The sequence below is a fragment of the Acomys minous genome (assembly GCF_964271855.1).
Source record: "Acomys minous genome assembly, chromosome: 12".
Taxonomy (NCBI): domain Eukaryota; kingdom Metazoa; phylum Chordata; class Mammalia; order Rodentia; family Muridae; genus Acomys; species Acomys minous.
The window spans coordinates 48395959-48972674 of record NC_140493.1 but is presented as its reverse complement, the minus strand read 5'-3'; the positions used below and the strand labels follow the sequence as shown (position 1 = coordinate 48972674).

At 43.6% G+C, this 576716-nt stretch overlaps 1 protein-coding gene and 4 long non-coding RNA genes across 11 annotated transcripts; 2 read left to right on the top strand and 3 right to left on the bottom strand.

Annotated features, from left to right (window-relative positions):
* Nucleotides 1–15111: 15111 nt before the first annotated feature.
* Nucleotides 15112–51985, bottom strand: LOC311578632. The gene is made up of 3 exons (XR_014772917.1): nucleotides 51909–51985; nucleotides 36075–36137; nucleotides 15112–15337 (listed from the first exon to the last, which is right to left on the bottom strand). It is a non-coding gene; the product is annotated as an uncharacterized lncRNA (long non-coding RNA).
* Nucleotides 51986–201120: 149135 nt separating this feature from the next.
* On the bottom strand, nucleotides 201121–236569 carry LOC311578420. 2 transcript variants are annotated; one of them, XR_014772867.1, is made up of 4 exons: nucleotides 236381–236569; nucleotides 232296–232468; nucleotides 231869–232050; nucleotides 201121–201312 (listed from the first exon to the last, which is right to left on the bottom strand). It is a non-coding gene; the product is annotated as an uncharacterized lncRNA (long non-coding RNA). The 2 variants fall into 2 exon arrangements; XR_014772868.1 differs by having other exon boundaries at nucleotides 231912–232050; nucleotides 236381–236568.
* A 133-nt stretch (nucleotides 236570–236702) lies between these two features.
* On the top strand, nucleotides 236703–267104 carry LOC311579642. The gene is made up of 2 exons (XR_014773204.1): nucleotides 236703–237083; nucleotides 263941–267104. It is a non-coding gene; the product is annotated as an uncharacterized lncRNA (long non-coding RNA).
* On the bottom strand, nucleotides 242288–334204 carry LOC311579643. Of its 3 annotated transcripts, XR_014773206.1 has the most exons (5): nucleotides 333952–334203; nucleotides 307197–307307; nucleotides 306095–306432; nucleotides 305766–305906; nucleotides 242288–248784 (listed from the first exon to the last, which is right to left on the bottom strand). It is a non-coding gene; the product is annotated as an uncharacterized lncRNA (long non-coding RNA). The 3 variants fall into 3 exon arrangements; XR_014773205.1 differs by lacking the exon at nucleotides 242288–248784 and having other exon boundaries at nucleotides 305101–305906; nucleotides 333952–334204; XR_014773207.1 differs by lacking the exons at nucleotides 242288–248784; nucleotides 307197–307307 and having other exon boundaries at nucleotides 305101–305906; nucleotides 333952–334199.
* An 8-nt stretch (nucleotides 334205–334212) lies between these two features.
* On the top strand, nucleotides 334213–512550 carry ZFAT (zinc finger and AT-hook domain containing). 4 transcript variants are annotated; one of them, XM_084750387.1, is made up of 16 exons: nucleotides 334213–334398; nucleotides 368551–368727; nucleotides 380486–380737; nucleotides 405818–406003; nucleotides 411342–411492; nucleotides 415373–416826; nucleotides 417582–417814; nucleotides 425254–425341; nucleotides 426778–426927; nucleotides 429663–429836; nucleotides 448593–448681; nucleotides 475117–475255; nucleotides 483560–483645; nucleotides 488867–488990; nucleotides 491519–491649; nucleotides 511711–512550. In XM_084750387.1, the coding sequence occupies exons 1-16, from the start codon at nucleotides 334380–334382 to the stop codon at nucleotides 511948–511950; spliced, it is 3693 nt and encodes a 1230-aa protein (XP_084606513.1). In that variant the 5' UTR covers nucleotides 334213–334379; the 3' UTR covers nucleotides 511951–512550. The 4 variants fall into 4 exon arrangements, 3 of the variants coding, with proteins under 3 accessions (XP_084606513.1, XP_084606512.1, XP_084606514.1); XM_084750386.1 differs by having other exon boundaries at nucleotides 483560–483678; XM_084750388.1 differs by lacking the exon at nucleotides 334213–334398 and adding an exon at nucleotides 334609–334771 and having other exon boundaries at nucleotides 483560–483678.
* Nucleotides 512551–576716: the final 64166 nt, after the last annotated feature.

The window sequence follows — 576716 nt, the reverse complement described above, 5'->3', positions numbered from 1 at the left end:
ACAAAGTACTCTGTGGACGTCCCTTTGGACAAAACTGTTGTCAACAAGGATGTCTGTAGAGGCCCAGCTCTGAAATGCAAGGCCACGTGGGAGGCCAAGGTCAAGTTTGTGGAATGATGCAAGACAAGGAAGAATAAATGGTTTTTCCAGAAGCTTCGCTTTTAGGTATATTTTGGTTTTTAATCATTAAAAATAAAAACAAACAAAAAAAAAAAAACCATTGTTTCTACTTGCTTGCATGTGTCTCAGAAAGGGGGACTAGGGTAAAAATCATCAACAAGAGCAAAACATGTCAAAATAAAACAGAAACTACACAGGGAGAAAAACTTCATGAAAATTTAAATATTTTCAAGGGAAGGGGGCATATATGCTTTCACAGGTCATTGAGAAAATGTGACTTTTGAAAAGAAAATATTGATAAAATACAATAGAACTAATACAAACTTCAGAAAAGGCAACGAATGTTTTGTCTGATTTAGCTACTCGTTGGAAGGATGAACCGGCTAGAGAAGACAGACATCCAATAGAAGGGTTGATTGGACACTGAGGGAGTTCCCTTCAAAGTGTAACAAATAAGGAATTAAAACCTGGGGGTGCAGCACACACCTGTCTATGAGCTCAGCTCACAACAAGATGAGGCTGCAGCTCTAAGATCAAGGCTATTCTAGGTTAAAGAGAGTGAACTTATCTCCAAAAAAAGTGTAGCTATTCCAGAAATAGAAACTAAAACAACACCAAAAAAAAAAAAAAACCCACAGGGGATAAAAATCACTTAAGAAAATTTCTAAGAACTAAACATCTTGACTTTTTTAAATTGGAAGGATCCCACAGTCCACCTCAATGGGAAAACAAACAAACAAACAAAGCATTATACTCAAATAGTTCAGAACAATGGGGTAAGACATTATTATATAAACTTCTAATGGGAAACATAGTATGGTCCACATATCCTAAAACAAGTGATAAAGTAAAAAATAATGATGATGATGATGATGACGATGAAGGAATGCCTTTAAAATTCTGAAATACAATTGTATCCAACTTAAAAATATGTACTCTCAACATACTATGAAGATAAAGACATATGTAAACATTTCAGCCTTGAAAACTTAGTCTTTCAGAAGGCCCTGGGTTTGGTCCTCAGCTCTGGGGAAAAAAAGACGAAAACTTAGTCTTTCTTCTACACCTTGTCAAAAGCTACCAGAGTACAATGACTAACTAAAGTGAAAGAATAGATTAAAAAAACAAAAACAAAAACAAAAATGAAGAACCAACTTGGACAGGAAATGAAGGGTCCATATTGGCCCCTGGACACTGAGTGTGGGTCCAATACTAGGAAAACTCCAGAAAAGCATCCTCCAAAGAGAAGAAACAGATGGAATGCCTAGGGAGATTGATTATCTTCAGAGGAGACTTAGACAAGAGATGAAGAATTTGGATCAAATTAACAATAATAATAGAGATGATTAAGCAAACAAAATGTCAAGTTCTTATTAATTCCAGGGGAAATAAAAAGTGCTATGAAAGAAAATTAATCATGGTAACACACAGCCTAAATCAAAAATAGTATTCTGTGGTAATGATGATATAAACACTGAATAGTAATCTATCCAAAAGTGTAATTCTGAAGGCTTATGGGATAGGACATTTGTGTATGCTAAAGATGCCTGGGGTTAATGGGGTGGTAGTGAAACAGGTCTTATCTTGCAAAAAGGAAATTCAATAGATTAGATCTGAAACAAAATTAATAACATCATAAATCAAGAAACAGCAATGTAAGGATGCCACTTAGATATATGGAGGTAAACACGAAAAGAATAAATGAAGGAAGAGTGAGTCGGGGTATTGAGCCTGTCACTTCTTGTAAGCCATACTTAACTCTACTTTTTTTTCATTACTCACAATAAAGAGCATCTAAAGCCATACTGTCAGTGATGAACTAAGTGGATCAAGACATTACCTGTCTCCTATTTGAGAGAAATTGACCTGGAAGGGGGCACTGAAAGAATGAATTGGAGGTGCAAGGAAGAGAGGAAATAAGAAAGTGAGATGTGAGTTTGGATGAGGAGACAGTCAAGCAAATGGCAGGAGAATGCAAGCGCTATAGAGGCATCTACCGAACTCCAGGAACAGCATGGCCCTGCCTTAATAGTGACAGCCCTCAGCCCCACAGGACGGGAGACTCCACTTCTCTGGCCCAGTGTTCTAAGGAATGGATTCAGTTGTATCGTTTCCTCCAAGTATGAGATAAAACACCAGTAGACAACTGTCTTCTCCTCTTCCCCTCCAACTTATCTTCTCTTCCTCTTCTTGCCTTCTATCTCCTCCTTTCCCTGTCTCCTTCCATGTGACCCCCCAAATCACCAATAATCAAAGTCCCTGCCAGGTTCTTGAGTTGGTTTGGGTGGTGGATGGAAATTCATCCAAGAGGTGGCACAGAAGCCATGCTGGCTTCAGGAGGATGCTAATGCCTGGTGAGCACAGCCAAGTCCTAATCCAAGCCTGGCCATCCTCTCCCTGCATTGTCTCTTGCAACCCTTTGCACTATACTGTAGTTCACTACAAAACACAGGCGAGGAGCTCACAACCTCTCTGCAAAATCCCCAGAGTTAGGTTCAAGTGTTACTCTTAGCCCTTTAGAAGCAAACTCCTATGTTAACACACCTTCAAAATGTCCCCTTATTTTTGTTGTTTCGCTAAAGCCTATGACAGAAAACTGAGCATGACTAGAGGTCTTCTGACCACCATCTCTATGACTAAAAGCATTCCTGTCTGCCATATCAACCTTTTGAACACTTACTCCACAACCTCGGGCTAACCATGCCTCAGATTGTGTCCTCTGTTTTTCCTTTTGACTATGACCTTGAACTGAGCATGCTTACATGTATAGCCCTTAACTAAACATGTGCAGGAACATGCTTGCCCCTAAAGCACTTTCTTATCTAGTATGTGTAGGTTTCCCAAAGAAAACGACAATGTTCAGAGAACATTGCTTTGGAAATGATCCAATACTCTCCTTACCTGTTGCCATCTCTCACCAATCTTAGTCCTTGACTCTGCTTGTGTTTTTGCTTTGCATTGACCAATGTGTGACCATTTGGTGGCATTAATAAAACTGAGTAACTGTGTCACATTTCCCAACAACCCTCCTAAAGCTGAAGGGCACTTTGTAGTCACGTGGTCCAACCTCTGCATTCAAAAAGAAAACCCAAGTCCAGAAGTGTGCAAAACAACCTGTTTACTGTCACACCAACAGCCAGTGACAGAGGCCAGCCCCTTCCTGCCAGCTCTGCTCCAACTGCTCAGCATTACTGACACTGCTGACATTTTTCTTTCCCTTGTTTCAGATGTCCTAGTGCGCGTTCCAATTTAACGGGCGATCAGGCATCTCTCTCCGCTGTGGAGCCCTGAGGGTGTGTTCCATCCAGCTGCCTGTCAGAGGCTCTGGGAGTGTCACGCACAGCAGTGTGGGAAGTTTTCCCAGAGGAACCATCTGACTTAATGGATCCTCCAGCCAAGGTCAAGCACCATGTCCCCTGAAGCAGTTAACATAAACACAATAACTGTGACTCCCACACTGAGGGCTCAAGACGTGGCTCATGGAAAGAGGACAGGAGAGGAAATGGACACAGACAGGCTTTCCCGAGCTTCAGGCTGTATTTGACTCATCCCAAGTCATAAGCTGAGGTCTCTGGGGGGATGTAAGAAGCTTTGGTTTCTCTTTTCCTCAGTCCCTTCTGAGCAACTTGCAACCTCAAAATCAAAGAGCTTAATGTGTCCACTACCCCACGAAGTGTGTGTCTTTGTACAAATTTTAAGTTTGTGACTCAGTTTCTTTCATTTGTTGATGTCAGGTGATAGTAGTGTACACTACAGCCCACACTATCCTGTAGCTCATTCTGAAGCCCAGGCTGGCCTGGAACTCATGACAATCCTCGTGCCTCGATCTCCTAAGGACTGAGATTACAGGTGTGAGCCAGCCTCAGTTGCTTTACCTATAAAGCAGATACTAGTATGTGCCTGTAACGGCCAAGGTTTGGTGCATGAGTCAAGGTGTTCTAAGAGAAAAAGGACCCAGTGAAGGAAAGGAAGGAACAACAGAGCCCTGGAGGGCCGCAGAGAACAAACTAGTTTGGACCTGCAGGAGCAATTCACTAAAAAAGAGAAACAGAACTAAATGCTCAGGTAGCCACAATCTCTCAGGAACAGAAAAATGGGATGTCATAAGGTCATGCATGACTTGGGAGAACATGGTACCTGAAAATCAGGGACTAAGAAGCCACCAAGGTCATAACTTCAACAGCCTGGTGTGCTAATCAGCTCTGCATTAGGACAAATTTGAGATCACTGAGAGTGCTGGTGGCATTCTTTCCTTGCAGTCTCTGAGTCACAACTGCTGTGCCTTAGGACCGCACAAATGGAGGACAGTCGATCCAGCAGTTTTTAATCCAGCCTTGTGCCCACTGGGTCACTGTGAGATCAGACTAAATAATGTGACCACTTAGAATGATTCTTAGAGCACATTAAGTGCAAATGGCAGTTGCTGCTGCTCCTATAAGGATTTCTCAGCACCCCTATTCTGCAAGCATCCGCATTTCTCCTCCATGAGAAAAAGCATTGTGCATCCGTCTTCTGTTGGGTTTTCTTAGCCCAGAGGCAGATCTCAGCATTCTTGCAGCTCTTCGGAGACCCGGGTGACTTCATATTTACATTAGTTTTATCCTTTTGCAACTCTCTTTACTTCTACTTGGGTCTTTTAAATTCTTCTTTATAACTTATGTGTTAATTAGTTCTCTCATCACTTTGACCAAGCACCTGGCAGAAACAGTGGCTTAGAGCGGAAGGATTCATTTTTGAATCACAGATTCAGAACTCATGGCTGCTTCACCCTTTGTATTCAACTCTTGATAGAGAAGTGGCCGAGCAGGAAATGGAAGAGGGCAAGGATAAAAACTCCAGGACAAGTCCTTATTGACCTATGACCTTCAGCTAGTTTCTACTTTCTAAAGTTGTAGAATGCCCAAAAGAGCACCACTAGCTGGAGACCATGGATTCAAAGATGAGTCTATTAGGGTCATTTCATATTCAAACCGTAGCACCTTAGTTTACAGTAAATACATTGTGGTTAGGCATTAAACAATTTTTATGGCCTGAGGCTTGTATAAACAAAACATGTGTTCCATGAGCTAATTTTAGTTGCATATTCAAGGGCGTGACTTTCAGTGATAAAATTTCAGAGTGAGGGCAATGGCTTTGATCAACTCCTTCCTAGTGTCCCTCATGTCACATGACATCCTCGGAGCTGAACCTCAGACCAGCTTAGAGTTGTCCTCTAAGTAGAGAAGGAAGATGCCACTGTCAAAGTCACACCATTTTTTCTCCCTTTTGCCTGCGGCAACCCCTCCAGAGATCAGCCTTGGTCTTTAGCTCTGTGTGGGTCACCTTTTTTTTCCTCTGTCAGGCAGAGGAAGTCTTTATTTCTACTTTGACAGTGGTGGAAACTCAGCCTCTTTTCCTGAGCCAGCAAAATGGCAGAGTGCTTGCCTTCAGATTATCAAAACTTGTCCAGCGGGACCAACGCTCCTGGCAGCCTGTCAGAGTGGACAGGTATGGCTTTGATGTGTTCTCCACTCGTCTCCTTGCTCCCTCCGCCACAGCAGGTAGGGGCATTCTGAAGCCCTTCACAGTCTCAGCTTTCTAGGTTTGCCTGCAAGGTGACATTTCCACTGACTCAAGCTTGAAGAAGAGCAAAGGATCGATTCCCGTTCTGCCAATGGCCAGCTTCAATACTAAATCCTGCTGCCGGTTCTCCTGAGCACGACCTCTTAATTCTGTTCTTGGCTGCACACACTTTAACATTTTCAGCATTCACCAACCAATATTAACTTTCTGGAGTGTCATTTTTTCCCTCCTGATAAGTCGCAATAATAGGTAAATAATTGAATACTTGTTCTAGACATGGGTTACTGGGAAATTATTAGGCTACGGGGCAGTTTTTTAATATGTGAAAAAAATTAAAGAGCACAAGTCTGCACCCATAATGTTCTGGGTACAGTGCAAACCAATTTGAATTTCTTGCCTCACACCCACATGATAATTATCATGTCCCATTTAGGTAAAGAAATGGATGTTCTGCTGCTCTTAAAAAGCTATCTCAAGGTCAAAACCATAATTAAGACACAGGTGAGCCTGGATTTAGAGTGCTCTCAGGAACTCTTCATTTGGGACAGAAATTTTTAGGGGGGTCCTATGGAGCATAAAGACTTCCTTAAAAAAGAGACCAATCAAGTTAAGAGACCACAGAACAAAGAGCATTCCAGGTGAGACAGTAGGAAAGCTTAGGCAACCAGGAGGTGGCTTCATGAGAAGTTAAGGATACAAGTAATCGTGTGGAGCGTGAAGGCAAATGTGCTTTCCAGTCAAGAGAATGACTAGCCTGATTGACATGCCCAGAACTCACGTTGGGGAAGAAGCTGGACAGAGTTAACAGGTAAGCTGAGCTTAGACTTTGGTGTCCTTGGATGAAATCCTAAGGAGTTGGGGCTTTATCCTGTCACCCAACATGGAATCACAGATGACCTTTGAGTAAGGGGGATAAAGGCTGATGTTAATAAAATCTAGAGATGTGGCATGGTCAGTTGAGTGGATACGATGGGAGTTGAGAGCGAGACTTATTCCTTGAAATGTCTCAGAGTCAAAAAGGAAACTAACCAAATTGTGAGCTTTCATTCCTTCTCCATTAAAAAATGCATGATGTTATAAAGGAGCTCAGGTTATATCAATGTGTATTACACATGTTATATGTTTTGTATGCACATATACTTGGATGCTTATGAATTTATTACAAATAATTACATTCTAGAATTGAGTGTGTCTCCACAAAGCCTTCTCTTCAAATTAAGTGATGTCCCCATTCTCTGGACTATGAAACAGAGCTATTTTTCTCCAGGATTTTGACTAGGAGACAATGACATCAACTTGCACTGGAGATGAGGCATGCAAGGTTTCTGTTTGTGTCCATCATGAGTGAAGTCAAATTCTCAAGAACTTTGTAAATAACCGGATGTGACATAGATCACATAGATCCCTTAGATCCCATCACACACTTCTTCCAGAAGTTGATTTTTTGGCAGACAACACAGCTTTGCTTTCAAACAATACTTTACTCCAGTATTCGCTAACATGAGTGAATGCACACCACACACACACAGACACACACACACACACACACACACACACACACACACACACACACTATGCTTTTGTTTGTTTTCTGTACTCTTTTCTTCACCTTACAGAGATATAGACAATAAACTTAGGGTGGGTGGGACTTTCTCCTAGGTTGTATACTACTGTATTCTGCAAATAAGAGAGTTGTGGAAATACATGGCCCTCAGCTAATAATGTTGAAATGGGGAAGGAAAAGAGGAAGGACTGAGGGTGCTCTGTGAGGGGTGTGTATTTGGTATACATGTACACTTGTATGCATAAACATACATGACTACTTGCTTAATGCCACTGTTTGACAAACTGACTTAAATCTTTTCATAGTATGGAGTAAAATAAAGAGCTTGCATGGTGCCAAGTAAAGGAAACAAATTACATTAATATAATGAATTTTATTTTGATGAATGTCATATGATAGATTTTTAAGTGTTCCTATATTGAAGTGTTCCTGTAAGTTCCCTTGTGGGTTGGGAACTGGACCAGACATAATCCACTTAAAGTTGTGGTCAAGATTTTAACATCACACGAGGGTTTATTCTTTGCCAGTTTATGAACTGCATGCTCATCTCCTCTGCAAATATTGTGTACTGAAGCTCCAATTCCTCTATATGCCATTAGGAAGTGGGATAATATTCTACCATTTATCTATCTATCCTTCCATGCATCTTTTCCATCTCTCTCCATCCATCTCCATCTCTAACTGTGCCATGTGAGGCTAGGCCAGGAAAGAAGCCATCCCACAAAGCCATCCAGAACCTTAAGTTTCCAGTCACAGTTAACCAAGCCTCTCTGTGGTGTCTTGTAACTGTGGTCTAAGCTAACCCAGACACTGCATGACGATTTAATAAACACATAAAATGTATTAAGCACCATTATTCACAAAATATTTTAGCTAAAAAACAATAATAAAGCAGCACTGTCATTATCAAAATGACCAAACTTCAAACTATGGAAAATAGCAGGAGTCTGAGGAAATGGAGCATTGGAAATGGCCACTCATTACTAAAGGGAAGAGATTGGTCCAGCTGCTTTGGAAGTCTGTCTGTATCTAATGAAGATATAGACACTCCTCATGATTTCAGCAGTTCCATGTTGAACTGTGAACCCCTATGAAAAGTATGTAAACAAACAAACAAACAAAAAGAGTAAAATATCACCCAATCTGTAGTGGCACTAAACTAGACACAATCCAATTACTTGTCAACATAAAATGAATAATAAATTGTGGTATTCTCACTTAATAGAATTCTAGCAACAATAAGAATGAATAACTTACAGACACATGCAAGAACATGCAAGAATCTCACAAAAAAAAAATCAAGTGAAAGGAGCTGTTCCCAGTAGTAGGGCTTGCCAAATTGCACCTATGTGATGGTTAAAAGTGGAGAACGTTAATAGACTGTTAGAAACAAGGACAGGGACCATTCTCACTGTGCTGTTTGCAGGGGCCACTAATAGGCTTCCTTGTACTGCTATGTTAATAAGTTTATTGATCTTCATGCAGTATGTGAAAATGCAGCCAGCTCGTATATTAATAATGTACATTTTTCTATAGTGCATTTCCGTAAGACATTTTGAAGATATTCCTGCATGAAATAACTCCTTTTCAGAATGCTTAGATCAGTAAGTTGAAGGATATGCTACTGACTGAAAACAGTTCATCCCTAGACTCAGTCTGGGCACATGCTTGCTGTGTGGCCTTGCTAGCTTGCTTCATTGCATTGGAATCTTCCCGCATTGGAATCAGTATGTGAGAATGGCCCATGATGAATCCAAATGAAAGATAGCAATTGGAATAAAGGGAGAAATAATAAAAAAGAAGTAATGTTCATGAAAGGAATGTAATTTCAATTTGAAATCCTCTCTTTTGCGGGCTCCCTGAGGGCTTGTGAAGTTTAGAAACCTCCCTCTTACAGTTCTCCAGTTTCCACTCCTGATCCTCCTGGATGACCTTGACTCTTAATATTTGGGGCCTGAAAAGCTCATCTTTATTCTCCTAGGTTCCTTGATGTTGGCCAAGCTTTCTTGTGAGCCTTTTCCTGTGGACTGTTCAATCCCAACCCCTTTCCTCCCTCTCAGCGCATCCATTAGCTTTCTCATGAGTGCTTTCACACATGAATATTTCTCCTTGCTTATCAGACCTGAAGGCTGGAAGTGATTAGGGTTACTGCCAGCCATTGCCCTCTTGAGATTGCTCAACTTGGAGTAATTAACTCCACAAGGTATGGCGAGTGCTCAAACTCCATCATTCATGCCTAGGATGTTTCCAGAACTTCACATTGGCAAATTCTAGATACTTCCAAATCACCTTGGTTGTTGGGACTGGCCATACTATACTACTCACACTGAACACAAATTGGCTGGCACTTGAAGCTCCCCCATTTATTTCATGCCATCTTCTAAGAATGGAACCTCCTGTATTTTTTTCACCTCCTGTATTTTAAAGACAGGAATCCAACATTTTTACTTTACTGCCTTACTGGATCTAGTTAAATAATTATTTGTTGAATAACATAATGAAATAGTAACAAATTACACTAATCTGCATTTTACATATAGTAATATGGTATAAATTTAAGATTTCCGTGAGTCAAAATTCCTGATATGCTCATAGTTCACCTGCGCTAGTAACATTTGTAGCGAATCGGTTCAATGTGTCCCACATCTACAACCCACCTACCAATCCATCTGCCTATTCACCTCCACACATTCACATATCCACCCAACTCAGCCATCGGTCTGTTCACCCATCCACCCACACATCTACCCCCTATTCATTCATTCACTTACTCATTTACCCATTTATACACCTATTTATCCAAATACCCATGCACCTGTCTATCCACCCATACATCTATGTACTCATCTACCTGCCTATCCATCAATCCAACCACCCATTCATCCATCCATTCACCCACCAATTTACCTGCCTTGGAAAGTAAATTCCCATTTTGACCTTGAGAAGATGATTCCTGGAGTGTGAGAATTCTAACGATGTACGTCATCCCTCCAGTATTTCCTCCCATGGCCTTTAGTCATTTCCCAGAAAAGGACTGTAATCTCATCTTTTTGATATTTGTTCCTTTCTTTGTTTTGTGTATTTGGTTCAGTTTGCTTTGGTGTATACATCTTTGGTTGAGTTCTAGTGTAAAGACAAGGGATGAAAATTTGGGTGATGGGTGACTGAATCAGATGCTTTCAGGAGAGACTGAATAGGAAGGGGAAACCAGATAGGGAGAAAAATAAGCAAGGGGGGCTGTTATAGGCAAAAGTATTTAGAACAATCTCAACATAAGTTGCAGAAGCTGATGGTCACTGGCTAACATCACTTTGTAGCCTGCCAAGCATAGAAATCAAGGAGGCTCTGATGCACCAGGGCTAGTTTTCAAAGCAGATACCTATTGAAAAACTTTCAGCACAGTCCTGAGGGTACTTGGAATCCTACTGATCACTGACATCTCCTTGAAACTATAGCCCTTCTGAATCAAGCCTTATGTGTTTACTGACTCCTGTGTTGATACTCACAAGTTTTCTCCCAAGGCATGGATTTCTCGGGAGCAAGGTCCCTGTCCTTATTGCCACTGTGACTGATTTGTTGGGGGCATTGGAAATGCCATCTGAACCTTGAGGAAATAAAGCTGAGGTGTGACTACACCATCAGTCTTCAGACCCTTCCCTCTGGGCTTTTCCCCTCTGGCTAGATCAACAAGGGCAGCACCAAATGATAGTGGGATAATGTTAGAATCACTAAGCCAAATGAGACAGAGAAAATTAATGAATCAAGAGCTTTAATAGACTTCTAGGCACCCACCCAGCTCATTCATTAGTAAGAAAAGCAAGCCATATTAGACTGGGTACTATTCCCAGAACACAGCACCAAACAAACAGGGGAGAAGAGTTGGAGCATTTGCTGTGAAGTGGCAAAGGCTGGAGAAAATAGGGCACTGGGTGCCCATGGCACGATTGCCTGCAGTCTGACCGATGGGCAGTGCAGGAGGTTGGAGGCTACCTCACCCTCACCTCTGACCCTCCAGCACCTTGGCTTGAGCAGGCTGGCTGCTAGGAAAGGCAGTGTAAACAGCAGTTGGGACTAGTAGGAAGAACACAGGGAAGGGAGAAGGCATTATCCAGAGGAGACTGCATGTACAGACTGGTTTGTGGGCAAGTCTGTTTTTTTTTTAACTAAGGTGTTGGGATTATAAGCACTCATAACTATTAAGCCATAGATCATTTGAAGTCTGAATCTATGTATAAAGAGCCAAGCACGGAATAATCACACCTCCTTTTTATTGATTTCTTCTATTTTGTTTCTCACATAGACAAGTGTTGAGGGAACAGTGTCCCCGCACTCCATTCCCTGTCACTTCTTCTCTTTAAGGAGCTCCTCATGACATCGGACCCTTAGAGCCTCCCAGGCCAATGCTAGATGGTGTCTCTGCTGCATAGATCTTTCTGGACACCAAATGATATCCCTATAATAATGCAAATAGGGAAACTGCTATATACTGAGAACATGAGCTATTTAATATCATCAAATTCTTACAGTGGCCCCAAGGGCAGACACTGCTACTCTTAAGTGAAAGAAATTGCTGTTCACAAACACATTGACACTCAAAAATGTGTAGACTATGTCTGAGGCCTTCATCTTATAGAACTTTATGAGGAAAATGTAGAGTAGGTCCTTAAAATACCCCCACACTTCCAACTATCAGTAGGATGACATCAGGTTTGTCAATATGAGTTAAACCTTGCAACCAAAATGTAGTTTCTACAGACTCTGCAGCATTTTCGTTTCCTTCCACTCACTACTTGCCTGAGTCCTACGCATCCCAACACCCTGTCACTGAATCAGCTTCCATCCCTCAACTCTCTCTGATACTGTAAGTCTGAGACTTTCTTTAATGTATCTCTGTCTGAAATGCCTGGTCTTCTTTTTAGCCTCCCCTCTCCAGGTCACCTACTCCTCAACGAAAGCAAAGTTTCTGAAGGTGTAACCCGCCCAAATTTGCCAGGGATGCCTCATGAACAATAGTGAGTATGCACAGGCTGCCCTCAGGAGTCTGTGATACAGAGTTTCACAGATGACCTTTACAACAGTGCACTGTTAATAAATCCCCCACCTGAGTATGATGCTCAGGACAATTAGGAGCCCAGGTTCAAGACAGTTTGAGCTCCAGAGCATGTTCATCTTGTACCTAACTACCTGACAGAGTAACCCACCATATATCTGGGAAACCATTATATCAACTAGTCAGAGCTCATTAGCCAGTTATCAGATGGGCAAGGCAAGGTATGAGATAAATGGATGTAACTGCTCAGTGCTGCCACCTCTTCATCCAAGCAAATGTCACTGGCTTTCTGTCCTCAGGTGGTAATGGCCATTTTTGTGTTCCTAGTACCCTCTTAATTAGGCACAGGGAGCTCTCCGCATCCTAGAGTGGTCTGGAAGACTCTCGAAGACTAAGAGTTTGTATTAATACCTTAGTCTTCTTTTAATCTCATCAAGTAATAGAAATTATCAATAGAGATATTTCTCAATAAAAAATTGGTGAATTAAAGCAGTGATGACCTAACCATTGATGGAATAGTGTGACACATGGGCCTGGATGAAGGGACACATATGGGGCAATCAGATGGGAACAATAATCCCAAGACAGAGAATGCTGCATTTGGCACAAGGGAAGCTCTTGCCTTCCTGCCCAGTCCCCAGGACCATATGCAGAGCCTCCATATGGGGAAGTTGGGACAGGATGTCTCTAGGGAAAAAACAGATTTGAAAAGAAAATGGTGTCCCTCGTGTGTTGGCACAAGAAGGATGATCTTGGCAGTGCCTATCTCATGCCCAGACACTGGAGCTATCTGTACTTTAGAAAAATGGAACTCGGGGTCTTCAGGAAGCCATGCTGGAAAGGCTCTTAGAACTCAGGAGTCACACAGACCTGAGTAAAATTGCCAGTGACCCTGAACTTCAACTCTTTGATTTGAAGTTCCACTTCTGGCAAAAAGAGGCTCAAGTTTCTAAAAAACTTTGTGCATGTGTCTTATGTGGAATGATCTGCACCTCTCTCTGGCTCAGGGAACATTCTTGCAATAGGTATTAACTAGATACAATTATTAACAGCGCCTTTTAGACCTCAAAGATACCCCTGCCTGGAGAGTAAATCTCACAGCAGGCTCCACTTTGGCTGACTCTTGAGCATGCTATGCCCATGCATTGATAGTCAGCAGATGGCTCAGATGAAGGATTTTACTTCTCTTGTTCCCCATCTTGCTTTGGGTGAGAGAAGCACACAGAGCATAGACTCCAAGGTCAGCAGAGCTCAGTTGAAACCTAGCCCCTGTTTATGCTTAAGTCACGGTTTCCTTGGCTACCCAGTGAGAAACATGGTGCTTCTCTATAGGTTACCAGGAAGCCCAAAGGATAGCACATGGGTGAGGCAGCTGCACGAAGTCTGACACAAGAATTTCTTTCTCTCTCTGTCCTTCCCCTTCTCTTTCCCAGAAAGCCACTATTAAATTAAAGAAATGCTTACCATACTGTGTGGAATGAACAAAATCGGTGGTAACAGCTTAGGGCACTAATCATTACATGTGAAAACTAATGAAGACTACAAAAAACAAAAACTCAGACATCAGTACAGCATCCTCTGCCTTAATTCCCGTCATTCTCCTTGTGGAATGGAAACAGTAGATGCCCTCTTTTTGTGGTTACCTTTCATGGATAGAATCATAGCTTCTCTTAGAATTTTTCCTTCTTCAGACTTGATACCCTATGAGCATATACAGGGGGAGGTAATCCCCCTCAGGCACAGTCATAGGGGAGGGGAATAAGGGGAAAATGGGAGGGAGGGAAGAATGGGAGGATACAAGGGATGGGATAACCATTGAGATATAACAAGAATAAATTAATAAAAAAAGGGAAAAAAAGAATTTTTCCTTCTTCAATTTAAAAAATAACACATATTTAGGAATTGCCCATTAACTTCTTTCCTGTTTAGAAGCAGAGAACTTTCTAGGACCTTCTGTGTAACCTAGTGTGGTTCCTGTGTATGGAGACCTCATACAGAGCTGAGGCAAACCCCTGCCTCATGGTAACTCTGCATTAATTGGATCTGCCTTTCTTGGAGCATCCCTCACACAAGGGACCCAATTGTGCTCAGGCTTGAAGCCATCAGAGCATCACAGTATGTCTGAGGTAAGAGCTGTTGTAAACTCTATCATATAGACAAGGAGAGTGGAATATCAGCATGCTCAGTGGTTGGAGAGGCTATAGACCCTCATGGGGGACTTTAGAGGATCTGCCATAGGAGAATGACACAGAAGAGAAAACGGGCTGCAGAAGTATTTAAAGACACAGACACACTTGACCACATGGGCTTCTTGGCTCAGAAGAGACTTGGATTCCTTTTTGTGTTACAAGAAGTCATTGACGCATGTTTTCATTTTTATTTATGTGACATGATTGTGTTCGTGTTTTCAGAAACTCCTTCCTACTGATGTTTGGATTGTGAACAGATTGCAAAGAGAGGAAGAAGCCAGAATCCCGGCACACTAAGAGAGAGATAAGGCACACTCAGAGTGCCATTACCATTCATAAACTTAGGAACCTAGATCTTTTGTATCCGAGGCCGCTCAACTGTACCCTTGTCAGTGGGGTAAGCTCATATTAGATCCTCTCCTTCTGGATGTAAATTTCCACAGGAAGTGTGGGCATATTTGTTTATGCTACTTTATTTGAGTTCTTATACCTACCACCCTTCTCCACCCGAATCCCTTCCAACACCCCAACACCAGGTAGGAGAGTCAGAAAGTAAGTGGGGAGAGGGGAGTCATTGGCTTCTTTGGGGCAAGTCCAATCTTTATCTTATCAGGATATCTCTCCAGCATCTTTCTTTTGTCTCTTTTCTTCGGAGCACTTGATGAACCAGCAGTAGCAGCAGCAGCAGGAATAGCCACACCTCCTTTCTTGGGACTCTGGTCTTTTTGTTCCCTCTCTAGAGTCCCTAGATTTAAACTATCTACAGCTGGCAGAATCACCCCCCTGCCAGAACACACACAAGGCAAATAGTCTGCTGCTGTGGACAATCTGAAGCATCCCAATATCCTACACCTGGGATTAAAACAAAAACATGTTCACATAACATAAGTAGATTTTTTTTTTAAAGAAACCAAACCTCTCACTATAGGGAAGTACTCACACCATTCTCATGACCACACTCAAGAATGTTGAGCTGAGGCTTCAGAGAACTGATAGAGATGAGGAGACCTGTGTCACGTGCCTTGGGTCTTGTTAGAATTTCTTATGAAATGAATGGCAGATGTAGGGGATGGAGGGAGGAGAAAAATAGAGGAGGGAAGGGAGGAAGGAAAAGAGGAGAAGAGAGGAGAGGAGGGGAGGGGAGGGGAGGGGAGGGGAGGAGAGGAGAATGAATGAACACTTAGGTCAGCTTCTTTTCCATACTGAGGTAACATCTGGTGAATCTCTCCCCTGTACTTAATCTACAACTTGGAATATGTTTTGTTCCCATCTATACCTATAATATTTTGTGTAAAACAAGAACCTCAACTTCCGTCTTCTTATATCAGTGTTCAGGAGTGGACTGACATTTCACTTTTTTCATTTACAGATAGTAATATTCTTGCTTCCGCATGGGCAAGGCAGCTGATGCTTTGTGAACTCCCAGTCCCATGAAACATCAGAGACTTTCCTCCTGTTAGCAGACACCTTCAAATTATGAATACAGCATGGCATAAGCCAGAAATCTTAGCCTATTCTGGGGTGGAGAGAGTAATAAATGACCCTCCTTTGATCCAGTTGAAAACCCATCTGTAGGGTTGATTTGTCCCCTACTTTGCCGGTATGCTGTGCTGGTGGGTGCATTTTAATACATTTGTTTTCCAGTCATTCGGCCCTCAGTGGGTTATAAAAGAGAAAGATGAGATCATTAAGGTGGTACATGGATCTGCTCTATTACCACAGCCCCAAATCCTCCATCTTCATGGAGGCAAAGACCCAAAATAAGAGCCAAAAAGATGAATAGCAGCCCATGCCCACTGTTGTTCTCACATGCCCTTCACTGGCTCCACACACTGGAGCATCTAATCATGTTACCATATTATTGCGGATATAATCAGGTGCAGGGAGGGGACTGAGAAACTATTTGAAAGTGTACCTCTTGTCTTCCAAAACATTTCCACAAAAGCAAATGTGTCTCACCCAACCAAACCATCTCCACAGAGTAACTAACTAGACAAAAGAATGCTATCGCTAGACTATTCCTTCAAATTTTCTTAGTTTATTTTTTTCTTTTATCACTGGTGTGTGTGTGTGTGTGTGTGTGTGTGTGTGTGTGTGTGTGTGTGTATTTAAAAGTCAAAGTTAGAGAATACTTACCAACAAGTAATTGACTGTCCTCCCCTTCTTTTTCCTTAAATGTAACCAGTGTCAATGTTTTAGCTTTGTTCTACACACACACACACACACACACACACACACACACACACACACACACAGCATATTGTATTTTAGCCAAAGTATTTGTACTGTGATTCTGAACTTCCAAGTTTTGATGTTTTATGAAACTGTTCTACAAAATACAATTTGACATTTATAAATAAAACTGACATAAATTTTACTTTTATTCTCTTCTCGTTCACCTAATTTTTGTCATCTCTGAAAACCCATTTTCTATTTATAAACTGTACTTAAGTAAATATACCATAAGTCTGCTCACAGTTCAGCACATCAACTAAGAGTGCAATCCTTTTTATTATACTTTTATTTTTTGAGATTATAAAATAATTACATCACCCCCCTCCCTTTAGCTTACCTCCCTCCAACCTCTACCATGTATACCACCCTTGCTCTCTTTCAAAGCTATGGCCTCTTTTAAATTATTTAATGTGTGTATGTGCATGTACATGTGTATGTATACACTTCTAAGTATATGAATACGAGCTGCTCAGTCTGTTACTTGTATGTGAATATTTTCAGGGCTAATCATTTGGTATTGGACAACTACCAATGCATGCTCTTCTTTGGGGAGGACTATTTCTAAACTCTTGGCATGCCTTAGCTGCCTGAAGTTCTTTGTTTAGTGCTGAGGCCTCTCGATCTTTCTTCCTTCCATGTTACCATGTCTATTTGTGTCTTCCTTGTTCAAGTCATGTTTAGGTAGCCATGAAGGAGTAACTTCAGGGATATAGCATCTCTGACATTTCTAGTCAATACAGTCTCACAGAAAACCTCCTGTTCTTCTGCCTCAGACAACCTTTCCACCTCTCTTCTGCAATGATCCCTGAGCCTTATGTGCAGAAGTTGTATAAGAATGCAGTATTTTGATGCCCACAGTGGTGGCATATGCATTTATTCCAGCACTCAGATGACAGAAGCAGGCAGATCTCTGAGTTTGCAGCTAGCCTGGTCTACATAGTAAGTAGTTCTGGGGCACCTAGAACTACAGAGAGAAACTCTATCTTGAAATACAAACAAACATGAAAGAATGAAATATTTAAAATATAGCTTTAAAGTTAGTAATAGCTTCATTTTGTTTACTCGTTTAGGGATGTGTGTGTGTGTGTGTGTGTGTGTGTGTGTGTGTGTGTGTCTGTGTGTGTGTGTGTGTGTGTGTGCACATGCATGTGTGCACATACTAAGGATCTCTTTTGGGATCCATAGCTGGGACCCAGGTAATCAGGTCTATACACAAATACCCCTGCCTACTGAGAGTCAGCTCACTAACCAAATATCCTCACTTTAGTTGTCAGCAGAGGAATTTGGTCAGTTTTCTGTGTCCCCACCATCTATAGTCTGTCTGTTCTCCATTTCCTTAATTTTAGTTAAAGAGTTGAATATAAATGAAGTGTATAATATCTAAGTTTTGGAGTTGGCTCTCTTCACTCAGTGTAATTCCATGGATGTTCACCCAAGTTGTTTTATGTGTCCTATTTGTTTTCATTAGTTGATAATTAGCAATAATTGTCTTTAATGCACTGCAGCTTGTATTGTCAGTCATGTATTCTATGTCAAATGTTTTCATTTTTAAATGTGTTTTTAACTTATATATTCACTTCATATCCCTATCGTAGCAGCCAACCTCCTCTAATCTGGCTCCCTCTCTCCTACTCTTTTATCCCTACCTACCCTCCCCTTGTCCTCAGAAAAAATGAGGCACTTCCCTCAAAACCTACCCCAGCACATCCAGTTGCATCAAGACTGAGCTCTTCCTCATCCACTGAGGCCAGGCAGGACAGCCCTATTAGGGGGAAGTAATCAAAAGCAGGTAACAGAGCCCATGTCATAGACAGCACCTGCTCAACTTACTAGGAGACCCACATGAAGATCTAACTGCTCATTGATTACATATGTGTAGGGGGCCTAGGTCCAGTCCAGTCTTTGGCTGGTACTTCTGTCTCTGTAAGCCCCAAAATTAGTTGATTCTTTTGCTCTTCTTGCAGAGTTCTTGTCACCTCGGTAGCTTTCTAGCCTTCCCTTCCCCTCTTCCACAGGACTCCCTGAGCTCTGCCTATTGCTTGGCTGTGAGTCTAGGCATCTGATTTGATCAGCACTGTGTAGAGTCTCTCAGAGGACTGCTACATTAGGTTCCCATTTGTAAACATAGCAAAGTATCACTAATGGTGTCAGGGATCTGCTCTCTCCCATGAGGTGAATCTCAGGTTGGGATAGGCATTGCTTGGACATTGCCTCATTCTCCATCTTTTGTTTGTTTGTTAGTTTGTTTTCTAGACGCAGTTTCTCTGTGTAATAGCTCTGGCTGTCCTGGACTCACTTTGTAGACCAGGCTGGCCTCAAACTAACGGAGATCCACCTTCCTCTGCCTCCTGAGAACTGGGATTAAAGATGTGTGCCAAAACTCAAATCCAAGTGGATTAAAGACCTCAACATAAAACCAGAGACACTAAGTCACTTAGAATAAAAAGTGGGGAAGAGAGTGGAACATATTGGCATAGGAGACAACTTCCTGAACAGAACACCAACGGCCCAGGCATTAATGTCAACAATTAATAAATGGGATCTCATGACGCTGAGAAGCTTCTGTAAGGCAGGAGACACTGTCAAGAGAACAAAGCGACAGCCTACAGACTGGGAAAAGATCTTCACCAACCCTACATCTGACAAAGGTCTAATATCCAAAATATATAAAGAACTCAAGAAATTAAACACCACCAAACCAAATAACCCTATTGAGAAATGGGGCATGGAACTAAACAGAGAATTCTCAACAGAGGAATATCAAATGGCTGAGAAACACATAAAGAAATGCTCAACCTCCTTAATCATCAGGGAAATGCAAATCAAAACAACTCTGAGATTCCATCTTATACCCATCAGAATGGCTAAGATCAAAAATTCAAGCGACACCACATGCTGTCGAGGATGTGGAGAGAGAGGAACACTCCTTCATTGCTGGTGGGAATGCAAACTAGTACAGCCACTTTGGAAATCTATCTGGTGCTATCTCAGAAAAATGGGAATAGGGCTTTCTCAAGACCCAGCTATTCCACTCCTTGGAATATACCGAGAAGATACTCCAGCACACAACAAGAAAATTTGCTCAACCATGTTCATAGCAGCCTTATTCATAATAGCCAGAACATGGAAACAGCCTAAGTGTCCCTCAATAGAAGAATGGATAAAGAAACTGTGGTACATATACACTATGGAATACTATTCAGCTATTAAAAACAAGGAATTCCCAAAATTTGTGGATAAATGGATTGAGCTAGAAATGATCATAATGAGTGAGTTAACCCAGAAGCAGAAAGACTCAAAAGGTATATACTCACTTACATCTGCATATTAGCCCAAGGGGCATGTCCCACGAAAGCCTTCACTTACCAGGAAACTGAGACAGAGGGAAGGACATTCTAGTGGGACTCTAGATGAGAGAAGCATGGGAGAATGGCAAAGTAGAAGGATCCAGAGGGTCCTAGAAACCTACAAGTAGAACATTATGATAGGCAGATTTGGGTCCAGGGGTCCCGCTCAAACTAAGACACCAGCCAAGGACAATACAGGCGGTAAACTTTAAACCCCTACCCAGATCTAGCTAATGGTCAGAACATTCTCCACAGTAGAGTGGAGAGTGGGATATGACTTTCTCACGTACTCTGGTGCCTCACCTTTGACCATGTCCCCTGGAGGGGGAGACCTGGTGGCACTCAGAGGAAGAACAGCAGGTTACCAAGAAGAGACTTGATACTCTATGAGCATATACAGGGGGAGGTAATCCCCTTCAGGAACAATCATAGGGGAAGGGAATAAGGGGAAAATGGGAGGGAGGGAAGAATGGCAGGATACAAGGGATGGGATAACCATTGAGATGTAACAAGAATAAATTAATAAAAAAATGAAGAAAAAATAAAATAGAAGATGTGTGCCACCACACCCAGCCCCTCAGTCTTCCTCTTGGTCTCTGCACATCTTGTAGGCAAGGTAACTTTTGTATCAAAGATTTTGTAGGCATATTGGTATCTCCCTCCCATCACTAGAGTTCCTGCCTTGCTGGAAGGTGGCCTCCTCAGTCTCCATGTCCTCCACTGCTAGGAGGCCCAGCAAGAAACATCACCATATCCTCCCTAGAGCCTACCCTGCCGCAGGTCTCCAGCTTGTCTCCATGATGCCCTGCCTTCAGTTACCCTTTTCTCTCTAAGTCCTCTAACCTTCCCTCCCGACTCTTCCCACATCTAACTTTCCTACCTCATTTCCCTCCCTCTCCTCTCTCTCTCTCCTATCCAGTTTCATCTTTACCTCCACTGCCTATTCTATTTTCCCATCTGAGTGAGATTTAAGATTTGCAGGCAAATGGATGGAACTAGAAAGGATAATCCTGAGCAAGGTAAGCCAGACCCAGAAAGACCCAAATGGCATATACTCACTTATAATCAGACATTAGCCATATATTATAAGATAACAATACTACAATTCACAGACCAAAGAACCTATGTAACAAGGAGGGCACAAGGGGGGCCCTCCTTGAATCTCACCCAAAAGTTTTTTTTTCAATGCTTGAAAATTGCTTACATTTTTCTGGCCTCACATCATCTGTGGAGAAGCCCACCATCCTGTGACTGGCCTCCATTATTGAAATAATGCCCTCCCATTCTGGATGTTCTTGACATTTCTTTTGTCTTTAGCTTTTAGATGTCTGGTCGTGCTGAGCCTCATGAGGACTTCTTTCTAACAGAGCTTCAGTCACGTCCACGAATAACTACACTGCTTCCTGCCAAAATCATGAGGTTTACAGCCATTATTTCTTCAAGTATCCTCCCAGCGCCTCATTTCTATTTTCCCTTTGGAACTGTGATGACAGCAATGCTGTATCTTGTGTTAGCTACATCAGTTCCCAAGACGCTCCTCCATTTCCATCAGCTGGCTTTGTCTCTGTCGCTCAGATTAGGCGGTTGCTATGGCTCTCACTGGGTCAGTGACTCCTTTGTTTCTTCTGCTTTGCTTTTGAGTCCATACTCTGAGCTGTTTATCTTGGCTTTTCCAAGTTTTTAGTTCTAACATTTTCAAATTTCTACTTGGCTCTTTAAATTTTTCTCTGATGCTTTCCTTTTATTCCTTACAGGAATGCTGTTAATTATCTATTAAAATCTGTCCTTTTAAACCATGACTACTTTGAACTCTGTCAGATAATTCTAATTCCCCCATCACATCATCATTGTGTTGGTGATATATCCCTTCAGTTTCAGGCTTTCTTGGTTGTTGTAATAAAAACTGATTTTTTTCTAGACCCTGGACAGTTGTTCACTATATTTTAAGAATCTGGATAAACTTAGCATATTAGCTGCCATTTGGGGCCCTCTTCCAGCAGCATTTACAAGAGACTGCCAGACATGGCTGAAGTCAGAAATTTAGAGTTCTTTCTTTAATTAATTTTTAAGGTTTATGTGTATGTATGTGCCCTTGCATGATTTTGTACTCCATGAGCACCCAGAATTCCACAGAGTATAGAAAAAGGTGTTAGAGCCCCTTGGGGACTTGGGTTGTAGACAGTCATGAGTCACCGTGTGAATGCTGGGAACTGATTCCTGGCTCTCTCTTTTTAAAAAATATTTATTTAATTATTTTTATTTAATTAATCTATTCAGATTACAACTCAATTGTTATTCCATCGCTTGTATCCTCCCATTTCTCCCTCCCTCCCACTTTCACCCTATTCCCCTCCCCTAGGTCTAAGACCGAGGGGCACCTCCTCTTCCACTATATGGTCATAGGTTATCAAACTCATCTTGGTAGCCTGCTTATTCTTTTTTTCAATGCCATCAGGCCTCCCCATCAAGGAGAGGTGGTCAAATATGGGGCACCAGAATTCATGTCAGAGTCAGTCCCCACTCTCCACATAACTGTGGAGAATGTGCTGTCCATTGGGTAGATCAGAGTAGGGGTTAAGTCAGTTAGAAGAAAAAGGGGAGAAGAGCCTGGAACACATTGGCACAGGAGACAACTTCCTGAACAGAACACCAACAGCCCAGGCATTAAGATCAACAACTAATAAATGGGACCTCATGAGGGTGACAAGCTTCTGTAAGGCAGGAGAAACTGTCAACAGAACAAAGCGACAGCCTACAGACTGGGAAAAGATCTTCACCAACCCTACATCTAACAAAAGTCTAATATCTAAAATATATAAAAAACTCAAGAAATTAAACACCACCAAACCAAATAACCCAATTGAGAAATGGGGCTCAGAACTAAACAGAGAATTCTCAACAGAGGAATATCGAATGGCTCAGAAACACTTAAAGAAATGCTCAACATCTTTAGTCATCAGAGAAATGCAAATCAAAACAACTCTGAAATTCCCTCTTAATCCTGGCCCTCTTAAGTGGCAGTGGGTTCTCTTAACCAATAAACTTCTCTCCATCCCTTAGAAGTACAGAGGCTTGTGTGAGTTTCTGTTAACACTGACATGGTATTCTTAGTTACCACCCAGAAAGCAGGAGTTTCCCATTACCAGCAATCTCAGCTGTTTCTGCTATGGTGTTGTTTGGCTGCTTCTGGACAGTATAGATAATTCTCACTTTCTCATTTCCCATTAAACATCACCTGATACCACACCACAGGGCATCATTCCAGATTGTTAGAAGGACAAGTTGGGATGCCGACCTGGTCTCTATGGTCACCGTGGATGCTAAAAGGATTTCTGAAAACCACATAGTCTTTACACACCTTCCACAGAGTCCAGAAGATGTTCTTTGTGTTACCTGACTCATCAGTGAAGTCCCTGACATGCCCCAAGGAGGACCTAGCATGGTATAAATGAGAATAAAACCTCAAAGTCCAGAGAATCATAAACCCCAGTGAAGTGGACATTTCCACTTTTAAAAAAAAACTGTAGTTTTTTTCCATTAATTTTTCTAATAAAAACCAAAGCCCTGAGGATAAGCAAAGGGAATTGGCTTTACTTAGCACAGTGCAGGGAAGTATTTGGTGGGTTTCTTACTGCCTTAAAGTGTAAGAAAGAATATTACAACAAAGATGAACATGAAGCAATAATGTGCATCAAGAAGTCCATGGCGTCAACAGCAGCAATAAAACTGAAGTACACAAGATTGAAAGAGGAATGGTCCCTGGAAGAGCTGGAAGACAGAGAAAGGAGGAGAGAAGATATGAGTTCTTTATATCTGGTCTACCTCTCATGCCTTCACTCTGGTGACCCCACCTTTGTGCACACATAGCTCCCCCTGCTGCCACTTAGGCCCATACTCCAGGTGTTGATGTCACCTCCTCCAGAATGCCCCATCTTTCCCCTGGTCTTTAGCTTCCCAAACACTCATACTCACCCCCACTTTAGGATTATCATGTATTGTTTGTCTGTTGATGAAAATTTCCTCTCACTGCCTGTGGGCTTCTTTCGGAAAGTACCCACAGCCTGTTAAATGGAAGAGCCTCCTATGAGAGTAGAAGGATAGTACACAATGCAAGTGAAAAACTGTGTGTTGAAAGAGTACCTGTTTTCTAAATAAAGTTATAGAGGTAGTCAACAAGTGTAGCAATCAAAGGTAACTAAGTTGTTCTTCTAAGTGACTGCTTCAAGACTCCTTTCAAGTCTCTGTTCTCAGGATTTCTGGAACACATGACTAAGGAGAGAAGGAAAAAGCTAGTTTAACCACTCAGGTGAATTTTCACTCCATTTGCAGAATTCCCTGCTCACCGTGCTCTATTGGAATAATGTATGCCTATCCCTGCTTTGGTACTTGTGGCTTCTCCTTCTAGAAAACTTGTGTCACGGTCCTCTTGGCGTAAGTAGTAGCACCCATTGGTCTCCCTTCCTGGTCAGCCTGGGAGCGCCTGGATTCACTTGTGTCCACCATGTTTAACCTCATTGTCTTTTCCATTGCTTAAATCTACCAGGGCCCTGACTATTCCTGCTTGAAGTTCCTTTTCTAGTCAACTCAGCTTTTACTGAGTTCCCTCAGAGTACTTGTTGCTATGTCTAATCCACTTTTTATTGCATAGAGAAGAGAAGAATCCTCCAATACTAAGACTATGGAAGTTTTTCTTCAAGAGAAAACATAGGATTTAAAGCCACAGAGATGTGTTTCAGTAGGGGCTGTGGTCTTCCGCACTGATTCTGTGTTTCCTTGACTGCAGCTCTGCATGTGAAGCTGAGATTTGAGTTCAGCAGCCCCTTCTCCATTCTGCCTCCATGAACAGGAGCAGTTTCTGCACCACTGGTGTGGAGCTTTAAAAAAAAATCTATTTTCAAAAAAAGAAAAGAAAAAATAAAATTTAAAAAGATTATTACTGGGAACAATAATGAGAGCAAAGTAGAAGAGCACTGCTCTTGTTTTTGATCAGAAGGTAGACAACACTTTAGCCGAACCTACTACCCTTCCTATAGTCTTCAGGCAAGACATTTCCCCTATCAAAGCCTTTGCTCCTTCCTTGTAAACATAAGTGAAATAGTTAGCATAAAATATACATATAATCTTTGTCACAAAAGATAATAATAAATAAATTACAGTATTCCTATTGTATTGCACAGGGACTTTAGATCTAACTAAATGTAGTTATATTTTCTTGGCATGCTTTTTCTGAAAGGACTGTCTTATCTGAGCAACTGGCCAATCTGTCAGATGATGAAACAGATGTTTTCTCAGTCCCAAGCTTCTTGCGTCTTTGGAGTAGTAATACACAAGTGGCTGGGGGCTGAGATCCTGATGGCTATAGAAGACCTTAAATTGTGCCTGCTCTAGAGTCTTATCTTCAGAGTTTGTGAGATTCCCCTAGTCCTCTACCCCAACCCCACTTCCATTAAAGAGTATTCCATATATGCCAAGTTATGACCACTGTCTCCACAAGAATCCAGGATAAGATTTATCCACCTCCTCTCAGCACATCCCAGAGCTCAGGCTATTTCAGATGTAGAATGTAAGTAAAGATGCTTGCTATGCCTGTGACCCTATAAAGACATTACCTTACCATGGTGGCCTATGGTCACCGCCACATTTGAAGAATGGGGTCAATTTTTTGAATGCGACATTAGGAAAGTCTTTGCATTTAGTTTTGTCAAAAAGGTCAAACATAGATTTGTTTGAAATAAAATATAATATTTTTGCTTTTTACATAGCATTTTATGTGGAGTATTCTTAGAAATTGAAAGGGTTCATTTGGCCCTAACACCTAGGGTTGGTTCTCAGGATTTCCAGATACTTCCACATCTATAGCAGAAGAAGGACTCCGATTGTGTGGAGTAGCCCCAGAAACATTAATAAATCCCCTCTAAACCACCAGTGTCTTTTGGGTGTGTGAGTTTTCACTGCCTGAGATTCCCTCCTTTAGAAAGATGGTATTTTGGGAGCAGGGCCATAAGCAGTAAGGAACAGGGAACTGGGTTATAGTCCTAGGAGACCTCTTTTCTTTCCTCGTCAATATGGAAAATAGAAATGCCCTGTGGTGGTTTCAATGAGAATGGCCCGCATAGGCTGACGTACTTGATGTCCAGTGGAACTGTCTGGGAGGGATGAGGATGTTAGGTGCATCACGGAGAGTGGGTGGTAAGGTTCCAAAGCTCATGTCAACCTGTCCCCCCCCCCCCGTGTGTGTGTGTGTGTGTGTGTGTGTGTGTGTGTGTGTGTGTGTGTGTGAGATGGTGAGGGAGGCTTATATATCAAAATGTTAGCTCTAGCTACCACTGCATTTTCATCCCTGCCTGCCTGCTGCTATGTTCCCTGCCTTGATGGTCATGGATTCACTCTCTAAAACTGTAAACCCTAAGTAAATTTTTTTTCTATAAGTTGCCTTGGTCATGGTGTCTTATCACAGTAATAGAAAAGTAACTGAGATACATTTCATGGAATGTTGCAATGTTGGGTGAAATTGCACATAAAAATATTCTATCAAAGATGGAAGCCAGTTCAGCTGTTTGCTATGCAGCACTTTGAATTTTAGCTTTGATATCCACAGCAATCCTGAAAAAGAGTTGGAGTACTCACTATTTTCCCTCTTGAAAAAAGAAAACAACTACTTAGAGATAGTGATTCATCTTTTTCATCTTATTAACTTTTATAGTTGTTTCTGTTGGTGATGTTACTTGATTCATTTATCTCATTTGTGAGAATTAACAGTGAAAATACAAATATCACTAATTTAGTTACCATGGGATTCTCTTAGACTAAAATTATTTTTCTTATTTGTTTCTAAAATATAAAATAACTTTGCATTTACTATGAAAGTACTATTTAACATATTGACTTTTATGTCATGATATGGATCTTAGATACAAAATCAAATAATAAATTGCTTTAAGACTATCATGCAAAGAATACAGTTTGTATTTTTGAGTAACTGGGAACCTTTCTGCTTTCAGACAGTAAGAAAAGCAAACCACATTTGTTCTTGTGATTCGGATACCAAAGTCAATGAATAAATTAGTACCAAGTCTACAAGTAAGTTACTCAAAATGCTATTTATTTTTTCATTAATAACCATTTTCTCAAAAGAAAAATAAAGACTCTAGTCACTCTGAAAATGACATTCAACATAAAAAGAATCAGTCTTTCATCATTACGTGCATGGATTTCTTCTGTTGCACAATAATTACAGTAAGGTTGATAGTTTAAAAGGACATGTTCTTTCTGTCCTCACAGTTTCACAGGTCAGAAATACAGGTAGGTTTCATGGGTAAAGCCCCTGACCTTTAACTCTCCACTTAGGATCCCACAGGACTAATATCAAGACATGAGGCAATCTCTTTTCTGAAAACCCCAAGGAAGCATATTTGTTTCAATTGAGGGCCTCGTGTCCCTGCTTGCTCTCCTCTAGAGACCATTCCTCCTTCTTATAGGCCACTGACCCTCCATGACATGCCATCCCTCCATCTGCAAAGCCAGCAGTGTTTATGTTTCCATTCTCTATTCTTTGCTACTAGCTTGGGGGAAATTCTGCTTTTACAAAGCCCATCTGATGGGATAATGCCTCTACCTTTATTGGAAGGCCAATTAATTTGAGCTGTTAATTACACCTGCAAAATCCCTTGAAATGGTAACCTTGACTAATGCTTGATTAAACAATGATGGAGAGAAACTTTGAGAAGGACACCTTTGCAAATCTTCCCACGTCCCTGTATTGCCAAAAATAAAAAGTGAGATACATGGGAGTGTAAACTCCAATGATATATCAACATGGTAATTATAATTACCGTTGCTCTCTGTTCATGACTTTGGTATTGGGAATAAACAGGATAGGGAAGAAAAGAGTCCTAATTATGATCCAAGGCAAAGAACATTGTGAATCAGGTAAGAACGAGAACCCTGGAGATTGGAATAGCAGTACTGTCACTATGTTTTGAAGGACTGTCAACATGATTTGCTCGTGGATTTCCTGTAGGGTCTGAGAAAAGTTGCTAAGTACAACTCTGAGGATTTTAGTCTGAGAAGGCAGAGGACTTTACTGAGAACTCATTTACTAAGCTTGGGAAGTTTGGAGGAAGAACAGGTTTGTTGGGGGAAGCTCTGGTTTTAGACATGTTAAATTAAGATGTCTTTTAGGCATTCAAATGAGACATCGAGTAGCATAGAATCTGAAGCCCAAAGGAGGTTGTCTGTGGACAGATGCTTTTTAAAGCTCCAAGACTAGATAAGATCACGAAAAGAATGTTAAGTAAAAAAGAAGAACTCCAGGACTGAGCTCTGAATCCTCAAAGTTTCCAGGCCAGGAAAAGAGATGTAGCTCAAAGGTGATCAAAACAGGGCAGCTACAGAGAAATGAGGAAATCGAACAAACCTGGACAGCAAAGAAAGAGCGTTCTGATGAGGATTGTATGAGGGACCATCTGTTCAAAGGGTGGAACCAGGACAAGAGGTAGGAGGGCCCAAACAAGCTCCTGTACCTAACTCTTCAGTGTCCTTGAAGACAATGACTTATTGTATAAGGAAGAAAGTATCGTTCATTGTGGTAGGTCCAGGAGAAAATAGAGTTTGGTGGCGTTTTTTATTTTCTTTTGTTTTTTAGATCATGTGTGTAGACATATTTTTCCAGGTTTTATTCATAAAAATCAGTCAAAGAATTCAAACCTATTATGTAAAAGGCTGGAATATAACCTAAAACCAAGAAATAACAGTGAGAAGAATAAACCACAAATTTCTAACCGTATTCTTTACATTTGTGCCACTGTGACAAACTATCTGATGAAACAACTTAAGGATGGGTTTATTTTGCTCACAGACCCACAGGGTTTATTTAGTCCATGGTTACTTGGCCCATGTCCTTGAGTTCAACATCATGGCAAAAGGAACATGTGGCAAAAGAGGTTTTGCTTTATTTTTACTTATTTTATATTTTTACTTTTGTTTGTTTGTTTTTTTAAGACAGGATTTCTTTGTGTAGCCTTGGCTGTCCTGGACTGAATTTTTAGATCAGACTGACCTTGAACTCATAGATATCCACCTGCCTCTGACTCTCTGAGTGCTGGGATTACAAGCATGTACCACTGTGAGAATTTTTTAACCTCACTAAAGACTGGAGTGAAATAGAGAAAGGAGCAGACAATACACAATATGAGAATAGGGGGCGGGAGCAAGAGACTGACCCTTCCCTTCAAGAACAATGATTCCACTCTTTTTCTTGCAAATTTCAGAATGTTATTTTTATTTACAATTGATTAAAAGTCCACTTCAAATGAGTTTTGCAGGGAAGTGACTCTGAATGAATGAAAGAGGACATAAATCTGAACTTTACAATTTTGTGATGGAAGGGAAGCAGTAGCACAGGATTGGATGAGATGGCATGGATGGGTGGTACAAAGTGGGGCGAGAGAGGATAGATGGAGAGTGATGGTGTGGAGTGATGGGCTAGACTCATCCTTGGCCTGACTGCTACTTCTCATTAAGTGCCAGATCATTGCCAAATCAACACACATCTTTCTCAAATCACCCAGTCTGAAATACCCCCCACTGCCATCCCAGGTTTTCTGGTTTTATTTATTTATTTATTGTTGTTTTGTTTTGTTTTAGTTTTATGAGATATACCATATATAAAATGATACATATTTTACTAATTGTCTATGTCTTCAATAATTATACAATCATGCTGTTATCATGAAAACACCATGTCAGCAGAAATCCTGCTTGCTTTCCTCACTTCTGTGAGTTCGTATGAACAAATAAATTAAGACTGGTAATGGACCTTGCAGCTAAACAGACCTGAACTCAGACCTAGTTGGATAAACTTCAAAGAATTGTTGGATTTATTTTAACATTGAAGCCCTTACTTTTAAAAAGAAAATGATAAATTTTGCTTCAGGATTATTGCGGAGGTAGAAACAAAAGAAAGCATGCAAACGGTGCCTGACAGTAACACGTTTAACGAACTTCAGATACGGACTATGCAACTAATCACAGAAAGCCATACCCAATGGGACCACAGAGGCCCCTGTTCCATCGGCTGAGTTCCAACAGAGGTTTCCGAGGAGAACATGTGTGAGTGGGCTTAGTGTAGCACTTCTGATGCAGCCCAGCTGTCTTAGCAGCTCCATGCCCTTTCTGTTCTTGAATGACTGGAACTCCATCTGTAGTCCTTCCAGCACTGTGCCATGTCTTGGGGGTGGTACAAGAAGGGACTTGCCATTTTGGGACATATGCTGTTAGCTTCTTGGCCAAGTTTCACCCACCCTTGAGAAGCAGAACCTCCATACTGTCTGACCATCCTACTCCTTCTCTTCTTCATCATCTGCCTCTACCTCCCACCTGTTGGCCCTCCTGTCCCTACTGAGCAGGCACTGTGGGCTAGGTAAGAGGGTGATGCCATGTAAGTTTTTCTAGAGTTTACTTAAGGAATGGAACATTGAGAGAGGTGTCAGAGACCTACATTCTTTCTTCATATCTCTCTAATTGCTAAGTAGCTTGTCCAATGTAATAAGAGAACCAGCATTCTCCAGTGTCAAGACTTCTCTTTGGTCGTTGGCCACATCAAGGTCTCACAATGAGTTAGCATATGAACTCCTTGAGTGCAATATGGATATGACTGGTGGCTAATGACAAGATAAAATACATGGATGGATAAAAGTTAGACTATGATGGAAAGAAGGAAAGAGAAAGGACAACAGGACATATTAAATATATCGAAGCCTAATGTTTATTAAGACTTTAGAGACTCTCCCACATAATCAGCATGTTTCCTCTGAGCAGGGATATGGCTGACAGGCCCAGAATGTTTGTATGTTAAGTTAATGCTCTCCAGAAAGGCATGGAGTCTTCATGAATTACAACCAGTTAATTGCATTCCCACAAACATCCCTCTTCAGTTTTATATCTTGCTTTGGGTGAGAGTTCCCTGACTGTCACTAGCTCGTAGCTTGTTGCTTTGCTTTCCTTTATCAGCATTACTGTATGGCCCAGGTCCTATAGAAAATAGATATTCTCTGAATATGTAATTTATGTATTTTTATATCATAGATTTTAGAGGCTCCTGTAGATGACTAAAGTCCAAAAGGAAGCCTGAAGGAGCTATCCAGGGAGGCTCAGGCATACCTGGTCTCCTCTCTTTGGATTCTTCTTTGAGGCCATGAAGACTCAAAGAGAAAATTACAGTGAGTCCAGATATGCAAATAGGAAAAAGACCCACGGGCTGAAAACTGGAGGACCAGACATTGTACCCAAGAAAATAATGGCTTCCTTCCACTCTTTGATCTTGTTATGTACAGAGAGCTATTAAGACCCTCATATCAATCCTGAAATGAGGAGGAATAGGAGGGAAAAAACACTTTATCTGACATCTTCATCTGAGGGGAGAGATTTAACTCCACTGAGGTTACCATGTCCCATGGGACTCTTTAAGTACCAGGATGTCTAGGCGATGGGGTTAATGACACACTCTAGGTGTCATGAGAAATCACCCAACAGATGTGATTACAAACTCAGGCCAGAGGACCCTCCCCAATCTCTTCTTTGCTGATTTCTTAAATAATCCCCTACTGTCTGTCTTGTTATTTGTATTTGAGGCCTGTAGAAAATGCCTGTACTCCACACTCTGCCAGTCCTAAGCCTGGGTTCATGATCCTTCGCCCACTTCTTTCCTTGGCTGATGCCTATCCAGTCATCAAGACTTTTCTTCGATGCCACCTCTTAATTCATCCTGGGCTAGATGCCTATTTTTCCCTAGTGCATAGTTACAAGGGAAAGAGATATTATAGGTAAATTTCAAATTAGCAATTGAAGGTGCACCTTTTAAGTAAATAATTTCTCTTTCAAAATGTAAGATTTGCATTAATTCTTCTAAAATTTCATACATGTATAGAATATATTTTGACAATATTCACCCCTACTCTTTCCCCTAACTCCTCCAAGATCCAACTCTCTCCCCACTTTTTGTTTTCTATTTAAAAAACAAAAACCACTTCGTATACGTAGTGCTTTCCATATATACTCAAAGGTTTGGTCCATCTACTGGGGACCACACACTTAAAGAAAACTAACTCTACCTCCCCCAGAACCATCAGCTGCCAATAGTTCCTCAGCACGTGTAGGGGCTCACATGCCCCTCCTCCCTCCACACTGGAGAGTTTCCAAAATGGAACCAAAAGGCAGGAGGAGAGAGAGATGACACCCCTAGTGGACTTGGATCTGCCATCAAAGAAAGAAGATGAGGGTCCCAGTTTCTTCCTTGTATCTTCCCAACTCATCCCCAAAGACAGACTCCATAATAAAGCTCCCTGAAGCACACTCCCTGGACCTGAGTTGCTGATGAGACATAGGGATCTTAAACGGCTTCTCACCCCAATGATCATCAATAATTCTTAGAGTGTCCATCCATTACAAAAGACCAAGACATCAGAAACTAAGATGAGGCTCATGAACCTGGAAACTTGGCAGAAAAAATGCAAATCACTCTTAAACTAAGGACTCTTGTTAAGGATTTCTTTTGTATATGCCTGCTCACTTGCCTGCTGCTTCCTAGAAGAGTTAAAAACAAAGAACTAGTACAAATGTTTGATAAATGAACTTAGTCAAAGACCTGCCTGTTCTCAGTCATCTGAAGAGATTCAGGAAGAGGCTTTCATGACATTTGAGGAAGTTATATAATTTTTGGACAGCCTATGTGTCTGAGAATGAATCTTTCGAAATACTGAGCTACAAGCTTCCTGATAGAGGAGTCGTTTCACAGTCACCATCATATTTCCAGAATTTAGACTGCCGAGTATTATACTGTGTCTGCCAAACCATTTATTCCACATGAGAAAACACATTCCTAGGTTTCCATCCCTTTGTCCTTGAAACAATACCAAAATAAGGATCATCTATGCTCCATATTTTATTTGAGAACAGCCAGTTATCTCAGCATAAGTGTTGTAGGGCAGGTTTCCCTGAAGCAAATTCTGAGATAAGGCATGTGTGTGTGTTCACATTCATGCACGCATGGTGTGTGTGTTTGTGTGCGTGCGTGGATGCGTGCATGCGTGTGTGTGTGTGTGTGTGTGTGTGTGTGTGTGTGTGTGTGTTACTTATGACCACCTGCCCCTGGGGGGACATGAAGAAGGAGCAGTAAGCCAAATTGTATCCTTCAAAAAAGTATCATCAAGCCCCGCTCTCCAGAGACTTCAAATGTGACATTTATTTTGAAATAACATCTTTATAGGTCATAGTTAGTTAATGATCTTGAGGTGAGACCCTACAGAATTTAGGATGGCGCTAAGTCCAATGACTGGTTTCAACTAAAAGAAACAGGAGAGGATTATGATTACAATACACAGACATTGAAAAGCCATGCAAAGACCCAGGTAGATAAAGGGGAGATAAGAGTGACAATGCCACAAGCCAGGGAACATCCACCGGAGACCATGGTATGTCGGTACCTTGAATATAGACTTTTGGCCTCAAGAACTGTCAGCCAGTGTCTATTGTTGCATACACTGTGTGGCACTCTTTATTTCATTCTTCAGGCAAAGGGTTTAATGGAGATATGGAAAGAGGATCAGGATCCGAGATAAAAAGTTTCCACCTACCTCGGAAGACCAGAGCCAGGTCTTATAAGATCTCCTGTGAGGAACTGAAGAAGCTGGAGGTGTCAGATGATATCATCAAACTAAGAGACACTATGCTTTCTTGTAGTTTAGGCTGAAGCAATTATTTGAAAAGTTCGAAGAATATTTCTAGAGAAGAGACATCTGGAAGGAAAATGGGACTTAGTGTTTGGTGGGACAGTGGTCACTTGTCTTACCTGTGGCCATTTTCTCTTTAAGACTTTGCTACCTGGAAGGGCCAGTATCCAAGAATGAGGGAAATGTCATTTCTTATGAGATGGAGGAGGAAGAAAGCTGCTGCTGGATGTGGGCTGTCAGCTATTTGTCAGGATCTGGTTTCTAGAGCAGGAAGGACACCAGAATAGAAGAGTCCCTGGGAGTAAAGCTAAGCATCAGCTGTGTTGTAGAACTGACCACAGAGGCCAGCTTGCTCTCAGTGAACTGCCAATCCATTTTTCACAGGTATCCCCATGAATGCCAACTCCTCTATATTTCTGGGTTGCTCATAAGGATTTTTGAGCAGGTAGGTGAGTGTGGATGTCCTGAAGAGGCCCTCAAACAAAAAGCAATAGCTAGAAGCCACAGCCCAAGGCAAGATGGCAACTCAGGCTCTGGGAGTGTGTGCAGAGTAATGCTGCAAAGAGAAGCAGAGGATAGGCAGTGTCCAGGACACCCAGTAACTCCAGCACTGCAGTCCAGGTATCTTCCAAGAGATTTCTCAGTGCACCCACTTTACACTAGGAGCTCCTTTTCCTGTCTACAAGGAGAGAAACTGGAGCTGGAGGCAAAGTGGCTTACCTCTAGCCCCACAGATTTTAATTGGCAAGGCTAGGATATACAGGGGGAGGTAATCCCCCTCAGGAACAGTCATAGGGGAGGGGAATAAGGGGAAATGGGAGCAAGGGGAGAATGGGAGGATACAAGGGATGGGATAACCATTGAGATGTAGCAAGAATAAATTAATAAAAAAATTTAAAAATCTACACATTAAAACAAAAAATAAAATAAAATAAAGTGCTAGATCTGCAAAAACCTGTGCTTTTTCCACCCTACCACCCTGCTCATTGGCCTGAGACTTTCTCTAGTACAAACTCAATGACTCCCTTGTTGATTCCTGGATTTCCAATTCATTATGGACTTTCTGCCCATGTGGTGGATATGTATGCAGACCCAGCTGCCTGGCACAAATGACATCACTCTCAGCGTTTGCAGTTTCTTTGGAGCTTAGAGAACCACAATATATATATAGTTGATCATATCTCTCTCTCTCTCTCTCTCTCTCTCTCTCTCTCTCTCTCTCTCTCTCTCTCTCTCTATCTATCTCTGTGTGTGTGTGTGGTGTGTGTGTGTGTGTGTGTGTGTGTGTGTGTGTGTGTGTGTGTGTTTAGGCCTGATCACTTGAAATTAGACTACTTGTCATTAATTGCCTATAACTCTTCAACTTGGAGTATGGCCTTGTGATATTCTCTTCTATTTACGTTGGCATGTTAATGGGGGTTGTCACTCTGTAGGTCTTGTAGGCTTCTACATAGGCTACTTGGGGTTACAATATTACAACTGAAAGCCACAGATTATCCCATTTTTTGTTTTAATATGTAGATATATTTTTAAATTTTTTTATTAATTTATTCTTGCTACATCTCAATGGTTATCCCATCCCTTGTATCCTCCCATTCTTCTCTTGCTCCCATTTTCCCCTTATTCCCCTCCCCTATGACTGTTCCTGAGGGGGATTACCTCCCCCTGTATATCCTAGCCTTGCCAATTAAAATCTGTGGGGCTAGAGGTAAGCCACTTTGCCTCCAGCTCCATGCCCAGTGCTAGGCATGGAAAACCTTTTGAGTTGCAGGTCAGGTGTATTTGAGAGAGTGCCCAGAAACAATACAAGCTATTATATTGTTTGTATCGCCCTCACCCTTGGTTGTCTTCCAGGCATCAAAGGGAAGACCCCAATGCTGAAAACACCATGCACTCTGGACATAATAGTGAGAAAAGTAGAATTAGAATTGACGTGGAAACCTTCTCCATAAGAACTCCTTCTCATAGTACTGAAAGAAACCATGCAAGCTGCCAAGGGAGAAAAGCAATCAATAGTCTTACCCAGATATAAAGCCACTGAATAACAATAATGACCAAAATGTCAAGCTCTACTGAAGGTGTAATAGTGACACCTATATCCTGGGGCAAACAATAGCCATCTAGTTGGACTTATGCTCCATTCATTATAACAGATTTCATGCCAGTACTATAAATCTAGCCCACCACCTGCAGCTAGTAAAGCAATGGACCTTAGAGTAGAATGTACTACTGCCATTCCCTCAAATCCATGTAATTTATAACTGCATTCTAAATACTCACTCTTATACTCAGGGACAAGTGTAGTCCTCATCCATCATCAAAGAAGCATTTTGAAGCAGAGACCTAAAAGACACAATAGGTCAAAATGCAGAAAACAAGTGATAAGAGATACACAATCACAACTGATACATATAAACGCAAGCCCTACACCTAAGGCTTAGAGAACATCAGAGAAGAGGGGGAAGAAAGATGGGAAGAGCCAGAAGAACATGACATCTTCAAGGTAGTGTCTTCTATATATGACAGCAAACCTGTAGCCAGGAAATGGTAACGCTATAGTTACCTAAATAAGAATGACATAATGACGATACCAGTTGACATGTGAGAAGTCTCACAGGGCTCCACCCCTAGATGAAGAACTACAGAAATTTAACAGCTACTGAGAAAGAATCAGTCTTCTCCAAAGATGAGCCTTTGGACAAGTAACCCAATCCCAAGCGGTTGGTCCTAAATAAATATGTATGTGAGCAACACTAAATGGACTCAAAATATAGGCATAGATACAGATAGACATAGGGAGATTATATATGAAAGAGAGACAGACAAACAGACAGACAGACAGAGAAGGTAGATAATACATAGAGGCCAAAATGAGAAAAAGTGAGAGGACATGGAAGGAGTTAGAAATAAAGGGAAGAAGAATGATGTAAATACCATACTCAGATGAAATTCTCATTGAATCTTTTTGTAACTAGATGAAAACATAGACAGTGTCCTACATGGCATAGGTATGGGGAAGAATGTTCTGAATTGAATTCTATTTGCTCAGGAAGTAATGTCAACAACTAAAAAGTGTCATCTCATAAAATTAAAAAGCTTCTGCATACCTAAGGAAAAAATTAATAGAGTGAAAAGGAAGCCCACAGAATGAGAATCTTTGCCAGCTATGCATTTGACAAAGGACTAATATCTAGAGTATATAAAGAACACAGGACATAGAATTGAAATTGCCCATTCAAAAAATAGGCTATGAGCCGGGCGGTAGTGGTGCACACTGTTAAACTCAGTACTCGGGAAGCAGAGGCAGGCAGATTGCTGTGAGTTCAAGGCCAGCCTGGTCTACAAAGTGAGTCCAGGACAGTCAAGGCTACACAGAGAAATCCTGTCTCAAGAAACCAAAAAGAAAAAAAAAGCTATGAATTTGAACAGCAAGTTCTTAAAAGAAGAAATAAAAGTAGCCAAGAAATACCTTCATTGTCCTTAGTATTTAAGAAAATGAATATCAAAACAACTTTGAAGTTTCACCTTACCCTAGTCAGACTAACAAGGATAAACAAAGGAGCTGAAAACAAATGCTGGATGTGAATAAATGTAACCTTCATTCCCTGTTGGTAATGTCACAAATTGTTGCAGTCACTCTTGAAATCAGGAAATTAATGTGGAAAATTATAGATATATATAGATATTTGTTCAGTAATGTTCAATTCTGTTGCTGTATTCATAATATTTAGGAAATAAAAGCAATCCAAATATCCTTCAACTGGTGAATTAATAATGAAAATGTCCTACATATACACTTGTAATGATATTCATCTGCTTTAAAAACATCATGAAATATGCAGGAAAGTTGGTGGGACTAAAAAGTAGTAAACTAATTGAGGTAACCTAGACATAGAAATGTAATTGTAGTTTTTATTTCCTCAGAAGAGTGAATGAGTTGATAGCCATAACCAAGCTTTATGAATACACGCCTTGGGCTGAGCCCAGAGCATTTCTCTCTCTGTTCTAAATATCCCTAGGCCTAGGCCGGAAAGCTCTTAACCTTTGTACAGTCTAATCTTCTGCAAACCTGGACCTTGAAGACTTCAGCTTCCAGACTCTGTCTGCTAACCTAGGCCTAGAATGTTTTCAGCACCCGATACTTACTGCTGAATGAACTTACTGTTTCTAGTTCTTTCTGAACTTTGGCTGCATAGTTCAACTCAGATGGTCTGGCTCAAAACTCCTCTCTCTAAGATGACTGATTTAAACTTGATTCTCTCTGCTTCTTGCCAAATTGCTCTGATTGGAAAAACTGCCTCTGAACTCCACAAACTAAACTTCATGAAGTCAACTGCACTCAATTGAGTTGCAGCAAGCTGTACTGTACTCCTTAGCTCTTCTGTACTGTCTCCACAAACTCCCCTGCTCTCCTTCTGTGATGCTCTTAAGTGCTTCTTTCCTCTCTTTCTCCTGAGAGTTGGGCATATCTTATCTCTAACTCAGTCTATAAAATCTTTCTCTGATTTATCGCTTTGTCTGTGCTTCGAATAGATATCATTGTTTGGGATTAAAGGTGTTCACTAAAGGCATGTCTGTATTCCATTCAGAGCTATTGAAGGTGTGTAGTAAAAACATGTCTGTATTCTAGCTGGATCACACAGAATAGCCATATTGCTGGATTAAAATTCCTCTACACAGAAAGACTAACACCACACATTCTCATTTGTGGTTCCTCATTCCTAATGTGAGTATATAACATGGAATAAACAGAGAAAACAGGAAAGTAAAGGGGTCTGAGCAATAGAGTAGAAATGAGTAAAATGGAAAGTCAATATCGAATGAGAGAGGAGGAAAAATAACATTTAGGATGTCGGAAAAACCACAAAGAATCATATTATTATTTACTTATCTAAAATTACTTCAATACATATAAGCCTATGTGTATACGCAAATGCATACAGTTTAAATGAAATTATCCCACTTGAGCTGACTATGCCTTCCAGAAGTTGAAAATAAATTTTTACTGCCGAAGATACCATATACTTCAGACACAAGGCTTGGAAACCCTGAAATGAATATGATTTGAAAACTTTTTCCCTGAGGATGAGCTTTCATAATATCAGAATGCACTGTGTAGGCTTTCAAGGGAGGGAAGTAACCAGCAGTCCTACCGAGGTGTAATGCTTATGAACCACAACGATGGACAGCATGTCATGATAACCCTAAGGGTACCACAGTGGAACTCATATCTTGGTGGTAACCAACAACTCTGCAATTAGACTTGAAGTCTATTCACAGGCATAGAAATTATACCTGGTACTGAAAACCTAGCCAATTTCCCAGGGCTACTGATGGCACGGATCTTAGAGAAGCACTTCCTATTGACATTTTTCTAAACCAGAATAATTCTTAAGTGCATTCTAAATACTTAGTCTTATATTCACAGATAAATGTAGTTCTTGCTGTTCATCAAAGGAACTTCTTTGCAATAGACAGAGACCACTGCAGAAAATCGAAGTGTTTCAAATACAGAGAACAAGTTATCATGAGGTGGCTGCTTCCAAATGACATATCTACTGCACAACTCCTGCATGTAATTTTCAGGAAACATCATAGAAGAGGGGACAGAAAGATTTTAAGAACCAGAGGAAAAGGAGAGTGTAGATTTAGATTTTTCAAAAACCCACTTCATTTAGGCTTCTTAAATGTTTCTACCTCCCTTCCAACCCACCAACCTTAGGTAGAAGAGAACAAAGGTTAATAGGACCTTTTTAGACATAGCTCCTTGTGGGCAATTCCTCTCTTTGTTATTAGGAAACCACCAGACCAGTCAAATAGCACACACCAAACAACAGCATGAATCAGCAGCAGCAATAAAATACAGCAAAAGCAGCAAGTCTCAGCCAAAGTGCCATGAGAAATTCTCTAGAGCATTTCTCTTCTGCAAAGTGAAGTGTGGCAAAATGAAGACCAGCAAAGCGATGTGAACCATTGCAAGGCATAACAGGGTGAAAGTGTTCTCTCTGTCTGGGCTTCTGTGTCTATTGTCTTCTCAAAGTCTATCAGTGAATGTTTTCAGCTGGCCAAAACCATACCCCTCACACAAGACAGCTTCCAGCAAAACATCATATGGTACAACTGAGTTACCAAAGAAACCAGGAACTTCTACTTCAGGAAAGATGCTGTGAGATTGTGCCTCCAAGAAATGACCGAGAAGCTTCACCCATGATACCCAAACAATATGGCTGCCAAAACAGGACTTGAGAATGTACAAAACTAAGAGAAGCTAACATGGAAGAGGGAAACTTTATGTGGCCTTGCCCATAAATAAAGAATTCTGGGACAGTAAAGGCTGCTGAGAAAGGGGGAATAGTCTTTGCTAGGGATGAGCCCACTAATTGGTTATTCATTTCCAAGCAGCCAACCTTGAAATCATATGCATGTATGTAACACTAAGTGGACTGTGCCTATTGTATTTATGTGTTTAGGAGTGTGAGTGTGTGTGTGTATGTGTAAAACAATAATTAAAGAAAAAGAAGCCATTATTTCAAGAGGAAGCAAGAAGTGTGCATGGGAAAGGTTGGAAGGAAAAAAGAATAGGAAATTGTATAATTATATTTACATTTTAATATTTTAATACTTTTATTTTATTACACATGTATAAAACAAACTACATTCAGCAGGAAGAACCATGTGACAATCATGACAATATTGCGTTCTATACATGTTACATTCATAGTGAATTGGCCATTTGCATTGGTCCCATTTGAAGTGTCTTTCCTGTCTTGTTGGATCTAAATTTCCGAATGAAAGTCAATATCTATCCTCTCTCAACTAATAGCTTGACTTCTTTAATTTAATCTGAAACGATATCGTCCCCTAATCAACTAAGCTTGGTTGTAAAACTATACTATCTTGTCTTCAATGCCCCTCAGAGACGTGAGAAGGAATAAAACTTAAATTCCTGAGTGAACCAGCAGTGTGGGTTAGCAGCTTCCAAAATGCACAAATTGACTTAAGACAGTTTACTGCCTGACCAGTCACCCAATTTTTTTTTTTTTAAAAAAAGAGAGAATCAAAGACATGGTCTTTGTTTCTGTAAACTCACAGTAGCTGTGGCAATCTATGAAAGGCCAGCACAGTATCAACATGGAAAACACAAATCCTGATAGAAGAGGACTTCATGAAGCCCTTCTCTAGCTAGGAGCCAACAAGCCATTGACAGCTGCTTGACAAAGGGGAGTTATTTTTCTTTTGAAGTATAGCTGCTGGCAGATTGCCCACATTCCGGCAAATAGCCCCACACCCATGCATATGAGTGCAGTACTAATTGGATTCAGTGGGTCTTTTTTTTTTTTTTTTTAAAGAAGATTAAGGTGTGAAGGGGACATGTTGTTTGGGAATTCTGGGAGGAGTGGGGTGGTAGGAGTGAATATGATCCAGACATGTAGTATACATGTATGAAATTATCAAAAAGTCATATTCTTAATTAAAAAAAAACTATTCCACATCCCAGCACTCACGTACTAAAGCAGCTTTCTGATTAGGATACCTCAGCTTAGACTTTGATGACACCCTGATCCCAACAGTGATTCTCAAACTAGAGTAAGTGGCTGAGAAAGCTGCAAGGTTTGCTAAGTGCAGAGTGCTAGCTGTACCCTCAAAATTCTGATGCTGAGGTATGGGGCAGCAGGGAAGACTTCTTAAGAGGATCAGGAAAATGTAACGATTCAGGCCAGCTTTGAAAAGCAACAAACAGTCCATGATCCCTTGTGGGTGGTTAAAAGTCTGTTGGCTTTAACTGTTGCCCCTCCTCCAATCATACCAAGCCCATCTCCTCTCCAACCTGAATACGCCCTGCACTTCTCTGCCTTCAAATCCTTTCCATGATACTCCCTCAACTCAGCTGGTCTCTATCTGCCAAATCCCTGGCCATCAATTAAACATGCAGCTAGCTGCTACCACTATTGAAAAGCCCCTCCACTCCCCAGGTAGAGATAGACCTCCCTCCACGCATCCCTCACACTCCACATCTCTTTTTTAAAGATGGTAGAACTGATGCAGAAAAAGGTTAAGCTGAGGATGATGCAAGGTCATCCAGACTTGGGTAGCAGATCTTAGGTCTGTCTGTTCACTGATGCTGGCATTGTGACGTATAGACAGGAAAAGCTACATGAGACCACTGAGTCTTTGAAATCTGGTTGGTACAACTGAAGAGTCACTTTCTAATTTTGATAACTTTAAATACTAATCTCACCATCAAAAGTCAAGGCACTTATTAGAAAGTTCCTAACATCATTTGAAACGAGAGTTTCTGAGAACTTTTTTCTAACCACCAGTTTCAAGAAATTCAAGTGCAATTGGCATAACTCCAATGAAAAGTAAGAGTTCACCTAGGGATGCATGAAATGTATGAATGAATTCTATATTCAAAAACATGGCAAAATGGAATAGGGGACTATATCCTATTTATGTAACTGCATGTTGAAATGTTGTTGCTTTGTATCCAGTGGGTTAAATATCACATAATATTAAAATTATGTTTAAAGTGTTACACTTTTTAAAATGTGACTGTTAGGAGAAATATAAATGTATTTAATGATTTGTACTGCATTTCTGATGGGCAGCAGATGTCTGCTATGAGTTCCTTAGCACCACAGCTCACTTCATGCAAATGTGTTTTCCTAGTGCCCATGCTCACAGGGTTGTTGTTAAGAATGGGCCTCCAGGGAGCCTCACTGAGACTATCTCCAAGCTCTAGAGCTCTCAGTCAACCTTCTCGCTCCTGGAATTTTCCTGCAGCATTGAATCTCCCCTGGCATGATCTGAGCACAAGGCTCTGCAAGCCAGCAGCTCACTACCTGGAAAGCACTGCTATTTATAGACAACGCCATCCGTGGGAAGTAATAGTCCTCCTGAATTCTCAGAAGAGTTTGTCTTTCCATTACTGCCCAAGCCTGGTTAGGAAAGAGAAGACCAATTTGTGGGTATTTTTAGGCCACCTGATGTACAGTCAGGAACATTGAAATTCCTATCTGTTTCCCCCCAGGAGGCTGAGCACAGCTGCAAAGCCAAAAGTGGGCTTTTGCACAAAGAAAAATAATTAGCTTCCTTGGAAAGAGGATCCACAAGGAACTGAGTGGGGAGGTCTGCCTCTGGAAGGTTGGGAGGTTCATACAGGAATTGAAGATGAACCCTCAGAAATGAACAAATTACTCTAACACAAAGGAGTTAGGTGGGGAAGGGTGTTTGGAGGTGTGAGATAGAAGCAACAGAGAAAAATCGTAAAAATTAAAGAGTTCTCTGGGCCAGAGACACTGAATAGTGATCCTAGGTCTCCATGGAGAGACTTAAAAGGAACAGGTACCCTCCTATCCTTGTTCCTTTCACCAAAATCGCATTTGTGCATCTCAGGTAAACAAATAACGTGCTGTCTCCCACTGTAAACACAGTTGGTAGTATCTCTAACACACACACACACACACACACACACACACACACACACACACACACTAACCTAGACCTACTGAACATCAGTCTAGAGACTCTGGCACTATTTAGCCATTTTTTTTTTTTTACCACCACCAGACTCCGGTGACCACATGTGGAAAATGCAGCATTTTGCTTTAGAACAGGTGGGATTTCCTGACAGTATCTTGTAATAGGTCCTTCTTGTGTAATTATTTCTTCTGAATTGAAACACTTTATCCTGGAGGAAGGGAGGGAGGAGGGATGGAGGGACAGAGGCAGGGAGGGAGGAAGAGGGAGGGAGGGAGGCAGGAAGGGAAGGAGGGAGGGGGGAAGGATGGAGGGAGGGAGGGAGAGAGAGAACTCACAAATCAGTTACTTCAAGCTCCTGCTACCTTGACTGCCTTACCTGGGTAGACTGTACCTTGCTTAAACTGTGAGCCAAAGTAAACCTTTCTCCCTTATTTTGCTTGTGTCAGGGTGTTTTATCACAGTAGCAAGAAAAGTGACTAAGAGCCTAGAGGCGAAGAGACTCTGCAGTGGAGCTGCCTACAAATTGATCAGGGAGCTCAAGGAATGTGGCTCTTGTTAGTTGTCACTTATGTTGTGCGGGATTTCTGCCTTTGACCTACCCATGCTCCTGGAAGTAACTCAAATGAACTCACTGCCTCACTAAGATGGACCTGAGTGACATCATCTCCTTTGGTCTGCCCTCAAAGCTTTATCTAGAGCGAACAGCCAAATGTTCACATCTCCTCTGGTAAAGTCACACAATGCCCCTTCTCATTTGTTTCTTGGCTACTTCACATGCTCATGAACAAGCATGACCATCAACATGCCCTTCACAGGTTATATCAAGCTCGTCACATGCATCAATGATGTAGCATTGGCAACTGTCTGCCACTATTATCCCTATTCTTGGATGGAAAACAAACTGAATTACAGAGAGGAAGCATCACAATCAAGAATAAATGTAGTCACATATCCTGCACACTTGTCATTCATTTCATGTATCAAAGTTTTTTTTCAACAATCATGAGTTGAGTGTCTATCAGTGAGAATGACTCCAGGTCAGCCATAGGCTGTACACACTGTGTGTGTCAACTCATTTGTTCCTCAAGTATTTACATGAATATGTTCATCTCAGCAAAGGTGCATGACTTCTAGTTCACAACAGAGAATGGAAACAAACGTCCACTCTCCTTGCATCCTAACACTGCACTAAGATTCTAATAGTGAATGACATCTGTGAAGGGATGACTATGGGTCACTATGTCACATGTCATATTGTGGTTCATTTCCCTGGACAGCCTCATTTAATGCACACACACACACACACACACACACACACACACACACACACACACACACCTTACCAGGAAGATTTTATGATTATTCCTAATTTACAGATAGAAAATTAAGGCAAAAGATGTTGGCAGCTTGTCAAAAGTTATAGACAGATAGTAATATTTTCCAGACACTACAAGTCAGCCACCTTGCTCTCAATCCCTGTAACTACAAAGGGTTAAAACACATTTATTGCACAGTGAAGGTGACACCTGCAAGAAAATCCATTCTCGGTTGAAGAACTGCATCAACGCTCTAGGAAGGAGTGTACAGAGAAGTAATTGATGTCATGGTGTACATGGAGCCTCAGCTCTGTGTTCGCAGAGGGAAGTAAGTGAAAATTTCGTGTGTGAGAGAGTAAAATTTTTATCTTGCACCATGAAACAAAAAGTCCAGGACTTGGGTGAGTTTGGTGACATGAAAAACAACACCAAGATAGGGAGCTGAGCCAGGGAAACTAGCTTAAAACTAAGCCCCAGACAGGTCTCCTGCTCCAGTTATACCCACACTCAGTACAGCTCTGTCAGGCAAGTATGTAGTCTGCCGTGTTGGCCACACCTTCCCCCCACCACAGGCAGCACATCTGGAGTGTTTTTTTAACTGGAGACCCGGAGGTATATTCCTAAAGGAATTTAAGTTGAAACATGAGATTCTTTAAGCACAGGGCCTGAAAAGGGAAAATGCTGGCAAAGACTCGAGGAAACGTGCTCTAACATTTTACAAACAGCTCACTATGTTTTAAAGCATGAGGACAAAAAGTTTCTGAGAGACATTTTCCTAAAAGTTTTTAGAAAATACCTTTCCTTTTAAGATGTACATTTCTGCCGCCTTCTCCTTCTCAAAACACTCCCCCAATAGCGAGAACTAGAAAAACAAAACTGCACAGCACATCTTCGATGGAGAGAAGATACATCTTAAGCCACAATTTTGGGAGATGGAAAGCAGAAGGAAGACAGCCAATGACTGGTAGAGGGAACAGGTCAGCCCCAAGTGCCTGTGTGGCAAAAGGCCAGTCTAATCCATTCATCTAGGTACAAAGGGTAACTTAGAAACGGGCAGTAGATGGTGCTATAGAAAGAGAAAGGGAGAATAAACACAAAGGAATGATGGGAAGGTGGAAATAATAGAGATGTGGGTGTCAAAACCTCCTTTTTGACCCAAGGTGCTGAAGGTTTATTGTCCTGGAGAACTAAGTCGAGCACTGGAGGTACACTGATGAAAACTGGATAAAGTCTCTATATATGTAACTAGAGGAGACGATCCATGGCCCCATGGTCGAAGTGGCCCAGAAGTGGAGCCCCGCAGCACAGCATCATTCATTAGTTTGCAGAGACAATGGAAAACTAGTAGAATTTGAAGAAATTGTGCTATTTGAGGAAAGAGACAAAGAACACAGTGGCAACTGAACTAATGCAGGAAGCAAAAGATCTCCAAGGAACATATAATTAATGCTCTCAGAGAAATAAAAGGAGATGTTATAATCCATAAAACAAAAAAAATGTATTCATAAATGGTAGATATGGTGAACAAGTCAGCATTCTTGGAATTTTTCTTTTTTGAAAAATGATGACTCAATTTTTAAAGAATTTCAAAATAAACGTTTAACAATAAAGTCAAGAAAGTTTCCCTGAAAGTAGGATAAAAAGATAGGTAATTACAACAGAAGAGGAAAGACAAGAAAATTAGATCAAATCCAGGAGGTCGAGTGTCCAACTAATAGAGAGTTTCCCAAGAAATCAGAGAAAATAGAGGGAAGGATGGTATTATAGAAAAAAAGGCAAGCACATTTCCCAGAATGGAGGTACACAACTTTTCTCTGAATAAGAAATAAAAAAGGAGATCAAAACTGCCTGAAGTCCCATGAAAAAGCACATCTGAAATTTCTGAATAAAAATTGTTAAGTACTTATACAGAGCAAGTTACATAAAACAGTATGGGAATATGGGTGACACTGGACTTTTCAATAGGAACACAGGCAAGGAGACAAATGAAGTAATTATCTTTAAGCCAAAATACTTTATATCATAGATATTTATAGCGATGCCAACTGTAAATCCAACGTAAGCATGAAACAAACATTTGTTTGGGCATACCAAATATTAAAAATAGAATGCCTATTCACCTTAACTTTCAGAGGAAACTGCCGAGCAGGTATCAGGCCCATATGCCAGGAAGATAAAATGAAGTGAGGGTTGGTGAGGGCTGGGATTGAAGCTGAGGCACACCTCTGGAGGACAACCCAGCTCAGGATGGCCCAACTAGGAGGCCTTCAGAGTCGGAATGAGTGGAGTATTTAACAGTGTTGATATGAAGGTCTGGTTCCATGTGGGCTCACGGGGCTGTTTCTAGGGCGTGAGTAACTGAGCTGAGTGATAAGAACAAGCAGACACGATACCGGCTCTTGTCTGTTCAGCCTAAGATGGAAACTGAGCTTGTCAACAGGAACAAAGCAAAGACATGGAACAGTTACTACAAACTTCAAAGGTTGCTTGTACTGGCCTCTTCTCACCTGAGAAAAGCTACAGTGTACTCAGTCAGGGATGGACTCATATGATGAACACGGGGTTGCTTACCCTGCCACATGGCCTCAGCTCCACTAGCTGAGGGATCAGAGAAATCAGACTTGGTGACCTAAGACTCTCTGCATACCACTATCACAGGCCAAGTGGCACCCAGTTTAGCAGAGGAAGGGCGGTACTCCCATAACACTGAAGCCTCTGTGCCAGTGCTGCTCCACACTACCTAGAAGCCACAGACCTGGAAGGCCAAGGGCCTGCCCGCTCTCGGGGTAAATTAGGAAACTAGTTTAGGGAGCACACCCAGGGAGGACTTCAAACAGCTGTCATGTGGACATTTGTCCACCTGCAGTTGAAATATGTGGGTCCTGGAGCTATGAGGAAGAAATAAGTACAGATTTACCTAGCACTGCTCTTCATGACCCTCTGAGAGGATTTAAACTTCTGATCCATGCAACAATGCGTCCTGTGCATCCTTACTCCCAAAGTGCATGAGGAGGCTCATAGAGCTGAAAACAGAATGAGACCCCCTAAGACTGTGGACACCATCTGGCCACCCTGTGCCCTTCACAACAACAGGCTGGCAGAACAGCACAACTATACATTTTTAGTGAGGGTCTTCATCCCTACCACATGAGAAAGGCTTATTCCTGCTGCTATGCTGTAGGGGCATAAAAAAAAAACATGTCAGAGCTCAACAGATCCACTCCCAAGTCCCATACTGTTTTAAATATAAATGAACACTGCAGAAAATGCAGGTCTCTGGCTTCTTAAAACAACAGAACACTGCATGTGCAGACTCCTGACACTGGCTTCCAGGCCTCTAGCTCCAGTGGATCCAGAGAGGACAACGTTCAGTATCCGAACACTGAAAGCAATCAATTCCACCTGGCTTCTAATACAACCACCAAATATGTTCAGACATGCAGGAGCCCTGGAATGGGAGCTACCTTTTACCAAGCATAGAAGGATGCATTCCTTCAAAATAAGGGAGTAAGTAAGGAACCAGGGAAAGGTGGGAAAGTCAAGGTAGAGACCTCCGCTCAGGTGAGATACCCGTAGGATAGTGTCATGCTTGTCAGCCCTGTGAGGAGAGCGCCAGGATAAACGCTCATCAAAACATCTGGATGATTACAAATCTGCTCTCCAGAGGGGAAAAATGCAACATAAAATTATAAAGAAAAATGAGAGATATGAAAATGATGATGAGCTACTACAAAAGGTATACAAGAAATAAATCAAAATGGTGGAACACAACCTGGCTGCAGAGCAATTTAACATGTAAGCCTGAAACTTGTGCTCAGAAATTAAATTTTAAATTGTGGTATATGTCTTCTGAGAGAAGATGAGACCATCTAAAGGGGGCATTTATTAAAAGTGAAATCCTCATTGATTATAGTGATATGCTATTAGATTCTATCTTAATGGATGAAGCAGGAGAAACAGCTCCAAGAGTTAAAAGTGGTTGCTCCTAAGTAACACAAGAGCAGAGGGTTTTGCTCTTTCATTGTGAAAATGGTTTGTTCTGTTCTAGTTAATTTGCAATGCAACCTAACCACATTCTTAGAAAAGGTATAAGTAAATAGACATTCAGTCTCTAATTGGAACCTGACCCGGGAAGCCTTAATAAATGAACCAAAGTTCTGTTCTGTCTGCATTCTTTCTACTTCTTTCCTGGCCTTGGTGTCTACTAGCTCACAGGCACTGTGGTTTACTCTCAGCACCCAGTGGCAAAAGAAACTCCCGACCCTAAAGAAATTCCCAAGAAGAAAGAATAGATATAAGATAAACATATATCCATATGGTCAAAATAGAATAAAAAAATACCAAGGCAAAGATATGACACTTTGGGGTTCCAGAAATAACCTTAGGTTCAGCTCTGGAGAATGTCATCATTTTTTTTTTCTAGGATGGATTGCCCTGAGCTGCTGAGCATTTCTACAGCACCTGCAAATAAATTCCTGTGTGTTAAAACTGTTTACCCCCAAGGGGACTCTTTGGACATAGATTCAGATATTCCTGCAGCCTCAGCTTTCTTAGTAAATGGAAGGACCAGAGGTCCTTGCCTGGAGCCCCACAAAATCCTATGTAGGCTGTGGCCAAGGAAGAAAGGACTTGACATTATCCCAAGACTCATGGTGCTGGGTATGTTGCTAAGACACTGCAGTAATGTCATGTGTGTCATAAAACAAATGCAGGTGGGCTTTGTGAGTGAGGCTGCTCCCACACTTGGACTCTGCTTCCTCAGGAACAAGCAAAGAAGGGGAAATGGAGCTGTCAAGGCACTGCACGTAAATTTTAAAAGATGAGCAGAGGCTGGCAGGATGATGGATAGCACCCTGCCATAGGTGTACGTATTCACGTGCAAGAAAACAGTCATTACAGCAAGTGAGAAACAGCATGGAACTGCGCAGAGAAAAAAAAGCCAACAAGTAGCCCAGTCTGTGCAAGATGAAGTCCAGTCAAGCTGAGGCTTAGACAACAAATAGATTTTAGCCCATCTCTTAAGCCCGCTGTTGTTCCTGGAGCTGTCTTTAGCAAGATTTTCAAGGTGTTCTGTGACTGGTTAGCAATTAGCAAGCACAGTGGATCACAGGGAGGGAGATAACACATTTGCCTTATACTGACCTCCAGGCTTAGATGTTGTCAAGAAACAGACTTAGTCCTTCCCATGAACCCACTTTTAAAGCACCAGGAAGCAGGTGATAGTATTGCAGCTCAGTGGTAAAGTGCAAGGTCAGCATGCATGAGATGCTGGATTCAGTCCCCATCAAAGGAAGGAAGGAAAGGAGGTCGTGGGGAAAGTCACTTAGCTAAGATACAGCAAGAATTACGTTCTCGTGGTCAAGATGCAAGGACAAAACTGAAGGGAGGTGACAAGGCTACCACAGTCGCGATCCCACAGCAGCTGTGGTTACCTGAATCGTACCTACACAAGGGTCAAGTCTGTCAAAGTCCTTGCACAGGCTGGACAGATGAGCTCCAGGTCCCATCCCTTACTGAAGACCTCCTGGCAGTGAACAGTTGCTCCGGGGAGGAAGAGCCCTTCTTTGTTGAGGACATGGCTCTGACTATGCTCCCTCGGCTCTAGGAAATGGTCCAATAACCGTGCTGTATATGGGAAGCGACAACTAGACTTAGTGGGTTATCCAAAAAAATGTAAAAAAATATAAAGGTGCTCGGGAAAGCATGTTGGAGGATGTGGGGAAGTTGGAGAGGAGAGATAGGGGGGAAATATTATCACATTTCATTGTATACATGTAGGAGACGTCAAAAATAAAGAATAATAAAACATCTATGAACATTATTCAGTTTCTGTTCAGTTTTAGGCAGTTTGGGTTTAGTTCATTAGAGACATCTAGAATCCCCTTATCAAGAGCCACTAGAAACTGGCAAACTGTTTTTTAAAAGTATTTGGTTTGTCTGGAAATTTTATAAGAAAAACATTGTTAGGTAAACTGAAGAGTTACTAAGCTGGGTTTCCAGAGATGGATTCTTACCAATTTGGACAAAGATTTCTCAAACATTTTGGTGTTCAGTCACTTTACAAAATCTGGAAAACTTGCTGAAGACAAACATTCAAAGTCCAAACTCATATAGAAATGAAAGCGTTAAGAAAGTCCTTGGATTAATGATACTCTGCTATGCTTGCAGACAGGAGTGTAGCATAACTGTCTTCTGTGAGGCTTCATCCAGCAACTGATGGACACAGATGCAGAGACCCACAGTGAAACAATAGGCTGATCTTGGGGAGTTTTGTGGAAGAGTGGGAGGAAGGATTGAGGGAGCCAGAGGGGTCAAGGACACAAGAAGAAGACCTACAGAGTAAACTAACCTGGGTCTATTGGGGCTCACAGAGACTTAACCACTAACCACTAACCACTAACCAAAGAGCATGAAGGGGCCGGACACAGACCCCCAACATATACATAGCAGATGTGCAGCGTGTCCATCATATGAGTCCCCTAACAATGGGAGCAAAGCTTATCTCTGACTCTGTTGCCTGACTTCAGATCCCTTTCCCCTAGCTAGGCTACCTTGTCAGGCCTCAGTGAGAGAAAATGTACTTAAACCTGCTGTGATTTGAGATGCCAGGATGGGTTGACACTCCTTGGGGGCCTCCCTGTCTCTGAGGAGAAGAAAGAATAAGAGGATGTCATTAGGGTGGAACTGAGAGAAGGGGGAGGGGACTGGGATCAAAATAATTAAATAAATAAATAGATAAATAAATATATGTAGATGATAGATAGATAGATAGATAGATAGATAGATAGATAGATAGATAGACAGATACATAGGTGCATATGTAGACAGACAGACAGATAAATGGGGGAAGGAGTGAGTCCTTGAGATGAGGAGGGATAGCCTTGAACAATGTCTCTCAGCAGGTAAGGATACCAAGAACTCTTAGGATATTCAAAATTAGCTTGAAGTATGGGAGATAAGACTTCTGATTTCCTGGAAGGAGGATGACCATAGAGGGTCATGAAGTTAGATTCTGGTCCAGTAGAATCCCTCACGGTTATGTTCACTGCTGGTTACATGGATATTCGTTTCATCAAATATTATTAAGTAAAATGTATCTGTTGTATATTAAATGTCTCTCTTCTTAACACAGTTATTTTAAATTAAACTAAATATTTGCACATTTGAAAAAAAGATACCAAGGACTCTAGAATACATAGGCTGTTTGTGATTGACTATGGGATAGAGTGCTCTAATACTCTACAGAACCCAAGATGGGTCAGGCATGAGGTGATTTCTGACCCAGAGGAGAGCTAAACATTGAAATCACTCCCACCTGCTGTGCACTGTTGCACTTCACAGCCTCTGCTTCCAATGACTCTATCCATAAGGCCACTGAGTCTCTTGAAGATCTAAACAAATCAAGCAACAAAAGTTAGAGACAAAAAAAACAACAAAACCCAGCAGTGTAGAGACTTCACTGTCATCTCAACATTGGTTTCCAGATTTAGGCAGCAAGTATCCCTGGTGCAGCTACTCTCTGCTCAAATATCATACACAGCAGATGCCAACAACTCAAGCCTTCTCGCCACAAAATGTCACAACGATGAGTAGGGGTTTTCAGTAGGATGACAGAGTAACTGAGTTTTACAGACATCTGAGCCCCCAAGGTTAACTCTGGAGGCAGCCAAAAGACCTTTAGGGGAGATTTCGAGAAAACCCCAAGTACTTTTAAAACTAAGGATAGGAACATATTTACACCGAACCTGGGGACCCTATCTCAACTCTTTCCTTGAAGAATGAAGCTTGCACGAAGGCTTGTCCTGCTAGAATCTGCTCTGGGTGACATTTGAGAAGAGAAGACATATTCCAGGAATACCTGCTGCTTAAACCTAGGCACCAAAGTAGAAATGGGAACAGCTTCCACGCCTACACCATTGGGGTTTTCTGTCTGTTTGCTTATTTGTTTGCTTGAATTTTTGCTTGTTTTACTTTGTTTTCTTTGGGGCTGTTATTTATCTGTATTGTTTTTAAGGAGGAGAGATGAATCAGATGAAATACAGATAATAAATATAGTGAGAGCTGGGAAGCTTGATGGGGGAAACACATCAGTCCCTTGCTGGTATATAAAAAACTTTGATCTTTTGCAATGAACAAAATTGTTTCTATCATATCTGTCCATCAAAACACCTATGCTATACTTGCTTTATATTTTAACTAGCTTGCTTTTAACCATTTTCTAGTTCAATAGACAAGTCTTTTTTCCCACAGCAAGATTAAACTTATCCCCGCAAAGTGCATAGCCTATCAGTGGCCCCTGCAGGATGTTGTAATCCATGAACCATACTGGTACAGCACTGTAGCCTAAAACCCACTCCTTACATTAGAGTTGCTTCTTGCTCTTATGCATTCTAAGGCCTGAAGAAATCCATCATGACACATGCCTCCCACTATCATGTCTCACAGGTTGTTCCAGTGCCCTTCAGTGTTCTGTGCCCTACCTGCTCATCCCTACTTCCCACATAGCCTTTTGCAATCATATACTACTGTCCTACTTGTGCCTACTCGAAAATGTCATAATGTCCATTCATGGTTTCCTCAGATTAGATTCCTTCACCTTTGAGTTTCTCATTTTTCATGGCTTGATGGCTCATTTCACTTTATCACACAAGAATAATTTACCACCTACATATACCACACGGTGTTTATCTATTTGTTCACTAACTGAAGGACAACTTAAGTTTGGGCAATTATGAATAAAATTACTGTGAACAGTTTTTTTGGTGTGTGTGTGTGTGTGTGTGTGTGTGTGTGTGTGTGTGTGTGTGTGTAAAAACATACATTTTCAATTCTGTTTGAGAAATTACCAAGGAAGGATAAATTGCTGGGTTAAGAGTTTATTTAGTTTTATAAGAACAGACAAAGTTACTCTAAGGAAGGTGTACCATTTAGCATTTCTTTCCAGAAGGAATGGAGGGGCTCCTATTTCTCCATGCCCACCATTCCCCATGCCCACCATTCCTCATGCCCACCATTCCCCATGCCCACCATTCCCCATGCCCACCATTCTCCATGCCCACCATTCCCCATGCCCACCATTCCCCATGCCCACCATTCCCCATGCCCACCATTCCCCATGCCCACCATTCCCCATGCCCACCATTCCCCATGCCCACCATTCCCCATGCCCACCATTCCCCATGCCCACCATTCCCCATGCCCACCATTCCCCATGCCCACCATTCCCCATGCCCACCATTCCCCATGCCCACCATTCCCCATGCCCACCATTCCCCATGCCCACCATTCCCCATGCCCACCATTCCCCATGCCCACCATTCCCCATGCCCACCATTCCCCATGCCCACCATTCCCCATGCCCACCATTCCCCATGCCCACCATTCCCCATGCCCACCATTCTCCATGCCCACCATTCCCCATGCCCACCATTCCCCATGCCCACCATTCCCCATGCCCACCATTCCCCATGCCCACCATTCCCCATGCCCACCATTCCCCATGCCCACCATTCCCCATGCCCACCATTCCCCATGCCCACCATTCTCCATGCCCACCATTCCCCATGCCCACCATTCCCCATGCCCACCATTCCCCATGCCCACCATTCTCCATGCCCACCATTCCCCATGCCCACCATTCCCCATGCCCACCATTCCCCATGCCCACCATTCCCCATGCCCACCATTCCCCATGCCCACCATTCCCCATGCCCACCATTCCCCATGCCCACCATTCCCCATGCCCACCATTCCCCATGCCCACCATTCCCCATGCCCACCATTCCCCATGCCCACCATTCCCCATGCCCACCATTCCCCATGCCCACCATTCTCCATGCCCACCATTCTCCATGCCCACCATTCTCCATGCCCACCATTCCCCATGCCCACCATTCCCCATGCCCACCATTCTCCATGCCCACCATTCTCCATGCCCACCATTCTCCATGCCCACCATTCTCCATGCCCACCATTCCCCATGCCCACCATTCCCCATGCCCACCATTCTCCATGCCCACCATTCCCCATGCCCATCATTCCCCATGCCCACCATTCCCCATGCCCACCATTCTCCATGCCCACCATTCCCCATGCCCACCATTCCCCATGCCCACCATTCCCCATGCCCACCATTCCCCATGCCCACCATTCTCCATGCCCATCATTCCCCATGCCCACCATTCTTCATGCCCACCATTCTCCATGCCCACCATTCCCCATGCCCATCATTCCCCATGCCCACCATTCCCCATGCCCACCATTCTCCATGCCCACCATTCTCCATGCCCACCATTCTCCATGCCCATCATTCCCCATGCCCACCAGCTCATGTGTTGTCAACATTTGCATTTTATCTATTCTAACTTATGCAGCCCATGCCCTTGTTTTTGTTTTTATTTTTGTTTTTCTTCTTGCTTTTACTTCCATGATGCCTGTGAGGTGTAGTACTTTTCATATCCTGTTCGCCATCCAAAGTTCTTCTTTGATATAAAGTTCTCTTGAAGGTATTTGGCACACTTTTAATTGGGTATGTTCTTCCTAGTGTGTTAGGGCTCATAAAGTTGGGGCAACTAGTCTCTATTTGGTATGTCTTTCGTACAGACTCTCTTCCCACCTCCAGCTTGTCGTTTCATTCTCTTGACAGAGTCCCTCATAGTGCAGACATTTTTAGTTTTAATGAAGTTCAGCTTATAAATCCATCTTTTATGGCCTATTAACTCAGTTTGTACCTAAAGCTATCAAACTCAAGGTTGTCTAGATTCCCTACTAGGTTCTCATCCAGAAATGAGGGTTTTGCATTTTCACATTGCGGTTTCTGCTTCATTTTGAGTTCATTTTTTGAGGGAGGCGTGAGTAACACGCTGAGATGCTATTTTTATATGAGGCTTTCCAGCTGTTCAGGCACTATCAGTTGAACAGATTATCTTTCCTCCCTTCTCTTGCCTATGCTCCTTTGTCAAAGCTCTACATTATAGGTTTCACATAGTTATTATTATTTACTGATACCCATTGAGTTGAAACATGCATTTGTATAGCATCTACATGCCCAGTAAATACTGTCTGTTGCATATGTTCCATATTGCAGAATATAAAGACAACACAAAGGGGTAAGGCTGGGAAGTCAAATAGACCATGTACAGATCCTGTTTGTTGCAGAAAACCTGTATGATATTACCAACCTGAGTTATTTTTGTTATTCTTAAATGGGATTTTATTTCAATATTACCTAATTTGTTGCCAGTATTTCAGACTTGGGATTATATAAAACTAAAAGGCTTTTACACAGCAAAAAAGTAATAGAGTTAAATGGCAAGGGAAATTATTTTGCAAACCACATATATAATAAGTAATTCATTAATTTTTAAAAAGAAAAGTAACCCACCAAAAAAAAAAGATGTCAGTAGGAATAAGGGCAAAGCTGGCTCAGGTTTGTGGCTGCATGATACTTCAGACTAATCTACTATATACTTATTTTTGCTTAATCAAATGGGTGATTCAATAAAGAAAATATGATCCATAAAAAAATTAAATAAAATGTCCTAATAATTTGTAATGGTGGATAATTTTCATATGTCTATTGGTCACTTGGTTGCTTTGTTTTAAGGAACGCTTACTCCAATTTTGAGCATTTTTAAACTAGGTTCTTAAATGTTTTTTATGTTGAATTCTATTTGTGGCCTCAAACAGAACTTCAATAGGAACAAACCTGAGCTCTTTACAACTGTTTCCTCAGCCATACGATGCACATTGCATTCCCATTTCTGCCTAGCCTCCCTTTGCTCTCCATCCCAGGCCACCTTCTTCTTCCTTCCTGCACTTCCACAGGGACTGACAGAAGTTTCTGTGGCAAAGCCTTCTCCCTCTGCTGCAGCCTACTGAACATGTTCCTTGATACTTTGAATCAGGACAAAAAGAAATATCTTTTCCATGGCTGATGCAGCAGTTTTCCTCCCACCCAGCTGCATGTAAAGGTTCACTTTTGTTCACATCCTTGCCATTTATAAAGGTTTCTTTATAAAAACAAAGACTAGATCTACTACATGACCCAGTGATGCCACTTCTGGGCTTTTATCCAAAGGCCTCCAAGTCAACACATCACACAGACACATGCACATCAGTGTTTACTGCAGCACTAGTCACGACAGCTAAGTTATAGGATGAACTGGAGTGTCTAACAATAGAAGACCGGATAAAGAAAGTGTGCTATCTGTACACACTGAAATTTTTCAACCATGAAAAAGAATGAAATTTACACCATTTAAAAGGAAATGGATGCAGGTAGAAATAATCAGATGGGCTAGAAATATATTTATTAGGCTAATTAAGCCAGTTGCTGAGACATGAGAAACTATTTTTTCATTTGTGGTTTCTGTATTTTACACAGTTACATGAGATAATATATGCACACTAAAGGGAAACTAGAAGTAAAACCTTAAAGAGAGGATAGGGGAACATGGGGGTATGTTCAACATATAATATATACTTGCATGAAATGTTTTGATTAAATGTTTAAAAGTGAGTGGCCCAGTGAGTAAATGCTTGCTGTACAACCATGAAGATTGGTGTTCAAGTCTTCAATACCTACATAAAAACCAGGTGTGGGTTGCATACACCTCTAACTACAGCTCTGGGAGATGGATAGACAAATATACCCCACAGGTTCAGTGGCCTGTCAATGTAGCCAAAACTCTCACTCTAGGTTCACGAAGTTACTCTGTCTTAAAATCTAAGGTAGAAAGAGACATAGCAGGGCAATCCACTTAATATCAACTTCTGGTCTCCACATGGGCATGCACATCTTCACACATGTGTGTAAACATGGATACACTACACACATGAGAGAGAGAGAGAGAGAGAGAGAGAGAGAGAGAGAGAGAGAGAGAGAGAGAGAGAGAGAGAGAAGAGGAGAATTTTGATTTACTGAATTTGTGAAATAAACTCAGGAAGACATACTGCACATTTTTAGTGGGACATGTTCATGTGGAAAAGGAGAGACTAAAGTTAGTGTTCAGATCCTCAGAGGAGCACAGATTGGAATAACAGGAAGTGAGCATCCATAGCTGGATAGGCTATGGTTAAGGACTACCCTGACCTTGCTGATTATAGTTCTTGTACTGCACAAATCTCTCTCTCTCTCTCTCTCTCTCTCTCTCTCTCTCTCTCTCTCTCTCTCTCTCTCTCTCTCTCTCTCTCTCTCCCTCTCTCTCTCTCCCCTTACTAATAACTCACACATATTTCTAGAATTGAAGTTGTTTGGTTTTATTTCTGCAACATGTGGAGGAGATAAAGCTAGTGCTTGGGGTTAATAATTTCTTGTTCAGATTCTGTGAAGATTCAAAAAGAACCACTTAAGCATCTCACAGCACACTGTCAGGAAGACACGGTGATTATCCCGGTGAAATCTCATTGCACGCCTTCTGCCCTGCTCTGGCTCCCAAGGACCACAGAGGAAGTGCCTATCAGAGGCAAGAGAAGATAACAGGAGGAGAACAAGCTGTGGGTAAGAAACCTGGACCCTTTGGGAACTTACAGGTAGGATGTGTGACACAGCCACGAGGAAGTGGCTGCTAATGAGCCACACAGCGTTATCGTACAGAAGTCAAATATCTCTTACTACATTTCATCCCTACTTATACAGCTTCTAGAAGGAATTCGCAGAGAATGAGAAGAGAGTCTTTCAAGTCATTGGAATCAAAGATGAACCTGGGGTCACTGCCTGACACTGTCATCCCTACCATTTCAGCTCAGCATGTTCATTCAGGGACATGACCACCCGAGGGCCACAGTTAAGGCAGAAGTACAATGAATTTGCCTACAGTGTTGAGGCAAACATTAAATGCAGAGTGAGAGACTGAATATAGTCATTTCTTTCCTCCTTCCTTCCTTCTGTTGTGGGGTACAGAGCACATCTGACCTCAGAGGTGACTATGAGACACCCTGCACTTTCTCAGCTTCAGTAAGCAGTTTACCAGTGGAGAAGCGAAGATGGCCTCAATCCTGCCAGGGACCATGCAGCGTGCTCCTTCTGATCCGACTCCCTCCCACCACCACTTCTGTTCACACCACTGTTAGAAATACACGTTGATTCTTCTGCCCACTTGTTTTATTTCTACTTCTCCTGCATCCACACATCTGTCTGCACATTTCTCTAATCAGTTTTTTCCTAGTTCTCAGGAAGTGTCTTCTGCTCTATTTCAATCACCCTGATAACCTCAATGTCTGCCACTTTAGCTCTCAGCTCCCCAAAATGGCTGGGCCAGGGTCTATGTGTATCTTACAACTGTCCCAGTCTACCAAAGGCAGAGGTGGAGGGAGGTGCAAAGGGTATTGGCTAGCCTTCCTCACTCTGGGACCCACCCACTTGACCTCAGTAGGCACTACTCTATGTCTTTAACCAAAACCTGATCCAGACGGGATGATGTCAGAGAGGCTGCTGCAGAGCACAAGGACTTCTGCCATCCTGCTAAAAGCTCAGTGGCCACTTCCGTTGTGTTGCTCAGTTCTTGCCCACACTAGGCTAGCACACCAAAGGGTGATATCTCAGTGAAAACATACTTGTCCAAAGCAGTATATATGTGTGATGTACACATATATACATGCTCATGTGTCGTGTGTCAACATGCATATGGAAACTAGAGGGCAGCTTCTGATTCATTCCTCAACTGATGTCCACCTTATTTTTTGAGACGATGTCTCTCACAGAATCTGGAGCTCCCTGATTTAGCTAGGCTGCTGATCAGTAGCTGATCAGCCTGTCTCCATCCTCCTGCATTGTTTGAATTTCATGCATACACACACACAGATCTCCTGGATTTTACATGGATTCTGGGGACCTGAACTTGGTTCCCCATGTTTCTACATCGGGCATGTTACAGTGTCAACCATCTTCATGGCTTTTCTGTTGACTTTTGAAACAGATTATTTCCTGCTCATGAGCAGATGTCTGGAGAAAGAAATAAACTGGAAAGATTATTCTTAACTCAGAAAGGGAAGCACCCATCCTGCAGCCAACCATCTCACATGCCACTACTTGCTTTCTTTCACCTGTAAGTGGAGGGAAAAAATCTTCCTCTGAAAAGCATGTTGCCTCTAAAAATGCCATCGTCCTTTTTTCTTTCCCTGTTCCCTTTTAGTTCAGCACCTGGGTACCAGGAGGCAAAGGAGAATTTTTCTGGCTGGTTTTGGACAGTTGCTGGGAAGTTGAACAGATGAAAATTAAAACCTTCTGGGCCAGACCCTGAAGCCTCACTTCAATATAGGCTCTGTTCCTCCTTCTCTGAGGTCTGAGGTCACATGGGTCACAGATGCTTTACTTAATGTTTGTGTTCTCACAGTCATCTGTGAGATGAAGAAACGACATTTCAGAATGTTGCAAAGCTCTCTCTCCTAGGTCCCCTCTTTGCCTTCTTTACATCTGTGAATCCATGTCACATGCTTCCCCTATGCTAGGATTCTCAGAGCCACTTCCTCACCCAGGTACATGGGAGCCATATGAGGTAATCATTGCCAATGCCATTTTATGGCTACAGAAACTGAGGCTGAGAATGGAGGTTAACACTGAACACTACAGAAACAGAGAAGATGGAATTGGATTCAACCTCTAGCTGGTCTGTCTCCAAATCTTGTGATTTCCCTAGTATAAGACACAATAATTATAAGAAATCATCATATCTGGAAATTTTGCAAAATTATACACCCTTCTCTAATCTTCTGAGGTCCCATAGTAAGTGTTTCCAACCTCTTAATTCTGCTCATCATGGATGCAAAGTATTCACTCAGTGCTCAGGCTACCCATGTGAGCAATGCATACCAGAAGCAGAAGAAATAGATGAACAATAGATTGTAGTCAAGAATGGTGTCGATTCAAGAGGAGGACCTGAAAAGGGCAGGTAGGGACATAGAGAAAAGGCTCACCCACAGGATGGTTAACTGTGTGTTAAAGCATGGAAGGGCACTCTATACTTTAGAAGAGACATAGCATTTAAGAGGAGACAGAGCTGTGGTAATGAGGCATGCTAGAGAAGAACATGACAAGTCCTGCAAATGGCATGGTGCTTGGTACCAAGGGAACAGGATGACAGATGGTAATTAAATGGGTCCTTAGAGCACATTCAACAATAAACGTTCCATACAAGGTCAGTCCAAGCAGTTCCTCAAATGAACATCAAATGCATTGATTTAGTTTAAAGCATGCAGATTTCGGGGGAATCCAATCTCAGAAATTCTGACTTCATCAATCTTAGGAGAGCCTGAGGGTCAGATTTCTGATTGGTCCCTGGATGCTGACACTGATAAGCTCTTAACTGACCTTCACACAGAACTGATCCAAGCCCCACCACCACCACCACCACCACTCAGTCCTGACCCTTGCCAGTGTCCCGGTGTGCATGAGCCTCTGTTCCATCCAGTGTGAAGTGCAGGACCTTGGGAGAAATTTTCAGAAAGAATCCTCTTCTTTCATAGAAAGAGACTCTGGGGCAATTGTTCTCTATGGAATCTTGCTGGGAGGTGGCAAGTGAAAGTCCTTCACCCTTTTGTTACTGATGAGGATCAAGTCAGCACCACGGACAGCGGGTCCACTTTAACAAGAGTTGTTCTTTGTATCTAACCAGAAAGTAGACTCTATGAACACTCTGGATGAGATGATTTTCTTTGTGCTGGATACTGCAGGCAGTTGGGTATTCTCACAGCAGTAGCAATAGAATGATAGCAGAAAGAAGAAAAGACTCTTCAAGATGAATGGGTATTAAATTTTATGTTATAGGGCAATTTCTGGGATAGGTACCTGTATGTCACATCTATAAGCATAATAACTTAACATAGCAACTTCAGTGAATTTCTAAGGTGATTAGGTTACAGTGGCCAGGAGATGTGTTCATGACCCAGCCTTTGTATCCCTCTGTAACAGCATCTCTTCTTGTAGTCACAGGTACCCTTACACGCCATATTCCAGTCCTACATGATTCTTTGTACCTCTCCATTAGTATCATATTGTCATCCAGAAAATATTAGAGTATTGCTTGTCTTCTGCCTAGAAATGCTTTCACCCTCAGCCACTGTTCTATTCTTGAACACCACACACTGGCTTAGCTGTTATCTTTCCTATTCTGAGTTCTCACCTTAGAGATCTCTTCCTTCATGAAGCCTTCAATAATATGTCAAGATAAACCAGATGCCTCTGACTTACTTTCCTGTGTTCTGTCCACCACTGGATGGGCTACCCTGTACTGAATATACTTCTATGAATGCCTGATTTCACATAAATCCATGAGCTACTATATCTGGGTAGTACCATGACTTGTGTTCATGTAGGCTGTCCTGAAACAGTACAAGAAAAAGGCATGAGTAGATACTTGTTTAAATGATTAGGGAAAGAAAGATAATAGAATCAGAGGGAATGAGAGAAGGGAAGGATAAAAACATCCCAAGCTTCATCTCAACAATGTGGGCCAAGAGAACCAGTTCTAACTCTGTCTTCCAAGAGTTATCCTTTTGAAGGACAGGTTTGAAGTTTTCCATTTACCATTAAATTTAAGAACTCTCAAGTGAGTTCTTAATGCCCAGACACCTCAAGGTTTCAAGAACAGATGAGTAAAGGCTTAGAACTGTCCACTAGGGTTCCAGTAAGTGGGAACCAAGAAGTAGATGAGGGATTTGCTGATGGATAGAATTGTAGTCCAAGATCCCAGCACATGGTTCTGCAATCACTACTGCATAGGATTCCACAGCTACTGAAGAAAGTTAGGTGCTAGTTGCACTTCATTATGGAGATAAAGAAAATAGAGGCCAAAAATGCTAAGATACCAAGAAGTCACAGAACAATTGATAGAGTTGTGTCTAAGGCCCAAACCTAACAGGTCCATTGCCCTTGCTTTTTTTCCTATGGTCCAGCTTTCTATAGCCAACTCACTTGTGTTGGAATAAATAAGAACCTTTCAAAAGGAATAGATTTAAAAAGATGTGCAGAGATAAAGATTGAACAGATAGAGCAGAGATTGAGGGAACATCCAACAAATGCCTGGCCCAACTCAAGAACCCCCTCATGGGAGAGAGCCATTCCCTGACACTATTAACAATACTATGCTATGCTTGCAGACAGGAGCCTATCAGAGCTTTCCTCTGAGAGGATCCACTAACTGGCAGTTCAAAACAGATGCTGAGACTCACAACCAAACATTGGGTGAAGCATAAGGAGTCTAGTGGAAAAGTGGAGGAAAGGATAAAAGTACCTAGAAGTAACAAAAGGGCCACAAAAAGACCAACAAATCCCCCTAACCAGGGTGAAGAGGGGCCTGTAGAGTCTGAAGCACCAGCCAAGGACTATGCATGGTCTGGACGTGAGCCCTCTATATAGATGTAGTGAAGGGGCAGCTCAGGCTTTGTGTGGGTCCACAAGAGGGGAACAGGGCTATCTCTGACATGGACTCTATTATCTGCTTTTTGCTCTCTTCCCCCTGATGGGACTACTTTGCCAAACCACAGGGGAAAATGAATTCAGTCCTGATGTGACTTGATGAGCTGGGGTGGGTAAGTAGGGGAGCTCTCCCTTTCCAAGGAATTTGGAGAGGGGAATAGGGTAGGACTGGGAGAAAAGGGAGGGGCTTGCATGTGTGATGTAAAGTAAATAAGTAAATAAAATTTTAAAATATTTTGGTTTTAGCCCAGTGAGAGATACACTGAATTTCTGGACTACTGAAATTTGAGGTTCTAAATCTATAAAATTTTAGTGAAAAGTTATTGCAACCATTATAAAAAGTGAATACACTAACCACACTTGACTTTCCACAGCAAAGAGAAGTCAGGGGAGAAGTGACCGTGCAAGCTCCTAGACACTATCAAATTTCCACACTCCTGAAAAACTATTGGGGGGCTCCCAGGGTAGGTGTATATAACTGGTTGGAACTAGAAATTCTAAGGATGCTCAATTCACACTTGGCAACATGCTCCTATCATAGAGATGGGAACACAATACCTAAGTATCCTATAGGTGCGGGGAGGGGAGAGCTAACAGGAACCTAAATGTCTCTCAGTCGAAGAATGGATAAAGAAACTGTGTACATTTACACTATGGAATACTACTCAGCTATTAAAAACAAGGAATTCTTAAAATTTGCAGGCAAATGGATTGAACTAGAAATGATCATCCTTAGTGAGTTAACTGTGACCCAGAAAGATACACATGTTATATACTCACTTATGATTGGAAACCTGACCAAAAGAGATGTCCCCTGAAAGCCTTCACTTAGCAGGAGATTGGCATACATGCTGGGAGGTGCTATTGGGACTCCAGGTAAGAGAGGTATGGGAGAATGGGGAAATAGAAAGACCCAGAGGGTCCTAGAAACCTACAAGAAGACCATCAAGGCTGGTGGATCTGGACCCAGGGGTGACTGCTCAAACTACTGTACCAACCAAGCACAATGCATGAAGTAAACCTGTACCCCCTATTCAGATCTAACCAATGGACAGCACATTCTCCACAGTTGTGTGGGGAGCGATGACTGACTCTGACATGAACTCTGGTGCCCCCTATTTGACCATTTCCCCTTGATGATGAGGCCTGGTGGCACCCAGAGGAAGGGTAAGTAGGCTACCAGGATGAGACCTGATAGGCTGTGATCATATGGTGGGGGAGGAGGTCCCCTTGTGTCACAGACCTAGGGAGGGAAATAAGGTGAAATAGGGAGGGAGGAATGGGAACATACATGTGAGGAGATAACAATTGACATGAAATCTGAATAATTTACCTAAATAAAAAAAGAAAAGAAATGAGAGAAATGAAGAAGAAAGAGGAGGAGGAAAAGGTAGAGGAGAAAGAAGAGGAGGAAGAGGAAGAGGAGGAGGAGAAGGAGGAGAGAAGGAGGAGGAGAAGGATGAGGATGAGAAGGAGAAGAAGAAGAAGAAGAAGAAGAAGAAGAAGAAGAAGAAGAAGAAGAAGAAGAAGAAGAAGAAGAAGAAGAAGAAGAAGAAGAAGAAGAAGGAGCATCTGGGGTCTGAGCCTGAAACATATGAGGCCTCTCAAGTTTCTTCTGCCATTTCCATGAGAGAAAGATCTACCAGCTATCCACTTTTCCTAGGGAAAAATGACCCAGAAGAAAAAGAGCTACCTGGATTCTGTGGCCTGAGACAGAACTGACCTACAGAATCTGGAATCTTGTGTTGTTCTAAGTACCACAGTTAGAGAGAAATAACTCTTGCCTGTAGAGCATCTGAGCCCAGCAGAGAATGCTAGCATTATGGCTATCAAGCTCACAAAGTCAGCAGTTCCTGTGCAACCTGGCATCTCTCCCATGCTCCTCCAGGCAGGTTGCTTCTTAGTTCAAATATTTGCTGGTATTTCCTAGGAATCATGCTTCCTGACATGTCAACGCTGGACTGGCCACATGACTTCCTAAACAGAAGTCAGTCAAGAGCCATTGCATTGCTGCTGCTTTTTCATTGCCTCTGCTATGGTGCTGCATCTGCCTGAGATGGGTCTTCATCCTGAGCCTCCCCTCCAGAAGGATGATTGAATCTACCTGCAATTGACATGAATTAATCCAAATAAACCTTTTTTATCAGAAGCCTCTGAAATCAGGGCTTATTTACTACTGAAGCCAGTCTTCAGATCCTGATCCCTTCATGTCTCCCGAATCAAGACTCTCCTGCCTGCTTTCCTGTCCTTGGCGCATTCCTTCATCCCTCCTCACTCAGAATCAGAGCCATTTCCTAACTTGTCGTGTTGTCCAAGGATGCCCCATATTTATGCTGGACTGGACTTCTAAAGCAAATGTCTAATGACACTCCCCCATGTTGGAGATCCAGAGCTCTCCAGGAACCTTGATTCCTTCTCAGCACACAAGACTATAACCTCAGACTCTTGCTTGGCCCTTCCTCTGGGCCTGCCTCCCTCTAGTCTTCTCTCTGGTCACCCAGAACCTGTCCTTCTCCAGTGTACCATGCCATGACCACACTGCACCTCTGTATCTGCCTGGCCCATGCTCCATGAAAGCCCATCACTTAGCCTTCCTCACCTAACTCATGCCTGCCACCGGGCCTGACAGGATTAGCCACACCTTCCCTGAGAAGCTGCTCCAAGTCTCTCAGCCTACTATTGCTCTAGTGGGCAAAGAGGGAACGAATCATCTCCTGGGAAGATTAAGAAAACTGGATACTGAAGTCACATACAGAGACAGACACAGACAGACAGACACACACCAGAGATGCTCAATTTACTACTCTGGGAATAGACTGGACAGTGGTATTTTTACACACACACACACACACACACACACACACACACACACACACACACACCAGAGATGCTTTACCACTCTGGGAATAGACTGGACAGTAGTATTTTACAAAGCTCCCCAGTTGGCTTTAATATGCAGCTTGGGCTGAGAACTATTTGCATTCCTGTTTTAATTGCATTTCTTCCAGGTCCTCCTGCTTAATACTGTATTGTAATTCTGAGGCCTCTTGGGGGGTAGGGATTTGTACTTTTTTTCCCATCTTGTATGCCCAGGGTTTGGCTCAGCTGCAGGTTCCCAGGCCAGTGACTGCTTTCTTCACCCTGCCCCAGCTATTCCTCGTAAAGCCTCATTTTCCAGCCACCCCTAAACACAGCCCCTGACCTGGCGCTGTGGGCTGACTGCATCTTCGACTGCCTCGTTTCCTGGTGTCTTCCTTCTGTCTTAGCTCTCACATTGGTTCTCACTCAGGCCCTTGAGCACTTACAATATCGGTTTCAGCAGCCACTGATTTGCTTAAAGGCTCTTCAGCAAAGTGCTAGAAAGTCCCTGAAAGTCACTCTTCCCAACATTCCCACATTTGATTCCATCATAAGGAGGTTGGCATCCTCACTGTATGGATAAATACGTCATTCAGAGATCTGCCCATTGCAGCTTGGTGCCCCTGTAACTGTGTGACCTCATGATACTTTACCTACAAGGCTGGGATAGCACCAGAGTTTTCATCATGGTCACCATAGTTAATGTGCAGGGTTGTCCCACTTTGCCTGCCTGGGGCAAGGAGGCAGGGATCAAGTCTGGTATTCTAAACAAGTCTTGGGAACAAGTAAGTCCTATCATTTGACAGTTACCTATGTCTGTTTCACTCCAATACTGCAGTACTAAAGCCTCTTTCTATCTAGATCATACCCAGGAACCCACATGTCCTCATTGAAACTGCCATTCGGGGGAAGGGAAACCACCAGCTTCATCACCATCTCACATCCTCGTGCATCTATCACCGTCCTCTCTGTAAACTCCCTCTGCATGCTCCAGGGCTGACAAGAAGGAAATCAAAGAAAAGAAATAAGGCATAGCATGTCCAATTTGACTTGAACTGGTATTCACCCCTGCATCACGGGGGATGCTAGTGAGGAGTGCTGGCCCTCTCTCATGCAACTCGTTTTTGGCCTCCTTGGATTCCTTCACTGAGGACCCTTGACTACGATGTGGCCCCCACCTCTGACCCATGACTTGCAGTGTCTTCCCATCCCTCTTGCTTCCACCTAGCTGTTCCATTCCTTGGCTTCCAACATCCCCAAATTCAGAGGCTCAGAAGCCCAAGTGGTATTCAGGTGGCTAACCTTCCTCACTGATGTCCACGAGGACACAGGAGGACAAGCCCTCTCCCTAAACATCCACAAACTATGATCTCCCGATCGATCCCCAAGTTGGCCCATTTCTCTCTTGAAGCTAATGATGAGCCAGGACCTTTGGCCTGATTGGTGTGAGGGAAGGGAGCTACACCTTAGCGAGTTCTTAATAGATTAATCATTTCACTTTTCAACCTTCGAGCACTTAATAGCATGTGCTTTCAATCTTGGAGGTTCAGCCAAAGTTTAGAAAAAAGAAAATCCCACCACTTATCTTCCTGATAGGCGTGCCATAATTGCTGCTATTTCTAACCAGAAAAATGCCCCAGAGTGTTCCCAGAACCCTCCATACTCTGCCCTCCAATATCTATCCTTCTGAATCCTTATTTCTAAACACTTTGTATTTAACTCCCCACCAGGCTATGAGATTCTGGAGGTACAGAATCCCTTCCCTTAGCACCTGGTACACTGAAGAAACAATTACTTGATGAATGTCTCAAGTGATGAAATGCAATTAACAATAAAATACTATGTCTCACCTACAGTAAGATGCTTTACAGTCTAGCAGCAAATGTGACCCTGTATAAGAAAACTCACTGGCAAATTTGAGAATCACTAGCCCAGTTGATCTACCCTGGCTCATACAGTTACTATAGACTTCATGGTGAGTAAAATGGTTTCCCATTTCACAGGTGGTTCCCATATATATATGGAGAGAGAGAGAGAGAGAGAGAGAGAGAGAGAGAGAGAGAGAGAGAGAGGGATGAAACAGTTTCTGGGAATCCAGAGATGTCCCAAACATTCTTTCTTAAAAGGGTTCAGAAAGATCTTCATAAAGGGAGATGTGGAATACAACCTTAAAGAGCAGCTCTGTTTCAAACATGTAGTCTTAGAGAAGAAGAAGGCTGCCAGGTGTTGGTGACAAGACCTACCACTCCTGTTAGGAACAAAACAGCAATGAGTGTTCTCCAGGACCGAGCAAGAACTTCCATGCCTAGGCTGGGATGGCAATGCCTCACTTTACTGAATGCGGAAGTGAATTCTGATCTCAAGCACCCACATACAAGCTGGGCATGACTATACACATCTCAGACCCCAGTGCTGGGGAAGTGAGGGGTGGAGACAAGCATATCCCTGAAGCTCATTGGCCAGCCAGTCTAGCCAAATAAACCCGTGACTTTTGGGTTCAATGAAAGACCTTGTCTCAAAAAATAAGGTGAAGAATCACCAAGGAAGACACCCAACATCAACTTCTAGCCATCATCCATATGTGCTCACAAATGCGCCCTCATACATGCACAAATGAGTGAGAGAGAGAGAGAGAGAGAGAGAGAGAGAGAGAGAGAGAGAGAGAGAGAGAGAGAGAGAGAGAACCCAGGATATGGGAGCTAAAGGGAATGAAAGAGCTTGGATTTTATTAGAAGCTATGAGAAGTCAGTGAAAACTTCTGAGTAAGCCAGATGGTGGGTGGTGGCCTTTAATCTCAGCACTGGGGAGGTGGAAGCAGGCAGATCTCTGTGTGTTTGAGGCCAGCCTGGTCAAGTTTCAGGATAGCCAGGGCTACACAAAGAAACCTTGTTTCAAAAAAAAAAAAACAGAAAAAAAGAAAAGAAAACTTCTGAGTGATCAGAGCTGTTTTCTGGAAGATTAATATGACAGTACTGGTTTCCTGTATAGACAGAGTGCTGAGAAGGCAAACCAATAGGGAGATAGGGAAATACCTTAATTGTTCTGCAGAGACACACTGAATAGAAAGAGGTAAAGGAAACAAAAGGAGTAGACCTACTTGTAGCTTTACCTTGAACGTCAGACAGAATTCTCTACCAGCAGATACAGCTTGTTATTCAGCTGCATTCTCTGGAGAGGTTGGAAGAGTGAGGAGGGGGACCGTGTGGAGGGAAGAAAAAGAAAGAATAAAACAAGCATTGTGGTGGTAGGGATGTACAATGGTACAACCATTGCAGAGAAATTGGGCAATTATAGCAAAGTGAATCCATTGCTGGCCTCTATTAAGGGTCAGTGTGTTTGTTCTGCATAAAGCAATGAGACGATGAGTAAGCAACAAAGGATGGCATCTCCACAGAGTCAGAATTTAGGAGGCTTGAAGGGGAGGAGCAGGTAAGATCTGGAAACAGTTAGGTTGTATCAGGAGCAAAGAGGTTGAAAGGGAAGAAACAGTGAACCTTCACTATTAGGCACAAAGTTTCTCCATTTGTCCAGCAGTGTTTGGCAGGGAAGAGTCAGAAAAGATAACTTCCAAAATCTCTGCTGGTTCTACTACTCTGGGATTTGATGAGAGCTTGCTCTCTGTGTTTCCCACCTGTGCGATTTCCCCTCCATGCTAAGCCAGCACCAAAGGGCTGCTAGGTCTACAGGCAGTGAGAGCCAGCAGGCCAGAGCCATCTTCTCCACCTGCTCCAGAGGCCTCTTTGCCCAGGTTATTCTGGGTTGGCGTCATGGCACCAGGCTTCCTTTCTGCTCCCTGTACATGGCTGTTATGAAGGTCCCTAATGAGCCTGGTGCTATTATGCATTTTAGAAATCTTATCTAATAGGGGCTCATGGAGCATAAATTAACCCTAAGGAGCAGAGCTGCCTTAATCCCCGTGGTGATTATGCATTAGCTGAAGAATTTCTTCACCTATTTTAAGCAGCTGAACCCAGACTGTCTGGGGTGCTTTTCTACTTTGTCTCTGTTGCCAGCCGTTCATTAGATCATCTACCTTCTGTGTCCTCTCCACCCCCAACCTCCCCCCATGCCAGCTGCAGAGGCCTGAAAGGCCATTGGCAGAGTGGAAAAGGCACGAGCCTGTGCCCCACAGACCCAGCTCTCAGGCCGCCGTGTCTTTGTCCACATAACCTTGGTCAACTTACTTTCCTTCCTTGAGTTCTGGCTACCTGACTTGAATCAGTGATAAGTGTGTCAGCGTTCCTGAGAGTGTCTGGATTTAAGACACAGCATTTGCACAGCACTGTCTGCACAGTGGGTGCTCGTTCCTCACTCAGCCTCCCTCCCTGTGGTTAGCGTCCTGCCTGTGTTGATGTGACCCAAGTTGAAGATTGCTGGTCAAGAAAGTCCCTTGGGATAGGAAAGATCCAAAAAAAAAGCATCTGCTTTGGGTTTGTACGTTATAGCTGAAAATAGCCTTAATTAATATTCTGAATGCATTGATGAGGTCTTCAGAATCAAGTAAAGAAAAGAGCTACACTGTACATTCATCAAAGGTGTGTTGTACCTAGCGGAAGACTTTCTGGGAAGGAAACCAAGCTGTACCAACCCACATTACCCACCACTCCAAGCTTGAGTCATGCTATTTTTCCAAATCAAAAATTATAATTATAGACTTGTCTTGCAAGCAGGCAGAGCCTTTTTCCTGAGAAGTTTGGAAGCATTGCTATTCTGGGGACAGCAATCAGAGAATACTCTCACCTCAGCCCCGGCCTTGTAGGAAATGGACCCCTATCTCCCATTACAAACATGAGGAAATGAGGGCAAAAAGGCTCTTAGTAGTGAACTGGCCTCTTGCTTAAACTCCTGGCAAGACGGAAACTCACAGCTCATGGTACTTTGCAGCATACAAGTCCCACTTTCAGGCTTTGTCTCCTGTAGAACTACGGTGACACTGAGGGGACCGGTGAGGAGGGGGAAAAGGCATCGTGTTCCTGTGACATCTGAGGACACTGAAGGTCAGCAGAAAGGAAATGCTTTCCTGTCATCACAAAACAAGAGGCTGAACCAAAGCACAGTCCCATGTTCCCAGACCCACCTCAGCCACCCACAGTCACAGGCATTTTTGGATCGCCCTCCATCTGGGGCAGAAGAGCTCCCTGGTTACCTCGACAGTCCTGCATGGCCTGGATCTCCTGCAGCAAGTTTAGCATGGAGGTTTCTTCAGTAGGGCAAACATGTTTAATGCTTGTTTAGTATTCATATGTAGGTGAGCTGTAAGCATCTCTCATTCTGCACTTATTCCTTGTGAGCTAAGCACTATGGCTATTCCCACACTAGAGTCGAGAAAAATGAATCTTGGGAAGGGTCTGTGACTTCCAAGATCCAGGAAGCAAGCAGATAGCCTGAGATTCTGCTCCAAATGTGATTGTACTCTCTCTCTCTCCACATAATTCATTCACTGAGCAAATGCCCTGTGCCAATCCCAAGGCAACACTGCAGTGAGCAGACATATAGTTGATGGATAGTGTTACATGGCTCAGCTGTCACTCATCTGATCCAGATACCACCTGTATAGAGATGGCCACACAAACAAGCAGATGAGTTTTCTTTCCTTCCTGCAAGGAGGGCACTAATGCTCACAGGGAAGCGTCTGTTTGGTTACTGATTTGTAACCATTCGTTTCCTCGCTCAGCCTTAGTGTCAAGGTGCTTAGTTATGGCTTCTATTGCTATACAGACACATCATGACCACAGCAACTCTTACAAAGGAAAGCATCTAATTGGGGCTGGCTTACAGTTTCAGAGGTCTATTCCAGTATCATAAAAGGAGAGTGCAGGCAGACAGGGTGCTGAAGAAGGAGCTGAGAGTTTTATATCTTGATCCACTGGCAGCAGAAGTAACTGTCACTCTAGGCGTGCCTTGAGCATAGGAGACCTGAAAGTCTGCCCCCACTGTGACACACTTCTCCCAACAAGGCCACACCTACTCCAACAAACCCACACCCCCTCTCTACGGGCCACTCTTTATGGGCCAAGCAATGAAATGTGTGAGTCTATGGAAGCCATACCCTATTCAAACTACCACAAGTGTCAAACATCTGTTCTGGAGATAAGCACACAGTAGTAGTTAAGAGGCTGTGCATGCAATAAAAGTGACAGCAGCCTTCCAACATGCACACACAGCCTGGGTCCCATTCTCCATATGGTCTAGCCTAGTACTTGTGTGTCTTTAAATCAATCACTTGGCTTCTTCACCTCAATTTCCTTGCTTGTGAAATGAAAAGTTGAATAGAGAATATGATAGTGTTGTCCACTGGATAGAGTCTAGAAAGGTAAGTTTCTGAACTCGCCTGCTGTTGTGATATGTTATCATCATAGAAACAAACAGACAGAAAGAAACTAGGACAAGGGCCTTTACCTCTAACATCTGGAAATACAGACACTTGTGAAAAATAAAAATAAACAAAATATACAAATATATATGTGTGTGTGTATATATATATAGTGTGTGTGTGTATGTGTGTCTCTGTGTGTGTGTCTGTGTGTGAAGAATAATCTTAAATTTGAATTCTATGCCAATGGATCAAATTTGAACTTATTTTGCATCAATATACAAAATTCAGTGAATTAAAAATAATCTTGTGAGCAACAATTAAGGCCTTAAGTTGAAGAGTAGATTCACTAATCTACTTTTTGTTCTTTCTTCCCTATATACTTTTGTATCCCCCCTCTTTTCTTTTCAACAACCCCTATCTCCAAACCTAAGAAAGAAAGAAAAAGGAAAAGAGAGACATCCCTGATTCCAACCTCATTTTCTCTCTGAATAAGACCAATAGTAACTTATAACCACTTCCTAATGAAAATGAACATTTATAGTCCAATAGAGCAACCAAAAACCTACCAAATCCCCATAAGGAAATGGGGCATCATTATCTTAAGGTTTTTTCTTGCTGATTGGGGATGAATAACACCTTTAAAGGGGCCCAAATAAAATTGGGGAACATGGTTAAGCAAGCTATGAATAGCATTTGTGGTACAGTTTCTAAATGTTGAGAAATTCCAGGCTTAATAGAAATTCTGTGTGTGACAGTCTGAAATGCTGGACCAATTGGGATCAGAAGCTTTCAGCTCAAGTAGTATACAAAGTTTACCTCCAATACTTTGAAAGTGCTATTGCAGGCTGTTTAGGATAGTAAATTATACAAGTTAATTGTTAGTTGATCAAATCATGGTCATGTCAATTACTAGTCTATTTTTATCACAAGAATATACAGCCTATGTGTAACAGACGGATATGATTCTATAGATAGATAAGGTAAAATAGGTAAATAAGTTCGTCAAAAACCTCAGAGTCCTACAGAACATGGTATTTAAAGATGTTTTATTGTTTTACGGATTCTTTGACAATATGACAGGTTAACTCCTGGCAACACCCAGACTATCTCAAAGAAGATGATGAACATCAAAGAACCTCTTTATGGAGATGGCTTCAAATGTGGCAAACAAACCACTGGGCAAAATATCTTTGTTTTGGCAGCAGACAGAATTCTGCCTACAAATAGGCAAGCTTGGATAAAGGCAGAGTTGAAGACCAAACTCTGCCAAGACAGGGTAAGCAAGTGCTCAATAGCTCATGCCTCACAAATATGTCTGTCATATATACTGGGTCAGAAGGCTGAACATGATGCTCCAACATTATAGAGAGTTTTGGGTGACTGTTCAGGCAGTAAACTGTCTCTGTCATTTTTTTTTTCACTTAAGACGCTGCTAACCTGCACTTCCTGTATACTCAGGTAATTAATTTTATTCCTTCCCAAGTCTCTGATGCAGTTGAAGACCAGATAGTTTAGTTTTACAATTAAGGCTAGTTCTTTAGGGGTTAAGATGTTTTTAGGTCTAGATAGATGTTTTAAGTTGATAGAGATGAGACATGTTAGGTATTGATTTACATTCAGAATTTTAGACTCACCAAGATAGAAAATATGTTTTCTTCAAGGTTGCCAAATACAAATAGCCAAAAACACTAGGAATATAACATTAATATAATTCCTGATTGTTCTGTAGTTCTTCTTGCTGTATGCAGCTTATTTTATAGATGTGTAATAATATAAATGTATATGTAAAAATGAAAAAATATTTTAAAAAATAACTCACTTGTGTGGAAACATAGACGCTACTAAAGAAGCTTCTATGTATCTATGTACATATATGGAGTTGACAAGGAGTTATCCTATGAAGGATGACAGTTGCCCCCACTAGACACCACAGGCTGTTAAGTAAAAGAGCCTGGTGTTAGAAACAGGTTACCTCTTTGGGAGCTACTGGTCAGTGAGGTGCCATAAACCTCCCAAATATGTCAGTTATTTGCTAATGTTAATGATTACTGTCCAGAACTTGATGGTATGACTTGAAGATTCCATATCCCTGAGTCACAGAATATAGAGAAATTAAATTGGCACTGAACTGGAGCTTTGTCACTAATGGCCATCTTTCATGGTACTTCAAGCTTATTCACATGGGAACCCTGGAGCCACAAACAAAGTTTGTCTTTTCAAGACTTGTCCACTTGTTCGATGGTGATATAAATGTCATGAGAGTAACCAACCATTTGGTATTTGCATTTAAATCCTTCTCAAAAAGATAAAACACATATCTTGTACCATTGTCAAGCCAAGAATCAGCAGCTAGGCAGGTGCTAGGCCCTAGAGGACACTCTACTATTATTGTTCTGGTAAGTGGACACAGTATTAACCCAACTGCTAATGACTTGTTATATCAGTCTCATCTCTCAGGCAAAAAAAAAAACTTCTATTTGCAGTTGATGGTGATTAACATAGTGACTCACAAATGGCCATGCCATAGAAAATAAGAGACTACAAAATGCTAGTTTTAAATCAGATGTCTATATCACATCCTTTCTCCATAATGTTCAGGAATCATTGTGGAAGAGGTAGCACACAAAAACATAAGAGTAAGAAACAGTAGGTAAATAAAAGGCACAATAGGGCAGCTTCACATATGAACTCATAGTGATTGTGACAACATGCACAAGACTTGTGCAAGCTCCAGACAGAACAAAACCCAGCATGGAGAGAGGAGGTAAGCATGAAGTCCCACCCCTAGTGAAGGAGTTATTAGTAAGTAACAGCTTCTAGGAGAGGGAGAGTTAGTGTCCTTTAAGAATGTTCCCCATAGGAAATCAAGCACACTTCAGAGGAAGACCACACATCAGAGAGTATATGGACAAAACAAATTGGACTGATATGGGGTTATTTTTAAAGGATACAAAATTGGGTGTGTAGGAAAGGGGGTTGATCTAGGAGGAGTTGGGAGGCCAAAATACACTGTAGAAAATTCTTAACAATAAGTTTTTTCAGCCTTCTGGCCCAATATATCTGGCATATTTGTGAGGCAGGAACTATTGAGGACTTGCTTACCCTGTCTTGGCAAAGTTTGGCTGTCGACTCTGCCTCCATCCAAGCTTGTCCATTTTTAGGCAGAATTCTGTCTGGCAGGACATTTTGCCCTGTGGCTAGTGTGCCACACTTGGAGCCATTTCCATAAGGACGTTCTCTGATGTTCATCATCTTCTTTGAGGCAGGCTGCCCAGAAGGCTGAAGATGATGCTTCAATGTTATAGAGAGTTTTGGGTGACTGTTCAAGCAGCAAACCATCTCTGTCATCTTCTTTTAGGAAGCTGCTAACCTGCACTCCCTGTATACTCAGGTAATTAATTTTATTCCTTCTCAAGTCTCTGATAGGGTTGAAGACCAGATAGTTTAGTTTTGCAATTAAGCTTAGTTGTTTCAGGGTTAAGATGTTTTTAGGTCTAGATAGATGTTTTAAGTTGATAATGATGGGATATGATAGATATTGATTTACAGTCACAATTTTAGACACACCAAGATGGGAAAGACATTTTCTTCAAGGTTGCCAACTACAAATAGTCAAAACACTATGAATGTATGAGTGTAGCACATATAATTCCTGATTGTTTCATGGTTCTTCTTGCTATAGGTAGTGTATTGTATATATGTGTAATAATATAAATGTATATGTAAAAATATTTAATAAAATTGTAAAAAATATGAAACATGAAAAATAATAAAATTTTTAAAGAAAAAAGTTCTAGATGTAAAAAAATGCATTTTAATTTGATACTTTTATTCTAGAGATACACAGGTAACAAAGTTAATCTCATTAAATGTGCATTTCAATAACGTTCTGTAGATTCTGATTAGAGTGACATGGTCAGCACACCCCTCTGTGAGATTTAAAGAAATTGAAGCTTTGTGCCATTCAGCACTATTACCTACCCTTCTAATTCCTGGTAACCACCATTTTACTTTTTCTCTGTATTAATATGACTGTTCTTTGTACCTCATACAAATAGTGTCATACATATTTTACTCTGTGTCTGGATTATTCCACATAGCAGGATGAAGAATCAATCACTTTTGATGCAGAGATCAAACATCATCGCATCCCATACACTGGAATTACACTCAAAAATCCAAGTGTGTGTGTGTGTGTGTGTGTGTGTGTGTGTGTGTGTGTGTGTGTACTTTATCACTATTATGCCACACCACATTGGACATTATCTCCATTCAATCACAGAAGAAAATAAGATGAGACAAGTTTGAGTGATTTGTCAAAGCCACCCAGATGGTAGTAAAGCAAGAACTTCTCTATCCACATATCTTCTGACTCAGTTCAAGGGTATTTGAAATCTTCTTCTGGAACATTCTGGAATGTTGAGAAAACCTCAGGTCACTACAGCCTCTTCTGGTAATGGGCAGTCAGAAAAAAGAAAATAAAAACAAGCCCGGAGTGGTGGTGCACTCCTTTAATCCCAGCACTCAGGAGGCAGAGGTAGCCATATTGCTGTGAATTTGAGGCCAGCCTGGTCTACAAAGTGAGCCCAGTACAGCCAAAGCTACATAGAGAAACCCTGTATCAAAAAACTATAAATAATTAAGAAAGAAAGAAAGAAAGAAAGAAAGAAAGAAAGAAAGAAAGAAAAGAAAAACAAAGTGACCTGAACCATCACTATTCATACTAATAGGACATGACATGCTACTTTAGATCTAGTCAGTGGGTGTTAACAAGCGAAGAAATAACCTCTATCTCAGCATTGGAGAATACCCAAAAGCATCCCCATTACTCACGATCCAGTCCATTTCTGTTGCTGCAATGGAAAAATTCATAAAGAGATTCATTTGTGTCTCGTGGATCTGGAGATCCAAGACTGGGATGACAACATCTGCCAGGTTTCCAGTGAGGGCTACATATTAGAAGAGCCTAAGGGGGTGTGAGAGAATACTGGAAAGATGAGAGACAGATGAGCTGGCTGGCTTCACGATAGCCTGCCTGATGAGGACTCCTACCAGAAATATATTACTCCATGCCTCAGGGCCCATTTCTCATAACCCCCTAAATACTTTGCAAAGTCTTTCTCTCGGCACTATCACATCAAGGATTGAGCCATGGGGAGAGCTATATTGGAAACCCAGACTCTACTCATTAATTCCTCTCGACAGATGACAACTTGGGGTGGCCCACTGACCTGAAATACCTGAACCAAGTCACTGGAGCTCCCTCTCAGATGCCATTTATCTAAACTCTAAAGGTGGCCTAATAAAACTTGCTTTGCCTGGAGTTTTCAAGATTTGGAAGCCCTGTATTAAAGCCACTGTAATTAAATGTAGTAACTCATTGATTTACTGAAACAGGAAGAAAATGGCCAAGGTCTGATGGCCAGCTAGGATGCTATGAGGTCAGATAACTTATCTGAGCATCACTACTTCACACATCTATGGAATCTCTTAATGTATGAATTGTGTCCCTAGGTGCAAGGGTACCAGAGTTTGTGGAAGATACGCATCACCCTGACAGTGACTAAAGCTTCTATATTGAAGGGAAGTCTCCAAAGAAGCCAGGACACGCACCATGTACAACATGCCACAGGTGTTAATTCCTAGATTTTTAGTCATCTACATTATTAACTCATTCATCAAAAACTGAGCATGTCCCATGGGTTTAAATGGAGTTTATCCACATGTGTAAGCATTGACATTTGAGTGACATAATTCTTGTTATGAGTCTATCTTCTGAATTATTGGGTAGTTATCAGCATCCTTGGCCCTCACTTTCTAGATTCCAATAACAGCCCTCAGGCTCTCGCACCAAATATCTCCTATGTCCTATGTCCCTTGGGGGCACAATCATCATGTAAAATCACTGATTGAGCAATATGTCAGGTATGAAAATATGAGGATGAATGGAGCAAGCCTTTCCCTATGGGATCCCCAGTCGAAAGCACAGATGTGAGGACCAGAGTTTCTGTAGACAGCCATGAAAGCTGCAGAGCATTACGAATAATCAAGTGCCAGCATCCATTGGCTACAATGCTATGCATGGAATAGAAGAGTAAGGGGTGAAAAAGTATACTTAGCAAGTGACAGTGAATGGCTGGAGAATAGACAGGAATGAGGCTGGAGTTAGAAACACAATTTAGACATTAGCTAAACAGGATTAACCCTTGCAAGGAGCAATAGACTAGATGTGTCTATAATAGTAATGAACAGGGTCTAAGCAGAGACTTGTAATTTCCCAGGCCCCTTTCTGCTCTGACACATCATGACTCAAATGTTCCAGGTACTTACATGCAGTTCTTCCCCCCCCCCACTCCTCCCACTCTCTTCCTTGTCCTACAGTCTCTCTAAGGAGGAGAAAAATGAAAGCCAAATGTGTATTGGATGCCAGGAGGCTCAAGCCTAGGTCCCTGCCTGCTCTGCTTCTGCCATCATGAAAGCTTACAGATCTTCCTGCAGCTCAGGGCTATGGAGGGTGCTGAAGGAGCAAGCAGCACACCATGACTCACACTGAGCAGATAACAAGCTCTGCTACAAGGGACAAGTGTCAAAGGGAGATGTCACCTCTCCCAGGACTGGGACTTGAGCCCACGGGGTTTGTGCTCTGTGGGATGGAGTCTGAGTGAGTTTGACAGTTTTCAGGCATCGCTCTGTCCTCCCTCTCCATATCATACCGCCCCCACTCATTTAAATGGTGCATTTTGCTGTTAACGCAGGAGGCCCCTGAGGCTGGAAGCTCAAAGCTCTATCCTGTTTGGCTTCGCCTTTAAAACAAGACTTAGCAGTGTCTCGGCACTTAGGACATCAAACACCTGTTTTCTCTGACCATCTGGCCACTGATCCTCGAGGCTCAGTCAACCCACTCACCACAGTGCCTGCCTACTAGTACTTGGTCACGGATGGATGAATGGATTCTAGCACCACAGCAAGTGGCAAAACATGTACTCTGCAAGTGCTGTCCTTGTAGTTAATATGAAGTAGTACGTACTTCAGACTTCAGTGTTAGAGTCTACATTGGTGTTGTGATCTCACAGTGCATAGATGATAGATTGATGACTAAAAAAAAAAAAAAAAAAAAAAAAAAGCAAGACTCTGAGTCAGAGTGAATATAGCCAAAAGATGATACATTAATCCTGCCTCACAGTATCCCTGAATAAATGATGGCGGCATCAGTCTGGGATCTGACAGAGAAGTGATGCCATGTGAAAGCCAGAGGTGTTCAGATTTAGTAGCAGAGCTGCATGAAGGAAGGAAGCTAACAAGAAACAGTACAGAGTCACCAGCGAGCAGTAAGATCAACTTCAACATCCAGATCCAAAGAAGCATGGGGCTAGTGCTAGTGTGGAGGGAATCACATGAACACGGACAATAGCTGCAGGGAGACTTCCTTTACTGTGACAAATACCCACGAGAAGAGCTGGAAAGACAGAAAGATGTAACTTGGATCACAGCTCCGGGAGTTACATTTCATGGCTGACCGCATCCTATTTTGCTTCTATGATAAAAACTGACCAAAATCAGTTTGGAGGAGTGTGTTGGTTACTTTTTTGTTGCTGTGATAAAACACCATGACCAAAGCAACTTACTGAAGGAAGAGCTCTCTTGGCTTGTGGTTCCAGAAAGATAATAGTCCATAGTGGTGAAAAGGCTTGCCAGGAAGCAGGCATAGGAGCAGGAGCAAGAAGCTGAATGATCTGAAACACAAAATGGGGGTGGGGGAGGGGAAGGGGGAGCAAGGGGGAGGGGTACACACACACACAGAGACAGAGAGAGACGGTGGAAGGAGGAGTACACACACACGCACAGTCACACACACACACGCACAGTCACACACACACACACACATACACACACGGTGGGGAGTGACTGGACATAGGGCAAGTTTATATTATCTCAGTATCCATCCCAGTGACAGACCCAGGAAGGCCTCGCTTCCTAAACTTCCCCCAAATGAAACTGCCAGCTAGAGACCAAGTGTTCAAATATCCAAGCCTATGGAGGACATTTCTTGAGCAAACCATCACAAGAAAGACAGGGTTTATTTCAATGTATAGGTTATGGTCCATTATCCAGGGAAACCAATGTGGGAGCACAAGACAGGAACTGAAGCGGAGGCTATGGAGGTCCTGATTACCAGCTTTGTCACACTGGCTTGCTCACATGGCTTCTAATGAAACCCAGAACCCACTGCTCACCCACTGATCAACCAGTAATCAAGACAATGACCCATAGACATGTCCACAGGCCAGTCAGGTGGAGGCAATTCCTCACGCCTCTACTTTGTTCCTAGTGGACAGAACTAGCCGGAACAACTGGCTACACTGTTTGTAGGCCTGAGGGTAGGACAGAGCATCATAGCTGCCCTTCTAACCGGCCTCGAACCTTCCACCATCCTCTACCACTTCCCAAGAGTCAATTCCAAGTCTCAACCCATCGGGAGACTCAAAATCTGATCTGATCATTTTCGGAAAGGCTCCCACAGACACACTCAGAAATATACTTTATTAACTTCCCATTTACCTCTAAATCCATTTAAGTCGTTAATCAATCATTTACCATTAACAAATGAGTTCAAGGCCAGGCTGGGCCCACATAGTAAGACCTATCTGAAAAGAAACTAAAAAGGTCGATTGTCCATCTCCCAGATGGAGCGAGGGTCATCATAAAGAAGTGTGGCCAACCATGGAGGTTCCAGGGCAAAGTGTCCAACCTCATTCTCCCCTCCCACAGATTTTTCTCTGGGGTCCCAGTTGGCCAAATGCCAGTCAGAGATAGTGCACAGGTGAGTCTATTGCAGTGGTCCATACAGCTGTCTCCCTGGATACTTAACACTGTGTCGTGAACCTCAATGTCTGTTCCGTAGTGGAAAATGGAAGTAGAGAAAGCAATGGGGGTGGAGAACGGTGACAGAAAGCTCTTTTCTCCATACTCCAGCCAGAGTCTTAGCGATGAGGAAGTGGCCTAACAACTCCATTAAAAACTATTTCCTGACCTCTGAAGCGTCTGGTTTTCACTTTATCTTTCTTGACAGCTCCCATGAAGCTGGTTTTCCCTAAAGATAAGGAAGACCAGGCTAGCTAACCTACTAGAACATTCCATTGTCCTGGATGAGCCCTACACCTAAATCAGGGAAGTCTGACTATGTGGGTTTTCTCAGAAGTCTAGATGATAACAATTTAGCTTTCATGTTGGATATATGTAGGGAAAGGCAGAAGGCCTAGCAAAAGAGAGCAAAAGCCATCATTTCTGGTATATGAAGCAGACCAACATTAGGATGAAGTAAAGCCACTGAAGGCAGAAGGGAGCACCAGACGAAGGGCTTGTGCTCAGTGCTATGACTGAGCTATTTAAGGAGACCTGTGCCTGTGTTTTTCAGTTAAGTACTGAAAACTCCCAGCAAGGATTCAATCTTCTCTTAATTATATCCAGAAAAGTCTCTGGGATATGTTCTCCATGAGTTAACAAGATAAAAAAGTGAAAATAAGAAAATAATTTATCTATGAGGCCCATGAGAAAACGTTGGTAAGGGGTCCTCTGGTTTACAACATTTAAGCATTATGTTCAGTTCAGAAAAGGGGGAAAAAAAGGCTTTTTGGCTGAGTGTGCCTCACCCTGCACCAAAGAGATGCACTAACGACTGGGGAGAAACTATTCTTGTCAGCGGAGAAGCAATACAGTGACTTAACTCAGCGCTCACACTACAGAGCCAGGAAAATGTGGGTTTAAGAGCCAAATCCTCAGCTCATGGAGTACATGAGCTTAGGCAAATGAGCACGAAAGCTATGGAATTTTTGAAACTGATAAACTCCAGATTTAGATTTCAGTCTCACCACATTGGAGAGAGTGATCCACTAGTAGGTTTATGAGACCCTCAGACCATTCCGTGTGCTGAATCACACCACAACATGCTGGACAAAGGACATTCACTCTTCTCACTGAAAAGGACTAGTCCTCTTTGTAAACAAGTGGTTTGAGTTTTGACTTCATATCGGGGTGTGTGTGTATGTGTGTGTGTGTGTGTGTGTGTGTGTGTGTGTGTGTGTGTGTGTGTGAATACATTCTCTGTTGATCTTGTTCAAGCCCCCGAAGCAAACCTGTTGGGGTCAAGTTCACCCAGACACTGCCATTCTCAGCCTCCTTCGGCATCATCCTCTACTCTCTTTTCTCCATATGCCTCTAAACTGAGCAGCATGAAGCTTGGCATGGTGGCATACACCTTTCATCCCAGCACTCAGGAGGCACAGGCAGGTGGATCTCTGAGTTCGAGTTCAGCCTGGTCTACAAACTGAGTCCAGGACAGCCAGGGCTACACAGAGAAACCCTGTCTCAAAAAACCATAACAGAAAACTGAGCAACATGAGTCTCCACCATCACCAGGGATAGAAGGAGAAAGTCCTGTGACCCAAAATAAGCATATCAAACCCTTTGAATTGTGGAAGCACCACTATAAAAAGCCTCTATGTGTTAACATGGACACTATGACCATTTCCCAGAGGTGTCACATTCAGATCTTGGCACATAAATGATTTACTAGAAATATCTCTCCTGGGGGCAGGTCACAGCAGAACCGTGTTTCTATAGCTGGAAGTGGTTTCAGTGCAACCATCCTTTGGCTTCTCAGAGCCTCCAACACAGAGAAGAGAGGCTCATAAGTCATGTCTGTGGAACTCAGCAATAGGCAGAAGCAGAGAGACAAGAGCTTTTTCATTTATATACTTAGCAAACATTGTTTGCTAAGAATCTCTGAGTTTTGCATGAGTATAAAGCAGATAAAGAATCACCTAAAATTTTATGCAATGAACATTTTAAAATTATTTTTAAGTTAGCGTACAAATCACAAATCAATGGGTTTCACTCTGGTGTTTTCATAGATTCGTGTCATTACACCTTTGTCTTAGTCATCCCTATCCCATACTGGCTCTTGCAACCCCTGCCTCACTTTTGATGGTCTCTTTTCTCTTCCAGATTGTGCACTGTTCTGCTTTCATGATATATGAACTGCATTTCCATCCTTTGGTTCTCCCCACTTCCCCATCCCTTGCAGTTTTATGCCCCATTCCTTGATCCTTTTCCAGTTTTCATGACCTAAGCACACATGTACTCCCGCATGCATACACGAGAGAGAGAGAGAGAGAGAGAGAGAGAGAGAGAGAGAGAGAGAGAGAGAGAGAGAGAGAGAGAGAGAGAGAATATGTTCATATGAGAGAAAACATAGTTTTTCTATTTTGGAGTTTGGCTTATTTCACTTAACATATCGGTTTCCAATTCCATACTTTATCCTGTAACTATCATGATCTCATTTATCTTAATAGCTAAGTAAAATCCCATTGTATGTATAGATCATATTGTCTTTACTTATTCATCTGTTGATAGATACCTAAGTTGGTTAGCAATCTTAGTGCAGCAATAAACGTGGAAGTGTAAGTATCTCTGCAGAGTGTTGACTGAGAGTCCTCCAGAGGGGTGAGGCCAGGTCATATGCTAGTTATAATTTTACGGTTATTTATTTTGTTTTGTTTTAAGTAACATCTGCACTGACTTCTATAGTTGCTGTACTTGTTTATGGTTGCATCATCAGTGAATAAGGGCTCCTCTTTCCCACATCCATTCCAGAATTTGTTGCTATTTGTTTCCTAAAGGAAAGCCATTTTGACAAGGTGAAATGGAATTTAAAGTAGTTTTGATTTGCCCTTTTCTGCTGGCATAGGCTACTGAACACTTTTTCAAATATTTATGGGCAATCTTTAGTTCTTATTTTAACAACTGTCTATGCCATTCATTGGCCCATTTGTTAATTGGATGCTTGGTTTCTTTGATGTTTAATTTCCAAAGTTCTTCACATATTCTAGATGTGAATCTCCTTTCTGATATGTATGTTGTTAATGATTTCACGCCCATTCTGTAGGCCGTCTCTTCACACTGCTGACAGTTTCCATTTCTATACACACATTTGCTTTTTAAATGTATTTTGTAGCAACTTCATACATCTATATATAATGCATTTTATCATCTTCACCCTCGTTACCTCTATTTTCTCCTCCCACTCCCTCAGGGATCCCTTTTCTTCCCCAAAGTCTCTCTCCTACTTTCAAGACTTTTATTCATGGCCTACTGAGTTTAGAAATGGTTGCTTGTAGGAGCAACCCTTGTATGGTATATTTACTGGCACATGGACAGCTTTTCAGTAATTATACCACTAAAGAAAAGTTACCTTGCCTGGAAGCCATCTCTCTATCAACTGCTCCTCAGGCAGGGTGAGGGAGAGCAGCAGCTCATGACCCCTGCCTTTGTTCAAGCTGGAGTGCTGATAACTTGATCTTGTCAGGTAATCACATCCGCTGCTATAAAACTGTGCCTATCAAGTCAGGAAGACAGCATTTCACAGCATTCCTAAACATTAGTTCTTTCTTACATCCATCTTTTCCCATCTTCCGCAATGTTCCCTGAGCCATGGTGTGTGTGTGTGTGTGTGTGTGTGTGTGTGTGTGTGTGTGTGTGTGTGTTACAGATGTCACATTTCATACTGAAATAACTCAGTTCTTTGTAAAAGTTCCTAGAAACTAGGCAATAAGAACTTTCTCAAAAGAAAAAAAATTAACCCCAACTTCCAAATCTGGCATTTCTGGAGTGTCATGCTGGACACTGAGACAAGTGTGACAAGTTACAGTAAGTAGTAGTTTAATAATCATACTTTTAAAAAACTGATATAACTCAATCAGCACAGGTACTATAGAAATAAAGGAATCAGAGCTCAGAAAACTTGGATTGTGTGTGGGTAATGAAATTTGGGTTCAAACACTAACTTGTTCACATCATTTCAAATGTAAAATTTTAGTTCACTGTGGAAATAGGAATTTGGAAACCATCATGACCTTCATGATTTCCTTTGAACTTCTCATCTCACTCTTTATGGCTTCCCAGCCTATGGAAGCTCAAAAATCTCAGTCTTCACTGATGTCTCAATGCCAGGGAGGTAACAAGTACATATGCTAAAGAGAGAGACTAACCAATTCTCACATGAGTACTATATTCTTACTGTCAAGATTTCAGAGGAAATACCACTGTCAAGGGTCATTTTTATTCATTTATTCATGCATCTGTCTTCCCTAGTAGACCATGAATGCCTCCCCAGCAAACGTTAGCTCTTATTTACCTCTCTGTTTCTAATTGCATTTGGAATAAATCTCTGTCTACCTTATAAAGAATATTAAACAAAAATAATGGAAGGAAAAATTGATCCAAGAGCCATGGATGAATTCTAATCCAGCAACATGGCTGTTGTGGCAAAGGATCACATTTAAAGAACTTCTAATTCTATATGATCTGGCTGGAATGCAGACATGCCCTTAGTACACAGCTTAAATTCCTAACAATGAAGGTAAGGTTAGTTTGTAGAAGGAAGCAGCTATGTTTGAAAGTGATGTTTAACTAAGGGGAAGACAAAGTAATGAAACAGAGAAAGATTTGACTGAATGAATCAGAGATAGGATACAACTAGCAGACAGGAAAGAGCAGGGCAAAGAGAGAGCCAAAAGTCTGATGTAGTTCAATTGAGTTCAGTTGAGTTCATGCAGTCCCTTTCATTTCCATTAAGTTTGTGCAGTCAGTGCAGTTCAGTTTATGGGGCTCAGAGGCAGTTCTGCAAAGTAGATCAGTTCAGTCAGAAGCAAAGAGAAGCCAGTTTGATTCAGTCTGCTTGGAGAGGAGTTTTGAGCTAGAAGAACTGAGTTGAACCATCCATCCAGAGCTCATAAAAAACAAGAAAAGTTGAGTTTATCAGCAGTAAGTCTCAGAGGCTGAAAACATTCTAAGCCTAGCCAATACTGTCCTGAGGCTAGAAGCATCCAGGACTAGGCTTAGTGACAGTTAGAACAGAGATGGAAATATTCTGAGCTCAGCCCAAGCCATGTATTCATAAAGCCTGGGTATGGCTCTCATCTCTTCCCTTCATCTGAGGAAATAAAAGCAACATTTACATGAAAGTCAGACCGCACTCTCCACTCAACGGTGGAGAATGTCCTGTCCATCGGCTAGATCTGGTGCCCCATTTTTTACCACATCCCCTTGTAGGGGAGGCCTGGTGGCACCCAGAGGAAGGATAGCAGGCCACCAAGAAGAGACTTGATACCCTATGAGCATATACAGGAGGAGGAAGTCCCCCTCAGTCACAGACATAGGGGAGGAGAGTAGGGGGAAAGTGGGAAGGAGGGAGGAATGGGAAGATATAAGGGATGGGTTAAAATTGAGATGTAATATGAATAAATTAATAAAATATTTTTTAAAAGCAACATTTACAAAGAGCCAAGCAAGGTTCTGACGCTCAGAGATGGCACATAACCTATAGCCTTCACAATGTCAGACATCATACTGAACATGGAGATGCAGCCACAACCAAACAACATCCCTCTCTTAAAAAACACATGATTGGTCCCAGGAGCTTTCTGTGTGGTCAATAGGATGCCAAGACTCATTCTATAACTTCCTATAAGTGCTAACAGACACTTAAACACAGACACAGACACACACACACACAGACACACACACAGACACACACACAGACACACAGACACACACACACACACACACACACACCTGAAACCTCAGAAATAAGGCCACTGTAAATATTCATCTCTGATCTAGAAACCTGGGATTATTCCATATATTCGCTGATAGAATTGTACCATAGAAAATCTGAAATTTCTTCCAGTTCCTGCATTCTATGCAGACCAATAGGATGTCAAGCAAAGGCTATCTTATTAATTCAAACCTAGAAAAGAAATTATCCTAAATATAGAAGTGTTTTCCATTCACAGGAAGAGTTAAGCAGAACTCAAGCTGTTCAGGTTCCCTTCTCCTTGGCCAAGCACGATTTCCTTGTAGAATTGGGTGGGGATTTTTTAAGCTTCCAAAGAGGCTCTAAAGACTTTTTGGGCATTTATCTGTACTTGTATACCATATGGTTTGAATTTAGTAGGAACAAGTCAAGAACAGAAGAATACGTGCTTGTGCCAAGCTCTAAGTAATTTAGAAAGTTCCAAGAAAATGGATGGTTTAAAGTACCAAGCACGCATGTTTGTCTATATTTGTGTGTGTCTGTGTGTGTCTGTGCATGCATGTGTGTATGTATATGAGAGGCATAGTGGACATAATCAAGGAGGTAGAGTAGAAAAATAGAGTATATGCTGGTGTATCAAGTTTTTTTGGTTGGCATGTTCCACGAAAGTCTTCACTTACCAGGAGAGTGGGATAGATGTGAGGACATCCTACTGAGGCTCTAGGTTAATATACATATATATATACATATACATACATATATATATACACATATATATATATATGAGATGGGGAAATAGAAGGACCCAGAGGGTCCTAGAAACCTACAAGAAGAACATCATGATGTGTGGATCGGAGTCCAGGGGGCTCTGCTCAAGCTATTGCACTAACCAAGGACAATACAAGTAGTAAACATCAAACCCCTACTCTGATCTACCCAATGGACAGGACATTCTCCACAGTTATGTGGAGAGCAAGGACTATTCATTCAGCTTTTATACCATTTTGTGGGTCAACAATTTGGCTCACTGTATATGAATGGTTTTTCTAGTCTTGGCTAAACTCATTCCATCCCTACTACTTTGGCTGCTGTAGGTTATCTTGGCTTTAGGAAGCCATCAGAAACCATGGTTTAGAATTTTACACATGCCTATGATGAATAACTTAAGACTGTAAACACCAAATTAATAACCAAGGCATGTTAGAGCAGGAAGACCCTTCCAGCCTCACTTTGCTTCAGCCCCACATTTTTAGGCAAAATAGTGAAGATTTTATCCTGTTCTTCATCCACAAGACTGAGTTCTCTCAAGTTCTCACAGTGAAATGGTGAGAAAGAAGTATGAAAAGCATGGCTCCTGGCTCTGTAGACTTAGCCAGCTCATGTGTCACAGTGTTTGCTGAGCATCCAACCCTGCCACCTCCATGGGAAAAGGAGGAGGTCAACATATATTGGATTTGGCATCCATCCAGAAAGCTCAATGAACTTTGTCAGATATGCCCTCCTCTGACCTCATTACTCCTTTAAGGGTAATTAATCAGTCCACCATATCCTCTGCTTATACTTGGTGCTGAAATAATCATGTGCACCCCAATTGTCAGTGACCAAATGATCCCTAGGATACACACACACACACACATACACACACACACACACACACACACACACACACACACACATGCAATGTCATAGCTTTTATCAACTCAACTTTACTTATTGGCAAATGTGATGTTTCAAAAAATGTCAGGCTCCAGGAAGGCAATATACTATTTTGGTCAGTTCCACTGACATCCTAGGAAGAACTGTCGTTCTGCAGTGATGAATACACGATAATAACCAAGTATATTCAAACAGTGTAGAGTGATTTTCTTAGATTGGGAACCCTAGAGATATTTGATTCTTCATAAAAGGACCAAGAAACCATAAGAACCTTCTCAAGAAGAAACAATTTTAACTCCAACCTCCAACTCTGGCATTTCTGGAGGGTCATTCTAGACACCAAGTTACAGGCATTAACCTTTAAATCCTCACCAGAACCCAAGGAGGTAGGTGCCACTATTATCACTATTGTGAGGAAATTAAGGCATAGAGGATTAAATGACTTTTTGAGAGACATAGCTATTAAGTAATCAAAATGGTAGGGCTTAGAGTACTGCTGTAAAATTTAGGAAACGGTTTTCAGATGTGTATGGTTATTATTAAAGCAAAAATGCTAAGAACTGAACAGGAAGGACTGTTCTCTCCCACACAAATGGAAAGTGCCAAAGGATTTAGAATAAAGGCTGTAGCAGTGCTGGAGAGAGCATCAAGGTGCTCCTGATCATTAACAAAGTCTTCTCTTGGGCACGGTCACCTCTTCTTTGTTTTATTATTTTTACGACAGGCTGTCATTATATGTCACCTTGGCTAGCACGGAACTCCTTATGTAAACCAAACTGGCCTTGAACTCACAGAGTTGTACTTGCCTGTACCTCTGGAGTGATAGTCAACTATTCTTGGCAATACCTCTTAACATGGGCATTTATCGTAACACTCATTTTTCAGACAAAGGCACCAACAGCTCATACATGGCCTGTTACGTATCTAAATAAGCATTACATATGACATGAAGGGATTAGGAAAGGGAGTCCTAATCCCTTTCCAGTCTGCTCCAGGAGAGCTAGCTCACAAACTAAAGATGTGTTTACCTCACAACAGCTTTTCTCATATCTGGCCCTATGGAAGCCCAAGTGAACACACTAACCATATGTCCTGTTTCATCCAGAACATTCCTGGTTATACTTGCTGTTCTTGAGCAGTATGTAGGAGTGTTTTTTTCACTTCCAAAGACCTGTTTAGATAAAAATTCCAATGCTAACTTAGCTGCTTGCACAGGAGATGCTAAAGTTAAAGCTCTTTGCCTTTTCTTCCGCTCGGGAACATTATTGGAGAGCAGAAAGTACAGGTGAAACTAAATTTAGGACAACATCTGAAGATAAACATTCTAGTTTATTCCACCCACTCTGGCCTTTAGCCCCAAGTGATTGTGGCAGAAGCACTTATTCTCTGGATAGAAGGTTCTGGAAAAGGGGGAAGTGAGAAAGAAGAGAAAAGGCATATAACATACTATATTTCCCAACCCATGAAATATATGGGAGTTCAGACCCTTGCTAATGGATAACCTGTCCATTAAGGAAGCAACCCAATTTTCTCAGATTTCAAGCCATTTTCCAGGTCTTGGCAGCATCAACTTAAAAATCATTGGCAACTTTTCTGAAATGTCCTTGTCATCTATCTGTTCCTTAAGTTGACAGCTGTTAAAAAAAAAAAAAAAAAGAATAGAGGAAGCAAGCAAGATGGATTTGTAGCCCCAGAGCCTCCATTGTAAGAGACAACCTCCATGGATGGGAAGAACAGAGACAAAGTTCAGACAGACCTATGGCCAATCCAAGCAAGCCCTACTTAAGAGGCTGTGTGCTCCAATGTGACTCCCTTCCGCTGGGAAAGGGACCAAAATGAGGTTGGAGACCATGGATCTAAGAAGTCTCATGTTAATTTGACAAGAAGCATATTTGACTATAATTTTATATGGTGGCCAAGTTCATCCCAGGAGCTTCGTGAGCTATGGGCTCACAAGTGAGGACACCTTGCCATATGTCTGTCAGATACAAGGTGTCTTAGTCTTATAAACAGAATTCAGACAGCTTCCCCTTGTCTGTTTGTAGAATAAATATAAAAATGTTATTATTTTTCTCTCTAACTCCCTTTTGTTTTGTTTTATTTTATTTTATTTTATTTTATTTTTGAGCTATTCGGGGTCGAAAGCAAAATCTAGCTAGGTGTCTATTAGAGAGGCACTGTGCCCAGGGTTTGAAACTAGATCACTCACAATCTGCCTCTATGCATGCCTACGGAGCCTCCACTGGTTATTTTTAGTCTCCTTGCTTCAGTATCTCTGTGTATAAAAAAGAAATGATACATGCCTCAAATGAATATTGTAAAAATTAAGTAAAAAGTAATAAACACAATTATTGTCCATCAGCAAAAGATGCTCTCCTGCTCACCATTGCCATCTGCTGGCCAGAATGCTCATGGTCATCTTGGAATCCTTCAGCTTCCATGATCCTTCCAATACCCTTCAGATAGCCCATAATCCATGCAAGTCTCTCACATTCTACTAAGTCAATCCAGTATGGTTGATATGGCAGTTACTGAAGCCTGGAAGACACAATGGGAGCATGAATGATTTCTTGATGTGAAGGTTCGGAATCAACCAACACTATTTATGCCACATTCGCGACATGAGAGAAGAGAGCTTTGACTGAATTATCACAAGATCATGTTGTGAGAGGTCAAGAACTGGGATCATTTTTGCAATTAGCCTCTTCTTCCTCAGCTGCTGTCCCCTTAACTCACACCATCACACATGGCTGAGTATGAGAGTTAGGCTTCAGCCCCACACTATACTAGCATCAAAATGGAAGCAGGTTTTAAATCACATTTCTACCTTAAGAAAAACAAAGGAAGATTTGATGAAACCAGCAAAAAAAAAAAAAAAAATCCATAGGCAAACCTTCTGACACCTGCTCGCGGTATAAACGCCCTTCTTCCCCTCATTATCCATGACAGCAGGAAGGCTGCTGAAGGGGTGGCAACAGCTTGATTTTGATACTTCCCAAGCTTGGTTCTTCAGATATAGAGTTGCCTCCTTAATTAGCTCTAATTAGATTCATGGTTCATGTTAGGTCACAACAACCCCTAAGTTGGGTAATTTAAGAAGGATCCACAAGTCAGTTGCATAAAGCCAGCCTCACGGTTGCCTGGGTGATGGTGGTTCTCGCTCCACATGAGTTGTCAGGTAGCTGCCTGAGTGGCAAACATAGGTTGATCTAACAGAAAAGGGGAAACTCTGAGCACCCTGTAGGCTTTAGATTTCATCACATGAAGAGTATTAACTTCCTTCACATCTGGGTGAGGGCAGCACAGGTTGGCTCTAAAAGAAGCATAGCCAGATTGGCCTCTCTAGAAATTTCTGACATCTTTGAGGCATCTATACTTTCTAACCTCAAAGACTTATTGCCAATGATACCCAACACAGAAGACCCCAAAATCTATCTAAAATGGTATCAAAATTTATACCATTTTAGAGAAGAGATGGATAGTTAAACACCAGGAAACAAAGTTGTGCACCCTAGCAACTGGCATCAGAGGTTAGACTAGAACCCAGATGAAGGTGCCACAGTCACCAGCTGGCCTTTAGTTTGGGTCACAGCTCTCACAGGTAGAGCTGTGCGACTTTAGACAAGAACCTAATTTCCTTGATCCTCCTGCTTTCAAAGGACTTGGTTTTGTTTTCTTATGGAGTCATTGTGGTAAAAGTAAGACAGCACATAACTTCTATCATTTTCCTGGAACACAGTAGCTGCTCAATAGATGTGTAAAAGTTGAGGGGGCGGCTAGAAGGAAGCAGAAGCCATAGGTATTTTCTAAGTAAAACCAGACAACAGTGGCTTTTCCTAATGTCCACGAGTTCTTCTGGTGAAATACAAGCTCAACGGGGGGGGGGGGGGGCAGGCTTATGGTTGTTTTATATTTTTGGAGCCTCGTAAAGAGGACAATGTCCATGCATGGCATCAAAATAGTGAATTAAGCAAAGACAGTTGGCTCATTCTTTCTGGGGAAAGTGAGAAACTCAGAAGATTTACAATCACTGAGGCTCTTTCTCCCTCTTTCATTAGATTAGTGCTTAACTGAGGCAGGCAAGTGACTTAGAAAGCCCTAGACTGGAGCCCTAGCTTTGTCGCCTATGGGGCATGTCGTCTAAAACATGCTCTTTAGCTTCCTCGCACCACTATTTTCCACTTATGCAAGGCAAGTGATACAAATACAACTTGAACAAAGGAGAACAGATGCTTGTTTAACACCCAGGCTGACACAGCCTGCGTACCTGTCAAGAGGAGCTGCGGCACAAAAAGTAATACGGTCTTGCTTCCTAGGTTCCCAAGGTGTGATGAGGCCAGGTTTTCAACCTGGCATCCCTGGGGAGCTCCTCTAAGAACACAACCCCAGACAGACTTCAGGAGCCCTCCCCAAACCCCTGCCATATGTGTCCACAGCAGTTCTGAGACAGAAACCAGTTACAAATAAACCAATGCTCACAAGTACTTCTGAGTCAGACCGGAAAATGGAAGACCGTCCAGTGCCAGTGGACATTAGCTGGGTGCTGGGGACACTCTTATACACCAGGCCTACAGCTTTACAGCGTCAAGCGTGTGCTAGTGATGATGCTTCCTCAGCTGCACTGGCCAGCAGGAGGAAATAACCCAATCCAGGGCCCTACTACAGTGACACCATTTGATCCCCAGCCTCTCATAGTTACATCCCTCTCTTTCTTTCAATGTTTATTCACTCTCTTATGTTTTTTTTTCCTTTTTGTTGTTGTATAAATTCTAATAGGCAGCCTCACATCATCTGTGCAGTAAAGATAGATATCAATCTGTCATCCCATTTACCCTTTCACCAGACCTAGAATGGCCCTGGAAAAAAGGAATCTTCTTCATTATAAATGTATGTAAATCATAGGAGAATTGTCCTGCCTGTGGCCGCACAGGTATCAGCAGTAGTTGAGTGACCTTCAGTCATGCATCAGTCTGACACCAGGGCTCCCTTTCCACCACACCAGGGCCGTTTATAGCAGGCTTCTGCTCCCCTCAGCCTTCAACTCTCTCTTCTCTCAAAGGAAACCACTTAGACTATCCCCCTCAGTTAAACTCTCAGAAAAATAAATTACGAAGTCAAAATTCATGAATAGTTTTTACAGCTATGGCCTAAACTGTGTAGAGGTAAGTTACTCTGTGCCTTAGGCTCGAGGAAGCATGCGCTGCAAGCCCACAGATACTGTTAGTGAGGGGATCAGAACTGCAGCCAGCCTTTCAACCTCAACACCCCCCTCCAAAAGTCTGGAGCTTCCTCCTCAGCATGACGTATCGGAACAAACCTACAGCAGTTCACACCAATGCCTGAAGCTTCCTGATGATGCTATGACCCCAAAACCATTCCTCAGGCTCATGCATGACAGTCCCCATGAAAATAATAAATGGGTATTGTCATGTTTGTAGGAACAAGCCACAGCAAGGAGACAGAGATCTAGGTACTTAGAGGTCCTAGACTGAGCATATTAGATCCAACGTCTGGAAAAGTTTCTGCTTAATAGTAAGGCCAGTCATCCTCAGGCAACAAGGCAGAGTAGAACAGTCCACATACTAGATATTTTCATAAAAAAATCCTAAAATTCTCCACAGATGAGTGGAGAGTGGGATATGACTTTCTCACGTACTCTGGTGCCCCCTTTGACCATGGCCCCTGTAGGGGGAGACCTGGTGGCACTCAGAGGAAGGACAGCAGGTTACCAAGAAGAGACTTGATACCCTATGAGCATATACAGGGGAAGGTAATCCCCCTCAGGAACAGTCATAGGGGAGGGGAATAAGGGGAAAATGGGAGGGAGGGAAGAATGGGAGGATACAAGGGATGGGATAACCATTGAGATGTAACAAGAATAAATTAAGAAAAAAAAAGAAAAAATTAAATTCTGTCTGAACACTCTAAAAAAAAAATGGCACCGCTATCCTTTCACCCGCTTTAATTTGTCCTGGCCTTGGTTTCATTATCTGAAAAATGAGGTAACAATAACAAGTGGTTTGTTGACATAAAAATAAAATGAAATAACTTATGAAAAGCATTGCTACTATGCTCAGTGTGTCATTAAGGTTAATAAATATCATTATTACAGTGTTTTCCAGTTTATGCTCATTCTCCACATCTATGCCAGTCACAATTTGGGTAAGAGGCAGATCTTGATGGCCTAAGACTAACCCCAACTGATGTGCCAAAAGGAGGGAGGAAATTATCAAGTCTGGTACCAGCTATGTACTTTCCTGTCCTTCAGTTCTTGAGGGCCAGATATCTCTGTTTGCCAAGAACAGTGCTGGGTGATGACAAATAACTCTCCCTCCCCCCTTCCCAAAAGCTTGGCAGTCTGCCTCAGGCATCATACTCTACTGCTAGGTGGTCCTAGAATCAAGGGGTTTTCTTTTTCTTTTTGTTTTTGACAGTTTCATACTGTCAATGAATTTTATTCCTCTCACCCCTCACTCCTCTCACTCCCCTCTTCTCTCCTGCTGAGACCACTCTGCTTCCTAGCAAGACCGCCACCTTCTTTCCTGTCTTCTTTCTGCATGGGACCTACTGAGTTTAAGCAGAATTGCCTGCACAGACATGAATGGGAGCTTATTTACTGGAGCATGAGCTACACCACTGAAGAAAATGGTGTCTCCTCACCCTGCAGCAGCAATAACAGCAAAACAAAACCAAACAACCTGACTTGAGTCCCCCAGAGGGAGGTGGGACTTGATAGCCCTCCTCATACTGTGATGAATCTTGTGCAGGTCTTGTGCAGCTAAGCACAGCCATAGTGAGTTCATGGGTGCAGTAGCCATGTCATGTCCACAAGAAAGACGCCTTTTGCTACACATCTCCTCATCCTCTAGCTCTTATGTTATTTCTTGTCCTTCTTCCAAGATCAGAGTCAAACATAGACTCAAAAAGATGATCAAAAGTTTATTGTATTTTTAGCATTCTTAGCAGGGATTTCAATCTCTGCGAATTTCAAGTTCCTGGTCTACAAAATAAGTACAAATTAAAGCTCATCTCATAGGGTGCTGTTAGGGCAAGAGAGATACATATGAAAATGTGTGCCTGGTGTCAGGTGAGTGCCTGAGAATCAGCCAATGGCTATAATTTTTCTGGAAAAACTATTTCTTACTCAAAGTTCTTCTGGAGTCCTATTTTAGAAAACATTCAAAAGATGACAGTCTCACAGCCGCATAAACAGTCACCTCTAAACACACAGTCAGCCGGGCTCCAGGCATGTCTTGGTCATTACAGGCACCAACTGAGAATGTTAACACCAATGAATTTTTGCCCTTGGCTTTCTTTGGAATCACTGCTGGTGATTGCTGGTGATTGGTGAGCATTTCTTCCACTCCAGGATGTGTTAAATATTTGCAGTTGAGCAGCATTAGAAGGAAGTCTTCAATAGCTATATTTAAGCCGGCTGTTAGGATCCCAGCAGAAGGAAAGTTGCCCATGACCTTGGATGTTCATTGCCCTTGGTGACTCTTTCACTAGCCTATTTCACTTTATAGCTATGCAAAACAAGGGACACAGAAAAGGCTAAGAAAGAATGGTTTGTTGTTTTTTTTTTTTTTAATCTCACTGATATCTTATTTCAGAGAATCTGAAATGCTATTTCAACATGTAACCAATGTTTCTTAAATACTAATGAAATATTCTATATTCCTTTTTTAACAGTGCCTGTGAAATTGAATTTCTTTGGGTTTTTTGTTTTTGTTTGGTTTGGTTTTTTGTTTTGTTTTGTTTGCTGTTCTGGAGATTTATTTTTCTTTCTTTCTTTAGTTAATTTTTTCAGATTCCATCTCAATGCACCAACCAAGGACAATACATGCAATAAACATTGAACACCTACTCAGATCTAGCCAATGGACAGGACATTCTCCACAGTTGTGTGGAAAGCAGGGACTGACTAATATGAACTCTGGTGCCCCATATTTGACCATCTCCCCTTGGTAGGGAGGCCTGGTGGCACTCAGAGAAAGCATAAGCAGGCTACCAAGATGAGACTTGATAGGCTGTGACCATATGGTGGGGAAAGAATGGTCTTATACCCACATAAAGTTTAGGAGAACTAAACTGTCAGTTCTGCAAGAACACTGTCTAGTGACCACTCTGGTTTCATTAAGGAGAAATCCAGGGCACAGAGAAGCTTAGAAATGTAGTCAGTCACAAAGCAGGTTAAAAGGAAGGCCAGATTTAGGGCCTATGACTCACACCAATTCTTGCTGTACCAAGCTGTGTATACTTCTGTTCAAATGTGTCCTTAAAAGCATACTAGACCACACCCCTCATGGTGTTTCCTCTGTGACCCAGCATGATCCAACAACTCCTGGGCCAGTGCCTTGCACCATAGCTTCCAACTGTATGCAGAGCCTGTGAGCAGTACAGTACAAGAAACAAGGTAGTGTTTCCTGGCCTCCACTGGCTTGACACACAGGGCCCACTAGGCTTCAGGCTATAGACTGTTGCTGTGGCACTGTTCTGATGAGCCAGAAGGATGGGAATATTAACTCCTCCTGCAAGGCAACTGCACTGAAAGAAGGGGGACCAGGAGGAGCAAGCACCAAGTTCCTTTCCCATCATCTACTCACCTAATTATTCCAAGGTGCTACATTTACAAAGCCCAGAAATAGCTAGATGTCTAGGCCTCTCCGGGGTAGATAAGATGGGAGGGTCAGAAGCCACAAACTCAAAGACATGCATATGTCAACCCAAAGGAGCCTGATGAGAAGAGAGTAGAGCATCTATGTGCCCATTGTTGGCCATAATTATTATACAGGGATACTTAAGGGCATTTTGTACAAGTATTTATGCCTTTTGAGTGTATTCCCCCATAGCTCACTATCCTTCACTCTTTTCTATAGAATGAAATTTGGTTTAGTCATATTGTTTTCTATATGTTGCTTTGAGTTGGGTTTTAGATTTTGTTTTGTGTCCATCTTAAAATTTTGACATGATTTCTGGCTTTTATGTTATCTATTAGTTACTTTTCTCACCTCTCTGACAAGAGACTTGACAGAAACAATTTAGGAAGGATTTTTTTGTGTGTGTGCTCACTGTTTCTTTTGCCCTATAAATTTACATTATTGTGTCAAGAACATGTAGTAGAGGACAGGTACATCCTTTGTGATCATCTAGGGAGGAGAGCTCAAGACAAGAGGCATTACTGAAAAATATGCCCCAAAGGCCCTGCCTCTGCTGACCTACTGCTTCCAGCTCATTTCTGCTGCCTATGCCCACAGAACTATGCAAAATAGCCCCAAGGTCTAGTGACCAAGCATTCTAATAGTGAACTTATGGTGATATCATACAGTCAAAACATAGTGCTGGAGACTTTCTAATCTGCAAGTCTGCATATTTTTTTTCTGGAACGATCTGCATAGATTTGTTAGTACAGGAACCTACCCGTCATCATCTTTAGGAAAACAGCCTTTAAGCTTCTCAAGGTCCAAGGCTTACCCAGGAGGCTGTGTGGCTCAGAGGGCCTGAAGATCCTGAGAAGAGATTTAATGAAGCTGGGTGACTTCCTCACCTTACTAGGCAAGTAAGAGCTGAGTAGGGAGATGGAAGCTACACAAAGTCCCATGAGACAAGAGTTTCAACCCTTGAACTTCAAGATCATTCCCCAGTAGCAGCAATGGGAATCATGTGTCACACAAACATAGTATTCAGGGAAGACAGATGTGCCCTCATGAAGGTTACGAAAGTGGTTACCATGCCAACTTGGCTGAGAAGAGAATTATGCCCCAAAGGGAGGCAGTGTCCTATGGATTCTTGCCTTCGAAGCCAACAGGACTTGAAGGATGAAATGCTCATACATAAATTTGATTATAAGCAATGCTCTGGTGTTTAGTGATCACATATTGGTGAAACCAGGGACCAACTAGATATACATGGCTCAAGAAGACCATGAAGAACATAACATAATTAGTGCTTCACAGCTCATCATCAGTAGATGAAAAATCATGCGTGAGAAATAAGAGGTCAGTAAGAAGAGAGAGAGAGCCATTTTCTTAGAGATGTGGTAGCCTCAGCTACTCAAATAGACTACCTATATTTTATAGCCTTCTTTGGTAAATTCTCTTAACCTGAAGTAAAAAGACTAAGAGAAAGGTCTGGGATGATAGGTCAGTGATTAAGAGGACTCAGATTCCTAAAACATTTGGTGACATTGAGTATCTCACATTTACATGTAACTACAGCTCCAAAGAATCCGATGAACTTTTCTAATAAACAAACAAACACACACACACACACACACACACACACACACACACATACACACACACACACACACCAAAAAACAAAATGAATCTTTACTGAAAAGCCAAGAGCAGTATAGCTTGCCAGCAACATCCTAAAGCCTTTGCTTGTCTCTGATTAGTCAGTCTCTGAACCAATCACCATGGCACTGCTTATGTCATGAGACTCAGACATATAGGAACTGTGTGAGGGTTCAGTCCCACAAACGTCACCTAGAATAAGGAGGAGGAAGAGACAGAGGATCCATGCAAAAGTTAGAGAGTCCTACAGGAGGAGGAGGAGAGGAGGAAGAGGAGGAGGAGGAGGAGGAGGAGGAGGAGGAGGAGGAGGAGGAGAAGGAGGAAACAAGGAGACAGACTATAAGCATCCACTATCCAAAACAAGTAACCCTAAGTCACGTAGTTGGCCTCCCTGAGCCAGTTCCCTCACAGACAGAGAGATGATGACAATGTAAGCCTTCTATGATTTTGCTAGTGCAATTTGGGAAAGATAACATACAAAGACTAGTACAGAGCTTGGCAAGACCAAAATCACAGGAGACGTGTGAAGTCATTTCTTTTGCTTAGATTTGGTTTCCTTTTTATTATACAGTGGTTTAGCCTCCTTTATAGAAACTTGTCAGTAATGCCTTTATTGGGACACAAATGAGCCTTCTTCAGAATACAGCAAGTGTGTTGTCCCTTGCCACACACAGAGCATCCACAGTTGCAGTGCTCTTTAGCATGCACCATGAATGAGGGCAGAGAGGGAGGCTTGGGGGAATTTCCACAGGCCTTGAAGAGCAGTCCAAGTTATAAAAAGAATGTCCGTGTTTAAAAATTAAATGTTTGGTTTAAATATTTAAATGTTCCATTTTTCCCCCTGCCTGGTTGTTAATTCAGTATTAAAACAGAGGACGACTTGATTTACGACCCCCGACATTGGCCTCCAGGGCTTTCTGAGCAGGAGCTCTGAATTCTTCCTTGAGAGTCACAATCATTTTATTGGTTCCCCATTTGCTAAGCATCTACTCACGTAGGGGACAGACACTGTCTTCTCAATGGGATAACACTTCACACTTCTTATCCCCCTTCCTGAAACTTTGCTGGGCAATGAAATCATAATTTCTCGTTTTAAGAGTAAGTTTCAGAGAGGCCAAGTTAGTTTACCCAAGCCCACTCAGCCACCCTGTGCTAGATGACCGGATAAAGATCTAGGACAGGTCTGTCAGACGTGAGTGTGCATCCTGTGATCTGTATTACACTGTTACACTAGAAAATCAGGTACGAAACCTGTCAGAAACTAGGACAGTACCATTGCTGGGCTACTCCTTTGGCTTCCTTGCCAGCTGCTCTAAGGGAATTTATAGAAATCTGATTAGGGTCCAACGAAGCGCAGGGAAACGATGGAGCAGTACAAGATTAAAACGAATCTTTGTTACAAACCTAGCAAGGCAGGGAAGGCATTTTTAAAGGAGAACTTAATGACATATCATCAGCAAAGTACTGAGATATTTGTTGTTTACAAAATTTACTGTCACTCTAATAAATGCCAGAAGTGACATCCGTCAGTGGGAGTGTGCGCGTGGCCTTCCAGGAGTAAGTTCGGAGGAATTAGCTGAGGAGGAAGCCCTGCGTGCAGTTGTTGCTCACAGCATGTGCCCTTTCCGGTCCATCTGGACCTTTGTGAACACAAATCTCTGTTGTGTTTAGAGATTTGAGTGTTAGAGAAAAGGACGCAGGAATCCTTCTCGGCTGCCTGTTGGACACAGGGTAAAATTAGGAAGAAAGAAGAAAGGAGGCTGCCTAGAGCAACATAGCAGTTTGGTAGTTAATGGAGAACTTTAACCCAATGCTGGGACTGGTACCTCCCTATGAAGCCCTCGTTATCAGCTTCCGTGACTTGAACTTACTACAGATGTCTTACATAATTTTCATTAAGTTGAGGGCTGAGCCTCTCACAGAAACCAACAAGCTAAAGCCTTGGTCCCCAGGTACCATTACTGGAGAGTGAGAGACCCTTTAGAAAATGGAGCTTATCCTGAAGCCCTTAGCTCATTGGGGAATTGCCTTTGAAGAACACTGTGAGAGCATGTTCTCCTCCCCTTTCACCTACTGTTTCCCAACCATAAGATGAACTAACAATTTGCTCTGGCAAACACTCCCCGCCCTTGCCATCCTGCACTCCCATCACAGAACTAAAAGCAATGGGTCAGCCAATCATGGACTTCTTGTAATTGTCCCAAATAATTTGCTATCACACAAATGAGCATACCTCCTACCCTCGCAGTCCTTCCATTTGTATGCATGTGTTTCTAGGCTACTCACAAACATAAAAAGGTTTCTATTAAAATGTGATTCACACAATACAATAAACAAACATTAGGAGGCCATAAAAGAACATAAGCACGGGCGGTAGACATGGTTTAACACTTACCTTGGGAAATGGTAATCCGTACACCACACTTCAGCAGTGTTGGGAACTCCAGAAACCCATAGAGAAGACAGTGTCTGCCTAGTGGACATGATAACTATAGAGAAAATAAAGGAAAAGTCATTGCCAGAGACTTTATAGAAGGCCAAAGGTTTCAGCAGAAATTCCCATGAGAATATTCACCAACAGATGACCCATGTATAAACGTTCACACACATAGATCCATATCTATAAACATTCAAATCCAACTGAAACACTGACACTGAGGCAATTACTCTCAAGCCTGAACTAAAGGAAACATTTCTCAGCCTCTATTTGTGACTGTGCATGTGACTAGACACCATGTTCCTGCCACTTCAACTTCCCTACCACGATGTACTATAACCTAGATTCATGAGCTAAAATAAACCCTTTCTCCCCTACATTGCTTTTGTGAGGTACTGTATCACAGAAACAGGAAAAAACAAAGACCTGTAAGCTATTGATAAGTACAAATATTAATTGATCCAAAACAATTTTGATTTTTTTCTAACTCGAAAGGATGGATAAGTACAATCACCCAATTGTAGAGTGAAGTGGAATAACAACCAGGTCTAAATTCAGGTCATTTACTCTCTATTTCCTTGACAGAGTCTCAGCGCCTCAGCTTGCTTCTAGAGGGATCACCCTTTTAATTTTTCTGAGCGACTGAATGGGATCACATCCCCCTGCAAACGGTGTCTTTAATGGAGTGATGATATCTTTATGACTTACAGTCTCACCTGTATGTCACCTATGAAACAATGACATCAGGTGTACTTTCTTATCTGCTGGGTGTTTGTTTCATTATCTGTTTAATGTGTTTACCAAATCAGCAAGAGGATGGTTCTGTGGCTAGAGTTCTGCTGGGCTGATCCTTCTCTTTCTAGCTAATGACCCTTGGGTTGGAAATGCAAGCACACCTCAAGGAGGCTCCCACACTTCCTGAGGACACAGGTCTCTGTGCTCTCCACTCTAAGCACATTGCCCTTCTAGCCAATGGTTTCCCTATGCTGCCCTTCTGTTCTGAGCCCTAAGATCCTTCTTGAATCTGCTGCCTTGAAACTTGAAGACATCTGCTAGTGCATAATGCCAAGTTCTACAAGCGTCTTTTTCATGGAACAACAAGTTCTTGGTTTTCCTGTTGCTGAAGGCACTGTCACCACCTCAGCTTGTTCCCAGTGTGAATTTTTGCTTCCAACCCTTCAAGGATGAGTTCTTGCTTCAGTTTTAGGTCCTCATAGTGTCTCCTGGTCCTATCTCTGAACCAATCTTTCTCCTTTTTCGGTCATTGCTGTAATGGCTGTTATGGACTAGTGTCTGTTGCTCACTATGCATTAAAAAAGAGGTAATCCACAGCATGCTAGTGAATAACCAGGGTCATTCCTAAGCTGGAGAAGAAACCCTAGGGAAGCAGGCTTTGGAGTATAGGCTTGGGTTCAAACCCTGACCCTGAACTTACTGGCTGGGACACTTGGGGAAAGCTTCTACTGCCTCAGGGCTTCTATTTCTCTACAAAATGAGGCACAGAATTTCATCAGAGTTTAGGGAAGAATCAGTGAAATAGCATATGTGGAATGTGCAGCACAGGGTCTGGCCCAGATGTTCATTTGAGATCTGGCTTTAGCTATTCACAATGGTTCTGTAATAATATATACATGCCACATGACGGAGGATAGCAAGGATCAGGGCACCTGGCTCTCTATTCCCAGTCACTTTCTCACTCTGACAAACCAGTGTCCCAGCCCTTGAAATTCAAACTTTGCCTTGACAAAGTTACAAATTACCATATGCTGGGATCTTCAGAGACTCTCCCAAATAGTCAAAATCACAAGGTTAAGCTTTAAACATCAAGGTTTCCTGAAATATTAATTAACATTAAAGTAAAAGCACTACAGTGAGAAGTGGTAAGAGCAACTGGATGAAGATGGAAAAACTACAGAATTTTAACTAGCATGGATCTTCCAGAATGCCTATTTTTCACCCTGTGGTGTGGATGACATAATAGTCCTAAAGGGGTTGAGTCCATGTGGGACATGACCATCACACAGGCACGAATACAGAGACGTGGGAGGGAGGGAGGGAGGGAGGGAGGGAGGGAGGGAGGGAGGGAGGGAGGGAGAGAGGGAAAGACAGAGAGAGAGGAGTTAGGGAGAGAACCTTCTTGCATGTAGCACCTACTGGCTTTCAGTCCAGTTCTGGTCCTACAGTCCACTTGAGTTGAAGAATTGCCTCCTTGTGTCCTCAATTTGGATGGCTTACAGTGAATTCACAGTAACCATTCTACTTCTAAATGGTTGCTTTACAGAATAATCTCTAGACCCAGGCAGACAGGAAAACTAGCCACTCACCCTAAGCTGCCTGTTCCATGTCCAAAGCCAGAGACCGTGTATCCTGCTTTCGTTTTCTCCAAGCAGCCAGCCGATAGGTGTCTAAAAATCAATGGCCAATACCTACTTAGCACTTCTGTGTCCATTCTACCACAGAAGGGTCTGTCGAGGCTGTTGGATCAGGATCCAGAGCCAGTCAAGAGTCACAAGGAGGTACATGCGCATTGGGTCCAGCCGGCCTTTGGATTGGTCTCCAGCAATCAAAGGCACTTTATAGTGATATTGTTCTATTACAAAACCAGTCTTTACTCTCCTAGCTTGTAAATCTCACCTTTAGATGGTTGTCAAGGTTTTTCTGATATGTTTTAGCTTACTTTGGAAAGTCATAAAATATCTCTAAGGTAAGAAGTAATGATAGCTCATAAATTTCACTTACTGTTATTCATTCTAGGTGCAACTGAACTCAAACTTACCCACTTTAAAATAAATTCTTTTTCTCCCTTTAGATGTTTGTTCCCCAACTACCATAAAATCTGCTTGCTTTTTGGGGCTGGGTGTTACAATTCATTGTCTTCTCTCTGAAGAAGTTTACAGGTTAGAATCAAATAAAAATGCTCGTGATGATGTCTAAAACTGAAGCCACAAGAGCTGTGTATATTTCAACATGCTGGAGCTGGGAAAAGGGCTGAAAAGGAGTTCTTCCACACAGAGAGCCATGGTCAGAGGTTCTCAAACCCGGGAATGCTACAAATCATCACCCATCCCATCCAGGATCCTAAGCTCATGTTTCCAGGTGTGATTCAGCAAAAATGTGCCCAGAATGGGGAATTCAGATTGGGGGCTGTATTTTCAGGGAAATCCCCAAGTTTTTCACTGTAACCTGAGCACAGATCTCACTGTGAATGATCCTGGGAGAGGAAGTAGAAGAAGCCCAGGGAGTTACATATCAGGAGGAAAGTTGAGGCAATGCTTAAAGCTGCCTTCAAAGAGCTGCCAGCAGTCCAGACCTTGCCAACCAGGGAGATGCAAGTGGAGACCACAGGTTGCAGGAGCTAAGGCTCATCCATGTGACAGATAAAAATGACCTTCCACAGAAAAGGAAAGAGAAGATACTTCTATCCTCGATACTGGCATGGATACTTAGCTGGCCCATAAAAACACACTCACTGGCTTCGTGCAAGTCGCTTTTAAAACATTTATTTATTTATTCACATACTTATTTTTGTCGCCTTTGGTACCGATTTTTCACCCTGCATTGCATATTCCCCAGCAACAAAGGATGAAATTCCTGCTCCACCAGCCTTTCTTCTTGCTTCAAACCCTTTGTCCTCAGAAGAAAGCCAGTGCCTAGTTCAGTCCAGCCTGCTAGGTAAGGTGGGGTGTTTGCCAGCACCAGGTATGCCCACTCCTTCCCCTACAGGCCTCACATCCAATCCAAAGCTGTTTCTTTCCCACTTCTTCTGTCCCTGCACTGTGACAGAAATAGATTTGGCTTACTCTGAATCAAAAACCACTTTCCCTTCCAGCCCTCCACACTGTCTTCCCCGGATCGATGGGATTAGAAATGGCTGATTTAATTAGTCCAGTTGCAGCCTCGCTTTATTACTTTCTCATTTACAATGAAATAATGGGGAGCAAGCAAAAGGGATTTGTCATTATCTAAGGACTGTTTGAGGCCAGAAAGGATGTGATTGCTGGTACCAGCTGCAGCCTTTACCTTGAGGCAGAAGAGGGAAACTTCTGCCTTTCTAAGAAAATCAGGATTTGTGACAGTTTGTGGAAAGCAGAAAACCACTGCACTAACCACAAAGGCAGCAGTCCTGAACCTCAGGACTTCTAATCAGGACCCACGGGATCTGTGTGGGATGATGCCTTCTGCCACCTTCTGCACGGCCAACAGCAACGTTTCAGGCCTGGGTGCATTCCCATCCCCTCTGGAGAGCATCTCTTTAATGATACCCAGGTGACTGACTCCTTGGGTCTGGGATAGGGCGCACTGTTTGGATAGTATCATCTGTATGCTGGCTCTAAATGGCCTCATCCCTAACATGAAAATCCATTTACATCATAAGAGTAATTCTCATCAGGGTCCAAGGGCCACGTCATGTCCTGCTGCCATACCATGAACAAGCTGCTCCTTCCAACTAGGATGTCTTATTCCTCTTCCTCCTCCACTCCTTTCTCCCACTAGGCAACTGTCCCCATTAAACAGCCCAGAACAAATATGGCTGTCTCAGAAAGGCTTGTCCTGGTTCTCAAGCGCGTGTAGTTGTCACTCTTTCCTTAGTGTGCCGACAGCATCTCGTACAGCCATCCATCATAGCGCCATTTAATTATGTTTTCTGAGTCTTCCCCCAACTGGATAATGAGATCCTTGTACTTATATTCAGGTCATCTTTGTATCCCAGAACTCGGAAAAGTATCTGGCGCATTAGTGGGTATTCAAAATATATGTGCGAGATAGAAGAATGAATGAATGAATGAACTAGTCAATCAATCAATTTTGAGCCAATCTCATTAAGTCTCAGCTCTCATCTTGGGAATGACAAAATGTATAGTTGTCTGAACGATGTGATTGCAGAGAGATCAATAGCTCTCGCTACACCCCAAAATAGCTTCCCTCAAATCCATTATGCTGCATGAAATTCTCGCCATTGCTTTACTCATTTAATTCACTATGTATTGATTTCAACAAGAGCGATCTAAGATAAACTTGAAACTGTAGTTGGATCTGGTCTAGCATTTCTCTATGAACAAGGCTTCAGGAAAAGCAACTATGTCCATGAAAAAAGACACTTCGCTGTGGAGAGCTTTCCAGATGAGCTTCCAACAGTTTAGGAAATCTCTGGCCCTGTTCTTTGGATGAAAGAGGATCTCAGAAGGTCAGGTAGGGTGGCTAGAACCAGACATTGCGCTCAGGTGTGCTCAGGCAGAGTTGGGAGGCTCTGCTCTGCTCTGCTCCCTGGGAGGCACCTACAGAGGCTGGAGCAGATGTGGAGGAAGTGTGCCACGGAGACAAATCATGGAAGTGCTGTCCAATAAGTCACCCAGCACAGACCATGCAATAAAGTAGATGGCGCTACAGGAGCATAAGAGGGAAGCTGCCCAAAGACGAAGTGTAGGGAAAAATCTTTCAAAAGAAATACCTGGAACCTAAGGACGATCTTCAGGGGAATCTTCCCAGCACACCCACTACTGAGCCTGGCCCATCAGCGTGCTCAGTCCATATCTGCTAAATTGAAGGATGGACAGACAGGGTATTGAGACTATTACTGCCACTCCCACCATATTAATGAGGCAACCAGAGCCCAGAGAAAGACATGGCTTGGAGGGATTGCAAGCAGATAGAGGTAGAGGCAAAATTCAAATTCAGTCTTGTCTGGTTTAGGAACTCAAACTCTTGCTGTCCTTACTGTGTCATTTGAGGTGAGATCTATAGCCACTGTGTTGGTTCCTGACCATGCCTTGGAGAAGTCATGTTGTTGTGCTGCACAGTTCACAATAGCTTGTCAATGCTGCCTGCACATGTCTCCCCTACCCTGCAGCAAAGTGACTGGAAGTGGCTGCTGCTGGGAGCATTTGTACCACAGATATTGACAAATGCTGCAAATCGTGGGGTTTGTTGTTTGCTTGTTTGTGTTTAGTTTTCATACCTGGCTTGCTTGCACTTAGAAAGCCAGTTTTTAAATATTTGCCTGGGCACCACTGAAATGAAGGCAGAACGCATTCTCCCATTTCACAGCTGGAACAGACTCCTGCGGTTTAAAAAAAAATCATCTGCTCAAGTAGACAACATGCATTTCATTCGTTTACATTATACATGAGGAGACTCAAGTCTACAAGATGAAATGCTTCTGGGAATGTAACTCCCAAGTGACACGCTGCTGCTGCACACAGCTGCTATTCCTGCATGGTCCTTGCACTAAAGTCCCAAGATGGAAAGTAGAAAGGAGATGGGCTTGGTTTCCGGCCCCAGCTCCAGCTGAACAGGCGTTTCCTACCTGCAGAGATTTTTATATATTTTGTTATGGAGAGAGAAAAGAGAAAGAGGGAGGCATATATATGCGCAGACAGGAAAAGAAAGTGAAGATGAGGTCTCACTTGGTTAGTGGGCTTGACCTTATGGCTCTGCTCCACCCTCCCGAGTAGGGGGATTCGGGTTTGCACCACCATTCCCGGTACGTGTCTGTCTGATGTTTAATGTGTATCTTTAACTTATTTTTCTTCCTTGACCACTCTTGCCACAGAGGTGCCCCACTTTGGCTTGTGGATGCCCCTCTGGGTTTGCTGTCCATGCCACTGAGCTGTGTTTCTGTGCTACTGCTCCGTTCTTTTTCTTTGCCTGAACTTGTGCCCTGATTCCTTCTCTTACTTCTTAAATTCACATCTCTATTAACGTTTAGCCTTTATATTCCACTAGTACAAACATTGAGACCTACAACTGACCTCTAAACAACTATTTTGATGCATCCCACAAATGTTCGATCGAATTTTTATGTCATCCTAAAGAGCGCCTCCTTTGACTTGTGAGTGATAGTGAGATGAGGTAATCTTTTGAACATGTAGGGGTTTGGTTAGATATTTTGTTGACCATCTCTGTGTAGTCCCACTGAAGCTAGAGAACGTGGTCTTCATGCTCCCTAAGAGCAGAATTCCACATTTGTTCTGTGGTTCGATATGTGGTCAGTTTCACACATGTTCCTTGGATGATTCAAAAGTGATAACTTCACAATTGTTGAGAGAAATTCTCTAGGTGTCTCTTTTAGATGAAGATGAATAATTGAACCATCCAAATCTCCTTTGGCCTTGCTGATTATTTGGTTATTTATGTTATCAATTATTGAGAGAAAAGTGTTTTTTAAAAAAATCTCCTGTGATGCTGGAATTATCTTCCCCTTCTAGTTCTGTCAGTCTTGGTTTGAATATATTAAGGCTGTGTAATTAGATGCATAAAAGTTTAATTGGCTCTATATCCATAGGAATGGAAAGTGATTCCTTTGTTATAGTTAATCCTTTTCATCTCTAGCAAGATTTCACCTTATATTTTGCCCTATGCATTCATTTTGCCTAATATTAAAGACACTGGGGCAGATTTATTTACATTTTCCAGGACTATAACTTGGGGCATGTTTCTTTCATTCTTCCCATTGCTTTATGTTTGAGGTGTGCATGAATCCAGAGGCAGCAGAGTTTTAAATCATGCATGACCCCTTCGTCCTTCAGCAGTTTCTCTAGCTACCACCACTCCACTCACTGATAGGTTTGTATTTGACTCTGTCATCGTATTCTGTGCTCATCGACCTTGATGTATGTTTCCTCTTTTGATTTTCTTATATCATTTACAATTTAAAATGATACTTTTTCAATTCAAATTTCCCTTTCAGACATTTCTATGTCCTACTATGGAGGTTATACACCCTACTACTATCCTTTCAAGTTCCATCCTAGTAGTCCTAATATATGCATTTGGACATACCATTTCGCAGCTTATGGTGTGAGTGGCCTTATGGTGGGATACGGGTCATCTGGGGCACTTAATGTTCTTCACGTCTGTTCCAGCTTATATTCCAATATGCTTGTGTAGCTGGATTCTGACTTGTTTGTTGTGTTAGTGTTTTTTTTTTTAACTGTACAGGGTTAGTTTTTACTTGTGTATATTCTTAAATTTTCTTTAATACCAATACTTCTTGTATTCCAAATATTTCTTCTGTGATTGTCTTCACTCTAGTAGTATCTTGCCGTCAGTTGGTGACCAACCAATTCCCTCAGTTACATCCATCCGAAAACGTCCTTTCTTTGGTCCTGATGCTTGAAACGCTCTTTCTTGAATGGCGGGGTCTCGGAGAGCAGTGGTTTCCTTAGGGTGCAGATTCCAGGTGCCACCCTGGAGGAGCTTATTGCCACTGTTCTCTGCTTTGTGTTGTTGCTCCTGAGAAATCAGCCCTTGGAGTAGATGCTGTTTTTCGTGAACTGTGTTCATTTTTCCCTAGTGCCTTTATAATCTTTTCTCTAACTTTGGCATTCCACTTTTATCAAGTTTTACCTTAGATGTTGCTTTCATTTTATTTTATCTTGCATGAGATACCCCATGTCTTTAGATCTGCTTCTTTTGTCAGTGCAAGGAAATTCTCAGCCATTATCCTTTTGAACACCGCCTCAATCCTATTCCATCCTCTCCATCTGAAATTGCAAATTGACACAATCCAGCTTTTCCATTTAAACTCTGCACACTTTAATTTTGGTTTGTATTTTTGCCTGATGGTATTAAAGCCACTCCAGCTCTCTTATGGTGACTGTCTGATGGTGTATCTTTCCACTATTTAACTTTTGTCCTGTGCTTTGCATCTGAAGAGGCTCTTCTGTAGGTATCACATGGCTAGACCCTGTCTCATTTTGCAGCCTGTCTCACAGTCTCTGCTTCCTACTTGAGTGTTTAATGTAGGCACTAATAGGGTTTGCATCATATGTGTGTTACATTGCTACTTATTTTTGCATGTATTTTGACATTTTATCACACTGTTTCTCTTTGCTGCCTTCTTTTTTTAATAAATAGATATCTTCTAAACTCAATTCAGGACTGCTTCCAGCAAGAAGCCTTCTTTGACACAGGCATGTGCCCCTGACTACTTTGAAAGCCGTTCTCTGGATCCCCATGACTTCAACAGGGGACCACAGGGCAATGACCTCATCCAGGACAACAACTGAAAACCTCACCCGGAAGATATCTCGAAACCAAAGAGATACTGGGAGCTAGTCTTTGCGAAAAGATGGGTAAATGTAGAAGTCTCCTAACACAGGAAGTTTGTGCCACAATAGAGGAACATTTTAGATGGCATGAGAAACATCTTCAAGCTTTTTTTACTTTAATAGTTATTAATGGATTTTCACATGGCTTAAAAAGCAGTCACACACATACACACACACACACACACACACACACACACACACACACATCAGACCTATATGTTCTCACACCAATTTTTGCTAAATTAAAATCTGCTTTTGAAGTAAAAATTTTAACAATAAGTGTACACTGAATAGTGGTACAGGTGGCATATGAAAATGGCAAAATTGTGAAGGTTATGTTTGAATGCTTGGAGTATGGGAGTCGGTGAACTGAAATAGGAATGTGTGAAAAGGCACAGGGCAAGTGGATGCTCCCAGAGAGCTATGAGGATGCTGCGGAGGAGGAATCTGATATCTTGGAAGGGACCACACTGTGCAAGGCTCTAAGTATGTTGCCAAATAGCTTGGGACTTCTCCCAAGAGCAGAGCATAAGGGAAGAGAGCAGAGACAAGGAGCTGCCAGGATTCAGCGCTGAGCAAATGGCACTTTCATTCCCACACGCTAAGTCTTTGCAACGCCTGCCAGCTCAAAAAGTCAGAGATGTGAGTCCAGATAATTGTCCAAGATTATCTATGGTACCAGTGTCTGTGACAGTGAAAAACTATGAACATGGTAAATAATGCAGACACATCCACCCCAGGTGCAGCCATCAAAGTCCTTTCAGAAGACTTACCTGGGAGATGGTCACAAGTTAAGTAAATACCACGAGAACAAATCTGTGTATACAACAGATTTATGTATGTGTGTATTACATTATATTATATATAATGTAATAATTTATTTATAATATATAATGAAAATATAGCATGTGTGTGTGTATATATATATATATATATATATATATATATATATATATATAGCCATAGGAAAAATAAATTGGAAGGTGGTACATGTATCAATATATTTATATCAGTAGTTATATATGATAGCATTCATATTACAATTAAAAAATAATTTTCAGTCATTTCTATCACTATTAATGTACTACATGTTTTAATAAAAGAAAAAGGCTGTTTTCTTAAAAAGACAAGGGCATTTGCACAAAGACATTGAAAGTAGAAAAGAAATACCAAATCCCTCCCAAAATAGAAATGGATACAAAACTTTAAATACTAAGTATGCAGTTCTGAAAGATACCCATGGAACCCAAACAGGCTGCTGCGTCATCCACAGTGTAGCACAGTAAGGGACTGTGGATCTCAAGACAGCACAGACTTTTCTGAGAAGCAAACCGGTAGGAGTAACAACTTTGACCACTGGTCAATCAAATCCGCTTACAATAGAGCTGGCCATGAGGAGGATCAAAGAAAACATCAGGCTCTGTTCATCATTGACCATAAGACAGTAAGCGCTAGATGACACAAGCTGTTCAGAAACTCCGTGACCTTGGCTAGACAAGGTCAACTTTGATCAGGTCTGGTGCAGTGAAAAGGAGTATATCAGATTGACCCCTAACTACGGTGTTTCAGAGGGTACCCCCCTCCCAAACTGCGATATCTAAACTGCCCTGCTAAACACTACAATTTTTTTTACCACTAAAACAAAGGCAACAAAAGAAAAGGGAAGTTACTGAGGATTATTCACCACTATTCCTGTAATAATCTCCCCAGGAAAAAGAGAAAAGAACGGATCTCATGACTAATTTTGAACATCAGAGGATGTGCTAGAATTCTCTTTATCTCGTGGCCTCTTTGTCTCCTGCAGGCTGGGTGCTTAGACATGGAGTCAGTCTTTTGTACCAGTAACCCCGGGCTTAGCTTCATCAATAATAATTTGCCAGATCTATTTTCTAAATCTAAAACGAGACTGTAGAACAAGAAGAGGATTTTCACTGGGGTCAAATGTTTGTCCCGTACAAATGAACTATGCAAGAGAACAAGTGAATAAACTGTATAAAATGTGCTTTCTATAGAGTCACACTAATTATTTTAAATGACTGGTGTGTTGCTACTCTTGAGATATGTTTTCACTACATAACCCAGGGGCCTCAAAACTGATACCCTTCCTGCCTCAGCCTTCCCGTTACCGGGAATACAGGTGTGTGGCCTCACACCCAGGTATCTGATCCCCTTTAAGCAAGAAAAAGATAATGCTTAGGATTATATTTTAATATTCATTCTATTTTTATTTTTGTACAGTAGTTAGATCATAAAATCTAAGATGTGACGAGGACTAAGTTCATCTGTTCAATCCTCTCATTTGTGGAAGGGAAGCGGCAGCTCAGTTCTGAGTTAAGAATTCAGTTAAAGAAATGACGCAAGGAAGGGAATGGAACGGTGCAAGATTCTATAGGGTGTAGAGGTTTATTTCTTAGTCATATGCGCTTATAGCCCTGAGTTTCAATTGTACAACTGCACACAGGGATAATATTCCCCCTGCACTACTGGAGAATACTGAGCAAATCCTGTGTACACAACCAAGTCTCTCTTGGCACTAGACACTGATAAGAATGTGGCACACACATGGTACCACTTGTGTCAAATAGGCTTCCCTGCATCACAGGTCAGAAAGCGCAGGGTTGAAAATCACACACAGTTCCCAAATTCACCAAATGGAGGCATTTGGATTTACTCCCTCACATTCTCAACAATCAGTAGTGAAGACACCACAAATGCTGCCTCACAGTCAAGATTTCAGGATTCACTCCCTTCTAGAATCCACAATTTATCCTCTAGAATGCTCTGATAGGTATTTTTGGTTTGAACGGAAAATGCCCCACATAGATTCTTAGAGTTGAACACTTGGGCTGCAGCTGGTGGCGCTCTTCAGGGAGGTCCTGGAACTTTCAGGATGTGGAAACTTACCGGAGGAAGACGTCGTCATTGAGGTGAGCTCTGCGAACTTACCGCTTCTGCTGCCTTCCGGCTTGTTCTCTCTGCTTTCTGTGATCTCTCGGCTTCCTGTTCCTGGCACCTTATCTTCCCTGCCCTGATGGGTATGTATCCCTCATATCCCTCTGGAACCATAAGCAAGAATAAAATCTTCTTAAATTGATTCTGGTCCTGGTATTCTATCACAGCAACAGAAAAATAAGTAATACGCTCAAGTTACTTTTAAAAGTTATCTTTCTTTCTTTTTTTCTTTTTTTCTTTTTTTCTTTTTTTTTTTTTTTTGCACTGTCATAGGCTCTATGGCCTGATACATGCATGCTAGGCAAGCACCCTACCACTAAGCTATGTATCTAGGCTACTAGGTTTTACTTTGTATTTTGAGAAAGGGTCTCACTAAGTATCCCAGGCAGACTTGAACTTGAAATCTTCCTGTCTCAATTTCCCAGGTTGCTGGAAATATATCCTACACCACCAGCTCTACAGTCTAAGTGGTTTCAAAGCATATTTGATTATAGTTCCACCATCCAGTTCTCCTGATTGGTCCTAGGCAGGCACATGGAGGATCGGCAAGAATCTGTGAGTGAAACAGAAACTATACCTGTGAGACGTGACACCTGAAGTCCCTGGGAGTTAGGAGTCGGAAAGCCATCAAGTCTTAGCACCATCTCTACCTCTCATGACACCCCACTGACTTCACCCTTAACCACACCCATGAAATGGGAACTTGCGTCAAAAAAGGGACAAAAACAGAACCACCCAGTGAACCTATGGCAGATGCTAACAAACTGAGAAGGGAACTCCTGATCCAGGTGTCACATCTACAGGTCTAGGCAGGTAATAAAGTAAGTCGATAATTGAGGTAAGATAGTAGGAAATAATAGAGGTTCTAGTAAATTAAGAAAATCCTTGGGGCTGGAGAGATGACTCAGTGGTTAAGAGCTCCACCTGCTCTTCAAGAGGTCCTGAGTTCAATTCCCAGCAACCACATAGTGGCTCACAACCATCTATAATGAGATCTGCTGCCCTCTTCTGTAAAGCATTCATATGCAATAAATAAAATAAATAAATCTTTCTTTTTAAACAAGAAAAAGAAAATCCTCAGTTTAGCTCCAGCTCTGTGATAAATATGGACCAGGGTGTCTGGATTTTCCCCATTGCAAGCAGAGGTAGAAATACAATGTTTTATGAAACTTACTGTTACTTTTCAATATTGACAATTAATTCATGCTCTTTGGCAGCAAATGGACCCCAAATCAGAGAATATTAGAGTTGGGGAACCATGGCTTCAACTGTCCACTCCTTTCATTTTGTAAACGAAAAACTAAAGCTCAATTCCAGTTTCACTAAATAGTTAATAACGGTGGCAGCCATGTAAGGATGAAAGGAGCAAGAACAAATGGAGTGCAAAAATGGCCATGTGGTTTGAAATCATGCAGGAATATCTATTTCTTAGTCATGTAAATAACTCAGAGTGTGAGATGTGACCAACAGGCTAGTGATGTGTGCCCTCCATTTCTAACCTATAGTCTTCTATAGGTTTGCTGAGGTGAATGGAGCTTCTATAAACTCCAAGGTTTGCTGAGGTGAATGGAGTAGTGATAGAAGCCACATATGCTGTTGCCTCGTTCTGGGCTTTCTTGTGGCATCAGGCTTTCTTTCTTGTCTCTGGAGAAGAAGAACAAAAAGTAAGATTACAATTTCACCTCATTCATGCCCCTCATCCTGGCAGTATGGTTTGACTAAAGCTCAAGGCACAGGAGAGGTATTCAGTGCCTCGTCTCTTGTCGTGCCATTAATTACAAAGAGAGCAGATGCTGGGCCTGTAAAAAGGAACAGGACACTTCTGTTCAAGATACTGATATATCAGTGTGTGCATAAAGGACTTAATCTTACTTCAAGAGTGAGCATGACTTTCTGTCTGTTTTCTGTTTTCTTCGTCTTATCTGTTGAGTAAAGACACCTCCCCCAAATGGCTGCATTCCTCACTCCCACCGAAAGTGATATGCTGTTGCCAAGGGACTCAGCTTCAGAAGCTCGAGCTATGAACAATAAAAGGTACCAGGTTACACTGAAACAATTATGCCCAAGACCCCAGTTGGATTATCAGTGGCCCCAAATTCCGTTTTAAGCAATTACGTATTCTAAGCTCATGAAAAAATAAAACACCAGTCAATTCTTCACTGTCTTCTCCAGCAGATGGGTGGAAAAGGTTCTTCTGTGTGTGGGAGAGTTTCTATTAATGAGGCAGAAAACAAATTCTTGGAGGAAAAAACCCTGACATATATCCGCACAATCCATTGGTAGATATTTTTCCATTCTTAAAAGTTTTTTTTTCCTTAAAAGTTTTTTTTTAATCAAAGAGAGGAAACAATTTAAATCTCCTGTTATATTCCTGTACCAAGGACTCCAACTGATAGGTAATGGTTTTCAAATTTTATAAATTGCTTATTTTCTACTATGAATGATAAGATCTTCAAGTCAAGGTAACATAGGTGCCAGAGTCTGTGTGCCAGCCTCTGGGCTGGGCATAGAGCTGAGTGCAGTTAACGAATGAGAACCCCCAAGAGTTCAGTCTTCTGAGCTCAGAGTCTAGTGGGTGAAGGAGCTAACACAACCCAGATTGTCAAGGAACGGCACAGCTTATAGAGATCTGTACCAAGCACTGTAAAGCAGAGAGCAGCACAACAGCAGGTTGCAGGGCAGGGACGACACAAAGGAAAACAGACGCACAAATAGGAGTCTGCTGGACCAAGATACCAGGCTGTGATTAAGCGCAAAGAAAACCACTGATATATTATGTAGTGTGAAAATTCTGTACATGCAAGTGACCAGTGGCCCTTAGAGTGCAAAAGTGACATGTGCACTCCTTTGATTTAGTGGCTCTGTCAACATTACCTTGTTGGATCCAAAACAACCTGAAACCCATTTGCTCAGAACTTGTCCTTTGCACTTGTCATGTGCCAGGATTCCAGGCGAGTATGCTGCACTACTCTCTCCATTTATTGTTCCGATAGGACCTTTGCAGGAACCTTCCCTTCCTAGACCTACCTTGCAGACCAGAAGTGTAAGGCAACGGCGGATACAGCAGATAGTCATTGATTACCTGTCCAGTTCACAAAGTAGGAGAGAACAGAGTGGAGCGCCACCCCTGGATAGATAGGCTTTAAGGACCACTGCTCACCCCATGTCCATACCACCCCCTCCCCCATGAAACAAAGCCAAGCTGGCTAGGAATAAACTGGAAACTCCAGGAGACTGGTAGGAAACCTTGGGTCTAAGTTATCAGTCTAACTAACTTTCTCAAGTGAACATGTCTAATAAACACATGCTGAGCTATATTCTATGCCTTCCTGAGAAACACAGGGCAGAAGTTAAGCCAGAGGCAGAGGAGGTTGGGGGTGAAGATACTTGCTAAAAGAGTCAGTGCATAACTGAAAGGGGCCCACAGAGCCCAAGCCAGTGTCTGAGTCTATGTGAGCTCTTCACCCCTAGTGTTCCTGTACTTAGCATTCCATCACGTGGTCCAAAATGAGCAGCTTCCAATGATCGCATGGAGTTTCAACCCATGCAGAGGGCAGTTTAGGAAAACAGGCATCACAGGAGACCAATCCATAACCCTCCTCCTTATAGACAGACCTAGGATGGCATCAGTAGAGAACACCTGGTCTCCTGGGCCTCCTTCTTCCTCCTCAATGTGTTCCTCTCCTTGTCTCTCCCCAAATCTTAAGAGCAGGGAGTGGGCCAACTCTAGGACAGTAAATCTGACTCCTGACTCGGCATTGTATTAACATCTTAGGACTGAAAGTCCCACAGCTATAAAATGGGATTTATTCATTCCTCCTGTATTTCTTGAGCTCCTAAAGTGTGCCAGACAACATAGAATTCATGGTCAACAACAGAAGCCTAGTCCCTGCCTCATTAAACCTATAATCTTTCAGGAAAGAAAATATGAAAAATCCATCATTACAATCCATTTCCTTAGTGTGTTTGTACTGAGGACACATAATTCTTAGGCCAGGAGGGAAATTTTTCCAAGTTGCTGTCAGCAGGTTTGCACTGAACAGCTGAGAATAATCTCAGAATGAAACTTCTAGAGGGATCAGCCTAAAATTACAAAAGGATCAAGGGTCAAGTTGACTAAACTCACTGTTCCTTGCCTCCAAAAGGATACAAAGGCAAGACCTACTTTCCAGGTTTACTTCCTATTTTTGGAATTACATGAGATGGTGTCTGCTCTAAATATTGCACATACTAGGTATCTGATTCATGCTCATCCCTGTGCGTGCCATTCTATGCAGATGGCAGCACACTGTAAGGGCTGGACTTAGAGCAGTGATGGGGAAGTGAACAGTTACCAAGGCAACCTTTCCTCTTCCAATCAGTTGCATGATGTATAGTAAACCTGAGCCTCCGTGAGAACCAAGATGAGACCCTAACAGGCTTGAATTAAAAACACAGAAGGATCTACTCCCTGTCACAGCTATGTGGCCCTGAACCTGTCTAGCCAATTTTATTTTTACTTTTTAGCCCAGTGAGGCTATTGGTCCCATGCTAATTATTGTTGTAAAGAACAGAATTTGACAAAACAAGTAAATTACAAGGCATGGAAAGCCACCCAAGTGGGAGTGATTAATGTTCTCGGAGACCTCGTGGTCACTGCTGTTCAGAAGCCGGGTGGCTGTGGTAAATGGAGTTTGTGATGAAACATGGCTGCCAAGTGCTGAGGGCAAAAGCCACTCCCAGTTCCCTTAGTGTGAGCACAACAGGAAGATCCTGGTCAGCGAGATTAGAGGTAAAAATCCTACCTTTGTCATCCAGCCCTGTCACCTTGGTCAAACTAATTAATGAATCTGCCCCTCCAATTCCTCATCTGCATGATGGGGTAGCACAACGCTTCCTTCTGAGGAGTAGGGAGAGAGTCTAGGTCAAATGCTGTAATATGGTATGAGTTTAAAGCTCCGAATCCTGAAGAGTGAGATTAGCCTCCTTGCTGCACATCTGACACATGAGATCCAAGGTTTTTTTTTCCTTCTTTTTCTAAATATGGACACATTGCTGCCCAGGAAGGCCTAGAACTCACCTCATAGCCCTGGAACTTGTAGCCTCTCAAGTCCTGGGATCACAGGCATGAGTCACTCTTCTTTGTTTCCTTGATTTGTTGTTTTCACAGTAAGTGAGTGTTCTGCTGCTGAGCTGCCTCTCCAGCCGTTTTGAACTTTAACTTTAGATAGGTCTTTCTGAGTTTGCTCCTGCTAGCCTCGAACCTGTCTTGTACCCTAGATTGGCCTTAAGCATATAAGCATATAATCCTATAGCTTTCGCCCCTTACACACTAGGATGATAGGCACACACGACAATTCTCTATCCCCTGTAGCCATAGAGTGTTAATTATATTCCTGATTCCTTAAAAGATTTCAGATCAGATGAGCTAACTATTTGTCCCTTTGAGAGGACATCAGTGTAGGCTCAATTTTCTTAACAAATATATTTTATTAACAACTTAGTGACCAAGCATACGTCACTTATAACCCGACTAACCAAAACAATAGGAAATGAGGATTAATGGACACAATAACAAAACCTTAAGGATATCAGTTCCAAGGAATGATTCTCCAGGAGTGAGCCGCAGGATTTCTTCTGCTGGAACCTGGGGTAACCAGAACCCAGAACCTCAGCAGGAGCTGGAGCCCTGAAGCCTTCCCTTGAGCAATTTTCTCTAGGAGCATCTTGAAGTTCAGCGATGAACAGCCAAATCTATCCGAAGTCTCCAAAAAGCCCCACCTCCAGTTCTGGGCTCATTTATATATCTCCCCCCAGAGTCTGTTCACAGGATCTTTTCAGCTGACAACAATCAAGCTCCTGCACGAGGTGGTTGCTCTTCTAGTGGATTAACCTCTCCTGTTCTCTCACGAGACCATTCCGATCCTGCACTTGGGATCCTAAAATACAGGTTTCTCACCTTCACATCAGTACTGTCCACATGAAGGCAAGGAGCCATCTGGCCCTGGGAAATACCATGGGGCCAATGGACTAGAAGGAAACTAGGCTCTTTGTCAGAGTCACGAACAAGACTGGAACCAAGAGACAATCTGGAATCAACTATGGATGGGAAGAAGAGATCTCTGAGGCCTAGGCCAGCCTGGACATCTCAAGCCCAGGGAGGCCCAGAAAGAGGAACTAGAGTGTGAAAGTGAGGCCAGAAACACCTGACATCTAGGAGCCAATGCAGAGTGAGACCTAGGCAGCTAGGTTGGAGCCACCAGCCTATTGCCTGAGCCTGGCATGTCATGCTGTTTGTGAAAAAATGTTCTAGTTAAGATTCTAGAGGTATGCCTCCTCATGGACAAACCCAGGGCCACTCCCCAATACTCCTCTTCAAATGACTGCATTTTGGTCCTCCTAACCCAAAGCTCTCCTATTTGACATCTTCCTAGCCCTCTGATTCTTCATCACTGTATCCAATTTCCTCAACTGTCCTTTTCCTCTAGGACAGTGGTTCTTAACCTCCTTAATGCTACAACTTCTTAATACATTCTGCATGTTATGGTGAGCCCCAAATGTAAAATTATTTTGTTGCTGCTTTATAATTGTAATTGTGTTACTGTTGTTCATTGTAATGTAAATATCTGTGTTTTCTGATGGTCTTAGATGACCCTGTGAAAAGGTTGGCCCCTAAAGAGGTCATGACCCACAGGTTGAGAACCTTTGCTCTAGGGTTTCCAGAGGCAATAATATCACTAGGCCAGCTAGTAGAAAATCTAGGCCTCTGGTTTTCTAACCTAGGAATGATCTAACTTTGCTTTATCCATTCATCTTGAAAATAGACAAAAAGCAACAAATTGAGAGTCAAAGAAGAAAATGCACCAGGAGTGGTAGCAACCTCTGTAATCCTGGAACTTAAAAAACTGAGTTAGGAATACTGGATTTGAAAACAGCCTGTGCTGCACAGTGACTTCAAGGACAGACTATGTAAAGCAACAGCGCATCAGAAAATATTACCAAACAACTTGCATGGAGCAGGACCTATACAGACACCATAGAAAATTCTAATACAATGTAAGTAGCTTCCTCTATGCACAAGGAGCTCTCTAGACCAAAAGGTGACCAGAAATTTGGTTATTTCATACAGGATAAAACTGGCATCCCATCAGGTGTTAGATGACAGGGAAGATCCTTGTCAGGGTCCTGATGATGAGCATCTAATGCCTATCGGTTGTTCTCCTGTGTGCTTGTACTGGAACTCGGCTGTTCTGTGGCTGCTGATGCTTATTTGCAGGACTATCGGCTTTCCCATCAATCCCCTAGCTTGTATGGTCTCTGAATTATTTAATGCTACATTCCAAGAGGCTGTGAATAATGGAATGGGGTGTAAATAATCTTATCTCTGTCTCTACATGCAGAGATTGTGAAGGGGCACCTGAAGAGGCTCAGAGCTGCCAGGCTCTTACAACACCTGCGTGTGATTAAAAGCCAAACCAGATGCCCCTAGATAACTGCTATTCCCCAGTGGGTAAAAGAAATGAGCAAGTGCCTCATCATATTTCCCATGTGGAGAGAAGCAATTATGCATCAGGTTTCAGGTTCAAATGCCTCCAAGATAATTACAGTTCTGCATTCATATTGTACAGAGTCTGAAAGATGACTCAATTCTCTACCTGCCCGAGGGATGGGTAGGTTGGCTTTACTAAGTGACACAAAAGGACAATGAAGCCCAGGGACAATGACAATGCCTGGGTTAGACAAGTAGCTAAGATGATCGTGGAATGCGGCTGCATCCTGGCCTGCCTGACTGCGTGCTTTTCTCCATGACAGGTTAGATGAGCATCTGTGAATCTTCATTCGCATCCCAGTCATTGTGCAGTGTCAATGTGACCTGCCCACACAGTGGGTTCGTCTGAGTCTCAAACAGACTGGTGTGTGAGCAAAGGATCCTGTTTCCTTCAAGTCCCATTATGACAGTGTCAGACACTTGACCTAACACTGAGCTAACTCTTCTGAAGACACCCAGGAAAGTGGGTGCTTTGTTAGAGGAAAGACCCCCCTCAACATACTGCTGTACGGAGAAAACAAGCTTTACACCAAGAATGGAGAAATTTAAGGACATGGAATGCATTCTGGCTCTAATACCATGGAGAAGTCTAATCAATCTGGGAGGAGTCCACATAAGAATAAACAAAATATAGCTATAAGCTCAATAAAATAGGCTAGCAATACCTCTCTGCACAGTGTTGCTGTGTGACCAAAAGGGAACCATGAGCAGAAGTTTTATGTTCACTTCTTATATCCTTGGAGTGTTGGACAAATGTTCATGGGTCCAAAGAATTTTGGGAGATTCTTCAGTCATCTTAGAGACAAAGATCGGTGGCTTTCCAAATATGATACAATGAGAGTCCAGACTAATCAAAATATTTTCATTTTAACCATTTCAAAGATCTCTCCCATTTTCAAAATCCCACCATCTCAAAAACATGCTGATGGAGCTGGGCGTGGTGGCGCATGCCTTTAATCCCAGCACTCGGGAGGCAGAGGCAGGCGGATCGCTGTGAGTTCGAGGCCAGCCTGGTCTACAAAGCAAGTCCAGGACAGCCAAGGCTATACAGAGAGACTCTGTCTCGAAAAACAAAAACAAAAAAAAACAAAAAAAAAACAAAAAAAAACATGCTGATGGAAGAAAATGTGGTCAGAACTTATGGAAAAGATGAAGTTTCCCCATTCAACCTTCACCCTCCTCTTTGTCCTTGGTCTTCATTCTTCTCTGTAGAGCTCTGAGGGTCCCATCATGGGTAGCCTGACATAGTGCAAGGATCTGTGTCTCTGTAGATATCTCAGGTCCTCCGTTATGTCCACCTAAATAGCCCATCTAACTCCCCAAATCACATAGGCATCACTAAGAAGGTAGGTAAAGAGCATTTAAGCCAATTAAGGAAAGCTGGGTTATTCCAGGAGTATCTATTCAAACAATAAGAAAATCCAGTATGGCAGAGAGATGAAACATTACTTAATTGGAAGAACAACTGTGAAGAACTATTACCAGAATAGATTCAATTCGAGACACCCTACTGCTTAAGCGTCAAGACCAGAATAGCTTCCCGAGCCTGATCAATGATTCCACTTCCTCTTCAGAACTATGAAAGAGCTTTTCCATAGGATGGGAAAGTGCTGTGCAAAATGAAAGGCTTGCTCCACTGGTTCTCATTCTTTCTCCTTTTGTCCTCTTCCATCTTCACTGCACCACTGAACTGCCATTCTAATGCTGATATTTCTTTGAGTATCATAAAGGGACAAACTATGCCTCATTTTTCTTTATTTACCCAATAATTTATTAAACATCCCCATAGGATAGAATGGATTTGCAGACATATTGAAAACAAACTACTTGAAAGTGTGCTTCTTGTCTGCCTCATAGACTTACTTGTCCTCCTAATGCTTCTCCAGATTATAAAGCCACAAATGCTCTTATCAGGAAGCAAGGAGATGGGGAGTTACTTATTGAACCTTCCAAATCCCTCCAAGGCTATAACCATTAACCTTAAATCAGCAGTTTCTTTCTGAGCCTTCAATTAGTTGCTTGATATCTACTGACTTTCTTGCATGTCATGAATTTTTCCATCTCTTGGGAAGTTGCAGTGACCAAAATGGACCTAACACTTGCTTCCATGGATTCCAACACAGTCTTATTCTTGCTGATTTGGCCAAGTTATTTAAGCCTCCATAAGCCCTGGGGTTTTCATCTAAAACACAAAGAGAATAATAGAACGTATTTGCATGAAGATTAAATATATAACCTAATATATACAAAGCATTTAGAGCTCAGTATATGCCCTGTATCCACTGTCAGAGATTAACATCAATTATGCTAAGAAATGTCCCATCTGTTAAAGAATGTAGACTACTCTGTGCTGCTATGGTGACCTTAGATATTTCTATTTAAGCTTAGCATAGAGTCTCAAACCACAGCTCAACTGAGTTTTGGCATGAATGCTTCATGATCTTTCTAGAGCCCAAGAACCAGTATTAGTCTATACTGTCTACCTCTCTTCCTATATGGGATGCTTCTGTGAAACAGTATGTCAATGCTACTTGACTTATGGTGAAGTCTGCGGTTTTCTGGAGGGCATAGCATATACTTTTAAACCATATCTACCCTTAACCATGGGCAGCCCTAACTGTAGAAGGGTCACCAGCTATCTGTCCCTGGCCTGGAGCTCCTTCCTTTGATGCATAAGACAAGGACCAGAAAATTCTACTGTCTACATTTCTTTTCACTAAGTAATCTACATCAATATATATCACTTGTATCTGACAGACAATGACTTGAACCCTTCCTTGGCCTTGGGCTTAGCAAAGATAAAGAAGGTATTTTTAACCAAATAATGGAGGGATTGAGGCAGCTCTCCGTTGACATGGATTGGCCCTATATTCCATCCATTAGCAAATATTACTATAGCTACATTTTGTGTATGTCACCTGGCTCTGCCTTGCACTCTTGCTCTTTCCTGTCCAGCCTCCTCAGAGAAACCAGAGATAATCTCCAAAAGCACAAAAATAATTTCTAGCCACCACTTTTCAAGTTATCATTAAGGAATTCCAATTATGTCAGATGACTCTAGTTATTGTCAACCTGTAAAAGCCACTATGACCTGACTTCTATATCTTCGTTATCCACTGAGGACCCACCCTCTACTAACAGTTTGTCACTTAACCATTCTCATGCTCTGTCATAGTATGTCAAAGCCAGCCTAAGTCAGGCCAACGAGGACCAGAAGAAGCATAGTGAGAAGGCCAACCTCAAGATACAAGAGGAAAGGAAACACCATTGGAGTGAAGTGGAGAGAAGACAAATATCAGAGTGCAGGTGCAGGAGCAGCTTTTATGGAAGATGAGACCCAAGAATAAAGAATGAGAGAGTGAAGAGGGGGCATCTTTTGATGTCTGCCTGTTGTTGTCTCATTCAGCCAAGCACATCATGCTTGCATTCTCTTCTACAGGCTTCTGTGCTGGCTCTTCCTTCTTCTCCCACCTCCTAGGGAAGTTATGGGCTTACTTTAAAGATATTCTGCCTTAGTTTCCTTTCCTGTTGCTATGATACAATACTTTGCTTTTTGTCTCACAATTCCAAGTTACAGTCCATCCTTACAGGTATGTCAACATGACAGGAAGTTGAAGCCACTGGTCACATTATATATACTGTCAAGACCAGAGAGCAATAAATCAATTTACGCATTTTGAGGTCCAGCCTGCCATCTTTACTCCTAGAGAAATAAGAATCCCCAGCTTAGGGAATGGTGCCACCCACAGTGGCCTGGATTTCCCCATCTCAATTAGTGAAATCAAGATAATCTCCCAGAGACACACCCTACCTTATCTAATCTAGTCAACCTAATCTAGTCAATTTCTCATGGAAAATCTGTTTCTAGGTGATTGTAGACTGTTAGAAGTTAAAAATCAGAACTAAGACTTATACACCCCTTTCCTGACTGGATATTGTTATTTCTTCTCCGGATTTCCCGAGGTCACTATGTGTAACTCTGCCAGTGCACTTAGAATTTGTTTTATATTAACAATCCTTTCTATTTTTTAGACTTTCTGTTTCTTTTTTATTATTATTATTATATTTCTCTTTAACATATACATTTACATTATTAAGTATAAATAAAATAAACTACATACAGCAGGAAGAACCAGGAAACAATGAGGGATTATATATGAATGTAGCATATATATAATTCCTTTCTGACTATTTTGATGGCTGAGTATGACCCCTTTATTGGTAGGATAGCAAACTTATTTACATCTGTGTATTCACTGTTGGCCAATGCAATATTGTCATGATGCAAACCTTTCATAAATGACAACAGCCAAATACACAGGTTGAGTCACAGCCTCAGGATTGTTCCCTCTTTATAAACAAAGCATTTAATTTACCTGAGTTTCAAATATTTTCACTGTCTATACACATACCAAATCCAATTGTGTACTGATGGTCTACTGGATATAAAAGGGCCTTGGAAAATAAAAATCATGATTAAAACAGTATGTGTTATCATCCTTGCCACTACATGGAGTTGGACCCTTAAATTCAACTATTTCCAGTGAGAATATCTATAATACCAAAAAAAAAAAAAACCATAACCTTTTGATTTGGGTTTCTGAGCATTTAGCAAGGTGTTGATGTGGTAGAGTAAAGCTTAGAGTTGATATCAAATTCCTAAATAGTCTTGGAATCTAAAGCAAAAATCACTTAATTCATTGATTTGGTCATAAATTACTCATCACTTACTATGTATCAAGCACAAGAGATACAAAAATAAGGAAGTCGAGGAAGGAGGAAGGAAGAGAAAAAACTTGTAAGTCAGTGATGACAGTTGCATAGCTAATAGTGGCTGCTGAAATGGAGATGGTAGAAGGAAAGATATTGCCTAAAAAAGGAAAAGGACATAGTTGGGAGGCCTCTAAAAACCAACATATTAAGTACTGTTGGGAAGGTGTCAGGAGCTAGTCACAGATCAGGGTGAGGGAACAGAAATGACCAAGTGATAGGCATGCCCCCAGCAACTACTTGGACAGGCACAGGCAGAGCCTTTTGTAAGCAAAGGGCTGAGATGTCCCTCTTGTAGTTAAATCATATATTAGAATCTTCCTGCTTAGAGATTTGTTCTAGGTTTTTGTTGTCTGTCCTTGTTACCACTAAAGAAACAAGCTTCTGTGAATCTTACAGATACAAAGAAATTAGTTATGCCAACAAAGCCCAGAGTACCTTTCTCTATTTGAGTCTACAGATGAGAATGCTGAAGGAAAAAAAAACTTGATTACAGCCTGTAAATATTCAGAAGCACAATTCAGGAACACAATTAAGCTTTATAGGGACTTGCAACTTAGAGAAGCCATGAGATAATGTGTGTGTGCTTTAAAGCTGCTGTATGTATGTGAATCTGTTGTTATTAATAGAAAACTAGTATGAGGTTTCAATACTAGTATGAGAATCAATAGTGGAACACAGTTAGGCTGACAAGAAACAAAACTACTAACTCTTGGTTTTCCCAAGTATGAACTTGAAAGCAAAACAACCCAACTAGACACACCTACTTCACAGGACCACTGTGAAACCCAATGAGGTATTAGCTGTGAAAAGCTTTGTCAAATATCAAGTGCCATAAAGCTGCTGATTGTTATATAACTGCTACAATGCAAAGTTACCATAGTGTGTCACCTACACACCAAGAAAGATTAAGGCATTGAAAGAGATGGAGGAAAGGAGAGAGGGTAAGAGACAGAATAGGAGAGAGAGGATACTAGACAGATGTAGATGATGATGAAAGATAAGTAAATGATAGACTGAGCTGAAAGATAAATATAGATGATGGAGATAGATAGATAGATAGATAGATAGATAGATAGATAGATAGATAGACAGACAGATGATATGTAAGTGTGAGAGTGTATATTTCAGTCATATAGAAGAACAAAGTAACTGTAGGAAATGGGATAAAACTGGATTTCATCATATTAAGCAAGACTTGGATAATTTGATTTCTATTCCATGAGGAATCTTGAACCAAAATGACAAGAAGGTAGAAGGGAGACTGTTAGGGAAGGGAAAAAGGATCAGAGTGGGAAGGTAACAGAGTAAAACTGGTAACTAAGAAGTGAATGTGATCCCACTATTTTATATAATTAATTTAAACTAATAACAGAAAGAAAGGATAGTTGGCAGAATGGGTTAATCATGGAATCATATGTAAATATATATGAACATGTCAGGGTGAAGCTCATTGGTATGTACAATTAATGTGTATCAATGATTATGGTAAAAAAAAATAAGGTTTATTGTTATTTAAAAGAGTAAGTTCTAACCAAACTACTTTTATATCCTCAAAATAATGCCTTTCTTGTTTGTGAGCTTTTATCCATCCAACTTCTCTCTTTTATACATGAAACCGCACGACCAACCCTTACTTCTTATGCACTTTCTTCTCCCAGGATCACATCCTAAACAGTGTGACCTGCGCAGCCTCCTGTGGCACCCTTTTCCAAGATTCCTCATCCTTCACCATAATCCCATAATCTCCCATTGGTTTCTTGGTCTTCATCTCACTTCCTTGTGAACTGTGGCCTCTATAAGGTCTATGGCATAGTGTCCTTTGTGGAAATATCTGGCACTGTGTTCAGAATGTGGAAGTGAGATCACATTTATAAATAAAATATTATATATATACACATATATGTGATATATATTTACAGACTTCCTAGCGTAGTCAGTTCTGACATGAGCAGAGAGCAAAGACTCTGCAGAAATCTTCCCCCAGGGAAGTAGATCCATTTATAATTTTATTCCACTTAAGTAGAGGATATGTGGGGGATTGTGACTTGCAAAAAAAGAAAAGGCAAGCCTTTAGTTCTCTTCAGGCATAGGCAGCCCTCTTGTTCAGCACCCCAAGCAGCTCCTGGGGATATTTTGCTGCTGGCAGAGTTGTCTTTGCTTCTGAGCTGTCACCTCCATGGCTTCTGAGCAGAGGGAGGAAGAGGAAATGGCTTCACCGGTGTTTGGATGGAGAGAAAGAAGCTGTAATTAGACTGAGATTGGGACCTTTCCCTTTAGCTGAGGGAAAGCTTAGGAGAAATGCAGGTGGCTGGGGTGCAGAGTACCTTACAAACCTGAGGGCCCCGGTGGAACTGAGGAGAGGGAGGCAGGGCAGCCACACACTTATGTTTCTTCCACTTCCAGGAAACCTGTATTCTTCTTTGGTGAAATCATATATGAGAGCCAACATCACACACCTGTTGCTGCCTGCTGGCGGGTGGGGCTTTGCAATTTTAACTCTGACTCTATCACTTGTCTCTTGTGTGGCCCAAGACACATCCACCAGCCTTGCAGAAGCCCAGCCTCCTATCTGAAAGTGGGACTGGCTGTCCTTGCCTTGGAGAGCATAGATACACAAGGCAAAGTCTGCAGAAGGTCTGGTGCATAGTTTTTAAATATAAGTTCCAGATCTCTCTGGCTACTTTCCCCTGTCCACCCCCACCTCCACAGCTACTTCTTGACACAGCAGCCACCACAACCTAAAGGCAAACGCCTTCTTCAAGGAATTTAGCTACTGCATGGAATAGTGCTCCGAGGTAAGAAAAACTCCAATGTGAAAAGTGTAATCATGCTGGAAAAAAAAATAGAATGAAAAACACCACCAGTAGGCAGGAAATTGCAGTGCCCGAGAGCCTGCTGCGTTACTGGTATGCACATGTCTACAGCACCCCAGAGCATTGGCATCTGAAACTCAGGAAATATTGATGTTTTAATACTTCCTTCCTGGTACAAATGAGAAATCTGGGGTTGGTGCCAGAGCGCTCCATCCAGGATTCAGGGGAGACTGGACATTGCCTCTCTTTCTAGATTCCTTAATCCATCCTACTCCACCTTCTAGTGAAGGAAAAATCATCTAGACCAGAGGCTCCTCTTAATGTCTTTATTCCTTGTCTGAAACCTCCCCTGACAGAACCAGCATCTCCCTGTATCCTCCATTCTGAACAAAACCCCCAGCACATCTGGAACACTGAAACTACAAAGAATACCTTAAAGAGGTTGTTCCTCTGAGAACCCCTTCCCAGCTCCCCTCCCGACGCCTGAACTGGTGCCCACTCACAGTCACTCTCTTTCTTGCACAACGTCCTCTCTTCCCTAGCCATGAGCTGCATTGTTCTAATATCCCGAAGGACTGAAGTGGGTGGAGTCTGATAGGATAACCTGGCGATTTTGTTTTCAAGTGTGAGAACCTATTAGTAGTTGAAAGTTGCCTGCTGTTTTGTGTGTGTGTGTGTGTGTGTGTGTGTGTGTGTGTGTGTAAGCACACACGTGCTCACACATGTGCATTCATGTGTATGCAAGGGTACATTCCTATGTGTGAATGTTGTCCCGCGGGCATTTTCCGTCCTTAATTTTGTTTTGAGACAAGGTCTCCCCACTCACTGAAGCTAAATAATATGTCTAGGCTGGCAGGCCTGTGAGTTCCAAAGATCTGCCTGAACTGCCTCCCCATATGTGGAACTACTACAGCATGCCCAGGTTGTTTTAATATGGGTGCTGGGGATGGAACTCAGGTCCTTATACTTGCAACACAAGCATTTTACCAACTGAACTACCTGGCTACCCTTGCCTTTGTCTAACCAAACCAATCCCTATATGGACCTCAGTGGTCACGCTTCTGGCTATGGGTCTGAGGAACAAGCAGGAACAGCACAGTGTCGAACAGCACACCAGGACATTCCAACTTGACAACACCATTGTGCTCCTCTGAGATGGACAGAGAAATATACTCAGAAGCCAGGATCGTTTCTGGAAAAATGATCCTCAGCCTTAATTTAGAAACTGTTGGTGTTCAATAGTTATCGGACTTGTCTGACCTCTAGGGGTGGGCTAAATGGTGGCCACAAGCAACAGGCTTCGTGGTTATGGCCTCCTTTGCCAGTACTCCTTTTCCACCTGCTCCACCCACAAGCTATTAGCTCCCTTGGGGCTTTGGCTCTCTCTTAGCCCCCGAGTGCACTGATAAGACAGGGTGCATGTGAGCTTGGCTTCTCTGTTCTAGCCCTGAGTGGGTAGCTAAGTCAGGGCTCATGTGTTCAGCAGGCCTGTTTTCCTTTCATTCATAGAGGAGGGGTAGAAAGATCCGCTTTGAGCTGGGTTAGCAGCCAGGGTCTCCATCTGGCGTTAACAAAGGCCTCACAGGTCACAGATGAGGACGTATGTGTCACTTCCCCAGCTGGAAACAAAAAGACCTGTGGGGATGAATACTATGTGGTGCCCAGGGATGCATATCCAGGCTTCTGGGGTTTTTCATTCTATTTTCCTTGATGTGTGGGGAACAGAAATGGCTCTCAAGCCTGGTAATGTCTGTATCCTCTCTGGGCCCAACACAATTTGCAGTCCCATAAAATCTTCCACTGTTCACTCATATGCCTATTCATGGGGTCCGGGTTTGAGATAAAGGAAGTGGATTCAGAGAAACTGTGCAAGTAGCTGAGGGCACAGTGTCTGTGAAGGGCCACGTTGAGCCTCCAGCAAGACCTCTACACCCAATTTGAGGTGGTATTTGTTTGTCCATTTGTTTGTTTCTTTGTTTGTTTTATCCAGGATGTGGCAAGGTGTAATGTGGCACCTGCTTCTGATTTGTCATGCATTGGTCCTAATGCACAGCAATACAACAAGACTTCTCTTTTAAAAAATAAATAATTTTCATGGAATATTTTCCATATTGTTCAAGAGGTAAAGCATATAAATCAATGATTGTTCAATAAGGAAGTTGATGCTGTCAATCTTTTTCCTTGTGTCTTCCTGACGCTTTCAAGAAAAAGAAATGGAAAAGAGGGACCTAGGGGCAGGAAGTTCACTCTAGTCCTGCCCACTTGACCCTCAACTCTAGGGTCTCTTTCACTAGCACCACTGAAGGATGGACCCACTGCAGCCTCCCGGGATCTTGGCAACCTTGTGCAGTGTGCTTCACAGGATCTGTCCACTGCACTTCGTTATCACTTTGCTCCTTTCCCATCTATCTGCACCATCTCTGCATTTATGCGGACACACAAATCCATTTAACGGTTCATATATAAAAATATATAAAGGCTAGAGTCCTGTGTGGTATGGAATTGGGGAGGCAGGGAAGAGGCAGGGAAGGACTGTTCTGAAAATAAATAAATAAAATGTTTCCATTTCACCTGGGAGTTGTAAGCTTTGCTTGTGCCTTTAAAATAGTTTCCCTTCTGTATCAAGGGGCTAGTCCCTGAAGAGCAAAGGTTTCTGCTCAGGTCTTGAATAGCAAAGTATTTGATTTGCTGTACTAAAGCCCTGGATCTTTCTCGCATAGCTTTCCTAGCCTTCAGGGTCTTGCTTCTGGGGTTCTGAACATCTCCTCCCCCAGGAGCCCTGGTCTCACTTGGCCTTGCCTGGGCGTCAGGCTTATCAGGCTGAGTGAGTTTTACTCTGCCCGTAGAGTGGTCTCTGCTGCCATATGTCTGTGGGGAGGCCAGGTAGGGCAGGGAGGTGGGCCTGCACTGATGGAAGGGCTGTCATGATAAGCACTGGCCTGAGTAGTCCCCTTCAGCTGTTAGCGCTAATGAGGCCCACCGCTAGCCGACACCAGGGTGGGCCCCTCGGGAATACTCATCTCAGAACTCAGCAGCTGCATTTTACAGGTGTGACACATGTGCACTCTGAATGGCAGACCATCTGTCACTCGGCTGCATCTTCACCTGGATGGTGATTTTTTTTTTCCTTTACTGTGATTGGACTCAAGGACATGTCAGATGCTCAGAAGGAACAGGAAACACTAGCTGTCATCCTGCTGCCGGGTGCCTGTGCCAAGCCAGGATACGAGTCCTGGGATGCCATGGAAAAGGCTCATGTTTGAAATGAGACAGCTCTGTCACCTTCAGCTATGCAACTTGACCATTTGCTTGGTCTAGGTTTCCAAATCAAAAAACCTGAAAGCTGTTCCTCTTGGGTTCGCTAGCATCTTGAGTTGGCCCTTTATATAGAACACATCAATGTCTAAAACATGCAACTACTTTACACTTCATTCAGATTAACTCAGGTTGGCCTTCGTGGCTCACCTCCCAGGGACGTATCACTTACTCTACACCTCACACCTACAAGAGGAGTATGATGCATCTTGTTCCTGGTTTTCTCACCTACCTCAGGGATCTAGTGTCTCTCTCTATGGTAGACACTGGAGTGTCCTACTGAATTCTACCCAGGTCTCTTGTGTGCACACCCTTCTTCGGGTTTCGGTGTGACTAAAACCTAAAACTATTCAAAAGCAGATTGTCCCTCGGGATGCTAGAGCCACTTGGTTTTGTGCTCGGGAGAAGTGGGAAGTTCTCAGACTGCATTCTTCCCCCCATGAAGTGGGAATTAGCCAAGGAACACAGGACTGAGAAAGGGCGGCTCAGCTCCCCTACCTGCAGGCACAAGTAGCCCAGAACTAAGACGGCCAGAATTTCCTTTGGTATCAAGCTAGAAGTGATCTTAAGAAATCTATAAAGTGTCACCCATGCTTGGCTTTTCCCTTCTCCACTCCTCAGTGCCAGGCGCTGCCCGCCATTAGGAAACACAACTCCAGACATCTTCTTATCCCAAAGCGTCTTCCCAATGAAGGGATGGCCAGACTACATGGCCTCCCCAACTCAGAGCAACCTCTATTCCATGCTGGATCTTTCTGTAAAATGACTTTGCTCCATAATTCCAAAACAAGTATTTGCTACCCAAGGCCATAATGACCAGGAAAATACCATATTCCTGCCTGCTGACCCATTGACATAGGCAAAGCCTGCAATGTTTTCTGTGGGGTGCACAACGGTCTCAATATCCTTCAATTTCCACCTCCCTTGAGGGTTCATGTAGGAGACTTTGCAATCAAGGTTATGGTTGTTGCTCCAACATCCTAGTTAAAGCCATTAGTCATATGTCACATTTTAATTTGAATAACATATGACTTTCTTTATCTATAAAATGAAGACAATATCACAATATTGGGGCTTGGGTGCAGGATGCAGGGTTGCAGAAAGCTACTGAAATTAAGAGGTTTATTTTATCACCAAGACTTCACTAGAGATCTTCTTATGCAAAGAACTAGCTTTGATAGCACACTGCCAAGCAGCACCCTTAATGTTGGTGCAAAAAAGGTAGAGAAACACATCTGGGAACTCAAAGAGTATGGATATTTAGTCACACTATAGGAAAAGAGAAAGGCATTGCAGAGAAAATGGTAATTCAGAGAGGTAAGTGTGGAGGAAAGAAGGAAACAAAATAAGCATTCTAGATAGTAGACTGTCTGAGCAAGCCTGAAAAAAAATCTGTAGGCTTTATTCCAAGAGCAGAAGGAAGGTGGGTCCTGAGCAGACAGTCAGCAAAAGCCAGCCATATTACAGAAGTACAAACTGTTTGGCAAAGCTGGGACTGAGGACCAGTAGTGGCCTCCACACCACACTTGACCATGATCACCCAGGAAAGACCAATGTCCCTTCATATGCCTCCCACACAACACTGCCAACTCAACCCTAACTGGAAGTGCTTTATTTGTGGGACAAGCAGGCCTGTCACTACCATTGGACTGACCCACATATGTATGGTCATCCCTTGTAGATGTGACAAACTTCCTTCCAGAGACCCTCTGATTCCCTGCACTGGTCACTGGCTCTGTTACAGAATGTTCAGACAAGCAGTGTTATCCCCACTTAACACATACTTTCCTCTTTGTCCTCCACAGCCTTCATGGCTTCTGTCCATCACTGGTCATTTACTTCCACTGCAGAGGCTGGGACAGACAAAGGTCCTTTCTTCTCCTTCCTACCCAGGCCCCTTTATTAAGTTGTTCTTGCTCTCCGCCCCAGGCTCAGGGATGGCTTTCTCCCCCATGATCAAGTGGGATGCCATAGAGGGCCGTAACCAGTGTTATTTGATACATGCTGGGCACCACATGGCATGCCACAAACATGCTGTAAAGCAGAAATCACATTTCCAATTTACAGATGTGAAGTGGAGAAGTGGAGCTGCTCCACACAAAGGGTTTCTCTTCACAGTGATCATGGATGAGAGAACTAGGGCAGCAGTGCCAGTGTCTGGCTCTAACATGCTTGTTACTTCTATACAGAAATGTCTTGTGTACCCGACTATTGAAGGAGACAGAAGCAAGGGGTTTATCTCTGAATAAACACTTATAAAGATCATCCAAGGGCCTTTCAGCCACTCCTCCCAAGGCTGAAGATGCGAGTGGGGAGAAGCTGTAGAAGGCACCTCAGGGCAGAAATCTTAGGAAGTCTCTAGACTGGTGAGTTTAAGATCTGATTCTCTGGCTGAAAAGTTCACACAGTCCAGCGTGTATGGGGATATATTTTAGAAGACAAAGCAGGCAGTGTAGTGACCTGATGGGGCTGTCACAAACATCTGAGACATTCAGCAAAGCAGGGGAGGTGAAGAAGATTCCCACTCTCTCCTAAGGAGAGAACCCACAGCACACGCCCCATGGGCTGGATATGGGGGTGAGGCAGTGAAGAGAATTAAAGAGGATTCCTGGGACTTGGACTGGAGTGATTTGGAAAGAGGTGGTGACATTTATTCAGATAGGGAACACTAAGGGAAGAAGCACTTTGGAGGTGAGGAGGGAAAATTAAGACTTTTCTCCTTCGGATGCACTAAGTTGAGGTCCCATTAGTCATCTAAGTGGGATGTCAGGCAGCGGGATAGACGAGTCTGCAGCGGGCACAGCAGAGCTACAGATATAAATTTGGAAGTAATTATGAACGTGGTATTTAAAGGCATGGCAGTGGATGGGGTCAGCTCAGGAGACGGGAAGGGTAAGGAAGACAATCCGATCCAGAACTGAGCCAGTGACTGGTTAGTACTCAGACCCAGAGCAGGGGGCGGAGTGCAGAGAAGAAGGCAAGAGTAAAGAGCCCGGCATGGGCCAGCACTCGGAACACTGATACTCTGAGCTTAGACACACTGTGGGCCGTGAGTGAGGATGACCCAAAGTCATCAACACCCATGTACAAGGTCCTAGGAGATAAAGGTAATGGTTGAGAACAGGCCCTTACCTCTCCAGGTCAGGTGGTGATCTGACAAGGTGGATTCTATAGAAAGAGGGATGAGATGAAGCAAAACTGGAGTAGGAAGCAGAGACCATGGAGGCTAGGAGTAAAATAAGAGCGATGGGTGAGAAAGCCAGAGGCAGAGCGAAGAAGGGATAGAGACAAGAGTGGATGCACTGTGGTACGAGCTGTAAAGATATATTCATATTGTTATAGAATAACTCAAGGTACAAGAATAAAGTCTAGCAATCCAAATCTCAATGGCACTTGGTCCTTAGCTTGAGCTGGGGTCGTCTATTCACTGGGATGACAGAAACTGAGAGTCAGGAGCAAAAGATAGAGGCCAAAGGGCTGGGATATGAGGAAGAGCGTTCCTGATCTGAATTCTTTTCAGATGGGTGCTCTATGGGTAGCCTGCCTGCACGACAGTCGGCAAGGCTGTGCATATCTCACCAATGCATCCAGATGTACAGAGTAAGAAGGGAAGAAGGTGTTCTTTGATGTCTGGCTGGGTCGATTATTAAATAGGGAGCACATAACCCAAGGAAATTGCACAGTGCCTTGGGTTTTGTTTACATATTTTTGCTTGTGTAAGAAGTAAGTATAAGCTGGTGGTGGTATGTGGATGCTAGTGTTTGTTCATGTGAAAATGTGAGCATGGAGACCAGAGGTCATTTTTTTTTCTTTTTGAGGCAAGGTCTCTCACTAAACATGGAACTTACAGTTTTGGCTATGATGGCCAGCCAGTGAGCTTCAGGGATCTGCCCCTTCCCTTTAGCACCGAGGTTACATATGCATACAGCCATCCCTGGCTTTTACATAAGTGCTGAGCTTCCAAACTCAGGTCTTGCACAATAGGGACTTTACCATCTGGCCTTCTCTATATCTCCCACAGAGCGACCTTAATGATGCCCTTCCGCACATAAACTAAGCCACAAGAGTAAACCATATATGTGAACCCATAGATATCAGTGAGATGGGGTCTTCTCTGAAGCTGGTCTCTGGGTGTGTGCTCTGGATGGGTGGGTGCTTCTGTTGAAGAGCTGGGAATAAGGGAGGGGATTCAGAGGCCTGTGGGATACCTGGTATTCCTCATGCATAGTGCTGGACCCTGCCTGGAAGACTCTGTCTTAACTTCATCTTGGGAATACCTGGCTTCTTGCACTCTAACACCACTCAGTTCAGACATCCCTTCTCGGATGCTGTTCCCACTACATCATGCCCACCTGTGAAAATGCTCTAGTCATGACTAGCTCCCCATCCCTTCCTATCATGGTATACTGCTGTTTTCTATCATCATGTAAGATGTTTCGATGGAACCATTTTATTTATGTTGTCTTGCTTTCTACCCTTGCCCTACTGCAATATCATCTTTGTTAAATCAAGACCTCCAATCTGCTGTGTGCTCCATGCACACAACTCACGGGGAGTGAATGTCTCATAAATTAGCGGAAGTGTAAAGTTCCAAGCCAGTGATAGGGACATGAGAGCTGCTCCTCTCTGAAGCTCCATGTCCATCATTTGTCCTCACTGGGAGTCTTAGAGCTCCAGACATGGGTGGGGCCTTGAGCATTAGTCAAAATATGTCTCAGGCAGACATGGCATACTGACAGTGTTGCTGCCTGCTCAACGGGATTCCTGTGCTTGTGGCCGAGGTAGGAACTCTATCTGGCTTTGTCACACTTCTCCACACAACTTCTCACTGTCTATCACCTGATAAAGAACTGGATGTGAACTGTAGTTTGCAAACTTTGGTTGTTCCATCAACATCAAAACTCTGGTAAAACCTGTAGAGCCACCCTGAGTCATAAAAGAGGCCAACAGGTCTAACCTGGTCAACGGTGGGCAGAATCTGCCACCCATCACTCAACCAACCACCCTAGCCCCACTGAACTCATTGCTAGGACCACTTCTAGCTCCCTGTTGCCCCAAGAATCATCTCTTGCAAGCCTCTTGGTATCTACACTGGAGCATGTCTGCAGGGAGTGCCACTAGAGGGCCCCTCAGACTCCTAGCGAAATTTTTCTCCCAGAGACAGAGCTTGGCCCCAAGGTACCCCTGTTGAGACTCTGTGTTCAGTGATCCTGATGGATGCTGACAGCAATTAGCAGAGAGAGATTTCCCTGTAGAAAGGTGGGAACATTTATTAGGCACTTCACTCCAGGACTCATTAGTATTTAGGGCAAGCCAGCTGTCCCATTCTCACCCAAGGGTTAAAGGGAAATCCAAACTCTATAAATAAGAGTGACTGGGGTCTTTTAAATCTTGGCTTACACCAGAGTGGAGTTTCCATCTCTTTAATTTGCAGCTGTATCCCCTGGGTATGTCAGGGTTGTTGTGAGTTTAGGGTGCTATATTAAATCGAGCACCTATCAGGTAGACTTTGCCTTCACTATCAATGACAGCCAAACCAGCCCCTGGCAGGACCGACGGGAATGTCAATTGCATAGCTCCTGCACAGACTGCTTCCTTGAATACATGACAGTCTTATGTTTTTAACAAATTACACAGAGGTTTGTGGTGTGTTGAGATCTGACATGTTATACATGTCTTCCATCCCTCTGACTTATTCTGCATTTACTGGGTTGTCTGTGAGTCACACCACGGATGTGTTTTAAACACCTTCTATGCAGCAGACATTGTGCCAGGCCTTAGGGATCCACAGCTATTTTATTCAAAGCTAAGAGCCTGGACAGTAAATGGGAGGTGTCCCAGCAAGAAAGAGGTCCTCAGGAGAACGTGACGGGTGGCAGGGCCAGTGTCTCCTATGTAAGGAGGACCACCACCTAATCCAGCCTCGGTGAGCCTGAGAGAGCACCTCCAAGCAAGAGCACCAAGGCAGGAGAAAGCCAGTGAGAAATAGTGTTCCCAAGAGTAAAAACAGCACTGCAACATCATCGAGGAGGAGACAACAAATGGACTCAGGGCACTGCAAGCACAGGAAGGCTGGAAGCAAAAGGTATGTGGACACAGAGAGATGAGACCAGTGAGGTGGACAAGACCTAGTAATGAGCACTGGAGACCTAGACAGGTGATTCCAGCTTGAGCTTGGAGATGCCTAATATGATATTGACATTCCGCTTTTCTATATAGAAATAATCATTGCTTCGGTAGACTCCAACCGCAATTTACAGAAATACTTGACTCTAATTAGTTCAAGGAGGAAATCCTAGTAGCTCTTTTATTTTTCAATTCAGGCATGGACGGCAGGTAGCTGAGTGATAATAGGGGTCAGTTTCTCCATGTCTTAGATTTGTGCTGGCTTCACTAGTACCTGGTCTTCTCATCTTTCCTGGCTGAAAATTTTAGACTAGCCCAACAACCGGAATTAGCTAATATTCATTGTGTGGCAACATTCCAAACATTGTCTAAACATTCATCCACTTAAAACTCAACCACTTAAGTGGGGTGCTTTTTAAAATCTCTCCTTATAGATGATACATTGAGGCCCTGAGAAGTTATGTAACGTGTCCCAAATCACACAGAGTGCACGCTACAGTCAGAGTGTGTTTTCTCAGTAGCCTCCAGTTGAACCACAGTCATTGTATTCAGAGGTGGGATTCCTAGCAGTAAGCAGGAGAGGATGGGAGAGTCTTCGCCATCAGGATTAATGACATTATAAAAGACAAGTAAGAAAGCCCTTTATTCATTTGCATTTCTACCTCTTCTGTCACATGAGCACACAGTACTTGCCTCCTTTGACCCTTCAGCCATGTAAGGATTCTGCAAAGAGACCCTGTCTACAATGAATAGGTCGTCAATAGACACTGACTCTGCTGGAGTCTCGGTCATAGACCCTCCATATCCCAGGCCTGGGAACAATATACTTCTGGTGTTTAATAAATCACTGTCTTTATGCAAGAACAGAGACAAATAGCACAAGGCAGATCTGGAATAAGAGGCCAAGTATGAACTCTAAACTGCCCCCCCAACCAACAAAAATGTATGCCATAGTCTGCCCCTGCTAAGACCTTGCAGCATTTCTCCATAGAAGAAACCCCTCTCTTTCAGAGTGTTCAGAATAATATTATGTGACATCTGGCTGATTTGGACCCCGCCCCGCCCCATGCCTATCTATAAATTGCTAAAACAGAGAAACGACATTTGAAATCAGCCAAGCCTGGGTACCTTCTGCATCCAAAAGAGCAGAATCACCTTCTCCAACCCCTATGAAATCAATGCAAGAGTGGGCAGGGAGTGCAGCTCAGTGGGTTGGATGATTGTCTAGCAAACATGAAGGCCCTGGCATGGTGATGCAGGCCTGTGGTGCCAGCACTCAAGAAGCAGAGGTAAAGAGGATCCCTCAGCTACATGACAAGTTCAAAACCAGGCTGGGATTCATGAGGAAAGAAGAAAGGAATCAAGGGAGGGAGGGAGGAGGGAGGGAGGAAGGGAGGGAGGAGGGAGGGAGGGAAGGTGGTCAGCAGCATCTGATTTTAGCATGCATCTCTAGTACATTTTACAGAACACTCTATTGTTTGCTGGGCCCTCTGATGGCCATACAACGCTAAAAACATGTAACAAAGACTTAATTCAACCCAAGTTGCAAAGAGGAACCTTTCGGGCAGTGAAGCAGCTCTCTCAAGATCACAGCGAAGAAAGGGGTCTGTCTGAAATACCATTTGCCACTTCTGGCTCCCTGCTTCCAACCTTCCCTACACACTGCCTCCTTGTGTTCATCCTCCTGAACAAGCAACAAACCAGTGAGGTGTCAGCTTAGTCTGGCAACAGGCAGAGAAAATCCCACTGCAAGTCACTACCTGATTCAGGACTGATGGGTGAGTACTTGCTCAGGTCACACAGCAGGGAATGGCTCCAGCAGGCCAGCCCCTAACCAGGCCATGTCCTTGCCATCTGAACCTCACTATGTACTTTCCATGGGCTCTCAGATCCTTGTGTCTCACTCCCACTGCTTTGCACACATGCCATAACACAAGATCAGGGCTCAGGTGTAATGCATAGTACTAACAAAATAAAAATACAGATTGTGCCATGCAAAGTATCTGCCATATGCTGAGACCAGCACAAGATACTTTAAACAACTGTCTAATGCCCTCACCCTGGGAGAGAGAAACTAGTGTCCTGACTTAGCCATTTTTTATAGCAAACCTGGGGGTCAGGCCTGCCCCAGGCTCTTATACACTCAGCCCTGGCAGCAGCACAGTGATGGCAGAGCCCTCTTATCCAACTAAAGGTGAGCCTCAAAATTGAAAGTCACTTTCTACAGTATGTCTGGCTATGTCAGGCTTAGAGTCCATGGTCACTGGTGTCCACTGTGTCAAGATACCAAGTCTCTTTTTATTCAAACAGTGTGAGAATAAACAGCATAGGAGGGAAGGGGCCATCCCAAAACTAGAAGACACTGAGAAAGCTGTGCAAACCAGGACAGCCAAGTCCAGGCATGGCAAGGGAAGCCAGCACCATTTTAGCAAGGGAACAGAGGTTGGCACAGGGCTGGGTAGTAGCTTAAATTGTCTCTTTCCTTTCTTTCTGTATGTGCCTAGGATGTGCCCTGACAATTAGACTGCCTCTTCGCCTCTTTGGAGAAGACACCTATTCTTCACAGCCTAACGAGTCTCCTGCCTCCCTGGAAGGCACCTGGCTTCTCCAGCCTCTTTTGAGCCCCACAGTCATTCCAAAGCCTGCTATCATTGTTGCCTGTTCCACAACGGGCCAACATTGCATCATTCCCTGTCATTCAGTGGCCAGTGTTGCTGTACAAGGCTTGAATCAGTGCAAAGTCAGGACTGGAGAATTCATTTCTTCCATGCAAAGGAAGCCAGCACCTTCTACATGGGGCTAGAGAAGTGAATGAGCCAAAGTGGTCCCTGCTATAGAATCACGCTGATGGCTCCTCCGTCCTTCCCTCAGCCCACCCAAGGACTCCTAGTTATTTCTATACACCCCACAGGCTTCCTGCACTTCTGTGCGCGGGTACTCTCAAGGAACATTACTGCTCAGAGCTGGGATCATTAGATCAATTCCCAGGAGCAACAAAGGCCAAATACAGGAGACATAGTAATGAAGAAAACAGACCCCTGCTTCCTCAGCCTGTAATGGGACAGTTCTGAGGGATGTTTAAAAAGGGTTCTCAGAAGTTCCCCATGAGACAAAGTCCCCATTACCTGCCTGGACGGTAGTCACGGTAGTCACTCAGCAATAGCCCTTTATAAGCCATCCTTCCATTTCTTCTCTTCCCTTCGCACCGCCACAGCACTTCCTAATAAATAAACAGAAGGTCCATATGCAAGGAGCTTCTGTGTCATAGTTCACAGTGTAGTAAGAAGAGCTACAAGTAGTTACTTTCATAGCCTTGACAAAATTCCTGACATGGCAGATTAGGAAGCAGAGAACTCTGGCCAGAATCATAGGCAGATATTCCCTGCAAGGCCCATCCCCCGTGGACCACTTCTTCTAACTAGGGTAGCACTTCACAAGGCACATCATCAACAGGGAATCAAGCGTTCCACCACAGGTACATGTGGGGGACATTTACATAACAGTCTACAGCCAGCAGAACTCCTAAGTCCTCAGTTTACTCAGGAAGGAACTGAGAGTAAGCTTCCTTGATGTGCTCATCTGGATTCATTATGGGGATGAGAAACTTCTCAAAAGCTGAGGTGAGGCTTGACTTGTATTTCTTTGGTGTTACTTCCTGCTAGGCACACGGAGGGAGACTGTTGGACACACATATCTGAGAGGAATAAATAATGTCGTCGACTTCTCTCTAGTCCCAGTGGAAGATTCCCAGTGTGTACATATCATACATATACATAGCTCCATGTCAGCTAAGCATTCTCACCATCTCCGTTTCCCAAGAACTGATGTGTCCGGCTTATTTTTCTCGGTATAGTCATACAGGCCTTCAGTTTGATTGTGGCACCACATACCGGGACAAGTTCCTTTATGCATTTATTCTAAATACTGTACCATGAGATGTAACAATGAATCAAAGCTTCAAGGTTACCACACCTAGGAGCTTCTTCCCCAGAATAGTGAGGAAAACTAAACAAACAAATGAATATAAGTGATCACTTCAAATTCTTCATTTACAGCATGAGGAAAATGGGTGTCCCTAATAGTATCCCAGACAAGAATGAATGAGCCAGGTCACAAGAAACCCCTAGCTCATTTCCCTTCCCTACTCCAGGTCTAACGCTAAGAAGTTCTAAGGGAGGGCAGGGCTGGGATGGCTGTACTATACTCTTGGTCTCTCTCTGCCCGTACCCTGTCCATCTCTTTAATAAGGAAAAAGATGGCCAGTCTGGTTTCCGGATTCTATGGCGGCAGGTAACTTAGCAAGTGATGGATATCTCATAGTAATTTTTAAAATCAGGATATAAATTAGCTCCTGTATCTGCCTTATCAGAGTCCAAAGTGATAAGAGCTACTATTGGTTACAGTTGGTGCTATTAGTTCAGCATCTACATGTTTCTCTAGCCCTTCCTTGGACAGTGTGAGTGATCTCAGAACTCACAAACAGGCTGCTCAGGCTCTTTTCCATGGAGTACTGGAGCCACTCTCCACCCCAAGGTTTTTCTCATCAAGATAATAATACAAAGACGTCAGGAAGAGAAATCTTGGACCACAGTACTAGTCCCAGCCACTACTGCTGACCTCCAGCAACTGACTTCACCTCCTCACACCCCAGCTGTCTCAGCTATAGAACAAATGCCTCACAGTGATTCCCACACCAAAAGACATTGGTCCACTGTTAGGGGAACACTAAGCATGCAGTAAGAACTCTGTGAGCTGGGTGTCCTGAAAGAGCAGGTGAGGATACCATTTAAACTACTAGCAGGGATCAGGCATCCCCAGCTTCTCAGAACTTTCTACTGGGCTTGTATCTCAGCCTCAAAGACTACACCAAGGTAATCACCTTTTGTTATTTTGATAGCTCATATTCCCCTTGTCCCGGATACTGTCACTGAAGGTACCACATTCATAATGCAATATCTTACATGGCCCCTTATCCCTGGAATTGCAAACACTGGCTTTGGTTTTCTTCCACTGGGACGACTCAGTATGCTAAGAAATTCTCTCTCTCTCTCTCTCTCTCTCTCTCTCTCCCTCTCTCTCTCTCTCTCTCTCTCTCTCTCTCTCTCTCTCTCTCTGTCCTGACTTGCCTCAGACTGAAAAACAATCATTTATATTTTTCAGACAAGGCCCCAAAGCGTTCAGAAGTGGCTACCCCTACTGTTGCTCATGGGGTTCATCCCAGGCTTAATAGGCTGTTCAATCCCTCAGCCCCTCCTCCTTGAGGCTAGGCTTCGACCAAATTAATCTGAGGAGGTCCAGCCATTCAGCCCAAAGGTTACTTACAGTCCAAATTTGACAATACATTCTCTTGGGGAAAGCAGAGTCCCACAGTGAGTCAATGGATTTGAGTTCACTGAACATAGCTTTGGGCAAATAACCAATTTGATTTCCTCTTCCCCACCCCCTTAAAAACATCAATGAAGTGTTTTGTGGTGCTGCTGACAGCACATGTCACTTCGAAGCTGGAAATAAAATCTTCTTTAAGCTATTTATAACTGAGTGGCAAATGGAAGATAGCAGGAAAGGAGTGAAGACGGAAGCCCAGAATCGCAGGGTGCATGAGAGCTGGCCTTCCTAATTCCAAGCATCTGTGCTGTGCGTGTGAGAGCACAGAGAGGCTCTGTACTGCAACAGACAAAGGAGAGTGGAAGGCCTGTACACACAGCTAAAGAGGAAACACAGACAGACAGGTGGACAGGGTGTGGAAAAGGTGAGAGAAGAGGAGCTGTCAGAGGAAGTAAGAAGGGGAACAATCCACACTTTGTAAGGAAAATTGTGCTTCACCATGTGAAATGCCCATGTAGAGCAGGGTTCAAAGGTCCACAGAGATACCTTTTCCAAGGCAGGGGACTTTAACCTGTGACTGTATCCAAGCATTCAAAGTATGGGGACACCTCTCTGGAAAGAAGGACTTCAAACTACATTAAAAACCTCCAGAGCCTCTGGCCAAAGAGTACCAACTGTCAATGCTAGGCTCAATACATTCTGGGGAATCACATAGATAATATGGCAACTGTAACGATAACGTGCTGTCTCTGGAAATTTGCTAAGGTAGACTTTAAGTCTCTTTGTCTCTCTGTCTTTCTTGCATGTACACATGTGCATTCGTGCACACACACACACACACACACACACACACACACACAGAGGGGGGGGGAGAGAGAGAGAGAGAGAGAGAGAGAGAGAGAGAGAGAGAGAGAGGGAGAGATTAGCACAGCCCTCCCATACAACAGGCAGGCATTGATGGGTTAGGTCTTTGTTCTTGTTTTGACAAGTGTTACTGTCTACATGCTGGGTTCCAAGGACTGAATGGTACTTCTGTCATGGCCTACCAAGGTCTGGGGGAGGGGGCCTATTATAGAACTCTCCAGCTTGCTTGCACTAATGGCTTGGCCAAGTGGGCATCTTCTGAACTGTTTGCCCAGGAGGAGAGCCTACTCCTTTGCATCCTCATGTGTATTATACCACAGGTGTTTATCTATAATGGAGGAGAGGGCAGGGCCCACCTAAACCAAGCCAGGCTTCCCCATTCATGCCATCCCATTCCCACTTCTCTGAAGGAGGGGACAAGCATCACAGGCTCAACAGCAGTTGGAACTTCAACCCTGTTACAAAGGATAAAAGCTTTCAGGAACTCAGTGCTCAGTAGACACAGGCCTGCACCATTTTGAAAATTTTGGCTTCCTATCTGAAAGCCCAGTTAGGTCTGTAGCCAAGGCTGTTTGAATCACAGAGGATTGGACCTCCTCTTCATGAGACAAGGAGGTATCTGCATGGCACTGGGAGAAACTTATTCTTCTATGCCAGTCAGTCAGGAATAATTAAAGAAAGTTTGGCCATGGGGAAAATAACCGCTGAAAAAAAGAAAGGTGGTTTCAGGCATCTAACAGCTGATGCCAATTTTGTTCTCTTGGTCCCCTTGCTAACTGCTTGTGGTAATTTCTGGACCATTGACGCTTCTTCTCCTAGCTCTTTTACTTTAAGAACCTATGTATTCAACTTCTTATTTATTCAGCAAATAAACTCTGTTAAACTACTAGTGCTAAAAAGATGATATAACCCCTACCCCCAAGATGAATCCGTAATTTGACTCATGTCCATAGAACCAGTGGGGAATGTAGCAGATCCTCAGACCCTAGCACAACTGACACCATGACAGAAGTACCATTCAGGCTGGGGAAGCCAGCACATAGGCAGCAACACCTGCCAAAACAAGAACCAAGACTTAATCCATCAAAGTCCATAGCTCACAGAAATTCCCTAAATGTTCTAACCTTGCCTTTTGGCTTCTGTAGCTCTGCTTCTGGCTAACTGTTCTTGCTAACTGAGGTGATTCAACCTTGGATGTGGTTTTCATGCTTAAAATACCACCCTGAGAAAGGCTGGGGACTGCACTTGGGTCCCAAATATGCAGTGTAATTGCCGGCCTGCTAATAAAGACTTTTTATTGGTTTGACCCCTTTCTGAGTAGTTCTCTGGTGAATACCTCACAAAAGTAACTATGTGTGACAAAGGCAGTATAAATTAATTTGATGGTGGTAATCATCATGCAAAGATACATCAAATATTTACATTGTATTCTTTAAATATGCAATTTTAATTTTTTAATTATACTGCAATAAATCCTCATAGCAACCTCACAGGTACCTAAGGCTAATACCAAGGCCTCCAAACTCGTGTTCCTGGTAGATCCAGGCAAGTAGGCTAGGTTAGAAGCAGGCCAAGTCTGCCAGACACAAGGACCCTTAGGGACAATGGCACACACTGCAAGCTTCTGCTCCAACAAAAGAAAGTAACTGTCACTCAGCTCCCAGAGGTTACTCCCCATCAGAGTACAGGAACTATCTGTAAGAAGAAAAATGAAAATACAGATTTTAATCCATAATTCTCCTCTGCTTTTTTTTCCTACAGCTAATCCAAGGTTTTATATATTGTTAGATGCAAAAAATAGTGTAGATTACATTGAGCCAGAAGAGCCCTACTCTATAAATCCTGATTAAGAATTACTTGGTGAAGGAGAGCTGGCCCTGCCATGATGACATGGGAGCAGAAGAGTGGGCCCTGCCCTGAGGACAAGGGAGCAGGAGAGTGGGCCCTGCCCTGAGGACAAGGGAGCAGAAGAACCAGGCCTGCCCTGAGGACATGGGAGCAGGAAAGCTGGCCCTGCCATGATTACATGGGAGTGGGAGAGTTTAGGCCCTGCCCTGAGGACATCTACCCCATGTATGACCTGCTGGAACACATGAAAGGGCCGGACCTGCAGATTCATATTAAGAAGCTCCTTGACACATGACAACAATGGGATATCTGACAGCAGTCCCAGTGAAGATCCAGTCACGATCCCTGACTAGTAGCAATGAATACTTGAAAGTAAACACATGTGGACAAAGGCTATACTGTGTGATACACTATAGCTTCTGTGACAAGATTTTTTGTTTGTCTGTTTTATTTTACAGGGGGGCAAGGAGAGGGATTTTGGTGCATAATGTGTAAATCATAGACATTCAATAAAAGTAAAAAAAAAAAAAAGAATTACTTGGTGAGTGAAACACAGTAGAGATGTTCACACTCAGAATCAGTATCTTGACTCCTTCAGTTCCCAAACAGAGCTCTCCTTAACACTTTCTTGACTCCACTGATGCCACCATCCCCACCTGCTCACTGTGGTGGGGACCTGAACTTATTTCCAGTTCCTCCATTTAAAAAATTTCTACCCACTGACTCGTAATCCCTCTGTTCAGGGCCCTATCAGCCTTTCAGCCTTTTAGCCAACTGGGCCTTGCCCACGAGCCTTTGCTTTCATGCATACAGGGAGCCAGAGAGGTGGCTACGTTGTCTTGTCTGCTACACACATAAACAAGAGAAGGCTACACGTAATGCTTCCAGCACTTCCAAAAGCATCCTCACACACTCTCGGTTTTCAGAGAGAGAGAGAGAAAGATTTGTCTGTCTGTCTTTCTTTTTTTTCTTTCTTTTTTTTTTCTTTCTTTCTTTCTTCAGCTACCAGCAACCCTTTGCTTTGTCTCATTAGGTATTTAAAGAAATTGAGTATAGGAGTTCCAAGAAGTAGCTACACTCACATGCTCATTGCAGCAGTGTTCTCAGGGTCAAAAGTGAGTAAAATGTCTAAATATCCATCAAGAGATGATTAAGACATGAAATGTGTCACTTATGTATAGTGGGGTATTATTCAGCTATCAAAAGGAGATTTGACATCTGTGACAACATGAGGGAGGTGAGGCATTTCATGGCAAGTGAAATAAGCCAGAGAAAGAAACACAAATATCACTGAAGACTCTTGTGAGTTGTCTCAGTGCAGTGCACCAGTAGGGTGTGGCCTTGACTCCAAGGATTTACATTGTAATCCCATAAAATTCATGAAATTGACCTTAATTTCTCCAAGTCTAATTTCCCCTCTCTGTAATGGCAGATTGAATTAGGTCCAATTCTTCACCCCACAGGACTGCTTGAACTTGACCATGCCCTGACATTTTAGTGGCTGGAGACAGGAGGACTGTGATGGTGGCTGCCGCCACTGGACTTGCTATTATGCTTCTGGGCTTTGACTGAGTACCCAGGGAGACATCTGGTCCTTCTTCCCAGGATCCAGCACTCAGCCCAATCTGTAAACAGAATCCAGGTTCAGCCAGACCCACACCCTGAACCAGGGCTACCCAGCTGAGCCCAGGCAGCGTATCTAATCAACCAGAAGCCATGGCCAGGGCAGGGTGAGGGAGATTGATATTTTTGTTGTCATTGTTTTATGTCACTGGGAGTCAGATTGCTCCAAAGCAGAAGAGAGTGGGTCGCTGGTAGAATATGGGCAGGCAGCACTAGTTCTGATAGACTGCATCATGCTCTGACTCAGAAATCACGATGGTGGCACAATTCTTCCGTTCACAACAGCATCTGCCAAACGTGGGTTGTTTATATTGTTATTGGGTAAATATTCCAAATGTGTCTCTGTGTAGTGAAGAGAGGAAAATGGCTGCATGTAAACAAAGAAAGCAGCATGAGTTATCTTATCTGTCTCCAGAGCCCCAGTTACACAATGTCTCTACTTGAAACTTGACTCTTGAGGTGTCAGAAGCCTTTTCAAACTCATGGCTGCCTCTTGTCTCTACTGTATCCTCTGTGGCCTCTGCTGGCTCCACTAATGACTTACTATAAATTCCCATTGCCAAAGTTAGGCTAATAAATGGTTCCCCAAGCAAATAGTTCCAAAAGCATTTACACTTTGTGCAAAGACGTGCTGTCCCTGTTTGCCAAATACTACATCCTCTGTGATTGGCTCCTGCTTCCATAGGCAGACTCAGTCCTTCTGTCTTCTGTCTCCCAGGGGACCTTGTGCATAACCCTGTGGGCATGTTCCATGTGCTGTGGTCACCGACTGCCTTAGTAATCGCTCAATGAAGCATCCTCCTGGCACGACACCCTGTGGAGTCCTTCCCCACTCACAGATCATCACAAATTGTAACTGCATCATCTTTACAACTAACCCTTAATTTAGCCTGATGCTTCGACTTCCTTCCCACTGGAGCTCCATCCAGTCACCATGTCATGGGCCAGACCTAGAAGCCAGGTGAAGACTTGCATGTAGGAGAACTGAAGTCAGTCTGCCAATCCTACTAATCTCCAGCCAAACCTCCCATTCACTCCATCCAGGCATCCAGAAGTTCTAGCCCCCATTGGTTGAGATTGGGGACAGGGTAAGTCTACAACCCCCTGCAAATGAATAAAGAGCTCCTTCAAATCAATGAATTTGAGGATGTTTTGTTACAGAGCAAGATTCTCTGTTGCAAACCACAGAATACATCCTCTCTTTCTGTAAGGTAACTTGGAAGAGTAATGTCAGAGAAGACCAGAGAAGCAAGGCTTGAAGGCTATACATCCAGTAGGGAAACTTACTGCTTTAGTAAAGACCCTTTGCTTATGCAGAATGGCATGGACCCCACACCTCACAGCATACGTATCATGGCTCAGATCTATACCCTGTTCTCATGGAAGTTGTCTCCCCATCACCATCACCAGAATGAGTGATCCTAGCCTTCATCCCTCCTTTGCACCCCATTTGAAATCCGAGTTTGTAGTTATTACTTCTGATAAACAAATTCGGCATCTTGAGCTACAGCCTACCTTTTAGAGCAGTGGGTCTCAACCTTCCTAAAATTGAGACCCTTTAATACAGCTCCTCGTGTTGTGGTGACTTCTACCATAAATAACTGTAGTTTTACTGCTGTTATGAACAATAATACACATATGTGATATGCAAGTTATCTGATATGTGACCCCAAAGGAGTCATGACCCACAGATTGAAAACTGCTGCTTTAGAAGAAGCTCAGAATGAAACTACATTTGTTTCTTCTAGTTACTACTACACACAACCACAAACATTGTAGCATCAATGAAACAAATTTACTATTTTACAGTCTGTGTGGCAGAGGTCTTGCTGAGCTAATAGGGTTGTCACAGACCTGTGCTGTTCTGGGATGAATAGAGAAGAATTCACTTAGGGCTTCCAGATTCTAGAGGTTGTCTTCATTCCTCACCTTGAAGCCCCCTTCTTGTCATCCTAAAGTGTTTTCATTCTCACATCTTCATTCAGTCTGCTTTTCCTGAGTCTCCTTCCTTATAAGGACCCATGTGGCTAAATGAGGTCTACCTCAAAAATCCAAGACAAGTCAGTGTACTTAGCCAGGGGCCAACAGTGTAGATCAATGGGTTCTTACCATTGTATTTATTGCTAAGCCTGACAGCCTGAATGAGATCCCCAGAACCCACATAGAGAAAGGAGATAACGAACTCCTGCAAGTTGTCCTCTGATGTCCGCATGGTCACATCCACCCACGGAAAAAGAAAGAAAGAAAGAAAGAAAGAAAGAAAGAAAGAAAGAAAGAAGCCATATTTTCCAAAGATTAGCTTCTAACCCCTCTACATCTGCACAAGTATGCTTCAACAGGAAAGGCTGTGCACTCACAGGTTCTCGGGAATGCAGTGTACACATTTTTGGATGGCCATTACTTTGCTAACTATAGTAGGTTTCTAACTTCCGTCTCAGTGAGATTGACTGCAAAAGTCAGATTCCACCCAAGTCGGAATAGACCACAGACTGCTGCTCACAGAAGCACTATGGTTCTCTCTCTGGCTCTCGCTGCTCTACTTCCTCGTCTCTGCTACAAACAGCCATGTCCTTTGGCTTAAGTTCTCGAAGTGGCTGTGGCACTCAGAACAACAGTAACACGGTTGGCAGCTTGAGAGTCCTTGTTGATTTTCTTATTTTCCTCCAGCACAGTCACTGGCAAATGGCAGCTTCCCCACCACCTGAGTTCCTGAATGAGGCATCAGCTCCAGTGCCCACGATGAAACTGCAGCACTGAGTTGTTTATGCCACTAAGATGTAGGGACTCAGAGTTGCCCACCTATGTACTTACAGGTTTAGAGAAGCTAAAAGCGTGTCCACTATGACATCCTTCCCTCAGTTTCTGTATCTGTGTCAAGCATTCCCTTCCACTGAGATGCTGAGCTATCTTGGTCAAGATCTAGTAACAATTAATCTAAAGATTAGTAACTAAGTTAAAACCGCCTTTATTTTCCCATAACTTCTGAATACACATGTGCATGCGCGCGTGCACGCACACGCACACACACACACATATATACACACATACACACAAACATACACACACACATACACACACACACACACACACACACACACACACACACACACACACACACACACACACAGGACAAAGCTTTCCTTCTCCCCCTGCACAGCCTTTGTCCTCTTTCTCAGATACTTGTGCAACCTCCAGCCCGGGAAGTCAGTGGAGCGCTGGAAGGAACCAAAAACACTAGCTCTAACTCATTACATAGCTCAGAAGCCTAAACGGGGATGTAAAGCCAAGTTGTCTGACAGGCAAGAGAGATGCCCAGCTGAACAAATGGACCTGACACGCTGGTTATAAGCATGTCTGCCACAAATCTACAGCCCGAGGAAACAGAAGAAGACAGATATCCAGGCAGCTTCAGTCTTGGTGAGGCGAGCTAGTTAGTGGCCACGGCAATCCTCTCACACATGTGTACTTGCTAGAAAGGACTTCACTGGCTTGGCTCTTGGCCACACAGTCTAGCCTAGAGTCCAGGTCACAGGAAAAGGTGAAGATGTATGCGCAAGAGTGTGATGTGGTATGTCTCCAGAGAAGATAGAGTAAGTAGGAGAACACAATATGTCTTCAAGATAAATAAGTCCACAAACTTTCTTTGAACAGTGTGTTTAGCACAGGTGGCAGGTAATTTAGAAATGGTTAAAAAAAAATGAACAGGTTAGAAATAAAATATACCCAAGCTTGGATCTTAGCCTTTGCGAGCAAAGGGCCATGGTTAAATTTCATGTTCTCATAGATTGTCAAGTTTTTCCTTTCTTACATTTAGTCCCATGTTGTAACATAAGTGTTATTCTTCCATTATATCACATTTTCACACAACCTTTCTTTCAACATGGAACAGAAATGGTGGTAAGTTGTTTGCTGCACACACATTAAAACCTGGATTTTATCAAAGTGTTCATGTAAAAGAAAAGTTGAAGTGTGGATGTATACACTTAGAAGTCCAGACCTAGGAAGACTGGATAGCAACCCAGCTGAATTGGCCACCCATGTGTTCCAATGTCAGACATTGTCTCAAAAAGCAAAAGAAACAGGAAAGAAAACAAATTAATAGCTACTAAGAAATAAAACCCAAGAATATTCTCTGATATGTACACGTATATACATGTGTACACACATACACACACACACACACACACACACACACACACACACACACACACACACATACACCCTGAATGGAGTGATTAAGAAGAAGTAAATATGACAGAATCTGTGCATAAAGAGTCTTTGGATAGTACAGGAATATAAAATGTTGACCAGAGACCAGTGGCCTCGAAAAACGGAGAAGAGGTGCATTTGCTGGCCAAAACAAAATAGGCATTAGGATAGAAAAAGAAAATGTTAGAACTTTTTCCATTTACTTTTCTGTCATATTTTCTGAGTTTGTATGTTATACCTGTTTTGTATCACACAATAAAGCCCTAAGTGGCACTTGTAAGTAATAAATAAAGAAACAGAACGAGCATAGATTTTGAAGCAATGATCTCAACCATGTGTACTGATGAAATGTATAATCAAAAGCCCAGAGGCGGCTGTAGATTCCACGTTTCTTGCTTAAGAGGACAGTGAGATAAGAGCACCTGATTCATCTTCATCCACCTTCCAACGGAGCTACTTACAAAAACAGACCCAAAAGAATTAAAGGTACAGCAATACTGGAAACTGGAAATAATGCCCAATTCTCCATCAGAGCCCAGGAGGAATTTCTACTAAATGGAAACGACTGGGGCCATGAAACAGATCAAAAATGCTAGTGGATCTCGAGAAGACAGGTGATTTCTGAACATCCTCCTTTCACACCCATACCTGGAGCCCACAGCTTCTTTGCCAAGATGAAGCTCAGCAGGAAACCTATATTAATTAGTGGGTAGCCTGATGCCTAATGGCTTCAGACAACAATAGGCATTTATTACATCCCCCTGGGCCAAGAATGCAGCAGCAGCTTAGTTTACTAGCGATGGATAGAAATCTCTCAGGTCTCTGTTGTTAAATACTAACGCTGTGTCATCTGTCAGAATGGACTAGGGCTAAGTCACAGGCCCATCCAACCTGGAAGCAGCATTTTGAATTCATCTGTGTGGTCCTCCAAAATCTGCTTGAACACCCTTGCAACAATGGCAGTTACATCTCACAGAGAAAACAACCGATGTAAGAGGCTAGTCGCTTTTGCATAACTGTGACCTAAATGCCTAATGGGCCACCTTCAAGGAGCAAAGATTTTGCCTCATGACTCCACTGGTTCTGAGCCTGTCTGTGGTGAGGACAAACCTCACAGCACCAAGAATGGCTGGTGAAAGATCTTCTTCAGTTGTGGCACATAGGAAACAGAAGAAGAGGACACTGGGGACCAAGTGCAAGAACCTAACAAGGCATTCTCCCCACTAGGCCCAGCCTCCTAAAACTTCCATCTTCTCCCAGAATCATGCCACTAGTGTTGTGCCAAAACTAAGTCTTCCATATGTAAAACTGTGGAGGACTTTTCATATGGAAACACGGGGCATGGTGGCAAATCACAATGAATTATAGATCTACCCTAGGGAGTAGGGCACTGTTATCTTCACTATAAGTTACAGAGCAAGCCCAGGGTCAATGTGCAAAGAACACCCTGGGGCCTGGATACCAACAGACAGGCTACTGGGGTCATAGAAGCCAGCTCACTTGGTTCATCTCCCAAATTAGCCTTCTTTCCGTGTCTGCCACTTGCATGTTCACTCACACTCTCTCTCTCTCTCTCTCTCTCTCTCTCTCTCTCTCTCTCTCTCTCTCTCTCTCTCTCTCTCTCTCTCTCTCTCTGTAGGTCTCTATCTGTCTGTCTGTCTGTCTGTTTCTCCCTCGCTCTCTATGAATGATTTCTCCTCCTCTCTTCTGTCACACGTATGTCTTCCATTGCTTTTACATGTCTGTATATTTTCTAAGAATATAATAAATGTTTATAAAAGATAATATTGTATTAGCTTTAACCTTTTAAGAATGAAATAATAAATGGAAGATGCACATACTTATAAGTCTTCTGGGATTGAAGGAGACAGTAAAGACAACAAAAATGATCCAGGCAGTGGTGGTATATGCCTTTAATCCCAGCACTTGGGAAGTAGAGGCAGGTAGATCACTATGAGTTCGAGGCCAACCTGGTCTACAAAGCAAATCTAGGACAGCCAGGGCTAAAACAGAGAAACCATGTCTCAAAAAAAAAAAAAAAAAAAAAAAGGAAGACACCCACAAGAGCTTATTTTATTTTTGCCAGCATGCCTGATGACCATGGAAGATTGAAGAAGGCCCAGGATGGTCTGAAAGTTAGTGTACAGATGGTCGTAAGCCGTCATGTAGGCGCTAGAAATTGAACCTAGGTCCTCTGAAAAAGCAGCAAGTGTCCTGAACTGCTAAGAAATTTCCCCTGGTTGTATTTTTGGGGAAAAAAAATCTCCCTTGTAGTTCTCTAAAACTCTGCAGCCTCCATTGGCAGAGGTCATTGTCTTAAGGGCCAGGAGATAAGGGACAAGCTATGTCAATTTGCAAACCCAGGAGACTGTATTCTTTTTCCAGCTGGCAATAGATGAATTTTCCCTCCTAATGCCTATCTATTTCAGCTAAGCCACTTCAAAGCAAAGATGACATTTAGAACCCATTCCAGTTTTCACTTCCTGAACCCAGAAGGGATCTTAATTGCAAACAACTTAATTCATCCTGCCTAATCTATACCTGAGGGGAGCACATTAAAAACTGCTAGACAGTTCAGAACATATTTGAAAAGAGCAAAAACCTAGCTGGGTCTATCAGGTCCAAACTAATGGGGATTCTCCACAGAAGCACCACGGTCATCACCATCTGCAGCACTAGCTGGAGAGATCAGAGCCAAGCCTCCCTGCTACGTCCAGCTTGAGAGTCATCTCCTAGGAGTCAGGGTAATGTCTCTGAGGGCAAAGATGCTTGCTGTGCATGGCTGATGACCAGAGTTCCAGCCTCAGTGTAAGTATGGAATGAGAGAAAGTGGTCTTCTGACATTCACAAGTGTGACTTGGCACATGCACACACACATATCATACGGTCATAAATAATAACAATAATGATTATAAGTTAAGCAAAATATATTTTCAAAAAAAGAATTTCCTTCCTGATCCCAGCCTGACATTGCTCATTTCTGATTCCAAGTTCTAACAGGTCCATCCAGCCGAAAGGGCTCAGGTTTCCTGCACTTATCCCAGCTGAAAGGAAGCCTACAAATGCAAATTTCCTGGGTTCTGCCTTGAGAAAGTAGGACTCATAATGTGAAAAATAATTAAGATATAGTGAGGCCACTGAGAGGATAGTGAACAGCTGCAAATGACATGTGTCAACTGCAGAGACAAAATGAGCACACAGGATATAAATTAGTGAGAAGGGGAAGGGTTGACACCCTGCCAGCAGCCACCTACTCACACCGTAAGGAAATTACCGCGATAGATACTGGTATTGCTATTGTCACTGACTGTCACTGGAAGTATAGGCACATGCCTAGTGTCTCATCCATCATCTCACTGGGACTCGGGGAATCTCATAAAACAAACTAGTTCAGAATTGGGAGGCCCGGAGCGAGAAAAGATGAGAAAGCACCAAGAGCATCACCAAGAGAGAACACCACCAAGTAGCTGGGATACAGAAAAGGTAAGTGTCCACCAGCACACATATTTGCACATTTATACAGGAGTCTTTGTGGCTTAGCTTGCATCCTTGCAGATAGTATATGAGCCTGTCTTGATCTGTAGCCACCCTGTTGTAATTTCTTTCACATGGAACCATTTAGGATGCTAGTTGCCCTATTGGCTGGATAGATTCTAGAGAAGAGAAAGATACCGCCTTCACTTGTGAACGCACAGAGGAATTCACTTGGTTCCCATGCTAGAGACTTACTGCTTCCATTTGCTAACCTAGGCCCTTGTCCTGGAAGCTTCGAGCCTCTGTACAACCTAATCAAGGCCTAGAATGTTTTCAGCCTCTGAGATTTACTGCTGAATAAGCTTACTCTTTCTACTCTGGTGGGCTGGTTCAACTAGGCTGTTCTGGCTCAAACTCCTCTCCAAGCTGACTGATTCAAACTGACTTCTGTCAGCTTCTGACTGAATTGCTCTGCTTGGCCTCCAACTAACTCTAGCAATCTGTTCTAATCTTCTGGCTCCTTCTCATTCTCTGTCTTCATCTGTGCCTTCATCTGTTGTTCTCTCTACAAGCTGTCTCTTTAAAATTGTCCCCATAAAACTGCCTCCTCTGAGCTACTCTCTTAAGCCACTCTTTCCTCTCTCTTTTTATTCAAGTTGGGCATATCCTATTCTATCCAATCTTTCTCTAATTCCTCATTTTGTCTGCTTCTCAACTAGACATCACTTTCAAACATGACTGCTTCCTTCTACAAACTAACCTTATCTGCATTGTTTGGGATTAAAAGTGTGCACTAAGGGTATGTCTATATTCCAGCCAGATCAAATAGACATAGGAGGTCTTTGGATGTGATCCCGTGCCAGAGTAGCCATGTTGCTAGACTAAAAATCCTCTCCACTAGTCGCAGATCCATCATCACACAGATGGCCCCAATTAGACTTGTCGAGTCATAAAACAAAATCCAAAGACATGAATGGACAAAATGGACTTGCAAGGAGGAGGGGTGCAAAAGATGCTGGAGGGGTCAGAGATGGTGGAGTGACAGTACTCAGAGCGTAGTTCACACATGTATGAAATTGTCAAAGGACAAATTTAATAGAAGTTGTTTTAAAGAACAGCATTTCCTTTGTGCATCCCAAGTCTCAGGATTCTCACACCAGGGATCAAACCTGACTTACGTGAACCCTTAAATGAGACCCAGGGTTCTAGTAAACTCGTGTTTCAGCCAGAATGTAACTTGTGTGATCTGTGCCAAGATCACACTCTCTGTACGAGAAACATAGAGACCAAAAGGTGAAGGTAGTAATAGGGTCTCTATAGGACTTTGTATCTGGAAGGAGCTCCAGACTGTTTTAGTATCCACCATTATCTTCGCAGACACGTAGGAATCAAGCTACAAACCGTGGATATCACCAAAAGTCGGTGCGTGTGAATAAGAATGTGAAGAATGAGACAGGTGGAAAGGGCTCCAAAACCTCAACATCCTCAGTCAGAACTGTAGCCTAAGTTGCAGAAGCCTAGGCCAAAGCTTATTCCACTCCGTCACCCACCTGCCTGGGACATAAGCGGTGTCGACGTCATACGCTTTCATTGATTTTTGCCAACTGGTTTGACGCTGAGATGCTGGCAGGATGACTAGTGCATGCCCAGTTAAGCCCAGCCGGAGTCACCTGCAAAACAGCACATGGCTAAGAGAGAAAGCGGTCTTCTGAAGCCACTGGGAGCCACTGGAGGACAGGCTGGGAGCACTGAGTTGAAAAAGAAAGGAAAACAGCGGCAAGTGCGGGAGCATGCCAGCCTGCCTCTTCAGCATGCCAGCCCCAGGAGCATATGGCCTGTAATTAGCCACCCAGGAACTGGTTATTGAGCCACAAATGGAGAATTACAGCTTCAGGTGGGAAACAGCAGCAGGAAGCTGAACCCTGGAAGACAAGGGAAAACCCTGTCTTCACACAAAATGCCTTCAATAGTCATAAACTAAAAGAGACAACCAGTGCTAGCAATGACAGAGGGAAGGAAGATTGGTGAAATACAGTTCAGAAGGTCTGCAAGGTCCCAGTCTTCCTTGTGTCCCTCCTAGACCTTGGGAGCTGCATTGATATGTTGAAAGGCCCTCACCATGAGGACACAAGTGAGCTCTGACCCCAGTGACTCCTGCTCTTCATTGCTGGGAATCCACTTACCATATGCAAATTGACCTAAATCCTCCAAATTGCAGTCATTTGGCCTCTTTCTCCACTGAGCTCCAGTCCCTTCTGCTCTATGCTAAGGGCACAGTTCTGAGTGGCAGCCCACATCTGATTCCAGGGGCCACCACTTTTTGCCTGTGTCCTGTGCCCAAGACTGTTGCTTTGCTTCCTGTTGCCCAACGTCCTAAACAGGAGCCAGTGCTGTGTGGAAAAATTTAAGTGACTCTTGGAAAGCATTAAGAAGAACGCCTGGGAAGACCATATATACATCTTAGGGGTTAGTGTTCTCTCTTACGCTTAGATTTTTACTTGACACATGAAACTGTACATACATATGAAGTAGCACGTGATAGTTCAGCACAGGCAGGCGTTACGTAATAATGATAGAAGAAGGACAGAGCCATCCACTGCTGTAGATGGATCATTACATCTCTGAGATGAAAATATTCAGTGTTATGCATTCTAGTCTTTTGGAGATCTCCAGGATATTATTGTCATTCATAGCCACTCCACTGTACAGTGGTATAACAGACTTATTCATCCTGCCTTACTGCAACTCAGTACCCATGGGCTAACTCTGCTCCATGCCTTCCTCTTGCCTCCTGTCCTCTGGCAACCACTGTTCTACTCTACCTCCGTGATATCAGTTGTTTCAGAGTTCATGAATGAATGAAATCACAGGTGATTTGTGTATCTGTGTGTGACTTATGTCACCTAATACAATGTCTTCTGATCCTGTTTGTGTTGTTAGGATAAACAGGATTTCACCATTTTGTAGCTGCATGGTGTCCTACTGTGTGAGTACATTTTCCTCATCCAGCCGTACAGTTATTGATAAATAAATGGGTTGGAATAGGTTGTCTCTCACCATCCCTCCCTCCCTCCCTCTGCCCTTCCATCCTCCCTCCTTTCCCCTCTCTTTCCATCCTCCCACTTCTTTGGAGAATTTAAGAGGTTATGTTAGGTTTCACTGTCCTAAAACTTACTCTATAGCCCAGGCTCAAATTCAAAATCCCCATGCCTCAGCTTCCCAAGTGTTGGAACTGCATGCACACAACACACACCCGGATCGCCTGCTTTTTGGCTACTGTGAATATCTGCAGTGAGCACAGGAGTGTAGATGGCTCAATACGCTGATTCGGTTCCCTCTGTGTATATATTCAGGTTGCCAGGCGATGTGGAAGTCTCTCTCTCTCTCTCTCTCTCTCTCTCTCTCTCTCTCTCTCTCTCTCTCATGTTTGAGGGCCTGCCATATAGTCTGGCACCATGGCCTTGGGGCCTCTATTATAATCCCCACTTTTCAGGTCCCTCTAGCACAGTGTATGGTTCAGATGGCGAGACATGAGGCCGACTGCAAGGTTCCTTCCATTTTTCCTCTCCCTTCACTCACACGTCTAACGTTTCTGCTGTGCGTTTGATAACTCCACACTGAGGCCATCTTCCTCTCACTTCTGTATGTCAACAATCAACCCCTCATTCAAGACTCTGCTCTAAGAACAGTGCTTTAGGCAGAACCACTCCTAGATGCATCTGCCCAAGCATCCCTCTCAGTTCTCGTGATGAAGTGCCTCCCTTGGGCTCAGAGCACGTTCTGCCCAACCATTTATGCTCATGATCTGCACCACTCCATACTCCTTCGATGGTATGAAGCAGCAGAGACTACTCAGTAAACAGTCATGGAGTAGGTAAGAAGATGGATAAGGGAATCCTGTGTACTGCACGCAGTCTCCAGGGTTCTCTGAGAAGGTCCCATCCCCCTCCACCAGCCTATACTTCATTCAGTGTGGGCCTGTCATTCACCCACTCTCTTGTCAGAAGCTGTAGACATTACCCTAGGTGCCACGTCCTAGGAGGTCGGCATCAAGGGAAAGTGAGAACCTGGCAGGCCTTGGCTGACAAGGGAAGAAATAAATGGTATGAAGAAATGTTGGGTGAGGTCTCCCACGTCAGTACAGATGAAGGTGGCACATGGTGACTGAATCCACATAACCTGGGCAGTGAAGCCATTGACAACATCAGGGCAGCAAAACTCGGGAGTCCCATCCCCCTTCCTCGTTTCCCACCATTCTTGCCAGGCTTTTCCAAGGAATAATAACAAAGTTCACATCTCCCATAGGCACAGGGCAGGGGAAATGAGTCTGGCAGGTATATCTCCTCCATAACTTCTTCTGTCACAGAAGTTTCTCCTCCTTCAAGTCTAAGGCCCTTTGTGTAAATCTCTTACAAAAACTAACACCTGTTCCTATGTGTCCTAAAGTGGAGGGAAATGTGCATGACTTATTATTCCTGCAAAGCAAAGAAAAGGAGTGTCCCCATAGCCAATGTACCCAACAAACTGCCTGAGAGCAGAATCTGACACACACATAGCCATGCCTGAAAGGTCCATAGTTTGCTTCTGCTGCCTCAGAGCTGGGGCCTGAATTCAGGGTACCTGCCAGCATGTCCAAGCACAGTGGCTTCTGGCACCGGCTAGAATTTTCCAGACACATTGTACCTGGATTCATTTCCAGTTTCCCCTTTTCCTTCCTAGGGACAGAATATGATATCTGCTCCCTAACCCTGCCACCCCCTCTAGTGTACCCTCTCGTGCCTCACCTACTCCAGTCTGGCATTCCACCAATCCCAATGGTCTTCACCCTTAGTCCCTGACAACACACCATGTGCAAGTGCCGCCCACACCTTCTCTGTCATCTCCCTGGCCGGCCTTACTTGATCCGGTGTACACTTGCCCAGACACCTGCTCCTACAGAGTCCACCTGCTGGTGCTTCCAGAGATGACCTTCCTGGCCTCTGGCCTCTCTATGTAGCCTCTCAGGGGAATGTCTCAAGCTGGGAAGCCACCATGTACCACCAGAAGAGAAAGACAGTGTTCTGCAAGCTCAGCCAGCTCTCCTAGGACTCACAAGCACTGGACACCTGCCTCCTGTCCAGAACAGTCTGCCTCCTGCCTCCTCCAGGGAACCACTTCAACGCAGAGGGCAGCATGCTTTATCTAAAATATGTCTTAAGTTTTTCAGGCCACAGCGATTTGCTACAAAGATTTAGTATCACTTCTGCGGTGCGAAAGCCCAATGGACAATGAAGAAGCCACAGAGGTGCCATGTGTTTTATTCATAAGGAGCAGCATTTTAATTCTGCATAAATTTTATGTGCTACAACATGTTATTTTTTTTATTATCCTTTCAACTACTTAAAATGTAAAGATGATTATTTGTCTTTTTTTTCCAAAGCACTCCCAAGTCTTACAGAAAGAGGGTGCTAGCCCTGCAGTTAAAGAATAAGTACTAGATTTGGGGTTCTTTCTTGCTACTACAACTTCCTGACCCTAAAACCTGGGACAGGTTACTTGAAACTTATGAGTTTGCTTTCTCATAAAAATAAAAAGCAACCTTAGGATATAATACCAAGCCTTAACTGAGATGCAATGTCTACAAGCACTTCAAAGGACCAGATCTATGGTAGGACAGCCATTACTCTTATCTTGACAGAAAAATTGGGAGCCTGGAAAATATAAAGTCACATGAGTGACTGAGGAGGACCTCCTCCTCCTGTATATGCATGGGAGGGAGGGAGGAATAGGAGGATACAAGGGATGGGATAACAATTTAGATGTAATATGAATAAATTAATAAAATATTTTTTTAAAGTCACATGAGAGAACCAGGTACGGAGGTGCACACCTTTAATCCAAGCACTCAGGGAGGCAGAGGCAGGTGGATCTCTATGAGTTCAAGGCCAGCCTGGTCTACAAAGTGAGTCTAGGTCAGACAAGGTTATACAGAGAAACCTTGTCTTGGAGCAAGGCTGCAGGCAGGCGGGGGAGGGGGCAGACTCACAGGAGAGAAACTCGGTCTAGAATCAGAAAGTTCTCAGGTTCTAACTCACACTAAGCCATTTAGGGTCGTGTGACCTTAATAGAGTTAAATGACCTCTCTGGGATTTAAAGTCTTCATTTATGAAACAGTATTACCATGCCACCCTAGCAGGCTCTGCAGGGTATTGCTCCGATACCATAAAAAGTAAAATGCTTGTGTATCACACACATAGACACACACACACAGACATACACACACATACACACCACACACACAAACAGAGAGAAAGAGAGAAGGCACTATGTATCCCAGTACTCGCTGATTTTTCTTCTACTCCAAATTCCTTTTTGTAGAAAAAGATCCAAAGTTCTTTATAAGAAATACATTGCCTCCCTGTCTCCACAACACTTCTGATGTGTCCCTGGGCTCCGTCCACACGATGTGTTCCCTCCTCCCACAGGGACATTCGCTACTGAAAACTAGGCCAGCCCTTTGAACCACACAGGGAAACAACAGCAGACAGCAGGTGGAGAGGCTTTGTCTGATCCCTGGAGCTGCTCTTCTGGGTGTGAGGCTGACAGGGGCTGTCACAGGGAGGAGCCACACCCTGACACAGCCTGGTGGCTGCAGGGCGCCAGGCCCCATCAGTTTTATGGGTCAGATTGATCCCTGTTTACAGTCTGTGAGATTCCGATCTGACAGAGGTGGGCTGGATGTGGACTGGGCTGGACACAGGGTGGTCTGAGCACAGGACATGCTCTTCCTGTTGAGGAGATTTCTGGACATGTCCATGCTAGCCTCATAAAGTTGAAGGCCCAAGATGTGTTCATGGAGAAAGGAAGGTTGCCAGAAATGTCTGATTGTCTGGGTGACCTGTTTTCTCTTAGAGAGTCAGGAGGCCAGGAATAGTAAAAGCTATACTGACTGGAGTCCAGCGAAAGCTGTGGCTGGCCAAGGCAGAAAGCAATGATTAGTCACTGTGCCTGATAAAGGAGGACAAAACCCAAAGTCAACACAAAGCCCAAGAATTGAATGTCTCTTTTTCCCTATGTGCTCAGCAGCATCCTGGCCAAACCCCTGGACCAGATCCTGCAGCTGTGTGGTAAATGTGACAACTCACATTTAAGAAACTTGCTAAAGGAAACTGCTGTGTGAGTAGAGTTTGTCTTCATCTAGAGGCACTGACAACTAGATGGGGGGAAATTTATTAGGGAAATTGACTCACACATTACAGAGGCCAGGAGTCCACTCACAGACCATCTGTAGACTGGAGATTGTAGCAAGTAGCCGAGCTTCGTCCAAATCCAAAACCTCAAAAACAGAGTAGTCTAAAATAGAACTCTCAGATCTGAGAAGCCAGGAAGCTACTGTGTAAATCCTGGAACTCCAAGTTTGCTAGGTCTGACGGCTGAAACTGAACCTGAAAGGGAAAGAACATCCCAAAGGAGAGAGAGGGCCAGGCGAGAGTGAGACAGTGAGCAATCTGCCTTCCCTCTAATTTCATTCTCTCAGGGACTCTGGACAATTGGGTGGATGGTGCCTGCTCATTTCAAGATAGATTTCCTCACACTTCCTGGACACATCCAGAAATTATCTGCACCAATTTTCCAGTGCTCCTAAATCTAGGCAACTTGACACATAAAATGAACCATCATACAGGTGTTCGCATAACCATACCACACGTTTCCAAACCCACGTCACTGTATTCACGGGTACATGGGCCATCTCTCCTGAGTCCCTTGCAATATAAGTTACATGACTGAGTTCTAGTCTGTGGGTATACACAATGGAGCTATGGCCAAACCTGGCCCAAAAGATGTCTCCTATGATGCTAAATGTTTACATAATGAATTCCCTCAAAAGACCAGGGTGTTGAAGGCTTAGTCACTTGATAGATAGTGAATCCTTAGGAAGTTGGGCCCATTGAAAAGTTATGTTATTGAGAGGCTTGATCATAAAGAGTGATTGCCCCTCCTCTTCTTCTCTCCTGCTTCTTGGCTGCCATGAAGTGAGCAGCCTCCTTCATCACATGCTTCCCCCACGTCTTCTTTCACCATGCACCCAAAGACAATGGAGGCAACTGCCAATGGAAAGAAACTGCTGAGGCTAGGAAACAAAATAAGCCTTTCCTCTTTTTAACTATATTATCTCAGGTACCTTGTTAGAGTGGCCAAAAAACTTATATATGTGGCCTCTTGTTCCACCTGATGAGCAAATATTCTTTCACTGGAAGATACTGTATTGAGAGCTACAATGCAGAAGGAACATGAGTTCCTGAATGACACCATAAAAAGTGATGTGCTTTCCAGGAACATCTGCAAAAGAGTTGGTACGAGTAAGAAATAAATATTTAACACTAATGCCCTTGAGTCTAGGGAGTTGACTTGCTACCATTAATCTCTCCTGACTAATAAGCATGTTTGAAAAATACACAATAGCATGATAGCCATGATGCTATAGAGTAAGATGAGCAGATGAAGGGAATCCAACATCACTTCCTGCTGCCGCATTTCAAGATGGCCGCATTCACCAAGCATCAGTCAGACATGTTCAGTAGAGCATAGGCCATTACTGGCTTTGTTTTCTCTGGGTCTCCTAGGGAGTCAGCCTGCTGGCCATTCCTGAGCCATGTGGTGCAATGCCTTTCTTCCATCTCTGCTGTCACAGCAGCTTCCAGATAACCCTGGACAATTTCCCAAGGGTCTCTTGGAACAGCCAGAGGTGACCTTCCTCAGCCCAAGCTATGCTTTCCATGACCTTGTGAGCTCCTAAAGGAGGTGGCCATCTGTGGTCCCTTCCTGGAACCACAACCTCCCTCCCAGCTGCAAACAGACAACAAAGCAAGGTGTGGCACTCTGCTAAAGGAGCAAACAGATAGCCCCAGTCTGTGCCCTCAAGTGCTGCCCATGTGGGTAGCTGCTTCCCTGCACCATTGTCACATCCTTCCAACTCTCTGCCCCCTCTATCCAGGCTGAGTAGAAGGCAGATTTGCCATGGATTCTATTCATTTTTCTTCTTAATTTCCTTCTTAATCAGTTATTACCATGTGTCTTTAACTGACAAGCTATGGCTTTTTGTGACAGCTCCGTGACACAAGTTGAGACCTGGAAAGTCCAGGTACGCTAAGGCCTGTGGTTCCCTGCTCCCATGAAATCTTCTGCATCATATGAACAAGCCAGGGGTTGAGAGGGTTTCTCCAATCACAAAGAAGTCTCGGCCATCACTAGAGTGATGACATTCTAGGCAATTCCGGCCACGCTGCTGCAGAACAGAATATCATAAAATCAACTCTTAAACTTGCAAAAATAATATTTCTTGTCTTACGCAACCATATTTGGCAGTGTTTGTTACAGCTGAAAATTAACAGGTACACACATGTCTAGCCATTACCCATGTGGAAATCGAGAAATGAGGATCCTAAAATTGTCCTCAGTAAAAATCCATCCAAAAATTTCCTCAAATTTCTCACCTCTGTAATGACACCCTCCCACCTGTGAAAATGGGAGCATATGAATGGAAAAGAGGACTGTTTCCTTGGGTTTTTTTTTTTCACTATATATTGAGTATTTCAGGACAAAGGTTGGACCACAGTATGAGAACCACTCACTATGTCATTTTCCCCATAACTTTCAGCCTGATAAGAAAAAGAAATCACAGGGCACATGGAATTCTGCATGCCCTGCACAGTCATATGTGCATGCACACACACACACACACACACACACACACACACACACACACACACACACACACTATATCCACCAGGAACCTCAGCAAAATGGTACAGTAACACTGGGCAGGAAGGTGGACACTTGGCTCTATTGGTGCTGCCCCCTGGCGGGAATCCCTTTCTTTTGCCAGATCTAGACTGTCACACTGGAAGTTTGTTCTATCTGTGCAGCCGACAATTCTAAGTGCTTCAATTCGGGCTTTCCGCTTGTATTAACACATCCTCATTCAACATTATTCAGATAGCTGACTGTTTGCTGCACAGCATGCACTGTGATAGGAGCTCTCATGTAAGCATTCTCAGCTCACTGTACACAGTCACAGTGGGAGGAGGTCAGTGACTGTTCCTCTCCTGCAGAAGAGAGACCTGAGACATAGAGAAGATGAAATTTTCCACAACCCACACCCAGCCCCCAGGCTTCCCCAACACCGGCTACACCCACACCCACCCCACTCCCACTCCAGAGCTCTAAATATTTTTCAGCAATCATTCTCTCTGATTCTCTGGTGTTTCTTCCTGTTTTCTAAAGAGAGATGCTGCCTAATGGACTCAGCTAGACCTTAGCTTGGAAAGCTAGATCTACCCTGAAATCCCTCTGTGACCTTGACTTTCTCTGAGAACATTTAATTATCCCCAGGAGCATGGAGCCTGACCCTGAGACCTCACAGGGGTGTAGCAGAGATCAGATGTGTTTTAAGATATAAAAATGCTTTAAGGAAGGAAACCATCCAACCAATATAATTCGGCGCTTATCCAGTGCGCATCAAACCTCACCCAAAGCTGAATTCTAAAGCCATCTGAACTCTCTAAGCCTTTAGAACTTGTGGACAGGAAGAACAAGGTATGTAATTTTTTTGTTGTTGCTTTAGAAGCTCAAAGAAGGACTAGGAAATCGTGACTTCCAACACTCACAGCTTTGAGTTTCTGTGGACAGCTGGGCCTACAGATGACGTCATCTGGCATGAGTGAAAAAGCCTCCCTGTAGCAGAAAGGGATTTTCAGAAAGGGTATATCTGTCATCTCTGTGTGAGCAAGGGGTGAATGAATGTTCTGCTCTTGATTATCCACCTGTAAAGTAGGTTCCATCCCTCAACTGACCATGGCAGGAAGGACAGGAAACCACATGAGGCCATGAGCACCCTAAACTTACACTACGGGTGCATATTTGAGCTCACTAAGGAATATGACATAAGGTAAAAATCCAAGATATAAATATAGATTTCGAGGCGTGCTTTCCTCTCTCTGTTCACAGTATAGAGGAGTCACAGCCTGGCAAACTGGAGTGAAAAGATTCAATCTGCTCAGTGGTATATCTGGATACTAGAATATTAATAAAAGGATGTTTATGTTTGGTGGGACTTTCAGAGGCCTTGGGAATTGCTAAAAATGCTAAATGCGATGTCAGGGCACAAAAGTACCCTCTGAACATAACAGTCACTCCTCAGAAGCCACGTGAGTGACTAAGAGGAAGACAAAGGATGACCAAATGAGGAAGGAAACATCGTGTCACTCTTCTTTTCAGAATCTTTGAATCTTGAGGTGCCAGTGTAGTGTATGGGAAATACTGTGCACTAAGCCATCCACTCACGACATCCTTCCAATGCAGATGGGAAGAAACTGAGTCCCTTGCTGGACACCCTCAGACTACTTTTGGCAGAAGTGCCAAAATCAGAGCTGCCTTCCTGGCACCTTGCCTGGGCAGTTCCCAGAGACAAGGATGTAGTGACCTTGGAAATCCAGACAGGAGGAAGAGTAGATCATAAAGGCAGGGAAAGGTCTAACGAGTATATTGCCTTCCCAAACTGTCCCACTCCACACAGGGGAGGCACCTGAGCACTCAAGATAGGTATTCAGGATAAAAACACAGAATGAGGGCATGTATGGCATTAGAGGAAACCAAGCAAAAGATCCCAGGAAACAAAATGAAACACATGAAATAAGTTTTAATAAGAGGAAAAATGCAGTAACAGCATAAGAAAATGTCTACATATTATAATGGTATAGGTGTGAGTCTGGAGCCTCTGAGAAGCAGGTGCTGTAAAATCCCACAAAGGTCAAATTGGAGGAATCTCAATGCCACTATGCAATTCTGATCTTGAAAAGCAGTTTGTCAACTTAGTGTCATTTTGGCCAGGCCAGTGGGGATCTTTCAACAAAGTCTCTGACTAAGTGGGTCCCACTTCTGGCAGCATCTAACAGGAAGGGGCCTGGATCGAATAACATCCTCATGATCTGGAGACAGACACAGGGAGACTGATGCAAGGGTGTTCCATGACGGACAGCAGCAGGAAACCTAAACCTGTGTGCTTAGAGACGCCACCATGTAAATTTTAGCCAACCCTGAAGGATCAAGAGAAAGGAATGGTAAGAAAGGATACTGTGCAGATAAAAAGCAAATAAAACTTCTGGTGTCCTCTGGATGTGTGAGCCACTCAGGAAGTTAGGTTAAGGCCACTGACTAGCAAGACATGATGCAAGAAAAAATGTGTGTCTGGTTCTAGGGCAAGTGATAAAAATGTAGGTGTTTTACCCATCACTCTACTTCCCTGTTCAGCAAGATTTGAAAATTAGTTTGGTGGAAGGCAGCATACCATGGATGTTGAGCTACCGGTGAGATCTCAGATCCACCCACCTCCCGGATTTGGCCTCAAAGACAGCACTAACCAGCACCTCTGTTGTAACAGCTGCCATCAACAGGCTTCTCTCCATCCTGTTCACACGAGTCCAAGTCACTCCATTCCTGAAACGCAGCCTGGGCAGGCTGAGGCTCTGGCTCCCTAGCCACTCCTAGATGAAACAGGACTGTGCTGTATGATGTAAGCGTTAGCTTCTCCCTCTACCCTTACAACAGCTAAAAGGACAGAAGAGCCAATTCCCCAGGAACAAATGGACTAATGTGACAGGAAACAAGAAGCCTCCAGGTGTATTCTGTCCCATATTCCCCATGAGAGATGGTTCCAGGCAAGTACACTAAGAACACACTACAAGTGGCTACATTTATTTCCTTGTGATGCAGAAGACATTCAAGGATGTACCTGCTGCTTCTGTCCCTCTGCCTTTCTCCTTTGCCTCTCTTACTGTCATTGGCACTGTCTCAGAATGACTCACACAACAAAGCCCTAAGCTAGCTTGTCAGTGCTCTTTTGTATCTACAGAAAGCAAGGCAGTTAAGGAAAGAGGTGACCCAGGACAGAAAAGTAGCATATAATTAGCAGGGTTCCTGAGCATCCCAGAACCAGAAGCAAGAATCACAAGCTGAGACCATGGCTGACATCACTTTGCAGAATTAATCTGTCCACCTCTGTGTTTCACTCCTCCCTTTTCCCCATGGGTGATTAGCCAGAATGCCTGTAACATGGAAGTACTCTACAGAAACACATTCCAAGGCAGCAGGAAAGGTAGAGGTGGATGCCAGAGGGAATTGTATCTAATTCAAAAGTTCAGAGAGTAGAGTAAGGGAAAAGTCAGAGTACTAGGGTAACTCTGTGGCAGTACCACAGTCAGGGCAAAGACTGAAATCCTAAGCCTGCCGACATGCAATGCACTCCAACATTGATGAGAAGTGTGCACGCAGGCCACCCACTATTGCTGCAACTCAAAAGATGTCATTGTGATGATTTAAGGAAAAATTGTCCCCATATTTGAGTGTTTGGTCACTAGGGAGTACAACTGTTTGAAAGGACTACAAGGATTAGGATAAGCGACCTTGTTGAAGTTGGTATAGCCTTGTTGAAGATACTCGGGCTGGGCTTTGAGGTTTCAAAATATCACATACGCCAGGCCCATATCTCCCCAGCCCATGCACATGTATCTGTCTGTCTGTCTGTCTGTCTCTCTTTATCTCTTTTTCTGCCTGTGAATCAGGATGCAGTTCTCAGTGGCTGTCACAGCACCATGCTCCCCACCATGATGATAATGTACTGAGCCTCTGAAACTGTAAACAAACCCCCAATTGCAAGCTTTTCATGATTTCTCTTCACAGCAATAGAAAAGTGACTAAAGCAGTCATGTCGCTGTTTTGAAATCAAATTGAATCCATCTTACCTCATAAGCCATGAATGGTGATGAGCCTATTCTAAGATAGGGACTGGACGAGACTCTAAAGTGATATGAATACCCAATGTTTGTTGAGCACTTACACTGTATGTCAGATGTTGTCCCCAACTCTAATGCATTTAACCTTCACAGCATTTTGGGTAAGAGTGTTGGCATTTACATGTGATCGTGAAGAAACTAACTTGTCTAAGGTCAAGGCACTGGTGGAGAAAGATTTCAACTCTTACTGAACTCCTAAGCCCCATGCTACTAAGTGAGACACTAGGGTGCACATGATATGAAACATGGGCCATGATCTCTTGTTTTCTAATTATCACGGTGGCAGCTCAAATTCATCCCTGTCAAATACTAGGCAGTCCATTAGAAAGCCAGCTTTTGCGGGACCATACATTCCTTCTGCAAGCTGAGGGTTTTTCCATAGAGATGTCAGCTGTAGCCTGCAACATGATAGATGAAGGCTCAGCCAGCCCATTCCTGTCATTTCTCATCTCAAGGTCTCTTTGCTTTGGTATTGCCCCCCATCCTTTCCTTCCAGGGACTCAATAATTCCAATTCTCCTTTCCCAGGACAGGGCTGTGGTCCTTGTCCCTGCAAAGTGTCAGCCTTTGCTCTCCAACCCTGCGTGGAAAGGGCTGGACTTTCATCCACTGGTAAGGGAAAATGCTCTCTTGTTCTGAAGAGATTTGGAGTCTCAAGCAGGGCATTTCACACAGCATCACTTTGGGAGGGCTGTTCAGAGTCACCACAAATTTGAATATTTATTAATCTGCTCCTGGAAGGCTGAAACAAAGTGACTTGAACAAGGGGGTGATTTTTAAATTCACAGCAAGGTGACTTTAAGACTAGAGTTAGGCTAGAAAGACCTGATCACCAAGTTCCTTATCACTTCAAATATCCACAGCCCCAAGCAACTGAGTTAACCTTTGCTGAGCACCTGCTACTGGCCCAATGTGTTTCTAAGGATTAATAGTAATGATGCCACTTCTTCTTCATAGCAATTCTATGAAGGAGGCATCATCATAATGTCCATTGTACAGGCAAGGAAACGAAGACAACATTTGTCCAAAGCCTCAGAGCTAATAAGTGGGAGAGCTAGGATTCTAACTCATGACCTCTGACAAAGACACTATAGGACTCAGCCTTGTGCAGGGAGTAATCCTGCAACCATAGGACACCTACAAATGTTGCCTGAAGCTGCAGTCCTACAGGCCTGTAGTAGTGGAAACGTAGCTGGGACCAAAATCACCAACGCATATGCATGAGGTTTGCCATTTTGCTTAACATATCAGGATTTCAGATCCTTCCCGCCCCCACCTATATTAAGACTAATGCTAATTGCTTTACCACATAGGAGGACTAAATGGTGCATTCATTCTATATAAAGTACCAGGACCATTAATAACAATTTGAATTTGGGGCTGGAAAGATGGCTCAGTGGTTAAGAACAATCACTGCACTTACAGCAGGTGTGAGTTCACCCTCATAGTGTCTCACAATCTTTTGTTACTTCAGCTCCCAGGAGATTTGACATTTCTGATTTGGCAGGCTCTAGCATGCACATGGTACACAGACATACACCCAGGCACACATACATGCACATAAAATGAAATATTCTAAAATGTGTTTTTCCCCTTCTCACTACCAACTTTCCAAGCACTCAAATCGCTTACTGCCAGGTTTCTAAGAAACCTGCCTTTTCAGTTAAATTCATGGAGTGAAGTTTTTAAGGAGAGGCTTGAGCTGAGTTTTATTATCCAATGCAGATAACTTTTCTGATGTGTATCAATCATTTTCATTTGTGAGGTGGGTGGATTTTATATATCTGTATCTTGCTGCTGGGAGAAAAATCTTTAAAGCCTCAAGATGGGATTTTAAAAACATCTTTATAGATGAAAAAAGCAAAAGTTTCACCTTCAAGGAAAATAAAAGAGAACATGAAGTCTATACTTGAACACACACAATATCAAAAAAAAAAAAAAAAAAAGACTGAATGTGAGATCACAAATGCATGACCTTGACAGCAATTGCCTGGACAGCAGAAAAAGGATTATCTTGGTCTGCCATGGTAGAGGAGGCAGCCCAGGGCGTGACACAGTTCCATGGTCTGTCCCCGTGCACAATGCTGCCATGGGGCTTGAGACTTTATGATTACAGATGTCTCATTCATTCCTTCATTTATTCCTTCCTTGTCTCACCCACCCTCTTCACCCATGCATCCATCTAAAATTCCCCTCAGGAATCATTACCAAGTGGCAGGCACCACGGGCAGTTCCATTACAGATACCTGCTTTATGGAGAGGCAAACTCGTGCAGTAATAGAAAGTGTTATCTATAAGACCCTCAGCAGCAGTAGGAACAGAGAAAAATAACTCAAAAATAAATAAATTTTTGCCCATTGAGAATCGATGAGCAAATGTGGAGCTGAAAGGGCTTGGAGTTGAGCGAGGGTTCGTGGAAGGCTGGCTGTGGTCTACTGCATTACTCGGCAGAAGGGCGGAAAAGATAGATATCACTGGCGCGCTTGTCCCCTAGCAGAGGGTGGGCTGTGCTGCACAAATAGTTTAGGTCATTCTAATTCCCCATTCGTGTATTTCCCTCTGAAGTCTTTAGTTTATCTGATTATTTTCGAGGTCAAGTCTGTAAGGGTGGAGAGCAACAGGAGTGGTCAGAGTGCAGAAGAGGAAAGACCTTAAGCACAGCTGTGATCTGGGTGATTTTTTATCTCCCAGACCTGCATGTTGAGACCTAATTGCCAATGTCATGGGAGCAAAAGGTGAGGCTTTGTGGAGGTGACTCAGTCAAGGGAGCACAGTCCTCTTAAGTGGGATGAGTGACCTTAGAAAAATGATGTAGAGAGTACTCTCCCTTCCACCAGGCAGTGACACAGGAGGGAGTACATCTGCATTCCACGGGGCTACGGTGGACCTCCCAAGACCTGGAACATGCTGCCCCTTGACCGCAGACTTCCAGACTCCAGAGGAGTGAGGAATACGTTTCTACCATTCACCAGTTACTCAGATCTTCGGGTATCACAGCTGAAATTGACTCAGACAAGCACCATCTACTCCAACCTTAGTTGGATTTTCTTATGTGTGTGTGTGTGTGTGTGTGTGTGTGTGTGTGTACATATATGTACATATGTGGGGATGTATATGAGGATAAAGGTTACCCTTGAGTGCTGTTTCTAAGCTAGCACCTTGGTTTTTGACACAAGGTTTCTGAAAGACCTGGAGCTGAGATTAGGTGTGGCTAACCATCAAACCCAAGTATCTGCCTGTATCCAACCCCCCATAGCTATGATTACAAGAACATGCCGTGCTTTTTGTTATTTAATGTAGATTCTGAGAATCAAACTCAGATCCTCATGATGTGACAAAAGCCCCAAGACTCCAGACTTGTTTTTTTTTTTAACACACTGGTTTCTGGTTCACAGAGGTTATAATACTTGCCTGAGGTACAAAGTAAAACACAATGCTGTTTCCCTAGCCCTCTCGGCACCTTCACTTGATGCACATACCACATTATGTGAAGATCCCTCAGCCACCCCAACAGAGCAGAAAAGAAAGCAGACATTTGGTCAGGACCCAAGCCATGTGTAAAGCCGCACAGCTGACCTGAATGTTCTACCATAAGCTGCACCAACCAGAATCTCTTCCCTGGCCCTGATCTCTCCAGCATGCATGCATTCCCTTAGGCTTGCTGCCCTCTAGAGGTGGTCTTGGAGCAAGAGTCCCAATGAAGGCTTTGTCTTGGGCAAGAAGGAAGCTGGGAGCACACTTGGAGGCTATTTTCATCTTCTATCATGCCCAGGCAGGCAGCATCGGTTCTGCCTCTCACTGCTTCCCCCACACCTCAAACTTCCTGTGCATCCTCCAGGCAGACTGTTAGCAATTCAACATTGTCAAACTAAAACTGCGCCCAGAGATAGGTGCAGATCTCACTAAAGGGATCCATTTGCATTGGTATAAAGAGCCGGAAAGATGCATCCTTATGAAACAGTTGGAAGCAAACTGTGGGTTTTCACAATGAATCTGCGCATCGCTCAACGTGTAGGCAAGGTGGACCTGCATCTTGTAGAGGCCCATGCAAGAACAGGTACAGGCAAGTAGGGGTGCAGCTAAGGTTCTCCTCCACCCTGTTCACTGCTGAACATCTTTTGCAGCATTATATACAGCAAATCTAACTATTGCTAGCTACCACCCCTTTGAATAATACATCTCCGCAGAGCAGATGGAGGCGACAAGGGACCAGAGTGCAGACCAATAGCACAGCCTAGTGGCAAACTCAGAGATAACAACTTCATTCCTCATTGTCACAGACAGAACGCAAAGGGGGGAAATAGAATACTAGAGAAAAATGCCCTATTTCCCAAGTCTAATAGTTCCACTAAGTCTCGACAGTCCTGCTAAGCGCTAGCCACAGGGATAGGACATGAGCAGAATGTTGCAAGAGATTGAGAAGAATGTTTGGAGCAGCATCTGATGGGCTTCAAGGAGGAAGAGTCGCAGTGACAAGCAGGGACAAGGATATTTAGCAGGTCACAATGAACAAAGCTTCATTTGTTTCTGCTTTGCGAGTGTGTGTGTGTGTGTGTGAGAGAGAGAGAGAGAGAGAGAGAGAGAGAGAGAGAGAGAGAGAGAGAGAGAGAGAGAAAGAGAGAGAGAGAGAGAGAGAGAGAGAGAGAGGGAGAGGGAGAGGGAGAGGGAGGGAGGGGGAGAGGGAGAGGGAGAGGGAGAGAGAGAGAGAGAGACAGACAGACAGAGAAGTGTGTCACATGAGAAACTTATTTATACTCTCTGACAGTGCTGCATATAACTTGAGTTTTCCTAATGCGCCATTTTACCATGCTCTCAAACAAGAGTGTCACTTGTGAAGTCTTTCTCTCCAGATCAGCTGGAGTCTGTGCTTTTAAGAAAATTATAATCTTCTACCTAAAAGAATAGTAGCATTAACATAAAGATACAGCTATCTTATCAATGAAAGAAAGGGAGTTATCAGGCACCCACAGTGTACTCAAAACTGCTCTGTAAGCTGACAAGAAACCCAGAGGCTTAAACAGTATCCTTTCCATAGAGTCGGAACAACACAGATGTTCAAGCCCCAGGCTAATGGGCACACAGGCTGGCATCATCCCTAAAATAACTGCTCTGTCTCTCTGACTGTTGGTTTTATCTTCCACCATGTTGGAGCAATGATGATAAGTTTTTCACATGGTGACTGTTAGAACAAATGGAAATCACAGTGACCATCAGACACTAACGCCTCCATCAGGGCTTCCATCAGCAGATAATTAGGATGAATAAATTGTTTCATGTATCCAATGACAAATTCACGCATCACCCAGTTTCCTAGATGACTATCACTAAGTACAGGGACACACGCTTGGCCAGTAATCTCCTTGAGTATCCAGAAGCTGCTTGCCAAGTTTGGTCCAAGAACAGCCCACGACATTCTCACCAGGAGTTTATTAGACAAGCAGTCTCAGGCCTCTCCCAGATCTACTCAATCAAAATCTATAGTTTAAAATGATCCCCCAAATAATTTGTAGGATTCAGGAGTCCTGCTGCCCTATAAAAACAGAGGCTCGCTTTGAAAATGTTGGTCTAGGTGGAGTCAAACCTAGCTTGAAGCAAATGGTCCTTCTTCATTAGAGGGAGTATATAACTGGGCTACTTGGCAGCATCCCAGATATTATGTCACTTGGTGACATCAGTAAGTCTCCTTCCTGTGAACACAAAGCTGAGGAGAGAGCTGTATTCACAAAAGTATATAAGCAACACTTTGGAGGAGAGTGACCAGAAACTCTTACACTTTTTAAAATTAATTTATTCATATTACATCTCAATGGTTATCCCATCCCTTGTATTTGCCCATTTCTTCCTCCCTCCCATTTTCCCCTTACTCCCCTCCCCTATGACTGTTCCTGAGGGGGACTTCCTCCCCCTGTATATGCTCATAGGGAATCAAGTCTCTTCTTGGTAGCCTGCTATCCTTCCTCTGAGTGCCACCAGGTCTCCCCATCCAGGGGATGTGGTCAAATATGAGGCACCAGAGTACGTGTAAAAGTCAGACCTGACACTCCACTCAACTGTGGAGAATGTCCTGTCTATTGGCTCGATCTGGGTAGAGGTTTGAAGTTTACTGCCTGTATTGTCCTTCGCTGGTGCCATAGTTTGAGCAGGACCCCTGGGCCCAAATCTGCCTATCATAATGTTCTTGTAGGTTTCTAGGACCCTCTGGATCCTTCTACTTTGCCATTCTCCCTTGCTTCTCTCATCTAGAGTCCCAATAGGATGTCCTCCCCTCTGTCCCAGTTTCCTGGTGAATGAAGACTTTCATGAGACATGCCCCTTGGGCTAGTGTGCAGATATAAGTGAGTATATACCATTTGAGTCTTTCTGCTTCTGGGTTAACTCACTCATTATGATCATTTCTAGTTCAATCTATTTGTCCACAAATTTCGGGAATTCCTTGTCTCCTACACTTTCTTTAAGGAGAAATCCCTGCCTAGGGTAGGTAAGCTAGGCTGAGCTACAGTTAGAACACAGTTTATCATCCCCAAAAGTCATGCTGATACTTTTCTGTGTAACAGATTTAAAGGTGGTACCTAGTGGAATGTGATTGAGTCATCCCTCCATAAAGGATTACTGCTGAGTTCCTGGTGGGCTGCATCTCACACGAGTAGATATGTGCCCACCCTACCTCTTAAAAGTCTCAGCATCCCTCAACAGGACAATGTTCAACAGTGTAAATGTCCAATGAGTAAATAACTAGAGCCAAACTACACACAAACCACAGCAAGTAGATTGAGAGCAGATCCCTTTAGGGCTTGAGGATCCTGCTAACACCTTAAACTTAACTGAGTAACAATGGGAGTCATATTTCCATGTCTCCTTAAGAGTTATCTCCCTAGAACATAATCATCAATCGTACTCACCTGTGAACTCTACCTGCCTGGCAAGACCTGTCCACAGGTGCAATAGTGGCACTAGCATGGGATTAATCAATCATTGTATGATTGGCTTTAAGACCTGATCCACAAGAGGAGACCGATATCTGCCAACTTTGCGGCCAAGAACTTACTTATTTACAGGTCATAGGCCCTAGCCAAAAATCTACTACTATTATGTTACTAAGTGGACATAGATTTAAAATGGCTCCTAATGAGTTGCCATACTTTATAATTTGATACATCTCTCAGCCATCACCTGAGAAGTTCCTATTTGTAGTAGATTATGGTTAACAGAGACCCACAACTGGCCAATGTTGCAGAGAATAAGAGATTTAAAAAATGTTCACTCTTAAAGGCAGTATGTGTGCGTGTGCGTGCGCGCACACACACACACACACACACACACACACACACACACACACACACAAATATATATATCACCTCCTCTTCCAAAGGCTCCAAGAAACAGTTTCTCCCGTAGGGCATACATTCTCATATGAACTCACAGCAGTAAAAATAATGCGCACAAAACCTGTGTATGCTCAAGCCAGACCAAATCCTACAGATAGGTAACTTGAGCACAAACCCCCACCCCTAGCCGAGGAGCTATTGACAACTGTTAGATGCCAGGAGAGAAGGAGATCATTTTCTCTAAGTGCATAACCCTTGGTAAGTCAATCACACACCAGTGGAAGATCATACAGCCAAAACTATTTGAGCAGCACAAATTGGTTTGAAATGTTAAGGGCAGAAATGTGGATGAGTAGCAAAGGGGTGGGTCTGGGAAGAGTTTGGGGAAAGGGGTGAGTATCATCAAAACACACTGTGCAGAACTCTCTAAGAAGGACCTAGCTGAAGGCATGGATGAAGAAGGCTTGAGATCGGCCTTCGGCTGCTGTCACAAAGCAGCTAAGAAAGTAACGGAAGAAGAAGGGTTGTTTTGGCTTCACAGTTTCATAGGTTTCAGTTCATTGTGGCAAGGAGGGTACAGTGGACCAGAACAGCACAAACCTGCTCAACATAGAAAATACTTGTGTGTTGTTTGCTTTGTTTCCACCACCACCTCCCTATTTTTGTTCCACCCAGGCCTAGGGAAAGGTGTGAGGCACATTCAGGGGAAATTGTCTCCCTCTATTTAACACTCTTGAAAGGGTGTGCTTTATTGGTCTCATAAGCACTTTGCAAGCTAGGTTGCAAATCTCAGGTTGATGAGATTAACTACTACAAGCCCACATTTGATGACTTGATGCCCACACACATGACCTGAAATCATAATTAATTTTCTGCTGTGCTTCTTAAAGGCTCGTGTCCATCTAATAAAGGAAAATGCAACTACTCCTTTTTCAATAGTCCCCCAAAGCCTTAACAATCACAACACTGTTCAAGACTTCAGGTCCAAAGTCGGCTCTGAGACACAAAGCAAGCTCTTAGCTTTTTAACTCCTACAATTTCTTGTTTAAGGTAACACTGCTGATGTACAATAACACAGAGGATGAATTCTCATTCAAAATGAGAAGAATAGAGGATAGCAAGGATAGATACTACCAAAGCAAGACCAAAACCCAGGAGGGAAATGCTAAATCCTGTATCTTCATGTCTGTTATCTAGGCATACGACAGCATAACATCAGCTCCCAAGAATTTGAGAATCCCCTATGTTACATGGGCCTTGCCAGTCATAGCGCACATGGCTTCTCTTGGGATGACTCTGCTCATTGCCTAAGGCTTCCTTGGAAGGCATTTCACGTTCTTAACATCATTAAGCTCCTAAAATCTCCATGGCATCCTCAGTATCACCCTCACAGCTTCACACACATTTGTCTCAGGTGCTGCTTACAGGTTCCTGACCCTAACACATATTGCCTGGCCACCCAGACTTTTCTTTGAAATCTGGTAGAAGACTGCATAATCTCATGACTCTTAAATTATACATGACTACAAACTAAGCTTCATATGGATGACACCAAGGTTTGAGCAGTAGCTGAAGCCACTTGGACCATAATTGCAATGGCTTCTGTGTTGCTGGGCAACTGAACATGAAGAAACAAACCTGGGGAACAACCTCCACAGTGAAGAGAGTGTACTCTTGCCTTAGTCTGGGCCCAACATGAAAATAGTCTTGGGACGCTTGACCCCACTGAGACTTTGTCTCTACAAACTGATAAGCATCTTGGTATAAACTGAGAGGAAGGAAGTATTAGCCAAAGACAAAAGACAGGGGAATGCAATTCCAACTAGGGTATTATATTGCAAAAAAACGACCATTGATTTGGGTAAGATTCAGAATCAAAGGGGAGATCAGAGGTTCCTGCCCATGACACAACGCAGAGTTTCACGATTTGCTCCAGTGATCTCAGTGGATACCTCCAAGTTTAGTCCACTGAGTAAACTGCAGCTTCTTCTGCCAGATAGATGATCTGCTAGACAAATCCAGGAATTGTCCCACGGAGCTGATACCGAGAAAGTTTATTCTTGTTCCCCTTTATCTCCCTTTCCTCTTATTTAGGGTAGTCAGGTTGCAAGGGAGGCACATGGCTTAAATGAATCCCTAATAAAGTAGAATCTTTAAGGAATCAGAGCCAACACCTCCACAGCCCTGTGTGGGTATGGCAAAGTCAAACGAGTTTATCCTTTCAGACTCTGGAGCCTGTGACATATGGACATCTTAATATGAAATACATGGCTTTTTCACGGTGATATTTTGTAATATCTTCAAAAGTCATGATCTCCCTATTAACTATACATTGATTTTTTTCGAACACACTAAAAGGCTTAATTTAACCTTTCTGTTTTTCTTGCTCCTCTTGTTTCTCATTGTAAACCTGCTTAAAAGTAGCCATCCATATCCATGCTATAGATCAAATGTTCAGCTACCTTGAAATCTCCTCCACCAAATGAGACTTCCGTTTATATCCAGATTCCCACAGACCCTTGCAGCATTGATGATACATCCACATGTTCTGTGCCACTGTATATTAGAAATGGAGTATATCCTAATGCCCAATAGAGTCCTATTTCATCAGAAACTTCATGAGCACAGTCTCTACTGTCTACATTCAGATTGGTATTCTTGTCCCCTGATATCACCCCAGAGTTGCCCACCTGGTTACAGCATTCTAGTGACTCTCTGATCTGCACCCCAAAGCTTTTCTGAATTCCTTTTCACAAACCAATTCCAAAGTCTGCAGGACAACATCAGGCACAGTCATAGCCATATTGAGAAGCGTCACCTTCTCAACACCAGTTTCCTGATAGCCAGCTTTTCATCACTGACTAAATACCTGAGGAAGAGATGGTGGGACTTTTCCTGGGGGGAAAAAAATGTCAGTTCACCTTACAGAGGTTACTAACCAGTGACCAATGACATGACTGCAGCCAGTGAGTTTATTGGGGTTGGTTATAGGGCCATTGGCGAAGGCTTATGTATAGGAACGTGAGTTACTCAAAAGCAGTGGTAACCCTGGGAAGCCTACCCCAGCATGGATGATGCCTCAGGAAACCAGCCTCCCTGAGCAAGTCACAGACAGATCCTCAAGCTGGAGAGTCTCCTCTCCCAAGCAACTGTTACTGCTTAAAACCATAAGAAGGGACCTTGAGACTCTCACACCTTTCTGAGCTGTGTGAGTTTTAAGGTTTCTGAGCCTTCCAAGTCTCTCCAGTTTCTTGACTTTTCTGAGCTCCCTCCTCCTTCTAAAACTGATTGTTTCGATTCAGGGAAAATATCTACACAACTTCAAGGAGGAAGCATTTTTTTTTTCTGGTTCAAAGTTCCAGAACTTTCTGCCCACTGTAGCAGGCTGAGTTTTACAGAGGAAAGCAGCTCACAGCAAAGAGGCCAGGATTCAGAGAGAAAGTCTACACACTGACTGCATCTCTCTTCCTCCTGTTCCTAGTGCTGTTCCTCCAGACTCCCAGGCTAAGAGATGCTGTTGCTTACATTTAGGGAAGGCCTTTCCCTCTGAATTTCTCCTTTTTGGGAGCATCCTCGCAGGCACACTCGCGGGTGTGCTTTACTAAACCTCATCCTTTTATCTCAGTCTGATCAAAAAGGGCCATCTCAGGCAGAAACTCATTAGAAGATATCCCCAAGGCCTGATCCAGGTGACAAAGAAGAGGGGAAACAGTTAAGAGGCATTTCCAAACAGAAATACATGAGCCTGAGAGACCCATTGGAGAAGGAAAGGAGAAATAAGTGTGCTTTTGGACTTCAAACCTTGTTGTGTCTGACTCCAGTGAAAGACAAGGGGGCAGTTGAAAGAGAAAGGGCAGGCACTGTAAGCTAGAAGATTCCCCACTCTGTGAGCTGGGAACTCCTGGGGCACTGTGCCTGGTGGCTTCCCAGTGAGAGGGAGGCTTTCTCTGTTTGCCTACTTTGCACCTAGTGATTCAGAAGGAAACACTCTGAAATCTGAACGATGTCCAGAGAGGTCAGAGGGTAGACAAGGCCACATGTGCACATGTGTTCTGACAGCAAGAGATGTAAGATCATGTTTGCCAAGGGACATGGAAGCCAGAGACCAGAGGAGAAAGCCAGCTCACCTCCGCCAGTTTTCTATATGATTGCAGCACAGTTTGTATGAAGTAAATTGAAAGCAGCAATCACTGTGTACTGCTACTAAGTGCCAGGCGCTGAGCAATAGGCACGTGGGGTAGTCCAAGGAATGCATGACGGCTGTTATAGAAGGAAGCTCGCTGTTGAGAAAAGTCGGCAAAAGAGCCATTTAAACAGCCTGTAATAAAAAGGAAGTCGTTATATAAATATGACACTATAAGATTTTTTAAATGACTTTGCTTAGCTTTAAGTATGGGAGGCAAAGCAATTAAAGCGAGTGTGTAGAGGTGGTTATATTTGAGCTGGTTCTAAAAGAATCAAAAAGCATCAGCAAATAGAGGCTACTCAAGAAATCAGCTTCACTCATAGGAAAAAAAAAAGAAAAGAAAAAGAAAACAATACTATGAAAGATAATAGATAACATGGGATTTTAAATTAACTTAAAACAGGAATTTCTCTCCTATCTTTCTACAATCTAGAGTATGCAAACTGGACAATGGTGGATCCTAAATCCAGTAAGGACTGATGTCGTTTGGAGAACAAGAGAGGACGAACAGAGAAGACAAAGGGCAGGTGAGAGAAATAGGCATATAAGGCAAGAAATGCCCACTATTTCTGGGGGCTACCACAAGCTAGGGAGGAACAGGGACTCTTCAGAGGGCATGTGAGCTGAGCCAGCCTTGGCTAGGATCTCTAGCCTCCAAACATAAGAGCTAAGTGGCTTATTTCTAAACCCCTCAGTTTTGGGCCTTTGATACCGAAGCCCAGGAATCTAGCACACTCAGCACATGGAAGGGTCACCCTACAAAACAAGAAAAAGCCTGGGAAGAAAAATTCCATCCCCACCGCTTGTCCAGAAAGGCTCGGACGGAACCACCCTCAGACTTCACAGTGAACAGAGATGGTCCTCCACCTGGCCGTTCTCTGCTGCTGCAAGTTCAAGAGGCCCAACTACCATCCCTCTGCTGTCTCCTTCCACTGAAGGTGCCCACGGGAATCTGAGCTTAACAGCAACAGGCCAAGAGATGATTGCTCTCCAAGCCTGATGGACAGACACACGGAACCCCCACAATGGTGATATTGGGATCCTCTCAAATGTTAACGAAGCCACCTTCTGCTTTATACTTTATCTACTCGGCCCCTCAATTTACAAACAAGATTTGTCATCTCTGATCATGCAATTTCCTGAGACCTTACGTTTAAAAATTTGGTTAAAACCGAAGTTATTCATCTAGAAGTCACAAATGCTGATCTTACGGATCTTAAAAACACTGTTAACCCAATTTTTTAGGAAACTTCAAGGGCTTCATTAACCTTATCACTTATTTAGAAAAAGATAAAGAAGGTAACAAGTATAATATTTCTATACCAAATATGAGGTCTAAGTGCAATACATGAATGGACAGTGGGGACCGTCATGGATGTGGAAGGTAAAAATGAAGAGAGAACGAATTTTTTTAAAAAAGATGATAAGGTGAATATAGCCAAAATATATTACATGTATGTGTGGAAATGACATAATAAAACCCCTTATTTTGTACAATTTACATATATGCATACATATGTCAAATTTATACTTTTATGTAAGTGAGTTGCCCATTACCTTTCTCTTTACATCTGTTTACCAAGAAATTTTCACTCCAACAATTCTATTTTGATGATTCCTGGAGTCACTGACCTGTGACCTTGGGGATAATGAATATTTGCTTAGGAACCTATTGCATTTGAATATTTAGAAAAGTCCATTCATTCACTTAACTATCCCCCATGTTTATCATAAGCAGACACCTTTTCCTGACCTTGTGATGATTCACCCACTGCCTCCAGCCTCAACACTCCAGAACTTAATATTCCAATAGAACAAAAAGATGAAGATTTTCTTAGCATCAGAAAATCTCTACAGAAATTCCTTTCTTTGAAAGTTATTTTCGAGCTCAGGGATCCCGCTCAAACTAAGGCACCAGCCAAGGACAATACAGGCGGTAAACCTTAAACCCCTACCCAGATCTAGACAATGGACAGAACATTCTCCACAGTTGAGTAGAGACGGGGTATGATTTTCACATATACTCTGGTGCCTCATATTTGACCATGTCCCCTGGAGGGGGAGACCTGGTGGCACTCAGAGGAAGGACAGCAGGTTACCAAAAAGAGACTTGATACCCTATGAGCATATACAGGGGGAGGTAATCCCCCTCAGGAACAGTCATAGGGGAGGGGAATAAGGGGAAAATGGGAGGGAGGGAAGAATGGGAGGATACAAGGGATGGGGTAACCACTGAGATGTAACAAGAATAAATTAATAAAGGAGAAAAAAATTTTTTGGAAAAAAAAAAAAGAAAGTTATTTTCGAGTAAAGAAAATACAGTAAATACCCTGAAATGTTAGTAGCTTTCAAGACTCAGTGTCTGCATGTGAGACTCATCAATAAATGGGAAATTGGCAAAAAAAAAAAAAAAAAAAAGGTGATTCCTACATAAGTGTCACTTACTTCACCAGAGCAGTAACTTTGGAGTGGACAGTCTTCACAGGAACTGGCTTGCTCATCTGATCAAAGCTAGCATCCCAATGACATGGAAAATGGTTACTGCATGCCTCCTTACGTAAGTGCAGTGAAGAAAAGAACACTGCTTCTGCAGGCTTTCTGTCAAGAGGAGCCCTGAGCATAACACCAAGGAAGCAGCAGACAAACTGAGGAAAGTCTACAAAATAATTGCATGTTCAAAACTGCCCCTGGCAGGAAAAAAACAAAACAAAACAAAACCCACAACAACTTCGAGAAGCGCGCTAGATTAATGAAGGCTGGTGACAGGACAGCAGAACGCAGTGTGTGTCTAAGGCTCTGTGTTGCTCCTGAGCCTGCCCTTGAGGCAGTTTGGGGAAGACAACAGTTATTCTGTCTCAATGTTAATTCCCCAGTTGCAACTTTTATGCTATGGTTCATGTAAAAGAATGTCTTTGATGTTAGGGAACTCATAATGAAGTAATTAGGAAGAAGTGGGAATCATTTCTATAATTTATTCTCAACTGGGTCAGAAAGAAAGAGTGCCACGTGGGAGAGAGGAAAAGAGAGAATGAGGCCATGTGATAACACCCAGGAAATCATCGTCCTGAAAGCTGATCTGTAATTCCCTGTAGGGAGTGAGCGAAGTCCTGAATGAATGTGTATTGTTGACATAGAACAAGCAAGTCAAAGATCCCAGTTCTTCAGACCCACAGGAGTTAGCAAAGCCTTTCCTGGCTGGTGCTCAGAGGGATGGCAAAGCCTCCTATGGTCTACATGCAGATGTTGATAGTGTGTGCAGAAAATGTCCCCCGTATTTTCACCTGTTCCTAAGACTTCTCTCCTACAGAGACCACTTCTACTGAGATTATCTTAGCTTATCTTATGCAGTATGTACCATATACCCTGACTCCTTGCAATAAACCTGCCTCGTTCTTCAACTGTAGTAATAAACACACTGACTTGCGGGTACTACAGCATCTCAGTCAGAGAGCCCAGACTACCTCTTCTACTTCTCTGTGTCCGTGTGTGTGTGTGTCCGTGTCCGTGTGTGTGTGTGTGTGTGTGTGTATGTGTGTGTGTGTGTGTGTGTCTGTCATTTCCTCAGTCCCCATCACCCCAGTCAGGGGTCCAGCTCCAAAGCCATGCAAAGACATAGGAATTCCCTGAATTAGTTTTGCGACTTTCCTGTAAAGTCTAAAACAATGTCAAATGGAAAATAATAAAAAGGCATAATTTTAACTTTGCCTACTCTGTGCTCCCTCACAGTCCTGTAGTACTTTGACCCCCCGTTTCCATAGCAACCTTTATCCTCTGGAATTCTCACCTTGATTTCCCACACTACTTAACGATTCTCTGAAGATACACATACATCAGTTTGCATTCTGTCTCCAAACTCCCTTTCAAGGGCCTAACTGCTAGAACCCTGAGTGGAGATTTACCTTTCTTGCTTTCTGTACATGTGCTAAAGGCACCATTAAAGGATTCTTGAATGTCGAATTTGCCAAAAAGTGGAGGGATGGGGAGTGACTATTAAGTGACATAGTTTTTCATTTTGAGAAGGTGCATATTAAACAGGAACAATGTTTGCAAATTTTTGTTAATAATGTAAGAATGAATCATTTGCATAAATTAAAAGAATGAATTTTATGTTGTGGGAATTGAGTCTGATTTTTTTTTTAAATATATGAATTATTTAGCATTTTTCCTGTCCAAATTCTAGCCTTCTACTACATTACCTGGCTGACTCCCCTATTGTTCCCCTATTTCTTCCTCTCTCCTATCTATCACAACCAACAACTCCAAATAGCTGATATACTGGTTTGAGAAATTCATCACCCCCAGGTGTAACTGTGTTTGCATATTCACACCCCCAGTGACTTGCCAAGCAGCTCTGACATCACAGCCATGTCTTCCAGAGATACCAACCCAAAAACAGTGTGAAAGGAGCAGCTCTGTAGCAAGTGTTGCCTCATCACTTGAGTAAGTGCCAGGCCCCTGGAAGACTGATCTTCTCCCTTCTGTGGCAGATTAAAGCAGTACTTACACCAGTGTCTCAGTGAAGGGGGGTAAAAGAGGTGACAAAATCAATATCAACATCAGCAGGGATGGCAACATTCATGGCAAGTTCTTTTATCATAATTTAATGCACACTGCATTAGGCCTATATCCAGGTTATCATAATTAATCACAATCACAAGCCTGTGAGGCAGGTATTTTATCATAACCACAGAAGTCCTGGCCACAAAGGAAACAGCAGGATTCAAACTTTAGACCCCTCTGAAACATGCATTCTACACAGTAACAGCTAAAGCCTGCCCAGTCCACCACACAGTAAGGACAATTATCTCCTCTCACAAGTCAGCTGAGACACAGAAAGCCAAAACAGTGAAGTATGCTAGGTACTCCGTGAGTGTTAGGGCGGCAGCAGCGCATCCTGACAGGATTTCCTACTTCTGCCATGAGAGGGGTGCCACATGAATCTCTTTTGAAGGCACGGGTAGCGGGACACCTTTTTTTTTTTTTTTTTTTTTTTTTTGGTTCTAATTCCCTTTCTTCCTCAACTCTGCCTTCCAGATGCTCACGGACGTCTGGGTAGACAGACACACCCTCACAGATGCTGTACATGTAAGGTAGATACTGAGAAGCTGAGGGCACGAGTTTTCCTTAGGCTGATAGGGCTAAGAAGAACAGTGTCGGTGAGTGCAAACAGGGGGGCCTCAGTGGAAGAGATGATGTTTGCCAGGCAGGGGTCTGGTAGATGCATGGAATGAAGCAGGATAAATGGTTAGCATTTTCTTTCTCCAACTGGCCTTCTGCAACACTGTCTGACAGCTCCCAGAAGCATCCACCAGGAAAGAGGTGTGAAGCAAGCAGCTCCATCCATCTCCAGAGCAGCAAGTAAGCGGACTTGCAGTTGGGACCTGTGGCTGTGACGTTCTGCATAGAGCCACTAGAGGGCAGTTTAACACACATTGGCATTTAAGAGAGGAGCGGTTTGTTTATTTAGTCTTGTTTTGTTCTTTTGCCAGGCAGGTCTTCAGAAAGGTCTTTTAAAGAAGTCTCTCATTTCTGAGGATTAGACTCAGCAGCCCTGCACACGGAGGTCTCTTCACTGAAAGGTGAAGCTATCAACATTGGCACAAAGGATGACAAGGTGATAGGCAGGAGGGTGCCTTGGTGATGGGTGGGAGGGGGATGTTAAGCTGGGTCTGAGCTCTCTCCTTCTCTCTTTATGCCTAGAAGGAGAGTCCTGAAAACCATGCCAAGCAACCGCTCATCTTGTTTGCCACATTTCCCTCCCCAAACCCTCTTCTTTCCTGTCACTACCGCTGAACAAACACATTTTAATTGTTCATTAATATTGATTTTATTGCATTGCAGTTATTTGTGCTGTTCTAATTAAGATTTCCCAATAATCAATATCCTTCATCCTCTAACTTGTCTTGGATACATCTTTACAGAGGCTGCATTTGCCCGTGTCCTTTACCCCCATTGGGAAGCCAACGTTCATGTTCCTGCTGGCCAGAGCTGGGCCTGTGCTTCCCTTGTCTTTTCATGACAGAGCCTGGGAACCCCTTGAGGCCAAAGAGTTTATAGGACTGTTAGAAGCCTCGGTGGCTAATAAAGTGCTGGACACTCGGCGTGTGTCCAGGGCCGGAGTCTGTGTGCTGGACACTCGGCGTGTGTCCAGGGCCGGAGTCTGTGTGCTGGAAGCACTAGACTGGAGAGTGAAGAACTGGTGCGCTGCCTTGCAGCGGCTCTAGCTGTCAGGCCTCATGCTCCTGCCCTTGGGGTCTGCAACTTTTAGGGTGTCTCACGCCACGGAGGGGTTGTGTCACAAGACCATGCTCCTCGTCCACTTGCAGCCACCTCCTAATGCGCCTGAAATAAACCCTCCCTCCTCATTATGGCAGCCAAGGCTCTCCACAATCATCTGACCTCCTCCCACGTTGTCTTCCCCCTTGCCAGCCCTTGCGCCATGCTCCGTGCACACAGCCTCCATCTTCAAACACACCTTTCCCACCACTAGCTAATGGCTCAGCATGCAGAGGTTCCTCTCCCTGGGACACTCCTTTCCAGCACCTGGTGGCTGGCTCCAGGTCCATACTCAGATTTCAACTTCAGGACCATCAGTCTGAAAGGCTTCCTTTATTGGTCATCCAACCCCCCAAAGAGATGCCAACTGTATCACTAGTTTTAATGTCCTGCATAGCACTTATTTGGGTTTGGGTATGCCAGCTTGTGTGTTGGTTGCTAGGCAGCTAGATGACAGAATCCAGGGGAAGTGGGGTGTCATGATGGAGCTCCAGTGCCCACCACAGAGCTGAGCCCAGGGTGGCCCAGGTTTGTCGAACAGAGGCATCTGGAATAAAAGCAACTTCTCCTGAAACAATCTCTCCCCTTCCCAGGCTGCACCAGGTGAATCCAGACCTTTCTACCTTGATGAGGTGTGCGGCCAAGAATTTGACACAGATTCCAAGAAGAGAGTCCAAGGTACAGTGCTGGGCCGACCAACCAGAATCTTGAATGTAAGAGCCAGAAAGTACACCACTTGAAGCCCACTCTCCCTCTCCCTGGGCAGTGGACAAGTATAAAGTATGTTTTAACACTTTTGGAATTTGCTAAACATCACCGTTAGTGTTAATGATAAGTCCTTTGAGTTTATACTGAAAGTATTCCCTATGACATTTGCGTTCAAAAATGCAAATGTGATTCTGGGAATGGGGTAATCTCACGTTCTAGCATCTCCTGGACCCCCTCCCCACTTCCTGCTTGAGCTGCCCTAAGCAGAAAGCCTGTCAGCCAACCTGCCAACTGGATCACCCCTATGACAGCAGCAGTCACCCTGAACACAGTGCAGCTGTCTAGAGACAGCTACGGGAAAGATTACAGCTGACTGCCCTGGCTCCTGGGGGCACAGCCCCTGCCAGGGCTGTTGAAAGCAGTTTGTACCAGACATCTGGCAATCACAAGCCTGGGTGAACCATTTCCACTTTGGACAGTTTTAATGCTCTGCATAGCATTTATTAGAGTTTCTCCTCTGGAGGAATTAGAATGACTGGTGGGAAGGCTGTGATTGGTCCAAAATGCAAGACTCATTGATGGCAACTGATGCCAAAGGCAAGGCTGTGACTAACAAATGGGTGGTTGGTGCAAACACCTCTTCTCGGGCTCCATAAATAAGCTACTGTATAGCTCACTGGTGAGCTGGCTCAGGACGCTTTCCTCTGTTATCTTCCCTGATGTTGCAACATCACATCCAGTGAAGACTTCTCTTGATTGGCCTTACTCTGTCTAATTTCAGTAGCACAGGCTAAATTAAAAACAAAAAAAGAGTGAGGGACAGCAATGACATGGCAACAACAGGGGTAGGAGAAGACTGATAGCCAACTAGGTACCTGCCTGGCCAGCCTTGGACAGTAGCGCCATCCTCAGGCCATGGCTCGGCCCTACAGACACATGCAAACTGATAGTGTGGTTCATGTGTTCACAGATCCAAGGTCACGACAATGTAAGACTTCACAGCATCTTCAGAGTGAAGCCAGCACAACCAGGCACAGCCAACCTGTTACTGGGCCTGCTTCTGATTCCCAAAGCTGAGCTCCCAAATATTCTGGTTATGGATTCCTGAGCCCAAGGCTTCTAAGCACCCTGCAATTGCTTGAGAGCCAAAAAGGTCTCAGTGACTGGCATCCAGTATCAGTGCCCCGGTGTGTGCTCCTGATTAGCTCTGCTTGTGACTATGACTGTCACCCAGTTTCTAAATGCTGGGCCAGCCTCCCATTGTAAAGCACCATCAGCCCTGGTTGCCTGCTGAAGAAGCAGCTAAGGCACAGCCTTGACACAGCCAGCTGATAGCTGAAGAGGTGACTGCCTTCAAAAGCCACACACACACAGCACCCACAGGCCTGACTCTTCCCTGGACCATGAGCCACGGAGGTGCTCCTATGACATGGCCCAGGTTCAACTGACTCCACATGTGGATCCCATCCACATGTTCCACCTGCTCCAGAGGAGCTATACATCAGAGCAATACTGGCTGTGCATAGCACACAGTTCCTGAACGGTTCTCTGGATGTGCTGGCTCCAAAATTCTGCTCTGACAGAGACAGGTATCTCAAATGTGACCTCCACACAGCAGCCACTGGCAACTTGGAGGATTAGCTGAACAGTTCTTCAAAGATGAGAAGCTGTCGGCCCTGGCTGCCAGAAGAGCTCCTGGGAGATTTGAAGGCTTCAGAGGCCCAGGACCTCAACCTGACATTTGCAACACTGGCTGCTTTCCATGTTCCTAACACCCAAGGCCTGAATGGGACTGCTATATTTATTAAAGCGTGCTGTTTCTAGCTGCTTCGGCTGGTTTGGCGATACCACCCCTATAGTCAAACACAGAAGAAACAAAAAGCTCCTAAAGTCCAGCATTTGAGGAACTCATACCTGGCCATAGTTTCTTTCCAGTGCAACAAGAGAGCCTCCAGATGGATATCTGGTAACAATTAGAGTTCCTTGTATTTATAGAAGCGAAGCAAAAATCACCAACAAACACGAGTCCAGGCATTAGACACCTGAGGTCCTATCTCTGAGTTCCATGCTGCCCATGTCCTAAGGGTGATCTTGAACAGCTTCCTTTACTGCGTCAGGTCTCAGTTTCCTTGTCTGTACAGTGGCATCATGGAAATTATAAAAACTACTTCATGAACTACTGGTGAACTTAAGGTACCTAATGGATTTAAAAATGGATATGTAGGACCAGCAAGATAGCTCAGTGGGTACCTTGCTGTGCAAGCCTAAGGACCCAAGTCTGATGATCAGAACCCATATGGAAGAAGAGATCCAACGAAGAGTGAAAATTGTCTCTGATGTCCACACCCATCACACGCATATACAATGATGAAGATCATGGTGGTGGTGGTGGTGGTGATGAGGGTGAAGATTATTATGATGATAAATTACCAGCTCTGAGAGGGCATCGTGTCTCAGTAAGCCCCCGTGCCCAGCACCTCCCACAGTATATGGCTCATCTTGTAATCAGTGGGTCTTTCTGACCTCAGGCAGAATCAAGTATTTAGAATCAGAGACCTGTGACTCCTGGCAGGTTGGAGGCACCTCTGTTTCCTCTCCCTTAGTTCCTTACCTTTAACATGTGTTCAAGGTCCCCTGTTTTCCAAGAACAACTTCACAGAAGTGGGCCAAACCCAGGCAGGCATCAGGAAGAGCAACTATGCAAAATACATAACTAGTTCCCTTTCTGGTTATTTCTGCTTCCCCCACACTCTCTCGAGTAGAATCACTCCATTTGAGGTCCCATGGAAAAGCTCCTTCCCAGAGGAATGTAACGTATGTCCTGTAGAACTGCCAATATTGCATCCAATTTCCAAAGAAAATTGCTCCTATCCATCAAAGAAGGCCTGAGCCAATAGCAATCATGAGGAAGACTCAAAGCAGTCCCTCCTGAGGGTTGTATTGAAGGCAACAGGAAGTGAGAGAAGGAACAGAAAGAACTACCCAAATCAGTGAATATCTTCTGTGCGGGCCCTTTGCCACGCACAACAAAAAAGACTAGACAGAGTCTTGAAACTGATTTAAGTGGGTTCCAAGCATGGGAAGTGGGAAAGAGGGGCACTTGGAAGACTGCAGGACCACAGCTGCAGGGGCAGCTGCCTCAGCCAATGGGTTCTGGAGGACTTCTGCACAGAGACCTGCCCATCTGGCTATCATCCCTCCCATAAATCTCAGACCTGCCAAGGAGGGGCAGAGTGAACATTTCTCCCTCCAGGTCAGTGAGTGGTGAACACATGGGGCCAGTGGCACATTCCAAAGTGACATTTCCTCTGAGCAGGATACTCAAAACCACCCTCCAAATTGCTAGGCCCTCTGTGAGAAAGCTTCCTAAGCTTCTGTCACTTACAGGGTCCCCTAAATTTCATGGAAGCTGATCGTGTCTGGCAGCGCCAACAGTGCTATAACACATCTTCCCACTAACTCCATGCCCATGGGCATTCACGAAGCTGAGACTCTGTGGGCTGAGAAAAGCATGGAAAGGTACAGGGCTAAGAGTGAGATCTGAACTCAGGCCCTCCAGAGCCTACTTGCTCCATGGCTCTGGCTCTGCTCTGGGTGTCTTTGTCTGTGTGATGGGAAGAACACTACCTTTGAAGAAAGGTCTGCTAAAGACAATTCAGGGAAGCATCAGGTAACTGGCACAGGACTCGGTATGAGAAAGGATGGCCTGACAAGCTCAGGTCAGGCCCTGAGCCAGATACAGTGACCTATCTATGCAGAGGATGCCTTACATCCCAATGGGCCTGGAACAGAAAACACACATCAATGATGTTTCTGGGACAGTGAAAACACTGAATCTGCCATGAATGTGAAGATGATATAAGGCCAGAATACCCTCCCATGAGGCTTGTAATAAGCAATAAGCCCCAGTCTTCTTAAGTCCAGCAGAAAAAGGGAAAGCATCCAAGAAAGGCCCTGCTTCCCCAAGCAATCAGTGTGTTCCAGCACTTGATCTGCTCAGCTAGCCCAGCCGCAGTGGAGGACATGCTTGCTTTCTTTTCTCTAGGAAAGAGCAGCAATTTGTGGCTTAGCTGGAACCAGGAGCCTCTCCACTTATGTGGTTATTTGGTTGGAAAATTTGGATCAAAGCTGCAAGGCCCTTGCAGGCCACCTCTTGAGAGAGCTTAGCGCTTAAGTGATCAAATGACTTCCAAAGGTGAAATCCCCAATTGGCAGATGATGAGAGCCAAGTGCTTCCCGCAGTCAGCCAGCAAAAGAGCTGGAAGATGGGAAGCATTCACAGTTCTGAGGAGCACAGCCCCAGTTTCATTCAGGAAGCACTTGAAAGTCATCCAGTACATTTAGGACAATGAGGAAGATACCGTGGAGAAACAAGAGCCTGAGATATGGCAGAAAGGATGTGTTCTCGGAGTCTGGAGTCCAAGTTTTGAATTCTAGCCCTGTCACCTTGTGGTCAAATGAGCCTGAGCGAGTCAGATCAACCCTCAGCAAAGAGAATAGATTATCCAGCAAGTAATGATAGCCACATATTATGTGTCATTGGATCCCACCTGAGCAGAGCATGGACACAGAGCATCTCTTCTCAACTGTGTCTGGAGATCTGTCATACAGGCAGGAGGGGGAAGTAAGTGCATTTGCTGGTGATGATTTCATATGTTTATATTCAACCAAGAGTTGTGTTTTACATATGAAAAGGAGGATATTATATCACATAGGGTGTTGATTTCCAGATCTCCCTTTGACCATTTGCCAGTTGTCAGCTCCTCCTGCTTGCAAGTTATCTATATCTGGTTCAGTCTAAATGGGGATCTTTCTCATTCAGAAATATTGACAATGATACAACACATGCTGGAAGGAGCCATACACAGGTTGGTAAAAAAAAAACATTTTTGAAAATCAGAAAGCTTGCAGAAGTATATTGCCATTACTTCTACACTACAAATAATAGATGCTTCTAGAATCTACTCAGTTGCCTTCTCCCTAGTAAGAATGAGATCGTCAGGTAGGAGTGGGACTTCCTGACCACCTCTGTAGTCCACGCTGGGATGTTGTGTGGCTTGCTCTGTCACAGGTCTTGAACATTACATGTGGCCCTTAGCTGAATTCCCAGGAGGTACGTTTATTTCCCAAGTTTTAAAGGAATTTTTATGTCTACCAAGTCTTCACAGCATCATTGATCTGATCATGTATTGACTTATATAAATCTTCTTGAGGTCAGCACAGGGAGAATCAGATGTGCATTCAAAGAGCGCATGCCATTCTGAGCTGGATGAGGCCCCCATACACTGATGGTCCAGTGCATCTCACACCAACATGTCTCAGGGCTCAAAGGACAGAGGTGAGATTACTCTGAGCTAGAAAAGGCAGGGGACAGCAGGGAAGAGGAGCTAAGGCTGTGACACTGCTTGAGTCACATGACTATGGAAGGCTTTGTGCTGTGACCTGCTTTGATCATGTACAGACTGAGTGCTGCAACTGTCACTTAATTTCGAATGCTAACCAACAGCAAAGAACAAGTGGTTTGTTTTTGTGATAACACAATAGATAGAGAACCATATGCTGTGTTTTCAGTTGCCAAGATTCTTAATTATGTTTTTTCTGTTCTTTATAATGGCAAGAGACATCGTGATTTTTTTTTTTTTAGATCACTGGGTAGGTGTTTTTTTTTTTAAATCAGGTACCAGCAACAGCTGGCATTTGCTAATGTTTTCCTCTTGCCAACCACAGCGTCCAACATTTTATATGCCTCCCATCACTCAGTCCCTACAATGATGCTATGAGATGGGGGCCATTAGGAGCCTGATTTTGCCTGTGGGGCAGCTTTCCCAAGCCTACATAGCAGGCCACTGGAAGAGTCTAGAGTTAAATCCAAGTGACCCAGCATCAAAGCCAATGCCTTTTCAGAATTCACACTCCATGAGCTCTTTGTCCCAAAGTAGAAGGCCTTACTAAACAAAATGAATACCACTATTCTTTAAAAGGACACAAAAGCAGGAAGGGTGTGCTTTAAAGGGTAGGATTCTGATAGAAGATTTATAGCACAATAGTACGAATAGTAGAGGACATGCTTGAAACACTAGGATTCTGATAGAAAATTTACACTAAGGATAGTAGGAATTGTGACAATTTTTTCAATGGCATTATCAAATGTGCACGTAACAAACTCTCTAGGGTCTCTATAGCTAAGCCCACCTGACCCTTCCCTCCACACACCCTCCAGGCCCCCATATATATTCTTGGATCCCACATTCAGTGCCCTGGCCTGGTATGGACATCCATGCCTGCTCATAACCTACAGGATCCTTCCAAGACAAATCTCCACCCAGATGATCCTTCATACCCTTCTCTAGTGTCTAGCCTGATTCTGTCTGATCTTCCTCCTCACACCTGCTCTAAGCCCCAGATTTACCCCTAAGCTTTAAGGTTGGACCAGGTTGCACATCCCAAATACCAGCCCCAGCCCCTGTAGGTACCTGACTTCATTACACCTAGTCAATATCCAATCTCTAGGTCCAAATCAATCCCCATGTCCTCCCTTCTGTTCCAACCTGCTCTGTCAATATCAGACTCAAAACTAACACAAAAGTCTACAGGCCAAGACTTCATTATAAAGTACAGACAATATGAACGATCAAGGCAGCATGCTCTCCCCCAAATCAACTAGTCCTATAGAAACATCTGCCAGGAAGAATTGCCTTGGGCACAGAATTTAAAAGAACAATCACAAACTTCATCAAAGAATTCAAGGAGTTTAAAGAATACACACACACACACACACACACACACACACACACACACACACAGAAAAAGAGCTCAATGAACTTCAACAGAATGAACTTGAAGATAATAAATACCTGGGTGATATTAAAGAAAATACAAACACAAGGCTGATAGAAATGATGAACACAATTCAAGATTTGAAAATGGAATTCAATAAGGAAATAGAAACTTGTAGAGAACTAAAGCTGTAATGAATATGGAATTGAAAATCCAATAACACAACTAGAAAATTCAAAGGAAAGCCTTACAGATAAGGAGTTAAAGAGAGAGCAGAATATCAGGATAAACTAGAGGATCTAGATAAAACAAGCAAAGGTTCATAAAAATTCAAACACAGGAAAGGAACATACAGAAAATGTGGGACACCATGAAAAGATTAAATTTTTTAATTATAGGAACAGATGAGGGAAAAGAATCCCAGGCCAATGGCATAGATCAGATCTTCAAAAAGATCATAGAAGAAAACTTTCTGAAACTAAGGAAAGATACATCCATGCATATACAAAAAACATGCAGAACACCAAAGGGACAAGACCAAAAAAGAAAATCCATGATAAAAAACAGCATTAATAACTTACATCCAACAGACCAGGCCTAAAAAAAAATACAAAAAGCAGTATTTCTGGCTGAAGAGAGAAATAAATATAGCCAAGAGTCTGTAAAAAAAAACTATGAAGAAATTATGAAAACATCAGCACCATAATGCCGACAATCAACATTCAGGTTTTGATGGTTACTAAGTCAAATAGCCTAAATTCTCCAGTCAAAGACCCAGATTGGCTGAAGGGATCAAGAAACAAAATCCATCTATCATCTACAAGAAACACATCTTAAGCCAGGGTTGGTGGCTCACGCCTTTAATCTCAGCACTCGGGAGGCAGAGGCAGGCTGATCGCCATGAGTTCGAGGCCAGCCTGGTCTACAAAGTAAGTCCAGGACAGCCAAGGCTACACATAGATACCCTGTCTCAAAAAAAAACAAAAACAAAAGAAAAAATAAAAAAAGAAACACATCTTAGCTTTAAATATAGGCACAACCTTAGAGTAAAGGATGGACTAAATACTCCAATAAAATAGGACCAGGAAGCAAGCAGCTGTTGCTATCCTAGTATCTGACAAAATAGATTTGAAACCAAAATTAATCAGAAGATATTAAAAAGTGAAACGACCTTCATTCTAATCAAGAGATCAATTATCCAAAACTGTGAGTGGGTAATATTGAATCTGCAGATTGGTAATATAGCCTTATCCTTACAATATTGATTCTGTCAATCTGTGAGCATGGGAAAATTTTCCACCTTCTAGTATCTTTAATTTCTTTTTTCGGTGTCTTAAAGTTCTCATTGCACAAATTATTTATCTCCTTGATTATGTTTATTCCTTGGTAGTTTGGTTTTCTTTAAGCTGTTGTGAGTCAAACTTTTCCTGATTTGCTAGCAAGTAAATTATTGGTACATAACAAGACCTGTTTGTTTCTGTATTTATAATGTATGACTATTTTGATGGAAGTATTCGCTAGATATATGACTTTTTCTGGTGACCTTTCTTAATGACATTTAAGCACAGAATCATGGGACACTGTGACTCCTTTCTTCCTTCCTTTCTCTTCCATTCTTTCTCATCTTCCTGCTCTCACCAAGACTCCAGACACTACATTGAAAGAGAGTAGGGAGAGGGGGCACCTTTGTTCATCCTAGCTCTAGAGCAGTGATTCTAACCTGTGGATCACTTCCCCTTTGGGGTTCAATGACCCCATGACAGGGTTCATTTAAGACAAGCAGAAAACACAGATATTCCTAACAGTACCAAGTTATGTTATAAAGTAGCAATGAAAATAAGTTTATGATTGGGGTCACCACAGCATGAGAAACTATATTAAAAGGACAAAGCATTAGGAAGATTGAGAACCACTGTTGTAGAGAAAATGCTCAATTTTCTTTGGTTGTTTTTCTGACTGTCTAAATTACTGATTTTTGGTCTCTCCTATACTTATTAATAAGAGTGTGTTGATTTCCTATATTAAATATGATATATTCCTTTCTCCCTTGTTCTCTTTCATCTATCTATTCCTCTAACAAAACTAAAATTCCCCCTGCTTTTATGATTGATACTATCTTTCTCCCTTGTGTATTGTGCTTTAAGCATCTTTTTCAATGGCAGTGTGACTTTAAAATGTCTTAGTTTGTGCTTGTCTTAAAACACAGTTTTGCTGGATTTTGCAATCTTGGTCGGCAGTTATTTACCTTCAGGGCTTGAAATATATTGTACCACATGTTCCTGGATATCAGGGTTGCTAGAGATAATTCTGGTGGTTTTCTCCATTTTTTTGCCTTTGTAGTGAGTAAGTGCTTTTCCCACCCAGCTTTTAATATTGTGTCTTTACTCTGTATCTTTGACATTATTCTTCTTTAGCCATGTCTATTTTGGGTTCTAAATACCTCTTGGATATGCATGTCTTTCTCTGTAACTTGAAAATTTCTACTAAGAATTATTCAACTGATTGTACCTTTAGTTTTTTGTTGTTGTTGTTGTTGTTGTTGTTGTTTTTAAGATTTATTTATTACATACAGTGTTCTGCCTGCTTGTATGCCTATGAGCCAGAAGAGGGCACCAGATCTCATTATAGATGGTTATGAGCCACCATGTTTTTCCTGGGAATTGAACTCAGGAGCTCTGGAAGAGCAGCCAGAGCTCTTAACCACTGAGCTATCTCTCCAACCCCCATGCCTTTAGTTCTTATCCAAGCAACTTCTCTTATTCCATGCTCTGTGCTGAATCTCAGCTTGTATGCCAGGGCTTTTAGGTGTGAGGTCATGTTACTTACCTCTCACTGATATTTTAGCATATTATTTTCCCAGTCTTATTCTGCATCCTTGGAATTCTTAGTTCCATCTGGTACAGCCTAGTGGTGATGCTTTTCTGTGTTCTTAATTTGTTCACTGAGGTTTTTTTCTTTCTAGTTTTCAGTTTTCAAAATTAGATTTTTCTAATGATTTTTTCTTCCATAATGTTTACTTTATTATTCATATTTCAGTATTTCTGGTCTATTTTGTTTTTGTTCTTTTCTTTATGCACTTCATCTCCAGGTCCTGAATTGAATTCATCTACTCATTCGTATCCTCTCTGATGTTGTTGAACACTTTTAACGGTAAACTTCTGAAACTCATCCAGCACCTTACCTATCTCAGTATCTTTTTTAAAGGATTTCTTCAGTGTGTGTGTGTGTGTGTCTGTCTGTCTGTCTGTCTGTGTGTCTGTATGGCTTATCTGTAAGTATGTGTATGTACCAGTTGCATGCCTGGTGCTGGTGAAATCAGAAAAGTGCATCAAATCCCCTGCACCTGGAGTTGTTAGCCATCATATTGATTCTAAGAACTAAACCCAAGACCCCTGCAAGAACAAGTCCTCATAACTACTGCACCACCTCTCCAGCCCATGTCCTTGAATTCAGTAGCTAGAAAATACAGTCTTTTGGAGAAGTCATGGTACCTTTCTTTCTCATAATTCTTATGTTGCTGTAATGTCATTTTGTGAATCAATTTTTAATATCTCTTGCAGATTTATTTGGGGGATTTTATTGATTAGTGTACTCCTGAAGCCTTAGTCCCCAACACCACTAAGTGATGATAAGACAAACTTATTTCAATAGCCACAATGTCATAACACACAAAATATAGAAGTGCACTTAAAATTATTTAAAGCCCATAATGCATCATCAATAGCCAGATATCATCATAGTCTAGAAAATGGATTTTTAAAAATGTGGAATGTGTTTTGATGTTTAAAATTACATAACATAAATGTAGAAATAACAAATGAATGGAATAATAAAAAGAAGCAAGGAAAGGGGAAAACAGAGGGAAAGAGGGTTTTAAATAAATGTCTCATCAAAATCTCCAGCTAGATTTGAGGCTGCTCAGGGCTGCTGTCCTAAAGGCCGGCCTCCATGTTCTTCTCACCAGAGCCAGCTGGCTGAACTCTATTCAATTTAGCTTCTTTCTGTGAGCTGCGCCTCTTTCTCTCTGTGCCTTTCAGGAATCCTACCACCACCATTATGGGGCTCTGATGATCTGCTTCTCTCTGCGTTGTCGGGGAGGGGGGGGGGCTGGGGGGGTTGGTCTGGTGCTACGCATTCAAAGACTAAATTACTGGTCCCCAAGATCTGATTGCAGCCTGGATGAGTATACCCTCAAGGTGCTCTGCTCTGTGTTGTGTAAACTTTACCTAAGTCAGTTACTTAGTTAATAAAGTTACTGACGCCTGTAACTGGGCAAAAGAGAAGAGGAAGAGCATAAGTTCTTGGGCTTGGGGTCAGAGAGGAACTGCGAGGTGGGAGAAGAAGAAGGAAGCTGGGGGGGGGGGGCGCAGAAGCAGGAGAAGCAGCAGGAAAAGAAGGCAGTTGCCATGGAGCAGTACAGGCCACGAGCACGGTGACTGGGAGGGCTGGCCCGACGGAGGAGAAGCAGCTCAGACAGGAACAATTAGGGCAGGTAACTTGGAGTGTGTAGCTGGGAAATAGCAAAGTAGCTTAGAGGGTTGATATCTGCTCGGTTACGGTGCCTTAAAACTTTTATAGAATCACAAGGTCTCTTTCAATTATTTGGGAACTAGCTGGAGTAGAGAAGCCAATTAGAGTCTAGGATCTGATCCACCACATTGGATAGAGTCTGCTTTTTTTTCTTATTCTAACCCTTCCTCATCAGGTTGCACAGAGACTCTTTCTCATGCCCCATCTTACCCAGAAGCATCTCCTCCTCCCCTGTGTCTTTTCGTCTGTTTTAGACGCATTTCTAGCTCTATTCTCAATCAAAAAAATGTCTTTCCTCTTCCCCTCTCAGCTCCCTTCAATGTGATATTTAGTTATACATCTCCCTGCCTATTAAGAATAATTAAGACAGTGTTATCCTGTAACTATGCCATATGCTAAAATAAGACAAAAATCACTACAAAAAAAAAACCCCACAACAGGTAATGCTATTTGATTCAATATGAGCTTGCAAACTTCTGAAGCTGTCGACAGAAGGACTGTTTGAGACGTCACGAGGCCCTTAACAGAAGAGATGCTCAGACAGAGCCACAGACAGCTGCTGGGAAAGCTCGGCAGTGCTTCCCATGGTAAAAGTTAGATGTGGAGCTTGGGGTTTGGTTCTGTGGTAGAGGACATTCTTTGAATGCTCAAAGACCTGAGTTCGATATCCACTAAAAATTAAAGTCGAATACGAAGTTAGGCGGAATGCTGACTGGCTTCTCTAGATTCCTTCTCGCATGTTAGTCTACGAACGCAGGTACCTAATTCCCTCCTTGAATTTACAATCCTCTGAATCTACTTAGGAAGTGGAGGTGGGGGAAGTGGAGTCTAGGAAATCCCAAACCGAAGGGTTCTGAGCCTTGACAATTCCTTGGACACTGGACATCGTCTTCCATCAGTGCTCTGAGCCTAGCTGACCCACAGTCAGGATGCATGCCACACACTTGCTCCACAGAAATATCAAGTATGCAATCTCTTAATTCAACATTTGCGACCATCGAGGTAGTTCATTGGCTCCATTGCCCAAGCCTATGTGTAGGTAGGCAAAGTAGAGAGGAATTCCCATCCAGAGCAAATGAGGTTGAGGTCAACATGGCAAGGTGGACAACATTTCAGAACAATCTGCACACAACTAGATATCAGAAAGGTTAGATATTACCATAGCCCTACAACCACTATAAAGCCTCTAATACATTCAGGGCAGCTGGCTTTGTGCCCTGAACACACAGTACTTAATTCTGCCTCCCCACTACATATGTGGCTCTGTCATCTGTAGTGTCATGGGCCCAGAGCAATCTCAGCTACTTTCTGAAATTGCTAAGACACATGAGAACACAGGGATCTCAGCAACCCAAGACACATCTATTGGATACTATAATAACACCACTGCTGTCATTATCAAAGTCAAACTATATGCCAGGTGATACGACAGGCACGTTATATATGATGTGCTAATTCACAAAATAAACATGAGCAGAAGGAATGATTGAAGTCCCCAATATGAAGACAAACTGAGACTTTGCACTGCCTATTAAGATAATATATGACCAAGCCAAGCCTTCCTGGTTCCAAATCTCATGTTGTTTCTATTTTTTAAAAATCACATGTATTTTTGTTTTTGTGTATCTCCTTGCCCTTTGGAAAGAGCACAATTTCCCTGAGATCTTGAACTCTATCAGATAACCTCACATACCCAAAGAACTTAAAATAGGACGTGAGTGACGCTACTTCATCCTAGATGTTTCCCCTTGTACTCAATTAATGCAAATTCCATTTATGTCCTGTGAACCCAAAAGAGTTCTAGAAAATACAATGTGCAACATTGTATAATCATAGATCCCTAAGCAAGAGTGGGCTTCACAAGGTCACAAACTGGTGGTAATAAGACTCTACTCTGGGCATTCTCCTGAAAGTTAATGGCACAGCATGAGAAGCATATGAAACTCCGAGTGAGTGTGTATTATTGACATGGGCCTGGATTCCAATGCTTCAGACCCATGGGAATGGCTAAGGCTTCCTCTGGTCCAAATATGGAGGTTACAAATGACCAACTTTCAGCTAAAATCAGTGTGTCCAGAAACTATCAGCCACAGCTTGCTCCTCTCCGAGGGAGGACTGCACACCTGAAACTGTTCCCCTACAGAGACTAGCTAACCTACCCACTCCCCTCCTCCTTCAGCTGTGTGCAATAAACCTGCCTCCTTTCTCAGCAGCATGTGTTGAGACCACAGACTGCTGGTATCTCCATCAGAGTGCACCTCCCGCCCTTATCCCATTCTTTCTGTGTGCGTGTTTGTGTCTGTCCTCTCTTCACTTCTTTATTGCCCTAGTCTTTTCAAGTCCAAAACCATGAAGGTGGTGGCAATAAAGCCTGGAATGATATGGGGGAAGATAAAGGTCTTGAGATGTACACTTACAATGCGTTTCACGCAAGAATTCCCAACGCAGTGGCTATGAGGCAAGGTTCTTCTTGTGCTATTCCAACTATCAGCATTTTCACTTGGCCAGAGGAGTTCATTCTTCACATTGTTCCCTCCTATCCTGGGCCAACCACACCCATGTTTGCTCCACACTGATCCTGTCCCTTGATTTAAGTAAGAATCTTGGATTGTTGCCTATAAGATAAACATAAACCACAGAGAATTTTAACAGACACATGTGGAGTCCAGGGAGAGACACAAATAGGGACTAAATTAAAAAGATCTTAGTGGCATAGGGAGGAAAGTTCCCAAAACCCGAGGTCTCCAAAGGCCTTAAGAAAAACAGACTCAGGGCCATGGAAGAAAAATAACCTACCTTCAGCTACCTTCACAGTCAAGCTAGCAGCCAACTATTCCCTCTCTCCAACCTGCTGACTTGACCATATTTTATACTTACCAATTCCCATAATCTCATGAGCGAGCCCTGAAAACGTGAATCTCTTTCACCTCCATTGCTTAGCTTAATCTATGTAAGAGAGAGAAGGAAAGAGAGAGGGGGAGGGAGGGAGGAATGGAGAGAGAGAGGGGGCGGGAGAGAGAGAGAGAGAGAGAGAGAGAGAGAGAGACTATTGCATAGCTCTAACTAATGCAGCAATTAATGCCACAGTGGGAACTAGACAGGAATGGCTTCAGCTTCCTAACTGCACATGCAGTAGAAAAGCATAGAAAATGAGGGAAGGGGAGTCCTCTCTCCTGGGTTTGTCTTTTGTGTATATTTTTCTGAGAAAAATATCAAGGAATTTTGGAAACTCCCAAGTCGTAAGGACTCCTAAGTCTCCTGGTCTTAAGCAGCCCTGTCGGCTCTGACATTGTTATCTTGTACAGACTTAACATGGTTCTCTAGATTGTTTCACATTCATCAACCAAGGGCCTCGAAAGATTTTGGTACTCATTCCAAACAAAACCAAGGAAAATATATGAAAAGAACCTTGAGTCTGGAATCTGACATTGGTGAGTCCAAAGTCAGCTCAGTGACCTCTCTGGGTCTCGATTTGTCTCCTCTACAACATAGGAATACCACCCCTACAAAGATTTTAGAGACTCTCACTGAGATAGCAAATATCTGCCTGACCAGCACAGTCCTAAGCAAATGAAGGAGTGGCCACTAGCTCATAAGTTCCTAAGGGTGCAGCGAAGTCTTGGAGAGCCACCATCCTTAGCTTATAGGACTCCAGACAAGGCAGTCTGGAGAGGCTGCTGTCTCTTCAGTCATGACACCCTGAGCCCCTGTCTGGGTTGGGTTCAAATTCGTAAGAAGAAAACACAATCCATCTGCCTCCTTATGTTCCCAGCAAACACTTTTCTCTGGCAGAGGCGGCTTCATTGTTCTTGTCTATTAGTCACTGGTAGTTGTACTTCCCTGGAAGAATGGCCATCATTCCAGGACACAGAGTTCTTAGCAAAGCCTGCCTCTCTCCTTCCTCCAGCCAAGAGGCAGAAGAAAGGAGCAGTTTAGAATCTGTTCCATAGAGACAGCTGGACCCGACAGCAACTTGATCGTAAGGCCATTTTCCTCCATACAAAACAAGGTTGAGGAGCTGGAGAGATGGCTCACTGGTTAAGACTATGTACGACAGACTCTCACCCCCAACTCACCCACACACAACACTTGAGGTCCTAGAGGCGAAGTGGGGCTAGGCTGGGAGGTAGCAGGATGTTCATACATGCTAATGCCTTCTACTTCATCTTTCTTACCAAAAGAAGCCAACAAAGTTTAGACAGCTGCCAAAAAACTTGGCAAGACCTTTCTGGTCAGAGGTCAGAGGTCAGGAGAAAGCATGAGAAATCTATCTGTAATTATGTCCTGTTTAACTTGGCCCTTCCTGTAGCTGGCAAAGCCAACCACCAGCAGAGTTCTTGCCCTTGGGTGGCCATTACCCAGGCTGACTTCTAATTTCGGCTGGTTATTTTGGAAATGCTGCCCAGGCTTTCTATTCCCATCTTCCTATTTATTTGTCTAGGATAATAATAGTTTCCTCTCTTCAGAGAAAAAAATTCAAAAGCATTTTTAACAGAATAACATCATTTGTTCTTCATAATTCTGTTTGGCTAGGCAGGAAGGAAATGGTTTGCTGCCATCAGCCAGTAAGCACTAATCAAACTGACAATTAGTAAAAATTGAGCTTCCAGCTGCATTTCAAGACTGAGTCTCTGTTTCTTAAGGAAGCCTTTACCTGGGCCTATTTCAGTCTATGATCAGGTATCATCTTGCTAAGGGAGGATTTAAATGGAAAGAGCCCAAACACTGAGAGGCAAGGAAGTCAGAAGATGGGAGGCCTTAACAAGGTCTTTCAATCAACTTAAGTTTCTGATTCCTCAGTCAAAATATGATCAAGATAGATTAATACATATTAGTGTTATGGTCAATGGCTGCTTAACTCCACCCATTGTAATAAGGAGCACTATAATTGGGTCGCAAGCCCAGGCAACCTGTTGAGAGAAGTTAATCCTGCTATGTGACCATGTCCTTACTTTATCATGGATTATAACAAAATAAAGTTAGTGGGTTCGTTTGTCTAGGTTATTGATTTTATTCTTTCCTTCATACTTTCAGAAGACATCATTTGTCTATTCTCCAAAGACACCCTCCAAATACCTTTAGAACTTAGGCGATAGGTGTCTAGTACTCCGAGCAATGAGTTATATCACCACTAGAGATCCTAGACAAAACAGGTAACTTGTTGGTGAATTCAGGCAAAACTCTTGACCATTTTGTCCAGACATAGGAGGTATGTTCATAGAAGCTGTATTGTTTGTGAAATGGGAAACCTATGCTTGAATCTCAGCTCTTATGCTTCTTCTGTGGGTCCTTAACAAATAAACACATCTCTTTAAGGTTCATTACTGCCACCAGAACAAATGGGACTGACAAATTCAGTATACAGCTGGCACAACAGAAGCAAGTGGAACATAAAAACTAAATGCAGATAAGAAAATCTATAGGCATTATTATATAGTAACTATAAAAATAGTATGCATAAAAACATTTTATAATAGTATTTATAGGCTGCCACACTTGTCAATTATGATAAGCCTTTTAGTATTGATTAGTGTTGATTAAAACATTGGGCCTGATAAGTCGAAAGGCTTTCAAGTTGAGAGCCTGCACTTCTTGGAATTCCACTGATGCCCAGCCTTTAGAGTAAGACAGATTTGCTAGTAGCTTTCAGTAAGTATAATACTCCAGACAATAAATTTAGGCTTTTTCTGGCTCCTGGTTTCAGAAGTTCTAGTGCATGATCAGGTAGGCCCATTGCTTTGTGTCTCTCATGGGGATACCTAACAGTAACAGCAGGAGTGTATTCCATCACTGTTTACACCATGGTCAAGAAGCCATGAGAAAAATGGAGGAAGATCTCATCCTCCTCCTCAAAGTCTTGCACCCAATGACCTAACAACATCCCGCTAGGCTTCACTTTCTAAAGGTTCCACCATCTACGAACAAGAGCAATCTGGAGAGCTATCCCTTTAACACATGGACAAGAGAGAGTCATTTGAGATTTAAATGTTATAGATTAGATATCTGCAGTCTTTGCCTTCCCAGAATTCATTGTGTTTGTTTTATAACAACAATACACTGGTTTCTTTTCTCTCCCTTTTTTTTTTAACTCTCCCTGGTAATCTCCCTCTGAGGTTCAAATGAGGCCTAACTAGTCCACGTAACTAGTCCACCAACCAGTCCAGCTGGTCAGTTATTGGGGGGCCGAGGGGGGTCGCAACCTGTGGTTAAAGATATGGGCGAGAGAGACGCAGGGCTCAAGCGAACAGTAGCTTGTCAAGAGCCGTTTATTGAGGGTGGGGGCAGGCTTTTTAAAACCTGCTTTAGGGAGGGCGGGGTAAGCGGGGAGAGTAAATGGAAAAGTACAAAATCTTCTGGGGTTGAGCCCCGGGAACATTTGTAAGGGGAGGGGTCTTTCTAGGTGAGACAAAGCAGAATGTCTCTGTGGTTATCTCAGGATCGGATAGCTCTCTTCTCAGGGCTAAGCCGGATGCCTTGCATACCTAATGAGTGGCCCAGCAGGATGTTTGCTGCAGATGCTGAATGGGTGGGGGTCGGCCACAGGCCGTTTGGTCCCTGGCATCTCACCCCTTTTTGTTTATTTTGGCCTGAGGGAGACCTTACAGCCCAGCGAATGACTTTTAGGAGGTCACCAGTCATTGTTACAGGATGGCGGTATATTTGAGAATCACTATTGTCCAAGTGTTTCAGGACAACAGTTATTCTGGACCGGCCAAATTCCCAAGGAAAGGGGGCCTCGCAATGGCCTGAGCCTGCTAGAGGATCGATGCTCAATCTTACCATGCCTATGGTCTGTCCTCCCACCAAGGACCGACCGACGTCTGATAACCAAGACTTATTCGATCGCTCCGTCTCTGACTTACCAGGCACTATCGCGGGTCAGGTCAAGGTGGGCTCAGGCCAAAAGATATAGGGGAGGGCTTGCACAGGTTTACCAAAGGCACCGAGGGCACAACCAGGCTCGCCATCCAGCATTCTGCATCCTTGGGAACTGCAAAGGCCGCCCATAGGAACTGCAAAGGCCGCCCATAGTTAACCGACTGAGGCGTAGGTGAAATCTCCTGGATGGAAATAGAAGTCTCATTTGGGTCCTCAGTCTCCAGGCGGTGGTAGTGAACCTGGATATTCTTGGTGGCAGCTTCAAAATGACTTTTAACAAACCCTGTAAGACAGTTGAAAGCCCATGGGCCAAAGGATAATAGAAGGAGAACACTAACGAGGGGCCCGAGGGGAGAAGAGTAGTAAGCCAGGGGGAGGCAAGGTTAGGGTTAGGAAAATTCCCCCCTCCAGAAAATTTAAAAATGAGTCCGGGTCATGAATAGTAAAACGGGGAAGAAGAATAACAAGGACACACCAGTCTTTGGAGGAAAGGAAGGTAGGGGCATAGACGATCGAGGTTAAACCAGAGGAACAAGCAAAATGGGTGTTATTTGGCGCGAGAATGTAGGGGAGGGAGAGGTCAGTAATGACAGTCTGGGCGCAAACGTCGCTGAGGGGAAAAGGAGGGAGCATATGGGGACCCAGGAGGCAAGTACCTATGCCAGAAACGGACTGGAGGGTAATGCGATTGTCGGGAGCTAAGCCGGTGAGGGTGGGGTAACATTAGTAAAGAGCAAGGTGGAAAGAAGAGCAATACCCTCATAAAAGGGCGGGGAGGGGGAGAAACACATCCAACATTCAGGAAATGACAAGGAGGAGTCATTTTTTAAGGCCCATATGAAGGCATTTGCCAACTGGAGAATGACATCAGCCGAACTGGGGGGGCCCACGGGGAGGGTAGGTCGGAAGGGAGGGGGTGAAATGGACCGAATGAGGACGTCCGAGGGGGTGGGCGGGGAGGGAGGCATGGGGGTGGCGGGTTTAGGCGGGGGGCCAGGAGCAGGAACGGGAATAGGATGATGGAAAATATGATTAGGCCCAACCACTGCAGTGCCCTTATTGGGTACCTCTTTCAGGAGGTGTAACCTGAACGTAAGTCCAAAATCGTACTCTGATTTATAAACACGGAGGCCCCATTCAAATCCATGACCCGTCCAAATGGCACGTTTACCGGGCTCAGTGAAGCGAATGGTCAGGGGGTTGCACCAGCCATTGGTGACTGAACGAGCTGCATTGCAAAGGTCTTTAACGGCCTCACCATAGGGCTGAGGATGAACCCAGGAATCGACAGTGATGTAGTCCCAAGAAGAGGATGGCTTCCAGTACGTGTCGCCAGTGGTCTCACACCCCCAAGAGGCACAGTAAAAATCTTGGGTCCCACCACAGCGGTGGTTATCAGGACAGGGCCGATGAGAGGGTCCCGGGCAAACATAGAGTCCTCCGGCCCAAGCAATCCCATCCTGGTGTAAGGTTTTGTGGAGCATGATGCGCTCCAGGTCATTACGGCAGCCGGGACTGGGACCACCAACCGAGCGAGAGAAAGGGGGAGTCTCCTCGGGAGCCTTAGATTGTTTAGTAGGCCAAAAAATGTCTTCCACGCCCCAAGAAGAGGGGCCTCCCAGGGCCAGGGCACAGAGGTCAACCTGTAAATTGGGCCACTGGGGATTAATGCCCTGAGAGGAGGAGGAATTAACAATATCTCCCGCTTGGTTAATAATGACCCAGGTAAAGTTATAGATTGTATAAGGCTGAGGTTGGGGCAGGAATGCGGCGAGAATCACTTCAGGAAGGCAGAGGCAAAGGAGCGACGCGGTGAGTAGCAACATGATGAGTCGGCGGTATCTTTTTTATCCTAAAAAAGAGCACAATTACATCTTTTCCTCAGGGGCATTCCCTGGGGGAGGGGGTTAAAAGGTTTGATTAGGCGCTCAGGTAACCAGCGCACATTTTGTTCTTTCTGATCATAAATGCAGGCATGACCTTTGCCCCAAATAAGGACTGGGTCGAGTCCATGCCATTGGTGGGTCAGTGGATCCTTCCACAGAGCCTTGGCATAGGTGGAGGAGGTGGAAGAGTGCCAAAGGCAATCGGCCGCCGAATGGCCAAGATCATCCTTTTGTAGAAAATTTAGGACGAACAATGCATGATTGAGAAGCAGGCGAGGCCCTGCTGTAGAGGGATATAGGATTCCTTTGGAAAACTGTAATTTATTAAGCATTGCTTTAAGTGTCTGGTGGGCCCTCTCGACAATTTCTTGTCCTTGGGGATTGTAAGGTATCCCCGTAACATGTTTAATCTGCAGTTGGGCACAAAAGGACTTGAAGGCAGAACTTGTATACCCAGGGCCGTTATCAGTCTTTAAGGTAAAGGGTTTGGGGGCAACAGTAAGGCAATACAAAACATGATCAATAACATCTCTAGTAGACTCTCCAGCGTACAATAAGGCAATACAAAACATGATCAATAACATCTCTAGTAGACTCTCCAGCGTGCGGAGAGGCGCAAATAAATCCACTAAAAGTATCTATAGACACATGAATATACTTAAGTTTCTTAAAAGAGGAGAAATGAGTAACATCCATTTGCCAGACCTGTCCAGGCATGAGGCCACGAGGGTTGACTCCCGTATGTGGCTCGGGAAGAAAGGTGACACATGCCTGGCATTCTTTAACAATAGCCCGGGCTTGTTCCCGAGTGATGGAGAACATGTGGCGAAGGCTTTGGGAATTAAGGTGGTGGAGGGCGTGAGCCTCCCTGGCCATAGCAACGGGGTCGCTGGCGGATGGAATGGCCAGCCCTGAAAGCAGGGGGCGCGTGGCTGAGTCCACCTGGGCATTAAGTGTAGTCAGAGGCCCAGGCAGGGTGGAGTGAGCGCGAATATGGCCAATGAAAAAAGGCTGAGAGCGCAAAAGAATAAGCTGTTGGATACGGGAGAAGAGAGAGGAGGCATTAGTAGCAGGCTTAATACGAGGAACCGTCTCGAGGAGTGGAACAGAGGACGCGACATAGGCACTATCAGTATATAGATTAAAGGGAGTATGGGGAAGCAATGTAAAGGCGTGTGCGACAGCTTCCAGCTCAACAAGCTGAGCAGAGGTATGGGGGGGTTGTTTTTGCAGGATAGCTCCGTCCACAGAGAGGGCAGCAACCCCGGTAGAGGAACCATCAGTAAAAACCAGGGAAGCTTGGGGGAGGGGTCTGGAGCGGGTGACTCTCGGGAAGATGACAGGTTGTCGCTGCAGGAATTGAATTAGTTTATCTGGGGGATAATGATTATCTAATAGGCCGCAAAAAGAAATACAGGAGACCGCCCAATCATCTGAATTTTGAAAAAGCCACCTTATTTGTGTGGCCGAGTAAGGTGTGATAATAGAGTGAGGGTCCCTTCCAAAGAGCCTGGTGGCCGCTTCCCGCCCCTGCCGAATGAGAGACGCAACCAGAGTGGGATAAGTAGGAAGGACCTTAGTGGAGGAGGGGAGATGAAGCCAAAAAAGAGGGGCCCGTTGCCAGAGCAGTCCTGTGGGGGCAAAGAGGGAAGGAAAAATTATGAGCGCGAAAGGCTGGGTAGGGTCATGAGCTGTTCCACCACCTTTCTGTTCTCCCTCCGAACCTGAGGAATCATGCTCACTATCAGAATCTACAAGGGCCGCGGACGACTAGGAAGGTGTAGGGGCAGGTGGCTCTCCCGAAGCAGCGCCTGAATCAGTGGTCTCAGTTTTCGCCCCGCTCAGGGTGGGCTGGCTCTGGGAACAGGTGACAGGAAAAATAAACAGGGCTGTGGAGGAAAGGCGCGTGAAGGGGCGGCCGATGGAGGGGGAACAGGAGAGGCTGGCGGACCGGACCGGACAGAGGGTGCCCTTTTTTGGGGGAAAAACAGGGGCACAAAGTGGTGAACACCCACGTTCCATAGCGGAAATGGGGTCCTCATAGGTGGGAGGAAGCAACGGATAAAGACGGCGGGGGGAAGGGGAAGGGTTGGATGCAGGCGCAGGGGAAGGATTTTTTAAGGGCTCCGAGGATGTAGGAGGGACAGAATCGGGGGGCATGTCAATGAGCGTAAGAGAGGAACCCTGCAAAGAGGAACAGGAAGGAACACGAGAAGGAGGGAGAGATCCGCGCAGGCAGAGTTCAGCCACGGAGAGGAGCTGCCTCTATCCGCTTTCGTTTTCGCTGGACTCAATTATGTCCCGTATAAGGCCCCAATAAGAAAAAATACTGTTTGACACCGCTGCATTACCATCTTTTTTAATAAGTGCATTAAGCTCACGCCCCACCTTTTGCCACTTTTCAGAATGAATAGTAGGTCCATCAATCATGAACCAGGGACAGGTCTGGTCAATAAAAACAAAAAACTCAATCAAATGTTTCTTTTTTACCCTAATACCCCCTCTCTCTGAGTACGTCCTTTAAGCCTCTTATGAACTTTGCTTACTTGGACAGCGAATGGCCCATTCTTGAGATATGCGAATGGATGACTCACCTAATGACGAAGCCATCCGGGCGAACTCGGCTGGTCATGAAAACTCCTGTGGACCGGTCCCTTAATCCATTCGGGGAGAAACCCGCACCTCGAGCTCCACGTTGGGCGCCAGATAACTAGTCCACGTAACTAGTCCACCAACCAGTCCAGCTAGTCAGTTATTGGGGGGCCGAGGGGGGTCGCAGCCTGTGGTTAAAGATATGGGCGAGAGAGACGCAGGGCTCAAGCGAACAGTAGCTTGTCAAGAGCCGTTTATTGAGGGTGGGGGCAGGCTTTTTAAAACCTGCTTTAGGGAGGGCGGGGTAAGCGGGGAGAGTAAATGGAAAAGTACAAAATCTTCTGGGGTTGAGCCCCGGGAACATTTGTAAGGGGAGGGGTCTTTCTAGGTGAGACAAAGCAGAATGTCTCTGTGGTTATCTCAGGATCGGATAGCTCTCTTCTCAGGGCTAAGCCGGATGCCTTGCATACCTAATGAGTGGCCCAGCAGGATGTTTGCTGCAGATGCTGAATGGGTGGGGGTCGGCCACAGGCCGTTTGGTCCCTGGCAAGGCCTGCCTATCTCACTGTCCTATGTTATAGTGAGAGGTGTGTAGCCAGTTTATCAACCGCTCTGCTGAGAAGCTGAGTGCTGGACTAGACTTTTACCAAAACTGTGAGAAAGAGTTCATTTCTTTTTATTGGGGTGTCCCATTGGTAAAAGTCAGTCTATGCTGCTACTGCACATGATTGCCATCCCTTAGAAATATGATAGATATTGATTCTCATTCAGAATTTTAGACTCACCAAGATAGGAAAGATGTTTTCTACAAGGTTGCCAAATACAATTAGCCAAAACACCAGGAATGTAACATTCATATAATCCTTGATTGTTTTGTGGTTCTTCTTGCTGTATGTAATTTTTCTACTTACATGTAATAATATAAATATATGTCAAAAAAAGAAAATCTTAAGAAAAAAAAAAAAGAAATAACTTTGATGAAAAGAAAGCCAAGATCCCTGAGCAGAGCAGAAGGTAAGCATGTGTTCTTCTAGCCTCCTGAGAGTTTCTGGGTGGATAAGTCCACCCCATATTTTTCTACTCCTTTCCACTGAGGGCAGACTCCTAACCAACCAGATTCGGTGACTCCCTTAAAATAGTATGAAGACTTTATATACAACACATAGACTTAGGTTCTTGGAAGATCAGTCTTCGCAAACAGTTCCATAATTCAAAAAACTAAAACTGCTACTCTAATATTCTAACCTACTGTTTTAAGCTAGAGCTTTGGATGACAAAGCCAGGACACAAAAGAAGGAATGGCTCGCTCACTCCAAGTCTCCCACCAACTGGACCAAAGGATCTGAACCAGCATCCATGTCTGCAGAGTCTCTTCCTCACTCACTACAGGTTGAATATCTGACTACCAGTAGAATTTCTGGAGAAATTCTAGAGAAATCACAAGCCTGTTGACCATCTCATGCCACAGATTGTCAAATGAAGCTCACCACTGCATGCATGTGACCATCTATGGAGCTAACCATGTCATATACTGTTTATTACATGCCACTGACCAATGCATGTCCCTAAACATCACATTCTACTGATCCTCACATGTAGCTGACCATCATATGTCAACCATCGTCACATGCTGCTTTCACATGCTACTAACCTTTGTACAGAGCTGATCATCATATGCAGAAGACCACTACATGGAGCCAATCCTCAGATGACACTGATTCATATGCAACAAACCATAGCATATAGCTAACTATCACATGCCACTGAGCAATGCCACCTGCACAACCACATGCCCCATGACCACTAACCGTTATATTAAACTGACTATAACATGTGATGCACCATTCCATGCATCTGATGACTGCAGGCTCAAACTCTCTCTAGACTAGATAACGTAGAATGCCTGCAGACGCAGTTTGAGCACCAGCAGTTTCAAAATTCCCCTAGAAGAATCAAATATGAAGTCTGAGTGAGAAACCCCTGCTTCAGCTCCAGTGTCTGACTTGCATTAATAAACATTAAATGATCCCTTACTAGCATACCATTCAACAGCTTAGTCCACCCAGGCATGATGCAAGGAACAAACTTGAGAAAAACACAATACCTGCCATAAAAGTCGATTCATTTATTGTATGAAATAATGAATCATCCATCAAAGGAAACGTTGCGTTGTTTCACAGATAACAGAATGTAATCCTCAGTAGCCCTGCACCCAACCTTTTAGCACTCCATTCTCCTGTCTCTCAGATTAAATAAACAGTTCCTTTAGAAGATTCAGCCAAGTATTTGTATGTTGGAAGTCTCCTTTGGGGAATGTAAAGCATCTGTGTGTTTGCAAAACTTGCTTGTAAGGGACACAGTACATAGATGTGGCATATAGATAAGTCCACCCCTATATTTTTCTGAGGAAATACACTGTCAGTTTGGTTGTTTCACTTTGTCCTCTGTGAATTGGCTGACTCTATTACCTCTCCATTCTTTGCCCAATACAGGAACCATGGTGTGCATCAGCAGTGTTAATATTTGCTAATTGCCTCCATGCCCCAAGCTTTATACTGAAGATCTGGGGATTTCAAGGACAAAGAATAAAACCAAGTTTACCACCTGTATTGTCCTTGGCTGGTGCCTTAGTTTGAGCAGGACCCCTGGGCCCAAATCTGCTTATCAAAATGTTCTACTTGTAGATTTCTAGGATCCTCTGGATCCTTCTACTTTGCTATTCTCCCATGCTTCTCTCATCTAGAGTCCCAATAGGATGTCCTCCCCTCTGGAGGTAATCCCCCTCAGGAACAGTCATAGGAGAGGGGAAGAAGGGGAAAATGGGAGGAAGGGAAGAATGGGAGGATACAAGGGATGGGATAACCATTGAGATGTAAAAGAATAAATTAATAAAAATAAATAAATAAATACATTTTTTTTAAAAAAAAGAATAAAACCAAGCTGAGAGTGGACAAAGTTACATCAAACAATGAATAGCCAAATGATAGGGGACAGATAGTTTTCTATTTGTAATGGAATTATTGTGATAAATATCACAATTATAGTCACTTGTTAAGTGCCTGCCACATGCCAGGCACCTCTCTGGTGTTGTGCCCGTCTGATGGCACATGACTCCCACAGCATCAGTGTTGGGTACCTGGATTTCATTCATCCGCAAGTCAATGGAGAGACTCAGAGTGGCCAACAATCTACAAACCTCAGCTCATTAGGAGCAAAGCCAGCAATGACTATTGGGTTGGCTTCACTCCAAGCAGATGGGAAGTGGCCCTCCACTGGGAAATCTGAGTCTACTCACAGAGCTCCAAGGCATTGGCAGTATAGAGGTTAATATAAGAAAGGATTCACACGGTAGAGGAGTGTAAGGAGGCACCCACACTTTAATCACATTAAAAAAAAAGAAATACAGAAAGTAAATAAGGAAACTGTCAATGAGAGTATAAGAAACAGTATCAAGGGTTGTGACATATTGCTCATATATACAGCACTTGCTTAGCATGTGCTAAGCCTTGAGTTCCACCCCAAGCACAACGCACAAAAAAGAGAAGTGAGAAAGAAAGAGAGGAAGGAAGGAAGGAAGGAAGGAAGGAAAGGGGAAAGGAAGGGTTGAAGAGGGAGTAAGGGAAAGAATGAGACTCTCAGGATTCTTTATGGTGGAACCGATGAGCAAAATGCAGCAGCAGATCTAGACCCTGGGACGTGGCTGTAGATGAAATACTATCACCTCCTCACACCTGCAGCTTTCTCCACGGCTCTGCCCCTGGAGTCTAGTTGCTGGAAGTGATTTATGTTGCACGCAGTAAAGACCTATCAAATCATCCCAATTGGAGGCCCACTAAGGTAAAGCTATTCCTCCACAGTCACACACACACACACACACACACACACACACACACACACACACACACACACAAAAACAGTAAGCAGACCTGAGATTCCAGTTCCTGTGCTGAGCCAGTACTCTAAAATACCTGGGTACCTCAAACTGCTTGGTGACATTTGGTAAAGCCACACTTGAGACACAGGGACACCCCCTGAGCCACAGTCTGATGTGTGCTGGGCATCTGATTAGATGAGAAATGTAATCTTCCTGAGGCTCAGAGGAAGGCCTAAATCCCGTTCCACCAGCCCTCTCCCACCCCACTGTGGAGACCCTAAAAGACAGTCGGGCAAGAAACAACGGCCAAGAAGACAACAAAGCCCCTTCCTGTCATTTCCTGCGTCAGAAGTTCAGTGTTCTCCAGTTAAGACCAATTCAAGCTTAGAGGTTAGACCTGAAGCTAAATGCTGCCTCTGCCAAAACAAAAAATCATTCTTGTCTCTCTCCTCCAGTTTTAAGAAGCAAGGTTATGGGGCCGGGAGCTGGAGTAAGGGCTCCATATTAAGATCACTTCCTGCTCTTGCAGAGGACCTGGGTTCAGATCCCAGTAACCACAGGGCACTCCATAACCACCTGTAGTTCCAGTTCTAGGAGATCCTGTGCTGTCCTCTAATCTTCATGGGCGGTGGGCAGACACATGGTATAGATACATATGTGCATGCAGGCAAAGTACTCATACATGTAAAAAATAAAAATAAATCATCTAAAAAAATGGGACTAGCACTATATTAGGCACACATGCCCTAAATTAAAATAATAAAAGGTACAAATAAAGGTGTCTGCTATACCTTCTTATTAGATGCAGATAGGCTGTCTGGTGCCATACCTACTAGCTGCATGCAATTATTTACATTTCACCTCACATTCATTGAGATTAAATTGATTGTCCTTTGTTTAACTAAAAATTCCAATCTTCGAGGCACACCAACCATATCTCAAGTTTCTAATATGCATATGACTGGTGGCTGTGCCTGTGGACAGTGGGATGTTCAGGTCCCACTACTACAGAAACTCTATGTCAGACTGACAGAGGAAGCAAGAGAGCATGCTAGGGAAGAGTGGACTATCTTAGACCGTGGGTGGAGGTCATTTTGCCCAGCCAGCTCCTGGCCTAAAAGAGATGTGGAAAGCAGGAATGGAAAGCCCATCTATATATACCCTTCAGTGCATGAAGAGCTAACCCAGGGCAACAACAGTCTAATCCACACCACACTGCAACAACGCACCCCGAGAAGGAGCACAGCTTGGGGAAGGGGGAGAATCCTGTGTTGGAGGGTGTGGATAAAGCACCTGAAACGCAAATGTCAGAATCTTTAGCAAAGGACTTATCAATATTGACAGTCTTCATAGTCTGCTCGCCATCTAGAACGTGAGCAACATACCAGAAAATTACTCACCGTTGGATCAGTCACCCCAGGGTTATTGTAAGAACAGGGCCTATTTTCCCCACTGCACTTCTCTCTGTGGTCCAGTCTTGCGTGGTTTGTCCCTGGGTTTTTCAGATTTGATGACAAGATCCTGGCTCTCTCGCTGGGCTCACGTTGCACCTACCTCACAGTTGTCTAGGATTTCCCAAAATATGCTGAGCTGAATGACAGGATATCCTACCTTGGGTGGGGACAAAGCTAATACTCTTTATGCGCTAACTTTATCGTGGTATAACCTTACCTGGTAGCTTTGTTTCAGTGTTTTTCAGATGGAGAAATTGAGTCTCAGATACAGGAATGCACACACTACACATAGGAATACAATCTACTGAGTCCATTCACTGGGGCTTGTGTGTATATGATTTCAGCACTGACCACTTGGTATTTTGATAAACAACTAGGAATCTCAACCCTGGGAAAGGTTACTACTTCTCCTTTCAGCCATCATTAGAAGCTGTTTGAGAGAGAATGTGGGGCCAGCAGTGGCGGTGGGGGTGGGGGTTGAAGAGGACAGGGAAAGGCTAATATGGTGCAAATACATTTTAATTTTTTTTATTTAAAAAAGGAAAAGAAAGAAATTGAGTCTTGTGTAAATAAAGCTGTTTCTTCAAGGCCATTGTAAATCTAGAATTCAAACTCCCATCTATATGACTTTTTTAATCACCCAAAATATTTTTAAATGACTGAGTGAATGTTCATCATAACTGATGAAATAACAAAAAGCTGCTCTCAAAGATAATTGTTTAGAAGTATGTTCTGGAAATTATGTAACTGTGAAACTGCATTCATGAAGTCATTTGAGTTGTATCAATACCTGCTTTCCATAAAGACAACATATTTAAGGAATAAAAATGTGGCCTGGAACTTTATTAAGCAGAGATTAATTGACAGTGGGGCTCTAAATGGAAACAATGACGTATAGAATGCAATAGCTGGTCAGTATTTTGTAGGTAGCCTTAGGCTCTAGCCTGTCCTCGCCATGTGTTTGACCTCTGAATGCCAATAATGTACAGTCTACAGCTGGGACACAACCAATAGCCAGGGTTCCGTTGGCTTACATTTCTCAAACAGCTTCCTCGGGCCCTATCCTTACTTAAGCCTTGTCCCCTGCCCATACTCAGCACCATGTAAACTAGCGTGCTCCTCCCCACAGTGTCCCTGGCTGTCCCTCCTGCTATTCGGCTCCTGAGGTTCTAGTGGTACGACTGCTTTCTTACTTCACCTAGGGCTCATCCTTCTGCATACACTCTCCAAGGCTCAGCACAGCCCGCACGAAAGGGAATGTGTCGGGACACAAACAGACCTCTCGGTCTCTACCGGAGGGGGTGTTTGATTTGATATGCTTGGCACTTGACATTCAACAATGCAACCCACATAATGTCGACGTACTTGGATTCAAGTATTCCTCTTTATAGCTGCCTTACAGGATGTCTGGCATTTGGAATTTGACATGCTTGACACCAGACTGGGTTATTAGTCTGAAATGAGTTTCCACTTCCATCTTGGCCTTTGTATCAATTGGCTTTTTGCTGTGTAACAAATAAGATGAAAACTCTCACTGGGCTCTGCCAAAAATCTTATGTGTCCATACGAGAGCTGGTGTCCAGCTGATCTGGGCCCAAGCCAGGTTTAGCTCCAAAGGCAACCTGGGTTCACAAGTGTCATATGTTGAACATTCATCTTGTTCTAAGAGGTAAGGTGGTTAATCTTAGAGCAACAGAGAAGGCCGGAAGACAAGCCTGACCCACTAGCATATTATAAGCCTGGGCTCACATCACATTTGCTTAAAATCCTGTTGGACAAAGCTAATCACATGATTCACACCAAAATCAGAAAATAGAGGCAGTACTTTCCTCTAGAGAGGATGGAGAAGGAGGATAAAACTGGCTGAACAGTAATCAAAACTTCACAGACACGGCAGTGTGCTTTAAGTTCTCCCTTATTTGACCATAGCAGACCAAAGAGAATACAGCCCAGACAGAGACTGAGAGAGCCATAAAAAGCCCTTAGATCTCAGAGAAGTAAATGATAGCACATGTGTGTGTGCCATATGCACACATATGCCTGGTTTTGGTAATGAGGCGATAGATAGAGCACTTGAAGAGCAGGTTGGAAATCAGCAACCGCTTTTCAACCTTAGTATGCTCTTGTCAAAGGAAACGGGGGAAACCAAGCTGGTGATAGCACAGGCTGGTGGAATTGTTTATAGGGAAAATTGGGAATAATATCACAATGTGAAAACAGGTATACCCTTTGATTCAGTGTAAGTGCTGCTAAGGAGTTGCTCCATGAGCAGAATTAAAGCAGCACACATAGTTTAGTTTCATTTGTTTGCTAAAGCAGGAAAATTTAAAAAGTAAAAGCAGAAAATAAAAAGATCAAAATGAGTATCAGCTTCTAAAAATTGGATTAAATGAATTTTGGCATATCTATAAAGCATGCAATAAAGACATTTCAAACAAAGTTAAATTAATCTAAAGCAGTTCATTTCTTCAAAAAATATATTTACCACAACATAAATCCTGACAGTGTAGCAAAGCAAGACTCATGGAGTCTTCTCAGAAAGAAACATCAGTGGGAGACAATGGATCAGCCAACAAATAATGTCAGGAAGTGATAATATACAATATGATATGCATATTTTTTACATGGTGATGCGCCAAGAGCATCCTAGAAAGGGATGACCTTTAATGGGAGAGCATGGAAGGCATAGGGGAGGAAGTAGTATTTTCATGAGACTTACACAGTCAGAAAGGCCAGTCAGATTTTGAAGAATGTGAAAATGTGTGGGAGGAACATGGCTAAGAGCAAAAGCAAAAGTCCTGAGAAGGGAACCAACCAGGTTTACTCAAGGAAGAACCAAAGACCAGTGTGGTGAGAGCAGAATAGGTCAGGGAAACACTCAAGCAGGGTGAGTTGGTGAACTAAGGGACCTGGTCTTCTGCTTTGCCTCCTCCATTTCCATCTTCCCTTTCTCTATCTGTGACATGTGTGTAACTAAAAACTAAGCTTTTCAGACTAGTTCAACAGGCATAGAAAGCTTTACAGATCTGACTTGACACAAGAAAACTAAGAGCCCAAAAGTTTAGAAACTTTGCCTCTTTGGTCCCACCTTTTCTAGCCAGCAGGCATCTCATAAACTATGAGGCAAGGATTTGATGTGGTGTCTATGGAAGTCAAGTGTTTTCTTGCCATGCTGAGCTAATGCCTGTGAAGGGAAAAGTGGAGTCCCCGACATGAGGCAGAGCTCAGCAGACATCAGCTGCTAGTCTGTGCCACATACCGTGCTGCTACAGCATCTCTCTATGGCCCACAGTCATGTCACCCAAAGGCACAGTGTTCAGCCAAAGGAGCCATGGGATTAAACAGACCAGGCTGTGAGGCTGCCTGATGACTTCCATGCCATTATCCTTCCCTCTATAACTCACACGCAACCCTGGCAGTCTCGCTCCATTTCTTAGAACAGAATCTGCTGGGGACTGGGAAATTAAACAGAGTTCATTAATCCTGCAAAATAAACCATGGCATGTTTACCTGAACACTCAGAAGCGTTATCATAAATCATCAGAGTAAAGCTCACCTGTTTAAGTGGGGGAGCAGCCTGCATTCACCCTGTGGGAGCAGAAGGTCGTGGCGTCAATGGCCTGTTAGTGACTCCAGTTTTTTTCCAAACCCATCCAATAACCAGGAAGACCAATGCTTTATGCTCCATTATCATTATTAGCAGTCATGAATCTTGCTTGACCCAGAGGTTCAGAAGGGGAGTGTACTGTGTACGTACATGTGTGCATACACGTATCTGCTGGGAATAAGTCTAACATACAGTCAGAGGAGAAATTTGGGAAACCCTGGTTTGTTACAGGAACTTGTGTGGGAGAGTATGTATACATGTGCACATGGTGAGGGGTGCACTAGCCTATGCATGTGAAGGTCAGAGGTTAGCATCACCTTCCTCACAGTAGGTGCTGGGGATATAAGTTGAGGTCCTCAGGTTTGCACAATAGTCACTTTGCCCATTGACCTATCTCCAGTCTCTGAATTATTTTGTATATCCCAACTTCTCAGAGGAAAGCCTCAATGGATCTTAAGAGATCTCTTGAACAGATCCATGGCCCTAAAAGAGCTTGTCATTTGTACAAAGTCACACAAGCCCTTGTGCCTGAGCTGAGAGCAGAAGTAAAGATTCCCAAACCCCAGGGCTCCTGCTCATTTCCAATTCAGTGCAGTGCACCTGCCTGCATGCCTGGTTAGACCAGAAGACATTCAAGAAGTCGGCTCTCTCCTGGGAGCAGTGTTCTGCCTGACTTTGAAGGTCTTAGTCTGTGGCTTCCTTGAGTAATATAGTAACAATGAACTTCCCAAAGCAGTGATGCTGTAAGCAGCTTCTGCCTTGGGTCTGGGAAGGCTGCACACCAATGAGCCTGCCATTTTGAAGATGAGGGAAACATGGGACGGACCCAGATCCTCTAGCATAAAGGTGTCTCCAGCAGACCCGCAGACACGGGGGTCAAATAAGCATCTTTGAAAAACACCTCTGTGGCTATGCGTAGTACAGACAGAATGAAGGCTCATCTACAAACGTGTGTGCAGCTGCTACCATGTGGAATGGTACGCCAGGAGGAGTCTGGGCTTTGTAGGGCTGAATGTGACTTTTGATTTGGGGTCCTAGTTTCTATAGAGTCACATGTAAACCACTACATTTCCTGAACTATAAAGTGAAAAGAAATAATAGCTACCACAGGCAAGATGGTATTTGAAGTTCAGAGTTTTCTACTAAATGCTTAACACATAGCGGGGGTTAGATCACAAACTTGCAGCTGGAAAGTTAGAAAGACCCTCAGTTGTGATAAACACTGCTGTTAAGTAATCTCAGAAATGTAGTTTCCTTGTCTGGAGTTTTAGCTGTGCACATGACACTCAAAATAGAGATGGAATTCCCGACGTTCTTTGCAGGTGGTATGATTTGTGAGAACGTTTGAGCCAAGAAGATGAAAGTCAGTCAAAGTGCCAAACACAACTTCTGAGGCATAGTTCTGAAAATCAGAGAAGCCATCTCTTTCCTCCACCTTTTCCTTAGTGGGTTGAGTGTGGTCATGATGGCTGCAAGTCAGGCAACCATGAGCAGAAAACCCTGTCAGGTGTGGAAAGACTCAGACAGGAATCCTGAAGCCTTCATGTACCCTCCAGTGGCCTTTCTTTACTTTTAGAGAAAAAAAAAATAAAGGGCTGACTTGCCTGAGCCATTAGTTCTTATGACACCACCCATAATTCAGCATCTCTTAGCAGCTTGTCAGAAGCAGGGATGCCTCTTGGGTGGGGATTTCAAGGCAGGAGTTTGGGAAGCTGTTTTGAAATGCTGCAGATAATACATGTGCCACCGACACCATTTTCCAGCACGCACATCTAACCTGATGATAACTGATAGAATCTTCCCAAAGTGCAGGCTCTGACGAGCTCTTGGTGAAGGCTTAAAAGGCAGATGAAATGAAGCCAGAGGAGAAAGTAAAGCCAGTAACTGACAGTGTCAGGATTGAAAATGATTTTGACAGTGTGGAACACTGGATGAGAGCCAAGCAGATGAAATTTAATGGGAGCATATAAAAAAAAAAAGCAAATCAAAACGTCCTTTCTTTATTGAAGGAAATACAAACTGTCCTACTCTTTGACTTCTTAAATTAGAAGGAAGAAATATAAAATTACATATTTTAAAGCATAGAAACATTAAGCTATGGGCCATTGTTAATTATAGCTAGCTAAAGAAATGGGTGGAGAGAAGCCTGGGAAAGGAAAAAGAGGAAAAGAACTCAGTGTAATAAAGAGAAACATATTCAAGGACAAAAAAAGGAGAATTGGGAATCCAGTTCAGAGCCGACTGTGGATTAGGATTTTTGGACATCAATGGGCAGATGGTGCAGAGGCATACTGGGTGTCAGGCACCACACAGTGGCCACTCTGAGTTCAGACACAGAAACAGAAGCAGTGCCAAGCGAAATAAGACTCCCCCAATCACACAGCTAGCCAAAGGTAGGAGCAGCATCTGAATCCAGATAGTTCAATGCCTGACCCTCCACTGCCCTGCTGAATGCTGTCCTCTCATGCTGCCTCTCTTAGTTAGGATTACTATTGCTCTGATGAAGCACCACAACCAAAAAAGGCAACTTGGGAAGAAAGGATTCATTCATTCACGGTTCCACATAGCATTCATTATCAAATGCAGTGAGGGCAGGAACTCAAGCAGGGCAGGAACCTGGAGGCAGGAGCTGATGCATGGACCATGGAGGGGTGCTGTTTACTAGCTTGCTCAGCCTCCCTTCTTAGAAAGCCTAAGACCACCATCCTAGAAATGGCACCACCCACAAAGTGGTGGGCCCTCCCCCATCAATCAGTAATAAAGAAAATGCCCTACTGCCAGATCTTATGGATGCAGTTTCTCAATTGAGTTTTCCTACTAGTGTCAAGCTGACATAAAACTACCCAGCACGCTCCCCTATTCTGCTTGGAAATACTTTCTGAAGAAACTGATGTTCATCAGGGTAAGGACATCAATTGTCTCTGTTACCACTGGAGAAAAGAGATGCAGGGGACCACATGACCACACAGAGATGGTCAGAAATGTGACCAGAGGCATCAGCTCCTTCTGAATTCCATTGTCCTCAGCCTCTGGCTCCATTCTATAATGGAGTTCAAGCGATCTTGAAGCTTTGATTCTTGTTCAGGCAAAACAAGGAACTCTTCTCCACAAATGTGCCACATCCTGCAAGGTATATCCCTGTCTCCAGATTTACTTTATCAGTTAGGGCAAATGAGCCCTCTGGGGATGTACCAACAGGCACTTCAGGTGCACATCTCAATTTACCTTGACAATAACCCTGATAGGCAGTTTATTCCAAAAAACTGTTTTTGGTTATAGGTGATTAAAATCCTAGGTCAAACTATTACAGGCAAGCCAAGAGAGAGAAAAGGGAAGTTTGTCTCACAGGCAATGGGACAACGGGTGCAGCAACCTCAGGCCGAGCTGGATTCAGCAATCTCAGTAGAGCCATCAGGGCAGACACCTGATTGTCTTCCCTTGTTAATTTTCAGTGTCAAATTGACTGGATTTAAAGTCATCTGGAACACATACCTTCTTCTTTATGAGTATCCTGAGAGCTTTATCTGAGGTGTAATGGCTATCTTTGGTTATCAAATTGACTACATCTGGAATGAACTACAGTCCAGAAATGGAGGACACATCTGTGAGAGTTTGTTGTCATTATTTGAGGGTTTTTTTTGGGGGGGGGGCTTAGTGTATTAGTCAAGGTTTTCTAGAGTCATAGAATGCATGAAATAAATATTCATATGTTCATTATATTATATAGCATATATAATATACATTATATATTTTGAGGGTTTTGTCTGCTTGCCCTCATTTTCTAACTTTTTTTTTTCATTCTCTTAAATCTCTACATATTCAAGAAAGCATTTTTGGGGTATTTATTGACTACTGATGTCCCAGGTTCTGGGGATAGAGATGAGTCAAAATACATTCATGGCATGCAAGGTGTTCACTGTTTGGGGGAAGCTGGGAAGCTGGGGCACAATTAACACCAACCATCTCTAACAGAAGAACACAAAGAATGTGAGGGAGCAAACAGAGCATGGTTTCCAGATCCTTCTCCCAATGTCAACACGGCCTCTAGTTCTCTCTGCTGGTGAGTGAGTTTTCCCTGGGAACACCCACAGGACGCCATGACACTACCTGAAGAATAGATGGCTGTACCATCATGTGACCAAACGTCAGTGTCAGGTGAATCAGGGCCGTAGTATCCCTTTGAGTTATTTACATCATTATTTCAACCAAAGACCTGACAGAAACCACTGTAAGTGAGGAGAGGTCTATTTCAGCACACACTAGCAGACGGTATGGTCCATCACAGTGAGGAAGCCATGGCAGAACAGTTTGCTTTATTAGGTTGTGGCTGTTATTTCTCATGTGTTGGTAGATAAGGAATCAGAAAATTCTACACTAAAACCCAAGGTGGGTAAACATCAATGGTCCACTCCTTGTAGTCTACTGCTGTGAGCCAAACCCCTTTTCCCAAAGTTTTCACGGCCTCCCCACATAACACCACAGGATATCAAGTATACTAACTGTGAGCTTATGGGAGACGTTTCAAATTTAAGTCAAAGCAGTATCCCAGAGCCTAAACTCAGAGTACTTGTAGTAGTGCTTTTCTGCCTGTGTTTGTAGCTTTGTGTCCCCACCCTCCCCACTGGGAGTACTGCAGAAACAAAGAGACAGTCATAAACTAAAGGAGGGCGGCATCAGAGAGCTGCATGGTGCACCCAAGGAGGGCTCGCCATATCCTCCAGGGAGGGCCTACTGGTGCAGCCTTGCCTCGCTGAGACCAGTGGATGAGAGTAGCAGTTATGGCTCCCTAAGCAGAAGATCACAACATGCCATGCATACCTGTGTTCCGGCAGGAATCTGGGACTCTAAAAACCATTTCATCAGTCCTCATCTACTTTAGTGTGAGCTATTAACTTATTTAGCAATATAACTTTCTTACATTATTATCCATTTGATTCCAAAGAGCTTCATGGGCTAACAGCTGTCTTGTAATTCTTTTAACTCTCTAGTATTGGTTGCTGGTAATTTGAACTTACACGCTTCAGCAAGAGAAATAGGTCTATATTCTTTTTCTGTGGGACCCTTCTATTAAGGTCAAAGTCTGGCATTTCCAGATAGCCTCTGAGCTTGGTATAAAATGACAGACTCCCTTTCTCAGCTGGGTTCCCCCCCTGCCTGATCTTGGAACCCCAGATCTTCTAAGGAGTGTCACACAGCCCTCAGGGAGATTCCAAGCTCTTTCCTGATAAGAAACCCATTCAGCAAGTACCTAGGGATACCTGAAAATACCTACCCTATGCTAATGAGATGTCTTGGTGTCTTCGCTTTCAACCAATGACTTTTAATGGTACCTGAAGTTCGCCCCCCACCCACGGGATAGTTAAGTACTGCTTTCCTGTTACGGTATGACTGAGTTACTGTACGTAAATCAAATATCGCTAGCACCCTTAACCCAAGCAAATCAAACACATTCCCCCTCAAAACCCCTCCCAGTGCCCAATGGTTATAATGAAAAGATAGAAAAGTTTTTTTTTCAACCCTGGCCACTCGGTACCTTCCGAGATGGCCTCAGGGCTGTTCTATACTTTGGGAGAAAAACCACACCGTCATACCTGTCCGGTGCACCTGACAGCACATGATGTCCCGAGCTGAGCTCCGGGAAAAAATAACTAGTAACCAATCATTTTAAAGGGCATTCTTAAGAACCAATCATGTTCCAACAACTCTACTTAACTGTCAATTCTGCTTCTATGAGGGCTTTGCTTATTCGAGGTCTCCAGTTCAATAGAGTTTGGTAGACCCCGTCGCGACGGATCAATAAAGCATCCCTTGCTGTTTGCATGGGACTGGACTCTCATGTCTCATTGGGCTCCGGGAAGTAGGACATAGGCAGGAAGTAGGATCTAGCCTCCAGGTCTTACAATAAGTGCCCTTTTCTTATGATATAAAGGGGTCAGCATCATCTGTTTCATCCAAGATCATCTGATTTCGTCATTTATTCAGGGGAAGGAAGAGCTTCCCTTCTCCCCCGAAGAATTCATCGCTGGACTCCCCCTCCCCCAGGCATGTGCTGCTGGCCTCTGCAAGCTTCCAACATACACGAGTGTGCCAGTGCAGATCACTGCCACCATCTTTCTCCCCTGTTCCACCCACCACCTGCAGGAAAAAGCAGCTAGCTGTTTTCAAAGCAGCCATTTTGTCTGCCCAAGCAAAACAGGGCTCCCGGGTTCCCAGTCTGCCTCTCTCTGTTGGTGCTCGGAGCTGCAAGTCAACCTCCTTTACTGGCCGCTCATGAGGCAGCCACTGACTTGTCTATGTCAGGTGGGGCCCTCGTTGCCACCTGGTTTGGGTTTCGGAGCCCTGCGCTCCTTTGACTCTGTGCTTCACCTCTTTCAGCCCAGAGAGTGCACTTCCGGTTTCATGCTCCATAGGGCCGGAGCTTCCAGGGAGAATACTCAACAAAGCCCAGGCTCCTGCTGGATGCAGAGCAACATTTTTCTGAAGCCAATTTATCCAAATAACAATTGGTGCCACCCTGATTAATTCTGAAAGTTTGCTGGTTAGTTTATGTTAACTTGACATAAACCTAGGACTGCTCGGGAAGAGAGAACCTCTGCTGAAGATTGCTTCTGTCTGGCCTGTGGACATGTCTGTGGGGGCATTTTCTTGTTTACTAATTGGTACAGGAGGGTCCAGCCTGCTCTGGGTGGTACCAGTCCTAAGATGGTGGCCATGTACTGTAGAGCAAAGACACCTGAATGTCAGCCAGGGAGCAAGCCAGGAGGCAGGTCTTCTCTGTGGTCTCCATTTCAGTTCCTGCCTTGGCTTCTTCCCTCAGTGATAGGCTGTGATCCTAAGCCAAAGTTGCTTTGGGTCGTGATGCTTACTGTAGCGTATCCCAGCAATAGAGAGCAAACAAACACAGAAGGACAGACCTTCTATTGGACCTTGCTATGAGACTGCATATTAACCAGCTCGTGTCACTTAAAGGGCCTTCCTTCCCATATTTACCTTTTATTGTTTAGGAATCAAAACCAGTTACATCCTGTAGTTCTCAAATTCCCAGGCCCTCTGTTCTCTTTGCTCTCTCCACCACATGTACTTCTTCCCCAAGCTTAATTCCCTCCTAGTATTCATTATCTGCAGTCCGTGGCAACTGATGTGTTTGAGTACTATTCTGCCTTATGATTTCTTTACCTAGAAGCAAAAGTTCATGTAGCACATTCTTTGTTTCTACGGTGACCACTGAGGACAATTTTATCAAGGAGATTTGCTACTTGATAATAGAAGTTGCCATTTTTTAAATTCTTCAATACCGCCTTTTTTGTTTGTCCCTCTCAACCTCAAGAAACAATGCCATACAATTTAGGTAACTACAGTGGCACTTCAGTTAAGACCCAGTTGTTGGTTCAGTCAGTTTAGCCTAGCTAATGCTGCAATAAGAAGCCCAAAATTATTACAAGTGAGACTTACTCCTTGCTTCTATCCATATTGTTTACAAGATGGCTGTCCTTTTCCAACATACTGTCCTCATTTTAGGGTTCAGACTGAAGCATATGTATGCTATGTGGTGGCAGAGGGAAGGGGGAATGCAGGCATTTACTTTTCAGTGCTATAGTCTGGATGCTGAATATCTTCAATATCCCTGGACCCCTGGGAAGTGCTACTGGGAGGAGCTGCATACAGATAGGAGGCAGGGCCTCATGGGAGGTTCCCAGGTCATTGTTGGACTATGGTGTCTACCTTCTTTTGCTCTTTGATTCATATGCTGAATAGGTTTGTTCTACTGCATACTCTTCCATATGCTGTGTTTGGAGGAGGCACAGAGCAATGGGGCACCTGATCCCTAACTGAAATCTCAAGTACTATACACAAAATAAGCCTTTCCCCTTATAACCAGCTTGCCTCAATTATTTCACTGTAGTAACAAAAAACTGGGAAACATGCTCTACTTGGAAATGACAGGTGTACTACTATCTACGCTGCAGGGACCAAAGTTATTCCCAATACCAAGAGGAAACATTTCTGCCTTTCACAGAGAGGAGCAGAGGGGAATCACCCAAATGATTATGGGAAGATATTTTGGGTACAGTGCTATAATCTCCGCAGCAGTATGCTAGTAAGCATGTAATAACTGCCTCTCTGGGGGAGAACAGTCCTGATACACAGCAATTACCGGTATCCACTGCATTCAGTCTCCAGCTGCCAATGTGAGGGACAAAACTGGGGAGAAATGTGTGATCAGCTGTGATGAGCCAGTGTGAACAGAGCACAACACATGTTTACCCTGTCCAATTCTAAATTAGCTATTTACTAAACATAAGCTGGCCTGTATCTGTCCCCCACTATGGAGCACACCTCTAGCCTTGCTTCAGATGACAGCAAGGGAGGAGACTGTACAATCCAGCATGAATGTGCCTCTTGCTTGAGATGACTGTGTGTAGCCAGGATGAACAGTGAACAGCCTAAATCTTGTTCTTTGCCACTTCTGTCTTAACTGGCACTTTCAACCAGACAGTTAAGATGTGAGATTGAAATAAAAATAATCTTTTGCCTCTATAAATAAGATTTAGCTCCAGGTTCCTCTTTTAGTGAGATGCTGATTAAGGACTTGGCTCTCCTCCAACAAAAATAAGGTAGGAATTGTTCAAAGACCTTTAATTCCAAATTATTCCTGGTAGGAATTTCTTGATGGAGATATGTCTCTATTTTTGTATGTTTACAATTCTCCAATGAAAACCTTATTTAAAATGTCCCTAAATTTGGAACTGTCTTTCACATGCCCCCAAACTCAGGTTCTGTTTGTCAAACAATACAAAGATACTTCTTACATGGATAGGACTCATTCCTCTGGTGACGCTGGGCAAGTGGTTTACATGCTCTGAATTTTTGTTTCCCCATCTTTAGGGTGTGGTCCTAAGCCTACTTCACAACGCTGTCACAATGCTTAAATATCTGACATGCTTAAAACACTTAGTAAAGTACCTTACTCATGGCAGTTACTCATAAATAATTATCAGCTGAGGACACCGGTTGGAATTATGAAGGTTTTTATGAAGGAACTATGGAAGGTTTTCAAGTAACCATTTAAATTAGGATAAGTAAGGCCTTACTTGATGGCCTTGGTGCACATGGCAGGCTATGACTTCAAGTCCATTGATAAAGACTAACTACCACAGTCCCCTGGGAAGCATAGATGTTACTGTCATTTAACAAAATTGCTCTGTGTCCTTTAGTACATTATAGCTATTATCTCTCACTTGGCTCCAATGACAAAGCCATTCAAAGTCTCTACAGAGAAAGCAGCTATGTCCTCTCTAGGGTGGACCCTACATCCCATTTCCAGGGAGAGGAGAGCACTCACAACAACCATGCCCTGCTTCTCTCAGAAAACATCAGGAAATGCCACCTCTGTGTTCCCTGATGATCCAGAGAGTCATGCAAACACAGGTGCTCAATGTAACTCACCCCAGTGTCCTAGACAGACATTAGAGAGACAAGTTGACCACTCATAAAAGAGAGCCCATCAGCTCCCTGGAGAAGGTCATTTATTCTTCCTGAGTTGCTATGAATGGACCAGATCAAAATTTCAGGCCATTTGTGGAGCTTGAGTTAGAAAATAATGACGGCGAATATATTGATGCTGATAATGATAACAGTGAAAAATGGTGAGAGTTTCTCAGGAGTGGTAGGTAGCCCATTGATCTGGGCTGTGCATATGTGTGTATGTATGGTGAAGGTGTATATACCTTAACATATATGGTGTATTGGTTCTCCAGAGTGCTCTCTCGCTCTCTCTCTCTCTCTCTCTCTCTCTCTCTCTCTCTCTCTCTCTCTGTCTTTTGCAAAACATATATCTGCTTCTTTTACTGCCATAATTTTTCAGAAGTAACACTTACATACAGCAAGACTTGGAAGAGTATGAAGCAGTGTATAAGGAGGCAGAAGTTAACTTAATTAGGTATTTCAAAGTGACTTACCATCCCTTGTATGAGCATCTTCACACACTTGGGGTGCAAATATGGTTATGTGTTTTTCCCATCAATTCACACAGAAAAGCTTGCTATTATAACAACAGTGACAAGTCCACACATTTTCAATAATTTCTTGTTTGCATAACAATCCAAACCTAAGGACTCTGGTTGGAGAACAGCTTCCCCCACAATGCTAAGGATCCTTAGGGATTCATGCCTGATGGCCCCCTCTTCCTTGAATGATGGGTTGCCAGACTCATCCAATAAGGAGTGTTGTCCCAGTGTTCCCAGGACACCCCTAGGCAAGGCAAATTACCTCTCTGACATCTCTTTTGATACAGGTAGAAAAAATAGCATTACAATAAAACTTTATATTCACTAGTGCGCCCTTCCAGATTGGATTGTTTGAAACAGATGAACTAAATGCCACCCCTAAGGTTTACTAGATGTCACTGAAATAAAGAGGACCTGCAAAAACACTTTCATATTATTACAAGTCACAGGATAGAAAGTGTTTGAAGGGATCAGTTAAGTAGCTTTTTCTAAGATCTGTAACTAGTGCTTAATACATTTGTTATTTGAGATTTTTCTAAATTTAGCAGATGCCCAGCTGCTGTTTTGCCGCATAAAATATAGATGGTAATGATATCAATCTAATAAGCGCCTTGAAATAGGCCAACATCTTTAGATATCAGTCTGTGTAATCAAATCCATTTGGAGTTTGCAAGGTGATAATTAGTGGGTATCCTGAAAGTATTCCTATCATCACGGAAATTGCTAAAGTGGAAAGGCATGGCCCTACTACATATGTTATTAAGGTGGAATACAGTACAGCCCTGAGGATATTGTTCATATGTTAATGCAATAGCTGCTTTGGTGTTCTGCCATGCATACCAGTGCCTTATTTACATCCATCTAAAGGAGAGGGGATCTGAGGAGCCGATTCGCATGGGTCATCAAGTAGATGGAATGAACTGCCTGGCTAACTAGGCAGACGCAGGCCCTCATTTCTCCCTGTCTCCAGTCTCCCCATTCACCACTCAGGTTCCTGCTGTGGCAGGAACTCTCCACAGGGAGAGTGCCCTCCAGTCAGGGTTGTGCTTAGACCTTTGCTCAGCCCAGGAGGACTCCTCTGCCCTCTCAGCAATCTTGGAGCAAGAGCCCCTCCAAACAGGAATGGAATGTCCTTTCTTCCTAATGAAGTAAATATACATACAGTAGCTTTTAAGACGCAACTTTTCCAGAGCTGCCTTTTAAATACCAAGATATAAGTCAGTTCTCTCTCTTAAGTAGCAATATTGTGAACTGAGAAATGTTTTTATCGCCTGTGATAAAAAGAGAAAGAGGCTTAAAAAGGAAGAAGGGGAATGAGAGGGGGAAAAGGAAAAATAAAAGAAGGTAAAGGAAAAGAGCCAAGGGGTGGGGGTGGGGGCTTAATTAGCTGGGGTCTTCAGATCCTTATATGCTCAATTTCTATTTTCTAACACTGTAATTTTATTTATTAAGAGAGGGTCTCATTACATAGCCCGGCCTGTGTCCAAACTCATAGAAATCTGTAGTTAACAATTCTGGGATTTGGGTTTAAAAACAAAACAAAACAAACACATACACACACGCACACACAGAGAGAGGGGGGGCAGGGGAGAGAAAGAGAGAAAGAGAGAGAGAGAGAGAGAGAGGGAGAGAGAGAGAGAGAGAGAGAGAGAGAGAGAGAGAGAGAGGGAGAGAGAGAGAGAGAGAGAGGGAGGGAGAGAGAGAGAGAGAGAGAGAGGGAGAGAGAGGGAGAGAGAGAGAGAGAGGGAGAGAGAGGGAGAGAGAGAGAGAGAGAGAGAGAGAGAGAGGGAGGGAGAGAGAGAGAGAGAGAGAGGGAGGGAGAGAGAGAGAGAGAGAGAGGGAGGGAGAGAGAGGGAGAGAGAGAGAGAGAGAGAGAGAGAGAGGGAGGGAGAGGGAGGGAGAGAGAGAGAGAGAGAGAGAGGGAGAGAGAGGGAGAGAGAGAGAGAGAGAGAGAGAGAGGGAGAGAGAGAGAGAGAGAGAGAGGGAGGGAGAGGGAGGGAGAGAGAGAGAGAGAGAGGGAGAGAGAGGGAGAGAGAGGGAGGGAGGGAGAGAGAGAGAGAGGGAGAGAGAGAGAGAGAGGGGGGGGAGGGAGAGGGAGGGAGAGAGAGAGAGGGAGGGAGGGAGAGGGAGAGAGAGGATGCTGGGCATGGTGGTGTGCACCTGTTATCTCAGCACCCCGGGAGGCAAAGGCAGGCAGATCTCTGTGAGGTGTACAAAGTGAGTCCAGGACAGCCAAGGCTATACAAAGAAACCTTGTCTCAAAGAAAATCAAACCAACAGAAATATTATAAGAATGTGTTTTCATACTAATCCCAGGTGTGGGGATATGGGGCTCCTTCAGACTGTCTGTAGCAGCTAACTATGATTTGCCTTGTGCTCTACCAGAGGGGTGACTCTGGCAGCTGCTGTTAGCTTCTACAATTGCGTGAAATTTGGAATTCTGGGAACTTTCAGAGGGTGCATAAATGCTAGGGCCACAAGAGGCAGGGTTGTTGGGTCATTCATAGGGGTTTGTTATGGTTTGTTAGTAGAAGAAACAAAAAGAAAGAATTTAGATCTGAGTCTCTCTTCTCTCTCCCCTTCTCTCTCCCCTTCTACCCTTCTTTCTCTCCTATTTAGTGATAGTGGGTGAAACTGGGGGGAGGGATAAAGGACGGGGAAAAAGAAGAATCCACAAAGTAGCAAAGACCAGCTACAAGCAAAGAAGAAAGTAATTAGAGTCAAGGATCTCGGGCTCTCTTTCCTCCTCTATCCTTCTTTCTCTCCTATCTAGTGATGAGAGAAAACTCAGCGAGATAAAAGTCGGGGGGGTGGGGGTGGGAGGGGGAATAATCCACAAAGTAGCAAAGCCCAAATACAGAGATCTGCCTACCTTTGTCTGCCAAGTGCTGGGATTAAAGATATTCACTCCATACCTGGTCTTAAAACTGTAATTTTAATCCAATTACAAATAAGTGATTCCAAAGAGCAAAGGCATCTAGCTTGACTTCCACAGTCACTGTGTATAAAGCAAGCACTTCTCTTCACATTGGCAGAAGGAGAGCAGGAATTTCTCTAAAAGAGGAAATAAGAAAATGCCCATCAGTACCATGACCATTGAAGCATAGCGAGGCAGGAACACGCATCTTACATGGTGGCCTATTTGCAGTTTCCAGAATCAAATCCTGCCTTTCCCACAATCAAGCATGACTGTGGCCCTGCCACTTCCCCATCTCATTGATGTTCCTGTCTGCAGATGAGGAAAGCATTGCCTATGCAGAAGGTTACTGGGGACTGGGCTAACCAACAGAGATGCTTACCCCCGATACAGCTGTACAGTTCTTAATTCTAACTCATGTATCGTCTGCTGGTTGCTCATACAATTCTAGATGTAGCTTGGTGAAGAATTGAATAGTTTTGGGGTTTGTTTTTTTCTCCTTCATAAGGCTTGTTTGCATCTTGATTGCTGTGATAAAACATTCAACCCAACAACCTGGAAGAGGAAAGGGTTTATTTCATCTTACACTTCCAGATAAAGTCCATCACTGGGGGAAATCAGAGCAAAATCTCAAGACCCAGGAACCATGGAGGAAAACTGCCTATATAGCTTGATCCATTTATTTTCTAGTATAACCCAGGACTATCTGTCCAAGGGTGGCCCCACCCCCATAGACATGCCAATCTGATGGGGGTGATTTCTCAGTACTGGTTGTCAACAAGTACAAGGCTCAATGCATTAACTTATTCAATAAATAATTATGGAATATCTATTATGTACCAGGTAGTAAGATGGTACCAAAGGTATATGCATTACATGAATGAGGTTGAGTCAAGGCCCAAGATCTCTAGGATCTCATATTCTCATTCAGAATAAAAAAAAAAAACCTAAAAATATATGATGTATTTCCAACACAGAAAAGGAAGTAATCCCAGAGGAACACAGCATGGGCAATTCTTATGAACTTCAAAGTCACAGATAAGATAATCCTGGTAGAGGAACCAGAGCCAAGAATCCCAGGCAGGTGGACCTGTTTGTACAAAGAACATGAGTCACTGGAGAAGCTGAACACTCTCAGCATCCATAGAACAACCCTTGTAGAAGGAGGGGGAGACATGGCTGAGGAAAACTGTATCCCAAGCCACACAAGAAACTCAGCCAATGAGTGAGTAGGAATCCTGAGGACTTTTAAGCTAGCTGATGAGGTGCCCTGCTTTCTCCTTTCAGAATGATCTTTGGAGTCTGATGTGTAAGCATGACTTGGGACTAGATAATCTTAAGGCAAAACAAACACCATTTAGAAGGTTTGGGAAGAGTCTAAAAGAAGTTAAATGATTTAAACCATGACAATGAGCACTGGTTGGGATGCTCAGTTCATGGTTGACCTCTACCATAGGAAAGGAAGACTTAAATGCAGAAGACAGAACGGACACAGGGGAAACTGAGAATGACTCTGAGGCTATGCTGCCATGGGGTTGGCAGTTCCAAGAGCAGTATGAGGACTCAATTTTGGGAGGGTTTTTTTTTTTACAGGATTGAACAGTACATCAAAGGAGCACAGTAGTAAATACAATTAGACATAAAATGCCATTGGACTTCAGATAACTGTGCCAAATCAGATGCAGGGACAGGTGCTACAAGTCCAATATCAATAAACTTTGCTTGATATGGGCATTTCTCTTTGCACGTAAATTATCTTCTTCCAGGTAGCAGCACCAATGACACACCCTGGACATTTTCCCTTCTGTCTGTCTTGCCCTTAACTGCATCTGAAAATCCCAGTTCTATAGAAGCAGCTAATCCTCACTGCTCTCCACTTGTTAATGTTACTAGGAGGTGGGAAGCTTGACATTTGGGCTACTTTTGAGAGGAATCCAAGACTTACTGGACACATTAACTTCTCATATGCCCTGGGTTAACCGTGCTTCAAAGAACTTTATAGGCGGCTAGCCCAGCCAGCCGTTTGCTAGGCAGCTGCTTTTGTGGTCCTGTGTATGGTATGAGGAAGAATCAGGATATGGCCAAGTTGATCTGGACACATTTTCTTCCTTTACAGTTTTACAGACCAAGCAAGAAGGAGAGTGGCCAAAGTTTTAAAACATGGATATATATGTACCACAATCTCTTTATCCATTCTTCTACTGATGGACACTTAGGCTGTTTCCATGTTCTGACTATTATGAATACGGTTGCTATGAACATGCTTGAGCAAATTTTAGAACATTATGACAGGCAGATTTGGGCCCAGGGGTCCTGCTCAAACTAAGGCATCAGCCAAGGACAATTCAGGCTGTAAACTTTAAACCCCTACCCAGATCTAGCCAATGGTCAGAACATTCTCCACAGTTGAGTGGAGAGTGGGATATGACTTTCTCACGTACTCTGGTGCCTCATATTTGACCATGTCCCCTGGAGGGGGAGACCTGGTGGCACTCAGAGGAAGGATAGCAGGTTACCGAGAAGAGACTTGATACCCTATAAGCATATACAGGGGGAGGTAATCCCCCTCAGGAACAGTCATAGGGGAGGGGAATAAGGGGGAAATGGGAGGGAAGGAGGAATGGGAGGATACAAGAGATGGGATAACCATTGAGATGTAACAAGAATAAATTAATAAAAAAAGAAATGTGGGAAAAAAACATGGGACAACAGTGGACATTGGGAAGCCCTTTTGCAGGTGGTAGAATATGAAGTCTGTGAGCAACAGTGCCTGAAGAGAGGTATGTATGCCAGCTGCTCTGGAAAAGGGACTGATGCATTCCAACTGAGTAATTTCAGCAACCTTCCAGGAATTGGGAAAGGGCACATACATACTACTCCTGTTGGAAGAGAGTGAAACACTGCAGAGCAAATCTGAGGAGTTCTCTAGCAATGCCAGGGTTAGCTTTAGGCTTATAAGACGCAATCAGCAACTGTAGTCAAGCAACAGCCAAGAGACACTGGGAGCCAGACTGTGATTAAGGGATAAGTGAAAGGGTTTCAATCAGAGGTTTGAGGACTGGGTCTTCATTCCAAGGAACCAACATTTTCCAGATCTAGTCATTGGATGTCTTCATGACCACCTGACAACTAGGAATTGTTGGTTCACTCAATTATCTTTTCTTCATATACCTAGACATTTGAAGAGCACCTTTAATTTTTTTAATTAAAAAAATTTACTTTAAAGTAAATTTACACAGCTTGAGGAAATGCTGGAAAGGACAATTCTGTTAATTTTGTGGGTGAAACAGAACTGCCTCCGTTCCCAGAAATTCTTATGGGTCCACTTACGTTCAGAATTCCAAACTTATGCAGGAATGGAAGGCATGCGATTAAGAAGTGACCCCACAGACCCAGGGACGATTTTTAAGGGGAGAGGGAGTTCTCTGCAATTCTTCATTTTTCTCTGCTTAATAGGTGGCTTCAGAAGCAAAGAGATTGGACTGGAGAGGTGGCTTAGCAGTTAAGGGCACTGACTGCTCTTCCAGAGGTTCTGAGTTCAATTCCAAGCAACCACATGGTGGCTCACAACCATCTATAATGCAATCTGATGCCCTCTTCTGACCTGTAGGTGTGCACAAAGGCAGAGCACTGTATACATAATAGTAAATATATTTTTTTTTAAGTGTCAAATGAATTTTACCCTTAAGCCAGCCATGGTGGCGCAGGACTTTAATCCCAGCACTTGGGAGGCAGAGACAGGTAAGTTTGAAGCCAGCCTGATCTACAAAGTGAGCCTAAGACAGCCAAGGCCACACAGAAAAACTCTTGTGTTGAAAGAAAAAGAAACAAAGAAACAAACAAAAAACAACCCAGAAGCCAAGAGACCCTTGAACTTGAAGGCAGTCTCTGACAGTAATTGACCTTCAAAATCATTTAATATCTTATTTTGAGTGCCGTGTTGCTCCGGGGAAGGTGACACTCACTTGCTTTAAATCCTACCAGGCAAGGTTCTGAATTCTAGGCCTGGTCTACACTGGGCGTTCCAGGACCAAGAGGGCTACATAGACTGTCTCAAAATCCCACGAGACCCTTGTCCATACTTGCAAAATTCTTAGGTTATGGACTCCATAATAACAGCTAGATGTTTAATGTTTACCACGAACCAGGTGAGCCATTTCGCAAGTTCTCTCTATTAGTCCTAATGAGCATCGTATGACATATTTTCCTAGTATCCTATTTTTGCCGGGACATTCAGTTCAGTGTTTGACTTGCATGCCAACGGTCACACAGGGAGTTGCGCAGAAGTAGACAGTCCTAAGGCAGCCATGAGGTCCCAGGTCGACACCCACTGAGCGGTCCTAAGGTGGGCCGACGCCCAGCCTCACCCTTATAACTCTTAACCTCCTCCTCCCTTTCGCACAACTCGGGCTCACACACCCCTTTCCCCAGCCAAGCTCAGTGACCGCGGGAGAGTTTTTGCCCTACCTCAGGATATTTTTCACGCAGCCTAGCAACCAAGTGCGCCCGCCCCTTAACTCCTTCTCTCCGGATTGGCCCAATTCTGGGGGACGGCGAGGAGAAGGCGGAGTTTCCAGGCCGCCCCGTTACCGCCCAGCGCTGCGCGCTGCGGGTGCGTGCGCACGCGCCTTCAGTGAGCACGTGAGCCCCCGCCTCCTAACGTGCCGAGGGGGGCGGGTACAGGAAGCGGGAGGAGAGGGGTGGAGGCCGCCGTTGCCATGGCAGTGACGTCAGGCGTCGGGGAACGAACCCGGCCCCTTCCCACACACACACACACACACACACACACACACATGCGCGCGCGCGCGCGCGTACACCCAGAGCCATGCACACGCGCGCGCACGGCCGCTCTCCTCAGACACACTGGAGGGAAAGGTCAAACTAAAGGCGAGCGAACGGAGAGAACGCGGCGAGCGGCCGCCGCACCGCGCGCCATGACGGACGCGGCCCAGCCGGCTTCCCCGCCGGCCGCCGCCCGCGCCCCTCGCCCGCGCGTGCCCGCGCCCCGCCCCCCCCCTCCTCCCCGGCAGTCCAGGGCGCGCGACAGGCGCGGGGCGCGCGCGGGCGGGAGGTGGACTCCGCGGGCGGGCGAGCGGACGGGCGGGCGACGGGCGGCGGCCTCTCCTCGCGCGTCTCCGGCCTCGCGCGGCCCGTCGGCGGGAGCGGCCAGGTGAGTGCGGCGGGCAGTGGGCGCGTGCGGGGCGAGGCGCGGCCTCGGCGGCGCGGCTGACAGACGCTCGGCCGGCGGGGGGGCGGCGCCGCCCCTCGGGCTCCGCTGCTGCTCGGCTCCGCGGCCCTGGGGCAGGTGGGCCCCCCCCCCGAGCGGCCTCAGCCCGCAGTCGCCGAGGCCACGGGAAGGGTTCGGGACACTTCGGAAACTCTGGCCCCGCGCCGAGGCGCCCGCCCCTCCGGGCCGGCGAAGTGCATTTCCCCGCCAAAGTCGCGCGGAGCCGGGACGCGCGGGTGCTGAGGGGGGCAGCAGCTCCGGGCTGGGTCGGGACGGAGACCCACGGACCCCGCCTGTGGTGACCCAGCATGCCTGCTGGTCGTTGCCATGCCAGTGCTCTGTGTTTGTTACTCACGGTTATTTTAGGACCGAATGGTTACCAAAAAAGTTACTTGGAAGAGAGGGAACTGCTTGAATTGACATGAGTTCTTTTCCTGTGCGTGCAGGAAATAGGTTAATCTCTCACTCTCGCTCGCGGACAACTGATTCGTGCCGGTTGCACTTTAAAAATAAACGCAAAAGCCCCCCGAAACACGGTTAGCGTCTGTGTGAAGTTTCAGGTGTCAGGCAAACACGTTCACGGGAGGAAAATAGAAAGGGCACCGAAGCACTTGATACGTCCCAGCACCAGGAGTTTGTTAGGAGCTTTGGTGCTAGAGCGGAGTTTAGTTTTGGCTGGCAAGGTTAAGTAATCACGTTGACCCAGTGCCACCCACCAGTGTGCAGCTTTCCCCAGAGGAACTCCAGAGACTGTTCCGGCCCGGAGCTTTTTTTTTTTTTAATTTAGCAGGATCATTATGTGCGCCTGGATCCTGCCTCCTTATCAGACATTAAAGTGAATTGTCTACCGTGAACTGCTCTCCACGAAATCACTTTGAGATTACCAGGCACCTCTTGGACCTGCCGTGTCTCTATTTGGAAATTTCCAGTGTAGTGTGTTCACACCGATCGAGTTCCCTCTTCCCCACAGTAGAAACCAGTCCAAACAGGTGCCAGGTGTGTTGTAAAATTTAAATCTAATCCAAGAAGACTACTCCTGGGTTTGTGAAAGGCGTAGTGGGTGATAGGGGAGGAACAGCCCAAAGGACACCCTTCTCTGTAAACTGGATGTCAACTAGAAGGCTTAGGAAATTCAAGTTTGATTGTCACCCTGAGCGTTTCTGATGCATGAGTGCTTTCCCTTTTAATTCTGGATATTTGATTATTTGTCACTCTGAAAAAAATTCACTCAACAGAGAACGCTCATTCTGAAATTGAGTCCCTGTGACATGAAGCGTCTCAGTGAGAAAGAAGGGAAGAGGAGTTGGAAATCTTGTTCCTTACTCCTTCAGCAGCCTCTTTTGTACCTGTTCCTCATCTTGCGTCCACTGGCCATTACTGGCAGGGACTTACGCATGACCTTGTAGTCGGTGGTAACCCCAAAACAGTTCCTGTAATATACAAATAACTTTTATTTGTTTGTTTTTTTTCTGCATTTTCTTGAAGGGAGCTGTAGGTGTGGGCAAATCAGCACTTACTCAAATAACACCCCTGGAGTAGGCTTGTTGACCTTGCTGACATCACAGAGGTCATGTGTTTGTGGAATTAAACAACTCTTGGACATTTTACTCCACGTGATAGGACCCATGGGGAAGTAACTTGAGATATTCTTGTCTCCATTTTTAAAAATCATTTTATTGAGTGTTTTTTTGTGAACCATGCCAAAAGTAAAGTGATTCACTGACTTGGTTATGAAGTGAATTTCTGGTTTATACTTTAAAATCACTTAATTATTTTTCAAATTTGCTATCGTTGCTTGCATATTCTGTTACACTGGAACAGTTGGTTTGTTGACTAACATCTTTAGAGCTTGCTTGAGGGGAAGCAGGGAGAAAAGTAGTAATGCTGGAATGAGGTGGGTTTGGGGAGGGTAGGGGAGATTAGGGAAGCAGCTGTCCTCCACTTTAAGAAATTTGATATTTTAAAGTTTAAGGTTTCAAAATAAGTTAGGTAGTATTTAGTTTCATGAGAATTTTACAGAACAGGGTACCTTGAAATCTGTTTGAATAGTATTAGTAAATGTGATTTGACTTATGAAATTTGCTTGATGTATAATTTAGTCATAGACTTTTGGCATCTGTAGGAGCTTTCTGAATGTTTCCTTGAGTCTGGCTGTCCCAGGTTACCTGGGGATAAAGTTCAATTCATTGTCCCATATTTTTGTGCATCCATTAATTTGTCATTGATTTATGCTGTACCATTTAAGGAGTACATTGCAATCTAGTTAAAAATTTTCACCATTGAGTCAAGTTTTACCATGGGTTTGACAAGAACCCCACCATAGGTGGTTTAGTTACTACTGTCTCAAAGGCACCTTGTTGTCAGACTCTACTAACTGTTGGTCTTGCAGCAGAGGCCAACAAGTGGTTATACCCAGACATCAGCAAAAGCAAAATAAATAGACTTGGTCTAGGTGCACACACACAGTAAAAATTGTAGCCTTGAAATTTTCCCTGGGTGCACGTTCTTCAGAATTAGAGGCTAGATTTCATAAGCCGTTGTTAAGTTTTGAGAGAGTGAGGTTTCTTTTCCTTCTTATATTAGTGTCTTCAATTGATTTGGAATCAGAAGAAGCTGGTGCAGTAGTGTGGTAACTTTAGTTCTGATATTATTTTGCTTTGGTTATGTAAAAATGTTTAACAAGAATTAATCTGACTAGACTTTGACTAGCAGGTTAGCTCCGAGTTCCTGTTGGGAAGAGGAGGAAGTAGCCCTAAACTTCACTGAAGACAACTAATGCAGGCCTTCACACTGCATTTTTGACCTGGGTGTGAGACTTCCTCACCCTGCAATCTTTTTTTTTTTTTTTTAATTTTGGTTTTGGTTTTTGATTTTTTCGTTTTTGGTTTTTCTAGACAGGGTTTCTCTGTGTAGCCTTCCTTGACTGTCCTGGACTGGCACCTGCCTCAGCCTCCAAAGGGCTGGGATTAAAGGCCTCACCCTTATTAGAAGGGAAAACTAAGCATAGGCACACGCTAAAAATAAAAGCATTCTCTGAGTACTTAGCATTTTGTTTCTGTAGGTTTATCAGAAAGTAAATTATTTCAACACTGTGTTTGAATTCAGGGTTCAACTTTGGGATCCTGGGCACAGCTTTATGTGTTTTTGTATATTTGAATATCATAAAGACTGAAGGATCAGCTTGAATTATATACTGTTGATTTTTTTTATAAATACTGATTCCTTATTTCTAGTTGAACAGATGACTAAAATGAAGATTGAAGAATATATGGTATTAAAAGAAATGTTTTCCTTTTTTCTTTTTTTAATCTTAGTAGATTATCATAAAGGATAATTAATTTCAGAACATAATGAGGTAAAAAATACTACATTGGATTTATGATTGGTGACATTTTTTGTTTTGTTTTAGATACAGGCAAATAAAGTAAAAATATTAATTCATTTTAAAATGTTTGTGCCAGGATTTATGAGAATAGCAGGAATGATTAGAAATTTTAATTGGAAATTAAGACTGATTGATATTCTCAATTAAATCATTTAATTCAGTGTCACTTTTCAAATGTCACATAATTTTTCAGTTTCCCAGTGATGATTTCTGGTAAGTGAAATCACAGGTTCAAAACAACTCATGTAAACTCAAATAGTTGAATACCGCTAGACGTCCTAAGCATAAACTGCTTCATACAAACCTGTGCGGCCAATCTACTGTATGGAACTTTTTAGTTTCTTAATAATCTATATAAATCAGGTATTGTCATGAGCAATTGTATAAATTGTTCTTTCACTATTAGATGTTTATGTTTCCAACCTCCACTCATCAGGTCATCACGTCTATAATAACAGAAAGTTCATTTGAAAAAGCAGCTGTCTTTTTTACTTTTTCCCAGCCATTCCCTCCAGAAGATGGTTTTGATTTTAAGAATTAATATAGTTTATTCAGAAAATATTTTAAATTGAAAGGTTATTGCAAGTTATCTAAATTAGGGGAACATAAAAATTTATATTCAAATGAATTTTCTCTATGGAATAGTTTTCAAAAGAACCCCCCAAAACTTGAGCTTAAAGGTACAGAAGCTTTTCTCTGAAACCTAATTGAATATTTAAATTAGGATGTGAAGATGGTATCGCTTTGCTTTTATTTTACATAGGAGGGGTTTTTGTATTCCGGTTCTATGGAACTACTTTCAAAATATGCTTTTAGTTTGATTTCATAAACAGAAACTTCTCTAAAAGAACTAGTTATTTTGTTCCTAATGATTGTTAGTCTGTAGACTTTTATATTCGAAGTTGAAAAGAATAATGTATTAAGCTGTTTGCCTAAAATGGCTAATTCATTGAAACATTTACTTTTTTATTATTATATAGAAAGTTATCTTTATAATGGAATTATTTTCTATTTTTTGCACATTAGGGAGTCTGGGGTGTACCTAAAAATGATCTAGTCAATGCTAAAATATTTTTCTTGTGATAACATTTATATTACTTTTGATTAAGGGTATGTGTGTTAGATACGTAAACTCAGATATTTAAGTAATACCTGCTAGACTTCCTAATCATAAAGTGTCTAATAAAACTTGTGTGTTAATATACTATACAGAATTTTGTGGTTTCTTTATAATCTGCAAAAATGTAACAGTTTAGAGATTACATCATGTAATATATAATGGAAGATTTATGTCTCCTTTCAGTAGCTGTTGATAGAAGCTATTGGTCACATACTCCAGAAGAACTTTTAACACATGAGTCAGTAGTCTAAGGTGGATATTGTTTTATAAGTGCTTTATCTGTTTCTAGAGGAAAAAATATTAACTATAGGTTTGTTCTGTAATTCTTAGTATATGTTAAACATTGTTTCTTAATGTTTGGTTTTAGCCTATCTATGAAGTAGGTGATCCTTTTTTAAAAAAATCTTGGACTATGTGCCTATGTCCTCCACAAATATTAGTTCTAGAAATGTGGGAGGTCAAGGGAGGAGACTACATTGGACTATATTAGATTGTCCCAATGAATATAACTGTTCTGATATAAAACATTAAATGAGTCAGTGTATTTTTTTCTCTAAGACTGTAACCTAGAGCTTTCCTTACTGTTGAGTAAATAATGGTGAGTTGTTAGATTATCTTCAGTCAGTTTTAAATGTTTGCCTCTGCCTGTTTGTAAGGCCAGACAGTTTTGTGGATACCTCTTAGCCCAGTTCTTGTTCATTGCTGCTGCTGTTCTTGTTTGAGATTAATTGGAAAAGACCCATACTGTTGAAATTTTGCAGTGCCCCAGGTGTTTGGTTACATAGGAAAGTGACTTGGGTTTATAGGACCCAGCCTGGGGTTAGTCTCCTCAGTAGCAGTCCTGTGCCTTCATCTACCTTCCTTGTTTTTAGGTCTCTGAATGTTAATTGTTGCTTCTTATTAATAACTGATTACCCTCTAACTTTCCTTGCTGGTCCTTAACAAACGGGGACTTTGTGTTTGAAACTTATCCTTATATAAATCTTAAGAGTATTTGAAAATGATTAATATACTTGTGTCTTCCCTCCCTCGCTCCCTCCATCCGTGTGTGTGTGTGTGTGTGTGTGTGTGTGTGTGTGTGTGTGTGTGTCTGTGTCTGCCTAAGTGGGGGAAGTCCCTAATTTTCAAGCCACATGGACATGACATAAGTTTACAGACTTTGCCCCATCCACATTTCTGAACTCTTGACAAAGTCTTTTTGTCACTGTACTTCTTAAAATACAGAGGCCAAAACTGAACTGACTACTTTAGATGTAGTATGACTTATCAAAGAATACAATGAAGCTATTATCTGGCTCTAGTACTTGTATGAATGCAGCTTGAAATTCGCATTACATTTTTTGGCAGCAGTATTACTCTTTGATCACGTTGAGCTTATGGTCAGCTAAAACGTTGCCTCTTTGTCATGTGAGCTGCTTTAATCTTTATTTTACTTTCCAGTTAATCTTTGGAAAGTGTAGGATATTTCATAGATCAGTATTATAAAAATATATCCATATTTATCTTTATCAAGCCCACCAATTGGACTATCTGAAGACATCAACTGACTGTAAATCAGCACATTGTCCATGGTGCTTTTCACTTGCTGGTTTGCTTTTTTAATCTTAATAAATCAGAAGAGAAAAAAATACTTTCTATTAGGTTAGCCTTTGGTAATTATAGCACATTATCATCGTTTGTTTGATTCTAGGTCTCAGTCTCGTCTCATCACTGATCACTCATCCAGTATAAATTTAGTGAAGCCATAAAATGTGGCAGGCACTGCCAAATGTGGTATACCAGTACACAACACAGATTGCCCTTATTCTTGTCGTGTTTGTGACCATTTTCTAGCCCATGGTTCTGCATTAGCCCTTGCCCACTGTTCGTGACCATCATGCCTTGGCTAAGGTTTAAACATGGTATATTGGAGTAGAGCTGAAGCCAGTCTTTAACAGACAAAAGTAATATGAGAAAGTAATATTTGTATTCAAAGGCACCATGATTTTGGAATCATTTATTGCTGTAGTATGATAGAGCCTGGATAGACTCATTACTTAAGGTACAAGAGGATGTAAGACTTAGACAGTATCTGAAAAGACCAAACAGTCTTGGAAGATGCATTAAGTTCTTATGGTTTGTTGGAAATCAGGGAAGGAGTGTGTATTATAAAAGATTTTGTTGTTGTTTTGTTTTGTTTTGTTTTTGTTTTTGTTTGGTTTTTGTTGTTGTTGGGTTTTGTTTGTTTGTTTGTTTGGTTGGTTGGTTGGTTGGTTGGTTTGGTTTTAGTTTTCCGAGACAGAGTTTCTCTGTGTTAGCCTTGGCTGTCCTGGACTCTAGACCAGGCTGTCCTCGAACTCACAGCAATCTGCCTGCCTCTACCTCCCAAGTGCTGGCATTAAAGGTGTGTGCCACCACCCCCAGCATGAAAATATTTTTTTTAATTAGAAAATCTCTTTTTCTTTTTATTCTTTTCTCTTTTTTTTTTGGTTTTTCCAGACAGGGTTTCTATGTGTAGCTTTGGCTATCCTGGACTCACTTATAGAACAGGCTGGCCTCAAATTCAAAAGTGATCCACCTGTGTCTGCCTACCTAAATGCTGGGATTAAAGGTGGGTGCCACCATGCCAGGCTCTAGAGGACCTTCCTTGACTTGCAGTTTTGTTTCAGGTATGAATGAGTGAATATGTTTTGAAGCCTGGTTCTATAGCTAGCAACTCAATGTCAGAACTTCTGAGAACCTGAAAATCATTAATTATGTTTATCTGCCCTCATTTAACTTAGCTTTTAAAACCAAGTTTGTTTTTAAATCTTTTAAATTTTATTTTTTGTATATGTGTATTTTGCCTGTCTGCACATATGTATGTGTACCATGTGCTTGTGATGCCTGCAGAGGCCAGGGATTGGAGTTACAGACAGTTGTGAAATACCATGTGGGTGATAAGAATTAAACCCTAGTCCTCTTAACTGCTGAACCATCTGTCTAGCCCATCAGAACAAGTATTTAATAGGGTATACTAATCCAAAATGGTTATTAAAAAGCCTCCATCATAAATTTGATGCTCAGAATTTACTAAATAATGTAGGAATCTGTCCAGTTGAACTGTTGTGAAGTATACCTAAAAAATATGAGGTCTTAATCTATGCGTTTTACTTATGATATTTAAATTTCTCATGTATCTCTTTGTGCACCTTATTTTGCATTTGATCTTTCAAAGACAAATTCGGTTTTGTTTTCTTACCCTAAGAAGTAAAGAAGAATATACGTGGCTAGGGTTCACGAGAGGTTGTTTTTTGTTTGGTGTTTGGTGGTGATGATTTTTGTTTGTGTCTTTTGGTGGTGGTGGTGGGGTGACACAAGTTCTCGAGGTCTCACTATGTAACCTTGCCTGGCCTAGACCTTGCTGTGTAAACTAGGCTGACCTTGAACTAATAGAGCTCTACCTATCTACTTTCTGAGTACTGGGATTCAGCAATTAAAGATGTGTGTCACTACTATAATACCTGACTTATTTTAGGAGAGGTTGTTAAAATATTTGAAACAATTACATGAAATTGTATGTAACTGTACATTGTTCTGGCCTCTTAGCATTACCTCAGAATCACATTATCAAAAGAAATTATAACCCCCTGGGAGTCTACCATCCCTGTCCCAGAGTAAGACTAAAAGCACAAAAGGACAAGGGAGCCAGGAATGTAAAGAAACTACGAAGACTAAGATAAGAAATAAAATACCAAGAGGAACTAGTTTCTTATTAGGCACGTTGTGTTTTATATTAATATGGAAAACTCAGCACTTCTTATTCCTTGAAAATGATCAAATGTGTAAATGCCGTTAGTGTCTTGACAATGTTTTCTTTCTTTCTTTCTTTCTTTCTTTTTTTTTTTTTTCTTGATTTACGTGGTAGTGTGAATGGAATTTCCCTCATGCTCAAGCAGATACTTGGCTCACAGTTGGTAATTATATTAGGGAAAAGAAGCATGTCACTGGGGTAGACCTTAAGGTATAAAAGCTTCCTGTTGTCCCCAGTTCATAATCACTGTTCCTGCCCTCATATCTAGTGTTTGCTGCCATGCCTCCCTTCTGTAATGGTAGTGGACTCTTAACCCTTTGGAACTGTAAGCCCAAAATAAGCCCTATTTTCTAAAAGATGCCTATATTCTAAAAGATGTTTTATGACAGCAATGGAATAGTAAATAAAACAATCTATAAATATGATATAAAAATTCTATTTTTGTAGTCTTTCTATCTTGGGCTTCAGGTTTTTTCCTTAATTTTTCTACTTTATACCTTTATGTTTATCCCCACGTTATGTTTAAAAAGACTGACTCAAGAGAGAAAAACAGTTCTGTAAGTTATCTGCTAATACATATGTACAAAGAAACTGACTTGGCCTTCATTTCTCTTTTTGCTACGAATATATTTTAAGGAATTTGATTTTCTTAATTCTGTGGCAAGTGTGGGTTTTTTTGTTCTGTTTTGTTCTCACTCCATAGCCTAGGCTGTTTTGGAACTCATTCTTATACCCTAGACTGACCTCAAATTCATAGCAGCCCTTTTCACTTAGCTTCCTCTGCTGAAAGCTGAGATTATAGACATGAGCCACCACATACATCTTCAGGTCTGTTTTTCTTTAATAACCAGCTTCATTAGTAATAAACTGCATGAATTGAAAGGTGTAAGATTTCATAGTGTTGACTATGATTACACATAAGCTTTGACATGTTTATACCCATGAAACCACCACCAGAATGAAGGTGATGAACATACCCACCCCCACATTTTCTAGTCTTCATTTAAATCCTTGCCTATTTCCTAGGCAACCATTTTTTGTTTTCTTTCATTTTGCATTTATTTTTATGTCTTAGCATAAACTACACACTCTTCTTTTGTGCTGACTTCCTTGCATCATGATTATTTTTAAACTTATTCATGCTGTATTTCTTCATGTAGCAGTGGTTGCTCTGTGTGGTATTCTGTTGTGGGTAGGGTACTAGTTTGTATATCTATTCACCTGCTGATAGACTTGTGGGTTTTCTAATTGTTGATTTTCAAAAGAAAGCTATATGAGCATCCATGAGTGTGTCTTTATATGAGCGCTTGCTTTGGAGTAAAATGGCTAACTCATTTGATAAATATAAGTTTAACTCATTAATGTTTAGTGTCATGTCATGATTATTTCCTATCCTATATCTCTTATGAAGCATCTTTTTGAATCATTTTAAATTGGATTGTTCTGTTAAGTTTTAAAGGGTCTTCATGTTCTAAACTATCATTTATTAGATTTCTGACTTACAGATATTTTAGTTAGCATGCGTTTTGTCTCTTCATACTCAGTTTTCCCACCTCCTTCTCTCTGTGTGTATAATAACTTTGTGAAACACACAGACAAACACAAAGAGACAGACAAACACACACACACACACACACACACACACACACACACACACAATTGCACAGGCCAGAAGTAGGAATCAGATCACCTGCAGCTGGAATTACAGGTGATTGTGAGATGTCTAACAAACAGTACTTGCTCTCAACCACTGAGCCATATCCTTAGTTTCTTATTTCTTAGCAGGTAGTGTCTCTTGAAGAGTAGAGGTTCTTAATGTTCATAAATCTAGTTAACAATTTATGAATAAATGGATTATGCTTTTAGTGTTATATCCACTTTTTTTCCCTCTAGTACAAGATCACAAAAGTTAGCCAGGCACCATGGTGCATCCTTGTAATCCCAGTACTCGGAGAGGCAGAGGCAGGTGGATCTCTGTGAGTTTGAGGCCAGCCATGTTTACATAGTCCAGGACAGCCAAGGCTACACAGAGAAACTCTATCTCAGGAAAATAAAAATAAAAAAAGTTTTAGCTCAGTGATATATTTTGGGGTAAATTTTATATATAGAAAAGATGGAATGGAGGTATTGCTATAGTGCCTTTTGTTCTTTGTTGGAAATCGGTCTTATTTACATTGAATTGCCTTTACATATTTGTCAACAATCAATGTCTATGTTTAGTATATATTTAGTTCTGTTTTCAAATTCTGTTCTGTTTAGTTGAAGTATTTGTTGGTTTTGATTCCTATTACTGCATAGTTGTGGTGACTAAGGCTTTATATTTAGTGTTCAATGTAAGTACAGTGAATGTTGACGTCATATATGTTGAGTTTTTTTTTTTTTCAGACTTTTTGCTAGTCTGGGTTTCTTTACATTTGATGAATTTTAGAATGAGTTGTCTGGTTTTTGTCTTGCTTACTGAGGAGTGAGGCATGCCTATAATCCCACTACTCTGGAGACTTAAGGTAGAGGAGGAGTAGTTTAAGGTTAGCCTGGGCTACATAGCAAATTTTAGACAAGACTGAAATGAACTCTTGTTTCAAGGGGGGAATAAAAAGCCTATTGAAATTTTGAGCAGGTTTCCACCAGATCTGTGGATCACTTTGAAAGGAATCAACACCTTAAGTAGAGTCATGGGCTTGGTGTAGCACTCTATTCGTGACTACCTTAATTGTTCTTGGCTCATTTTTCAACCTATATTAGGATTATCCTCTTTGTTTTTAACTTGATTCTTAAAAATAAAACTTCTTTTTAAAAAGGTCCAGATGTTAACCTGTCTTTTTCCTTATTTATTGGAACTTTCTGACAGAAGTGGTTTTTTTTGTTAGAAGTCATTTTTGTTGTTAGTTTTTAACACACGATTATGATGATATTCAATATTCTACAGGTTTACATTGTAGTTAATTTTGAGCCTAAAGCCTAGATACTGAATTGATATGTTGTTACCTAAAAGGGAAATATTGAAAAATGTTGAGAAAAAAGTGTTAAGTTTATTTTTTAAGTATCACCTTATTCTATCCTTTTCCATCAATCAAGTCACATATTTTTTGATGAGAATTTTTATTTATTTTTTTTATTATTAATTTATTCTTGTTACATCTCAATGGTTATCCCACCCTTGTATCCTCCCATTCTTCCCTCCCTCCCGTTTTCCCCCTTTTCCCCTCCCCTATGACTGTTCCTGAGGGGGACTTCCTCCCCCTGTATAGGCTCATAGGGTATCAAGTCTCTTCTTGGTAGCCTGCTATCCTTCCTCTGAGTGCCACCAGGTCTCCCTCTCCAGGGGACATGGTCTCAAGTCACATATTTTTGAATGCCAGTTTCTTGTCTGTAAAATAAAATAATACTCATTTTATGGAGCCACAGTAAAGCAGATTGAAACAATTTTTTAAAAATATACATGAAAGTAATTTGCAATGAATCAAATTATAAATTCATAAAATTATTTTATGGCAATAAATTTGAATGTTTGGTATAAATATAAAAACCCTTTAGTTAACAAATTCAATGTTTTAGAGTCTGAATAAAGAGTGTACATGTCAGAGCAAAACAAAAAGAGATACAATTTATAACAAGCCTAGGATAGTGATGTTAAATGGATCCTGTTCCCATTTTTTGGTTTCAGTCAACAAATGCTTTACACTGTGTACCTCTTACTTTCCCAGATTATGAGATTATAGGAGTAAAAAATGTCATGCAAGCATCCTGCTTTCATCAAGTTTTTTTTTCTTGCATGTTATGACAGAGTCATGCAGAAAGCATGGGATAGAGTACACTACATGTTTTTAGATTGTGATAAGTAAGAAATTAAAGAGCAAGCTGTGCGAAAGAATTATCAGGGTGGAAGCCCACTTGTGTGTGTGTCATTAGGGCAAAGAACAGCTGTGTAGAAACCTTTTCATTGAAAGAGTCCTGCATGGCAACTGGTGTGTAATGGTTACTTCTAGAGTAGGGAAACTAGGCAAACTGAAAGAATTGAAAAAAACTTAAAGATAGTGATAAAGTATAGTAATCAGAGGCATCTCTTGAGCCACAATGAGAGGACAGGTTTGTATTCTTAATGCTGAGGAAATAGAAATGTCCTGATCAATAGATGTTGCTGTGTATTGCCTGTGACTTTTGGAAATGGAAACCTAACAGTAAGACATCAGCAAGCTCATAGAATTCAGTAAGGTGAGTTGCTAGTAGTCTAGGAAGCACTAGAGTAGTGGTTCTGTGGGTTGTGATACCTTTGGGAGGTAGGACAACCCTTTCACGAGTTGTATATGAGATATCCTGAATATCAGATATTTACAATTCATAACAGTAGCAAAATTGCAGTTAATGAAGTAGCAGGGAAAATAATTTTATGGTTGGGGCTTACCACAACATGAGGAGTCATTGCATTAGACAGCTTGAGAACTAGTGCATCAGAGCAAAAGACTGATTTTCACTCATTCAAAAAGCCCAGTTAGACTCTAGGAAATCCAAGTCTTGGTTATTTAGAGAAAAGGTATTTTACAGCTCTTAATTTTACTGGGACTTGTTGCATACTTACTGTGTTTTCTAAACAATGTTTATGGCTTTTCCTTTTGAACTTCTTATGCCAGTCAACTAGCTGAATAAGACAATAGCTTTGGTTTCACATAGGAACATAGTTACTAACCACATGGAGGCAGGTCTTGAGTAAATATATACAAATGTTCATTATTAGTACATGATTGCATTATAGCATCTTGAAATCACTGAGTGGAGTGGACCATAAAAACTAGTCTTTCTTTTATAGAAGAAAGAATTTCAATCTGAAGAAACTTAAGTGATACACATTACATAATCTTAAAAAAAAACATGGGTATCTTCTTAACTGTCAGGTGAAGAGATTCTTGAGGAAAATATGAAACCAGGAGCATCAATTTGCTGTGTCTGATGTATTCTTCAATGGTGGCCTTTTGTTTCTCACTTACACTGTTTATGTTTATCTTTAGACTTTCAACACTAGGTTAAGTCAGACCTATTATGTCAAATAATGTTACTCAATTAATGATAAAGCAGAGAAATTATTGCAATATATCTTAAATAGTGATAAAAGCAAGCTTAGATTGTGGTAGTTGTATGTGATAAGTGTGTCTATTCAGTAACTTTAAGTTTAATATTGTTCCCACATAGACTTGCATGGGCTTAGACCCTTGGCTGTTTGGACTTAACTAAACTGGTTAGCCTCTCTGTCATAGCCCATGACTAAACACTGTAGTTTGGAGCCTGTGTGTCAGTCCTGGTGGATTAATCTAAATCTAAACAATAATACTTGTCTGCACAGCCACTGTAATGGTAGCATTTGTTATTTAAATAAAAACCCAGTTAAAAGCCAGCAGATGTAGCGCATAGCATGAAGTTATGAGTATGGGATTCAACCCTAACACACACACACACACACACACACACACACACACACACACACACACACACACACTATCTATCTATCTATCTATCTATCTATCTATCTATCTATCCATCTCTATCTCTCTATCTCATGGTGGGGGTAGCAGGGGCACGACTCTATTGCTGAACTATATGCCCAGTCTTCTTTAGTCTTTTAGGACTCACTAAGATGCTCAGACTGACTCTGAACTTGTAATCCTCCTGCCTCAGCCTCCTAAGTAGCTAGGATACAGGCCCATGCCATCAGACCAAGCTAATTCTTAGTTTTTAAAAATAATTTCAAAGAGTAACGGAGGAACAGTAATCTTTTTGTTTGTTAATTTGTGCTTTTTAACTCTATGGCATGCCTGATCCTGAACAAATTAGCACGTGAAGTTCATTGTTGGTTTGTATTCAGAATCTTAAGACAGCAGAAATGCATTCAGAAAACAACAGATACAGGAGTACTGATATAATTAGGGAGAAACCCTAGCCTCCTTTAAGCCTTTCTCTTTCAATAGCTTATAATTTTCTGTAAAACCTAAACATTATCTCTGGCCAGGTGTATTTTATTTTAGCTTTTAATTCTGTTTTGTAAAGTTTGAATCAAAAAGAAAGATACGTTTTGTCTTCCACACAAAGAATATTCACATTTGTATTTTTTAGAATTCATTTCCATATCCCAGAGCCTGCCTTTGTTTAAAGATATCTTTTTATCGATAAAAGGCTGTCTGAATTTATGTATCTATAAAACTAAAATCTGTAAATATGGCATACATTGTTGAGAATATTAGTTGATTTCCTGACAACTATATTACATCTGCACAAAATATTAGATGACAGTCATTTCTTACAGTCTGATGTGGCAGGTGATCTAACATTATGCTCTGGGGTCATATAAGGTCTTATGAAGAAGAGAGCTAGAATTCTAGAATCTTAACTGAGAAAATTGGACTTAAGTTAGTAGTCTAAATCAAATTATATGTATGACTATTTCCCTCCCTTTATTTCATTAAGATAAGGAATGGAACTGTGGATGTACTTTCTACAGAAGGGTAAATAAGGAAGCCAAAGGGAAGATTTTAGTCTGTTTAAGGTATCTCCATCTGTACTACACTTGAAACTGCCAGGTCGTTGAACATCTCTCTGCAATAATTAATCAACCTTCTCAGCTAACAGTACAGATAATATAGCAAGAGCAGACTTTGGAACCAGGCACTGTTGCTTTTATTTACAAAAAGAGGATGCATACAATTTCTAGGTCATAGTACTGTCATGGTGATCAAGCAAGTAAGCCTTATGTAAGGGTTACTCTTTTTTTTTTTTTTTTAAATGGAGACATGTCTGTGATAGCTGCAATTTGCTGGTTGTAGTGAAGTTTTCATAGTCAATTTAACATTTGAACTAGATCTTGAAAAACTTCAGTGAGATACAAACAGTTCAAAATGTTAAGAAGTCACACGGATACAGTAAAGAATGAGTTTTCTTTCCATTTATTGTATACTAGCCATTTACCTGCCATTAAGCTTGACCTTATCTTAGTTAGTTCTAACAATAACCCAGTAAGATATGTACTTTAATGGGTTTTACAAATGGGAAAGGAGTCACAGAAAAATAGTCTTTTCCCAAAATCCCAGAATTAAATGTTTGGCCTAGTTCTGTCAAATTGTAAAGCTCAGGTGGGTTCTTAATCACTACCTATAGAATACTGCTTTCTGAAGAGCAGACTGTTAAAAGAATTACAATATTAAAATGGGTATGTTCACATTGTTACCTTGAGAGTCTCTGGCTGTGGCTTTGGTAGTCATTTTAGGAAGCCAAGAGAGACATACAGCACGGGTGTGTCTTTGCTGAGAGCATTGCTGCCCTGTCATTCTGTCATTGTGAGAGGCCTTATTTTTCTGAACTGGAATAAGAGTACTTTGGTTTTTTAAGTTTGTACTTTATTTTTCTAGAAATGACACAAATTTTCTAGTTGTATCTTGATTGACACCATGAACTTTCAAGTTTTCACACCCTGTGCTGCCCAGAATTGATTCCCTGTGAGTGCCCTTTGAAGCTCCCTCATCAGAGCGATGGCTGCAGTTTTGCTACCAGTCTTCAAACATCCCAGTTTCATGTCCTTGAGGTTTGTTTAAAGTGTGCTTAGGATAGTCTTTATTCTGTTGCTGTAGCTACTTGTCACATTGTCTTTTTAAGAAACTACTAGGGAATTGGTAATTACTTAGATTTCCCCCATTCAAATACCATCCTGACTTTAGCAGATTTTTTTTCTAGTCCCTTGTACTACCTCCTAGTAGGTGACAGTTATCCTCCTCCGACCAGTGCCTTACAGCCCTTTCTGTAATATGTTATCATTTCTCATAGTTCTAGAAGTTGAAAAGTTGTGAGTCTAAGAAGCTGCATCTGGTAAAGCTTCATAGTATCTATCACCTGACGGCGGAACAAAAGAACAGATGCACAATGGGTTATAAGCAGAGGGGTGGCAGGCAGCATATAGTGAGGAGACAGGGTGAATTGATAACTGTATCACAAAGCCTTTTCCACAGAATCCACCCACTTTCTTTGTGTTCACATTATTCCATTCATTCAGGAAAGACACTGTTGTTACCTGTCACCTCTTAAAGGTCCTACTTCTCAAAACACAATTTCCTTGGGGGTTTTTCAAACATATTAACTTTGGGGGGCATATTGAAACCATAGCAGTTTCTTATAACAATGATGTTGAGAATGTCTGTGTTGGGAATTCTCACATTAGTTCTATTGAGGTATCTAGTAAATTGTTTTCAACATTGTGCAAGAGGTTGTGGCAAATGTAGTATAATATATCTATGTAAGCATTTTGACGAATTGATTGTATGAAAACCTCCAGTTAATTGTACAGCAGTACTGTTTCACTGAGCACTTTGTTTGGGCATGCATGCCTGTACATTTTTCTATTTTGAAAATATTGGTAAACAGAAAATTAAAGTGCTAATGCTGACATTAAGAAGGGTAATGCTAGTCAGGGAAGCCCAGGGCCCCCAAACAACACAGGCAATCACCACTGCTGTTGATTAACTGCCAGAAACAGATAATAAGACTCTATTGCTGTAGATACCACATGCCTTGGTCATAGGACATAGAGAAATCAGTCTGGAACTTGGGTGGACACTTCCTGCTGGGTACCCTTCATAGAGCTGAAAGGTATTGCACAGGCCACTAGGGAAGAATTGTCATCAACATTCTTACTCAGCTGCGAACCCTGTGTACAATAATACTAACCAACCGAGATAAGCCTACTTGTATAATTGTGGCAGATCTGTTATGGAAGAAATCACTTGCTTTCTGAATGGACTTGGTTTGTGCCTATTCCACAGGAGGGAATTTACACACTGTAAACCTGTTCAAAAGACTGGTTGGAAGGTCCTACTAGGGAATCACTAATGTTAAGTAAACGTGATATGCACATCAAAATGTCTTCTAAATAACTTTATGTTCATAAAATAGCACTCCTGTAAGCTTTGGTCAGATAAACTTCTTTTAACATTTTACAAAGAACTGTGACAGAATTCCTTCATAACTAAAGAAAAGATTATCTGGCAATTTTTTCTTAGTTGATTTAGAAAAAACTGAACTGAGGACAGAGGGAGAAGTTACTTAAAGACAGTTATAACAGTGGTCCATTTTTCCTTGGTGTACAGTGTCCCCAGTCAAGTAGCATGCACCTACTTAGGCATAATTGTTTATTCCTAAATTAAATCTGGAACATTTAAGTTGTAGGATAACATTCTGAATAGTCTTTGTTGTAAATAACCATTAGATTGTTTTAAAGTATTTGTCTCCTAAAACAATGATCAACTTGTATCCATAGGAACCACATGCACTTTCCTCATTATTTCTGTAATAAATAGAATTATGTGTAGTATGTGACTGAAGAAGAATTTCAGAGAACATTTCAATAATATTGCAGGACGGTTTCAGTGGTTAGAATCTTTCCCTCTCTAGTATCTGTTAGGAAGTTTGGAAATTTTTAGACTTGTATTATCCTGTTGAGTGTTTAATCCTGTGTGATGTGGATGCTTGTGTAAGACTGCATATTCATGTCTTGGAAATCACTGACTTTTGCAAATGTAATTGTCTTCATGGACTTTAATGTTTTTTGTAAAAGGAATTTTTTTATTAAATATTTTTACATATACATTTATATTTTTACACGTGTATATACAATAAACTACCTACAGCAAGAAGAACTATGAAACAGTCAGGAATTATATATATGTTACATTCATAGTGTTTTGGCTATTTTTTTTAAATTTATTTATTTATTTATTTTTTCCTCCTTTATTAATTTATTCTTGTTACATCTCAATGGTTATCCCATCCCCTGTATCCTCCCATTCTTCCCTCCCTCCCAATTTCCCCTTATTCCCCTCCCCTATTTGGCAGCCTTGAAGACTTCAATTTTTAAAAGTTAATTTATATGTTTCAGATTAAAGTTAATCTATAAAGTACAAATTTACTATTCTCACTTAATCTTTCTTTTCTCTTTCAGCAAACAAATAGAAGAATCAAAAACAAAATGTTTCAGTGTTGCTTTGTAAGCAAAGCCAAGGGGTTTTGCTCCTCTTACCCACTTAATTCATTTCTATGGACCACATTCCTAACCTAGTTCAGCTGAGGATAGGGAGGAAAATGTTACTCTTTCTCAGCATTGATCTACTGCCAGTAAAACTTGTATTTATTATCATCTAAATTAGGAAAGTTTTAATGAGAGATGTCACTTTTAATAATAATATCACTTGGGACTGTCTGGAGAAACTGAGATGTGTGGTCACTGTAATCGTTCAAATGTTATTTGAAATTCTGTGTTCATGGGGGAAAAAAGGCCAGATCTACATCTGGTAGAAAAATATAGCCTCACATGGAGTAGCAGATAAGCTTGTGATGAGCCTCTTCTGATTAGATAATTCAAAAGAAATTACTGTCTTTCTATGCTAATTAGGATTGTTTACTTTATTGTTTGTCTCCCTCCCCCGCCCGCCTCCCCTGTCCCCCCCAGCCCTCAAGATGTTACAGTTGTCATTCAGCTCTGCCACACTGAAAGTCATTAGCAGAAGCAGTGACTGGCCACCGCTCTGTTCCTCTGTAGCTTGCTGTCAGAAAGTCTGTGTCTGTAAACATCCCCGACTGGAAGCTGTAAGCCACAGCCAAGCTTTCAGTCAGATGTTTGCTGCTACCGGCTCTTCCCATGCATCTTTGTGGACAGTGTGGCCTAAAGATTGGAGCTGAAGAGGTTGAGGACTGCATGGGGTACAGAAATGTTGAGGGTTTCCTTCTGCTGGCAGCTTCCAGTGCAGGGGGCTGGCTGAATATGCTTCTGCTGGGCTTCGAGGATTTGTTTAAACCAAGTTTTATTTCCTATTTTGCCCTGTCAGTAAAAGTTTATTCTTTATAACCTTTCCAAATAGGCTGCAGTTTAACTTCCTAGCAGTGTTGAAAACCACCTTTCTCCACTATAAATTCTTTATAAATTCATCTATAAATTCTTCTCTATAAATTCATCTTTACCTCCCAGCAGTCTACAACCTAGGAATTTCAGGTTTACCTGTATATATGAGATTTGTATGTAAACTTTTGCTTCTTCCTACTTGTTCTCTTTACCCTCAGTGGTGTTACTAATCTTAATCAGAATGTTCTTCTCAAAATCTGGAAAATTTCAAACCACTGAACCTCTTTGCAACATTTGCTTGTGTATTGCTTATGTCTTTGTGGATTAAGTAAAACTTCCTGATTGTTTCAGGTTATTGCTTGGCTCCCAGCTCCCTTGAAAGTAGTTGTATTGTGTTCTTCATTTTTGTTTCTCTTCACAGTACTAAATAATACAGGCTTTTTATTAAAAATCACAATTAGTGTTAACCAGTGTATAGTGTCATAACTTTTTGAGGTTTTTGGTTGGGTGGGTGTTCTGTTGTTGTTTTGTTTTTGTTTTTCAGTTTAAAAGTGTTATCTCATTTATTTCTTTGATAAATAGTAATTTTCAATTTTATCAAAAATTATTTAAGGTGTTTGTTTGAGAGAGTGGCTCACTAGGTAACTCTGGTTGGGCGGTAACTCTTAGAGCTCCACCAGTCTTCTGCCTGCTGAATGCAGGCATTAAAGGTGCACAACAATACGCCCAGCAGACATTGTTACTTTTCATTATTATTAAGTTGGCTTAGGTTCGGGATAGAATTAAAACAGAAGATACAGTTCCTGCCACTCTAATTTCTTACATGTTCCTGTATTACATTATAGCCTTTCTGGAGACATGGATATTATGTCTTTATAATTCTGTATTTTGTACCATATATATCAATATATGTATATTGATATATATATCACTCTAATATTTATTTATTCCAACAGTATATTATTTCCACTTACTTGTTTATTGTTCCTGGAGTTTAAACCTAGTGTTCTTGAGCATGCTAAGTAAGAGACCTACCACTGAGCTGCATCTCCAGCTTTTATTATGTATCTTAAGTACTACTTTGTTAGAAAGATAGTGTGTCAGACTAATTTGGGAGAATGGCTTAGTTGTTTCAGACATCTATGTCCTTTCCTCTTATACTTAAAGGCTTAATGGTTAGCATTCATCTTACATTGCTTCGGACAGAGATATTGCTAGGAGCCACAAAGTGTTCCCTTAAAACCTTGATGTATAGATTAAAATTCAATGGGATGGATAAAAGCTTCATGATTTGCTTATTTGCAGATTATTTTAATTTGAAGTGTTTTTTTAAGTGGTAGGCCAAATCTAAGCTAAAAGAGGAATATCCGTTCTGCACAAAGCTACCAGTCTGTGCTTATGTAGTCTAGTTATCCCTGGAAGCTTCAGGGTCAATGCCAGTCTGTTGGGGGAACATTTGTTGTGAATTTATCATTCTTCCCTAATGAAAGAAAACCAGAAACCATATTCAGTGTCCTTGGTTCTATGTAAAGCACAACCTTTTAGTCATTTGCAGATGACTTATTTATATTTTAACTTTGAAGAACCATAAACTTTTTATTGGCCTGCAAGGTTGACAGTTCATTAAGTCACAAGAGTTAGGTTGTCTTTATTTTCCAGTAAATGTAGAACAATTTGTTTTCTCGGCCTTTAACTTAGGTTTCAGGAGAAAATGTATAAATTGTGACAGTTTAAGAAGCTTAGAAATACATTTACTATTTATGTTTATTTCTATGTTTATTTTTGTCCAACTAAATACTACATTTAAAAATAGTTCTCAACCACTGTACAAATGATAAAGTTCCTCAGAGTGTGCTTTAGGAGTTACTTTCTTGGCAAACAACTACAAAAATGCATCAAGTCTCAATTAGTACATTGTACAAATCCTGTTTAGAAAATATTCATAGAAAAAAATACATTTTGGTTGAGTCTTTATTGTCTCCAAGGTCCCAGATCCCTTTTCTGTGCAACTATAGTCTTGGTATGATTGAGAAGGGACCATAAACCTCTAATCCAGATCATCTCCATTTTTCCATTTATTATGAGCATGTTCTAAGTTGGATTCCTCTTTTGTTACAACTTCATTCATTGAGTTAATGTCCCAATATTTATTGTGCATTCCAGTTTTTAAAAAAGGATTGTTTAGTTTTAATATCTATTTGAGTTTAATTACCTTTGTTGTTGTTTGGTTTTTGGTTTTTGAAGACAGGCTGCTTAATTGCCTTTTAAAATTATGGTATCTTGGGTAGTTTTCCCATCCTAGCTCCTGAGGGTGGATAGTAAGGTACATGTTTTGATCTTGCCTATTTATCAATAGTGTGCTGATTATTGGATATTCATTGCTGCCTTTGCTTTGGCTTTCCAGCATACTTGGTAGAATAGTTTTCAAATACGAGTGTGCATCAGAATTATAGCGGGCTTAATAAAGCACAGACTGCAGGGCCCCCAAAATGGTTGCTTCCATTGTAAGTCTAGAGTAGGGCTTAGGAATCAGCTGTATTTCCTAAGTTCCTATGCAGTGCTCTGGACAAAAGATCCACGTGCTTGATTTATGGGTGTGTACCAACCATGCCAAGCCCTAAAGTAGATTGGGGGGGGGGGGGAGGTCTGGCGCACCCTAAAGGATTAAATGTGTTTACAAAGAAAAGCAGCAGGAAATCAATCAAACAAACAGTTATAGTAGTAATCGTAGTGTAAACAGGAAACAGCAACATGCTTGTAGAGAGGGGAAAGGAGTTAGAGATGGGGGAAATTAGTCCTGAGAAGGCTGCTCCAGGAAACAGTTTCCTAAGATCATGAGCTACCTATGAAATACCAGTGATTTTTAGTTTGCTGACATGTAACTTTATTTTCTAATTTAAGAACTTCTTCCCTAATGAAAGTATTCGAAGAGCACCTTTAATATTTAGTAAGGGAATTTGTGGTGATTTTTTTTTTTAATCAGAGGAACACACCTTTGAGATACCATAACCATATTTTTTTTCAACAGTAGATAATGGGCTCAAGGTAGAACTATGGGAAAGCCGTGCCTATGGTTCAAGGACCTGAGTGTTAAGTAAGCATCATATTGTCAATCACATTGGGTCCTTATAAATGCGAGTGCAGTTGTTTAGAAGGGAAGGGTGTAGAAAGATGAATGGTGTCAAAACAGTAAGTTGGCTTTAGATAGGAAAAGCTATAGAATGCCTGCATTCATTGTCTCATATTCTTTTGGTAAATGATGTATATTTGCTCTTTCTGTAATTCGACACTTGATTTTGTCCTCATTATGTGAATCATTGTGCCTATTCTTTTATCAACACATTCTACAAAATTATCTGAGCCTGAAATAAAAAGCCAAGTATAAACACAGTAAGGAGTCCACAAGTTCCTCTTTAAACCAAGTTTCAGTTCATGTAAACATCCTACACTCAGCTGTCATACATAAGTTGGCTGGGATGTGGATGTTTACGTCAGCTGTCTTGGAATATCCACCAGTTAACATAATGATACAGGACCTCACTGGGATTACAGGAGTATACCACCATGCCCAGCTAAAGACTACTTATTGTAAATGCTATTTATATTTAGGTATTCAATAAATACTTGCTGTACTGTTTAAAATAGATACTTGTTTTATCTTAATATAGATGATGCCAACATTTTGGTTTAGAAATAGTTTGAATCTTATATATCACTGCAGTTTATTAAATGGTATTAGAGCCTAGCTTCTGGCTCTCCTTCTCTCACTTATTGTTGTTGACATGAAGTGAGTCAGTGTCATTTATGTGTTCTTAAACTTAGAACAGTTATCATTACTGTTACTATTTTAAGACTTTTTGTATCCATTATTTTTTTTTCATGTATAGTAATACCATGGTTTAATACCTTAATGGTGAAGCTAACACACCTGATTAGTGGTCTAAATGCTACTTCCATATTTGTGCTGTGCTGTGTGTGTGTGTGTGTGTGTGTGTGTGTGTGTGTGTGTGTGTGTCTGGGTGGGGGAGGGGTGTTTCGAGACAGGGTTTCTCTGTGTAGTCTTGGCTGTGCTGGACTCCCTTTGTAGACCAGGCTGGCCTTGAATTCAAAAAGAGCCACCTGCCTCTGCCTCCCAAGTGCTGGGATTAAAGGCGTGCACCACCACGCCTGGCTGTACCTTTCTTAAAAATACTTTTTTTAAAGCCAGGCACAGTGGCACACTCCCAGCATCCTGGGATACAGAGGCAGGTGGATCTCTGAGAGTTCAAGGCCAGCCTGGTCTATAAAGTGAGTCCAGGACAGCCAAGGCTACACAGACACCCTGTCTGGAAAAACAAAACGAAACCAAACTTTACATATATATATTTGTTTTTCAATTCCATGAAAGCATCCTGTCACAAGTCAGTATTTGGTGACACATCCACATTCTCTATAGATAAAAAGCAAATATACACATACACAAACACAAAGAACTACATAAAATATATTACTGCAGCAACTTACTATGTGTCCTCAAGCTCCTGCTGAGGCTATCCAGGACTTAGAATTAACATTTAATGTTTCTTCTGTGGAAAATGTCTAATTTAGTCCATAATTAAGATGTTAAGTAAAGCCCACATTATGCTGCTTGCCTTTTGTTGTAGCACTCGTAGGCTGAGGCAGACAGATCTCCCTGAGTTTAAGACCAGCCTAGCTGCATAATGGACCCCTGTGTCAACAACAGAAAAACAAAAACAAAACTTGTTCATGGAAGTTAAGTCCTGTTTTTCTTGATTTTTGTTGTTGGATAAACTAAAATACTTTATTAAATAACTATTAAGAGAAAGACACTTCGATTGAAAAACCTCAGACTTCTATGTTTATTAGAACTTCATCAAATGCTCATAGTATGTTATAACTTATATATTTAAACAAAAATTATAAAGAATCACAAAGGGATATAATATAAGAGTAGCTTTATAGTGTCTTTATCAAATTAAGCATATGTAGGAATTTACCATCAGATTTGCCTCTGAACTTTAACAGAACATTTCTTTCATATCTCAGAGATGAAAAACTGTTTCATACCATAATGGTTTATGCTACCAAATGTTATATGGGTTGGAGTCCTTACCTTATTATTTATTCTTTATTCTCTTGTTCAATGATCATATATTTATGGCTTGGCATCATACACTTCCTTGTTGTTTATGTACATGTGTTTATTGTGTATGTGTACATACATATATATGTAAATATGTGTTCTTTGATCATATGGACTCACAGGTTGGCCTTACTTAGCAGGCCATGCATTAAACAATAGTTGTGTCTAAACTAAAATTTTGCTCTTGCTTGAATTCAGTGAAACATCCTAAGCTGATATTCGCATCCTTACGAATAACAGCACCCTTAAGCAAAGCATTAAAAGTTTTCTGATGAGTACATTTATTGATCCTAAATGTTATATGATTTTAACAAATGTTAAATTACCTCCATTTTCTTTCTTATTTACTACATTGCAATTTATTATTTGGAGAAAACATATAATTTTAAGATGTGTTATATAGTTGACTTTGAAGACTTAGTATATCTTCTCATGATTCTTTCCTAAACATTTGACACACGTGTATAGTTTCTCCCCTTTCTGTTCTGTCTTTCCCATTTCAATTCCTAATAGAAGAACTCTAAGGTAATTATGTCTCCAGTAGAGTCTGTCAGTGGTGATCTTTTACAGTGAGGTAATCTATGGTATGTAACAATTTACCTTTTAGTTGTATTTTTAGTTTGTTTTTCAAGACAAGTTTCTCTGTGTAGCCTTGGCTGTCCTGGACTTGCTTTGTAAACCAGACTGGCCTTGAATTCTCAGCGATCCACCTGCCTCTGCCTCCTGAGTGCTTGGATTAAAGATGTGCACCACCATGCCTTGCTATAGTTTTAGTTTTTAAAAGCTTTTTTTAAACTGATAAATCTGAAAGCATTTATATAGTAAAATAGCATTAAAAAGCATAAGAGCAAGCATCTGACCTCGTCATTGCTAAATGCTTCATGTTGAAAGCTTAATTTTGAGTAAAAACAACTATTTCAAATCTGACATTCAAATGAAAGATGTTTTGTTTTAGATTTTTCACAAAGCCGCTATGCATAATGAATCTAAGAGCAGTTTCATATTTAAGATTTTTCCATGTATCTAAATTAGATTATTTTTATATTGCCCATTATGTTCCTTAATTTTATGTTAAAGAACTAGTCTTGAGTATTTTGTAATTTAATACACATTGTATCTGTGAAGCTGTTTATCTCTGCTGAGATTGAACATCTTAGTTGGGTTAGTTTAGCTACTTATCTGTCTGGAGATTGTCCCATGTACAGTCATAACTAGCTGCACAGTTCTTACTTCAGAATGGTTCTTTGAAGACTGTGTAGCATTTGTTCCTGTCCCAGTGTATTTAGGCTGTTTTGCTTTTTACAATAGCTTGAGAAAGTTCTATTGTTACTTGAACTCTATGCTGATTTCAGAAAATAATTGTAATTTCTCTGGGTAAAGGTGAGGTAATGCATTCATTTGTAAGGGTACTTTTGTTCTTGTTGTTTGTGGAGTGTTTATTTTATAAAAGTAAACCACCTAAACATTTACAGTTGCCTTTATATAACCCAGTTTGGGCATTATAAGAAGTTTTCCTTAACCTATAGATTTGTGGTTCTCAACCTGTGGGCCTCGACTCCTTTGGGTGGAACAACCCTTTCTTCACAGGGGGCACATACAGATATTTGCGTTGATGACTCACAGCAGTAGCAAAATTACAGTTGTGAAGTTTATGGTTGGGTGTCACCACAACATGAGGAATTGTATTAAAGGGTTACAACATTAAAAAGGTTGAGAACCACTGCACTAGAGGATCTTAAAATATTTGTTTTAGGAACCTTAATATTTTTGAGGAATCTTAGCTTATATTTAACAAGCATTGCTTTAAAATTATCTCCTGTGTAGTCAGTAATACATACACAAATCTACAAATTCTTATTTGTAGTTCATGTATCATAGTCAATATTGGACAAAATACTGGTTTACTTGTAATTATGAGTGTGAATGTACGATAAAAAGTTTGACTTCTAAGTGTGATCTGATTATCTTCAGATACCTTTCTCCAAGTCAGTCTTTTTATAGTTAATAAATGATGAGTCTTTGTTGCCAAATCTGATAGTTTTATGACTACATGCTCAGCAGTCTTGATTGTAAAATTAATAAACATTGAACATAGAACTTAGTATTAGAGTAACCTAAAGCATGAAGTAAAAAATATGCTTGTGTACATATGTATTTTTTGAGATAAGAAGAATCTTTGTGCATCATAGCAATTATTGCCAAAATGAATTATAAATGTTTTCTTAGAATATTTTTCTTTTTTCTTTCATGCCATCTGTATCAGAAATAAATCAGTTGACAGATGTTAAAAAAATCCTTGAACATGGTGTTCAGTGAAATAGAAAGAATATCATTAGCCATTTAGGAGAAAGGGAGTATTTTCCCCTACTTTCACATTCCATGCAACACTTCCATCACCTTGTCTACTGTTAAAGAAATTCTTACCAGAAGATTCTACAGTGGATACCAACTGAATGTTCTCCCAATCTCATTCAGTTTTGACATCTACCTAATGATAGCTTTTTATCCTACAGTTTGTGCGTTTAAGTACCACAAAACTGCTCCCACACCAGATGGTGATTGTAAGATATATGTGACCTGTACATCTGATGGATCAGCTGTACACTGGGGGTGAGTATTCTCACAGCCCCTCCTCAGATGGTTAATGTGTCAAATGGATTTACAGGACTAAGGGGAAAGTTTTACTATCATTAGTCATCCTTTATAAAGAGTTATAAAAGCTGTTGCAGATGATAACCCCAGTACTAAAGATACATATATAGAGGATGTTGTAAAGAACTATTTGCCACCCTCCAGGATCCTTGACATGTCTAGCCATGGGAAGCTCATCCAAACCCTGTCCGAAGATTGTGGAGACTTCCTTACTCAGGACTGAATTAACTGTATCAGTGACTACTAGTCATCTTGGAATTTGGTGAATAGGCTGAAAATCTCTAATCATACTTAAGACGTTCTGCTAACTGTGCCCATCCTGAGGCTAACTAGAAGTTCTGGGCACCAATCATCTTGTTAGCATACAGAGTCACTCATTCCTGAAGAGATGCCAAGGATTTTAGAAGCTGTGTCAGGAAACAGGGATGAAGATCAAATATTTCAACTTAAAAACATACACTTGAGAATTAGACCTCTGATCTAATCTGGGTTCCGCAGCTTGACACGTCAGTGACCTTGAACAAACTGCTCAACTTTATCTCAGTAAAAACAGTAAAACTATCAGGTTATTGTGAAGACTAAAGATTACATAAGAACTAAGTGAAGAAACTGCACAATACTGGCAACATAGATGCTCAGTAAATACCTTTTTTCCCCTCCAGTAGGCTCCCTCTGTATCTGTCTCCAAATATTAGCATGTATCCTACTCAGCCCTAAAAGTGCTAACTGAATCTTTAAGGTATGTTTTAAAAACTGCTTATGTTGTGGTCCTAAGAAAGTCAAATCTTTTGAGATAAATACAAAATCTTTAGCTTCAAACTGAGTAAACAGTATCAATGGTGTGTGTACTGTTTAGTTGTATATAAAATATGATTATAAGTATACCAGGCACCTCCGAAAAATTTTAAGGACTGACATCAGAAAAGACATACCATTACCAGAGTGCGTAGACGCCACAATGTAGACCAGGCCATACTGGGATTTTGAAACAGTAGATATGAAGGTTTGATGGACTGTAGAGAGACCCAAGCTGGTTATGTTAGAAACTTGTCTTTGCTAAGTCATGTTGCATGTCCTGGGATTTGAATTGTCCCTTTTGTTTTTTTCCATGTTAAACAGGTTGTGTTTGAGGAACAGTATTCATAAAAGTTGACCAACTTGTTTTACCAGTTACATTTTTCCAGAACACTGTATAAATCACGTATTTATAGTAAATATCTTGCCTTAAATATTAGCTAATCATGTTAAATTGCATATTTCTGTACTGCATCATTCAATGACTGTAAGCTGGTATGTGATTCAAAATAGCTTTTAGTTTAGTGCTGAAGAGTTTGAAAGAGTTAAAGACAAAAACAAAAAGAGTAACATTTTTGGACAAAGCAGTCATTGAACAGACAGGCCTTGGGTAGATTAAATTAAACCTCTGTCTTCACTGTGTGACTATTGAAAAATGTAAACATATCTGACTTTGTATTCCTTATACGTAAATGAAAGTATTCTGTTTGTCTGTTTTCCCCTGTGACTCCAATTACTTTATATGTATTTATGTGTGTAAGTAAGCACATTATCCAGCAGGTTGAGTTTTAGGTTACATGCCTGGACTCATAAAATGGAGTTATTTGTCTCTTAAACTGTAATGATTATTAGATAATATAGTCCAGGTAAATCATAGCACACAGCCCTGTTAAGCACTCAGGAAAGGCTCCATTCAAAACTCAGCTTACATCTTGGCTCTTTGATTTGGACCTCCTAGGTAAAGCTAATTTTTCTTTGTACCACAAGTGTGTCTGTATTTACTAGTACTAACTTGTTAATATTTCTATCTACATACTAGTGACCAACATTGAGGCTCCCTGTCTCCCTCCCTTCCTTGTTTCCTTCCTTCCTTTCTGTTTGTGTAGGTATTTGACTGCATGGATGTCTGTGTAGCACATTCGTGTTTGGTGCTCAAGAAAACCTGAAGAGAGGGATCCCCTGGAACTGGAGTTACAGATGGTTGTGAGCCACGTGTGAGCACAAGGAATTGGATCGCAGGCCCTGGAAGAGTACCCAGTATGCTTAAGCACTGAGCCATCTCTCCAGCTTCCTGTTCCCTTTCTTAATAGAAGATAATCCTGGGACAAAGGTGACAACAGAAATTTTATTTTAAAAAAAGAAAAAAAAATCATGTTCTTGAATCAGTTTACTACCACTGCTGTTCATTATACCTTTTCTCCATATAATAAAAGTGCTAGGTGAAGAAAACTGTCCACTACATATGAATTAAAGTACTTTTATCTAAAATTGTATGAAAGCAGCATGAGACCATAAAAATGTCAATGTTGGGATTAAAAGCTATACATTCATAGTTTGGCCTCCTGTTTTGTAACCATATGATAGTCAAGCTGTTACCTCTTTGATCCACAAAGTAAGGCTTATTATATGTGATAGGAATGATTCATACAATATTAACCTGTTCAAATGTTTCTTGAATGGACCTTGTTTCACTTAAAGCAGTAAAGTGTGAGTAAAGTCAGCTTATTTCCCCACATACACCCCTTTGCTTACTGCTATTAAATTATTTGGTATTTGTATATATGCATGTATGTATGTAAGTAAATATGAGCTGTTCACTAAGACATTTTTATTCCATCATGCTCTTGGTGCAAGGAAAAGAACAAGCATTGATTGTGCACAAATGATCTATCTGAAAATTAAGTTTAGGTAGATACACAAGTGCTCCATTATGCTTCTGCAGCTGAGTCACTGAGAACTTGAGAAATGCTCGGAAAACCTTGGAATACATCAGAGTCTTCTGTGATTTCATTTTCTTTATGAAGTGTGGGTGTGGAGAAACAATGACTCCTGACTCAAAGTCAACCATTAGATGCTTTTTAATTTGTAATTGTGGAATATATACATTTATTACAGGAATTTTGTTCAAATGCCTTCTTAATTACTATGTTTTCAAACAACTTCTTAAAATCCTTTACATGTGATTCCTACAGACTTCACAGTTTATTGCTAAATAAACACTTTCTTCCAACTTTGTCTTGTGTTTTCATTTTAATCAATTTTCCCAATTATCAGTTATGAATTAAATTAAGCTACCAAGTTCTCAAACAGTAGCTTGAATGGGGCAGATTTATTTTTAAACTCTGGCATAGAGTTGCTAAACTAGCTTTGGTTGTTACTGTCATTATATCTCTCTAATAAAGATAAGGGAGCCAGAAAGCTTACTGCTCCTGTCACAGAGACAGAATCTTTAGAAACTCTGTGCTTTGTCTCATTTGCCATAACTATATCATTGATTGCTGTGTACTGGCTGCAGTGAACACTAAGAAACATAATTTTCTTTCTAGATACAATTTCCATCTTAGCAGTTGGTCTTTGTCTTGTAGTTTAGAAAATTTCCTGGAAGAGAAGAAAATCAAGGTAAGTGGCTATGGGAGCACTGGCACAGGAATGGTAGTGTGGCCACTTAAATGAACAGTGTGATCTCATAGCTCCAGGTCCAGATGTCAGACAAGTAAGTGCACAACCTATATTACAAAAGAAAGAACAGGAAATTCCACCTTTCAGAAGTAGAATATGTACTGACCTGGGGTTTTAAAATCTCACTACAAGAGCTGGGGCATGAAAAGTGGATTGACCATGCTAAGGCTGTAGAAGATAAAAGAATGAATAGAATTCTACACAGTCCAGGAGAAAATTAAAACCTTGGGAACATCAAGTCACAGCCTTCTGGTTGACAGTGTTCTATAATATCATCATTTGGAATATATTATATGATATATTGAATAAACATGTTAAACATTGCACCTGGTGTTTTCCTAGGTTCTTTGTAGTGTCTTTTGCTGGTTTAAGATATCTTTTCTGCAGTAATAAATTGCACCTGGCACTATAACCATATGTCCAGCTTCTGTGGGACAGTGCTCTTGAGAACTCTGATAAGATTACATAAAAGAACTATTTGATGATCAATAGAGATCAGATGTGATATGCTGTTTGTTTTGGTGAGTTTGAACTCTTGGTCTCTGGTTGGTGGCTTGTTGGTGAAGGTTATGGAAACATTAGGAGAAGTTAGAGGTCTGTTGGAAGAAGTGGATCACTACTAGTGGCCTAAAACTTTTATAGCTCTTCCCATTTCCTGGCCACCTTCAGCTTCCTGATTGGATGCAGAGGAACTAGCTACTGCATCAAGCTCCTGTTACCATGACTTAACCTACCATGATAGACTGTACCGTCTAGCTGCAATCCAAAGTAAAACCTTCCTGATGTTTTGTTCAGGTAGTTTATCACAGCAACAAGAAAGTTAGTTTTTTGGGGTTTTTTTTTTTTTTTTCCTTCTCTAAAATTAGGAAGTGTCAGGGCTGGTCTGATGGCTTAATAGGTTAAACTGCTTGGTGCACAAGCCTAAGATCCATCCTTCAACCACTCATAAAGGTAGAAGGACAACCAACACCAGAGTTGTCTTCTAATCTCCATGGCCCTCATGGTCACCCGCATTATTCACATATGCACACAGACATACACAGGAAGACCTGAAAATAAATCCAGATGAAAGATGTGAGATCAGACCTTGAAACAGCAAGGTTAGCACTTAAATGCATTTATTTAATTAAACTTAGCTTAGAAGTTACAACAGTTTGCTTGTCAGATTGGCTTAAAAGTTACGAGTATGCTAAAACTGTCAGCTTCTGAAACTGTATTTTTAAGGCTAAAAGCAGATCTTGGTAAGGAACTTGGCCAAGGTCATGTGAGAGTCCTGTCTTCAATGAAGACACTTCTGCTACCAAAAGCACTTTAGTACTTAAAGGCTTAGTTATTTGACCTGCAGAAGCAAGAAGTTAATCTTGGCAATGGAAAGAAATGAGGATAGCCTGGAACTACACAGGGTAGGTATAGAATAAGGGACTAGAGGCTACAGATAGACCTCATTAGGAAAGGGAATGAGTGGATGGGGGCCTGGAATGGAAGGATGGGGGTGGGTAGGAGAAGGGCTTGGAAGAGGGAATTGAGAAGGAGGGTATTATGAAAACAACACAGTAGAAGCTTCCTAAAATACTGATATGCCTAAGGTGATCTAAATGAAATAGCGAATAGTGGCAAAGACAGAGTCCCAACTAACCATCTTGTCACCAAATGAAGCTTCCAGTACTGAAATTGGGTTATGTCTAATTGAGTTGTTGACTAAAGAGTCCCCAAACAATCTGGACTGTTGTCATGAGAATAGTATGTTTTCTAAAAACTAATAGCAAGGCCCCAATCCTGAAGACAACACCTACATAATTCATTGAACATGGAGAAGTTGAGCTGGTGCTTACATTGAGCATTTACCCCTAAGTCTAGTATGTTTGGTACAGGAAGGTACTCTGTATACTAGCAAGTGAGAAAGCCAAAAAACCAAACCCTTTGATTACAGTACTGTCCTGCCTACAAGATAGGCTAGGGCAGTAATGGCACAAAGTTTGTGGGAGAGACCAATCTGATTTGATTTATGGCCCACTCTACAAGATAAAACCATGCTTGATAGTGCTTGGGTGACCAAGAACCAGAGACTAGATAGCTCACGGATGTACAAAATGATAAAATGACTCCTAATGACATTCTGCTGTCCTCAGATCAGGGCCTTAGTCAGCCATCACCAGAGAAGCTTCATCCTGCAGCAGATGAAAACAAATGCAAAGACCTACAGCCAGATAATATGCAGAGACAGACTTTGGAACACTTAGCCCTAAATAGCATGTCTCCATCCCTCCTCCCAGAACTCAGGGATCCTTGTAGAAGAGGTGGAAAGAGTGTAAGAGTTAGAGGAGATAGAAGACACCAAGAAAAGGCCCTCTAAGCTAAGCTCCTGTGAACTCAGAGACTGGAACAGAATGCACAAGGCTTACATATATATATTATGGATCCAGTTGAGTGTTTTTATGGGATTCCTGAGTGCAAACAAGTGGGTCTCTTAGTCTTGTGCCTTCTCTTAGGTGCTTTTCTGTTTCTTACCCAACTCCCATGCAATGGTTTTTGTTTGCTAATGAGACAAACAGGAAGTGGATCCAATGGGAGGAAAGGTGAGAAGGAACTGGGGGGAGGGGAGATTGCAATCAGGATATATGAGAGAAGAATCTGTCTTCAATAAAGGGAAAATGAGGATAGAACCACTAAGATATAGATTTAAGAGATGTGGAGACACTACCTAAATAGAGAAGGAAACTTACTTCCTAAAAAGCCTACAAGTAGTAAAAATTTAACTCACTTTATTTTAGCAGCAAGCCATTACATTCACCCCAGATTTGCAAGCAATATCCTGATTTGTAGTCTCCTTAAAATTTTTGGTTGTGTTAGAAGGGATAAACCTAAGTTTCGTGGCTACTTGTAATTCAGAGATTTTTGTTTGTTGTTGTTGGTTTTTTGTTCGTTTTGATTATCAAGTAGCCCTGCCATGTCCTGAACTCACTTTGTAAACCATGCTGGCCTTGAACTCACAGAGATCTGCCTGCCTCTGCCTTTGCCTCCTTGAGTGCTGAGCTTGCAGGTGTATGCGACCTTGCCCAGCTAATTGAAAGATTTTTTTTAAGGACACTACATTTTAAGTGTTATAAAGAGTCTTAAGTAATCAAGAAAGTGTTTGTAAAATATAATTAGGTTAGCTTTCTAGACTAAAACGCTTAATGATTCTATGAGTTAATAGGAAAATCAAATGGGAGGCAGCATCCAAATACTAAGCAAAATCTCATCTTTATAAATGTGCTGGCCCTGGCAACATTTAGTTCTAGGACGAGAAATGGGGGTTGGTGATTGGAGTGGTTACTGACACAAGCTACAGGAGTGAAGATACCTGGAAATGATTGAAGATTATTCCAGAATCTAGTTGAAGATTAGCATAAGGTTCATTACATCATATCCTCAATTTTATAAATGCACCACACAGGAAAATGGCACATTCTATAAATAGCAACTGATACTTTTAAACCCTTTTTAGTGTATTAGGTAATAATATGAGGTAGCAAGATGCTGGGGTTTGAAACACTGGGGTGGAATTCAGTGAATTTGGACTTTGTCCCTTTCAGTGATTCCTGATTGTATACATATGTGAATGTTACACCCAGTCTCCATATTTTAGGTTGTGAGTACAGACTTAACATATTAGAATGCTTTGAGAAATTCAAGATTGGTATAGGTGACAGGTCTTGTTTTCAGATAGCACTGACATTATTGTGCCTGTAAAAGTATCACAGGTGTTTGTTTTTGACCCTCTGATGTAGCTTTAAAGACCTTTTCTAATTATAGAATTTATATTTGTAAATGTCTTCCTTTCCTGGTGATCTTTAAAGAGAAATAAGTCATACCTTTGGCTAAATAAGTAAGAGGTAGTAGACTGAGTGATAGAAGCCTCGTTTTGAAATTAAGACAATTGTACTGGGAGTGGTGCCACAGGCCTTTAATACCAGCACTCTGGAGATAGAGGCAGGTGGATATGATTTCCAGACCAGCCAAGGCTCCATATTGGGACCCTATCATAAAAAAGAGAAAAAAATAAAAATAAGGCAATTGTAACTTCAGTTTTCTTGTTTTTAACAATACTTTTGTAGATACATACAGTGGATCTCCACCCTGTGTGTAGTCTCCCATAAATACCAGGGTCAGGAAGGGGACTAAGTCCACATAAGTGAGTGGTCCATACTGCCATTAATCTGCTTGGCATTTTCAACATTTGTTCTCAGATATTACCAGCCAGTTTCGACAGGTTTTGTTTCTTTTAGTTTGAGTTGTTTAAATTAACATTTTATGATGTAGTTTTTAACTGTGTTTTCCAGACATATCTCCATTACTCCTGCAACAGACAAGTCAAGACTTTCTCACACAGTCTGTTTAATGTTGACTTCAGGAATAGGTTCACAGTCTTCAGTATAGCACACACAGTTATTTGGCTAGTATTTTCCAAATAATTTTGTAATGGCATCTGTTCTTTAAATTCTTCAGTGCTAGGAATATAACTTAGCAATGGAGTGTGTGGCTCCAGTACATTCATGAAATTCTGTTAGATTCTTTTAGTCATACCACAAAGCTTAAATTTAACAATTTACAAAAGCACCATTCTTCCAAAGCCCAATAAATATGGCACATAAATATAAACACATCAACTGTCTGCTTCCCTTGGTATCCCTTGTAGTGTCTGAAGAACGCAATGAGATGACCGTGGCAGGAGCCCACCTTCTGTTATCTTTATCTCTGAAACAAACTAATTATACTTAGTTCTTCCAAAGCATCCTGCTTATAACCCCATGTCTCCAAATTTGCTATTTTTGCATAACAAATGCCCCACCATCCTTTCTAAGTATTGCAGCTTGAAGGGTTACGTGCTCTCACCTCCTAGTGTTACCTACTCAGCCTTGCATTCATGAAAACAGAAATCATGATGAGGCAATACCATCCAAATGGGGCTTTATTGGGGCATATGTAGGAGCACTATGGAGCTAAAACGCATGTAAACTATTCCAGGAGTGGTTCCTAGCAGCCTTGAGGAAAGTGATGGAAACAATGAGCAAGCTCCCACTTTCACAGTGAGCCACTGCACATGATCTCAGGGTTTCTATGGGTCTTATCCTTTGTTCTGGACACGAAGAATAGCATTTGGTATGGTTATTGGTTCATGCATGTTGGGTCTGACTGCTCAGCTCACAAAAAATAATAAAGGTGTCTACTGCCACCCTAGTGAGATGATGATCCTGTCAGGTTCAGACACAGTATGCCTGGGGTTGAGGAAAGGTAGAAAAGTTTGGGGGTGGTGGACAAGATACACGTGATTCCGAACTTTGTCATTACAGAAGAAATTCTGAATGGAGTTTTCTTTTTCTTTCTTTCTTTCTTCTTTTTTAAATGGAGTTTTTCATTAGGTGAGAAATAGTGAGGAATCAGGGCTATCTCTGTTACTGATGTGGTAACACTTAATTGTCCCTGATAAGAATCCTCTTCTAAAAATCTACTCTGATGCCTTTTCCTGAGATCCTGTGTATTCATTCCTCTACATTCACTGAACTGTATATGTTGGTAGACTAACTCCCCCATACTATAATTACGTTGTGTTTAGAACACAACTTTTAATTTATATTCTACCAGTAAGATCAAAAGTTGGTAGTAATAAAGAAGGATGCATGGTTGGGTGGGTAGATGCATGGGTCGCTGGGTGGGTGGGTGAATGGATGAATGGATAGATAGATTTGTTAGCCAAGTGAATGACAGTACCTTGATCTAAGCTAATGAAAACTGACAAAAGAGTTTCTTCCTGACAAGAAAGTTCTTTTCACATTGCCAGCTTGTTTTAAATTTGCCTGTATATGAAGAGTAGTCCCAGCACACCTCCTCGATTACAGTCATCACAAAGCTGGCCTTAGGGAATGGGTCAGCACAAGTCATAGCTTTCCCCCCATATCAGGAGCCATATATTTATAGATAATGCAGTGGGTTTATTGTTGTTGTTGTTGTTGTTAAAATAGAAGAAAAGAAAGATTTTATGAAGGCCAAACAAAACTAATAGAAAGGGCTTTAATATTTATTTTTTAAGAAGCTTACAAATGACAGCTCAGCTATGAAATTGTAGATACATTTATGTTAATGTAACATAAACAACCCTTGGTGATGTTTGGGGATCCAGGGAGGACAATGTGAGGTCAAACATGTCCACTCTTTTGTTTTAAGCAGCTCATCGTATTCTTGGAAGGAGAGTTCTGTTCTTTGACAATGGTCAGTCAACTAAAAGAAATAGAATGAATGGTAGCTGTCCTAGTTAACGTGCTATTTATTGCATAACACATTTTTTCAAAATCATTCTTAAACAATGTGTACTTTCCTCTTAGTCTAGTTGGCACATTATTGATCCCAGATACTGATTACAGACCAATGCCATAAGAGAAGGGTCTGTAAGTTTTCCTTTATATAAATAATTCAATTGATGAGTCTTAGTGAAACCCCTCAAAAAAAAGTTAAGAATATAAAATTCAGCTGGGCATGGTGGCGCTTGCCTTTAATCCCAGCACTCAGGAGGCAGGGGCAGGTGGATCTCTGCGAGTTCAAGGCCCACTTGCTCTACAAAGGGAGCCCAGGACAGCCAAGGCCATACAGAGAAACCCTGTCTCAAAAAACAAAACAACAAGAAAAAAGAATATAAAATTCAAAACTGTAGCAATTCCTCTACACAGGAGAAAAGGGAACTTGTATTTATTGAATATCTACTATATCCAAAATATCATTTCCTTTTTCATGAAATGCGTAGGAAATCTTTATATTTACCTTAGTATAGAGGAAGTCTTGGAAGGTTAAGCAATCTTCCCACCCACACAACATGTGGCACAGCTAAGGATTATTCCAGGTACATGTGACTTAAGCCTCCCTTCTTTCTATTATATTACTGTGCTCCAAAGGCCATATTGTGAGAAATCTTGCTTACAAAGATAAGTTTATCATAGGATGCAAAGAGAAGCACTCTGAGATGTTAATTTCCTCTCTAGCTCCCTTGTTCATTCTCCTTTGGACCAGGTAAACAAACCTAAATCCCCCACTAGCCCCCTACATTGTGTATTCAGTGCCCAGATTGACTTCAATTGAAGATCATTTGCATTGGATAGGAATTTCAGGCTTGTCAAAGAATTTGCAATATTGTATTTCATCTCCATTTGATTAGAATTGAGGTAGTGACCAAAAGTCATATAGCTAATTAATAGAAAGGGGCTTTCAACTAAATCTAGAATTTGCTAACCACACATACTGTTTCTAGTACATCCACAAGTGAGAATGTGTTCTTTGCTAAGGATGGGATGGAAGCAGAATTCATGTTTCAGTGTGCTGCTGCTTTTTCTCTTGAGAAAAGTTCATCTTACTGAGGCATAAATTGTATTAATATCTTAACAATCCTCCATATCCTCTGGTAATTATCTGAATGTGAAGATATCAATCTACATCTTGAAAGGTTCCACAAATGAGCACTGGGAGTATAAGTGGTAGAGCATCATTATTCTTAAGTTATATGAAGGTCTGCCTTAATACAGTATAGAAAGACAGATTAGAAATCCAACACTGATTGGAGTAGAGGGTGCCAGCCCTCACTGAGATCTCGTAAGTGGTGTGCAGGTTCATCAGCTACCTAGGCCCAGCTGTTTTCTAGAAAAGTCCAGAGCAGGAAGGAGAACTGTGGAAGTACATTTTTTTTCTCATTTTATTTTTAGAAATTTGGGCAAAGGGAGGAAAGGGGACTTTCAAATGATTTGTCCATACCAGATGAAGTGGCAAAACAGGAAGAACATTTTGTTTGGTTACAGAAGCTGAGTTTAGACTGTCTACATCTTTAAGTTTCATTTTTATCTAAATCCAGCATTATAGAACCACATAACCCTGTACAGTGAATCAAGACAGGATATGCGGGCAGAGGAACTTGATTCTGGGTAAGGACTTCTGAAACATGAGCTATTAGCAAAGAGAAAGGTTGGAGAAACATACTTGACATTGCCACTCATGAAAATAAGTTTAGGCATACTGCTTTCAGCATTGCAGCTTTTGCTATTTCAAGTAAGGCTGAAGATAGCAGAAATGGTTCATTCTTAAGATCTAGCATCCATCAACTTTCTCCCAGACTATTGATTCTTTCACCTCTCTATGTTGCCTTTTAATGCTGAACATGCATACTTGTGCCATACCTTTCTGAATATAAGAAATCATTCCTTAGTCTAACTAATAATTTTCCACATTTATAGGCATTGGAGAAAATAATCATAGGATTTTCTCTTGATTACTGAAATATTTCATCGTTTACTGGGACAATTCATCATTTCAGTATTACTAAAGGGTGTGTCTACCTTCCCATTTATTTAAAAACAACAACAAACTACTAAATAATTGTTAAACCAAAAGAAAAAATTAGATGGGAAATGCTATATGATATCTATCTAACTAAAGGTACAAAATTAGAAAGATAAACCCATCACTTGCTGGTACCATTTTTGTCTTAGTAGTATTTGCCAAGCTAATGAGAGAGTTGTCACTTGTATTCTGGCCTACAGCAGCAGAAAACAAAGTTGAAATCTCCTTACCCTCCTTGAAAGTGCCTACTTTGGTCCAAAGGTTAACATGTTCAGAAGAAAAGGGAGCGAGAAATAAACTAGCTAACTAAATCTATTTAACCAAATTTCAAGTCAAATGGAGAGCCAAAGAAACCTAGAATCATGCCAGTCACCCAAGATATATAGCAATAGAAATCATCCCATGCTTCAAATTATTCCTACAAATAATTCTGGTTATGTAGCATTACAATGCCAGCGTCTCCAGTAGAGGTTCCTTTCAGTAGTTATTAGCTCAGTAAGTCACCCACAGCTTTGGTTATCCTCATTACCTACCTATTGTTACTCTTTTTTGCTGGGACTATATTCCAAAATAAATTCTTGCTTGCACACATTTTTCTCAGTCGTGCTAAGACATTTGGGGCTATAAATATGTAACAAACAATTTCTAGAACCTTTATTGGGCCAATCAGAAAGTGATGAGGACCTTATTGCTTTTAGAAACTTGGATGGTTGAAATTCCTGATGTGCAGTAGCATCGACAATAAGTGTGGCTTTTACTCGTGATAAATTGAAATGATGAAAATCTAAGCTAACACCCTTGCTTATGTGCTCTTGGCAACACATGCACTATGTTGTTAGTATTAATTTTAAGGAATATAGAAAGCTATCACTGTGGCTTATGGACTTCAGAACTTTTATGGAAGGAAATAAAATGACAGGCTGGGGTTTGCCAACTGATGACCTCAAAGTATAGTGAAAGTACCCCCCTACACAACAGAGATTCCTGTCTGCCGTCTGACACAGAGGCTGCTCAAACTCAGTCACAGGTTTTTAGTTGAGAGCATAGCAATTAAACAAATTCAGCCCTATTGGTCTCCCATAGGTCAGGGTCAGATTCCAGGTAAAGAAATAATAGAACTTAATATATAGGACCTTGACTCCAGCTTCCTCAGAACACCGGATGCATAAATATCTACCTGCTTCCTAGGGAAAAGTCTTGTGTACAGATCCTTCCAACTTGGCTTGACATATGCACTTCATTGGATGACGTTGCTCCTCATGTCTATTTCCACCTCTCTATAATATAGAAAGAAGATAGCATAGTATGAAAATACTGCTGTCAAACTACAGCTTTCTGTGAACAAAAAACTGGCTAAGAAGAAACTTCCTACTTGTTTATTGTATGATTAATCTATCTTGTATCAAGTATATGGCTTAGGATATAAATAAAAATGATCGTTTATCCTATGGTGAATAATGTAGCAGTCCAGAGCTGAGAAATGACAAGACTTGAAGATACCAGAATGCCAGGAAAAAGCCCAATAGATGGCACTATGTGAGTAATGCAAAGTGAGAAGATTTTTGTGTCTAATATTATTTGACACAAATATATACCAAGGACATGCTCAAGAACCAAGAAGATAGATTGGATCTTTGAGATGCCTGCCACCTTTTTTTTTTCTTCAACTACTCTGGTGATGTCACATAGGGTCCCTGATAACAAAAATGGTAGCTATGCCTAAGATCCTTCTATCGAAGGCTACAAAATGCCTGTGGCAGAGACCAGTGCTCGGCCATTAGTATGACATATGACTTCATTCCTTGAACAGAACATCCAGTTGGGTAAATGGGATGTTGATTGCATATTACATTTTACCCTTTCCCCCTGGAAATGGCAGCAATTCAACTTTCAGGAACTGCTAAGTAGTTCAAATGAGAGTTTGCTTTCTGTTTGTAGTACCACTGCACAAAGACTTCAGAGATGTATTTAAATCTTGGTCATGCTGTGTACTGGCTATTCAGTTTGCTTTTCCTGTGGCAAAACAGCTAAAACAGCTTATCAGAGGAAGCATTTATTTTGGCTCATGGTTTCAGCTAATTTAGTCTGCTGATGTGTAGCCTCATATGCATAGCCATAACACAGCAGCAGGAGAATGTGTACAGCGTTTTCATTTCATGGTGGATTGAAATCAGAGGAAAGAGAGTTGGCTGTTCTAGGCTGACTTTCTCCTTTTCCTCTCATTCCATCTAGGACCACACCTCTTGTGATGATGCCACTCTTGCTCAGGGTGAATCTTCTTCCCTTTGTTCATCCTCTGTGGAAGCATGCTCACAGACACAGCTAAGGGTGTGCCTCACCAATCTTTATACTTGAAGTTGTCTCTAGTTGACAATGAACGTGATCATCACAAATTCACACTTTTCAATCTGACACCCAAGTACATCACTTTAAACCATAATATTGTACCCTTGTTCCCCATAATGCAAAAGGCACCCAGTTCCATTAAAAAAAATACTCCTTGTTATTTATAGTCTCAATACTATTCAAAAGTCCGAAACTAAAGCAACTCTTAGCTGATTTGATAAAATTAAAAATAGAAATTTATGAACTTCCAATATACACAAATTAGGCAGATTCTTCACCAGAAAGTGAAAAGGGGGGGTGGGGGGTTAGGTTGAGATCAAATCACGCTCAAAACTCAGCAAGGGCAACCAATAAATCAGATTTGCTGCATACTTCGCTGCCTCACAGCTTCATGCATTGCCTTCCCAGGATCCTTCTAGTAGCTCCAAGGCTGGCTCACACTGTGTCCTTCAGAACTTTGCTTTAAAATAATAAGTCTGTGGCACATAATGACATGATGACTTCAGATGTCTTGCCATTTGCCACCTACATTCTCCATTCATTCTTCATTGCTTTCTTCAGCATATGTTCCATATTCCTGGCATCTCCTATAACCTGAAGTCTCTACTGCAGCTCAGTGTTCACTCCTACAGCTTCATGCATCACCCTCTCAGGAGTCCATGTAGGGAACCAAAACCTGGAACGCATTACCTGCCTTTTAGACCTTTCCTTAAAAATGTTAAAGACCCATTCAGTATTTCTTATATCTCACATGCTTGAAAAACCATCATCACATGGATGATGCCAAGCTCTTCTACTAGCTTGAACCATAGTCAGACCTCCTTGGGACACATTGCCATAGCCTGCTAGGTGGCTAAACCTGAGAAATTACTTTTCTTAGGTGTTGCTGTGTGATCAGAGTTCCCTAACCACTCTCTTTTCTTTAGAAAATGTCTGTCAAATGAGTTTACAATTTTACACCCTAGATCCTACAATAGGATTTTCCCAATTCCTGAGGTGATCTTAAAGCATATTTCATATTGTCCCAATACAAAGTGCTTTGCTTCTTTGTAATGGTGCTAATCTCTTTAATATTCACACAACTTATTGTTTAGTCCTTTTCACAAAAGATCATGAATTTTTAAAAAATCTATTATGCCTTTTGCTTCATATTCTCACTACAAATCTGGCTAATAGAACTAGGAGTAACCATGCCAGCCCTTGAATTATGAAATTTATTCTGACAAGTTATACTAATTAGTTTGTCATCTTTAAATTTAGCCTCCCATAAATCTTCAAAACAAGGACAATATATAAATTTGTTACCAAATTGTAACATATGTGACCTATACCCCAATTCCCGTTACAACGCAATCTGAAATCATATGAGCATGGTCTTTCTGTCCATATTTCAGTCAGCTTTCTGGTCATCTGACCTTTTAGTAGAGTCATGCATGATATCTGCATGATTTTAGAAATTCTTTAGCTTGCTTGTTGAAATCCTTCACAATTCTTCCTACAAACCAGTTCCAACAGCCTAAAAACCATATGGTGAGATTTAACCATTGTCATGACCCCTCCTGCTGCCCCACCCCTGCAGCCGCCTCTCTGGTTTTTTGGTTTGGTTTGGTTTGGGTTTTTTGTTGTTGTTTTTTTTTTTTTTTTTAAGACAGGGTTTTTCTGTGAAGCCTTGACTGCCGTTGACTTGCTTTATAGACCAGGCTGGCCTCAAACTCACAGAGATTCACTTGCCTCTGCGTCCCAGAGTGCTAGGGTTACAGGTGTGTACCACCACATCTGGCTCTATCCCTTTAATTTCTATAGTAGCATTTGTTGTCATTATAACAACACACCTGCCAGAAACAAGGATGAAAAGGATTAAAATAAATGATGGCTATGGTCATTCTAACATGCAAATAAGACTACTCAGAGCTAGAACTAAGTGCAGAACTTCCTGATCACCCTGCGTCTGGCTGTAGAGAATTTTGCACATGTTTTTGTCAATGGTGAGAGGACACGTGTGTGTGTGTGTGTGTGTGTGTGTGTGTGTGTGTGTGTGTGTGTGTGTGTTTGAGAGACAGAGAGAGAGAGAGAGACAGAGAGAGAGAGAGACAGAGAGAGAGACAGAGAGAGAGAGAGACAGAGAGAATCTACTTACTACGCTCCTGAGTTCTTTTTAAAATTAATACTTGACACTTTTAATTTTTCATACATTTACATATGTTTTGATTACATCCATCTTTAATTACCCTGTTACTCTCCTAATTTATATTCTCCCTTTTTGTTGCTAATAATGGTCTGAGTCCAATTAGCGAATGTGTATGGGCCCATCCACTGGGGTCATGGACAATCTACAATCAGACATGTTCCCAAAAGAAAGTAACTCTTCCTCCATGGGCAGCCGTGAGGTTTCTACTAGGGGCATGCTCTTTAGGGCCCTTCCCCCATTTATGCTGAGAATTTTAATGGATTGATTGTGTGCAAGTCTCGAGCAGGTAACCACAGGTCCTGTGAGTTGATGTATACAACAACTTTGTCCAGAAATCTCTCCCTCATCTGTCATCTTTTATATTCTTTCTGCCTATTCCTCCAAAATGTAACCTGAGCTTTGGATGGGCAGAAGGCAATACAAATGATTCATTCATAGCTGAGCACTCAACAGTAACTCAACAGTTACTATTACTTGATACTTTGACCAGATATGTATCTCTGCATTAACTGCTAAATCACTGCAAAAAGCTTATCTGACTGAAGTTGAGAGCAACACAAATCTATGAGTATAAACAAGGTATTGTAACCATTTCACATAATAACAGAAGATCCCCCTTGATCCCGCAATCTCTTCAGTCTGATAGTACCAGGTGTGAAATCTCTCTTGTGGCTCAGGCTTCCTATACAATCAGAAAGCATTTGGTTATCCCGTACTTATTTACCATGCCACTGCTATACTGGTAGGCAAATCTTGTCAGGAAGGTTAGTATTCTAGCATGCAGGGGCCAGTGCAGGTGAGACCATTGATATATTTTCTCCCCTAGCAGAATGCATAACACATTCTAGTATTATGTAAGCTAGCCATGGGATCCTGAATTATTGATTGAAAATTATATCAGTCCCCAGTAGAATAGGATGAAATGTAGCTACTGTAAGGATATCTCAAACCACTTACCACTGGCTGTCTTCCTGTCTCCTGCTAACTGTTTTTTCTGTACCGATGTTAAGGTGATTCTATTGACTAACCTGTCATTCCACACAGATACCGTTGCTTAGGAGAGGGTGTTTGTTTTTATATGGTTGTTGTTGTTGTTTTCTTTCCAATCCATGGCTCTTCCCAGAGAAAGGAAAACCCAAATTTTTTTAACAAAGAAACTCAGGTTCAGGAGTCAACAAGGTATGGTATTATTGTTACTTACATCCTGAGCAGGCCAGGAAATAGGACCTTTTTATGATTTAGGGGTTTTTTTTCCCTCTGTCAGTCAAGTTTATATAATACTTGTCCAACTAACTGTGTTTGGTTATTAGCATTAACAAGTTATGGTCTTGTCTAAATATATTTAAATGCCATCAAAACAGATTTATTCAATTTTACTTTCTCTGTTTTACATCTATTTTTATTTTTTATTGAAAAAAATTCATACAATGTATTATTACACTTTTCCCTCCCTCAACTCTTCCCAGATCCTCTCTACCTATCAAACTCCATTCCCTCTCTCTCTCTCTCTCTCTCTCTCTCTCTCTCTCTCTCTCTCTCTCAACAGGCAAGCAAAACAAAATAAAACCAAACAACAAGAAACTCTCTCACACACATATTCACTAAAAAATAATAAAAATAAAAAGAAACCCCACAGAATAAAAAAGCATAACATTTAAGCAAAAGACCATGAAGACAAAAATGCCCAAATAATGCAATATGAGACTAGATACTTTTTAATATAGCATTTAAAGGATGTGTTCCAGGAGTACCTCAGTTCCCATACTTGTGAAAACTTCACTGAGAGTAATTGAAATATGAAAAGAAAGGAAGAGAGTTGTCCAACATTACAAAATTATATATACAAGGCAGGATATATCTCTGGAGTGAAGTTCTATGGTGTTTGCAAGTGTGGAACCAACTGTGGAGTAAGTCAAGGAAAGTCTCTATTTCTGAGCTACCAGACGGGAGCAATTGGAATGCAGAAACTCTGGGAAACAGTCCAGTTTTTGATGGAGCACGGTAGCTCCTGGTGCCAGCTGTGGTCTTATGGGTAGGGACAGAGTACCTGGAGCTAGCCTTCCTGAGTTTGAATGCCAGCTGTGGTGGAACCTCCATATCTTAGTTCTTTTATCTCTAGACTCTTAGTGACCTGCGTCCCAGGATCTTTGGAAGATGGAATGGTTTGATTAATAAAATCAGTTATGACAAATAGCATCAAACATCCATATAACACCCGAATGCCGGCTTGCTTTTGAAGAACAGAGGAGATGAACAGAACTGGGCTTAGTATATAAAAAGTTTAATAATTGGAATTCCCCGGGAATAGGAATAGGAGATGTAATAAATCATGACTAGCCATGGGGTAATGAGAGGAGGAGCTTGGTAGCCCTTAAAAACATTTTAATCTCTTTTTAGAAATAGGTTTGTTATAAATGTTGGCCTTGGAAATACAATACATTCATAACTGTCTATCCTCATTCAGTCTATCCTTGTATGTGATTGCTTTAGGGGCCTAGGAGGCTAAGAATTGACAAGAATATAAAATTATGTTTGACCCATTTTTCTATTTAAAAAGTATTTGATTCATAAAATATTTGAACAAAGTCACATTAGAACTAATTTTATCAAAATCACTGATCTTTGAATTTAAATTTCACATCAAAATTACAGAATAACTTCTATCTAAACCAGGAGTTTTGAACCTCTGGGTTGTGAAGCCTCTGGGGGGTGGGGGGATGCCAAATGACCCTTTCACAGAGGTCACCTAAGACCATCATAAAACACAGATATTTACATTACAATTCATAGCAGTAGCAAAATTGCAGTTATGAAGTGCCAATGAAATAATTTCATGGTTGGGGTCACCCTCAACATAAGGAACTGTATTAAAGGAGCACAGCATTAAGAAAGTTGAGAACCACTGCCCAAACAAACATAGCAGTAGTGATACAAACAGACATAATTCTGGTCTCTAGCCTGAAAGTAGATACATGTACTAAGAGATCTTTCTGAGTTAAAGGACATCTAAAGTACCTTGGCTGTCATGCACAGTGGTTACTCTGTAACTTAGTGATGCTCATCAAGGGGTTGAACTTACTCACTTCCCACGAGTTCTGTTGGCAACAGCACCCATCTTTCAGAACAAAGCTCACTCATGGGGAATTAATGAATCCCAATAGGTGACAGAAGTTTCACGAAACTGTCATTTTTTTATTTCACACTGGACTTGAGTGTTAGCAGCCAACAGATTTTTTTTAATATAAAAAGACCTAAATACAGTCAATGGTGGTGGTAAGGAATGGAGGCTTTTATAGTTTTAACATTCTAACTCATTTTTATTAAAGTAAAACATAAGGTCTTAGCTAGCCCTGTGGCTGAATCCAATTTCTTCTAGTTTCAAGCTTGGGCTTGAAAGCCTAAGCCACTGGAGCTTTGTTTCCCCATTTGAAAAGCAGAGTTAATGCTAGTCTCTCTGGTGAACTGATAATTGTTTTAAAATGAGTTGTAAGTGAGCAAGAAAACACACATGTATAGGGTTTGGTGATTTTTCCAGTATAATTCCCATTGTGGGTTATTTCAAGCTACCAATGGTATGTCCGTGAACACAGACCTATGAAGCAATGAGTGACAGGGGCATAAAACTTTTACCCATGAGATGCACTTGGCCTCAACCATCCCAGGAGACAAGAAAGCCAGGAAGTAGGATCTGGGAAGCAGTGCAGCATGATGACTGCATTTGTTCTTAATATGCATGGGGATGGTGTGGATCTAAAACATCCCTTAAAAGCTCATGTATTGAAGGCTTCATTCTCATCACAGCAGTGTTCAGACAGTTGACAGGATCCTAAGGGCTCTGACTTCCATCAGTGGATTAACTGATTGATAATTCATAGCCTGGTAAGCTGTTGAGAGGTAGTAGAAATTCTGATGGTGGGGCCTCGTACAGGAAGTAGGTTATTCTGGTCAGGTCATTGAAGAATGTATTTAGTTTCCAGGTGTTCCTCAGAATTTATGCATTCTCTGTACCATGTTGCTTTGCTCCAGCATAGGTCAAGAAACGACAGAGCCAAGTGGCCACAGGCTGAAACCTCTAAAACAGTGAGCCACGTCAAGCATTTCGTCTTTGTAAATTGGTATTTTTGTCAGGTATTTTGTCATAATGGTGGGAAGCTAGTACAGTTATTTAAGTTTATATAATCTGACTTTTTAAAATAGAAGTATATGTAATCCTGCTCAAGAAATTCATGAAAATGTATTTTTGCTCCCTAGAGCTTTATTTCTAGTTCCCATATACTGCTGCCTAAATCCAGCTCTTGGGTTTTCTAAACACCACAGGATGCAAGACTGGAATATGACCAAGTATTCTTTCTCATTCTTCTCCAGGATGGCCTTGCCAATCTGCCTTCCAATTAGCAGTGTATATGGAGTTCCACATCTCCCCTGCTAACATAGCAGTGATGGACAGGAGGGACAAGTGAGGTCACGCACTGCCACGCATGCAACATTCAAAACAGCTGACAGCATGCAACCTAGCCCATGGTCTGGTAAGCAGAGTAAAAAGTAGAGTCTGATTTAGAGCACAGTGTTACTCACTTAAGTACATGTGAAACTATATACTTTATTTTAAAAGAAGTATCTAGCTATAAAGATGTTCAACAGCTATGTCTGACTGATTGCCTATTGAAGGTGGGGCTTCACTGAGTGAGTGAACCACTTTCAAGCTGTGTACCTTTTTTTTTTTTTTTCAGGAACTATCCAACAGGGAACCTGTATTTTGTGTCTATAATAGTGTGGTATTTCTAATACTAAACAACGGGGTTTATTGACTGGCTTACCATTGATAGGCATTGCTTGATTCTAGGCCTCCCTTGCCGTCTCTTAAGACCTCAATGACCCATTTTTTTTTTTCTTTCCCGCGATTCTGGCCTTGCTCTCAGCCTACAGTGTTGACCAGAATGGAGGCTCAGCTCCACCCTTCCTCCCAGATGCAAGGCCCATGTCCTGGGGTAAGGGCTGAGGGCTAGAGAGATAGCATTCTGAAGCTGCTGTTAGAAGGAATGGCAAAGGGAGAGACATTGAGCAGCGCAACCACAGGCAACTCATTAGAGGCCTACCACATACTTTAGAGGTGATATATCTGGTGCAGAGCAAGACTGAGCGGCCTGCTCAGGACGCAGATTGCACTACAAAGACACAGTTTTGAATGTTTTAACACAAGGTCTGTGTGACACTCAAGACTGCGACTTTATTATACCAAATAGTGAGTGCTTGGAAACTGCCACGTTTTAAACCTTTTTTTTTACCTCTCCTCTCTCTGAACCTTCAGCAAACTTACTACTAAACAAGATATTGTAGAGGAATGTCTTGAGTGGATGTAGCAGTTGTCAATAAAGCACTGTTTAGCCAATTGGCTGGGCAGAGGGTATATTAGAGCAGATTACAGTAACGTCAAAATTGTCATCAGCGTCTGGTTCTCTTGATTTTCTGCATTTGCTGCAAGTAAAAGGAAGCTGGGTGTGGATGGTGCCCTTGCCCTGCCGAGGGTCTTCGCAGCTTGTTCACTTCCGGTGGCTCCCCTCCTGCTATGATGGGTACCTTTGCCTAGAGAGTTTAGTTTGTTTCATAGCTTAAGTCCACTTCCTGCTTTCCCGCTTCTCCCAGCCAGCATTGTTCTCTGCTTCATTATGAAACAAACACTTCTTTCCACTATATTGACCCAAATATTTTGTCAGTTTAGTTGTGTCACTGAAAACCAAGGGTTTATTCAGGCCAACAACAGACAAAGACTATATTGTGAAACTGTGGCTGCAGCTCGATCACATTTTATTGGTGTGCTTGTTTTTTTATTTTGAAAATGCCAGTGTCTTCTAAATATAATACACTTATGACATATAATTTTATTACTCTGACAAATAATCTATGATATCTTAGTGACCTCTACTTCTGTGTAACTTTGGCATTGTGTTTATGTAGTTATAAGGCTGATAGCTGTAGCTTTACATTTTGTTTATTCAAAGATTTTTCTGTTATCCTTCCCACGGACTTTTTTGAGATTTATTTTTATTATTTTGTAGATTATTTTCTGTGTGTGTGTGTGTGTGTGTGTGTGTGTGTGTGTGTGTGTGTGTGTTAGGGGTATACACAGGAACCGATAGAGTCCAGAAGATGGTAACAAAACCCCTGGAGCTGGAGTTTCATGTGAGTCGCTCACCATGGGTGCTGGGAACTAAACTTGGATCTTCTGCCACACCAGTGTACATTCTTAACGACTGGGCCATCTCTCCAGCCTTTTCCTTACTGTTTAATTGCTGTAAAAGTATGTATTGATCAATCTAACAAACCTTATTTAACAATTATTTGACTATTCCTCTATGAATTACTTTCATATATATTATAAATAGTATTATAATTGTATTAAGTAACATTAAATATAGCAAATAATATACACATACTATATTTATCATAATATAAACAATATCTGTATAAATATAAATAAATCTCTTCTGACTATTAGCATCATTTTCTTAACATGATTTTTTTTTCTTTTTTGAGATAGTGTTTCTGTGTAGCCTTGCCTGTCCTGGACTTGCTTTGTATACCAGTCTGGCCTCAAACTCACAGAGATTCGCCTGCCTCTGCCTCCCAAGTGCTGGGATTAAAGGCATGTGCCACCATGCCCGGCTAACATGAATTCTTACAAATAAAATTACTAAAATTGAATTCCTTTGTAGGTTCCTGTAGTAGTATATCAGTGAGGTTGTTTCCAAACCGTCTTTATCATTTGTGAGATGATGATGATGATGATGATGATGATGATGATGATGACGACGATGATATTTTCATTGGTAAATACAAAGCCACTCCATGATTGTCTCTACTTTTAATTTCTCATCACTTCTCATCTTTCAACTTTTGATATCTACTCTAATTAAATATAGTTATTGTCTTTGAATGTAGAATACCTTCCTTGAACATGATATTGCTACTATCCTGAACCAGCCTGCCTCTATCTTGGGCTTGAAAGCCATCTTATAATAAAGACAAACTACATTCTTCCCTGTGTATGATTAAATCTCTGTTTCTTAAAGATTGGGCTATGCCCTACCTGTAATCTTAACTACTAATGGTTGTGTACTGCTTGCTCTAGGAAACAACAACTATCTCTTTGTTTCAAAAAGTTATGACTAACTTGCAGCCTGTGTCTTTGTTTCAGGAAGTTGTTATGACCATCTTGCAACCATACCTTTGTTTCAAAAGGTTATCACAACCACCTGTTGTTATGACCATCTTGATATGTTCTGCTTCTATAACCCCACATTTTTTGCCTGCCAAATACCCCATTTGGAAACTCTGTACTCCTAAACTATAAAAACCTTACCTTCCTCATATCTAATGCTGACCTCTTTAACACTGCCTTAGGGGGAGGCAGCCTATATACATTAATAAAATAACCTTGCTTTAATTAATTGCCCATTATGATTTGGGTCCATGGTCTTTCTCCTTGCAAATTTCGGATTAGCAGAGGTAGTTAGGCTCAGACAAGGTCATGATGATATAACAAGACAGCAAAGAGTTTGTACTTGCTCATTTTTGTGCTCTTTCTATTCTCTTTCTATCCCTGCTCCACGTGAGCAAAAAGCAAGAAGATAGGCATCTGCAAGCTTTAGATCCTATCATCATCAGTCATCAATTCTGCTGCACTTGAGCTTGGACTTCCTGGCCTTTACAATTGTGAGAAAATGTGCTATATTTTTAAGCTACTCAGTCTATGGCATTGTTATGGTAACTCAAGCTAATTATTCAAGCAGGATCCATCAGTGCTAGCATTTGCAATGTAAATAGATAATTGATTTCTAATTTATTGTGTTTCTGTGTTTTTCATTTTATTTGCTTTTCATGACAGCCTTACAAATATGCCCAATATCTAAAATGTTGAACATCTACTGGGACATTTGAAGAGCTCAAGGTGGTCCAAAAGTGATGGGTACAGGTGAAGGAAGTCACTGGGAAGATAAGAGGACTCTAGAGGATAGAGTGTGAAGGGCTGTCTATGCCAAGTTCATGGGCTTGGCATTTAGCCTACCGAGGCTCCTGTTTGGAAGGTTTCAGGGGCGGGGGAGGAGTGCAATCAGGTTCACATTCTAGAGATAACTCTCACAGGAATGTGGAGGCTGGAAGCAGGCATCCCAGCAAGGAGACTTGCAAAAGTGAGTGACAATGGAATGCAAGAGCACAAGGCACAGGCTTAAAGAATGATAAAGTTAGGGGAGGCCTTAGAGATTAAGAAAATGAGCAGAGAGAATAAAGAAATGTCCACAGCACTTCAGCCCACTCAACAATATACTCCCTGTGAACCAAGCATACTGCAAAGCAGCAGGGGTAGATTTGCTACTGTGCAAAAATGTGTTCTTTGTTCATAGTCTTTTAAGCAAGAGGATATTTTCAAATTAACTACAGCAGTCCTCCCTGTGCTGTGGAGGAGATAATGCTAAAAGCTCACCAAGGTCAAAGTGTTGCTAGCTGGTAGATCAAGGTTTAGACACAAGTCATCCATCCATCTGCTAGGGCTGCCTCAGCTGTCTGGCTTCATGAGCATAGCAGGGGTTGTCTGGTTACTGTTTGCCAATTTGTTTATCAGAACAGAGACTCTGATGGAGCAGACCTACCATCTGTAACTGTGTATACAATCTGATAGCTTAATTGCTGTTATATGAATATATCAACAGTAACATTGTTCTTATTTAAATACTTGTATAGCAATTAACAATAATTTCTCTTATAAAATACCACCGTATGCTGAAGGCATAGCTCAGTGGTAGATCCATTGTGTAACGTAGAAAAGGTACCGGGTTGCATCTCCAACTCCACAGAAAACAAACCAACCAACACAATAGCTAGCTTAAATAATTTTAAAAGTCTGAAAACAAAGTCCTCCAATATACATCTTCTTGGCAAGGATAAAGGTTGGACTGTGTGTCTCCTGACTGGTGTCTGGCCAGACTGGTTCCTCCTTTCTTGTTCTTCTCTTTAGACAGGGTCTTGCAGTATAACCAAGGACAGCTTTGGATGTGCACTGTTCCCGTGTGTGGGCATTAGAGTCTCATACCACTCTGCCTGGCTGTGCCGTGTGTTGTTTAGTTGAGCATCCTGACACACCACATAGCACCCTTGTTACCTTCCCTAATCATCATTTCTGCAAAGAACCCAAAAAGGAAGGGAGGAAATCCTGTAGGAATTAGCAAAACAATTTCCATATGTGTCATCACATTAGTCTTTACCAAAGTTGATGGTAGGGTTCTTGGGTTCTGAAGATGCCCACAGTAATACCCGTGTTAGAACTCAGTGTTACAGTTTAATTCTGAATTATCTGTATTTGTTCAGTGTGTCTTGTTTGCATGGGATTCTGTGATACAGCAAATGATAATTAAAGGGTTATGAAATACAATGATGTGGCAGCTGGGGTACCATGGCAGGTCTATTCCCAGGTGTACCCCCTGAGAAATTATACCATGCAACAGATTGTGTATAAGGAGGTTTATGGGGGAAGAGAGAGGACGGCCTGGAGAAGGAAGAGACAGAAGCAGTGGGCAAGCCATATAGGCAGGCAGATGGATGGGAATAGAGCCATGAAGGCCTGACTGACTGCAAGGAGGACAGAGAGGGAGAGAGGGAGGGGAGGGGAGGGGAGGGAGGGAGCGAGGGAGGGAGGGAGGGAGGGAGGGAGAGAGAGAGAGAGAGAGAGAGAGAGAGAGAGAGAGAGAGAGAGAGAGAGAGAAGAACACAGAGAGAGCTGAGGTGGTGGGGTCCCTTTATCCTGCAGCAACCTGGCAGAAACAGGTAATGACTAAGACACATTGTTAGGTCCTTAGGTCCCTGCAGGCAGGCCAGCAGAATGGCCTGCACACTAATGAAAGGAAGCACTGATTCACAACAGAGACCGTGTGTCTAATCACCTTTCTACATTTCACTCCTTGACAGTATGGCAGTAACATTTAAGGTATTTCCCCCTCTTCTTTACAAATCCTACTCATATCCTCCTTCCGTGGAAGGACGAGAAGGAAAGGAATTTTCAATAGAGCTACCTTGAATAGAAGTTGACTCAAAGCTTAGTACATGGTTTATGGCACTGAGCATAAGAACATCAGTAGTAGTAAGGCTCCAGACTCAGATAAAGCTGTGCTACACATACAAATGACTATCCGTTATGGGAGATGGGGATGTCACCAAAGAAAGAGAGGTATTCTGAGGATTCAGCTTTGTAGCCACTGTGGATGTCACAGTGGCAGATGCTTGATGTATTTTTTTAAAATATATACTTAAGTTATATGATGAAGTTATATAAATAAGAGGTGAGGCCAGGTGTGGTGGTGCACGCCTTTAATTCCAGCACTTGGGAGGCAGAGGCAGGTGGATTGCTGTGAGTTCAAGGCTGGCCTCGTCTACAGAGCAAGCCCAGGACAACCAAGGCTACACAAAGAGACCATGTCTTGGAAAAATAAATAAATAAATAAGAGGTGAGAGATATGTTATAAAAGTGGCAGGCTCTAAACTCCTACACGTATCTCTGTGGGTCATAATATTCTCTAGCACTGGACTTTGAATGAATGCAGCTTTTTCTGGGAGGACTTGGTTACTATAATGGGACCAAGCTCAGTCTCTCCCCCTCTGACCTTCAAACCATGCCCAAGTATCTTCTAGGGATCTAAGTTTTCAGGTCACACCCCTGCTACAGTACACTACTTGATCTCTCTTGCAAATACAGTCCTGTTTACAGTCCCAGTAGAAATTCCTTTCTGATAAAAGAGATTTATCCTGGCTAAGTCAGTTGTATTGTAACATTATGACAGTGCCTGTGTTCTTTTGTCTTGAGAGTCAAAGCCAGAGTGCTGGTTATAGGTTCCTGAGGCTGTCTTATCACTGGAATGGTTTCTGTTCTCATTGAGTCCCTTTTACTTGTCCCAAAAATATACATCGACACTGGCATCTTGATACTGAGCTCTTTTTTTCTTTTTTTACTTTCTTGTCTTTTACTTGTCAAGCTCTGTTTTATTTATTGAGATATAATTAGTTCACTTCATATAAACCCTACTTTAAGCTACTTTAAAGTTTGCATCTCAGTGGGCTTTCGCATACTTAGAAAGGTTTATAGCTATCACCACTACAATATCTTTTTAATTAAAAATTACTTATATTTATAAAAATAGATGAACTTTTCTTTGAATTCAAGATATTTCAATGTTTTTAAAATTTTTATTAATTTATTCATATTACATTTCAATTGCTATCCCATCCCTTGTTTCCTCCCGTTCCTCCCTTCCACTTTCACCCTATTCCCCTCCCCTACGTCTGTGACTGAGGGGGACCTCCTCCTCCTCTATATAATCATAGCATATCAAGTCTCTTATTGATAGCCTGTTATCCTTCCTCTGAGTGCCATCAGGCCTCCCCATCAAGGGACTAGTGTTTGTGTATACCCAGAAGATGCTCCACCACATAATAAGGACATATGCTCAACCATGTTCATAGCAGCCTTATTCATAATAGCCAGAACATGGAAACAGCCTAAGTGTCCATCAGTTAAAGAATGGATAAAGAAACTGTGGTATATTTACACTATGGAATACTTTGCAGCTATAAAACACAAGGAATTCCCAAAATTTGTGGACAAATGGATGAAAATAGAAAGGATCATAATGACTGAGTTAACCCAGAAGCAGAAAGACTCAAATGGTATATACTCACTCATAATTGGACATATCCATGAGCATGTTCCATGAAAGTCTTCACTTACCAGGAAATTGGGATAGATATGAGGACATCCTATTGGGACTCTAGGTGAGAGAAGTATGGGAGAATGGGGAAACAAAAGGATCCAAAGGGTCCTAGAAACCTATAAGAATAACATTATGATGGGCAGATCTGGGCCCAGGGGTCCTGCTCAAACTATGGCAACAACCAAGGACAATACGTGCAGTAAACTTCGAACCCCTACCCAGATCTAGCCAATGGATAGGACATTCTCCACAGTGGAGTGGAGAGTGGGGACTGATAATGAGCTCTTAAATGCTCTGATCCAGCAATGCAATTCTGCCCTCTATGTTGTTAGTCTTCAAAATCCTCAGAACTGTGTCGTGGACTTCCTTTGTCCCTGCAGGGATGAAAGCCTATTTCCATGCCACTTGACCCCAACTCCAGGTTCCTATCAACATGTGTAACCAGACTAAGTTGCAAACTCCTGACTGGATTTATGACTAACATTTTACAAAATGTTAAATAAAAAGATACTTTCTTAAGACCTATTGATGTAATTTAACACAATATATTAAAGAAGAAAAATTAACAACATCTTGCTAAATTTAAAATGTTAGATGAAATTGGACATTTAATTCCATTTGTGGCTACAGAGAAAAGAAAAAATCAGCCAGGCACAGTGGTGCACACCTGTAATCCAAGCACTTCGGGAGGGGGTAGTGGTGATAGAGGCAAGTGGATCATTGTGAGTTCGAGGCCAGCCTAGTCTACAAAGGGAGTCTAGGACTACCAAGATAACACAGAGAGAAATCCTATCTTCAAAAATAATAATAAATAAATAAGTAACTAAATAAATAAATGGGAAGATTTACTTCTAATCTGAATCTTTGAGGTAGGAAGACACACATCCAATCTAGACCTTTTCAACTGGGAAAACCCACCTCTAATCTGGGCTGTGCCTTCTGCTGGAAGCCTATATAAGGACAAGGAAAAAGGAAGTTCTTGCTTTCGCCTGTTTGCTCTCACTTTCCTATCAAATCCATTCTTTCATGGCATTAGAGCCAACTTCTATGGGATTCCAGCATATACTGAAGACCAGCTGAGACATTGAGCCTCACAGATTAAAAAACTACTGGATTCTCAGATCTTCTGTTCATAGGCAGCCATTGTTGGATCAGCTGGACCATAACCTGTAAGTCATTCTAATAAATCTCCCTCTAGAGAATATGAAAGAGAGAAAGAGAGAGAGAGAGAGAGAGAGAGAGAGAGAGAGAGAGAGAGAGAGAGAGAGATCCATTCTATAAGTTCTGTTGCTTTAGAGAACCTTGACTAATGCAGTATGTTAGCCACTACTGAACCCTTATATCTTTTAATAAAATCTTTTTTAAAAGATTTTACCATGAGCAATAAAATGGCGACGCTCTGCACTTCTAGTCAGTGCTGCTGCTAGGCCAGAGAAGCTGACAGAAGACACATGGATTAGAAGGAAATAAATTCATAGTTCTTAGATGCTACCATGTATATGTGAAAAACCAAATTTACAACCAAAATATTACTGAAAATAACAATATCAATATACCAAAAATAATTAAATCTCTTATTTCTACAAGAAAGGATAGTTAACAGTATGACTCAGAGTGATAGCAATACAAAATACAGTTTTGAAATTATCAATTACAGCAGGGCATGGTGGCACACGCCGTTAATCCCAGCACTTGGGAGGCAGAGGCAGGTGTGGATCACTGGGAGTTCAAGGCCAGCCTGGTCTACAAGGCAAGTTCAGGACAGCCAAGACTAACAGAGAAGCCCTGTCTCGAAAAACCAAAAAGAAAAAGAAAAGAAAAGAAAGAGATTATCAATTACTTAGGAATACATCTATACAAAGTTCCACAAGGCTTCTAAAGGTTAGAAAAAATAGGCTAAGAGCAATTTGACATATCTAAATGAATGTCAACTATATTATTATTGTGCTTAGAAAGGACAGTGTTATTAAGATTTCTCTTTCTCCTGAATAGTTCCATGTATCTGATACATAATCTCAACCAAAATCTGCATAGACTTTGTTTTGTGGCTTTTGATTGTTAAAGAAAAGAGTAACGTTATTTTTTATCAACTATCAAGACATAATATAAAACTTATCAAAATGATGCACTTAAGCAAATTTGAAGCATAGGTACCAGTGATCTAAATGATCTTGATTTATGATGGGGTTGAAGAGGTAAAGGACATCATTTTCAGTAAGCTACTTATACTAGAAAATTTGACTCATTCCTTCATGGTACCATATATGAAATGAAATTTAGGTAAATTAAAGACTACTGGCTATCCTCACATATTTTCACTGTTGTTCTGTGAGAAAACTTTACATGAAAAGCATCACACATGTCTATTCACTACAGATAGGGAGCCCAAGACAGACCAAAGTATGGAAAACATCAAAGTGCAATTTGATGAACTATGAATTTTATTGAAGGGATTGTTTGTTTGTTTGTTTTTTCAAGACAAGGTTTCTCTGTGTAACCTTGGCTGTCCTGGACTCACCTTGTAGACCAGGCTGGCCTCAAATTCACAGTGATCCATCTGCCTCTGCTTCCCGAGTGCTGGGATTAAAGGTGTTTGCCACCACCACCCAGGAATTTTATTGAAGGAGTCTCAGCTTTTATTGCTTACTCTGTCATTGAGGAGCTTAGTGAATTTGATCAGTTTTGGGGACTTCCTGAAGCTATTTTGAGCTTTTTACCTTCCTGGGTAAGGAGCTTCCCTGAAGGATAGAATGATTCAATCTCAGAGGAAACTGTTACACAACAAGTGCCATGCCAGTGTGATGTTTTTGAGAGGTGGAGGGCAGCTGGCATCTTCTACCATGGCCTCTACATAGAGGCCATATCCATGAGGAACAGATTCCCACCAAACACCAGCACTGCTGGATCCTTGATCCTGGATTTTGATCCTTCAAAGGCGTGAACAATACATTTCTGTTATTTATAAATTACCAGCTCTGTGGTCTTTTACTACAGCAGTTGAAGAGACATAGTATGAGAAGCTAAAAACTAATCTTTTAGAATGTTATGTGAGAGAATTTCTTAGTAATATTGGATTATTTGTGTAAAAATACAATATAAAGGAAAAGTGATCAACTAGGATATATTAAAAATTACCTGTTGATCAAAAGGCAATACAAAGAATTAAAATATAAGACATAAAATAGAAGAAAATTATGGTAATGTATATAATTTCATAAAGGACCAGTATTCAGAATATATAAAGAACATTTTTTAAAATGAGGAAATCAAACATGATAGAGTAAAAAGAGCAAAGATGAATGTTCCTTACAGAAAGTGATATCCAGAAGGCTAATCAACATATGAAAAATGCTCAGCCTCTTAGCCAATTAGAGAAATTAAATCAGAATCAGTTGCAATCATATTCTCAAATGTTTGGCAAAAATAAAAAAGCCCAGCAATATCATATGCGGTGATTTAGAAACTCATGTGCTTGATGATAAGAATGTGAGGCAAGAAAATCATTGGTGTGATTTAGGTGGATGTAGGTGACACTGCATGGATTTTGGCAATATACTTATTTACATAGATTAAGAAAATGGACAAGAATGCTGGGAGCAACATTTTTCATAATAACCAAAACACAAAAATAGATGAAAGGCTCAGTGTAAGGAATATTTATGCTATGTATTGCTATACAGCAAGGAAATATATTCAGTTCTATCCAGCAATGTGATGAATTTTACAATGCTGAGCAGAAATGCATAATAAACATAGTGTAGCATAGTTACATTTCAGTAATTCAGGAACAGATAAAACTCATATATATTGTTAGCAATTCATCCACAGACAATAAATATACAATGAAAAATAAGGAAATTATTACCATAAGAAGACAGTGGTCGCTTCTTGGGGCAGAGGGTGCTGTGCATGTGAAATAAGAGGGAACTTCTCTAGATAGCATAGGCATTAACTTAATAACCACATAACAAACTGGACAGATGCATTTTATACATTTTTCACATAATGCATTTTAAATTTTAAAATATTTTATAAAATCTACCAGACTGCAGACATTTCTGAGACACAATGGATATATTGATGATGAAAGACCTAGATCCTTCTGAACAGACTTAAGACATTTACAATAAGGAGCAAACTTTGGCTCTTATTACCTTTGGACTTCATAGTATCAAAGCCTAGGTGCCCATCAGCCAGCATCAGAGAATAGCATTAATTCACATCTCCTGTGGTCCGTCTAGACCTCAATACAATGACAGTACCTTCATTATAAATAAGAATGAGAGCTGAGCACACTGGCGCACACCTTTAATCCCAGAACCCATGAGGTAGAGGCAGGCAGATCGCTGTGAGTTCAACACCAGCCTAGTCTACAAAATGAGTCCAGGACAGCCAGGGTGACACAGAGAAACCCTGTCTCGAAAAACCAATAAATAAATAAGAATAAATTCAAACAAAGTTATATCACCTCAGAAAATATGAGGAAAACTTAAGAAAACCAAGGAGCCTAGTTTCAATCATGGGCAGTTGACAGTTCATGATCTACCAAAATTTGTTTTTCACAATTTCAGCCTTTACTGGTCTCTTTCAAAGCTCAGTGTATTTGCATATACTTTGACTTAGCAGTTAAAAGTATTTGCAACCCCCACAAAGAAAACAAAAAATTAAAATTAAAAAAAAGAGAAAGAAATAATACTAGAAAAGAATAAACGTCTTGCTTCAGAAGCTGCACTGTATTATCATAGGAACAGAAATATTAACTACGATAGTATGTAAGTTACAACTACGCAGTGCTAAACCTTGTTAGGGCTTTGTTGATTTAGTGTTTTAGATTAGTATAGTGTTATGTTTTAAAATCTGCTAAGATATGCTAATATAACCATTCACATAGGATATTTAAACGTGTGTTTTATTTTATCATACTCTGTATGCGTGTACATGCAGTGTGTGTGTTTGTGTGTGTGTGCCTGAGGAGTTCAGAGGATAACTTAAGGGGCAAACACTCTCTTTCCATAGTGTCACTCCTAGGGATTGAATTCAGGTTGTCAGGCTTGATAGCAAACACTTTCAACTACTGAGCCATCTCATTGTCCCTAAACCCATTGCTGTAACAAAATACTGAAGTAACTTACAAAGAGAAAATGTTTGATTTGTTTAAAAGTTTTGGATCACAAACCATAGCTGGTTGGATAGGTAGCAGAGAACTAAACAGAAAGGAAAAAAATAAAAAAGGCCTGAAATGTCTGTTAGTCACACTCCATCACAGGGTAGTCAAAGCAGGAAGCCAAGGCAGGAACCTGAAGGTAGGGACTGAAGAAGAGGCTATGGAGGAGTGCTGCTTACTGGTTTGCTTTCCAAGGCTTGCTCAGCCTGCTTTATTATACATCCTGGGAACCTCTGCCTAAGAATGGCACAACCCTCAGTGCACTGGGTGCTCCCACATCAATCATGTCTTACAAAAATGCACCACAGGATTGTCAGTGATTCAATCTGGTGAGAATATTTTCTCAATTGAGGTTCCCTCTTCACAAATGTTACTAGCTTGTGTGAGGCTGATATAAAACTAGTGTGCACAGTTCCGTTATTTGCTTTAAGGGAATGACTAGAGTCATCTGAGGACCTCCTATGATGCCCTACATGTTAAAGATTACACCACTTTCCTATAATGCCACCCTAGGAACACACACACTCTTGGGAACACTATATGAGGACAAGGCTTTCAACCATTCCAAAGCTATCTAAAAGGTACCGTATATTTCACAAGGAAATATAACAGTCTTAAATATGATTTTTCCCCAAGGCTCATGTGCTACAATATTGGTCCCATTGTAATGGTATCTGTAAGTGGTAGAACCTTTTAAGAGTGGAAACTGATTAGGCCACTGGGGGGGACCATCCTTGGGAAGGGTTAATATCCACGTCTTAGGAGTGGTTATTACAGGAGTTGAGCTTCCCAGATCCCCTTTTCTCTTACCAAGTTCTCTTTCTCTCCCTTCCTCTTCCCCACTGCCCATGTCTGTTTGTTTGTCTTAGGTTTCTATTGCTGTGAAAAGACACTATGACCATGACAATTCTTATAAATGAAAATATTTAATTGGGGCCAGTTTACAGTTCAGAGGCTTAGTTCATTATCATCATGACAGGAAACATGGCAGCCTGCAGGCAGACATGGTGTTGAAGAAAGAGCCAATGGCAAGGATGTAGAGAAAGAGGAATACTCCTTCATTTCTGGTGGGAATGCAAACTGATTCAACCACTTTGGAAATCTATCTGGTGCTTTCTCAGAAAAATGGGAATAGGGCTTCCTCAAGACCCAGCTATTCCACTCCTTGGAATATACCCAGAAGCTGCTCTACCACACAACAGGGACATATGTTCAACCATGTTCATAGCAGCCTTATTCATAATAGCCAGAACATGGAAACATGTTCCCTCAGTAGAAGAATGGATAAAGAAACTGTGGTACATTTACACTATGGAATACTATTCAGCTATTAAAAACAAGGAATTCCCAAAATTTGTGGACAAGTGGATTGAACTAGAAATGATCATAATGAGTGAGTTCACCCAGAAGCAGAAAGAGTCAAATGGTATATACTCACTTATATCTAGACACTAGCCCAAGGGGCATGTCCCATGAAAGTCTTCACTTACCAGGAAAGTGAGATAGAGGGGAGGACATCCTATTGAGACTTTAGGTGAGAGAAGCATGGGACAATGAGGAAACAGAAGGATCAGAGGGTCCTAGAAACCTACAAGAAGAACATTATGATGGGCAGATCTCGGCTCAGGGGTCCCGCTCAAACTATGGCACCAGCCAAGGACAATACAGGCGGTAAACTTCGAACCCTTACCCAGATCTAGCCAATGGACAGGACATTCTCCACCATTGAGTGGAGAGTGGGGACTGACTTTCACACGAATTCTGGTGCCCTTATTTGACTATGTCCCATGGATGGGGAGGCCTGGTGGCAGTCAGAGGAAGGATAGCAGGCTACCAAGAAGAGACTTGATACCCTATGAGCATATACAGGGGGAGGAGGTCCCCCTCAGTCACAGACATAGGGGAGTACGGGGAAAGGGAGGGGAGTAGGGGGAAAGCAGGAGGGAGAGAGGAATGGCAGGATACAAGAGATGGGAATAACAATTGAGATGTAATATGAATAAATTAATAAAATATTTTTTTTAAAAAGGAAAAAACAACCACAACAACAACAATAACAACAAAAAACTCTGAAGCACTGAAGTGAGCATAGCAGCAGGCTTTATTGTTTCCTGCTGTGGTTTTTTTTTTTTTCTTTAGATTACAACTTTGTATGTTCAAAAGGAAAAAAAAAGAGGACTGGATTAGTTAAAATTAAAAAATTTGCATTAAAAAAAAAAGAGCTGAGAGTTCTACAACCTTATCTGCAGGCTGCAGGAAGAGAGAGAGCCACTGGGCCTGACCTGGGCATTTGAAACCCCAAACCCAGTGACACATTTCCTTCAACATGGCCACACCTATTCCAAAAGGGCCATACCTCCTAAAGCGACTCTCTAAACATTCAAATGTGAGTCTACTGGGGCCATTATTATTCACACCTTCTCTGTGTGTATGTGTGTGTGTGTGTGTGTGTGTCGATCCCTCACCCCCTTCTTCCACTCTTCACTCCCTGCTCATGAGGTTCTTACAAGCTCTTACAAGAGCTTTACAGCTCTTTCTTTCTCTGTCTGAAATGCTCTAGGACTTGAGCTAATAACCCTCTTTTCTTTATAAAGTATATAGTCTGAGGATTTATTATAGTAACATAAAATATACATGCTTCAATCCCTATCAATACATTAGGCTATAGCAGATGGTGGAGGTCATTAGGAGATTATTATTAATCTCATTTCCATTTTAAGAGAATTGTTCAGTTGAGTAAACACAGGAAATACTAAAGGTATCATATCTACTTTTTATAAAAATCCAAATACTGGTGCAATTAAGAGATTGATGATTTTTGAAAACTGTCAGGTTATTGAACTTGGTAAACCAACTTCAAAGTCTCTAACCCTTACCTTGTCCATTATAAGCCTTGTGTGGATAGAGAGAGGGAACGGTGGACAAACAGTGGTATAGTGTATCCCAGACTCTGACTTACAAGGACTTAAACGTGTTTTAAAATATGGATGAAACAAAATGGAAAGCAATAAACTAAAAGAAGTTAAACAACTTTGTAACGCTCACCCTGGCACTACTGTAGTTATAAATGACCTGCAATTTAGCTAAGTCCAACAGGAATATGGCACACTCGAGTGATGTGGCTCTTTAAAAGCTAATACAATTTTTAGGGTGCCTACCACAATCCTAATATATCAAGTAAGTGTTGGTTTTGCAATGTTCTGCACCTAATAAAGATGGAAGACCCCTCTTCAACTTGGGGTATCTCATTATAAAAGAGTTAAAGACAGGTCACAGGCAGGGGTGTTTCTGCAAATAGTGTGGGCTGTCGTCACAGCTTTTTTTTTTTCAGAACTGTAAGATCTGTTGCTAAAGATACCACACACTTTGATCAGAGGACAAGGAGAAACCCAGTTGGTTCTGAGCAGGAAGCTTACTTTCAGCAGGCTACTTTTCATAGTACTGGAAAGATCTATACAAGCTGCTGGGTGGGAAAGTCAGCAATAGCCTTATCCACCTGTAAACTCTGTGAACTACAGTACTAACCACAGTGGTAAAATACACCCATTAGTCCAATGGTGGCACGGGTGTCATGGGGGAATGAACACTTTCCGGTTCACAGGAGGAAACACATGCCCAGTACTGGAAGCTTGGTCAAGAACTCAACTAGAGAGTTAATGGTTTCCTGAGGCGAACCTACTCCAACTATCCTGCTAAATGGACGTAGCATCAAACTGCCCTCTAAATTTGTGTCTCTATACCCACAGATGAGAACAACTCTTAGATCTCATCTGAGAGGTTTTGTTATGCAATGAGTGATAGTTAACACAACTGACCAAAGTGCAGAGAACACATGTCTTTGGAGTGCTCAGCCACAAATATCTATATCACCTTGCCCCACCCATAACTATCTGGGACTGTCAGCTAAGAAGGGCTAGAAAGATTTTAAGAGATGGTGGATATGGAGGACAGAGCTGTGTCTTCTGGACATGGCAGGACCACTGTCCGCACAGATTCACAGCAGCTGTGGCTACCTGCACATGACCTGCATAACATAAAGCCAGTACACATTCTAGCATGGAAGCAGCGGGGCTTGTGAGCGCTTCTACTACCTGAGGACCATTGGCAAGTGATGTATCTGGGGTGAGGGAAAGTCAGTTTTCTTTAAGAATGTGGCTGCTAGTTGGTCCAGTGGATTGCCCCCACACTCATGACTATATGGGCAGGACAAATTAAACTCAGTGAGCTGTTTTTTTTTTTTTTTTTAAGGAAAAAAATCTATAAAGAGGACAGTAAGTTGAAAGGTGATAGATAAGTGACGGTGAAAATGGGTGGCAGAGATGTTATGGAGAAAAGTCAGTATGAATATGATCAAAATACATTTCATTAAATTCTCAGTCAGTTAAAATATATTATTTAAACAAAAAAACATTCTACAAGTCTGAATGACTAATTTGAACTTCTGTTGGTTTTGAAGAGCTGTAATGTTGCAAATCCAGGACCAAATTATCTTGGGTTATTTTGACCTCATAAATAAATAGCTGTTTAAGGTGATCTAACATCTGTTTGCTTATTAGATACATTCTTTTGGAGTGTGCAAACAGATGTCTAACTTCCAACCCAAAGGCTAAGAATATCCTTAGGTACTATCTGAGACGTCACTGATTGACTCTACACTGCCTCCCTGACTTTCCAATATACTTTTAAGGTGTCTTGACTTGGGACTTTCTAAGTTCTGCTACTGTCACAATTTCACAAAGCTGTACCACACTGGACTATGGAGTTGTGATAGCCTTCCTGGGCTGGGCTATAGTCATTCATATCTAGCTATAGAATAAACTGATTCTCAATAAACACATACATTTTTAAAAAAGAAGAAAAGAGACCCCGTCTTAGAATGAGAGAGCTGTTATATACGTGGATGGATACCAGAAGAAGGTTCTTTTCATTGGCTGGCAGATCTTCTGAATTTTCTAAAGAATCAGAATGAAGATGAAATTCATAGTGGTGTATTTCAAGTTACAACAGAATTCTATCAAAATCAAGAAATCTGGAATAGTCTTCCTTGTAAAATAGCAGGCAAAAGAGACTCAGAGAGAAAGAAGAGTGTATGCAAAGGGGGCTGAGATGAGGAAATGATAGGACCTCGTCAACGGAATCCCCCAAAGGTCTTGGAGGCAGCTAGTCCTGCAGCCAGCCTACTTCCCAGCACTACATAGCTCTGTGATTTGGGGAAGCTTGAGATATGTAACCTTTCTGAGTTTCCACTTCCTTGTGTGTAAAGTAGGAAAATAATAATAATATATGCATCCCACAGGCCTTTTAGTTACTGTGTTCGTGCTGTGTTTCCTTTAGATACAGTTTTATGTAACCCTCAGATTCAATACACAGCTAATGAGAACTTGAATTTCTGATCCTCTTGACTCCACCTTCCAAATGCTGAAATAAAAGGTTTATTTTATCATGCCAATTTCATGTAATGCTGAGGGCCGTATCCATGATATCCTGCACACTAGGCCTACAGTCTACCGACTGAAGTGCATCTGCAACCTCGTAAGATTTTTTGTGATCAAATAAAGTAAAATTGCTGCTGGTAACTGTTTATCACTGCAGAGGTGGTGGGACCTGGGAGAATGGAGCTGATAAATGAGGCAGACTAAAATCTCACGCCATAGCCAACTTTTTCAGAGCACTGGTCAGTTTATCCTCTGAGGAATTAAAATAGTCACATGAATAAAGTGTACAATCACAAGGGCAAGCCTCACATGGTGGGAAAGCTGCACATGGCAGACCAATTATGTGTGGCAGAAACCGGTTTTTCCATAGAGGCATATAAACAAATAATAATAGCCAGTTGTAATGAATAATTGAAGTATACTCAATCCTATCCACTACACCTGATAGGGGCACAAAAGCATGCTCCAAGAACAATTCTGTGTTTTTTGAAGAAACTGAGGTCATAAGACTCTTGTCTTGGGTTCTTGGAGTTTTCTTTCAAGTACTCAGAAATCTCACACAACTCCATTATTGGATAATGTTCCAACAGGTCACCATTAGGGGACTCCATTCAATGGGACCCTGAATCCATGAGGCATCAAAGGTTGGGGGCAGAACTTTAGTTTCTTATCACCTGATGAAATTCCTTTGCCCAGAAGTCTTATTTGCTTATGTCACATGACAGGGTGAGAGAGGGGGTTAATGAAGCAGAGAAAGATAAAATATACTATTATCAATTTCTTGAGTAACTGCTAAATTGTGCTGCTGTCCACTGGCATTAGGGACAGAGTGTAAAAAGCAAGGCTGGAGAAGATACTGAGTTATGATTTGGGCCCTTCATTTTGGAGCTGCTAGTGGGATAACCACCTTATTATCCAGAGCTAGGAAGAGAGGCTGAACTGGATATAACAGTATAATGCACTGATATCGGACAATTTTGTGGTTGTTTTCAATTTGACTGGATTAAGGGATACCTAGAAAATCAGCATAGTATGCATTTGGCTGTGTCTGTTAACAATGCTTCCAGAAGGATTTTTTATGAAGAACAGTAAATAGTGGTGAAGGCCTGGGCTGAACATGGATGTACCACCTAGTAGCCTAGGAGCTGGGGCTGATGTAGTATAGTAAAGAAGAATGAGAGGGAATATCTCAGGCATATGGGCACCAATCTTTCTAGAGCTGCTGCATGTTTGCTACTGCTATAACCCACGGACATTATTTCCAGAGTCTTTAGCTTTACACGTGAACTTGCATCAGCAGGCCCCCACCTTCAGACCTTCAGCTTTTTACTCTGAGGTGTCTAGCTTGTTAGGTTGAACATCTCCTGATCTTTCAGCTTGTAGCCTACAGTTAGTTGCCCATTGTGGGACCTTTGGTCATGTCAGCAAATCTATTTTAGAAAGCTCCAACTAATAAAGATGGTAAGTAAATCTATGGTCATGTTTCCACTCTCAAGACTATGTGCAGGGAGAACTGGGATATGGGGCAGGGCAGGGGAATGTCCTGGGAAACATACATTTAGGAATCGTCCAGGAGAGAATCAGAGGAAATGGAGATGGAGCAGCACATGGTATAGAAAGAAAAGCAGACACTGGTATAATGAGAGCCAGGTACCACAGATTTCAGAGGAGGTCATGTGACTCCATGACCAGCAGGTGCCATGGGACCTTGGCCAAAGTGTGGACATAGAAACTAGAGAAATGTGATTTGATGGAGTAAATCACTTGGTGTAAGTGCTTGGTGAATAAAAACTTGGTCTATACAGGAAGGGAAGCAGCAAGAAGAAGAGAATGAGCAAGGGCTGTGCTTCAGAGATAAGAACTTGAGCATTTTGAATTTGGATGAAAGATCAAAAGGAATCAATAGTGATGGAGAGCTAGGTTCCAACCCTACACCAATCTCTCTCTCTCTCTCTCTCTCTCTCTCTCTCTCTCTCTCTCTCTCTTTCCCTCTCCCTCCCCCTCCCCCTCCCCCTCCTTCTCCCATCCACTCACCCACTGAATAGATTATCATACAGCCAAGGTTGGCCTCAAACTTGCTATGTACCCAAGGATGGCCTTGAACTTAAGAACCTCCTGCTTCCAGCTCTTGATGGCTGGGGTTAGAGACATATGCCACCACACCCTGCTTATGTAGTGCTAAGGATGGAGCCCAGGGATTTGTGCACGCTGGGTAAGCACCCAATAAATTAAGTTACATCCCAACTCCTATATTTTTCTTTTAATCATTTGAAAGAAAAACTTACTGATCTCCTGATCATTTGTAAGATCAGGACTAAGCTAGTTTTCATAGAGTCAGGAGGAAGAAGGGAAGAAAGGTGATATATATCAATTTCAATGGCTTTACAGTTTACTCTTAGGAGTATTTTCAGAATTGTGTTAACAAGCCAGATCTGGTAGATGAAGTAACCTAGACTTCCACCTGATGCTATTTGTTCCAGGACAACATTTAACTAATTTGTTTCTCTGAGCTTGCTGTTAACTATACTGAAGGTAATGAATTGTTTCTGATGTGGCTTCCAGACAAATGGCAAGTATTTGAGCCTCGAGTCCTTAGATAGATAGCTGAGACAAAGGATTGTTCCAGAGGCCAAAACATTATCACTCTGTAGACCTGAAGTTGGATTCTACATGAGGGTCCCCGGTACTTTGGCCAAACTGACTTATCCTGGAAAAGGCTGGAGACAATGCAAAGTTTATTCATCTTTTGGGTAAAAGCAGAAAGCAGGCAGTTAAGAACCAGGAGTTCACCAGTAGTACTTCTAAGCATCTTTACTACAGTGTTGTTTGTGTTTAATTTCTAACATGTTGTAGATTGATACTAACATCCTCTGTTAACCTTGAGGGACCTGTCCTGGGTCCAGGGCCATGCTATGAGTCACAATGCCATCCTCCTTTCAGTGGTGATGCTCCTGTTGCTTCTTACCCTGTGGTCAGCCTAAGATCCTTCAGGCCTGTAGAACTTCGGGCTCCCATGAGCTTCATCCATGTGGTCTTCTCCCCCAGAGATTCTTTCTCATCCATTCTCCCAGGAGGGATTAGGAACCTGTGACTGTACAGTGTGCTCCTACAAGACAAGAAAAGGACTTAAGCCCTGAGGTCATTAGGAAATCATCTCAGGAAGGACTAGTGATGGACTAGCCGAGAGAAAGAGCGATGAGCGGACCTCAGTAAGGGAGTGTGACTGAGCCCCTAATCATGTGGACAAGTGGAAGGCATGCAAGGAGAATTCTGAGAAATAAGATGGACACTCACCACACAGTTCCCCCATCCAAAGCGTGGAGAATCTAGCAGTTGATGTATTCCTGTCACCCGTGGTTGACAGCTGTTTAGGAGGATGTACACACCACTTCTTTCCCAGCTTTCAAGGCAGAGTTGGCTCCATTGACAGAGCAAAAAGCAGGCAAGGACATATGTTGTGTGCAGTAGGATGAACTGGGAGTCTGGAGGTGGAGCCTCTGCTAGTTTGCCTCCATCTACAATCCCACCAGACCCTGTGCTTCCTTATTTTCTCCAGTTTGCTGTAGCTGGAGAATATTCTTCAAGGATTTGTGTGTCCTATTTCTCAGTTTTTTCTTACTGTGACAAAATCCCTGAGAAAACAAGGGAAGGGAGATTTGATTTGGGTTCATCTCTTAGTCTAAGACTAGCTGGCTCCATACCTGTGGATCTGAAGTAAAGGAAGCACAGAGGCAGAGAGAAGGGACTGGGGATCCTTCAACACTCCTGTACTAGCCCCCCTTCCTCCCCACTTAGTCTATACCACCTCACAATGTCCCCAAATTATATCTCCATCAAACGATTAATCTGTTAATTATGTCAAAATCTTTATAATCAAACAATCTACCCTAAGCCTCACTTCTGAAAACTATACCAGCCTTCAACCCACAGTGCTTCTGGAAGATCTTCCATGTACAAGCATAATATGAATGGACACCATATACTCATTGCATATGTTAAGAGAGCTGTTCCTGCTGTGCGTGCAGTGTGGTGGTGCACACCTTTTAATGTCAGCACTTGGGAGGCAGAGGCAGGCGGATCGCTGTGAGTTTGAGGCCAGCCTGGTCTACAAAGTGAGTCCAGGACAGCCAAGGCAACACAAAGAAACCCTGTCTTGAAAAAAACCAAAGAGAGGGGGGGGGGCTGTTCTTTTCAGGTGAGACCTGGCTACTTGTTTTCTTGAAACAGAGCAGATATGAGGACTAGCAGGAGCCCTGTACGGGATGGGATAGAGTAGCATTCCTCTGTGAATGTTTGGGGGAGCTCTTGAGACTGTAAGACTGTCTTCTCCCCAACATTTCAATTGCATGACAACCCTTTGCATAGACATCGATTTCAGCATTTGGGATCTGCTCACCTCAGTCTCTTCTCCGCAGCCTTGTGATAAGGTTGCCCCAGATTCTATTACCTTTCTAAGATGAGGGGGCTGCGTCCTTATCTTGCCTCATAGCCTCTTTAGAATGACCTCCTGAAATGGTCATAGCATGTGTTTATCAGCGAGGAACTTAAATGCCTATTCAACGATGCTAGGCATTTTTAGTTTTACTTTTAACTATCCTGACCTATGATTTATTTGGAATAGCCATGGATTTCGTAGGGGGAAAACATGTTCTTGAGATTCTAAGGTAAGCTTTAATTTAGTTTTTAAAAATTTTTTAAAATTTAATTTGAATTTATGTGCATTGGTATGAGAGTGTCAGATCTTGGAGTTACAGACAGTTGTGAGCCTCCATATGGGTGCTGGGAATTGATCCTGGGTCCTTTTGAAGAACAGGCAGTACTCTTAGCCACTGAGCTATCTCTCCAGGCCCGGGTTAGCTTTACTTTGATAGAAATGACACAATAGGCATCTAATCTCCACCAGAGACACTGTGAGTGATTTATTGATTTCTCTTTATAGCAACTCCTCACGTTGCCCTAGTTTCTCAGTATTTCATTTCCAGGATTAAAGGAAACCCACTGGCAAATAAAAAGGCCAATAAAATCAGAACACACACACACACACACACACACACACACACACACACGGGAGGTGTGGATGCTTGAAAAATCCAGTCAAATCTCTCATAATATCTGTCAAGTTCTGTCAAGGATTAAAGCTTTGCTCCATCTTAAGTTGTAACTCTCGGTAGTTTTTTAGTTTTTTGTTTGTTTGTTTGCTTTGCTTGTTTTTAAGTGAGTCTTGTTCTGCTGGCACAGTTTGACACAGCTGCTGCCCACTGCATGGTGCTCTCTGGCAAAAGACGCTGTGACTCTTTGTGGGAGAGAGTTGATTGGCAATTGCTCTAATTTAAAAGGTTACATGCGCTTTAGGGCTCAGGGAAAAGCTTGGGAGCCTTTTCCTCAGAAGACACCTACAGCAGCAAGATTTTGTATTTGTATTCCTCCAGCCATGGTCCTTGGTTAAAAATAAAACAGAAATAAACAAAACTCCCAAAGCCTGCTCTAAAATCTTTGCAATCCTGCCACTAACTCAGAATGATCCTAAGAGCCCAAGCCACATGGTATTGTATATAAGGCTCAAAAGTTAGACAGCCCATCCTGATCACACATCAGTAGGAGCAGGTGACAAGCAGACACTTGCACCCATGTGATCTCACTTCTGCCACTGTGAACTGAGCACAGGACAAATGGTAGGTGTGTTTTACACAACCTGGCTGCTGAATTGCTGCTGACTGGAGGACAGAGCAGAGAACTGGAGGTGGCACAGAGCCCTGGCTGATCTGATAAGAGGATTGGGTTACTAGGCTGCCCTCCCCCCTTCCCAATGCCTTCCACTGAGCAGCTGTGTGAGCTTGTTCTTTCTCGGTTAGAAAATGTCTTTCTGTCTAGGGCATAGCTGCATGCCAGCACCCTTAAGCCAGCGGTCTTCCCCTGAACACACAGTGCTCTGTCATACTCTGCCTGTGCCATGCTGTGCCCTCCATGGGGAACATGCCCCTCCCATGAAGGAGGTAGTTGATTTGCAAGCCTGGGGTCAAGTTCTAGCTCCTTTGAACTGTCAACCTAATTCTGGGATAGCTTTTGCTGCTCCCTCCTGTGTGGCCTGGCACCATGCCTGCCTGTCTTAGCAGTTTTTTTTTTTCCTACCAAGATGAAGGCCAGCTCCCTGCAGCTTTTGGATATGATTGATTATAAACCTTTGTGGGATGCTGAGGGCTTTGTGACATAGTTCAGCTTAGAGGAGAACCAACTACTGCCACTTCCCTAAACCAGCATAATCCCAAACTGCATATATATATCCTTATACCTACAGAGAAGTATAGCTCTTACCCCCCCATCAAAGAAGTTTTTTTTTTCCAGCAGATAAAAACCATTACAGAAAGCTATACTTGGTCAAAATACAGAGAATGGGTTTTGGTGTGCCCAACCCCCAAACTGATCCATCTGCAACCCCTTACACCTAAGGCTCAGGGAATATGGCAGAAGACAGGCCAGAGAGACTGGAAGAGTCAGAGGACCTGGACGTGTGCTGTAAGAATGTCTCCTAGGCAGAGAATACCCACACATACCCTTGTCTCTCACCCCTCAACACAGGCAGGAGGACTGGGCCTGAGGTCATGAGAGTAGGAGACTTGACCCTGCCCTGTGCTTCCTGCAGCATTCAGCCCCTTGCCGGGGCAGCACATTAGAGCTGGCCCTGCCCCTTGCTGGCTGCAGCGTTAGATGAGCTTGCCCAGGCAGTGCTGGAGAGTTCAGGCTGGTGGTGTGGGTGTGGGTGTGGGAAAATTGGCTGATCAGCTCAGCTACCACCCAGGCCCAGATCCAGGGCTTTGAGTTGGGCCACCCTAACATCTAAACCATCTATGAGCTGCTGGAGCACATGAAGGGGATGGTTATAGAGACTAAAGCTGCAGGATCTTCATGACACCGGGCAGCAACAGGATATCCAAGAGAAATCTCAGTGTAGTGGAAGCCAGAGGCCTCAGACCAGACCAGTGGCTCATGGCAATGAACATTTGCAAGGAAAGCTGTTTGTGAGCAAAAGGGTATACACCAAGACACACCAGAGTGTCCATGGTTAGAGCATTTTTAAAATTATTTTTATTTCTTGTTTTCTCTTGGTGTGGAAATTTCAAGGGAAGATATGGAGGAATGGGGAGATGAGTGGGATTGTGGTGCAAGATGTGAAATTCACAAATAATCAATAAAAGTGAATTTTTTTTTAAAAAGAGTGTCTCCCCATGAAACCTCAATAATACAATTACCTAAAGCAGACATGAAAAGTGACATTGGTTGACATGCCAATGTGGGTTGGAGAAGTCTCATGAAGTCTGACTCCTAAATGAATTATAGGCAATTAATGGCTGTTGAGAAGAGAGGGGGAACCAGTCTTCTCTAGGGGTGAGTTCCCTGATACGTTATTCAATCCCATTTAGTAAGCTCCAAATACATACATACATACATATGTACATACGTGCGTACGTACGTACATACATGAGTCCTCTTATGTAGGGGACAAGAAAGGAGTTGGAGGGAGGAGAGGGAGAGAAGAAATGATGCAAACTTAGTACTCATACATGGCATTCCCAAAAAGTAAAAAATTAACATAAATTTAAAAGTAAGGGCCTGAGATGAGAGAAAACACTCTAGGGAGCATCAAGATTCATGAAAACGTCTTTCTTGAAAATGAAGACTGATCAGAGTTTAGAAGCCACCTGAAGCTTGATATAGGAAATGAACGTGATCCAGCAGGAGAAACTGGAAAAAGAGATTAGGCACTGTGGAAGAAGAGACAGCCATTGTGGAAGAAGAGATAGCCGCTGTGGAAGAGGAGATTGCCGCTGCGGAAGAGGAGACAGCCGCTGTGGAAGAGGAGACAGCCGCTGTGGAAGAGGAGATAGCCGCTGTGGAAGAGGAGACAGCCGCTGTGGAAGAGGAGACAGCCGCTGTGGAAGAGGAGAGACAGCCGCTGTGGAAGAAGAGATAGCCGCTGTGGAAGAGGAGAGATAGCCGCTGTGGAAGAAGAGAGACAGCCGCTGTGGAAGAGGAGAGATAGCCGCTGGAGAGCTGGAGCAGACGTAGCTGGAGAACTTAAGAGTGGGTGACACTTCTGTACTGCAGGCCAGGCTCTCAACGCAGCTCTGTGGTCTGAGCTCTCAATGGCATTTCAGAACAGGAAGACCCTCCCACATCAACGGGGTGAACACTCTGAATGTGAAATTTTACACAGGCCCCCTTTGTCTAATCCCAGAGCTAAAGTTAGTAATGCCTCACACTTGCAGTCCTTTCAATTAAAAGTTGTGGCCTTGACTGAGAGTTGATGGCCTCATGGAGAAGTAGAGCAGATGGACAGTTTGTCCAGCAACCTGGGAAGCCCTGGGCAGATGCAAAGGGTGTTCCATAACAGGGACCTCTTTCACACTGTCATTACATCTGAAAAGGGAGTCTTCTGGTAATTGACTAAGGACTAGAGACAGAAGAAAAATCAGGGCACTTGGTGGAACGTCAGAAGGATAATTAGCAAACAGAGCAAGCTCGGTTTCACAGCAACCTCCGCTAGCTGCTTTCTGAGACTTGGTTTCCATCTCTGTTAGAGGAAAGCATTAGACTGATTTGTATATATATGTCCTGCATAGGCCACCTTATTGAAGTAAGTCATATCCAGGAAGTCCAGATGTGATCTGCAGGGGCCCAAAGCATTGCCCATGTTCAGCCCCAGATGACACTCCAAGGGCAGGATGATCTCTAAGGAGCACTGAGATTTGCAAGATCCCATGAAGACTACCACACTGAACTGCATACTTAACCCTTGGGGTTCCAAGCTCCAAAGGCTAGATGTAGCCACTAGAGGGTAACACTGGCTCATTAGGTCTATGGCAAAATTGGCTTGCTCTACTGGAGGGAGCCCCATAGGAGAAGCAATACTTTCAGAGGGTTAAGGTGAGTCTGTTGGATCCCAGAGTCTAGGAGCATGAACCCAAATCCATAGTTACACTTTTCCAATCAAACCAGAAATCAAGGGGGCAGTGGTGGTTTGTTGGTGAATTCAAATTACATACATATACACACACATGCATATATATGACTAAAGAACTGTCTAGGATTGCATAAAAATTAGCCGGGAGTAGTGACACATGCCTTTAATCCCAGCACTCGGTAGGCAAAAGCAGGCAGATCACTCTGAGTTTGAGACCAGCCTGTTCTACAAAGTGAGCCCAGGATAGCTAAGGCTACACAGAGAAACCCTATCTCAAAAAACCAAATAAATAAATAAATAAATAAATAAATAAATAAATAAATAAGGATGCTCTTATATATTACTTGTCTGCCCTAGAATTTCCCATTACTGAAAATGTAGTGTGGTACTAGTAGACGTCTGCAGTTCACATTTGGTTTTACTCTTTGGGTTGCATTTTAGATTTTTCAAAAATGTGAGAGAACATGTACCCTTTCAATATCATACAGAAGGTTTCACTGCACTGAGCTCTACCCAATCTGTCTGTAGCCTCGATCAGCTACAAATACTTGACTGCCTTGATATCTTGCCTGTTGAATATCTTTGCCTGTCTATAGTGATATCGGCAGGTACTCCTTAACTTATGAAGCAACAAGTTTATCACAAATTAAAAGTATTGCAAATAGAAAATTTATTTAATACATTCAAGCTTCCAGATCCCCTAGCTTAGCATTGGTACTTCCCCCATCTCCATTCTGCGCGTGCGTGCATGCATGCATGTGTGCGTGTGTGCATGCATGCGTGTGTGTGTGTGTGTGTGTGTGATGTCGTTGGTGGTGGTGGTTTGTGTAGGTGTATGTATGTATGTGATTGTGTATATAGTTGCACATACAGAAGTTAGAGGTCCACATTTACTGTCTGCCTCAATAATTCTCCATCTTATCTTCTGAGATAGGGTCTCTCACTAAAGTAGAGCTTACCAATTTAGCTGGTTATGTTCTAGGGGTCCTCCTGTCTCTTCCTTCCTAATGTTGGGGGTTACAAATGTGTCCAGCTTTTACCATGAGTTTTGAACATTGGAAATCACATCTTCATGTTAATATATCAAGGATGTAACCAACAGAGCCATCTCCCTAGCATTAGTGTAGATTGTTTACTCTCAGGAGCATACAACTAACTGAGATGTGTGGCTTGCTGCCACCCCTAAGTATCAGAAGTGTTGACCATATATTACTAGTCTAGGAAAAGGTCAGAATTAGAAATAGAGGTCTACTGAACGCCTATCACTTTGTGCCACCATAGAATTAAGAAAATTGGTTTAGTTTGAACTATATAGCATATGGCCTTTAAAAAAAAGTCTAGCTTTTTCACTTAGTAATATGCATGTGTTAATGTAAATCTTCTTGATTTTAAGCAATGATAACTCATTGAAATTTTCTCTTGTGTTACAGTTTTCTTCATTATTGAAACAGCCCATCCTGCAGGGAAGAGTCTTACTCAAAACAACTCAAAATAGCTCAAAAGAACTCAAAATTGACCAGTTCACTAGGCCCCTCCCTCCCAGAGTGAACAAGTCAAGATGCTGAAAGTCACTCTCACACAAGCTTAGCTGCAACAAAGAGTCTGAGACCAGAACAGCCAGAGACCAGCCAAGCTGCCTCAAAGAGGTTGAAGACCAGAGTCATGTAGAAAGGACATTTTCCAGCTTGCTGAGCTGCTTGAAGACTGTGAGGTGTGCTCTAGGTTTCCAGCTTTTGTAAGCTGTCTCACATGCTGGGGTGGGCTTTGATGATGCAGCTGTCTGAGTCATTTCTGCTCTTGCAAGTAATTCCCAATAAAACTTGTTGGTTCATCAAGTTGTTATCTATACCTTGGTCTGTCATGCATTCTTTATCTGTGGTGTCTTCCCAGGAAAAGTGTTGTCACACAACAGTCTCCAAACCCAACAAGACAGACCTTTAACTTATGCGGTTCCCTGAATTCCATGAGGATATATACCTTTATCTTGTAAGAAGATGGGTGTGTTAAGAGCAAGGAAGGGAAGTGATGGAGTGAGTCTAAGAGATAGGGATACAGTTGAATAGCGAGCGACTACCACAAGGATGTGTTTGGGGGCCCTTCTGACATACTTACACTTATGCCCTCAGCATACTTACACTTCTGCTTTGACCAACTGTGGGAATAGTATTCCTCAAGATCCTGTACTGCTCCTCTCTCTCCAGCCCGTTCCCATGCTTGCTTCAAGGAGAAAAGGCAGTGAGTAGCCTGAGTCCTAGCTGGGCCAGTGCTTGACTCGGCAGCAGTCACAACCTAGTAAGATTTAACAGCCCTGGCTGCTAGCCGAAGAACCCAGTGATAGATGGATAGTGTTTCTTGGGGGTGGGGCTTATGGTTTATTTTTGTACTGTTGATATAAGATTCCATGTTAGCATTTAAAGCCCGTGGAAGCAGCTTAATAACTGGGTTAGAATTAGACTGATCTGGGCCTAAGTGGTAGCATTATTTCTTCTGAATAGTGATCCTGGTCAAGTCCACGACTTCTTGGCCTCCATTTCTCATTTATAAAAATGTGTATCATGATGCCTTCTCTTAGTTTTTATGAGGAGGGGTGTTGCTGTGAACACAGAACCTACTCACTAGTTATGAATTTTATTACTAGAAGATAGAGGCTCAGTTCCAGTGTGATATTTGAGACTAGGCACTAAAGTGCAATGAATTCACACGCAGTTGTCTGTCCTTATTTATTTTAAAACTTGTTATTAAATATTTCGGCTTATGTTATTTTCTTGAAACAGGGCTTGCCCTATAGCCTAGACTGTGGACTATGGAATAGAGTAGCCTAGAACTGGCCTCAAAATGATGGTCTTCCTACCTAAGCTTTCTAAAGGCTGTGTCTGTAGGTGTATACTGCATGCTCAGCCTTAAAGATCTGCCTTAAACAGCTGTACATCTTTTCATGCACACATAAAATGCTGTACCTTAATGAACTTTTGCAAAAAGGAATACACTATGTGTGCCGTCTCCTTTGTAAAGTTCTTCTGAAATAGCTCTGCGCATATATTTCTGTCTATGTCTGTCTGCAGCTGTGCGTGCCCTACACTGACAGAACTGAGCAGCTGAAATACAGACATATGGTGTGTGAGGCTGGAAATGCTATGCAGTCCTCACAGAGAAAAGCTTGAGTTCTGAGTAGTGTTCCACTGTGTGAATATATTTGCCCTTGTCTATTCATTCTTCTATTGGGCAGTCTGGCTTTCCTTTGGGCTGCTCAGAATAGCAAGACCAGCTCACGTATGTCCTTGGCCAAAGCACACATATGAAATATGTGGCTGCTCCTAGGGATAGAATTGCTAGAACACAAGGAAGAGGAAAGCTAACCTTACTGTAACTGCTGTGCTCCGTGCTGGCACTACTGTCCCGGTCCCAGCAGGCGTCAGGGCCACTTCCTGTTCCTCCTGTCCTTTCAACACTTGCCATTTCAGTGTGTATTGTTTGAGTCATTTCCTCTGCCTTCATGTTTACGCTTCCTTTCTCTCCACTTGCTGTCTGTTTGTGATTGGACGCCTTGAGACAGCATTCAAGCCTCTGGGAGAAAGATGTCATTCTGGACACTTCTAATCTCTTAGAAAACTCTTTTGCATACAGTAACCCTTCAGACATTTAAAACTTGGTGCTTATTTTTCACACTGAATGCCCCGATCTCTAGGAAAAGAAGCCTAAGTATTTCCAGCTTCTTCAACATTGCTCAGTTATATGTATTCAGACTTTTTGTCATCCTAGCAGCTAAATGAATATAGTGTTTTGGGCTTTAGGTCCCTCTCTATGAAGTGAAGGATTTCAGCACAAAGAGTGGTAGGATAATTTAAATTCTTTCATTCTGTGTAAACGTTAGCACTGCAGACTCTTGAAGACAAGCCTCAGATACTTCTAAACGGGATCACTGCATCTCTGAAGCACGCCTCACAGCTCTCTTTGCTGCCCCCCAACAGTGGAGAAAGGACACCTTCCTCCATTTACACTTGCTGAGTGACAAGCATGTTTCTGGAGCAGCCCTTCCCTCAAGACGCCGAGCCTGATAGAGGTCTCTCTTCTGAGGAACACTGCTCTAGCAGGAAGTGGATTGTATGGCTGTGGGATGCTGTGACATCCATAGGAGGCGGTAACTGTGCCAAATGCATCTTAAAAGGCCAGAGTCACGGGAAATGTTGAGATCAATGAACATCATAGGAGGCTGCAGGCTAAGTGGCCATCTAGGAGAAGGGAGGAGTGGGCTTAGCCTTTATCCTGTCTTTGGGGCTCTGGCCTGGTACATTGCTTCCTTTGGAGATAGGATAGTGCTGGCTTCACCCTGAACATTTTCAGGCCACAATGCATTTATAAAAAGTAATTCTCAGCAGATAGAAGGGCACAGAGGGGACAGGAGCGCCACAAAGAGACCAACAGAGCCAACAAATCTGGGCCCAGGGGTCACTGCAGATACTGATGCACCAAGGACCATGCATGGAGAGGACCTAGATCCTCTGCTCAGATGGAGTCTATAGCCTACATGTCTCCACGTGGGTCCTATAATATGGGGTGCAGAGGCTGATGTGGACTCTGTTGCCCACCACTGATTACTTCCCCCTGGCCGGGCAGCCTTGCCACAGAGGAAGAGGATGCAGGCGGTCCAGATGAACCTTGATAGACTGAGGTAAGATGGTAGGGGAGGAGGGCTCCTTCCTGAGGACTAGGTGGGGGAGGGAGAAGAGGATATGTCCCAGATGAGACAGAGGAGAGGGTCACAATCGGAATGTAAAGTGAATAAATTAAAAATAAGTAAAACTAAAAAAATAATAATTCCCAGGACAGACTTCAGCTTCTGCTTTCCTGTGGCACAAGTCTGACCAGTGTGTAAAGACCAGAGGATAGGTCACCAAGTCCAGGTGACATATGTTCCTCTGATATCTGAATAGAGCAGAGACAGGTTTTACTTAACTGACCCAAACCATGCTAAAATGGAAAAGTGGGGTGGATAAAGAAAAAATAATGATTATACCTGCAAGCTGTTAAATTTCACAGAAGAATAATAAAACGTTAAACATCTTTGGGGAAAAAAACAAAACCACAGCTCCTAAGTGTTGATTGAAGTAAGCCTTATAATTGCTCCATACAGTGGATACTGGCACCCTTATTCTCCTGCTGGGAGGCCTGAGGTTTCTCCTGGGCACTCCTTTGAGGGTGGGGCCAGTATTCATACTCAGGCATCTGAACTGGAGTCCTTCCCCAGAAACATGATGCCACTGTAGGTGTGAGAACGGAAAGCTTCATGGTTCGAGGAGACCATCAACTGCAGGTCAGAACTGGGCAGTAGTCAAGTGTCTACCTCTGGGTTAGGACAGTGAGCTGTGTGGTTTCAGAAACTAGGGAAGAGAGTCCCAAGGTCAGAGGACTTACTGACAGTGTTACTAACAGATATACAAATAACCATTCCATGAGGGAAGGGAGAGTCCCTTAAAGCAGTTTGCAGTCAGCAGGAGGAGCAAGGAATGCTAGCTAGGCCAGCATTCACTCTGGAGCAAGGCTTAGTTTCCCAAGGTCACACTGCAGGCACAGGGAGTGGTGGGATGGACTCAGTCTGGCTTACAACAGAACCCGTGCTTCTTTGAACTTTATTCTTTCTGCTAAACCTTGAGCAAGAAGGCGCTCCCTTTTCTTTCTAGGCAAATATACCATCAGCAGAGTAGGAGACAAATGATGGTGAAGAGAGTGCAAGGCGCTGTTGACAGCACATTTTTATTACCCTATAGGTACATTCGTAGTGCATCACCTTGCAACTTCTTGCAAAAGCCGAACACAAACATTTCCTAGCCCCTTAATTCTGAGATGGCCACTTAACCTGCTTTAGCCAATGTGTTAGGAGAGATTTAGAAAGCACAGGGGACTTTTGTGCTTGCCATCCCTAAAAGGACAAACTAAGTCTAACTCACCCTCCACCCCCAAGCAGGAAGGTGGAAGCCACGCGGAGCAGAGTTGCCACAGCTAAAATGTCCCAGCTGAGCACAGCCTAGAACAGAGTCCCCATTCAACCTGCGCTGGAGAGCAAGCTTGGCTGAACCCAACCCAGATCAGCTGACTCACAGCCAACCCCCATGGAGCTATTATAATCGGATGTTTGTTGAAAGACTGTGTTGGCAGTTTATATGCAGCAAAGCTAATTTTCTGTCTCTTTTGCTGTGTCCTTTCAGAACATGCCCAGTTAAATACATTAACTTTCCTATCTTGGCCATTTCTAAGTTGTCTTGCTTTGTGAACTGACCAACACAAGTCCTTCACTAAAACTGTTAAATGTAGATTGCATGTCCATCTAACAAGCTCTTAAAATTATAATTACATATTGATTGTGTGTGTACTCTGTGTGGAGGGCAGAGGACAACTTACAGGCATCAGCTCCCGCCTTTAAGTGTGTGGGTCCAGGGATTCAGCCCTGGCACAAGCCCTGGCACAAGCCCTGGCACAAGCCCTGGCACAAGCACCTTCACCTGCCAAACCATTTTGCTGGATCATAAACAAGTTTTTATTTTTAATTTTTCACATGCCCTACATTTGGATGGAAACCATTTCCCAAATCTTCATGCTTGAAGGATTTATGAGGTCAGTATATCTCCCGTGTTTGATGTGCACATGTCTGTGTTACAGATCATCACCCTTCATACAGGATTGGTTTGATGAAACTACTTAGTGGGATAGAGGTATTTGCTTTTCTTACAGTGCGGTTCCAAGAAGAACAGTTAAGGATTGTTTTAGACTTCGGAATACAATAAGTACTTATAATAGATTGACAAAGTTTCCAAATAAAAATACAGTCATAAATTTTACTTCTTCTTTCAACTTAAGAGATCCAGATCAAGTATCTGGAAAAAGAAAAAAAAAAAAAGGATTGATTACAAAGGAAAAGAGATGCACTGTACTTTGTATAATTTAAACTAACTCCCCATACACACTTTGGTGTGTGTGTGTGTGTGTGTGTGTGTGTAGCTTTTAACACAACACTAAAATGCCAACATGTGAATGCTCTGTTCAGGAATGCAAACTTCAGGACTGCTGCTATAAGCTGTGAAACATTTCCTTAAGTCATGGCCTTATTTTTTTTCCCACTAGTAGAAGGCATTTGAGAATCTCGGCATGGGCATGCACTTTATGCATACCGACTTACCCTTTGTGGTGGCAGCAGGAAGTCAGTGAGCATGAATCCTTACCCTTTTCAGCATCGTGCCCGGAGATTGCAACAGGACTTTACTGCTAGTCCAGCCCCAAGAGCTCATCCCTGCTGGGGGATCACTGGGCCATGTGCTTTGTTTGAGCTGCTGTCTACTCCAAGTGGCTTAGACATCAACTTATGGAAAACACCTAAATGAACAACTTAGGAAAGGATTTATTTGGGCTTATGCTTTCAACCTTATTTTGGTATGGGTCTTGGCAGAGGAATGCAGTCACCATTTGGTGGCCAGGAAACACACAGAGAATGCACGTACTAGCTGGATACCTCCTCCTCCTCCTCCTTTGATTGCAGGCTACCAACCTGTGGGATGGTGCCAGTCACATTCAGGGCAGGTAGTCCTGCCCCTCCCCTAGTTAGCTCCCTTTGAAAATGCTACACAGCTTATACACACAGTATGCTTAACTACTCTCCTAGATAACTCATTTTTATTTTTTAAAAATGTATTTTATGTATGGGTGTTTTGTCTGTATATGTGTCTGTGCACAACTTGTGTGCAGTGATCATGGAGGCCAGAAGAGGGTGCCAGATCCCTTGGACCTGCAAGTTTTCAGAATAGAGCTGGATCCTCTGGAAGAACAGCCAGTGCTTTTAACTGCTGAGCCGCCTCTCCAGCTGCTCCATAGGTGCTCATTGACCCAATTACACTGACAATCAAGTGTGACCATCACAGGAATAAAAAGCAGGATCTTGCAGGCTTTCAGGAAAGGCTTGCATGCCCATGCCTACCCTTACTGGCTTATACAAGTTTTGCACGATTCCATCTGAGGTTTGCTCTCCCTTTCATGTTACATGCAGTAATTCCCACTCTGACAGTAATGGCTAGTAGTCCACTGCAAAGATTAAAAGTGGTGTTGGCTTGGCTGTAGAAAAAAAATGTTTTCATTTAAATAACTGAACAAGCTGTGGTGGTCCATAGAACTTGGGAGGCCAAGGGAAGAAAAACGCTGAAAGTGTGAAGCCAGAGGGGCTATAGAACAAGTTTCAGGCCAGACCAGCTACATCTTGAGACTCTGTTTCAAACAGCAAACACAACAGTGATACGGCAGTCTGGAAAAGGTCTCAATAGAACGGCATCAGGGACAGTCTGTGAATTTCCAATTCAGGGGCTCCATTGTGACTGTGCCTGGTTCAGTGCAACTGCTCAGTCCCAGATCACAGGGATACGCCCAAACACTCTGTTTCCCTGGCCCATAGTAAGTGCTAAATGAACAAAAATGAACTCCTTTAAAATAATAAACTTATTAGAAGTTGGCTATGAGTTGGGGCCAGTTCTTGCTGTCTGGTTTTGTATTTAAAGTTTTACTGGATACAGCCACAATCTGTGCATTCCCAACTTGCCTTTGGCTGCATCTACAAGGAAATGTGGAGGCCTTTCAGCAGGTGCCCTATGGCCCGCACACTGAGAACTATGTATACTATCTGGCTGACCTCTGAGATCAGTAGGTGGGTTTAGTCTGTAGCCATAAAGTTGGCTCATATGTTTGTTTTTTTAACAATAAATAGAACTTTAAAAAATGTTTTCTTTGCAGTTTTTAGAAATTTGGATTTTATATTTCAGGGTATATAAAGTCCAAAAGAGGACTTTTTGGCCGGGCAGTGGTGGCGTACTCCTTTAATCCCAGCACTTGGGAGGCAGAGGCAGGTGGATCATTATAAGTGTAAGGCCAGCCTGGTCTACAAAGCAAGTCCAGAACAGCCAAGGCTACACAGAAAAACCATGTCTTGAAAAACAAAAACAAAAAACAAAACAAAACAAACAAACAACAAGAAAAAAATACTTCTCCATAAAAGGAGAGGAGCAAAGGTCTTCTGATCACAGAGACACAGAGGTGAGGAATGATAAAAAGGCAGTGGGGCCCTTAACTCTGCCTCTTGCAGAGACCCTCTGCTTCCTTTGTATTCTCAAGCACATAACTTCTCTTCTGGCCGCAGAACTCTTGCACCAGCCATTTCCTCTGTGTGGGCTAATTTCCACCTAGCTGTTTCCTTTTCATCACTCTGGCTTCACCTTGAATGTCACCTCTATGAAGATATTTTTGTGTGTGTGTGTTCCCAAACTACTCATTCCAAAGACTTATTTCCTTTTATCTTCCACATACAGTCTACACGCACCACCTTTCCCCCACACCCCACCCAATATGCCACATTTTAGATGAATTTCTCCGTGCTTGTTTAGTGAGCATCATCCCAGACGCCATGAGAGAAGGGACCTTGTCCATCTTATTCTTCATGGTACCCTCAAGGTCTGGACTTGTCTCAGAGCAAAAGACGGTATTAGTGGAATGAATTGCTAATGGAATGAATGGAATTACTGAATTAAGTAATTTCATTAATTAAGTAAAGGAATGAATACTTGCATAATTAACAGCCACATATTACTGAGTTTTAGGCTTCTGCTCTTCTCAGCACTAGGCGAAAGAAAAGCTAAAGGTAAGGCTTTCTTGTTGACACAGGATGTAGGGACAAATACCAAACTGGCAGTCATGTAGTTTTCTTAGTACATCAGAAGGGCCAAACTTACTATATGCCCTAGCTCCTGTCTAGCCATTTGGTTAATCTAAAATTGGTGGAATGGCCATTCCTTGTCAGCCACTGGAACTGCTACCCCGAGGAAGTTTACACTTCTAGGGAGAAAATCCTAATCAGGTGATGACAGTATTAGACTATTCAGCAATGAACGCCCAGGAAAGATGCAGGGAATTAGCCTTCATCTACCTACTTAGGTCCGAACACCGAGGAGTAGAAAATGCCACACAGAGGCATGGAGGATGAGATAAAAATAAGCCAGCCAAAGGAGAGTATGGCATAACAAACAGACTTTTCTAGGCTGAAGATGATGCTCCAATGTTATAGTTTTGAGTGACTATTCAGGTAGCAAACTGTCTCTGTCATCTTCTCATTTGGGAAGCTGCTAACCTGCACCCCCTGTATACTCAGGTAGTTTATTTTACTCCTTCTCAAGTCTCTGATGGAGTTGAAGACCAGACAGTTTAGTTTTACAATTAAGCTTAATTATTTAGGGGTTAAGATGCTTTTAGATGTAGATATTGATTTACATTCAGAATTTTAGACACACCAAGATAGGACAGATGTTTTTTTCAAGGCTGCCAAATGCAAATAGACAAAACATAAGAATAAGAATGCAATATATATATATATATATATATATATATATATATATATATATACTGATAGTTTCATGGGTCTTCTTGCTGTAGGTAGTTTATTGAATATATGTATAATAATATAAATGTATATGTAAAGAAGAAAAATATTTAATAATAAAAAAGCAAATAGACTTTTGCAGTATAGAGTATGACAGTCTTTTAATGAACATGCACATATCTGACTGGATAGGAAAGCACCATGGGCATGAGTTATCATGAGAGCAGAATTTTAATTGAGCAACTTAGTGGGTTTCTCTGTCTCTGCAGAAAATGCCTGTGAAGGTCTGTCTACTCTTGTTTCTTCAAGTTGACACATTTTATTCTGTAATGATTTTTTCTATATTCTACATTACACTCTCTGTGTCTTAATTCTTTCAGTGGAGATGACAAATACCATGGAGTCAAGATAAGGTCCCAGTAACCCTGACAGCCCATTGATGGTCCAGCCACTGGCCTGGAGCCCACAGGACCTCTTGCCTCAGATGCTAAAATTAGAGGGGTGAACGCTGGACCAGCAGTGTATCCTCTGATTAGTCAGCATCAGTGCTATGCCTATAAACAAGGAGCGCGTTGGATTACCAGCCTCTCAGTGTCCTTCTTTTGTTGTCTTGACTAGATGTAATAATCTTATCAACGTGGCTGAATTTAGAATCACCAGGAGATACAATCTTGGTATTCCTGTGAGGATATTTCCAGAAAGATCCACAATTATGAATGAGTGGAAGCATCCTATGAATGTAAGATACAACCTGAATAAATAAATAATAAAGGAAGGAAGGAAGGAAGGAAGGATGTTGTGTTGCTGTTCCTATCTCGGCTTCTAGCTCCACTGAGATATACGGTGAGGACACCCAGTTGCACCCACTTGCTACTATGCCTTCTCTATCTGGATTGGCTATATGTGCTGAGTTCCTGAGCCGAAGTAAAGCCTTCCTAGGTTGCTTTTGTTCTGTGTTTTGCAATGGTACTGAGGAAAGTGACTACCACACTTGATTTAGAGCTAAGTCCAGGGTAACTGCCATCACTCTCTAGGGCTAGGTAGGAGACGTGGCAGCTGAAGACAAGGAACATACTAAAGTTATCTCACTCATTCTCCTGAGTGTATTGTGCATTGTGGATGGTGATTTGTGGCTGGTACCTGTGCCAACTTGAAGAAGATTCTGTACCAATTGAGACATGCCAAAAGCCATCCCATGACTCCCAGAAAGGAAAGTGAACAAAGCCAAGTAACACATAGCTAAAGCCTTAAGTCTATTTGGACATCTGGATGTATGGGGAAAAGACAAAACGTCTTGTATGCCACACTCTTTAAACAGTTGCTGATGAATGAGATTTCCATGGACACTCTCTCTCTCTCTCTCTCTCTCTCTCTCTCTCTCTCTCTCTCTCTCTCTCTCTCTCTCTCTCTCTCTCGGTTCCTCACACACATTCTGTTAGCTGTTACAGCATTTACCTCTGAGCTAGGTCCTGTAGGGCCTGAGTGCATAGGTGCTTCTGATGACAGGCTTTGGCTGTCTACTTCTGTCCCAGATTGAAATATGCTTTTGTTGGAACTTTGTCGTTTATGTGTGAAGCATAAAAGATAGTTGATCTCCAAAAGCAGCACCATGACCCATGGCCCATGCCTCCCCCCCTCACACACACAATGTAGGGCAGCCAAGACTTGTGTATAGATTGGCCTCAGCTCAAAGAGAGGCATTGGAAGGAGGCCAGGGATCTGGGAAGACTGCACTATCTGAACATTTGCTCCCCAGTCTCCTTTGCTAAGTGTAAGGGCTGGTGCCATGCTGCTTTCCAGGCTCTGTATCCCAGGATCTATTTCCCTCCTTGGAAGCTTAGAGGTAGGGGAAAGCAGGGAAGTACTGTACTAGCTTCTTTCTACTTTCTTAAACCCCTAAAATACATCTTTGTTCAGCCTATGCAATAGCTTCTGCCTAGATTGCCTAGTTAGAGGTGCCACCTGTTTTCTCCTGGAGGTCTAACTGACCTGTGCCTCTTAGCAATGTGGTATGAGGTGTATTTAAAGTGCTCTTTGGAGGAATGGAGATGAAATATGAACCATGGACAGTTAACAAGTTAGCTAATCTGAACCCAAATTACTCTACATTCTAACATGTAGTATTAATGTCTTATGTCTGTTTCTCAAAGCTTATCTATCAGATGGCTAGGGACAACATAGCAAATGTCAAAATGGCTTCCTTAACTAGCAGACCTCCATTACTCCACAGTTTGAGAGGAAGTCCTAGTATAGAAGTCAAAGACCAGGAAGTCTATGTGGTTGATTTTACTATGAAGCCCTGTTTTAGACTGTAGGTGACCATTTCTTCTCCTGTATCCTCCTATGCTTTTACCATGTCTGTGTCCTAAACTCCTTTCTAGAAAGGCAAGTCATATTGAATTAGGCGTCATTTGTTGTGGGTATGGATTCTGGGGATGATGCCAAAGAGCCACTTAAATGGTGTCTGTCAAGGAAAGCAGACTCTGAATGCAATAGGGTGATTCTTATGTTTCTGCCTCCCTTGGTGGCTGAACAAACCTGAGCTTGGTTTTCTCTGTCCTGCTTTTGGCTCTTGGGCCAGAGTGTGTTATCTCTGAAGGACCACCAGGTCCTCTGAGTTCGCCTCCAGCTTTCTTCCTGACTCTTCACCACTGGTGTGTATCTCTTGCTTTTCTATCTCCTGCATAGTGCATGGTCCCACACTCATCTTTTACAGCTTAGATTGGCTGGTTTTGTGTGTCAACTTGTCACAAGCTAGAGTCATCAGAGAGGAAGGCGCCTAAGTTGAGGAAATGCCTCCAGAAAATCCAGCTGTAAGGCATCTTCTCAATTAATAATCAATGGAGGAGGGCCCAGGCCATTGTGGGTGGGGCTATCCCTGACCTGGTAGTCCTAGGTTTATAAGAAGGCAGGCTGAGCAAGTCATGTTAACCAGCAGTAAGCAGCACCCCTCCACAGCCTCTGCACCAGTTCCTGCCTCCAGGTTCCAGCCCTGCTTGAGCGCCTGTCCTGATTTCCTCCAATGCTGGATTATGATCTGGAAATGTAAGCAGAATAAAAATTTTCCTCCCTAACTTGCTTTCTGGCCATAGTGTTTTGTCCTAGCAATAGAAACCCTGAGACAAGTTAGTACCAGGGTAGGGGGGTATTTCTGTGACAGACCTGATCATGTTTTTGGGAAGGTTGTGGAAGGATTTTGGAACTCTGGACTAGAAAAGCCACTGAGTGTTGAGACTTTAGTTGGGTGCTCTGTAGGAGCTTGGAAGAGAAGAATGTTCGGAACAGCACAGAAGATTGTGTGTGAATGCCCAACATTGGACATTGAGTTATTTATACTGTTGGATTTGGTTTTGCTTGGTTAATATTATGGCTGTGCCCTGGTTCTTCCCTCTTGAGGAAGGTATTTAATTTAATTTAGATTTTTTTACAGGAGCCCACAGCTGAAAAACATTGAACTTTTAAAAGAGTTTGTGATTTTTTTGAGAGATCGGATATTAAAGAGACTGAAGTTTTTGTTTTTCGGACACAGGGTCTCTCTGTGTAGTCCTGGCTGTCCTGGACTCACTTTGGAGACCAGACTGTCCTTGAACTCACAGCAATCACCTGCCTCTGCCTCCTGAGTGCTGGGATTAAATGTGTGTGCCACCACACTCGGCTTGAGACTGAAGTTTTAATGTGTTTGAATTTGTAAAGACCTGGACTTGTGAAAGTTATTTCTGTTATTAATGTGAGATCTTTGGGATAAATAAGAAAGGAAAGGCTTGTGGCTTAATAGTGATGTTTGTGTGTTACACTGACAAGTGGTCAGTTGTGCTAAGATTTTGTGTGAAACTTGACACAAGCTAGAGTTATTAGAGAGAAAGTCGCCTCAATGAAGGAAATACCTCCATCGGGGTCCAGCTAGAAGGCTTCTTAAAAATGTGTGATGGATGGAGTAGGACCCAGCCAATTGCAGTTGGGGCCATCCATGGGCTGGTGGTCCTAGGTTCTATAGGAAAGTGGGCTGAGCAAGCCAGAAAGCAGGGGAATAACACTGCAGGGGGAGCGCTGGGGGAGGGGGGGGGGAGAGAGAGAGAGAGAGAGAGAGAGAGAGAGAGAGAGAGAGAGAGAGAGAGAGAGAGAAGAAATTCCTTAGCATGCTGAGTTGTCCCAGTGGAAGAAAACCACAGCCAGTGTTTGCAGTTCCAGGGATAAGGGGCCGTGTAAGACATTGGAGCCCTAGAAGGTACTCTCTAGTGTCACCAACCTCCAGCATCAGGGTCGCTGGTCACACAAGTATTACAGCTCTTGCGTAGGCCTAGGAAGCTAGGCCTCCTCAGCCCTTGACATCAGACAGTATTCTAACTATGGTACAGGCCCAGGAGGCCAGGGCTCCTCTGCCTTAACTCTGGCCAGTTTTATAGCTCTTTGGGGCAGGGCTGATCATACCATTGGTTCTAAAGACCTGGCAGCCCTCTGGTACTCTCCTGGTAACCTATGGCCTGCGTTTCTCTCCTCTGGCTTGTTATAGCTTTTTGTCCTGCTTTGGTCTCCTCTACCTTTTTTGTTCCCTTCTTTAAGTGCACTTCTCCCTGCCCTGGTCACTTGACCTGTTACACTGCTTCTTTGGCTGCCAATGTATCAGATGGCCTGCCATGTCTGCAGCTTGGCCTGCCTACTGCTCAGCTGTTGCTTTTATTAGCACTGCTGCTTTTACTGTGTCACTGGCTTGGCTTTACTACTGAAAAAACAAAGGTACAAAATCTGACTACCTGAGAGATTATGGCTTTTACTGTAACACCAGGGAAGGCAGCACAGAAGTGTCTCCTATTGGACTCCTCAAAAGAGCTTGGACGGCTTGCTTGTCACAGCCCTTGCCTCTAGCACAGTAGGCCTTTGGCTTAAGTGCTTCTGCTCTGGCCAGGTAGAAATGGCTGCAGGATAATTAGGAGATTACAGAAGCCTCAGACAGGGAAAAGCTGCTGTACACACTATTTCAACAGCCCTGGCTTAGACCACATTCTCAGGAGGCAAGAAAATCAACTGCAGGCTTCTGTAGCTTTCTCAAGCAACTCCTGGAGATTCAGGGTGGCTGGTGTGGGCCTAAGGGTAGACTTAGCTGGCCGGATGACTGACAGTCCTGTTGCTTAAGGCAGCTAGGGCAGCACAGGAAAGGCAAACAAGTGCCAATCAGGCAGTCAAATTGCTCCATCTCTTGCCACTTTTGCTTATTTACATAAAGATGAATGAGCATGAGCGGGGCGTAGAATAAGATTTAAAGAGTTTATCATTCACTCTGACTGTGATTTTTAACAGTGATTAAACCCTGCCTGTGCGCTAAAGAGGTGGATGGGCAACTCATCCTCAACAGGTCATCAAAATTCTTCCAATAGTTGCATGATTATTTCCATGTGGGGCTGACCTCTCATTCACCTGCCTAGATACCACACAGTAAGCCCTCCCCTATTCTGTTCTCTATTTTGACACCCCAAACAGTGCTGTTTATACACTACAAAATGTCTAATCCTCTTGCTCCCCTCCCCCCCTTTTTAAAAATCTACTGTCTTCACTCTAAATCAATCTTAGCCATCCCTTTCTTCAGCCAGTGTTTATGGGTCCTTGCTCAGGGTCTGCCATCCCTCCAGGCTCTTGGAGATCTCGTTTTTCTTCCTTGTTGCTGAGACTCCAGGACCATCCTACCCCTTTTTTTTCCCATGGCCCACTTGCTCCTAAAATACATTTAACAAATTTAAGTGTTGTCACATGCCCCTAGTTAAATGAAACTGATGAGAGAAAAGTTAAAACCTTATACATCAGAATGTTTTAAACGTTTACAGTCAAAAGATCCTATTTTAACCAAGTCTAAAGGAACTGCTCCTACATGCTTTGGGCACGTTAAGAACGCAGGTCTTTCCTGCGTGCATATCTAGGTCTGTGAGAAGCCCTGCTGTTGATTTGTGCAATTTCTTTATCTCTGTAAAACTCATGGTTTTTGTAGTTTTCCAGAAGTGCACTTATTAGACTTCAAAGAGGATTATCTTCCTCCCAGGTGAATTAAATTCACCTCTCTGGGCCACTGGCTGATAGACTCCTAGAACACAGTCCTTCAAGGTGACTCCTGCTCTCTTGAGCTGGACAGTGAATCCAGGACCTTGTTCTCGCTAGATAAATGCTCTACTACTGAGCTGTATAGTCCCAGCTACCACATCCTCACCCTTTTATTTTGAAACAATGTTTTAACTTTAACTTTTGATACAACTGCCTCAGTCTCTTGAGTAGTTGGGATTATAGGCCTGTGCTACAAGGCCCAGTTCCAATGTGACTTAAATGGAAGTTTGTGTTTGCTGATTGGTACTACTTCAGTCCAAGTTCAACCACTGTGTCAACAAGACTCAGGAACACGTTTTCCCAGTGCTGCTGGGGCAGGAGTTGCTTTCGGCAGGTAGTGAGGAAAAAGGGCCCATTGTGTCAACTCTATGTTGTTCATACACGTTGCAGTGGGAACAGGCTGGGGACAAAGGAAGATTAAGAATTAGAATGGTAGTTTAGAGCACTGAAGGCAAGAGGACTTGCAGCTGGGTATGAGATAGCCAAGCTAGATAAGAGGGCTCACAGGGCTCAGGATGGCAGGCCACCCCAACCCTTAAGGAACACACATAAGGCACCATTGTCTTTAAATACTTTCTTGTTTTTAGTACAGCTAATCCTAACAGACTGAATTATATGGATGGCTACTAGCAAGCCTATACCCACTTCAGGAAAGACTGCAGACCTTCCTATGTACCCACCACTAAGCATAAGGTAGCCAAGAAAGACTGCACATGTATCTGGTGGTTGGGATGTTGTTAACGAACGTCCTGCCATTGACAAACTACAAGCTGACCACTTACATGCAAGAAAAGAGAGCTCAGTACAATCCTCAGAACTTGAGACACCTGCAAAGTTGGAGGGCCATAACACTAGCCAGTGACCAACAGCTAGCAGATGGTCAGGGTTAAAGATGTTGTCAGAGATGGACAGAGAAGGACTCTAAATACTCTGGGTGGTGCATGATCAACTACCTGGTTGGGCCAGGGGAACACGTCCATTAGAGCTTAGAATTAGCTACTCTGAGGCTACCTCAGTTTCTGTCCAGTTTTTACTATTGTTCCATAAAATTCCTAGACAAGACAGCTGGGATGCCTCAGTGCATAAAGGTGCTTGCCACCGAAGCCGGTGACCTCAGCTCTGAGTCTCAGAGCTCACAAGGTAGGAGGAGAGAACTTCTGCAAGTGGTCTACTGATCTCAACATAACAGGCTTGGTTCAGCCCTCCTCCAAATAAATGTAAAACAGAAACACAAACAACACTAGACAAAGTAACTCCAACAGCTTTTCCCAATCTTAGAAACCCTTCCATTCTCAAAGGACCTCTCATTTTTAATTGCTCAGTCTGCTCTGTGCAATCCCACAAGGGTCAGCATCACTAATGTGCTTTGGCAGTCTACTCAGTCACTGTCCAAGGTCAACCTTTGATGACTGTCAGTGCCTAGGATTGTAGGTCCCTGGGACAGGCAGGAAAAGGCTGAGAAAGGCACTGTAACACTCAAATCTCCTGTGCCACCCACATTTATGAACCTTACTTACATCTCGGGTATATGATGCTCTGCCTTTGATTATATACGCATCTTCAGAAGCATCACAAAGAACTAGCATCTTAGCTACTCTTCTAACCCATTCACTTGTCACAAATCTCCTAACTAGCCCCTTTTGGTTATTGACGCCCCAACCTGCTTCCTTGGTTTTCACAGTTCCCGGGGTTTCTGGAAGCCTCTCAACAATCACCATAACCTCAATGTACATACATGTACCATTTTTTTTGAGAGATACATAGAATTTCAAGAGCTAACCCCTCCCCCACACATCAAACTTAACTATTTGCTAAAACATGTATTTTCTGTTAAGTATGACTAGCTTTGTACCTAAGATAGCAACTGCAGTTTTGTCCATCGGACTGTGTGTATGTCTGCGCGTGTGTTGGGGATCAAGTCTAAGGCATTATGCATACAAAGCATGTAACCTCCCAGGGCACAGACAGTGTCATCCCTGTCACCAAGATGGCTCAGTAAGGATGGAACCTGCTATGCAAGCTGGAGGACCTGAACCTGGATCCCCCAGTGTTAGCATGCCTGCCTCTAAGTTACTTAGCAACCTCTGGCATCATCTCAGGTTGCCTACCACCACGTGTCTGCCCCTGCCCAGGATATAAAAGGGAAACCCACCTCCCCTCTCCCATTTCTTGCCTTGTCTCTCTCTGTACCCCTGGGGTGTCCCTTTCCCATTTCCTCTTCATCCATATTTCTACAGTAAGTCTTATACCATTATGCTGTGTGGCACACATTTCATATTTAACACTGGTGGTCCTGCATGTGGAGGGAAATCCCATTATCTTGTACTGTTGGACCCCTCTCGTCACAACACATCTGCTTTCTCTCTTACTCTCTCTTGCTTTGTCTGCCTCTGTCCTCCGGGGTGCACCTTTCCCATTTCCTTCTCTCCCATCTTTCTACAATACGTCATATCATTTATATCTGTGGCGCATATTTCATATTTACCACCCAGCCCTAATGTAAACGTAAGGCTGGACAGCATGTGACTGTAGTCAGCCCTGAGAGGTGGAATGAGGCGGATACAGAAGGATCACTGAGCTTCGCTGGCCAGGCAGCATAGCTTGGTGGGCAAGCTCCAGGTTCAGCGAGAGCCTGTTTCAGAGAACAAGTGGAGAGCGACAGAGGAAGGCACTCTACAACCTCTAGCCTTTACTTGTAGTGTACACACGTGGCCACACAAACCCGAAGACACACAATTTTCAAGAACTCATGGTTTTTCAGAGACGTCTTGTTCTTAAAGATCAACAGCTACCAACTGCAGCTCTGCCTGTGGCATGCAAATCGCACATCACAGAGGGACCTATGTCTCAGCTGGCTCCTTTGTCTTTCCTGCAGGTCAGAAATTTTCACTGCATCCTGACTTTCCTTTACTGCTAACACTGGAATCAGCTTCTTTGACTGGGCCTGACGATGGCCAATAAAAATCCTCATGCTAACATCTAGGTGCTGAGTACACACAGGTGGATGAGAGATGGAGTTCTATGAGAAAATGACACTCTGTGCCCCTTACCGCTTCCTAAGGCCACAATCATGCTGATAGTAACAGCTCATACTGTTCTTGTGTGACTGTATCTGTGGGGAGCTGACCTTTGGAACATCAGGCCAAGCCCCACCACCTTGTACACAATTTTAAATGAATTTTGACAACACCTGTATTTAGGTTTTTAACATGTTAATTAAAACTCTTCTTTCTCTGTGGCTTTTAATAGTTGTGTGTGTCAAAACCCATATGTTAAGGTCATATGTATCCTTTTTCAAAACTGCTTTCAATCAGCACCTTGTAAAAATTATGTATATAAACTATGTTTTCATACAAATGCATTTGGCAGCCACTGATATAATTATTTAAAATTGACACAAATATATTTAGTTTTGCAAGTCAACATTTCTCATATAACTAAATACCATCTCTTGTCCATAGGTTTGACACAAAATCCTGAGCTACCCATAAGGTGGACAAGCTGGGCTCCTCTAGGAAGCATTATAGCAAGTCACTATTCGTTATGAGCTTCTCAGGGGTCTACACTGAACCCCCCTAATGCTTCTCTATTAGCTGAAGGCATCTAGCAATGTAAAGATAAAAAAATGTTCATCAGGGCTGAGGAGATGGCTCGGTGGGTAAGGTGCTTTCTGCATAAACTTGAGGCCCTGAGTTTGGATCCTCAGCACCAAAAAACAAGCAAACAAAAACAATACAATACAAAAGAAAACAAAAAACTAGCTGTGGTGGGCTTATCATCTTAGTACAGAGAGAGACAGGCAGATCCTGGGGTTCACTGGCCAGCCAGTGCAGCCAAACAGTGAGCTTCAGGCTCAGCAATTGGCCCTATCTCAAAATATAATGTAGACAGACAGCAATAGAAGAGACCTAAAGTCACTGTCTGGCTTCAACCTGTACACTCATGGGCCACACACACAAAAGTGCAAACCACCCAGAAGCAAGAAGCCAGCCGTGGACTCATGTCTCTACTCACAAAACTGGGCTCCCTACTTTTCTTTACTAATTTCCACCTGCCTGGGGCCAACCCAGTGTCTGGAAACAGATGCCCAGTAAGTTGTTTTTTGTTTTTTGTTTGAATGATAAGTGGGTTTAAGAGAAGAATAGTGGGGAAAAAAATCATAGCTACCCCCCAAACCCCAAGACCATCATCTATAGTCAGTTTCTTTCTTTTTTATTGGCTTTAATCTTCTGAAGCAATTGAGCTTTGAGATATATTTTAAATTGCTTCATTTCCAAAACTTATTTTGGTTACAACATTTAGGAGTTATATCGATCCACGTGCTAATCAATAAATAACATTTCAATGCTCCTTTAAGAAAGGCAGCCCAGCACAAAACCAATATTGTCAGCAACTGGAACAACTCTCATTTCCCGACAGAAATTATTGTAAATAGTTGTAGTTCTAAAAGGAAAGCTCATCGATAAAGCATTTTGATGGTTCATTTTCAAACGAAAAAATGTTGGTGTTCCCCTAACCTCCTAGCCATCTGTGAGGCAGAATTTAGAAGCGGTGAAGCAACAGTTCCATGGTGCTCTTACTGAGGCTTGTCATGCAAACTGAGTACGGTCTGCAGGGTCATGTGGTAAACTGAGAAAAGCAAGGGGCGTGGAAAGGTGGGTCCATATATTTCATGGGATGGCTGTGTGCTCTCAAAAAGCTATACAACCCTCTTGAGCATCTGTCCCTTTCTCACCTGTCCAATGGAATAAAGGAGATGCTTTTGAACATGTATTTAACAGAAGAAAAAACAGAATTAGGCCAGTCATCTTAACACTCACGGCCCAAAGGCACTTCAACAGTTAAAAAAAAAAAGCGATGAACAAAATGAATGAATGCATTCGATAACATTACTATGCAACCAATGGTGGGAAGATAAAAATTAAAAGACCCAGGGGCCTTTGCTACAGGACTCTCTCTGCTCAGCAAACTCAGTCCGTGGCAGGGAGGGCTATGCAAACAGGTAGGTGCACCTGGAAGTGGGGAATAAGGAACTCATGATTCTGACCTGTCGGGGCACAGCCACGAACCCAGGGCTGTTTGATGCACATTTCAAGTTCAACAGCACGGAAGGGTTATTTCCAGGAAACACTAGCATTTCAGAGGTGCTGTAAAAACAAATCTGTTTTGCCCAGACGCCGGGAACATTTCCGCATCTCACTTCCGTTCTGCTTTTTAGCTTATTTTTTGTCTTGCTTCTGCATGTGTGGCGTTTTCCTTACTATGGCTAACTTAATAATAAGTTCTTTTAAAAAGGATAACTTTACTAGCACAAAATGACGGTTATTATTATATTCATATTTATTCACCAACTCAAACTCATCTCATTGCCAGTTTTGGATGCTAAAAGGCTGCCCAAGACAGGGAGGGATAAGCGACTTCGTCGTTGGTAGGAATAGATTCTACCAAAGTGACTTCGGACAGACACTTTGTGGATGGGGCTCTAAGCACATAACATGAAAGCGGTGATTACAGAGCTTTAGGGAAAACGAAATGCGAGGCACGCCCACATCTAACCCGGCACTTCCCAGAGACCGGGAGCGGATCTGGGTCCTCACGTGAGAACGCACGCCCTGCCTACCCGTACTAACCACACAGCCAACGCGATGGGCAACTTAGGAAACTGAGCCCCGGAAAAGCTAGTGTGCAAAAGAATACACTAGCCTGCTCGCTCGCCCCTCGCAGCGGTTCCCTCACGGTGCCGGATTCAGGACACTCCCCATCCTGACACCCATCTTCCGGCATCTCCGCGTCCCTTCCCGGGTGTGGCTCAGAAGAGCGCGCAGAACGCCGGGAAGAGAGGCGAGCGCCTGCGCTGACCGCGAGCATGCGCAGTGTGCCTCGGATGCCGAGGGAGGGTCCCCGCGGCGGACGTCGCTACGCAGGCGTCGCGGATCCCCGTGGGGAGGAGGGCGAAGACTCCATCCGCCATGTTGGATGCCGCAGATTCGCCATAACCTCTCCGGCTCGTTCCCTAAAAAAATAAAAATAAAGAGCGAAGTTTCCCCAGGGTGTCCGGCCTTCTCGCTCGGCACGGGAGGGAGCCAGGAAGAGCCCGAGGCTTTTTTTTCCTCCGCCGTGGGGGCGTTGCCATGGAGACGCGGGCGGCAGGTGAGCCGGGATGGGGGTTGGGGCGCGACGGGGTGGGGGGTGGGGCGCGGCGCGGGAAACCGCTCGTGGTGAGCTGTGGGGAGGCCGCGCGCAGGCTCGGGGCGGCGGAGGGATCCGCGGGCGGGCGGAGCGCGGACGTCGCAGTGTTCTGCGGCCCACGTTCAGCAGCTGCCTTTATCCTGCCGCAAGAGAGAAAGAGAGAGAGAGAGAGGAAAAAAAGGGGAACTAGTGGGGAGTGCAAGCAAGGGGAGCGCTGTACGCGCGTGTGTTTCCAGGGCAGTGGGCGGTGCCAGGCGCCCGCCAGCGGCGAGCCGCTTGCGCGTGTAGTTGGACAGGTGTTCGAATCCCGTGTCGCCTCCAGCAGTTTGGCTGGGTGAGCCTTGGCTGAGTTGACTTCTTGTCTAGTCACGGTTTCCCTCTGTAAAGTAGATGACTTCTCTCCCAGTTATCAACCCCGTGTGTTCTTGAACGGGATTGTTAAAAGTCCTTTCTTCTGTGGTAAAGGTCCCTAGTGAGACTCAGAGGGGACAGTAAATGTGATTGGCGGTCCCTCCGGTGACCCTGCCCCATGCAAGTAGTCATTTACTTTCTGTCTTTGGCCCATTTCTGTAGGGCGTTGCCCCTCATGCTCTTAAATGAAATGGCTCCAGGCCATCCTCCTCCAGGCAGCCAGCCCTGACTGTCCAGCCCGAAGCAGCATCTTTGGCAGGACTTATTGGAAGGGTGGACTTCCCCACTTAACCCCTGGTCTCCGCCGGGCCCCCAGCTTTGAGGTTGTGACCCCTGGCCTGTGATTGACACCAATTTTGACTCTTGGCCCCTGACTTCCGTTGGGTCGTAGCCAATGTCTGATTGCTCTTAATTGGTGATCATTTACTGAAGAACAGAAAAGTTGAGAGGGTCCATATTCCTAACAGGCAAGGCTTAAGGGAAATCAGACTTCTACCAACTTGGGATCGAATGTGAACTGTATGCTGTGTGGCCGCCGCCGCTGTTCCCTGGAATTCTGACAGGCTATTTGTAGGGGCTACTGTATACCGAAGAGCAGAGTGAAGGCGCAGTCTCAGCACTCAGCCCGTCAGTATGGTTCCTGCAATGGTTTGCTGCTGGAGCCTGTGTTCACAGGGAACAGAAAAATCAGGTTCTTGGCTCCTGCCCTCCATGACTGCCCCCTCCAGCGTTGGCTTGAGAACCTATCGCTTTATCTGTGAAAGCATCTAGAATTAGTGAGTGTGTTGGTGCTTCAGAGTGGATATAGGTCAAAGAGACACAAAACAAGCCCCGAACATGTGTTACCTTTCTGTTTCTAGCTATGACAAACGACCAAGGGTCATAGTTTGAATAAAATGTACTTCTTTCAACTCATGGTTAGCTAATTTCTGGGAAATTTCCTGTTTTGGTGTTGGTTAACTTTGGAGAGGCAGAGTGGGAAAGGGTGGCTTTGGGTGGTAAACAAGTTGGGGGTGTCATTGCCCCCACTTAGAGCTCTGTTCCTTCTTGGTCTCTTTTTCATGGTATCTCATTTGCATATGGTGCAAAGGTTTCTGATGCTTTTTCCTCTCACCCTGTACTTTACATACAGCTTTTAAGGTAGAATTTAAGTGGAATTTAGTGGCTGCTAAGGGCAGCCCTGGTCAGAATTTGGTGTATTAAACAGATTCTCCTAACTGCATTTTCTTTTATAGATGTTCCATGCATGCTGCCCCTGAAAAGCTGTGTATCAACATGGGCCAATTAAATTGAGGATTTAGCCTAGAGTAATGTTTATACCTTGTCACCTGTTTGTTCTGTTAAGCTTTCAGCATGTGAAACTTTTCAACAAGGATTCCCTTCAAGGGCAGTCACTGTCCATAGGGCTGTAAGAGGCCAAGCGTGGCTGGAGAGGCTGGTTCCTCCTGAGATTCCCCACTGTACTTGCTGAGGGCCACATGTGTGCCTCTACCTTGTGCATGCTGGTGGCACTCCAGGTGGTGGTCATTACACCCGCTTGCTTTGGGAAGTGTTGGTGGATGGAAAGGTGGGGTAAAGTTTGATCATGATTTTTTTCAAGATGGGTTTCCCAAGAAGCATTCGGCACTGCTTTTATGTTTAAAAATTAGATGCCAGACAACATATATTAGATGGAGATGTTTATTAAACGAGCACATGGGGAGAGAAGGAAAGGGGGAAGGGTACCTGAGAGAGAGAGAGAGAGAGAGAGAGAGAGAGAGAGAGAGAGAGAGAGAGAAAAGGAAGAAGAAGAAGGAGGAGGAGGAGGAGGAGGAGAGGGGAGGTGGGTAAGAGAGTAAGAGAGAGGAAGGTAGGTGGGTCTGTCCTTTAATATAGCCCTGGGTAGGGCCACTCCCAGTGGGAGGTAGGCAATGACATCATAGGTAGGCATACTGGGGCAGAATCCTAACAACTGTGCCCAGCATGCTTATGGTTTTTTTTGAAGCGGGTGCAATGGGGGGGGGGGGTTTGTGTGTGTGTGAAGTAATTTTGGAGTGAAGAGAAGTGGACATTTTAAACATCTATTGCAGATCCATAGTTGGCTTAAAAAACAAAATATAAAGAGAAATGAATTTGCTCATGAAAAGATAATGCTTGGCATATTAATGTCAAGCGGGGCTTAACGCTGAGTAGCAGAAGTGTCTTTCTCCTTTGTGTTTTTAAAAAATCATAATTTGACGGTTATAGCGGTGACACCTGTGGTACACACGCGCTGTGACGTGTGAGCGCAGTGTGGATAACTAGGTTAGTCCAGTCTCCCACCTCAAGTGTCTGTCATCAGTTCTTTAGAGGAGAACAGTCAGAATGTATTCTTTCAGTGATTTTGAAGTGAGCAATGCATTGTGTATTCTGTTCACTGGGATGTGTGGCATAGCACGCAGAAAGTGAAAACATAGTTCTGCTGATAGAGGACTTGTTCTCTTGGCTCCTGCGCCACCTCCCATCTCTCTCCACCCCGTTCTGTTCTCTACCTCTGTGAGGTCCTTTGCCGGTGGAGGCATACTCCATTGTATGAGCTTGCTTCACACACTTCGTTCATCCGCTTATGGACACTGGGTGATTCTTTGCTTGGGCTGTTGTTACGAGTTTTTCAATGAGCCTGGGAGTGCAGATGCCTCTTTGCCCACTGCCTTAGACTGTTTTCATCCCTTTAACTCTGTTACAACTGGCCTTAGAAAACACTGAGAGCTCTGGAATCTCGTACCTCTGTGTTCCAACCTGTCTAGACAGAAGCAAGGAGGGTATGTAGGGACCTTGCTTCAGAGGATTGGTGACAGAGCTACAGGCCCTCTGGAGAGGCAGGTAACATTGACCCACTGTGAGGTGAAAAGCCTGGAGCCAAGAAGCATAGGCAGCTTATGGTATCTGGTACCACTAAGACACCAGCCCCCCCCCCCCTCCCGTTTGTTTGTTTTGTGAGACAGGGTTTCTCTGTGTAGCCTTAGCTATCCTGTACTCATTTTGTAGACCAGGCTGGCCTCGAACTCACAGTGATCCACCTGCATCTGCCTCCCTAGTGCTGGGATTAAAGGCATGCGCTACCACGCCTGGCAAATTACATGTCTTGAGGTCTCTAGCTGGCTAGATTCTTGGTGGCCATATAGCCCCATTGCTGCCACTGGATCTTTCCCCCCATTTTTTATTATAATTTATTCATATTACATCCGGATTGTTATCCCCTTACTCATATCTTCCCCTTCCCACCCTCCCTCCCTCTTTTGCCCTATTTCCCTTCCCTAGACCTCTGACTGCAGGCTGTCAGGTCTCATCTGGATACCCTGCATCCCCTTCCTCTGTGAGCCAGCAGGTGAAGCGATCAAATTGCAGACACCAGAGTTCATGTCAGAGGCAGTCCCCACTCCCCCTCAACCATGGAAAATGATCTGTCCATTGGCTAGATCTGTGTGTGTGTGTGTGTGTGTGTGTGTGTGTGTGTGTGTGTGTTTGTGTGTGTGTGTATGTTTTATTTTCATCTTTTAAAGACAGACATATTGATATAAAATGTTCTTTATATGTACACTATAAACCAGTGATTTGAATCTTCATCTAGCTTCATATCCCAAAATATAAATGCTTAAGAATATATTTAAAACATGGTAGCTCCGAGAAGTTATCTTATTATTTTCTCTTCAACTGAAGGCGATATTTTTTGTAATCAAAAATTTAGAATCAATGATTTGTTAGTATAGTAATTACAATTAGACATAATGAAAATCTAATCTTATGTGGATTTTTCCTCACTTAAAGTTAGATATTTTGATATAGTGCATTAGCTATTTTAGGCAATTAGAGACCACTTAGCTGTTATTAAGAAGATACGATTTTTCTAAGCTGCCATTGGATCTTTATGAGCTGCCACCATTTCTCATGCCTTTAGGTCTGTTCTTATTCTTTAGCAGTGGGGTCCCTATCTGAGTAGATACTTGCCAAACTATGGAATAGTCCTTTCCTTCTTGAGACTGCCACACAGACATAGCAGTGGAAAAAAATCAGTTCCTTTAGGAGAAGGTATTCGGAGCCCTGATGTGAGCTCTAAATATTGATGATGTCAGTGGGGGTCCATGGAGGGATTCTGGGAAGGCTTCTTGAAGTATGAGGTAGTGGAGTTGTGTCTTAAGAGAGAGTAGATGCTGTTGTGGCAAGACAGGTGTGACACAGAAACCACAGCTCTCATCTTTAAGGGAATAAGAGATCATTTATTTTAGAGTCATTTTGAGTGACCCAGGCCTGGAAGCGCAGATTTAGGTCTCTCCAAATTCCACGTTCCAATGTGGAAGCAGTTTCACGAAGTTTTTGTAGTTTTACAGAACAGAGAAAGTCATAAATCAAGTCAAGTATAAAGTACAATCGTGGGTACATCAGAGAGGCAGGACTATCAAGACAGGCGGAGCTTCCTGTAGGCTCAAGATGCTGTCTGATGACATCCTGAGCCTTAGGATTTGTAAAAGCTAGTTGCCTGTTAAGTCAATAGATCCTAAAAGCTTTTTATCTTTTGTCACAAGATATTCTGACGTGTGTGTGTGTGTGTGTGTGTGTGTGTGTGTGTGTGTGTGTGTGTGTGTAGGGGACTCAGAAATGCCTATTCTGGAGGGGAGGGCCAAAACTTATCCCAAGATAAGGTAATTAGTTTCTGGACTTGCAACATTTTGCTCTTTACGCAATGCTGAAATTCTAATCAGCCAGTCAGTCATAGGTAGGTGTAGCTTCTTTTCAGAAGTTTTCATTCACACAGACCCATGAATGTGTTCTGTGCATTGAGACTGGGGCAGCGAGCGAGCAGCACTGGGGCTGTGACCTTGAGACTGAGGAGTGGGAAGCTGTTGGGAGTTTGGCATGCAAACCCTGAGAGCCAGGAGAACAATGCCTGCTGACTTGCCTTTTGGGAAGAGCTCTCTGGGTCTGCCAGCAGGCATTTTTGTAGTTGTGATTTAATACACGGAAGCAGGTGGATCTTTTGTATAGCCAGCACTCAGGTAAGCCACAGCCCTAATGATATATAGGATTAAAAAAAAATTACTCTAGAGAATTCTTTCTTGGTCCTACACAACCAGCCTTTATCCCTCAGCCTAAACAATCCCTAGCCTTGCTGACTTCATAATTTTTGCTTGCCTTCTGTAGGATGCCACATAATTCTTTTGTGTCTAGCTTTTTTTTTTTTCTCTCAGCATGAGGTTTCAGAAATCCACTGTTTTGTTTGTTTTTTTTTTTATTGCTTAATGGTAGTTTTCATATTTCTTTATTAATTTCTTAATTATTAATTAATTCTTAATAAAAGACTTTCTTAATTCTTTTATTGCTTAGTGGTTGTTTTTTGTTGTTGTTGTTTTGTTTTTTGGAGACAGGATTTCTCTGAGTAGCCTTAGCTGTCCTGGACTCACTTTGTAGACCAGGTTGGCCTTGAACTCACCACAGCCATCCAGCGATCCGCCTGCCTCTGCCTCCTGAGTGCTGGGATTAAAGGCGTGTACCACCACACCCAGTGTTTAGTGGTAGTTTGTTTATATATTTCTTTTGTAATAAATACCTGGGCTGTTTTCATGTTTCCAGTTTTGTGTTTTAACTTTTAATTGATTCCTTGCAAGTTTCACATCATGCGCCCCAGACCCACTCATCTGCCTGTCCCCATGTATATGCCCTTGCAGCCTCCTCCAAAATAAAAAGCATGCAAACAAACAAAAAATAAACAAAACAAGGCAAAGAATACGTATTGTTGTGGAAGTGTGTGTCACAGTGTATCCCATAATATACCCCCTCAGTCCACACATCTTCACTTGCAAATATTCATTGCAATGAGTCATTGGTCTAGTGGGAGGCTTCTGTGGTACCATCAATACTGGACTTCTCCCAGTTATCCTGTTATTGCCCTGTGTTGTGGGGCTCCTGCAGCTTTGGATCAGCAGGATTGGCCCTTGCACACACCCCGATAGTTCACAGATGAAGTAGATTTTGGGGTGGGCTAACTCAAATCCCTGGATCTGGGCCTGGGTAGTAGCAGAGCTAGTCCTCCCACTGGTTTGCTCTTATCCTCACCACCAGGGCAAGTTCTCCAGTACTGCTCCTGCTAGGCCAGCCAGTGCCACCATCAGCAGGAGGCAGGGTCGGCTCTCCTATACCTACGCCTTTAGAGCCAGCTCCACTGTGCTGCCCAGTCAAGGTGCAAGGGGCAAGGCCCACTCTCCCAAGTGCTGCAGCTGGCAAGGGGCTGGGACAGCTCTCCAGCTCTCGCACCCTTGGGGCCAGCTGACTCATGCCTTGGCCATCAGGGCCAGCTCTACTGTGTTGTCCAGGCGAGGTTCAGGGGTTGCTCTCTCACTAGTGAGGGGCAGGGCTTGCTCGTCTCTCTCACTACCTTAGGGCGAGCTCTCCTGACTTCTGCAGGTAGAGAGGGTTGGGGAGAGTTTTTTTGTTTGTTTGTTTTTCAAGAGAGGGTTTTCAGTGTCCACTCCAACTCGCAGTAGACCAGTGACAGGGCAAACTCTTTTGCTCTCAACCTCCCATTGGACAGCTCACCTGTACCCTTTGATCACCAGCTATATTGTCCTGCTCAGGTGCAGGTGCGGTGCAGGACCCTCTCTCCCAATCGTTACTGCTGGCAAGGGCCAGGGACAGCTCTCCTTTTCTCGAGACCCGGTAGCCAGCCTCTCTACCCAGACCACCTCAGTACTGAGAAGTTGTGGGGCCAGCACTCTAATGCTCTCTCCCCCTGAGGCCGGCTCACCTAGGCCTCTGTCATCAGGGCCAGCTCCACTGTGCTGCCCAGGCAAGGTGTAGGGCTCACTCTTTCAGATGCTGCCAGCAGCAGCCCCTAGACATCCATGTGGTTCCAGGCGGCTGGCCAGACTAGGCATATCCCTGTGTACTCTATAGTGGTATGAGCCACGGACACAGACACTGATCTCTGCTGCTGCATAGCCATGGACTCAGTCCTGGCCCTTAGCAGCAGCATGGTTCAGGGACCTCACCATGGCCTCAGGTGCTGGGACTATCTATTCAAAACTGGTTCTTCCTCTTCTCCCTCATGTCTGTTTCCAGTCCCATCTCCCTTCACAAGGCCCAAACTGCTCTGCTTCTCTTTCTCTCCCATCTGTCTGCCACATACTGTACACTGTAGTGGCTCCTGCTGCAGGCTGGCCATGTGGCTGGTGGGCCTCTGGATGGCCTCCTCTATTTGTGCTGCACAGGATGATGGCAAACAGGTTTCTAAGGTGTCCCATGCCAGCCCTTGTGGCATGGAGGCAGGTGGGTCTATCAACATCTCCCTCCTACGTTGCACATGGCATGGTTGGCAGGTGGGGCTCTGTGTGTCTACAAGAGGTCTCTCGGTGTCTTTCTCCACCCTCACCACATGGTGTGGTGGTCAGCAGGTCTCAGGTCTCTGGATATCTCCTGACTTACTTTTAGCCTCCACTGCCACCAGCACAGCCCTTGTTGTTGCTTTTTGAGAAGGGTCTCACTATATAGGTTTTGCTGGCCTGGAACTTGCTATGTAGACCAGTCTAGTTTTGAACTCACAGGTATCCCTCTGCCTCTGTTCTCTGAGCTCTGAGTGCTGGGATTAAAGTGTGCACCCAGGTGCATGTTTTCATTTTTTTTTTTAAACTGTGAGCAGAGCTGCACAAGCCTTTTGTGGGTATATATTTCCATTTCTCCTGGGTAAATATACGTGCCTGGTGATAATGGAGTTGCTATGTCTTTAGCTTTTAAAGACACTTCTAAATTCCTTGCTAGCTCTGGCTGAGCGGGGAGCCTGAGGTAGCCACTCACACTGTTCACAGTTAGAGGGAGCAGCTGCTTGCCTTGCTTTCTCCTTTTTATTCAGTCTGAGACCCCAGCCCATGGGATGGAGCCACCACACTTAGGGCAGATCTTCCACCTCTACCCAGTTTGGAAACTGTGAGGTGACAATCAGTATTAGCTATTTATAACCCAACAATAAAAAACAAACCATCAGCACTGGAGAGATAGATGGCTCAGAGGTTAAGAGCACTGACTATTCTTCCAAAGGTCCAGAGTTAAATTCCCACCAACCACATGGTGGCTCACAACCCATCTATGAGATCTGCTGCCCTCTTCTGACATTCAGGCACACATGCAGGCAGAATACTTTATACATAACAAATAATCAAAAAACACCAAATAATCTTTAACAAACAAACAAACAACCACCCCACCCCCCACCCCCCCAAAAACCTATCCAAGTGGTTAGGACAGGCAAAAGATTGGAAGAGACTTCTATCTCAAGGCAGTAGATACAGGCATGTGTTCAGCATTGCTGGTCATGAGTGAGGGGCAGGTTAGATGAGGAGGCACTACACAGGCTGTCACTTTAAGATGCCAGCATAGAATGTGTTTGGGATGTGGGCCGAGTAAGACTTACACCAACGTGTGTCCAGTTTTTGATTACTGTGAATAAATCTGCACTCTGGGCCAGAATGTCATGTTCAGTGACTTGGATGCTGTGGCTCTTTGGTTAAGAACATTTAGAGGTTCTAGGACTCAGTCCTGACCTGGGGTAAGCCTTGTGGTGAGCCAGGCTCAAGTAATGCAGTGAGCAGGGGAGAAGCCATGGGAGGGGAACTGGGGGTGGGGGAAGTCCTCCTGAGCTCTGGGACTGTGGCAGTCTCTGGAGCATCATCGACAATTTTAGTGACCTTGTTGTTTGTTGCTGTGACTTAACTGACAAGGGCAACTCAGGGAAGGATTTATTTTAGTTCATCATTTCTGGCAGGGAGGCATGGCAGCTGGGCTTCTTTCTGTTCATGGTTAGAGGAGCTTGTGGCGTTACCTGTTACATCTCAGTGGATCAAGAAGCAGGCAGAGCTTGCCTGAATTGGGGGGCTTCCATTTTGAACCATAGCCCCAGCTTTGGCCTTATAACTGTCAGCTGGTCTCTGAGCAGTGCCACCAGCTGGGGACCAGCAATTCAAATGCATGAGCTGATGGGACATTTCTTATTAAAGCCCTTTCGTAATCTCATGTGAAAATGGTCCCAGCAAAGCACTGGGCTACGTGGCATAAAGGCTCCATGGGGAAGAATGAGCCACTCAGTCTGGTCCCTAGTCAACTTTCCTCTTTTCTTCCATCCATCTTCTGCGTCCCTTCCTTTCCTTTCCCCATCTTGTGGATTTTGATAGTCTCCTTGGAAATTTGGTGCATAGTGAAAGTGGTTTGAAATTATAAATCCTAGTGCATGGTATAGTGGCCTGGCCCTTTATTAAATCATACGATTGTGGCAGGTAAAATGGGACCCGGTAATAACCACCATTCTGCAGATCTGCTCAGCCACGTGTCACATCTTTTCACAGAAGCTTAGCTCAGTGGGTTTATTGTCCCTGTTCTGCGTTTGAGGCAGAATCTGGGGCTAGAGTCACTCCTTCTCCAAGGAGGGTTTCCAGACAGGGTGGTGAGCAAGGGGAGATCTGTGTCACGTCCCCGCCTTCCTTAAAAGAATCATCCTAGATTTCCTCCTAAAACCTTGTCAAGTTCTAGAATCTGGGCCTGGGCCATGGTGGACTAGGCTGAGCTTCAGTTCTTTAGGCCTGGTGGCCTGGAGAGACCTGAGTGGGGAGGGATGGAGAGTCCTTGCCTGAAGTCTGCCCAGCCTGCCAGGCTGTCATACCAGTGTGTAGTGACTGCTGTAAGTGGACCAAGGCCTGAACTTCTGGGCAACTCAGAGATTTTCCTCCATAGAACTCAATGGGGATGATTCTCCCTGGAGCTGTGTGTGTTTGTGGGTCTGTGTGTATGTGGTCAGGGCATAGAGAAGAGAGAAAAACATTTTCTAAATGGGCAGAAGTTATGAAGATAGTGCTTTGTTATCCATGAACAAGATTGGTTTCCAGACCCGAGTGATATCAAAATCTGTGGGTGATCAAGTCCTGGATAGAAAATGGTGTAATATTTGCAGGTACTGTACACACATTCTTTTGGGAGCTTTGTATTATATGTAGATTGCACAGAACACCTAGTAAGATGTCCATGCTATTAACTAGTGTACCTGTTTGTCTCTGTACATTTGACACACACTCACTTAGGAAGAGGGAGGCTTAACTGAGGAGTCGCCGTCATGACATGGCCTCTGGGCATGTCTGTGACATGGGAGAGAGAGAGCCCAGCCCACTGTGGGCAGTTCAAGATGGACAGGTGATCCTGGCTTGTATAAGAACAACAGATGAGTAAGGTGTGAAAGCAAGCCAGTAAGCAGCATTCTTCCATGGTCTTTGCTTCAGTTCTGGCTACAGGTTCCTGCCTCAGCTGCCCCTGATGATGGATAGCCTTTAACCTGTAAGCCAAATAAACCCTTTCCTCCCCCAAGTTGCTTTGGTCACTGTTTTATTACAGTCACATTGAAGCCAAGTGGATCAACTATTTGATGTTTATTTAGGGACTAATAACAAAAAATCCATGTATGTTTAGTACAGATAAGCTTTTTTCCCCCTGAGGACTTCTGATTTCTGATTGGTGGATGGCTAGTGGTAGTTGTTAGGATTGGGAAGAGGAAGCACAAGGAACTGGTGTCTGATGAGAACAGAGGTTCTGTGTGGGACGATGAGACATTTCTGGAGGGGTCTGGTGGTGATCGCTATACACCAGGGTCAGTGTACCCAATGTCCTGAGCTGGACACTTAAAAGTGTTTGAAATGCTAAGGTTTATGCTGCGTGTCTTTTCCCGTAGTTGCTTTGCTAAGATTTGCTTGCTGAAGATGGCAGAGCTGTAGAGATGGGTCTACCCAAGCCCTTGGGGTCCAGAATATCATGAATGAGTTTAAGATATCAGACTCTGGCAGGAACTGGCAGAGAGAGGGGACTGGGTAGTTCAGTGAATAGTGCAGTGGCCCACAGGTGTGGTAGGAGTGCATAGGGTGGGGTGGGGGGGCACAGAAGGCAGACGATCACTACCTACTGGCCTCGAGAAGAGCTCAGGAAAGCCTCTAGGGCAGTGGTTCTCGACCCTCCTAATGCTGGGACCTTTAATACAGTCCCTCATGTTTTGGTGATCTCCCAACCATTTTCATCGCTATATCATAACTGTAATTTTGCTACTGTTGTGAACTGTAGTATAAGTATCTGTGCTTCCTAATGGTCGTAGGTGATGCCTGTGAAAGCATCATTCGACCCCTAAAGGGCTTACAATGCACAGGTTGAGAACTGCCACTCTAGGTGATGTTTGAGTTGAAAAACGATTTCAGAAGGACCTATTGGGAAGGGCATCCAGTGGCCTGTGCAAGCCACGCTGCTCGGCCAGTGCTTCTCTGGGGTAGAACAGTGACAGCTAAGAGTGGAACACTTGGCCTTCGTGTGTTGTCTTGGTACCACCTCTGAGTCCTGGGGGGTAGGTGTCCTCACCCTGTCCCTGCCTTGCCTCCAATTGCCAGCCCTTGGCAGCCTGTCCAGATGGCCTTAGCTCTAGACATCCATCCATGTTCTGTTTACAGTCTTTGCACCCCATCTACTCAGGCTGCTTTTGTCTGCCTTACTGGTTTTGCTTCTTGCTAGGTGGAATATTGAGGGATTGTGCACCTTGGGAGCTAGCCGTAGCTGTGCAGGCCAGGAAGCCTAGCTTTGTGATCCAGCCCCTCTGTGTGACAGTTCTTGGAACTCTTTTGTGCCCCACTTCGTACTGCTGTAAATTTCGAACCAAGTACACCTTTGTCTGAGAACTCTGCTCTCTGAACTATGCAGTCAAGTGAAATGCCCATTAGTATCTCGTGGTTGATGCTCATAGAAGGATCCCTCCTCAGCCCCACCCCTGACTCCCTTTGTAGACCAGGTTGGCCTCCAACTCACAAAGATCCACCTGCCTCTGCCTCCCGAGTGCTGGGATTAAAGGCTGCGCCACGAGGACTGGCTATGGAAGGATTTTTCAGTAGCCTTGACCATTCTTGTGCTTGACACTTTCCTCGGATAGCCTGTGGTGTTTGTCTGTCCTGAAATGCCACTCCCAGGATCCACTGCTGTTTGCTCTATTGCCTTAAGCCATGAGGGTCCAGTGCAGCCTGTAGGCTTCTTAGCTCTCATAGTTGGGTAGTTGGGTACCAGCTTTCCCTGGTGCTGCTCCTGTTCGGGCCTCCACACCCTATCCAGCATGTTCCAGCACGCATGTTCTTCAACAACAAAGAAGTCATTATTACTATGGTTTCTTTTTTTTTTTTATGTTTTAAAATTCTCTCTCTCTCTCTCTCTCTCTCTCTCTCTCTCTCTCTCTCTCTCTCTCTCTCTCTCTCTCTCTCTCCCCCCTCTCTCTCTGTGTGTGTGTGTGTAAACTCTGCAGCCATTGCTTTCCCCACTGTAACTGCAATTCTAATAATAGGATATTGTCTTTGCTTTATAGCCTGAAGGGCAGAGAGCTTGGGTCACATGCTAGTACCAGTACCAGTGACCAAAGCAGGATTTGCGTATTCTTTGTTTGACCCCAAACCAGATCCTATGATCTATTCAGATTACAGAGTGAAGCCTTCGGGTTTCAGGAGCAGTTCAGGAGCAGCTCCAGCATGTGTAGGTGGAGAGGGAGTGCCCTCCTGGTGCATGGTGGAAGGGTGGACCTGGCCCCTTTCTGTTCTGTTCTCTGTTATCTTGGCATACAGGCTTGGGCCTTCTCCCTCTCCCCGCACCTCCATTGCATTTATAAGTGCATTTTAGGAAAGTTTCCCTTCATACCTGTTGGCTTTCTACTGATCTCTGGTGGTGGTGGTGGTGGAGGAAGTCCTTATTGGCTTCTTAGATGCCGCTAAGGCATCTGCATTAATCTTCCTCCTCCTGCAGGAGGGCTTTCTTGCCAACACTAGGGACAACCTTGCCACTTGTCACCCCCACAGTCTGCAGGAACAGAGACTGCTGGGAGAGTGTTTCCTTTTTTTTTTTTTTTTTTTTTTTTTTTGGTTTTTCGAGACAGGGTTTCTCTGTGTAGCCTTGGCTGTCCTGGACTCACTTTGTAGACCAGGCTGGCCTCGAACTCACAGCGATCCTCCTGCCTCTGTCTTCCAAGTGCTGGAATTAAAGGCGTGCGCCACCTCGCCCGGCGTTTCCTTTATTTCTAAGGAGAAACCTGGGAGTCTTAGCAGCCACTTAGAAAAACCAGTAGAGGAATTTCTCAGATGTCAGCGACCATGCCTGCTGGAAGGAGCAGGTGTCCTCAGTGTCCACAGACATGCCGGGGGCAGATAGATACATTGTAAGGGTCAAGGTGCCTCATCCCCTGTGCTCATCCCCTGTGGCCCACTTTAGGGACTGCCAGTGATGAGAATGCCTCTCTTACCTGCTAGCCTTGGGGCAGCTTCTAGAAGGATGCCTTGCATTATGTCAAGTCCAGTCTCCCTGGGCTTCCCACCCAGGTACCAGAGGGGTTAGTTTGTAGCCTCTCTGTTTATGGTGTTTCCAATAGGCAACTGTGGGTGGCACAATCTTAACTTTTCTTAGGTAACTTTGTGCTTACATGTTTTTAATACTAAAGAGAGTTTCCTGAGAGGAATTTTCAAACTATTTGAAACATGAGCTATATAGTGTAGAAACATTTATACAAACTTCAGGACAGGAATAATTATAGTAATAGACTTTTACTTTATCTTGTTTGAAGATATCTGACGCTTTTGTTCTTTATCAACTTGATGTGAGAATTCAAGTTTGTGAGGATTGCTCTAGCGTGGGAGCTTGTGAAAGATAACCTGGTGGCCTGAGGAAGGCTGGAAAGAGGGAGGGAGAGAGGAGAGGGAAGAAGTCAGGGAGAGGCCAGGGGGAGAGACTGTTCTGCCCTGCACCTTAAGGGTAAGGTGCTCAGAAGGAAACATTGCAGAATGGGTTCTACCCCAGCAGTTTATTTTTGCATAAATGTTCTCTTGCAGAGAACCCGAGTGTCAAACCCTCTGCTGTGCCTTCTACGCCAAGCCTGTTCAGTGTCAACATTTTACTACATTGCTTTGTCCTTCTGCTGCCTCTGTCTCAGCATCATTTGAGATAAAGCAGTGGACACAATGTTCTTTCCCACTGTCTAACCCTTGTCAGTGTTTAGTCTCCTATAAACAGTAGTGTCCTCCTTCATCCATGAGACATCGAGTAGTCACAGTGAGAGTCACATCAGTGCAGTTATTCACATTCCACCAAGTGTCCCTATAATGTCCTTTATAACAACGGGAAATCCTGTGTGTGTGCGCAGGATTCCAGCCTTGGGTTCCCTCGCTCCCTGAGCTGGAACAGTTACCCTTGCCTCTGTTTTATGGCATTGGCATTTGAGGCATGTGGCTGCTTGTTTTGCAGGTTACCCTTCCCTTCCTTTGCACAATGTGTCCTCATGACTAGGTCCTGGTCTGTGCACTGGAGGAGATGCTGGAAGGAGTGCTGTGGAGTTCTCAGCATTGCTTGCAGTGGCTGTGATGTCTAGTCACCCCCTTGGCACTGATGCCACGTGCTCGAGGGGGCCAGGTCCACTGTCTTGAGGCTACTGATTTCCCCTTTGTCATCTACGCCCAAGGGCAAACACTTAGAGATTTTGCTTGTCTGGCTGCACAGCACTCCTCATCCTCCTTTCTGTGCCCTCGTTGGCTGCCATTGATGGTTGCTGCCAAACTCTGTCATTATGATGCTTGCTCAGTGGTTTCTTTCCACTCTTACTGTGTCTGCCCCCACCATAGTGCAAACTACACAACAGTATAAACACTGTGTGAAGTCAGGGTCAACACATGCTGTTTGTATAAAGTAAGCATGTGTTGTTGAGGGATCACCATAGTTGAGGGAGGTCACCCTCTGTGGGCAAGGAAGTCTTCTTCCCGTGGCTCCGTTTATATTACTGGAGACTCATGGACTCAGTGGTTTGTCATCCTCTCTCATGTTTATTCTGATGCTCATGTTGCCTGTTGGGGCTCTTTGAAGCTCCTAAAGCCTGTGTCCTTCTGATAGGTACGCATGCTCTTTCTTGAGCACCTCACTGCTTTCTGGTCTAAGATGTTCCGGGTTTATTCTGTCTGTCCCTTCTTCCAGGAGACCTGGGGTCTTGTAGCGAACAATGGCATTGGAAGCTGAAGACTGTGATGTTGCTGGAGGGCCTTTGTGTCTCAGTACTCTCTGGAAACACGGCTAGGAAAGAAGTGTCTCTTTACATGTCCCGCATACAATGCCTCTCTATACTCCCATCTACGTTTTTATCGTCAAGGGCATTGATTTTATATAGAACGTCCCAGTTCCAATTTAACACCACAGGGTTTGTTTTCTCTGCCCCACTCCACACATTCATCAGTCCCTTTCCTGGTAGAAAGAGCCTCGCTACACCACAGCCTGCCTGGCTGCTCGCGCCTTCCTAGAGTATGCTAAGTACGTTCTGGTGTTTGCTACCCAGCTCTTTTTTTTTTTTTTTTTTTTTTTTTTTACTTAATTTGAGGCTTTTCCTCTCTAGCTTGAATCTGTGGGGCAGATTCCACCCTCCAAAGTCTCTTGGGACCATCTTGCCTCTCCTCCTGTTCAGTGCAGTCACACACACACACACACACACACTAATGTAAACAGTTCCCTTGTGTCTTCTTGATTTCACTTTATAGTCCCTATACTTGATTACTTATTTATATTGAATATATGAATTTGGGGAGCAGTATTTTTTTGTATTTCGGTGAGAGGGCATAAATTTCTTTTTCTTATTTCCTCTTTTTTTGTGAATCATAAATATGGAGACCTGCCTGCATAGAGTGCGGTGGTGGACCATGTTTCTCTAGAAGAGCAACAGAAGCCCTGAAAGGCATGGGCTGGGCTGTCTGGGCTCTGCTGTCCTTTCCAGCCCTTGGCCTCCATCTGGTATGAATCCTTTAAACCCATCATTTAGACCCTGTGTATATTTCTATTTTAGACAAGGAGGAGTTGAGTGGGGGTGGCAGTCAATACTTTCCTCACTGTTGGTACTAGAAATGGCTGTGTTAGCCTGAGCCTCAGCTTCCTACCCAGCTCAGGATACAGCCTGTTTTGCTAGGAAGTGGGAGTTAAGAGAGCCTTGGGAGCCAGCTGGGCAGGTGGTGGCACACGCCTTTAATCCCAGCACTTGAGAGGCAGAGGCAGGTGGCTCTCTGAGTTTGAGAGCAGCCTGGTCTGCAAAGCGAGTCCAGGACAGGCAAACAACAAAAACAACAACAACAACAACCACCACCACCACCCAAAACCACAAACAAACAAACAAAAAACCAAAAAGTGCCTTGATTTCTGTTCTCAGGGAGCCTCAGGTGAAGACTAGAAGTGTTCTGCCCTCACCACAAAGGAAGTGTGGCGTTGCTCTCACTTCTTTGGTAATGCTTATCATTTTAAATTGCTTGCTTATTGATGTTTTTAGAGCTTACACTGTATTCGGGAAAACAGAGGCTAGGCAAATAAACACACTATTTAACCTGCTATTATAAGTTACGGTCACACTACCAAGCGAGTAAGTAGGGGAGAGGGGATTCTGGAAACATTGAGGGTGACTACAAAACCCTCTCTGTGAGAACAAGCCTGGGTCTGAGACTTCAAGAACAGGTCATAAATTCATGAAGTTTGATAGACAGAGAGCAGGTGCTGCCATTTCTCCCTCTCTGTGGGGGGAAAGCTCTGAGCTGGAGTTGGTTACCCCTGCCAGAGTTCTCATTTGCTCACTGTGTCCTCACATCCCAAAGCTGTGAGAGGGCTGAGCTGCCAGTCTTCCAGAGGCAGCACTCCTGGGATCCCTTAGGCACGCGCGCGCCCCACCCAAGGCTGACCCTGCAAGACTCTAGCTTGTAGCTGAGTTGAGCGTTTCTCTGTCCCGCATGTGGCAGGAGTCCTCAAAGGCAGGCCTCAGAGAGCAACACAGGCATGACAACTGGAGTGGCTCATTTGTGTTCCCAGAGGGAGGTCTGCGTCTTTCTCATTTCTAATTGTGCCTGGCAGAGAAGGCGACACATATTGGGCATTCGTTAAAGAGAGAATTATGAGGCCTCTGAATCTAAGTTAGCCACAGAGGGCAGTTATTTAGAGAGTAGATCTAAGACTTATTTCATATTTTGTCTTTAGGAAAAGGAGCTGGGTTATTTTGGTGAGCTGAGAATGGCTCAGTGGTGGCTTGGAAACTTCTTTCTCTACTTGCTGGTTTTTCTTAAATTTAAAGTTCTCCTCTGTCATTGCAAAACACCTTAGCCATATCTGACTATTAAAGGGTAGTTCTGTGATTAGTTTTAAAACACTGGACACTTAATAAGTAAGAGCAGTCTCAGGCTTTTCTAATAAATAAAGCAGACATTGGCAATTGAATGCGAATTTGTATGTTTCCCACATCTGCCTTGAGCTTCTGCCCTGGCTCTTATCTCTTTTGATTGTGACCTCTGGAGCCCTGAGCACACAGCTGGCACTTAAACCTGTGACAGTAATAAATGAATATGTCCCTCTGTCACCTGCCCTTCCCTGCAGAATGTGACCAGTGCTGTGCTAATTTCGTAGCCTATATTTCCACCCACTGTTTTTCTTCATTTTCTAGGTGTACCAAGTTCCAAAGGTTTCTGGCTGGTAGAGGCTCTGTCCTAGCCTCCTGGGGCTCAGGGAGGGGAACAAGTCTGCTGTGACTCTCCGATGTGCAGCAACAGACATTCCTGGTATTCTGAAAACCAGGATGTGCTGTAAGCGGAGAAGATTCTTGAGTTTTAGGAGCTGGTACAGAAAGGATGGTGTTTCTTATGACGTTTTGGGAGTGGACGCTGTGGGTATGCTAAGTTCAGTAAAGTATGTTATTGGAAACCATCGTGTGTGATTCATTTTATTCTAATGTGGCTTCTAGAAAATTACAATCCCCTCCATGTCTACCTCCTGGTTCAGTTGCTTGTGCCTGAGCTGGAGTGGGTGTGGTTCCTCCCTGTCTGTGGCGTGCACCTCTGCCAGGTAGGACCATCTTCAGAGCCAGTGCCCCACACACTAGAGGAATGAAGCATCTGTGGAGTGCACCCCGCCTGCCAGGTGGCCGCGTACTGGGAGTTTACTCAGTGATGGTCTAACTTGCAAGCTGCACAGCAACTCCCACTCAGCTTACCCACAATGCATGCCAAGTCCAGGTGTGTTGATGGCAAATGTTGACTGTGTAGAGATGGGTTGAGTCAGCCAGAATTTCTCAGGGCTTGGCTTGGCTTGCTTGGATTCCTCTCCTAAGAAGCATCCTGTCTACAGACTGCGTGTACAGGGAGGGACAAGGGCACTGCTGTGTGGCAGCCACAGTACCTGTGCCACCTGGGAGCAAACATCTTCCATCTTGAACATTAAGCCAAATGAAGAAACAACAGGGTCTGCGTGGCCTGGCTGCCCCTCCTTCAGTGTCCTACCCTTCCTCCGTGCTTTGTCAGGCTTCTGTGGCACCTCTTCCTTGTCCTGCTGGGCTGAGGGTGCAGGGGGTAGATTATGTGAGCAGAACGTGGGTCCATATGGAGAGGCTGGGAATGCCTTCCAGAGCTGGAGCTGCTTTCCTTCCCTCACGTGCGTCCTGGTTCCTGACATGCTGTCCTAGGACCCCCCATCTTTTCTTTCTTCCCTTCATTTCCTAACCTCTTCCCTTTTCCCCAGTTCCTTGAGAGTCATAGTCTCCATTTCTCCTTGGTACCACCTGATGCTATTTAGTTCTAGCAGTTTCTGAATTGCCTAAGCCCTTTGCTTCCCTAACTAAGTGTGTGTGTACGTACATATATGTATTACATGTGTGTTTGCCCATGAGTCTATGCATGCATTTTTGCTTGTTCGTATGTGTGCATAGGTATGCATGTACATATACATTTATGCTTTACACACGTGCGTCTTAAAGGACTGACGATGTGTGTGGGGACCCAATCAGTAGTGTTAGCTAGCCAGCTAGACTTCAGGATCTCAAACTCAGTGTGCTCTACTCAGCTGCAGTGCCCCACCCCCTATATGACAGCTTCCTCTGTACCGTCCCCGCCAGCCAGCCTTGCAGGGTCATTGGGGGCATCTGTAGTTATCCTTGCATCCAAGCTAAGCCTGCACATTCAGAGAGGGACGGTGTCTTCAGACATGCTGCTGGCTGATGATGTGTGGTCTGTGGTGTCTGATAGGACACTGTTGCCAAAGGACGATGAGCAAAGGCAGAAAACCCAAGCTGGGCACTTGGGAGCACTGTGCTGCTGTCTGTGGGCATTAGTCTTTGCTTCACAAGAACAGGCAACACGGAGATTCGGCTGATTTTGCTTTGAGCATGGGAATAGTGGCAGAGACTGGGACACTTCAGGGCTATCAGGTGAGTTATGGGTGACGGCCTTAACCATTTTCTGATGGATTGTGCTCTTGGTTTCTGTGTTGGGGCCTCAGGGTCCCTTGTTCCCACAGATCTGCTGTGCTCAGGGGCTGTTCCTGTCTTTGTTGGTAGTTGTGGTGGTTTCTCATGGAAAAGGCCTCCCCCTACCCAATATGATTAACCCGTTCAGTGTGAATATATGTCATTCCACAGGACTCTCATGTTGAGAGTGCTTAAAAATAACTTTATAATTTTCATACTAATTATAACATGGAAGAAATGTGTATGCATTTATGTGTATGCATAAAATTATAAGTAACTGTTGGCCCAGTCATAATTATAGCTGATATTGCACATTCCTCATTTTATTTCATTAATTTGAATTCAGCAGAGAAACACCTCTGGGATTTCTCTCTAGCATTTAATAAACATGTTAACCTTGTGAGCTGTAGAGGTTGGCATGCACATCAGCGTTTTCTGTATGCCTGGTAATTCCACACATTAAAGGTGTGTGTTTGTTGAAACATCAAATGAGGACAGAGGTGGCAAGGTACCTTGCAGGTTATCTGTGGGCAAGGGAGGCTGGCGACCTGGCTGTCCCCTGCCCTTGCTTTGGCTTGGTTTTCACGGGCTTTGAAGATGGCTAGCTTAAGACTAGCTTCCACTTCCAAACATTTCCAACCAACAGCTTGAGCTATTCATCATTCAGATGAGAGAATGAGACCTGAAGTGATTTAGAGTCGTATGTTTTATCTGCCGTTGGAGAAGTGAGAGGCTCTGGCTCCTGTCTGTGCGATCCCCTTTCTGCTGTAGTGTCTCTTGGCTACAGCACTGAGGTGGGTGTACTGTGTTCTTAGCATCCTGCTGTCCTCTACAGGTCTGCACAGAGGAGAAACAAGTTCGCAAAGGCCAGATACTCATGCCCTGTGTCACACGGCTATTTGGATCAAAGCTAGGGTCAGATCTGCTGTTTAGAATCAGAATATTTATTCTTCCATCAGTTCTTTTAGTATGAGCTGTGTAAATTTTCTTAGACTAAAACATAACAGGTTGGTAGAGTGCATATCACACAGGTGAGCGGCTGAATGGATGTCATTAGCATTCACATGACCTACTGAGTGACCTGTAGCAGGTCGTGAAGCCCATTCCCCCTACCCCCAGGCTCCAGCCACATCGGGAAAGTCTGCTTATTTTACACAGTGCATGGCTCAGCCACTGTCTGTCTTAGTCACTGTTCTAGTGCTATGAGGAGACATCATGTCCAAGGCAACTGTTAGGAAAGAAGCATTTAGTTGGGGCCTGCTTACAGTTTCAGAAGTTTAGTCTGTTATCATTTTGGTGGCATATGGGCAGGCTCTGGAGCAATAGGAGAGAGAGAGAGAGAGAGAGAGAGAGAGAGAGAGAGAGAGAGAGAGAGAGAGAGAGAGAGACAGAGAGAGAGAGATAGAAGGAAGATGAAGAAGAAGGAGGAGGAGGAGGAGGACGGAGGAGCAGGGGAGGAGAGAGCACCTGGCCTGGCCTGGGCTTTTGAAACCTCAAAGCCCTGCCCAGGTGACACACTTCAACTAGGCCACATCTTTTACTCCTTCTAAGCCTTTCAAACAGTGCCACTCCCTGCTGAGTAAGCATTCACGTTTGCGAGCCTATGGCAGCCATTCTTACTCAGACCACTACTGCCCCTCACATCAGTGTCCACGACACCAGTGCCGAGCTTCCTGCTTGGCATCACTGCTGCTGTGCAGAATTGTGAGCTGTAGCCACGGCTAGCACCAGGTTTGAGAGTAACTTTCAGGCAGATTAAGAATAGGCCAGGCAGCCAGGCATCGTGATGCATGCCTGTAATCCCTGCACTTGGGAGGCAGAGGCAGGCAGATCTCTGTGAGGTGGAGGCCAGCCTGATCTACAAAGTGAGTCCAGGACAGCTAAGGCTGCACAGAAAAACCCTGCCTTGAAAAACCAAAGCGGGGTGTGGAGGTGTGTGTGTGTGAGGGAAGATGAGGTCAGGCCGTGGGTGGTTATGAGGACAGTCTGTTAGAATTGAGTCTGGCCTGACTCACCTGCCAGGGCTGACCAGGCGCACCTGGGCTGCCAGGACAAGTCCGTTCAGGCTGTGGAAGAACAGCCAAATGGTGACTTTGGATTGAGTTCCTGCTGTTTGACCCAGTAATCCCTAACATGGCTTAGTCTTCTCATTGTCAAGTGGACACAAATGCTTCTATTTGGTGAGGTAAATGAAAAGGCTAATTAAGTAGGGCTATAGGCAGACTGGTGTCTAGCAAAAGTGATTTTATTTTGTTGTACTTCCATGGATGGCCAGCAGAGGGTGGTGCTAGCACGTATATTTACTAAAAGTTGTCTACCTGAAATGGTGGTTCACTGTTGCCTGGTTTGGGGTGTGTCCCCAAGCTGGGTGGTGGGCGAGATTGATAAATATATATGGTCTGGGTGAATTCACATCAAGTTATTTCTTGTTTTCCAGATTATTGCTGCTTGAATCTCTGTAGCAAATAGTGACACAGAAGGAACAAAGTTCCTTTTCTAATCTACTGCCTCTTCTAAGTTGTAGTTATTCCTTTGCTTATGATGCTGCTTGGGTCATGGGCACCAAGACTCACATTCCTCGCTCGCAGCAACCACTATGGGTGTTCCATCAAACAACATGCTGACCCCACAGGTCGGCTGATGTGGCAGCCAACTTGGAAGGTCTTGGTGAAGCTTTGGCGTTGCTATTATTTATCTGGATGGAAGCTCCTTGGCAGGTCAGTAATAGCTATTAGCTGCAGGAGTCTCTTCTGTAAGTGGGGATGGTGATGATGGTGATGTAGGTGATGCTGCTGTTGGTGCTAATTTGATGGTCCTGAGAGTGATAGTGATGATGAAGGTGAAGGGATGATGGTGATGATGATGATGATGATGATGACGACGACGACGACGACAAGGGTGGTTGTGATGACAGTAGTGATGATAATGGTGGTGGTGGTAACAGCTCCACCAGTTTGGTTACTTCCAAGGACAGTAGTGATGCTCAAGTGTAGTTCCAGATGTGAAGAAATGTGTGGCTGTTCATCAGTGCTGGGGTAGCGTAGTTCTGCAGCTGAGCTGGCAGGGAAAGTTGAGATGCTATGTTGGGCTCAGAATACTGATGTAATTTTCTTGTGGAAGGCAGGTAGACACTTGGAAAACACTGAACTCTCACAGGTCTTCTTCTTCCCCATGCCTTCTACCCACCTGTGTCCTGCACTCCCTTGGGTCTTCGCTTACCTGGACTCTCTCCTCACCTTACTTGGCCTACACATTACAGCACTTGAAGCTAGGCAGTCTACATCTACCACGCCCACAAAGGCTCTAGTTGCAATACCTGTGCTTTCTGTGTCAAAAGTGCATTTTCTCATTTACTCCTCATCTGATTTGACTTTGCAACTGGTTAAACCAGTTTCCTGCTTTTTTCTTTTGAGTTCTGTTGTCAGGGTAGCCTGTCCTGCTGAAAGGAAGGCAGGGAAAGGTCCTTACATATTTCCACTTAGCTCACTTCGACCAGGGAAACTTTCATAGTCTATCTCTGAGGCTTGGTTTGCCTCTGTGTCCAGAGCTGCCTTGGGCTCGTTGTCTTCCTCTGTCTGGGGATTGTTGTCTCTCTCCCCCAAGACACACACCCTATTGTTTTGTGTCATTATCTAATTCTTTTTGACAGTACCTCAAGTGCTGTATATGTGTGTGTGTGTGTTTGTGTGTGTGTGTGTGTGTGTGTGTGTGAGCATGAATGTTTATGAGTGTGTATATATGTGTGTGTTAGTTTCTATATATGTATGTATGAATGTTTCTATATGTGTGTGCATGTGTATGTGTTTGTGTATGTGTGTAGGTAGGTATGTATGTGTGTCTGTGTTTACATATGTTTGTTCTTGTGCACTTGCCTGTGCGAGTGCAAATGGAGATTAGAGGCTACCATTAGGATGCACTTTTGATTGCTTTTCTACTTCATATTTTGAGACAGGATCTGTTACTGAATTTGGAGCTTGCTATTTTGAGTAGACTGGCTGATTGCTGAACCCCTGGGATCCATCTGTCTCTACCCCCCAGGTACAGGAGTGCAGTACCACCTGGCTTTTTACATGGGTGCTAGGGACCCGAACTCAGGCCACCCATAGGCAACACTGACATAGGCAACACTGAGCTGTTTCCTCAGCACTCAAGTGATTTTTTTCCATTTAATCTTTTTTTTTTTTTAGAACCATGAAAAGTCAAGTACGACTGTAATGTACAAAATACCCCATTAATTAGCTCCCTCTCTAGGGCCTGTCCCTGGAGCTGGCTGTCAGGAGCTGTGTGGAAGGGCAGAATCTGACTACCCACTTCTCTCACCCTCTCAGAAAGCTACATTTCTGCTTCTGGTTCCTTGCATCCCTGTAAGGTAGCAGCTATCTCCCAGTTTTCACCAAGGTGTGAAAGCTTTGATGAGAATCTGCAAATGAGCAGCCCTTGCACTGCATTGTCTTTTGTGGCTGGCCAGTCTCATTTAGCTCTTTTCAGGGGTTCCCTAGTCCAGATCCAGCATTTGGGACCCCGCTGCCTAGGCCTAGGGTGCAGACGGTGGCAGGTTTCCTGTGTTGCCTGCTGACTCCAGCCTCCTGGACAACCCCATTCCTTGCCCTTCCTGGCTGGCCATTTATCCATGGTGGTCTGTGAGGGGCTGGCTGCCTGCATAGAGGTGCCTTGCCAGCTGCAAGGGTTAGGGTCTTGGTTCTGTCTCTTGGCTGCTGCTGCTGCCTTTTGAGATCCTGCTGAGTTGTATCTGAACCTCCTGGGCCCTATGGATCCCCTTCCCCTGATAGGCCAGTTCCGTGTCCATGGGTGCTCTCACCTTCTCCAGACACTGTTGCCCTTATGTAGATGTTTGTGTGGATAGAACTCATTTTCTGTGTCTCCTTGGAGCTGAGCATATCACCTGAGAACTCCACAGTCTCTAGGCCATCTTCTTAGAATAGTTACATTTGCTTGCCTGTGACAGAAGATAATGTCCTTGTGTCTGGCTTAGTTGCACCCCTCTGTACAGCTGGCCAGGTTGTACATGGCACAGTGGTGCCATGTTTAAGGAAGATAGCTCATTTCACACAGTAGATTTTATTTTGTATTATGAAAGGCCATGTCCAGGTTGTACATGGTAGAAATGCAACTTGTTAGAATACTATTCACTGGCTGGAGAGATGGCTCAGAGGTTAAGAGCACTGGCTGTTTTTCCAGAGGTCCTGAGTTCAATTGCCAGCAACCACATGGTAGCTCACAACCATCTATAATGAGTTCTGTGCCCTCTTGTGGCATGCAGGTGTACATGTAGACACAACATTGTATACATAATAAATAAGTCTTAAAAAACAAACAAATGGGCCTGGAGAGGTGGCTCAGAGGTTAAGAGCACTGACTGCTCTTCCAAAGGTCATGAGTTCAATTCCCAGCAACCACATGTTGGCTCACAACCATCTATAACAAGATTTGTATACATAATAAATAAATCTTTAAAAAAACAAAACAAACAAAAAAGAACAAACAAAAACCCCAATAATCTTCATATATTATGATTTTTCTGATGAGGTAGTAATGTCTTAAACAATTGTAGGGGTACCTTTTGCGCTGGCAGCATCTTGGCCAGATAGTGTGGCAGAAGTGTGATAACACGTGCTGCTGTTTTATTTGCACGTCTCTTCTTGTCTTGCAGGAGTAGCTTGCAGCACAGTGGGTGGGGTGGGAGTGGGAAGTGAGGTTGTACGGGTGTGGGGGAGGGGGAGGAAGGAGCAGCAGGCAGCCTTTCCTGAACTTATAGCCAGCCTGCCCAGTACTCAGTGTGTGCTGGGCCTGCGCTGCCCTCACTGAATCCTGAGAGCAGTATGGAAAGTCATTGATTCAAGCAGTTCTCAGCACTAAGAGGCGTTTTTCAATGGGTGTGATAAGAAGCTGGGATATCTTAGTCTACTTACCTGTGTTTTTGTCCTTTTAGTGACATGAAAATTGTTAGTGCTTCTTTAAAAAATGTTGTCCTCTGGTGGAGAACTAAAGAGGAAGATTGCTTTGAAAACTAAGTATTCTTAGTGTGAGCCTTGTGTGGTACTGGCTGTTGGTGGAGCTTAATGAATTTCAGCTTCCTCCAGTCTACTTCATCCTTTTAAAAATTTAATTCCAGCAAGTTTTAATAAGTATGACAGTGATAATGGTAGAGATAATAATGGTGACAGTGGTGGTAATGAAAGTGGTGAAGTGGGGGCCGGAGAGATGGCTCAGAGGTTAAGAGTACTGGATGTTCTTCCAAAGGTCTTGAGTTTAATTCCCAGCAACCACGTGTTGGCTCATAACCATCTATAATGAGATATAGTGCCCTCCTCTGGCATGCAGGCACACATGCAGGCAGAATAACTGTATAAATAATAAATAAATAGATCTTTTTAAAGAAGTGGTAAAGTGATATGAAGACAGTGCTGCTAACAGCAATGGTGATGCTACATGACCACGGTGTTGATGGTAATGGTAGTTATGATGATGATAGTGGTCATGGTGATGGTGATGATGTTTGTGATGCTAGTGCCATTGATGACCTTGATGATGGTGACAGTGATGATGACGGTGCTCCTGGAATATATACAAGGGTGGTTAAAGGTCCTTCAGAGTAAATGGAATGAAGGGAAACATCCTAAAACTCTCCACTTACTCATCCATAGTAAGTGGAATAAAGGAAGTGTGGGGACTGGAGAAATAGGCCAGTGGTATTGAGAACTTGCTGCTCTTCCAGAGGGCTCATATTTCATCCTCAGGACCCGCATGGTGGTTCAAAAACATCTGTAACTCCAGTCCATGGGTTCTGATGCCCTTTCCTGACCTACAAGGGTACTGTATGCAGGTAGTATGCACATATATATGCATATAGGCAAAGCACACACATAAAAGAAAACAGAAGGTAGTATTTTATGGGACTGATGCACTGCCTGCTGCACCAGGGAGGCAGGTGCCAGGGGGTGTTATATTGCAAAAAGCTGCACAACATGAGACTTTATTCATTATGTTGGATGTGACAGCAGCCTGGCTTTATGTTGTTAAAATATTTCCAGTCCTATTTGGAAGCTGCTAGCGCCTATGAATTTAATAACTTAAAGACAAGTGAAAAGCAGGAAAACAAAGATGTAAGGACGTCTTGCCCTCTCTTCTCCTAAGACAGACAATTCAATAGGGACTTGGCTTTGGCTGTTTAACTCTCTTGCAATTAATACATCCAAATGAAAGACAGTTGGAGAGCAGAGAGGGTGAGTTATGCTAATCAAGGTGCAGAAGTAAGAGATGTTTAAAGTATAATCTTCATATGGAGTAATTTAATAATCCAGCAATGTAGTATCTTGTGGTTATTGATAAATGCTTAAGCATTTTACAGTCATTAGTTCATCTAAGCGATTTGGGTTCTTAATGGATTTCAATTGGCATTATTACTAAGAGGAAGATGCTGGAACAGTGAGGCTGTAGCTCGTGAGTGGAGGTGTGGGCCATGCAGTTAGGAATTCAGAATCTGGGTGTCTGCCCCAACTCTCATAGATGGGCGTATAGCTTGGACTGCACCTTGGCTGTGCCTCTGTGAGCTGTGCTCCTCCCCCCATCCCCCTAGAGCTCAGCAGTTTGCTTGAAATTAGATGGATTGGGTCACTTCCTTCTGGCCTCCATTGTCTGGTGAGAAATGTGCTGTTTCCTGAATGATTTTTCTGATAGGAAGTAGTTTTTCCCCCTTGCTCTTCTCGTGTATTTCTTTGTTTTTAGCTCTCAAAAGTTTGTTTATATTTCTTGGAATAAGTTTATTTGATTATCTTGTTTGGGATTTGCTCAGCTTCTTTATTTTTCTAAGATCTTAGAAGTGTTCAGTTGTCATTTCTTAGCACATTTATCCAGTTTCAGCATCTTTTTCTCATCCCTGAGCTTTGATGACACAGTGTTAGCTCTTTTGCTGTGGCTCCTGGGTCCCTGCGCTCTGTTCATTGCCTTTTCTTGGCTATGAAAGTGTCCTGCTACTCTACGCTGTGGTCAGTATCACCAACTTTCCTGTTCTTTTCTTTTGACACTGGGCTGGGTGGTGGAGTCCAGTCTCCCAGCGGGCTTAGTGATGGAGTCTAGGTTCCCAACGGGCTGGGTGGTGGAATCCAGGTTTCCAATTCAATAAGTGATGGAGTCCATGCTCCCACTGGGCTGGGTGGTAGAGCCCAGGCTCCCACTGGACTGGGTGGTGGACTCTAGGCTCTACACTACCTCCATTGACTCTGGGGTGAATTCTTGAAATCTAGGCCCATACTGACTCAGTTAATATTGGATTGGACAGTGGGGTCTAGGGTCTATAGTACCTCTGCTGCAGTGTATCAAGGCCACTCAAGGCTAAGAGGGCTGACGGGCCTTTTGTAGACTTTAGTGGAGAGCTGCATGTGCATTATGGCTGGATACTTGTGAGAGAGTTCTGGTTCCCCTTCAACCCTTGAATGTGGAATGGGGCCAGGGCCAGTGTTTACTGAGTTGTTTGGTTGTGGTGGGGTATAGAGTGCTGCTTTTGCTGGCTAGCTCTAGCTCGTCTTTTGGGCTGAAAACAAGCTCTTGTTGGAGTTTCTAGATCCGTGGCCTCTTTGGTTGCAGGGTAGCTGCTGGAGGCAGGATGAAGCCTAAAACATGTCACTGCGGCACTGTTCCCTAGGTCCCATGGTTGTGAGCTCAAGTTTCAGTTGCCTTGTGTTTGTCTTATCTGCAGAGCCAGAGCTTTTAGCTGGTCTTAGCGAGAAGAAAGAGTTTATTTACCTTATTTCTGGGACCTTTTGCCTCAATGTTTGGAATGGTAGGTGTGCACTGGGCTGCCATTGGCTGAGGGTGTATGTCTGTGCAGGATGCTCTGGCCAGCCCACTTCGCATGTTCTGACCCCAGCTGCTGCATCTTCTCAGTGGTCTTTGGGCCACTCATCTGCCATGCCTTGTTTTGCTGCCAGTATGCCTGAAGTTTTTTTCATTTCAGTCAATTTCATGTTGATGAAATCCATTTCAGGAGGGTTTGGAGTCCAGGGTGTTGGGAAGGCACCAGCAGCTGTCTCCCTCTCTTCATGGTCTGGGTTGTCAGAGTCCAACCTCATTAGGCTCATAGGCTCTAGCTGAGGGGTGTCAGTCTTGTAGTGCCCTGCAGGAGAGTGTAGGATGGAGAACTTGGCCCTGTACAATGTGCTGCCCCAGACGCGTCTGTGTCTCTGCCTCCTTCCTGAGAGTGCTGACTCCTGTACTGTGTGTTGCCCCAGGCACATCTGTATCTCTGCCTCCTTCCTGAGAGTGCTGACTCCTGTACTGTGTGCTGCCCCAGGCACATCTGTATCTCTGCCTCCTTCCTGAGAGTGCTGACTCCTGTACTGTGTGCTGCCCCAGGCACATCTGTATCTCTGCCTCCTTCCTGAGAGTGCTGACTCCTGGTCTGCTCAGGCTTCACACTTAGCTTAGATGAAGCAGACCTCAGAGTATTCTAGTCCACCTCTCTTCAGCCTTTTGTTTGTTTGCTTGTTTGTTTTGTTCTTTTCAAGACAGGGTTTCTCTGTTTAGTAGCCTTGGAGTTTGCTTGGTAGACTAGGCTGGCCTCGAAATCACAGAGATCCACCTGCCTCTGCCTCCCTAGTGCTGGGATTATAGGCGAATGCCACTTACCCCCAGCCCTCCAGCTCCTCAGTGTTGAGCTAGAAAAGTTTAAGTACTGCCCATAGATGCATAGGCAGTCAGAGGGAACCCAGGAATCCTGACAGCCAGTCCTGAGAAGCTTCACAGGATAGTCTAGACAGTCACATGTCACTAAGGATGTGCCCGTAAGAGTGTTATGAGATTTCATCCGGGGCTCCTGACCCTACTGTCCATGTCAGTGTGTCGTCTGCCCCCACCCATTCTGTATCTGGAGTTGGAGTGAGCACTGAGGCCCCTGAAAGGATGGGAAAGCTCTTAATGATGTGAAAAGGATCCTGCCTGTGTCTCTGATGTCCAGCAGGTCTGAAGGAGATATGCCAGGGCACTCAGTGATTCCATTGCCTCTAATTCTGTTGCTGTTTCACAGCGAGCGTGAACTCACTGTTACTTGTGCAGTGAATGCCCTCATCAAGAGAGGGGCTAGCATAAGGGTTGCAACTGCAGATGCCAGAATCCTCTTTTGTTCTAGCCATGCTAGATGGACTTACCAGGAACAACAGCACAAGGTGTTAGATGGTGTGCCAGGTGCCAGAATATTCTTCACACTGACTAAAACCTGTGACTTCAGACCACAGTTCCATTTACACTCAGTCATCTCTTGGGGCCCCAGACTGACAGTCTAGTTCATGGTTCCCTTTTGGTACGGCTGGGGCAGAGCCTTGTTCATTTTAGCGTCTCTAGTCCAGGTAGGTAAGGAGTCCACAGAGGGCCTGGCGGCCCTTTAACTTAAGAGTTTAAAATGAGGACTTGCTTATGCCAGCATCTTAGGGCTTGCCTCTGTAGCACTGCAGAGTAGCTGCCTCCAGCCAGCAGATTATCCAGGGGAGTGCAAGTTTGTACTCTAGACTGCTATGGGTCTCTCTTGAGTTCTTTTGTTAAAGACGAGAGCATAGTAATTGTACCCCAAAATGCATCCAAATTATCACATCTTCATCAGAGCTAGCTGACAACATAATTATGACTATATTTCAGGATATAAGATACACTTTTTTTCTATCTGGCCACTGTGGAAATAAAAGTGATTCTCCTCTTGCTATTTTGGTGTATTAATAATCCTTAACATTTGAGGGGTACAGTTTAATACAGTGCCCCCCTTTTATATGCCTTCGCATTTTGCTCTCCGTGCATGGCTTTAAAAACATCTCTAAGAAGTGCCCTGCTCCCTTCTATGTCAGAGGGCTGTGTTCAAGAGGGTATGCCCTGCGCTTTGTCCTGGGTGTCTGGGGCAGGCAGTTATTGAAGACATAATTCCATTGTTAGTAACACAGCAGAGGCCCTCACCTGCCTGCCCTCTGTTGTTCATTTCCAGTCGCTGGCACTGTTCTGCCTGGCGTCTTTCTTCTCTGCAGCCCTGCATCTCAGGCTCTCGTGTCCCCTCTCTGTTCCTGGCCTCCTCTATCATGCTGAATTCCTCCCATCCCCATTTTTCTCTATATCTCATGCAGCTCAGGCTGTTGCTGTTTTCTGCTACAGTAGGTAAACAAATTCCTCCATTTGTGTGTGCAGGCTGCTCAGGAGGGCAGGACTTTAGGGAGTTGGTATAGCTTTTGAGTGAGGGACTGGAGACTAGCGCTGAGAGCAAAGCCATCACTGCTGGACCTTTCAACCACGCTGGTTTCTGCCCTACTCTGCTGTCTTAATACCTCAATACCTGGGAGTTCTCTTCTCTTTTGGTGTCTTTTAGGGTCTGCGTCTCTTGCTGCCCTGTGGCTCTGGCTTCTAGCAGTCCTTGCTGAGCCACTTCTGCCCCTGGCGGCCTTTCCTGGCCCACTTTTCCTCACTGAACCCTGTCTCATGGTCACACTGCTTGGCTGATCACACATTTGTGTGAGCAGCCCTGGGTCTCAGGGCTTGTTTTTGTCCGCACTCAAAACTGAAGGCGTAGTGCCCTGCCCAACAACTGAACATGCAGTGCATACCAGGGAAGCACATGCTAATAGCAGATGGCCGAGGTAGGTACCACTTGGGGTACCCAGGCCCTCTGCTGTGCTGCCATACAAAAAGTCTTTATATTTATTTATTCTCCACATGCTGTTTACTATGCCATTCAATTGAGAAAGGCCTTGTAATAAGCCTGCAGTTCCCAGACAATCTCCCTTGCAAAATGTCACAAGGTTCTCCGTCTCCTGAGAAATCTGTGAAATGATGTTAGAACATTAGACTAGTAGAGGCTGGCCAGGAAGTTACATCATGGCAAACATAAGCAACGGTGGCTCTGTGTTGTCTGTGTCATGGTGGCATGAGGGTCACCTGTCGACAGGTCTGGGCCTAGATTCATCTTTGTATCCCCAGATTGGATCAGGGCTTACCAATAGTCTGTGGTTGATATGTTAGTCATTATGTGTTTAAGTTTGTTGCAGACATGACTGGCTTTAGTCCTGGAGGTATCCTGAATATTTTAACTGTAACTTGGTAGAGCTCAGTTCATGGTTTGTAGCCATACATATAGCCATGTCAAAACCAGATGTTAGGGTCTGGTGGTGAATACCGTCCATTTGATGGGACCTAGGCTCACCTAGATCACACCTCTGAAGCATAATCTACCATCTGTTAGTCTAGTGTGAAGCCCCATTCTAACTGTGAGAGACTCCATTCCCTGGGCCAGGGTCCAAACGCGAACTAAGCGTTCAACCTTCTGTGCTTCCTGCTTCCTGCTTGGCAGTGTGACCAGCTGCCTTGAGCCCCTGCCACCCTGTGCTCTTCTCCATGGTGGACTGTGAGACTAGGTAAAGCCTTCCTTCACTAGGTTGCTTTTGTTGGGTGTTTTATTACAGACACAGGAGTAACTGAGCCACAGGGCATCTGGCCTCTGGGCAAGTTTCCTCTCTAACGTGTTTTTTTCTGCTATGGGCTGGGGATCATCAGCCAGTTTATGTCTAAACCATGTTGATGTACAATCAACAAGAAGCATGTTGAGAAAGAATAGAAAACACTCTTTCTATGCAGAATGTGTTCCTTAGGAATTAAGCCTTTCCTGGAAAAGACGATGTATTTGCTGCTAGGTCTCATGAGAACGTTTTATTGACAAGGCAGTATTCTGCTACGTTAAATTTCTGTTTCATATATTTGCTAGGAACTGATCTCTGGGGCAATTACCTCCCTTGCCAGTTCATGGTGTGAATCCAGGGAGGGTCTCCTCCCAGTGACTTCCTGCACCTGGCTGGCTTTGGTCTTCCTTCTAGCAGAGCTGCGCACCTGGTCACCTTGGTTCCCATATTCTCTTTCTTGCTGCAAAGAGAAGGAGAAAAATGGTGCGGGAAGGTGGGGATCAACGAGGTTTTCATTGTCGGAAGGGAGAGAGGTGCGGACATGTGTGCCGGCCAGGTGGAGAGCTCCAGCAGGGAGGGAGGAATGGATGAGCTGCGACAGAAGCAGTGGTGACTGCAGCAGTGTTGCCGGTTGGGGGGAAGGTGTGCTGTGGCTGCTTTCCTGATGAAGCCAAAGGGATGCATTGTCTTTGGGTAGCTAGAGGTAATAATGCAGCAGCTTGTGGCAGGCTGCCTTGTACTATCTCTAGAGCCTAGGGTTCTGTGTGCTGTCTGTGAGGCCGACCGCTGCCCCCTTGCCCACACTGAGTGCCATCGCTTGTGCTGCTTGTGACACCAACACCAGCAGGAGTGCATCTGGCATTGGTGAGGAGAGGAGCAGGCCTAGCAGGGCTCTGTGGAGAAGGAGCTGCTTCTGGCTGTGAAATGGGCAGAAAGGTAAACTGAGAGAGACGTGTGACACCCACCTAACAGATACCAGGACCTAGAGGTCTGTGGCATTGGTGGATGTGCACCTAGCTGTGACAGCTGACATGCGAGTCCCACGGGGAGCTGGGCAGAGTGCATTTTTCAGTTGGTGGGCTGAGGCCGAGGGCAGCTGGAACATGGGCTCAGAGCATGGCGGCATCACCTGGCATCGGCTGTCAAGCAGGGTGTTGAACTTCTCTGCCCACTGGCTTCAGCCACCGAGGGTACTTGAACTTCTCCAAGGTCACGCTGCTTTATAGTATTTAGGGATGAAAGTTGGAAACTTAATCTGGGTCTTTCTGGCTGGAAAGCCATGGTCTTTTGTATCATACCAGAGTCTCCAGTTCACATGTAAAAATGTCAATAAAAATCTATCTCTTAATGGCTTTGGGGTCCTATATGTACTATTTTGTATTTGTCTGTAATTATTTTATCCAACTGAAATACGAGTTCTTCCTCCTCATTATTTCTCCTTACCTAATATACTGTTAGGGACAGGAGGCATGATTCGTTTTGTTATGAAGCGATCGATCATGTAGTGGCGTGAGGTAGCACATCCCCAGCGACTGAGTCTCATTCGGTGCTGGAGGCAGCCCTTCAGTTGAGGGTCTTAGCTCTTGGAAAGTGTCGCCTTGGCCAGGCTTTCCCTGGACCTAGCCTGAGAGTTTGGCTGGAGTACTGAGAGATGCCCTGTGTGCGTCCTCCTTCATCTCAGGGCAGGGTTTAACTTTGAGGGCTGTGGTGTTTTCATTGACTGTGCTTTTCTGGAGTGTGGGCTGCTGGGTGGAGTTGGGTTACAGGAGGGTCCATGTTAGTCTCTTCGGGAGAAAGTCTTGAGATACTGTATGAAATGTTTTCTAGTCATCATGGCCACCTGAAGTGTCTACAGAGGAAACAGTCTGCAGGACACTGATGACAGTGCATACAGTTCTCTGTCTCTCTCTGTCTCTCTGGAGTAACCTTGTTTATGTCATAGAGAATTAACAACTTTTTTTTTTTTAACAGAAAACACAGCCATCTTCATGTGCAAATGCTGTAATCTTTTCTCACCAAATCAGTCAGAACTGCTGACGCACGTGTCTGAGAAGCACGGGGAAGAAGGGATCAATGTGGACGATGTCATCATTCCCCTCAGGCCACTGAATACTCCTGAAAACCCCAACCCAAGCAAAGGCGGAGATGGTGAGGACAGCAGGCATGCTGGGCAGGGCTGGGGATACTGGGGCGCTATAGATTACTGTGATGCCAGGCCCCTGCTTCACGGACGCAGCACGAACCTAGACAGTCCATCCCGGAGCCACATGATTGAATGGAGATCTTCCTGTGGGAGGTCAGAGCTTTGAGTTTCCTACCCAGTAGCTTCTGTGAGTGTTCCTTTAATACCTGGTCGGTGGTGTGTGTGTGTGTGTGTGTGTGTGTGTGTGTGTGTGTGTGTGTGTGTGTATGTGTGTGTGTGTGTGTGCATATGTATGTATATAGGAGGCAGGTTCCATTGGAGTGAAAATAGGAGTCTGACCTAAGACAAGTTTGGAGTGGTTCAGCTCTGGCACCCACCAGCTGAAGTATTTAAAGCAAATGAAATTGCTTTTTTAACCCTCACTTTAGTTACTGAGAAATGAAGACACATATTCAGATTAAGTTAGAGAATGTGCCTCCTGTACCTTGGGTCCTGCATACATGAGAATGAAGGTAGGCACCGTAATACACTATCAATAAAGTGCTGTTGAGAAGCTTGGAAACAATGTCTCCAAACCCGTATTATAAACTAGCGGAAGGTTCAGAGTCTTGGCTTCACACAGCAGCCTTCAGGTTCACAGTCAGTGGGCAAAGTGAGACACATCTGTCTGGCTGTACTGCTCTCTAGTCCTGAACGGTACCGACTGCAGCAGGTGCCGTGGATTAGAGACGCCATCCAGGTGCTGTAATGAGGTCCCTGCAGATGATGAGGAAAATATATAGCACAAGAGGGACAGCTGCAAAAGACCTAGAAAATTTCCCCACAAGCCCTTTATACATGATGAGAGACAGCAGCCAGTCTCCCAAGCCCAGGCTGGGTGGCAAATGTCCCACTGAGGGCTTCCGTTAGCCACTCTCCCTGTACAGTTGCTCCTTCCTGGGAATACTCAAGACTGGTACTCAGAACAGTCTGCTATTGATCATCTGTCGGACACCGTTAACAAGGACAGACTCCAGACGAAACAAGGTTTGCTTAATAAGTCCCTCTGGCCCAAGCGTCGGGTGCTGGAGAAATATGTCTGACAGATGATTAAGTTGTGGAGAACTTGGAAAGTCTTACTAGTTACTGTTTGTGTCTCATGATGAGAAGCTAAGAAAACACAGCATCTGAAATGGGCAAAAGAGGAGGCAGGATTCCCGAGGGTCAGCATCGCCATTGCTGTTGGCATGTGCCTGCGCTGCCGTGGGTCAGCATCACCATTGCTGTTGGCATGTCCCTGTGCTGTCATGGGTCAGCATCACCATTGCTGCTGGCATGTCCCTGCACTGCCATGGGTCAGCATCACCATTGTTAGTGTGTGCCTGCACTGCTGTGGGTCAGCATCACCATGGCTGCTGATGTGTGCTTGTGCTGCCATGGGTCAGCATCGCCATTGCTAGTGTGTGCCTGCACTGCCTCCACCCTCATAGGCTTTGAGAGTGCCACAGAAACACAAGTTATGGGAAAGTCATTCACGGTCACTTCTCAATTTGCAAGGAATGGTTTGAAGGAAAAGAGGAGGAAAGCTTACATAGATTAGGAATCTGCTTTCCTGAGGGAGGCTTCCCTGGAGACAAGTTCCAGTCAAGAAACACCTTGACTGTTTGGGTTGATCAGACGTCAACTCAGGAAGACAGGTTGTTCTTTATCATGCTCACCTGGCAGACAGGAATTGGCGAGTGAACATGGCCAGCACGGGAAAGTAGCCTTTGCAAAGGCTTTAGTTCTTTTTTGTCAGTCTTGCTTACTAGTCCTGATGTGAATTGATGTGCAGCAACGGGTTGGTGGTGGTGGTGCTCCCCTTTTCTGAGGAGAAAGGGAAGGGGGAAGGGCAAGAAGGTGGGTGGGTGAGATCAGGAGGAGAGGGGGGAGGGGGCTGAAATCGGGATGTAAAGTAAATAAATTAATTTAAGAAAAAGATTTTCTTACTCAAATGAAATGGAGCATTAATCAGGCAGAAAACAATTTTATATTTTATTTATTTATTTTTTTATAGAGAAGAACAGGAGAAATGATGGTAAAGCATGTGACCTTACAGGGGGTTCTGTTTATGGGTGTTTTGTGAGATGTACAATGTGACTTCTACCCTTCCCTCCTTACCCAAAGATGTCATTATGCATGAAAGACTTCCTCCCCTCCCTGATGGTGTGATCTGTCTTTGACCATGGCCCTCCACAACTGGTCCCTGATGCCTGCCCCTCCACTTTATCCTCAGAGCTACCTGCTGAGGAACCAGCAACTGACAGAGGCAAAGGTCAACCTTCTGCCTGGGAAGCTAGCTTCTCAAAGATGGCTTTGTCCAGCTTACTCCTGCATATTCCTTGGCTTCAATCAGTTTAGGTTAACCTGTAAAGACTAGCCATGTGTGTGTATGTATGTGTGTGTGTGTGTGTGTGTGTGTGTGTGTGTGTGTGTGTGTGTGTCTGTGTATGTGTGTGTGTGTAAAAGAGCCCCTTCCTCTGAGCTCTAGAACCCCATCCAAAGTCTCAAATCAATCCTCCTTGGACAGGCCAAGTGTTTACTGTGTTTTTGTTGCTTTCTTGCATGTACCCCAAAGACAGCTTTGGGCCATTCCTCCCCTGACGGCAGTTCTCCAGCACAGAGTTTGGTACCCAGTGAATCCCTGGGTACTATATGAAATGGTCATCTTCTGTTCTCCTGATGTTGTCTCTTAGAGGCTGTGCTCCATCCCACCTGTCACATCTCAGGAAGCCTCATTAGTGACCAACAGAATATAAATTAAAATGACACAGAATTTTAATTTTTTATTCAAATTGTTGAAATCTCTTAGGCATATAATAGTGTTCTTCATTGATATAAGTATGGAAAGATAGAAGGTCCTAGATCCCGGTAGATTGTAAATGGGCAAAGTGTTTCACAGAGCATTCTAATAGAACCTGTTAAAATCCTAAGTGAGCACACCCTTTCTTTGCCAAGCTGAGATCAGTCAGTGAATCCCAGGGCATAAAATATGATTGCTTAGTGCTTGCAAACACTGGTTCAATTTCGCACAGCGATGAGAATGTTGTAATACCACCTAACATATTAGCATAAACACATAGTATACAGTGTTCATTGTTTATAAGTTAGTGAGAGGAGATTTTCTGTCAAAAAAGTTAAGTGAATTATGCATTTTTTATAGAAATACCACACAAACATAAAACAAAATAGGAGAAATGCTAAAATACATTAGTGTATGCTTGAAGTTTGCTAAACTGAGAGTGCATGAGCTTTTCTCTGTGACATTACATTCTTTTCAGTGTTTCTTATGCTTTTGACCCTTTCTATATATTTTAAGACTTTAATGACCTATTTTCAGTCCAATAATTCTATTTTTACTTACCTTTTTTTTTTTTGGAGGTAAATCTAATGTAAAATTTTACCGTATTAACAACCTTGGAGCATATATTTTCATGGTTTTAAGCATGGTCAAAATGTATATGCTATTGCAACTGCCTAATTCTAGGACATTCTCAGCCACTGTCAAGCAAAACTGAATCAACACTTGTACCCACTAAGCAATCATAGTTTCCTTTCCTCCGAGGCCCTGGAGGTCACTGACTGACAGTGTGTCCCTGTGGATGTCCACGTTCCATGTTTCATGTAAACAGGAGTCTTAAAGCATGGCCTTCTGTGTCTGGCTCCTTTTACTTAGCATGCTGTTTTCATGATTTATCCCTGTGGTAGCATGTGCCAGTTTACTCTTTTTCATGCAGGAATGACATTTATTATGGAAAATTAGCTTCTTTGCCCCTTTCGGCTCTTGTGAATAATGCTTCTATGAACAGTAGTGCACAGATCTGCACATGCATATATGTTTTCATTTTTTTAAAGTACGTACCTAGGAATGGAATGGCTGGGTTATGTAATTCTGTGTTTAAACTTTTTGAGTGTGTATGTGTGGTATATGTCTGTGTGGTATGTGTGTAAGTATGTGTATGTAATATGTGCATAGTGATGTGTGTGTATGTTGTAAATATGGAGGGAATAGGAGAATGTTACATGTTTTTCTATTACTGTTTTATTCTTTTGAGTCAAGTCTCTCATTTAATTGTGAGTTCAGCATTTTGATGGTTAGCAAACGCAAAATCTACTTGTCTCTACATATGCAGTAGACTAGTAACAGTCACATTATACAGAACAATTAAGATGATAGTCTACAATAAAATGCCCACATGACTAATCTTGCACTTTGGGGCCATCATTAAGTAAGAGTACTTAGACTTGAATACTCTGATACCTGGATAGTTGCTCTCATGACCAAGATCACCATGGCGTGACTCACAGGCAGGGGGCATAGACAGTGGGTATACACAAAAATGATGTGTAGACATTTCAGATGGATAATGGTGGTCATGCCAAGAGAGACCTTGTTATGCTGAGGAGGCTCAGCAGCACTTAGCGGCTCTTCAGTCTCCTTTTCCTTTATGATGTGATTTACTTGTGAATTAAATTCTTCTCTAGTACATTTTGCCCTTTTCTTTTGTATTTAATAGATTAATTGCTTGTACAGTTTAATTTTAAAACATATTTCTTGAGACTTTAATTAAAACCAGCTTCTTACAGTACGAACATTTCTTCCAGAGTCTTTCATTAGGAGCCCTGTGTTCTTCTGGTTCTTTTTGTGAAAGTCCATAAAGTCTGAAGCTCGCCCAGGCTTAGTTTCTCTCTAATGGCTTATGCTCAGGTTTAACCTTCACAATTCATTTTAACTTGAGAGATACTTGAAATGGCTTAATTACAATTTTAACTGAGCAGTAATTGATTTATTGCTTTTCTCTCCCTCTATAACATGAAGGTTCCTAAATCCTCTGCTTTACTTGATAGCCCTTTACTCTTTTTGCTCACAGAGGAGCTGGTCTGCAGAATGACCTTTCACTTTCTCCCTCTTGCAAGTCAAGTCTCTGGCTGTGTTCCAAGCTGTAGATCCAGACAAAAATATTGCCAAATGGACTGAGCACCAAGCTCCAGTGTGTGTGTGTGTGTGTGTGTGTGTGTGTGTGTGTCTGTGATAATATGGTTTGGGATGTGTGTGTGTGTGAATGTTACGTATAGGTGTGTGTGTGTGTGTGTTGGTACTTGTGTGCATGGAGAGCTGGGTCACTGTTTAAGGAAGTATATACGTGTCTTCCAAGAGCCCCATTTGGCTGTTTCATCTTTCCCCCTCTGCAGAACCCTCTGTAAGGGACTTATCCCTTTTCCTTTTTTTCCAATTCTGTGTTCACTACCCATTGACCATGGGTCTGCTTTGTGCCTGGTTGCTATGCTGGGTGCTGAGGGGTCCCAAGCACTGCGCTCGTTAGCTGTGCTTCTCTGGTGGATGATAATTACCTAAGGGGTACTGCAAATGCAATGGGGGTGCTAAATCTGGGCTGCTCAAGTGGGGATCATATGCTCTAGGTTGAGGGTAAAAGGAGGCTTCCTAGGGAAGTTGATGTAAAAAACTTTAGACCTGTTTTTGAACTAAAATAATAAAAAGGAAAAGGAAAAAAGATGATTGGTCCTGGATTTTTGGCACCTGATAAATTTAAAAGAAAGAAAGAAAGAAAGAAAAGAAAGAAAGAAAGAGGAAAGGAATATGGCTGGTCCTAGGGGAAAAGGTTTATTTTAGATAAAAGGGAGAGACTAGCCAGAGGTAGACATATCTGGGAGAGTCCAGAGTGGTCAAAACCTTGAGCCACGTGAGAGTGGGAAAGGGAAGGGAGAGGGGAAAGAGTTGGCCTAAAGGTACAAAGAGAATGAGTAGCCAAAGTGGTTGGATTATATAGGGACTAGCAGCCCAGCATCTGGCAGGGAGATGTTTAGAGAAGGAGGCCAGGAGGGCCCTGTAACACAGGTATGGACTGAGGGATGTTGGGAGAACTTGATGGCCAGCCTCCTCTTTGATATGATAAATAGGCACGTGAGCCATTTGACACCTATCACTTATGTTGTCTCTTCTGGACATTTGTTACAGGTAAAGCCATTTTCAATAATGCATAAGTATGTTTCTCCGACATGGTTGTGAAGTTCACTGACTAAGACAGGCAGTCATACAGTTCTGTTGAAACCTTAGCTCTGCCGCTGACTAGTTCTGTGACCTTGGGTCATGTTAACTAATCTCTGCAAGTCTCAACATTGTGTATATGTGTGTGAGTGCCTGCATATATCTACGCATCACACGTGTGATGCTGCCAGCAGAAACCAGAAAAGGACATCAGATTCCGTAGCGCCAGAGTTACAAGTTGTGGGCCACCTGATGTAGGAGCTGGGAAACAAAGCTGAGTTCTCTGTAAGAACTTGCAAATGCTCTGACCCACTGCTTCAGTGCTCTTGGCTGTGCAATGGGGACAGTGCTGATGACATCCCTGAGGAGTAAAAGGAAGCAGTGCTGGTGCAGTCAGTGCTCAGCAAGCTGCCTGTGGTGTGTGCACATCACATTGCTCACCATGCCTGTCCTTTCCGCAGTTCGGCTGATGGGACTGCAGGGAGGAAACAGCTTTGGCCTTTGCCCTCTGGTGCCTCAGCTGTGCTGTAGAGCTGGATGCAGGCTTTCCCCGTGCGGCATTGTTCAGAAACCTAAAAGGCTCCTGCTCCCCGGGTTCTGATAAATAATTCATTGTCTCCCCTATTGCTTCCCAGGCTTTGGAAATAAATGTCAGGAAGATTGACTGTCAGGGCCTTGCAATGTTAGTCTTTCCAAAAATTTCAGGATCTGACGAGAGACCAGGCTGCCATGTAAGAATGCTGGGAGGCTGCCTATCTGCAGTGCAGCCATGATTAGATCAGTGTGACCTTACTTGCACTTCGCTTTCTTGGGGTGTGAGCTATTTAAAATGACAAAATCAAGGAAGTGCATACATTGAGTCAGAGTGAACAGAGATGCATGCACATCTAGCTAGGAGTCACATTATTTAATGATGGCCCAGTTGGGGAGGTTTTTGTTTGTTTTGTTTTGTTTGAGACAGGGCTTCTCCATACAGCCTTGGCTGTTCTAGAACTCGCTCTGTAGACCAGACTGGCCTCAGACTCACAAAGCTTTCTGCTGAGTACTGGGATTAAAGGCACAAACCACCACTGCCTGCAGTACTTTCTTAACTAGATGATTGCAAGTCAGAATGTTAAGGCTACAATGGAACAGCATATAGCTGCCATGCTGTCAATCACTCTTGAGTATGCTGGCCACCGTGACATGGCTGTACTTACAACAGGGGTTCTGTAAAGCAGAGACTGATTCGTGCTTAGAAATTTGAGGTGTAAGGAGGATTGAACCCAGGGCTGTCCAACGCGAAGGCGTTTTCTCTGCACTGCACACTGAGTCTGGATGTTTACAGCTGACCACTGTTAGCCAGCCCAAGGGGCTTCAGTGGGAAAGCCTCTTGTGGTAGAGAATAAGGACACTCACATTCCAGCTCTGCATGCTCAGCAAACGGTTCTGGAAAAACTGCCAGGCCTTAGGAATCTCTGGGTCGTTGGTTTGTTTCCTACTGAATGAATTATATCTAGTGTACATCTCACAAAGTTTTTAAAGCAATAAAATGAGATAGTAGCTGGGAAAGAGTCTCACAAACTTGAATGATGTACAAAGGAAAGGCTTACATTGCTAAACTTTTTATTTTGTTGGGCTTTTTCTTTTGGCTTAATTTGAGAGCCTCTACCTGGTTCTTTCTGTTCTTTGACAGGGTTTTGGCCTTAGATCTACAAGGCTGGTTTTCTCAGATGAACCATGGTACTGCCCCTTTCTTTTGTCAGAAACTTACAACACAAGATGCAGCTAATTCTCCAAAAGCCTCTTTGGCCGTCATCACCATTTTGTCTTACCTGCTTACTGCTCAGCAAGAACTGGGAACTAAAAGGCAGCTCAAGCCTCAGGATCTACAGTAGGAGGAGAGGGAAAGGACTCAGGAAGCCATGGCTGAGTCCACAGCCGTGGTGTGTGGGTATGAGGTAATTAAGTGAGGACATGGCAGGTCTTGCCTTGGTAGCTGTCAGCAGGCTCGAGGAGTAGGTGCTAGGATTTGGATAGGACCACCTTCTAGAATGTACATTAGGGTGTGACGTGGAGGGAAGGAAGTGGGCATGGGTGAGGGAAAGAGGACATCAATGTATGTGCTTGTTCAGCAAACTCAGAGCAGTTGCACTGGACAGTGTAAGGGGAAGCATAGCAGAGAGTCGAGGTTCTCTCTCTATGTGTGTACATGGGTATGCACACAGGTGAGTGTGTGTGTGTGTGTGTGTGTGTGTGTGTTATGTGCTAAAGGGCTTAGGGAAAGCATGACATTCTGTTACTTTTCCTAGGGAGACATAAACAGTGTCTGTGTATCCAAAATCGACAGACCAGAGAGATGATTTGATCTAGGTCTATCTTGGGGACCCAGTGAATTTGCTGGGCTCACTTATAGGAGCACAGAGGAGGGTTACTTACAGGAACATGCATGACCTAAAACCAGTGGCTTCACCCAGAAGTCCCACATTGCATGGGTGACAGCCTCCTTACAATTGCATAGATAGAGCCTACCCTTTCTTTAACCCTCTGCCTTTCATGTACTCTCGCAGCTCCTGAGACATGTGCATCTGGGAGGTTGGTGTAGGGTAGAGTGGCCAGACTCTTAAGAGAGAGTTAATAGCCCTTTCCAGCCTTCGTCTGTGATGGGTGGTAACAGCCCCAATCTTAGGAGGGTCTGCATAGTGTGACTAACCAGGGCTGCTCCATTTCTGAGAAAACAAAGGGACACATCATGCCTGGTGAACAGTGTTCCCCAATACCTTGTCTGAGGATTGTGGGGCAGATGTATCCAGAACAATGGAAAGTTCCAGAGTCAGGAGATAATAAGGAGATGAGGACTAGTAGTGGGAAAAACCTGGAACAGAAGGCTGAGAGGACAGAGCCACCTGAGAACAGAAAAAGCTTACTAGACAGACTTAGGACAAATGGCCAGAGCTCCATGACAGACCGAGGTAAGGGACTCAGGGAGGTGCAGAGGAGGAACCCAGCCAGCTCTGTTGTGATGCTGACTTGAGGCTGCGTGGTTTTCTTTCCAGCTCCAGATTCTCAGCTTTTCCTGAAATGTGGGTAGTTGACAGCAGCAACTTGTTTTCAGAACTTAAATTATTCCAAGCTCATTTATGAATATTTCATTTTTAGCTAACTAATTGGTTTCGAGGATCTGAATTATGGATGCAGAGGATGGAAGATTAGTTTTGTCATCGTTGTGTTGGAAGCTTTCAGGGCTGATTTTACTTCTTCCTTAACTACCAGATTCCACACTGCTCATTAATTTAGTCTGTCTGGCGTTGTGGGGTCAGGACACTGGCTTAGGAGCTAAGGGACAGAACACATAATCAAGAGGAGGACTCTTCCTGCACAGAGCGCCCAGTTTACTGGCAAAGAGACTCACAGGCAGTCTGTCCTGCCGCCCACTCTGCTGTGCTCCCACTGTGGCTCATGAGTACACACCAGCTGGCACGGTATGTGCCTGGCTATCTCTGGACAAGGCACCATTTACACTCACTTTCCTAGACCGCCAGGTGAAGGCAGAGTTCTTCATGGTTTGGGGGCCCTCAGGGCCACTCTCTGTAAATGGCTGCAATTTGGGGAATTGAAATGGTCTTCCTCAGGTTCAGGATTTTGCTAGAGGAACTTACAGAGCATAGCAAGGCCCTACACGTGGGACTGTCCCTGGACTAGGATGGCTGTCAGTGGAGCTTTGGCTTTTACAGAGTGTTGTCTGTCAGCATGTCCTCCCATCCTTAGTGGGGTCAGGACTCACCTGGGAGTTCCTCAGGCTCTCTGCACGCTGGGGTCTGGAAGACTTACTGCACACACGTGCACACGTGTTATCCACCCTCCTGCGGCTTCCAATCCCAGTCCCACCATTCCATCCGGAAGTCAGAGCTGCTGTGTCATGTTGCCAAGTCCCCTTCACAATGGCACTTAGGTCAAAGCTTTCAGGCAGACCTAGACACACTTATCAAGAAGGACGCTGGGGCCTGGAGGTCCCCCAGGGCAAGGCGCACACCTCTCCGTGGGTTACCTTCATCTTGACTACACAGCTGCATACAGAGGGTATTCAGGAGCAGTGTCTGTCTACACAGCAGGGCTTTGCTCGCCATGGGGTTAGAGCTGGGCCACAGACTTCAGTAAGCCACCGCGTGCAGCAAAGCTGGTGGGTGTGAGGTGGGCGTTTTATAGATCCTGCTAATGCTGCTTCTTGGATGTTAATTGCTGTTCCTTCAGGTTGCACATGTTGTTGTGAAGAGTAATAATAGGAAGTTTTCAAGACTTTGACGTGAAGGCTTTGTTCTTACTCCATTACTGGATTCCTCCTTGAACCTCCAGTGACTAGCAGCTGGTCCTCCTGAAGTGCAGCCTCTGTCCTTGCTGGTATCTAGTGCTGGCAAAGGGACCAAAGGGCTTTAGTCATTTGCCTGTTCTGCCTGATCCCTTAGTGTGTCTCTGCACCTGTATGCACAGTTTCCTCCCATTTTCACCCACCCCAAATGCCCTAGGAGATGGAGTGAAGTCTGAAATTGTCCAGGCTTCTGTTGGCTGTGGCCTAGATCCTCAGGCAGTGCTGACCTGCGGTTAGCTTTCTAGCTCTGCAGAGGTTCTGTCCCACAGGGTGCTCCCTTCCTGTCCCATTCCAGTGCCCAGTGTCCCTGAATGCTTGAGGATGGTTCTGTTGGCTACAGCATCCCAGTCATGCTGCTCTGTCCCGCAGACTGTGCTCCCACCTCCTTCCCTGCCTTGTGGCATGAGTGACTCTCTTAATGAAAGGGTCACACAGTGCTAGGTTGGAAAAAGTCTCACCTCTATCAAGAACAGGAAAAGCTCTCCTCATTCCACAGCCAAGCCTTAACCCAAGATGGTGCCAAACTCCAGGACCCCCCTCCTCAACCCTGAGGGGTTGTCTAGTGCCAGCTCTAGCATTGAGGTGTCATCAGTCTTGGACCATACCCCTTCTTGGACTGTGTCAAGGTCCCTCCCAGGCATATAGCATCCATGAAACTATACTAGTCCGAGCTCACATGATTGTGTGTGCAGTTCTGCCTACTGCCCCTGCTTCCTGCTTCATTCCACCTTCCTTCTGGAGGTGAGTATCTTCATGATGAGCACTAATGGATCAGCATGCTTTGCAACATGGTTTGGAACTCACTCTGAAGCAGTTCCAATCATGCTATTTAAAAATCCCCCATGTCTCTAGGCAACTTCAAAAATATTATTATCTTTCGCCCTGTAATTTGTGGTTTTACATTTTAATTTTTTTTTTCCTTTTTACCAGGACACTTTGAGTCTTTGACATAATCAGAGTAGTTGTGTAACTCATTAGGAATGCGACACTCTCAGCAGGCCCCGAAAACCTTTTGCAAAGGAGTCCTGGAGCACTTTCTGAGAGCTGGATTTAAGTGGAAGCAAGGATTAATAAGGGGCAGGCATTGTGTACTTCCAGGGACCACCACAACATGGACTTGTGCCCCCTCCCAGCTTTACTGAAGGGGCGTGTGCAAAGGTTTTGACCAGTTGGTAGTCTTGAAGCAAGATATAGCAAAATCAATTACCATTAGGAGATAGATGTGTTGGCATGAGCATTCAAGATATTTGCGGCTGGCAATTTGGGGAACCAGTCCAGATTTTTTTTTTTTAATAAAACACAGAACATGACCATATTTACATAAAGAAGCCGAGTCACTGTCCTGCTTTGCCACCTCATATGGCTGCCTCTTGCCTTGTTGTTTCTTTTACAGAGTTTTTGGTTATGAAGAGAAAGAGAGGCAGGCCTAAAGGTTCCACAAAGAAGCCCAGCACTGAAGAGGAGGTCGTAGAAAACCTCGTGAGCCCCAGTGAGGATGCTCCCTTGGCTCCAGAGGAAGGGAATGGCCTGGCCCCTAGCAGCTTGGAGTGTAGCAAGTGCTGCCGGAAGTTCTCCAACACACGCCAGCTGCGCAAGCACATCTGCATCATTGTGCTGAATCTGGGTGAGGAGGAAGGAGATGCAGGTTAGTGCCACATGTCGGGTTCTCTTCCACAGCAGTGACAGCTAGTAGCTGCTCTCAGGCTTGTTGCTTGGGAGTGGGGTGTACTTGTGCAGCTCTTCCCGACTGGTTCACAATGGTGGCCTACTGCTCCTGAGCAGAGTCCTTGAGGTGAGGCTGTCATGCAGTCAGTGACACCCATAGCATTCTGGTCAGAGGTGGTTTGAGAGGAGCTGTGGGGATTACAGCAGAGGTGAAAAAAACCTCTGCCTCTACCTTGCTGAGTTCATGTGCTGGCAGGACAGGGAGCTTTTGGAGGCAAAAGGCTGAAGCCCCGCCGTCAAGGGCATTCGTTCAAGTATGAAGACAGTGGACCTGGACAGTGCGTGCATGTGACGTAAGGTGACATCTTAGTGGATGGGTAGATCCAAGGGAGGCAGGCTGATTGACCCCTGGTGACTGAAGGCTAGACAGTGGTGGGAGTTCTTGAAGACAAAACATGTACTTCCTCTGGCTATGTTCAGCTCTGAAGCAACTTGAGTGGGGCTGAGGGTGGCCACTAGCATGGCATGAAGTGGCTGCAGCATGGTACATTCATAGATAACCTTCTAGAAGGAGATGCAGAGCTGTACCAAAGGTGTCTGGGCCTCCGAGGTGGGCCTGGGGTTGTTTGATGCTTGCACTCTTTTTTCTCTTCAAGGTGGGATGTGCTATGCTGTGCAAAGTGTGCTATGTGAGAGCCCAGGACATGGTCAGGGTTTGGATCTGTCCTACCTTTGCTAGCCTGCTTTTGCTTCAGTTTCTTCATCAGTATTTTGTGTGAGTGATTCGAGTATTAAATGAGACAGGACTTCTATAAAGCTTGTCATATCATTTGCTGTGTCAGGAGACCCAGCATACATAAACTGCTCTGTTAGCTGTTATATCCATGTGGCTAAAGCACTTTTGTCATCCTGTGTTCTAAGGACAACACACGTGGACACTGAGAAGGGAAGACATTGTTAGGGAACAAGAGGACCTGGCCTTTGACTCCTAGGCCATCCTCTTGAATTGCTCTTCTTAATTTCTTTACTGTTAATGTGTCCCATTGATGTAGCAGGATGCTTGGTATGCAAAATCCCAGCACAGATTGGATGAATATTATTAAGTAACTCATCAATTTATACTGAACAGCCATCCAGGTGGGTGGCCAAGGCTCATTGCCAGCATCTGTGGTAGCTGATTAAAACATCCTTCCAATCCCCTAAAGAGCTCTCAAGGTGATCATGTGACCCTTGCTACTTTGTGCGCTAGCATGTGCGCTAACTGAGTCCTGACATGGCAGTGATAGAAGTGTGAGGTTTCAGTGGGGTTCTGTGTCTCAGCTTGTAACCTAAAGCCATTTTGGAAAGCTTTAGAGAGAAATTGCTTAGGAGAGAAATTGCTTAGGTCATACCATCTCTGAGCCTGAAACTCAGACAGCCGTGGCTTTGCACCTCACTGACGTGGGTTATGGGTACTACTGTTCTGCGTGACTGCTTCTCTCTCTCATCACCTGTCTCTTTTACACACCACAGGCAAACACACACACACACACACACACACACACACACACACACACACACACACACACACACACACACCCTCCTCTTTTCTGGCGCCCTTCCTAATTATCGTTGCATTTTCAGCAGCCTTGGCCACCGGCACGGCCTTTCTGGTTTCTACCTGATCCTTCTGCAAACTGGTTCTCTGCCATTAGATGCTGCCTGCTGTGGCTCCACAGCTTTCTCCTGCCATGCCTGAGATGCACCTGACTTTTCTGAAGATGCTTGGGGTCAGGGCTTTCAGTTTTTCACCTTACTGAATTTTTCTTTCTGCCTCCCAGACCGAGGTCTAATTTGGGGTGAAATAGTGAATACTCATGTAGCTAGCCTAGATCCTGTCTTTCCATCTTTGTTCTTCACCTTTCCCCGCCACTCCAGGTGACCGTGACATGTGCTACTGTGTCATCATGTTGAACAGTCCCCCATCTTCCAGTATTGAGGCCAGCCATGGCACAGTCAGTGACAATTGTGCCTCACGTGTAATTATAAACAGGAACTTAGTAATGTGTCTGTGTCACATTAGGCATGTGTCTGTGCATGTGGTTAAATTCCTGACTGGAGATCTGCCTAGTTAGAAAATATATGTTTCTCCGTTTCTCCTTAGAAAGCCCCCACCAACTTGTGGCCCAAAAAGGTCTTGGAACAGCATTGGATGTTATAGCTTCATTGTCTGTGTGTGTGTGTGTGTGTGTGTGCGTGCGTGCACATGCAGTTGTGCATGTGGAGGCCCAGGGTATCCTCAGTTATTGATCCTCCGTTCCTGTCTCCTAGGCAGGAGCTCTGACTGGCTTTGAGCTCTGTGTTGGTCAGTGATCTCTAGATTCATACAACTTATGGAATGAGTATCTCTCTGTGTAAAAGGGGAATTTGTTAGAATGACTTACAGGCTGCAGTCCAGCCACTCCACCAATGGCTAGCTGTGAGCAGAAAGTCCAAGAAGCCAGGAGTTGCTCAGTTCTCTGAGGTTGGGTTTCTCAGCTGCTCTTCAGTATATGCTGGAACCCTGAAGAAGTAGGCTTCAGTGCCCGTGAAGGAATAGAAATGCGAGCAAGGCTAGGGCAAGCAGGCAGAGAGCAAGAGCTTCCTCCTTCCATACCCTTTCCATGGGCTTCCAGCAGAAGGTATGGCCCAGATTAAAGGTGTGTCTTCCTACCTCAAAGATCAGGACTAGAAATATATTCACCTGAATCAAACCAAGCAAGAAATCTCTTACAGGTGTGCCCTCCATTTCTGATTTATAGTTCATCCTAGATACAGTCCAGTTGACAACCACAAGCTCACTGTACAGGCTAGGCTGCCTTGCCAGAGAACGCCAGGTATCCTAGCTCAGCCTTCCAGGGCTGAGATTCTAAGTTGTGCTGCCATGCCTGTGTTTTTAAAAAGCTTCTTAATGATGTGGAGTGTTGGCTGAATTCTGATCCTTGTGCTTGCAAAGTAAGCACTTTGCTGACTGAGCCATCTCTCTGGCCCTGTTGTTAACTTTTCATAATACAGGAAATTCTAAGAAGGTGACATGTCTTTTACACTGCCCAGGAGGAAAGACTCCATTCTTAGCCCTATGCATCTTTTCAGAACTCTTCTGGGATCTCTTTGCATTTTCCCATCTAGCAGATATTCTTTTACGGTTTTAGAATTTTGTATTCATATGTGTGTGTGTCTCTGAGTGTTTGCCACATGCATGGGTGTCCATAGGAGACAGAAGAGGACATGGGATCTTCTAGAACTGGAATTACAGCTCCAGCCCTAACTGGTGCCACCCACATGGGCACTGGGAACTGAAGTCATATCCTGGGAGAGCAGTGTGTGCACTTACACACTGAACCATATGTTCAAATTTTTTTATTTTTGGGGAGAATTTCATACATGAGTATACTATTTTTACATAGTTTTCCCACTTTCTTCTCCCCTCTTGATCTCTTCCCTCACCTCTTTCATGGAGCTCATGGCCTCTTCTAATTTAATTATTGTTACATACATGTTACATACATGTACGTGTGTGTATAGCATCTATCATGTTCATTTAGTGTTACTCATACACATAGGGTTAGCACTGATCACCTGACATTGGATTAAACTATTGGGAGAAGGTCTCTGGACAAAGTTGATCTTCCCTCTCCTAGTGTCCCTTGCCTGCCTGTAGCTCTTCATGTAAGAATGACGTCTTGGGACACTTCCTCTATCCTCCTGGCATGTCAACGGGTATGGTCATTATGTGTGTAGTTTTGAGGTGTCACAGGTGCAGCATCCCTGACATGTTTAGAAGACAGTATCTTGCAGCAGGCATCCTGGTCCTTTGACTCTTAACAGTATTCTTCCCCATCTTCTACAGTTGTAGTGTTGATATATCAGCCGGGAGTGAGCGCCCTAAAAGTCACGTATTCTCTGCCTTTTTGATCAGCTGTCTATCTCAATAGCAGCCTCCAGCTGCTACAGAGTGAAGTTGATGAAGGGCGAGAGCTACATTTATCTGTGTATATACAGATAACTATTTAGAATTAGCTAGAAGATATATTGACTGAAGGAAATGGCAGTAGTTGTTTCTCCACTAGGGTCTGTGACCTCTCAAGGCAGGGATAATTGGCCAGGGATACAGTGTCAGGCATTTCCTCTTGTTGAATGGCCTTAAGCCCAATTAGACAGTTGTTGGTTATTCCCAAGTTCCACTGCACTATTGGAACAGTTGGTGGTCCCGGTGTTGTTGTAGTTCATAGGCTTAGCAGTGGGGTTGAGCTACTGGTTTATGTTTTATTTTCTCCTTGGCAGCTTGTATGACTTCTTCTGATGGTATGAGAACCAGTCCTCAGAGAGGAGGCTTCTAGGTCACATCTAGCTCCATTCCTCCAGGTCCTGTGTCTGAAGTGCGCAACATCTTCAGCAGTGGGGACTTACCTTCAAGTTCTGACAGGCATACAGAGGCAGTCGTCTGGAGGGCTTCTCTTGAACCCCTGACCACAACTCAAAGGGAGGTTTCCCTTGCTTGCTCTGGGGTATTAGGTGCTCTGTGCCTTCTAGGGGAGCATTATTACCCTGTGCATAGTTCCACTTAATCTATGTGGGGTGTGTGTGTGTGTGTGTTTCTAAGTATGTTAAATATGCCAAGTAAGCTTATAAAACAGGCATACTTTTTTTTTTTCAAGACGGGGTTTCTCTGTGTAACCTTGGCTGCCCTGAACTTGTTTTGTAGATCAGGCTGGTCTCAAACTCAGAGATCTGCCTGCCTCTGCCTCCCCGAGTGCTGGGATTACAGGCATGTACCACGACACCTGGCTCCTAGCCATACTTTTAAAAATTGTACATGCACACACACATACACACACACACACACACACACACACACACACACACATACATACACACACACATACAGACACACACACAGACACACACAGAAGGACACAGAAACACACACACATAGGGACACACACACACACACACTATTAATCAGTCTGTTTCTAGTACCTCTTCTGTTGCAGGGGAGTAAGGTAGTACAAACTCATACACACACACACACACACAGACGCGCGAGTGCACGCGCGCACACACACACACACACACAACCAATACATTCATGAAAGAAATTTTTAATAAGCATTGTTAATGAAATGTTAAAAATATTAGATCTACAGAGAAAACGGGTCTTGCAGTTCAAAGTCTAAAAAGCCCTTATGTTGCAAAGCCTGTGCCTAATGGCTCCATGTCTCCATCCCTTAACACAAAGCTAACTAGTATTGAGATCCCTAGTGTGCTGCTGTGGGTCAGGTCACTTGTTGCCCATACAGATTTGTCAGCCGTTCTACCAGCAGATGGCAGGATTGCCCTGTTCCCTCAAAGCTTACCTGTTGCTTCCCTTTTATCCACATCCCAGCTCCCAATAGGCATTCACTGATCTGGTCTTTGTCATTTTGAGAAAGCTGTGTTAATTGAACAGCACAGTATGGGATCCTTTAAGACTGGTTAAAAAACAGCCTGTGTCTAAACTTCGTTTCTAGTTTAGTTACTGGGGAATTTAAGTCTAGCTATGGTGTTTTTCCAGAGTCTCCTACTCATTTGGGGAGAGGTACAAAGCAAGATCTGCTCTTCCGGGCTGTGTCCTGTGCTACCACATTGCTGCCTTAAAAATCAGTGTTATCTCTGGCTCAGGGAGGCAGAGAGCATTCCTGCCCTGTGCTTCCTACTGTTTGCAGTCAACTCTGTGGTAATTAGGCAGTCACTGCCTCAAGTCAGGCAGGCAGGCATGGTCCTCCTAACAGGATTATCAGTGTCCACAGTAATAAGCCTTGTGGAAAATAGCCTCATCCTTTACTGATCCTGGTGACCTAAGAGGACTTTAATTTCACAGATACCTAATAAGAAGGTAGAAACCTTGCTGTTTTCCTCCTCTGTGGTACTGGTGAATACCTCTCAAATATGTAGACGTGCCCTTATGCCCAGCTGCCTGGGCCTGAGGGTCACACACTGCACAGGGCTCCCAAGTCTGCTAAGCACAGCATTACAATTGGAAAACAGTCACATAATTCTTCCAGTACATGCACTACAAAGAGCACTTCAGTGACATTTTAGAAGTTGACCTTGACTCTATAGCTTGTTAAAACAATTAGAAGAAAACAAAATAACTGTTTTTCCCCCTCTCCTCTGAACTCTGGCAAGTTAAATAACATTTTGAATATGTATTCAACATTTATTTATTTTATTCTGTGTTTTAATAGTAAGAGGAACTGGGAAAAGAGACGGTTTTTTTTTTTCCCCTGTTGTTATGAGGAACAGCTGGTGTTTTTTGAAAAATACTTTTCAGCCTACAGAACTCAATATGTCAGGTTTGTGAAAGTGGTTTTGGAGCCTCTGAAGTGTGTTATTTCCAGGGTCATTCCCTGAAAAGAGAGCTGAAAGATTCCCCTTTGCTTATGTTAAATACATCCCGGGGGAAAAACACGTGGTAGTCCCCACATCTTCCCGAAGACACCCTGTGGTCTCCTTGGAGTTTTGGACTGTACTTCAGCTCCACGCTTTCCCCTGTGACCGTGACAGTTGCTGGAGACTTGTTGAAGATGGGTCCGAGCTACGTTTGGGAGGTTGCAGGTGGGAAGGGTGTGTGTGCAGCAGCCCTCTGGGTGCCACACTTTTCTCCTTGGGAAAATGAGTGAGGATTCTGGCTGGTTTTTTGTTGTTGTTGTTGTTGTTATTGTTGTTTTTTGCTGCCTGTTAGTGCTTTTTTTTTTTTCCTTCTTAACAGCTCAGGGAATTTTAGGGAAAGATAATAGCTCAGGAGACCCCAAGAGCAAGTTCTCAGCACAGAGGAGATTTATTTGTCCCAGAGAAACAATGGGCAGAGAATTAGAGACAAAGACAGGAGATAGAAGAGGGAGAAGGAAGGGGAAGAGCACCAGGGAGACCGGGGAGGGATATTTGTCCCAGAGAGGGACAAAGGACCATCTCTGGGTAGAGGAGATAGACTTGGCACACAGGCAGGCGGCAATTTCTAAAGGTAAAAGGGAAACGCTGTGGTAGGATTAGGTGAGCAAGGGAGGCTTTTGATGATTTCAATACTTCTCAGCTGGGCCTTGGTAGGCAGCCTCAGGAGGAGGACGGAGCCAAATAAGGGAATAAACCTTGGTGGCTAGCTTTAGGGATGTAGTTTAATGGTTTTTTAGCGAGGCAGAGGGAATGAGGGAGAAGGACAAGGCCTGTTAGAGTCATGTTTACCGTGCTTGGGCTGGCTAGAGCCTCTTCAGGGCTTTGGGCACGTGGTAGTGAGGGTGTGTGGGTGACAGACTTTTCCCTTGGGACACACACATACTCATCCCCCCATCCCCAAACCCCTACCTACTTATCCTAGATAGGGAGCCCAGGACAGACCAAAGTGCAGATACCAACAAAGTCCATCTTGGTGAACCAATATTGGAGTTACTCACAGGAGGTGAAAATTACCAAAGTTAGCTTCATCACCAAACCCCACCTCATAAAAGTGGAAAATGTGGAGCATACCGAACAGCCTCCGGGCAGCTGAACAGGTTGAAGAGTGTCCTTTTCAGGTGCTTTGGTTGGTCTAAACCTCTTTTAGGCAGCTGGCTGGTTTCTGCTTCAGCATATGGGCTTGACTAAGAGTCTTCTTTGTAACTTGGCTTGTTGGAGGGTGACTCTCAGCAGTCTTTGTTACTTACTCTGGAAGGGTGGGGTGGGGTGGGGATATTGAATCTGGTCAGTTTCAGGAACTTTCTGAAGCTATTTTGAGGTTCTTTTCTTTCTGTCTTAAGGGGCTTCCCTGTAGGATGGAATGTTTTGATCTGAGAGCTAACTGCTTGTGGCCCAGCATGCTTCTTCTTCTCTCTGACTCAGCCTCTGCAGCCTTCCTGTCTTCTCATTGTTCCTGCCTAGTCTGCTCCAGTCCCCTCCTCTTCTGCCCAGCACACAACTGTGCCTGATTCTACCCACAGTCATGGGTCAGACCACACCTCCTGAGCAGAGCTTCCCAGGCATCAGGAGGTCTGAAGCCAGCAACTGCTTTCTGATTTGTGGATCCAGTCAGAGTGAGGAGCCACCATCTTGAACTTGACCTATCACTGAGCTAGAAAGGAAGAGAGTGCCCTGGGAGTTTTCACTATAGCCTAGGAGTAACACCTGTCATTTCTGCCCACACGGTTTATTGGCCAGGATGGATCATACGGCCTTACCTAATCTTAAATTGCCTGTATTACAGCCATGATCACAGTGTGGAAGAGAACTGAAAGTGCTTGTTTGGTGACCATCCTAAAGATTGCACAGGGCCTCTACTCATGGCCAAGTTCATCTTTATAAATGGGTGGCATCCTATGAATATCCTGCTTGCCTGTGCTTCGGGGTGGGTGTTGTACGGGTACCTAGGGCTCTGCAGTGTGTAGTGGGAATCTCTCATCTGTTTGTGGAGGTGCTCTCTGCATCTGTCTTGGTACCTGTCCCCGCCATACTGATGTCTCAGTCTCAACCATTCCTCACTGTCTCTATGCACGGGAGGCCGACTGTTCCTGCTGAATGCTTCTGTAGCCCATGTCTTTATCCTCTGTTGTCCTTGTGTAGTGGGTCCCCTCGTTCCCGCCACTGTCTCTGGCAAGAGCTCAGATCCATTCTCCCATTCCCCTCCTCACTCCATGCACACCAGTGGCTCACAGACATGTTGAGGATACATTTATGATAAATTACCACTCGCTTACCAACTGGCTGTAATTTTAAAGTCAATAAGCATTTATAGCATTCCTGCTATGGCTCAGCTATTGGATTTAGTGCCCTACAAGTATCAGTCCTTTCCTCTTCATAGAAGCTCTTGATGTGTTTTCTGTTTCTGCCTCAGTTTCACAGGGAGAAAACCTAGGCAGACAGCCTATCTCTCTGATGTGTTAATTAGTCGAGCACTTTGGCTCAGGTGTGTATATTGCTGGAACAATGTTATAAGTATTGTAAGACACACAGAGTGTTGGAAGGTCAGAAAACTAAAGTGAGGTTCCATTTCCTTCCAGAGTTTGAGTTTGGTTGCTTGGGTATCCCCCTCCCCCATTAAAATGGTTGCTCTCCATCAATAGCTGTGTCTTTCCAGAACATGAGGCCACCTTGTCTCTGCCCTGAAGACAGTCCCTGTCCCTGCCCTCAGGACAGCCCTCCCAGGACACCTACCACCATTCACTCTATGCCACCTGCCCAGTTACCTGCAGCCTGGCTGCTGTCCTTCCTCTCCCTCCATCATTCCACCATCCGTATACAATGGCTTCTGAGGCTGCGGTGTCCCATGCTCTTACCTGCTCACCTGCATGCCGTCCTGTGGTTTTGAGGTGTCCTTTGTACTTTCTCTCTGAATGCTATTCATAGACATCATAGAATGCCGGCAGCCCCTAAGACAGTGTGGCACTAACACAACATTGGGGCCTTTTCCTTGGGACACCTGCCTTCTATGTTATCCAACTCCTGCTTATGTCTAAGTCACAGGGAGCAGCCCCACTGTCCCTTTCTGTGCTCAGCCTAGGCCACCTGGAAGCTCCTGGCTTCTCTCTATTCTGTGTGCACCCCTCCGTGTGGCCAGTTTCTGAGCTTGTCTACTATGAGCCTGTGGCTTAGAAGGTAGAATTCCATTCTGTGGGGGCCCTGCTTCCCTGTGGACCAAATCAAACCATCTTCATATTCTTTTTCTTCATCAATATCCTGAGATAAACTGTTGGTGTTGGCGGGTTCGCTATAAACAGACCTTTGGCTTGCTTGCTCTGTGGGCATGTCATGTCCCTGCTCTGCAGTATTTGGAGCAGTGCTGGCCCTGCAGCAGGTGCTCAGTCTTTATCTTTTGAGGGGATGCACCGATCCTCCTCGGGCAGAAGCTGCTACATGCCGGACATGAAGAGAATTCTGTAGCTGCCATCTCTTCTTCTGTGTCAGGAACTCCTTTCCCTTCCCTCTGAAGAACTGTTCATCTTTCAGCTGACATAGAATGCTGCCAGCCCCTAAGCCAGTGGGCAGCGGCACAGCACTGAGTCCTTCTCTTTGGGACACCTGCCCTCTCTGGTAGCAGCCAACTCCTGTCATCTCTACTCTACATCAAGAGGTCAAGCTGCTTCTTCCAGGCTCAGTGCCAGCATCCTCTTTCCTGTGCTCAGCCTGGGCTTTCCAGAAACCCCCGACTTCTCTCTGTTCTTGTGCATCCTTCCCTGTATTACTTGGAACTTGTGCAGGGCTAGGTTCCTGATGCAGACAGCTGGCGCTGTACACACACTTCAATTGGCTATGCAGATGCTGCAGTTCTTTCTCCCCAGCTTTTCCTACCTCCTGGCTTAGATATTCCTTTCCAATCCAGGCTTCCAGGATTACCACTCCTCGCTGGCAGAAACTCCAGACTCACTGTAGCCTCTTCTTTTCACCCATCTCCACATCTTCCAGTGGCTTTGTTGACCTGTCCTTCCAGAAACTGCTGGATTCTTGGCCTTTGAAACCCCCCCCCCCCCCAGTCTTTTGTCATCTCCATGTAGAAGTCACATTGGTTTTAGACCAATCACTGTCTTTCTGGTTCTTCTTCTGGATCTAAGAATGGGTTCTTCCCAGAGTATGCAGAGCAAAGAGGGACCTGTGCCTGTTGCCGAAGCTTCTCCCATGCCCCACCATACTTTGCCTGGCCTTTCGCACCGTCGTCTGAGACTGGGCTATTTGTCACAGTCCACTGGCACTTTTCATTTCTTGCTAGTACATATCTTCTAGATTGTTTCAATGTTTTCCCCTTGCAAAGTCCTCTCAGCCACAGTAGCCAGCTATCCTGTCCTCTTCTGGTCCTTCAGACAAGTACAGTGCCTGCCACTTAGGCTGTGCTGCTGAGGGTGAGGGTGCAGGTCTGTGGAGACAGAGGCCTCTGATCCTTTGCCCAGAGTTCATAGTTATCCCCAGTGTTGCTTGGAGGAAGGGATGGGACACCTAGAGCTGGGAGCATAGGGGAGGCTTTAGGGTATTATTGTCTTGGAACACTTGACTCGGGTTCCATGATTAGGTCACTGTCCCTGGGCAAGACGGCCTAGCGGGCACACAGAGGAAGGGGATGCAGGCTATCCTGATGAGCCAGACAGTTAGGGTAGGAGGGCCCCCTGCCCCACCCATCAGTGGTCTAGAGGAGGGGAATAGGCAGAAGAGGGAGGGAGGGAGGGTGAGAATGGAAGATAAGAGGGAGGGGATAACAATTGGGATGTAATGTGAATAAATTATAGTAAATAAAATATACATAAAAAAAAAGAAATGGAGAGTCTGCTTAGGAATTTCCTAAGGCTGGGTGGAGAGAGCGTTGTAGAAGTGAGAAGTTGAGTCTGGGTCTCTGAGACTCCCATGATCCAGTCACAGTCTCGAGGAAGCAGCATCCTGCGTTGCTGATCTTGATTGTTCTCCCTGTCTCCCCGCAGGCTCCCATGAGTTCAAACCTCTAGTCCTGTTGATCCTTTAGCCTGACGGTGGATGTATGAGCTAGTGAGAAGCAGGGCTGGCACTGCAGTCACCTCATCTGTTGCTGCTGTTCTGTGGCTCTTAGGAAGCAGAGGACACTTGGGCGCCTTTGGAAGGATCTGGGGTACTTGCTAAGTGTTACCCCAGAAGATTTTGTACTAACACTTTTGAAAAGAAGGCTCTGTCAGCGTCTTGGAGCCAACTGAATGCTGAGTGTGCTGATGACTGTGCAGTGGAGGCCTGCTGGACCATGCTGGAGGCAGCAGGAGCAAATCAATGATCATGCTACTGTCTGGATTTCAAGGGGCTGCCTGCTTTCTCCCAGTGTAGACAGGCCAGGGCTGGGTTGGATGTAATGCAGCTCCTGCCATGGGGCTTTATTGAACAGAGATGCAAGTGTAGATAAACTGAGGGTTTCAGCACCAGATTTATGAACTGAGAAAATGACCAACCCCTCCCAAGTATGTCTGAAGGGAAGGTTAGTATTGTAGAGATGAGGGAGAGTATAGCTAAAGGCATCTGGAAGAGTACAGAGCAGAGAGAGAAAGTAGAAAACTGAACACGGCCCACAGGATGGACAGGACCATGAGAAGAGGCAGAGGCGTGGAGAGGAAGAACAGAAGAGAAAGATTAATAAGAGAGGAGGGAGGAAGAAAGTGGAGGAGGGAGGGAGGGAGGGGGAGAATGAGAGAGAGAGAGAGAGAGAGAGAGAGAGAGAGAGAGAGAGAGAGAGAGAGCGCATGCTAGTGAGCTAGCAAGGTAGCTCATGGCAGAACAGCAGCATTATGTGGGAGTAAGAAGCCGTGGGAAGAGAAGCCCATGAGCTGGAGAGTTTAGGTAAGGAGCAGGGTAAGAAGAGCTGGGAGAGCCACAGGTACTTGTGATTCTGGGCGAGCCTAAAGGCCAGCATGCACTTTGGTATATTAATAGGAAACAAAAATAGCCATCTGTCCCTTTTGATAGCGATGACAAAATGTCTCCTTTGGCAGGGAGAAATGGGGCCCCAGAATTTGGGGGAATGGATTTTCCTGTGGATCTGACACAAGCAGCTGCTGTACAGTGGTCTGAAGGGCTGTTCTGTGTCCCTGTGGTAGTCTCTCAAGAGCTGAGAGGTCCTGGAATGGATGATGGTCCAGGGCTGGCAGCCCTTCAGCAAACTGCCCGGACTTCCCAGATGTTGAGGATGTCTACTGTAGCCCAGCGCTAAGTGAGGCTTCATAGCACACACAGTCCTTCCTCTGTTTACCACTGGGCTTACTGCTGCTGCTGTTGGGTGCCGAGGGAGACTGGGCGGATCAAACTGAGTTAGATAAGTCCGGTGCTTTGAGCAGCTCAGTGTCTGGGGAGCAGAACAGGGGTGCAGACACATGAGCTGCAATGGAGGAATGAAGCCCATTTGGAGGGTAGTACAGTACCTCTAGTGGGATATGGTGGGAGTTTTCTGCAGGAGTGCTTTGTGGGCTGAGTGCCTGCCATCTCTATCTAGCATGCTCTGGCAGCAGGGGAGGAAGTGACAAAGGTGGATAGGCATTTGCTGCTCGATGGTGTGTGCCAAACCTGGAGGGGAGGCAGGAGGCCTGGGTGGTGCACTCAGTGAGTATATAGTGTGTGGGGAGGAGCAGGCCACCTGGAGGCCTCTGCCCCTCCTTCTTCAGAATCTCCTGTGGAAGCTGCTAGAAGCAAGCCTCACTTGTCTTTCATCACAAGAGAGCCAGGGAGGTGTGAGAAGGCCTGCGGGAAGAGGGGAAGAATGATGCATATTCAGCAGGTTAGAGAGAGGCCCTGAAGCTTCCTAAACTGCTGTATTAGCAGGGTGGAACAAACTGGTGCCACAGTCCCAGAATCTAATCCCTTATCAGTCTGCTGTTCCGACAACTGTTCTGGGGCTTTCATCAGTGTGGCTGATAATTCAACTCTTTAGGGTACTCTGAGATTTAATTAGTTCTGGGGAAATTTAGAATAGGGACTTTAGAATATCAGTGCAATGCTAATCCTATAGGAATGCACATAAACTAATGCCTACAAACTGTGGCACACTGGTCCTGGAGACATGTGACATGCAAAGCACTCTGTGACTTGCTGTGGGGAGTTAAAGGGTTGACAGCCTGTCTTTTGTATGTGTGTAGAGTTGGGAACAAAGACCACAGTGGCAGGGGAGGGGTGGCAGCAAAGAGCTGGAAGGCACCTGTACAAAAGGAGCACACTTACAAAAGGAGCACACTTAAGGGGTGTGGCAGCCTAGTCCTTCTGTATTGGTTACCACACTGCTGCGAAGAGCACCTTATGGAGAGTGGCTCAAGGCAGGGTTGGTTTTGCTTTCAGTCTGAAAGGGTGCAGTCTGTCATGGTGTCATGGTGAGCTGCTGGCTCACATCTGGGTGGACCAGGATGCTGAGTGATCAGGTTGCTGCTCAGTCTCTCTTTTCCCCATTTTTATTCAGTTCAGATCCCAAACCAGTGAAACAGATGGGCCCACATTCAGGGTGGGTCTCCTTGTTCAATCAGTCCTCTTTAGAAACACACACACACACACACACACACACACACACACACACACACACACACGGGTGGGGAGGAGGGAGTGAGATCTCCTATATGATTCAATCAAATGAACAATGAAGAGTAACTGCCACAGCTTTCTTTGTGCAAGTGTGGGGAACACTCAGCAGAGCTGAAACTAAATGTGTGGGTGTACGCATGCTTACCCCTAAGGTGCCAAGTGGAATGGGAGCACTTGGACCCCTGCTATGACCTAGAATCATCAAGTGCCTGCTGTCTGTATCTCAGTTGATGACTGCATGGCATCCCCTAAGCAGAGAACCATAAAGTTCTCAAATAAAAGTTTGTAACACTTCAGGCATGTACTAGTGACAGTGGGTAGGGCATGGCTCGAGGGCTGGAAGCGTGGTGTGGAGCTGCCCTGTAGCTGGGTTGTGAAGTGTGGTAATGGAAGTTATACTTGAAGGCTTGAGGAAGAGCGTGGGAGAGGGGTATAGTGTCAGTTTAGTTACAGAGGAACCAGCAACCGCACAGGAGGCACAAGGATCCTGCCTAGGACCATGAAGTTTCTGATACAGCAGTGAAGACTGATAGACGGGGACTCTCTTCAGAGATGCTGACGGGAGAAGATGGGAGGCTGTGCTGTTCTTGGCCTGGGCGCTTGAGTTGACAGGGGCAAACCTGGCAATCCCAAGATAGCCGAGATGATAAGCAGGTTTGGTAGACAGGAAAAGTTAATTTTGGTTGAGGATCAAGTTTGGTTGCCAGAAAGTGTGCAAGAGAATGCTCCCTGTCAGAGTGTTGAGGCAGCGTGCTGGGTCAGGGCTTCAGCATCAGGGTCAATAGTAACTTGGGGTGAGAAGGTTGTCTAGGGGAGTGGATGGAAGGAAGAGAACTGGATGTCTAGGGCAGCTTCCTGAGGACCTGGGATCATCAGAGGCAGCAAAATGCTTGCCTTTATGGAGAGGTGGATGGGCGAGCAGTGCAGAATGGTGCTGGAAGCTCAGGGAGATGAGGCTGGTAGAGAGGAGCCACTGGGGTCTTGTTGCCCTGACAGGTAAAGGGCTTGAAAGGTCTCAGAACTCCACGTGGTCGAGTTGTAGGTATCTACTAGAGGAGCCTACTTGAACATGGTGGGTTTAAACCAATACAAAGTCATTATTAGCCTGGACAGTAACTATACTGGGTATTCTGGATCCCAGTGTAGCACCAAGTCTTTCTCAGGGTGAGCTTTTAAGAACAAAAACCATGTTCTGGGTTGACATACTTCAGCTAAGAGCAGTTAGCTAAAAGCAGAACCACAGAAGCCAAAAGGCAAGGTTAGTACATTTAGAGAGTTTCCCAGAACTATGGACATTGATGGATTAGGCTTTTGTTTTCATTGTGGCAGGTGGTGCTCCCTCTGTGCTGAGTTTTATGGTCTCAGTGGTACTTCCATCATGGAGTCAGTTGTGCTAAAGTCTAAGGGTCTACTCGTTACAGTTGGGGGTGGAGATGAAGTTACTCAGTGACCATCAAGGGAGTCTGGGAATAAATCTTCACCCTATTCTCTTTTTGCTTTTAGTGCTTCCAGTGGCTAGAACCAGTTTGAAGCCAGAGGCTCTTGGGTCACCATCCCTGGGGGTGGGAATTGGCTAAAGAAGAATGGAGGGTGGCCCAGAGGGGCCGGGGGCACTGTTACAGAATCTCAGGGTACATGGATCCTTTTCTCGTCATCTACCCTTCAAAGACATGTTAGATTTTTCTTCTTTGCAATGGCTGCCTCTAGTGTTCTGCCAGGGCACATCACTGCATGCTGTCATGCTAGGCCCTGGTGCAGGGGAAAGGCTGCAGCACGGTGTGTAAGCCACCCGGGAACATCTGCTTCCTTGTCTAAGGTTTGCTTTCTCCTGTGCAGTGTCATCACTTTTTGAAATGCTTTCATTTCCAAAGGAAATGAAATACAGAGAATTATGTTAATTTGCTAGGGTTGAAGAGCCACTTTGCACAGATGTCAAGAAATTAAATGTTATAGTTGTCAGAAACTTGAGAAAACACAAGGCTGGGTAGCAGGGCGAGGCAGGTACAGCTACTCTCTAACCTTTTCCCACTCCCAGGGCTGACCCCTGGGGGTTACAGCTTTCACCAATACAAAGCAAATTAAAGCATGACGTGACTCTCAGTGGGATGCCTTGCAAGACCCCAGTGGGTGCCCCAAACCGTCCTTGTGTGGTGCTGAGCACTGCACATGCTGCTGTTCTGTTCTGCTTATAGTTCTGAGGCGTTTCACCAGATAGGGGCTGATTTAGAAGTCTGACACAGGGAGAGTAATAACAACCACCGCTAACAAACCGATCATGATAATATTACAATAAAAGTGCCTTAAAATTCTTAGTTGTTTATTTCTAGAATTTTTAGACTATGTCTGACCACGTATAAATGAAACCAGTCAAGGTTGTTGATGACCCGAGTTCCAGCCCAGACCGGAGCTGGACTTGGAATGTGGCAGACATGTCCTGAGAACCTGTCATGTGTGCTTGCTTCACTGTGTGACAGGGCACTGCGGGTGTCACAGTGACTCATTCTGCAGATGCTGCTCTTAGGTGGGTAGGGCTCTCCATGGCTGCAACGGAAAGGCAGAGCAGGCTCTCAGCTGTGAGGCCCTGGACATGGTATCTGGTCATCTCTGCCATGTCCTCTCAAAGCTGACTTTTACATCCAGTGACATTTGGCCAAGTCCCCGGCACATCCTAATCCAGCAGTTTTGACACGGCTACCAGGGTCCTTCATGAGTGCTCAGGGGAGGAGCTGCAGAGACCAAGGTCAGATGTGCGAGGCAGTGAGAGGATAGTGGTGGCCCCCATCTGCTTCATTCTACCTCGGATGGCATGTCTGAATTGATTGATGACACTGAGATTTCCTGAGGAAGTCACGTAAAAAAGTTCTACTGTTAGAAAGCATTTGAAAGTCGCCATCCAGGTGTGCTGACAAAGCTGCGTATGATATAGGATTTGATAGACAAGGGAACTTTGGCTAAGGACCTTGTTCTTTGAAAGCAGGGATTTATAAAAGCCTTAGGGGGGATGAAAGGCATATGAAATGATTGGCTAGAAAGGCACATGCATGCGTGTAGGAACAGTTGAGTTCTGGTCTTAGGTCTTGACAGCGCTTTGCCTGCAGGGACCAAGACATCCTTACAGCAGTGTGGTTTCTCTCTCCTGTGATACTGACTACAGGAAGAGCAGACGGCAAAGACCACTGCTAGGTGTTTAGTGTGAACCCTGCAGCTGCTGATGGGGTTGATATTGCCTTCCTCCCCTTTCTGATAACACAGCTCATCGGTTGGGACCAAAAAAAGGTGGCAGGCATTTGACATCTCCTAGTTTGTCCTAAATCCTAAGTATCTCAGCTAGATTTTAGGTATTGATCTCCTAAAACTTACATCCTGTCACCTTTGTATGGGAATCTTCTAGAACTTGTTGAAAGTATTTTTAAACATTTATTACAGCTTGAAAATAAGCCAAGGTGTGGTGGCACATGCCTTTAATCCCAGCACTTGGGAGGCAGAGGTAGGTGGATCGCTGTGAGTTCAAAGCCAGCCTGGTCTACAAAGTTAGCCCAGGACAGCCAAGGCTATACAGAGAAACCCTGTTTTGAAAAAAACAAACAAACAAACAAACCAGAAACAAAACCAAAGAAAACAAAAACAGAAAGAAAAGAATCCTACTTTAGGATTAACTGTATATGCTAATTTGTTAAATGTCACTTTAATACAATACTTGGACTTATAAAGAGGAAAGGTTTATTTTGGTTTATAGCCTCTGAAGTTTTAATCGATGGTCATTTGACTCTGCTGCTTTGGGGCCTGTGATGAGACAGTACACCATGGGGGGATCATTTGGGAGAACACAGCTACTTAACTTGTGGTAGCCAGAAGCAAAAAGACTCAGAATCCTTGGCTGGGGCTCATCCCACTGACCTGACTTGTCACTAGACCTCTCTCTCTCCTCTTAGAAGTTCCTCCCCCCCCCCCCCACTGTGCTGCAGGCTGGAGACAAAGCTTTTAGCATGTTGACCTTTAGAAGCCCTGGAGCTTCAAACAACATCACAGTATACCTACACATGTGTCTACCGCAGAGCACTGCACACCTCAGCTGCCTGTGCTGTCTTTATTTCTGGAACTTGGATGTGGTTCTTACAAGACAGCAGCTTGGGGCTGGAGTGATGCTCACTGGTTAAGAGCAGTAGCTGCTCTTCCAGAGGACCTGGGTCCTCTGCCCCACACCCACGTGGCAACTCAAAACCATCTATAACTCTCATACTGGGACATCCGATGCTTCTGTGGGCATTGCATGCACGTGGTTCACATATATACAGGCAGGAAAAACCACTCATAACAAAAATAGACAGACAGACAGTCATCAGCTTGTCAGCTCTTCAGCCGTTCCTCATCAGGCACCCTTCCTATACTGAGGGAGAAAGGTGTCAGTCAGGCATTCTCTTGAACAGGAGTAATTGTCCCAAATTTCTTGTTGGCACTAGCCTGTGAGCCTGGATTTCAGATGAGGAGTTTCTCACTCTGTCTGGTGCCTTGTCATCTTGAGGAGGGAATGACTTTAGGGTTCAATCTTCCTCTGTGCTGGGGAAAATAAACACTTGTCTGCTGAACAGAGAATTGCCTCTTCAAAACAAGGAACATGGTTGATGGGCTGGAAGAGTTGGGAATACCATAGACAGCCTTATTGGTCCTGAGAACGCCTGGCCCTGGCCCTGCATCTGTTGCTCTAGGAGCCAGCTGTGCATTTGAGAGCTGGGCAGGCTTTCGCCCAGGCTCCAGTGGGGCTGCTCATCTGCATAAAGTGATTAGGAGCAAATAGCTTCTTGCTGTTTGTGGAGACTCGACTGAAGCCTCAGAGAGCAAATGCCAGTCTTTATTCTGGCCAAATTAGCCTTAAGCACAGATGGCCTGGGCCTGCCGGAGTGAACTGGGCTTGGGAGGAGATGCTTAGCAGCTGCAGTATTCGAACTGCCTGTAAGCCGGCCAGCTTTCTAGCGACAGCAGCGATGGTTGTGGCAATCACGGTCCAGTGCAACGGTTCTCAGTCTGTAAGTCATGAACCTCTTGGGGCCACATATTAGATCTATACACTGCGATTCACAACAGTAGCAAAGTTACACTTATGAAGTAGCAGCAGAATACTTTTATGTCTGGGGGTCATCACAACATTAGGATCCCTGTATAAAAGGGTTGAGACCCACTATTCCGGTATATCAGCTAGTCCCCTATTGTCTTTGGCATGTGTTCTGTTAGATTTCTATTATATAGATCAAATAGCAATTTGAGCACAGTCTTGTCCCATTCTGAGCTCCTCATGCAATTGACTCCTCTTCATGTACTTTGTCTAATGGTCTGCTTTGCACAGTTTCAGAGGACAGAGAGGACAGTGGGACATGTTTGCTTGGCAGTTGAGCAGATTTACACACAATGCTGGTTTGCCACTTCAGGGAGCATCTCAGCTATGTCGTTTCTTTTTTAATCTCTTTAAGGAACTGTTAGTAGTCCTCAAGGGCAGAGGGGACAGAGACAATGGCAAGTACAGTGTGCTGCATGCCTGGGGTCTAGTCATTGTTACTCATGGTTGCTTCTGAGCTGCCAGAGGATGGGCAATAGGCCTGGCCCTGTTCCAGGTCCCTAGAATCCCATGTAGGGCTGGACACCTGGTGACCCTTCCTTGTTAATCAGTTAAGGAATGAATGACTTTCCTCATCTGAGATTTGTAGCTCTTCTTGTCTGTCTCTGCTTTGTTGAGTATCTCTTCCTACTTTGTTGTGTGTTGGGCACCGTGGAGGTTGCTGAGTGGAGTGGGCTGAACCATGCTGACCTCACTGAGCTTCTGTTTTACTAGGAGACAGTTGAGAAAGAGGTTACCAGTGACAGGCCTATTCTCAGTAGTGCTCCTGACCAGTAGGAGGGATGGTGGTGTGAGCAGCCTGTGACAGAGTGACTGGTGCTGGCTCCACCTCAGTGACTGCTTAAGTTGTGTGCAGGCCATTTGTATGTGGTAAGGGACATATAAGTGAAGGGTATGTCAGAGAGTGGTGAGCACCCGGGAGCACTGAAGGGGATAGTGGAAGTTTTGGTTTCTTTAAAAATTCAGTTATGTTATACAAACAGGATTTTGTTTTAACCCCAAGTGTGGGATATTGGGCTACTTTAGTTTGTCCACAGTTGTTAATTGCCTCGTGTGGAGTGTGGTCTATGCCAGCTGCAGGTAGTGGAATTCTGAATACTCTGGGAATGTATAAATATCAGAGCCCAGAGAGAGGGAGGGGCTTTCAGGAGATGGACGGAGGAGGAGGAGGAAGGCTGCTCGTTTATCCTGCTGCGTTTGCTGTTTGCTGTTGCTGGATGGCTAGATATCCTGACAACTGAGATTGGTATTTTCCCAAAGAAATTGAAGACCCTATCAGTTGGAACTAAGTCTAAAAAGACCTGCTTCCCTTTCCCTTCTAACCTTCTTTCTTTCCTACCTAGGGTTGGGAGTTGGGAGGGAGGTAGAGGCATTAAAAACCCAAATAGAATAGAGTAAAAAGCAGTGTCTACAAAAGGGAGTATGATTCTCTCAGAAAGTACAAATTTGCCCTTTAGGTTTTCTTCCAGTTAATTTTGTGAGTCAGCAAAAAAAAAAAAAAATCTTGTGGACTTCATTATGGCATTTTCATACTTGCACACACACTGTACCTTGATCATATTTATTTCCCCTCCTCTTACTAGTCCCCTTCCTTTCCTCAAATAGTCTTTCTTCCACTTTCATGTCATATATATATATATATATATATATATATATATATATATATAATTTATGTGTATATATTTAATATATATATATTCTACATATGAGAGAGATGGGAGTTAACATGAAGTATAATGTCTCTATCTTCCTCTCTTTCTTTTTCCTATTTTCCTCTGTTTCTTCCTTCCCCCATTATCTCTTTTTTTTCATGTCCCCCTCTACACACACACACACACACACACACACACACACACACACACACAATTGTATACATACTTATAAACATATCTATACACACACTCATGAGAGAAAATATGTACTACTTATCTTTCTGAGTCTGGCTTATCTCACTTAGCACAGTATCCTTCAGCCCATTCATTTTTATGCAAGTGTCACTATTTCATTCTTATTTATAGCAGCCCTTTTTTTATTCTGATCTCTTACTTCTTTACCTTTCCCCGCTGCTACCTCTCAACACCATTTACTCCTGGTCTAAGATTTCAGCATATGAGTCTTTAGGGAACAGCCACCCTCTGAATATAGTAGTTAGTCATGGAAGATAAGTAGGTCCAGGGACTAAATGTGTCATGGTTGTACAGTCAATTTGTGGCCCATGTTGTTAAAGCCATGAGGGGGAGAAGATGTGCATGTGAGGGTGTTGCTTGGGAGTCAAGGCCTTGGCCTCAGGGGGTAGTGTGACAGATGGTTTATGGTAGTTCTCGCAGACTTTCATCCTATCTGCTGATGGAGGCAGGAGGGTGGCCATTAAAGGGCCCAAGTAAGACAGTAACTCAAATAGGTTTGGATTGTAGAATGGTTCACTCAGGAGCTAAGATGGAGGGTGGTGTAAAGATCTTACTAGAGACACCAGTTACAAACAAGTTTAAATAAGAATAAAACTCTTAAATAAGAACAAGCTGTCTGAGGTCAGTAGTCTAGGACTCAGTGACACTGCTGTGTGTCCTGCTTTTTCCTTTATAAACATCAGTGTATTGAAAGAAGCTTTTACGTGACTTCTTATATGGGTTAGTGCTTGCTACAGTTCCACAAGTGAGCCTGGTGAGGTCTGTGGGCAATGTTTTGCTTACTAAGGAAGAAAAGTGCTTTCAGAAAACCCTGGCATCCTTCTCTCAGCGCTGCACTGGCCAAGACCTGCTCCTGCAGCCCTGACATTCAGACTCTTCAGGTGCTGCAGTGTATTCTCAGTTCCTACAAAGGGAAGTGGCCTTTCTAGAGAAGGTGGAATGGCAGTGTGTAGCCTTGGAGTTGGGGCATGGCTGGCAGAGGTGAGAGAGTGCTTGGTGGTGACCTTTGATGGTTACCAGGCTTGGTCAGAATTCTCGGCTTTCTGCCTGGCATAGTCATATGACCACACACCTTACACTCCCATCACTGTGTGTTGGAGCAAGCCCTGTCTCCATACCTTTTCTGCTATGGTGGACCGAACTATTAGTTAAAACAAACTCCTTATTACTTAAAGCTGCCTTTGATAGCTGGTTTGCCACAGTGATGGGGAAAATAACCAACCGAGGTGCATACCAACGGCTTGACCACAGAGTAGCCAGGAGGGAATCAGTAGCTGCTAGCTGCAGTAGTCAAGGTGAGAGATGATTTCATGGTCTCTTCTCTACCTAGGCCAACTCAGGCCCCTCCATTTGCTTCTTAATCCGACGTGAGTTTTCTAGCCTTCACCTACTGCCAGCCCCCAACTGCTGTACCCATTTCTGTAGTATGTACAGCTGGTGCCTACTGCTGCGGCTGGGACCTCTTCATCTGTTTTTACCCTGGTTGACAGTGTGTGCCCTTGTTTGCTTGTTGTGGATTTATATTGTTAACCAGGCTAAGCTTCTGGTAAGCTCAGGTTCTCAGGTCTCTTTTTTGTGTCAACATATCTATTCTTGGCATATCACCCACATATTGAATCGTATCCCATGGTGAATTCTGTTATAGAGTGAGACATCATTTTACAAGCAAAAAAAGAAAAATCCATTAAATGTTGTTGTTCTACCTTTTTATAGCATCCGAAATATCCTGCTGTAGTATTTATGTGCATGCATCACCCGATATCTAGGCGACAGAAAGACTTCTGTAATGCAGACAATTTGTAGGCCTTTGGAAATGTTTTTGTTACAGCCACTAAAAAATAAAACAAAGCAAAAATTGCTGTGAGACATTTTGCGTAGCAAGCTTCGCACCCTGTAGGCTTTACCAGCAGCCTTGGAGACCAGGTGCTGTGCCCATCCTGTGGCTTCAGGGTCTGAAGGTATTCGTGTAGTACTGGTCCTTGACTATGGGCCTTGGAGAGCAACATACGATTCTGATTCCTGATACCTCCTATCATCTTCCTCTTTTGTTTGTTGTTAATATATTTAAAACTAATGCTATTCTGTTAGAGACTAACCCACACTGTTTCCTGCAGATCTGCCCATGGTCCAGGAGCCTGGCAAACACTGTGTTGGTTTATGAGACACAGTGTGAATGCTTGGTTTGGTCACTTTGTCTTTTTAGCTTCACCTCCGCCAGCATGGCTTACTAAAAATTCACTCTCCTCTAGGTTGTTGGTTGTATATTTATTGGTAGTTTGTGTCGGGCTGGCTGGGACTGACTTGAGATGTAAGAAGCACCGAAGACTGATTTCTGCCTGTCCCCCAGCTGCCATGGCCTCAATGACTCCTGGTTTCAATCACGTCTTCCTGATAGACCTATATATTTCTGTACTTTCCAACACCCGTCTTCACCTCTAGCTGTATGCTTACCTGTGCCGCATCCCTTGTCTGTCCCCTATACTCATGTCTCATACAGAAGTGTGTAGAATCACTCCCAGTGTTCCTCCAGACCTCCTCAGGCGCTTCATTTCAGACATGGTGATTCTAATAAAGCTCTCTCTCCCTACCTTCCTTCTGTTTTATTTCACTTGGGACTGTTCAGGTATTTGCTTCTAGGGCACTCCTTTGTTCATCACTGGTATTGAGCCAATTCCTACTCCTTAGGCTAGGGCCAAAGTTGGACCTGCAATGGCTGCTGTTTTATGTCTGCGACTGATACAGCGCATTGTTCTGCAGTGATTCTGATTGTTCTGCGATGCTTCGAATCGTATGTGAACCCGTTTATTTTGTACTCCAAAACATGGCATGTATGTAAATCATTAAGCTGACCCTGCTATTCCTTGGATTAGGTGGCTTCAGTGGCTCACCATTACCTTCAAGAGATGCGTATAGGAGCCAACAGGTCCTGTGATACCATAAATATGTTTTTCTTGGCTTCCCATTGTCTTAAGAAAGGTCAAGTGGCAACCAGCCTTGAGAAACAACAGCCCCTGCTAAAAACCTGGACCTACCATCTTCCTTTGAGCCATCAAAAAATATGACAATCACTCCATATCCCAGGAGTCTCCAGCAGAGCCAGGCCAGGCATGTCTATATCTTTCGTAGTGCAGGTTGACTGGCCTCCATGTCCTCACCAAAGGGAGACTGAGGCTTTCACAGCATTCTTGGTCTTTTGGGATTTGCTTCTTACTCTCTGTTTTGGTCACCCTTTCCTTTCTCATGAAGGTGTGGCCACCAGGATGCTCAGCCCAGTATTTTTCCTTTGCCTTTGTCTTCCTTTGTTAGACTGTAGCACTGGTGTTTTTTTATCACACACATTCCTGAGACCACACAGCTATTTCGTCATCACTGGTTCTCTGTCTTTCCCATCCAATACTTCATTAACCCTTACTCTTTCATTCAGCCATAGCTAACACAACCGTAAACCCTTTTTGACCAATCACGTAGTCTCTTCCGTCCTGTTCCATACTCTTCTTTCAGGCAACACAGGACAGAGACTGCTCTTGATCATACCTGTTATCTCTTTGTCTGCTCTGGGGTGGAGGCCCTTGAGGGCTTGGTATGTTCCTGTTCTGTGTCTACCATGCCTGTGTCAGGGGCTGTGCCTGGGAAGTATAAGTTGATTAAGAGAAGAATTTTCTTGGACTGTGAATCTCAGATAATTTCATCTGCAGTGTTGATATGAATGATGCGTCATGAAAATGAGCCCTGGGTCTGTGCTGCTTTGTCCAGCAGTGCATTCCTGGTATCCAGTTTGACCTGGATACAGTGAACATGCTTTGCATTGAGTGTGTGAAGAGCCAACAATGTTAAATGAGACAGCACAATCTCCTGCCTGGCATTGTGGGCCAGAAAGAGAAAGAATGGGGTGGGTATGAGGATGGAGGGAAGAAGAACAGAAGCATCTTCTTTGCCATCACCTCTGGTAAAAGTCATATTTCCTTTCCAACTTGTTTGAAAGGATAGCTAATGCATATTGGTATTTTCTCCCTAGGTAACGAGTCAGATGTTGAGCTAGAAAAGACGTATAAAGAAGATGATCGAGAAAAGGCTTCCAAAAGACCTCGGTCTCAGAAGACAGAGAAAGTCCAGAAGATCTCAGGAAAGGAAGCAGGGCAGCTTTCTGGAGCCAAGAAACCTATCATCAGTGTGGTCTTAACTGCTCATGAAGCCATTCCAGGTGACTGAAGACAGGCGGGAAATGATCCAATGAGAGTGTGTAGCACAGTTGCCCTTGGGGCAGCCTGAGGAAGGCGGCCTAGGTCAGAGCCTATGTGTTAAGTGTCCTGGTGGAATGTCACTTAGTCACCTATGAGTATGGAGGGATCACAGACCCCCTTATCCTCTGAGACTATCATTTCTATCTCCTCAGACTATGCTATTGTCACTCAGGTGTGCAGGACAGTCTTCTGTGTCTCTCCCCAGCTCCTCAGCTGGTGGTGTCCCTGTCATACTACAAGGACTGCCTCATTGGTGGGAGCTGTACACTCAGCCCACACAAGAGCAGCAACTGTTCTCCAGGCCCAGGCAGACACTGCCTAGCTTCTTCACATGGTGGTGGTGTTCACTAAAATATTTTTTAGTACTAGACATTTCTATTCTTTTCCTTGAACATAGCTGGCAGATCTGTTGTGCTTTTGTTGTTGTTGTTGTTGTTGTTGTTTGTTTGAAAGTTCTCCTGTAGGAAAGACTATTTTTGACATAAACAGTGTGTTAGGTTTTTATTTTTGTGAGAAAATACCAGAGCCAAAAGCAACTGGGGGAAAAGGGTTTATGTTACCTTGCCACTCTCAGGTCGTAGTCTTTCACAGAGGGAAGTCAGAAACTGAAGGCAGGAACACAGAGTCAGGAACTGAAGGCAGGAGCTCAGAGTCAGGAACTGAAGGCAGGAGCCCAGAGTCAGGAACTGAAGGCAGGAGCACAGAGTCAGGAACTGAAGGCAGGAACACAGAGTCAGGAACTGAAGGCAGGAGCCCAGAGTCAGGAGCTGAAGGCAGGAGCCCAGAGTCAGGAACTGAAGGCAGGAGCACAGAGTCAGGAACTGAAGGCAGGAACACAGAGTCAGGAACTGAAGGCAGGAGCCCAGAGTCAGGAACTGAAGGCAGGAACACAGAGTCAGGAAGTGAAGCAGGAGCCCAGAGTCAGGAACTGAAGCAGGAGCCCAGATTCAGGAACTGAAGGCAGAGCCCAGAGTCAGGAACTGAAGCAGGAGCCCAGAGTCAGGAACTGAAGCAGGAGCCCAGAGTCAGGAACTGAAGGCAGGAACACAGAGTCAGGAACTGAAGGCAGGAACACAGAGTCAGGAACTGAAGGCAGGAGCCCAGAGTCAGGAACTGAAGGCAGGAACAGAGTCAGGAACTGAAGGCAGGAACACAGAGTCAGGAACTGAAGGCAGGAACACAGAGTCAGGAGCTGAAGGCAGGAGCCCAGAGTCAGGAACTGAAGGCAGGAGCACAGAGTCAGGAACTGAAGGCAGGAACACAGAGTCAGGAACTGAAGCAGGAGCCCAGAGTCAGGAACTGAAGGCAGGAACACAGAGTCAGGAACTGAAGGCAGGAACACAGAGTCAGGAACTGAAGGCAGGAGCCCAGAGTCAGGAACTGAAGGCAGGAGCCCAGAGTCAGGAACTGAAGGCAGGAACACAGAGTCAGGAACTGAAGGCAGGAGACCAGAGTCAGGAACTGAAGGCAGAGCCCAGAGTCAGGAACTGAAGGCAGGAGCCCAGAGTCAGGAACTGAAGGCAGGAACACAGAGTCAGGAACTGGAGGCAGGAACACAGAGTCAGGAACTGAAGGCAGGAGCCCAGAGTCAGGAACTGAAGGCAGGAGCCCAGAGTCAGGAACTGAAGGTAGGAGCCCAGAGTCAGGAACTGAAGGCAGGAGCACAGAGTCAGGAACTGAAGGCAGGAACACAGAGTCAGGAACTGAAGGCAGGAGCCCAGAGTCAGGAGCTGAAGGCAGGAACACAGAGTCAGGAACTGAAGGCAGAAGCCCAGAGTCAGGAACTGAAGCAGAAGCCCAGAGTCAGGAGCTGAAGGCAGGAGCCCAGAGTCAGGAACTGAAGGCAGGAGCCCAGAGTCAGGAACTGAAGGCAGGAGCCCAGAGTCAGGAACTGAAGGCAGGAGCCCAGAGTCAGGAACTGAAGGCAGGAGCCCAGAGTCAGGAACTGAAGGCCGGAGCACAGAGTCAGGAACTGAAGGCAGGAACACAGAGTCAGGAACTGAAGGCAGGAGCCCAGAGTCAGGAGCTGAAGGCAGGAGCCCAGAGTCAGGAACTGAAGGCCGGAGCACAGAGTCAGGAACTGAAGGCAGGAACACAGAGTCAGGAACTGAAGGCAGGAGCCCAGAGTCAGGAGCTGAAGGCAGGAACACAGAGTCAGGAACTGAAGGCAGAAGCCCAGAGTCAGGAACTGAAGCAGAAGCCCAGAGTCAGGAACTGAAGCAGAAGCCCAGAGTCAGGAACTGAAGGCAGGAGCCCAGAGTCAGGAACTGAAGGCAGGAACACAGAGTCAGGAACTGAAGGCAGGAACACAGAGTCAGGAACTGAAGGCAGGAACACAGAGTCAGGAACTGAAGGCAGGAACACAGAGTCAGGAACTGAAGGCAGGAACACAGAGTCAGGAGCTGAAGGCAGGAGCCCAGAGTCAGGAACTGAAGGCAGGAGCACAGAGTCAGGAACTGAAGGCAGGAACACAGAGTCAGGAACTGAAGCAGGAGCCCAGAGTCAGGAACTGAAGGCAGGAGCCCAGAGTCAGGAACTGAAGGCAGGAACACAGAGTCAGGAACTGAAGGCAGGAGACCAGAGTCAGGAACTGAAGGCAGGAGCCCAGAGTCAGGAACTGAAGGCAGGAACACAGAGTCAGGAACTGAAGGCAGGAGCCCAGAGTCAGGAACTGAAGGCAGAGCCCAGAGTCAGGAACTGAAGGCAGGAACACAGAGTCAGGAACTGAAGGCAGGAGCCCAGAGTCAGGAACTGAAGGCAGGAGCCCAGAGTCAGGAACTGAAGGCAGGAGCCCAGAGTCAGGAACTGAAGGCAGGAGCACAGAGTCTGGAACTGAAGGCAGGAACACAGAGTCAGGAACTGAAGGCAGGAACACAGAGTCAGGAACTGAAGGCAGGAACACAGAGTCAGGAGCTGAAGGCAGGAACACAGAGTCAGGAACTGAAGGCAGAAGCCCAGAGTCAGGAACTGAAGCAGAAGCCCAGAGTCAGGAACTGAAGCAGAAGCCCAGAGTCAGGAGCTGAAGGCAGGAGCCCAGAGTCAGGAACTGAAGGCAGGAGCCCAGAGTCAGGAACTGAAGGCAGGAGCCCAGAGTCAGGAACTGAAGGCAGGAGCCCAGAGTCAGGAACTGAAGGCAGGAGCCCAGAGTCAGGAACTGAATGCAGGAGCACAGAGTCAGGAACTGAAGGCAGGAACACAGAGTCAGGAACTGAAGGCAGGAGCCCAGAGTCAGGAGCTGAAGGCAGGAGCCCAGAGTCAGGAACTGAAGGCAGGAGCACAGAGTCAGGAACTGAAGGCAGGAGCACAGAGTCAGGAACTGAAGGCAGGAGCCCAGAGTCAGGAGCTGAAGGCAGGAACACAGAGTCAGGAACTGAAGGCAGAAGCCCAGAGTCAGGAACTGAAGCAGAATCCCAGAGTCAGGAACTGAAGCAGAAGCCCAGAGTCAGGAGCTGAAGTCAGGAGCCCAGAGTCAGGAACTGAAGGCAGGAACACAGAGTCAGGAACTGAAGGCAGGAGCCCAGAGTCAGGAACTGAAGGCAGGAGCCCAGAGTCAGGAACTGAAGGCAGGAGCTCAGAGTCAGGAACTGAAGCAGAAGCCATGGAGGAAGGGTGCTGCTTACTGGCTTCCTCATTCATGGCTCGCTCTCTCTTTTCTTTCTTTCCTTTCCTCCTACCATTATTTCTTCCATCTATTTATTTCTTTATTTAGGCTTTTGGAGACTGGGTTCCTCATGTGGCCCTGGTTGTTTGAAACTCAGTCTGTAGACCAGACAGAGATCTACCTACCTTTGCCTCTGCCTCCTGAGTGCTGGAATTAATGTCATTTGCCACCACACCTGTCTCAGGCTGCCCTCTCACACAAACCCACCCAGTGTTGGCACTGCCCACCGAGAGCTGGGCCCACCAACATCTAGCACTAGTAAAGAATGCACCAGAGCTTGTTTACTGGCCAGGGTGATGGAGGAGGTGTGTACTCAGTTGAGGTTCCCTCTTCCCAGGTGACTCCGGCTTCTGTCAAGTAGATGTAAAAACTAGTCAGCACTAGGGGTAGATTCCAAACTATTGTAGAAGTTGACATAAACACTAGCCGGCACAGTTTATGATAGATTCCAAGGTATCATTTTTTTTTCCCTTTTGTGGATTGGGGCTATTAGCTGTCAAATGAAATGAGGGCGCGGTCAGGGTTTTCAGAACAGCTCACCCCTCTAAGTATCTGTTTGCAGTGCTAATAGTAGACACTGGAATTAAAAACTCTTTAATACGCTTTCTCTTTTATAATTGACTACAAAGGAAGGTGTTCGTGAGAGAAAAGACCACATAAAATTAGGCTACTTGAATTTCCTGGAAAGTCACTTCATCTACCCCACTCTGCTTCAGAGAAATATTACTGTGGGAAAGGAAAGTCCCATAGGACAGTTCCCTGCTCTCAGTGGTAGTTAGAGAAAATTTCCACTATTCTTCTCAAAAATTTGTGGTAGTATTTTGAGATTCCTATGAGGGTAAAAACACAATGAATTCCCTTTGGTGTCTTAGAAATTTCTATCACAATCTTTGCCCCAGTCTACCCACAGATTCAAACTCACACGTACATACACTCACATTCAAACTGTCACATTTGTACTGATACACACACTCAACACACATGCATACACACACTAATACACACTCTTTCCAACTGTCATGCCTACTCATGCACACATGCATGTACTCTCACACTTAAACCCACCCAGACTCATGCGCCAACCCACACATACATATACTCACACACACTCACATCTACGCCTCCATACATGCACATGCACGCACAACCACACAGTGTACCTGTGCTGAAAGGTCTCAAGTCAATTTATGCTATAAAGTTGCAGAAGCAAAGGTGACTCTGCTGGTTTTCTCTTTGAACCTTCCATTTCTGTTCATGGGAAGAGAATCAGTGATATTAGGGTGCTCACACTCCCCATTTGTTGACTGCTGTGTTAATATAATTTTATACTTGCTTCAAGTTTAATAGCTGTGGCTTTGTAGAAATTTTTGCAAGTGACATATGTATATTTGCCTGTTTCATAATTAGATCAAGTGAAACTGTACTTCAAGAAGACATTTGGACATAATACTAGAAACACACACACACACACACACACACACACACACTTAAATGAGTTATGTCAATAAGAAAACCAGTGTGTTACATAGAAGTCCTATAGTAAGATGCCCCCCAGGGCCTGCTGATTTTGCTGGTCAGGGTCAGGGCTACTGCTAGCCTTTACCTCTCAGTAAGCATGTACTGTGTGTCAATCTCAGGTGCTACCAAGATTATTCCAGTGGAGGCTGGACCCCCTGAAACAGGAGCAGCCCCTCCTGAGACTACTGCAGCAGACCTGGTGCCAAGGAGAGGGTACCAAGAATATGCCATTCAGCAGACCCCTTATGAGCAGCCCATGAAGTCAAGCAGGTGAGTTGTCCCATGGGCTCTAGTCAGAAGTGGGCTGCAAGTGCCATGTGCACAGAGCAGGGAAGATCTGTCGATCTGCTGGTCTGGAGCTACTGCTGACCTTATCTGTAAAGGGCCTTAACTCATTAGCTTAGCTCCATCGTGCCCTAGTATAGTTCTTCCTCAGAGACCAAGGCGGAGGAATGCTCCTTAAGAGCTGAGCATGTGCTTGTCTTCACATGTTCCCCAGTCAGATGTATCCTTCGACTATGAAGGGTACAAACAGGCCCTGGTTTGCATGTACTGTGATAGAGTCTACCTTCCCATGGGAAAACTGAAACAACCCTCATGGTGAGAGCTACAGGAACCACTACCACTGCTAGTTCACTACATATACTTGTTATTTCTTTATGATATACTAATATATATACATCTATATCAGATATATATGTGTGTATATATATATATATATATATATATATATATACATATATATAGTTTTTTTGGTTTCAAATACAAAATACTAAATGTACTGTTTTTTTATTTTTACTTTAAAATTTTAATGCGCTTTGAAAATATTTTGCTTTTAGTACATCTTGAAAATATTTGTTACCAGGCAGTATTGGTGCATGAGTTTAATCCCAGCACTTGGGTGGTAGAGACAGGTGGATAAAAGCCTGAGGAAGCAAGTTCTAGGACAGCCAGGAGTCTCGAAAAACAAAACAAAACAAAACAAAACAAAAATGTCTTTTTCTTATGTGTTTCTAGTATAATTTAAATAGCTTAAAAAAAAGAAAAAAAAAAGCTACCCACAGGGTCCAGGAACCCTACAAGAAGACAGTCAAAGCTGGCAGATCTGGACCTGGGACGAGGGACGGGGGACGCCTGCATAAACTGCTGTACCAACCAAGGACAATGTATGCAGAAAACCTAGACCCCCCTACCAGATCTAGCCAATTTACAGCGCATTCTCCACAGTTGTGTGGAGAGTGGAGACTGACTCTGACATGAACTCTGGTGCCCCTATTTAACTACTTCCCCTTGTTGGGGAGATCTGGTAGCACTCAGAGGAAGGGGGAGCAGGCTACCAAGGTGAGACCTGATAGGCTGTGATCATATGGTGGAGGACGATGTCCCCTTCTCTCACAGACTTCGGGGAGAGGAATAGAGTGAAAGAGGGAGGGAGGGAGGGGGAATGGGAAGATGCAAGTGAGGGGATAACAACCGGGATGTAATCTGAATAAATTATTTTTAAAAATAAAAATTATATGTATAAAAAGCTTATGTAGCCTAGGCTGGCCTTAAAGCCATAGTTTTCACATCTCAGCCTCCTGCATGTGAGGACAATAGGCATGTGCCACAAGCTCAGGTCAAGTAGCTGTGCTTTGCTGTGATAGACAATGCAGGGACTCACACTCTGGGACATTCATCATCCCATGCTTCTTCAAGACTTCTTGAAGTATACATTGCTCCAAATGAAATTGTTGCATAAGGAGTGTAAACTCAAAACCTTAATGGACATCAAGAACTGCCCTCCTCCTGGAACATGGGCTATTTATTGCTCTCTTGATGTGTCTCAGCTGGATAGGGCCTTGTTGACGTCAGTCCACGGACAAGCTTATGAGCAGGTTCTGAAAAGAAAGTGTGTGTCTATGGAAGAGCCTTCAAGGATATCGCTGTTTTTAACTGTTGTGAAAAATGGGCAGTGAAGGTGTTCATTCCTTTAACTGGCTGGCCTCTTGTTTCTTTCATATAGATTCCTCAAGGTGGAGTCACTGTAGTAGATATGTGACCTTTGAATGTTGTTCAGCAGTGCCTCTCTTACCAAATAGGGAACACTTGCTTAAGTTCAGAAATTCCAAAAGCATCCTAGCCCATCACAGCTTTGTGTACTACTAGGTCACAGGCGTCACTGATGGCTCAAGCTTAAAATCAAATGGAGCCTGCTTAGCGTTGTCACCAGATGCAGCACATTCCCCAAACGCAGGCCACTCGGGCCTCTGCTAGGTATTTGTCTAATCATAAAAACAAGAGCAAAAGATTCTCTTAAGACTACTTAGTCTCTAGCAGAGGAGGAAATGCTGAGATTTGCTTGTTTAATTAATGTTATGAATAGAGGGCTTTTCTCCTCAGTGTTCTTTATACAATGTATCACCTTCTGGATGTCTCTGTCATTTGGGAAAGATACAAATTACCTTCCTTAAAGAAGCGTTGGGCTTAGCATGTAAGCCTTCATGTAACTTTCACATTTGAATATTGTAATTTCATCATGTGAGCTGTACTGTCTAGTATTTATGGACCGCAGTCCACTTAAGTGCTTATATCGAAAGAGACAGTTGTATGAATGGTCTCATCAATACAGACCTTGTATCTGCGGTAGGCATAGTTTAGTGGTGCTAACTAATAGCACTGCATGGCTATTAGTGTGTCATAAATCCTTCCTGCCTAGCTTAATCCCCCTTCCAGAGGAAGCAGCAGAGGCCAGAGGTGCCTTCTCTCTTGCTTCCTTGCTCTCCCTCACTGTTCTTGTTCTTGGGGCATGCTCACGTACTCCAGTGCCTGCCGTGTGGTAGCAGAAGTAGCCCCTCTGAAAGAGCCTTCTCCAAGTGCACAGCCACACTGTGGAGGAGGCGCTGTGCACCAGAGATTTCATGCAATAAAGGGGACGAGGAAGGGTGAGCATGCTCCAGAGGCCGTAGGCTCCTAGGGGTCAAGTCACTAAGCATTTGTTTGCTGTTGGGCTGATGAAAGTGGGGACTGAGTAGCCAGCATAGGGTTTAGTGTAAACACTCACTGGTTATTGTCAGAACCTCTGCCAGTTCATTCAGTGCACTGCTCGCCACTTTGAAAGAGACAGGCTCCATGAGGCAGGCCCTGCTTTTATTCATCACCATGTATGCGGAATCAAACACATGCCCGCTACGCCTGATTAGTCAGCAGAAACTCTTTATTTAATGGCATGTGAAATGGATAAAGGCAGTGCTGTTTTCCCCACCTGAGCTCTAAGCCAGCAATGGTGGAAGAGGATAGTTGGTGGTGAGTCAGTCATCAGCTCTGTGTGAGAGCTCCAGGAGGGAGGAGTGTGCTTCACATCAGCAGTGAGCTTGCCCGGAAGCCTGTCTCCCCGACCTAAGAGCTGCATCGCCACTGGCTGGCCTCGCAGATGCCGCTCTTGCTAGCTGTTGCTCGCCACATGCAGGCGCATCCCTGCCATGTAGAAGATTATAGATCTTGTTCCAAACTCGTTACCATTCATCTGTTTTCTACCTTTCTGGGAAGAAAGGAGGACATGGGGAAAGGCCAAGGCTCTTACTCTCAAGACTGTCTCTCTCACGCAAGCTCTCAAAGAGGACGAGAACCACTGACAGTTAATGGAGGGGATAGGCAGGTGTGGATTATCAGACTTGTTGAATAAGCTCATCATGTCTAGCCTCATGGAGACTGACCTTGCTGTTCATGTGTCCCAGAGTGAACACAGCGTTGGCGCATGCCTGGTGACTGTGCTTGTGTGAATCAGAGCCCCTGTTCCTGTTTCCTTCTCTGACCACCTCCTTTCTTGTTCATTAAGCTTTGGCCCGGATGTTACCTTAGGGGTTTCCCAGCAGCCTCTGCTCAGTTAGAGGTGTCTTCTCACACATACTCTTTTCAGTGACTCCCATGCCGCTGTGGGACATTGCAGGACACCCTTCTCTCCTGCTAGAGTTTGTGCTCCCCAAGGACCAGCACCCTCTTTCATCATTGTCCCTGTCTATCTTGTTCTGTCCCTAAGTCTTATTTGCTGAATAAGTCAGCGTTTCACCTTTGCCCTGCTCCCTTGTAGCTGACTGCACAGCCCTGTGTGGTTGGTTCGTTGGAAAGTTTCAAGGTCTCCAAAAGTTAACAGTCTGTCTTCCCTCCCTAGGTTAGGTCCCACCCAGCTGAAGATCTTCACTTGTGAGTACTGCAACAAGGTCTTTAAGTTCAAGCACTCACTGCAGGCCCACCTGCGGATCCACACCAATGAGAAGCCATACAAGTGCTCCCAGTGCAGCTATGCAAGCGCCATCAAGGCCAACCTCAATGTGCACTTACGCAAGCACACCGGAGAGAAGTTCGCCTGCGACTACTGCTCTTTCACCTGCCTCAGCAAGGGCCACCTCAAGGTGCACATCGAACGGGTGCACAAGAAGATCAAACAGCACTGCCGCTTCTGCAAGAAGAAGTACTCGGATGTCAAGAACCTCATCAAGCACATCCGGGACATGCATGATCCGCAGGACAAGAAGGTCAAGGAGGCCCTGGACGAGCTGCGTCTGATGACGCGGGAGGGCAAGCGGCAGCTGCTCTATGACTGCCACATCTGTGAGCGCAAGTTCAAGAATGAGCTAGACCGGGACCGCCACATGCTGGTCCATGGGGACAAGTGGCCCTTTGCCTGTGAGCTCTGTGGCCATGGGGCCACTAAGTACCAGGCCCTGGAGCTGCATGTGAGAAAGCACCCCTTTGTCTATGTCTGTTCTGTGTGTCTCAAGAAGTTTGTCAGTTCCATCAGGCTGCGCTCCCACATCCAAGAGGTTCATGGGACGGCCCAGGAGACGTTGGTTTTTACCAGCTCCATCAACCAGAGCTTTTGCCTCCTGGAGCCTGGTGGGGACATCCAGCAAGAAGCCTTGGGGGACCAGCTGCAGCTGGCAACTGGGGAATTTGTGTGTTCAGAAATTGATGTGCGCAAGGAGGGCGCTTGTCCTGGGGAAGCTCAGCCTGAGGTGGGGCTGAGGGAGCTGGAAGCCCCTGGAGAAGCACCTGCCCCTGATGTGCCCTTGGCTGCCCCCCAGAGTCAAAGTGTTCCCCTGTCTCCCTGCAAACTAGAAACCAGTGTGGTCTCCTCTGACCTCAACTCTCTTGCAGTGATTTCAGATGATTTTTTACTGAAAAATGATACCTCCTCTGCTGAGGCTCATGCTGCTGCTGCGACCACCTTGGACACACAGCATGGAGGCTCAGCCCAGACTCAGGGTGAAGAAGTCACACTGTTGCTGGCCAAGGCCAAAAGTGCTGGACCAGACCCAGAGACCCACAGTGACCGGAGCCCTCCAGGTGGAGGGCAGAGTGCGGTTGCTCTGCCAGCCAGTGAATCTGACGCTAGCAGCTGTCTCAGGTCAAACCCAGGGGAGGCCTCCGACCTCCTTCCTACAGTGGCTAATGGAGGGGACCTGGGAGTGTGCCAGCCTGACTCTTGCAAACCCTCCTCTGAGCACCATCCCGGAAGCACAGCGTTCATGAAGGTCCTAGACAGTCTCCAGAAGAAGCAGATGAACACCAGTCTTTGTGAGAGGATCCGGAAAGTTTATGGAGACCTGGAGTGTGAATACTGTGGTAAGGAAAGGCTGTGCTGGTCAGGTGTGCCTTTGAGTGGAGCTTTCCTTCCCAGCAGCCCTGTCCATTCCTGTCATGCTGTCATCACCTTGGGTTCCGTTTGAGCTCGTGTTTCTTTGCAAAGAGCACCTCCTAAGTGAGCTACCCTCCTCTGGCATAGACAGGGCCAGTGTCATGAGTCGCAGTCAGAGCCTTCCTGGACTCAACTGGGATGGTGACAGCTGACCATGTTGGGGGTCATGTTGCAGGCTGCTCCTACCACAACTTCCACCATCTTCTGACCAAGAAGAAGCATTCTTCTGGCTTTCAGTTGTGGCTCCATCAACTGGGTAGAGAGGATAGGAGACTGGCTGCCGCTCTGCATAGGAAGCAGCTCCCCAGCTGGTGGGGGAAGCTTGCTCTGGGAGCTCCCAGACAGCAGGAATATAGGAAGTGGGCACCCTAGAGCCTGGCCCATAGCCCAGAGGGTCAAGAGGACCCAGAGGCTCTTGCATTTGTGCATTCTCAGGGTAGTGTTTGGCATAATTGGCTCTCCTTTCCCTCTTAGTAACCCTAACACCATGTGAAGGATGGCGGTACCTTAATACTTGAAAACTGCCATTTTGAAAAGTAATTTCCTGACAGAAGTGTGGTAGAGAGTGTGAAGGGCATACCAGAAAAAGGAGATAAATATGGTAGTTAATAAATGATAATTAAAGAAATCAAATTTAGTATAAAAGAAACTTCCTTGTTCTCACGTGAAAATATTTTTTTAGGCAAACTTTTTTGGTACCAAGTGCATTTTGACATGCATGTCCGCACCCACACCCGGGAACATCTGTATTATTGCTCCCAGTGTCACTATTCTTCCATCACCAAAAACTGCCTTAAACGCCATGTAATTCAGAAACACAGTAACATCTTGCTGAAGTGTCCCACTGACGGCTGTGACTACTCGACTCCAGATAAATATAAGCTACAGGCCCATCTTAAAGTTCACACAGAGCTGGTAAGTAGCAAGCCAAAATGGCAGCCCCCACCTCCCTCTGGGTGCCCATTGCTCTCTCACATTTATGCATATAGAGATATCCCTGCTGCAGCTGTGGGAACACCCTGCCCCCTCCAAACACAGAGGGGCTCTTCTCCTGCCTATTGAGGCCTCACAGAGCTTTCACCCTCCCCCAAGTCCTTTCATAGTGAGTCTCTGATCAGATAGCACAAATTGCATTCCCTGCAATTTTTTTTTAAGCATTTGAGAAAGTCTACAGAAGAAAGATGTGCAGAATGGAAACGAAGCAAGGGTTTCATAGATGCCATTTTTAAGACTTTATAACAGGAATACTAATAGCTGCCCATGAGTTTGTTGGGGGAGTAAGTTGGATGATTGGATTGGATTAGGTGATTGTACCAGGAACACTGTTGTTATATAAGTGTGGCATTCACTGTAAACATCACAGCATCTGGGGAGCTTTGATTTCAGAAGCTAATCCAAGGTGCCATTAACTGCATGATGGTCATGTGTGGTTCTGTGTGCTTGATCACGTAGTGGTGCAACGAGTGAATGTTTGTTTCTGATGGGAAGAGGGTAACATTCCTGAGAAAGGTTTAAGACTTCTTAACATGATAAAGAAGCCACACCTGGGTCACCAAGGAGTATCCTGAGTGTTTGGAGGTGTGAAGAGATTAAAGCATGTTGGGATAGACCCCAACACAGTCTGCCACATTCCCATAGCATCTATGGCCTTAGACAATTCACTTGTCATTTCTGAGACCTGCCATCTTTTATATAAAATATACATGTAAAAGTCCATCTTGGTCACTGTTCTGTTGTTATGTAGTGACACCATGCCCAAGGCAAGTCTTAAAAGAGAAAGCATTTAGTTGGGGGCTGCTTATAGTTTACTGGTTTAATCTATTGTCATCATGGCAGGAAGCATGGGAGCATGCAGGCAGACCCTAGAGCAATAACTGAGACTACATTCTGATCTGTGGCATTAAGACCCACAGCACACTCCCAGTCACACACTTCCTTTAATCCTTTTGGAGGCCACACCTCTTAATCCTTTTAAGTAGTGCCACTCACTGGGGACCAGGCATTCACGTCTATAAGCCTATGGGGTTCATTCTCATTCAAACCATCACGAAGCCCATTATGTACATATTCATGCATACTCAAGTGCTCTGGTACATATAAGCATGTATGCACGCGTATGTACATAGACATACCTGCTTATACATGTACACCTGTGTATATTTGTGTATTCCTATTCTGCTGTTATTTGAATGTTAAAATAGAGTGGCCTAAGATCGTGCCTGATTCTCGTTGAGTATATATGCCAGCTGGGCTGGCTTCCTTTCTTCTTCTCTTCTCACTCTCATCTTGCAGGCTTGCTTTTGTTCTTCTCTTTCTCTTCCTGCTCCTTCTTCCTAATATTGTCCTCCCTCCCTCTCGCCCTACCTCCCTCTTCCTCCCTCCCTTTTTCTCCAGCAGGGCACAAGAGCATGTGGTTCTGTCATTCCTGTCAGGTTGGCACTGAGCCTGAGGGAGTGAGTCCAGTGTTAGGCTAATGTCCTTGTTAGCAGAAGCCTTACAATGTGGTGCTGGAGACTAGGAAAGCAGAGGGCTGGAGTGAACCCCTTACCCTGTGTTTTGTAGATGTAATGTAACTACTCCATGCCTCAGGTCATGCCAGCAGGTGAGGATGAGACGAAGGAGTACGTCTAAGTGCCTGGCGTGGACTATGTATTGAAACTAGCTGCTCTGGACTTAGAGCCTCTGAGCCCAGGCGACATTGGTGACAGGAGCTAAGCCATTGCTCCCTGAAAAATCCGACTGTGCAGTCTATGCTGTCTCTTGTTCCTCACTCAGACTTGGCTTGTTAGTTATGAGATCCTGGGGCTGCTGGTCTAGTCTGGTTATTTTCTCCCTCAGGCGCCAATGCTCAGTCTCTTGACTACACCCTGAGTGTTGGGGTCCTTGGAGAACATCAGGAATGATGTCTTTAGTCTTTACTTTGTGTGTTTTGCTTCTTACTTTTAAACAGCTGTTGTAGATGCTGGCCTCTGAGTGTAACAGTCAACACCTTCATCAGAACAGCTATGATAACTGCAGTGGACCTCTGAGATCAGTGACATTGTTGTTGATGTTCTCTCATAGAAAGAGAGGCATGGAGAGGGTCATCCAACCATCAGCTCATCCCAGTCACTCTGTCCTGCACCCTGTAGCTAGCTATGTATAATTCTGTCCTAATTGGCACATGTCTTTGCAATCTCTGGGGATGCTGGAGTGTGTAGATTGTGTGTGGAGGGGGAGGTAACTGAAATACTTGGACCTCCATCTGTTTAGCTAGTTGTCATTAGTTCTGGGGTGAGACTTTTCTCCCTTGGGGTCACACAGACTCTTTAAGTAACTCCTCACTTGTGTTCTGTAAGTAAGTCCAGTAAACTCATTGGTTCCCCAGGTTAGACTTTGCTGGACCTGCACGTTGGTTTGTCTCTGGAGTCCTGTAAGGAGGGGGTAAGCATTCCTTTGCTTCTCCCCAGGAAATGTGCACCCATCACTGGCATTTCACTCTTCTACTACCGTGGTGATGACTATGGTTGTGACTGCCTTTAGAGCATTTATCTCACCTCTAGCAACATGCAAGAAGTTCTGGAGAGACCAGCCTTGGGCAGAAAGCTGATTCGTTGATCTTGTAGCCACTTGCTTGTGTTTTTACTTATTTTCCCAGTCACCACTAGGAGTTAGGAGTAATTTCTTCTACTGTACAAGAGTCTGGTGTCTCAGTCTCCATCATGCAATAACTAGTCTGTGGTTGGGCCACGAGTGAGGGATGGCAGACTTCATTACATGGCCTCCTCGCAGTCCAATGCTGTTTATCTACTGGTAGCAGGTCATTAGTGTTAATGATGGGATTCTTGGACACTTGTCCAATTTCTGCAGGAATGTGGACTTTGGTCCAAGTCGGCCGAGACTATGTGGTAGATACTCCTGTGTTACAAAGTGGCAGCCATTCCTCAAGATGCATGAGTGAATGTCTGCAAATTGCTGCCAAAGTGCAAGGACTGTGACTCAGTTAACCTCACAAGAGATACTGTCCTGCTTCTTGTCAGTGCTCACATTTTCATAGAAGATCTTAGTGTTTAATTTCTACCTTTGCCCTCGTATTTGTACTTCTTCCCATTGAGATAATATATGCTTTTAAAAACGGGGTCTCACTCTGTAGCTCAGATTAGCCTCAAACTCATAGTACTCCTTTTGCCTCAGCCTCCCAAATTCTGGGATTGCAAGTTGAAGCCTCTTTGCTGAGCTCAACTGAGGCACTCTGGGTTTTTTTTTTTTAACTTTTATTCTTCTTTCTTACATTACACATAGATGGAAGTTTTCCCTCCCTCCCCTCCTCCCAATCCATCCCTAACCTCCCCTCCTCTCTTTCTAGATCAACTCCTCCTTTGCTTCTCTTCAAAACAAAAGGCCTGGTTTTCTTTCCTGTGCCCTTGAGGAAGGCATTGGGTAACGTTGGCTGAGTTTTCACTTGTGTTTTAGTATGCATGCTTTTAACACAGATTCCCATGCAGAACAAAAATTAAAGCACCATCCTCCACTTCCAGGCGAGCCTACAGATCCTGCTGTAGTCCAGTTGTATTAGAGTACAGAGATGATCTGGCAAGTTGCCAGGTTCTGTGACCCTCACAGTTTCACAGCTAAGAATACATCTGACAGTCAAAAAGAGCTATGCCCAGTGTTGTTTCTTCTCATTACTACGTCCATAGCATTCGTTGGTAGTGAAAGAACTCAGGCAGCCGTCCATGGGGATTGGTCCAGGTCATAGGGCATTCTGAGGATGCTCAAAATCTTTATGTAAAATCATGTATTTCTTGGTTTCCTTCTTGTTGCTATGATAAAATGCTAACAAAAGCAGCTGTAAAATCATTAAAACTTTGTGAAAGAGAGACTTGGGAACAGATGATTTTACTAAAATGCGAGGGAGCTTTGGGTTGTGATGTGTGCACTTCCAGCCCCACACTGGGCTTTGTGATTTGGGGGCAAATTGCTGAGACTCTTTGAGCCTAGGTTATCGCCTTTGCAAATTGGAGATAAAGTTCTTCCCTCATCTCTTAAGGCTAAGGGATTAAATGAGGCCAGTGAAGGGCAAGGTCCATGGCTCATAATCTAATAGAGGGTTGTGCAAGCATCTGAATGAGTCATGCCTGGTTCTCTTAAAAGGGAAATGGAGTAGACTAAAATGGAGCCTGTCAGTAATGTTCACCCCCACACAGGGCAAATATCACATTCCCAGGTTTTTTGTTTCAGTGTTAATCATTTGCATGTCAGTGCATATTAGTATTGGGGCTGTGTGAGGGGTCGCAGAAACTGTTAAGTGGCTGGATTCCATGGTCCCTATTAAATTAAGTGTGTAAGCTATTGAACTAAGTGATTTAAATGGTGATGTCCCTGAACCTCTATGTTACAGTACCAGGATATGATACCAGTACTATGATACAGTACAGGAATGAGATCCCTGGCCTCCTGCTGTCATCCTAACTCTAAGTGGGCTCTGGGAATTTGTTACTCCAGGAAGGGCCCCTGCTTCTGTTTTGTCTTCCTCTCCAGAGGCCTCAGAGGTGCCTATCTGGAAGCTGCAGCCCAAGCCTGAGAGTGTTGGCTTTAAGATTTTGAAAAGGCATAGCTTTGCCCTTCAAACTTTCTAGGTCCATGTTTTGGAAATGAGACCACTAGTGTCCACCTCCAGGAACACAGCAATGTTGTTCCTGGTAATGTTGACAAGGACACAGCAGGGTCACATGCATGTGGGGCTGCCCTGGTAACTGCCTCTCAGAAAGTGTTTAGAATACTTGTCCCAGATCTTTGAGAAACATATAGATTTATTTTGTTTGGTGCCTGCTGAATAATACACACTTTTTGGATAAGCTAAAGTAATAAATAAGTTGCCGAAAAGCACAGGAATTGAAGGAAGCTACTTTATCTTTCCAGAAATAAATGGGGTACACCCAGTCAGTGTGTATTCATGTGAACAGAGAAAAATGCAGTTACTGAAACGTGATTTTCCTTCTCGAGGACTGTAGGATTCGTCAGGTGATCATAAAGCATGTTTGATTCAGGGTTCCTCCGTTTGAGCGTTTTACCCGCTGTGCAGCAGCTCTCAGGTTCTCTGAGCTTCCTCGTGGTTTAGGCAAACAGCACTGTCTTTAGCAGAAGGAAGGCCTTTTCTCTGCAACCCTAAATCCAGCACATTCTGGTATTGTGTTCCTATCTGTCATAACACAAGTGTCATCTTCCTAGTTCTTCCTGCATCTCTGCATCCCTCACGTGGATGGGTACGCTCTCTGTGTTATCTTTAGCTAACTTTTCTCTGCAACCCTAAATCCAGCACATTCTGGTATTGTGTTCCTATCTGTCATAACACAAGTGTCATCTTCCTAGTTCTTCCTGCATCTCTGCATCCCTCATGTGAATGGGTACGCTCTCTGTGTTATCTTTAGCTAACTTGTAAGAGCTCCCAGATCTGCTGCCTTTGTCCCCAGTATGGCTTCTGGCACATAACAGGTACAGCAACTGACCCATTCCCGAGAAATCGTTAAGAGCAAGTGCCAACTTCTGGGGCTTGCTGCATGTATGTGTCAGATATGTACACTCAGTGGGAGAATTCAGGTTGATCTTCTCCAGCTAGTGTGGGCCTCAGGATTCTCCATTTCTTTGGAGGCCAATATACCTGACAGTGAGGAAGAGGCCAGATGAGGTCACCTGAGTGATAAGCTATGCTCCTGGCCTCATGCAGCAGTGGCTCCACCTGCAGCTTCTGCCCTGACTGCAGTCTCATGCTGACACCCGCTTCTTTCTAGGGCACAAATGGCTTTGAAGGCATCTCTGTTGGAGCAAACAGACTCCAAAGGCTGGGCTCTTAGCAACCCTGTGGCTAGCTTTCTTGTGCTCCCTGCCTTTGCTGGGGGCTCTTTTAGCCATAGTTCTTTTTAAGTCTGCTGAGTGTGTTTGGTATTTGGGTTTCATCTGCCACAAGACACTGAGCTTTTGAAAAAGAAGTAAATGAATCCTAAGAGTCTGCCTTTCTCCCAGCCCCTCTCCCACTGTCTGTTTCCTGACAATCTTCAAAGACATCAAGAAATGGGGCCCCTGATAAGCTCTTAAGATAAATTGCTTTCAGACTATCAGGGATTAAAAGAAGAAAAATCAAACGGCAAGGACTCAGGGGAGATCAGTGTAAACTCCTTCAAAGCCCTTCTGAATGCCTCCATCAGCTCTGATGACAAGGGCGGCTGGGCCTGAGGTGGGAGGGCGGCTGCAGGATGCCAGCGGGGGGCCTTGAGAATCTCTCCAAAATGGCACCTTGAGCCCAGTGTCAAGGACAGTGGAGGAGAATAACAGGAGCACATTGAGAAACCCCAAGGCCATGTTGTCCGGTGGAAGTCAGAGGCATTGGCTGGCCAGAAAGTGCATGTCAAGTTCTTTCCTGTGTGTGTGTCTGTGTGTGTGTGTGTGTCTGTCTGTGTGTGTGTGTGTGTGTGTGTGTGTGTGTGTGTACTTCATAGTAGAAAGCTGTATCTTTAATTATGTATTTTGATCGTATTCACCTCAGACTCCTCTCCTTAACCCCTCCCATCTCCTCCTCACCTCCTAACATCATTTCTTCTTCTTTTTTAAATGACCACCAACTCCAGTTTGTCCTGTTCATGTTCTCCTGGGTCTAGGGCCATCCACTGGGGCATGGTCAGCCTTCCAGACGCTACTTCTTTAAAGAAAGGATCCAGCCCCATTTCAAAGCCATCAACTTTAAATGGCTCCTTAGTTAGTGGTGGGGGATCATGAGTTCCTCCTCCCACCTCTTCTTGCTAGAGTGTTGGCTGACTTGACCTTGCCTTCCATTTCTTAACCTATAATGCAAACATGAATAACTTTTTTTTTTTTTTTTTTTTTTTTTTTTTTGGTGAATCTCAGTCATATGTGAAAAGCTCACCTCGAGCAGTGTTTTGAGTGCTGCCCTGGAAAGTGTGTGGCCGAGCTTCTTGGCTGTCCTCTCTACCTACCTAGACTTCTCACACCGGAGTCTTTCTCAGGCTCTGTAGGGCTAGGTGGCTGTCTGTTAAGGGCCTGGGAGGATATAGTGTACGTCGGGTTTTGATGCGGTGTTTGCTGTTGGTTGTTGTGGGGGTGATAGCATTGGTGATGGTCGTAGTAATGATGTTAGTGATGGTGTCGGTTGCTTTGTGGGGGGAGTGATAATAGTTGTGGTGGTGTTTGATGACGGTGTTGGTGGTGATGGTGGTAGCACATGGTGTTTGATGGTAGTGGTAATGGTGTATGGTGCTAGTGGTGGTGAAGATGATGGTGAGGGTACAAGTTACCCTTCTACAGAGCCCAGACTTAAGATAGTTAACTGTTTTTTTTTCTTTCTTTCTTTTCCTATTAAGGATAAAAGGAATTATTCTTGTCCTGTATGTGAAAAATCTTTTTCAGAAGACCGATTGATAAAGTCACATATCAAGACCAATCATCCCGGTAAGGTTATGAATTTTAGAATAGAAGATTAATTTTTAAATACTAATGTTTATTTTAGAAGATAATACTGTATGTAAGATGCACCAGCTTGGAATGAAGAGGGAGGATGGGAATTAATCAGTATTTGAAATGTTCACGCCTTCGGGGAGCCTTTGGTCTGCCTTGCTCCACCATGTACTGTGGTAGGGGAACCACCTGTACTCGGATGCTGTCATTGTTGCTGCCATAGTGTCTTCGAGGTAGACCTTATCCTCAGACTCCATTGCTGTATTAAAGTAGAGCAGGCAGAGTAGACCTGAGTGCTCTGTGTTACACAAATAAGTAGCAAGCAAAATACGCCTCTTTCTTGATCTCTGTCCTTTCTTGTTAAAAAACATGTACTTGCCCTTGATAGAATTCTGCTACCTCCAATTTGATGACTTCCCCTTGGTGAGGAGGCCTGGCAGCATCCAGAGAAAGGGGAAGCAGGCTTTTTGGATGAGACCTGATAGGCTGTGGTCCCCTTCTTTCAGAGGTCGAGGGGAGGGGAATAGGGTGAAAGAGGGAGGGAGGGTGGGAACACACAAGGGAGGGGATAACAATCGGGATGTAGTCTAAATTATAGGAAAATAAATGAAAAAAAAAAAGACTTCTCTGTTAAAAGTAAAAAGCTGACAGTTTTGTTTCGGAGCCTTGAACCTTTGTCAGGGTGGGAACTCATGGGTTATGTCATTCTGCTCTTCTGGTGTTAATCCTTGTCCTGTCTAACTGGCTGTCAGTGGGAGCTGAAGACAGCATTTAAAAGCACTGATGATCATGAATACAAAAGTGTACAAGGAAGCTCGTGAGTCCACATCTCAGCTTCCACATGCTTCTACATTTTTTGAACTGTTTACACGTATCCACCCATGAAAATTTTTTCCTAGAAGATTCTAAAGTTCAATTTTCCTATGAAAGACTTTACAAGCATCTCCAATAAACAATGTTTTTGCTTAGCACGACCTCCGAGGGATCTATAAAGAGCAGCACTAACCGTGATTCTTACTGCATCCTGCGGTATTGTGTGTGGCCACTTAAAACACCCCGAATCTATCTAAGATTTTTTATACACGGTGGGTGTTTGAATTGAGCTGCAGTATTTTAGCGATCATGTCACTTACACGCCTTGTATTCTGGTAGAGCCCCCGGGCTGCTGTCTGTTTTCCACACCAGTGACTTCTAGAAGATTTGAGTTATCTTTCCTATAAAAAGCCTGTGTTCCACATCTGTCTGGTCATCACTGAGCAGTGTTTTCTCCATTGCTTGCGGTCTACTGCCTGATCAGATTAAAGTTTAGCTTTCTCAGGAAGAATGCTGCCTTGTGATACCAAGGTATGAGGTGCCCACTGTAGTTCCTTTTCCTCCCACCTGAAGAGCAGAGTGCCTTGTCCTCTCTGATCACACTCCTTCTTTGTCAGAGGTCTCCATGAACACCATTTCCGAGGTCCTTGGGAGACGAGTCCAGCTCAAGGGGCTAATTGGAAAGCGAGCCATGAAGTGTCCATACTGTGACTTCTACTTCATGAAGAACGGCTCAGACCTTCAGCGGCACATCTGGGCTCATGAGGGTGAGTTGTCTTTCTGTCTGGAGCTTCTGTTTAAATCTGTTCTGTGTGCTTTATTTTGGGACTACATAGAAGGACGTTTACCTTTACATGCCCTGTTGTCAGGGGTTCTTTAGCATGTCGAGATGCATGTACCAGCCGGTGGAGATCAGAGATGAAAAGCGGGGCTTTTATTGGATTTGTGGCTAATGGAGGTGTTCCCTACTACTCAGCTCTGGTTGCAACTGTGGGGAAATAGATCATCATACTTTGCTTACTAGGAAACTAGTGTTCTGAGAACAGGAAAGCCCAAATGTTCCTCTGGGCAGTTCCAGCTCCCACCACCATGTTCTGGTTGTAACTGGCATTGAAGAACAATAGAACCGTGAATGGCTGGCAGTGAAGAGGGCAGTGGGAGTCTTGCAGTTTTGTCAGTGTGGAGTGTCACTGTTTATATCGTAGATAGAGGATTGGAAGGTGGAAAGGTTGAGTGTAAATGTGGTTGTCCAGAGAGGCAGAAGGGCTGTGTTCAGTGATGCTCGACCAGGAATAGAAGTGTTGGATGGCCACTTGCCAAGATTCTGGCAAGCTGGAAGTTAAAGTCTCCTGTCACTGCCTCATTCTTTGCTCTTAGAGGAGCATGTTGCCCCTTGGGCATGAGGAAGGTACAAGCAGCACAAGCGCCCCACTAGTCCTGTGTATTAGTGTTCTCCTGCTCACCAGGAGCCTAGCACCATAGGCAGGACTGTAAGCGGAGAGGAAGAGGAATGATAAAATATTCTGCAAAATATACTATGCATTGCAGACCCAAAGGAGGAGTGGTGGGAAGGGAGACTCCCACTTCAGCAAAGGGAGAGGGACTGAGGCAGTGCTGAGGCCACTGCTTCCCTGTTCACCGGCCCTTACTGAGCATTTGGGCCCCAGGCAGTGCACTTTTTGCTTTGCTCACGATCCCCTGGTCAGTGTGTTCAGGGACCTGAGAGCCAGTTAAGTTTCACCAGTGAGGAAAACAAGGCTCAGATAGTTCAGAAATGCTCGAGTTGCATAGCCGGCAAGTAGTGAGACTGGGCTTTGGATCCATGCTGCATGATTCCAAACCCTGGTCTTTACGTCTTCACTGACTTGCACTGGGAGAAACCTACACTTCCTATGTGGAGGCAAGAATGGAAGAGTTGACAGTGGCGGTGTGGTGCATACACATATGTTATTTTCTGAGGGCGTTGAAGGAGTTCGTTGCTAGGAGTTTTCTCAGCAGAGAAGGTGGCAGAAGCCTCTGCCTTGGAATGGTGCTCGTGGCAACCATCTGGGGGTGGCCAGAGACAGAACTAAGGACCGGACACTGATGGAAATTCAGGGAGCTGGGAGCTGGAGGATCATAAATCTGTTCCTCTGGGTGGTAATGCTTATGTGGCAGACATAGGGCTGGAGTGGGAGGACATGCTGCAGCCTTCCCTCACCATGGATGTGGCGCAGGATGGGGCAAATATTCCATCTTCATGACCTTCAGTTCACTTACACACGAGATGCAAGTATAAACTGCCTTGAGATTTGCTGCAGGGATCAGGGAGATCATCTAAATTCCTCAGAAGGATGCTCAGCATGTGTCCAGGCTGAATGTGTAGCTAGCACTATTGCATTCACAGGAGATGGGGCGTTATTATTCTATATTGAGCATTTGAAAGAAACCCCTTATTTTAAAACACTTCAGAATTCTGATAAACGGTCAGAAAGTTCAAGGCTGCCATTTTGTATTGGAGTGTCATGGCATTCTCTTTTTTCACTTGTCTATGCACTTTTCTATAATGATGGAATTATAAAGGATAAAAAACAAAAACAAAAACACCCACTCACCCACATTACAGTATGTGGGACTCTTTGGAGCTAATCACTGCATTGCACTATGGGCATTCTTTCTCTCAGCTCACTCCCAAAATAAAACACAGGACGAGAACAGCAATACGCAAATAGGAGGGAAACATGAAGACAAAAGAAGGGACAACATAAAGAGAAGTCCTGGATTCTGTGCACAGTCATAGATCTTGGTCACACACGTGGAACTTTATTCACACGCCAGGCATATGTTGCTCAGAGGGTTTAGCATTTCAATGTGGTCAAGAATGAGTCTGAGCTGAACCATGACAGCTGTTCTAATACTGGCTCTTGGTGGGTGAAAGCAAGACAGGCAGAGTAGGCACAGTTCTTTCAGGGGTAGCTCAATGTGAGTTACTGACACCCAGCAACACCCAGCATTCTATGGCTTTGTGTATCTTATGAACAGGAATATCCCTTCATGCTTGATTCGGAGTACCTGATCCCATGATTTTTGCAAAGACTGATGGGGCCTCTAATTTTATTTAGCTCAGCTGGATTTACTTATTTATTTATTTAGTTAGATTTAATGATCGCTTTTTAAGTTGAGCAGGGTGTCTCTCTTCAGAGAGTTAACAGTCTGTAGGGAGAGCAGAGTTGGTCAGCTTGCTTCAGTGTGCAAGAACATTCGAGCAGGAGTGAACTGCCAGACTGTGGAATGTTGATGGGCAGCTAGAGAGGTCAGAAAGCAGGAGCTTGGAGCCCTTCACTGACTCTGCAGTATCTCTCTAGGGTGGATCAGGGTGAGGTAGGCCAGATGTGGGATGTGTGGGGCATGTTGGGAGTCAGCAAGTGCATTGCTCTGCTCAGATGGGTGCTGTTCATCTGGATCCCCACGCATATATGCACAGACACATATAAATATATATCTGTACATTTTTCCTTGGTAGGTGTGAAGCCCTTCAAATGTTCTTTGTGTGAATATGCAACTCGTAGCAAGAGTAACCTCAAGGCTCATATGAATCGTCACAGCACTGAGAAGACCCACCTCTGTGACATGTGTGGCAAGAAATTCAAATCCAAAGGGACATTGAAAAGCCATAAGCTCCTTCACACGTCTGATGGTGAGTCCCTGAGCCCCAGTGACCTGTAAATGTATGGCTGGAAGCTGGTATGCCCAGGCTGGCAGAGACTATCCACACCCGTGTAGAGGAAAGGACTGTATTTTGTAGGATGCCCACACTGAATGAACACAAGGTCCTGTCCTCTGTCTCTCCAGCCTGTGGGCGGCGCTAAGCAGTGCCTCACTTACAGCATGCTCTGCATAAATCCTTTTGGGATATGTGAGCATGTGCTGTTGAGGCCAGGGAGAGTGAGGCTGCTGGAGGAAGGAAGTACGCTGTTAATGCTTGGTTCTGGAAGTTTCTGCCGTCTTTAGCCTTCTATCTGACCTTGATCCTGATCGTAAGGATAAGTGTGATGGTACCCAGCATGATTTTTTTTTTTGAGTTGATGCTTTTATATTAAAGCTACCTCAGGATTCCTACTGTTCAGTTTAAAATAGGGCTTAACCTAAAATAGAAACAATATGAGTTACTGTGTGTGTGAGCCATGAAGGTAGCCTCCAGGGGCAAGAAAGCCAGAAGGATCAGTTCTTGTTTCAAGTGGTTATTTAGATGGGATAACACAAGAGCTGGTGTGCATTTGAAGGTAAGTGTCTGGATGTGGGGAACTCAGAAGCCTGTGGTTCAAGGGTCAGCGTTCTGGTGTACAGTAGGCACACAGCATCCATAACATCTTCTGGTATGGGCTTCACGGAGGGAAAGACATTGAGAACATAGGCAGCCACACTATACAAGATCTTACAAAGTGCTGATTGAATTAGACCCTTCAGAGGTGGGAGGGGCTTGTGAGTGCTTAATGTTACAAGACTAATACAGTTTCTCAATAGATTCTTACTGCAGCATAACTAGATATAAGAATCAGGGTTTATTGTACAAATCACAATAAGTTCCATGTTGAGGTTAATTCTGGAGCTTAGGAGAGGATGTATCTGTCATATCCTGCTAACATGGTCTGTCCATCCTGGGAGTAAGTCCTGCTGTGGGTGGGCTACCTGGTTCCTTGGGAAGAGTCGGACTGAGCTTGCAAGGCTTAGTGGGAAAGCCTAAATGCTTAGTTGTGATGCACTAGGATTAGAGTCAGGGACTTGGGGGATGCTGAACCAGTGGCACAGCCATGACTGTTGAGCAGTACTTTCTGAAAAAAGGGTCAAAGCCGTAAGCAAAATGGAAAATATGCCTGGTTGGGTGTGCTGAGTGGTAGAGTGCTTTTCTAGTGTGAATGAGACTCTAGGTTCAATCACTACAAAGAGACAAAGATATAAGCCCAATAATATAGGCTGTCACACAGGGATAGTAAAAGCATTAGCACCATATAGCTACTTACTATTTTTTTACCTTTTCAAACCATGACCTTGCTGATCTTGCATTCCCCTAGTGTTTTTGCAGGAGCTGTGTTTCCTCACACAATGGCCTGTTTCTCCCTAAAGCCAGCATTCATGAAGGCCATCAAGCTCCAGAGCCACAGAAGTCTCTTTGTCCCCTGAGTTGTGGTAACAGCATTAGGAGGGCATTCATGGAGACTTGGAAGGCTGCAGGTGTCTTAAGTTTTACTCTGCAATCCAGGTCAAGGCATGGAAAGCCATTTACTCACACGACGCTGGGCAGCTGCTTTGTATGTGGAGGGAAGAGACCAGTGTGAGCAGTGTAGCAGAAACAGCAGTCTGGCCTCCCTGCAAGGGAGTAGCCTCGCAAATAACATGGAATCTTTCCCAACAAAGCTAAAGAAATTTGCAGTTCTTCTTCTTTTCTTTCTGTCATTTTTGGGAACTTTATTACATTGAAAAGTGAAGAGATAAGGAGGCCTTAACATTTCCCTAGTCTCTCAGCTGTGGTGCACTGTGATGATTCTAGGCAGCAACAGCGAGCAGGATCAGCTGGGGTGGAATGTGACTTGCCTGAAGCTGGTTCTTTGCCCCCAGGCTACTGCGTGTGCCATCTGTTTCCCTTTGGCCTTTGCCATGCACTCCTCTTTTTGAGGGCTGGCTGCTAAGCAGAGCACTCGGCTGAGGCTAGCCGTACTAGCACCACTGGCTACCTGCTGTAGCTCTCTTTAGACTGCATGTTCTTATTTCCCTTTTTTATTTTATTTAAGAAGCTTTGAATTTCTCTTTCAGATACTATGCATAAGGTAGAGACTTTGGAAAGGTTTTATGTCCCTTACTGATTTCTGTAGTTCTCCTGTTGTATCTCATTGGTTTCATAGAGCTCTGTGGCCATCAGTGCTTTGCAGAGTTCTATAAATATTCCCCCAGGTTATCATTTGCTTTTATATCTTACAGTCTCTTTTTATAGAGAGAAGTTAAAGAGCTTTGCTCATTTAAATTTGTCAATATTTTCCTTTATGTGTTTACCCTCTCTGAGTTCTCCGTGGTAAAAGAAACCTCTTTTGTTTCAGAACAAACTCTTTTGCCTTAAGTTTTATTGATGGTTTCATAACATTTATGAAATTTCAGGTTCTTAAAATTTGTTTTAGTGTATGCAGTGTGGTAGGAATCTTCATTTTAACATGGCTTTCTGCTGACTAAGATCTTTCCATCTAATTTTGCTGGCCTGTAATTCCCTAAGATGTTGTGATTCACTCTGAGATTTTGGGTTGTCTTGATGGATTTTGTTTTAGGTTATTGCTTTAAAAGATACGGTTTTAATTAATACAGTTTTATCACATGTTATTCCGGTCTACTTTTGTTTTGTAATGAGACTTCTGGGTTTTTCATTGGATTATTTCCCCTCTGCTCATGGAATGTTAGTCATGAAAGCATCCTTGCTTCCATCCCTGGCTCATCCCTGTGAGCATCTGACCAGTGTGTAGTGATCTGACCTGGCCACTACCTGTGGTCCTTACTGATGTCCTGGTTGCCCTGGCAAAGCTCTCAGATTTTAACCATAGAGCAACCTCATACCCAGCAGGAAGCACTGCTTGAAAGTCCCCAGTGGTCATTTAGTCTAAGGTGTATTATCTTATGAGGAAGAATTAAGTTCTACTTGAGAACCCACATAGAGTAGGTAGAACTGATAGCCTGGGTTTGAGTGTTGCCTGCCTGTGCTCTGCTGGGTTACCAGGGTTACTAGGGCAGGTGACTTCTCTGTCTCCATGCCATGGAACCGCGGCTAGTTATACTCTATTGTGGTATTTCTCATGCTTAAAGGAGGTCACCATGCTTCATGTTTCCTGGTGTTCTTCCTGTGGGCTGTAATGCTGTTTATGTGGAGGCTTTCCATGCAGGGATGTCCCATTCTGCTACCCAACCCCCGGTCCTGTTTAGCTGCCCACTGCATGTCAGCTTGTGGAGGTCTAGATGACTGATGAGATGCCCCCACATTCCACTGCTCCCCACCAGCTCTTGCTCTTCCCCCACATGCCCTGTTATCTGCGAGCCAGTGGTATAGCCAGGCAGTGTAATGAGTTACTAAATATTTTAGGTTTTGCATGCCAAATAGTTTCTGCCACATTTTCATCTTCTGTTTTGTTTCTACAAACCTAAGTGAAATGTAAAAATATGAACAACAGCAGCAAAAACCAAAAACAAAGCAAACAGAAAAACCAAATCAAACCGAAACAAAACCTGGAAGCTATATGGAATTGGTATGGGCCTTCAACTGCTGACCCAGCCTTGGTGAATGGCTACCCATTTTCACCTGCTTTGGTGAGACACCAGGTCAGTTTGGACAATCTTGTTCTCACTCAGAAAAGATCCATTTGCAAGTTGCCATGTTCTCTTCCATGTGATCAGTTAACCAGTCTACTGTTCCATAGTTCATAGTTGTTCTACAACACTGTTCTGTCTTTCTTTTGTTGATTTGAAAAACAGCAGCAACAACAACATATTTGTTTCATCAGAGTTTCCTTGGGTGTATATAAATATAGAGAACACATTTGATGATTTTCTTAAGGTGTGCTCCTGTTTGAATCCAGCTCCTCTGCTTGAGTGTCACAAGGTCACACTGCCTTTCACCCAGGTGGTTGCCTATACCTTCAGGTGCACGGAACATGACCTACCCCGTTTCCCCCAGGCTGTCACATCTGCCCTGCTAGCTTAATTTCTGACATTCTCTGGGACTCTGGAAGAGTGCCTATGGCCTCCTCACCTGGGCATTCTGATATTTTTTCTGAAGTCTTTGGAATTCCACTTTCAGCTGAACTGTTGAAATTATGGCCCGCCCTTTTCTCGATGGGCCAGTGGCCTGCTGTAACTCAGCTCTCTGCTGTGCTGATGCCCTTATGCAGGTTGTTCCTTTGAAGATGGAGCATCAGGGTCCTCTCTCAGAGGTGAAGGTGTGAGAGCATCAGGGTCCTCCCTCAGAGGTAAAAGTGTGACTCTGTCATGTTTATGGCTTACAGTTCTGTTGTCTGTGGCTGTGGTGGGCATAACTAGTTACAAAGCAGACTTTTATTTAAAATGGTTTGGTGATTCTTCTTTAGATTAACCATAAAAAGGAATCACACTTTGTTTGAAAACACCATACTAAAACCCAGGACCATGTATGTTAATTCAAATAAAAGGGTTTTGATGGTGCTGGGGACGAACAAGCATTCTGCTATTGAACTACATCCCTACTTTCCTCAGATAGAATTTTTTGGAAGGCATTTTGGAATGCTAATCAAACAGCATGCACATGCCAAGAATGCGTGTTCCATACCTGAAATGACATGAGCAGTAGGACTGTGTTTATACCTGCATGTACAGCATGGTCTGTCATGACTGCTAAAAGCTGTTATAAGTCATTCTTGCTTTTAGACACATTTCAATTTCACAGATAAGATGTGAAAAATAGGTATCTCAGACCTGATGAAAGGACATAGTTCATTTAGTTGTCAGTATGAGCGCAGGGGAGAGGAAGTGTCCTTGCCATCCTTGTTTTTCAGAGCATGAGGTGACCTCTTTTCTCCTGATCCACTTCTGCCCTTTGCTCCAGGGTCTGTTCTCCATCCAGCACCCACTAACCCTTTGAAACAGAGGCCAGATCTCTACTTTGGGGTACACAGTTCTGCCTTCAATATAGCTGCGCACATTCTGAGCCAACTTTCAAGTGTTTTGTTGTTGTTTTCTGAATGTAGCCCTTGCTGCCCTGGATCTCTTACTCTGCAGACTAGGCTAGCCTTGAAGTCAGAGATCTGCCTGCCTCAGCCTCGCAGCAAATCTCAAGTTCTTTGAGGGGTCTGTGTGGTCCTTGTAGCTTCTGTCTGCCCTCATCTTTTGTATCCATCCTTGACTCTTATATCCCGGACACATAGGTGGGTCTCATTATCAGGCCTGTTAAATGCGTAGTGCCCTCATCTGGAATGTTCCCTCCTCCCAACAGGGACTTTGGTCTTTCCTGAAGGGCATTTCTGAGGGGGTCTTTCCTGGGTACCATGTGTCTGCAGCCTCACCGAGTTGTCCAAACCTGCCTGTGTCTTATCCTTCTCTCCCTGGCTGTCTCTCTCAGGTACACTGCCTCATTGGTTCTTGTCTCCGCTATTGGAGGAGCCATCCCGGTGGCAACTTCATGCCCTGTCTGCATGTTTGTACTGTTTTTCTTTAGGCTTTTTCTTCTCCCTTGTTTATGGGTTTTCTTCATCTTCCTGTAAGCTCAGCAAGCAGGGGTTCGTTTGTATGTGCAGCCTCAGAGCAGCACTCATGCTCAATACAATTTTGTGGAGTGGATAAGTGAAAAGCACAATGTAAAAGGACTTGCACAGGGAGGCTAGACTATATCCCCACTTTAAAATGCCACTTATTTCCTTACCATTTCATCTCAGACAATTGTGTTAAATCAAGTCATTGTGAATTAGGTATTTTAAAATACGATTGAGGAATTCACTATTAAATGAATCTTCTTGGGCATTTTTTAATGAAGTAAAAATATAGTGAGTCATCACCCTCTCTTCCACCTGCTTGTGAGTCTAATTTTTCACATTTATTGGCTTATTTAAAGTGATATATCTCTATTTGTTGCCTTTCTCTTTCCCACAGGAGCTCATTACTGTAACTTAGAAAGGATAGGCCAATCTGGGTGAAGGTTTTACTTATAAAAGTTTGACTTCCATTATGTACAAAGTGAGGAATTGATCTGTTAGGGGCTTGATCAGTCAGTGGTACACAAGAATATAGGGGGAAACTGTGGGACCACAGACTTGGGCCTTTTACAAAGATATGCATGATGTGGAGCCTGGAGGTTTCCATTTGACTAGGTGTGCCCCCAGCTGCTGAGGAGGGTGGATCCCACGGAGCTTTTCAATTACATAATCAAGTGGGAAGCCTTTGGTTCTGAAGCACAGGGTTCTTTGAGGAGCTGTGCTGATTCCTTAGAGTCTTTACTTCCTTTAGCTCAGCCTAGCTTATCCACTCAGGAAGAAGGTTTCTGGTAAGATTTATTAAGAGCCGTTTCAGGCTTCAAGCCCATGTGTAATAATTAGGCTGAATTGAGTTTGGAAATCAGCTGAGTTCAGAAAGTAACTTCTCTCCCTTCTCCATTTCATATTAAGAGCTCTTGTAGCTGCTTATTGGTTGGAATATTCCAGGTGACGTGAGGATTTTTTTCCTCCTCGTTTTCCTTCTCTTCCTTTCCTCTAAGAGAAAGCAAAATGACTCTGGGTTAAAGTACACCCATGGCTCGAACTTCTCAGAATGACCATATTCAAGAAGGAGCACAGAAGAAGAGCATGGTGCCGAGCAAGCAGTCTGCACCAGTAGGACAGTATCCTCATCTCACCCTTCCTTCCTCTCCTACCCTGGGAAGAAGGCTAAGAGCAAAGGTGGGTGGGGCAGGTGAGAGGTACTGCAGGCTGCTGTGTGTGGCTGTGATGCCAAGCCCAAGAGAATCATTTTATATGTGCACTCTTTGGGTCCATATGAAGCACTTTTTGTCAGAATTATTTGGACCACAAGATATGTGAAGAATAGTTGAGGCCATTGCACAAAATCTAACGTGTGAGCTCACTTGCCTGATGTGCACACTCAAATGAAGTGAGGTAGCATTTTCATGCAGATGGATGCCTTGCACAGTGTCTGCTGCCTCAGTATAGGCTCTTTCCTCATCATTTATTTGGTTCTGCACTATTGCCCCATGCTGATCTGTTCTTCCTTGTATAAAAACTGATGCACTAATTACAGAGAGTCATCGGCAGGCTAAGTCTGCAGTTGCTAGAAGTTCAGCTTTTAAAGCACAGAGACATCTTAACACCATATTCTTGTTGCTATAGCTATTTCTGTTCTGGTTTGTCTTTGCACAGATACTGCAGATGCTCACACTATGAGCTGTGCCTCTGCAAAACTCTAGCAAGCAAAGAGCTGCTAGCTGCAGGATGCTCTCCTTGCTGTAGGTGGCAACCTTGTGTGGCTGGCCTGCTAGAAGCAAGAATTCAGAGCAGGTCAAAGGGCATGTAGAACTCTCCTCTGGCATGGCAGAGCTATTGGTGTTTTGAAACAGTAGCTATAATTATATGCAAGAAATCCTTACAAGACTGGGCCCACTGACATTCTATGGCAAACAGGTGAGAATGCATGAGTTTTATAAAGTGTGTCAAGCCCTCCTCTTCCTGAGGATGTTTAATGGTTAGCCGTTTCAGGGAGATCTTCTGTGGTGTGGCTGTGCATAGTTGCCCAGGTTCATGTAAGTAACCACCTACACATGCTCTTGTAGATAACCCTAGTTAAACTCACTAATTCACTAGACTCTGTGTGTGTGCGCGTGTGTGCCCCATTTGTCTTAGTTGAATAGAAATGAACTCATCAGAAGAGTTCATCAACACATCCTGCTGTACAGTGTGGAACAGATGCCTCCTTAGCACATTTGTAATTGCGGCTTGTTTTCTCTGCTGCTGTAACAAACTCCCAAAGGTTTAGTGGCTTAGAGCAGTTTTGTGCTCATGATATCATGCCTCTGGAGGCCCGAGTCTATGGTCTTGCCATCATCAAACTCTTGGGGAGCAAAGAGCTGCTTCTTCCTTTGTAGTGTGTAGACTGCATGCCCTTTGACTTAGGAGCTCCTCCCTCCATGTTGAGAGCCAGCAGTGCGGTGTCCTTCAGTCTGTCCCTGCTTCGTCACATCTGCTTTCTGACTCTGATCCACATGCCTCCTTCTTCAGATGCCATTAGACCCTCTACATAATCCAGGATAGGCTCCAGCATGGGACACTTTGCTTGGTCATAGCTGCAGCCTCCCTTTTTTCTCTCTATGTACAATAATGTATATTCAGATATTGGCAACTGTCTGCCTTTGTGATGGGTATGGGGCATCACTGGCCTGCTAGCCTGTGGTTTTGGGCTCACACCAAGTATGTGGGCCTTGTACCTGCTCCTCTGCACACCATGGTTCTCAAAATTACAGCACCCATTAACTGTACCTGGCAAGAGTAGGTACATGTAGCTGAATCACCAAGGGGCAACCAAATCCCCCCCACCCCCCCTCTCATTCTGTTCTTAGGGCAAAGAGGCATAGAGAATATCAGAGTGTCACTGTAGAAAAAGGGTAAACACTACTTTTCTGGGAAAAAGTATAAAGTAACTTTTTCAAAAAATTGCTAAAAGTTTACTTATGCAAAAATCACCTTTTTCAATAAGACTGAGTAAACAGTCATGAGGCATTTCTACTTTATTCCTGTATATATTTTTGCTAATAACAGTATAGGCTTATGGAAATTCCTTCTGTAAGCACTTCAGTATCCCTTCAAGCCTTAGGTATATGTAAAGTTTGATTTGGCAGTGGTGCTTACTTGACTGACATTGCAAACAAGTTGCCTTCTATCTGAAAGAATTTTCCATTGCTATGGCTTTGTGTTCAGATATAGTCCAAATGCCAGAATCCAACTGCAGTGGCTTAAGGTTCTTTGGTTATTGCATTATTTTTATATAAGACTCTTTGAAGTAGCTGAGCAGCTGTAACCAGCCCCTAAGAAGCTGATGAAGCAGGTGTTGGGAAATGCAAAGACAATAATTGCTCTTCATGGTGACCTTGCATATCCATAAGAGCAGGAGTTGGGGCTCAGAGTCCCCCTCCTCTGTGGGTGAACACATGTTTCTATGCTTCAGCATCTCCTTAAATATAACCTCCTGCTACAGCCTGGAGGCAGATGCTCTGCTGGCTCCCCACAAGCACCTTGGGTACCCGCTGTCCTTCCACAGCAGGCAGCCCATGGGCAGCAGCTCCTTGACCTTTCTATCTCAGCTGGGGCAGGGCAACGGGTGGCCCAGTCCTTCTTCCTCTGCTTCAGCTCTGTCCCTGTGCCATCAGCATATAGCAGGTCAAGTAGTTGTCCTGAACCAGGGCCTGAGCAGGGATGGGCTTGACCAAGGATCACTGGACTCCATTTCTTCCATTGTCTGGCGTCCCTTGAATTTAGAAAGGATCTGGTTCCCAGGCTGTATCTAGGAGGTCATCTGCTCATAGTCAAAGGATGAACAGGAGCTCCTAGTAGACGAAGAAACAGAAGAAGTCACCATAGTCAAAGACAAGGAACAGAGTTTACCAGACCTTCCAAAATTCCCCTGTCCTTTCTAGAGGTTCCACAGTTCTGTCATCTGGGAGTGACTTGTAGTTGATCTTTGTCTTTGATTATAAGTAAAGCGTATGTGGATATGATCGTGTAGTTGTGATCATACTTTGATAGTGTATTCAGTCTTGGTGGTTGTGAACCCCATAGGTTAACTGGTTTAGCAGTTGCATTAAGGTGGTGACCCATGATTTGCTAAACAATGTCTTTAGCTATGGACAGTTTGTTACTTCTTGTTCTCCCCCATTAATTGTTGTAGCCTTTGTGTTCCGAGGCTTTCTTTTATGTGCACACCTTTCCTTCATTGAGCCCCATCTCAGGACACCTTCCACCACCAGAGCAGTTGGTTTGTTCTGTTCCTGTGCATTAACCACTGGTTTACTCTTTAAATACTTTTACCAGAGATTTGGAAGTATGCAATCTTAACTCTTTCATTTTTAGCACTATGTATTATGAAAAATGATTAGTAATAAATACCGAGTCTTCTTGGTATCTGACAACTCGTAAGGTTGAACATGTCCTGAACAGATTAAATGACCTATGCTTCATAAAGCTTACTTAACAGTGATTTCTGTGTTAGCTTTTGTAAGGCTTTCTATTGGTAGGCTAAGTCTGATTTCATTTTCTCTTGAGGAGGTGGGCATTCGAGCATTCCTTCACTGGCTCCGGAGCTACTAGACCGGAGCTCTTGGCCTGTTGACAGAACCTTTTTGAGGAACAAAAACACACTTTGGTTTATTGTGGAGGTTCTTTGGGCTCTACAGAGACAGTGGATATTTCTCTCCTGAAAGCTGTCTCTGTGTCCTCAGTAACCCCCTCCTCACTGTCCATTTCAACTGAACATCATATACCCACTGGGATCTTCCTGATAAGGCAGCCCAGGGCCACGCCCCTTCCCACCCATCACCTTCACACTCAGTACTGTGTCAATCATGGTTCTTAATTTGCATACTTGTATTTAGGTGATGAGCTCCCAAAGGCAGCAGCTCCCTTGCCTTGCTCCCCCTCATCTCCTGTAGTCAGGCATGGCTCTGGCACATAGTGGCAGCGTCATGAAGGTTAAAGAGTGACTGAACACAGCTTCTGGCTGCACAGTGCCCACAGCCTGGGAAGTAGCTTACAGAGCAGCAGAGTTGCAGTTGTTAGCAGCTTTGACCATTCAGCAAAGCAAGTCTTCTATTAGACAACCCCAGTGACAGCAAGCAGAGAGTATAAACATCCACTGTCAGGAGGCTGAAAGCCCAGTGAGTGAGACAGATGATAAACATGGTAAAAATCAATAAAGACATGCTGTAGTACAATGGAGATCTTGAACCATCTCAAATACCAAGGGAACTTGGGAATGAAAGTAAAAATCTAAGTATGAAATGATTCAGTTTCTATATACAGCATTATGGGCTTCCTAGTTCTTAAACTCAATCAATAAAGCAGGGCGTGCGGACTGCTATTCAATATAGAATGACTATGGAATGACCTAGGACAAGTGACCCTTGGATGCAGGCTGTAGAGAACAGAGCCAACAGAATGCCAAGTGCCCCAACAACTGAAGAGCAGGCTCTGGGTGCACTGCGTACAGAGAGCAGAGGGTAGTGTGTGCGTGTAGAGAGGTGGAGCCATGTGGTTGAAGGTCCATGCGGCCATTGCAGCCTTTGAGCCTCTGTTGTAGGTGCAGAGGCCAAGAGCTTGTAGGAGACTGGAGCCAACAGTCTTTTATAAACTCTTTGCTTCCATAACTGCTTGCACTTTATCATAATTCTTACAGTTTTGCCTACTCTGTCCTTAGTCTATGTAGACAGCCTTACTTAGAGCTTAAGCTTGGATTGTCTTAGAGAGCGCCCGAGAAATGAATAGCAAGAGGAAAGGACGGTCCCCGTGGTGGCCCCTGTGAAAGAGTCTCCCACTGGTCCCCTACATGCACACCGGCCTCATCTCTCAGGCTCTCTAGTCCTGTGTTTTAGTCATCTCTACAGGAGACAAGAGTTAGAGTCCCATGTTTTCTACTGGAGCCTCTGATTAACAGAGAAGAATGATGCCAGGGCCACACAGATTGAACTGGTCACTTCTCCTGCCACTTTATTCTTGGGCGTCTCTTTCTAATGGACAGCCCTTCCGTGACACAGGTCACATTTATGTATCAGAGCTACTGACTACCATGGCTGATATCAGTTCTTTCAGCCTTCATTGCATGAAATGATTCTCTGAGCTTGGAGGTAGAGTGCACTTGCGCCTGAGTCTGGGTTTTCCTGATCTAGTTCATGACCTAGCAAGCTGCTTAGGTCTGTGACTCCTGTTGCTCATCCAGAATCTGATGATACTTCCTGCACCCCTGGTTTGGGTGCCTAGTGGGAAAATACATGCCCACCACTAGGGGTGCTAAAAGATTTAGTAAGGATTTCCTTTAGAAGGAAAGGTGGACGGTTTTAAAAATCATCCTCTTTTGCTTTGTAATTGTTCTTTTCCTTGTGGGTACTGTGTAGTTTGTATCTACATGCAGCTGTTGATGTTCATCTGCCAGAGTGTGAGGTCATTGTAACCCAGGGAAGCACCGGGTCTCTGCACTGGTTACCACCCACCGTCCACTTTCCATGTAAGTCACAGGAATCTCTTGGTGGGAATGGCCTGAGAGGTCTGAAAATCGCTTCTTTATGACTAAAACAATGCACTCATTGTTTTAATTAGGCAACAAAAGATCATGTAAAGTATTCTTGTTGCCTGGGTGGGGATGGTGTTTTAGAGCCACCCACTTTCTTTGTGTGATGCAGAGACTTGAGTGCTAGGTCATTTCATTTCTTTCTTTGAAAGTTTTTTTTTTTTTAAATAAGGTTTATCTTTTAAATTAAAATACAGTTGCATCATTTTTCTCCTTTTTCCTCCGTCCAGCCCTTCCCATGTAGTGCCCCAAACCCCAGTTCCTCTTGAAATCATGGCCTCATTTTCTTTGCTTTTACTTACACACACACACACACACACACACACACACACACACACACACACACACTCACATACTCACGTACTCACACACTCACACACCTAAATATATAGACACGACCTGCTCAATTTGATATAATTTCAGGCATGGCCACTTGGTGTTGGATAACCAGTTGGGAGGTCATCCTGGGAGAGGCTAGGGTGAAGTGACTCTTTCAGTAGTCCTGAGACTTCTTTGTCTATGGGTGAAGTGCCTTAAGATTTACCTCTTCAATGTCAGCATGTCTAGTGGGTATTGCATTTGTTCTAGGCAGCCATATTGTTGAGGTATCATGGGTAAAAGTTGTCTGTCATTTGTAGGAGGCACATTTGCACAGCAGTTTTCCTGGCCCTCTGGCGCTTTCAGTCTTTCCAGCGTCTCTCCTTCAATGTTCCCTGGGTCTTAAGTACAAAGACAATGCTATAGGTAGGCCGATTCAGATAATGCTTTCTGTGTTTTGGTCTGTTGTAGTCTTCTGTAATGGTCTCTGTTGCAAAGAGAAGCTTCTTTGATGACTAATGAGAGCTATACCCTATTGTGGGTATAATAATAAATATTTAAAATGCAGTTAAGAATTATGCTGGTTTAATAAGGTGACAGTAGTAGCTCTCCTCTGAGATCCATGACCTCATAGTGAGTAGTTAGTTGGCTAGATCCTCAGTATCAGACATGATTTCCTTATGTTGAGTAGGGCCTTAAGTCCAAGTAGAGAGCTATTTGTTACTACCAAAATAAGTGCCATTCCTGCACCCTGCGCGTTATTCTGCCATGCTGATTGTCCTTGTTGTTCATAGCTTCTTAGGAGTATTAGTTGCTTGCAACTAATCTCTTAGAAACTTGCATATTATGAAAGCCAGTCCTAAGGGTAAAGGCTTTCAAATCATATACACTTAGTGTACTCCAGTTCTTTTGTCTAAAGTGTGTGGTGTTCTCAGCAATAAGGACTTACCTTCAACCTCTGTGTGTTGGTTTGAATGCATATAGCTCCCATTAGGCTCATATATTCAAATAGTTGGACCACAGTTGGTGGAAGGATTGAGAGGTGTGGCCTTCTTGGAGGAGGTGTGTCAGTGAGGGTGGGGTTTGAGGTTTAAAAAGATTCATGCAATTCCTAGTGTTCTCTCTCTGCCTCTTGGTTTGTGGATCAAGATAAAAGCTCGCAGCTATTCCTTTACTCCACCATCATGGGCTCCTTTGAAACCATAGCCAAAATAAATGTTTTCCATCATGGTGTTTTATCACAGCAATGGAGAAATAACTAAGAAATTCTGGAATATAACCAAGAGCAACAACAAAGCTTAAAATTAAAACAGTATATATAAATCTTTATGCATACATATACATATATACTATAAATGAAATTACTACTTAAGCTGACAATGCTTCCCCACCACGGCCATAAACTGTTTAACAAAAGCCCCAATATTTAAAAATCTCCTTTCAAGTGTTTAGTAAGGGCAGTTGAAGAGACCCCCAATGTTTCATTTTTAAAAAAGATTTATTTTACTTTTAGTTTGTGTGTGTGTGCATGTGCGTGTACGCGTGTGCATGTGTGTTGTGTGTGTGTGTGTGTGAGAGAGAGAGAGAGAGAGAGAGAGAGAGAGAGAGAGAGAGAGAGAGAGAGAGAGAGAGAGAGAGAAAGGTAGGGGGTGCTGAACTCAAAGAACTAGCATTACAGGAGGTTGCGAACCATTTGCCATGTGTGCTGAAACTAAACTCCAGTCCTCTGCAAGAGAATGTGTACTCTAAACTGCTGAGCTAGCTCCCTGGCCCTTCAATGCTTCTTGTTAATACTTAATGTTTCACTCTTTGGTCTTGTTTTTTTGATACTGAGAAGAGTTCTGTCCACTTTCCTTCCCTACTATAATAGTGAAGAAACAAAGCATTTTCTTGGGCTGCTAGAGTCATGCAGATGTTGTCACATGAGTCCTACATCAGTGGAAAGGTGTGCACAGCTGAGGTTATACTGGTAATATTGGAACAAAAGTTGATAATATTTTTGGGAAAATATGTTAGTGCTGGGTGTGGTAGCACACACCTGTAGATAGATCTGGGAGGCAGGTAGATCTCTGTGAGTTCGAGGCTAGCCTGATCTACAAAGTGAGTCAAGGAAAGCCAAGCCTACATAGAGAAACCCTGTCTCGAAAAAGCCAGCCAAACACACAAACAAAAAAATAGCATGTTAATTCCTCTTTTAGCTATAACTTACATACTTTACAAGTAACAAAATCTCCACAGTTTCAGTTTGAATATTTAGTAAGTTAGGGTGGAGAGATAGCCTAGTACTTGCTGCTCTTCCAAAGCAAGAGTTTGGTTTCCAGCAGCCACATTGGTTGGTTTATGACTGCCTGCAACTCTGACTCCAGCTCCACCTGATTGCCTTCCTTCTTCCATCCTCCATGGGCAACCATTTTTTCCCCTAGAATTTGAAGTCCATATATTTAAGATGAGAGGTATAACTCTAGCACTAATATTCTTGAACTGTTTGTTCTTTTGTTAGCTTTGCTGCTCTTATGAAGATTGTTGTGGGTATAAGATGTAAAAAACTTTTTTTTGTTGTTTCTTGTCCATTTCAACATAAGGAAATGCATGAAATGTGTTCTTGTGTTTGGGTATGTATGTACCCAGACACTGGGTTGCTGAAGTGAAAAAGACATGGCAATTGATAGCTGCCCAGCTAGCTAGTGAGCAGGTCTTTACAGTGCAAAGAGTGGGAGGCACACTGGTGTGGTTGGAAGGAGGAACAAGGTATGGTGGATCCCATTTGGTGAGGATGATAATTAGTCCCCTAGGACATTTGGGGTAGCTTAGTGGCCAGTCCAGTGGATAGTTTGGTAATTTGAATAAGAATAGCCCCCATAGGCTCATATATGTTCATGCTTAGTCATCAGCAAGTGGCACTATTTGAAAAGGTTTAGGAGATGTGTCTGTATTGGAGGAAGTGTGTTAGTGGGGGTGGACTTTAAGGTATCAAAAGCCCGTGCCAGGCCCAGTGTTGCTGCCTCTTGCTGCTGCCTGTGGATCCAAATGTTGAACTCGCAGGCACTTCTCCAGGCACCATCTCTACTTGCATGCCACCTTGTTCCTCACCATGAGGATAGCGGACTGAACCTCTGAAAGTGTAAGCAAGCCCCAGTTAAATGCTTTCCTTTATAAGAGTTACCTTGGTTAAGGTAAATCCTCACAGCAATAGAACAGTGAGTAAGACAGAAGATGGTACCAGGGAGGGCGTAGTGCTGTGACCGGCCTGACCAGGGCTTGTTGGCAGCATGTGTGTGGACTTTAGGAGCTTGGATTAGGAAAGCATTTAAGTGAAAGCTATAAGTGCAGCTTAATGGTCCATACCAAGTAGGGCTATGGAAGATAGTGGTGCTGAGAGCACTGTAGCTTATCATGGCTCAAGAGGTTTCAAAGAGGAAGACTATCAGCAGGTGGCTAGGGGCTGTTCCTGTGATATTTTGGTGCAGAATGTGGCTGCTTTCTGTCCTTTCCCAAAAAAGTCTGCCTAAGGCTAAATTGAAGAGGAGATTTCAAGTCAGCCCAGTATTGACTGTCTTATATAGTTATTAGTGGCCACTCTTATGCAGATATATAATGAGAAGGAGCAAGCTGAGCAAGGAAAAATACAAAATATACAGTTTGGGGGAGAAAAGGGACACCAGGAAATGTAATGTTGGTGCCAAGTCCAGAGCTCAAAGAGATACAAAATTTAAAGAAAAACCTGATGGAATAGAGAGGGTGGTGACCTCAGGGCAAGACCCTACCTAGATAAGCTTTCCAACGTGTAGAAAGGACTTAAAGAAAATCTTAAGCAGTGAAGGAAACCATCAAAATCAGAAAGCTGATGAAATTTCTTTGAGTGACAGGGCCAAGTTACAGCCATACTGAGCAGCAAAACATGGCAGCTTTGGCCATGTGGTTTCATCTTTATAATCAAGGATACAAGAAAGGGATTGTGGGATTTCCCTCTATGGCTAAGGAAAGCTGCCAATGTGTCTTGCCATGTCAGGGGTGTCCCTTCATGGAAGCCCTGAGAGGCCATTGTGTGAAGTTGTGAAGGTGAAGCCTGGATTATCTTAGAGACCCCAAGATGTTGGAGATGCCAGTCATGGGGATATCTGCCAAAGAGAGCTGCTAATAATGGAAGTGGAACCAGCCCAAGAGAGAGAAGTGTTTTGTAGTCAGCAACACTGAAAATAGTTGGAGATCTGAAGAGTGTTTGAAATCAGACATGGAGATGCATTATTTGGAGATTGCCCTGCTGGTTTTTCATTCTTGCTTTGATCTAGTACTTCCTCACTGTGCTCCTGTTCTTCCCTTTTGGAATGGTAATGTATCCTGTGCCATTTTATATTGGAAGTATGTCTCTGTGTTTTGATTTTGATTGTACAGGGGATTTTAGTTAAGAGATTGCATGAGTGTCAGAAGAGACTTTGGACTTTGAAGAGCTCTTGGGATTGAGAGAGACTATGAGGATTTTTGAAGTTGGACTGAATGCAGTTTGCATTATGATTTGGCTTTAAGCCTATGGTTACCAAGGAGTGGGATGTGGTGGTTTGAACAAGCATTCATATATTTGAATGGTCAGTCATCATGGGATGGCATCATTGGAAGAGGATTAGGAGGTATGGCCTAGTTGGATCATGTCACCAGGGGCTTTGAGGTTTCAAGCCCAGGCCAGGTCCAGTGTTGCTCTCTTTTCCTGCTGCCTGCAGATCCAGATGCAGAACTCTCAGCTCCTTCTCCAGTGCCATGCCTGCCTGTGTCCCCTTTGCTCCCCACCGGGATGATGATAATGGACTAAACCTCTGAAATTGTAAGCAAGCCCCAGTGTCTCCTCACGGTAATAGAACAGTGACTACCACAGCGGGTGGCTTCTCAAATGTTGGGCTGAGGGAAGAGATCTGAGGGGAAGGTGTAGGTTTGGGCAGCAAGTGTGTGTCTAAACTGTAGGGAACTGTCGTGTGCAATGATGCTCGCGAAGGAGAAGAGTGTGGGCTAGAGCACGAGGGGCAAAGGCTAATAGAGAATGGTTGGCGTGCGTACTGTCACCAATGTCCTCAGTGGCCAGTCAGAGGGACAACGCTGGTGGTGCTGATGTAGTACCAAAGAAGGTTTGCTGGTCCTGCACTGTGAGCCGAGTCTCAGGAAGTAGAGTCATCTAGTAACACCAGGAGTGACACTTATCATTGGCTTGACCTAGTGGCTCCCTTGGTAGGAACAGGTGCTTTACTCAGTGTGCTCTGGCTTCAGGGGTACAGAGCAGAGGAATATAGGGAATGAACTACAGAGAAGTCTTACCTGTCGGGTCTGAAGGAGAAGTGCAGAGCTCCCCGGAGGAACAAAATTTTCTTGGGATCTGTAGTACTGGGGCAGTGGTTGTGTCCTATAGTGCTGGCACCACCAGGACCATTTCCTACTGCAGGAAGTAGGCTGTACTTCTGTTTCGTTACGTACTTGTATGATTACGAATGGAGATTTTGTTTACTCTCATCAGGAGCAGTAGAATGTGTTCCACGTAGCCCTTTGTTCTAAGATGTGCACCCACTCACCTGATTGTTGAATATTTATATATTGGTAAATCATTGATCTTCTCTGAAGTTGTCGCTCTCCCACCAGCATGGGGGCTTTGCCCAGTGATCTTTCTCCATGTAGAACGTCTTTCTGCAGATTACTCTGGTGCTCAGGATCTCACCTTCATGGAGATGCCCTAGATCCTCAATGTTCCGCTTCCCTCTCCTCTAGACCAGCTCTTGATTTCCTGTAGACTGTATACTTCTGGTTCCAGGAGGAAGATGTGGCTGTTTCTGACCATGCTATGGCCTGTTCTGCGCTCTCTCTGTCTGTCTCTGTCTCTGTCTCTGTCTCTGTCTCTGTCTCTGTCTCTGTCTCTGTCTCTGTCTCTCTCTGTCTCTCTGTCTCTTTCTCTCTCTCGGTCTCTCTCTGTCTCTCTGTCTCTCTCTCTCTCCCCTCCCCTCCCCTCCCTCTGTATGTCTCGACTGAACACCTCTCTTTTTTCAGTGTCCTCTCTAGGTGATGGTCATTCCTTTCTCTCCCTTTAAGGAACCTGCTCTAGTGTTGCTGCTCACAGCCTTCGTAGACAAAGCCAGCTACTCTCTTGCTTCAGTAGTGAGCTCATTCCTGTTCCTACTTGCTGGCAACTGATCATGCTGCCTTGTACCTGTGCACTGACTTCTTGATCCCCTCCGCGAATCTGCTCTTTCACCTGGCAAGGGACACCCGTGTGTACGTGGCCCCTTTACATGCAGCCGCTAGCAGCCTGGCAATGCTCACCTTGTCCTTCGCTTCATTCCAGGGAAGCAGTTCAAGTGCACGGTGTGTGACTACACAGCAGCCCAGAAGCCGCAGCTGCTGCGGCACATGGAGCAGCATGCCTCCTTCAAGGTAAGGGGCACGGGAGGTGGAAGTGGGAATTCTGGCTGGACGCATACCACTGTAGCATTGCCTTTGCTTTCCAGCCCTTCCACTGTCGTGTGTGGAGTTTACTTTGTGCTCCCTCTTCTACTAGTATCCTAGTATTTCTCTGTGTTTTGTAAACAAAGTCAGTAACAGTGCTCAAGAAGATGCAGACAAAAGACAAGGCATGCTCTCAAACTGGAAGGAGTTGCAGGGAAAATTACAGATTTAGGGAGTTGTAGCTGAGCCTTCAAATCTTGGATTACTGCAGATAAATTGCCTGGTACGACAGGTGTGATAAAGCCCACCTGGCAGGCTTTGCTACGGGTGGGAGGGCACTCTGGTATACCCACTGCAGTGCCTAGCACAGTGGTTCTCAACCTTCCTAGTGCTGCAGCCCTTTAATACAGTTCCTCATATTGTGGTTGTGGTGACCTCCCCCCCCCCCCACAAGCCAAAAATTATTTTGTTGCTACTTCATAACTGTAGTTTTGCTACTGTTATGAGTTGTACCGTAAATATCTGATATACAGCCCCTGTGAAACTGTTGTTTCCACACCACCCCTCCAAATGCCTCATGGCCTACAGTTTGAGAACCTCTGGTCTAGCGTGTGGCAGGACTCAGAGGATGGAGTCCCTCTATGCTTTTCTAATACTTGTAAGTGGTGTTTCTTCAGTGTGTGTGGTAGTATCTACTTAGCCAGGCCCTCATCTAATTATGGAGAAGAAGAAAGATGACCCAGTATATTTTTCAGTAAAAACTCTGTGTATCACTTAAGGCAGCTTGACCCTTGGCATTGTGATTTCTGATGGTATGTATGCAGAGATTTGTAATCATTTTGCTCTACAACGAATTTTGAAAATGTCTGCCGTGAAATTCCATAGAATTATCTAATATGGAAGGGATTTTGGTTACCACACTTAGTTCCCTCACTTACTGAACATCTCAGGTGCTGGCTTTGTGCAATGCGGCACATACCTATCACCTTAGACCTCCCTATGGTACAGACTGCTGCCCTTGTTTGTCAGATGCAAAACCTGAGTCTCCGAATTTACCTGATCAGCCCTAGTCTGTTCTGCCACATACTCTGATTTCAGTTGCTGTTATCATGTTGGCTGACTGCGTCTGCCATTTGTGAGATGAGAAGGCCCTTCCCCTGCAGCAGCTCATCCTGGGCTCAGACCAGCTTGTCAGACTTCTTGGGACTTCTCCTCGTGTAGTTGAAGGACTTAAAGCTCTCTGAGTGTGCAGATGGACACTTGTTAGCATCTAGAAAGCAGAAGAGCCAGACTTAAACTGCGTCCTCCCACTGTTAGTTCTCTTTCTGCTGTCGTGTGTCAGTGATTGGGGGCAGAAGGGAGGGATCAGGAAATCTCTACAACCTTGCAAACTGTTTTCAGGTAGCTGATTAGGGTCTACAGTGCACATGGGTGGCTAAGATGGAGCCAGTATATCACCTGGAGCACCACATGACCAAGTCATGTCTTCAGTCTTGTGTCTATTTGTGTATAATTAAAATGAAGGGTTCATTTCATGTCTCTCAGGATGCAAACGTGTTTCATCAGGAGATGACACTTTAAGACCTAGTGCATTTATCATGCTAAAGAGCAGAGGACCAAAGCAGCCTTGTCTTTATAGGTGAGAAACCGGGCCCAGTGCGAGCAATTTTTCTGCTGCTTCCTCCTTGGTGAGCTTTGTGTTCATCTGGTGGTTTTCACTGGTCCTGGCCAGAACAGATGAAGTGGCCTTCAGGCCTGAACTAAATTCCCAGTTCTAAGAGTTTGGACTGTGGTTGAGGAGCATGGGAGATGAGTGTGGGAGTCATTCTGTCAAGCATCCACACAGGAGTTAGCACCTATTTCCTCTGTCATGCCCTTGGCATCCAGTGCAGGGCCTGTTGTTACACTGAACTAGACCCTGCACCATGACTGGTCTCCCTCAGGCTCTGTGGGTTCAGGTTCCTCTTTATCAAGTAGTTCCAGAGCTGAGAATGAAACTTACACAGATTAAGGAACATCACAGCCAGCCTTGGACTCTCACCCTGTAGCTCAGCTGTGCCCCTTTGTCTGAGTGGGGTTTCTCAGTTAACTCAGAGCCGCATTAGACTCTTCCATACTAGCCACTATCATCCAGTCGGCAGCAATTACTCCTCTGTATTTTCCCCTCTCACTCCTGTGTCAATTTCCTCTTGCTAAAATGGATTACTACCAAGTTGTGCTGAAGCAACATACATATTCAATAGTTCTGTAATTCAGAAATCTCTCACAGACTCACCCCCATCCCCCCAAAGAAATGAGCATGTTGGCAAGGCCAGGCTTCAAGCCTTGTCTTTCCTCGCTCCTGGAATCCCTTGCAGTCCCTGGCTTGTAGCCCCTCCCTCTGTTTCCAGGCCAGCAACATAGCATGTCTCCTCCACATCTTCTGCTCTGACTTAAGATCATTAGATCTTGATGCCTAGCTGAGTCGGTAAGCTCTGGGTTCAGTGTGGAACTCTTAGAGCACAAGTAGAAAGCGATTGCAGACGGTTATCTACCTGACGTTGGCCTCTGGCCCCCATGTGCCCTCATGCCCACATGCACATGGGAATACAAGCATGTATCAACACACACACACACACACACACACACACACACACACACACACACACACTTGTGTGTCCTGGGGAAGTGGCTCAGGTGGTAGAGTGTTCACCTATCATACACTCTTAATTTACACCAAGTAAATCAGAAATGGTGGCACATGTTCGTAATCCCAACACTCAGGAGTTAGATACAAGAGGATCAGAATTCAAGGTCAACTATGACTAGGTAGCAAGTTCAAGACCAGCTTGGGATGCAGAACACTGTGTATCAAATAATAAAATATTTAAAGACCCCTGTGACGATACTTATATAACCCAAGTAGAGTCTTTATCCTGCGGCCAGGCCATTAGTAACCTTAGTCTTAATTTCTGTCCTTCAGTTGTTCCTGTGTTTCCTTCAGCTACAGCAGTGAACCCAGGTCTCAGACGTGCTAGAAAGCACTCTTACCTCTGAGCCAATCCCCACCTAATTCCTAGTTCCTTTAACAGTCTCTGCATTAGAACATGCGTGTCTAGAGATGGATGCCGCTGCCAGTCATATTCCCCAACATGATTTCCTTTCACATCTGCAGACCTCGTAGCCAATGCTGCTAAACACTCAGATTTCTTTTTCACTACTCTTCTGTTTGGGCCGGGATCCTCAGGCAGATACTGCTGAACTTGTGGAGCTGGTTTGCAAAAGGAAAACAATTTACTTTTCCTGAGGTAAATTTAATAATGGATAGTATATAACTAGTGACAGGAAACACTGAAATAAGGCAGATTCCTGGATTGTTTTTTAAAATGGCATATGTTCTGTTTATGTATTTATTTAGTATTCATTAAATAGGATTTGAGAACGCTTGTAAATTCCTTTCTTTATAGAATCTAGAATGCTTTTGAAGCTTTTTTTTTTCAAAAAAGATGAGCTTGCAGTCCAACAGTAAATGAGATTTTTTTTTTTTTGATGGAAATCACTGCATCAGCTTTACCACTGATAACCCTTTGTTGGGAGCTGTGGCATAGCTGAGTGCCTTGGTGGTTTGCTGAAAGTGCTCCACTTCTGAGCCAGAGCTGAAGGTAGAGGACCCTTTATGCACTTAGAAGCATTGCTGTTCCCTTCGGTATTCCTAGTCATTTTCACACTTCATGAAAATACACCCACAAACTCCTTGTCGCTGCTGCAGAAGTATTGGGTTCCATGCTTTATTTAATCTCGCCCTGCACAATTGAGTCCCTTGGTTGCTCCCGGTTTGGACTATTATAAATATCCGCAGAGTAGACATCTTCATGCAGGAAGCATTTTCATGTCTCCTAAAATCTAATGGGTGATAAAGTTCAGAGCCAAGCTCATCACACCACTGAGAAATCACAGATAGTGGCTGCAATCAAAATGCATTCTCAAGGGCACAGTCTGCCTTGACCTTGTACGGCTTAGGGATTGACATAACGGAGGCAACAGGGAATGAAGAAACAACAGGCACACACAGAGGAAGGCTGGATTATTATGGTGACACACCAGCAGCCCAGGAGCTCAGTGTGTTTATTTTATAAACCTGAATCATGGTGGTGGGTATTCTATATATAGCTGAACTGACCAACGCAGCAGGTTTAGCTAATCTATGTAAGAAGGTCTCTACAGTGGAACAGGCTCATGCTGTAACTCTCAGGAAGAAGAAGTTACAGTCCGTATTGTCTGTACACACACACTGTCAACATCCACACAGGGACCAGGAAAGGCTTTGCCAATTCACTGAGCCTGACCTCGGCAAGGGTTTGCCATTCCCATGGGCCTGAGGCACTGGGGTCCTTGTCATAGCTGTGCTCATGGTGACAATACACCTTTAGGCAGGGCATGTCCACTTCTTACAGATTCTTTCAGGGCTGCTTCTGCTTCCCACAACAGTCAGAACTGTTGACCTTAGAGGGGTTCTGGAGAGGATAACGGATGCGATGGGCAGCCCCCGAGCAGGAAGGTTTAACAGTCGCTGGCCACCATGGCTAACTGCCTGCTGCCTGGCTTAAATGCAACCAGGAATAGTTGGTTAGTTCCACGACATTCATGCCACTGTTACACCAGCGAGCCTGAGTTTCCAGCCAGGTTGTTATTGTAGCTTCAATAGACTATTTCCAAATGAGGTCTTGTCTTTCCATATAAAAAAGATGCTGCTTTTTGATGGTGTCACATCTATCACTACATATCAAGTTTGAGAGTTAAAGATTCCTGATTCCCTTGAGTCCTATATCCTGTGAAGCTAGGTCTAATTACTGATTCTTAGAATGTACTGTACTGTGCTATACTTTTACCTATCGAGATGTGGGCATGTGGAGGGTGCTGCTGTTGGAGGTGTGAGGGGAGGAAGAGAGAAGTGAGGGGGACAGCAAAGGAGGTGACTAGATAAATATCATAGGAAAGTCAGGTTAGGTATGAATCACAGCCGAATATATAAATGGTTGCTTAAATCATACCATTGTTGCAGAGTTGAGCCTTTTTCCATCTTTTATTGGATTATTCCCTAACTTGATTGATTAGCTCATTCATTCAAGGAAGCTGAGATTTCTCTTAACATACTTTGAGATATCAAAGCCTTAGAGTGGTATTCTGAGGTAACTTTAAAATTCAAGGAAAATGCTGAGTAGTTAGAATTATTTTCATATTTTTTTATTTATCTCTTATTTTTATGAATACTTTTCTCATAGGCAAACATGTAAAAAAATTGATCACAAATAAGGGAATAACTTGGGTATATGATAAAAATGTTCTACTTCATTGATTAAAAGCATCAGCAAAACCGTGCTAAGACCATTTTTTACTTATATTAGTAAACATCAGAGTTCAAGTACACACTCCACTGAAGGCCAGGATGGATGAGAGTAAAAATGGTGTGTCCCCCAAGGAGATGAGTGCACCGGAAATTGTTACAACTGCAAGTGTGTGACAGATGATGGAAAATGGTCACTTGTAAGAATTCATCTACTGCATAGATCCTTGCAGATATTTGAAATATAATCATGCAGCGTTATTTATCAGAAATTGGAAATTTATCCATGTATAGGGTAATGGTTAAGTACAAAATCAGCAAAGTACAACAGGATGATTTATAACTTTGAAAGAATCTAAACATTTCTCTCTGCTCATTTCAATAGAAAGGTATTTAATCTGTATAAGAAACTGCAAAAGGAAGATTAAAAACAATAAAACTATTTCTTATATTTACTTTCAAGGCTCTGTAAAATAGATGCAAAATAAACAGATACATCATCTATTGGGAAGGGTAAGAGTGTGAACTGAGTACATGGGGATACAGGGTTATAGTGACATGAGTGGTGAGCATGTATGGGTAGGGCACATGTGTGCAGGTTCACATACATGTGTATGTACATGAATACAGTGTACCTGTACAGACCAAAACTTGACATTGAGTGTTGGCTTCAAATACTCTCTACCTTATCTATTAAGGCAGGGTCTCTTGCTGAACTCAGACCTTGCTATCTTGCTCTAGAATTGCCTTGTCTCTGCTTCTTCTGCACTTAGACTACAGATTGTCAGCCATGCCCACCTGCTTTTGCATGGGTTCTGAGTATATGAGTTCTGGATCTCACATTTGCCTGCAGAGCTCTTTGACCATGGAGCCATTTTCCCAACCTCTGTTTGGTTTTGAACCATGTGACTTGAATGGGTCATCTCCTTGATATATGTAAGTAAAAGCCATAACATTATAAGAAATAGAAAAAAAAGATGTCTTAGAAACTAAAGTCGATGTGGAATATGAGCAGAATATGAACATGTTTCTAGTCTTGGGTACCACCCTACATGGAAATTGAAAACCCCAGAGCAATGGGGTATCCTAGAAACTGGAGGACTTAGAACCAGGTAAAGGCTGAGTCAGTTCCTTAGCTGTGACCCTGGTAGATTGTGTCATTTAACTTTTTTATGTAAATCCTATTACCTGTAAAATGCCGATGTGATATCTGCCTTCTTGTGTTGGAGATATTAAAGACATCATAATTTTTATGAGCAGTGGCCTTGGTACATGGTACCTGGTGGGTGATCAAAGGATTCTGGCTCCATCTCCTGTCCCCCATCTCTCTCAAAAATGATGCCAATTTCCAAAAGAACCAAAGCAAGGGATGTAAACCAGTTTGACCATGCACATATTCTTTTTGTTTAGATTCAATTGTGTTTATAAAGCACTTACTCTAATAGTCTCACAGATGTTTGCCTTTTTCTTCATTTCTAGACACCAATACTCTTTTCTTTGTCTTGTGAATTGTTCTCAGGCAAGATTAGGGCCACTTCACTGGCCCTACTTGCCAACTTTTGGACCTTTGTGGGGCTCCTTTGCTTATTTGAGCCACTGTTTCCCCTCTTTGAAAACATCTACCAATAATATAATTATTTCAAAGGCTGCTTTTAGGAGGGCTGCTGTGACAAAACAGGACAAAATGACTCTGCATAACTATCAGTTCTGGCCACCGTCATGAGGACGCCTGGGAAGGGCACCAGCGTTCTCTCTGCATCAGGGGCACCAGAAGCTTTCCTTACGCCTGTTGCCGCCTTCCATACCAATTGGCTTCTCTATAGTTAGCACTGTAATCATTATTGGATCTTGAAATGTGTAGAGGGTGAATTTCTAACCCTAGGGTGCTCTCAGTGAGCCTGAGCCAGTCTTTGTCCTTGTCTGAGACACTTGCCCACATGGTTCTGATACAGAAGCTTGCAAGGCGCCAAAACGACACATTATTAACTGAGCCTCATGTTCCACATTCTTTTATTGTTATCTGATGTCCCTTTCCTACTTTTGGATTTCAGTAGGATAAAACAATAACTTAAAATTTACAGCATTGTTTAGATTTGACAGTATCTCAGTTTCTTGGTTTTGATGACCTTGGAAGAGACTATTCCCCTATTTAGGATTTTTTTTTGACCTTTTAACTATATGTGTGTGTGTGACTGTGTCTGTATGAATGTGTGTCTTGGTGTATGAATGTGTCTGTGTATGTATGTGTGTCTGTCTGTTTTAGTGGTTGCTGTGGATGTTAATTTTTAAACATTGTGTGATTTCAAATAATATACTCTTTCATTAACATAATAAAATCCACAAAACATATTTATATTGACAAACATATTTTTATTATCATTTACATTATTTTTACTTAAGTTGTTAACTCTTCACCATGGTGCTGCTTCTGTTTTAAATAATTAAGCAATATTTTAGTGAAATTTCAAACATACATTTGAAAATATTATTCTTAAATTTTTTAAGTTAAAAAATTAATTTTAAAATATATTAGGAGGTGTAAATGTAAATTTTACCTATATACTTAACCTACTTTTTTTTTTAATCTAATAGCTTTTTTTTTTAATCCAATAACTTTTATTGCTAAGGCTGGATAATTCCTTTTTTTTTCTTTTTACTTTATTTATTTATTTATTTATTTTTATTAATTTATTCTTGTTACATCTCAATGGTTATCCCATCCCTTGTATCCTCCCATTCTTCCCTCTCTCCCATTTTCCCCTTATTCCCCTCCCCTATGACTATTCCTGATACCCTATGAGCCTATGCAGGGGGAGGAAGTTAACCTACTTTCTTTGCAGGTCTGGGCTTCTATCACATATACTGTTCTTTTGGCTTAAAGAATTTCCTTGAGCACACAGCTGATGCTCATGTGCTGTGCAAAGCTGTGTGTACCTGGCTTGCAGTTGGTTGAATCCTGGAGTGTGCAGGTGGTGTCTTTCCTGGTTGGGCCATTTGCAGCCATCATCTCCTTAACTACTCATTTGGCTCATTGTTCCCTGTCTTTCTCTTAGGGCAGCAACGCCGGTGTCTTAGACCCCATGATTCAGATGCTCTCTCATCCTCATTTCTTCCTGTCTTTCTTCTTTTTTCTCTTTGTGTTTCAATTATTTTCTTGGCTTCTCCTCATCCTCATTATCTTTTGTCTTTATGTCACATTTGCCATTCGTAAAACTAACAAAGGGTTTTAATATTTAAATTTTTCTAAGATTTTCATTTGGATCTTTAAGTTGGCTTTATTTTTTTTCTGTTTAGGTTTTGCATCTGTCCCTACAAACTCACTATTTCTTCCCTGAGACTTTAACATATTTTCGCATTTTGTTCTAATAACATGAACATATGGAATATCTACACATCAGTCTCCCCCACTTTGCGCTTGCATTGTCTTGCTTCTCTCTTTCTACATATATTAGACTGTTTAATAGAGTTAGGTATTATCCTTGAATACAAAATAGAGTCTTGAGTAAATACTAGTTGGTATCAGAAGAGTAAGTGGTTTCAATGTGGGGTATTGTGTAGAAGAGACCGTGAGGCAGGCCCCGCAGCTCCTGTGAGAAGGCTGGCTTAATTGGTCAGTCTGTGAGAATTTGGACTCATGAGTTCCTGGCGCCTTGCCCAATAAGAGCTTGTTCTGCCTTCACTGTGCAAGAGATACGGTTTGCACTGCAGACCTGCCTTCTTTCCTGGAGCTTGGGTATGTGTTAGGAAGAAAATACCCATGTCAATAGTGCCCACCCCAACATATGTGGGGACTGGCTCCCGAGGAGCATCTCTGATTGGCTTCATTTCACTTGTTTTGGGGACTGTGACTACTCGCTCATGGAACACTGGAAGAAAAGTCTTAGATGTTTGCACCTGGCTTTTCCTAGCCTTTGCCTCATATATTTCTACCTTGCTCCGTTCTTTTCATCTGTAATCAGTTTTATTATGAGTCCTCTGGGGACTCCCAGTGAGTTTGTAAACCTGCAGTTGGTCTTCGGGCCCTCTGATGCAGAAAGCAGTAATTCTGGTATTTAGTCCAGCTGGCTCCAGAGCTAGTTCCTTTATCTGCAGATGTTCTGGTAGCACAGTCAGGCCTTTGCTCCCTGAAAAAATAAGCTTCTGAGCACCAACACTGCTTTAAGTATGAGGCTTTCAGTTTGACAGGTCTTCCCTGGCGCCTTCATAGAGTGGCTGCCCACTGCAAGTTCCTGTTGGCCCTCTCCTATCCATCCCAGACACACAGGAATTTCACCTGAAAGTCAGGAAAGAGGAGAGGGTTGAGGAAGCAGCCAGCTGCAGACAGAAGTGATAGATTCAAGGTCACCATAGAATGTCGTGGCAGCATTTTTTGAAAGTTTTGTCTACACAGAGTTACCCACAGGTAGGGCAGGGAGGACCTTGAGTCATGTCTCCTCACAAGCGCTCATGGGAGAAGCATCAGTGTGCAGTTGGATGAAAGTCCTGTGTCTTATAGCATGGCCTGACCTTGTGTGTTTTTGTACAGCCTTAAAGTCCAGCCTGGTCACTGCCTGGCTGATCTTGGGCAAGTCCTGTAACCTTCCCAAACTACCTGTTGCTTAGAAATAGAAGCAGTATATCAGTCTCCTCTGTACACATGCACACTAATAAGAACTAAGTGACAAGGACTTGCCACATGGGTCTCGAATACTCATTTCCATCCTTTCTGTGGCTTCTTGTCATAGCAACTTGTCATTGACTGTGCATACTCATATCCTGTTGTGGTCCCATTACTCAACATTCATGGTATCTGAGGCAGGCCCCCTCTGTTCTTACAGTCAAGTTCCACTGATTTGACAGTTTCCTTAATGGTGTCCCCTAACACATAAAGGTTCCACTTGGCAGAGGGAACCTTTTACCAAGTGTGTCTTTCATATGCAATTCTTGTGAGTATCTAGTCATGCCCTCCTTATCAGCCCCACCCCTTCCCACAGGACCCACTGTCCATGCTTTCCAGATCTGCTTCCCGGCAGGGGTCCTGCTCTGCATCTCCCCACCATTGTGTTCCCCTCAAAGCTGTTCACCAGTGCTTTTCATCGCACTGAGACATGTCACAAGGGCTCAGTACCCAGCAGACTTTTCACATTAGCTCTATTTTTTATAGAGCTTCAAGAATTTCCTGGCCTCTGGGGAATAAGTTGTTGTTATTGTTGCTTTTGTTTTTCTTTTGGTTTTGTTTTTAATGGTGTGTGGATTGCGAAAATCTGCAAAGAAAAATTCATTCTGAAATCAGCAGTTTTGAAAAATGTACCTTTTAGAAACTATTCAGGGTAGCTGAACGCTGACCCATCTTTATTTAGCTTCCTCTGTTTCTGACACTGTGTGACTTTCTTGGCCATTGATCCTTCCCTTTTTGTGGCCAGAAAGCTCTTAGATATATCTGAGGATGGGAATTGACCCATCACCTTGACAACACACTGCCAAGTTTATATTTGATACGTGCTTAAATGCAGTTGAATCATTGACAATCAGTCCCATAAAACCCAAGGAATTTGTTGCTTTATTGCAGTTGAACGTTTGCATAACTGCAGCTTTGTCACAAAACCAATAAGGGGAAAGGGAGACCTTAATCTCTAGTCTCATTGTCTCTGATAAGATTTCCCTAACTATTCCATATGGAGCACATCATAACACAACTCAGCAATCAGAATTTTCAGGGGCAAAGTAAGGGCAACAAAGGATTCAATTTTTATTGGATCTTTGATGCAAAGTATGTGAATTGATCTGGGTACTAGACACTTCTCTGTCAGGCAGTAGAGTGTGGGAGGTGCACAGGATTCTGGCTGAACTCAGGCCCCTGTCTGCCAGGCTCATTGGCCTCTGCATTGCCAAATGTGCATCAAGAATAATAGCCATTGTAGGGATTATTAGGGAAAAGTTATGATCCAGGAGCTGTGGGAGCTCAGAAGACCAGCACAACAGTCACTCCAACTACATTCTTAGAAAGTCTTATTTTAGCTGAGTTAAGGTTATATTATCATTTTGCTCAAACCCATATTTTTAGAAACATACAGCAAAAAGGTTCTCCATTGATTAATAACCACAAGTCCAAGGGAATTCAAGCAGTACTCAGAAGAGGAACAAGTGAAAGGGTTAGTGTCCTCAAGTCCCTCAGTGGGGTTCTGATGTGTATTGTAGGTTTATATGGGGGAGAACTGAGATGTATGTGATTTGCATACTTAAGCAAACCTGGTCATGATGTGGTCCCACTGAGCCTCGTCTCTGAGTGCATGTGCTGCACAAGGTGGCCAGAGAAGTCCTTATTGCCTGAGAAGCCAGGGTGCCTCTCAAGAGAGGGTTGCTTTGCTCTGTGCTATGACCTCATCCTCATGGACAGTCGCCCTTATCTGAGCAAGGGTCTGTCCTATGAAGTTCTTCTTGCCTAGGAACCTGAGATGACTCAAGAAGAAAGGTTAAGGATAATGACTTCTCTGTCTTCATCCAAGGTGAAGGACACAGATAGGAACAAAGGCAGGAATGCCAGGCTTTCATCTTGCGTTGATAAACCTTTGTAGGTCCAAGTTGCAGAGCGAACTTTTCTTACAAGAGCATTTTTGAAGCACCTGCTTCATAATCTCTCACAGCATCCTGATACTGAAATAAGTGTCAAAGGCCTTTGTGATGTGAATATAGCAAACTGCAGTGAGCTACACACATAGAAGACAAGGAGCATCTGAGCGCACAGAACACACACATGCAACACTGGACAAAGGCAGTATTTAGGGTGGGCTCAGCCAAGGAGGCTGCTGTTTAAATCATCTCCTCCTGGCTTTCCTTCTCACCCTCGTGTGGAAGGGAGTGGAAGTGAAGAGATACTCTCGAAAGAATAGAGTGGAAGACACTGTAAGCAGCTCCAAGTACTGGTCCCCCTGCGTGGGCTCATGGTGACAGTTGAATGGTATTGCTATGGCAAGTGTTTAATGTGCCTACTTTACTTTGCCCTGAAAACACTTCAAGGCAAATATTAGTATCTCCATTTTGTGTATCAGAAGATTAAGGCCCAGAATCAAATGTGGGTGGGGAATGAACTAGGTGTACTACAGTTTTCAAGAGATGGTTGCTTAGGTTTGGATCGACGTCTTTGTGTGTTTTGGACATAATGACTTAATCCATTAGTCGCTGCCTTTAAAGCACAGTGACTTTTTACCCCCTTGTCCTTTCCCCTGCCTTGCTGTTAGGCACCCAGAGGTATATGTTCAGCTATCAGAACTCAAGCCCAACATTGATACAGAATGCTGACCTAGTGAAGTTAGCAGCTGGAACACTGTACCAGGGTAAATGGAAACCACGGAGCTCATTGGAAGCAGGTGAAGACTACGTGTGGGGTTTCTGTGGCAGTGTGTCTTGTGCCTCTCTGGTCTGAATTCGAAGGGCAGGAAGGGCTCTGATATTGCATTCATTTCTGTTTCCTCTGATCATGGAGATGTGTGCGGGAGGAAGAAGGAAGGTGTAGAACCAGGCTCTACCTTCATTAACTGCCTTCCAGCTGCGGAGCCTGTGCTAGAGACCTTTGCTGTCATCTTCAGTTCTGTTGTTCTAAAGCATCTCTGGGAAAGATGGAAACTGTGCGTTTTTATGTTAAATTAAAGTCCTATCCATCATTGAGTAGGCAATATATTCTCTGGAAAAACTGCATTTTTGATATTACAAGTGACCACAATAATAATATTATTAATAACAACAATAAAATAAAATCAATAACCAGCTAATGCTAAAGAGTCTTCTAAGCTCCTGCACCAAATGCAATTAGTGTGAATTGATTTACTGTTACTTACTGGGTTGAGTTAATTGCCTCAAGGTAAGCTGGCTTTGAACTTGTGGTGCCCTGCGGCTTTAAAATATTTCTTCTTTTAAATTGTTTAATTTGTCTCTGGCCTTATTTGAAAACTGAGCTGGCTTTATGCCTATTAATTGATGTGAAGATCTGACTCCTGCTCTTCAGATCATTGCCCTGAGGTTTGCTTTGTTCCTGTCACAGTTGACTCTGGGTAGAGCTGAGTCCCAGCTTTGGATGGTGGGAATTTTTATAAGAGACAGGAACATTAGAAATACTTTCCCCCCTTGGCTTGGCAAAATTGTCTTTGAGACTCTCAACTTTCAGAATGTCTAGGACAGAAAATCAAAACAACAACCTGTACTGTGCACAGTCTGCCTGCTCTATATGGCTGACTGGCATTTTCACTCCTGCCTATGCCCTGTAAACCTCAGAGCTGCTTAGACATCTTTGGTACATAGAGCTCTTATATTTGGTACACATATCTCTGAGGCTAGTCACCAGGAACAAGAAGAGTCCAGGAAAACCTCCATCCTTCCTTGTGTGTTCCTTTGTCATCTACCTGCCTTCTGCCCTCTTGCTCTTTTCTTGTCTCCCCTGAAATTCTATGTGCTATCAAAACTGTGTGTCTCAGTGTATGGTTGGCAGAGTCAACCCTGTCTTTTGGCACTCCTCACAGGGAAAGCATGGATCCCACCCGTGGCTGCAAACACTACCAACCACCAGCCCCTCAGTCTCTGTGCCTCTAGGCAGACTCAGTGCAGTCCTGTCACCTGATCCCATGCTTATGCTCAGCATACAGAGGGTCCTCAGTTTTGCTCTGTTCTACTTCCAGATGGCCACATTGGTCTCAGCTCCTTCAGGTGCCAACCTTTGTGCTTTGTTTGTGTAGGCTTAATGGCATCTGGCAAATGCTGTACTTCTTCTTTTGATGCTAGGAGCATTGGGTTTCCTTTTTGTTCTACTTGTGACACTTGGGCAGCATTTTCTAAGGTGTGCATGAGTTCGCAGTCTGCTGCCCTTTTCTATTTTTTTTTTTTTAAATACAAGTACTCACCTAGCCCTGGCTGAACTTGTCATGTTCAAGTTCAGATGAGGATAACCATGAACTCCTACTCCTCCTTCCATCATCTGAATACTAGGATTATAGGTGCTGGACACCATGCCCAGTTATTGTGGTGCTAAGTATAGAACCCAGGCTTCCGAGCATGATAGGCAAGCACTCTGCCAGATAGGCTACATTCCTAACTGTAGTCCGAAGGTCAGTAGGGTGATAGAGCCATCCACTTCTAGGTGGAGTGTCAGATTCTGAGCTGCTTCAAGATCTCAGGATCACAGAGGGCCAGGGTCCCACACACCTTCTATGATGGGGCATCCCTGGATTCATTCTCACTTCACGTGTAGCCTTGAGCCCTAAGTTCTTCCTTCTCACAACAGTGAGAACTTTGAGATTAAAATGGGCTGAAGCATATGGGAGTGCTAGCTTCAGTGAGGCGGGCCCTGGTTAGTGTCAAAGCTCAGAGAAGGATTGTTTTTCAGCAAAGCAGGAGTTAAATAACTCTAAGTGTATTGTTTTCTTTTGTTGGGCCCTATAAACCGTGTTTCATCACTGTATCATGTTTAGGAATAGCAACAGGGATTCCTGTGAAAGGGCATGTGTTTGATCCGTTGTGATGTATTCTTTGGGAATATAGGGAAATGTAGTTAATATTGATCTTCAAGTGTGCAGTGTTAATTCTGCCTGCTCTGTAGTTTCAAGTCAGTGGGAGCACACTGGTGGTTAATAGGCAGTCCAGACGGGGACTGTAGAGTCAGGTCACCAAGGTGTGGACTAGAGAGGGAAGAGAAAGAAATGGTTGATGGTGCCACCAGTATTTTAGGTGTTAGGAATACAATTGTCGAAATGACACCACCATGCTGATGCTGTGATTTGAAACACAGAGTCATCTGTAATATGAAAAGCTCAGTGTAGTGGGAAGGTTGCAGAAGCCACCCGGCTGATGCAGCACCAGGAGACACTGTTGCTGAAGTCACACTTATTTGCAGTGTGGCCTTGACTGGTCTGTACACCAGCTGCCAAGGAGGGCGGTACCTGAGCTTCGGAGTCTGGCCCTAGCTCAAAGCCTGGTTTGATAGTGACTGCCTGGGAATCCTCTGTAGCACCCTCTACTTCCCAGGGTCATCTGCAAAATGTGTATATTATTTTTTCACCCTTAATGGCAGGCAGGCAGGCAGGCAGGCAGGCAGGCAGGCAGGCGAGACTTAGTGGCCACTCTAACTGCTCTCTTCTCTGTTACCATCAGCAGATTGGAGACCCCTCATTTCTTCCTCTGTCACTGCAGACATAAACAGGGAGGTCTTCAAGTTTCAAGTGCTGATTTTCAGGTGAAAGGAATGCTTGCTGTGTGTTCCTTTGCTTTAGTTAGGCCTTTTGCACCCAAGATATCCATCTTAGCCATCAGTGGAGTCTCTGTGTGGCCTTCTTTTTTTTACATCACCACAACAAAATGAGCAAACGTGCCCAAAATTGCACAGCCGATAAGAGGCAGACACTGGTTGAGTCCAAGTATCTCTGACACCAGAAACTGCTGACAGTCAGAGATGGTGAAAAATGTCCCAGGTCGCAGACCTCTTCTGGACAAGTTGTTGGGAACACATTCTAGCAGCACTGGTCCTGGACTGTGTTTAAGAAGTACAATCCAGGTGACACTTAAGCATGAAAAGCCTGTCACCTCCCCTCCCCTCCCCACGTGCCCCCCCCCCCCAATCGGCTTGGATGGAATACCTCATATGTCTAAGCAGTAAGTGAATTAGGTCTGGGGGAGAGATGCGTGCTGGATTCAAAGTTCTCAGGAATGTGGAAGCTGCCTCCTCTATCCTAACTGCGTTTTCTTGGGCTAACTTGACATAAACTTGTATTTTAGGGGATTGATGGCTACCTCTGACATTAAAGACAAAAGCTCCATCTTCTCCAAGTGCTGGTGTGAATCTTAGAGGTGTCTCATTCCAGCCCAAAGCCCCGGGGAGCGCTTGCATACTCCAAGACTGCCTGGTCATGAGAGCGCAGACTGGGGTGGGTGGTGCAGATTTGTTGTTGGCCTCCTCTCAGGCCTGGGCGCCTGCTGAAAGCTCCCCTTTGTAACTTCAGGATCTGCTAATGGTAAAGTGCGTGCAGCAATATCAAGGCAGTTCTTATGGCGCAAGGAAAAGAAAAGACACCTAACGATTCCCTTCCGTGGCCGGATAGAGGTGGTGCTGTAGTAAGGGAGGTGGCCGCTCATGCTCTGTATTCAGAGGGTTTCCTGTGAGTGCCTGTAGTCCTCATCAATCCTCACACAGGGGCCTGTGTCACACAGTTCCCCATTAGCTACCTGGTTCTTTTCTGTAGTCTTCCCTTCACTTACTGTGAGATCAAGTGTGTACTTAGACTACCAGATAGTATATGAACTATGTAATGAAGATTATCAATGAACAGTCATGTTGTCACTGCCCAGAAAAGGGTCATTTCATCATCAGACTTCCTCTCTGCGGTGTTCCTGAGCTTGTGCCTTCTCTATCCCAAGAGTAATCGCTTGCTTTTTTTTTTTACATTATTTAAAGTTTTACCATCTATGTATGCATGTCTAGAAAAACTAATCTAGTCTTAACATCTTAATTATACAAATATACATATGTGTGTATGCACATTAGATATGCTTTATTTATTTTTTTGAGATTTCTTCATACAGATATACATTGTACATTGAGTTGATTCCCTCCACACCCCCTCCTTTACCTCATCCTCTCCCGCCCATTATTTTCCTCCATTACCCCAGACAGTTTCAGTGCAGCTTTCATGTGGCATGGCGTATATATCCATGACATTTGGGATGTTTGTTTTGAACTTTGCTGCTTTACTCAGCCACATGTTGATGAGACAGAACAGAGTTCTTGCTCCTTGTTCGAATCCACTTGCTTCTTTGCATTGTCAAATCCACTGGCTGCCGAGTCCAGCCCTGGCCACTAGGGCCTCTGATGTGCACGCCATGGAAGAGCTGCAGGCCCCAGGACCAGGTGGACATGCTGATGGCAGCTGCCCTGCAGCTATGCAGGGTTAGCAAGATTAGTTCCAGTTTTCCCAAGTGCAAGTCCCCTTAAGAAGGAGAACTTGCTCTTTCTAGAAAGTTGGAAAGGTTTCTGAAGCATAGTAAAACATTCCTTGTATGTAATGATACTCCAGTACGTGAACCTAGGATGTGTGTGCATACTGTTGGACTTCCAGTAAGGGATCAGCTTCCTCTGTTTGTGGCTGCTCCTCTTCCTATGAGCTGTCAACACGTGTTCCGATGGATGCCTAGGTTCTCCAGCTTTCTAGGTGCACGCACACAGGGCATGCTGGCCGCGGGATCTGAAGCCTTGTTAGCTGAGCCCTGGTTGTCTTCCAGAGTGCTTGTAGAAGGTGATAGCATGATAGCGCATGTGTTCGCGTGTCAGGCCAGGTCTTGGTGTGAAGAGCCTTTCTCTGCCCTGCTAGGCATGTGGTCTCTCTGTACATGTTCATTTCTGTGGTTGTCATGGCCATGACTTTTCTTCCTTTTTTCCTTGTAAATAACTACTCAATTGTTAATTCATTTTTTTTTAATTTGTTTCAAAACTGTGTGTCACTTTGTGGTTATATGCTTTAAATTGAGACTCTCATACTGTGACTTCCATTGTACATTGTCATCACAGGTCTTTAATGACTTCTTGTTGTTGTTGTTGTTGTTGTTGTTGTTATTATTACTTATTCAAATTACATCCTGATTGTTATCCTCTCACTTGTATCTTTCTGGTCCCACCCTCCCTCCCTCTTTTGCCCTATTCCCCTCTCCTAGACTCTGACAGAGGGGGCCTCCTTCCCCACCATATGACTACAGCAAACAGGTCTTATTTTGAGGTACTGATTTTAGGGTGTCTGGCTAGACATCACATGAATAGTTAATAGAGCATGACAGGCAGTTTCCGTTTAAGCAAGCCCAGCCCTGACTGTAAAGTAGCATACGTATTCTGATGTGGATCTGTTCACAGAGCTGGAGGCCCGCGGAGGAGGCATGTGGACGTGCTGATTGCATAGTTTCCCAGAGGGAAGGAATCGGTTCTTCTGAGGAAAGCTGGGGGATTCTTGATGTGCAAGTGGGTGGTGTCATATGGTGAGCTACCACACTCGGGGAGTGACTGTGCACACGTGTGGCAAATGAGCCCACAATCAATTCAAGGCAACATGTACTGATAGTAGCCTGTGGATGAAAAGATGTTGGGATCCTCAAATTTGGCTTAAATTTGTGAAGTGTGACTCACAGCTAAGTGAAGATGCTCATATCAGTAGGAATTGCCTTCAGTAGGAATGGGAAATGTCTTCAGAGTGTGTGGTCCTGTGAACCATGCTTTGTGGGTGAGGTGTGATGCTCTGCCGGGAGTAAGTGAGTCAGCATGGAACTCATTTTGAGCTTCTTTATTCACATTGCTTTGTCTGATTCTCACTGATACATTGCGGCATTAGCTACTATGCACTGCCTCATATATGCCTGGCTCTTACACTAGATACTCACACTCATGGGGGCTTTGCATATGCGTTTCTCACTGGGTACAATAACTGCTTTACCACAATCACAGAGAGACTCTGAGGAGGTCATCTGGGGCTGTGCCTGTCCATCTCTCTGTAAGCTGCAACAGACTTAGGAGAAAGTGGGGAACTTATAAAGTGAGTGGTGGGTGAGAAGCAGTTTGGAGTATGGTCCAGGACATGGTACATGAAGATCAGGACAGTGTACAGTGAGGAAGGATGTGATGTGACTGAATCCAGTGATTGAGCGTGACTGTGGAGAGGCGTGCACACAGAGCCTCAGGCAGACATGGAGCAGGCAGGCCTGCCAGGAAGACACAGTTCCCCGACAGTGCAATGGGGAGCCACAGCTTAAACAGAGGCATGCATGGTCTACTTCTGTGTGTGAAGGAGTCTGGTTAATAGGGTGGACTGTGAGGTCTGTCCAGCAGAGGGTCACACTCAGAAGGACTCTTTCCCAGCCCTTACTGCCTGTCTAAACTCTTCCTACCTTCTGGATACTCTGCAACAGAAGTTCAGCTTGGGGCCTGGGGCAGTTTTTGTTTTGATTTGTTTTGATTTGTTTTGTTTTCATAAGAACATATTTCTTATTATTTAAAAATATGTTTAGTTGTAGAAATGATGCAAACATGAAGAAAATGTAACCCTGGTTGTGTTTGCTTGATTTTTGGGTATAATTATCTTCTATTTTGCTCCTATGCCTACAAGAATCCTGGGTAACTGTCACAGCACATCAGCACTGTCCCTGCTTCCCTTGGGTGCTGTCCTAGGTGCTGTCATGTAAGGACACTGGAAAACAGCCGAAGGACCTCTGCCCCTTAGAGTGCAGACAAAAGTAAGGTTAGAGGCAAGTTGCGTGTAATGGTAGAAGATAGTGACAGCCACAGAGTGGAGGCATTTCAGTGAACCAGTCGGAATACAGAAGGGATGACCTCTGGGCGCTTGGAGCAAGACTCCGAAAAAGAAGTGTGTCTACGAGACCTGGGGTCCAGGTAGGACATCAGAGTTTCTGTGATAATCACTTGCTATCATAAGTCGGGATGGAAGCTGCTGCTGGTGGCTGTGGCACATGCCTTTAATCCCAGCACTTGGGGAGGCAGAGGCAGGTGGATCTCTGACTTTGAGACCATCTCATTGTACAAAGCGAGTTCTAAGACAGCTAGAGATACACAGAGAAATTCTGTCTCAAATAACTAAACCAAAACAAAACAAGCACACAACACACACACACACACACACACACACACACACACACACACACACACACACCAAAACAAACAAAACCTCAGCATGGAACAAGAGCATAGAGAGTCATGGATTCTGGCAGTGGTGGTGGAGATGGGTACTTGAGCACTTAGCATCATTGTCGGGCAAATGATCTCCCTTGCTCCTTCTAACAACTGTGTTCTCACAGTAATTTTAACCTTCATATTTCATCAGGTAGAGGAAAAGGCTTAGAGTCCATGGCTTATAAGTGACAGTGGGAACCTTTTACCTGAGCCATTGTGTTAAGAAGGCGCGGGGGTGGGGTGTGGAGGGGCAGGGGGGAAGGGGCAATGTTGTGAGGCCTGTTGCATTTCGTACTTATCAAATTACAGTCCTATTCTGTTTTTGTGATCTCTTTGAAGCGTCGGTACGTGGGCAGAGATTTAGTCTCTGATTTAATAGGGAATTAAAAGTGATGGGGGGAGGAGAGGAAAGGTGGGCAGGATGTAGAGGTGTGAATTTATAATCCCAGAACTGGTGAGGTGATGATGTGTGGATTCCTGGGACTTACTGGCCAGCCAGCCTAACAAAATGGGTGACCTCCTGATTAATGAGAGACAAAACAAGATGGTGGCTCTGAGAACAGCACCTGAGACTGACCTCTGACTTCCACCCATGCACCAAGTGTACCCACATACAAATCAATGTGCACACACTGAAGAGCAGGAACAGGCACAAGCCCCCCACCACCACCAGCCCCCCCCCCCCCGAAGCAGTTTGAGTTTTATGGCTAACCAGTGCTTCTGATATGAGCCCACCTTTCGGCCCCTGGCTCACTTAGGATTTACTTTATCTACCTCCTCTTGCTTGACTAAGTGATAATGTCACTGTGGAAAGCCCGCTGTAGTATGGAGCTATTTCTGGTCTAATAATGCTGCTTCTAATAACATATCTTGCATCAACTAGCCCACTTGGTGCAAGCTACTACAACCACATTGTCTTTTTCCACATTTCCCAGGATGCCAATCCAAGAAGGGCTTAATCTTCTGTTTTAATTTATTAGGTCTGTCTCATCCAGGATGTCAAACTTAGACTGTACAATTGTGTTCCACATCCTTAGGTTTCACACAGTAGAGTCATCTGATACTGTCATCCTCTGAAGACAGGGGTCTACCTCAAAGGGGCAGGCTCACATATTTTGGTCTCTGAACCTTTGGGGGACACACCCACAAATGGAATGCAGCACTTGCTTGCACTCATTAGACTTTCCTGATATAAATCCGTGAACTTAGAGAGTTGCAGCCTTACAAATTCAATTGCACATTTTTTTTTCTTCTTGCACCGTGGGTCATGAATAGATATCTTCTGAGACTTGGCCCATGACGTATAGAGCTCACTTCTGCTTCATGTCCCCCAGCAAATGACCCAGAGCTTACTCCTGCCCCATGTCCCACCAGCCACTTGCCGAATTCAGCTTTTATTGTTATCTTGCCAGTGAACCTCCTCAGTGAGCGGGCCTCTCCTTGTCTGGCCTTCTAATTGGGCTTCTCAGTATACTTGACTCTACTATTGCTCCCTCCTTGGGGACAGCAGCCTTGGACTCCACAACTCCAGAAACTTCTAGTTCTTCTGCCTGAGCTCCCTCTCTTCTGCCCTCCTTCCTGTCCGTCATTCCAAGCCACCACTATAATCTATACAGAGCTCCCCGTTCTCCTGCCACAGCCATGTTTAACCAGAGCGTCTGCCAGATGCCCGGGCTCCAATATGCGTCTACACCACAGACATTTTTTTGTTTCATATTTATGGCTGTATCTCCTCTCTAGTCCAGGGATCTAGACTTCCTAGTTTTATCCCTGTAAGACATCATTCCTTCGCTTCTGCCCTCTGAACTAGTCACATGGATGACCCTTTACTTGAGGCTTTTAGCCTCTTTCTTCCCACAAATCATCTCAACCATTGCGTCCCCTTCTTGCTCCCTCTAACTCGTGGCCTCCTTACGTTCTGTTCATTCCCCTGACTCACTCGAGGTTGGCTGGCCGTGTGTCTTGCCTATGCCACTGCAGCAGATGATGATTGGTTCCTGCTTTACTTTGGTTCCTTTCAGTCCATCCTCTATTTTGTTTCCAGAGCAACAGTTTGAAATGTGAGCAACATCAACAAATCTACAATCCCAGGAGTACGACAGAGTTAAAAGTCACATCATGTTCTAGTTCTTTCCTCTGAAGTTATGTATTTTGGAATGCTAGCATTTATACAGACATCAAGAAAAGACACCGAGATTGTTTACTGCCCACATGGGGCTGTCACTTTTCTCTCTGATATGTAATGTTGGATCCTAGAGCCTAATGTTCCTGTTTGCAGAGAGAACATACTAATGGTGTGTGTGTGTGTGTGTGTGGTGAATCAGCAGTCGCCTTAGTCTTTCCAAGTCCACCATGGCTTTTAGTCGATGGTTAACTCGGCTGGCTCATATCTGGGATATCTGAGAATGCCAACCTAATTCCCTCTCAGAAGAGTTGTGAGGAAGACAGACGCCCAAAATTGTGGCCACTGACTAACTCATTTCTGTGTGATTAACTCTGCTTGGAGTTCCAAACAGTGCAGATAAGGAGACCATGAAGCTTTGCTCAGATTCCTACGTCACTCTCTGCCTCAGTTTCCTTAGCAGTGATATGGGAGCAGTGATTGCACCCATATACAATTGTGACACTTTGAGGAATGAGTCTGTGACAAGCACAGTGACTGACCAGACAGTAGCCCGGGAAATGTTAGATGAAGCGGCTTCATTACGATGTCAGATCACAGAAACCTGGCTGCTAGCTCCACTTCTACAGAACAGAAGCTGTGACTGCTGGCTCCCTGTCTTTTTTCTGATTTGCTTTCTTTTGAGCCACAATTAGAACTTTAGGCTTTGTTGTAAGTGAACTATGTGTCTGCCACGAGTTTTTGTGTCTCTCAAACTCTCGGCTGGATTCTAGTCTGAAGGCTCAGAATAAATAACTTCCCTTTTGAGGTTAGTGTCATTTGCTGTTCGCGAGTATCTGGCTTAGGAACCAAGTCTTATGATTTACTTTGCCTAGGTACTGTTTAATCTTTGGAAACATATATATGCAGGGAACCACAAACCTGCCTCATTCATCCTGGAATCTCCAGGTCAGGGAATAATGTGTGACTCACTGTAGGAGGTTAGCAAATAGATGCCTCTGAAGGGAGTCCTAAGACCTGAAGTATTCATGACACAGCCAGACTTCGTGTCTGGCAGGGGCTTAGCAGTGGTTTTGTGTACTTCCTCACCATTACAGCTCTGTAGAATTCCCAGATTGATACTACCGTGGCTTCTCCACCTAGAATGGGATTTGCCAGCAAGGACCAGGTGTGGCTCAGTGAATGTAGTTTAGGACAGAGAACCCCAGTGGAGGATTTCATGGAGTGATGCAGAGGGGGTTAAGGAGCAGAATTAAACCCAGGGAAGGGAGTTGTTATCTTTCTGTCCCCAGAACTGCCCACCTGGGAGACATCTGCTCAGCCCAGTGCCAAGCTCACTACATTACACCATACTGATGGCCTCAGTCTGCATGGGATGGCATGGCCGAGTCTTTTCTCAACCTCAAGAATTGAGATTTTGATAAAAAATCGGTAGTTTAGGTATTGCTCTCCCGTTTGGCCTCATCTGTACCCCTCCCCCTGCGCCTCCCCTCCCCCCACGCCCCGGCATAGCTGTTTGCCATTTTTCTTATTAGAAATTCTTCTAAGGAGTCTGGACAGGAACTAAAAACATGAAATTCTCATGTGGTATTTATCTTCTTTGCCACATGAAGGATGGGCTTGACTCTACAGTCTGAATTTGGTTTGTAGGACCATTTCTTACTTCGACTGGCCTCTCTCTTTCTTAGATGCTGCCCACTGACTGCCCCACGTGAGCAATATAGCATTCTCAGTTTCTTTTCTTGATGTCTATGTAAATGCTAGCATTCCAAAAATAATAAATTCATAGTGTTTGCTTATTTACAGAGGAAGGCACTAGAACATGGTGTGACTTTTAACTTTGCAGTGGTCCTTTATTGGACCTTTTGTTCTCTGTTCAGTAGGCAGATGAGAAAGGCTACAAGTTTTGCCTTTGTTTCAGCTCCCTGTTGTCCAGACCACCAGAGTTCTGTAAAAGACTACTGAATGCAGAAATGTAGCTCTGCATTGAACAGCACTAAATGCCCCATATGCCAGGATGCTTTTGATGTAGGGTATTCTCTGGGAACTTTTGAAGCTTCTCTTTGTCTTTCTCTTGAGAATGGCCTTCCTGGGTATGACAGCTTTCTCTTAGGAGGATTTGGGCTAAAGATGTTGTTCAGTGGCACGATGCTTACCCAACAGTGAGTAACACCTTAGGTTGCAGTCTCTAGTGCCTTAACCAATAAAGTTGGAGTGGCTGCCTTCTCTGGCTGGCAGCAGCAGGCAAAAACGGGGCAGGGGTAAATACTAGGGGCCAGGTAACAGAAGCGGTTGAGCAGTAAAAGTGGCTGTGGTAAGCACCAGCTTTTTTGCGTCTGAATGATCAGCAGATTATGTAGGAAGATATCAATCTAAAATAGCTGTGAGTTACGCCTGCAACATGTCCCTGTGGGAAAAAGTAAAGGTAGTCAGGTATTCCTGCCTGGGGGAAGAGAGAGGATGGGTCACACTGAACACTCACATCCAGCTATCGACGGTATAAAAATGATCATGGAAAACCAGAGCAGAAAGACAAAACAGGCCTCAACAAGGCAGTGCCTTAGAGAGTCAGCCCTGAATATCAGGGCTGAAATGCTGATCTTGTCAATTAATGCAGAGGCCACCAACAGAAGCTGGCAGTATTAATGCTGCTGTGCCCTTTTATCCTGGGAGGTAACACTATCTGATGGATATGGATTGTGGGGTCTGACAAAACAGTGTTGGCCAAACCTTTGGGAACTCTTTTCCCAGGAGACTGTAGAGCCCTCTAAGTGGAAGGCATGGACCAAAATTGTTTTGAAGGAGTGGATGAGTATGCACATAGAAAGAAGATGTAGGCAAAGGGCCTCTTTTGTCTTTTCCCAGTCATCCCTTCTCGCTGTGGGAAGGCTTGGGCACATTTGTATACCTGAGGGCAGGAAGCCATTGCTAGACGCTGTGGAAGCTTCAGATCAGGGCAAGATTTCCAGCTGCTGTTGGTGATCTCCATGTTTAGTCATTGCTGTTACTGCTTTGGTGCCTATGCATAATAACGGCAAAAAGATGGATGACATTGTCAGTCACGGAGTCAAGATGGTCTTAATAGACACAGCAATGGGTCAGCTTCTGTGTGTATAAGGAAGCTGTTATAAAATGGTTAATGGCAACCACAGGGAGCATCGTAGCTGCTGGTGTGTGTTCTGCCCTTCCATCCAGAGCACAGACTAAGCAGGTCTCCTGATGAGGAAAGAGCTCAGACATTTTGCTCCTTGTCTGAGGTTCTGCAGGTGAGTGCCAGCTGTGAGGTTAAAAGAGCTTCTTCTGAGCACCTCCCTGCACCATCCAGCATACTGAGGCCACTTTGCTGGCCTGTGCGATTCTTCTGTTACTGCTGGGCAGAAAGCTGGTATTGCTAGATGGGCCCAAATGCCAAACAGGGATTCCTGTCACTGTGTCTGAGATACAAAGAACCTGGTATGTGGTGGTGATCCAGGTACATAGCTATTTCGAGGTTGATGCTTGCGTCTTCCTAAGAGACCTTATAGGCACCCCTTCTGTTCCTTTCAATAGCTCCCCAGAAACAGTGTGCAAGAGGCCAAACAAGGCTGTGGGCCCATCTGTGACTTTATTCTGTAAGAGCCTCCAGCCCAGGCCAGCCTGTAAGGCTGCACTATGTGCAGATATGGACAGGAAATCTCACTCGGGAAGCTGTTCAGATGAAGGAAAAGAGTCTGAAGGATGTGATTGTAATAGGAGCTGCTTTTAATGGCACCCACTTGAAATAGTGATTGGTTCTTGTGTTGCTTTGTATTTCTCTTCATCAGTGTTAGGGGTAGACAAAAAGAGAAATCATGCATTGACAGCAAAATTGTTCAGCTGAGACCCTGGGTCCTCCCTTGCCCTGGCCACTTGGTGTTGCACAGAGGCAGGATATGTTGGTTAATTTTTATGCCAACTTGACACAAGCTAGAGTCATTTGGGAAGAGTGGATCTCAATTGAGAAAATGTCCCCACCACATTGGCCTGTGGGCATGGCTGTCGAACATTTTATTGATTAATGATTGTTACGGGAGAATTCATTCCACAGGAGGCAGTATCACCGCTGGGTCAGTGGTCCTGAATTGTTTTAAAAAGCAGGCTGAGCAAGATATAAGTTCTTTTCTCCCGGAGTTGCCTTTGGTCATGATGTTTCGTCACAGGAATAGAAACTCTTAACTAGGATGAGGCATCCGCGTGGCAGGGCCTGCTGGACCTGGCCATTGAAGGCAGGTCTCCTGTCTGCAGAGGCTCACCTCTCCTGTTCCTTGTCCCCCCAGCCTTTCCGCTGTGCTCACTGCCATTACTCATGTAACATCTCTGGGTCTCTGAAACGACACTACAACAGGAAGCACCCCAATGAGGAGTATGCCAACGTGGGCAGCGGGGAGCTCGCGGCTGAAGCCCTCATCCAGCAAGGTAGGTGAGAGGCCCCGCCCCATGGAGAAGCACTGGTGTCTGCTAGGCTCTAGCATTGCAGTTCTAGCCCGTGGACCTGCCATCAGGTTAGTTCTTCCTCTTTATTGGCCGTGTCACCACCATCCTTGTTATTCACCAGAAAACACGCCAATATTACAGTGGTTATATAGTGAGGTGAAAGGATGGTGGTTAATGTTACCAGCAGTCTCCAATAACTACAACAGCATTCATCAATATACTCTTTGTCTGCATATATTTGCAGAGCATAGAAAATTTAGGGTTCATGTTCTTCACTCAGTGTATTAACATTTTGTTGTCCTTTGGTACAGTCTTTGTTTTTGTAATTATAACTCCTGAGAGCTTTTGGTAATACAGCATTGCATGCAAAGGCTTAAAAGTTCTGTTGCCGAAAACTGTGGAGTTTCTAAGTCTTTCTTCTTTTTCTTCTTCTTCTTCTCCTTCTCCTCCTTTTCCTTCTCCTTCTCCTTCTCATTCTTATTCTTATTCTCATCATTATTATTATATACACATATATAAGGTTAAGCATAAATACAACCTGCAGAGTCATTCAGTGTTGCTTGCATGTATATGACTCTTCATCCGTGGGTTGGGCCCTATGAGATTTTTCCCCTCTATCTTGGGCTCTTAGAGTTGTTCAGGTCTTGTGTAGGCAGCCGTGTTGTTGACATTTCATGGGTATAGCTTCCCTGCCATAGTCATAGCTTGAAGATATGATCTTACAGAACACTTCATGGTCCTTTGGCTCTTTCAGTCTTTCTTCCTCTTCTTCCTTGATGTTAAAGAAGAGGACCCCATGAGCTCCACAGAGGGGTCTAGACCAGGGAGGAGGGAGAGAAAATAAGGGGGAAATGATTTAATTATATTGTAATTAAATTTGAAAATAAAACTAATTAAATAATTAATGCTACTATAGATATACTTAGTAATTGAACTTTGTGGGGTGGGGTTACAGAAAATATATTTTGAGTACACAGGTGCCTTAGCTATCCTGAAAATCATTTTAAACATTTATTAAGAATTAATAAAAACCTCTGTTAATATTGAAATTTTTCAGAGCTTTTCTTTATGTGTGTTTTTTGTTTGTTTGTTTGTTTGTTTGTTTTTTTGTTTTTGTTTTTCTGAGGCTGGGTTTTTCTGTTTTAGCTCTGGCTGTCCTGGAACTCACTTTGTAGATCAAGTTGGCCTCGAACTCACAAAGATCCACCTGCTTCTGCCTCCTGAGTGCAATGAATAAAGGTGTGTACCTCCATTGCCTGGCTTCTCTTTGTGGTTTTTATTGAAAATAACCACATTTTACCACTGACGAGGGTGTAACATATAGGCTCCTGCCACATAGAGAAGTATAGCCTGGTATATGTCTTAGCCCAGTAATTCAGCTAAGCTTGACTACAGTGTGTAGCTTTAATCACTGCTCTTTATTAGCTGGTGACTGTGGACCTAAGGGAGGCTTTAGAAACCTGTCTGGTTACCAGTTGGAGGACTGTGAGCTGTGTTACAGTCAAGGATGATAATTTGTCCCATTCTGCGTGAAGCATCACCTGCTGAGCAACCTAGAGATGTAGCTCCATGTAATACAAATGGGTTGTGTGTGTCCGTCAGTGTCCAATGACAGAACAGAGCAGGAATAGATGAGCAGTTAAGATTCTTAGGATCATTTAAGAGCCATCCATCAGAAGGGATTGGAGTGCAAGGAGAAAGTGGCCCTGTCGTTTTCTTCAGCAGAAGTTTATGGAGCCAAGAGCAGGATGGTGCAGCAAAAAGGAAGGATCTGGCCTCAAATCTGTGTCTCTTCTTCTTGAACTATGTTGTCTTAGGCAAGTCATTCAGCCAATCCTTGCTGGGTCCCTTGACTACAGAGGAGCATCTGCCATTAGGGTGGAGAGGATGCAGTGCAGGGGCATCTGGCACACAAGACCGTTTTATTCGTAGATTTACTTTTCTTCTCTGAAAACCTCTAAAACCTCTGGAGCCATTGCTGGGGTCTTCCTTTTATGTTTTGGGCCTTGCACATACCAGGCAAGCGTCTTACTACTGAGCTGCACCACTAGCTGCCATTTCATTGCTTTCTACAACAGTCCTGTCCAGGTATCATGAGGGAGAATGGATTGACTTAGAGTCCCCATAAACAATGAGTGGGAGGCTGGGCTTAGTTTTCATATCCTTCACACTCTTGGATTTGATTGACAGAAAATAGGCATTCAGTGTGGCTGGTGGGACAGGCTCATAGATCTGATTGATGAAGCTATCACTACTTTTAGACTTGCATCACTGCCTTGCAAAAAATGTGCTGAACTTGAAGTGTTTTATGCCTCAAGTTTTATGTTAACTTTCTAAGGCTCTCTAATCAGTTAGCATTTTTTGCCAGGACGTGGGTTTCATATTTTAGCTTTGAAGATCAGTGCTCGATCATTTTATTTCATGTGTCTTCATCTCCCCAACTCCCCTTACCTCCCTGGCCCAGTCTAGAGGTTTGTTGAAGAAGCAGACACCTACATGTGTCGTCACTATTGTGGTACTGTTTGGACATTAGACTTCTTCTGAGCCCTACATGAAGCAGTTTATTTCCGGCTTCTAAAATAGGTGTATCTCATATTTTGAAGGCAGAATTCTCTTAGTACTCATTTGATCATCAATGTGGGTTTGAGAAGAAGCATTCTTTTATACAAATGGATGTTTTAGGCTCTTTGAGGATTATGTACTTGGATTGCTTCAGCAGGCCCTCCACTCCTGTCCCTTTACCCATGCCTGATTAAAGTTTGCTGAAGGAAGGGCTGGGTCAGCAACCATAGCCCCTGAGGTGTGTACGATGCTTTGCTGCCAAGCTTCATGAGTCAAAGCTCCCTTCTCAGATGTATGTGTTAAGATGAAGATGACTTAGCAAAGGCCAGTATTCCAGTGCCACAAAGCATCCTGATAGGTATCTCTAGATTCTCTGAAATGTATTCAGGGTTAGGAGCCACACAGGCCTACACTGGGGTCTCTGCATAGTGTGGGCTTTAGACCAGGTGCTTATCTTCCTTGAACTAGAACTTGATTCAGAATCATCATAAAGGAGGCCAATACTTGCTTCAACAGCACTTGCAAAAATTAGATCTTATTCTCTATTTCCTGACCGTGGTGTAAATGCTTAAAAAATGCCCTAAACTATTCTATCTATCTATACATTTCTGTATGCACATGCCTCTTGAGCCTCTTTGTTGCACCACTCCAATCCTAGTTACTGAAACTCTGTATCAAACTAGGTGGCGTTATAGTGGCACTCATTAGTATTACTGCTAGAATTGGAACCTGTTTATCTCTTTTTTTCCGTAGCTATGGGACTAGGTAGCTCCTTTCATCAGCCCCATGTTCTGGTGGTATAGCCAAAGAACATGTCCCGTCCACCTGAGAACAAGACCCTGGGAGGGCCATCAGCTGCTTCTCGCAGTGGCTGAGCCTTCTCTGGAGCCCTAGTTAGAGCATCACTGAGGTGACAATAGGTAATCCAGACTAGAGAAGAAATGACAAGAAGGCTTCATTTTCAGCTTCTGATGAAGTCTTTGTTATATTGGACTACCGAATTAGGAGAATGTAAATCTGTATCCACAGGGGCCTTGCTTGCAAATGCATATCCTATTATTCATGCTAATCTCAGGGAATAGCAGAGTAGAAAGTCCTAAAACTATTAATTAGCCAAATAGTCATCGGTTTACTTTCTGGACATGTTTAAAATGTCTAAAACCCAGATTAATGAGTTATTGGTAAATGCTTTTAGTGGCATGGTGTTATGCCTTTTGTTGATTATTATTATTGTGTGGATTAATTTTTCCTGTGCACCAGATCTGTAAGGTTGGTGTGCTCATTCATCTGTTTTGAAATTAGAAGCTGACAGAGGGCAGTAAGGAAGTGACCAGGCTCATCCAGTCCCCTGATTCAGGATTTGGTGAAGAGGAAGAGGGATGAGGACAGGCCATGGCCTCACACTGGGCTGCTGGTTAGGTTGTACCTGTAAGGTCTCACATAAGGTGCTCCTTTTTTCCTCTTATCTTTATTCTTTTTTAAAAAACAGACACATTTATCTTTATTCTTAAGGCTAGTTGCTAATTTGGCCCAAGGTTAACTCTGAGATCTATCTATCACTTTTGACCAGTCATTCCTAGTGGTTTCAGGTCCCAGAGAGAAGTAGAATAGGCCTTACATGAGCTCTGATTACCAGGAACTCCTCATTAGAGTTCAGGTATCAGCTGGGATGATAAAGTATGCTTGTTTTTCTCTGCTGTAGTTTCCCTATGCTGTTTTCCTCAAGGGTCCTATGGGAAGAGAGACTAGAGTTTGACACAGGATTCAGCTACCCTGAGTCCTGTGGCCTGGTGTGACCTAACAACACTTCAGGTCACTAGAGATAACGCTTTGTCATTCCGTAGGAAATAAGAATAGCTGCAAGAAGTCCTAGGTCACATTTCACTCACTCATCTTGTAAATTTAAACTAGTCGGTATCCAGGTTCCTTAATGAAGCTGCTTCTGCTCTGGTCCCTGAGTGCCTGTATTAATTTCCCAAAGCAACTATAGCAAATGCCTTAAAACTACACAGATTTGTTCTCTTCCAGATACAAAGGTCAGATCCACGTACTGAGGCTCACCTAGCTAAAACTGAGATGTTAGCAAGTCCACAGATGTTAGGGGGATGTCTGCTTTTTTATCTTGTCCAGCTCCTAGAGGCTACCCCATACCCTGGCTTATGGGCTGTTCTCTCTCCTTCAAAGCCAAGAAAGGCCATTGGAGTTTTTCCCATATCACATCATTATGATGACCCTCTCCCCATTTTTCTTGTAAGGCTCCTTTTGATTATCTTAGACACACCCCTGATCTAGAATGATCTTTGCCACAGAGTCACATGTGTAAAGCCCCTTTCCCATGCAAGAAATGTGTTGGCATATTCTAATCATTAGTATATCCATCTATTCTCTATTCTGCCTAATGTTCTGTAGCTTCTTTGAGGATATGAGAATTGGTATCTTCACCTTAGTAGAGGAGAAAACTCAGTGTAAGGAAGTCTGCCAGGCTCACACAAGTACGATCTCATGCTTGCCTCAAGTCCAGTGGACTGACATTATTGAACATGCAATGGAATCTTCCATTACATCAGGCACCACAAAGAAGGGGCAAATACTATAATACCTGGAAATCCTCTACATTTCTAATAGATTGGACTCTGTAAAGAGCAAGGATGCCATGGAGAGCTTTGAAAGCTGCTCCTGGATGTCCTACCTTTCTCTTGGCTAATCAGCCCAGGTGAGGACATTGTGGTTTTGCCATTTGCAACTTTACTGAGCAAATAATGCCGGGGTTGTAAGTAGCTCACCAAATCTTCTGTTGACCTTTACTGTGCATGCTAAGAAATTAATTAATTGAAGTAGAAATCATTTCTCTCTGCCTTGATGTCATTTAACTTGCATGGCTACACATTCAGGTGAGATTGCAAATTTCTGTTTGTTGTTCCTTAATTAAAGTTGCTATGGCAAAGGTGGAAGTTTTAATTAATATTGGGCATTATCATATTAAGCTCAATTTAAACATAATAGGAATTTTTTTTCTCCCTGAATTAAGTTTCCCTAAAACAGTATTCTGGTTTCATTGTGAAGCCTCCATTTGACCTCAGGAAGTTTGTTGTAGGTTGTTGCTGTGTTTAATTTTTTCAAGGAAAAGCAGGATTGGTCTAGCAAATGTTGACGGCCTCACTTGGGGAAGTCGTACAAGGATGGTCATGGGGAAAGACAGCAGGATAAGTGACCAGTACATGATGACATGGGATGTTTATTAGTTACCTTCTTGTTGCTGTGACAAAACACCACAACCAAGAACAACTTATAGAAGAAAGAGTTTATTTTGGCTTATAGTCTTAGATGGGAGTCTGTAGTGGTGGGGAAGGCATAGCTGCAGGAGGCTGGAGCAGGATGCTGAGAAATCATATCTTCCACTGCAGGCAGGAAGCAGAACAGTGGAGGTGGGATGAAGCCTTACCTTTGCAAAACCCACTCCCAGTGATTTTCTTCCACCATCAAGAGTTCACATCCTAAAAGTTGTGTAGTCTCCCAAACAGCACCACCACCTGGGGACAACATATTCAAATACCCAAGCCTATGGGGGCATTTCGCAAATGACCATGGAAAGTTAAAAGGAAGTTTGCTTATGCTATATACCTATATATAATTAAGAGATTCTGAAAATAAGCATTCATTTAAGAAGTTGCCTTTTCTGTAGAAATTTTTTTAATTTGAGAATTTGATGCCCATTTCCAGACTTTCTGATGATGACTAGTGTCACCTGGCTTTGTCTTTCCTCCATCTTGTTCTGCTGTATGCTCTTAAACATACCCAGGATGAGCGGGCTGAGAGCAGTGAGCTGGAGGTGGAAGGGAAGTGCTGTTAGCTTCCAGTTTTGCTATAGACAAGAGTTCCAGTTGTAGACAATGCTCTGTGCAGATTCCACCGACATGCAGTCAATTCAGGAGAGGGTGTGCACTGTAGCTGTGTGTGAAAGAGGATGAAACTGAATGAAGCATGCCCCTGAGATTACCTGGCTCTTCATAAATCTACCCAGACTAGCTCAATATCAGGACAGAATTCCTCAGAATGAGCAATAAATAAATGAATCTGACAGCCGGAGACATGGTCATCTGTTCAGCTTGTAGGGGCTTAATAAAGGCATCTCTGTGATTCATTCGGCTCACAGAGGCATTGGAGAAGTGGGTCACTTTGGGCATCACTTGATGTCCAAGACAGGGATGTGGGAGGACTGCTTGTGAGGCTGCCTGAATGAGAATAAAGATAAGCAGCTGGTGCAGGTATTTGAGTGAGAGCAATCTTGAGAGGAGAGTGAGGTGTTTTGCTACCTGGGAAGAACTTGGTGGAAACTGTGGCCACCATTGTTGTTTGCTGCACAGAACTCAAGCTGTTTACAGCTTTGGCTTGAGGCAAATACTACTTCAGAGTCCCAAGCCTTTGTTTAAAATGAAGTGGTCGTGCCCACGTTGTTGGGAAGTGAGCATAGCTTATGCTTGAGGTGTTTGACACACATGCTCAGTGAGTAGCTATGTATTGCTGTTCCTGCTCCTGCTCCTGTTATAAAAGTAAAACAAACAGGCCTCATTGGCTTAACAACTGATCTGAGCATGGGCTGTGGCAGCCATGGGACTAGGTCGGGGAGTAGCTTGCCATGGCAGGAGGCAAGATTACAAGAGCAGCAAGATAGTATTGCATTAACTCTGAACTTCCCAGGCAAGCAGACCACAGAGAGAACTAGGTAAAGAGGAGGGGAGGATCAAGCTCTCCTGATAAGTTAATGTTGAGCTTCGTTGCTCTCAGGATACTGTATAAGGATGGGTTTGGAGAGGAAAGGAAACCCATAGAGAACACGTGGGGCAGGAGAGGGGGAGTCCCACCAGCCCACCCTTGGAACTGCATAGTCAGCAGGCTGCACAAACTCAAGCAGGAGAACTTTGGTGAGGGCATCCAGTACAGTGGCCCAGCCCAATGTGGAATCCCAGCTCTAGCCTGTAGAGCTGGTCACCTAACACCAGTCCTACAGTTGGCCCCCTCTGGCTAGAGCTTCTATCTCCTGCTTTGATATTAGAGTCCACTCTCCAATTTAGCGCTGCTTCTGATATAATGTTAGAAAAACAGTCTATTCTGTGACCTTAGGATTTTTCTGTTTTACATTCTCCCAATTAAAGCATCTAAACACTTCCTGGAACATGTGCAAAATTTAATTGGTTCAATAAACAGTGGCACTTCAGGATGTGACCAGCTTTTCAATTTATTCTTCATTGGGAAACTCACATGAGAATTAATACTCATGATTTAGCTTCTCTTGGAAGAGGTTTACGAATTGAGCATCTGATTTTAAGCATTTGGGGGCAAAGGAGATTGACAAATCAGCCATTGCTCTTTAGTGACTTTAAAAAGTGTTATTTACTGATAACAACATGAAAGATTGATTTTTAGCCACAGTCCAGTTGGTCAAGGGGATTATGTTGCTCATTTCTCCATGGCATTTAAAATATCAAGCAAGTATTAGGCTCTCTGCAAGGACCTCTTCAGTAAATAAGAAAAGTGTATTAAGTTCCAAAATCTCTACCATAAAAGCTGATATACTCTTGCTGTTATATTCTAATACTAAGGTAAGCTTGGGTGACAATAGGTACTGGAGAAAAAAATAACGCACTTTGTAGATATACATTTGGCCAGGAGACTCAGCAGCATGCTTATTTGCTATAAACACATTTTGCCTGTCTGTGCTTGCAGGTGGTCTGAAATGTCCTGTTTGCAGCTTTGTATATGGCACCAAGTGGGAGTTCAACAGGCACTTGAAGAACAAACACGGCTTGAAGGTAGTGGAGATTGATGGAGACCCCAAATGGGAGGTAACACTTTCAGTGTGGTATGATCTCGACATGTTGAAACAGAGGTGATCAGTCAGGTGAGCCCAGGTGCTGGGTGCAGTCAGCCCTGGATGCATTCCTTGGAAATCTTCTGCAGCCATTTCAGATCCTGGCTCCAGGTCCCTCTGAGTGAGATCTGGGCCACCTATGTGAATCTTATTCTGGGTTGAAGTTGGGCTTTTCTGAGAATGTCGTCCTGGCTTCTTCAGCTCACAAGCCCTGTTTTATTTAGATGTTGCACCCAGCAGGGTGCACATGGTCTGTTGCTGGCCTCACTGAGACGATTAGACAGGGCTCCAGTTCCTGAGTCCAAGTCCTTCTTTTCCTCTACCAAAGGTTCCTAGCCTTGCCCACTGCCTATTCCCCTCAGGAATTTGAATCTGTCACTATTATAAGCACCAGCATCCACCCATCTTTTCAAATACCAGATGCCACAACTGTTGACAGGTGGCAGTCATTCCAAGCAAGGGTTCTCAGATGCAGCACTGCTGATGTTTGATCTGCATAATTCTTTGTTGTGGAGGACTAGTCTGGACCTTACAGGAAGCTTAGCTATATTTCTGGCCTTTTCTACCCAGTGCCAGTAGCATCACCCTGCCCCTCTGGACCTCACTGAAACAATCACAGTTGTTTCTAGACACTGGCAAGGCTCATTCCTCTCTGGCAACCACAGTCACCTCCAGGTGATACGTGGATTTACAGGGTACATGGTTATAAAGTCTTTGAAACAGTTAATAGCACAGAACAATAACAAGACACCAGGGCTGTGTGATGATTATGTTGGAGTATAAGGATAAGCATGGCTCCATAGAACAAATGTTAATATAGCTCACTATGAACTAGGAGAATGGGATAATCATCTTTATAGATGCCAAAAAGCTTTTGCCAGGAAGCATTGCTCACCTATTATATACATTCAGTAGAACTTAGCGGGTGCTCCTTAAGATGACAAAAAAGTATGTGTTTTGGCCATAAGCCAGTGTCTTGTTTCATTTGGACGCACTAGAGGGTTTTCACTAAAGTCAGAAACAAGTAACTATGGAAACAGTGTGTTGCCGGATACTCTAGGCCCAAAGACAAAGAGCTGATGAGTGTTGCAGTCTGGCCAGAGTGCTTGTCACAGCTCTGTGCTTAACCTTTGAAACTATTTCCTATGTATATTATAATTGAGCAAGTGTGGGAATGTTCAGTATATAAATGAAACTGTGTTTTCACTGTTAGATCTTACAACAAGCAGAGGCCAAAGCTAAGTGGAGCCCTTAGTGCCAACTTGGAGTCAAAGAGTTACTAGGAACTCATGTGGCTTATTGTTATTTTTTATCATATCATGTCGTCGTCATCATCATCATCATCATCATCATCATGTTGAAAATCCACAATTAAAGCAAAAATTTAGAATCCACAATGCTGTAAACTCCAAAAGCTTTTGAATATTAGTGTGGCCGTGCAAGTGAGAACATTCTATATCTGACTTCATTTTAAATACTTGTGGAGGAAACGATGGTTCTGATTTGATTGGAAACCATCATGGGTGGAGCCCCAGTAAACCTGTATAAGCCTGCTGGCCTTAGTTTCATCCCTGGAACCCATATGAAGGGGAACAAGAGAACCAACTCTACAAAGTTGTTCTCTGACCTCAAAAGTGCACAGTGACATGCACACACACACAAATCCAAGAGCATGGCCATAGTATGTGGGTCCATAGGTGAAACAACTGATCATGAGTTCATAATTGTTTAAACCAGGTGACTGAGTGATAGATATGAAGAGCTTTGTCATACCTCTCTCCTTACTTCTATATTTATCTTAAATTTTTTACAATTTAAGACTAACAAAGGTGAGGTTTGGACTGACAGGTTTTGCACCTGTCTCTCTTATCTATAAGGTGCTTGACCTGTTGTTGCCTCACTGCACCCTTCATGTTCTCAACCATGCAGTGGGCTGGTAAATTGGAAAGCTGAAAGGAAGAGTGCTGTGTAAATTGCTGGAGTTTGTGTGTGGCAGACAAGCCCTTTGTGCTGTTGGTGCTGATGGCAGCCTTAGTGTCACATCACCATAATGGTGCTGTGAAGTTCATGCTGCAGAATATGTTGTTTGTTAAAGAAACAGACATTGGAATAACAATTCATGGTGGAAAACCATCCTGTCTCAGTCAGTTACCTCCAGCAGATTCTAGAACTATTGGCAGGACTATGACCCTCACCAAATAGTACACATTAAAACACGCATTGCCTCTCTATGTGAGTCAGTTAAGCAGTGAGGAAACTGAGGAGTTGTCGCTTACCTCTTAGGAATGCCTTACAAAGAGCACCAGCCTTACCTCATGTCATCATTACCTGTGTTCTCCAGGAAAGCAGCTCTTTCACAAGCTAAGATGCTTGGGTCCACAGTTGGCTAGTATACTCCTTCTCTTAGGGTTTCTATTGCTGCAGCAAAACAGCATGACCAAAAAGCAAGTTGAGGAGGAAAGGGTTTATTCAGCTGACACTTCCACATTGTTGTTCATTACCAAAGGAAGTCAGGACGGAAACTCAAACAGGGCACGATGCCAGAGAAGGAGCTGATGCCAAAGCCATGTAGAGGTGCTGCCTACTGCCTTGCTTCACAGGGCTTGTTCAGCCTGCTTTCTTATAGAACCCAGGACCACCAGCCCAGAGATAGCACCAAGATCTCACATTAAAAACACAAATAACAAAAAGTCCCAGTCTTTACAAATTCAAAAACATTAAATTTTCAGTTCCATTAAAATAGCCAGTCTCTTTTAAAATCCAAAGACTTAAAATTCAAAGTCTCTCAACTGTGGGCTCCAGTAAAATACTTTATTACTTCAAGAGGGAAAAATCAGGACCCAATCACAAGCAAAGCAAAGCAAAGCAAAACCAACTCCTAACCATTCAGTGTCTAGGATCTACTCACAATCTTCTGGACTCCTCCACAGGACTTGGGTCCCTTCTCTGTCTCAGCCCTCCTCAGCACACACAGCTTGTTCCACTCCACTGCTGCTGCTGTTCTTGGTGGTCATCCCATGGTACCGCCATCTCCAAAAAAACTGCCGGAGTCCTCGGCTGTAACCGGGCTTCACTTTTACCAAGAGCCTCACATATGCTCTCTTCATGGTACCAAACCCCAACTTCTTTGCAGGATCCCTTCATTCCTGGACCTTCAGCTGCTGCTGAGGCTGCACCTTCATGGCCTCTCACAATACCACACCTCAGCTACTCTCTATGATCTCTTTTGCCTTCAAAACCAGTACCACCTGATTGACTCTTACACAACCAAGCTTGGCTGACAGCTTCAGGTACAGCCTTGGCCGCCTCTAGAACACAGCTTCTGTGGTCTCAGGGGTGACTGAGAGCAGAGACTCAGACACCCCATCAAATTATCTCTGATCTCAGAAGATACACTTGTCAGGGTATCTTCACTTTCTCTTTCCCAGTGGCCAACACCTGACCTGTCCCCCTGACCCTCAAGGAAATAGTTCCCAGAAGGTTCCACCTCGATGATGCTGGTCTCCTCTTAATCACCACTGATTTCTTAGCTCCAGCTGACCAGCATCGGGTATCCCAGCAAAGCAAAGTTTTGATTTAGGAGTTCTGGTCTCTTGTTAATCACAGCTGATTGTTCACTCCCAGATAACCAGAATGACGGACTCTTAAATCAGAAGAGCAAATGGCCTGACAGAGCCTTTAGACTTCTGTCTGAAACCTCCCAAGCCAGGCCTCCATCCTCTGCACGGCTCTCAACATTCTTATCTTTCAAGCTCCTACAGAACATCCTACTGACCTCCTCTAGCCCAAAGTCCCAAAGTCCTTCCACAATCCTCCCCAAAACACAGTCAGGTCTGTCACAGCACTGCTCACTCTTGGCCCTTGTCTTAGTTAGGGTTTCTGATGCTGCAATGAAACGTTATCACCAAAAAACAAGTTGGGGAGGAAAGGGTTTATTTAGCTTACACTTCAATATTGCCGTTCATCAGCAAAGTCAGGATAGAAACTCAACTCAAGGGCAGGAGCCTGGAGGCAGAGCTGATGCAGAGGCTGGGGAGGGGTGCTGCTTACTGTCTTGCTCAGCCTGCTCTCTTTTAGAACCTAGGACTGCCAGGGGTGGCCCCACCCACACTGTGCTGGGCCCTGCTCAGGTGACCACTAATTGGGAAGATGCCTCACAGCTGGACCTCATGGGAGCATTTCCTTACCTGAGGTTCCTTCCTTTCTGATGACTCTAGTTTGTGTCAGGTTGACACACGAAACCAGCCAGTACACTGCTTCTTGCTACTCTAAAGGAGAATTGTTCTTTTTTATTAACTTTTGAACTCACTGGATATTCCCTGGGTGTTTTCATAATTTCAGGCAGGCCTAACCTCACTTAATTCGGCCAGTTTACTGTGAGTGGACAGTTGCATAGTCTCTGAAACTGCCCGTTGCTGATGGATATTGATAGATCATAGTGTTGGTTCCTGTAAACTTTGGGCAAAGCCTGCCTTTTGTTCTTTATTGGTGAGGTTCATGGCCTCCACCTTACAGGTTTGCTTTTGTTCCTTCTCAGAAAGAGATCTTTGTTAATATTCACCCTGTGTCTACTTTCTCTGCTTCTCACTGAGGTATGAGAGGCTTTTGAATGTCACTTCAGCCTCTCCTACCCTCTGAATCCAGACATTGGAGAGTATGTCCTTCCACATCCTTTGTGTAATAACTTGATGGGGGTCAATAGCTATGGGTCAGGGGGCTCTTACTATATGGTAGGCCCTGTGCTCTACATGCTAAGTAACAAAGCATTCTTCCTTTCCCATTTTCTCCGACGGCTGTTCATTTGCCTCCTGTCCAGAGGCCTCCGTGTAAGGGGCAGATTAAAGACAGTGTTGGAAGCAGTGGGAAGAGACAGAAATTGTAGAAATACATACTCTAATGTGTTCATTATGATCAGTGTGCTTCACTTTGTACCAGGAACATGGGAGCGACAAGCTTCCATTCAAAGTGGCTTTATAAGGTCTTGGCCCTCAAGAGAAAACCATTCTCTTTGGGAACTGCATTTGTTGGAGCCGATGACTTTTCAGGAGCGCTATGCCAGTGACGTCTGAAGTGCTGTTCTCCTGAGAGTGTTTCTCTCATCCTGGAAGCTCGGGTTGCTCTTCATCTTTTGGGAGGAAGCTGATCATGATGTTTCTATTTAGCCAGCAACAGAGACTCCTGAGGAGCCCTCCACCCAGTATCTCTACATCACCGAAGCTGAAGATGTTCAGGGGACACAAGCAGCAGTGGCTGCACTTCAGGACCTGAGATATACCTCCGAGAGCGGTGAGGACATAGCTGGCTTCCTTTCTCACTTCCGTGTTTCACGTTACATAATGAGTAAACCAGGATGTCTTTGTGAGTGCTTTACAATGAACCCAGCCAGGGTGGGACCTATGTGGATCACACTTATTTCCAGAGCAGCCTTGGTGGGGGCCGTTCTTCCTTAATTGGTGTGCAGGTGGCTGTCCACTGAATGGACTTGGGAAGAGATCCCTCCTAATAGGTGGCAGAAGTCTGGTTCTTCTTTCCTCAAGGCGAACCCATGGGAATCATCCCAGGGTCCAGAATGTCCAGGCAGGTGATAATGGTGGGTGGCATAGGACATGATGTCTGGTGGGTCACCCCAGGAGTACCAATGTACACCTGTGTGCTCAGGGTCACTTATTTGTTGCCGTTCTTCCCAAAAAGCCAGATCTTTTTTTTTTTTTAATCAAATGTGATGCTTTTGAATTTTTTTGATCAGTTTACAAACTGGATATTCTACTTGGAAGCAGTTGTCCCAAAGCTCAAGGAGTGCCAGAGCACACACATGTTGGTGGCTGAGCCAGGCAAGCAGGGTTAATGGGAAAGGCAAGAACAAATGGTACTGGGAAATAGGAGGAACCTGCTCTGGTCCTGAGTTGAAATCCTCAATCCCTAGTCCTAAAAAAGCCCCCTCCAAACTCCTGTGGGCATCCCTTTATGAGTAATTAACTGCTGCTGCCTGTCAGGCTAGAGGGGAGCTGAGGCCACAGCACCTCTGTTTCTACCGAGTCAAGGCCAGGCTGTTAGGCCAGACTCCTAGCAGTGAGTCCTTGTTTGAATTTGGGCTTCTTTCTCAGTGGTTAGTGCTGTCTTCATCTCCCACTAGCACATATCCGTCTGCCCACCAATGACTTCCATGAGTGTCTACTTGCCCAATAGTTTCCTTCTTTAGAGCATCTATGTACACATGCTCACTTGCTCACCTACGTCTTTCCCTAGAGAGTCCATGAGTGCATGACCAGTTCCCCATTAGTGTCTCCTTGAGGAGTGTTCATAAGGACGTGCCTGCTTCCCAGCAGTGTGTTACCTTGGAGAGTCAGTGAGCATAAGCCCACTACTTAGTAGTGTCTTTCCTTAGAGAGTTCAAGAGCATGTGCCCACATGCCCACCAGTGTTTTCCATGTAGCTTCAGATGCTGTTTCACCATTGTAGTTCCCTAGACCAGACCTCTACTTCACCTCTTGGCTGCCTACTTGTCTTGCTTTTTACCTCTACACCGTCTTGTCCAGACCAGATTCTGCAGTTTTCAGCAGAGGCTGCATTTCTCATCTGTATATGCCCTGGGATATTCTGTGGCCCCCATCATCAGCACTTAGGTTGCACGTCATGGGATCCCACCAGATTTTTCCATTCTGTCTCCTAACTGCCCTCTACTACCATGTGTCATGGTGATTTGCTTACACAAGGGTCTAAGCAGCCGGTCAGCCCAGGAAGGTTGCAGGGGAGGGGATATTCTTTATTTGTATTCCCAGTGGGGACTGCAGCGCCTTGCTGACTAATGATTGGGCTGGATAATGATCAGCGAGGAGGGGAGTAGAGGAGGAATTAAAATCTAACCTTAGTGACTCACGACAATAACCATTTTCATGTTTAGAATGTAGAGTGTTTAGCTGTGAGGCACATCTGAATCACCCCCCAGGTATAGGTAGTTGTGCGGTGGGATGGGGGGATGCTGTGTGGTGTAATGCGAACATATATAGGTTACCACCTCCCCCCAGTCTTAGGCCTCTTCTACCTACTATACCGATTATGTCAAATTCTCTTTCTCCAGTCTCTTACTGTTTCTCATGTTGGCTCAAGGCCTATAGAAAGCTACCCACGAGGGTGTAAACACTGGCAAAGACTTCATAGTGTTATGAAGCACAGAGACCAAGCAGTAATTTCCATTTTAGTAAATTAATGATCTGGGTGAGAGTGTGCTCAGGAGGATTACAGATGGGCAGCAGATGGTGAGAGAGAGCAGGAAGGGTGTGCCAACTTGCTGCCCTGATGATGTGGGCCCCTCTCTTTTGACAAGATTAAAACAAAAGCAAGCTAAAATTGGTTTGTAGTTCAGAAGCCCACTGGCTGGATAAGGAAGACATTCTTGGGTGTCCTTCCCATCACTTGGCATGCGCAGGGCTAACCCTCAGGAGAAACCAGCTCTGCACTTGAACATGTCAGCTAGTAATCCTCAGTGACACTGAAGGGCAGTTTGTACAACCACATTTGGGCTTTTGTTCCACGTTTGTGATGCTATCACCCCAGTGGCCTCAGGAGTATCTCTGCTTTTTGTGCCCAAGTGATCATATCATCATGCCGTCCCCTTATGGTTCTAGTCAGGCCTTGAGAAGTTCTTGTAGGAAATGTTCAGTGAGCTATAAAGTACTGAACAAGTTATTTCTCTTGTCTGGATAAGTGATTTCTGAGAACCATGCCCCATAGTCTTCATGTCTGGGAGCCAGCTTGGCATTGGATGCCATTCAGTGCCAAGAGCTTAATGGTGTCCTGTTGCTTCTTTCCCATAGGTGAGCGACTTGACCCCACAGCTGTGAACATCCTGCAGCAGATCATTGAGTTGGGTTCTGAGACCCACGATGCCACTGCTGTGGCCTCAGTGGTTGCCATGGCACCTGGGACAGTAACTGTCGTGAAACAGGTGAGGTCCCTCTGCTCAGAAGTATTTGTCCCCTCAAGTCACTACCCATCTTTCTCCTTTTACAACTTCAGCTTGCCTAGGGTAGAATTTGAAACAAATTGGTCTAGTCTCCTTGGATTATTATGGGATTGTGTCTTCAGTGACTGTGTGTGTGCAGAAGTGTTGGAGAAAGGTTAGTGTATTTTAGAAGCACCCAGGAGACTCTCCATTTCCTTTTAGAGAATCAGAAAATATAAATAGCATAATGAGAACTGCTCCCCCATGAAGGAGAAGTAAGCTAATAGGAAGTGTGCAGATAGCCAGAGATGCGCAGGAGTATTTTGCCATGAACTATTCTTTTAAATGCGAAACACCATCACTTTATATCCATACAGGAGGAGAAGAAAATGATGCGTTTGGAAGGAAAGGTCTTTCTATCAAGTTGTCATGTGCTCGACTCATGTTCACCAGGCTGTTAGAATACAGCACACACAATAATCAGTTTCCTCTCTGTTTCCTCATGCCTATTTCAGTTCTTAAGAGATTTAAGCTCATTTACACAGGTACTTTAAAGGCAGAAAACAAAACCAGTAAGCACTTCAGAACTAGGAAGTTATACTTAAAGTTCATATAAAAAAGTTTAAATATAGATTAGAGAATTTTGCATGGCAGTGTGTTCTTGTTTATTGAGTACTTGCTGTCGTCGGTCAGTACTATGGTTCTGGAGTTCCAGGAAGGAACTAATACTTGCCCTCAAGGTGGCTGCTCTCTGTGGAAAGGGATAGCAGGAATAAAGTAGTAGCCATGAGGAATGTAAAATGGTGAACAAATGCAGAGCCAACGTGTACAGCGCGGCCGGACCGTCTGGGCTGAAGGCCGCCTGTTGGGGAAGATATCACTGAGCTTTGAGGAGAAGTTGGAAGAGGTGTGCCTTACTTGTGATATCCAAAGTTCAGTGTAAAAGTAGTGCACACTTTTCTGACTGGAAATAAGAAGAAAACATGAAATATGAAACATAGAACTTAAAGTGTGTGGGGGTGGGCGAGTTGTCTTTGCACTAACAAAGACACTTCTTAGAATGCCTCTGATACATGTTCTCCTGAGTCATGTGCCCTGGCTAGCTGCCTTTAGAGTTAAGAGTGGTGAGCCCCACTGTTGTCTCCGTGACTACTCAGGGGGCCTCAGTGCCTGGTGCAACACATGAAGGTCATGCCACGCACTTCTCTGGGGCAGTGGGAACCTCGCATTTAACACTGGGTTTCTTGATCCATAGGCAAGAAGCCATAGAGGAGGAGTGTTTGAATTGGGTGTCCTGAAACTCTTACTCTATAGTGAAGTTTCTCTCCGGGTCTTGGACAGAAGCTAGACACCAGAAAGCTGGGTGCTTACGTTTGCAGAGTTCTGATTGAAAGTGCACATCCTAGGTTTTCAGTTTTTCTTTGCATTTGCTAGGTTGCAATCTTCAGATTGTCTTATGCATATCTTCCGGAACTCCTCACTTAAACCCTGATAGGTGGAGTCTCAGAGTAGATCTAGTGCTAACTGGTTCAGGGTCTAATTAGGAAGCACTGGCTTACTTTGATTTGTACATGTGAATGTTGAGAATTCATGAGGTGCAGCTTATTGTCATCTGTATCTTCTTCTCATGAAGAATATTGATTGGCTGCTACTCAGGAAAATGATTTATTATTGAGTGTCTTAGTCAGTGCTGCCGTACATGAGGTTGCAAATTTAGAGTCCTTTTAAATATATTTCTATCCATTAGACTGACAGCCCAACAGAGGATAAGGCAGATAAGCGTCAATACAACCAGTGTAAACAAGTAAAATATTCACAGGAAGAGGAAACGGTGGTACCTCTGGAAGAATCTTCTTTCTTACTTCAGCCCAGAGCTGCAAGTGGAACTGTGGACTTAGTCATGAGGGGCTACATTTGGAAATGTTCCCAAGAATGTGTGTGGCATTGTCATCATCTCATGCACCTGGCTTGGGCCTCCCTTTCCATAGCAGTGGCTCATAATGGATAGAAGAATAGGGGGTGGGTGAGTGGATGGATGGACGGATGGATGGATGGATGGAAGGGTGGATGGATGGATGGAAGGGTGGATGGACAGATGGATGGATGGATGGATGGATGGATGGATGGATGGGCAGATGAACATTTAACCTGCCCACACCTATAGCAGAGGGACTGAAACGTCTCAAGCTTTTGCAGGTGAAGGGCTGTCTATCCTCTGATTAAATTATCCTGTCATTTACATTTAATTGGCTGTTTTTATTGGGTAGATCGATTCTTCTTCTTTTAATTAAGCACTGGTGTAAGAATTTTTCAGTCAGGAAATTACACATACTAATGAGACTGCTAAACCACTGATGGGGTCCTATAATGCCTGTTGGGAAGCCTAGTGCTGCCTCCTCACGAGAGGAGCACAGAGCCTCAGTATTGAAGACTTCCTCTTGTTCCAACCCAAGCCACGACAGAAAGAAATTGCCCAACAAATAATGACTGGTTTTGCTTGGACTGTTGGCTTCATGTTTTAAAATTCTTCAATCACCTCCTATTAATCACTATTGGAGAGAAAAACAGTAATGTCATAAAAGCACATGAGGAAATCTAAGAACAAATGTTTTAAATTACTGTTGCCATAATGTTATACCTTTTAAAGCAGTATTAGCTGCTTCATATACTTACTTTACAGGCCCCAAGTGGATTATAGGTTTTATATGGATTAAGTTTTCATATGTGTATATGGAATTGGATGTGTATTTGTATGGGGCGTGCCCATGCATGTACATGTGGAGATAAGAGCTTAATACTGAATGTCTTCCTCCATCTCTCTCCATGTCTTTTGAGACTGGGTCTCTCACTGAATCTAGAACTCTGTTTGGTCTTACTGGTTGACAAGCAAGCCCCTGGGATAATTTTGTATCTGCTTCCCAGTGCTGGTAGCATGCATTGCATGTCCTGCTTCTTACCTTCCTATGTGGTGATATTTTAAGGTGATATTTACTGTGGCTCCTGGATTCAGAGGTTTCACCCTGTCCTGTTTTCGCCACATCACTTGGGCCAAATGTACATGGCAAAGCAAAGCTGCTCACCAGGCACATGAGCCACAACATGAGAGAGGGAGGGGCTGGCCATCCAAATATTCCATTCAGGAACTGCCTCCATGATTTTACTTTCTTCTGCAAGAGACTACTTCTGGAAAGTTGTACCTTCTCCCTCCAGTGCCACCCTGCAGACCATGTCTTCAAGGCACAAATCTTTGGAGACATCCCAAAGTATAGCAATAATTAAAAAGTGATGAACCTCCAATTTTCAAGCTTGCCAAGCACGCTGCCATCATTCATCTGGACTGTGTGCTGAGTGTAGCTGCTCTGCAGAGGGACTTCCCAGTGCTGGCCCTGGCCTGAGAGAGCAGGGTGCCCTGCAAGGAGAGCGTAGCCTGGCCTCTTCTCCTATCTCGTGAAGCTGAGCATGATCGAGACTGTAGCAAGGCTGAGGCACAAGGGAAAGGGATTAGATGAAGCTCCAACATCTATTTGTAAGACCATTTTAAAGAAACCATTGTCTTCTATTTTATTGTAATTATATGCCAAGCAGGCTGGCCCACATGATATAATGGAGATCTGCCAGCTGAAGTGCAGTGCCATAAGGTGGCTCAAGGAGAGGCTTCTCCTCTTTCCTTGGCCTTAGGAAAACCAGCTTTCTCTTTCTTTGTTGTCTGTTAAGTTCAAATAACAAGAAATTAATGGAATTTGTCAGTTCTGTTTGTGCAGGGCACTTTTTGACATAGACTGGAAACAGTTTCCCTGTTTCCCTGAGGTTCAAGACAGCCATGGGCTAGAGATGAAAGATAAGGCCCCAGCAGGCCTGATCCCTACTGTTTTCCCTTTCCCCTTCCTAGCTGGCTTGACTTCATGATGGGCTAGCATGTGCACCACAGCTAACAGCTGCTCGGTACTCGTACACCATTAACAAAACCCAGGCATCTCAGCTGGTGTCTCAGTCTCGCTATGGCTCTGTCATTGTGGGTTGCTAAGAGAGTCTTCATAGAAAACTAAGGAAAGAGGCATGTGTGTATTTGTATGTGTGTGCGCACGTGTGTGTGTGTGTGTTTGAATGCATGTGTGTGTATGTATTTGTGGATAGTCAGAGCAGTGCATGTTACAGAGACAGAGAGTAAACATGTGCTGGGTCCAGGGATCTAATGCTTCAGGCTTCCAGCAGGTGCCTCCAAGCCAAGTTTTACTGCTATCCGTGACTAACTCCCAATTCCCCTGTTTGCATGTTTGGCTTAGTTTGGTTTGTTCTTCGAGTCATCATCTCACATTCTATTCCTGACTGGCTAGGAACTTGTTCTGACATTCTTGGCTCCCTCTCTTTTGAGGGCTTGCGTTTCCAACCCTTTTGGTCCTTTGTGAAAAGCAAAGTTACCTCATGTTTTAGTTTTGACTGATCAATCAGCTTTGGCTCCTGCTTCGGGAACATCGCCATAAAATTGACTTGACCACAAGTCTCTGCCAACTTGAATTGTAGCAGGTTCCTACTGTTCGTGTAGGTGGTGCTACATCTTCTTTACAGAGCATTTGCTCTGCTGTTGGTGAGCTGTGGCCTTCAGTGTGGAGAACACTCTACATCTTAGCATCTGACCCTCCCTTGTCACCTAGTGCCTCCTTTGTCCTCTGTCGGCCCTGCTTAGCTCTCCCCCAGCCTTTCAGATATTTTCTTTTTCTTCTTCCTAAATGAAATTTCTTTCAAAGAGTTCTGCCCATGGCATAATGTCTGATTCAAAGGACTTCCTCTCAAAGCTCTTTTATTAGTTGCTCGCTTTCTCTCCCTCTCCCTCTCCCTCTCCCTCTCCCTCTCCCTCTCCCTCTCCCTCTCCCTCTCCCTCTCCCTCTCCCTCTCTCTCTCTCCCTCTCTCTCTCTCTCTCTCTCTCTCTCTCTCTCTCTCTCTCTCTCTCTTATGGATGCACACATGCATGTGCCTTGGTAATTGCTAAAAAGTCCATTTCATTGTGAAATCTGAGAAGTAAAACTAGGCCCCAGGCCCCGTGCTGTTTCATTATGGTTTCTTCATATCTCCCTCCTGTAGAGCTGAGGATGCCAGTCTACTGAGTGTTGCTTCTCTCTTCCTTTTTCTAAGCCCTAATTTTTCTACTGTGGTCTCCTAAAAGCTGCAGAATCCTACTTGAGTTTTGAAACAGTCATTTATTACAGTTTTCATGGTACCTATTTCTTCCTCCTTCTTCTCACCCCTCCTGATAAATTCTCTTTTGTTCCAGCCCTCCCTCCTCTCTGCAGTTTCACTCTGGGAAACCACGTGGAGAGTTGAAGTCACTTTTGTCTATTTCAGGTGCAGGGATAAAGCCTGGGATTTCTACCCTGAGAGGAGGAAATAAAAGCTATGATATGATGTGGCCTTTCTTGGATTTGTCCCTACTCAGGATAACTCAGGGGTTAGCCTTGCTCTGTTTTGGCTTTTTTGTTTTTGTTTTGTTGTTGTTGTTGTTGTTTTGTTTTTGTTTTTGGTTTGGGTTTTGGTATTTGTAGACCAGACTGGCCTTGAACTCACATCAATCTGCCTGCCTCTGCCTCCCAAGTGCTGGGATTAAAGGCATGAGCCATCACGCCCAGCTCTAGCCCTTGCTCTGACTTCACACTGAGTCAGTAGCCTCCACCCTGGCCATAGGAAGTCCCCTCAACGCAAACTATCCACTTCTTACCCCTTCTTCCTCACGTCTGTTTCCCTAACCAATCCAAGCACACAGGCATTTGTTGTGGAGCCTGGGAGTCGATCACCTTCCTCCTCTTTCCCTCTGTATGTCACCTGCCTACCAGCCTGTTCTTCACGTTCTCTTTCCCTTTGTATGTCACCTGCCTACCAGCCTGTTCTTCAGGTTCCACATAAACAACATGCATTACTAACTCCCTTGCTCTGTGGCTGCTGCTCTTATCTAGGTCTTCACTCTTTAAAACATGCTCTCCATGGCAGTGCTGTTGGCTTTGGAAGGTTTCTTAGATATGCAATCACTGGTCTTGCCACAGACCTCCACAGTTAGACTATGCACCTCTCTATAACTCTTCTGATAACCTAGGAGGTGCCCAGAATCTCAGACTAGAGCCTCACTGTGGTCCCACCAACCCCAGGGCCACCTGCCTACCTGCCCCAACCCCCATTCCCTGCTGAGCATGCAGCAGCCTACTGGGTACCTTTTCTCCCTTCTCTGTAAAACAGACTCCCACCTTGGTGCCTGTTCATCAGATGTAGGCATGGCGCCGGATGAGTTTTTCCTATTTGTATATCCTGGCCTCTTCTTGGCTGTGAACTTTCAGTAATCCTTTAGTAGACCTCTTAATCCATAGACTGCTATCCTCTAGAGCCTGGGAATGTAAGTGACCCTGCTTCTTTGTGGTTAGGAGGCATTGTAGACTCTAAAGAAGGAGGCTTGTTCAGTAAGGGGCCTAATCAGATCTATGAGGCATAAAGCAGAGGACATCTTCACTTAGTGACAGCCACCTGTAAAATTTGGATCGGGGAGCTAGGGTTGTTTAAGCTGCTACTATTTTGTTAATTTCTTAGGCAATATAGATGATGGATGTAGTCACTGAATAGTCAAGTAAGAACCACATACCCTATGTTAATATCAGACCTGTATGCAATACCCTGCTATTATAGGGCCCTGGCCAGAGAATAGCATGCAGGCATTTGTGGACTTCTCTAGGGAGGGCTTCAGCCTGGAAGGGCCCTCAGTTTGCAGCCTGTCCCTGTGCCCTAGCTCTAACTAGAGAAGGGGGGTGGCAGTGACTACTCCCTGCATGAAGACCCATCCTGCAAGAAGCTCTCTTCCCCACTGCGCAATAGTGAAGTTTGGGAAAGCAGCAAGGCGCTCTTCCTCATCCAGTTCTTAGAGACTTTGTTCAAGCCGTAACCTAGGATGGCTGAATGTATGCTCAGTTCTTACCACACTGAAGATCTATAAGGGTATGTGGAGATTTGGTCTCCCAAGTGTCCCTGGGCTCACATACAACCGACTCAGGGCCTAGCTCACTTCACAGGCATTATAAGTATTTGTAATAATGAATGTGAGCTCAGGCCCAAGGATGCTAACTGTACTAGAGTGCCTCATCTGCCTTCCCTGAGCAGTCTTATCATCTCCAGGCAGGCTGCGAGTGCCTTGCTCTGTAGAAAGTATAAAGCCTATGGCATGGGTGTCAACCCAGAGTCTGTCACAGTGGCTGGGTCTCCCTTGGCATAGCCATTGGTGTAGCGCATGCCTAGATGGGAGGTATAGACTGTCTGGTTTGAACTGCAGATCTGTCACTTCATAGCTCATGACCTTGGGCAAAGTATTTCTTATTGAACTTCAGTTTCCTTCTCTGTAATATTTTAAAATAATAGAATCTCCCCAGTGGGGCCATTGAATAGATTATGTAAATGAAGCAGTTGGCCCTATGCTTGGTGTATGTTAAGACTGCAGTATCTTAGCTCTTGGCACTACAGACACAGCATAATTCCTTAACTCCTTAGTACACATGTAGAATTCAACTGTGAATGTTTTTCTTACAATGATTGTACTCGGCAGGCATCAGGCATTATCTAGGCTCCGTACAGGGAGTCTCAGAAAGATAAAATGACACTTAGTCCTTTTTATTTTTTGTGCTGCATAGTATTGAACCTAGAACCTTGCCCAGACTAGGCAAGTAGGCTACACAGAGCTTTGTCTCAAATCCCACCTCTTTCTTAGGAGGCCTTGGTGTATGGCTCATCCTGAAAGAGAAACAACTATATTACCTAAATTAACAGGGCCTGGGGGCCCCTATACAACCTCATGCTGAGTCAATTTCAATTGTTTCCACAGAGGCAGTCCTCCCTGGGAGAGGCCATTAAGGAACGAATGTCAGTAATTCTCAGAATGCGTGTGTTACAGTTTAACCCCAAATATGATGGTGGTATCAGGAAATGCGGCTTTGGGAAGAAACTAGGTCATAGAGATGAAACCCTCATGGATAGGACTAATGTCAGTAATGAGGCCTCGAAACTAGTTCACGTTCCTTCAACTATAAGATTACATGAAGTCAGCACAAGTTTGTTGTGAATACGGTCCTCTCTAGACTCCAGCCATGTTGGAACTGTGATGTCAGCCTTTCACTGTCTGTTCTCTCTGAAGTGAGAAAAATACACCCCCCCTGTTCATAAGCCACTTGTTATAAGGTGCTCTGTTATAGCAGCCCAAGCTAAGACAGAGGGTGACTTGATGTGACTGATGCTGAGGGATGTGGACCAAAGTAAAAAGCAGTTGGTAGGGAAATATGGGCAAGAAGGAAGGCACACCAATTTGAGAGATAGAGTAATCTTCTAAGAGAAATAGCCAGGCAAGGTGGGCCTGTGCATCTTGTAAATAGCAGCCAAAAAATAAACTCGTTTTTCATTTTCTTTTTGTTTTGTTGTTGCTGTTTGTTTGTTTGTTCTAAATTCTCTTGGTCATGGTATTCTATCACAATAACAGAAAAGTAACTAACACAGCTGCTGACAGGGCAGCACCCTCAGGATGTCAAACAAAAGGCAAGGACAGTCCTGCCTAAGGCATTGCTCCAACTCCTACCCACCAGGTTGAGAAAATGGTGGGCAATGAGAAAGGGCAGAGTTGGGAGGACAGCTCTCTGGAGTGACTAGGCTGGTAGGGTGGAGATCTTTCCTCTTGAAGAATGTGCAGAACTGTATAAAATGATTCCCTGACCTTAAGGGTTGCTGTTGGAGGCAGGGACTTCCTGGGTTGTATGTGAGAAATCTTTAATCTGGAGAAGCCTTGTGGGAGGAATGTGGTAGTGATGTGAACTTGCATGTACTGAGCATGAAGGACAGCAAGAAGACGTGTTTGGTAACGTTGCCCACATATGGAAAGTTGCTCATACAGCAAAATGCCACAAGGCTCCCCACCCCTACCCTGCAGCTATAACCACTCTACCATCTGTTTCAGTGAAGCCTTCAAGCTAACCTTTCTGGTGCACACTCTACTAGCACAGTTAAGCATTTATTGAGCACCGCTGTAAAGCAGGTACCATGTTTGCAGGGTTGGTTCATGTGTTGGACACCCATCTTTTGTGGATGGGACCTGATGTGGGCTCTTTCACCCGAAGGAATAGCACTTCACAGTAACTGTGAGTCCTATTCTTCACTTACTCTCTGAGACACCTTGCCGCTCACCCCATTGCTTATAGTTTACAAGGCAGGGCAGATCAAATGGGATGTAGACTCCTGAGGCATACAGAAGGGTATGATGTCCAGTTTGTTGTGCAGTAAGTTGATCTGTCCAATATGGAAACCTTTTGTCCTTATCCTGTGACACAGAGCCAGGAAGGAGCCTGCTTACCACTTTTCTCTTCTTTTTAAGCAAACTCTTCTCAAAGACAGTTGGTCCTTTCCATTCACAGTGGGTCAGGGAACCTGAGTGGACAAGCTCGTGTAAGCGCATGACACACTCTGCATCAGAGCCATCTGCCCTGTGCTTCACAGACAGGATACAATGTGGCTCTATGCTCCATGAGGCCCCGTGTCTCAGACCCCAGAGATTGTTGTAGGGACGAGAACAGAGATTAGCAAGCAGCTGTGACAGCTTACTTTGGACTGCGTCTGAGCTGTGCATTCCCAGAAAAGAAAAGTATCAGTTGTCTGCGTACAACCAAGAGAGAAACGGCAAGCAGAGGAGGTGACATGCCTTCTCCTCTGTGAGCGATGGTTGCCTAAACAGTGTTCAATCTTCATTGGTGCCTGGAATGCCTTCTTCCTGCCTCTGAATAATATTTTTGGTATTTCTATAAGTTTTTTTTGTTTGTTTTGTTTTGTTTTGTTTTGTTTTGCAGATACCATCACCCCATTTTGGTCTTATATATAAATTTATATTTCTAGATTTATACATTTATGATGTTTTCCCACAAAGCACATTCATTTATCCTTTCTCATTCCTCAGTAAATTTGGGATAGCATTTACAGTTTCTGTTTCCAATGCATGGTATGCTACTCCTAAGACAGGTTGTGACAGGGGATGTGCCTGCTCTGACTCCCATGAAGCAGATCTGTCTCTCTTGAGAGTGGGGGCAACAGTGGCATGGTGATCACACGAGCAGTGGAGAAACTGTAGCTGCTGGAAAGGTGTGCTTCCCTCCGGAGCCAAAACATGCACGGGATATGGCACACAACTGCAGGCTTCTTTCTCATTTGGTTATGTTAGGTTCGATCTGGAAAATAGCTCTGGCAGTTCCAGGAGTCACGGTGCTTTGGATGAAATCATTCATTACCATCTTTTCCTTCTGTCCTGAAGAGTAATATGGGTGGACAGCTGAACACCAGGTCACAAAACGGGCAGGAGTGAGGTGACGATAAGTGGTGGCACTGAGGGCATCAGCGCCAGGCCCAGTTTGTTCTTCTAGTGATAAGCAGAGTGAGCTAGTAAGTAGCAGGGCTGGCTGCTAGGAAGGTGGATGATTGACAGCCCAGACTCACCAACCCATGGGCCCAGAACTCTCACTGAATGGTAGATAGTTGTACACACTAATTTTACTACCGCAGGTACCCATACATATATGACCAAAAAGAACCCAAAAAGTCTAGTGTTCTAACTATACCAAGGCAAAGCAAATAGACCCCTTTCTCATAAACCAGTAATAAATACTTAGGCACAAGAACTCAAAGATACAGTGGCCAGGATAGTAAGGACCATGGGGGGCATTGGCAGAAGGAAATGAGAAGGAGAGCTAAGTAGAAGGCCCAGTGAAGAAAGAGGTCAGAGAGAAGAGACCAGGGAGACCTGGTTCTGCCAGCATCTGGGCAGATGCAGACTGAGGGAAACAAACTGAGTAGAGGCCCAGTGCAGGCCATGAAATCCTGAGTGGAGTGGGTGGGGAGGAAATGGAGTTTGACAATGGAGAAGCATCCTACTGCGGCCCCTCCCTTCTATACCCATTTGTGTATTATGGCTCTATTTGCCTTTCATGAATTCTAGCTTGTCCCTGACCTCTGGTCTTTTCCTGTCTCCTCCTCTTCATCACACTCTGAAAATAACACAAGTAGATCTAATCTGATCAAGTGTCTCCTGTCCGTTGGAGAGAAGCATCATTAATTTTAGTCCCATTAAGATCCCTCAAGAGTCTTACAAATGGTTTCCTGGTGTGCTATCTGGTCAGTTCCTCTGTTCTCCATCTCTTTCCCTGGCACTCTGTGCTCCAGATGTGGTGATATTTATGAGGTTGGCCCGGCAGGGCTGCCAGTGTGCTCTGTTCTCCTGGCTGCTTTTTCTCCCATCTCTGTGCTTCTTATCATTCTCCAGACTCCTGCCTTTCTAGTATTTAAGACCAGGGTCATCATTTTTTAGCATCTCTGACAATCAACCGATTCCCTTTTATTCCACGCCACCCTACATGCTCAAGATCATACCATACCATGTTCTCCTGTAAAGCAAGTCTGGTACAGCATTGACCAGTCCCAGATTCATGGCTCTGCCAGCAAAATATTTGACATGTACTGGTTCTCCAACAGAAGACTTGTAAGCCATCTGAGGCAGATGTGGGAATTCCACCTATGAGACATGTGAAGAGTGGGTGGCTTGTCCTCAACAGTATATTCATTCTCTGCCCCATCATTTACAGGTGTGTCAGCACAAAGGCCCTTCCCTATTTGTCTTACAAACAAGTGTTAGTATGTCATAGGCCAGGTTAAGAATGACGCCCTCCAGCAGCCCTTGTTAGCCTGTCCTTCTAGACCTGTTCTCAGCCTTCCTAATGATGCGACGCTTTAATACAGTTCATCATGTTGTGGTGACCCCCAGCCTTAAAATTATTTTAATTGCTACTTCATAAGTGTAATTTTGCTACTGTTATTAATCATAATGTTCTGAATCATAATCTGGTGGTCTTAGGTGACCTCATAGGAGTCATGGCCTACAGGCTGAGAACTGCTACTCTGCATACATCCCTGACTTTGAAGTTTTCTTGCCCTTCTGTTCCTTGATCACTTCAGGCCTCAACCAACTTGCTCGTCTGTTGACATTGCTAGGATAGTAGAGAAGAAAATGTTTAACCATGTGAAGATTCTATTAACAGCATTCTGTGCTGTGGCAGCCTTGGAAATGGGAGCCATAATCCTCTGTAGACATTCCATCTCACACTAAGGAGCTTGGTACTTGGACTGTCTAAAGTATTATTCTTTGATTCGTCTGAGGTTTCCGTGTAGAAGTGCTATCTGCTCTCTTGGCCGAGGCCTTTTCTCTTTTCTCTGACATTAGCTGGGCCTTACTTGCTGGTCTTTGGAGAAGCTGAGAAGATTCCTTAGGCAGCATATCTCTGTGTTCTTTACTCCATGACTCATTCAAGAAACTGAGGCACTGTTCGCTGTTTGCTAGGTATCCCTGGGCTCTGGCAGACAGGGTTAGGCAACATGTGCTGTGCTTCTCAGAGGAAGCTCAATCAATGCCGTGACCCCATTGGGCGAAGACCTTGTCATTATCAATAGAAGTTATGTGGAAGCCTAAGTTCAGGGAGCCTGTGAGACTTCTTAGAAAAGAGGACAAAAGTTGGCACTCTCAAGATTGAGACAGGATCTTTTAGAAAAGGGTGAGGCAGGAAGTACAGTACAGGTAGAATTTCAGAGACAAGAGTGTGTGCATTTTCAGGGACAAGAGCTGAGTGTGGAGGATGGGGGTGTCAGGGAGCCAGGACAGAAAGATCTTTGACAGTTGTAGAGGGGACCTAGGCCCCATGATGTGGTTGCAGGAAGCCGTGACTAGTAAAGAGGTTCGCTAGAACATGGCACAGGAGGCGCAGTGCTCTGCTTTAAATAATGGGTTGCCTGCGACTAGCCAAGCACCTCATTAGCTCTGGTGAGCCACCACTGTCCACAGGGTGTGAGGGGAACCACTGAAGGAAGTCAGGACAGGAACCCAAGCCAGGCAGGAATCTAGAGGCAGGAGCGGATGCAGAGAGTCATAGAAGAGAGCTGCTTAGGGGCTTGTTCCTCAATGCTTGCTCAGCTTGCTTTCTTATAGAACCTAGGACCACCAGCCCACAGGTGGCCCCATCTGCAGTGGGCTGGGCCCTTTGCTGTAAATCATTAATAAAGAAATATTGCCCTACAGTGTCTGCTTACAGCCCAATCTTTTGGGCACCTTTTCTTAATTGAAGTTTCCTCCTCTTAGATGACTGTAGTCTATATTAAGTTGATATGAAACTAACTAGCACAAGCACACATATACACAATTCCATATACACTTATGTATGTGTACGCAAACCTATCTTCCTTCCCATGTTTTCTCACAGTTTCCATGTTTTTGCACACAGAGTCTCTGTCTCTGCCTCTCTGTCTCCCCCTCCCTCCTTCCATTCCTTCCCTCCCCCTCTCTCTCATACACACACACACACACACACACACACACACACACACACACACGTTTGTTTCTTGGATTCTTTATGCCTCTCATGCCTGGTCTCATTAACAACTCAGCCTGTGATGAGCGTTCACTGTGTTCTGTGGATGGTCTTAAGCATCGTTAGCTCTCCTGCTATTATTCTGAGTCCTGTTACCTTCTCCCTAACACAGATTCTCAGTGGGTTTTAAGAACCAGTCCTGAGCAACATGAGTACCACAGCAAAGAGAACAAGTAGTAGCTTTGTTCATTTGCTGGGCTGCAGCCCTATGTGCCTTCCTTACCGTGGACATTAAAGGCATCTAGAGAGGCTGTTCTCCAAGGCATGGCTTAATAAAAAAGGAGCCTGAATCAGGTTATTTTAAATGAATTTGAAATGTGAAGGATTCCTGAAGTTGTGTGATCTCCTTGCATGGCTGCAGCAGTGGCAGAGATGATGGTGGACTTGACCTTCTGTCTCTTGAAAGGCATAAATGAGAGTCCCTATCATGACAAGATGCTCCAATTAGGATCCATGAAATGAAGCCATTCGTCTACTTGCAGGCCTCAAGGGCCTTCTGACTAGGGCACATGGGCAGCATGTACTGGCAGGGTGTGGCTGGTTGTATTCATTCAGAGATGTAAACTAAGTACACTAAAATGTGAACCCTGTCCACTCTGTCCTGGTGTCTTTTCATTGTGGCCAGCTGAAGTAGTTTTTATCTTCCCTTAACCTTCCTGTATTTGCTGGGTCCAACTTTCCTGTAGGAAGCCTGTCAGTTCCAATGTCGCGTTGGAACCAAGCTCAAATTTGTTTTAATAAATTGTGCCGATGAGTGTATGGCCAAGAGCCCCATCACTGGTGTGAGGGAGCTGGTGCCAGGAGTTCTTTGCACACTGAGGGCTCTAGGTGAAGGTGTTTTGCACATGTGCCCACTTATTGTGGTCCTCAGTGGCTTCAAAGAGTGTTTCTTTCGATGCCAGTGAGTAAGAACATTTTCTCCTTTTCTCATCACTGCCTCTGTGGGATCCAGCCAGGAGCTGTGGCTTTTTCTTCCCTTAATTATCTTTGTTTGCCATATTTCTGTGTCCCTGGCTGTGTCATTGGGTTGTTTTGATGTTCCACAAGGCAGTGGTTGGCGCAGTCTCAAACAGAAGGGCATGTGCTCAGGTTGAGACTCAGAAGGTGTGGACGGCTGCAAGCTGAAGGTCAAGAGACATGAGGAAGAAGCACTCTCTGCAGGCTTCCTGTGGACATCTCTTTTCTGTGGTCTTTCTGTCAGACAAAGCACCTCCTCACGAGCATGCCCAGTCCAGGGGACCTTGCTGTTGGAAGATGGTCTTCCCCTCTGTTGTATGATCTTGAGGTGTGATTGTGGGCATCTTTTTCTGAGACATGAAACACTTTGGCAAAAGAGCCCCTCAGTGTCTTCTCAATAAAGAGACTGTAAAAGGAGATCCAGCTCACGAAAGTGATGAGAGACTTGGAACAGGGCTATGTAGTAGTCCTAACGCCCTGCTGCCTACTTGGCTCAGTCCAGTGTTAGAGTAAGTACCTGAAGCTCATGTCCACCAGAAGCACAGAGAAGCCTTATCCTATACTGGATCGTCCATGGCTGTGGTAGGGCCTGTCAGGCAGCTTCTCCTCTTCCCTGAGCCCCACACTCTCTGAGGCTTCAGCTGCTGCAGGAGTGACTGCCAAGTCAGCACTGATGCATAAGCTGGCATCTGCACAGCAAGTATTGCACCTCTTACCAGATGCTACAGGTATGCAAGGAAACCCATCTAGGGCCATCTAGGCCTGAGAGAGTGAATCAAGGCTGCACTTTCCTTGAGTGCCTGAGAGCAAGAGGGATATCCGGGACTTCCTTGAAAGTTTGGAAGGAGAGCATGTAAACTTGTGGGAATGGACTCTATATAGAAGGTGGAGAAGGGATCTGAAGTCGGGCGAGACGGAAGGACAGATGAGGCATATGCAAGGAGACAGTGAGGTGATTGGAGCCCCTGGATGGCATAGCATCCTGCAACATCTCCATCCATGTTCCTGTGTGGACCTGAAGGTGAAGTGACGGGCACCCTACAGAAAGCTGCTCTCTAGCATCAATAGATCTGCCAAGTGTGGGTCACTAACAGGGTTCAATCCTGATTCTAGAACACTTGATTTGTGCAGTCCCGTGGGTTAAGGTTTTCTATTAAGCTATCTATGCTGCTAATTTAGCTGAATGGCATGTGAGGGGAAAATGGAGTATCAGTCTCAGGGGGTAATGACACTGTGAAAGCCATATTATTTCTGCTATGAAGAACAATTTTAAGCCTGTGCTAATAGATTAAGCTGCTAGAGTGATGATTTTGAACAAAGAGAAAGGCTAGAGCTGTACAACCAACCTTTGTCTGCCTCGGGTGGCTAAAGAGCAGTAATTCTAACCTATCAATCTGTGCCACGTGGTACTGTTAGTCACTGCCACACTCTCCAGCCGAGGAAGGAGCTCTAGATTCGTTCGTGCATATCAGGCTCAGCTTTTGCTGCTTTTGAGATGCTTGATCTTAGGTGAGGCACTGGACCCCTAGGAGCTTCATGACACCACTTGTGAAGAAGGAACAAATATTATGTATGCAGGTGAGGGTGAGGGTTGGAGGAGTATTCAGTGAACGGCAGATAGCTGCTAACTTCTGTGGGAGCAGGGCAGGAAGTCCATGCTCACAGAAATGGCAGAAGCACAGATAGATCAGGTGACATGTAGAAGGCTTGAGGAGTACGCATTTCAAAAGGCTCATAAGCCCCTTCTGCAAAGCAGCCCCTGGCCCCTTACTCACCCTCACTGTGGAGCTCCTAAGTATGTGGAGCAGGCACATCAGTTGCAGCAAGTAAACTCGGGAGCCCCAAGTTAGCTCGTCCTGTGTTAACTGAACACATGCTTTCTAGGACTCCAGTGAAATGTAATTACCATTAGGCATCACGTTTTTTGGTGACTTAGTTGGACCAATTGTCTAACCAATTGTGATGTCCCATGCGTAAGAATCAGTGGATGAATGTAATATAGATGTTGTTGGGCAAGACCAATCTGGGGCTAAAAACTGAAGAAAAGAAACAAATGGAGAAAGAGTTCTCCTAAGTGGACTTCAGCACTTAGAAAAGTTAGCCTACGACCATAAAGTGGGGGAGGAGATCCCACTCGGACATTGACATAAGGGAGGGTAATAGGGTGGGGGTGGGAGGGTAGGAGGAACAGAAGGATACGAGTGATGGGAGAACAATTTAGTTGTAATATGAATAAATTAATAAAAAAAAGAAAAGAGAGCAGAGAAGATAGACATAAATATTCAGCAGGGTGGTAAGAGGGCGAGTGTAGATGCACCGCAGACTGGCCTTCTCAGAATCCTCTGCCTCGCTCTGTGAAATAAAGACTCAGCCTGTGTGTGAATGGCCGAGACTCTTAGATCTTTTTTTATTAGTTAAACATTTTTATTTCTTACATATGCATTTATATTATTACACCTTTATACAGTAAACTACCCATAGCAAGAAGAACCAGGATAATATAATCAGGAATTATACAAATGTTACATTCTTAGTGTTTTGGCTCTTTTCTATTTCACAGTCTTGAGGAAAACATCTTTCCTACCTTGGTGTGTCTAAAATTCTGAATGTAAATCAGTCTCCATCACATCTTGTCATTATCAACTTAAAACATTTATCTAGACCTAAAAAACATCTTAACCCCTAAACAAATAAGCTTCATTGTAAAACTAAGCTACCTGGTCTTCAACTCCATCAGAGACGTGAGAAGGAATAAACTTGATTACCTGAGTGTGTCGGGAGTGCAGGTTAGTAGCTTTCCAAATGAGAAGATGAGAGAGACAGTTTACTACCTGAATGGTCACCCCAAACTCTCTATAACATTGGAGCATCTTCTTCAGCCTTCTGGCCCAATATATCTGGCAGGCATATTTGTGAGGCAGGAACTTTTGAAGACTTGCATACCATCTCTTGGCAGAGTTTGGCCATCAACTCTGCCTGCATCTAAGCTTGTCCTTTTTAAAGCAGAATTCTGTCTGTAGAAGAAACGAGGACATTTTGCCCAGTGGCTTGCTTACCACATTTGAAGCCATCTCCATAAGGAGGTGCTTTGATGCTCATAATCCTCTTTGAGGTAGGCTGGGTGTTGCCGGGAGTTAACCTGTCTCATTGTCAGTGAACATTTAAAATAATAACATTTTTAAATGCCATATTCTGCATGTGTCTGAGGTCTTTGAAGACCTTATCTAACTATCCTACCTAATCTTTCTACAGAATCATATCTGTCTGTTGCAGCTAAGATGTATATTCTTGTGAGAAAAGTAGAATAGCAGTTGACATGACCATCTTCTTAAGAGCTCATTGCAAACAGCGGTTCAGGCCTCATCAGCCCTTCTCTGCAGCCTTCACTCTGTCATACTGTGTACAACTCTGTGTGTCATGTGAGCTTGTTGTGTCTCTCCCCTACTGCTCACCACAGGGTACTGCCTCCCTGTTTATCATCCATCCCTCTTCCTTCCTCTGTGTACTTTAGCAACAAATGAGGGAGGAGGTTTGTGGCATCCCAGGCTCCTGTCAGGCACTGGGAAATGAAAGAATGAATGAAATCAAGATGAAAGAAATCAGCATTTACCTCCACATTCTTGGGTCCTGGTGCATGTTGCCAGATAAATGAAATATAAATAAATAATAAAAGAAGAGATAAATGTTTTGGCATATAAATAAAGAAATGGCTAGATAAGATAGCATGCTGGGTTTTTTTCCCCTCAGAAAAGCCTTGCAGCTTCAGAATTCTCTCAGTCTCAGCCCTCTTTCAGTATCTGCCAAGACTCCGCCCACAGCTGTCTTTTCCCCAGAGTCTATGAGCTGAACCTTCCCTGAGTGTTCCTCCTCAGGCATCTTCAGTAGTACTGGGGCTGAGCTGAGGCAAGCTAGAGAGCCATGAGTAGGCAGGGCGGGGAGCAGGAAACTGCTAACGTGCTGCCAGTCGCTGGCCAGGAGAATCTGAAGTGTCATATGTAGAGGCTCATGTGGAGGCCTTGGCAACTTCTCTCAAACCTGGGCATCCTTTTCCCTTCCATCGCTTGCCTAGAACCCACCTACACCTGCATTGTGCCCTGAAGCCATCTGGGGTGTGGCCATGCTTTGTTTTGTGCCACCCTGTCAGCTCTCATCTCCTTGTCTTGCTGTCTTGGCACCTGGGACCTGGTAGATCATCACCTGACAACATTAGACACTTACTAAGTGCCATGCATTGATCTTGGGTCTTGGGAAATAGCTATGACAAGACAGATGCTGTCCCTACACTCCTGTCATTATGGTCTAATGGTAACTACAAAAGTAACAAGTTTTATCAAATGGCAGGCAATCAGCACCTTCTTTTTTTTGTTTTTTTGTTTTGTTTTGTTTTGTTTTTGTTTTTCAAGACAGGGTTTCTCTGTGTAGTCTTGGCTGTCCTAGACTCGCTTTGTAGTCCAGGCTGGCCTCGAACTCACAGCGATCCGCCTGCCTCTGCCTCCCAAGTGCTGGGATTAAAGGCATGCGCCACCACGCCCGGCTCAGTACCTTCTACTCAGAAGGTATTTAAGAAAATGTTGTTTGAGTGAACAGATGGATGGTGAATAAATGCATAAATGAATTAGTTACATGACAGTGGTGCTACGTAATGCCTGTTTGCAAATAGTTACCCATGATTCCCTCATGCTCTTCTAAGGTGGCCATGCTCATCCCTCTTTCACAGGGGTTAAGCCAAGAATTGTAGAGCATCTTGCTGAGGCTTCCTGGAAGTGCTGGAGCTGACACTCTCGTCTGCTCAGTGCATCCCTGAGCTTGTCCCTCTTAATCACTCAGGCCCCATAAAGGGTAGCTACTGAAGCATCCCTACGGGCCAGTAGGCCTGTAGGCCTGTCCACCAGCTTCTTGCCTGTTTTTCAGCCATTCCCTTAGTTTTTCCATCTAGACTCTCAGCTCTTCCTAAATTTGCCTGCTATTCCTCTTCTCTGGACAAAGATGGTTATTATTACAAATTACAAACAGCCCAGAGCCGATAGTCAGGAACATGACACCTTAGTATCAGTAAGAATTTAGCCTCTGAAATCTTAGAGCTACCAAGAAAGTCCTGGCTGTTGAGATCATTGGTTCTCTCCACTGTCAGTGCTCCTTGACCTCTCCTGCCCAGCACTGTGGCAGCATAGATCTATTGGCAGACCTCCAAAGCATGGCCAGGCATCCGCATTGATGGACAGCCCCTGGGGACTGTCGAGTTGAAGTGGCATCTCAGAGTGGTGAAAACAAAGAAACCAGGAAGAGCCTAGCCACTTTATCAAATGCGCCAGCTATATATTTAAAGGAGCCTCCTCCTCTATACTGTATGCTGGTGCATTTAATACCCCCTGGTGCCTTCTAACCCCCATACTTTATGGCTCCACACCTTGTACAAGGCCGATAGGAAGCTTGGCTTCAGGATGAGAGTTTGGATTTGAGGTGTGGACTCTTCCATTTGCAACAGGAAAAGAGCTCTCTATGTCATGGAGTCTCGCTCTCTTCTTCATGAAAATGGCATGAGGCAACACAGCATTGATGAGAAGATTGTGTGCAGCTCCCAGTGCCATAATTGAGGTTTTGACATTATTGCTGAACTTATGTCACTTTCTCTTTCCTTCCCAGGTCACTGATGAGGAGCCTAGTTCCAACCACACAGTCATGATCCAGGAGACGCTACAGCAGGCCTCTGTGGAGCTGGCAGAGCAGCACCATCTGGTGGTCTCCTCTGATGACGTGGAGGGCATTGAGACAGTGACTGTGTACACTCAGGGCGGGGAGGCCTCAGAGTTCATAGTGTATGTACAAGAGGCTGTGCAGCCCGTGGAGGAGCAGGTTGGGGAGCAGCCAGCCCCCGAACTCTAGAGAACCCTAGTCTCATGCAGCAGCCAGCTTCTGTGGACCCCGGGGCCACCCAACCCACCAAGCCCATCTTGCTCTTCTTGCCTCCTGGCCCAGATAGTGTTCTCTGTACTGTTCTTTGTGTGGTCAAGACCAGCACAGCACCAGCAATACAGAACCCCAGTCCTCAACACAAATCCCACCCTGACCCAAAATCCTCTGTTTCCAGAAGACCTCTGCATCAGCTCTCCTGCCCTGCCCCTTCTCTGCTTCAAGACCCAGAGATTCTCCCCTCTGCATCTTCTATGATTACAGCCCCAGCCCTCTGCGCCCCACCACCACCCCAGGTGCTCACCCTCGTCTGGGCCCACTGTGCTGTCTGGGGAAAGGAGACAGACATCACACAGCAAGTGGCCTTATGTCTCTTGAGTTAACCACTGCGTGGGGTGGGCAAGACCATCCAAGTATTCTCCACTGAGCCCCACCCTCCTCAGTGCAGGAACACTGAGAACAAATGAGTGACCCACACTCCTATCACAGGGGCCCAGCTTGGAATTCTTTTTGCTTTTAAATAAATGCATTTTGTCTCTTCACCTCTCCTTCAGGGAGGTGGATGAAATAAAAGCATTTTGTGCTTGTACATCATCCTTCTTAGGGGGTGCTTTGCACTTCCCCCACTGAAGTCCCCTTCTCCCACCAGAACTGTGTGCAAAGTTGTGGAGACAGACACGCAGACAATGGTATTTCTTGTTAGAATCCCAGTCACCCCTCACCTTACTCCGTAGGACCCTCCAGCACTGTGGAAGAATGCTTCAGCAGGCCTGGCAATGTCTTGGCACAGACAAGATGGGAGAGTACACTGGCCTTGGAGGAACAGAGGGCTCTCTGCTTGCATGAGGCCGTGGGCTTTGCTATGGGGGTTATGTCCAGTGTACGCTGACCAGTAGATAAAGAAAAGTTCCCATTCACCCCAGAGTGGGGATGGCTGCGAACAGAAAAGGTTATCCATGACCCAGCTCCATAAGGGATGGGTTGTGAAGACCTGGGGTTGTGTTTATTCCAGAATCCTTGATTAGTGGTGGGCTGAGGTGACAGGGTCAGCCAGTGTTCCAGGGAGACCTCTGTCCAAACAAATATCTGTAGATATGGCCAGTGTCCCCAGGCAGGCTCTGTCACCCTCATCCAAGTGTCCTCAACAAGTTTGTTTGCCTCTGAACAAGGATGATTGCCAAGCTCTCTGATTATGGACAAACTCAACAGGCTGAACCTTGAGAGGCTTTGAGCAAGGCAGTCCCTGACCCACATGGGAGGCATCCATTGCTGTTTGTATGTGTAGGGATGGGAGAAAACTCAGCCTACAGCTCTTCCCTGGAAAGGGTTTGATGAGAGAGGGGAGGTGGAGTGAATGTAACAGGAGGCTCTGGGGCATTCCGTGCTATATGAGGTACCCCCTACTCCAGGCCGACTGTCTTCACAGCACTGGCCAAGAAGAACCACTTAGGGCTTGGTGTTCCTGGCTGTCCATATCCTTGCAGACATCCAGAATAGGGTAGAAAGGTTGGAGACTCACTGCTTCCTTCCTAGACTACTTTTCTAAGATGGGTGGAACATTGCAGTGGCAGTAAAATGTGGCTTGTTTCTGCTTCTTCCTTGGGACCTCCTCACCACCAGGGATGTGTCGAATAATTTTTAGCCCAACTAGTATTTTATGTCAGATAAATAACTGAAAGGCTACCTGGGCTCTGCCTTCAAGCTTTCTTTTCTGTTGGGTGTTAGGCCAGATGTTGATGTGTTATGGCATTGGGTCTGTGTCCCTGTAAGGTCAGACCCTAGGTGCTCCCATGGTACTCACCAATGGCAGTGGCACAACTGCATCTTCTCATAGCAGCTGCCCAGTGAATTGGGGCCAACAGTAGAATTTTAGTAACAGGAAATGCTAACACTGAAAAATTAACTTTAACTCAGAGTCCGGATCTGCTACATGGAGCTAAACATGAGTGTGAATGAGAGCCAGTAGAAGAAGAGAGGCCCAGGGCCAGACACAGACAAAGCATCTGAGAGTGTCTGTGGTACCTGGGATCAGGCTGCAGGCACAGTGTGGTATTGGACAGGCCTGGAATCCCCTAGTTCTCTGGCTTCATCTGCACTGCCTGTCCCTCTGCAGCCAAGACTTGCTGCCTGTGCTCACGGAAACAGGTGCTGAGGGCAGACAGGAATGGCCTAGTTCCTCTTTACAGCAAGCAGGCTTGTGAGCTTGATTGGGCAAGCCCTTTCACTCCCTCATTGGTACCTGCGGGACATGAACTAGTAAGTGGCATGAGGCATACACAGCTTCTGTTGCATACCAGCCTACAAGATGCTCACTGTCCGCAGATCAGTCCTCACAGTGGCAGTGGCTGTGCTTACATGGTGTGGAGACCAAGGTCCATAAATGGATGAGAGCATGAGAAATAGTCTTCTCCAGGGAAGGGCTCCCAAATTGGTTACCCAATAACAAATGGTCAGCCCTCAAGGCATATACATATAAGCAGCATTGTTTGCACGGAGCAGGTTACATTTACATATTTTGGAACACACACATCACATGCACGCTGCCACCATCACCACCAACACCACCAACAACCAACACGAAGAAACAGGGACCATGAATTTGAAAGAAAGCAAGTTGGGTATCCCTGGGAGATGTTAGAGAGAGGAAAGGAAAGGGGGAAATTATGTAGTTATATTTAGATTTCAAAAAATATATTTTAAAAGAGCTGGGGAAGCCCAGTAAGTGATGCTTGGTGCATTCAGCAGGTCCTGAGCAGAAGGCAACTCTGACCCCTCAGGTTCACACTTAGCTACACGGTCCTCCAACTGGCTGGTGACTCTGAGCTGCTGTGTTGATCTGTGTTCCATGCTTTTGAGGTGACAGTGACTCATTTTTTAACCTGTATCTACAAGACTAATTTAGCAAATTAATTTTTCTTGTACTAGCTATTTAAAATTCATTAGCTTTTGTCACTGATGACTTTCTCCTTGCTCTTTGGATCTGTCTTTCAAGGCTAGAGCAAAAAGACCATGTGGTGCTAAGCCCTTTTCCTGCTGTGTCCCTTTGAAAGTTTCCCAGTGAATTGTCCATACTGTTCCTGGAAGCACCCCAGGGCTACATCAGCCTCTTAATTTTAGGTCCTAGAGGGATGTCTTCCGGAATCAATTCAGTAGACTAATGTTTTGCTGGAGAAGAAACAAGCAAACAAGCAAACAAACAAACAACAAAAAAGCAGGGGTTGCTGAGGGGGCTTAACTTGCCATGTACCACAAATTTTTTCTGGGTATATTATTTTGAAGCCAACTCAGCCCCTTTCTTAGCTGTGGCAGGGGCACGTTTGTGTTTGATTTAAAAAAAAAAAATTCTAATCTATCACTGTTGCCATTCCTGCCGTAATTTAAAGCTTCGGTGGCTTGTGGGAGATAAGAGTTGTTACACTTCCTGCAGAAGGCAGTGACGGCTTGGTATATTAACTACCACAAAGCAGACAAAAGGGAAAATCAAGGTCTATAGGGACAGAGGAGGCTGTGACAGGCCGAAGTCCCCTGGGGGGGAAGCAGGTCGAGGACAATAGTGCCTGCCACCCAGATGTTGGTCTTGATTCTTGCATCCACACCTCCCTCCTAGGGAGCAGGTAAGGGGTGGACTACCTGGCAAGGGGCCCCTGGTGGTGAAACTAAACAGCTCACTTTTTGCTTTTTGTTTTTCTCCCCACCCTACATATTTTCCTCTGCTCTGTGATCTTGCCATAGTCGCCTTAGCATAGGCACAAAACCATGGGCCAAATGGTCAGGTGTTGGAACCCCAAAGCAGGGAGCCAAATAAACCTTCTAAGTTCTTATCGCACGTATTGTGTTACAGTGACAGAAAGCTGACACATTCGATGACTGTAAGGCCCTACTTTCATAAGTAGTGCCTTCTACTTGTGTCCTTGCTATAAGGATGAATAGGCTCCTTTCATATACATACATACATACATACATACATACATACATACATACATACATATGTGTGTATATATATATCTGAACAGGGAGTCTAGCTTCTTCACTTGCAATGTCCTTAGTTGGTGCATGAATTTGTGCAGGCCCCCTGAGTCAAAAGGCATGTCCCATGAAAGTCTTCACTTACCAGGAGATTGGGATAGATGTGAGGACATCCTTTTGGGACTCTAGGTAAAAGAAATATAGGAGAATGGGGGAAATAGAAGGATCCAGAGTGTACTAGAACTCTACAAGAAGAACATCTTGAAGGTGGATCTGGGCCCAGGGGGTCTGCTCAAACTATTCAACTAACCAATGATTGCCATCAGCAATGAGCCACCAGCAGAGGGAGCTAGGATTCCTTTGGTTGGTCCAAGCTGAATGACCCCAGGCTGGTGTCTGCAGAGACCTCTCTAGTGTACAGGAGATTGAGGAGAGGTGGGGCCTTTCTCTGCCTCTCTGGTGCAGAAGAAAGCCACTTGGGATCTGGAGGCCCCACACTCCTGCTTCAGCTTTCCCGGCAGTGTGCCTAGGGACATGTACCTTTGGCTGGCTGGGTTTCAATGTCTTCCTATGGAAAATGGAGGTGGTCAGGCATTTGTGGCCATCATATAGATGGAGATAAGATCTCAGCTCTTTCTAGGGCCTCATGTGACATAGAGTACATGCTTAATGAATCCCACTGGAGAACTGAAGGTCATTCCAGTGGGATGGACTAAGAATTCAAGACAGAAGTCTTGAATCTTCCCCAACTAAGCCATGGGCTCTGAGTGACCCTGAAAAGTCTCATTTCATCAGACCTCAGTTTTCCTGACACAGTTAGATGTTGGTACTACAGAGTCTCCACACTCAGCTCTCAACACTCTGGGATGGTGTTGTCTTTGGATTGGACCTAGAGAAGGGCAACAGTTTGGGGTTAAAAAGCGTGGCTGGTATGGTGGCTGAGGCAGAGTGAGGATGCTCTTCCCAGGTCACAGCTTTGTAGCCTGAGGCATATTCCTTTACCTTACAGACCTTCAGTTAGCTTGCTCATAAATGAGTGTGTTCTTACTCTGTAGGACCAAGGCAATAATTAAGTATACTAATATTATAAAACTTGTCAGCAAGTAAACAGGATATATATATATGTATATATATATATATATATATATATATATATATATATATATATATATATATATATATATATATAGCTATTTTACATGTTTCTGCTTGGCCTGGTATAAAATAGCTTTGTGTGTGTGTGTGGGGGGGGTCTTCTAGACCTGGGAGGATTCCTGATGGACCCATGGGCTACTGCAGTCCTAGAGAGGTCAACAAATACTTCTCTGAAAAGAGCCAGGCAGATGTGTTAAATTCTGCAAGCAATGCCATCTCTGCTGCAACACACTGCTGTTCTAACATTCTGACATGAAAGCAACCACATAAATGAATAAGTTCAATTGCATTCCAATACAACTTTATTTATTCTAGTAGGAGATGGCCCAGCTTTGGCCCACAGGGCAATTGTTTATTGACCCTGTCCTAGAGACTTGGAACTACAAGGCCAGAGTGATAAGAACTGCAGGTACATGTATCTTTTACTTTTACTTCCAACAGCCAAGCACTTTCACTGTCACAATCTAAACCAATTTACACACACACACACACACACACACACACACATCATTTTCAAGAGGAACACACTGATGCCATTGTTTGAAGATGGGAGCCCTTCCTGCCTGATGGTTGGGAGAGAAGAGCTGTAATCTGGAACTGCCCTCAGCCCCCAAGGGTGCCCCTTACATCTATCTGGGCCTCCATTTCCTGCTTGAGGGAAGGAAGCAGGGTATACATCCATCCTGGTGGCTGCTCCTTTATTCTGAATGAGTTAGCCATATCTGCTTTAGTGGCTTCTAATTCCTTTAATGGCGCTCTGAGGAAAATAAGACAGAGCTGGAAGGGAGACTATGCTTTAATTAAAGCATTGGGACATTAGAAGGATGGAGTGATTAAATAAGGTGAGGGGGAGGCACCATCTGTAGAATAAGCAATCCTGATGCATGTTCTTTGTGACCACAGATAGGGGACCCATGCCCCTCCAGGACCCCCTTCCATGGAGAATTCGTCCCCCCATACAACAGCTTCTCCCTGCTGTTTCCTTCCTCTCTCCCTGCTAAGCTTCCTTCCCTCCCTGTTGTGCCAGCCACTGATGGATGTTCCCTTGATGGGCCAATCTTAATTAAGTTGGATGATCTTTCTTGAGCTTGCAAAATGCAATTAATTCTTTCAGCCCCAGCCAGGGATGGGGGCTGTATTTGTTTCAGCTGTTCCTCCTGGAGAGACTGGAGAAATAAACCAAATTCCAGGCCCTGTGTTGCTGCCCTGAGCCCAGTTAGTCCATCCACTCAACCTCAGGGTCCCACTGGAGGGGAGTATGACTCATGACCCGGGCTGAAGTGTCAACTCAAACCTAGGGTGTGTCCCCACAGTCAGGTGTCCTGCAACACTCCAAAGCCCTTGTCCTGGAAACCTTTCCTGACTCTGCTCTCCTGGGAGTAGCTCTTTCCTGTCTCTGGCACCATAAACAAGCTCAGCACAAAGGACTCTGACCTTGTCCTCTCCTAGCTGTGTAGTAGTTGTTTTCGACAGGTAAGACACTGCCTGCTCCCCAAGTATGTCATGGCATATCCTCCTATCCAGACAAGCACACAGTCCCTTGCAGGATTTATCAAGAATTCCCTCTGTCCTGAATCTTCATGCATAGGAGATAAGCCTCCATCTAACTTTCATCCAGTCTCCCAGATTCTCAGAGAAATGGAGTGTTGGGAAATGACAAAACCAAGTGCTACATACATACAAGATATCAAGAGCAATGGCGGTGCTAGTGAGAAGTGCGACTTGTCCTACAGGGTGAGGTGACACATTCTCACTCCAAAGACATCCCTTGAGTGGTAGTCCAAGATTGACCCAGATCAAGGACATGGCATGCACAGAGACCTGAGGCTGGTAAGAGTGCAACTCATGAGAACCGTAGGAAAAGAGCCACCCCACGCCCAAAGGGGAAAGAGAACCCAACGGGAGATGGGAGATGGGAGAAAAGAGAGGAGAGAGTGGGAGAATGCCTATGAAAATCTAGGCAACATGGGACTTGGTTTCTCTCCACATGTCAAGAAGTATCAGACTGGCTCTGCAGGTAGAAATTCCCAGTCTGTCCCTTCTCTCTCTTTGCTTCCAACCCCATCCCCACTGCCTGCTCTTCCCCCTTACTCGGGAAGGAAGTTGGAGTTGCAGTGTTACTCAGCCTAGAGAAGAAAACCGTCTCCTTAGTGAGAGGGAAGAACTTGTTCTAGGCTGGGATGGGAACACTGCCTTCCTCTCTCGGCACAGTGGGGTTTGTTTCAGGTTCTGACTTCACTGGTGAAGGAAACAGGGAAGTAGTGTACAGATTTGTGAGCTTGCCTTTTGTCCCCTGCTCCTTGTGTCTTCATGGAATGGTGGCTTGGATATGATTGCTGTGGAGCATGTGGAAGGGGTCCGCCCAGCCTGGCTTCTAGTTTCGTGCTGCCTGGGCCCCCTTGTGAGGCCCGCAGCAGGTTAACATCAACCTGGCATTTACTTGCATTCTTCCCTCTGCTAAAAAACAATCTTACTCTTCTCCCCCTGTCTCATGTTCTCCATCATGCCAGTTAGACTCCCATGAGTCCTACAGCATAACCACTTGGAATCTATCCCAATGAATTATGGTAGTTTCTTGCCAAATGCTTGCTGCTTTTCAAGCAGATCATAAAGACCTCACATGGTTAGCAACAAAGGCCACATAGGTGAAGCTATGGATTCCCTAGACCACCTTCCAGGACAGTCCTTGCCTGTTCCCAAGAGCCATCTACTAGGTATAGGTTGGTGTCCATCATTCATCCACTGAGTTCATACATAGCTCTGGAAGGCTTGCTAGTAAAAAATACTCTCATTGCACAAGCCTCAGAGAGCTCATGTACTGTAGCTGCAAGCAGGCAAGCAATGAAAAAGAACGTGCTGGATGATAAGTGCTCTGGACCAGAAAAATGGAGAGAAAGCAACTGGAAAGAAGTGCTCTCTCAGAGCCGTCAGGATCCCTCTTGCCCAGGAGGCATCTCAGCAAGGCTTGTGTGGAGCAAGGGCATGGGCTGGACCTGGGCCAGTGAGTTAGGGGTGCGAGAGCAGTGCTTCACAAGACCTGTTCTTGGGATGTTAAAGACTCTGGTGAAGAGCTGCTGAGAGGATCAGAGAACCTCATAGGTCCAGAAGACTGTGCTTGGGTTTCTGAGGTGGGGGTAGAGGGCTGATAGAATGTTGGACAAGAGGAGTTCCAGAAAGAGTATATGTTCTAAAAAAAAAAAAACCACACACACAAATTCACTGATTAATATAACACACATTTATCATTTAAACATTTTTATTATTATGATTTATTCACATTACATCCTGATTGTAATCCCCTCGCTCTTATCTTCCTGTTCCCACCCTCCCTCCCTTTTCCATTCTATTCCCCTACCCATGACCCCTGACCAGTCTCCTCCGCCATCTCACCACAGCCTATCAGGTCTCATCTAGATAGTCTGCATCCTCTTCCTCTGTGTCACACATTTATCTTGAGGAACCAGAAGTCTGGTTTCCGGGCTTCTCAGCAAGGAGTCACATGCTGTGTGGCTTTGTGGGGGTGGGGTCCTAGGGAGATGTCTGCCCTCTGTTGCTTTCTTGGCTGTTGTGGGTCTCCATTGCCCGAATGGCTATGAAAGCAAACTATCCCAGTTTCCTTTTTATGATGTGTCTAAACCCCATGAGACTGTCTCTCAAAGAAGCTGAAGGGTGGAGAAGTTGCACAGCATGCCCAATCAAACAGCTATGCTGACCCACTATGGAGTGTCTGGGACCAGACCTCATGTTCTTTCCTACAGTTTTTTCCGTGCCAGGCACAGGGAACCAGACCAAACACCGAGTGCCTCTATCCATGTGGGGAGGGAGGGAGGAAGCCAATTTCCACCAGCCAGTTACAGACCACAGATGAGCAAAGGAGTAGGAAGTACCCAAGGGATGGTGATGGTTTGGAGTCTCAGATGTCACTGATGAAGAGCCTTCCTGGGCAGCTCAGGTCAGCCCAGCCCCTCAGACAGTCAGTGAAAGCCACTCAGTCTCTACACCTCTCCACAGCATGCTGGGTAGAAGCTGGGCAACCACTGTAACCGTGTTTGATTCACACAAGACACAGGATGTTGATCTGACCTCTCTACCATCTGCCCATCTGGGTCACCAGCGTGACCTCCCACAAATGTAGCTAAGCACACAGCTCAGTGACACAGACACACGCAGAGAATGAGGCATTCCCCCATCACTGCTTCTGGAAACACAGATCTGTGACTTTCCCACATACACACTGTATGCACAGCAATACATACCCCACAAAGCTTAGTACATACATATCATGTACATATACCACATATGCATATCATACACCCACAAAATGCAGTTTGTATCATGGACACTCAAAATATGTACAACCCACAACACTTGACACACTATGTACATATATCATATACACATACCACATATCCCACAAAACACCAGAGACGTACATCAGTGAAGACCCACCATAGGCACATACATGTATTACACACACATTTCAAGTAGCATAAACACTATGCACACACCATATATCCACAGTGTGCATGTACCACATACATATAGCCAATAAAACACAGTTTTGTGTTTTATTCACAGTTCATACACTACATGTTACACAAAATATAGTGCATATATACCACATACCAGCACATACATGTACCACCACACTCTATATATACCCCCTACAAAACCACATGGGTATAACTCACTCAGACAATTCCACAAAACCAATTTCACCCCTACACCTCACACTGTACTTCATATCACCCCATGGCCACACAATTGCACACCCTAACTACACAGAAACTGCACATACACACTCCACACTACATATATCACACCACACATGCACTGAACACACATACCATAAAACACAGTGCATATAGCCCACATTCACCCTTAACCCCGTATCACAAATATAAGCACTATGTATGCACGTCACGTATAATCTCCCCACCCCCTGCCATATGCCCATCCACATCCCCTGTGCACACCACCTAGAAAACACATGCCACACCACACACACACCCTGCTCCACACATCAAAATAACAAAACCTTAAAATCTAGTTACACACATTCATGTCATAGACCCCATAGATCTCCCCATACTACACAGACATCGTGATGTGTGGCTTTTCCTGGGGAGACATAAATGTCTACTCATCTCTGATAGGGCAATTAGGATAGGACAAATAAACAGTTCCAGACAAATCTAACATGGTGAACCAGTGTTTTTATTGGGGTTACAGAAGCAATAGTGAGCGAGGAGTGTGGGGAGCTGTACCACTCAGCAGTCTCCCTCCATTGACTGTTAATTGTCTATATCCTTGGGAGGGGTCACGTGTGCCTCCTGTGCAGCCCAGTGCACCCGTGACATTTTCCCTGCCCATCCAGAGATGATCTTTAGGGGCATAATCTTGTTACAATCTCATGTGAGCAAACATAATTGCTCTGATTTTTAGAGGCTGGTTTCCATATCATTCCTGAATACCATAGTTAAACACATGCCATATACACAAAGCCCTCCTCTAATGGAACATGCACCACACCATGCACATAGACTGCATGGCACAAAAATGCATAAACATATCACATCATATACCAAACACATGCCACACACCCACATACTCCAGACGGTATGCCACATGCACAGGAGTGAGGGAGAAGCCGCCTGTTTTTCTACAACCCCTGGCTTGTTAATTGGCTGTCTTGCTGCAGGCCTGTTTATCATCTTTCTCCAGAGCTTGGGCACCAAATGAAGATAGATTCCAGGACGCTTTGAAACGTTCCAAATGCAGAAGCCTGAGATCTGCGCACTTTGAAGATTGGAACACATTTTAATTCTCCTTGCAACGCTGGATTATGTTTTAATTATCCATCATGAACGCTCTGTTCCCTGTGACTTCTGGGAGCAGTACAGCTAGGTGGCAGAGCTGTTGTTCACTCTGCTCACTGTCCTGGCATGTGACCTGCGGTCCATCTGAACTCACCACCTCAGGAGCCAGGTCCTTCTCCTGAAAGTTGTAGACAATTTAGAAAATAACTGAAACGTATGAAGAAGGACACACAAGGTTCTTGAGAATTCTATCTTTGTATGTTGGGTGGGTTTAATCTTCCATGTGTTAAGCATAAAGAGTTTATAAGTGGCTTTACTTATCCATATGGCTTTTCATTGAGTCAGTCCTGCTCAAGACTCAAACCTGGAAGGAAGAGAGGCTGGACTATTTCTTCCCCTGTGAAAGCCAAGGCTGCAGGCTGGTGGTGGATTGGCTCTTGTATACAAGGCCAGGAAAAGGGAAAGTAGAAGCATCTCGATGGGGAAGGAAGTAGGTAAGAGTCCCACAGCTCTGTTATGGGTGTGCCATCACTGTTGCCAAGGCTATGTACCTTCCCGTTGAAGATGTTTGGCATGTCTGTGTGCCCTATCTGTGACATGGGGCTGGCAGATCTGCTCACAGAATCCAAGTGAGGCCTCCTGGATGGCCATGCTTCAGGTCTGGCTGAGTGCTGCCCAAACAAGCTCAGGAACAGGCAAGTTTAGTATCCCTGTCTTCTTCACGTACTCCTTCAGGAAGAGGTTAATAGCATCTCACCCATGCCCTCTTACTTCCTCAGTGGAAACGAGCTGCCCGTGGTAAGCCGGGGTCCTATTCTTCCATAATATAGGTGGAAAATGGGGCTCTTTCCAGAGGCACGGTCTGTGATCTTCTGCCCTCAGCCCACCTCAAACCCTGCAGTACATCATCAGAGCTGCCAGCCAGGCCAATGGTCTACATCACCTGCTATTCCCTGAGTTTGCCTTGTCCTTTGCCAGTCATCCCAATGCAGCAGATAAAGGGGCCTGTGAAAGCCCAACCAGATCAGATGGCTTCTCTGTTCTACACTGTCCCGTCACTTCCCTCTTCCTAAGGAGCACAGAATCCTGAGGTTGTCTTGTTCCCAGGGATGCTCATTGGCACGGGCTGTCCCTGATCACTCTGTAACACACCAGCAATGCTGCTCACCTTCAGCTGTATCCATCACCAGAAACCTTTACCTCTACCCTACCCTTACTTTTCCACCTGTCTCTTAATTGAACAACTGTCCTATGACTAGAATGTATGGACTGCAAAGGCTGGTTTTCCTCACTGCTCAGCTGCATAGCTAGCACTGCACCTAGCCTATTGTCCCATAGATAGCTGTTGGATAAGAAAAAAACAGGTAGATAGATAGAGAAAAGATGAAGGAACTAAAGTAATTTATGACACATGGTCTGATATGTGATGTCCACTGTATTGCTTGAGCCCTCATGACATCTTCAGGAGTGCATCTATCTCACCGCCTTGTGGCCTGAGCTTTATAGGTTGTATGCTGCCCTGAGTTTTTAAGTCCTGCTGTGCAGTGAGTGTGGAGAATGGAGACTGCTATTTGGCTGATCCTCCTTGCCCACTAGACAATGGGGCCTGAGACCAAGACTCTGCACTCTGCCCATGGGGATCACATGGCCACCCTTGTGCTCAAGTGCCAGTTGCAATTGGAAAGAATACAACAGAGGCAGGATATATGTCCTGGGCTTCTTTTTAGGAAAAAGACGGGAAGTCTGCCCAGAGTTTACTAGGACAAACTGTCCTAAGAAAGGAGATTGGAAGAAGAGAATAACATCCATCCGTTGTCCTCACTGCACCCTGCACTCTGCGGCACCTGGGCTTCACTGAAAGCTAGCTTGGTGAGATGACAAGGCCGCTCTAGGTAGTGCAGAAGCCAATCTCTCTGTATCCCAGGAGATGGTTGCAGCTGTCCTTCCTCTCCCTGGGGCGGAGCCAGCCTCAGGAGGACAATGGGAGGGAGGATAAATGACTGCATTGTAGCTCGTTTGATTTTGGATGGCTGGAAGGAAAGGCTTGCTGTAGGATGTCGGTATCTGTCATGAGCATGTCAGGCGCTGCATGATGAGGTAGGCAGGCACTTTTGGTTCCAGGCAGAGAGACAGACAGGCAGGCAGCCCTCCAAGGGGTCACAGTAGGGACCAGGTGCTACAAGCAGGGAGTGTGGGAGGATGCTGAACCCTGGTCATTTAGTCACAGCATGAATATTAATGGATGGCTATGAAGCACACATGGAGCCCAGCCATGGAGCTCAGCACCATTCAGCTCCTGACTCTTCTTTGCACTGTGCTAATAAAAGCTCCATTTGGCAGAGGATGGGAATGGCACCAAGATGACTTGCATTTCCCCTTAATCATCTCCAGCGATCAGACAGACACTGTCTGTTGGGTCGTTAGGAGACAGAGGCACTCATCTGGGATAAGGTGGCTGGGTTTCCCAGCTCTCCATCCTTTCTGTACCACATCTGTGTCCAGTCATTCCCAATGCCTGAAGGATGAGCTTTGCCCCTGTGCCCTGGTGTGCCTGCCTCTTGCTGCTTGGCATTCAAGTTTTCCAAAGCTTGGTATGTAGCCTTTACTCTCACTCTTTCTGTGCCAAGAGTTACATTCACAACTCTGATCTCTTGATCAGATTGTGATGTTGGTAAAAAACAGAAGTGGGAGAGAGAACAGGTTGGCTTTTGTTTTGATTTTCAGACAGCCCCTTCCTTCTCCAAATCAACAACAACAACAACAACAACAACATAGAAGGAACAGCCTGTTATGTAGATAAACTTTATAGAACATAGAGATTTCCCTGTTGGTGGAAAATCAGAAATTGGAACTTCCCCATTTGAGGTTAGGTCCCACACATACCTGCCCTCCCTTTTTCTCCAGTGTGCCAATACCTTCCCAAGAGATGGATATTCCAGTTTCCAGGGCTGATCAGCTTTTCTGGCCTCCAAGTTCTCTCTACTTACTACTCTGTTTTCTTTACCTCTTCTTTTCAAAACCTCACCTTATTCATTAAATTTGGTGGATCATATCCTCTCCTCCTTTCTAACAGGGGTGTTCCTTTCTCAGCCACAGAGATTCTGTGCTTGGGGAGAACCAAGTCTTGGACCCTGGTGGAACTTAGCAGTAGTTTCTAATGTGTGGCTTCTTTAGTAGAATCCTGGATGCAACTTAGCTACTGAGATACCATCAAGGCAGACAAGTAGACTCAAATTAGATATATAAGGGGCTGTGCCTTCTGTGACTTCTAAGCTGTCCAGCGCACCCCCTATTGACTGTAGGACATTGGAGTTCTGAGGTTGCCAGTTAACAGAGCAGCCTGCTTTGTGTGGTTTAAATGAATATCTGGACTATTTATTCTGCCCATCCAGTGGAACCTGTGTGCCATTCAGACTTCTCCCCTTCCATACTCCTTGTACAGGCCAGCCTTCAGTGTGTAGTCACTTTATGCCAACAAGATAGGGGGGATCTGTGTAGAGTGCTGGTGGCAGATCCCTGTACTATTTTGATGACGTTTGTCACAAAGTTCATGGCACTTGGCTTCTCTTGGAGAGGTGACCACTTGTCTCATTGTTCTGAGCATTTCCCATACCTTTAGGAAGTCACAGTTCCCCTTCATAACCCATGGTACTCATGGGGACGAGAAAGAAGACTGTTCTTTAGCGTCTGTCTAGCTCTACTTACTTTGTGACATCCGTAGCTTCCCTTTGCCTCTTCTTCTATGGTATGAATTTCTTTTGTTTAAACGTGTTCAGGGAGAGCAAGCACATTTTCTAGGATCTGAGAACACAGGTGTGAGCCCTGGGCACTACAGCATAAAGAGGGCATGGGTACTATATCTGGCGACCCTGAGCTCAAGTAGTCACCCTCCGCTCATCCATCCATTGAAGGTCTCTGAAATATCCTTTCTTCTAGGGTCATGGTCCTAACCATTGTGTACTCATTAGCTAGTCTGCTGCTCGTGCTCTCTCACCTGTGAGCATTCAGGAAGTTTCAAGGCAGTTGTGCACATAAAGTGCAGTGTACATGACAAGGGCCAGCCACAAAATGAAAGCTTCAAGTTACCATTGTTAATTTGAGACCATATTTCTTTATCTGAAACTGGACAAAGTGATATGTCATTATAGGTGACTGTGACATGTAATTGGGATTATGGGATTGACTGGAGGTATATGAAATGTTAGACAACATAGTCCTGATTGGTTCCAGCCCACAAGACTCCTGATAAGTGACCCTGGAGGCTTGGCTTCTCCTGACCGAATACAAACTTGAGCTGAACCCAAGCCTCTACATTCCCCAGTGTTTCCTGCAGGGTATGGCAACACCATGAGCTCATGGTGCCCCATGGCAGCTCACAGCATGTGGTGGCATGTAATGCATCTGTCCAAGGGAATCCTTGAGATATAGCTGCCTTTGAATAACTCATGCTACCACAGGGAATCCTCCCCAGACTCACTGGTTCACTAGGCTGGACTTGGTGCGTCCCCTCCCATCTGGTAGGAATTGATACTTCTTTATGTCTTCCCAGACTAGAAGGCCCTCAAGACCATGAATCAAGTCTCCCTTGTACTTTGTTGGGCTTTAGAATAGTAATTGTATACTCTGTTGCCAGTCTCCATCTACCACACTTTCTTGGGGTTTCTCCATGCCCCACATGGAGAAATATTAACAATCCCATTTATATCCTATGGCTATCCTGAGACTGTTGGTGAAGCCTTATCCACCATCATGCCTGTTTATGGAATTCTGACTCTCTTATCTTTACATGCATCCGTCCTGAGGGCCCTATAACTCAAGCATAACCCCTTTCTATTCCTGGTCCCATCTACTGTGCTCATCCAGCACCATCATGTCCCCTCTTCTCCAAGGCTCATCAAATTGTTTCCTTTGAACAGGAGAAGTCTTGACTCATTATTCCTGGTCTGTGCAGTGGAAGCAGAGCCTGACATGATAGTGACTGCCTGGGTTAGGAAATAAGCTGTCTGTTGTTGGGAACAGCTCTGAACAGGATCTCTCTGGAAGTCTACGGGTGCAAAAGACAGAGTTCAAAATCTATTCTAGAAAATAGAACACTCTTTTCTCACATAAGGAGAGAATCCTGGACCTAGAGTGGCCCAGTGTCAGTTAACTTAGTTCCTTTATTTTTCCTTTTGCTCTTTTTATCAGTGAGCTAGCTAGGCATGTCCTCGACAGGACACCCTGCCCAGATATCCATCATGTCTGATAGAGAGAAAAGGGAGTGCCTCCTAGCTGACATCTCTTTTTATCAGTGACGAAAATCTTTCTGTAAGACCCTTAACTGGCTTCTTCTCCTGTTTCATTGGCTCTGCTCAACCAGTCAATGTGAAGGTGATGTGCGGCCATCCAGGCTTAAGCTCATCATCCCAAACAACCTCCTCCAACGATCAAACTAGTCAGGTTCCACGGAGGTAACCAACTGAGTTTGCTACCTGGTTGTCTTAGATGTTCTGTGGTAGAAACAATCAGAACAGGTGTGATGAGGGATTGAGGGTGGAAGCCTAATTCCTGTGATACTCTATGCTGAATCTGTATCAGTTACTTAACTCATCGCTGTGTGTGGTAAAAGGAAGCTTGAGGGAGGAAGTAGTTTTTGGTTCATGATTTCAAAAGGGGAAAGCATTGCAGCTGTACTGGCTGGGCCTTCAGTTAGGGGAGTGTCAGGCGGCTTGCTTATATCCAGGGGATTAAGAAGCAGAGAGAGAAACTGGGCTGGGTAGGGATTTATCTGTAACACTTGAAGTCTGTGTCTTGGCACTCATCTTCTATCTAGGCACCTCCTAAAGTTTCCACAAGATCTAAAAATGGGACTGCCATCTGGGGACCAACTTGTTCAAATACATGAGCCTGTGGGGAGCATTTGATATCCAAAGCACAATCCAGCCCAACTCAGACAGTCCTTTGGGAGTTCGAGCCAATCAATTCAGTTGGAACCAATCAGTCTAAAATCTAAAATCATTTTGCTAAATAATGAAAGTAATAACAAGCCTACATGGATTCAAAAATATGTTAGCTTTTAAATAAGGATGTAGCATAGAACACAAAGTGAAGCTCCTTTTCAAAATTATGAATGGTGATAGAATAAGATACCCAAACAAAAGGACAAAGGCCCCAAGGGGATGAATTTCAAGCAAGGAGCTCACTAGACACATGATTTCATGACTAGTTCTTTTCTCAGAAGCATTCTGGATTCCGTGTGAATGCAAATCCAGTGCACTAAGCGTAAGTGTCCCAGCACTGCAGCCCAGGTTCCAGAAAACTCCACCCAGAAGTGGCAGGGAGCCCAGAATCTTAGGAAGATGCCTCTAGGTGGTGGAGTGGCCTGCTGGTTTCCTTATAAGTGGCTGTCAATGACCTGAGAAGCTATAGGCTGGGTATAGTGGCTGCCTGCATATCTCAGCATTTAGGATTGACAGTCGTTTAGACTGAAGTTCAAATTATTTCTACTCACTGCCACCTCCACTGCCTTCCAGCATGCTACCCTTACCTCTTCCCAGATGATTACAGAGCTCTTAGATGCTCTCTCTTCTACTGTGGATCCGTCCAACCTAATCTGATTTCTAGGAGCACCAGAACTATCTTTTTTAAAAAAGGAAAAAGCTTCTCTGCTTAAAACAATTTGTCGGCTTCCCATGAAGTTTATAACTAAATCTAAATTTCCCCACTGACTTGGGGGGGGGGTCCAACCCCACTCTTTTCTTCTATCTGACAAACCTTCAGCCACTTTATCCATCTGTTTCTGCAATGCTCCAACTCCTTCCCTGCATCCTTAGAATGCCTTCTTCCCACTTCCTTGCAACCGTGTCTCACTGTCATCTTCAGTTATACACTACGGATATGTCACTGTCTATGATGTCTTCCCTTGATTACCTTGAACCTGACAGTAGTTTTCATATCAATCAGTTTGCTTTCTTCATGGCATGGATTATCTCTGATACCATTAATTTGGACCATGTCCCCTGGTATTGTCTGAGCTCCGTGAATTCACCTCTGGGTCTGCCTACAGTCCCTTGTTCCTGAGGTCAGCACCCTAGACTCTCAGCCAAGATTTGATAAGTTAATGAGTGACTCCTTTAAATCAAAGAAACAAGCATAGGACTGACATGCCATACCTTAGATTGTGCTAGGCAAGGGATGGAGAGCAGAGGACAATTCCAAGTTCTGGAGACCCCAGGGCATCCCTGGCTGTCCCCCTATGCTGCTCAGAGTACACCAGAGGAGTTTCCTAAATTTTTTCCCGTGGAACAATCTTCGCACATTAGTACTCTCTGCTTAGAAAAAGAAAAGGGAAAAGAAAGGTATTTATGCAGAAAGCTGGCTATCTCTGAAGCTCCTGCAGATAAATCTTCTAATTTACAATGAGCTGACACCCTCTAAGAGCCAAAATCAATGTGTGTCACTGTAAATCCAAGCTGGGCCTTAGCATTGACTCACACCAGCCAGATGATGGTTTTGTTGTTTCACTGGGTCTGACTGGTGGACAGATGGCACAGATCTTGATGGTAGGGTTATTGGAAGCCCCCTTCTCGGCCCAGACCTACCTTCTCACGTTGGTACTTTTCTCCTCTACGATACCATGTCACTCTGGGTGCCAAGAGCAATGCCTGTCCTGTGATTCTATGAGTATTGAATTTGTCATTAAAGCCAGCTGGGATGTGCCTTGCCCTCAACAGCCTTCTGACATCATCTGCTCAGATTAACTCCTTTATGTTGCTTGAGAAATGTTATTATGACAATGATCCCCAAGTGGAATGAGATGCTCCTGTCTTCTCCTAGAGGCAGCAGTGCTGTGAGCAGGATGCTCCAACACACCAGCATGGAATCCTGTGTTGTAGCATTTGTTCAGCATGCCCTATGTGCCTGGCATCCTCTGAGCCCCAGGGTTAGGACAACTCAGGGTCCAGGCAGGAAGACTAAGTCATTGAATAGGACAAGTTCTCCTGGTTTCTGGGGTGTAGAGGACAAAAATAATGCACATGGATCATGCTAAGAAGTTGAATGAGCGTACCCCAGGGCTCAGTGATGGTATTACAATTTAGAGGTGACAGGGAGTTGGTCAAGTGAATGAGTGGGAGAAAAAGGAAATCTATGGCTATGCATGTTGTATCTTTGCTTAAACCGTGTAGCATCTTTCTTGTCCGTCTAAAAAAGGTGCATGTGTCTCTGATGGCGTGGTATTTCTCTTCAGTGTAAGAGAGCTCTGACCTACTGGATGGATTAATACTGGTGGACTCATAATTTGATGGCATTGGGAGTGTCTTTAGGGGCTTTATCAAAATCTGCTTCCTTCATTTTATCTGTTTCCTGTCCACCATGATGTGAACTACTACACCTGACCCTCAATACCACAATGGACTGAATCACTAAGCCAGAGGGCCAGAGTGACTGGAGAGCCACAGTGACTTCCTCCTCCTTTAAGTTGTCCTCTCAAGTGTGTTGGTCACAGCTGCATGAAGTAAGCCATACAGTGAGAACCCCTGACTAGACAGCTCTCTTCTACTCAGAACTTCTCCTCAGAATCCAAGGCTCTGTATGCAGAGGTCACCATAGTCTTTCCATTTAAGAGCATAAATTAACTTGAACACACACACACACACACACACACACACACACACACACACACACACACCCCAAAACCAAAATCAGACAAAACTGGTTTTCTCTCTCTGAGCAGCCATTGACTACCTGTTGTTCTTCACCTAGGCTTAAGGACTTGTTTGTTCAATTTTCTTCCACACATGTTGGCATGTCAACTAGTGTGATTTTGGCAGGTCTTGTGGAAAACAACCACATTGTGGAGAATTCACAGGAGCAACGTCTCTGTCTAGTGTAGACGCTAACACATGGCTGTGTCCTCAGGTTCGTACAATCCTTCTGCCATTTCACAAATGTGAAATCAGAGCCCGAGGCAAATATTAGGGATGCTCAGAATTAATGAGGTTTGGCCATCAAGGGGAAAACGGAGATGGCAAAGAAAGTGGGGGTGTCTTGTGCAGGCTCTGGTAGGCATTTAATTGAACCACCAATCTAGGAATTGCTGTGAAGGTACTTTACAGGTAATTAACACTGGCAGTCAGTGGGCTTTTCGGATTATTATCAGTGATATGGATGGCGTATCATCGATCAGTGAGAGATCTTAAGAACAAAGCTGAGGTTTCTGGAGGCGTTAGAACTATCGCTCCTCCATGACAGTATCCTCTCCTTCTGAAAGGGCTGTGTCCCCTGGTGACTTGTCTCTGTGGAAAACAGTGAGCAGCCAGGTCAGCTGGGAGTCTAGCTGGAGTCCGATCCCTAACAGGCCTTCCAAGCTGAAGTCGCCCCATATCATTCTTCTCTCCTGAGATGACAGCTGGACTTTCACATACCCATTTCAGTCATTGACCACCAAGGGGTTGCTGTGGATTCTTTCAAGTCATTTTGGGCCATATTACTTATGGGCTGGAGTCTTCCACATCCCTCTGAGCAACCGAGACTCCATGTTTGTGTTAGTGACTTGTCTTATTGCTGAGACAAAATCCAAGATAACAGTGATTTACTGAGGGAAGGGTTTATTTGGGTTTACAGTTCCAGAAGATACAGGGTCCATTATGGTAGGGGAGGTGGGCTAGAAGGAGCAGGAGCTGGCCAGACTCACGTAACCCCAATTAGGGAGTAGAAAGGGGTGAATGCTGGAATTCAGCTTGCTTTCACTTTTTTATTCATTCTGGGAGCACAGAGCATGAAAAATCCCTGCTGACGTTTTGGTGGGTCTTCCTCCCCATTTCAGTTATCCTAGTCTAAATCTAATTCCCCACAGATGAACTCATAGACTTGGCTCTGTAGCAATTTTAAATCCCATCCTATTGACTGTCAAGATTTACCATCATGGTGCTGTTGTGGTCAGGGCATTGTCTGGGCATAGCAGTCTCTCATCCTTGCCACAGCTGAAAGACCCAGAAAGGTGGAAACAAGAAGTCTTCTTACACCACAGCAAAGGAGCCTGAGTGGCAGGGCCCGAAGATCCGAAGTCCTGATCCTGTTGCTGCTTTCCTGTTCCTTCCTGTCCAGCAGCTCAGGTAAGAAAAGACCCTGCCACCCACCTGTGGCCTGTGCCTTCCTGCTCAGTACTGAAGCTCAGTGATGGTTGTTTATCCTCATAGGCTTAAGAAGAACAACAATTCTCTGCCCACACAGGTTGTCACTGATGTTGAAAATCTGTGTGGCTGTAATGTGACTCTGCTTCACACCACCAGATCTCAATGACTAGGCCTGCACTTAATACACTGCCTTTCCTGGGCTCTGGTGTCATCAGTGTGGGACCAGACACAGCCCAGTTCTTGACATGATGGCTTTACTCATATCATACATCCTCCCAGAAGAAGTCAGTGGTCCATGCTCCTGCATTGGCCTCTGTATTGCAGTTGCTCTCATTTTTCTTACCTTAGGAAATTAGCACTTGCTCTCTTTATTGTTAGTTCAGTTTCTTCTCCATTATCATGAAGAGGGGGAGATCAGGAGGAAGGCACCATGCAAATGATGTGCTGATTCTGATTCTGGCATCTTCAACTCTAACCTTGAGCCTTAGTTTGTTCTCTCTCTCTCTCTCTCTCTCTCTCTCTCTCTCTCTCTCTCTCTCTCTCTCTCTCTCTCTCTCTCGTCTCTCTGTCTGACTTGGATAGTGTTCCCTATATTCCACAGTGTTGGGGGCATTGGAAAACATCCTATCTAATATAGCAATCCAGTTATTAGTCCTAGTTCTTCATTCTTGTCCAACCAATCCAGGGCTGCTGACATCAACTTTGTAAGTCCTCCTGGAAGGCATCAGAGCATCTTGCCTAACATTTGACCATGAGTTTGGATACATGGCCTACCTAAACCAAGTGGAATATTAGTGACACAAGCTTCCTGCACAGTAGGGTTTGATATATACCTCAAGAAGTGAGAGATACACAGAGAGTTTGACTTAGAACACCTCAAACTTCCAACTTAAGGAATAGCCTCTGGAGTAACCTTGACAACTCACCCAGCTCCAATAAATTCCAAAGGTGTGTGAGAGGTCAATATTATTATGTATCTAGAAATGTCTGTATTTGTTACACAGCAACACCTGTCAATGCATATCATAAGACATCTCCGTCTGAATCAGAGCTGGCACTCAACAAATATTGACTAATGTGTTATGGTGCAAAGTATTGTTACCACAAATGAAGCACAAAAGAATTGCTGGTAATGATCCAAAGGAGTTTGAAAATGGTTCTCCATAGAGGGTGTTCTTCTCCAAAGTAGTACGCATCTTCTTTGTTTAGAAAGAAAGTACAAGAAGTGATGTTGGACTCTTTGCTTTCAGGTTATCTCATGCTCCCTCTGACAAGCCCTTACTGATTGAGCTGCAACAAACTTCCCTTCTACCAGCCTGTGAGCTCTTGAGGGCGAAGATTACCCCTGTATATTCTTGGATTATCCACAGGCAGGAATGGAGAGCACCAGAGACCTGGCTCTTTGTGGGATTGTAAAATGGCTCAGAATTTCAGAGGCATCATTAGCTATCCAGATGAAAGCATTTTGTTTTAAAACCTTCCTCAGTGCTTCAGGGAAGTCATTCACCAATCCCCTAAGCCTGGAGAAGAACTGCTAATGCCAATGTTTGTGAGGATTAGCAGCATCAGCTTGTCCCAGGAATAAGTACATCTGTCATACTTGGGGCTGGATGGGAGGAAGATGGAGGGAAGGAGTGACTAGCCTTTGGTGATGTTGTCATCTTGTGCTATTGTTTATTTTTTCTTCTTTAAAGAAATTATTCTTCTTTCCTACAATACATTCTGATTGCAGCTTCCCCTCCCTTCGCTCCTTTCATCCCCTCCCCCAGCTCTTCTTTCCCCCAGGTCTACTGCTCTTCCATTTCCTTTAGGAAAAGATCAGGCCTCTCAGGGATATCATCTAACTGTGACATAAGAAGATTCATTAAGACTAGGCACAGACCCTCATATCAAAGTTGGATAAGGCAACCAAGTAGGAGGAAAAGGGACCCAAGAGCAGGAAAGAGTCAGAAACACCCCCTCCCACTGTTAGAACTCTCACAAACACCCCAAGCTAAATAACCACAGCATATGTGCAGAGGACCTAGTGCAGACCCACGTAGGCTCAATGCTAGTCACTTCAGTCCCTTTGAGACTGCTTAGCTGATTCTGGGCTGTGTTTTCCTGGCTCCTACAAGCTTCTTCTCCCTCTTCCACAGGATCCCCTGAGCTCTGCCTAATCTTTAGCTGTGGGTTTCTGCAAGTGTTCCTATGAGCTGTTAGAGAAAGCCTCTCTGATGATGATTGGGCTAGGCACCAATCTATGAGTATAGCAGAGTATCATTCAGAATCATCTCATTGACTTTTTTTTTCAGTCATGTTTGGTTCTATCCTAGGTCTCTTGACCAACTAGCTTTTGATTCTTGGCCTTCCAGGCAGTGTCAGGCATGGGCTCTCGTGGCTTGGGTCACTCCCACAAGCTCTGAGTCACTATTGCCCCCGCACTCCTTGCAGGCAAGACAGGCTGTGGAACAAAGGTTTTGTGGCTGGATTGGTGTCCGAGTCCCACCACCGGAAGCCTTGCTTTGTTACTGAAGATGGATGGTTCAGGCTCCATATCCTCCACTGCACTAGGTTTTCACATCACCCCCCATGCCCCCTATTCCAGTTGTCTTTTCCTGTACTCTCTCTGTCCTTCACCCCCCCAACCCCAAGCCCTCCTGTTCTCACCCCCATTTGCCCCCAGTCCACTCACAACATCTTTTCTATTTTCCCTTCCCAGGAAGATGCATGTGTCTCATCTAGATCCCTTCTTACTGAGCCTCTCTGGGTCTGTGGATTATCCTTGTAGCATGATTATCCTTTACTTAAGAGCCAGTATGCACTTATAAGTGAATACATACCATGTTCATCTTTCTGGGTCAGAGTTGCCTCCCTCAAGATGATCTTTTTCTAGTTCCACCCATTTGCCTGCAAATTTCAAGATGTCATTTTTTTTCTAACAGCTGAGTAATATTCCATTGTGTACATCTTCTTTATCCATTCTTTGCTTGAGGTACATTTAGGTTGTTTCCAGTTTCTTGCTATTATGAATGAAGCCACTATGAACATAGCTGAGAATGCTTTCTGTTGCAACCATGCATATTTTCTGTTATGACCATGCATGCATTTTTTGTGACTGTGCATGCTTTTGGTTATGATCCTGCATGCTTTCTATTGTGACCCTGTGTGCTCTCTATTATGACCACACATCATGCTCTCTACTGGGACTCTGCTTGCTTTCTGTTGTGGCCATGCATGCTTTCTATTGTAACCACACAGGCTTTCTATTGTGACTATGCATGCTATCTATTGTGACACTGCATGTTTTCTGTCGTGACTGTTTGTGCTTTCTATCGTGACCATGCATTCTTTCTATTTCGACTGTACTTGCTTTCTATTGTGACCCTGTATGCTTTTTATTATAACCCACGTTTTGTCCCAGTTCCTATTTACTTGTCAGTTTTCTGCTGAATGGGCATCCTGGAGCTGAGCTTTAGCAGTTGCTGTCGAGCTCTGAGTCCTGACTGGTTCATAATGTCCCTGTCCCTTAGATGAGGGCCTGATCCCTAAAAACTGGTGTGCCTTCAAACTGCCACTGTATGCACCCCCCAACATAGTGCCTTTGCTTAATACATGTTTGTTGAATGAATGCATTACACTAATTAGAATACCACAGTTTCTAGGATTGCCATTGTACAGTGTGAGTCTTGTTCCACACAACACTCCTAGAACACCAGCTCCTCTCTGACTCTAGGCCACATTTCCCCAGATCTGTTGGCACTAACATTTGCCCATATGGCTATCTGTACCAGATAGCTTTAAAATGGGATCGTTGTGTTCATTTCTGCCTCTTACTTCCCCCAGTGCTGTGTGTGGCCACCTTTCCAGGCTGCCTGACCCTTTGAATAAAACTTTCTTACTTGTACACAAGAGAGCTAGGGGGCTGCTGTGTCATGCATGACTTTATTACTTACAGAGCACAAAGAACAGATTATCAATTACATGAGTGTAGTAGGTGAACAGGCATGCTGAATGCCACTCAATATCTAAAACATGCCAGGTTTCCTGGGACAATAGCACTTCTCTACTGTGTTTCCCTAGGATGATTATTACTGGGATCTTCTTCATTCTCAGAAGTGCCCTGTTTCAGGTAATAAACTGTCTAGTCACCTATTTCTAACCAAATATGCTAGGATGGTTTCCTTATAGGAACATATCTCCTAATACCCAGAGGCTCCATGAAACAATATTCCTTAAAGTCCTTCTCAGACCTGCTGCAAGCTCTGTGAAACTTCCTTGAAATTCGAATTGTGACAACTGCCTGTGGGTGGGGAAATTCTTTGCCAACCTGATTCTGAGCATATCACTGGCCTTTGGCTGTTCAGCCAGTGCCCATAGATGTTTCCTATGCACCAGCTGGACAGCAGTCAATAAGTTGTCAATGAGAGCCATGTTACAATTATACCAATTGGTTGCTGAGATCCTAACATTTGGGTCACTCAGCGCAAGTCATTGACTCAGCCCCTCAATTAAGCAATCACACAGGTCTCCAGACATCCTTCCCTAATGCTTGGAGGGGTTGGTTATTCTAATGGAAGCTACCATGAAAGAAAGGGTCAAGGTTCTGCTAAGAGAACAGCTACCTGTGGCTGAAAGTTTGCCTTTACTAGCCATGAAGTCATTTACCCTGAGCCACTCTTGGGATAAAAAAAAAGATTATAAACTTGGGACAAAATATTAAAGCAAAGTAAAATAAAAAGATGCTTATATAGGCATAAAAACAGGTAGAGATGAGAGTCCAGAAACATGGAAGAAAAAAACAACCCTGGGCATCTGTCCTTCCTACAGGTCTGCCCTTAAGGTCAGGGTCCAATCTTGAGTCTCAGGTTGGTAAATATTAAAATAGCTACTCCAAGTATCTCTTACTGGTTAAGGGATCAAGGTGCCTGAGTTGGAACAATTATCATGTCTCTAAGGAGATGGAAAAAAAACCTTACAAATGAGCAACATAAAAGGAGCCAGCTCAAGGTCTGTGCATAAATTCTTTCAAAATCTCTGACACAAGTTATGTAAGCTTAAGGCAAACTACAAATTGTTCATGACAAGAAGAGGGTAGAAATTTTAGTAGTGGCTATTGTAGAGAAGACAGGACTTGAAGTTTGTGTTCCTCTAATCAACTGCAGCTAAAATGAAATCTGTAAATTTGAGGGGGAACTTGGATAGTATAGAATCTATAATGTGCCAGGTCTAATTTAAATTTCTAAGCATACAAAAAAAAAAAGAGCAGAATTATGTGACCCACAGTCATGTTGTCTTTTACTCAAGTATCATGGGCATTAAAGAATCATAAATTAGTCTTGATAGCATACAACAACAGATGGTTGTGTTTTTATATCATACAGGTCAGCTGCCTGGCTTATTCATAGGTATGTGAGGAGTTGAAATTTGGCTAGGTGGCTTTTCTACTGTTGGCTGGGCTTGTCTGGGCCTTTAACTGGGGCCATGGTGTTGATTTTGCTTTGTTCAAAGTGTCACATCCTCTCTCATGTCCACCATGATTGATAAGGATGAAAAAAGAGTGGGTGGTATGAGGCTTCTTAAAGTCCAGGTTCAGAATCAACACGTGACCTTCCACTATATTCTATTGAGTAATAGAAGCCACAAAATGAAATGAGAGAACTTGGAGAGTCACATAGTTCAAGATGGGGATACAGAAAAAAATGAAGAATTTGAAGACTTATTTCTATTTGGCTGTATAGAAAAGAAAATGATGATTGATATATGTATACTAAGTGAGATTATTTAAATTTTGATTATGGAAAGAATGTGTGGGACATAATTTATAGATGATAACAGAACATACAATATTTACTATTATCCAAGACATATATATAGTCAATGGAATCTTGCAGATGGTTCAATTGATGTTTTCAGGCTGTATCAATTTTATCTATAAGAAATTGTACCTTCACTATGGATATGGATTAGGGATTCTCACCAAAGAGCAAGATGAACACAAAACAAATAAAGCTGTGTGTCTGAAATTTGCTTATTTTAAAGACTGGAAGTGAGTACCATCTTTGCTGGGTCAGCAAATTTTGAATAGCAAATGATTTACCTAGCTTTTTTGCCGCTTTCAACATTGGGGGACAAGACACTTCTACATTTATTCTGTATCTTTGACATTTTCTCCATCAATTTCTTAAATCTAAACAGTCAATAAAATCATAATCCCAGTACTGGCTTGTAGAGCTGGCTGCTTTCTGGGGTGAAACTATCCCCTCAGTGTTGGCAGGTTGAGATATTCCAGATGTAGCACTGGGTAGAAATACAGCTGTGCCCACTGTACTCCCATCCCACATATACAAGTACAGAGCCAATTGTCTCAGGAGCATAGACATTGTAGACTAAGCAGGGTGTGGTGAGCTTTCACTATTTTGTATTTCATATTTTGTTTTTCATATCATTTGTCATAGCTTTGTGCAATTTAATTTCAGTAATGACCGACTTTAACAGCCAGCATGCGTCATTGGCTTTGGAAGCTTGTGGGAGCTGGCTGCAGTGCAGCATCAGGACATCTTCCCTTTTCTTTTCTGGTTAGGAATTCCTAAAGATAACAACGTGGCAAGAAAGTGTGTTTGTTTTCTTCTCTGGTCCCTGGCCCAGTGCCTGGCATAGAGAATATCCTGATAAAGGTGCAATGAATAAATACAATCTTAGGCTTTCTTTTTCTTTTTTCTCCTTAAAAGGTCAGGCTTCTACCTTATAATTCTTTTTTCCACTACCACTCGTCCTGTGCGAGCAGCATGGTGCAAAGTTTAGAGAGGTCTGAACTCAGCTCTTAGCTGTGTCACTGACTACAGATTGTTGAGTTGCTAGTACTCAAGTGATTAGCAATATGGCATTGCTTTCTTTTGGGGGATGTCACTATGACACATGCATTACTAGTGGGTGTATCTTCGATGCCTATTGGCTCACTGCTAACATTTATTTTTATTATTACTAAAAGTTAGCTGTATCATTTCCTGGACACCTGTGGCATGTCAGACATGCTACAAGAAACTTTCTATCAAGTATATGTAATATTTTAAGGGGTATCTTAAAGATGAAATCACTGAAGGACCATGTGATGTGGTTAGTAGGGTTCAGAACTGAAGATAGGACTCAAGCCAAGGAATTGCAACTCAGACACCCACACAGAGGCTGGGAGTGCATGAACTACAATATTTTGTCTTCCCTGTGCCCTATTTAGTGTTTAAGTCCTGCAGCTTTGAACTTGCCCCATGTGGTGGTTTGTATAAGTACGGCCCCCATAGACTCATGTGCTTGAATGCTAGGCCCATAGGGAGTGGCACTATTAGGAGGTGTAGCCTCGTTGGAGTGGGTATGGTCTTGTTGGAGAAAGTTTGTCACTGCGTGGGCAGGCTTTGAGGTCTCCTATGCTCAAGCTCCACCCAGTGTGACACAGTCTCATCCTGCCTGCCTTCCATCAAGATGTAGAACTTTAGGCTCCCCCAGCACCATGTCTGCCTGCACGCTGCCATGCTTCCTGCCATGATGACAACGGACTAAACCTCTGAAACTGAAAGCCAGCCCCAATTAAATGTTGTCCTTTATAAGGGTTAAGGGTTGCCTTGGTTGTGGTGCCTCGTCACAGCAATGGAAACCCTAAGACACCTCACGTGGCCCGTATTAATGGCTTTTCTCACTGATGTGACAACATCCTGACAAAAGCAACATATATGGAAGGTAGAGCTTATTTTGGGTCACAATGTGAGAGTACTGTTCATTGCCACAGTGAAGGAGGCACAGTGGCAGGAGCAGGAAGCAGGTGGTCACATTGTGTTTCTGTCAAGTAAAGAGAGATGTATGCTGGTACTCGGCTAATCTTTTCCTTTTTATTAGGTCTAAGACCCCAGCCCACTGCTTAGTGTCACCCACATTCCAAGGGCGTCTTCTCAGATGAACTCTTTGGAAAATGCTCTCTGCCTCTGTCTCTGTCTCTGTCTCTGTCTGTCTGTCTCTCTCTCTCTCTCTCTCTTTCACACACACACACACACACACACACACACACACACACACACACACACTTGTTTTTCTCTGTGATTTTCAAAGCTGTCCAGGTCACACTGAAGGTTAACAAACATATGCCCCTTTGGCTCTTAGCTTTTGAATCCCTCTTGTAAGAGCTCATTCACTCATAAAACACAGCAAACTTCAAGGGTGTCACCATCTCTCTTGCACTAAATCTCAGACAGGTGTCACTATTTCCAAAACACTATCACTCTTTGTCAGAATATGGCCAAAGAATGGCCCATGGTGAATAATGCCTGGAGAGCTGTGAGAGAAGCTCCAGGGGGAGAAAGGTAGAGTGCCATTTACCCCAAGTGCATTTTGTTCCCTGGATTGTTCTTGGACATGATTTTGTGCCTCCTGTGACAAACATTTATAAGACATGTTTATTCTTGTTAGATGTCAGAACACAGCTGTTGTGTTTCACCAACCTGGTGAAAGGATATGCTGCTGAGGGGTGTGCTCGGTGTGCCCTGAATTGGATATAGACTTCTGCCTTGCTTTTGTGCTTTCTCACATATAATATATAGCACATGGCAGGCAACTGGCATTTCAATTGCTCTGTCCTGAGGAAGTTCTGGGAGAGAGCAGCTCTGATAATTCTTAGTATGTGCTTACTAATGTTTATTATCCATTTTTCTGAATTTAAACAACATCCCTTGGATCATTGCTTTCTTTGTTACGTTAGTGGGTAAAAGTACACTGAAACGGAAGTAAGATTGTCTACAGCATTAGACTATAGTCTACTCCATTCTTTAAGGTCCTCAAATCCCAAGTCTCACGTACAGAGCTACATATGCCTACATTGACCCTCCTCAAAGCCCCCACTGGCACAAAGCTACCTTCTGTCCTAAGCACCTCCTGACCCCAAGCTCTTTGGGCTCAACATTTTCTTTTTAAATGTAACCACACTTTTGAATTAGAGTTGATATTTCACCCAGGAGAAGCATACAATTAAATAGGTTTAACTCACAATTTTGAACAGTTCCATCCATCCCATTGGCTATGAATCCCCTACGTCCCCAAACACCCCCATAGTCCTAGACATCTATGGATCTGCTTTCTGTCCCCCAAGATCTACATAGACTTCCTGTTGGGGGCTTGGATCTAGTCAGTGTTGTCAAGCATCACAGCAACTGGGTTGTCTTGCCCCCCTTCTTTCAGGGCCAGCATAACCTAGAGTTCCAGAAGCCAACACAGCAGGCCAGCTTCCTCCCTGCAATACAGAAGTGCTGGAGCCATGCAGGGGCGGGGAATGCAATTTAATATCTTCCCGTTTCATACTCATCCATGTAAACAACTCACTCCATCAGGGCATAAATTGAATTACTGCTTTAATAGAGGCATAATCAGCAGGATTTGAAAAACAGATTGCTTCCTCCTAGGAGGGTAGGGCAGGGCTCCAGAGAGCAGTGCGATTGAAGCTGAAATGTGAAAGATAAACAAGGAGACCATAGGATCAAAAGTGGGGGAGGAGCCTTGGAATGTGGGCAGCAGGGACAGGGTCTGCAGGGGTCTTTGTGCTGTGTGGGAGATGCTGCTGCCATGCAGAACTGAGGTATATGGCAGGTGGGTGCTAAGGACAGAAGGCAAAGGGTTAAGGGGTAAAGCTTATTGTAGAGTTTTTCAGCCTTCATTTTGTTAGTGTTTCTTTAAGGGGAATTTTTAATTTAGATTTTATTTCTTCCTAATGAAAGACATTAAATAGCAAGAGATTCTGTTGGCTGAATAGGATTTAGCTTTGGTGCACCACAGACTAGTATACTGTCGTACTTCTTACTTCTCAAGAGTCGGCTTTCTTTATCACGTTGGAGGTACTAGGTCCCATCAAGAACACATGGCTGAGTGGTTACTAAGTGATTTCAGTCCTTGTAAAAGTCTTGTGTTATTCCTATGAGATGAGCACCCATATTGACTTCTCACACACAGATGTGGAAACAGTCGTAGAATTCAAACCACTGGACCAGTGCACCTGATTTGGTGAGGGGCAGAGCCAGGCTTTGGTACAAGTGGTAGTTTAGGATTTGAGACAGTGGTAGCCTCTCTGTGGCCTGAGCTGATGCAGGAAGCCCAGACCTCTGTCCTCTGACCCAGATGTACTGATGCAGGAAGCCCAGACCTCTGCCCTCTGACCCAGATGTACTGATGCAGGAAGCCAGACCTCTGCCCTCTGACCCAGATGTACTGATGCAGGAAGCCAGACCTCTGCCCTCTGACCCAGATGTACTGATGCAGGAAGCCAGACCTCTGCCCTCTGACCCAGATGTACTGATGCAGGAAGCCCAGACCTCTGCCCTCTGACCCAGATGTACTGATGCAGGAAGCCCAGACCTCTGCCCTCTGACCCAGATGTACTGATGCAGGAAGCCAGACCTCTGCCCTCTGACCCAGATGTACTGATGCAGGAAGCCCAGACCTCTGCCCTCTGACCCAGATGTACATTGCCTTAGTCATGTACATATCTAGGATTCCAGTCACAGATGCTTGAATCTGGTCACACCACAATGTTGAAGGTCTCCGGAAAATTCTCAGAGGGAAAGCTTCAGGTAGCGGAACAATCTGGAAAGAGCCTGGGATTTGAAGTCTGGCTGCCATGACTTCAGTTAGGGCTCTGCCACTTCCTCAATAGCTGTGTGGTTTTGGAACATTTGAATTTCCTGAGCCTTTCTTTTCTTACTCTGAGAGATGGGTTTTGTTTTCGTTTCATTGTTATTAATTCTTCAAAATAATGGATTTCGTTATGAAATTTCATAGGTGTATATAGTATACTTTGGACATCTTCACTCCTCTATTATCATGTCTAGCTCCCCTCCCACTGTACCCTTTCCTCGATCTTTAAACCCTTCTACTTTCACGTAGTATTTCTATTGTTTTCTTTCTTTTGTGTATGTTGTTTCTTTTTATTTTATTATTGTTGTTACATGAACACACACACACACACACACACACACACACACACACATACACAAAACCAAGCTATCCACTTGGTATAGTCAGTTTGGGGTTTATCCCTAAGGGATGCCTAATTGTCCCTTTCTCATCAGTTGTTAGCTAACTAGATCTTCATTTAATGCTGAGGCCCTTGTGACATGTCCTCGATTAACGTCATCATATCAACTTGTGTCCTATTGTTCAGGTCTTGTTGAGATTTAATTCGTGCTGCTTCCCCATCTATAGAAGACACAGCCTCATTGTAGACATCTTGGTCCTGTGGTTCTTATACTCTTTCCACCCTGATGTTCCCTGAGTCTTAGGTGTAGAGTGTTTTGTAGATGTACAGTCAGTTGTTCTCTGCATTTTGACCAGTTGTGGCTTTCTGTAGTAGTCTCTGTCTGCTGTAAAGTTATTTAATGAGAGATGGGAGCTATTACTGATCTATGGGTATGAGAATAAATATTTAGAGTGTAATTAGAAATTGTGCTGGTTTAGGGAAACAGCAGCACTAGGTTCTTCTCTAGGTACCATGGGTAGATAGCTAGGATTACATTACCAAGCACTGCCCCATGTCCAATTAGATAATTGTTGGTTACCCCAAGTTATAAGTGCCATTATTGCATCCTTCACCACATTGATCAATGTTGTTGTTCACATGCACTGTAGCTGGTTAGAACTATAGACTACATTTTTCTCTTGGCAGCTTTCATTGTACCTTCTGAAACAATGAGAGTTAGGCTTCAGGAGCGAGGGTTCCTACAAGTATTGAATCCAAAGTGTGTGGCATCTTCAAACCTCTTGTTGGGACCTATCAAATTCTAAGAAGCAACCAAAGGCAACATCTGTAACATATATTGTTTCTTGGACTCCTCTAAACAAAAACTAGAAAAGAGTTTCTCAGGCCTGATACTTGTATTTGTTTGATAACCTATGGCTTTTGGAAGGAAGATTACCACCCCAAGTGGCATAACTTCATAATATATAACTTCATTTAGTATATATGCATACATATATATGTATTATATATAATTTTGAATAAATATGAAATAGCATTATTCCTTATGGCTTTTGTGAAATATTTGTCGACTTTCTTTCTGTACTCTGAGCTCTGTAAAGCTCAGAGGTAGGGCAGTGGTGCAGTTTTCTGGTTTTCTCTTTCCCTTTCTGCTGACTGCAGAAACTGAGGACCCACGTGGATTGGTGATGGGTGTGAGGGCACAGGTGATTGCCTGTTCATGATGGAGGACGGAGGGACAGAAGAGCCTGCTTCCTGCAGGGCCTGCTGATAGTGTAGAGGTCTCAGCTAACACAGCTGCTGCTGAGGTGAAGCAGTGGGTGGCCTGGACATCCTGGGGTCTGGGGAACCACAGTAGCCTGCCCTCCCTCTTCTTGTCCTCAGGCAGTTCTAGCTTCCTTGGAAGCCTGTTTTTTTTTTTTTTTTTTGGCTCACTCACACCTGATATGCTACTCCATGGCAGGTAGCAAGTCAGGCGGGAGTGCATAGGCAGGCAGAAGCCTGTGACCTCCTTTTGGGTATATTTTATGTGGTGATTTCCCCCTACCAGGCTCACTTCAAAGTCAAACCATCAAAAACAAATAAAAAGGAGGCAATAGATCTGTGTCCAAGCCAACCAGAAAAGAGCAGGTGCTCCCCAGAAGAACTGGGGTCACAGCTTCTGAGAACTCTGCATGTTGCCTTTGAGCTATCTTCCTCCCACTGATGTGGTAACTTTGGGACATCTTCTCTGGCCCCATCAGGACGCAGAAACCATGCCCATTGCAGTGCCATGGTAGCAGTTTCCAAACTGAAGTAACTTTTCTCTATTAGTGGAGAGATGGGGTATGGGAGTGGCCACTGAGCTGGTAGCTGCGTCTGTAAGGCAGTCTGTGGGAAGACTTCCTCTAGCCATTTGGTCAGAATGCTCAGGGAGTTTATAGACCTCTCAGTACCCAGCCTTGCTTCTGAAAGGAGAGGCTGGACAAGCAACATACTGCTGTGTGTTTATGAGAATACCCGCTCCGTGTCTCTCTAAATTGGCGGAACTGGGGAACACGTGCCTGCACAGGTTACAGAGGAGCCAAGAGTAAGGAGAAACAGTGTCAGCATGGGTGTGTGGCATTTCTACCTCAGTGGGACCTTCAGCAGAGAGGAGAGATAGCTGGGGTGGGCATGAAGGTCAAGACAGATGGAATAAGGCAGTTCTCCAATGTCCCCATGCCAGAACAGAGCTTGAGGATAGCGTAGGCTCACTCCTAGAATACATACATACCAAGAAAGGATGAGGGAAAGATGAAATGACTTCTATAGGTCCAGGCATTTGGGGATAACTCCTAGGGAAATAGAAAACCTGGATTAGCTGGATTCAGTGGCACAGGCCTATAATCCCAGGTTCAGGAGGCAGAGGTGGATGGATCTCTGTGAGTTTAAGGCCAGCCTGGTCTACAAAGCAAGTCCAGGACAGCCAACGCTACACCAAAGAAACCCTGTCTAAAACAAAACAAAACAAAACAAAACAGAACAACAACAACAACAAAAAACAACCAACCAACCAAACAAACAAACAAACAAAAAAACAAAAAAACTTAGATTAAATTTCTGTCCCTTGAAAATGGAGCCTCAAACAGAAAGTCAGGCTCTTTGTGGGAAGGTAATAGCAAACTCACATGGCCAAGTGTGATGATTTGCATAATCCAATCCAAAGACTATGTTACAGCCTCCCTCTTGGCTTTTTGAGACAGGGTTTCTCTGTGTAGCCTTGGGTGTCCTGGACTTGCTTTGTAAACCAGGCTGGCTTCGATCTCACAGCGTCCCCCATGCCTCTGCCTCCCCGACTGCAGGGATTACTGTGTCCCACAACAGCATCTCTTCTTGATGGTCCCCAACTCACTACACCTAACCTGACCAACAAAGGGTGGATATCTCCAGACTTTTAAGGAACTTGTTCTCCTCCTCCTGAACCTTTCTGACCAATGGCTGCATTTTGTTGGCAGATAAAGTTTGTCCATCTTTGGATTTCCTGGACCATGCCATTTTCTTTCTCACCTGTATTTATACACACCGTGCAGTGCTCTACATCACGGTAGCGATCAGTGGGAGAACAGAGGCTTGGGCTTTCATATTTTTCCCTTGACTAGTTATTCACAAGGCATATAGTGAGAGGATCAGAACTGAACCCCAGGCTGTGCTGAGGATTTTCTCCAGACAGTGGGCTCTGTGTCTGTGGTGTGTGCATGGTCACCTGGCTTTTGGCACTGAGGAAGAGAGGCAGTACGCCTCTGTTCAGCGGCCCTATCACATGGCAAAGCCTCTTCACTGGGAACTGCTGCGTGGGCAGAGTGCTTCCCCCAAGTACATTTGTGTGCTTCTTGGTGAAGTCTCTGCTTTGATTTTTTTAAAAGGTAATCTCACTGCATTTTAGACAAAAAAACGCTGGGCACTACACCAAATGGCTGCCAGCCCCAGAAAGTCTGTTTTTAGAGGCTTGTTTTGAAGATCTAAAGCTGTGATATCTTTTCTGTCTTCCCCCTGCATGTCTGCTTATCTCCATAGCTCTTCTACCCATTCTGGAACCTGGAGTATTAACTGAATTATACTTTTAGGATTAACACACACACACACACACACACACACACACACACACACACACACACACACTCGTAAGGCATCCTGCTGTATTTGCCCTCTACCTGTGCCATGTACCATTCTCCTGTGCACATCTGAATGTCAGGCACACTGGCCTTTTTTATTTCTCTGAAATGTCAAAGAAGCACCATGCTCCCTCCTGATGCAAGGCTTCTGCCTGAGCTGTTACCTCTGCCTGCACTGATCTCTCTTATGTTCATGCTTAGGTTAACTGCTGTTGTTTCCTGAGTCTCAGCCTACAGTAACCTTCCATTACGCTAATTCCTGGACCAGCCACTTCACTGATACTCCTTACTGGTGTCTTCTTTCCTCACTGAACTTACCTGAGATGTAATGTTGCATTTGCGGCTATTGTTGTTTCAGATGTGTGCCTATCGATTTTGGCATGGACTATTGCTCAGCAATTTATTCCAGCTTTTGCAAGTAGGTAGCACATGGTAAGGGATCATGGTAAGCAAATATTTGTTGAATTAAACATTTATAAAGAAAAGAAAGAGAAGAAGGAAGTAAAACCAAACAAATGGCTTGCTGACATCTCAGTAGTGGGTGGTTCAAGACTTTGTCTATCTCAATAATATGACTGTAGAACTCTTAGTCTTTTCTTCCAAACAAAGCTTTTTCCCAAATTCCATTCTTTGACCATTTACCCCAGACCCTGGCTTTTCTTTGGCCTTCTGACTACACTGTGAGGCCCTCACAATATAAGAACACTGCTCATCTTAGTTTTACTGTGCATTTTCCATTCTTCCATGCTTTTTACTATACATGGCACTTGATTTAATAATTTTAATCAAGAAATTAATTGCATTTATCCCCGCTGGCAATTTTTAGGGAAAGGGTACAATTTTCTGAACATCAAATGAAGGAAGAAAGGAGTAAATTAAATTTTGTTCTGGGGAGCTGATCTGCTGACTGACTCAGTGTTTGTGCTAGAGGCAATGAGTTCTCCATTCACTTTTAACTCCTTTAGCCTCTGGGAGCTCAGGTTCCCTAGTCTTTTGCATTAAGATCACACATGGGGACAGTGGGATGATGGCCCCATTCTCTTCCAAGGCCCATCAGCTGTTCACTTTGTAGTCCATTCAGGTGTGCACACTGTGTATAAGGTGATCCAGATCGAGCTTTGCCTCTCTTTCAGTGTTGGAGAGCAGAGGCGCTCTCAGAAGACTGTTTTATCACTCAAACTGTCATCTGCCACCTGCCCTGTGTGTTACCTTTGCCAGTTGAATTAACTCATGGAACCCCAGTTTTCACCTTTGAGAAGTGGGGTCCATTCTACCTGCCTTCGAATAGCTGCGATGGATAACTCACGTGCACAGCAAGAATGAAGTGCCCTGAGTAAGATGTCCATCTCTTTTCAGATGTCATAATCAAATGAGATGATGTGCCACTGATTTTTCCACACCATCTAGCCTCACCGATTAGAGATTTATGTTGTATGTGTTTTAGTGTCCTCGCATGCAGAACCTGCTTAATGGTTCCTCTTTCTTCTAATTCAATGACTGAATGGATATTCAAATTAAGTTGTGAAATTTTTCTGTAATGGTCGTTCAAGAAATGACTTCCTACTTTCAGTAGAACTATGAACCTGATTCCATAAACATCTACTCATTTTTGCTAGGCGTGTGACAGTATTTTTAAAGTCCTTTTTGAAGATACCGCCAGTGATGCATTCTCTTTTAAGTCAACTGGAATATTCCTTATGGACTGCCTTGCATGTTTCAACCACATATGTTTATCTCATATTCCTTAATACAGACACCAATAAATGGTTCACAGACCATTTAGTAGAGGTTCAACATGAAGGCACCACACTTATGTTCCATCTGGGACTTCCTGTGGTCTTATCACCTTCTAAGAATTTGCAGATGGCATCATCATCTGTCATGTTCTGCCTCAGTATAACCATTTGCTGTGGAACATGAACTTCCCTAACTTGCTCTTACTGCATTCTTTACCATTGTAAAGAAAGGCCCATCAGTGTCAGTGGGTGACATACTCCCTCACAAAACATAAAGAAACATTTTAGTTTCTTCGGAGAACCCCATTGTTTTTCATGGGGTCTCAAAGACAATTCCTTCATATTGCTCTGCCCTGGTCATGGCTGGTATCATGACATGACATGCACACCTACCATGGATGGGATGTCTTGGAGCCTTCCTGACATCATGGCGGTAGTGCACCTCTCCCAGAGCCATGCTGTGCCTGGCTGATTGTTCCAGACTCAAGTCTCTATTTTTTTTTACATCTTTGTTTCCATGGTGGGATGGTGGCTTATGTGCTTTGCATATGTGACCCTACTTATTTCTTACATGTCACAGCAACCAAAAACACTGGGTTTTTAATTTTTACTTTGCAAGTGAGGAAACTGAGGCTCCGAGTGGTTCAGATACCAGCCAAGACTTTCCAATTAGCTGTTAGCTGTGCTGGGATTCCATGTCAGATCTCCCTACTTCCTGGGTTTCTGGGTTTGACCTGTGTCCAGCCTACTGGTTTAGCCTCAGAAGTTCAGTGTCTCCCAGTGTCGCCATAGTGTTCTCAGTGCCAACCACTCATACTCTTATGGAGCATTCTAGACCAGCTGCCTGTCTCCAGGTATGGGCTCCTCACAGCAGTTTTGGGAATCAAGGTGACATTATCACCCCATTTCTTCATGCAGGCAGTCTACAGAGGAATGACTGGGCCTGTTAGTTCCTCCCTGTGGAAGGTAATGAGGTGGTTTTACAAATGGAGGACATGACCTATTTGATGCCACTTCATTAGAATGCTCACCCCAGGACCTATGGGGCAGGTAGTGAAAGCCCTAGCTGCCTCTGAGTACACAGTGAATGTGTCTGTAAACAATGACTTTTGGCCTCTTCCATTTCTACCACTCTGGGGGAAAGATGAAATTGGTACAGCCTCTGAGCTTGGTAGCATTTGTCTTTCTCCATTGGACCAAGGGAATATTTAAGTCGGATTTTGAGAATTTTCCCTCCAGGCATGGGAGAATTTATTTTGTTTTTTGCTTATTCACTGAGTTATTCATTAATTCTTTCAACAAACAGATAGTAGGTACCAGTACCTGCTGTGATAAGGGATGCAAAGTTGAGTTAATTATTAATGCTGTCCTTTCCTGGGTATACTTCAGGATCATTTAAAAAAGTGTGTATGATGTGCCTCAGAGAGAAGACAGTTATCCAACATGGTTATAATGTGATCTTTTCTCTTTTAATACTATGATTTCTTTGCCTCATACCATATACTTATGCCATACCCCTAGACCCCTTTTCATTTTTTATATATGGGGTGTGTGGCACTTCAGTTTGACAAAAGGCAACACACTATCAGTAATTTGTCCCACTGTCTACATCCGTTAAGGATTACTGGTAATGGCCAGAGACAAGTCAGTGCTAGATAGAGAGGATGGATGCGGAGGACAGGGCTTGTGTCCTCGAAGAGCTCACTCCATATTGAGGATGGAGAGCATCATTATTGGAGCTGAGCAGGAGGCCCACATGCTTTGTGGGAATGCAATAGTGGTACCTGACCTAGCCAGCTGGATCACAAAGGGCAGATATTAGCTGAGCTTTGAAAAGACAGACTCTGGGTCATGCAAACTTTACAAAGATGTGGATATTTGTGAGGATGTCATAAGTTCAGGGTGCGCCTGACAATAAGCTCTATCTGACTCAAGCAAAGACCCCTTCCTGGGGTCTCCAGAGGCTAGAGTTTGGAAGTCCCTTATATGGCATGGCAGAGAGTCAGAGGATGAAGAAATACTGTGTGTATTTAATTGTGTTGTGACATGTCTTACAACAATCCCTCTGGGTAGTGGTAAGGATAATGAATTAGTGAATATGTGATGGAACAAGAGAGAGGTTATGGTGGGTTCCAGTAAATATGTAGTGACTCTGCTAGGACTCTTTATAGCCTTTCATGTGGCCAAGACGATCTTATATCCAGTTGTACATGACAGAGTCACCTTAAGAAGGATTGTAGTCATTGTTTCCAGGTTCCCAACCAAAAAGACAGGTTCACTGTTTTTTACACCCAGGCACAGGTCTACCTGCATGCTATCTCATGATGGACTTGAGAGTAGGAGACAAAGTATCTAACTACTTGAAAGTTTAGGCTCTTGTAGAAAGTCTCCAGTATGCATCAAAGAACAGATAGGTTTGGGAATGATGGATCGGTGGGAAGTGGCTTTGGGGAAAATCTGAAGACGACATCACCACGTGCACAGTATAAGTGGATTAAATTAGTTGCAAAGCTCACGTAGAAGTTACGTTTTCCTTCCTAGTGGCTCCTCATCAATTAATCCATGCATGATTAATTGAAGTCATTAGTGATCAATACAAGTTCATGCTTATTAAGTGCTCAATTGTATAAAAAAATGCCCCAAAGCCATGATTCTTCACATATTTTCTCGGAACATTCATTTTTGAGGATGTTAATCAATCCTTATCAGATATTAAAGGCCTCCTGGTCAAATAGGCTTAGAGATACAGGGGTATCCCAGCAGAATGATCTGGAAGAACAACCAGTCTCTCAGTCAGCAGACAACTACGTTTTTGCAGGCAAGATGTCAGATGGAAGTGAGACCCTGCTCCCAGTACCAGTCTCCTTCCCTCTACCCTCTGCTTCCTGTGGCTGCTTCCTGTTTTACATACTTGCATTAAGCCCCAGGAAATTCACATCTTGGTAGCAGAAGCATGGTTTTGCTTTGCTCTAGATATTCAGTGACTTGTGGCTAGGGAGAGGCCCATATTCATCTTGGATTAATTTTCTGGTGCTGCCATGCCGCTTCTTCTAGGGTCTCATGTCTATGCCTATAACATGGGTCTTGCATCATGCCAGTTTCTCATCATTGGAGACCCATTGTACACTCTGTTCTTAGTGAACATTCAATTCTTGTCCAACTCTTCAAGGGCACAATGCACCTTGGTCTGTTCCTACTAAGTCTTTCCTATGTCTCTAGAGCTTAGCTCCAGGAGCCCAGCTCTCTTCAGGCTCCAGCCCACTGGGGTTATGGAGTCTATGCTAGAAGTTATGGGATAGAAAAGAAAGGAAGAGCCAGTCCTTTGACTGCTGGCCAGTTCTTTTGTGGAGCACAAAAGAAATGGCCTATGAGCGAGTCTCTGAGTTGAATCTTGCATTCCCAAAATAGCAGCTATATAATAGCATTGTGCTGTGATTATTGAAAGCTTGAGTTGGCAATTGATTTTCAGCCTGAGAGATCAATGTGAAAAGAGATTGCAATGCAGGATTATGAAGAAGCCATCTGTGACCCCTGCACTCATGAAGCAACCACATCTACCCTGGCCATAGACATTACCTCCTCATTGTAATTATAGGTCTGTGGTGTGTTTGTGACATTGTGAACACCTTAGGGGGGTCACAACTGGTGTTTGTCAAGTTCCAACTGGCTAATGGTTGGAGTTGAGTCAGTGGTGCTTCCAGCAGGCGCTAAGCTGGAGTGAAGAAACAGAGCAGTTATATTAGCTGTCTACCTTATTAACAGCATGACAAGCAGGGCTTTTAGCTTATGCCAATTTCAATGAAAAAAATCTAAGTCTTTCAGTGTCAATAAAGGCCTCTTGGAACTCTGGATATATCAATGTACTATTAATTAGCTCTGTGCAGCAATGTTCCCTGGTGACCAGGCAGGTTGGTGACCTTGGTCTTGGGAAAATTTTCTGTTTTTAAATCTTCAGATACCTTTACTCTATTTCCATTTAAGGGAACCAAGAATGCCATGACAGCCCATCAATCAAAATAAATGTTTAGTGGTCATGTGACCAATTCACAGTAGGGCTCCCCGTTCCAATGACCCACCCTATGGTGTTTTTCTGTTTTGTTTGTTTGTTTTTTTTAGTGTACCTGGAATAGATACACTCAGCAACTTTATGAATAGTTATATTGATCTTGGACCCAAAGTATGAGGCTCTTTCTGGTAGGGACAGCTACGTAGAGATCCTGGGACTTTTACCTCATTCTAACAAGATTGTAACCAGAGTTTATTACCAGAGGGAATTTCAGAGTCCTGTGTAACCATCAAAGCCTTTTGTGAAGGCCACAGAGATGGTGATTTTTATCACTGCCCCCCCTTAATTTGCCAGTTTGGTCTTTTCAAAAGTCAGATGGATGGTGGAGAATGTCCATGGGCTAAGCAGATTGGGCTTTGATTGCCATTGCTGTGCCAGGTACCACTTTACAGGAGGAGTTAGCATGGCACCTTATCATATAATATGTAGTCACTGACATGACCTTTTTAAAAATCCATATCAATTTTCAAGACCATTAGCAGTAGCTTGCACGTCCAGCATGGACCTAGCCCAGGTGTGCCATGAGTCAACATCAATTCTCCTGATCCTGGTAATTATACCACTCACAGGGCTTTTGATGATCTTAACATCTCACAAATTAAAACACTGGCTTAGTATGTTGTTGACATTGTGCCGTCCACATCTGGTGAGACAGGAGTAAGCATTTTGATGACTTAAAAAGATACAAGTCCTACCAATATTGAGGTCTTTCTTCTTCAGTGAAGTCTTTGGGTGTTCAGTGGTCTTGTGAATGTTGAGTTGCCACCCTGATTGGAAAGAACTTCTTATTACACATACTTTGAAAAATGAAAGGAAAAACACATGGCAAATTAATATTGGATGCATCCATAGATTAGCGTAGCTCTCAGATTTCTCATTAAAGGAGTTTCTTTGGGCAGTGGACAGAACTTAATGCAGAAACTCAAAACTTGTCAAAGAGCAGAGAATAATGTGGCATCCACATCCCACCCCTGTCTTACAGAGCTCAGGAAGCATAATGGAAGATGGGTCAGAAAGATTGTGAGAGTCTGAGTTTGGAGAGGACAGGAATGAAAACAACATCCTTTGGGTGTGACAGGACTACTCACGAACAAATCACAGCAGCTGTGGTTGCCAGTTAAGACCTGAAGGAGAGAAAGATAGTCTGTCTTCCATTGTGGAAGGGGGAAGGGCTTATGATCCTCTACCTCTAGCAGAGGAGAAATTGACAGGTGAGAACTGCTAGCTGAGGGAGAGTTGGGTTTTCTTTAAAGACATGGTCCCTGGTAGATGGTCCCACAACCATGAGTATGTGGGTAGCACACAGAAGAGTATGAAAACCGAGGGCATGAGGTTAGGAAGGGTAGGATAAGGGACTGGGCGAAGCATTGGGAGAACTAAATGTGATAAAATGTATTGAATGCATGGATGGAGTTCTCAAAGGCTTATAAAATATTATGTTGAAATACTAAGCTTGGAGGCAACATATAAAACAGTATGTATGCCATTTGAGAAATCTGTGGTCATCTGAAAGCTGTTGTTATTTACCTTGAAATTAAGTCAGGTTCCTGTCACAGTGCACGTTTCTCTGTCTCTGGGGTCTCCTAATATGTCCGATGCATTGCACTTGTGGTGTCCATGGAAATAAGGAGATCGTATGATACCCCTAGATAACAATGATAGACGAGTCCCTGTTCATACTTCTAAGACTATAGGAATAAACATATTCCCATCTTCTTTAAGTAACTATTCTCCTGAGAGATGAACACTGGCTTGCTGCTGGCCCTTTATAGAAAATGGAGGCCTTCCTTTACGGCCTTCCCTTTTTGACACGTACTGAGTATTTAATGCTACTTTAATCCCAACTCTGGTTTCTTTGCTTCTTTCTCCTCAACCTACGGGCTTAGCATCTGACCTGTTAATATTAAGAATGCCTAGGCTTACCCTGCTGGTAGGATGCCAACTTTGCCCAGGAAACAGAGAAGTAGGCTTCTAATATTGTACCACTCCCTGAGGTATCAGTCAGCCACTAGGTGGTATGTTGGTTGTATTGGACTTCCTCCATCATCAAAGTCTATTGCTGCCTGAATAGACTATCATTCTAAGTGTATCTTGTCTTTTTATTGTGCCTGCTAGTGCATGCATCACCATCCTTCCACTTATACTTGACCTTACTTGCAGTCATGCTATTACACACATCATTGCTTCTGACCAAGATACACTTTTCACATCATATGATGTGCAACAGTGGACCCATGTCTATAGAATGACCAGCTATTACCACAGCTCTCATCAGCCCAGAAACCTCTGGCTTAATTAAGTGTGAAATGGCTTACTGAAGATGTATACACAGATAAGAGACAAATCCTTGGATTTTGGACACCTATATTAAAAATAAAAATAAAACTTTAATTTATGTTTTTATCAGAAACAATTATATGCCCCTATTTTTCCATGCCCAACATATATGAATTCAGAAATGACATATGTATCTGTGTTCACAGGTCACTTGCAGAGATTTTATTTGCATCTCAACAACTTAAACCTGTGGTAATTTGGAACTGTAGTCTCTTTGAAGAGAGATGATGCCAGTAGGAGACACAATGACTGACATAAAAATAATAGTGATATTTGCAATTCTGTACTGAAAAATACACTGCTGTGTGTTTACCCATTTCAGTAATTCTGTAGTGCAAAATAATAATGCTACCAGAAAGACTAACTACATATCTGAGGGGCATAGTCACTATAAAAGAAAGACAAGAATCTGAGATTCAGTTTTTATATAAAAATAAAAATTAATGGCACAGACAGGTCATAAATTCAAAATAAGCATGACAAATTTTCCTTCAGAGATAAGAGGGGATATTGGTGATGGGAAGCAGCAGCAAGAAGTTAATAAAACAGAATCAAATTGAAGTGCATGGTGGGAAAATGGTATGTTAAAATAAACAATAGATGGATGACATAGCAGAATATATACAGTCTAAAGACAAATTAGCTGGAGAACGAGCTAGAGGAACTCTTCCAGAAGGCATTAGAATATTAGAATGGAATATAGGGTTGACAAAATGTTTGTAATGTTTAAAAGAAAATGCAAAAAAGAAAAAAATTAGAAAGATAAATGATGAGACAATAATGGCTTGAAATTTTCTGTGCTTAAACAATGATTTAAAAAATCTTGGTTGAATGACTTCATTAAATATAAGGTGGTATGGATAAAGAAAAATACTTTTTACATATGGAAGCAAAAATTTAAGTCTAAGAGAGAGAGAGAGAGAGAGAGAGAGAGAGAGAGAGAGAGAGACAGACAGACAGACAGACAGACAGACAGACAGACAGACAGACATAGAAACAAAGACAGACATTCAGACAGACAGAGAAATACAAAGATGGTTACAGACAACAGCTCTGGTATCTGGTGGGCATCATCTGAAGTGCTTCATAGGCTAAGAATATGAGCTCTTACAATAACCTAATCACCGGATTCTTATTATCACCACTTTACACATGAGGATGCTGAATTACAGGGAACTCAAGCAACTGATGAAATGGCAAGAGAATGGAGAAGGAGGACGTAGAAGCCTTTAGTGTCTTTTTCTGGAGTCTTAAGCTCTGGGATCTCATGCTCCTTACAAGCTTCCAAGTGAAGAGAGTACAGCACCCATCAGTGAATGCAAGTTACCTTGGATTAAACATGCCCACAGTAACATGGAGGCAAGAAAATAGTGAAAAAATACTTTCAAACTGTTATGAGAAAAGTACTTTCTAATGTTGAAATAGACAACTGTTGTTTCAAGAGAATTAGCAGATTGAATGAGGAAACATACAGGAAAGGTCAGGGGATTCTTTATAGTGTCCATTAATCTTTAATACTGCCTCAGCTAAATGTTGGGGAGGACTGAGATGTTGATGGCTATTTTCTTTGGAAGTTCCACTGACTGCCTGGAAAGGAGAGTAGAGGATAAATTGTGCCCCTATGAGGAAATTTTAATCCTCTTTCCCCCGGAGAGCTGCTGAGCCATGGCACCAAGAGCTGAGGCCATCAGACTGTCGTTAATGTCCTATAAACTCAGAAGCCTTCTCTCCACATAGCTGGCAGCAGAGATAATTGAAAAGAAGATCATACAGTTGTGTGAATTTTATGATGGAATTTAGGTTGTAAAGTAGACAGGATATACGTTCTAGAAAACATCTGAATTGGTTAGGCAGTAAATGAAAGTCATGTCTGCCCAGACTAACCACTCAGCTGGGCTCATGCTGATGAACCTTGAGCTTAGATTTTGGGACTTTAGTGGTTACATGAAGGATTGTCATTTCAAATGTGATTTCAGGGCAAGTTCTCTTTATTATAGTATCCACCAAAGGATGGATACATGGAAACATGCTATTTTGAAGCTTGATAAGTCTGTTTGCTAGAGCCCTTTATATTTATGGATAAAGAAACTAAAGCACAGAAAATGGGTGGTTTTCCACCCAAGGCCCTTCTAATAATAAAGGACAGCCAGCGCGCAAACATCCATTTCCCTCAGGGTTTACATAGGAATGCTCTAGGTCATGGGGAATAACACTGACAAAATGCTTCTGCCTCTGTTTAATTTTAAAAAGAGAGAATACATAGGTGCGAACCCACAGTGGCTCCATTAATAAAATGATGATAGGTGCGAATGCCATAGAAAAGTGAGATTATTTTTTGTTTTGCTTTTCAAGACAGGGTTTCTCTGCATAGCCTTGACTGTCCTGGACTCACTTTGTAAACCAGGCTGGTCTCAAACTCACAGAGATCCACCTGCTTCTGTCTCCCCAAGAGCTTGGATTACAGGTGTACATTACCACACCCAGGTGAAAAGTGAGATTGTTAAAGCCAGTACTATGGATGCAGCTAAGCTCATTTATAATATGAGGACAGGGCTGTATAGCAGGTGTTATTTGAAACAAGATTCAGTCACCTGGAAATGTGCAAGATGACTGTTCCAACTGGGAGCAAAACTAACAAATGTCTGTGAGCAGGAAAACGCTTAGCAATCTGGAATGAGAGCAAAGTGGATGTTTCTGAAACAGACCAAAGGAGAGGTCTTGGGTACAGAGGAAGTGAGAGAAGCTCTTGTGGGCAGATTTTAGATGGCCTGTGGGCTATGAGAAGATGCTTGGGCTTCATTCCGGAGATTACGGACAGTTAGTTGCTTGAAGATTTTAAACTAACATCATGACATAGATAGTCCCCTAATCAGAACAAGTATTTGCAGAACTGAAATAAAACCATCTTTTTTCCCTTACCTTCTGTATTCTCTCCACATGTGTGTTGAATATTCTTGCTGATGGCAGATGCAGCTGCTTGTGGATCTTGATGGCCATAGCCACAACCCTCCCAATAGCATCTCTCTCCAAGAGGTAAGGTAATGTGGGGATATAGACTTACACCAAAATTCAAAGGAAAAGCATTATCAGAGCAATTTTAATAAAATGCTCACTGCAATAATCTGTTGTTAAGAGGGCTGTAAAGCAAGTTATAAGAATTAAGCTTGTGCTCAAGTGGCTCATGAAGCAAATTCGTGTAAAATTATCAACAATATTCGTGGAAGGTGCTGTTTGTTCCATAGGACTTGAGTTAAAAAGTTAGAGATGTAGACATGCAGCCCACATATGTTTGTGGTTACAGTACACCATATGTAATAGTATCAAACAATACCTAACACAAGGGATATCACAGAATAGAGGATTAACAAACTATATCCAGTATTGTTATTGCATCACAACATCCTGTTTATTTTTTTGTCTTTCTCTTCTTTAGTTTCGGGGTACCGAGAGTTAGTTTTCTTCATTGATATTTCAGTACCTTGGACAGCAATACTCACAAGGCCTTTTCATGGTACTGGAATTATCCCTTACTTTCCATTTCCTTGCCTCAACCTTAGACTTTGTGTACGTGCACACGTGTGTGTGTGTGTGTGTGTGTGTGTGTGTGTGTGTGTGTGTGTGTGTTTATGTGTGTGTGTGTTAATTTGGGTTGTATTTTTATGTTTGGTCATATGTTTGTGCATGTGGAGGCTGGAAGACAACCTTGAGTATTGTTTCATTTTTAAAATAAAACTTTTTAAAAATTTACTTAATGACAAGTTCTCACATTGGCCCAGCACTTGAAGATAGGAAGGTTGCCTTGCCAGCAGTCTTCAGAAGTCTGTCTGTCTCTATCTCCCCAGAACTGGAGTTAAAAGCACATGCCAATATACTTTTTTAAATAATTTGCTTGCTTTTCCATGGACTCTGGGGATCAAATTTAGGTCCTCATGATTAGTGGAGAAGTTTTTTTTAAAAACCAATTGCGGTATATCACAGTACTAATCTTAAACTTGGTTAGTTATTATAGCGAGACCCTGCTAAGATGTATCCCACGAGTCCTTTAAATGGTTTACTCATTTCTGATTTCTTTTCTGTTTTTCATCTTTCATTTCAAAGTGTCAGGTTTATTCTCTTCTTACCCCACCCCATGATCCCAGCATGCCTTGCAGACAACAGTTCCTGAGTTATCTTGCTTAGAAACACATTAGCTCTTTAGCACATTCACTGCTCTAATTAGACTAGTTTTGACAAGCTCCAAAACTTTGTTTTTGATTTTTATCTTTAGAATGATTTAAAGCTCCATAAAACTGTGTAATTTCTGTGGGCAGGTCACATATCCACCAACATCCATCTGCTTCCTCAGAAAACTGATTCTCTCAAGCTTAGAGCAGAGGATGTAAAGCACACACTAAAAAGCTATTGCCAATAGGTTAATGTGCTCTCTCATGGTGAACATCTCCTCTGTCTCTCATATTATTGACAGTATATGGATGATACTATTTGGACTTTCCTTTTATTTTCAACCAATAAAAATAATTAATAATAATTAGCATCCTAGTATATGGGGGAGGTAGGATTCATTTAGAGACATGTTTTCATGGTACCTAGGAATTAAAAAAAATACATTGCCTCTAAACCAAAAGATCTCATGTGAATTTTATTATTTAATGTAACCCTATGAAATAAAGCATGGTGTACAGTTTCAGCAGTATTTTGAAGATAGGAAATCTGGAACCTCATAAGAGCTAATGACTAGAAAAGGATGAAGCTTCATATTGCAGTGTCTAGTCAACATTTTTTTTATTACAGCAGACAATAGACAGGTAACAAGTACAATAAAGATGTCTTGAGATTTCTCTACTCCATGCCATTTAAAATTTTTTATTTAAATAATTTATTCAGATTACATCTCAATTGTTGTCCCCCTCACTTATATGTTCCCATTCCCCCTCCTTCTCTCTTTTACCCTATTCCCCTCCCCTAGCTCCTCTGCCCTCCTCTGCCACTGTATGACCACAGCCTTTCAGGTCTCATCCTGGTAGCCTGCTTACTCTTCCTCAGAGTGCCACCATGCCTCTCCATCAAAAGGAATTGGTCAAATAGGGGCACCACAGTTCATGTCAGAGTCAGTTCTGGCTCTCCACATGACTGTGGAGAATGTACTATCCATTGGCTAGATCTGAATAGGGTTGTAGGTTTACTGCATGCATTCTCCTTGGTTGGTACAGTAGTTTGAGCAGACACCCACTGGGTCCAGATCTGCCAGTCTTGATGGTCTTCTTGTAGGATTCCAGGACCCTCTGGGTCCTTCCATTTCCACATTCTCCCATACCTCTCTCCCCTGCAGTCCCAATAGCAAGTCCCAGCATTTATCTAAATCCCCTTCTAAATATAGGCTCGCAGAGGACATCCGTGTTGGGCTAGTGTTCAATTATAAGTGAGTATATACCATATGTATCTTTCTGAGTCTGAGTTAACTCACTCAGTATGATCATTTCTAGTTCCATCCATTTGCCTGCAAATTTCAAGATTTCCTTGTTTTTTTATTTTTTATTTTATTTTATTTTTTTTACTAGCTGAGTAGTATTCCATAGTGTAAATGTACCAGTTTCCTTATCCATTCTTTGACTGAGGGACATCTAGGTTGTTTCCAGATTCTGGCTATTATGAATAAGGCTGCTATGAATACAGTTGGGCAAATGTCTTTGTTGTGTGGTGGAGCATCTTTTGGGTATATTCCAAGGACTGGAATAGCTGGGTCTTGAGGAAGCCTTATTGCCAGTTTTCTAAGAAAGCACGACCTCTCTAATGTCCTCAATGAATCTGTTTGGCTGCATGTTCCTGTATTTATTTATGGATCTTATTTGTTTCCTCAGTTATCATCTTAATTACTAAGGATTTGAAGTCACTTTCTTGTGCTTCATTTGTGTTTGAGTTCCAAGGGGTGAATTCTTTGTGATAACTGGTTTCTGGGGATGCCATATTGTTTTGGTTTTGTTGTTTGTGTTTTTATACTGGTCTTTAGTCATCTTGCTGTCTCTAATGTTGGGAGATAGTTTCTGGCGTCCTTCACTGATCATTGAGAGAAGTTCATTGGCGAATGTCTGTAGGTTGAGAACTTTCACCTATTGTGATCAGTGAACCTTTCCCTGGATCAGGCAGATGAACTGGTTTCCATTCCAGGGGTCTTTGCTCTACACCCTGGGCTCCCACTGGCCTGGCAGAGGCTGATACTGGTGCTCTGCAGCCCAAGGATCAGTTCAAGGTAGTGCAGGTCCAGCCAGTTATCCAGCCTTTGCCTGGGCTTTGGAAAGCCTTCCCTTGGGCACTGTGGCTTTGGGGCCTAGGTTCAGTCTTCCTGATAGTGCAAGAACCCCGCTGGCTTGTGGCAGTTGGCTAAGCTTCTGCCTGGTCTATCCAGGCCATAGGGCCTAGGTTTATTCCCACCCAAGAGAGCAGATACCAGCCTCCTGCTTTATGGTGATTGGCCAGGCTTCTGCTTGATTCGCTTAGGCTGGTTTAATCCCACCCAAGAGAGTATGGGAACAGCCGCTGGGTTGGGTCATCTGGCTAGGTGTTTGCGTAATCCATTCAGGCTGTGCTGCCTTAGATCACTCAGCCTGTGGGTGTGGCTATGGAGCTGTAGTTGGAGAATGTGTCTACAGCCTCTTGTGGCCCCTTGTGGGCCCTGGCTCCCTCCATCGACTAGCGGGATGATCTGAAGTCAGATCTATCCCAAATCCACACTCTGCGCTCCCCCTGGGCCAGCAGACACTGACACTTTCTCTGTAGCCCACAATTCAGTAAGAGAGGGAGAGAGAAAGAGTGTAGGTACACCACGATAGCTTGTGGTATGATAGGCTGTGGTGGGCCTGTAGGGTTGCTAGCCCCTGGGGATTCCTGTGGACTGGCAGGGAAATCTGAGGTCAGATCCACCCATTTTCCTGAGTTCTCTCTAGGCCAGCAGATCCAGACTCTGGTGCTTCACCACCCACAGTTCAGTTCCAGATACCGAGCCTGTGGTATAGAGCACTGCTTCAGCTTGCAGGCTGGTATGGGTCCAGACTCTGGGGACTGGGCACCCATATTCCCTGGGTCAGTTGGATGACCTGAGGCCAGACCCACCTGTCCTCTGCACTGTGTGGACCTCTCTCACCTAAGGCTCTCCAGCTCTTGCAGTCCATAGCTCCTAGCTGGGTCTGTAGTCTCTGTCCTGCAGATTAGATACCATGTGTGTTTGGTGCCACCATCTTGGATCCTCTCTACTGTATACCATTTTTTTTAAACCACATGTTTCTCTCTTGTTTACTAAGTTTATATCTGTGGTGTTTGGTACTTGATAACTTGGTGTTTGGCTACAACAAAGACTCTCATCATAGAAATTAGGGACATAGGGAGGATTCAGCTCCCAGAAATGTGGAGTCATTATAAAAAATCCTCCTCTTAAATAAGCAGCTATTTTATGACCATTTTTACTTTAGGCATAAGAAAGATAGCTCTTCTTCTGGACAGTCTATTTTCCAAGAATTAGCTGGCTACTACAGCTCAAAGGCTGTACTCTTCAACATTTATAAGGCAATGAAGGGTGCCTATTTGCATAGGAATGCTCATTTTGAAAAATTTCAAAAGGAAAAAGCATAAACTTGGGAGTTTTCTTGTGAAGTCATAGGAACTTTGACTGAGGCACTGGCCACGATCATACTGTTTCTGTTTGATTCTCAGATTCTGAGAAATACCCCTTTAATACTGTAATGAAAACTAGGTCAAATTATCCCTTACAGTGATCCTAAAATGCACTCTGGAATAGTCTTAATGGCTGATCTGCTATTTATTGCATTTTTCATTTATCTCACCTCTTCTCAAAGCTTTATCCTTCAATTCTATTTAGGAATTAATTCTTACCTGAAATTCCTTTTCAGCAGGAAAACTCCAGGGAATGAAAAACACTTTGGGGTGATTATTTTCCTCTTTCTTTCTCTCTCTCTCTCTCTCTTTCTTTTTTTTTTTGATGAGTTAATGCTTTGTAACTCTATCCTACCTTATACATTCAGTCTGACACTGATGTCTGGTGTCCAGACATGAGACTCACGTGAGGAAATCAGACTCTGATTTATTCTACATTGATGACTAGCCATGACATTCTGGATAAGGTGAAAACAATCAATGGACTGAAGTATTTTCCTCTCAGCTTCCCAACCATTCTTGTCCATTCAAGGTTTCTGCTTCACTGATCTGGGCTATTCCTCAGACAGCCCACTTTGATATTTCTGTTGTTTCCTCTCCTCAACCTTGGGAATACTATAGATGTGAATTTCTACAGTTCTCCTGGTGAAGGTATGTGATACTGGTGTTCTTTGCTCTGTGTGAGGGCAGTAGTAACAAGTATAGTTTGGACTGTGTCCTAGAATAAATCTACGAAGTCAATATGAACTGACTTTCGAAAGATTTCCCAAAAGAGAGGTCCATTAGAATGAGAAATAGGAAAGATCAAGGTAAAAAGATTTATTTTAATAAAGGCTCACTTTGGGGGCAAGCCTGATCACAGCCTGGTTTTGCCACAAGCTTCCTGGTGTGAGTTGTAAGAATTGCTTTGTCTGCTGCCATCAGTCATTGTCTCTGAGATGCATACTGATACAAGACAATTGTGGGCTCTAGAGGTCTGAGGAGGAACATGTTCACATAGTCACCAGACTCCAATTCTTTAGAAAAGGTTCTGAGTCAGCTGCAGCCAGTGCTCACAGATGGGGAAGAATGTACCAGATGGGTCCTTGCTCTGGACAGGACACTGGGAACTCTACAAATAATTAGGTAGAGGTTACACTGGATGTACATTCACTGGGCCTCTTTTTTTGGGTACAAACCCAGGCATGTTAGAATCATAGATGGCTGGCTTGATTCTTGAAGGCAACCATGTAAGCACCAGAGCTTGAGACAATATTGCAGCCCACACAACAAGAGGCCCTGTATGTACAAGATCAAAGCAAAACATATGTATTGAAACAGAGGTCGACAGTGGGACCAGCAGTGTGTGGCATGAGGTAATCAGGGTTTGAACTATTGCTGTCTAACTTCTGCTAGTCTAAAAAAGAACAAATGTGTTCAAGGCCAGGTTGAAGACCTGGATGAATCCAATCAAAGGGTAGATGTGATGTTTAGGCAACAGAATGACAATGGCAGCAGCCAAGATCCAACCAGATTGACGACGACGACGACGACGACAACAACAACAACAACAACAACAACAACAACACTTTATTATCTTGTGCCAAATAACCAGTTAGGGCAGAATCAGAGAGCCATGGAGCTGTTCCAGTACCTCTTGTTCCTTCTCTCAGTCTCCATGCTATCTTTATGCACAGGCAGAATCTTCTTCCTGCTGGCCCAACAAACTCCAAGTTGCAGCAATTCCAGAGATAAGACAGACCCTCTTTCTCATGATTCCAGCAAGAAGTCCTAATACTGAGTTCACCAGGAAAACTTTTCATAAGGACCAAACCCAGCAAATGCACCTGCTCTAGGGATTCATGGCACTCATGGACTGGTTGGACTGGAAGGTCAGCACTGGGAGAAAGATGCAGCTGAGAAGGGCAGAGGGAACAGAAGCCTCCTTTCACTTGAGCTCTCTAAAGTGGGTTCCTCACATTTCTACCCTGTAGCCTCGTTGGACAGATGGCAGGCTTCAGTGAATTCATTGACATTGACAAGCTGGAGACATACATGATTTGACGAATCATATTGATATCAGGCTTGTAAAAAAGTTTCTCATTTTCATCTGACAGTTTTTATGATGGAAGTCAAGCTCACTAGCTTATAATTGACAGGATTTTTATGCATTTTGGAGAAGTTACAGCATTCAGTGGTCTGCCATGCACAATCTTTTCGGACATTTCTGTTAACCCTGCAGAGCTTGAGAGCTTAGCTTCCACATTTTGTCACTGCTCTTGTCAATGTCTAGACAGGTGACTTCATCTCTATTTCTCGAGGCGGTTTCCCTCATTACATTCAAGAGTTATTTCCCTGGACAAGGCCAGTGCCAAAGGCTTTGAGTATTTCTGTTTGCTGACTTGTGTAACTTCTTGGAAAATGACTTTCTTGCTGTGATATGAAATTGACTTTTCATCTTCACTGATGCCAGTGCATTTTACATTTCCGTTGTTTGGAGGCACACGATTCCATTAAGAGGACCTGTGTGAGCTTTGAGCACTAGGCTGCTTGCTTGGAGGGAGTTAGAGAATAATGACTTGCCTCTGAGATCACTTTGAAAAATTCATTCTAAAGCTCATTCTTAATGCACTGTAATAAAAATGAATTACAATTTAAATCGGAATTTCCATCCACAGTTGTGATGCAAATATTTGTGTTCCCAAGTATGCCTTTATGTTTGTTATAATGCTTAACACAACACCTGTCATAGTTTCAGTTGTCAACTTGAAACACCTAGGAAGAAGGAGAATTAAGAAATTGGCTCTATTGAACTGGCCTGTGAGCATGTCTGTGGGGGAATTATCTTAGTTGATAATTGATGTAGAAGTGCCAAGCCCACTGTGGGTGATGCCATCCCTAGGCAGGTAGGACTGGGCTATTTGATACAGATAGGCTAACAAGCCAGGGGAAGCAAACTGTGTCTGTTTCAGTTCCTGCCTTAGCTTCCTCTGATGATGGACTATGATTTATTAAGCCAAATAAACACTTTTCTTCCCCAAGTTCTTTTGATCAGTGATGTGTCGCACTAACACATAAGCAAACTAGAGCAGAATACTGAGAACTTTTACATGGTATTATTTAACATTTGTGGATCATGCACCATACGTTTCTTGAGAGGAAAAAAAATTACTGAACATGTTTTGTTAGAATTTGTGTGAAGCCACAGGAGTGATAGAGGATTAGCAATCCTTTGGTATGGAAATAGAGGGATGGATTCATTACTTTTTCATTGCTGCAACAACAAAACACCTGACAAAAGTAGTTTAAGGAAAGAAAGTTAATTTGGCTTACAGTCCCAGGGTTCAGTCCATCATGGTGAGAAAGCCATGGCGACAGCAACTGGAGGCAGCTGGTCACCTCACATCTGCAGTCAGGATGCAGGTGGTGATGAATGCTGCTGTTTAGTTTCTGTCTCCTTTTTATTCTTTCTACTACCTCGGCCCAAGACATGGTGTTGCCTTCATTTGATGTAGTCTTCCCACCTCAGTTACTCAAGACTAGAAGCGCCTTAGTAGCCACACCTAGAGTTTTTGTCTCCTAGGTGATTCTAAAGCCAGTTAAATCAGCAATCAATATTTTTGGAATATATAAATAATGATGTCCTATTAGTCCATGTAGAAGAATGAAATCATTTAATGAGAATTCCTGGGGATAGTTATAGTAAGTGAAATAAGCCATATTAAGAAAGATAAATATTACATGTCTTTTATCATAGGTAAAATCTAGATTTTAATTTACATAAATGTACATAGGACTTCAAAGTTGAAAGGGAACTATGACAGAAGACTGGGATGGGGAGTGAGATACATGGGGCTTGAAAGTGGAAGGGAAAATTAACTAAGAAAGGAAGGGACCAATAAGAGAGGGGTACTGGGGAGAGTAGTGGGGATGGGCAATAAGAGCAAAGTATAATGATATGTACACATAAAAATGCCATAATGAAATCCACTATTGTGTATGCTAATAAAAATATTAATAAAAGATGTGCAAGCCTTCCATCCTGAAAAACATAAAACACAAAATATCGTTGACATAAATTAATGTCTCAACAGCAGCAGGACATGATGGGGGCTAGTCTCTGGCAGTACTCCTGTTTGTGTTTGATTTCATTTCCTTCCTTTTACATTTGCTCACATTTTTCTAAGTACCTGGGACTTCTGTTTTCCTCCCCTGAAAGCTCAGTCTGCCTCTTCTAGCATTCATTTCCATTTCTTCTCTGAAGCATCTGTTCCTTTCATTTTTAATGGTTTCTCTTCTATGTTATAGTTTGGAAATATAAAGGTATAATTTAATTCAAGAATGTAAAACACTCATACTCTTATGTGAGGCACTTAGAATAAGTAAATTCATACAGAAAGAAAGTTGAATAGAGATTTGCGTGGATGAGAGACACTGTTTGAAGTTTCCAAAGAGTTCTAGAGACTGTAGGGCATTGTGGACATATTTAATATAACCAAGATATCCATTCAAATAGGGTTAAGTGATAGATGTTTCTGTGTTGTATACTATGCCACAGTTTTTTCCTTTTATTGAAAATATTTTTTTTCTCACATACTATGTGCTGATTATAGTTTTCTCTCCTTCAACTGCTTGCATCTGGACCCACCTCATTTCTGTTTCTCTCTGTTAGAAAATAATAGGCTTTTCTGGGATAATAATAAGCTATGATAAGATAAACAAAAACTAACACATTGAAATTGTACAGAACAAACAGAAAGAAAAGAGTTCAAGAAAAGGGACAAAAAAAAATAGACATAGACTCAGAGATCCTCTCTTTCATACACTCAGAAGTCCCTTAAAACACTGGAAACCATAAAATACCTAAAGGACCCAGTGCATGCCTCCTCAGTCTCTATGAGTTCATATATGTGTCAGTCCTGTTGATCTGATAGCCTTGATTTCTTCTCCATCTCCTCTCACTTATACTCTTTCTGCTTCTTCTTCCACAGGTTTCCCTAAGTACCAAGGAAAAGGATTTAATGGAGACATCCTATTTAGGGCTGGTTTTTCTAAGGTCTCTCATTCTCTACATAATGTCTGGCTTTGAGTCTCTATATTTGCTTTCATCTGTTACAGGAGGAAGCTTCTCTGATGATGGCTGAGCAAGTCACTGATCTATGAATATTGCAAAATATCATTAGGAATAATTTTATTGCTATGTTCTTTTAGCAGAACAGTATAATTTGGTTTTATCCTAGGTCCCTGGGCTGTCTAGTCTCAGGTTCTTGGCCACCCAAGCAGTGTTGTTATGTGTTCCATCTCACAGAGTGAGCCTTAAGTCAAATTAGATATTAGTTACTTACTCCCACAAACTTTATGCCACTGTTGCACTAGGATATCTTGCAGACAGGATACTATTGTATATCAAGGGGTTGTGACTGGTTGTTGTTTACATATCTCTTTTGGTAGCACGCAGTGTACCATCCTGTACTGAAGATGCTGGCCATAGGGATGAAGGTTCTATATAGGGATCAGGTCAACTTCTCCATGTCCAGTGAGTTGTGTAGGTGTTGTCTTCAGCAATAGGGCCTGTTGTTAGTTTGTGGAGACCAAACTATAGTCTTGTCAACAGCTTGTGTTATTTGGGGATTCCCATGGGACTTCTTTGGCCAACAACTAAATGAACTTGTAGCCCATTCCTGGTATTGGAAGCTTCTTTTGGTGACAAGAAATGTCTAGTCGGTGTCTGTCTTCTCTATTATTTGGTGATTTCCTTTAGAGAGCCTTAATATATGTATATATTTTAGGAACCTTCTATCTATTATATTAGGTTGTTTCTGTATTACCTGTGAAGTGGCTCTTAATTTTAGTTTTCTCTCCTCGTACTTCTTCCCTTGTTTCCTTCTTCTCTTCCCCCTTCCCACTTGATTTTCCCATTCCAAGCCATCCCTTATAGAGCTCATGGGCAGGTATGGGCGGGCCATGGCCAAAACTCTCTCATGTGTACTGGAGGATTTTGGCTTGAGCTGAGTTAACTTGCTCCATGGTTCCACAGTTAGATGGTTTGGGAAGCTGGGAATGGACAAGGGACATGGTTAGGCTTTTAATGATCAAAAATGTTATATATTCTATAATGCACAAGAAATATACTCAAAATGATAAGCAGCCCCACCCACAGTAGTAGTAGTAGTAGTCTTATTGGCTGAAGAACATTTTTATAAACACAATGAAATATTATTCAGCCACAGTTAAAAGCACAAGTTTTCAGAAAAAAGAGATAGATTTAGGTGACAATGCTAAACCAAACAAGCTGAACACAGAACCACAACTGCCACATCTTTTTTTCTCATGGTGGAAACTTTTTTACAAAGTCAGTCTGTAGGTATAACAATGATCATCAGAGACGGGGAAAGGTGTCGGGTAGGGAAAATAACAAAGTCACCACAAGAATTAGAAGACTACACTGTAACTTATAGATGTATGTAATTGAAGAGTGTTAATAAAAATTTGAATATTTAAAAGGCAGAAAACAGTCAAACTCTGAGCATGAATAGACTCTCCAACAGAGTGTGTGGGAAGAATAGACAAAAAGCAAAGGACTGAGATAATATGATTCAGCACTCATGGATGGAGGAGATGAGGAGAAGCTAGTCAGGAGGCTGAGTGGAACCAGCTATGACTAGGAGAGAGGTGAAAACTGTGAAAGACCATTGAAGAAAGACTTTTAAAAACAGGAGTCTACTCCAGTTATAAAAATATACTAATTAAATCAAATGGGCCTGGGTTACCTCGCTTAGGATGATCTTTCTAGTTCCATCCATTTGCACGAAACTTTCAAGATTTCTTTGTTTTTAATAGCTGAGTAGTATTCCATTGTGTAAATGTACCACATTTCCTTTATCCATTCTTTGGTTGAGGGACATCTACCTTGTTTCCAATTTCTGGCTATTACAAATAAAGCTCCTATGAACATAGTTGAGCAAGTGTCCTTGTGGTACGGTGGAGCATCTGTTGGCAAAGACATACATGGTATGTACTCACTTAAACGTGGATATTAACCATAAAATACAGGATAACCATGCTACAATCCATAGACCCAAAGAAGACAAGGAAAGTCCAATGGAGGTTGATTAAACTTCACTCAGAAGAGGAAATAAAATAGACATCTGAAGCAGAGGGAATAAACTGGGTGGGAGAGGGTGATGGAAGTGAGGATCAGGTGTGGGGAGACTTATAGGGGAGGATAAAGACATAGCTTGATAGATAGATGATAGATAGATAGATAGATAGATAGATAGATAGATAGATAGACAGACAGACAGATAGAGAACAGAAGTTGGTGTGAGGGCATCTCTGAGACAGGGAAGTCTCTTGGGAGGCTAGGGGGATGCCTTTAACTGAGACTCCTAGCAGCTGGGGTTAAGAAGCTTGAAGTTCCCATCTCCTATAGCCAGGTCAGACTTCCAGTAGAGGGAGGGGGACACCAACCCACCCATAAAGCCTGGAACCCAAAATTTGTCTTGCCTACAAGAACTGTAGGGATAAAGATGGAACAGAGATTGAGGGAATGGCAAATCAATGACTGGCCCAAGTTGAGACCCACCCCATGAGAGAGAGAGCCAACCCCTGTCAATTATTAATGATACTCTGCTATGCTTGCAGACAGAAGCCTAGCAAAACTGTCTTCTGAGGGGCTTCATCCAGCAGCTGATGGAAACAGATGTAGAGATCCACACACAAACAATAGACTGAGTTCAGGGAGTTTTGTGGAAGAGTGGGAGGAAGGATATAGAGGGATCCTGGGGGTGGTCAAGGGCACCACAAGAAGACCTACAGCATAAACTAACCTGGGCCTATGGGGGATCACAGAGTGAATCATGGGCTGGACCTAGACCCCCTACACATATGTAGCAGAAGTTCAACTTGGTGAACATATGGATCCCTTAACAATGGGAGAAGGGACTGTCTCTGACTCTGTTGTCTGCTTCTAGACCCCTTTCATTTAGCTGAGCTGCCTTGTCAGGCCTCAGTGGGAGAGGATGTGCTTAGTCTTATTGGATTTGATGTGCCAGGATGGCTTGGTACCCCCTTGCGGACCTCTGAGAAGGAGAGGGGGTAGTTGCAGGAAGGGGTGCATGAAAGTGGGAGTGGGAGGAGAGGAAGGAAGGGCTGGGATCAGGCTGTAAGCTGATTAAGTAAAAAATGGTTTTGCAAAAAACAAAAACAAAAACAAATTAACTGAGCCATTTCAGAACACAAGACTGAGCCATGTGCACATCCTTGGTCACTTGCAAGTGGCAGATTTGCCTGAGTAAAACTGGATGCTGGTCCCTCAGAGAACAGGTAGAGAGACCCTTATGTTTACCATTTCTAAATGCCTGCACCTGGACTTTGTACCTAACTGTTAGAGAGATTTCTCAGGATGCTCAAAGTCCTGGGTTCAAACACTGTTAAAAGTCATGTGTACACTTTGGGCAGGTGCATCAGCTTTTTTTTTTTTATAACTTGGGGAATATTGGTAGGAAGTGTAGCTAATCCATGGGTCTATGCAATAAACAAGTGAGATGATCTGTTTAAAATGACTCACCTACTTATCATTCAATGTGGCTTGCTGTTGGGCTACAGTTAAGTGCTAAGCAGAAGTAATTTAAATGGCAAACCACTGCTTACAGGAATAATCTAAGGAAGAAAAATAAGCATCTATTCCACCTGATGAACTTACTAATGGCCATAGTCAATGGCCAGAGATCTAGTGCCTATCTGCTTGGTGGTCTGGGCCTCTGAGATGTGGTACTAGGATCCTGATTCTCTCTTCATTGGTACTCTTAAAGTGCAGGTTCTGCCAGCTTTAAAGTGAGCACATCACAGTACACATCTGTGTGAAACCAGGGCTCATTAAGTATCATTAATAGGATGGTGACAGTATTATCAATGATAATGATGGCACAGAGGATGCTGGTAGCACTTGGACATCTTTCCTCTCTATCCATATATTTGGGGAGAAAGACAATGCTAGTTTTTGTTCTTCTGTGTCACTGAAGTGCCTGGTACCTTTACCATAAGCAAGACCACTTGTTGGCCTTATTCTCAAGGTAGCTGTGAAGATGATAGTCACATCCCTCCTTGGCCTCTAATTGAAGTTTTGAAGCTTCAAAAAGTAAGCTTATATCATTGGGCCCTGCACAACTTTTATGCTTGTGGGTCATTCTTTAGGGGCAACACTGAAGGGAGCAGATGGCTCCTTGATTTGCTCTCCTCTTAGGTAAGTTTACTTTTTTGTGCCAATAGTAATCTTCAATTTTTATGCTTTAAAGCCTAACAGTAGTAAATTCAGCTTCAAGATATTTATGTGCAGGAATGTTTGTGGCTTGCTGCCTTTGCAGAATGGCAAGAAACAGGCTATTATCATTCTATTTCTATTTGTTACTTAAAAAAATAAATAAAATGTGAATAGAGGCACCACTTATTTTTCACCATTTATCCCTCCACCCTTGCATATTTTTTGCTCCTCTATGCCTCAGCACAGAGACTTAACAGGGCTTCTTGGCCACATATAATATGTGTTTGCATGCTCTGTTAAGGCATTTTCTGTATTTATTTCACAGCAGATTCCAATTGTAAATTGGTTGTAGAGACGTCACTGGCTTCCTGCCTGTGACATTTCTGATGGATGGCCCCTATTTATACAGAACAGCATGGCATGTGCAAAGCTACAAGGCTCCATGCCATGGTTAATGGATCAGAAGGAGAGAGCTGGCAGTCCTACTGTGAAGAGAACCATCCGTTTCCTTTCAGTAAGCAGTCAGAGAGGCTTGCAGAGGGGGACCAAGTCTTGGCTCTTCTACAAAACATTCCTGGGTTCCTGAAGACTCAATCTTGCAGCTAACACACAGACATCCTGTGGCTAAGGGCATGGCCATGAGGGCAGAACAACAGGTGTGAACCTCTCCTGGGACCATTTGGTGGTATATGTTTCTATGTCTAGGCTGGTTTGTTTACAGTAAGAGATGGAGATGAGCTGTCTTGTGGGGGTGTCATTCCTCAGTTGGAAAGCTATAAAAATATACCATAGAGAAGATCACATGCACACACACACACACACACACACACACACACACACACACACGTTTTCCCTCACAGTTCTGGAGGTGGGAAGTCCGTTAAGCAGGTACAAACAGGTTTTGTGTCTGCTGAGGTTCCTCTTCCTGACAGATAGATGGCTTTCTCATGCCCTCACATACTGGAGACGGGCTGGGGAGGCAGCTCTCTTTTATAAAGGCACTAGTCTAATTTAAGAGGATATTAGTTCTTTTTTTTTTTTTTTTGAGGTTATTAGTTCTTATCACTTCTTAGTATCTCTACCAGGCAGGACCATCCCACTGGTGATTAGTTTCAATAATGGTGGCCTTGGGTTCAGAGGTTAAGAGCACTGGTTAGTCTTCCCTAGGACTAGAATTTGATTTTCAGCATAAACATTGAAGCTCAGAACTGTTTGCAATTCCAATCCCAGAGAATATGACACTGTTTCCTGGCTTCTGAGGGCAACAGGCACACATGTGATACACATGTACACAGATAGATAGAACACTCATACACAATTATAAATCAATACATAAATAAATTCAAGATACAAGCTATCACAGGGAGATTTGTGAGTTTTGTAGGACTGTTTGCTTCTTTATAAATTCGGTAGGTCCAGGCCATGTCACCTGCTTTTCCATCTTCTGACCTTCTTGCCCTTGACCCTTAATCAGAGGCTATGCATATGCAACCATTGAATATTTTGGTAAACTGATTTCAAGACAGAGGGTTGGAGGTGACGAATGGGAAAGCACTCAGTATCTCCCCACTAGGGGTGGTTGGGTAGGTGAGTGGATGGATGCTCTCTTTGTTTTTGTCTTGTTAGAGTCGAAAGCCCAAGAGACCTAAAGAATATGGCATTTAAAAATGTTTTTATTATTCTCAAGATTCTTTGACAACAAGACAGGTCAACTCCTAGCAACACCCAGCCTGCCTCAAAGAAGATGATGAGCATCAAAGAACCTCCTTATGGAGTTGGTGTCAAATGTGGCAAACCAGCCACTGGGAAAAATGTCTTCATTTCTGCCACAGATAGAATTCTGCCTGAAAACAGGCAAGCTTAGATGCAGGCAAAGTCAATGGCCAAACTCTGGCAAGACAGGGTAAGCAAGTTCTCAATAGTTCCTGCCTGGCAAATATGTCTGTCAGATATATTGAGATAGAAGGCCAAAGATGATGCTCCAATGTTATAGAGAGTGTTGGGTTACTGTTCAGGCAGTAAGCTGTCTCAGTCTTTTTTTTTTTCTTCATTTTGGAAGCTGCTAACCTAGACTTCTGGTTCACTCAGGTATTTATGTTTTATTCCTTCTCAAGTCTCTGATGGGGTGGAAGACTAGATAGTTTAGTCTTACAATTAAGCATAGTTGGTTAGCGGTTAAGACGGTTTTAGATCAAGACAGATGTTTTAATAGGGACGAGATATGATAGATATTGATCTTCATTCAGAAATTTAGATCCAACAAGAGAGGAAAAATGTTTACTTCAAGTTTGCCAAATACAAATAGCTAAATCATTACGAAGGTAACATTTATAGAATTCCTGATTGGCTCATGGTTCTTCCTGTTGTATGTAGTTTATTTTATTCATGTATAATAATATAAATGTATACATTAAAAAGAATAACAATGCAATATGTTTAACATATAATGTATATTGTATAAAACCAATAAAACAAACAAAAAAGAAAAAAAGCCAAAGACAGAACTGATGACCAACTGATTTTTATGAAACACTGCTGAGTAGGAAGAGAAGTTCTTCAGTATGTACCAAAAAGACAAAATCAAAACAGATTAAAACCCCAAAAAACAAAACCAAAAACCCCAAACAAACAAAAAACCTACTACCACCAACCAAAACCCAAAAAAATCCTTAAGTATATATACTTTTTAATTCTAAAAATTTAAGTTATGTTACTACATGCGTATAAAGAAATGTTTATAAATATATGACTTACATGGTTTTCTGCAACATTTTGAAAGACCAAAATGTCCACTATCAATGAGTCAATTGAAATAATGATGGCATGGCTAGTCAGTTGATGATTCGTCATGACTTAGTAAAAATGAAAGACATCAGGTGGTTTGTTCTCATTGCCTGACTGGATTTGGAATTACCAAGAGACACACCTCTGAGCAGGTCTCAATGTGTTTGGGGGCGGGGACTGAAGAGGGAAGACTCACCATAAGTATGGGGAGCACCATGCTGTGCCTTGAGGCTCCCAGACTGAACAAAAAGGGAACAAAGAGAAGAAAAGCATTCATTTCTCTCTGCTTCCTGACTGAATACACAATATGACCACCCACCCCGTACTTCTGTTGCCTTTCCTTCCTCTCAACTGCATGCCCAGCAAATCCTTTCTCCCCTCATGTCATCTATTTTGTCATGATAATAAATACTAATATACACAGTCACAGATCTCGAAATGGTACGTGAATGATGCTAGTATTTTAGGTTAAAGGAAAATATCTTTGAGAGGAGTCTTCAAAATGAAGTGCTTCTGCACAAGTTGGGACGAGCCCCCTCTAATAGCATTTCCTTCTCTTTCTGAAACTGGACAGTGTTGTAGACATTGGCCATTCTTCATTTGCTTCCATGACGCATGGTATACATAGATTTTCACAAGCCTGTTCTATTTTGGTGATGGCGATCTAGAGCTAAGGAGACTTGGAGCCTTGAGTGAAGGGAGATTTCCTGCTATGCCTAGAAAAAACTGGCAACTATGTTGGGAGATGTGCCAGCCCTCAAGATGTTTGGAAGCACAAATAAAGCCACCTATAGTTTTATGGACCAGATTGTTCTGTATTAGGTCACAACTCAAAGACCACTGTGCCTAAAAGGTTAGTCTCTGGTATAAGCCATGCATATGTACATATGTTTATAAAATTGATACTTACTTCTTTATACTTTCCAATATTGTAGAAATTATTTGTAACTGGTTTCTTCTATAATTTCAAAATTTTTGTTAATTTGCTGTTGGGATCAAACTAGCTTTCCACAGCACTAATATTTTTGATAGGCTGGAACAGGGAAATGATAAATAAATTTAGACAATGTTTTAGGCAGCCTTCTATGCTTGCATTCTACTTTAGGTGCTTTGGGGCATTTAGGGCTTGGGTCTGTTTTTAATCCTCTATATGAGTGGTTCTCAACCTGTGAGTTGTGACTCCTTTGGGGGTGAAGTGACCCTTTCCCAGGGGATGCATATCAGATTTCCTATATATCA

Coding starts and splice junctions, on each gene's coding strand:
- ZFAT (XM_084750386.1), top strand. Junction 416,827..417,581: donor CCTGGAGTGTGAATACTGTG/GTAAGGAAAGGC, acceptor ATATTTTTTTAG/GCAAACTTTTTTGGTACCAA. Junction 488,991..491,518: donor GAGATATACCTCCGAGAGCG/GTGAGGACATAG, acceptor TCTTTCCCATAG/GTGAGCGACTTGACCCCACA.